General features: G+C 45.3%; 3 protein-coding genes and 1 long non-coding RNA gene across 4 annotated transcripts; 1 reads left to right on the top strand and 3 right to left on the bottom strand.

The window, feature by feature from the left end:
• Positions 1-80,739: 80,739 nt before the first annotated feature.
• On the bottom strand, positions 80,740-123,465 carry LOC141232843 (myeloperoxidase-like). Its single transcript, XM_073667837.1, has 14 exons — positions 123,433-123,465; positions 123,276-123,361; positions 114,143-114,236; positions 112,821-112,996; positions 111,120-111,240; positions 103,185-103,314; positions 102,557-102,763; positions 100,438-100,753; positions 95,803-95,963; positions 95,463-95,715; positions 95,148-95,318; positions 91,605-91,842; positions 85,512-85,720; positions 80,740-83,042 (listed from the first exon to the last, which is right to left on the bottom strand). Exons 2-13 carry the CDS (start codon positions 123,349-123,351, stop codon positions 85,522-85,524), a joined length of 2,142 nt encoding a protein of 713 aa, XP_073523938.1. The 5' UTR covers positions 123,352-123,361; positions 123,433-123,465; the 3' UTR covers positions 80,740-83,042; positions 85,512-85,521.
• Positions 123,466-144,889: 21,424 nt separating this feature from the next.
• On the bottom strand, positions 144,890-187,018 carry LOC141232827 (myeloperoxidase-like). Its single transcript, XM_073667836.1, has 14 exons — positions 186,958-187,018; positions 186,795-186,871; positions 183,954-184,047; positions 181,791-181,966; positions 177,233-177,353; positions 177,027-177,156; positions 176,674-176,880; positions 170,354-170,669; positions 168,805-168,965; positions 168,467-168,719; positions 153,141-153,311; positions 149,516-149,753; positions 146,194-146,405; positions 144,890-145,446 (listed from the first exon to the last, which is right to left on the bottom strand). Exons 2-13 carry the CDS (start codon positions 186,868-186,870, stop codon positions 146,204-146,206), a joined length of 2,145 nt encoding a protein of 714 aa, XP_073523937.1. The 5' UTR covers position 186,871; positions 186,958-187,018; the 3' UTR covers positions 144,890-145,446; positions 146,194-146,203.
• Positions 187,019-233,957: 46,939 nt separating this feature from the next.
• Positions 233,958-433,160, bottom strand: HIP1 (huntingtin interacting protein 1). The gene is made up of 30 exons (XM_073667838.1): positions 432,628-433,160; positions 375,197-375,260; positions 359,096-359,238; positions 357,103-357,159; positions 356,798-356,878; positions 353,480-353,556; positions 343,231-343,292; positions 333,422-333,562; positions 325,334-325,391; positions 317,618-317,693; positions 314,859-315,002; positions 312,387-312,484; positions 292,576-292,648; positions 290,067-290,250; positions 288,899-288,987; positions 287,373-287,489; positions 270,659-270,760; positions 269,937-270,069; positions 269,769-269,855; positions 267,215-267,304; positions 266,393-266,529; positions 264,172-264,282; positions 260,664-260,722; positions 255,077-255,170; positions 249,009-249,109; positions 242,515-242,620; positions 240,257-240,380; positions 240,063-240,124; positions 237,095-237,203; positions 233,958-235,067 (listed from the first exon to the last, which is right to left on the bottom strand). The coding sequence occupies exons 1-30, from the start codon at positions 432,643-432,645 to the stop codon at positions 235,057-235,059; spliced, it is 2,808 nt and encodes a 935-aa protein (XP_073523939.1). The 5' UTR covers positions 432,646-433,160; the 3' UTR covers positions 233,958-235,056.
• Positions 433,161-433,822: 662 nt separating this feature from the next.
• Positions 433,823-471,240, top strand: LOC141253017 (uncharacterized). The gene is made up of 3 exons (XR_012314197.1): positions 433,823-434,628; positions 436,493-436,587; positions 471,083-471,240. It is a non-coding gene; the product is annotated as an uncharacterized lncRNA (long non-coding RNA).
• Positions 471,241-576,716: the final 105,476 nt, after the last annotated feature.

Here is a 576,716-nt window from a genome sequence, read left to right on the forward strand (position 1 = left end):
CTGGTATTTTGTGGAAAAGCACATGTACACTGTGTTCCAAATTATTATGCAAAAAGTGTTTAGGAGTGATAAGGGAAGAATTTGTTTGTTTGTCAGTTAAACTCATTGATGGTGATGTGTGTCAGGGCTCTTTATATCACTGTAAGCAATTGCAGACACCTGTGCTAATTAGTTTGGCAGGTGTGTCCAATGAAAGGCAAGACTACTTAAGAAGGCTGTCTCACATTATTAAGCAGCCTACATTTTCTGCCAAAATGGGAAAGAAAAAGGATGTGTCGGCTGCTGAGAAGCAACAAATTGTGGAGTGTTTAGGTCAAGGCATGACTACAATCAACATTGTGCGATGATCAGGATGAAGTGTCTTGGCAATCAAGAAGTATGTAGCTGATTCACAGTACACACGTGTGCGTGCTGATAAGGGCAAATTGAGGACTCTTTCCTACAGGCAATTACGTCAGGTTGAAAGAGCAGCGGCAAAAAAGCCTTGTCATAGCAGCAGACAAGTTTTTGAAGCTGCTTGTGCCTCCAACGTCCCCCGAACAACAAGATGCAGGGTCCTTCAGAGGTTTGCAGCTGTGCATACGCCATCCTGTCGACCTCCTCTATCCACTTCACACAAGCAGAAATGGCTCCAGTGGGCCAAACATTACATGAAGACTGATTTCAAAACTGTTTTGTTCACGGATGAGTGCCGTGCAGCGCTCGATGGTCCAGATGGATGGAGTGGAGGATGGCTGGTTGATGGACACCCCACGCAAACACGGCTACAGCGCCAACAAGGAGGAGGTGGAGTAATGTTTTGGGCTGGAATCATGGGGAGAGAGATTGTCGGCCCCTTTAGGATCCCTGAAGGCGCTAAAGATGAACTCCATAATGTATGTGGATTTTCTCAAACAGCACTTCCTGCCATGGTTCAAGAAGAAGAACCGTGTATTTCACAGCAAGATCATTTTTCTGCATGATAATGCACCATCTCATGCTGCACATAAAACATCTGCATCTCTGGCTGATATGGGCATAAAAGGGGACAAACTTATGGTGTGACCCCCATGCTCCCCTGACCTCTACCCCATTCAGAACCTTTGGAACATCATTAAAAGGAGTGTCTATGATGGCGGGAGGCAGTTCACATCTAAGCAACAGCTCTGGGAGGGTATTCTGTCCTCATGCAAAACAATTGAAGCAGAAACCATCCAAAACCTGACAAATTCAATGGACGAGAGAGTTCAGAAGCTCCTTTCGAACAAGGGGTCCTATGTGAAAATGTAACATCACCTAGAATAAAGTTTTGAGTTGAAAACTGTTTGATTTCAGTTTCTAACAACCTGCTAATGCTTATAATTTCAAAAATGACCATTTTTTTGGTCTTTATTAAAATGAAAAGGTTGATCGAAAAGTTTGGGGGATCTAAGAGTGTGGCAACCCAGTAGTCATGATTACTTCGAATTCTGACAATATGAGGGTCATGCTGCAGGTAGTGCAGCAAGAAGGCACTTATGTGTCTTGCGCATCTCGGAGCCCCAAAATTATTTTCCGGGCTAGATGCAGCTAAAAATTATTATTAATTTTAAATCTGGTGAAGCTTTAGTATAGATGGCCTAATAGGATCAGTGCTGCACACTGCTACAAAGCCCAAATTATTTTCCAGTCAAGATACAGATAAACATGATTAGTAATTTTAAATCTGGTGGAGCTTATTATAGATGGCCTAATAGAATCAGTGCTGCACACTGCTACAAAGCCCAAATTATTTTCCAGCCAAGATACAGATAAACATGATTAGTAATTTGAAAGCTTAAAACGGTTGGTAGGGTGATTTTAACCAATCATCAAGCTTTTACTCTCCCCAGGATGACACAGGGGTAGAAAAGTCGTTTCGGATCCATGATTTGTTCATCTTTATGAACGTGAGTCTGTCTACATTATCAGTGGAGAGCCGCGTGCGCTTATCTGTCAGCACACCACCAGCAGCGCTGAACACACGTTCAGACAGAACGCTGGCTGCGGGGCATGACAAGATCTCCAAGGCGTAAGTGGCTAGCTCCGGCCATTTATCCAGATTGGAAGTCCAAAAAGAGCAAGGGTCCAGTGACACAGTCGTGGCTTCAATCTTTACTTGGAGATACTCCTGTACCATCGTCTCTAGGCGTTGACTATGTGTCAGACTTCTTGTCTCCTGTGGCCTTGCAAAGGATGGGCTAAAAAAGTGGTGAAATGATTCCGCAAAATTGATGTTACCAGCAGATACTGTGGTTCTGTTACGGTTTGAGTGCTGAACACTTGACGGTCCCATGGTTGGCAAGTTGGAACTGTGAGATTCACTACGTGCACCACTGGTATTTTGTGGAAAAGCACATGTAAGATTCTGCAACAGTCTCTGCTGATACTCCTGCATGCGTGCATCCCTTTCTATGGCAGGAATAATTTCTGCAAATTTACTTTTGTACCGGGGATCTAACAGTGTGGCAACCCAGTAGTCAGGATTATTTCTAATTCTCACAATTCGAGGGTCATGTTGCAGGTAGTGCAGCAAGAAGGCACTCATGTGTGTTGCGCATCCAGGAGCACCAAGTCCCTGTTGTGTTGGTGGCGAGGTAACAATCATGCTTCCTTCCTCTGTCCTCTCCCCCCAACCTCGCACAACAGAAATGTGATCAAGGTCTCCCTCATCTGATGAGTCTTCCATCAGTTCGTCCTCCACTTCTTCCTGGGCTCCTGCACCTTCCTCACTAGTTTGGCTGCTACCATGCGCCCTGGTAAAACCATCTCCCCCACCCTCACATGCCTGCCGCCTTGGTGCTGCCGACCGTCTGGACCTTGCAGATGTTAGCCCTTCCGCATACAACTCCTCCTCCTCTACTTCCTCCACCTCCTCTTGTGCCACCACCTGACTCCGAATTCTGTTTAACATGTGCTCCAGCATGTAAATCACCGGAATAGTCATGCTGATAATGGCATCGTCAGCACTAAACATCTTCGTCGCCATTTCAAAACTGTGCAGAAGGGTGCATAGGTCCCTGATCTGAGACCACTCCTCCAGCGTGATTTGCCCCACCTCTGGATCTCGTTGGCCCAGGCTATACGTCAGAACGTATTGCACCAGGGCTTGTCGGTGCTGCCACAGTCGCTGCAACATGTGCAGAGTTGAATTCCACCGGGTAGGCACATCGCATTTTAGCCGGTGAAGTGGCAGGCCCAACGACTTCTGTAGAGATGTAAGTCGCTGAGCTGCGGGATGCGAATGGCGAAAGTGAGCACACAGCGACCGTGCCCTCTGCAGAAGGCCATCTAGTCTGGGATAGTGGGCTAAAAATTGCTGGACAACCAGGTTCAACACGTGAGCCATACAAGGCACGTGTGTGACATTGCCCCGGCGAAGGGCCGCACCCAGGTTTGCAGCATTGTCGCACACGGCCTTCCCTGGTTTCAGGTCCAGTGGAGACAACCATTCATGAAATTGGTTCTCCAGAGCTGACCACAACTCCTCAGCTGTGTGACTCACATTTCCCAGACATTTCAATGTAAAAACCGCCTGATGACATTGAGCCCTACTGCCAGCATAGTAAGGAGGTGTGCAGGATCCCTTCTGCGCAGTTAGAAAGCTTGTGGCATGACCAGACAGGCTTTGGGTGCAGGTGGAAGACCGAGAGGAGGTTGAGGAGGCAGAAGCAGTGGAGGAACTTTGATATAAAGAGGATTGACGCACAACTCATGGGGACGGCAAGACTTGGACAGCAGCCCCTTGTCCTGCTGTCACCATAGTTACCCAGTGCCCAGTCAGCGACATGTAACGCCCCTGTCCATGCCTACTCGTCCAAGTGTCTGTGGTGAAATGCACCCTGTCACACACAGAGTTTCTCAAAGAAGCGGTGATGTTATGTGCGATATGCTGGTGGAGCGCAGGCACACCTTTCTTTGAGAAGTAGTGCCGACTGGGCATCTGGTACTGGGGCACTGCGACGGACATAAGGTCTCGAAAATCCTCTGTGTCCACCAGGCGGAAAGGCAGCATTTCTGTAGCCAAGAACTTGCAGATGGTGAAATTCAACCTCTTAGCTTTCTCATGGCTAGGAGGAAATGGTCTTTTACTTGTCCACATCTGAGGGACCGAGGGCTGGCTATTGTGCTTAGACGGGGTTGATAAGGGTGTCCCCGGCAAACTGCCGGTTTGTGAGGAAGATGCAGGCGGACATGTTAGGTTGCCTTCATCCAAAGGTGGTGCTATCGATGTCGGACAGCGCTCAACACCAGCTGGTGTTACCACCTCCAAAGAAAATGATGACCTGCCAATCACGCTGGCTGTTGCGGGTAAAGAGGTGGCAGGTCTGCGCCCCAAAACAGGTGTGACTGCTGTCCCCCCAGTCACAGAGGATGAAGAGGCCGCGGATGCACAAGATATGGCAGACGGTGGCTGGCCCGGCCGGCTAGGCCGCATTGTAGCACACTGAGCTTCCCACTGCAACTTATGCTTCATGTCCATGTGCCGGTTCATGCATGAAGTAGTCAAACTATGTATTTTTTGGCCTCTACTTAGCTTTTGCTGACAAATGTTACAGATAACACGAGTTGGGTCATCTTTATCAATCTGAAAAAATGCCCAGGCTATGCAAGGCTTAGCACCCATGCGACCTGAAGAGCCACCACGACTTGTGGTGAGAGACAGAGTTGTGTTTGAGGATGCAGTTGTTGACGTGCTTCCAGTACTACGTCTCTGTCCAGGAAGGCGCAACCTGACCTCGTCGTCACTAGCATCTTCCTCCACCTCCTCTGCTGACCTCATCTCTTGGCTGACTGTGGGTTGACAGTAAGTGGGATCTCCAACCTCATCATCATCACCCTGTGCGTTATCACACCCGTCGTCCTCAGAGCCAACCTGTTCCTGCCCTGACAAAAAACTAAAGTTGTCGCTCCAATCAGGTATTTGAGTCTTATCATCGTCTTCCTCATTGTCTCCACCAACAGGAGTTACAGTTTGGGAATGAGGGTCTACATTATGGTCAGAACCTTCTGCGTCTGGTCCTGGATCCGACTCATAAAGATTCTGGGCATCAGTGCAGATCATTTCCTCGTCTGGATTCACAGAAGCGCTGGAGTCGACCTCTGATTCCCAGGCTATAGTATGAGTAAACAGCTCTGCAGACTCAACCATCTGTTCTACCTCATACTCAGACGGGCAGCTGGAGATTTGGGAGCTGTGAGGAAGCAAGTGCGATTGGGGTGACACCTTTGAGGACTGGAGTATTTGTGATGTTGAAGTTGATGTGGAGGAGAGCCCACTTAAAGGAGCACTTGATATCCGTTGAAGCACCTGCTGTTTTTCTGCCTCATCTGGAATTTGTAGCGATTGGCGTGGCCGTAAGAAAGGGATCTTATCACATTGTCCGCTAAAAGAAGTAGACATTTTAGTTTGGCTGGAAGATGGTCTTTCTTCTGCAGATGTTACTGTTGCTTTAACACCTACCCCACGGACACAACCTTTTTTCCCCTTCCCAACACGCCTATTCCCCTTTCCACCAGCAGCAGGCCTTTTTCCACTCATTTTGGTTGTTAACTAATTAACAACTCTGGAGTTGTTTGCACAAAAAAACAATGGATGGGAACCGAGCAGAGCTGAGTGGCCAAACTGTGGTATTAGGCCAAAACTATTGGCTGGGTTAGATGCAGAAAAAAATTATATTCAATTTGCAACCTGATGGAGGTCAGTATAGATGGACTAATAGAGAAAGTCCCACACACTGCTAGAAGGCCAAATATTTTTTCAGAGCTAGATGCAGAAAAAAATATATTCAGTTTGCAACCTGATGGAGGTCTGTATAGATGGATTAATAGAACAAGTCCCACACACAGCTAGAAGCCCAATATTTTTTCAGAGGTAGATGCAGAAAAAATATATTCAGTTTGCAACCTGATGGAGGTCAGTATAGATGGACTAATACAACAAGTCCCACACACAGCTAAAAGCCCAATATTTTTTCAGAGGTAGATGCAGAAAAAAATATATTCAGTTTGCAACCTGATGGAGGTCTGTATAGATGGATTAATAGAACAAGTCCCACACACAGCTAGAAGCCCAATATTTTTTCAGAGGTAGATGCAGAAAAAAATATATTCAGTTTGCAACCTGATGGAGGTCAGTATAGATGGACTAATACAACAAGTCCCACACACAGCTAGAAGCCCAATATTTTTTCAGAGGTAGATGCAGAAAAAAATATATTCAGTTTGCAACCTGATGGAGGTCTGTATAGATGGATTAATAGAACAAGTCCCACACACAGCTAGAAGCCCAATATTTTTTCAGAGGTAGATGCAGAAAAAAATATATTCAGTTTGCAACCTGATGGAGGTCAGTATAGATGGACTAATACAACAAGTCCCACACACAGCTAGAAGCCCAATATTTTTTCAGAGGTAGATGCAGAAAAAAATATATTCAGTTTGCAACCTGATGGAGGTCTGTATAGATAGATTAATAGAACAAGTCCCACACACAGCTAGAAGCCCAATATTTTTTCAGAGGTAGATGCAGAAAAAAATATATTCAGTTTGCAACCTGATGGAGGTCAGTATAGATGGACTAATACAACAAGTCCCACACACAGCTAGAAGCCCAATATTTTTTCAGAGGTAGATGCAGAAAAAAATATATTCAGTTTGCAACCTGATGGAGGTCTGTATAGATGGATTAATAGAACAAGTCCCACACACAGCTAGAAGCCCAATATTTTTTCAGAGGTAGATGCAGAAAAAAATATATTCAGTTTGCAACCTGATGGAGGTCGTATAGATGGACTAATACAACAAGTCCCACACACAGCTAGAAGCCCAATATTTTTTCAGAGGTAGATGCAGAAAAAAATATATTCAGTTTGCAACCTGATGGAGGTCTGTATAGATGGACTAATACAACAAGTCCCACACACAGCTAGAAGCCCAATATTTTTTCAGAGGTAGATGCAGAAAAAAATATATTCAGTTTGCAACCTGATGGAGGTCAGTATAGATGGACTAATACAACAAGTCCCACACACAGCTAGAAGCCCAATATTTTTTCAGAGGTAGATGCAGAAAAAAATATATTCAGTTTGCAACCTGATGGAGGTCTGTATAGATGGATTAATAGAACAAGTCCCACACACAGCTAGAAGCCCAATATTTTTTCAGAGGTAGATGCAGAAAAAAATATATTCAGTTTGCAACCTGATGGAGGTCTGTATAGATGGATTAATAGAACAAGTCTCACACACAGCTAGAAGCCCAATATTTTTTCAGAGGTAGATGAAGAAAAAAATATATGCAGTTTGCAACCTGATGGAGGTCACTATAGATGGACTAATACAACAAGTCCCACACACAGCTAGAAGCCCAATATTTTTTCAGAGCTAGATGCAGAAAAAAATTATATTCAATTTGCAACCTGATGGAGGTCAGTATAGATGGACTAATAGAATGATGCTATGCCCAAAAGATTTTACTTCACTAGGTGCAGTAAAAAAATTGGTATTCTATACACAGGTGGTATATCTTGCAACACAGATAGGCTACTCCACTGACTAACACACTCTGCAATAGGCCAAAAAGGATTAGCTTTGCTAGATTCAGCCAAATGCTGTGAAAAAAACTTGCACAGCACTGGCACAGACCTGCCTGGCAAAAACTGATAGGAACTGATGTAACCTAGTCCTGAAAAGGACTCCAATTACAATTAGTCTTTACTCCCACAATCTATCTATTTAAGAGCACAGACCTGCCTGATAAAAGTCGTAGGAAATGCTGTAACCTAGTCCTTAAAAGGACTGCAATCACAACTATTCCCTACTCCCAAGCTATCTGTAGATTTGTGCGAAAATTGGCTTGAAATTAACAAGGTATAGCGCACACAGCAACAGCGGTGCCGTCTAACACGCAGCTGCAGCAGTGAGAAAATGGTGGCGACGGGGAAAATGGCTTGGTCTTATAGGGCAAGGACATGTGACATACACTGCCAATGACACATGCCCTTGCTTGTGTGAAAAAAAGCACTTCGCTCCGTGTGTGCGCTGCTGATAGGCTGACAGATTGCACCTCCCCACTGTAAATGCGGGAAAGAGAAAAAAAAAATGGAGATCTTCATTGTTCCTGCAGAGATCCATCCCCTGCCCCTCCCCCCACCCCGCTGTACACTCAAACTGCGTATTAACATTAATTTTCATCATTACTGAGAAAAAAATCCAGTTATGATTTTGGTGCACGAACAGTTATCGAACATAACCTTGAACAGACGAATTTTTCTCAAATTGTTCGTGTTCGCCGAACGGCTCGAACACCGCCCAAAACAGCTCGAATTTGAGATTGGCGAACAGTTTGAGTAGAACAACGCTCATCTCTAGTCATGGTCCACATTGGCACCAATGACAAAGTGAGTGGTAGATGGAGGGTCCTTAAAAATGATTTCAGGGATCTAGGTAGGAAGCTTAGGGCAAGGACCTCCAAGGTAGTTTTCTCAGAAATACTACCAATCCCGCGAGCCACACAGGAGCGCCAACGGGAGGTTAGGGAGGTGAATAAGTGGCTAAAGAGTTGGTGCAAGGCAGAAGGGTTTGGGTTCATGGAGAACTGGGCCGACTTTGCTGTCGGCTACAGGCTCTACCGTAGGGACGGGCTGCACCTCAATGGGGAGGGTGCAGCGGTGCTGGGGAAGAAGATGGCTAATAGGTTGGAGGAGTTTTTAAACTAGAGACGGGGGGGAAACCAAGGAAATAGGTGGGATGTGAGGCAAGCAAGGGGGAAGGGGAGAAGTGAATATAATGAGGGTGGAGAGGGGGGTGGGGATAGTACAGTTAGATCGTTAGAGAAGAATAGGATGCTAAATAACCCCAAAGTTTTATCTTGCATGCTGACCAACGCAAGAAGCCTGACCAATAAGGCGGATGAGCTGCGGGCGCTTATATCGGAGGAGAGGTATGACATCGTAGGTATAACAGAGACTTGGCTAGACGATAGCTACGACTGGGCGGTAAGTTTAATAGATTATAGTTTATTTAGAAGGGACCGGAAACAGGGGAAGGGCGGAGGAGTCTGCTTATATGTAAAGTCACGTCTAAAGCCCAGACTAAGGGAAGATATAGGAGAGGGAGAAGAGGGGGTCGAGTCCATGTGGGTAGATATAGAGGGGGCAAAAAATAATAATAAAATATTACTGGGGGTCTGCTATAAGCCACCCAATATAACAGAGGAGAATGAGAAACTGCTATTAGGACAAATAGACAAAGTAGCAAAACATAATGAGGTGATTGTAATGGGGGACTTCAACTACCCGGATATTGACTGGGAAACAGAAACCTGTAGATCGCAGAAAGGAAAAAGGTTCTTGACAAATATCAAGGATAATTATCTCTCCCAACTAGTGCAGGAACCAACGAGAGGGAAGGCCGTGTTGGACTTAATATTGACTAATAGGCCTGATAGAATAACTGAGGTACAGATAGGGGGGCACCTAGGTAATAGTGATCATAATATTATCAATTTCAAAATGCCCTTCAGTAGGGTTATCAATAAGGGAACAACTAAAACATTAAACTTTAGGAGGGCGAAGTTTGATCAGCTGAAAGAAAGCCTTCAACTTATTGACTGGGACAAAGTTCTTAATCAAGGAAATACGAATAGTAAATGGGAAACCTTCAAAATAATTCTGAATACTCAGTGCGAGAGGTATATACCGTATAGGAATAAAAGGGCCAGAAATAAGAGGAAACCAATATGGTTGAATAAGAACGTAAAAGGGGCACTAAATAGCAAAAAAGAGGCATTCAAGAGATTAAAACAGGAAAACAGTAAGGAGGCACTAATGTGTTACAAGGAAAAAACGAGAACCTGCAAAAAACAAATAAAAATAGCGAAGGAGGAAACAGAGAGACGTATTGCTAGGGAAAGTAGATCAAATCCCAAACTGTTCTTTACGTATATAAATAGTAAAAGGATTAAATCGGATAATATTGGACCGATAAAAAGTGAGGAAGGCAAAATCATAGAGAAAGATGAGGATAAAGCTAATCTATTAAATAATTTTTTTTCGACAACTTTCACAAAGGAAATAGAACTAACAGGAGAAATGAGAAGTGACAAGCTTAATCCTCCACTAAGTATGACAAATCTAACCCAAGCTGGGGTACAGAAACGCCTCAGTAACATTAAAATAAACAAATCACCAGGACCTGATGGCATACACCCACGGGTACTAAGGGAACTAAGTAATGTGATAGACAGACCGTTATATCTTATATTTAAGGACTCTGTTGAGACTGGGTCTGTACCACTTGATTGGCGACAGGCGAATGTAGTGCCAATATTCAAAAAGGGAGCGAAAAGTAACGCCGGAAACTATCGGCCGGTGAGTCTGACGTCCGTTGTGGGCAAAATTTTTGAAGGCTTTATTAATGAGGCAATTATGGAGCATCTTGTTGCTAATAATCTATTAACCCCGAACCAACATGGTTTCATGAGGAATCGCTCCTGCCAAACAAACCTGATTGACTTCTACGAGGAGGTTAGCGCTCGATTAGATCAGGGGGAAACAGTGGATGTCGTGTATCTCGACTTCTCAAAAGCGTTCGATAGCGTGCCACATAATAGGTTGGTATACAAAATGAGAATGATGGGGCTGGGGGAAAATGTTTGCAAGTGGGTAGATAACTGGCTAAAGGATAGAAGGCAGAGGGTGGTTATAAATGGAATATACTCAGATTGGGTAAGTATCACTAGTGGGGTACCACAGGGGTCTGTACTAGGCCCAATGTTATTTAATATCTTTATTAACGACATAGTCAACGGGATAAATAGTAAAATATCAATATTTGCAGATGACACAAAGTTATGTAAAACAATTAATACAAAACAGGACAGTGCAGACCTACAGAGGGATTTGGATAAGCTGGGTAGGTGGAGCATTAAATGGCAAATGAGGTTTAACGAGGAGAAATGTAAGGTCATACATATGGGAAGGAAAAATGGAAGTCACCAGTACTCACTGAATGGGAAATCATTGGGGAATTCAGAGATGGAGAAGGACTTGGGCATCTTGATTGATAGCAAACTAAATTGGAGTGCCCAAAGTCAGGCGGCTGCTGTAAGGGCAAACAGGGTAATGGGATGTATCAGAAGAGGTATAGCTGCAAAGGATGAGAACATTGTTCTTCCACTGTACAAAGCTCTGGTCAGACCACACTTGGAATACTGTGCTCAGCTATGGGCCTCAATATATAGAAAGGATATAAATGAGCTTGAAAAGGTACAAAGGAGGGCAACAAAATTAATAAGGGGAATGGAGGGACTGCAATACCCAGAGAGGTTGGCAAAACTAGGACTATTCAGCCTGGAAAAGAGAAGGTTGAGGGGGGACATAATAAATGTGTACAAATATGTTAGGGGACAGTATAGAGACCTTGCCCGGGATTTGTTCAAAAGGAGGGATATTACGGTAACAAGAGGGCATTCACTAAGACTGGAAGAGAAAAGGTTCCAGCACCAGCATAGGAAGGGGTTCTTTACGGTAAGAGCAGTGAGAATATGGAATTCACTGAGTGAGGAGACGGTAATGTCAGATTCACTAAACCAGTTCAAGCGGGGACTGGATGCATTTCTAGATACCAGGCGGATTTCAGCATATACTTAAAAATAAAATAAAATAGTAGGTTGATACAGGGATTTATTCTGACTGCTGGTTTCAGAGTCGGGAGGGAATTTTTCCTCAGGTGAAGATTGGCAAAATCATTTGGGGTTTTTGCCCTCCTCTGGATCAACTTTAGCAATTACAGAACTTACAGGTCGAACTTGATGGACGCAAGTCTTTATTCGGCTTTACAAACTATGTTACTATGTTACTATGTTCAAGCAGAAGATTGACACCATCAGACAAAGCTTTTGCCTAAAGCCCCCACAGCCCCTCCCCACACCTACTCAACCCTCCTCCTCCAAAACTACATTCTCCACCATTTCTGAAGATCAACTTTCCTCCTTACTCTCCAAATCACACCTCACCACCTGTAAACTTGACCCAATCCCGTCCCACCTCATCCCAAACCTTACCACTATCTTCATCCCAGCCCTAGCCCACCTCTTCAACTTGTCACTAACAACTGGTGTCTTCCCCTCATGCTTCAAACATGCCTCAATCACAATCAAATCACAATCAAAAAGCCCTCCCTTGACCCATCCTCTGTGTCTAGCTATCGCCCCATATCACTTCTCCCCTATGCCTCAAAACTTCTGGAACAACATGTCCATTCTGAACTGTCCTCCCACCTCTCCTCCTGCTCCCTCTTTGACCGCCTACAATCTGGTTTCCGACCGCACCATTCTACTGAAACTGCACTGACTAAAGTCACAAACGACCTACTAACCGCCAAATCTAAGCGACACTACTCTGTCCTCCTCTTCCTAGACCTGTCATCTGCCTTTGACACAGTGGACCATTCCCTTTTACTACAGACTCTCTCATCTCTCGGCATCACAGACTTGGCCCTATCCTGGATCTCCTCATACCTAACAGACCGGACATTCAGTGTCTCCCACTCACACACCACCTCTTCATCTCGCCCCCTATCTGTCGGTGTCCCCCAAGGTTCAGTTCTAGGACCCCTGCTCTTCTCCATCTACACCTTAGGCCTGGGACAGCTCATAGAGTCTCCCGGATTCGCACATTCCTAAACCATGAATCTGCAAAAACACTAGTGCACGCCCTTGACGCGCCCCTGGGCCTGTGCTGAGTAGCGTTGCGCACGCGGGGGCCTACCCGGAGCCGGATCTGATAGGGGTAGTAGTTTCGTGGTGGTGACCCGGTCCGTGCCCAGGGAGTCAAACTAAGTGGCGGTGCTTGTCAGAAGATGTTATATTGCTCGACTACACCACCCGTTGAATGCGGTCATGAGACCGCCGCTGCAGGGCAGACCGCTGAGGCCGGTGATACGGTTGTGCAGCGGGGATGGTATAACCCCCAACGGGAGGGGTATGGCCTCAGGGCAGCGGACGTGGATGATGAAACACTCAGAGACGGTGCGGTGTAGTTCAGGGTCTTTACTGGTGGCAAAGGTAGACCCTCCCGGAGTACTGGCTAGCGATCGGGGCCTGGTCAGTCCGTGAGCAGATGGAATCTCCCCTGGCCAGGTGGAGTTGTAGGCCTCCCCAACTAATCGTACTCTTCTGGCTACCTTGCTAGAGGCTGATAAAAGTAGCCCACGTCCCTGAGTGTACCGTGTGGTGCTCACCCGTATGGCCGGTGACTCGGGGCCTTCTGGTAGCTTCCGCTCCACGTCGCGGTGCTGGTCCCTTGCGTGTGACCGTGCCTTCGGGTTTCTTGGCCAGAGGACCTGAAATCCCCTGCCGGGCGGTTTCTGCTGCTGGGTAAGGATTAGTCCCCACAGCCTCGGACCCCGGGTCCGGTAAGAACTCTTCAATCAGGGCGAGCTCTACAGCTTCCAGCCCCTGACTCCTTTTAGCACTGCTCCCACTGAGCTCCTGATCTTTCTTTCCTTGCTTTTGCTACACTCCAGACCAGACTGTGTCTCTGTCTGGGACTCCTCTTCTTCTCTTTCTCCTCTCTAACCCTGCCTCAGCCCCAGTTTTATATAGGGGAAGTTCTTCCCCTCCCAGGACTGGGCAGGAGGTGTGGCATGCATAGGATGTCTGACCAGGAAACCTCCCACCTGCTCACAGACGTAATATTGCTATTACTGTGGGAACCAGACCCCTGGGGTGCCACATTCCCCCCTAGTGAAATTTAGTACTCCGGGACTAAACATATTTTTGTAAAACATAACAAGTAAAAACAGAAACAGTACAATAAAGAAAAACACATTAAGATGGTCACGGCATGTCCGCAACCGGGTGCAGTCTTTGAAGAAAACAAAGGTGTCCATTTCACCATGAGACCGGGAGCCGTAACCAGGTAGGGGTCTGTCCTACCCCGAGTCCTTAACAGTCTTAGTCCTTTCCTGGGTTACGCTCCAAACATATGTACAAAGGATTCCAGATAATCCATAAACGACATCTATAAAATAACTAGAAATACACAATTATTTACAAGTAACAGAAAACAGATAAATACAAATAAACAGTCTAAACACCTAGATCCTCCAACGTACGGGCAACTGGCCTCTAGAGGCTCTAGTGGACCTACGGAGCTGACTGACTGGTCCTGAGCTACCAGGTGTAGGAGCTGTCAAAGGTAAACTGGGCAGCTGTCTACGGGCTCTTTGGCTCACTAGGGGTACGGCAGACTCACTATAAGCAGAGGGTTGATCCTCCTGGTCTGCTTGTGTGGGGTCTTCTGCCTCCTGGACCGGCTGCTCTTCCAGCTCTACCTGTTTCTCCGTAGGCACTTGGGATGCTGGTTGGAGGAAGGTGAGGACGGGTACCACAACAGCGCCATTGACTTGAGTCCAAGACCGAGGGAAGTCTCCGAGCACAGTACTGACCATATCTTCCCTTTCCTCTGCGGGTCGAGGGTCTTCTTGTTCTTCTTCAGGGTTCCGTAGCTGTTCGGGACACTTCTTCAGGTGATCTCGGGAGACAATGGCTGTGGTTTCTCCTCCATCCTTACTGATTATGCAGACTTTCGGGTTCTCATGGCTTGAGGGTAGTACGGTGTACGGGTCCTTCTCCCACTGGTCGTCCAACTTGTGGAGCCGTCTCTTCCTCTTCAAGACCTGCTCTCCAGGTACCAGGGGAACAGCGGGAGCATACTGGTTGTAAGTCTTCTCCTGTCTTTCTCTAGCTTGACAGAGACTTCGCTCCACGCTCTCCTGTACTTTCCGGTACTGCTGCTGCCTTTCTGTGTCCCAGTCTGCTTCTGGTGAAGTGTCCTCGGGTGTCAGGACTCCCATCTCCAGATCAACAGGCAGCTTACCAGGTCTTGCTCTCATTAGGTAAGCCGGGGTACAGTTGGTAGAACCTACCGGGATGTAGTTGTATAGGTCCACCAGATCAGGCAGTTTCTCAGGCCACAGACTGCGTTCTTCCAGGGGCAATGTTTTCAGAAGATCTATCACCACCTGGTTCATTTTCTCGCAGAGTCCATTGGTTTGTGGATGATAGGGTGTTGTTCTTATCTTCCGGCAGCCATACAGAGTACAGAATTCCTGGAAGACTTCCGCTTCAAAGGCAGGTCCTTGGTCCGTCAGCACCTGCTCTGGGTATCCGTGTGGACGGCAGAAGTGCTGCTGGAAGGCTCTAGCTGCTGTTTGAGCCGTTAAGTCCTTGACGGGGACGACAACCAAGAACCGGGAGTAGTGATCCACGATGGTTAACGCATAGACGTAGCCACTTCTGCTGGGGGTCAGTTTTACATGGTCCAGGGCTACCAGTTCCAGTGGCTGTCGGGTGATGATGGGCTGCAAGGGAGTCTTCTGGCTAGCACGGTCCTTCCTTCTTAGGTTGCATGGACCACAGTCTCTGCACCACCTCTCGATGGTTCCTCTCATGCCTACCCAATGGAACCGCCCGCGCAGCAGGAACTCCAGCTTCTTCCATCCGAAGTGCCCAGCTCCGTTGTGGTATGCCTCCAGTACCATAGCCGCGTCTCTTCTTGGCACCACTACTTGCCAGATCAGTTCATGCGTCCGGGAGTTAACCATTCTGCGGCACAACTTCCCCTTGTAAAGGAACAGTCGACTCTTCTCAACCCACAGTTGCTTGGCCTCCTCCGGAGCGTCTGGGTCAAGGCGGGCATCTGGCTGAGTCAGCATCTCCTTCACCAGTCGGACGGCGGGGTCACTGTCTTGCGTTTCCGCCCAGTTGTAATGAGGTAAGGGGTTGAACGTAGCAGATTGCTTACTCCTTACACGGTGGGAATACTGGATAGTCCCATGACGGTGGAACGCGGGGAGTTCAACTTCTTCCAGTTCCTCTGGATCTTCCCCTACGTCCGGTAGGTTTGGCATTCTGGACAGGGCATCCGCGTTGGTATTGGAGCGTCCTGCCCGGTATTTGAACGTGAACTCATAGTTGGACAGGCGGGCCATCCATCTCTGCTCCAGGGCACCGAGTCTTGCCGTATCCAGGTGTGTCAACGGGTTGTTATCCGTGTACATGGTGAACCGGGAAGAGGCGAGGTAGTGCCTAAAGCGTTCGGTGACTGCCCACACCACTGCCAGGAATTCTAGCTTGAATGAGCTGTAATTCTCAGGGTTTCTTTCGGTGGGTCGCAGTTTTCGGCTGTCGTAAGCAATTACCCGTTCCTTCCCCTGCTGGATCTGGGACAGTACGGCTCCTAGCCCGATGTTACTTGCGTCGGTGTAGAGGAAAAAGGGCTGGCTGTAATCAGGATACGCCAGGATTTCATCCCCCGTGAGGGCCATCTTCAGCTGGCGGAAGGACTCTTCTTCCAACTTCTCCCATCTGAAGGGCGGCTTCTGGTTCTTGGCCTTCCTGGACTGGCCTATCAGGAGGTCCTGCATAGGAGCTGCCTTTTTGGTGAAACCGGGAATGAACCTTCGGTAGTAGCCTACCAACCCGAGGAACTGCCGCACTTCCTTTACGCTGGAGGGGCTTGGCCATTCCTTAATTGCGGTGATCTTATCAGGGTCGGGAGCCACTGCGTCAGCACTCACCACGTGTCCCAGGTACTGCACCTTTGGTTTCAGGAGGTGACACTTGGAGGGTTTCACCTTCAGGCCGTAGTTTGCCAGGGCTTCGAACACTTCTGCCAGGTGTTTCAGGTGGTCCTCGTAGGTCTTGGAGTAGACGATGACATCGTCCAGGTATAACAGGACCGTCTCGAAGTTTCGGTGTCCCAGACAGCATTCCATCAACCGTTGGAAGGTTCCTGGTGCGTTGCAGCGTCCGAACGGCATGCAGGTAAACTCGCTAAGTCCCATCGGGGTGGTGAATGCGGTCTTCTCCCGGTCCACCTCTGCTACAGGAACCTGCCAGTACCCGCTAGTGAGATCCAAAGTGGAGAAGAAGTTAGCAGATTTTAAAGCAGCCAAAGACTCCTCTATCCTTGGTAAGGGGTACGCATCTTTGTGTGTGATACGGTTGATTTTCCGGTAATCTACACACATTCTCATGGTGTTGTCCTTCTTTTTAACCAAGACTAGTGGAGCTGCCCAGGGGCTACAGCTATCCCTGATTACCCCAGCCTCCTTCATGTCTCTAAGCATCCCCTTGGCGTGTTGGTAGTGTGCAGGGGGTACGGGTCGGTATCTCTCCTTTATGGGAGGATGGTCTCCCGTGGGGATGTGGTGTTCTACCCCCTTTACTCGCCCGAAGTCTAACGGGTGTTTACTAAACACTCTCTCGTACTCTTGAACCACCCGATAGACTCCTTGTTTCTGGTGTGAGGGAGTGGAGTCAGTACCCAGATGTAGTTGCTGACACCAGTCCTCCATTGGTTTCTTAGAGCCGTTACCTTCCTCTGGTTGAGATGGAGGCAAGGGTTCCACGGCCTGTACAGAATTCTGATTGATGGTATACAATTTGGCTAGCGTAGCATACCGGGGCAGGTACACTTCCCTCTTCCCGATATTTATTATGCGAACGGGCACCCTCCCATGGCGTACATCAACCACCCCCCGTGCTGTCAAAATGGTGGGCCTACTGTCTGAGTAGACGGGTTCTACCATTGCTTGGTAGTCTCTACCTCTTAGACCAATAGCTGCCCGGCACCAAATCATCATTTCACTTTTTGGGGGCATGGCAATAGGGAAAGGGTCACACATTCTCACGCTTCCAATCTCACCACCGGAGAGTTCCACCTGTTGCCGTCGCATCAGTGCCCGGATCTCTTTTTGGAGCACTCGCTGCTGGCCGGAGCTGGCATTCTTGGCAACCTGCTGTAAAATGAAAATCACCTCTGCAAGACAATTTTCAATCACATTAGTTCCTAGAGTTATCTTTGGGTGACTCTCGCGCTTGTCAATGTCTACAATGATCAGTCCCTGTGCTGCCAGTTCCACTCTACCGATTTTAATGGTCATCTCTTTGAATCCGATCTGTGGCACGGGTTGACCATTGCTGGCGATGATACTCAAGTCGTCGTCAGGGTAGCGGGTTATATCCGAGTCATTCCAGTACTGCTTGAAGAGCACGTACGGGATGGTGGTGACCTGTGACCCGGTGTCAAGTAGGGCACTCATAGGAATGCCATCCAGTACCACAGGCAAGACTGGACGTCCTCCCACATATTTGTCACGCCAGTTCGATGGGCCTGGTGATCTTATTCCTGGGGGTTGGCCCTCTACCCCAGGTTGTGCCAGTTTAAAGGACAGTACCTTGCCATATGTCCGGGTTGATTGCAGCGGCGGCAGATGGGTTGTCCGTCCTCGTTGTATCGGTCGCTGGGTCTTCCTCTGGCCGGTGGGGTCCTCCTTGGTCGACGCCACGGGATGTCCTCCAGTCCGGATGCCAGCTGGATCTTCCCTGGAGCAGCAACCTGTAAAGACTGCACAGTTCGGGTTAGCGCAGCTACGCTTTTAGCTAGCTCTTGGACCTGATGGTGCAGGTCTGGAGCCGGGTCATTGTTCAAAGCCTGCGCGTCAGCTCCCACAGGCCCTGCCGACAAGGGCGCCGCCTCCTGGTGGTAAGCGGTAGTAGGGCGCCTGTGGGTCACAACGCCACCCGGTGCCGGTTCTCGGAGCACCCGGATGGCTCTGTCCTTGAACTGTGCAAAGTCCAGATGAGGATCCTGTAAGGCCATTGCCCGCAACTGGGTTCGGTGGGCATTGCAATATAGTCCCTCTATAAATTGTTCGGTCAACAGCCTGTCCTCGTTTCCCACGCTGTCAGGGTCGGTCTGCTTAATGGCTCTCAGGGCCTCTTGTAGGTTTAGTGCATAGTCCCTTATATTCTCATGTGGTCGCTGTTTGCACCCGTAGAATCTAAGCTTAATCTCGGCTGAGGTGCGGGTATCAAAGGTGTCCTTCAGCCGGGTTAATATCCCTGCGACAGTCCTCCTCCCAGGTGGCCAGGACTTTACCTCCCTTTGGGCTGCCCCGGTTAGTTGGGCCACCAGGATGCTCACTTTTTGCTCTTCTGTGAGGGGGTACACCTGGAAGAGGCTATCCAGCTTTTCTGTAAAGTCATTCAGGGTATGTGACTCCCCTGAGTACTGGGGTAGCCAGGCTGCCCGCGGGATATAGGGCATAGTGAAAGGCATGACCGCTGCAGCGGTGGCGCTGGCGGTGGCTGCGGCAGTGAAGCTCTCCTCCGTATCCGACATCTACCTCCCCCCTAGTGGACCGTGGCCTACCTTGCGATGATCCTCTTCCGTAGGCCGCAGCTCCGCAGTGGATCGTCAGGGTCGAGGACCTTCCGTCGCGCTCCTATGACGTCGGCGTCTGCTGGGCTCCTTCCAGGACCTTACGCAACGTCCGGACGTGAGGCGGAGCTTCAGTTTTCGCACGCTTTCGGAGTCCACGCCCCTCTTCTTCCCGCGCGGCGTCTTCAAGATGGCGTCCAACGGCGGGAAAACTCCACGGATGGCGGGAAGAAGGCAGAAGATGGCGTCCAACGGCGGGAAAACTCCACGGATGGCGGGAAGAAGGTAGAAGATGGCGTCGGATGGCGGGAATCTTCACCACAGGTAAGTTTAAAAGTCTCTTTTTCAGGCACGCAGTACCCGGTGGTTGCGGGCACGTAATCCTGCCGACTACGCCAAAAGTTGACGCGCCCCTGGGCCTGTGCTGAGTAGCGTTGCGCACGCGGGGGCCTACCCGGAGCCGGATCTGATAGGGGTAGTAGTTTCGTGGCGGTGACCCGGTCCGTGCCCAGGGAGTCAAACTAAGTGGCGGTGCTTGTCAGAAGATGTTATATTGCTCGACTACGCCACCCGTTGAATGCGGTCATGAGACCGCCGCTGCAGGGCAGACCGCTGAGGCCGGTGATACGGCTGTGCAGCGGGGATGGTATAACCCCCAACGGGAGGGGTATGGCCTCAGGGCAGCGGACGTGGATGATGAAACACTCAGAGACGGTGCGGTGTAGTTCAGGGTCTTTACTGGTGGCAAAGGTAGACCCTCCCGGAGTACTGGCTAGCGATCGGGGCCTGGTCAGTCCGTGAGCAGATGGAATCTCCCCTGGCCAGGTGGAGTTGTAGGCCTCCCCAACTAATCGTACTCTTCTGGCTACCTTGCTAGAGGCTGATAAAAGTAGCCCACGTCCCTGAGTGTACCGTGTGGTGCTCACCCGTATGGCCGGTGACTCGGGGCCTTCTGGTAGCTTCCGCTCCACGTCGCGGTGCTGGTCCCTTGCGTGTGACCGTGCCTTCGGGTTTCTTGGCCAGAGGACCTGAAATCCCCTGCCAGGCGGTTTCTGCTGCTGGGTAAGGATTAGTCCCCACAGCCTCGGACCCCGGGTCCGGTAAGAACTCTTCAATCAGGGCGAGCTCTACAGCTTCCAGCCCCTGACTCCTTTTAGCACTGCTCCCACTGAGCTCCTGATCTTTCTTTCCTTGCTTTTGCTACACTCCAGACCAGACTGTGTCTCTGTCTGGGACTCCTCTTCTTCTCTTTCTCCTCTCTAACCCTGCCTCAGCTCCAGTTTTATATAGGGGAAGTTCTTCCCCTCCCAGGACTGGGCAGGAGGTGTGGCATGCATAGGATGTCTGACCAGGAAACCTCCCACCTGCTCACAGACGTAATATTGCTATTACTGTGGGAACCAGACCCCTGGGGTGCCACACCCTCATCATCTCCCGCCTTGACTACTGCAACCTCCTGCTCTGTGGCCTCCCCTCTAACACTCTCGCACCCCTCCAATCTATCATAAACTCTGCTGCTCGACTAATCAACCTGTCCCCCCGCTATTCCCCGGCCTCTCCTCTCTGTCAATCTCTTCACTGGCTCCCCATTGCTCAGAGACTCCAGTTCAAAACCCTAACCATGACATACAAAGCCATTCACAACCTGTTTCCTCCATATATCTCCGACCTAGTCTCCCGTTACATACCTGCACGCAACCTCCGATCCTCACAAGATCTCCTGCTCTACTCCCCTCTTATCTCCTCCTCCCACAACCATATACAAGATTTCTCCCGTGCTTCCTGAACCTGAAGACCCACCTCTTCCGACCAGCCTACAACCTGCAGTAACCACCGCTCCACCATACCGCTGCACGACCAGTTCTACCCTCGCCTACTGTATCCTCCCCCATCCCTCGTAGATTGTGAGCCCTCGCGGGCAGGGTCCTCGCTCCTCCTGTACCAGTCGCTGTCACATTGTGTTCAAGATTATTGTAATTGTTCTTGTATTATACCCCCTTTTTCACATGTAAAGCGCCATGGAATAAATGGCGCTATAATAATAAATAATAATAATAATAATAATATAGGCTGGCTGTGCTGCAGTTAGCTTCACCCCATGAGCGCCCTGATTGGTCCACACTGGACCCTGCGTCCTAGTGAGCTGCTGCAGCAGAGATTGTGCCTAGGCTGTGCCTGGCCCAGACTAATCATCATCAGGCTCATATGTAAGTGCTGCTGGAGCCAATTTAGTTTTTGTTTTTATGAATTGCAACATATGTTACTGTGGGAGTGGAGTGGCTGTGAGGGGAATAGGGGGAGCTGATTTGGGGTAGTGGGTTGGGGGGCACTAGGGGCCTTGTGTACTGAGATTATGTGCAATCTCATGTCATAGCTGCTCTCTGGGGAGGGTGGAGATAGGGAGGTAGGGGCATATTATATTTACAGTTTAGAATTTATAATAAGCCCCTGCCTGATAGTATAACAAGCCCCCATACAGTAACTATGGCATGAGCTGCACTGTGTCTAAAGGGGTTGTCCGGTCTAAATCTACAAGTCTGCCGTGCTTTCATGTGGCTACAGACATGTGACTCCTTACATTATGCACACTGTGAGGAATCACTATTGCCCGTATCGGCGAGTATGCGATTTACATGCGCTTGGCCACATTCCAACTGCGCAGCCTCATGCAATACAAGTGTATCGAGGGAGACCAGAAACAGTGTAGGTGGACTGTGGCCAGGTGTTTGCATATCACATACTTGAGGTCACACGACGACCCGCTGCCCGCACTGGAGAGTCCTGACAGTGCGCTGTGCGTGCAATGTGAGGATTCACAAGTCTGCGGTCATATAGTCACTGCAGACTTGTATCTGAAGACCAGACAATCCCTCTAATTGTTTCATGAGATGAGCAGCTTTTTATTTGTATAAAGTTATTAAAGGGGTTGTGTGGGCTTGGGATAAAAGTCTGCATGTCACTCTATGTGACTGCAGACTGGTAAATCATGACAGGGTGCGGTGCAACTGCTGTCATGAGTCCCCAGCAGCACTTATGTGATCGGGCAGTCATGTGACCACACGTTTGCTGTTTGCACATGTTGACTAGATACATTTGGCTTCTATCAGTAGAAGAGAATTGAGAAAAGCCGAAAGAGTAGTCAACACATGCAAATAGCAAACGTGGTCACATGACCGGCCGATCACATAAGTGATGCCGGGGACTCATGAGCCATTATTACTATACATGTACACTGTAACTGCGCCCCTGCACTGACTGAAAACCGGCTTTAAGGGCTCTTTCACACGTCAGTATCTCCAGTATGTGTGGGGACAAATTCCACATGTACTGGAGACACTGACACTCGCAGACCCATTCAAATGAATGGTTCTGTGCACATGTCAGTGTGTTTCCACAGATCGTGTGTCCGTGTGCAAAACACGCTGACATGTTCGTTCTTTGCACACCGCACGGGCCACAAAACATCCCACACTGATGACATCCATGTGTCATCCATGTGACACGTACCAGTGCCTGGGAATCAGTGTAAAGTTAGGCTAAGTGCCCACGTTGCGGAACTGAAGCATATTTTTTACGCTTCTCCCTGGCGGGAAAATCGCATGCGGATTTTACATGCTTTTTTCCCGCCAGGTAGAAGCGTTTGTGAGGCGTCTTTGCAGCGTCTTTGCATGCATTTCCGCATGCGGGTTATCAAGCACTTCTCCAAGTGATTTAAGCATCACTTGGAAAAGTGCTTGACAACTTGTTCACACTATATAAATCCATGCAACCGGCATGGATTTATATAGTGTGACCAAGTAATAGTTAAAAAAAAAGAATCAGAATGGTAAAAAATAAAAAAATAAAGTTTATACTCACCTTCCGATGCATTCTCTGCCCCGTCCGGAGTCTTGAGCGGCTCACGCTGCTGTGTGCAGGACCTGCGGTGAAGTCATTGAGTCATGTGATGGGTCACATGACTCAATGACGTGGCAGGTCCTTCACACAACAGCGCGACGGAGGGAAAACATCATAAGATAAGTATAAACTTTATTTTTTCTTTTTTTTACAGGTTCTTTGGTACCCAGGTCTGGATGAGAGTCTCCTCTCATCCAGACTTGGGTACCATCCGCACATTGATTCCGCTGCGCTTCCGCAAAATTAATGAACATGCTGGGGATTTTTGACCGCAGCATATACGCTGCGGAAAAATCCGCAGCATGGGCATTGACATTGCGGAATGCCATTGGGGACCATGGGGTGCGGATATACATGCGTTTTACAAGCGTTTACGCTGCGGAAATTCTGCAACATATACGCTTGTAATACGCAACATGGGCACGCAGCCTTAGCGCTGTTCCCAAATGCCGGGTGTTGAACACTGCAGTCATCATGGTTCCCTGCTGGCGCTGCAATCAGCATGAGCAGGGGATAATGTTGACAGTTGTATCCAGCCCCCGCTGTGTCCAGCAAGAGTAAAAGTAAGAATAAAATAAAAAAATCCTTATACTCACCTATCTGAAGTTGGAAAAATCCAGTGTCCAACGCTGTAATCCATCTGACCGGCAGGGGACCGCACACACCAAGGAGCAGAGCAGAATGACTCGCTGCAGCGAGCGGGACTCTGACCTGCCCTGAGCTCACTAAGTGACTGCGCAGGTCAGGGGTCCGCTCGCTGCAGCAAGTCATTCTGCTCTGCTCCTCATCATATACGGTCGCCTGTCGGTCAGATGGACTACAGCGTGAGACAGATGAGTATAAGGATATTTTTATTTTATTTTTATTTTAACACTCGCTGGACACAGCGGTGGCACAATACAACTCTCAACATTGTCCTCTGCTTGTGCTGATTGCAGCGCAAGTAGGGGACAATGAAGAGTGATGCCTCCAGCACCCCGTGCTTGGGAACAGCACTAATTGTACCGCTAATTCCCAGGCATCAGTATGTGTGATCCTGATGCGGCACACGGGCAGCACACGGTTTCCACACGTATTCCACACAGGTACACAGTGACTCGGATATCTCCAGTACTGTTTTTTCCAATACCGGTAATATCCAGACATGTGAAAGAGCCCTAATGCTATGCAGCTGTCAGTGTCGGGGCACAGTTACAACCAGGATCTGTCTCTCGCAGTCGTGGGTGGAACTGAGCTCCGCCAGCTGCTGTTAACTCCTTAAAGGTGTTTTCCACTACTCAAAAAAAAACCATTTTAGGCCTATTTCAGACATCAGTGTGTCCATTACGTGTGGTGACAGTTTCCACACGTACCATAGACACTGACACACGCAGACCCATTCAAATCTATGGGTCTGCGCACATGTCAGTGTGTTTCCACAGACCGTGTGATCCACACGCTGACATGTCTGTTTTTGGCCGGCAGCACGGATCACATGGACCCATTCAAGTCAATGATGACATCCGTGTGACACGCACCGGTGCTTGGGAATCAGCAGTACAATTATCGCTGTTCCTAAGTGCCAGGTGCTGAACACTGCCCTCATCAAGGTTCCATGCCGGTGCTGCGATCTGCAACAGCAGGGACAATGATGAGAGTAGTAGTGTCTGCTCCTGCAGTGTCCATCTGTAAAAATAAGAATAAAATAAAAAATCCATATACTCACCTTTCCTAAGTGTCCCTCACTGTTATCCATGACCCCTCAGAAGACGAGCTGCAGCGAATGCCCCCGGAGCTGCGCTCAGTGAGAGCAAGTGGTGTCACGTCAGATTTGTATAGTTATTTGCACTGCTACATCACTGGCCATTTATGATCTGAAGGGTTTGACAAGGACTCATATGTTTCTTCTTGAATTTTGTTAGGTTTTTTTTCTGGTCAGATTGTTGAAAAATACTGATGATATATATATATATATATATATATATATATATATATATATATGTATATATATATATATATATATATATATATATATATATATATATATATATATATATATATATACAGTACAGACCAAAAGTTTGGACACACCTTCTCATTTAAAGATTTTTCTGTATTTTCTTGACTATGAAAATTGTACATTCCCACTGAAGGCATCAAAACTATGAATTAACACATGTGGAATTATATACTTAACAAAAAAGTGTGAAACAACTGAAAATATGTCTTATATTCTAGGTTCTTCAAAGTAGCCACCTTTTGCTTTGATGACTGCTTTGCACACTCTTGGCATTCTGTTGATGAGCTTCAAGAGGTAGTCACCGGAAATGGTCTTCCAACAATCTTAAAGGAGTTCCCAGAGATGCTTAGCACTTGTTGGCCCTTTTGCCTTCACTCTGCGGTCCAGCTCACCCCAAACCATCTCGATTGGGTTCAGGTCTGGTGACTGTGGAGGCCAGGTCATCTGGCGTAGCACCCCATCACGCTCCTTCTTGGTCAAATAGCCCTTACACAGCCTGGAGGCCATTGTCCTGTTGAAAAATAAATGATGGTCCAACTAAACGCAAACCGGATAGAATAGCATGCCGCTGCAAGATGCTGTGGTAGCCATGCTGGTTCAGTATGCCTTCAGTTTTGAATAAATCCCCAACAGTGTCACCAGCAAAGCACCCCCACACCATCACACCTCCTCCTCCAGGAGGATGGGGGCGCAGGATGGGAGCAGCATTTGACAGGATGGGGGCACAGGATGGCAGCACATGACAGGATGGGGGCGCAGGATGGAAGCAGCATTTGACAGGATGGGGGCGCAGGATGGGAGCAGCATTTGACAGGATGGGGGCGCAGGATGGGAGCAGCATTTGACAGGATGGGGGCACAGGATGGGAGCAGCATTGAGGGGCCTGAGTGTGGCCGAATGAAAAGAGGAGAGGACAGAGGAGTTGAGGGGGCAGAGGAGCATCATAGGCTCACCCCCGAGTATACAAACCGGAAACCGGGTCTGTGCCTACAGGGTCCCTTTATACCCAGTAGGGATCACCGGCATACCAGGAGGACTACAAGTTCCTGGTCGACCTGAAGCTAAACCTATTACAGGACAAGGAACCACGAAGGCCCCGGTGCCCAGGGATAGTGGTTGCCAGCGGAAGGTCCTACTACCAAGCGACAGGTGAAGGAACAGCACGACACAAAAGCTAGGCCCAGTTGCAGGCTGGCCAGGAGCTTAGAGAGAGGGAGACACGGACCAGGAGGCCTTATACCCGCTCACTGGGGAGAAGTCCTGAAGTGCACCCTTCCTACCGAGTACCCTGGACCGTACCTGACATCCGCACCAGTAAAGGTATTGAAGCGAATCCCCTGTCTCTGTCAGTTACTCCTGCTGCGCCATCCCGACTGCACTACAAGCCCGAGCATCACCACCCAACATCAAACTCTACACTGTCCTGAGGCCCGCTCCACCTGTGGGGAGCTGTTCCATCCTAGCTGCCTATCAACTGCCTCAGAGGTCTGCAGCAGCGCTGGTACAAATTACCAGAAACCACAGGTGGCGTCACGATCAAACTACAAATCCCATATAAACTGTCCCCTTTTTGTTGACCACCCTGGGCCATGGTCCGGGCCAGCCACTGTGACATATTCCCCCCAGCATCTATAGGCCTGGACACCGAGTACCCCACTGCCCTGGGGCGCGTCATCTCTGGCGTCACGAACAGGATTTCGTGCCCGTTGCCACCGGGTTACTGTGTGCTGTAACTTGAACTGTGTTTGTACTGTGGTGAACATTGCCGCCATTACCGCGTCGCCGCGCAGGAAGAAGAGGGGCATAACCGCGGGAATCAGAGAGGCGTAACAGTAGGAAGCGCGCGAAGTTCAAGCCCCGCCTCGCGCTCTGACGCAGCACCAGGAAGCGTCAAGTCCTGGAAGGAGACCGTCGTCTGTGGAGCTGCGGCGTACCCGATTAAAGAAAAGAAGGTAGGCTACGGTTTACTAGGGGGGCGCAACCATGGCCGACGACCAGCGAGACGCTGGAGCATCGGTTAAAGCTTCTGATGCTCAACTTGCGCCCGGCGTTGCTCAGGCCGGAGTGGCCGCCCCACCGGCAGGGGTCGTGACTCCGTTGATACCCATGGCTCTGCCGTATATCCCTGGAGCAAAATGGCTTCCCCAGTATGACGGCAAACCAGACACCCTGTCTGGATTCAAAAGGAAAATATGCTGTGTACTGGATATGTACTCAATGACTGGTAAACAGAGAGCCGCTGTTGTGCTGGGACAATTGACTGGTGCCGCAGAGCGGGAAGTTGAAACCTGGCCAGCCGCAGACCAGGAATCAGTATCCATTATCTTTAAGAGACTGCAAACTGTCTTTGAAAACCGCACTGAGACAAATCTTCGGATGAAGTTCTACCACTGTACCCATAAACCTGAGGTCAGTATCCGGGACTATGCCTGGCGTCTACAAGAGGGCCTGCGGGCCCTGAAACAGGTTAGTCCAGCCAGTATACAAGATGAGAATAAAATGCTGATAGAACAATTCATCCGGGGGTTGAGGTCCCAGGAGGAGAGCAGAACTGTACGGTGGTGGGACTTAGATCATCCAAATGCCACCTTTGACACTCTGAAGGACATGGCTATTAAGGGCCTTCAGCCCCTGGAAACATCAGGGACTGTTATCCAGCGTTACCAGGGTGGGGCCACCCCAGTGCCCGCAGCACCCACTGCTCCTTCATTAACGGCTGAAACAAAGATGCAAACAGTGCCCCCTAGCGAGCTGGACAGCCTGCTCTCTGAAGTGCGTCAGTTAAGTAAAACCCTAGCCACTGTCCTGAGAACCCTGCAGCTATAGATGGAGCCCGAGCCGGAAGGAAGGATCCTACTCGCCGACAGTCCTGAGGATGTTCCCTGTATGAGGAGAAGAAGGAGGACAACGCCACCCCGTAGGAGGACAACGCCACCCCGTGGGAGGACCAACGACCAACGTCGCCCTCCAGGAGATTTCATCTGCTACCGTTGCCACAAGGCAGGCCACACCGCGCGGAACTGTCCTTTAAACGGGCAAACCCTGGGGCCGAGGGCCGACACCCAGGAGTAACTCAACCAGGCCCATCAAGCTGGTACAACCGGTTCGTAGGAGGAAGGCCTTTCCTGTCCATCGTGCTGGACGGCATAGCAACACCTGCGTTACTGGACACCGGCTCACAGGTAACCATCATACCTGATGTCCTCTACAAAAGGTACTGGTCCATAGATGAACTCCTCCCGCCAGCCCCGAACCTCTCTGTGTATGCCTCTAACGGCCTTCCTCTTAACCTAGTAGGGGTTAAGGACGTGACAGTGAAGGTGGGGAGAGTGGAACTAAAGGACCAAGGACTAATTGTTATAGAATCTAGCCCTGGTGATACCAATCCGTATATGATACTTGGTACAAATATTGTTGGTAACTGTTTGGGAGAAGTGTTGTTTTTACTCCAACAGATTGCTGACACTGCCAAACCAGGGCAGAGGAAGGTGCTCCAGAGAGAAATTCGAGCCCTCCTGTACCAGCAACAGGTAAAGCTAACAGGTGGTGAGATTGGTAATGTACGGGTGACAGATCTGATACCCATTGTGATTCCCCCAATGAGTGAGATGCTGATTTGGTGTAGGGCAGCAATAGGTCTCAAGGGGCAGAACTACCAGGCAGTAGTGGAGCCCATTAGCTCAGAGCACAGACCTACACTCTTAACTGCTAGAGGGGTAGTTGATGTACGCAATGGGAGGGTACCCATATGTCTCCTAAATTGTGGGGAGGAGGAAGTTAAATTGCCAAGATACGCCACTGTTGCCAGATTGTATACTGTGAATAATGATACCATACACACAGTGGAATCCTTGACCCCACCAGACACAGTGGAGGACAATGACTCCGAAGCTCAGCTGGAGGATTGGTGTCAACAGCTCCATGTTGGAACTGACGCCACTCCTGTCCATCAAAAACACGGTGTTTACAGAGTGGTTCAGGGGTTAAAGGGGTACAACACCATATACGTACCGGTAACCATCCACCCATTAAGGAGCGTTACAGACCCGTACCATCAGCACATTACCAAAAAGCCAAGGAAATGTTGCATGACATGAAAAAGGCAGGGGTAGTAAGGGATAGCTGTATTGCTCCCCTGGTCCTGGTCAGAAAGAAGGATGGTAGCATGAGGATGTGTGTAGATTATAGACAAATTAATAGAATAACACATAAAGATGCATACCTTTTGCCCCGTATAGAGGAATGCCTGGCTGCATTAAAATTTGCCAATTACTTCTCTACAATGGATCTCACTGAGACTTTAAGAAGAGTGTTTTATATAAGAAAATGTATTAATGTTATTATACTTGTTTGTGTTATTGTTGTTACCTGTTTTAAAACGCTTCAGTCCAGGAGTACTGAATTGTACTAGGGGGGAATGTGGCACCCTGCTGTTCACAGGTACCACAGGACCCAAAAGGGTGCATGGATGGACTTCTCCACAAGAGGCCCTTGTTACAAACAAACACCTCCACCCTTCCACCTCACACCACCAGAGGGAGCCCGGATAGGGATATATATATATGAAGGGTGGAGCCAGGAAGGGAGTGAGAAGTTAGTTAGTCTGAAGAGAGCAACGAAGACGCAGCACGTCTGCTGCCGTATTGTGGGCCCCGAGTGTGGCCGAAGGTAAAGAGGAGAGGAGAGAGGAGTTGAGGGGGCAGAGGAGCATCATAGGCTCACCCCCGAGTATACAAACTGGACACCGGGTCCGCGCCTACAGGGTCCCTTTATACCCAGTAGGGATCACCGGAATACCAGGAGGACTACAAGTCCCTGGCCGACCTGAAGCTAAACCTATTACAGGACAAGGAACCACGAAGGCCCCGGTGCCATGGGATAGTGATAGCGGAAGGTCCTACTACCAAGCGACAGGTCCTACTACCAAGCGAACAGCACGACACAAAAGCTAGGCCCAGTTGCAGGCTGGCCAGGAGCTTAGAGAGAGGAAGATACGGACCAGGAGGCCTTATACCCGCTCACTGGGGAGAAGTCCTGAAGTGCACCCTTCCTACCGAGTACCCTGGACCGTACCTGACATCCGCACCAGTAAAGGTATTGCAGCGAATCCCCTGTCTCTGTCAGTTACTCCTGCTGCGCCATCCCGACTGCACTACAAGCCCCAGCATCACCACCCACTGTCAAACTCTACAATGCCCTGAGGCCGCTCCACCTGTGGGGAGCTGTTCCATCCTAGCTGCCTATCAACTGCCTCAGAGGTCTAATGTAAAAAACCACTGCGCTAGTATATGTGGCACCCCAGGGGTCTGGTTTCCACAGTAATAGCAGTATTACGTCTGTGAGCAGGTGGGAGGTCTCCTGGGCAGGAATCCTAAGCATGCCACACCTCCTGCCCAGTCCTGGGAGGGGAAGAACTTCCCCTATATAAACTGGGGCTGAGGCAGGGTTAGAGAGAGGAGTTCCAGACAGAGACGGAGTCTGGTCTGGACATGCAGAAACAGGGACAGATAAACATCAGGAGCTCTGTAGGAGCCAAGGAGAAGCGCCAGGGGCTGGAGCTGTGCAGAGCTCGCCCTGGGAGAAGGTACAAAAACCGGACACAGGAGTCCGAGGCTGTGGGGACTAAGATATACCCAGCAGCAGAATCCATCCGGCAGGGGATTCCAGGTCCTCTGGCCATAAAAGCCCGGAGGCTCAGTCACAACGAAGGGACCAGCACCGCCATCCCGGAGCGGAGGCTAACAGGAGGCCCCAGGTCACCAGCTATACGGGTGAGCACCACACGGTATACCCAGGGACGTGGGCTACTTGTAACCGCCGAAAGCAGGGTAGCCAGGAAGGGTACAGACTAACGGGAAGGCCTACAACTCCACCTGGCCAGGGGAACTCCGGCTTACTCGCAGACTAACCAGGCCCCAACTACTAGCCAGTACTCCTGGGGGAATTTGCCTTGTACCATCAGTAAAGACCCTGAACTGTACCCTCGCGTCTCCGTGCTTCCTTGTCACACCGTTAGTGCTGGGACATCCACACCATCACTCCCAACATCATCCACATCCGCTGCCCTGAGGCCATACCTCTCCCGTTGGGGGTTATATCAACATTGCTGCACACCTATACCACCGGCCTCAGCGGTCTGCCCTGCAGCGGCGGTTTCATAACCGCATTCAACGGGTGGCGTAGTCGGACACTAATACCATCATACCAATAACCGCCACTTAGTTTGACCACCCTGGGCGCGGACCGGGTCACCGCCACACGAAGACTACTACCCCCATCGGATCCGGCTCCGGGTATCCCCCGCGCGCACGCGCGCCGCACTACAGCACTGGCCCAGGGGGTGAGTCATATACTGAGAAGGATATGATTATAAATGGAAGAGTAAACAATAGTGGATATAAATTGTTATTTTATTTTATTATAAATCACTCTTATAAAACGTTCTGAATGCGTGTTAGCATACAATCAAGGGTTTAAAAGTGGAATGACTGGTAAGTCCTCCAGGGATCCAGAGCTTTTGGGACCTGTAATGGAATAGATAAGGACTAAAATTACTGACCTGTATTAAGTTGTAGAGCTGCTGTGCATGTATTTACCTGGGATGGCAGGAAGATCGTTAGGAGATGAAGAGGATAATATGTACAGAAGGGTATGGACTTCTTGTTAGATAGAATGTAGAAATGGGTGCTGTAATAGAAGAATTAACATTAGATCGCAAGCTATATCTAGTCTTGATTTGAAGTGAATCTATTAAGATGGCTTACAAGAAGAACATGATTCTATATATGGTTATAATCCCCAACTGGACGAATATATGGTTCTGTGGAGTTATAGAGGCTTGGTACTATTATGGATAGCTGGTAGAGCCTGTAATATGAATGCACAAACAATAGTTAAGGTTATATTAAAATGCACAATATATAGAGCTCATTAAAGTACTCACTAGAGAAGGGGGTTTACCTATTAAAGAACAATTTAGTTAGTGAGTCAACAAGGACCTGGTCCGGTTTTTATATACTGATCCTGTAGAGATGGGTGGGCAACCCGTTTGATGGATGGTTGTGCCTGGCAATTGAACTCTAGATCAGAGGGAGTATCAGTGGGTATTCATAGCTAGCTGGTAGCTGGTACAATTATCTGGTGGGGAAGTAATGGTATGTAGTTAATATAAGGACATGTAGATAAATAAATGAATAAATGAAGCGAGGTTTATATAAACGATATAAGGAGAAAAACCTCGTGTATACTCAAATGCAGAGAGCAGCACCCGTTGGTGATACAGTTCAATACCTTAAAAGTTGACCCGAGCGTTTGGAAATAGGCATACAAGTGTCCAGGGGTTGTAGAATAGCTCCGTGGAAGGCTCTGTGTTCTCTCCGTTGATCTCCTACTGGACGGAGGAGGAGAAATGCAGGAGGAGGTGGTGTGTGTCAGAGTCCCGGCCGGAGACTCCGACACCACGATGCAGCGTGCGGCGTGCAGCGGGCGCTTTCCCGGGGAAGCGCTGAAAGGAAGCAAGGACCTTGGTGCAGGGCCTGGCGTGACGTCAGAGGTAGCGATCACGTGCTACCGGCAGCGAGGAGGACCAGAAAGCTTTCCTACGCGTTTCGGATACACGGTATCCTTCATCAGGGATAGCATCTGGTCACCTGGTCCTCTTTAAATACCTTCTAGGTTGCGAGTAATGATTGGCAGGTGTAATTAATCAAAGGCAAACAGTTCCACCCCACAGTTGAGGCCTCTTGGTTTCAAAGAGTCCAATTCATAAATCCATTTTGTCTCATTTCTTGACATTTGGTTGATGTAGTTCCCTTTTCTCCAGTCTTTTTGTATAAGCTGTATACCTGTCACTTCACTTCCCAAAATAGAGCCATCATGTTTATCCTTGAAGTGTTTAGATAAAGGGTGACCTTCAAATTTATTTCTGATATTTCGCAAATGCTCACTCAACCTTTTTTTCAGGGGGCGGATGGTGCGTCCTACATAGAGTTTTTTGCAGGGACATTTAAGCCCATAGATAACTCCCTTACTCGTACAAGTTATGGAATCCTTTACGAATGAAGCTGTCAAACTAACACAGAAATTCCTGAGCAAAGGGTATAACGAAGAATGGCTTAATAAAACCAGAGAAGAAGTTAGTAAAATACCCCGTTCGACCATACTTACGGATAAAACACTTGTACGAGTAAGGGAACTACATCAACCAAATGTCAAGAAATGAGACAAAATGGATTTATGAATTGGACTCTTTGAAACCAAGATGCCTCAACTGTGGGGTGGAACTGTTTGCCTTTGCATCGTGGTGTCGGAGTCTCCGGCCGGGACTCTGACACACACCACCTCCTCCTGCATTTCTCCTCCTCCGTCCAGTAGGAGATCAACGGAGAGAACACAGAGCCTTCCACGGAGCTATTCTACAACCCCTGGACACTTGTATGCCTATTTCCAAACGCTCGGGTCAACTTTTAAGGTATTGAACTGTATCACCAACGGGTGCTGCTCTCTGCATTTGAGTATACACGAGGTTTTTCTCCTTATATCGTTTATATAAACCTCGCTTCATTTATTCATTTATTTATCTACATGTCCTTATATTAACTACATACCATTACTTCCCCACCAGATAATTGTACCAGCTACCAGCTAGCTATGAATACCCACTGATACTCCCTCTGATCTAGAGTTCAATTGCCAGGCACAGCCATCCATCAAACGGGTTGCCCACCCATCTCTACAGGATCAGTATATAAAAACCGGACCAGGTCCTTGTTGACTCACTAACTAAATTGTTCTTTAATAGGTAAACCCCCTTCTCTAGTGAGTACTTTAATGAGCTCTATATATTGTGCATTTTAATATAACCTTAACTATTGTTTGTGCATTCATATTACAGGCTCTACCAGCTATCCATAATAGTACCAAGCCTCTATAACTCCACAGAACCATATATTCGTCCAGTTGGGGATTATAACCATATATAGAATCATGTTCTTCTTGTAAGCCATCTTAATAGATTCACTTCAAATCAAGACTAGATATAGCTTGCGATCTAATGTTAATTCTTCTATTACAGCACCCATTTCTACATTCTATCTAACAAGAAGTCCATACCCTTCTGTACATATTATCCTCTTCATCTCCTAACGATCTTCCTGCCATCCCAGGTAAATACATGCACAGCAGCTCTACAACTTAATACAGGTCAGTAATTTTAGTCCTTATCTATTCCATTACAGGTCCCAAAAGCTCTGGATCCCTGGAGGACTTACCAGTCATTCCACTTTTAAACCCTTGATTGTATGCTAACACGCATTCAGAACGTTTTATAAGAGTGATTTATAATAAAATAAAATAACAATTTATATCCACTATTGTTTACTCTTCCATTTATAATCATATCCTTCTCAGTATACTAGCGCAGTGGTTTTTTACATTTGATTCTCTTTACATAGTGGTCTATGGTGACACACACCACTTGCAGCAGATCTACTGAGCTAGCCTACCAGCGCCCCTACTTCTATATTTAGTTTTTCCCACTTATCACCATACTAGGTGGCAGCTAGAGGCAAGGCCCCTTCTATTTTTATATTTTTACGTTTTACTGCTAACTTTACCCATTGGTTGCCCTCAGTAAAATATGGGCGATCTATGGTCAGACAGGTTGGACAGAATCCACAAGATCAAAAGTTTTTCCAATACGGCATACCAACAGAGATCTACCCACGCTGACACTAGCAATGTTAATCATATTAACCCTATCAAAGAGTCCTTAAGATTATTAGAACAACTGCTTTTAAAAGAAATGCGGGACCTCTGGGAGGTCGCCACTCTAGAAAAATACCTTGTACATGACATCATCCCTAAAGGCCTTCTTATCACTAAACCCCTTTCAGGCGATATTGGTGACTCCACTACACTAGAAGAGTGGGACGATATGCTCAAATCATTCTCTAAACAAGCAGTAGTCTTCATCATCGAAAAAAGGAAACAGCACTTGATGGACAGCAAAATAAAAATCTCTAAACTTTTTAGAGAAATCAAACCCTACTATAATCATCCTGAAATCATTCACTTATCCAACAACATCAAAAAAAGAATTAACAGTAAAGAGAAAGAAATCATTCAAAAGAAAAGAAGGAAGTTTGGCAGAGATTCCATCCCAGAGCCAACATCAATAACGGAATTTGAGATCATCGACCAAATAGTAGCTCATTAAACTCTGACAGTCCGGTAGATGACTTCTCCATACATCCTACCCCGGACCATGATTTATTGGAAAACGGTCCTGATGTCCCCCCTAGAGCGTTAGGGGATATCATGCACTCGGAATCAAGTGTCTCCAACACCCCGATTCCCACTCAAAATCGCTTTGAAATCCTAGAACAACTAGATACACCCTCTCCCCTTCCAGCCCTACCCTCGACCTCCAACTATACTTCGAATACTATCCATCAACCCAACAATAGGGTTAACGATAACACCACTAGACCCCAGGACAAAAACAAAGGTCCACAAGTCAGAAAAACACAATCAACCAATAATTTTTTTCACAGGGGCTCCCAAAGAAACGGAAAAGAGGCTGCAGGGGGGGGCAATTCTCCAAAAAAAAGATACAATCTCAGGAGGTAGATAAAGAAAAAGAAAAAGAAAACCCCCTCCCCACCATCTATAACCTCAGCAAATACCAACTACAACCCAATGAAGTATGATTATTAAATAAAGGGCTTAAATATACTCCCGCCACTAGGTTTAATAAATTTCAAGCCTTTATAGGAGTCAAACAATTTATGAGAAAATTATCTATAAAAAAACATTTTATCAAAAATAACCAACTAAATATAGCATCACCACCCAACCCAACAAATTGCAACTATATCCATACGAATGTTAAAAAGAAATCTAAATTCCACCCTACTTATGAATATTCAGAAGCATTTGAAACTTTCCAAAAAAACGTGATTGATGACATCAGAAAAACAAGTGACAAAAAATGTTCAAGATACAAATATAACCTTACAGCTAGTGAACAGAAAGCTATCCAACAACTGTCCAATAACAAGAATGTGGTCATACGCCCAGCCGACAAAGGAGGGGGTATTGTCGTGCTGGACTATGAACAATACCACGCAGAATCTATGAGGCTACTAAATGACACGCGGACTTATGAACCATTAAGCAATGACCCCACCAAACAACATCTTAACGATATGAAAATCCTGATCAATAAAGGCCTTAATATGGGCTTCCTGAATAAACAAGAATTTGATTATATCAATACACCATTCCCTAGGACTGCCATCTTTTATCATCTACCAAAGATTCACAAAACCTTGGTAAATCCACCAGGCAGGCCAATTATTTCAGGGATCCAGAGCCTGACTTCGAATCTATCTAGATACGTTGATTGTCACATTCAGAAACTAGTACCCCAACTACCGGCCCCCCTAAAGGACACTAAACATACTCTACAATTACTTAGTCAGATTCAATGGCAGGACCACTATATCTTGGGAACCATAGATATTACCTCACTATATACGGTAATACAACACGAGAAGGGGTGCCAATCCACATGCTTTTTTCTCAAAGAACTTAGTGACATGCCAGACAACCAAATTGACTTCATCAGGGACTGTATGTTTTTTATTTTAGATCACAATTCCTTTAAATATGAACATAATTTTTATACACAGAGATGGGGGACTGCTATGGGGACCAGGTTCGCGCCCAGCTATGCTAATCTATACGTAGGCATGTGGGAACACTACAACATATACCCAAATGGAGAGCTGTGTGCGAACTTGGTCCTATGGCGCCGTTTTATAGACGATATCTTATTCATTTGGTCAGGCGACAGGCCCTCTCTGGATACCTTTTTAACTGATATTAATAAAAATGATTTTTATTTAAATTTTACTTCTTCTACCAGCCAGAAAGAAATTAATTTTCTGGACCTTAACATTTTTATAAGCGGAGGACAAATATGCACTAAGACACATTTTAAACCTACGGACACTAATAGCTTTATCCATATGGACAGTTGTCATTTACCTAGTTGGCTATTAAACGTACCCAGAAGCCAATATTTGAGACTTCAGAGAAACTGCTCTCATAGCCAAGACTTTACGAATGAAGCTGTCAAACTAACACAGAAATTCCTGAGCAAAGGGTATAACGAAGAATGGCTTAATAAAACCAGAGAAGAAGTTAGTAAAATACCCCGTTCGACCATACTTACGGATAAAAAAAAGGAACCAGCTAAAAACATGATGGACATTCCCCCTATTATTACTACATACAATTCCAATGTCTACATCCTCAAAAACATCATAAAAAAACATTGGGGTATATTGAAAGATGATCAAACACTGGGGGAACAAATACCGCCATATCCTAAGTTTATATTTAGGAAAGGCAGAAATATAGGCAATAGGGTAGCACCCACAATCATACATCCACCCACTTCCCTTTCCCACAAGCCACCTGGTTTCTTTCCATGTAAAAAATGCTCGATATGTAGAACTTTAAATACCAAAAAACAAAACACCATTTCTCATGGAAATATTGAACATTTAATAAAGGATTCCATAACTTGTACGAGTAAGGGAGTTATCTATGGGCTTAAATGTCCCTGCAAAAAACTCTATGTAGGACGCACCATCCGCCCCCTGAAAAAAAGGTTGAGTGAGCATTTGCGAAATATCAGAAATAAATTTGAAGGTCACCCTTTATCTAAACACTTCAAGGATAAACATGATGGCTCTATTTTGGGAAGTGAAGTGACAGGTATACAGCTTATACAAAAAGACTGGAGAAAAGGGAACTACATCAACCAAATGTCAAGAAATGAGACAAAATGGATTTATGAATTGGACTCTTTGAAACCAAGAGGCCTCAACTGTGGGGTGGAACTGTTTGCCTTTGATTAATTACACCTGCCAATCATTACTCGCCACCTAGAAGGTATTTAAAGAGGACCAGGTGACCAGATGCTATCCCTGATGAAGGATACCGTGTATCCGAAACGCATAGGAAAGCTTTCTGGTCCTCCTCGCCGCCGGTAGCACGTGATCGCTACCTCTGACGTCACGCCAGGCCCTGCACCAAGGTCCTTGCTTCCTTTCAGCGCTTCCCTGGGAAAGCGCCCGCTGCACGCCACACGCTGCATCGTGGTGTCGGAGTCTCCGGCCGGGACTCTGACACACACCACCTCCTCCTGCATTTCTCCTCCTCCGTCCAGTAGGAGATCAACGGAGAGAACACAGAGCCTTCCACGGAGCTATTCTACAACCCCTGGACACTTGTATGCCTATTTCCAAACGCTCGGGTCAACTTTTAAGGTATTGAACTGTATCACCAACGGGTGCTGCTCTCTGCATTTGAGTATACACGAGGTTTTTCTCCTTATATCGTTTATATAAACCTCGCTTCATTTATTCATTTATTTATCTACATGTCCTTATATTAACTACATACCATTACTTCCCCACCAGATAATTGTACCAGCTACCAGCTAGCAATGAATACCCACTGATACTCCCTCTGATCTAGAGTTCAATTGCCAGGCACAACCATCCATCAAACGGGTTGCCCACCCATCTCTACAGGATCAGTATATAAAAACCGGACCAGGTCCTTGTTGACTCACTAACTAAATTGTTCTTTAATAGGTAAACCCCCTTCTCTAGTGAGTACTTTAATGAGCTCTATATATTGTGCATTTTAATATAACCTTAGCTATTGTTTGTGCATTCATATTACAGGCTCTACCAGCTATCCATAATAGTACCAAGCCTCTATAACTCCACAGAACCATATATTCGTCCAGTTGGGGATTATAACCATATATAGAATCATGTTCTTCTTGTAAGCCATCTTAATAGATTCACTTCAAATCAAGACTAGATATAGCTTGCGATCTAATGTTAATTCTTCTATTACAGCACCCATTTCTACATTCTATCTAACAAGAAGTCCATACCCTTCTGTACATATTATCCTCTTCATCTCCTAACGATCTTCCTGCCATCCCAGGTAAATACATGCACAGCAGCTCTACAACTTAATACAGGTCAGTAATTTTAGTCCTTATCTATTCCATTACAGGTCCCAAAAGCTCTGGATCCCTGGAGGACTTACCAGTCATTCCACTTTTAAACCCTTTATTGTATGCTAACACGCATTCAGAACGTTTTATAAGAGTGATTTATAATAAAATAAAATAACAATTTATATCCACTATTGTTTACTCTTCCATTTATAATCATATCCTTCTCAGTATACTAGCGCAGTGGTTTTTTACATTTGATTCTCTTTACATAGTGGTCTATGGTGACACACACCACTTGCAGCAGATCTACTGAGCTAGCCTACCAGCGCCCCTACTTCTATATTTAGTTTTGCCTCAGAGGTCTGCAGCAGCGCTGGTACAAATTATCAGAAACCACAGGTGGCGTCACGATCAAACTACAAATCCCATATAAACTATCCCCTTTTTGTTGACCGCCCTGGGCCACGGACCGGGCCAGCCACTGTGACATATTACCCCCAGCATCTATAGGCCCGGACACCGAGTACCCCACTGCCCTGGGGGCGCGTCATCTCCATTCACATTGAAGGCATCAAAACTATGAATTAACATATGTGGAATTATATACTTAACAAAAAGTGTGAAACAACTGAAAATATGTCTTATATTCTAGGTTCTTCAAAGTAGCCACCTTTTGCTTTGATGACTGCTTTGCACACTCTTGCCATTCTCTTGATAAGCTTTAAGAGGTAGTCACCGGAAATGGTTTTCACTTCACAGGTGTGCCCTGTGAGGTTTAATAAGTGGGATTTATTGCCTTATAAATGGGGTTGGGACCATCAGTTGTGTTGTGCTGAAGTCTGGTGGATACACAGCTGATAGTCCTACTGAATAGACTGTTAGAATTTGTATTATGGCAAGAAAAAAGCAGTTAAGTAAAGAAAAACGAGTGGCCATCATTACTTTAAGAAATGAAGGTCAGTCAGGTTAGCAGCAGCTCAGATTAGAGACCAGGTCAATGCCACACAGAGTTCTAGCAGCAGACACATCTCTACAACAACTGTTAAGAGGAGACTTTGTGCAGCAGGCCTTCATGGTAAAATAGCTGCTAGGAAACCACTGCTAAGGACAGGCAACAAGCAGAAGAGACTTGTTTGGGCTAAAGAACACAAGGAATGGACATTAGACCAGTGGAAATCTGTGCTTTGGTCTGATGAGTCCAAATTTGAGATCTTTGGTTCCAACCACCGTGTCTTTGTGCAACACAGAAATGGTGAACGGATGGACTCTACATGCCTGGTTCCCACCGTGAAGCATGGAGGAGGAGGTGTGATGGTGTGGGGTTGCTTTGCTGGTGACACTGTTGGGGATGTATTCAAAATTGAAGGCATACTGAACCAGCATGGCTACCACAGCATCTTGCAGCGGCATGCTATTCGATCCGGTTTGCGTTTAGTTGGACCATCATTTATTTTTCAACAGGACAATGACCCCAAACACACCTCCAGGCTGTGTAAGGGCTATTTGACCAAGACGGAGAGTGATGGGGTGCTACGCCAGATGACCTGGCCTCCACGGTCACCAGACCTGAACCCAATCGAGATGGTTTGGGGTGAGCTGGACCGCAGAGTGAAGGCAATAGAGCCAACAAGTGCTAAGCATCTCTGGGAACTCCTTCAAGATTGTTGGAAGACCATTTCCGGTGACTACCTCTGGAAGCTCATCAAGAGAATGCCAAGAGTGTGCAAAGCAGTCATCAATGCAAAAGGTGGCTACTTTGAAGAACCTAGAATATAAGACATATTTTCAGTTGTTTCACACTTTTTTTGTTAAGTATATAATTCCACATGTGTTAATTCATAGTTTTGATGCCTCAGTGTGAGTGTACAATTTTCATAGTCAAGAAAATACAGAAAAATCTTTAAATGACAAGGTGTGTCCAAACTTTTGGTCTGTACTGTATATATAATGTTCATTACATATTATCTGCTCACCTATAGAGGATGCCTGGTCAGGTACAGTAGTGGTCGGGCTACATAGGGAAGGTCGACGTGGAGCGGGGGCGCCATACCAAACCTAGGGTGCCAACCTCCGCTGTCAGGAAGGGAATTGTGAAGGGCTAAACTAGTCCTTATCTCCCCTCATTTCAACTCTTTTTTTAAATCACTGTTTTTCTGTGCAAATGTGTGTGCATTTCTGTCTTTATGTATTGGAGTTTTAAATTAACTAATTAATTAAATAATTTTTTATGGTCTTTTTTTGTTATGATTTACAAGAATAAGGGCCCCGGTTGATCGCTTTGGTTGTTGATTGAGGGGGCTCATACTGTATATAGGGGGATGTCAGCATACTTAATTGTGCTCAATATTAAGTCATACAATTAATATAAAATAATCATTATAATTAATATTGAGCAAAATTAATTTCAGCCTATTCGTTCAGCCTCCACAACAGTCACTGTCTATCACCACTGCTCTATTATGTATAGTGCTGTGTTATGTATAGTGCTGTACATAAGGAAAAAATTTGCGTGGTGCGCTACGTACGCAACTATCTCTCTCTGTCATTTTTCATCTACATATGTGCACCAGAGCACCTGTGTGTTACATGACCTATCACATGATCAATCAAAGGGGATCATGTGACATGTCACGTGACACATCGGGTACCTGGGGGGGGGGGCCACACCTTCTAAACTGCCCGGGGCCCTGGCTACTCTTAATCCACCCCTGGTCACGGTGGCAACGATGGCACAGTTTCAACCCCTGCTCTGTGTATAGAGAGCGGCAGCTGTAACCGCGCCCTGGCACTGAATGACAGCCGGCCCTAATGCTGAGCTGGTTGGTGGTGTTACGGGAGAAGAAGGAAGCTCCTGTGTGTGAACAGCAGCCACAGATGGGAGAGGGCTGCACTTTTCTCCCCTCTCCTCAGGGCCCGCTGCATTATTGTCCTCCACAGCCTTAGCCCACCCACCTCCTTCCTCTACCTCCTCACGATGCTGTGCATTCTCTCTGCACATGCACGGATAAATCCTCTTCTGTAACTGGTGCCAAAGAGGAGGACCAGGGTGTGTGAGGAGGAGCTACAAGGTGATCACGGGGCTGTGTCAGGCAAATCCTGTGTGTGTGCGTGCCTGTACAGATTATAAAGTTTATTCAATTTAAAAAAAAATTTTAAAAGCTAACTAGAGATTCGGGGAGATGCACTCATGTTCCTGGCCCCACATGTAAGAGCCTACTGACGACCCTGGTGAGCGGCCCCTGTAACTGTACCCTGGCATTGACTGACAGCAGAACCTGTACTGATACACTGCTGAGTCAGCTGTCAGTCAGTGCCAGGGCGCGGTTACAGCTGGCGCTCACTATATACTGAGCGGTGACTGACGTTGCGCTGGAACCTTTAATGTTCATGAACAGTATAGAAAACCCCAGTATCCAAATGCCATTTTATGGGAATCTGAAGAAACCCGTTCTGTATTTTCATCAATTAGTCAGAATGGAGACGATCAAAAAAACAGCGTCATCTGCTCTGGAGGACCCAACACTTCTGTGATTTCCATGGACAGCCCAGTGATTACAGATGACCACGTGCAATACTTCCTTTCTTCTTTGGAGGCGCAGTAGGGAAATTCAGCACTTGCTGCCGAGTACTCGCTTACTGCAGGAGGTTTGTGCAGAAGGGATCAATTTGGTCTTTATTCACAGCACATTGGAGCTTTACCACTGACCCATATGGAGAAACCTAACATAAGACTGGACGACCCCATCAAGGTCCATAGTGTTGGTGAATAAGACTCGGCCCGACTATCCGTATTTGGTCAGTATTCGGTCAGTATTTTTTCTCAGGAGTGGGAAACAAAACCAGGAGTGGGTGATAAATGCAAAATTGGTGACTTGTTTCTATTATACCTTTGCTCTGATTGTTCCTCACCTGGTTTTGGCTCCTAATCCTAAGAAAAAATACTGACTGAATACTGACCAAATACTGATAGTGGGGCCGTGGCCTCAGGGGCTAAACCCACATTCACGACATGGACGACCAATGAAATAAAGACAAGAACAACCATGTAGGGGGTAGAAGGGAGATTTTATTTCTAGATGGCGGTTATTATATATTTTACTATTATGTATATGTGCTAATTATTTATCTATCAGAATAATCCTAATTATGGGCCGTGTTGATCCAGAGGAAGGCGAAAACCCCCTGTGAGGAACAGGCCAATTCTCCTCATATCAGGGGGGAAAATTCCTTCCTGACCCCAAATAAAACATGGCGGTCAGAATAAATCCCAGGATCAAGGGCTGATACCGAACCTGTGGAATTGAATTCACTTCTAAAAATGTAATAAACTATTCATCTTTTTCTTATTTTTGTACTAAGCTACTATATATATTATGTGTGTCAGCTATAAATTATCTGAAAGCCTGCCCATATTTAAAAAAAAAATTTTATGTATTTATAATGAGCTATTAATATGTGATTTACTTATACAACTATCAGATTAAATCTATTTAAGGCCGTGTTGATCCAGAAGAAGGTGGAAAATTCCTTCCTGATCCCAGTTATGGTGATCGGGATGAATCTCAGAATCAAGGGCTTATAGCTAATGTGTGATACATAAGTGTAATTTTTTTATTTAATTATTTTCTATTTTTGGACTATTTTTTTTTTTTTTTAACCAAAATATAAATTCTATTTTTTTTTAAATACTTTTTTGTTAGAAATCTGAGAACCTACTTAATTTATTTTACTAAACCTATTTATAGGCCGTGTTGATCCAGAGGAAGGCGAAAACCCCACGTGAGAAATGTGCCAATTGTTCTCGTGACAGGGGGAAAATTCCTTCCTGACCCCAAATATAGCGATCGTGAAGAATCCCAGGATCAAAGGCTCGTACCTAACCTGTAAGTAGTGGAAGTGAGATTTTTAAGAAATATTTTAATTAATTGTTATATATTTAGACTAAAAATGTTTTTGTTTTGTGTAAAATAAACTATTTTTGAAAACATTTTTAAAATTTTGTGAATGTGTGAATCTTACTTATTGATATATAACTAAACCTATTTAAGGCCGTGTAGATCCAGAGGAAGGCGAAAACCCCCCATGAGGAATAGGCCAATTGTCCTCATATTAGGGGGAAAAATTCCTTCCTGACCCCAAATATGGCGATCAGATTAAATCCCAGGATCAAAAGCCAAAATCTCTATCTTCGTGCCATGTGTCTATGTGTGTGTGCCTTTACTTATAGTGTAGTGTGCGGCCTATACCTATCATGTAGTGTGGGTGATGTGGATGTGATGGGTGAAATACTTACCCGGCCTGTCCTGAGTGAGTTCAGGGATAATGGGCCTATATTACACTATTGTTCCTGAACTCACCAGATGGACACTAAGCACAGGCCGCTCCCGGGGGCGCAGAAGATCTTAGGGCTGGAGTGATGTCAATCGCCAGCCCAGGATTGGAGGATGCCAAGTCAAGGTCCTGGTGCAGCGACATGATGGCAGGGGTCCGGCACAAAGATGTCATGGAGAGAGATGATGTTTTAGGGCAGCCGAGGTGACAAACAGCAGCAGAGATATGAGGTACGGGTCAGGAGGCAAAAAGTTCTGGGCAGTTGGCACGGGGTCATCCTGCAAGACATAACAGGAAGACATTTCAACAACTTCTATCTCATGGATCTTATCTTAGAGCAATGGTCATTATAATGAACCATTCCCCTATATAACATCAGATATAATGTACATATATAATGATTGGTATCCTGTGTGTACAGCTGTCACTCACCAGATGTTCGTGGATTCTTTCACAGCCCAGATATTCTCATCCACCTAAGAATAAGAGAGACGCAGTCATTGGCAGAAAGAGTGGGAGAAGACAAGGACAGTGATAATGGCCAAAAGGTGAGAAGAACATTTGATTGGATTTTTCCTCATCCCTTACCGTGCCCAGCTTGGTGACACGTAATTAAATTCGGGCACGGGGTTACGGGCTTTCTTTTCCTCCGGCCACTGCATAAGATGGTTCTCCAGAACTGGCCTGAATGGTTTGAATGGTGGCTGTGCTCTCCTTTTCTCCAGATCCTCCCAGCCGATGTTGGTAAAGAATGGATGCTGCCTGATGTTCCCGCACACACCCAATCGCTTCTGAGGATTTTTGCACAGCAGCTTCTTGATAAGATCTTTCAAGTCAGCATCAAGCCAAGATGGAATTTTAGGCTTTCCTTTGGTTATAGCTCTGTAAGCCATTTTGCTGTCGTAGCCGGTGTAAAATGGGGAGCATCCAGTTGCCATCTTGGACACCACAATCCCCAGGCTCCACCAATCCACTGCTGTGCCATATCCTTTTTTTAGAAGCACCTCGGGGGCCATGAAATGGAAAGTGCCCGTCACTCCAGAGATGTTATTGGAGGAGGTGACGCCATCTTGGGCAAGCCCCAGGTCGATAATACGGATGTGGCCATCTGCATCCAACATGATGTTTTCCGGCTTAAGATCTCTGCAATAAAATAAGAGATCAGAGTAAGAAATCTGCCCAGTGATACAAGAGATGGAGAATGTGTCACTGCAAGATTAGGTAGAATAGGCAGAAAGGAGCCCAGGAAAGTTGGGGGCAATATTTATAGCATGAAAAAGGAACAGAGAGAAGGAGGAAAGTTCTGCTTACCGATGGACGATGTTGTGTCCATGGAGGAACTGGAGGCCACATACAATCTCTGCTGTGTAGAATCTGATGGAGAGAACAGAGTGTAGTATCAATGCCATCGCTGACACCTCCTTCCCACCTGGGCTATTTTCCCTGTCAGCCCTCTTTCTGCTACATCCCAACCTCCGCTTTTATTTCCGCCCCTCTTCTCACTTTTTGGTATGCTTTCCTCTTTCTTACCTTACAGTGTCGATGTTCAAGTAGCCGCACATCTTAATCAAAGCCTCCAGGCTGCCTCCGGACAGATACTCCGTGATGAAATAAGCGAGCTTACGAGACTGCTGTGCGGCATAGAGGTGACATAAGAACGGGCAGTCTCTGGCTGCCAGGAGTATCCGCCGCTCTCTCTTAATGATGTGTTCCTTGACCTCCCTTTTCTGGATAATCTTTACCGCCATATGGATGTTTCGAATGGGGATTGATGCCAGGACCACCTGAGGAAAGAAATAGACAACGCTTACAAAATGTGTATGGGAGGTGGAAAACATCTGGTCTATCTACTGCACAAGAAACGGGTGGACTGAGTGGGTTGTGAGTCTGCTAGTAATCTGGACCTTATAGCAGAGCAAAGCGATCATCATAATGCACTGTCTGCTCTATGGATAGAACTTAAAGGAGTAATCCATTATCACCACTGTGAGCTGGTTGGGGTCAGTATTGGTTTTATATCAATGTGGAGCTGATTTAAAGTTTATTGAAGCAGAGAGGTCAAAGTATACAGAGGCATGGAAAAGTTTGGGCACCCCTGATTAAAATTACTGTTATTGTTAAGCAAGTTGAAAATGAAATGATCTCTAAAAGAGCACATTTCCTTTGTATTTTAGGGAAATAAAAATTATATATTGTCATCTTTTACATTTTACAAATTACAAAAAGGAACATGGGCACCCTTGAGGATTTGTGTGCTCATATAACTTTGACCAAGGTTTCAGCGATTAATTAGCTTGTTAGGGTAATGGCTTCTTCACTATCATCGTTAGGAAAGGCCAGGTGATGCAAATTTCCCAGATTTAAAAAAACCCAGCCTCCTGTAACCTTGTGCCAAAAAACAGCAGCCATGGGTTCTTCTAAGCAGCTCCGTAGCACTCTGAAAATGAAAATGGTGGAGGCCCACAAGGCAGCAAAAGGCCATAAGAAGATAGCAAAGCGTTTTCAAGTTGCCCTTTCCTCAGTTTGAAATATAATTAAGAAATGTCAATTAACAGGAACAGTGGAGGTCAAGATAAGGTCTGGAAGACCAAGCAGGATGGCCCAGGAATCTCACAAAACTGGAAGATTTTTCCAAGGAAGAATGGATGAAAATCTCACAAGCAAGAATTGAAAGACTCTTGTCTGGCTACAAAAAGCATTTACAAGCTGTGATACTTTCAAAAAAGGGTGCTATAGGTACTAACCATGCAGGGTGCCCAAACTTTTGCATCGGTTCAGTTTCCTTTTTATATTTTTAAAATGTAAAAGATTAAAATATATACTTTTGCCTAAAATACAAAGGAAATGTGTCATCTTTAACTTTAGCCCTTTTAGATATCATTTGATCTTCATCTTGCTTAAAGGGAAGGTGTCGCAGCTTTTTTTGGATTAATAATTATTGATTATATAATCAGTTATTTTTAATACAAAATTAAATTCACTGTTTGAACCATTTTTTTATTATTATTATTTTAGTCAACAGCTGGGGGCTGCCATTTGCATTTGCTGGTGTGTAACAGCAGTTGCACACCTCAAATACAGCAGCCCCTGTACATAGGATGCTGCAGTCGGCCTCCAACTGCATATGCTGCATTGAAACAGCTTTAGCTGTGACCTGGGCACGCCCACTGGGCTGTCTAGGTCACACCTATGGGAGGAGATCGGCGACATCTTTCTGAAGCCCACAGCTATGCTGTGAGCTCCATTTTCCCCCTGGATGATGTCACAGCAGTGGGCGGGGCCTTCTCCTCCACCAGGAAGCTGCCTTGTGCTCATGCTGCCGAGCAGGAGATAGGTTGTGTGAGAGCTGAGCGGCTGTATGATTGAGCTGTGGAGATGGGTGGGGGGAGAAAGAGGAGCACAAGAGACAGACACCTCCAGAGCTGCGGTCACTATTCTGTGTCATCATGTAACAGAATAGTGAATGCTGCTCTGGAGGTGACTGGAGAATAAGACTGTGTCATCATGTAACAGAATAGTGAATGCTGCTCTGGAGGTGACTGGAGAATAAGACAGCACGTCTTATTCTCCAGTCACCTCCAGAGCAGCATTCACTATTCTGTTACATGATGACACAGAATAGTGACCGCAGCTCTGGAGGATAAGACACAATCTAACAGCAGAATAGTGAGTGCTGCTCTGGAGGATAAGACGTGATGTCCAGTCACCTCCAGAGCTGCGCTCACTATTCTGCTGTTACATCTGGTCTTATCCTCCAGTCACCTCCAGAGCTGTGGTCACTATTCTGTTACATGATGACACAGAATAGTGACCGCAGCTCTGGAGGTGACTAGAGGATAAAACACAATCTAACAGCAGAATAGTGAGTGAATCTCTGGAGGTGACTAGAGGATAAGACACAATCTAACAGCAGAATAGTGAGTGCAGTCACCTTCAGAGCTGCAGTCACTATTCTACTGTTACTTGTCACTGGTACCTAATCCATAACATGAGAGGTCACATGACTGGCGACCCTTTATATTTGCATTTATAATGAAAATACAAATTACTAAATAAAACTGAAACATTTAAATACATTATATATAAAATAAATAGTAAGAACACAAAGACAATATTCAGTCCAGGCCTGGGCCGCAGAGCTGACGCTCTAATATCAGACCTCAGTGACCGCTCTGTACTATATACTCCTGTATATCCAGGCCTGGGCCGCAGAGCTAACGCTCTAATATCAGACCTCAGTGACCGCTCTGTACTATATACTCCTGTATATCCAAGCCTGGGCCGCAGAGCTGACGCTCTAATATCAGACCTTGCTGCATAAGGATCTGCATGTAGTTGTGTGTTGGTATCACTTTGTGTCTACGGCTGTGTGCCCACATAGCGTTTTTAAAGAGTTTTTTCCGCTTAAATTACGCAGCGCAAACACTTGAAAAACGCTAGTATATACGCCCCCCCATGGTCCCCTATGTGAGAACGCAAGTCATGTGCACATGCTGTGTATTATCGCTGCGTAAAAACACCTAGCATGTCCATTAATTTTGCGGTTACACGGCGTAATCGCCGCCTTATGCGTATGTCCATGCCCACCAAGTGTATATTGTGCGCTTCAATACCCGGGTCTGGAGGAGAGGAGACTCTCCTGCAGGTACCATAAAACCTGTTGTAAAAAAAGAATTAAAATAATAAATATCGATATACTTACCCTCTGTCGGCAAATATAGGTTGGTAAAGAGAAATATATAAATACTTACTTTGCCAAAGCTGCCCCTACCCAAGATTTTATGGATGGTAAAATTGCTCATGTTAAGCGTGGGGTAGGGGCTGGATGTTCCGGGGTCCCTGCTACATCCAGGTGTTGGCTTTTCATCCTCCAATCCATTGTCTTCGGCCTCTCTCCTCTTCTTAGTGATATTTTTAAATCCAGTGGTATCACTGTGGTCTTCTCTCTTCCTCTTGTCTTCTCGCTTCTTCTCCTGGATTCCTTCTCTGTGTCCAGTAGACGCCATTCTCACATATATCTTCCAGTCTGTAGACTTCCGTCCATTCACTTCAGCCGACAGTTGAAAGTAAACGGCAGTTGGTCGTGTGCAGGTGACGTGAGGTTAGAGGTGATAGAACCCTCAGGTGGCACCAGCCAGGCAGCGGCTCATGGACCTGCTCTGCCCTATACACTGATGTGGGCATCATGGGTGACAGTTTATGTTTCAGAGGAACGGCAGAGAACTTCATGGCGGCTTCTAGTGCTGTTTTTTTAGTTTCATATTACACTCTTTTTATCCACATATACAGAGACGTAATGATATGCCAAGAATACATTAAATAACCTAACATGCTATAAAATACCAGCTCTCCCCATTACCAAAGTAATTCTTTGGTTTCCATATATTTAAAAAATCATTACTTTTATCTTTCATGTTCTAATACTATTTCTCATATATCACAGTTACTAGAGTTTATGTTTTCAAAATATTTATAAAACCATGTATCATTTAATTTACACTTCACAAATACTTGCTACTTAGTGTTGATATCACATAAACTCCCAATAAAATACATTTAAGTTAATGGGTGTAACGTGAAAAAATGTGGAAACGTTCACGGGGTATGAATACTTTTTTAATGTATTGCTGGCCATTTTCTGCAATGCTTTAATGATTCTCTTTTCCTGCTATATTTCCTGTTACATTAATATAAGTGTCGTTGCACTTATTGAGTATTTTCTACTATTTTTGTATTTTTCCTGGGAACCCATACTCTTATTTTGAGTATGGGGAGGATTGTCCTTTCTGTCCATGACTTGGCACATTGATTGGTCATTTTTCATACGTTAATGTGTTGTTTTTATTTTTGTAATCCATGGATTTGTTCTGCTTTTTTTTATATAGCGTTCACAATAAAGATGTCCTATTATTTCCTTGAAAGTCTGATCCTTTCTTTCTTTCCTGTTGACCATACTATAAGGCTGGGTGCCCACGTTGCGGATTACAAGCGTTTTTGATGTGGAATTTGCGCAGTGGAAACGCTTGTAAAACGCTAGGTGATCCGCACCCCATGGTCCCCAATGGGATTCCGCAAGTTCTATGCACATGCTGCGGATTTTTCCGCAGCGTTTATGCTGCGTTCAAAAATCCGCAGCATGTCAATTAATTTTGCGTTACTGCAAGCGGCAATTGCCTTTGTGCAATGCATTAAAAAACGCAAGGCAATTCCGCATGTGGAAAACGCGCAATAAAGGCACGAAAAACTCGCGATAAACACGTGCGGAATTCCGCATGTGTTTTTCCGGGAGAGGACTTGCAGAAATGAAGCAGAAATTTTCTGCTTCATTTCTGCAACGTGGGCACATAGCCTAACTGTGCATTTTTGGCTGGCACACAGGTCTATATTTAGGCTGCACCCACCCAACCTTACTGTCCAAATAATACAAGCAAAATCATCATCCTGCTGTCATATAGCAGCATTTTACTATAAGCAGTTCTCTTCTGTCATCTCCTGATGAAGCTTGGTGGTGCGTGCACTTTATATTACCAGCTAATTGTCAGTACTACAAGTATGGTGGCTCAAGGACCAAAAATACAACCAATTAACTTAAAGTGAATGTGTGACCAGGTTTTTGCTACCCCTTCTGAGAGCAGCATGATGAAGGGGTAGGGACCCTGATTCCAACTATATATAACTTACTGGGCTGCTTGCTGCAGTTTTTATGAAATCATTGTTTTTTCTTCTGCAGATCTTGTAGAGCTCAGAATGCTGAGCTGTGTATGAGCCCATCCACAATCAGTGTTGGGGGCGGGTTTATACAGAGCTCATGAATATGGATGACTACTAGTGTTGAGCGAGCATGCTCGATACTGCTCGGTACTCGCCCGAGCATCTCACTACTCGGGATGTTGGAGAGCACCGAGCATTTCTGGGTTACTCGGGCGGGAGCTCAGGTCTCCGCCCTGCACGTTTGGCGTTCTTTACAGAGCCAATGAACATGCAGGGATTGCCAACCAGTCACTGTAATGCCGCAGCCATGTTGGTTGTGGGCATTACAGTGATTGGCTGGCCGCACAGCGTCACCTCGACTATTTAAAACCGGGCACCGCCATCTTGGACACAGTCGCCCGGTGTCAGACAGTCTAGGGTCAGTGCTGCTGAGTTAGGGAGAGATATATAGTGCAAAATAGTTAGTGTAGGGTCTCTAAAGATTGCTAAATCAAACAAACAGTCCTTCTCAGGACTAATATCCATCCCAGATATCAGGCAGGCAGGCAGGCTGTATAGGAGACACAGTGGTTATACCAACAAACACTGCATTATAGTCCTGTGTGCTACCGCTGCTCAAATTGCTAGACTTAGCCCCAGGTCTCAGGGGCCAGGAAAAATCCTTTTTTTTCATCTAAATCTTCTTTTTTTTTTTTTCCTCAGTCAGACTGCACAAATACCCGTCTTATTAACCTTTTGGTATCCCCCCCCCCCAAAAAAAAAAATAAAAAATTGAGTGTGTCTGTGAGTGTTCAGACACAAATATATCTGTTTAAAAGAGTCTGGTGTAGGCCAGATAACTAGAACAGTGGTTTCGCAGTTCCATGGTTCAAATATCTGTATTATCCACTTTTTTGCCTTTTTTGCATAAAAAAAAAACATTTTGAGTGTCTCGCTGACTGTTCAGAATCAAATATATCTGTTTAAAAGAGTCTGGTGTAGGCCAGATAACTAGAACTGTGGTTTTCCTCTTCCACGGTTCAAATCTCCTTTTTATTACCCTTTTGCCTTTGATAGTGCGAGTGTAAGCTATTTTACTTCATTTACAATGGGCAAGGCGCGTGGCAAGGGACGTGGAACTGGACGTTCTGGTGATGGTGGTGCAGAGGACGGGGCCGTGGCCAAGGTGAAAATGTGCCACAACCAACAGCCACAACTTCTCGCTCCCAGTTCATGACCGAATTACTAGGGAAGCACACAATAGCACCACTATTGCGAACTGATCAGTGTGAACAGGTTATTAATTGGAGAGCCGATAATACTTCCAGTAACCTGGGCACCACCACCTCCGGTCTGTCTTCCACATGGTCAAGTGTTAGTAGCCGTGAGTCTCGACCGCATTCTCCTCCTCACCCTGATGCTCCTTCCTCCCACAATGCCGAGTGTCGTCAGACAGCAACTGATCCCACAGTTGGACACTCTGAAGAGCTGTTCACTGGTCCATTTCCATATTTGTGCCCCTCGCCTGCTCCTCTTGAAGTGGTGGAAAAGGAGATCCCATGTAGAGATGGCCAAATATTTGAACAGCCACGGCCACAGGAAGGCGACGCTGGCAATTTGTCACAAGAGGTGGACGATGACGAGACACAATTGCCACGAAGTGAGGAGGAGGACCGTGGTGCGGAAGTGGAAGAGGAGGAGGAGGTGGTGGATGATCTAGTAACTGACCCAACGTGGCAGTAGGACACGCAGAGCGAAGCCAGCAGCACACAGGGGGAGGGAGGCAGAGTACCACAACAGGCAGGAAGAAGCAGTGTGGTGGCCGCAGACAGAAGGCGGGCAACCGTTCCCCGTAACACCAACTCGAGGGACGTTGCCAGTACCACCGGTAGGTCTTCCAGAGTCCGGAATTTTTTTAAAGACTCTGCTGATAACCCCAAAAAGGCCATTTGTACCACCTGCCAGGCCAGGATCAGCAGGGGTGACAAAACTACCAGCCTGACCACCACCAGCACGATCAGGCACATGTCAGCAAAGCACCCGACTTTGTGGGGCGAACCCCAGGTTGTACGACCAGTGTCAGCGGGTGTCACCACTGCTTCTTCCGCTGTTGTGCGTGTAAGAGAACCCCCTGTTGTGCGTGCAAGGCAATCCCCTGTCCATACTGCATGCAAAGATGCCCCCTCCTCTCAGTTTTCACTTGTTATGGCAGTTTCTCAAGAAACAGCATCAACGTCCACGTCCCACCGCAGCGTTCAATTGTCCTTATCCCAGACCTTTGAACGAAAGCGCAAAATCGCAGCCAACGCCCCACAGGCCACAGTCCTAAATTCGCACATTTCACGACTGCTTGCGGTGGAAATGCTGCCTTTTAGGCTGGTGGAGACGGAATCCTTCCGCAACCTTATGGTGGTGGCCGTCTCTCGGTACTCGGTCCCCAGCCGACACTATTTTGCCCGGTGTGCCATCCCCGCACTACACAAGCACGTGTCCCAGAACATCTGCCGTGCCCTCAACCACGCAGTTACTGGGAGAGTCCACCTGACAACGGACACGTGGACAAGTGCTTGTGGCCAGGGACGGTACATCTCCCTGACGGCACACTTGGTAAACATAGTGGAAGCCGGGACCCAGTCGGACCTTGGGACGAAACACATCCTCCCCACACCGAGGATTGCGGGCCCTTTGTCAGTCAGAGTTGCCCCCACAGTGTACAGCTCCTGCGCATCATCCTCCTCCTCATGTTCAGCCTCCATCTCAGATATCACCACATCAGTTACAAGCTGGAAGCACTGCAGTACTGCCTCAGCCAAGCGGCAACAGGCTGTGCTGAAACTCATAAGCTTTGATGATAAACCTCACACTCCTTGTGAGTTGTGGACAGCTGTGAAAGAGCAGGCAGATCTGTGGCTGAGACCTCTGAGCCTACATCCAGGCATGGTCGTGTGTGACAATGGCCATAACCTGGTGGCGGCTCTGAGGTGAGGCAAGATCACACATGTACCATGCCTGGCTCATGTGCTTAACCTCGTGGTTCAGCGGTTTCTTAAATTGGACCCCGAGTTGCCAGATCTGCTCGTCAAAGTACGCCGCCTGTCAGCTCATTTTCAGAAGTCTGCTACAGCTTCCGCCGCCCTTGCTGTGTTGCAGCAGCGTTTGCAGCTTCCGGCACACCGACTGGTGTGTGATGTCCCCACACGTTGGAACTCTACCCTCCACATGTTTCAAAGGATTTGTGAGCAGAAGAGAGCAGTTGTGGAGTACCAGCTGCAACAAGGCCGTCGATATTCAGGTCAGACTCCACACATAAAACCTCAGGAGTGGACCTGGATGTCTGACATATGTACCATCCTGACAAATTTTGAGGAGTCCACCAAGATGGTGAGTGGCGATGACGCTATCATTAGTGTCAGCATCCCACTTGTCTGTCTTTTGCAGCGCTCTCTGCAGAGAATTAAGAGGAGGCATTGCAGCCAGAATATGATGAGATGGATCAAGAAGCCATAGCGGGCGATTACACACAGCCCAGCCTCATCGTGCATTGGGGGACAATGAGGGAGAGGAGGAGGAAGAACAGGAGCTGGTATCATGCGCTGTAGACGATAGTACCTGTACAACTGTCATATCGTCGGTTCAGCGTGGGTGGCCTGAGGACAGGGGGGAGGAGGAGGAGAGCATGGTCAGTCGTCATCTTGGTGAGGATACGGAAGTCTTGCCCGTTACCAGTCTGGCACGCATGGCTGACTTTATGTTACGCTGCCTTAACCGTGACCCTCGCGTTGTCAAAATGTTGGGTGACAGTCATTACTGGTTGGTGACACTTTTAGACCCCCGCTACAAGGAGAACTTTCGCTCTCTTATTCTTGAGGTGGAGAGGTCTACAAAAATGGGGCAGTACCAGAACACCCTTGCTGCAGAACTGTTAAAAAAAATTCCCATCTGAACACGCTAATGGCAGAGGTCACAGTTCGTTGCCTAACCAAGGCGTTCAGGCGAGAGAGACGCAACTCCAATCCAGCAGAGGCAGGGGAACACTGTCAGTGTTCTGGGACAGTTTTCTGAGACCATAACAGGCCCTGAGGCGCGGGGTACTCTCACAAGGTGTGGAAATTTTCAAAAGATGGTGAGGGAGTACCTTGCCGACTGTACCAGCGTCCTCCGTGATTCCTCTGTGCCTTTTAATTATTGGGTATCCAAGCTGGGCACTTGGAATGAACTCGCTCTGTATGCCTTGGAGGTCCTGGCCTGCCCTGCCGCTAGCGTGTTATCGGAGCGTGTTTTTAGTGCCGCTGGGGGAATTATAACTGATAAGCGCACTCGCCTGTCAACTGACAATGCTGACAAGCTGACCCTTATCAAAATGAACAAGGGCTGGATTGGGCCAGACTTCTCATCACCACCAAATGATAGCAGAGTAACATAAAGTCAAAACCACTGTGTTATTTCGGGAGGTGTATTCCCATGCACCGCTTCACACCCACACATGGGAATACGCTTCCTCATTTCAGCTGTTTTTTGCTCTTCTCCTTATCCTCAGCCTCCACCACCACTATACCTCCTGGGTGACCATGGTCCGTGTTGCCATAATTGCAAGTTCCTCCGTCCTAATTTTTGGCAGCTTCTGCTTGGAAGGCATAGGCAAAGACTATGGGAGACCCACTCCCCAATAATGGGAATAATGGTTTTAATATGCTGTACTGCATGGCTCTTGTAAGGGGCATTGCAAGTTCCTCCGTCCTAATTTTTGGCAGCTTTTGCTTGGAAGGCATAGGCAAAGACTATGGGAGACCCACTCCCCAATAATGGGAATAATGTTTTTAATATGCTGTACTGCATGGCTCTTGTAAGGGGCATTGAAAGTTCCTCCGTCCTAATTTTTGGCAGCTTTTGCTTGGAAGTCATAGTCAAAGACTATGGGAGACCTACTCCCCAATAATGGGAATAATGTTTTTAATATGCTGTACTGCATGGCTCTTGTAAGGGGCATTAAAATCGTCTTGTTAAGCTACAGGGACCACCACGTCTCTTCCAAGGGTAATTGATATTGTCTTTTTATTCCACTGGGACCTCCACGTCTCTTCCAAGGGGCATTGATATTGTCTTTTTATTCTATTGTGACCTCCACGTCTCTTCCAAGGGGCATTGATATTGTCTTTTTATTCCACTGTGACCTCCACGTCTCTTCCAAGGGGCATTAAAACCGTCTTGTTAAGCTACTGTGACCTCCACGTCTCCTCCAAGGGGAATTAAAACCATCTTGTTAAACCACTCCGAACTCCACGTCTCTTCCAAGGGGCATTAAAATCGTCTTGTTAAGCTACTGTGACCTCCACATCTCTTCCAAGGGTCATTGATATTGTCTTTTTATTCCACTGGGACCTCCACCACTCTTCCAAGGCGCATTGATATTGTCTTTTTATTCCACTGTGACCTCCACCACTCTTCCAAGGGGCATTGATATTGTCTTTTTATTCCACTGCGACCTCCACCACTGTTCCAAGGGGTATTGATATTGTCTTTTTATTCCACTGGGACCTCCACCACTCTTCCAAGGGGCATTGATATTGTCTTTTTATTCCACTGGGACCTCCACGTCTCTTCCAAGGGGCATTAAAACCGTCTTGTTAAACCACTCTGAACTCCGCGTTTCTTCAAAGGGGCACTAAAACCGTCTTGTTAAGCTACTGTGACCTCCACGTCTCTTCCAAGGGGCATTAAAACCATCTTATTAAACCACTCTGAACTCCACAGCTCTTCCAAGGGGCATTGAAATGTTTTTAATTACCTCTAACCTCCACGACTCTTCCAACGGGCATTGCATTTCCTCCTAATTTTAGTCAGCTTTTGCTTTTCAATGCATAGGCGAACACTAAGGGAGACCCACTCCCCAATAATGGGTAGAAGGTTTTTAGTATGCTGTAATCCACGTCTGTTTCAAGGGGCATTGAAGTTCCTCATAATTTTTGGAAAGCCTTCCATTCACTGCCTAGGTCAACAGTGTACAGGAGACCCAGTAGCTATAAATGGAAAAAACTGTTTAGTTAAGGCCCTCTGACCTCCATGTCACTTCCAAGGGGCATTGGAGTGCCTCGAAATTTTTGGTAGGCATTGCACTCACTGTATGCCCTATAACTGTGTAGCCGAACCGCTCCTTTTGGTACAGAAACATATCCTACAAGACATGTGTGGTTGACTGGCCTGATATTGATGTGAATGGTCCCTGTTTCTCCTGCTCTTTCTCCTTTGCCACCACCTCATCCATCATTCATCACCTGAAGCTTTGTTTTAATGGGAGTCATAGAACTGGGATAGTAGCAGGAAAACATCCAGTAATCCTCGGAGGAGTAGGATATGCGCCAAAACGTTGACCACCTCAGGCCTAGCCACTACTACATACATGCGCTTGCATTCCAAGGAACAGAAAGCTAAGGAGATGGATGGCTTCATGATCATGAATAATTTACTCGCTGTGTAGGAGGCCAACCACTGCTGCTGTCTACCTTCTGAACTTTGTGTTGAAGCCTGATTGACCCAGGACCCGCAATACTCTATGTCTGGAGGACGTGTTGCATCCCAGTTTCCAACTGTGTCCCGGCTTCCACAATATTAACCCAGTGTGAAGGCGTCAGTGAGATGGACCATCCCTGGCCACATTCACTTATCCACGTGTTTGTGGTTAGGCTGTCCTTCCCACTAAATGCACTGGGGAGAGCACAGGTAATGTTTTGGTATGCGCGCTTGTGTATAAGGCGCATCGGGACAATTAGGGGTGGCTGGGGACCGTTTATGGACACCTGGCCACCCCCAGGCGGCTGATGACCGTGTGTGGGCACCCGGCCGCCCCCTGGCGTCTGGGGACCAAGGGTGGACACCCGGCCGCCGGGCGGCTGGGGACTGAGTATGGATACCAGGAAGCCGACGCAGCCATGACGTGGTGGCCATATTCCGCCTCCACATGCCTAAAAGGCCCAATTTCAAGTGCAAGCAAGAAGTATGGTATTGCAGCCTGGGGGTGGGTATGTGGCATGCTGCATACTTGCGCTTGCATTGCAAGGAATGGGGGAGGTACAATTGAACACTGCCCTGGGACAAGGACTTGAACGGGGATAGTTGCAAGTCTGCAACGACAGGTGCAGGGCGGGAGGCACCTTCGCATGTGCACACACTACAGCGGAATAGGCCATCCTTCCCACTAAATGCACTGGGGAGGGCACAGGTAATGTTTTGGTATGCACGCTTGTGTATAAGGCTCACCGGGGCAAATAGGGGCGGCTGGCGACCGAGTATGGACACCCGGCCGCCCCCTGGTGGCTGGGGACTGAGTGTGGACACCCAGCCGCCGGGCGGCTGGGAACTGAGTATGGATACCAGGCCGCCGACGCAGCCATGACATGGTGGCCAGCGTCTGCCTCCACAAGCCTAAAAGGCCTCATTTCAAGTGCAAGCAAGCTAGCAGTATGGTATTGCAGCCTGGGGGTGGGTGGGTGGCAGACTGCACACTTACACTTGCATTCCAAGAAAACAAAGCAGATGCTAACTTCTATCATCATCATCATGTTTCTCACCTTGGCACTCTCAACTCCCCTGATGGAGAAGCCAGGGCCCACCGGAGGAGTCTGGTTGTCTGGTGGGCTCATCCAATGCTGCCCTAAAGCAGGCCAGGCTAAGAAAAGTGTGGGGAAGGTTACCGGGACAAATAGTGGCGGCTGGGGACTGAGTATGGAGTCCTCGCTGCCGAAGCAGCCATGAGGTAGTAGCCAGCTTCGGTCTCCTCCAAACTAAAAGGCCCCATTTCAAGTGCAAGCTAGCAGTATAGTATTGCAGCCTGCGGGTGGGTGGGTGGTTGGCTGCATATTTGCGCTTGCATTGCAAGGAATGGGAGAGGTACAATTGAACACTGCCCTGGGACAAGGACTTGCACGGGGATAGCTGCAAGTCTGCATCTTCTGATGCGGCAGGGATCACTTCTGATGGGCACACTTTTAGGCAGTGACCTGGGTGTCAGAGATGCTTACAGGGGTCTTCCCCATGCTGTTCCTATGTCTTTTCAGCACTGTATGCATGTGTCACGCAGCACATGTCCAGATAAGGTTGTAAAATGTTAAAATTACATTTCCCGGTGAATGCATTTGTCACGGTTGAAAGCAGTACAAAAGTGCAAAAACGCATAAAAAATGCTGCTTGTGAACATAGCCCAAGGTGTGGAGGAGTATTTTTGTTTTTGGTTATTTATTTTACCTTATACACAAGTCTTTACCCTGGAAAGGATGTTCCTTAACATATTTCACAGGAAAACAGTTTCAGTTTCGTTTTTGAATGTTTTATTGTGATCCCGTAAAAGTGGCTTAATACCTCTGACCACGTTGTTGACAGCAGTGACCTGGGGGTCAGAAATGCTTCCTGGGGAGATCCCCATGCTGTCCCCATGTCACTTGAGCACTGTCACTATCGTTTTGGGCACTTTTTAGGTTTTCTACAGACTGCCGGGGGTGCCACCGCAAAAATGCTCGGGTTTGCCATAGACTAACATTGGGCTCGTTGCTTGGGTGGAGCACCTGAGTATCACGGTGAGCTCGGCCCGAGCTTCGAGCACCCGAGCATTTTAGTGCTCGCTCAACACTAGTTAAGAACCATCCACCTACCTCTAATTTAGTTATTGGCGCCAATGTACATCATGACCGCTGGATCCTCACCAGCCCTTCCCAGTTATCTATCAACTTCATTCACGAGATTTCTAACATCAGGAAAACAAATCATCACACGACGATCCTATTCTTTGTGACAGATTGCTCTGTTGTCACAGTTTCATCTTTGCTGTGGCCTAGGGACGCTGTGACAGCTCAGCCACCTTATGGGATCTGGAGTGTGCTGGACTATCAGTGTTGTGAGTGACAGTCCAGTTATCCAATTTGATGCTGGGGCGTGCTGGCCTGTCAGCGTTTTGATTGACAGCCCTGCAGCTCAATCTAGCCAAGCCTTTGGGCATTTCCCCCGGTTCCTCCCGTCCTTGTTGATTTGCTAGCTATTTATCTGGCTAGCTGTGAGCAGTCCAGTGTCAGCTGTAGCTTAGTCTGCAGTGTGCTTAGCTCTGTGTCTGATTGCGTCTTATTCTCTGATCTTATTGCCGGACCTAGGATTTGTCATGACCATTTGTGTGGATTATCCCTTCTGCTCTTGACGCTTTCTGACTTCAGGTACCTGACCCCTTACTTGGCCTCTGACTATCCATTTATTTTATTCCTTTATCTTGACGTATCCTCCTGGCATTTGACTCCAGACTGTTACCTGACCATGCCTTTGCCTTGCCCCTCTGTACGACGAGCCCTCCTAGTACCTGACCTTGGACCTCCTGACTAGTCTGACACTCAGTGCTACACCTATCTGTTCCCCTAATAACTGTATTCCCTGCTTACTACCAGCACCTGTCTGGCCCGCCCTGTGCTCCTATTTCATTGCGTACTCGAGCAGACACTCCCAGACTTTCAAACGACACACCTTGCTGCAGCAATGCTAGTCTTAAACTCATATCCCCCCTCATCTGCCAATTTAGCAAACTTGCTGGGGTGTGCCAGATCAGGACTAGCCTTCCTGACACCCTTCCCTCTACCCCACCTTCTGTCACCCAGCTACCTGCCTCACTGTCCTGCACCTCCATGCTGCCATCCACCCCCACAGAAACCCCAGTGCGCAGCTGCTCAGTGAGCAAACTCATTTCCATGTTCGTCAGGTGAAATCATCGTTCTTGGCAGCATATCATCCTGTGTGAACAAAATATGTGCTTCTGAGAACAGTGATATTCTATGGGCACAGAACAATAGTTACGAGCACATGGAACTGTGGTTGGTCTGCCTAAACAGGCTATTAACTGTGGTCGTTAACAGCTGTAGTTCGGCAAGGTGTAAACCCACCACAAGGCCGTATTCAGCTAGATGTGCCTAGACAGCTGTTGAATTGGGTCAGAACACTTGGGGCTGGGGCGTGTATCGCGGTTCGTGTGAATGCAGCCTCACTCACTACTCTTTTTGCAACAAAAAAAAAATCATCATGCTTATCTGATGTTGACTGTTGCAAGTACTGCTCTTGATATAGCCAGTATACACTTGTGTGCATAAGCCAAAATACCTATTGAGATGTGTTTTACATGTACGAATGCTGGAATGAAAGAAGCAGGAGAGAAAAAAAATAGATGCTATTTAGGACAAATAGAGAATATACGTTTTTGTTACTTTTTCCTTTTATCTTGCTTTGTTCAGATGTGAATTTCTCTTCATATATAGAAGAATTGGCTATTTTATCTGGTGGAATAAGACATGTTTGCACTCCTTGTTTGGTGCGCCTGTCTACAGTGCACCCACGTTATTATTTAGCACAATTTAAAATATTCAACTCTCATCTGTAGAACTAAATCCCAGTGGTGCTAGCCGTGATTTTTTTCCACATGGACACATAGTCCATATTACAAAATTGTTTATGTGATTTGAGCCATTGACTGTAATTGGTCTGTGTGCCATTTAGAACAGCACAGAGACTGAAAATACGATGGTGGGAATTCAACCTCAGTGCAATAGAAAGTGTTAGATTTTTACACTTGTTAATAGGTGACATGTAACAATCAATTTGATATGATGTTCTTGACTATTTGCATGACTTTGCACCATATTCCACCCAACATATCAAATATAATTCTGCACAAATGTAATAAAGGGTATAAGTACTAAGCACCAAAACCATTGAATCATGCCAAGCCTACAGTTTATTGATATCAACAAATGTCTTACATCCCTTGCTTAAATGCTTATTCTTCACATAAGTAGCATCAGCATACAGTTCTTTTGAAGTCCTTGAGAAGGCAGCATGCCTTGGTCCATGAAAACCTGCCTAGAATCAGATGACTAGTATGGCTACTTTCAGAATTCCAGGCATTTAACATTTCTTAATCGAAGATGAATCATTGGAAGACATGCTGCCACATTTGCAATATGGCTTCTTGAAGTCAAGTGAAGAAGAGTTGACGCTTTTTAAAAGCTTAGGGATGTTGCTGTTCGATTTCTCCGTCTGTATTAAGGCTTTTTCGCAATTTCCGTGAGGGCATGTACAAGTCTTGAAACATTTACAAGGAATAATTTCCTCATTGGAAAGAGAGGTATGAGATGGACAGCTGATGGTTATTATGCCTTTGATTGTGCCTTGAACAATAGGCGTATGTGGCGCCCCTGAGGGTACGGGCAGTGCTAGAGGCCACCCGTACGCCCCAATCTGCCAGCCGGTGGAGGGGTCAGGTCGCACAAAGGGGACCGGTCCCTAAACTAGCAGAGTTCTTCAAGTCTCAACTAGGAAACCGGAGGCTGTAGTATTTCAGGTACTGCAGCCACAGTCCACATCAGTCTCACCAAGAAGGTAGCCATAGAGGACCCAGGGGACAGAGAAGACGTCGCCCAAGAAGGTCCGCGGTCACTGGATTGGGACACTAGGTGTGAGGTGCAGGGAGACGGCCAGAAGGAACACACAGAAGGGGGTCCTGCTATGTACTCTGGAGGTACCTGAGGGTTGGCTGAACCCCTGCCTGGTGAACGCAGCGTGATGTGGGAGGCTGTAAGCTGTACAGTGCAACCTGAGGAACTTAACAACTGTGAGTAAACTCTGAAGAATGCACCCCACTGTCTGTGAAGTTATTGCTGCGCCATCACCCCCTGCACTACCCAGCAACATCCATAACATCTCAGCACAGCCCTGGAGCTAAGCTCTACCTGTGGAGAGCTAAACCAACTCTGCTGCATTTACACCAGCTCCAGAGGACCTGCTCCACAGCGGCGGCTCCATATAGCCACATACCACAGGTAGCGTCACGAACTGTATATAAGAACTATAAATCCCCTGTAAATAACCCCCTTTTGATTGACCGCCCTGGGTCACAGACCGGGTCACCGCCACTGTGACATCTCCCCTAGCAACGACCAGCCCGGCACCGAGTACCCCACGGCCCAGGGGGCGCAGCATCTTTGGTGTCACGAACAGGATATGAACCCACCCGTTATCACCGGGTATTGTGCACCTAGAGACTGTGTACTATACTGAATGTGGCGCCCGCCCCAGAAGAACAGGCAACAAGAAACCGCCTCCCATCATGGACCGGGTTCCAGAATGGCGCCAAAAGCAGGACCCGCCCCGAGCATCAGTGACCATGTATGTAGATGTGTCCATGAAGCTGGGGAGCCGCCCCAAGGTGTGTCCGACAGAAAGTTGCCATGGAACCACCCCCGTAAGGGGAGAGGAGAGAAGAAACCTGGGAGACAGGGCTTAGTCTAGACAGACCGCACCCGGAAGGCGACATGGAGGAGAGCCCCTAAGCCTTTTTGTAAATACCTTCCCTTACAGACAATGCCTGTGAGCGGCGCTATCGGTGGCCACTCACAGGCATCACGTGACCCCCCGCTGATGTCACGACAAGTGAGGCCTGACTCAGCGCTGGGGTCCCAGAAATGAACGCCAGGCCCTGACTAGAGTACATTTCTTACAGTGGCAGCTGAAAGATGCAGTAACTGCAACACACCTCATCAAGACTGATAAATCAGGGACTATAGCGATCTCTGTACAGAGAACTCTAATGCTAGTAGTAGTAGAAGACTGCTAAATGCAATGTCATTTCCTACCTCCAATTTCTCTAATTTACATCCATCACCAGTGCTGCCCGAGGTGTTATTATTAACAGTAATGGCTTTGACTTTTCTTTAAGTATCAGCTTCACATCATCTATTATATCACAATCGCATTTTTATTAGGTTATCAGCATTCTAAACTCAACATGGCCGATTTTCTAATAATGTCAGTCTCAGACAGAGAAAGTTTACCCTATGCCAGATTAACCAAACTCGCCCATATTGTTTGATAATGTGGCGCCCTGCTGCGCACAGGCACCACAGATCCCAAAAGGGTGCATGGACGGACTTCTCCACAAGAGGCCCTCACTTCATACAAACACCTCCACCCTTCCACCTCATACCACCAGAGGGAGCCCGTTAGGGATATATATATGGAGGGTGGAGCCAGGTAGCTAAGTTAGATAGTTAGTTCAGTCTGAGAGCAGTGAAGAGGCAGCACGCTGGCTGCTGTGCTTAGGCGAGCCGAGGCCTACAGCACGAAGTGAAGCCTGAGGGGCCCCGAGTGTGGCCAAAGTCAAGAGGAGAAAGGAGAGAGGAGTAGAGGGGGCAGACGAGCATTATAGGCTCACCCCGATATACCAACCAGACACCGGGTCCGCGCCTACAGGGTCCCTTTATACCCAGTAGGGATCACCAGCATTCCAGGAGGACTACAAGTCCCTGGCTGACCTGAAGCTAGACCCATTACAGAACCAGGAACCACGAAGGCCCCGGCGCCCAGGGATAGTGGTTGCCAGCAGAAGGTCCTACTACCGAGCGACAGGTGAAGGAACAGCACGACACAGGAGCATACAGAGAGGCAGACACGGACCAGGTGCCCTTATACCCGCTCACTGGGGAGAAGTCCTGAAGTGCACCCATCCTACTGAGTACCCTGGACCATACCTGACATCCGCACCAGTAAAGGTATTGAAGCGAATCCCCTGTCTCTGTCAGTTACTCCTGCTACGCCATCCGCCTGCACTACAAGCCCCAGCATCACCACCCACCATCAAACTCCACACTGCCCCGGGGGCCCGCTCCACCTGTGGGGAGCAGAAACATCTCAGCTGCCATCTCAACACCCCCGGAGGTCTGAAGCAGCGCTGGTAATCATTACCAGGTACCACAGGTGGCGTCACAAACTATTTATTTTATTTTTACTTTATCCAAGTTCCAATCCCCTTTTTCAAGAGCGACCCCAGGGTACGGGCCCGGGAGCCGACCACCGCGACATCCCCAAGAACAGGCAAAGGCCCGGGTACCGAGTCGTCCCCATCCCCTGGGTGCGACAATAACTTTACTGAATCCTTATACTGTCTAGTCCATACATGTCAAACTCCGGCCCGTAAGCAAAATTTGGCCTGTAGGGTGATTATATTTAGCCTGCGACACTAGAACCACCACCCCTTTGTATGGTTATTATTCCGTATGGAGGACTATGTGGGGCCTATTATTCCGTATGGAGGACTATGTGGGGCCCATTATTCCGTATGGAGGACTATGTGGGGCCCATTATTCCGTATGGAGGACTATGTGGGGCCTATTATTCCGTATGGAGGACTATGTGGGGCCCATTATTCCGAATGGAAGACTATGTGGGGCCCATTATTCCATATGGAGGACTATGTGGGGCCCATTATTCCGTATGGAGTACTATGTGGGGCCCATTATTCCATATGGAGGACTATGTGGGGCCCATTATTCCATATGGAGGCCTATGTGGGGCCCATTATTCCGCATGGAGGACTATGTGGGGCCCATTATTCCATATGGAGGACTATGTGGGGCCCATTATGCCGTATGGAGGACTATGTTTGGCCCATTATTCTGTATGGAGGACTATGTGGGGCCTATTATTCTGTATGGAGGACTATGTGGGGCCCATTAGCATATACAATAATTGCTCTCTGTGTTTTACATTGAGGGTAACACACTTGGATCACAGTTTCTTTTCTCCACATAAGAAACTGGGACTGTTTTGGAGGCCCGAACCAGTAGGCTGAAGACACCCACTTTCTACTTCACCCCATTATTACAGTAAACATAATTTGCAGCCGTGACTATCCCAGAGATGCCATCACCCCAACCCAACTTATATTCACATACCATGGTCTTCCTTGCAGATTAGAAACAGTGCACCTCTCGCTATTCAGTATAAAGGAACCACAATCTCAGGCGGCCACGGTGGGGTGGCATGAACACATAACCTGCCAGGGTAGGTCCAGAAGCGCACAGTGTGCACCTGACCTGGGTCAGGTCTAGGCAGGTCAGGAGTGCACTATGTCCAAGCAGACTACAATCCTGCGAGCATAGCACCAAAGCTTAATCACATTTGATTTACGGCTTCATGGCTGCCCCTGTGTGCGGGAAAGAATGTGTCCGACTGCTGTAATGTAAAATCATAGCTGGCTCACAGGGAGGTGTATAACCTTTTGCCGGTCCAGTGCTGTGCTCACATGCTGTGTTTTATACAAGTTTTTTTTTTTCAAACACACTTCACAATGTGATAAATTTGGCACATTAAGTTTGCCCTATTAGACAATTTTAGTCATTCTATAACCATTAAGTTTTTATTTTAGGTCCCTCAGAGCCACATACATTACTGTCCTACAGCTTCACGTATTGCTGTGATACGGCTGATAGTGGTCCATGTTCTCTCGAAGGTTTCATTCATAACATTACCTATCTGGACAAAGATATTGGGGCTCACCTATTAAAGGGGTTGTCCACTACTCGGACACCCCCTTCCCAATCCTGGTTTGCCGCTTGTAAAATAATAAAACCTATTCCCACCTCTGGCACAGTTCCTACAGTATCAGCACTGGGTCTCCCAGGGATCACATGACAGGGTTATGTCACACAATCCCTGCTGCCAAACAGTGCTAACGTCCCACCCCCCATCCCTTCAGACAAATCACATGCTTCTGCTATCTCGCTTCCTCTGGATGTATGTGATTAGTCCATAGTAGAGTGAAGCCAGTGCTGATTGGCTGCAGGGATACTAGAGGGGAATATAGGGGTTGTTATTTTACAAGGGGGCAACATAGGACTGGAGGAGTTGTCAGTAGTGAAATGAACCTTTAGGCCAATTTCACAAATTCTTTTCATAGTCTGAGTACAATCTTGGTGTAACGGGTCCGGGGGGCGGAACCTCAGAGCTACTATACAAGGGGCGGCCCTTGTAAGGGAGCGGGTGGCAGTCTCTGGGTGAACGGACAGGGAGTTACGGCAAGTGATCAGGGCAGTCTCTGGGTAAGGGGTAGGTACGACCTGTGATGGCAGAGCCTCCGGGTAGGCTAGCAGGCAGATGGTAGATGTGTGCTCCCAGGTGAGCAAGCGAGAGTCTCTGGAATAGCAGGTGGTCACGGCACGTGACGGCGGAACCTCCGGGCTGGCAGGCAGGTAGGTAACGGAGAAGCGCTCCCAGGTGAGCGGGCAAGAGTCTCTGGAATAGCTGGTGGTCACCGCACGTGACAACGGGACCTCCGGGCTGGCAAGTAGGCAGGTAACGGAGATGCGCTCCCAGGTGAGCGGGCAAGAGTCTCTGAGATAGCTGGTGGTCACAGCACGTGACAACGGAGCCTCCGGGCTGGCAAGCAGGCAGATAACGGAGAAGCGCTCCCAGGTGAGCGGGCAAGCTGGTCCATAGACAGACTGACCGGAGTAGTAAGGCAGACCGTCGGACCTCAGGCAAGCAGGCAGGTAGCTGATATGCGCTCCCAGGTGAGCGGGCAGGCTGGTCCTTTAGACAGACTGACAGGAGTAGTAAGGCAGACCGTCGGACCTCAGACTGGCAGACAGGTAACAAGTATTCAGGCAGGAATCAGGCAGGTAACTAGCAGGAAACTGGCAGGAAACTGGCAGGAAACTGGCAGGTAACTGGCAACGGGACCTGAGGGCTGAAGCACAGGTGAGACACAGGTGCAAACAACATTGCTCGGGCACCTCCATTTTGGAGGAGGTGCCTTATATATGATGAAGTCCTCCGGCCATTGGCCGGGGACTCCTTAGGACGGCGCGCGCGGCCCCTTTAAGAGGAGGGGAGCGCGCGCGCGCGCGCCCTAAGCACAGGGGCCGGGAAGGAGCGCGCGCTGAGAGCAGAGCGGGAGGAGGACGCCGGGAAGGAGCGCGCGCTGACAGCAGAGCGGGGAGAGGACGCCGGGCACGGAGCAGAGCGGTGAGGGGAGCAGCGTCCCTGCCTAGCAGAGGGCAGGGACGCCAGCGCTACACTTGGATGTAGGGATCTCCTATACCAAACTCAAAAGCCTTTTATGTGCCTATGAGGATGTTGCATTTAGCCAGTCTGTGAAACACTGATGTGTGAAATCAGCACCAAGGTTTCAGCTCAACTTTGACTAGATCAAGGCTGTCTACATGTCCGCCTTTGATTCTTCTTATATCAGCTCCTCGCCAAGGTTTCCTACCACAGACGTTGCTGAGATTGTTTCACCTATTCTCCTTTTCAGGTGCAAAGATGTTTTTGTGACGGGAAGTGGACCACTGGTTGTATGTCCCTGGATGTCATTACAACCATGCTGTAAATTAGGGAGGAACAAACTGTCAAGTGAGAAGAAATGGTGTGGATAATGATCTGGCAGCATAATGCTCCAGGTCAGGATGATTATAGGGATACCAAACTTAAACTTTATAAGCGGTTAAAAGAAAAAAGTTAAGGAATTTGCATAGAAAAAAAAAGGAATTCTGTTTTGCCTTTTCTTAGGTCTGTAAAATTTTAATTGGCACGTTATGGCGATCGTGCAGGCACAAGAGCTTATGTTATAGCTGAGCCACGGCTTTTTAACCCCCTAAATGCCGAGATCAATATTAATTACAATATTTAGGAGGCTGGAAGAGGGAGGGGGCTCCCTCTCCCGTCCAATAGGCGCCCCTGTGACGTCATCGCAAGGGCCCGATCATTGTCATGGTGACCTCCAGTTCTGCCAGCTATTATACTAGCAATCAGACTAATAAAATTTAGAGTCCCATAGAGGGACTAACTGAAAATATTATAAAAAAAATATATATATATATATATATATATATATATATATATATATAAGTATGATGACTTGAGGGGTATCATTTCCAAAATGGGGTCACTTGAGGGGGATTCTGCTCTTCTTGCACTTGAGGGCTCTGTGTATGGAGTCTGCAAACTATTCTACCATAATTTGTTCTCTGAGAGTTAAATAGCGCTCCTTCTCTCCTGAGCCTCACCGTGTGGCTAAGCAGTGCCGTACAGCCACATATGGGGTATTGCCACTTTTAGCAGAAATTGTGTGACAAATTTTGATGCCATTTTTACCCATGTCCCCATGTGAAAATGTAAAATATGGAAAAAATGTAATTATTTTTTCTTCACTGCCCAATGGTATAAAATTCTGTGACACGCCCATGGGGTCAATATGATCACTGCACCCCTAGATGAATTCAATGAGAGGTGTAGTTTGTAAAATGGGGTCTCTTATGGTGTTTCTGCTGTTTTGGCATCTCAAGGGCTCTTCCAGTAGGTCATGACACCTGCAAACCACAACAGAAAAATCTGCACTGCAATATGGCGCTCCTTCCCTTCTGAGCTTTGCACTGCGCCTCAAAAGTAGTTCCCAATTACATGTAGGGTATTATTCACAAAGACAAAACACTGAAGACACTACTAAATATTTTTGGAAGAGCCAAACACATTTTAAAGGATAATTACAGTTAGGCCACGGCCCCAAAATCAGTATTTGGTCAGTATCCGGTCAGTATTTTATCTCAGGAGTGGGAGCCAAAACCAGATGAGGAACAATCAGAGAAAAGGTATAATAGAAACAAGTCACCAATTCTGCATTTATCATCCACTCCTGGTGACGCGCCCCCTGGGCCGTGGGGTACTCAGTGCCGGGCCGGTCGTTGCTTGGGGAAATGTCACAGTGGAGGTGACCCGGTCCGTGACCCAGGGCGGTCAATCAAAAGGGGGTTTTTACAGGGGATTTATAGTTTTTGTATAGAGTTCGTGACACCACCTGTGGTATGCGTCTATATGGAGCCGCCGCTGCTGTGCAGAACCTCTGGAGCTGATGTCAGTGCAGCAGAGTTGGTTTAGCTCTCCACAGGTAGAGCTTAGCTCGAGGGCAGTGTAGAGATGTTGTAGATGTTATAGGTGATGCTGGGCGTTGTAGTGCAGGGGTGATGGCGCAGATAATAATCACAGAGACAGGGGGGTGCAGTCCTCAGGGTCTTTACTCACGGTTGTTGCACTCCAAGTTACAGGTACCAGGGTAACTTCCCTCGTCGTGCTGCGCTTACTCAGGGAGGGGTTCAGTCAACCCTCAGATATCTCCGGAGAACTTAGCGGGACCCCCTTCTGTGTGTTCTCTCTCTGGCCGTCTCCCTGCACCTCATACCTAGTGTCCCAATCCGGTACCCGCGGGCCTTGTCGGGCGACGTCTGTTCCGTCCTCTGGGTCCTCTATAGCTACCTTCTTGGTGAGACTTATATGGACTGTTGGGTGCAGGACTTGAAATACTGCAGCCTCCGGTTTCTTGTTGAGACATACAGTCTTCCGCTAGTTGAGGGACCTCTCCCCTTTGTGCGGCCCGACCCCTCCACCTCCTGGTGGATTTGGGCGTACGGGTGGCCTCCAGCACTGCCCGTACCCCTGGGGTCCCTTCCTCGTTCCTGGAGCTCTTCCTGTTCCTCTCTCCTTCTCCTTCAGTCCTGGGCTCTACTCAGGCCCTCCTCCTGAGCAGAGCTCCCACAGAGCCCCTGCTCCCAACTCCTCTCACTGTAGACTGTTCTCTCACTGCTCCCTTCTTAAACAAGATGGCTTCTCTATTTATACCTTCCTTCATGTGCTCCCCTAAGCTACTTCCTCCACCCACACCCACTACATAGCTCCTCCCCTCAGCTAGGGACCAGGGACTGTGCTCTCCCTTAGGAGCAATCTCGCCCTGCCCTCACTGCTGGTATGTGATGGATGCAGGTGTTAGGGTCCCAAGCTGTACTCCTCCCTTACCTGAGAGTGAGAAACCACAGCTCTGGGTGAGATGCAGTACCTCTGTTGTGACCGAACCCTCAGGGGCGCCACATACCTCCCTGGTAAAACACAGCACGTCCACGGGCTGGAACAGAGTAAAACACAGGTTATTTTACAGACATGCAAAATTTTTGATGCATCACATATAAGATCATAAACATAACATTTCTTCCCTTTATGGGAGGCACTTTTCCTTGAACGTTACTAGTTACGTTTTTATCAAAACATTCTAAGACTTTTTAAAGAACATCTTTTTTTATACTTATAAAACATTTTTCTCACAAAACATTTTTCAACAGGTTACAGCACGATCTGCAACCAGGTGTCCATTCTTTTTTTTAACAAGGTGCTATTCAGTGAACATGAGGGACCCGCCCGAATACCCTCAACGTAGGCCCTGGGCGTGGCTGCAGGGCATGGATGGTCAAGGTGTAGGACCACGTCTTCGGCCACGCCAAATGGGTTTTTGTTCTGAGGTCAGCTTTGTATGTATAAAACCAATAAGGGGCACTTTAAGAAGTGCAACTATTTACAGATGAAAGTTCTTTGGTCATTCACCATCCATAACCTGATAGTCTTTTTAAACGGGTAACTATAAAACCTTAAATGCACACAATTTAACTTTTTAAACTGGCAGGGTTGTACCCTTCCAGGTAACTATAGACAGTTTCTTTAGCTTAAACAGTTTAACAGGGGTGCTCCCTCCGGGGGAACTCCTGGTTCCTTCAGGCTGACCCAGCCGGGTCTTCAGCCTCGCACTGCAGGGGCATGTCTCTTCTTCGCCACTCGATATATATGGAGGGCATACCAGCCGCGCTCACCCTTGTGGCAGGTAAATGTGGCATAATCGCCGGGGTAAAGGTCTCGGCCGGGATGCCCCCTGTTGGAGGTGGGGTTCTACATCCCGCCGGTTGATGAATACGTCTCGATCGGTGTGCGGCTCCCTCACAAAGCCCCACCTGTCGTCTAGATCGAATTTGACTACTATCCCTTCCAGACGGGGACTTGGGTTGGCTGCTCTCGCCTTGCGGGCCCAGGTTTTAGCCGCCATGTTCCGGGACTCCATCTGTTCCCACCACACCTGCCGGTCGTGACGCTCCCTCTCCAACTGCAGGAGCTCCCTCCTGCAGTGCTCTTCCCTCCGGAGGGCCTGGGCCTGCGTCTCCCTTGGGAACCCCATGAGGTCCCCTTCCCGGTTGTCCCACCGGAACTCCTCTCCTCCTGGGCAGGAAACCGGAGGTGCAGGTGTTAGTGGGGGTCCTTGCTGGTCCTCATATCCGGAGGACCAGTCATAGGAGGAGGTTCCGTATACCCACTCGGGTGCGGGGGCAGGTGGCTCTGGTAGGGGGCCCAGGAGCAGGTCGGCGGAGCAAGCGCCCGGGATCGGGGTTTCCACCAGGGGGTCTAGGAGCTGGTCAGCGAAGCAGGTGCCCGGGATGGGAGATTCCGCCTGGAGACCGGGGAGCAGATTGGCAGAGCAGGTGCCCGGGATTGGAGGTTCCGCCAGGGGGCCCAAGAGCAGGTCCGCACTCTCAGCGCCCGGGACAGGGAGTCTCTCCTTACCTGCTACCGCGGACGCGCTTGTGCCGCCCTCTGCCTCCTGGCTCCATTCAGGCTCCTCCGGGGCTGGGACGCTGCTGGTGGAGTGCAGCGCTGGCTGCTGCCAGATCATCAGCTTCTCCAGCAGCTCCTTTTTCCAGCCGGCAATGGCGTCCTGTTGGGCCTTCTCCATTCTCCGGCCCAGCTCCTGGATTTCAGCTTGGAGGAATTCGGTATCCTCCAGGGATAGCTCTGCCATGGTCTCCTCCAAGGTGAGAGGCCTTGCCGCTTGTTGCAGACCACGGATGGGAGCTGGCTCCTGACTCTCCATCTTGCCCTCCGGGTGCGGTCTGTCTAGACTCCTGGAGACTCCGCCCTGTCTCCCAGGTTTCTTCTCTCCTCCCCCCTTTCAGGGGCGGTTCCATGGCAACTTGCTGTCAGCCACACCTTGAGGCGGCCCCCCCCAGCTTGATGGACACATCCACATACATGGTCACTGTTGCTCGGTGCGGGCCTCGCTTTTGGTGCCATTCTGGAACCCGGCCCACGATGGGAGGCGGTTTCTTGTTGTCTTTTGGCTCGCACATAATGTCGCTCGTTCTTCTGGGGTGGGCGCCACATTCAGTATAAAACACAGTCTCTAGGCGCACAATGCCCAATGATAACGGGTGGGTTCATATCCTCTTCGTGACGCCAAAGATGACGCGCCCCCTGGGCCGTGGGGTACTCAGTGCCGGGCCCGTCATTGCTTGGGGAAATGTCACAGTGGTGGTGACCCGGTCCGTGACCCAGGGCGGTCAATCAAAAAGGGGTTTTTACAGGGGATTTATAGTTTTTTGTATAGAGTTCGTGACGCCACCTGTGGTATGCGTCTATATGGAGATGCCGCTGCTGTGCAGAACCTTTGGAGCTGATGTCAGTGCAGCAGAGTTGGTTTAGCTCTCCACAGGTAGAGCTTAGCTCCAGGGCAGTGTAGAGATGTTGTAGATGTTATAGGTGATGCTGGGCATTGTAGTGCAGGGGTGATGGCGCAGATAATAATCACAGAGACAGGCGTGTGCAGTCCTCAGGGTCTTTACTCACGGTTGTTGCACTCCAAGTTACAGGTGCCAGGGTAACTTCCCTCGTCGTGCTGCGCTTACTCAGGGAGGGGTTCAGTCAACCCTCAGATATCTCCGGAGAACTTAACGGGACCCCCTTCTGTGTGTTCTCTCTCTGGCCGTCTCCCTGCACCTCATACCTAGTGTCCCAATCCGGTACCCGCGAGCCTTGTCGGGCGACGTCTGTTCCGTCCCCTTGAAATACTGCAGCCTCCGGTTTCTTGTTGAGGCATACAGTCTTCCGCTAGTTGAGAGACTGGTCCCCTTTGTGCAGCCCGACCCCTCCACCTCCTGGTGGATTTGGGCATACGGGTGGCCTCCAGCACTGCCCGTACCCCTTGCTCGTTCCTGAAGCCCCTCCTGCTCCTCTCTCCTTCTCCTTCAGTCCTGGGCCTCTACTCAGGCACTCCTCCTGAGCAGAGCTCCCACAGAGCCCCTGTTCCCAACTCCTCTCACTGTAGACTGTTCTCTCACTGCTCCCTTCTTAAACAAGAAACAAGATGGCTTCTCTATTTATACCTTCCTTCATGTGCTCCCCTAAGCTACTTCCTCCACCCACACCCACTACATAGCACCTCCCCTCAGCTAGAGACCAAGGACTGTGCTCTCCCTTAGGAGCCATCTCGCCCTGCCCTCACTGCTAATATGTGTTGGATGCAGGTGTTAGGGTCCCGAGCTGTACTCCTTCCTTACCAGAGAGTGAGATACCACACCTTTGGGTGAGATGCAGTACCTCTGTGGTGACCGAACCCTCAGGGGCGCCACACTGGCTTTGGCTCCCACTCCTGAGAAAAAATACTGACCGAATACTGACCAAATACTGATAGTGGGGCCGTGGCCTTAATGAGAAAAAGTAGCAATGTACTCAGTAGTTCCTATATAATTAACCCCTTCACAGGGACGTATGTAGAAGTCATGGGGCCCCATTGCAAAAGTTCCAATTGCTTCTCCAACCCTTCCCAAAAAAAATTTAATATTTGTCGGGGTCACAGAAGAGCAGATCTCACAACGTTCCAGCCTTTGCATAATAATTTTCCTCCTGTTCCGATATAGTTGCATACATGGGGGGAGCGGCGCTGGCTGGCCGGAGTGTGGGTGCTGACACCGTGCCCCCCCAGCTCACGGTCCCATAGCAGTTGCGTGGCCTACCGCCATTGGTGGTATGCCACTGCCCCTCCTAGAGCGACGCCACCATGAAGGAAGATTTAAAAATATATATATGTTTTTTATTTTCCCCCTTTTTCATACCTCTGCTGGACGGAGTATGAAAACCACCATCTTTATTGGGGGGGGGATGGTGTACATGGGCACAGGAGCAGCAATCAGCTCCCTGCCCCAACCAAGGAAGATAAATCATAGAGGTGAAGGACCTGTGATGACGTCATGCCAATGTGACTCTTGGTGGAGCCATGCAACAGCTTGCACGTAAAATGTTTTCCCAGGCAGGAAGCAGCAAGAGAGGCACTGATGATAGGTCATTAGGGAACAGGGGTACAATAAATGTAGGCTATGTGGGGTGCAATGGGTTGCAGGGTACATGTGGGGGGTGTAGAATTTATGTAGGAGTACATAAGTGGGCGAAGATTGTATGTAGGGGTACATGAGGCAAGGATCTGAAACTGCAATGGTTTGATTGCTTATTCTATACTTATTGGCTGCCAAGGTAACCCATCAGCTCCCTGTAATCGCCATTCAGTGATTGAGGCATTTAAATGGATAAACTTCAGCGATTAGAGCGAGCTCCGGTTGCTGCAGTTACAGGCAGTTTTTGGCTTTGTAGCACAGCCAGCATCTGCCGCATATGAAATGGACTCTGCTACTGAGTCAGTTTTATACAGGCCTTAGAGAAAACTACATCCAGCGGCATACATAGAAATCATGGGGCCCCATAGCAAAAGTTCTAATTGTCGGGCCCCCCCCCAAAAATAAAAATAATAATAATTGTCGGGGTCACAGAAGAGCATATCTCACAACTTTCCAGCCTTTACATAGTAATTTTCCTCCTGCTGAAGTCCTAGATTCCTCTTTCATTGTCCCCATAAAGTATGATGCCAACAAAACTGTCCCCCAAACACAGTACGATACCCCCATGGTGAATAGATTAGCCTGTCCATGCACAGTATAATGACCCTAGTGTACCCCACCTCAACTCCAAAGGCAAAGTATGGTGACCCCCAACACAGTATAATCCCCCAACTGTGACCTCCCCACACAGCCCTCCATCCAGTATAATGGGCCTACATACAGTATAATGACCCCAAACTGTATATGTTAGAACCCTCCTGTTAGTTTTTGCTATCTTGTGTTTTGCGGTCACGTGACCAGCTGCCTATTTATTCCAGCTCCACCCTTCTGGCTTTGCTGGACTTTAGTGTTTCATAGACTGTCTTACTAGCCAGGTGCTTCGGTGCCTATCTCTGTCAGTTCGCTTGGTCCTCTGGGACCTCTAGTACATTTTGTCAGTTTGTCTTTTTGCTCTGCAACAACTTCTGTTTAGGAGGTGTCCCATTTTGTCCCAGTCCTTAGTTCTTTTAGGGACCCCTCCCTTTATTCTATAGGTCTCCGTTCAGACTAGCCAAGGACGAAGGCGGGTCTGTTCACAAGGAACAGGCAGCCCACTACATCGTAGGGATTCAGCTTATTCTTACTGTAGGGACAGCTTTCCCCTTTCTTTCCTTAGTTTATGTTGCAGATCATAACAGTAAGTCCAGCCCCCCAAAAAAAACTAAAACAAAAGAAATTCGGGGATCAGTATGGTTTCCGTCCAGGAGTTGGCTCAACGCCTGCAGGGATTGTCTCTGGAGGTGGCCGAGCTCCAGCAACACGTGAGTAGCTGTTCTGGAGCGCATTTTGTCGAACCGAAGGTAGGACTGCTTGACATTTTTTATGGTAAACAGCAAGATTTTTTTTCCTTTAAAAATGCTTGTTTGTTATATTTTCATTTGAGACCGAGATCCTCTGGGAATGAATCACAGCGCATTGGTTTTATTATGTCACTTTTGCGCAAAGAACCACAGGGGTGGGCCTTTTCTCTCCAACCTAATGATCCGTGTTTAAGTTTTGTTGAAGAATTTTTTTCTGCTATTGGGCTATTATATAACGATCCTGATCGAATCTCATCTGCTGAATCAGAACTTAGACGTTTAAATCAGGGGTCTGATGATGTTGAAATTTATTGCACACATTTCAGAAGATGGGCTTCAGAAGTTAAATGGAATGATTCTGCGTTGAAAAGTTTATTTCTTGCTGGTCTGAGTGAAAGGGTTAATGATTTGCTAATTGCATTTCCTGCACCTGAGACTCTGCAAGAAGCTATGCAGTTAGCTGTTCTTGTGGACAGGAGAATAAGGTCCAGAGTCAATTATGTAAAAACTCCTGTAACTTCAAGTCCTAGTTGCCAGAAAATCTGCTCTGACAGCGGAGAACCAATGGAGGTTGGGGCGATGTCACTCCGCTCTCAGGAAAGAGATCGGAGATTTGCTGAAGGTTTGTGTCTTTATTGTGGTAAACCCGATCATTTGATTAAGTATTGTGAGCGTCGTTTAAGTAAAGATAAAAAAAAAGTCAGTTACGCCCGTATAGCTTGTTTACGCTCTGCAGGAGTATTTCTTTCTGGGTGTACTACTCTGCAGGGAGATTTGATTGAATTTCAGGTATTTGTGGATTGTGGTTCTACACTTAATGTGATTGATAAAGGGTTTTTGGAAAAACTTAAATTGAAATCTAAACCTTTGTCATCATCTATTTCTGTGGTTGCAATTGATAACACTCCTTTGAAATGTATTACACACAAAACTGCTGCATTTCCTCTCACTATCAATGGTGTTCACCAAGAAATTTTGGACTTGGTTGTTTTGGATAATTTGCTCTCTCCAGTTGTTTTAGGATTGCCTTGGTTAAAACTGCACAATCCTTTATTGGACTGGTCTACTAATATGATTAAGTCTTGGAGTCCAAAGTGCTATGATAAATGTTGTAATGGTCTCATTGCGGCTGTGGAAAAAGGGGAATTACCAGTACCTGTTCAAGATTTTTGGAGGGTTTTTTAGGAGGAGGAGTCGCAAGTTTTACCTCCTCATAGGGATTATGATTGCGCCATTGAGTTTATTCCGAGTGCTACTCTTCCCAAAAGTCGCTTGTTTAATCTGACTATCCCTGAAAGAAAGGCCTTGGAGGAGTACATAGAGACTAGCCTGGCTGCTGGTCACATTAGACCTTCTAAGTCGCCTGTGGCAGTCGGATTCTTCTTTGTTAAAAAAAAGGACGTCGGGTTTACGTCCATGTCTGGATTTTTGTGAAATTAATAAGATTACCGTACGCAATTCCTACCCATTGCCGTTAATTCCTGACTTGTTTAACCAGTTAGTGGGAGCCAAGTGGTTCTCAAAAATTGATCTCCGAGGAGCATACAATTTGTTACGTGTGAAGGAGGGTGATGAATGGAAAACTGCTTTTAACACTCCGGTAGGTCATTTTGAGAATCTGGTGATGCCTTTCGGTCTTACCAATGCACCTGCATTTTTTCAGAACCTTATTAATGACATCCTGAGACCTTTGATTGGTAAGAGTGTGGTTGTGTATTTGGATGACATTTTGATTTATTCACCAGATCTAGAGTCCCATTGGCAGAATGTACGTGCAGTTTTGCAGTTATTGAGTGATAATTCACTCTTTGCTAAGCTGGAGAAATGTGAGTTCGCTGTGCAGAAAATTAGTTTTTTGGGCTACATTGTCTCCAGCGAGGGCTTTGAGATGGACCCTCTGAAGGTTCAGGCGGTGCAGGAATGGCCTAGGCCGATTGGTTTGAAATCTATACAGAGATTTTTGGGTTTTGCCAATTATTACAGGAAATTCATTAAGAATTTTTCTGTAATTGTTAAACCTCTAACTGATCTCACCAGGAAAGGTGCGAATACGGCCCAGTGGACTACTGAGGCCATTGAAGCGTTTGAGTATCTCAAAGAGAGGTTCAGTTCAGCCCCTATCCTTATGTAGCCTGATGAGACCAAGCCTTTTCTGGTCGAGGTCGATGCTTCATCAGTGGGGGTCGGAGCAGTTTTGTCTCAAGAGAACGAAGGTGGAGTACATCCTTGTGCCTTCTTTTCGAAAAAAATTTCGGAAACCAAACTGAATTATGATGTTGGAAACCGGGAGTTGCTGGCTATTAAACTTGCGTTTGAACACTGGCGTAATTTTTTGGAAGGCGCTAGATTTCCTATTCAGGTTTTCACAGATCATAAGAATTTGATCTATTTGGATGCTGCCAAGTGCTTGAATGACCGTCAAGCTAGGTGGGCACTTTTTTTTCTCGGTTTCATTTTTCTGTTTCTTATATCCCTGGTACTAAGAATGTTAAAGCCGATGCTTTATCTCGCAGCTTCTCTCCTACGGTCGGTGCCAAGGAGGAGGAGAGCATTTTGCAGAAAGGAGTTGTGGTGGCGGCATTGGACTCTGATTTGGAGAATGGGATTCTGAATGCTCTAGATGATGCTCCATCTAACACTCCCCATGGGAGGTTGTTCGTGCCTAGAGCCTTTAGGATAGATTTATTTGTGGAGTGTCATGAGTCTCGGTTGGCAGGTCATCCAGGAATTTCGGAGACTAAGAGACTTATCAGTCGCAGTTTTTGGTGGCCTGGATGGCAGAAGGAAGTCATCAAGTGGGTGTGTCAGTGTACTGTGTGTGCTAGGTCAAAGGCTTCACATACTCCTGCTGCGGGGTTGCTTTGTCCTCTGGAGGTTCCTAGTGCGCCTTGGACGCATCTCACTATGGATTTTATTACTGATCTTCCTGTGTCTGAGGGTTTTACTGTCATCTGGGTGGTCGTGGACCGTTTTAGTAAGATGTGTCATTTGGTTCCATTCATTAAGTTGCCCTGCGCCAAGACACTCGCTAAGGCGTTTGTTAAGGAGATTGTCAAGCTCCATGGCTTCGCCACGGATATTGTTTCCGATAGAGGACCTCAGTTTGTGGCTCGTTTTTGGCATGCTTTTTGTGACAGGTTAGGAGTCCATTTGTCATTTTCATCTGGTTATCATCCTGAGTCTAATGGACAGACTGAAAGAAAGAACCAGGATGTTGAACAGTTTTTGCGTTGTTTTGTGGCAGACAATCAAGAGGGGTGGTCTGAGTTTCTGCCTCTCGCAGAATTTTCTCTTAACAATCATACATCCTCCTCTGCTGGGTGTTCTCCTTTTTTTGTTGTACTGGGAGGCATCCGTCTTTTGGTTCGTTCTCCAAATTGGGGTCGGCGGTGCCGGAGGAGGAGAATTTTTCCGGTGATTTGGAGAGAGTTTGGACTAATGTACATTGTAACCTGCAAGAGGCTAACAAGAAGTCCAAGAAGTATTTTGACAGGAAATGTAAAGAGGTTTTGTTTACTGTGGGTGACATGGTTTGGTTGTCCTCGAAGAACCTGCGGTTGAGTATTCCCTCTAAAAAACTGGGTCCTAAGTTTGTGGGTCCATTTAAAGTGCTTCAGGTTGTTAACCCGTCTGCTGTCAGGTTGGATATCCCTACTTCCTGGAAGATTAATCCTGTGTTTCATGTTTCCTTGATAAAAAAGGCTGACGTATCTAATAGGGACGCCACTGCCACAGTTCCACCTGTGGTGGAAGACGGCGAATATGAAATTTCTCGTATTTTGAATTTTAGATGGCATAGAGGGAGATTACAGTATCTTGTCTCCTGGAAGGGTTTCGGTCCCGAAGACAACTCCTGGGTAAGGACGGATGAAAGGAGGAAAAAAGTGCGTCTAATAGTCCGAAAAATACGGTAAGTCTATGGAGAGTGGATAAGGAGGAAAGCACAGCAGAGTAAATGAGGCAGACAGATCATACTGCAGATCTCAAGCGAGTGTTCCAGTGCTGGATTGACAGCTACACTGCTCAGTACTGCTATATCATGTTTTTGATGCTGCAGTTTATACTGAACATGTGCTATACAGACACAGGAGAACATAAATGCATCTTGTCTGTCTGTGCAGTTTATGGGAGACAATTGCAGCTAATCTACTACCACAAAGACATCTGAAAATGGGATGGAGCCTTGAAATGAGAAAACTAGGAAGATAAAAGATAATGGCTGAAATAGTGTGGTTTCTCATGAGCTCACATGACAGCTTAATCTGGAAAGTCATGATATATAAGCTTTTAATATTGATCATATTCTTGAATGTTTGCATGACATTACAAAGTTCAGTTTAGATATTGCTAAAGCTTCAGACATCTCATCACTGGTTTTAATAAGACAGACAAATAAGTATTGGTATAACCATTACAATTATAGAGCAAAAGATTAGAAGTTTTATTCAATCATTTTTGTATTTTTTTTATAATATGCAGCCACATAACACAGTTACTAGACAAAAGTGCAAAGTGACAATTACACAAATTGATAGACATCTGCTAGTAAGAAAAAGAAAGGAGAGGATAGAATCTTGTATTCTGTGCATGGATTTGAAATCTTGATATATCTGATATGTGCAATAGCTAAACTAGTTATTGGACAGGTATTCAAGCTACCTGGTTTGCTAAACTTTGTAAAAAAAATTGTAACTGTTAGGCTAAGTTCTCACAATGATTTTTTGGTGACTGTTTAATGTAGCAGATTTTCTGCACCATTTCCGCATCAATTAGTTACAACATCACTCCAGTAATTTTCTTTAAATGGTTTAAATCTTAAATGGTGTCACTAATCTTCCCTACTACTAGTATTATACTTACCAGCCGCTGTTTCCATCTGTTATTGGCGCCGCTCCAGTTGGTCTTCTGCAGGTTGTGACCTGCTGGATCGTTCCAGTGTTTGCTGGGCGAGCCGGAAGTCACAACTCAATGTAAGTCTATGAGAGGCAGAACGAGGCCAAAACGAGGATCTCATAGATTTACACTGAAAATTTGTGACCATTACCTCTGACTTATGGTCAGTCAGAAGTTGCGGTCACAAGATGGCGGCACAGGACTTGAGCTGAAGATGGTGGGTGGTGAGTATAATATTAAGGTCAGGGAACTGACATTAGAGGCACCACTGTAACGCTGAAAAAAAAAACGCTGGAGCTACTTTAAATTAAGTCACTTGTGCTTTTTCATTAACTTTTGAGTACGTTATTTTAAATTAATTTTCTTAATTTTTTTTGTCTCTTGTTGATATATCATATTTTAAATTAAACTACGTTGTTTTTTAAATAGTAGCAGAGGGGTAAAACTAATGAACTTTATTAGAAATATTTAAAATCATATCAGCCTTCCTATTTATCCAAGGAGATGGGGCAATGAACTCCCCTGATGACAAAAGGGAAACGCGTCGGGAGCCCGCCTATCTAATACCGCCACCAATGGAGGATCAGATAAGTTGATTATATTTACCCTATGAGTGGATGGTACTTTTCCATACCACAATGTATGGTGGAATGACTCATGTGTGGTTTGGTGTACAGTGAAACCACAATTGATATGGTTTACCTCAAATCTTTATATTTGTCTGGCTAATCTACATTGTACTAATTTAGCTTGTTGGTTCCGTATGGCCATATTTAGAGTGTAGTCTCCGCATATTGAACTTGGCGTCGCCTGCGTTCTACATTTTGGTGGAATCCTGCTAATTTTGCTATGTAGAGTTTATCTTAGTTAAGACTCTACCATCTCACCTTTATGAGGTGGGCATATTTACAATATAGGATCATGCTTAGTTAGGGCCTTATTTGCCCCAATCAAACTGTGGGACTATTTAGCCCTATTGGTGTTTATTCATATCTGTCTTAGTACTATATAGTACATTTTATACATGTGGTGCACGTATTGCACTTTGGGTCTGATTTTAAATATTTCTAATAAAGTTCATTAGTTTTACCCCTCTGCTACTATTCACTAATTTGGTTGGGTACCACACTAACTTACTACGTTGTTTTTTATACTTTCTGATATTTGGCTTTGGTAAAACTTTGTTGATAAAGTCATACTCAGATTACATGCGATTATTGTACATTTCCGCAGCGGGAACACAGTAAAACTCATGTGCGTTTCTTATTTGTAGATTTTCTTCAATTCTTTGGGTAAATCCACAAATAATATACCCATTTTCTTCAAGAGAAATTGACATGTTGTGGATTACAAAAACGCACTGCAGGTCAGTTTACGCAGCGTAACAAAAAAAGGCTCAGTAGACATGAGATTTCTATAAATCCCATCCACTTTGCTGGAATTGTAAGTCACTTTTCTGGAATTGTAAGTCACTTTTCTGGAATTGTAAGTCACTGCGACTTCTGCACAGCAAAAATACCCAGCGTCAAAACCTCACCAAACACTCATCATGGGAACTTAGACTTATTGTTATACACTGGTAGCATTTACAAAGCTTTGAGGTTTTTAAGAGTTTGCATCTGAGGATACTAAAGTTGGAATGCCAGAATATACAAAGAAAAGTGAAATGTTGTCGTGAGTACTTCATTAAAGTTTTAGAATAAACAGCATTAAAGAAATAAATTATGATCATCAATATGATTAGAAAGAAAATTCAATAGCAGGAAATTCATTTTCACATCTTGGTTATCTATAATTAAGACAAAAAGAAATATAAAATATAGTTAGTAACAGAACACCATAAAGCTCTCCACAGTGCGGCACCTCCCCATATCTCTTACCTCATTGCCCTTTACCACCATACCCGTGCTCTCTTTTCTACCAATAATCTAAGATTAACAACCTCTATATTCCAAAACTCAGCCTATAGTTTCAAAGGTTTATTTTGTGCTGCCCCAGTTCTCTGGAATGCACTACACTTTTTATGGGAGATCTAATCAGCTTTCCTAATGGTAAACCTATTACTACTGCTGTTTCTCGGCGTCATATTTTATTCAACAACCATGAAATCAATTTGCTCTGCTTACCACACACTTCATGCTAACAATTTTGCTTCATATCTGTATCCAGCTTTATGTTTCGTTACAATTTTGTAATAAAAAGGCTGAATTATAGCACAAATCCAGCACTTTGATTTCCTGTGTTGCCCCTATGTCCAATTAGATAGTGAAAACAATACATTACAGATTCTGCACCGATCTCTTCGTTTTTCCTTCTTAGTGCCGTCTTCCTTACAGCCTTAGTGGCTGATAAGGGAGCAATTGACCAGACCTGTCCATCAGATTCCTCCAATTGAAAAATATTGAACATTAGGCAGCCGTTTTTCAATTTGACAAGACGGCGACAGGCTTGGTCACATGCTCCCCCATCAGCCGCTATTTTGTGGACAGGAGATCTGTGCAGCCTGTAATGAAGGCTGTACTAAAAAGTGCAGGAGGAGAAGCTGTTTTACGAAATATTAGTAAATGCTACAAAATCACGTCCCCAACACATTTGTTAAAATATAGTGAAAGTGAACAATCCCAATTCTGATCTACTGCGCTAAAAAAAAAATAAAGAAGAACACAAAATGGCACGCAGCTTTATACCATTTAGGTAAAAGAATATGCCATACAAAAAGTGGAGGAGACTGTCACCTTTGGGTGTTGTGACAAGTCACAACATTGTGTAGATGCATGTGAATCACATGTCTTTTTAAAAATGACCAGTTGCCAGGTCAAAAGTAAACATTTTTTTCTCTTATTTTATTCTCGTCGCTCCACTCTGTATTGTTTTTGTTTCTTTTTGTTTTGTTTTTTTAAATCTGCCATACAGTTCCAGAGATATGGGCCTTTTTATTTTGTGCTAATTTGAATGGTCTTTACAACGGGGATGTGCTCACAGGGTAATAGTGCAGAGCAGCCTAAAGACTGGGAATCACCCAGGGAATCTTTTGAACCACACCCATTTGTAAAGACCCTAAAAATTTGCATATCTCTGAAACTGTATGTCATCATCAGCTCTTTAACAGCTGCTGACTAATGATGTGCGGGTGTACTCGCCACTAGAGTGAGCATGGGGTGCTCGGGTATGCATTTGGTATCGCAGGTGCTCGAGTGACATGCTCGAGTCCCCGGGGATTGCCTGCCATACATGGTAATTCCGTTGTCAGAATTTCTGTTGTCCTTCTAAAGTTTGACCACTAGTGGCTGCTATTGTTCACCTTAATAATTGTACTGCAATCCCACTCCTTACCACTGGAGGCTGCTGTTGTGTTCTGCAATTGCCCTTTACTAATATTCTGAACCTTTAGGATCCATCTTGTTTACTGTTTGGGCCTACTTAGCCACATGGATCTCTCACTTATTGCTTAAGTATTGTGTCTAGTTGTTACTTAGTTGCAGTCTCCAGCTCCTGAACATTCTTACCCAGACTGTTCTCACCTATCTATGGATTGTTTCCTACAACTCCTTTTGCTAACTCCAAGAACTTCTACTACCGCTTGCTGTTCCTGCTCGTGCTCCTTCGGCCACTGGTTTCCAGCAGTACTATGCCAGTATCGTAACAGCCATAGCCAACATGGCTACGGCATTACCATGTATAGTAGGCAATCCCCACATGTTTATTGGTTGTCTAACAGCCGCAAAACATGGGGGGGCGGAGACTCAAGCCTGGCACTCGAGCACCCGTGATACTCGATGCGTACTTGAGCAACCCATTCTCACTCAAGTGGAGGACACACTCGCTCATCACTACTGCTGATGCCTTCAAAACTGCCTTAGGTAGCTTGATTTATGCTGACCAGCGTAAAATATATCCAAACAAAATACAGTATAAAACTTAAAATATCCTGGGCACTGTAATCACTGGAAATGTATTAAAACATTTATTAGGTCTACAAAAGCATGTTGTTGTCATTTTTTATCTCAAGGAAAGGTTAATTCCCTCGAAATACTTTATATTTAAAGACCTATTAAATGTTTTAATCACATGAAGAAGCCTAGGGGGGGTTTTTGTCTTAGTTCTACATTGTATATTGTGCGGAAATCCCAATTAGGAGTCATCCAAAATAAATGGCAGTCACCAATTTCAGCAGTGTAAGAAATATTCTGTTAATGTTCCATCAGATTGAAAACATTTCATTTAATACTGGATTTTCTGTGCATTATGATGTACTTACTATTGGTGATCTATTTTCTCCAAGGTGACAGGTCCATTGCTGGGAAATTGGAACAGTTAATAAAATCGTCTGGGAACTCATTGGCTTTAAAGACATCTTCTGGAACTTGATTGATGTTGGTATTAGCACATATGATACTCGCTAGAGTCACCGACTCAATCGATTTTCTTTGTTCAGAACTGAAAACTGAAGAATTTTCATAGAAATACCTAGAAAAGTAGAGAGTGAAACATCATGGGTTTTGTGCATGGTACAACTAATACAAAACAACAGTAGACTGGTATGCAAAATGTAAAGTGGTAGGGACTAGTGATGAGCGAGCATGCTTGTTTAACCCTTTAACCGAGTACGCTCTGGTGCTTTCCGAATATCTTTGGCGTTCTCGTATATTATGTTCGAATCAGTGCGTCTGCATGATTTATGGCTATTGGACAGCTTTAACACACGCAGGGATTGCCTGTTTGTTAGGGAATCCTCACATGTGTTGAAGCTGTCTAACAGCCATAAATCATGCAGACGCAGGGACTCCAACATAATATATGAGCTTGCCGAAGATACTCGTAGAGTACCTAAGCATGCTCAGTTTAAGGGTTAAACCAGCACACTCGCTCATCACTAGTAGGGACGTCAATGTCATCACTTTGTAATCATAAGAGGTGCTCAGGATGCTGACATTCGAGTGTCAGCGGAGGAAGTTCTCACTGCCCTAGTCCGTCTGCCCCAGAGTATCTGCACAAAGGCGGTGCAAATCTTTTTGCTCATCTCTACTAATGAGGTACGGTATTTACACAGGTTTCTAAAAACCCACAATTGCTAACTAGGAGAATGCTTTAAAAAAATTATTGTAATTTTTTATTTTTATAATTATAAAATGTAACAGTATTAATGCAGTTATTAGGTCAATGCAGATTAATAAATAGATTTTTATTACAAGGGAGTGCAGACGGAGCTACGATGCTTAGAGTAAAAAAAAGTCTGAGAGCTCTTCATATGTGCTCATGTGATCAATTCCATAAGAAATATAGGGCTATCATCATAGACGTGGTTCTCCTGCATTGGAAATGATTAGTCATGAGCATGCATGCTCGCTACTGCTCGGTACTCGCCCGAGCATCTCACTGCTCGAAATATTTGGCGCTCGCTGAGTGTTTCTGGGGTTTCTCGGCGGGAGCTCAGGTCCCCTCCCTGCATGTTTGGAGCTCTTTAGAGCGCCAATCAACATGCAGGGATTGTCTGCCACACACTGTAATGCCGCAGCCATGTTGGTTGTGGCATTACAGTGATTGGCTGGCCGCACAGCGTCATCAGGTTTATATCAGACCTAGCGCCGCCATGCTCGTCACAGTCACTTCAGAATCAGGCAGCGTAGGCAGAGCTGCTGCTGAGCTAGGGAGAGATTCACTTGTTTCTAGTTAGTGTAGGTATTTTACAACATATATATATATATATATATATATGTATGTATATATATCCATCTGAACTAACAGTCCTTCTGAGGTCTAATCCATCTGCAGAGATATAAGTGCTAGGCAGGCAGGGTATATAGCAGACTGCAGTGCACATAGCAAGAGGGCCCATTCCAGTTCTGTCTGCTGCTTCTACAGATATTTGTTGAAATAGCCCCAGGTATCAGGGGCCAGGAATATTTTTTTTATTTTAATCCTGATTATTTGCTTAAAAAGCAATCCAGAGAACACTGTCTTTCTGCGCCATTTGCTTGTTGACACTGCAGAATACAGCCAGGTCCTTTCCATATTACAGCGCTAAGAATCCAGCTATTTAAAACTGGTATGTTCATCACACGGATCACATATAATTGTGCTGAAAATATTGCCATTTTTGGCCTCCATTTAAATTTTGTGTGTCAGTGAAGCTATTAACACCAGTTTGCTGTTTAAAATAGTAACCTACAGGCCAGCTATTTAAAACTGTGGTTTGTCCGTCACATTGATCACATATAAGTTCGCCCCAAATTCAGCCATTTTTAGTGAGCATGTAAGATACTGTCCTCCATTTAAAATGGGCAAGGCACATGGCAAGGGACGGGGAACTGGACGTGATGGTAATGGTGCATGCAGAGTCCGAGGCCGTGGGCAAGCTGAAATTCTGCCACAACAAACACCCACATCTTCTCGCTCTACCCTCCTGTCCCAATTAATAGGGGACCGCAGAACACCACTATTGAACACAGAGCAGTGTGAAAAGGTTATTGGTTGGATAGCAGATAATGCTTCCAGTCACTTAGACACCACCACCACCCTGTCTTCCACACGGTCAAGTCTCAGTAGCCGTGAGTCTGGACCGCATATTCCTCACCCCGATCTTCCTTCCTCCCACCATGCCGAGTGCCCAGAGACAACTGATCCCACACTTGGACACTATGAAGAGCTGTTCACTTTTCTATTTATAGATTCGGGTCTCTCGCCCGGTCCACTTGAAGCGGGGCAAGAGGAGATCGCATGTAGCGATGCCCAAATATTTGAACAGCCACGGTTATACGAAGGTGACGGTGGGAAAGTGTCACAAGAGGTGGAGAAGGATGAGACACAATTGCCAGAATGTCAGGAGGAGGACCAGGGTGCGGAAGTGGAAGACGAGGTGGTGGATGATATAGTAACTGACCCAACCTGGCAGGAGGACATGCAAAGCGAGGACAGCAGAAAACGGGGAGGGAGGCAGAGCACCCCAACAGGCAGGAAGAAGCAGTGTGGTGGCCACAGACAGAAATCGGGCAACCATTCCCCATAACACCAAGATGACGGAAATTGCCAGTACAACTGTTAGGTCTTCCTGAATCTGGTTGTTTTTTAAAGACTCTGCCAATAACCCCACAAAGGCTATTTGCACTACCTGCCAGGCCAGCATCAACAGGGGTAGCAAAACTACCAACCTGTCCACCACCAGCATGATTAGCCACATGGCAGCAAAGCACCCGACTTTGTGGGCCGAACCCCAGGGTCCAGCAACAGTGTCTGCGGGTGACACCACTGCTTCTTCCACTGTTGTGCATGCAAGCCAATCCCCTGTCCACAGTGCATGTGAAGATGCCTCCTGCCCTGCACCTGTCGTTGCACACTCTCAACTAGACCCATCAGCAAACACGTCCTTATCCCAGCGCAGTGTTTAGTTGTCCATACTCCAGTGCTTAACCTAGTTGTTCAGTTTCTCAAAACCTACCCGAAGCTGCCGGATCTGCTTGTCAAAGTACTCCGCCTGTCTGCCCATTTTAGAAAGTCAGCTACAGCTTCCGCCACCCTTGCAGTGCTTCAGCAGTGTTTGCAGCTTCTGGATCACCGACTGGTGTGTGATGTCTCCACGCGTTGGAACTCTACATTGCAGATGTTGGGAAGGATTTGTGAGCAGAAGAGGGCAGTTGTTGACTACCAGCATCAACAAGCCCATCAGTATTCAGTTCAGACTCCACACATAAGACCTCAGGAGTGGATATGGATGTTAGACATCTGTACCATCCTCCAAAACTTTGAGGACTCCACCAAGATGGTGAGCGGAGATGACGGCATAGTTAGTGACGCACCCCCTGGGCCATATTCTTTAGGGGAATACCCGGAGCCGGATCAGATGGGGGTTGTAGTCTCCGAGTGGCTGTGACCCGGTCCGTGCCCAGGGTGTCAAGCTCAGTGTGTGGCAGTCCTTACTGATGTTACTAAAGTTCTTTATGTCGACTACGCCACCCGTTGAATTGCGGTCACTACGGCCGCCGCTGCAGCAGGGTCCGCTGAGGCTGATGGTGTTTGTGCAGCTTAGGTAGTATAACCCCCAACGGGAGGGGTATAGCCTCAGGGGGTCAGGTGCAGAGGATGGTGGTTGTGGAAGTGCAGGGATGATGGTAATGAGAGTCAGAGTCGGGTTGTGCAGTTCAGGGTTCTTTACTTACTGCAGATGTTCCGGTCACTCCGGCCTTGAGTGACCACCCGAGCCGTGCTGCGTCCACCAGGTCCTGGACTCGGCCAACCCCCAAGTAGTTCTGGAGCGTGGTTATGAGCTCCCTTTCTGTCCTGTCCTCGTCTCTGGCCTTCCCCACCAGGGATCCACCTATGTCCGGCTCCCTCGGGCCTCTTGTTGGTGAACCCTTGTCTCTGGGTTCCCTGACCCTATGCGTGGTCTGCCTTCCGGGTGGATATGGTGGGTGGCCGTGGCAGATGCTGCCCACGGCCTCCGGTCTCTGGCTGAGGTATGCTGTAGCCCCCACCAGTTTGGGATCCGGTACCCTGTTGCCAACTCTTCACCCTGTGGTTGTATTTGGGCTCTCAGAGTTCCTTCTTTCTCCCCCTCTGGGTCTTTCTCTCTCCTCTCTCACTCTTGGCTCTGGGGCTGCTCTGCTCCTCTGCTCTCTTCCACTCCTCTGCAAAGGCTTACTGACTGTCTTCTCACAGACTGACTGACTGTGGCTGACTGACTGACCCTGATCTTAGATGGTGCCCACCTTATATACTCCCTCTATGTGTGAGCTCAGGTGACCAGCACCCAATGAGCTCCTATCTTTACCCAGGCTGCTCCCCCTATCTGCCCCTACACTACTGGGATGATCCACCCCCCTCCCACTCCAGCCAAGGACAGACTCGGTCGTACCTGCACATTTCTAAGTGGGAGTATCGTTGGTCTGCCCTCCGGAAATGGGATGTGTGTAGTGCATGCAGCCTACTGAGCTCAGTTCCACACTCCATCCTTACCCGGGAGTGGAATATCACACCTCTGGGTTGAGGTGCAATACTCCTGTAGCAGCCGAATCCTCAGGGTGCTACATTAGCATCACCATCCTGCTTCTCTGTCTTCTGAAATGCTCTCTTCTCACAATCAAAGAGGATGCATTGCAGGCAGAGCATGATGAGATGGAGCAAGGAACCTTACAGGGTGACTACACACAGCCCAGCCTCATTTCATCCCAATGTGGATTGGGTGACAATGAGGAAGAGGAGGAGGAGGAAGAACAGAAGCTAGTTTCATGCGCTATAGACGGTACTAACTGCACAACTGTCATACTGTCTGTTCAGCGTGGATGGCCTAAGGACAGGGGGGAGGAGGAGGAGGAGAAGGAGGAGGAGGAGAGCATGGTCAGTAGCCTCTTGGTGAGGACACGGAAGTCTTGCCTGCTAGCAGTCTCCTTTATAAATGAAACAGGATGTGTCTGATGATGTGTCACACACCACATGGCCAGATAAGGTTGTAAAATGTTAACATGACATCTCCCGGTGAATGCATTTGTCATGGTTGAAAGCAATGCAAAAGTGCAAAAATGCATGCATAATACCCCTGACAACGTTGTTGACAGCAGTGACCTGGGAGTCAGAAATGCTTCCATGAGTCTTCCCCATGCTGTTCCCATGTCATTTCAGCACTTTTTCCATCGATTTGGGCAATTTTTAGGCCTCTGCAGACCGCCGGGGGGAACCGCCAGAAAAATGCTCGGGTTTCCCATAGACTTACATTGGGCTCGTTGCTCAGGTCGAGCACCCGAGCATTTTAGTGCTCGCCCATCACTAGAAATGATAAAAACACTCTTTACCTCTGGTTTCCTGCAAAGTGTATAGTTATGACCAGAAGCGGGGCATGTATGTTATCAAAGATGCATAAATCTGTAGCACTACTTATAGTGGCGTACCACCAATGGTGGCAGGCCACACGGCTGATTTGGGACCTGTGAACCAAGGGGGTCTGCTGCCAGTGCAGGCACCGGCCCTCCTGGCCCTTACACCACTTCTGTGGTGTATATTATGAAGAATTTCTCAGGCAACCCACTTTTCAAAAACCTAGCAGAGGTGGCCTGGACTGGCGTAAAAATGCCAAAAGTCTCAATAATTTTGCAACACTTCCCATTGCACAAAAATGTTGGACATTTCAAGCTGTTTTACACTGAATAAACTGATGAATCAGGACCTAAGTATAACTGTTTTACAAATTAATATTTGCTTGTCATATAAAACATTTATAGCTTTCAGTTTTATTTTTTTTTATTTGATCACCTGATTATTGGACCATATTAGGGATACTTTTGTTATGGTTTTGTTTAAAGCTAGACAAAACAATCTCATTTATGATATATATTTTTGTATTCTGATGAAAACTGGCACTTACGAATCTCCATCTCTAAGCCTGCGGAACTGATCTCCAATTAAACATGATAACAATTTCCCAGTTCTTCCATTGCGAACTAAGGGCTCAGAGACTCCTCCAACCCAGATGTCAATATTTTCAGCGGTTCCATACAAATTAATGAGCTTTTCCGCAAGATTTCTGTTATTCAGAACAGCGGCCAATTCATCAACGTCACGTGGTGCAGACAGACCACAGAACCTTCTCCATGCATTGTATCCTATGAGGTGAAGAAAATGCAATACATACAATTATTTGTACTTAAAAACATCAGGAAAATGTTATGACCTTGGAGTTAGATAGTTAGGGCCTGATTCTTTACCACATTTGAGCCTTTTTGTCTAGTTTTATGTCCTTTAACCTTATGTTTCATTCTTTTTTTTTTATTTGCTCTTTTTTTTTTAAGTCTATTTTATTGTGGACAGGGTTGGAGTTTCCAGATGTTTTGGGCTTCATTCATCAATTGCAAGTTTTTAAAAAGTTGCAAAATTTGTCCAAAAAATGTACTCCACTCTCCTTTGGAATGTATGTATGGACATCAATTATTTTGGTGCAAATTTCGTGCCATTTAACGAAACGTGCGACATCTTGTTGTATGAGAGTTCCAAAAAAAAAGCCAAAGACAAAAATAAACAGCTTTTTGGATTTTGCACAAAATTCAATAATTCAAAAATTTTAAAACCATCAATGAATACCACAAGACAAAAAAAAAGAAAGGTGGCTTTCAAAAAAATGCAAAAGATGAATCAGGCCCGTAGTCTTTAATAAATTTAATAAATCGTATTTTAGAATGCTAAATGGACGAATATTGCAAGAAAAAAGAAAATAATAATATCTCTTCTGAGAACAAAGGACTAAATATGTTAAAATACAAGATTCCAGATCCTTCTTTCTTCTGAAATGAGACAACTCTAAGTACATTATGAACAGTAGGCATCCAATTTGTCCTAAATCAGTAGGATTTGTCTGCCATTAATCTAATGGGACATTAAGAAAATGTTAATAAATTAATAGTTCTAAATAGTAAGTTATATAACTTATAAGCATTTCACACCAGGTGTCTAGATCCTCTGGAACTGCTCCATCATGAGGCCCAAGAAGCTTTGCTTTTGCTCATGGGCTCCTGCGTCAGCACATGATTGGGCAGAGTGGGAAGGGGCTGTCTGTCTGATTATTTCCATAATAAAGACAAACAAAAGGCCCACAGCATAATCAAATTAGCAGTAATTTATTGATATTATATAAATAAGGCTTCCTTACCGCCAGTTAAAGATCAGGTACGGCCAAATTAGGGAATTAGGGAGGAGAAAGTAGATGTTTAAAGTGCAGGATAGCGCCTCGACGCGCGTTTTGCCGCCAGGAGACCGGCTTTCTCAATATATTACTGCTACACTGGCCATTGTATTAAATGACTATTTATTTAGAGTTTACCTGCCAAACCACTTGTATTTATACATGTGTGGGTACCTCACTATGTATACATTTTTAGGGAGGTTTGTAATATGTTATTGCCACTCATTATTCGTCTGTTCATTCACGTTCGACTTATGATATATACCCTTTCCCCTTGTTTGTATTGTATGAATTAATAAAAATCAACCGGTTTTATACCTTTAAAAAGACTCCGTATTCCTCTCTGTTTTAGATATTTCCGTAATAAAGCCTGCCCCCTTCTCTGTGTATTCATTGGCTCCGCAATCTTAACTGAAACTTGTGTATCATTTTAGCCTACAAAATGATTTGTGACCCGGTTTGGTGCAATTTACACCAAAAATGAGACCTAAAGCAATAATAAATTGCCCTCGGTTTTCTTATCCTATGGTAAACATTATATACACTTTATGGACAAAAGCACTGGGACACCTACAGGAGTTTTTATGACACCACATTCTATATCTATAGGCATAAATATGGATCTGGCCTTTGCAGCTAAAACAACTTCCTCTCTTCTGGGAAAACTTTCTGCAAGACTTTGAATTTTTGCCCATTCATCCAGAAGAGCATTTGTGAGTTCAGACACTAAAGTAGGACGAGAGGCTCTGGTTCTTAATCTCCAATCTAGTTTATCCCAAGGGTGCTGAATGGGGTTGAGGTTAGGACTCTATGGTCCATTTAAGTTCTTCGGTACTAAACTCCCCCAATCATGTCCTTATTAACCTTGCTTTGTGCACTGGGACACTATCAGGCTGGGATGGAAAAAGACCTTCCAAAAACTGTTCCCTCACAGTTGGAAGCATAAAGTTGTCCAAAATGTTTTGGTCTGCTAAAGCATTAAGATTTTAACTGGAACTAATGGACTAGGCCAAAGCCTGAAAAATGGCCTCATAGTATTATCCCTCCTAAACTTTACACTTGGCACAATGCAATCAGACAGGTAACATTTCACCAAACCAAAACTTGATCATTAGACTGCTAGACATAGAAGAGTGATTCTTCACATTTCCACTGTTCCAAAGTTTAGTGGCGGCGTGCTTTACACTACTTCATCTGACTTTTGGCATTGTGCTTGGTGATGTAAGGCTTGCATACAGCTGATCGGCCAATGTAACCCGTGCAATGATGTTCTTGGAACTCTACCACATAGAGCTGATCCTGTTATATTTAGAAGGAAAACATGTCATGTACTGACTTGTTATACTGGTACTGGTGGCTCGTATTACAGGTCCACTATGGTATCAGTGAGCTCTTTAGAATGACCTATTCTTTCACAAATGTTAGTAAAGGCAGACTGCATGGCGGGGAGCTGAAACTTATAAATCTGTGGTAGGAACAGAATGAAAAATCTGACTTCAATGTGTTAAGATCTGCTACAGAAACTAAGGAAAGGCAGGAGATCTGTCCCTACAATAGAGCTAAACTAGATCCCTACGATGTAACGGGGAACCTGATCCTACGATCAGACCCGCTAAAGTCCTCGGCTAGTCTGAACGCAGACCTATAGATGTGGGGGAGGGATCCCTACAAGATCTAGGGACTGGGATAATTTGGACACCTCCTAGCAGAAATAGTAGCAGTCAAAGACAAACACACAACAAAAAGCATAGAGGTCAGAAGACCTAGCAAAACTAACAGAGAACGGCAAAGAGCAACAAGCTAGCTCAACAGTAGTAAATACAAATGAAGTCCAGCAAAGTCAGGAGGGCGGAGCCGGATTAAATAGGCAAAAATGGTCATGTGACCAGCAAACTAAAAAAACCTAACAGGAGAGTTGTAACACAATGATTAAGAAGTGTGTTCTGATACTTTATAAAGTGTATGATTCTAGGGCTTACTCAAACAGTCCCCTTGCTTTCAATGATCAGCACAGTGTCCTTAGATGTAATTTGAGAGTGTGGTATTTTGTGTCATAGAATGTAGTGACAATTATAGGGTTTATGATAGGGAACAGGGTTTACATAAAGTTAACTATACCTATAAAATGTTCTTGATGACTCAAAGATAACGCAATCTAATAGATCTGATGATTCAGAAAATATTAAAATCATCCATTTTCTTAATACCAAAGTTTGTTACTAAACACCTTACCTGGTAACCCATGGTCTCGTCCCCGCTGCATGTTAAGAGATGCTAGATCTCGACCAACAGTATCGACCACTGGAAAAAGTCGTTCCCTCAATGCATCTACCATTATCTGGTCTTGGCCGTTTAGTTTGGCTTTATTTACCATCATACCTCTGAGCATAGGATCAATCCCACCTACGGATGTAATAGGGATGTAGAAATTCAGAGTGGGGATTATAGGACTGAAGATCTGGTGAGTACATCTATTGCAGGCATAGTGGGAAGTCTGACCATAACATGGTTGTATACTGTGCAAATGACACAACTAGATTAGCTTACCGTGTCTTACTATTCTCCATGAGGCAAAGAATGATTCATATAGCGGAACTACTGGCTCTGGACTGTAGGCATCATAGCCATCTGCTAATCTGTAAATGAACGGTGGCACCAGTGTGTGACCCGTTCTGTAGGCGATGGTGAAGACATTTGATACTCTTGGGTCTTCATCTTCACTGTAGGATTTATATGTAGGAAGAACTTCTGACATCTCTTCACCCAACAGTTTAGGCAGCCAATCTTTGTAGGTTATTTTCTGTCAATGGAAAACACACATTAATAAATGGAAAATCTCATGAAACATTGTCTACTTGACAATATGATAATGAAAATTGTACTGTACATGCATGAGTCCCCCTATTATCTTGCGGGTTTCTTGATATAGCGTCTCTCCGAACCACGTTGGATTTAATTCATGTAAGTTTTTCGCAATGCGATTATGTTCTCTCAGGAAGAGAGTCTGGAAGGAAGTTAGCATCGGTTGCTCATTAGAACGAACGTCACCTGAAATGGGAATTGGAACCATCACAAAGATGCACCATGATTTTTTTGCGTTTCAACGTTACATTAAATATTAGTTTAATCGAGGGTCAAACCCTCAGGACTGTTGTTTCAGACACAGTTGTTCATCAATAAATGTGCCATGGATTTGGTTCTTTATCTTAGCTCAGACTTAGCCCCATTCACTTCAATGTGGGTTGAACTGCAGTCCCAGGTACTTAGGCCCCAGATTAATCACAGCAATTACACATAAATTCTTACATAAATTGTCTTGACAAGTCACAACATTTTTGCACAGCTGTGCACTGAGCAAAAATGTTAGAACTTTTCAAAATGATTTACTCCAGAATTCTTGTGTAATCGCTTTGATCAATTGGGACTGCAGCTCATCTGTATTCAAGTATTCACCCCAGTTTCGCCCAGTTAAGTTACAATAAGTGGAGCTGGAGGGGACAGTGCGTACCAAGCAGTGGCGTACCGCCAATGGCAGCAGACCACACCACTGCTATGGGGTCCGTGGCCGGAGGGGGCCCGTGAGGGCCCCAAGCAGCGTGGGAACGAGGAGGATAGGTGAGTAGGAGGTTGCGGCGGCAGAGGAGCGGGTTGCGCAGTGGAGGAGCGGTGCACATGCAGTTGCCGGCTGCTGCAGCCACCAAGTGTCCCCGCTGCTAAAGAGACATGAATATTCCCTCTTCTCCACTCCCATGGGCATGGAGAAGACGGAATATTCATTCTCTTTAGTAGCGGGCACGGAAGAGCCCTGAGCCCCGGCTCCTGCTGTCAGTGCAGAGGAGTGAATGTGTCGGCAGCAGCTCACCTCTGTGTCTGAGAGCGCGCGCAGCTCAGATGCCGACATGAGCTGCTGCAGACAGGACACAGCGCTGGAGCAGAGGTGAGGAAGGAAGGTGAGTATAAGTGTTTATTGTTTTGTGTGCAGTGATTGGGGGGTTGAGGAGGCCACACATACCAGGGATTAGGGGATTGGTGAGGTCACACATACCAGGATACTTGGATTGTGGAGGCCACACATACCAGGAATGGGGGATTGAGGAGGCCACACATACCAGGAATGGGGGATTGAGGAGGCCACACATACCAGGAATGGGGGATTGAGGAGGCCACACATACGAGGATTGGGGGATTGAGGAGGCCACACATACCAGGAATAGGTGATTGAGGAGGCCACACTTACCAGGATTTGGGGATTGAGGAGGCCACACATACCAGGGATTAGGGGATTGAGGAGGCCACACATACCAGGAATGGGGGATTGAGGAGGCCACACATACCAGGAATGGGGGATTGAGGAGGCCACACATACCAGGAATGGGGGATTGAGGAGGCCACACATACCAGGAATGGGGGATTGAGGAGGCCACACATACCAGGATTGGGGGATTGAGGAGGCCACACATACCAGGAATGGGTGATTGAGGAGGCCACACTTACCAGGATTTGGGGATTGAGGAGGCCAGACATACCAGGGATTAGGGGATTGAGGAGGCCACACATACCAGGAATGGGGGATTGAGGAGGCCACACATACCAGGAATGGGGGATTGAGGAGGCCACACATACCAGGAATGGGGGATTGAGGAGGCCACACATACCAGGAATGGGGGATTGAGGAGGCCACACATACCAGGAATGGGGGATTGAGGAGGCCACACTTACCAGGATTTGGGGATTGAGGAGGCCACACATACCAGGGATTAGGGGATTGAGGAGGCCACACATACCAGGATACTTGGATTGAGGAGGCCACACATACCAGGAATGGGGGATTGAGGAGGCCACACATACCAGGAATGGGGGATTGAGGAGGCCACACATACCAGGAATGGGGGATTGAGGAGGCCACACATACCAGGAATGGAGGATTGAGGAGGCCACACCTACCAGGATTAGGGGATTGAGGAGGCCACACATACCAGGAATGGGGGATTGAGGAGGCCACACTTACCAGGATTTGGGGATTTAGGAGGCTACACATAGCAGGGATTAGGGGATTGAGGAGGTCACACATACCAGGATACTTGGATTGAGGAGGCCACACATACCAGGAATAGGGGATTGAGGAGGCCACACATACCAGGAATGGGGGATTGAGGAGGCCACACATACCAGGAATGGGGGATTGAGGAGGCCACACATACCAGGATTGGGGGATTGAGGAGGCCACACATACCAGGAATGGGGGATTGAGGAGGCCACACTTACCAGGATTTGGGGATTGAGGAGGCCACACATACCAGGGATTAGGGGATTGAGGAGGCCACACATACCAGGAATGGGGGATTGAGGAGGCCACACATACCAGGAATGGGGGATTGAGGAGGCCACACATACCAGGAATGGGGGATTGAGGAGGCCACACATACCAGGAATGGGGGATTGAGGAGGCCACACATACCAGGATTGGGGGATTGAGGAGGCCACACATACCAGGAATGGGGGATTGAGGAGGCCACACTTACCAGGATTTGGGGATTGAGGAGGCCACACATACCAGGGATTAGGGGATTGAGGAGGCCACACATACCAGGATACTTCGATTGAGGAGGCCACACATACCAGGAATGGGGATTGAGGAGGCCACACATACCAGGAATGGGGGATTGAGGAGGCCACACATACCAGGAATGGGGGATTGAGGAGGCCACACATACCAGGATTGGGGAATTGAGGAGGCCACACATACCAGGATTGGGGAATTGAGGAGGCCACACATACCAGGATTTGGGGATTGAGGAGGCTACACAAACCAGGGATTGTGGGGGCCACACATACCAGGAATTGTGGGGGCCACACATACCAGGGATTGAGGGGGCCACACATACGAGGATGGGGAAATTTACCAGTAGCTGCTGCATTTCCCACCCTAGGCTTATACTCAAGTCAATAGGTTTTCCCATTTTTATGTGGTAAAATTAGGGGCCTCGGCTTATATTCGGGTCGGCTTATTTAAAATATACGGTATTTTAAAATCAGTGAGTACGTGGTGCCCCTAATACTGCAGGACTGTGGCGTGCATTATACTATATGGGGGCTGCATTTTACCCTATCGGGTGTGTAATATACTGTATGGAGGACTATGGGGAGTGCATTATATTCTATGGAGGACCATGGGAAGTTCATTATACTATATGGAGGATTATGGGGGGCGCATTATACTATATGGAGGTTTATGGGGGGAGCATTATACTATATGGAGGATTATGGGGGCGCATTATACTATATGGAAGATTATTGGTGGTGCATTATACTATATGGAAGGCTATGTGGGGCCATTATAATATTTTGAGGGCTATGTGGGGGGCCATTATACTGTATGAAAGCAATTATACAGTGTGAATGTTTGTGTGGGGTCATTATACTGTTTGGAGGGCTGTGTGGGGGCCATGAGAGTGTATGGAGGGCTCTGTGGGGTTCACAGTTGGGCGATTATACTGTGTTAGGGTCACCATACTTTGCCGTGGGAGTTGAAGTGGGGTACAATAGTGTCATTATACTGTGCATGTGGAGGAATGCACCATAGGGGTGTCATACTGTTTGGGGGCACTTTTGTTGGCATCATACTTTATGGAGGCAATGAAGGAGGAATCTACGACTTCAGAAGGAGGTAAATTACTATGTAAAGGCTGGAAAGTTATGAGATCTGCTCTTCTGTGACACAGACAAATATTTATTTTTTTGTAGGGGGGGGCCCAATTAGAGCTTCTGCTATGGGGCCCCATGACTTCTATGTACACCCCTGGTACCAAGGCCATGACTCTACAGGTTGTCTAATTCATGAAGAGACGTAGCGTACCTTACGCCAGAAATCTTACTCCATTCTTTGGAGTAAAATTTATTGCTAGACCCATGGAGATACATGTCACTTTTCAGATACGCCTGATTTGTTAAGAGGTGTGCGCCTCTTAATGAATCATGCACATCTGACTCCAGCATGCCCTCTCATCAATAGAGGCATGAAGCAAAGCCGGTCTTGATGAATCGGGGCCGTCGTCTACACTTGCAAACAGCTAGTTCAGGTCTTCATTAATAATGAATGGGGCACCCTATGAAAACCCCACAAAGAGCATAAAACAGAATAAACTAAGGAAAGAGGAATAGTGAGGAGGATACTGCAGTATATCTCTATTTGAGACTGCAGACTGAAGTGGAAGAGAAATCTGATTGACTCTGACTGTGAGTTCTATCATTTCCATAAAAGACCACCCATTCTGCATGCATGGAATCGAAAAATCACATGAATTTAAACAACAGAAAAACCTGAATGATAATCACAATTTCTGACTGTCCTGCATATAACATGCATCTAAACAGGACTTGTCGCAAGATCAGAAGAGCGGTTTTTGCTCTTATTTTGTTCCTGCTGCTCCCCTTTTTATTTAGTGGTGAATGTTTATTTGTGGGGATTATGGGTACATCATAAATCTCCTCAAGCCCATGAAAGAACTTTCCAAAGCCTCACCTGCCACAAAACAGGGCACTCCCAATGATGGATGAGTTCTAGAGCATTGGTCAGGTACATTATCTTTAAAAGGCAGGAAGGAAAATCCATTGTCGGAGAAGTTCTGATTAACAGCTAAAAGTCCCAGTTGGTTTGTATTGTTACGAAGCGAGGTGGCAACGTTTATGTCACTACCATATATCTGGCTGGCATCGATAAATGAAGTCAGTCCATTGATCTGCTCGCGCACAGGACTTGTCAGGCTGCACGCTGCTGCTGTGCGAATCATAGGGATACACTTAGACCCGTTACTATACCGAGGATCGGTTGGTGGAATCTGGAAAATCACAAAGCAGATGTTATGGTGATTATTGATTTTCATTTCATCATCTTAATTAACACTTAATGTCCGGGCCAGAAGTGACATCAATGGCAGTCTGATATGGCTGTGTGAACCCTCGTTTATTTGTATTCTACAGGACTTAACCAGCAGCTCTAACTTTAGGCATAGCATATGGTCGACATGTCAAATAGAAGCATTGCCAATACTCCTATGCACTACCTCGTGCTAACTGACAGCTACATATGTGATATAAGTGATAAACCACTTCAATTCTCTCCTCAGGAGAGTGCAAAAGACTACACTTCCCTGCAGACTAAAGAGCTTTGCCTCACTCTGTCAAAAGACCTTGTCGGCTAAATTATTCAATATTTCAACAAGCACATTTTACTACCCTCTTATAAAAAACTTAGACATCATGCACACAGCCACGTACATATTTATTTCATACAGATTTGTAACAGGGCTCCCATTCAAGAGCTTGGGACCTCTCGTGTATCTGTTTATTCGACCACGGCCACTCTATCACTATTCGGTCAGTATTTGGTCAGTATTCGATCAGTATTTTTTCTCAGGAGTGGGAGCCAAAACCAGTGGAGGAACAATCAGAGAAAAGGTATAATAGAAACAAGTCACCAATTTTGCATTTATCATCCACTCCTGGTTTTGGCTCCCACTCCTGAGAAAAAATACTGACCGAATACTGACCAAATACTGATAGTGGGGCCGTGACCTTCCATGCGAACCCGCCACATTATGTACTTTTTCTGTTCTAGAAGCATTGCTAACTGCCTGTTGCATAAGGAGGACCTGCAACTTGCTACTGCGAAGCCATACTGCCTTCATACTCTCCCTCCATCTACATGGCTCTTTCAACAGCAATGAGCCCAAGTCATATCTGACAACCAAAATGTCTTCAATTTCAGCCATAACAAAAACAGATAAATGTAATTTTATTAAAGGGGTTTTCTTTTGTTTTAGAACTTATTGTGTATGGGCTAGGAGTTATGGGTGTCTCAGATGTGACAAACAGTCACTCTGCAGTTTGCTGCAGAAGATCTCTTCGTTTGGCATTGCAGACGCCTTCTTAAATCTGTCTTACTTTAGGACCCAGCGGCTACCTCCCACCTGCTCTGATTGACACCCTTGCCTAGGTGTTTAAATACTTTCAGTTTGTTACTGGGAGGCGCCGGTGATATTCACATGTTCCCTTTTGAAGGCTTGAAGCTATTGCAGTCTGCTTACTTCCGCTCTGGTGCTTGGAGGATGTTTGGTGTAATCTCTCTGAAGTCGGCTCAAGCTATGTTTCTTCCCCCTGTGTTTGTCTCATTTGTTGTCTTTAGTTTGTAGTGGGGACTGACCAGTGCTCAGCCCCCTTCCCTATCCAGGGCCTAGCTCTAGGGATACACAGGGCTTAGGTTTCCTGCTCTGTGAACTGAGGAACCAATATAGAAACGGTAGGGGAGACAGGGTGATATTAGATCAGCCCAGGAGGTCTCTACTCCTCCTTTCCCTAGTGTCTGGGCTCCCTTCCCCTCATCCCTTCGTATTGCAATTTGTCTGTCCTACCCTGTGCGTGACACTAGAGAGAGGAAAAACTATACTCACTTTTGCACTGGCTGCTGTGTCCCCCGCCAGTTTCCTTGAGGAGGAGCGGCGTATGGGAGGTGAGTGCAGGTTGTTGATTTATTAGTTCTTCACACTGGGACCATACGCAATAAGATTTAAAGTAGGGGATACTACTTTAAGGATTTTTAAAGTTTATTTTTTTATGAATATGTCAATAAAGAATATTCTTACCATTATAGGGAAACACGGGTGGATGTTAACGCAGCTGTTATCACAATTCACATTTTGCAAAAATGCTGAATTTGTTGGTGATGAAACGGAGAGGTCAACATCATGATCTATAAACTGACCCCATTGCATGAACATAAGAGAGTTACCCTCATCCAGTTTCAATGAGTCAGAGGATATTTTAACAATTTCATTTGATACCTCACGTACCTGTTACAATAAAAAGTAAGACATTTTGTTACAAGCACGCCAAGGAAAGATTTCTTAGGATAGTTTGAGAATGAGAATCTGTCCTGATCATGTGATAGGTATGAATGTGCAGAACTGATAACAGTCACAGTATGTGTATTCGCGCCCTGACTTCTACGTGCCATGAACCTGTGCATTCATATCTGTTACCCTTAACCCATCTACCATGCTATGTGCCATTTATAACAATAGCGTATTCTTATTTTTCAAAATACATATACAACCCCTACAACTACAACCTCTGCACCCAAATCACCATGCTGGGTAATATAAGTATATACTGTATGTAACTGAAATTAAAAAAATAAATAAAATAAATGTTCCTTTTATCACTGCCAGACCACTAAAGTTGCTATATATTTATTAATTTATTTATTTTTACCAGGGGTAGAGTAAACCCATTGATGGGAAGGCTATTAGTCCAGCCTCGTGGCAGTGATATTCCATCCTCATATTCTGGCTTGAGAAGACGTTTGAAACCAGTGTTGGCTGCACCAAGAATAGGTTTCTTTCTGTAAAGAAAAAAGAAAAAAAGTACCTGTCAGTATATTTACACATAGAAATAGTGGTATGGCTGTACAGGCGCTTGTCCCCTAATAAAAATTCTACAATTTTTGTAGAGATCCGATGTGCCAGTTACAAGAAGTCTAACAAAGAAGCCATATGCAAATCAGGCTGGAGGTGCATTGAGGGTGTGTCAAATATACTTGTACCGCTTCTCTCAAGTACACTGACATGCCTCCAGTGACGTGAATGTTGGTAGATTGGAGGGTATGGGGGACATGGCAGGGTCCCTTTAATGAGAACAGAAAAACAAAACACCACAAAAATGTGATTCAGAAGAAACCCCCGATGGAACCAATCACTATGAGGCAGATGGAGAGACTTTCGACTCCATTTGGCATTAGTGTTGAGCGAGTATGTTCTATTAACCCTTTTGCCGAGTATGCTCGGGCCGAGCTCCAAGTATTTACAGCTGCTCGGTGATATGTTTGAATCGCTCCCGTGTACGCATGATTTGCGACTGTTTGACAGTTTTAATACATGTGAGGAATGTCTATTTCTTACACATTCCTCACATGTAATAAAGCTGTCAAACAGTTGTAAATCATGCACACGGGAGCGATTTAACCTTATCACCGAGCAGCTGTAAATACTCGGAGCTAGGCCCGAGCGTACTCGGACAGAACATACTCGCTCAACCCTATTTGGCATCTGTTCCAGTGGTATCCATCTTTTTAAGCGTGCACAGAATTGTGGTTGTCCACACTTGTGCACTAAAAAGACACCTAAAATAATGTGACACCCCCGGAACAGAGACCAGACAGAGTCCAAAGTGACTCCATCTGCCTCATAAGTGAGTGGTTCCATCTGAGGTTTTGTCTAAATCGTGTTTTTTGGGATTTACATGGAAACTCCGACATAAGCGCTCAGTGGAGAGCGCAGGATAAATGTGAGCTGAGACTTATTCTGATTTTTGGGAGGTAGAATGAACAAATAGACAGCAGTACTAGAATAGTTCTTATTTTTATTTTTGCGCGGTTCACCATGAAGTACAAGTGATAAAGTGGGTTTATTGTTTGGGTCAGTGCGATTATAGCAATAACAGATTAATTCAGTTTATTGTTTATGTTTTGCAGCTATCGCACACTAAAATGCTATAAAAAATTGTTTATACATTGCCATATTCTGAGGGCTGTAACTTTTATTTTGAGTGATATGAGGGCTTATTTTTGCACAATGAGTGTTCTTGAAACCTTGGTGTTTTCGCAGTTTATCCATTACAACATGTTCTTTATCCTTCTTGACCTTATTTTAATATATACTGTATTATAAAGTTGTCAGATTGTATATTTGAAGGGCAACTAAATGTAGTATATATTACATTAACACTAGTGATGCGCGAGCGTGCTTGTCACTACTCTTTACTCGCGCGAGCATCACAGTGCTCAAGATACTCATTACTCAGCTAGTATTTTTTGAATGTTCGGGTGGGAGCTCGAGTCCCTGCCCTGCATGCTTGGCCCTTATTAGGCATCCAATTACCATGCAGGGATTGCCTGACAGTCACTGTAACGCCGAAGCCATGTTGGTGGTGGCATTACAGTGATTGGCATTGCGTCATCGGGTCTATAAAAGACCTGGGACCCTATGCTCGTCACAGTCTACCGGTCAAACAGGCAGAGTAGGGAGAGGTGCTACTGAGCGAGGGAGAGAATTGGCGCTTATTTTAAACAGGGATTCCACACCACTATTATTAATCTACACTAACAGTTCTTGTAAGGGCTCATTCTGATGAATATTAATACTGATGATAGCAGTAGTTAGGCAGAGTTTGTGGATACCTAGTATAGTACAGAATAGCCATGTTCTTTCTGCTGCTGGAACTCCTATTAATAGCCCCAGATATCAGGGCTAATAATATTCTTTTTGCTCTTAATCCTGATAAATTTGGTGAAAAGCAATATAATACACCATTTTACTGCTCCATTTGCTTGCTAGCAGCATACAGCCAGATTTGATTGATTAGAATAGCATTGCTGTATTGTGCAAGCAGAAAAACTTGTCCACCATCTCAGGTGGTCAAATATTACTGCAATATTAATCCTGAATTTTTTTGGAAGCTGACAAATATTATACTTCTTTTAAAGTGTGCCAGTTGTGCATTCAAAACATATCCAGATTTAGTAGCTGACCAATAGCATTGCTATACCGGCACTGCCTAAAAAAATTGGTCATGATCAAATATTACTGCGGTATTAATCATGACATTTTATTGCCAGCTGAAAAATATTATACTCCATTTAAAGTCTGCTAATTGTGTGTCCAAAACATATCCACACTTGGTCACTGACCAATAGCATCACTATACCGGCATTGCCTTAAACAATTGTCGTCAGACGTGATCAAATATTACTGCGGTAATAACCGTGACATTTTTTGCAAGCTGCAAAATATTACACTCCATTTAAAGTCTGCTAGTTGTATATTCAAAACAAATCCACACTTGGTTGCTGACCAATAGCATTGCTATAGCGGCACTGCCTAAAAAAATCAGTAAATATTTCTGCGGTAATAACGGTGACATTTTTGAAAGCTGCAAAATATTAAACCCCATTTAAAATGGGCAAGATGAGTGGTAAGGGACAGGGAAGTGGATGTGATGCTGATGGTGCATGCAGAGGCCGTTGACAAGTTGAAACTGTGCCTGCTGAGGGAGCGCAACAAGCACCCACATCATGTCGACCTAGCATCCTTTCCCACTTTTTAAGGTGCCACGGAACACCACTGTTGAAGCCAGAGCAGTGTGAAAAGGTTGTTGGTTGGATAGCAGATAGTGCTACCAGTCAGTTTGCCACCGCAACACTGTCGGACCACACGGTCCAGTCTCAGTATCCGTGAGTCTGGACCAATTCCTCACCCTGATCCTCCTTCCTCCCACCATACCGAGTGCTCGGAGACAAGTGATCCCACACTTAAACACTCCAAAGAGCTGTTCACATTTCCATTTATAGATTCTGGCCTCTCTCTTGGGCCGCTTGAAGCAGGGCAAGAGGAGATCGCATGTAGCGATGTCCAAATATTTGAGTAGCCACGGTCACATGAAGGAGACAGTGGGAAAGTGCAATTACTGTCGCAAGAGGTGGATAATGATGAGACATAATTGCCAACAAGTCAGGAGGAGGCCTAGATGGAAGACGAGGTGGTAGATGATGAAGTCATTGACCCAACTTGGCAAGGTGACATGCATAGCGAGGACAGCGGCGCAGAGGGGGAGGGAGGCATAGCACCACAGCAAGTAGAAAGAAGCAGTGTGGTGGCCACAGACACAAGACAGGCAACTGTTCCCCAAAACACCAATACAAGGGAAGTTGCCAGGCCAATTGTTAGGTCTTCCCGAGTCTGGCTCTTTTTTAAAGACTGTCCAGGTAACCCAAAAAAGGCCATTTGCAACATCTGCCATGAAAGCATTTGCAAGGGCATCAAAACTACCAGCCTGACCACCACCAGCATGCTCAGGCACATGACAGCTATGCACCCGACTAGTTGGGCCGAACACCAGGGTCCAGAGATGGTGTTTGCGGGTGACATCGCTGCCTGTTCCACTGTTGTACGTGCATGCCAATCCCCTGTCCATGATGCAGGCAGAGATGCCTCCCACCCTGCACCTGCAACCATCACCGTCAGCAGCTACGTCCACGTCCTTGTCCCAGCACAGTGTTCAGTGGTCCCTACCCCAGTCCTTTGAATGCAAGCGCAAATACGCAGCCACACATGGGCCACAATACTAAAATGCCACAATTCTCGACTGCATTCACGGGAAGTATTGCCTTTTAGGCTCCTGGAGACGGAAGCTTTCCGCAACCTCATGGCGGCTGTCCCTCGTAACTCGGTTCCCAACCATTACTATTTCTCCCGGTGTGCTGTTCCCGCCTTACACAAGCACGTGTCCCAGAACATTACCCGTGCCTTCACCAATGCAGTTACTGGGAAGGTCCAACTAATCACGGACACGTGGACAACTGCTTGTCGCCAGGGACAGTACATTTCACTTATGGCACACTGGGTTAATATTGTGGAAGCCGGAACCCAGTCGGACCATGGGACGGAACACGTCCACCTGACTCCTAGGATTGCGGGCCCTGGGTCAATCAGGGTTACCCCCACATTATACAGCCCCTGCACCTCCTCCTCCTCTTCAGCCTCCATCTCCAAAATGACGACATCTGTGGCATGCTGGAAGCACTGCAGCACTGCCTTGGCCAAGTGGCAACAGGCTGTGCTGATGCTTATCTGCTTAGGTGACAAACTGCACAGCACTGCAGAGTTGTTGAAAACTAACACAGCAGGCAGACCTGTGGCTCTCACCACTGAACCTACAGCCAGCCATGGTTGCGTGTGACAATGGCCGGAACCTGATGGCAGCTCTGATGCTTGGCAAACTCGCACACGAGCCATGTCTGGCCTATGTGCTCAACTTAGTGGTTCAGCGGTTTCTTAAAACCTACCCAGATCTGCCCATTCCGAAAGTCAGCTACAGCTTCCGCCTCCCTGGCAGTGCTTCAGCAGCGTTTGCAGCTTCCAGCTCACCAACTGGTGTACGATGTCACCACACGTTGGAACTCAACATTGCATATGTTGGGAAGGATTTGTGAGCAGCAGAGAGCAGTTGTGGAGTACCAGCTTCAACACGCCCGTCGGTATTCCGATCAGCCTCCGCACATAAGAGCTGATGAGTGGGTATGGATGTCTGACATCTATGCCTTTCTCCAAAACTTTGAGGACTCAACCAAGATGGTAATCGGTGATGACGCCATAATTAGCATCACTATCCCGCTTCTCTGTATGCTGAAAAACTCAACTGTTCACAATTAAAGAGGAGGCATTGCAGGTGGAGCACGATGAGATGAAGCAAGGAACTATACAGGGTGATGCTACACAGCCCAGCCTCATCTGATCTCAAAGCGGATTGGGTGATAATGGGGAGGAGGAGAAGCAGGAGGAGGAAGAACAGAAGCTAGTTTCCTGCGCTACAGATGGTACTACCCACACCACATTCATGCTATCTGTTCAGCGTGGATGGCCTGAAGAGGGGGAGGACAAAGAGGAGAACCAGGAGGAGGATGAGGTGAACAACAACCATTGTCCTCTTGGTGGGGACAGGGAAGTCTTGGCTGTTGGCAGTCTGGCACACATGGAGGAGTTTATGTTACGCCGCCTTTCCCATGACCCTCACGTTGTAAGCATTTTGGGCAACAGTAATTACTGGTTGGTCACACTTCTAGATCCGTGCTACAAAAAAAACTTTCTATCTCTCCTTTCTGTGGCGGAGAGGTCTAATAAAATGTTGGAGTACCATAAGGCTCTTGTTGAAGAATTATTTAATATATTCCCAGCTGACAATGCTGGCGGCAGAGGTCACAGTTGCTTGGACAACCAAGGAGTACAGGTGAGGGAGACACAAACCAGATGCACCAGGGGAACATTGTCAAAGGTCTGGGACAGTTTTCTCAGACCCTCCCAGCGCTCAGACCCTGAAGCGCGGGGTACTCTGACAAGGAGGGAAAAGTTTTGGAAGATGCTGAAGGAGTACCTTGCTGACCAGTGTCCTCCGTAATTCCTCTGTGCCTTAAAACTATTGGGTATCCAAGTTGGAGATGAGGCATGAACTGTCTCTCTATGCCTTGGAGGTCCTGGCCTGCCCAGCCGCTAGCGTTTTGTCAGAGCGGGTTTTTAGTGCCGCCAGGGTTTTATAACTCATAGGCGCATCCGCCTGTCAACTGAAAATGCAGACAGGCTGACTCTTATCAAAATGAACAAGGGCTAGATTGAGCCAGACTTCTCAACCCCATCGGATGATAGCAGCGGAACATAAACTCAAATCCAGTGTTTTTTTGGAGGGTCTATTCCTATACATCCCTTCACACCGAGACATGGGTATACACTTCAGGATTTTGTCTATTTTATGTCGTCCTCCTGCTTCTCCTTCTCTTCATCCACCACAATGATATCACCTAGGTGACCATCATGCAACACCCACATAATTTTTTTAAGGGTGTTTATGATGCCTGTAGGAAATATTTTTAGAGATCTACCTCTAACATTCTATAAAATATATTTGTATACCCCCCCCAAGGGTAAATATTTTTCAGCTCATTCACTTAATAGATGGGCATTACCAGTTTAGGAGACCCACTCCTTAATTATGGAAAATACATTTTTTACTGAGGCTCTCCACTACGTCTTTTCAAATTGGTATTGGAGTGTATCCTAATTTTTGGCAGCCCTTGAACTTGTTGCATATGCATTAACAGTCTAGGAGACCCACTCCTAAATAATGAAAAGGCCAATTCAAATCGATTCTATATTCTACAATATTAACTTTTATCTGAAATTCATTATGGGTGAGCTATTACACGCATTCAGACAGGGATTACTGCCTTATACTCTTGCTGCTGCAAGCAAACAAAAAAAATAATCTGTTCCCTATTGATACCGCTTTACCAAGCACCTGTCCCTATTCTAAATGCAGCTATCATCTGCTGTAAATGAGTGTTCATTCTGGTTGCATACATCTCTTACACTGTCTAACAGCTTGATTGATTTTTTCCAAAAATCGCTGACAGATTCATGTTTTTTAATACAATCTACATTCAGAAATTCATCAAAGCTGGCCGGGTTGCTTGCATTCCTGCACAGTTTGTTGTTGCAACAGACCAAAAAAAAAGTCTTCGGAGCCTGTTAAAATCTATTTTTTATTCTACAATATTACCTCTCTTATCTGAAATTCGTGTATGGGTGAGCTATTGCAGTATGGATAGCGTATTACATGGATCCAGCCAGGGATTATTGCCTTATACTGCGTGCTGCAAAAAAATATATACACTGTATATATATATTCTATTCCCTATTTATACCGCTGTTAGCTGCTTTTAGAATAGGGACAGGTGCTAGGTATCATCATAACTTGATTTCTTTTTTAAAAAAAATCATTAACAGATTTATGTTTATTAATATAGTCTGCACTCAGAAATTCATCAAAGCAGGCAGGGTTGCTTGTGTTCCTCCACAGTTTGGTGCTGCCATGTACCAAAAAACCTCTTCGGAGCAGGTTAAATTCTAATTTTTATTGTACAATATTACCTCTCTTATCTGAAATTTGTGTACGGGTGACCTATAGCAGTAGAGATAGCGTCTTACAGGTATCTAGTCAGGGATACTATATTATACTCTGTGCTGCAAAAAAAATTCTATTCCTTATTAATACTGTTGTTAGCTGCTTTTATAAGGGAACTATTGCCCTGGAACAAATGTTTCTTAACATTTTTTTTAGGAAAATCCATTTTAGCTTCGTTTTTGTATGTTTTATTGTGAGTCCGTAAAAGTGGTGTAATACTCTGACAACATTGTTCACAGCAGTGGCCGGGAATTCAGAGATGCTTCCAGTGGTCTTCCCCATGCTGTTCCCATGTCATTTCAGCACTGTTTCCATTTAATTGACCAATTTTTAGGCCCCCTCCAGACCTCCGGGGGGGCATCGGGAAAATGCTCAAGTTTCCCATTGACTTACATTGTAGTCGTTACTTGGGTCTACCACCCGAGCATTTCCTCGACCCGAGTAACGAGTACCCGAGCATTTTGGTGCTCGCTCATCACTAATTAACACCTCTAGATGTTGTCTCTTGTTACAGGTTGTAGAATCCTCAATCACAACTTTATTTCAAATATTTTTATATATCTTTAATACTTTGAATGCTATTGTCGGCTTACTCATATAAGGCATTGTTCTACTTCTGTATATAAAGAGGTTCCTTACCTATTATTACACTCTCCAGTGATGCTGCGGTACGGTGAAGACTCACAAAATTTTGGCAGGTACTGATAGGCACATCCACTCAATTGGGAAATTATTTGATTTTGTTCTGGAGTCAGAAAATCTGCAGAGTAAAGAGCACATTAATTATTGCTTGTTTATTTGTTTTTGTTTTTTGCTATATTACTAGTGTAACATATAAAATTTACAGATTAGATAATTGCAGCAATATCCTCCAACAGAGAAGAAGTGAATAGATGGTACTTATACTGTATGTAAGAATAAGAGCTGGTTTTTCTCATGCATTAAAGGGGTTGTCCACTGAGATACGTAATTTTCGGCAAGCACTGCAGCTTTCGGAATCCTAAGGCCTCATTCACACATCTATGAAAAAATGGTGCTGGTGTTATCAGTGTTGTGCATTAGTGTTTCATCCGTGTGTCCATTTTTACCATCAGTGTCATCAGTGTATTTCATGGATGGATAAAGAAATGAATAAATGCCAAAGTTTCGCCTATACTTTACAATGATAAACATGTACAGCACACGGATGGCACACGGATGCCATGCTTGTGCTGCCTGTATTTTTCACAGATCCATAAAATGTATATGTTTTTCACCGATCCATATATTTATATATAAAAACGCACATGTCTCCATGTGTTTTACACGGACACACGTTCCAGGAAAAACAGGGACATGTGAATACCCCATAGGCCCATAGGCTATAACGGGTATGTGTTGTATCCATAAAAAAAAACGGATAAAACACGTATGTGCAACACAGACGTCTGAATGAGGAATAACATTGTATAATATGCACACTGTTAGGATTCAATTCCACTTGCTAGAGGACTTCACATGAGGACAGGTACGTGTGAACTGCTGACTAGATTCTCATCTGCTTCTCTCACACCCTTAATCTATGTGCACACGTAGCATGTTTGATGCGTTTTTGCGGTGGTTTTACCGCCGCGCAAACGCTGCTAAAATGCTTGTTAATAGGTCTGCCATGCATAGCAATGCTAATCCGGATTTGCTGTGCACATGGTGCAGAAATTTCCGCTCCAGATTCACATTGCGTTAAAAAACGCAGCAGGACCATTTCTAGCGCGATCCCACAGCAAATTTGCGCCCATTGAGGTCCATTGAAATGCAGCAAACCTGCAGGTATATGTGGATTTGCTGCGTTTCAATTAAAGTTAATGGCTGCAAATTTGCGATGGAAATGTGTTGCGGGTGATACCCGGGTTGGAGAGGAGGAGTACAACTCCTCTCATACCGACCGCCTGACCATGTACCCAAACTCAACCGCAGCGTGTCAATTTTTGTAGCATACACGCTAGTCTCCACTGCGGATTTTGACCAATTGAAGTGTCATTATATGCGGTGGATTCACATGTACCAACAACAAAAATGCAGCATTAGAACACCGCGTTTTGGATGCAACAAAAATACGCTGCGTCCAAATCGCTGTTGAGTGCTGATCGGGGAGACATAGAGGCTAATATGCTTGACAAAAATTTCCCCAGTGTGAACACCCCTTTAAAAACAGAATCGATTAGAAAAATAAGAAAATAAGCTTCATCACTCATATAAGTGTTCTATCACTTGTTGCTTTACGGCAAATGCCAAGAGCATTGCATGAAAGAGCAATACTGTACTTAGAGAACAGTTTGTGTAGCCATCATTTTTGGTGCGCACCTGAAGCATTGACTGTATCTGGGTACATGATGTTCAGTTTCTCAGTTACAAGTAGGCGAGTGACGTCAAAGTAATCTGCTGATCGGATAAAATTTCTAGCTGCTCCCACGGCTTGCTTGAAGAACGCCATTATATCTGATAGCTTTGCATCTTCCATTTTTGACCATACCTTTAAACTGAAAATGCATTGAATTAGTATGGATTACAAATTGATATCTTAAACCATACACATTAGATAAAAGTAGTTTGATGGTTGAACAGTCATTGAATGAGTGTCATCTGATGAACGCTGCCAACAATACACTGCAGCCATATATATTTTTGTCAACATGATTATAAGGCCCTGAATAAAATAAGGAAAGGGCCTAGGACTGTGAGGGAGTTGGTGGTGGGTCCCTTGAGGGTTAATTAAAAGTGCGGGAAGTGGCTGGGGCTGCAAGAGAGATTTGGGGGCATGGTATTCAAATGGTTATACACATGAGGGAAAGGCGGCAAAGATCAGTCACACAGCGTCTTACCTGAGAAGAGGAAACCCGTCCACCTTCCTCATTTCATTATTTTACGGATGGTATGAAAACAAGTGGAAGAAGAAATTTTTTGGTTTATCAGTGTGGTTTTTTGTTAGTTGTCACAGCGTGGTGGTTCTCGTCCATGCTCGATAAGTTTCATTCACAAGGCCCACTGTAAACCAGCGGTTGGCCTTTGGTATTTTATTGTTGGTTAAAAAGGCAGAAAATGAGCATGGACGATGAAGGTTTTTTGGCAATGTATGTACGGTGGTTTTTTGGTTAAATAAAAAAGCTGTGGCCAACCCACATAACCCAACATTGGTTTACAGTATCTTTATTAAAGGTGGCTCCTCAGGCCGCGGTCAATGTTTGGTTAATGCAGCCCCAGGACACTGGTAAGAAAAGGTGTGGTGATGTGTTACACTCTTCGCAGTCCAATGCCATCGGGTGAGTATGGAACCATTTTTTGGAGAATATTTTCTTCAACGAAAAATCATTCATGAACAAAAGATCTTTTATTAATCTTTTGTCTCATTTATGTGTTCATGTAGTCTCCAGGAGAGAGCTGGCCTAGCCCTAGAACAAACAGACTGAGGTTTAAATATAAGGTGCCTGACACACATCCCCTCTCTCCATCATCCATCAGGGGAGAGTTGGGTGGTCCCCCATATACCTCAGATGGTCAGCCAGCCCTGCTGAAATCAGCCAGCGTTATTGTGTATGGAGACCACATCTTTGTCATGTCATCCAATAGCTGCTATCTTATGATACATTACTGTGATTTTTGTACATTTGAGTCTTCAGTAGTCTTACTTTGTTCTAGTCTGCAAGTATGCCGAATCCACCAGATTCTTAGCGGCTTTGACAGATTCCAGAATAACATCATCTTGTATCTTGTATTCTCCACCTCAAAGAATAAAGATAAATCCGATGATGCAATACACACTGACAAAACTGCATCCGTACATGTCTTAGGTTTCTAATGCTTAGGAACTCATGTACATAACATAACTGCACATAACCTGATATGTCTGGCAAGTTATCATGAGAAGTCCTTAGTAGCAAAACTAATGTACAGAGGCTAAATTGTAGAAAAATAAGGTTTTGGCTGACAAACACTTTAATGTAGACTTGCAATTAATTATACTGAAATAGTAAAGTATCAAAACAAGTTCAGACCATGAGCAAAAGGACCCGTAATTTGTGACCTTTCTTACCTTATTACAGTTCCATTTGAAGGTACATAGTATGTATTTTCACTTCAGTCAGGATTGATGTCTCTTAAAGGGAACCTGTCACGTCCTATCTACTATCGACATTGCCCCCATAGCGTTGTTAGTGATGCAACACTAACTGAACACGGCGCCGCCCATGACTGAATGTGAGAATCACACCCCTATGCCTGAATACGAGCAGGTAAGATAAAGTATATAAAACGTTATAACATCATTATGCTACTGTAGCACCCCGAGGACTCGGCTGCTACAGGGGTATTGCACCTCACTCCAGAGGTGTGGTATTCCACTCCCGGGTAAGGATGGAGTGTGGGACCGAGCTCAGTAGCTGCATGCACTACACTCATCCCATTTCCGGGGGACAGAACTACGGTACTCCCACCAGTTAGATGTGCAGGTACGACAGCATCTGTCCCTGGCTGGAGTGGGAGGGGGGGAGGAACATCCCAGTAGTGTAGGGGCAGATAGGGGAGGGACTCTGGGCATAGAGGTAGGAGCCCATTGGGTGCTAGTCACCTGGGCTCACACATAGAGGGAGTATATATGGTGGGCACCATCTTAGGACAGGGTCAGTCAGTCTGAGGAGGAGCAGAGCAGAGGAGCTCAGCCAGGAGGGCTGACGGGGAGCTGTGGCTCCGGCTGGGCCCAGCTCCAGGGCCAGGCCTGTAGTGGAGAGAAGGAGGAAGAAAGGCCCAGAGACACAAGACAAGAGGGAACCCTGAGATCCCAGAAGTAAACCAAAAGGGTGAAGGGTTGGCAGAAACGGGTACCGGAACCCTAACTGGCAGAGGCTAATGATCCTTAGCCAGGAACCGGAGGTCGTGGTTAAGTTTTGCCACGACCCTCACCACATCCACCAGGAAGGCACACCACGAATAGGGTCAGGAAAGCCAGAGAAGGTTTTACCACCAAGAGGCCCGAGGGAGCCGGACAAAGGTGGATCCCTGGTGGGAACGGCCAGCAGAGAGAGAGAGAGAAGGGAGCTCAGGACCACGCTCTGGACTGCCTGGGAGTTGACCGAGTCCCACACCTGGTGGACGCAGCACGGCTCGGGTGGTCACTCAAGGCCGGAGTGACCGGAGCAACACCTGTGAGTAAAAACCCTGAAACTGCATCACCTGTCTCTGAGCTTCCTTGCTGCACCATCACAACCACCAACTTCCACATCTGCTGCCCTGAGGCCATACCCCTCCCGTTGGGGGTTATACCATCCTTGCTGCACAATCCTACCACCGGCCTCAGCGGTCTGCTCTGCAGCGGCGGCCTCCTAGCCGCAATCAACGGGTGGCGTAGTCGACACTTAAACAACATCTACAAAGACTGCCGCACACTTAGTTTGACCACCCTGGGCACGGACCGGGTCACCGCCACAAGGACTACTACCCCTATCCAGATCCGGCTCCGGGTGTCCCTTGAACATGGCCCAGGGGGCGCGTCACTACCACTGATTTTCATGAAAACAGCTTGTTAGTGATGCACATTGAATCACTAACAAAGCAATGGGGGCAGTATACATAGCAACTAGGACGTGACCGGTTCCCTTTAAAGACATTAAAGGTGATGTCCACTATTTGGACACCCTCTTTTGAATCCCTATGTTTCCCCCTGGTATAATAGCAACCTCCGGTGCCGATGCCGTTCCAGTGGTGTCTGCCGGGGCTCACATGATATTGTTATGTCAAACAATGTCCCGAGCTCCCCGTGGCCAATCAGTACTGGCTTCACTGTCGTCACCATCCAACAAATCACATAAATCCAGAGGAAGTCAGAGCTTCTGCTGCTATGATTTCTCCATAATGTCACGTGATCCCCGGGAGAACCAATGCCGACACCGCTGGAACAGCACCGGCACCAAAGGTGAGTATAGGTATTTTACTGCAGAGAAACACAGGAACTGAGAAGGGACTGGAGTAGTGGACAACCCTTTCAACCGTTTAATGACCGCCGATACACATTGAAGCGGTAGCCATTATGGGACATTATTCCTTCATCGCCATTATAAAACAGCGATTAGGAATAAGTAAATAGTGCCACTGCACAAAATTACCATGGTAGACAGCTGTACATGACAGCTGACACCCTGAAGTATCGGCCCCGGACAGTTTTGGAATCGACCGGAGCCGATTAGCTCCTTAAATATCGCTGTCAATCGCGATAGATTTATCTAAGTAGTTAAAAGACTGTTAAATGATCCCCTTTGAAATGATCAACCACCAGCAATAGTAATTGTAATCGCGGGTGTCGATTGTTGCCATGGTACCCTGAGGTTTTTTAATGACCCCAGGGTACAGTATCCTCTTAGATCCTGCTTATAAGCAGGGTCTAACAGGCTGTGTCAGTGAGCCACTGACAGGTATCATTTATGATAAAACACAAATAAAGAAAAAAAGTAAACAATTGATATTGCCACATCTGGAACAACCCGATCTATAAAACTGTAAATTTATTTCATATGGCAAACACTGTAAAAAGAATAATAAAAAAAATTCCAAAAATGTTGCTTTTTCATCTTATTGGACACAAAAAACTGAACAAAAAGAGATCAAAAAGTAAAAAAAATTCTATAAATGAAAACACCAAATCGTCCCACAAAAAACAAGCCCTAATATGGATCATTCATCAAAAAATAAAAAAGTTAGAGCTCTCAGAATATGATGATGCAAAAAGAATTACATTTTTGTAAAATATAATTTTTAGTCTGTAAAAGTAACAAAGTATAAAAAATACGATATAAATCTGGTATTGCTGTAATCGTAATGACTCAAATCGGTCTTATTACTTATACTTACAGTTGAAACCAGAATTTTACATACACTATATAAAAAGACACATGCATATTTTTTCTCAATATCTGACATTAAATCAGAATAAACCTTTCCTGTTTTAGGTCAATTAGGATTACCGTAAGTTTTAATATTTGCCAAATGCCAGAATAATGAGAGAAAGAGAATGTTTTAAGGCATTTTTATCACTTAGTGCAAAGTCTAAAGTTTACATACATTTCATTAGTATTTGGTACTATTACCCTTAAGCTGAATGACTTGGGTCAAACGTTGGGAATATCCTTACATAAGCTTCTCACAATAGTTGGTCGGAATTTGGACCAATTCCTCCTGACAAAACTGGTGTAACTGATCCAGTTTTGTAGGTCGCCTTGCTCGCACTTGCCTTTTCAGCTTTGCCCATAAATTTTCAATAGGACTGAGATCAGGGCTTTGTGATGGCCACTCCACAACAATGACTTTGTTATCCCTAAGCTACTTTGTTACCATTTTGGCAGTATGCTTCGGGTCATTGTCCATTTGGAAGACCCATTTCCGCCCAAGCTTTAACTTCCTGGCTGATGTCTTGAGATGTTGCTTCAGTATTGCCACATAATCTTCTTTTTTCATGATACCATCTATTTTGTGAAGTGCTCTAGTCCCTCCAGCAGCAAAACCCACAACATGATGCTGCCACCCCCGTGTTTCACAGTTGGGATGGTGTTTTTAGGCTTCCAAGCTTCTCCCTTTTTCCTCCAAACGTAACGATGGTCATTATGCCAAAAAGTTCAATTTTCGTTTCATCAGACCACAGGACATGTCTCCAAAAATTAAGGTCTTTGTTCCTGTGTGCATTTTCAAACATTAATCTGGCTTTTTTATGTTTCTTTTGGAGTAATGGCTTCTTCCTTGCAGAGTGGCCTTTCAGCCATGTTGATACAGTACTCGTTTCATAGTGGATATTGACACAATCTATCTTACCAGTTTCCACCATCATCTTCAGAAGGTCTTTTGCTTTTGTCCTTGGGTTCATATGCACATGTCGGACCAAAGCACGTTCATCTCTGGGACACAGAGTCCATCTCCTTCCTGAGCATAGTAAGCTTAGTGTATGTAAACTTTTGACCTTGCAATAAGTAATAAAAATGCCTTAAAACATTCTTTCTCTCTCATTATTCTGGCATTTGGCAAATGTTAATTGACCTAATTGACCTAAAACGGGAAAAAGTTTATTCTGATTTCATGTCAGATATTGAGAAAAACATGCATATGTGTATTTTTATATAGTGTATGTAAACTTCTGGTTTACACCGTATATAGTTTGAAGAGCCTTCCAGGGACTATAGGGGAAGACCAGACTCGAGAGGAGACCATCCCTGCACAGTTTCTCCACTTTCCTATCCAAGTGTTTGATAGGTCTGTTGCTATGAAGGAGACTTGTTAATCACCTGGAGCAGCACGGGCAAAAATCCATCTATTCTGATTCGGCATTGGACTAGTCTTATTTCTGCATATGGACCCAAGCAGTTCCCTATGTTAGAATTTCTTAATTTGGGTAGTATGAATTGTGTGACAGGTTCACTATAAAGTAGAATGAACAATCCTAAGCTGTTCATAGGAAACAGAATAAAGTGATACCTTGATATCTGCGATCCGATGTCTTATTCCAGAGAAATTCACCTTTTTTTATATGTAAATGAGCTGATCAGGACTATGGGCTGGGCTGGACACTGATCTGCACAAGAATCTGCCTCCAGAGATTATTGTAAATGAAAGGCGGAGTTACTAGTGTGAAACAGGTAATGGTTACCAGTGTGATGTGTGATGGCCGCTCTCTGCTCTTCTGATCTCACTGCAGAGCTGTGTGTGATTATAACTAACACATCTGCAGGTTCCTCTCATTTCTTCAGCTTTAAGCTCATAGGTAGACAGTTTTGCAATACAGCGGAGCTGTGAGAGCTGCAGCAAATGTGTTTATAAGGAGGCAAAGTTTAGTTCTACTGTTCTGGATTAATTACAAGTCTCAGACTGGTGACATCCCTTACATATAAAATAATTCCTGTAGGCAGATTCTCATGCAAACCAGCATCCGGCCCATAGTCCTAAACAGCTCATTTACATATAAGAAAAACAAGAATATCTCTGGAATAAGACATTGGATCGCAGAAATTAAACTATCATTTTATTCAGCTTCCTACGATCTACATGCCCATATAGACGACTTAGGAGGGTTGATCCTACTGATAGATTCCCTTTAAGAATTTACATTAACAGCCACATATGCATAAATTTGTAATAATGAATGTATATTTAACAAATAGAAATAATAGTAATAGTAACACTAAACATAAAATTAAAGGGATAGTCCAGCACCTCTCTCTAGTCTACCCAATCAGATACTAGGCTTGGAGAAACACTGCTGTATGGATGTGGGACAGTTGCAGAGGCAACTCTCTGATATCCAGCTGGTCATGTCTAACAAGATGTCAGATGGTTACGTCTGCAACTGTCCTGGCTGCCTACAGCAGCCTCTCTTCACACCAGATGTCAGATCAGGCAGACGAGAGAGATGCTGGATCCCCTTTTAGGCAAGTCAGCATTGCTATAGGAATGATTAAATGGATATCCTCAACTTGTGCTTAATTCCATGATATATGCCATAAATGTATAATAAATGTGGGTTTCTAGATTCAGAATGTGGCAATGTTGTGTGCTGCTGTCAATTGTGAGGTGGTCTGAAGTCCTATTCAAACGAATGTGAATTCTGACCATCGCTTAACGGACATACAGTGGGGGAAATAAGTATTTGATACACTGACGATTTTGAAAGTTTTCCCACCTACAAAGAAGAGAGAAGTCTGTAATTTTTATCGTAGGTACACTTCACCTGTGAGAGACAGAATCTAAAAATAAAAACCAGAAAATCACATTGTATGATTTCTACATAATTAATTTGCATTTTATTGCATGAAATAAGTATTTGATACAATTGAAAAGCAGAACTTAATATTTGGTATTGAATTCTTCCAATTCTTTGCAATTACAGAGGTCAGACATTTCCTGTAGTTCTTGACCAAGTTTGCACACTGCAGCAGGGATTTTGGCCCACTCCTTCATACAGATCTTCTCCAGATCTTTCAGGTTTCGGGGCTGCCACTGGGCAACATTGAGTTTCTGCTCCCTCCAAAGATTTTCTATTGGGTTCAGATCTGGAGACTGGCTAGGTCACTCCAGGACCTTGAAATGCTTAGTAGGGAGCCACTCCTTAGTTGCCCTGGCTGTGTGTTTCAGGTCGTTGTCATGCTGGAAGACCCAGCCACGACCCATCTTTAATGCTCTTACTGAGGGAATGAGGTTGCTGGCCAAAATTTTTCCTGTCCTCTTTGCAGAAAAGCACCCCCAAAGTATGATGTTTCAACCATCATGCTTAATGATTGGGATGGTGTTCTTGAGGATGTACTTATCCCTCTTTTTCATCCAAACACGGTGAGTGGAGTTGATATCAAAAAGTTCTATTTTGGTTTCATCTGACCACATGACCTTCTCCCATGCCTCCTCTCAATCATCCAGATGGTCATTGGCGAACTTGCGAACTTGAAACAGGCCTGAACATGTGCTGGCTTCAGTAGCGGGCACCCCATCCTGATATATATGGTCCCCCATGCCCATTCTTGTATACATGGTCCCCCATCCCTATTATGGTATATATTGTCCCCCATCTCCATTCTGGTATATAAGGTCCCCCATCCCCATTTTTTTATATATGGTCTCTCATTCCCATTGTGGTATATATGGTCCACCATCTCCATTTTGGTATATATGCACCTGAACCCCATCCAGGTATATATGGTCACCCATCCCCATCCAGGTATACATGCCCCACCATCCCCATCATGGTATACATGCCCCTCTATCCCTATCCTGGTATACCTTGGCCCCCCATCCTGGTATATATTGACCCCCATCACGCTGCCCCCCCAAAACAAAAATATAAACGATCCTACTTAAGTTTCCTCTGCTCCCTCACAGCGTGGCATCCTGTTCTGATGCCAGCAGCTGATTTCAGCATGTAAGCAGCACATGACATCATTGCCATGCACCCCCACACGCCGAGGTCAGCTGCTGGAATGTTCACTGCTCCCCACACCTGGGACTATGGGAGTGGAGAGCAGTGAATGTTCATTTTCATTAATAGCGGGCACACTGTTAGCAGCAGCTGCCGACTCCTGCAGATGCTGAGCGATCACGTGTGCCCGCTATTAAAAAGAATGAATATTCACTGCTCTCCACTTCCATAGTCCCGCCCACCTCTCAGCGCCGACTTCATTGCATAGAGGTAGGCGGGACTATGAGCGTGGGGAGCAGTGAGTATTCATGCTCTTTATCAGTGTTCATACGTGATAGCCGAGCCCATGGCTGTGGCTAACAGGGTGCCTTCTATTAAAGAAAGTGAATATTCACTGCTCAACACGCCCATAATCCCTCCCACCTCTAGATGCCGTCTTCAGTACATAGAGGTGGGAGGGATTATGGGTGTGAGGAACAGTGAATATTCATTTTCTTTAACAGTGGCAGAGTGTTAGCTGCAGCAGCCGGCTCCTGCCTCCTGTGACCAGCTCTTCCGCCACTGCCACTACCCTCTTCCAATGCCAGACTATAAGACACCGTATATCCGGACTATAAGACACACACCCCACTTTCCTCCAAAATTTTGGAGGAAAAAAGTGCGTCTTTTCACCCAAAAAATACAGTATTTAAGAGTCATACAATGTGATTTTCTGGTTTTTATTTTAGATTCTGTCTCTCGCAGTTGAAGTGTACCTACGATAAAAATTATAGACCTCTCCATTCTTTGTAGGTGAGAAAACGTGCAAAATCGGCAGTGTATGAAATACTTATTTTCCCCACGGTATGTGAGCATCAGGTCCCCGATGTTAAGAAATATGCAGGACCCACACCTCCTATACAAGTATGGAATATCCTGCCAAGATAGGAAAAAGCCATTTACCAATTATCTTTTCTGCTCTTTTCATTTACAATTATCAGTAAAGATCCTGAGAATTGAGAAATCTTTCATAACGTATCATTTGTAAACCATTGTTCCATTATCTAAGAGACTGCTAAAGACAGCTGACTACAGCAATCTATGAGTATGTTCCCATGTTGCGTTTTTTTGTCCTTTTTTTTTTTATAGCGTTTTTTTCCCATTCATTAAAAAGGGTACAAAATGCTGCAAAAACACTGAAACTGCTTCAAATCTTCAATGAAAAAATAAGCAGCATGGGCATGAGATTTCAGAAATCTTTTTCATTATTCTGAAACAGTAAAATGCTGCATTTTTCATGGCAAAAACGGTTTGGGAAAAAATGCAAGAAAACGTGTGAACATACTTCATTGAAACCTCATCCATAGGATATATTACAACCATTGAACTATTAGCATTATTTATATGGAATCCTGTAAAGAAAGATATGCCATAAGTTACAGAGCAGTGGAATGCCAGTAAGCGCTTGTTCACACGTTGTGTTTTTTTGCCACGCTTTTTCTCTTCTGATTTCTGAAATTTCCTGCACATGCAGCTTTTTTTCCCTTGTAAATTTGAGCCTTTGGAATTTTTTTTTTTTAATCTGCAGTATGTCAATTCTTTCAGAATTTTTGCAGCGTTTTCACCCACTCAAATGAATGGGGAAAACGCAAGTAAAAAAGGATCAAAAACACACACAAGAACACGTAAAAAAATGCGTCTATATCGCACTTAATTTACACAGAGTTTTTCCTGCCAACATTCTGGTATTTATTGCACAAAAGTTTTCTGTAAATACTAAATATGTAAATATACCCCAAAAATTACTGCACAAAAATTGTAATGAATCAACCATTGTTTCTTTTCCAGAGTAGATAATGATATTACATTATACTGTAACACAATTACAAAGAAAAATAATTTACCTTGAATGGAAATTGCATTTATCTGTGTTAGTAAAGTTGCCAGCAGGAATACAGCACAAATATGCAGAAGATTCATTTTGTGACACCTAAAAAAAAAATACAATGAAAGAAAACGAACTGATATGAGTCGCTGTAAAAGACTTTAAGTATCTCTTACCTGCTCTTGCACTAAGTAAAATCACTTCACTCACCTTGTAATTTATAGGCACGGCTGTAAAGGGAGACTGGACAGAGTGACATCCCATGGGCCGGCCCAGTAATGTTGCAATACCCATCTGTGGGGTCCTGATCGTTATAAACATGATATTATCCTTAATGAAAATAATAAAAAGACCAAATAAAAAATTTTGTAATCTGCTGAATATCTAGATTACATTGCAGGGAGCCAGTAGCTGATTAAATATTAATATGTCACATTGTATATCAAACTGTTTCATTGTTGCAATATTTGATTTACAGAAGGAAGTACTGATATATCTAGAAATCTATAAACAAATTGAAAAGCAATGTTTTTTCAAAAATAAAAAAAATTCAATTTTGTTAAGGTATGACTGCGAGAGGTGTAGGCTTGGCATTGTACCATGCTTACCGTACTTGGATTTGAAGATGGGGAAGAAAAGTCTTTTAAATTAAACCATTCAATTCTGCCAAACCATTTTGACTATTATATGAATTTATGTCTAAAGATGAGTGTATCGACCTTTGGAGGATCGAGTTTGAGTTAAATTTCCTCAAATTTGCGAATTCAAACAAATTAAGATTCAAATCACTGTTTGCAAAAAAAAATGAAACTTGCCCGGCCATATTTCTCATACTGCGGAAGCAGCAGAGAAAAGGCTAATGCATTTTTCCGTGGCCTCCTCATAATGTCCTGCAGCTATGACATCTTACAGTATCATACCTTGTACAGGGGTGGTCAGTATCTGGGCCATCACAGATCAGCGGTTCCTAGTGGAGCACAGTTTGTACAGCAGAGTGGTTTTCCTTCTCTAAAGTCACTATGCAAGTCTCTCAAACCTGTTGAGTGTAAGCTCTTATAGCCAACAGAATCCTCTCTCACTCCTGTAAAGTGCAAGCTTTTGTGGTCAGTGGGTTTCTCTCTCTTACTCCTGTAGAGTGTAAGTTCTTATAGTCAGCAGGGTCCTCTCTCACTCCTGTAGGATGTAAGCTCTTATGGTCAGAAAGGTCCTCTCTCACTCCTGTAGAGTGTAAGCTCTTATGGTCAGAAAGGTCCTCTCTCACTCCTGTAGAGTGTAAGCTCTTATGGTCAGAAAGGTCCTCTCTCACTCCTGTAGAGTGTAAGCTCTTATGGTCAGAAAGGTCATCTCTCATTACTGCAGAGTATAAGCTCTTATGATCAGCAAGGTCCTCTCTCACTCCTGTAGAGTGTAAGCTCTTATGATCAGTAGGGTCCTCTCTCTCCTGTAGAGTGTATGCTCTTATGATCAGCAAGGTCCTCTCTCACTCCTGTAGAGTGTAAGCTCTTATGGTCAGCAAGGTCCTCTCTTACTCCTGTAGAGTGTAAGTTCTTATAGTCAGCATGGTCCTCTCTCACTCCTGTAGGTTGTAAGCTCTTATGGTCAACAAGGTCTTCGCTCAATCCTGTAGAGTGTAAGGTCTTATGGTCAGCAGGGTCTTCACTCTCTCTTCTGTAAAGTGTAAGCTCTTATGGTCAGCAAGGTCTTCGCTCAATCCTGTAGAGTGTAAGCTCTTATGGTCAGCAGGGTCTTCGCTCTCTCTTCTGTAGAGTGTAAGCTCTTATGGTCAGCAAGGTCCTCTCTCAGTCCTGTAGGGTGTAAGCTTGTATGGTCAGCAGGGTCCTCTCTCTCTCCTGTAGAGTGTAAGCTCTTATGGTCAGCAGGGTCCTCTCTTTCTATTTCGCCTGTAAAGTGTAAGCTCTTATGGTTCATCCAGATTCTCTCTCTCCTCTCCTCCATGTGTATTTTCAAAGTATATACAAGCTTTGCAGTATAGAGATTTGCAGAAATTTATTCACAAATTTAATAGGAAAATATTTTTTCAAAAGATCCCCTCATCTTTATGCATGTTCATTCATGGATGCCATTCCTACAAATGGCTACAGGGAGGATGTAAGTTCATTTTCTCCCTGTAGCCACTGCTCAGACAGGGTAACAGGATTTTAATGATATGCATCTGCAGATTAACCCTATATCTGCAGGTGAATTGAATTTCTGGATGTGACCGTTCCACTTTAAATAATCTAAAACTATTTCATGTTGTTAATTGCTGGTATTTACCGCTCTGTAAGGACAGAAGTAAGTAAGAGCATACCTAGTAACAAATGTGCATTCTCAACAGGGAACCCTACAAGTGATAGTGTTAATCCAAATTTTTCTTCCCATGGCACATGTCTGATTTACTGCTTTTCTGTGTTCTTATTATACAGCATGTGCTTTGGTATGTTACCATATACACTGCTCAAAAAAATAAAGGGAACACTCAAATAACACATCCTAGATCTGAATGAATATACAAAGTTGAATGTGCTGACAACAAAATCACACAAAAATCATCAATGGAAATCAAATTTATTAACCAATGGAGGCCTGGATTTGGAGTCACCCCCAAAATTAAAGTGGAAAAACACACTACAAGCTGATCCAACTTTGATGTAATGTCCTTAAAACAAGTCAAAATGAGGCTCAGTATTGTGTGTGGCCTCCACGTGCCTGTATGACCTCCCTACAACACCTGGGCATGCTCCTGATGAGGTTGCGGATGGTCTCCTGTGGGATCTCCTCCAGACCTAGTAAAGCATCCGCCAACTCCTGGACAGTCTGTGGTGCAACATGACGTTGGTGGATGGAGCGAGACATGATGTCCCAGATGTGCTCAATCGGATTCAGGTCTGGGGAACGGGCGGGCCAGTCCATAGCTTCAATGCCTTCATCTTGCAGAAACTGCTGACACATTCCAGCTACATGAGGTCTGGAATTGTCCTGCATTAGGAGGAACCCAGGGCCAACCGCACTAGCATATGGTCTCAAAAGGGGGATCTCATCTCGGTACCTAATGGCATTCAGGCTACCTCTGGCGAGCACATGGAGGGCTGTGCAGCCCTCCAAAGAAATGCCACCCCACACCATTACTGACCCACTGCCAAACCAGTCATGCTGAAGGATGTTGCAGGCAGCAGATCGCTCTCCACGGCGTCTCCAGACTCTGTCACGTCTGTCACATGTACTCAGTGTGAACCTGCTTTCATCTGTGAAGAGCACAGGGTGCCAGTGGCGACTTTGCCAATCCTGGTGTTCTGTGACAAATGCCAAGCGTCCTGCACGGTGTTGGTCTGTGAGCACAACCCCCATCTGTGGACGTCGGGCCATCATACCACCCTCATGGAGTCAGTTTCTAGCCATTTGTGCAGACACATGCACATTTGTGGCCTGGTGGAGGTCATTTTGCAGGGCTCTGGCAGTGCTCCTCCTGTTCCTCCTTGAACAAAGGCAGAGGTAGCGGTCCTGCTGCTAAGTTGTTGCCCTCCTACGGCCCCATCCACTTCTCTTGGTGTACTGGTCTGTCTCCTGGTAGCGCCTCCAGCCTCTGGACACTACGCTGACAGACACAGCAAACCTTCTTGCCACAGCTCGTATTGATATGCCATCCTGGATGAGCTGCACTACCTGAGCAACTTCTGTGGGTTGTAGAGTCAGTCTCATGCTACCACGAGTGTGAAAGCACAACCAGCATTCAAAAGTGACCAAAACATCAGCCAGAAAGCATTGGTACTGGGATGTGGTCTGTGGTCCCCACCTGCAGAACCACTCCTTTATTGAGGGTGTCTTGATGATTGCCAATAATTTCCATCTATTGTCTATTCCATTTGCATAACAGCATGTGAAATTGATTGTCAATCAGTGTTGCTTCCTAAGTGGATAGTTTGATTTCACAGAAGTTTGATTTACTTGGAGTTATATTCTGTTGTTTAAGTGTTCCCTTTATTTTTTTGAGCAGTGTATAATACCACAGGGAAATCCATATCTTCCCAAAGTGGCTGGTAGGAGCCTTACCAGGCTACAGGATACTAAAACCTGCTTAAGGATCAATTTATATGTAGTAATCCCTAAAATGATGTAAATCCTCTGAGGGAGGATTCTACTACTATGGATAACAATGGTGTTGCATTATACTTTATAGGATGACTATGGGAGTGCATTTTACTTTAAAGGGAGGACTATGGGAAGCATCATATTTTATGGATGACTATGGAGTGCATTATACTTTATGGATGACTATGGGGGTGAATTATACTTTATAGGATGACTATGGGATGCATTATACTACTACTACAGATGACTATGGTGGTGCATTATACTTTACTAGATGGTGGCCCAATTCGAACGCATCGGGTATTCTAGAATATGTATGCGGCCGACCGGGCGCAATGAGCAGAACGTTGTTTAAATTTGGCGCCAATCTCGCTGATTGGTCGCGGTCGGCCGGCAGACGCAATTAATCAGCAGAGCGTTGTTTACATTTGGCGCCAATCTCGCTGATTGGTCGCGGTCGGCTGGCAGACGCGACCAATCAGCAGAGCGTTGTTTAAATTTCGCGCCAATCTCACTGATTGGTCGCGGTCGGTCAGCAGACGCGACCAATCAGCAGAGCGTTGTTTAAATTTGGCACCAAAATCGCTGATTGGTAGCGGTCGCTGGCGGCCACGACCAATCAGCAGAGCGTTGTTTAAGTTTGGCGCCAATGTCGCTGATTGGTCGCGGCTGGCGGCCGCGACCAATCAGCAGAGCGGTGTTTAAATTTAGCGCCAATCTCGCTGATTGGACGCGGCAGGCCACAGCGACCAATCAGCACAGCGGTGTTTAAATTTGCCGGCCATCTCGCTGATTGGTCGCGGCCGGCCACCGCGACCAATGAGCAGAGCGGCGTTTAAATTTGCCGCCCATCTCGCTGATTGGTCGCGGTGGCTGGCCGCTACCAATCAGCAGAGCGGCGTTTAAATTTGCCGCCCATCTCGCTGATTGGTCGCAGTGGCCGGCCGCTACCAATCAGCAGAGCGGCGTTTAAATTTGCCGCCCATCTCGCTGATTGGTCGCGGCCAGCCACAGCGACCAATCAGCGTCGTATTAGTGTGGGCCCGGGAGCGGCGCTGCTTGTGCGGCTCCATATTAGCGAGGACCGGGGAGCGGCGCTGCCTGTGCGGCTCTTTCTGCTGCGAGAAGCCGGGAGATGAGCGACTGCTCGCAGCAGAAGCATCCCGACCGGCGGCGCAGCTCCCCGGTCCTCCGTTCACACTTGCTGTCAGGAGATCAGCGGGCCAAGCCGCTGATCTTCCGACGTTAGCCGCATGGAGGTCTGCGGCGCCGGTCGGGGTAGTTGTGCTGCTAGCGCCGCTCATCTCCTCGCTGCATGACCTCCGTCCCACAGATGAGCCGCTAACGGCCGTCATCTTTTTTCAGAAATCCCGCGGCGCTGACAGACAGACAGACGGGATAAGACAATTATATAGTAGATAGGATGACTATGGGGCTGCATTATACTTTATAGGATGACTATGAGGTGCATTATACTACTATGGATGACTATAGGGGTGTATTATACTGCTATGAATGACTATGGTAGTGCATTATACTACTATGGATGACTATGGTGTTGCATTATACTTTATGGGATGACTGTGGGGTGCATTATACTTCATGGATGATTATGGAGTGCATTATACTTTATGGATGAATATGGGGGTGCATTATACTACTATGGATGACTATAGGGTTCATTATACTACTATGGATGACTATGGTGTGCATTACACTACTATGGATGACTATGGGAGTGCATTATACTACTATGGATGACTATAGGGTGCATTATACTACTATGGATGAATGTGAGGATGCATTATACTACTATGGATGACTGTGTGGGTGCATTATACTTTACAGGATGACTATGTGGGTGCATTATACGTTATGGGTGACTATGGGATGCATTATACTTTATGGGTGACTATGGTGGTGCATTATACTTTATATATGACTATGGGGTTGCATTATACTTTATGGATGACTATGGGGTGCATTATACTACTATGGATGACTACGGGGGTGCATTATCCTAATATGGATGACTATGTTGCATTAAACTTTATAGGATGACTATGAGATGCATTATACTATTATGGCTGACTATGGGGGTGCACTATACTACTATGGATGACTATGGGGTGGCATTATACTTTATAGGTTGACTATGGGGGTGCATTATACTACTATGGATGACTATGGTGGTGTTTTATACTTTATATGATTACTATGGGGTGCATTATACTACTATGGATGACTATGGAGTTGCATTATACTACTATGGATGACTATGGTGTTGTATTATACTTTAGAGGATGACTATTGGGGTGCATTATACTACTACATATGACTATGGGGCTGCATTATACTTTATAGGATGACTATGGGGTGCATTATACTACTATGAATGACTATGGTGTTGCATTATATTATGGTGTTTTATGGTATACTTTATAGGATGACTATGGGGTGCAGTATACTGCTATGGATGACTATGGGGGTTCATTATATTATATGGAGCACTGTGCATTATACTCTATAGGATGACTATGGGGGTGCATTATACTACTATGGATGACTACGAGGGTGCTTCATACTACTATAGATGGCTATGGGGATGCATTATACTACTGTAGGTGACTATGGTGGTGCATTATTCTTCATTGATGACTATGGGGGTGCATTATTCTACAATGGATGACTATGGTGTGCATTACACTTCTATGGATGACTATGGGGGTGCATTATACTACTATGGATGACTATAGGGTGCATTATACTACTATGGATGAATGTGGGGATGCATTATACTACTATGGATGACTGTGTGGGTGCATTATACTTTACAGGATGACTATGGGGGTGCATTATACTACTATGAATAACTATGGGGTGCATTATACTACTATGGATGACTACGAGAGTGCTTTATACTACTAGAGATGGCTATTGGGATGCATTATACTACTATGGATGATTATGGAGTGCTTTATACTTTATGGATGAATATGGGGGTGCATTATTCTACTATGGATGACTATGGTGTGCATTACACTACTATGGATGACTATGGGGGTGCATTATACTACTATGGATGACTATAGGGTGCATTATACTACTATGGGTGACTATGGGATGCATTATACTTTATGGGTGACTATGGTGGTGCATTATACTTTATATATGACTATGGGGTTGCATTATACTTTATGGATGACTATGGGGTGCATTATACTTTATAGAATGACTATGGGGTGCATTATACTACTATGGATGACTATGGGGGTGCATTAACCTAATATGGATGACTATGCTGTTGCATTATACTTTATAGGATGACTATGAGATGCATTATACTATTATGGCTGACTATGAGGGTGCATTATACTACTATGGATGACTATGGGGTTGCATTATACTTTATAGGATGACTATGGGGGTGCATTATACTACTATGGATGACTATGGTGGTGTTTTATACTTTATATGATTACTATGGGGTGCATTATACTACTATGGATGACTATGGGGTTGCATTATACTACTATGGATGACTATGGTGTTGTATTATACTTTAGAGGATGACTATTGGGGTGCATTATACTACTACATATGACTATGGGAGTGCATTATACTACTATGGATGACTATGTTGTTGCATTATACTTTATAGGATGACTATGGGGTGCATTATACTACTATGAATGACTATGGTGTTGCATTATATTATGGTGTTTTATGGTATACTTTATAGGATGACTATGGGGTGCAGTATACTGCTATGAATAACTATGGGGGTTCATTATATTATATGGAGCACTGTGCATTATACTTTATAGGATGACTATGTGGGTGCATTATACTACTATGAATAACTATGGTGGTGCATTATACTACTATGGATGACTACGAGGGTGCTTTATACTACTATAGATGGCTATGGGGATGCATTATACTACTATGGATGACTATGGTGGTGCATTATACTTTATGGATGACTATGGAGTGCATTATACTTTATGGATGACTATGGGGTGCATTATATTTTATGGATGAAAATGGGCTGTGCATTATACTTTATGGATGATTATGGGCTGTGCATTGTACTACATGGATAACTATGAGCTGCGCAGTATATTTTTTGGAGGACTATGGCCTGTGCTTTATACTATATGTAGGACTATGGAGGGTGCATTTTACTATATGGAGACTATGTGGGGTGCATTAGACTTCTTTTATTGAGCCTCATGACTTCTATGTACATCCCTGGTGAGTATAATGGTTGTTTTCTTCTATACATTAAAGAACAGCTTCAGTACGTGGGACATATATACCACGATGGGGGATATATAAACCAGTATGGGGCCCGGGATAAGGGACACATAGTAGAATGGGCAATATATATACCAGAATGGGGCCAGGATGAGGGACATATATTCCAGAATGGAAGACGCCAATATATATATAATTTATTAAGGATGGGGACGTGGTCCAAATCTTACATCGGGGTGCATCAGACTCTAGTTACGCCACTGGCTAGAACCTCTGAGTTGCTTCAGAAGTGGAAGGATGAGTTACTTAATAGTTCTATAAGGTTTATGCAAATACTCCTTGCAGAAGAAAAAAGTACCTTTGAGAGGACTAGTAAAAAGTTCTCAGATTAAATAGAAAACATACTAAAATACAAAAGCGATACAGATTTTGCCAGAAGGGAGTCTTTACTGCAAACCAATGTTGAAAGATTTAAAACAGAAATTAAAGTATGAAAACAAAAACTCTGTAACCGAGACAGTATTGACTTTAGGGAGAATAAAGTATATAATTTTTTGTTGTAAACTAGACCGCAGAATATAGGTGTGAGTGGTAATGACATTTCTTCATCTGAGCTGGAAGCATCTGACAGTGACCAGTGGTGTAGTTAGGACATGGATAAAAGCATTTTTTCATGCAACTGGAGGCATCATAAGGAGAGATGGGGGAAATCAGGAAAAAGAAGATTCACACCTTCCAAAGCAAACACAGGTATCTTGGCAAATGGCATAACACCTTCCTCTGCTGTATCCTTGTCTTCTTTTATTGTTTTTCAGAGAGGAGGGGCCTAGGGCTCCCTTATCATCTGAGCGAACGAACGGGCACCCCTAGGTACTACACGAAAAAGATCAATGTGAAAAAAATAGAATTGCTAACCTCTCATCATACTCTTTATCAGAATGGGAATTGTCAGTGTTACACAAAGGTCTGTAATTTGTACCCACCAATAGATTTAATGAGTTTGACTGGATAATAGATATTATCGTATATACTCGAGAATAAGCCGACCTGCGTATAAGCCGAGGTACCTACCGTATTTTTCGGACTATAAGACGCACATGACCATAAGACACACCCCAAATTTTGGAGTGGAAAATAGGAAAAATATATTTTTTATAAGATGGAGGTCCGTCTTATAGTCTGAATATGTATCTTACCTGGGGGAGCGGTGGAGTGGGGGTCACAGGAGGCAGGGTCTTTCAGGAAGCCGGGCCTGGCACTGGGAGCCTGGTGGTTGGCGCTAGAGGCCTGGTGGTCTGCTTGCCTGGCGCTGGTGGCCTGGGGCTGGAGGCCTGGTGGCTGGCGCTGGGGGCTTGGGGTCTGCGTGCCTGACACTGGTGGCTTGGGGCTGGGGACCTGGTGGCTGGCATTGGGGGCCTGGCACTGGTGGGCTGGTGGCCTGGCACTGGTGGCTGGCGCTGGGGGCCTGGCACTGGTGGGCTGATGGCTGGCCTGGTGGCTGGCACTGGTGGCCTGGGTGCCTGGTGCTGGGGGCTTGGGGCCTAGGTGCCTGGCACTGGTGGCTGGTGGCTGGTGGCGGGCATGGCACTGGCGGCCTGGCAGTGGGGACCTGGTGGCTGGCGCTGGGGACTTGGGGCCTGGGTGCCTGGCACTGGTGGCTGGCGCTGGGGGCCTGGCACTGGTGGGCTGAGGGCCTGGTTGCTGGTGCTGGGGGCCTGGGGCTGGGGCCTGGTACCAGGGCCAGTGTCTTGCTGGCATGGCAGAGCGGCGTGAGCAGCTTCCAGTTCGCGCCGCCATCTTTCTGAAGCTGTGATCTACAGGAAAATGGCCACCGGCGTGGAAGAGTGCATGTGCTGGCTCCGGCGGCCATTTTCCTGTAGATCACAGCTTCAGAAAGATCGCCACGTGCACCGGAAGCCGCTCACACCGCTCACAGCAAGACACCAGCCCCAGTATCTGGCAAGGCCCTGGCCCCCAGGCAGATACCAGCCCGCCTCACCTCCTCCTCTTCTGCTGCTACTGCCACCTGCTGCTGCTGCCACTGCCACCACCACCTTCCTGATGGCCCTGCGATCCCACTCCACCACCTCTGATAAGTTACTTTTGAACCATAAGATGCACCCCTCACTTTCCTCCCAAATTTGGGGGGAAAAAAGTGTGTCTTATGGTCCGAAAACTAAAGTAATTTTGCCAAAAAAACTGGGACAGCTTATTGACTCGAGTATAAGCCTAGGGTGGGAAATTCAGCAGCTACTGGTAAATTTCCCCATCCTGGTACGCATTGCTTCCTCATCCCCAATCCTGGTATGCATGACCCACCCCCTCATCCCCAATACTGGTATGTATGGCCCTCTCATCCCAATCCTGGTATGCATGGTCCCCTCATCCCCAATCCTGGTATGCATGGCACCCTCATCTCCAATCCTGGTATGCATGGCCCCCCTCATCCCCAATCCTGGTATGTATGGCACCTTCATCTCAAATCCTGGTATGTATGGCACCTCTCATCCCCAATCCTGGTATGCATGGCCTCCTTATCCCCCAATCCTGGTATGTATGGCCCCCTTGTCCCCCAATCCTGGTATGCAGGGCCTCCTCATCCCCTCCTCATGTCAGCATCTGAGCAGCGCATGGTGTCACAGCCATGTGCTCTCAGAAGCTGATGTGAGCTGCCGGCATATTGACTCCTCTCTACGCTGGGACCATGTGCATGGAGAGGAGTGAATATGCATTCTCTTTAGTAGCGGGCATTGTCAGCAGGAGCTATGCCCTGTACTAAAGAGAATGAATATTCATTCTACTCCACGCCCATGGGAGTGGAGAAGAGGGAATATTCATCTCCCTTTAGCAGCAGGCACACGTGGTAGCTGCAGGAGCGGCTTATGCGTGTGCCCTGCTCCTCCGCCGCTGCAACCCCCCCCCCCACTATCCACCAACGGTAATCTATTTCTAGAAAGCTAAAGAGGAAGAGATTTTTTAGGACGCATGATAAGGCAGAATGTGGGTCCCTTCGCATAGATGAAAGTGATCTATCTGATGTCAGATTACTGGCGGACCTATTGGATGAAGGTTCTAGGCCCCTTGGTGTCGGTCCTTTTATGGATCTTAGGCCAAAGAGTATCAAAATGCCCCCTGGTTGAGAGAACACCAGTATTGATATTTTTACCAAACTTGTAATGAATGATCTTCAAAAACTAAGCCTTAACGGTAGGAAAAAGGATTCTAACCTACTCCCTTTGAAAAGAAAAGCCTTGGACGCATTATCAGAGAATGGTGGTTTGGTATTCAAGGCATCAAATAAAGGTGGTAATTTAGTTATTCTTGACCACGGCGCATATAAGAACATGTGCCTCAAAACTGATAAAGTCAGATATGGCACGCTGAGCAGAGATCCTACTGATGCTTTTACCTCTGAACTACATTCTTTGCTATCAGAGGCCTTGTCATTAAAACTTATATCTAAAGATGAAAAAGACTTTATGTTTCAAAAAAAACACAATTCCTGTTTTTTACGCACTTCCCAAAATTCACAAGGGCCTTGTTCCATTGAAGGGTCGACCCATAGTCTCAGGTAATGATTCTATCACCCAGAACTGTGGTATTTACATAGACAAGATACTAAGACAATTTGTAACATCACTACCAACTTATATACCAGATACATCTGATCTTCTAGTCAAACTGGAGGATATTTCAGTAAGCATCAATGGACAGGGTGGGCCATTTATATGGATACACCTTAATTAAATGGGAATGGCTGGTGATATCAACTTCCTGTTTGTGGCACATTAGTATATGGGAGGGGGAAATCGTTTCCAGATGGGTGGTGACCATGGCGGCCATTTTGAAGTCAGCCATTTTGGATCCAATTTTATTTTTTTCAATGGGAAGAGAGTCATGTGACACATCAAACTTATTGAGAATTTCATAATAAAAAGAATGGTGTGCTTGGTTTTAATGTAACTTTATTCTTTCATTAGTTTTTACAAGTTAATGACCACTCATAAAATCTGTTCTAAGTGCTGCCCATTGTGTTGGATTGTCAATGCAACCCTCTTCTCCCACTATTGACACACTGATAGCAATACTGCAGAAGAAATGCTAGCATAGGCTCCCAGTATCCGTTGTTTCAGATGCTGCATGTCCTGTATCTTGATGGTATGGTGTGGTATATGAGGTACAAAGATAGTGGGGCCATTCTTCATCAATGGAAACCTCAGTGCTACTGGATATCTGAAATTGCTACATGATGATGTGTTGGCCTCTTTATGCACTGAAGATGGTCATGTTCCCTGAGTTTTTCCAACAAGATGGTGCACCACCACATTATGGGTGTCAGGTCCAAGCATTCCTACATGAACAGTTTCCTGGAAAGTGGATTGGTCGTCGTGGGCCAGTTGAATGGCCACCAAGGTCCCCCGATCTGACCCCCTTAGATTTTTATCTTTGGGGCCATCTGAAGGCAATTGTCTATGCTGTGAAGATACAAGATGTGCAGCATGTGAAACAACGGATACTGGAAGCCTGTGCTAGCATTTCTTCTGCGGTGTTGCTATCATAGCAGATATATCCCTCCTAAAAAAGTGATACATGGCTAGATAAAAGAAGTCTTAGCACCTTCAGGTGTGGAGGTTGTCATTTTTGTAAGTTTATTAAGGTGGGAGATCATTTTGAAATTGCGAAAACAGGGATAATATACAAAAGCAAACATTTTGTCAATTGTAAGACAATGGGATTTGTCTATCTGGTCCAATGCTCTTGTCCATTAAATTATATTGGCAAGACTAAGGGCTCCCTTTGCGTTAAGTTTGATGACATAATATGACCGTGTTATCTGGCCTTATGCATCGGCCCTAATGGGTACTTTTCCTTATTGTGAATATTATACCTGATTGGAGGGTTTATGTACAGTATCTTGAAAGTTATTCTGTTTGACTGACTACATTAGTTTATGTGCCCTTTTATACACATTCAAAGATTAAAATAATATGAATGAATTAAAACAATGTGAATGTATCTATGCCCCATATGTAAAAAATTGGACCTTTGTGGATTATAGAGTATTAATTCCTTATGCCCTTTTACAGCGTCGGACCTTGTCACAAGAAACATTACCTTCTCATATTGTCTATAATTGGTTGTATGTAAGCGTTCCACGGCCAAGATGGGTAAAACGCATGTATTTTTGACAGTGGAACTTATGGTGACACGCATAGTAAACGTCCGGTAGCAGACATCTTCTCCTTTGCATACTCACTGACGCCTACTTCCAGTCACGAGATCGAATGTTTAAATATGCGACGGTCACGTGCTTCCTGACTTTGGAACGCACTGTAACATTTCTGGCCACGTAATCAACAAGTGACATGCATGCTAAGCAAGTACGGGCATATATAAGGAGAGAGGTATAGTTTAGTGGCTGCCAACATCAGCATATTGGTTCTGGAGGAACCATCCTCGTGTGACCATAAATGCCTTATCACATATGGCCCTGTCCAACAAGGTCTTTCTGGCATAATGACCATACCAGAGTCAGATAAGTAGCATTTCTGTAAAATTGCCTAATTTACTACTCCTGATGAACCTTAGATAAGGAGAAACATGTCGAGTTGATAAATGGGTTAATTATGGTGATTTTCTTGTTAAAAAACTATTGATTTTTTTTTGGCTATTTACACAGATTACCAACGGTTTAATTGTTGAAGGGTTACAACATGGTAATTTTCGTGTCAAAAATTATTGATGTTTGTGTTATGTACAGGGAATAATAATGGTTTAACCTTGACAATTATTTTTTTAAAAAAAGGACCATGGATATGTCTGTTCTCCATATCAAGTGATATTTGCTGTTGCTACTTTTTCCAACACCATTATAATTTTGCATATTTTGCACTTGGCTCTTTTAATATTTTCTGATAATAACAAGAAACCAAACTAATTACTTGGTTCTGAGCTCTAACCCTGATTTCTTTGCCATTAAAGGGTGCTATAGGGTATGAAGGGCGAGTCACCGGTGAGCAAGTGTGCCAGTTACGCAGGTTTTAGGGTGCCAACCTCCCCAGCAAGATAGGATCAGATAGTGTTGTTATAGGGTAAGGCACTCCCCCCCTTTTTTATCAATATTAATGTTGTTGGTCTTCCACTATATATTTTAATAAGTAAATAAGAAAAGTTTATATTTTAATTGCTACAAAGTACAATTGTTTTGGTGAATTGTAGCATGAACTCACAGACGTACTTTGTGTCCTTGGTAGACGTGCACTTTCCATCATGACAATGATCCAAAACAGACATCTGTTGCATTTCTGAAGAAGAACAGGGTGAAAGTGATTCAGTGGCCAAGTGTCTCCTGATCTGACCCCAACCAAACACCTATGGGGAATTCTGAGCATCACTCTCCATACAGCAAACTGGCTCTAAAAGAGGTCATTCTTGATGAATGGAAAAAGATAGATGTTGCAATATGTCGCCAACTTGTCCATACCTTGGAGACTTGGTGCTGTCCTTAAAAATCACAGATGTAAAACAAAATACTAGATGTAGTAGTTTTTGATGTGGAGTGTATTCATTTATGCATCAACTAATTTGAGTGAAACTGAAGATTTTAAATGAAAGTTATATTATTAACCTTACTTTCATGATTTCCTGTTATTTGTTAAAAAACGTTCTATGAAACTCAATCTTGTCAAAATTTTGACAATTTTTCCTATGAAAGTGAGATATTCATTAAAATCTTACTTTTGAAAGGGGGTGTACTCAGTTACGAAGAGCACTGTATATGATCCTTCTTTTTAGAATAAAAGATCACTTACAAAAAAAAAATCAAAATCTTCATTCTGATTAGGATTACATTTGTACATTTTCTAAAAATTATGTTTCATTCAGTAAAGTCTAAACTTTCATGAACAGTATCAGAAGATTGTTGGTATGTTTTTGTGTTGTCCCCTTCTTTTGAACTCAGTAAAAGCAGTGACATGTAGAGGTGCAATAAGTCGGACCTCAAACTTGGAGAGGTATGCTGCAGACAGATTGTCATGATAGTGTTGGGACTAACCTGGTCCCTAGAACAAGGGGCGCCCTAGTCTATCCCTGGTCCCCGAATTACTCCTGAAGGTGGAGACACTAGGTTCACGTGCCCTGCTATAGTCCTATATCAACGCTGATCTGTCCCCTCCCCCACCCAGGGTAGTGGAAAGCTGAACCCATCCTTATGCAGTATCATAAATTTAGTGTTCCAAAAAATACTACATTGGTAATATGTTATCATAACCATTATTCACACAGTAAAAGTATCTGCACTTCATCATATGTCTGGTCCTCATTGATTAGACCTTGGCTTCATATCTTAGTCATATTCCACCAAGTTAATAAAGGGACAAGATATTTAACATTTCTTTTGTGTGTATCAATCCAGTTGATGCCTCAACTTTACAGAGGACCTCTGACCTCTCCTTACATGTCTTTTTTAGTATATACTTGTATTCTCTATAATATATTTATTCTGGTGCATCTTTTCTTAGGATCAATACAGCACAGAAAGCTATGTTATCCTTACGAAAAATGAATTTTACAACTGGGTGTTACCAGTAGGGTATGTGTTCCTGCACAGTCTGATATTGTCCAATCACTGCTGACAATGTCAGGATGAATAGGAACACACCGATTTTAGAAAGGGGATGGTAACACCCAGTTGTCAATATATTTCCAGGAGTAATATTTGCTAAAAAAGAATTGCTGAAGGGTCCTCTTTAATGTTTAGGTCACGTTGGAAGTTTCTTTCTCATTCATGTGTGTTTTTTCTTTTTGTTACTAGATCAATTCAGTGACCATTCCATTGTCATATTTGTTCTGATAAGGAACATTTATGAATTCACCTTTCTGTATAAATAGGCAATAAATCATTGTGCAACTATTGACTGGTACAAAATGTATGATACAATAGCTTCTCAAAATGATATAACTTAAGTAGATTTTCACGCTTGTTTCCTGGTTTACCCCAGTTTTTTAACTAACAAAAATACAAATTTGCCAAAAAATTAGCAATTTGGCATGAAGGTTGAAAATTGCCAAAAAAAATTGAATTTTTGCACTTATCTTGGGAAAAGTTGGAAATGCGAATATGATTTATTAAGAAGAGAAAATAATGTACATTTTAGCATAGATTTTCTTATCTGATAACTTAATACAAAAATCCCAGTGAAGAGCAAATAAACAAACGTAAATAGAATTTCAATTTATTATATACACACGGCTAGATACGGATAATTATAGCGGTTTATAGTGAGATTCTGGTTTTGGACTAAACTGTTACCTTTCTATATACTAAAATATCCATTATTTTCTCTTTCTTCTTAATAAAAAATATTCACATTTCCAACTTTTACCAAGATAAGTGCAAATAAGTGCTTTATGCAGTCCGGTACCACACTGCTGCCCTCCGTCCGGTATGTCACTTTTACTGGTATCTGTATTCTCGGAATACAGATACCGATAACATCAATGATATAACATAATGGGGAATTTGCGGGTACATAATACTGAGTAGTGAGGCTGTGTGGAGACATGATACTTTGTATGGGGGTTTGGGAGGAGATCTTTCTGTTTTAGGGGCTGTGTATCATACCATGTGGGGCGATCACAGTGTGGGGACTGTGGGGGCATCATATTGTATGGGGACTGTGGATCAAGGTACAAGGACTACATAACAAGACTATATGATTTCCTGCTTATATAAACTTTATAAACAGCAGTGAATTATATGGTGTTAATTCGCTGCTACAGGTAAGAATACAGTTACAATAAGCCCTATTGTAACATCTATTAACAATAGCAGTGAGTCACCATACTTAATTCAGTTCAATATTAAGTGATAAAAAATCAATATAAAGAATTAATAAGCAGAATTAAATTTGTCTGTTTGGTGCGGCCCTCCATAAACCGTGGCAGTTTCTCATGTGACCCCCTTGGAAAAATTAACTGCCCAACCCTGGGACAAATATCGATATTCATCCCAGACAGCCTATATTTTAAATGTCAGACCCAAAGATAGTCATGAAACTAATATAGCTTAACTATAGTAGGGACCATTCAACAAATACAGTTTGCAACAAAACTGATGGTGGTTCTGGTTCCATATTCCAGTACGGATAGTGGGTCTGGTGACTTATTTATGTACTTATGGTGGTTCTGGTGAGGTATTCATGTAGTGATGGTTGTTCTGGTGATGTATTTATCTCCAGAATCATCATCAGTACATGAATCCAAAACCAAAATCATCATCAGTACACAAATAAAACACCAGAGCAATCAATAGTACATAAATATGGCACCAGAACCATCATTAGTAAACAAATAGGTTAATAGCACCACCATTAGTTCACGAGTATGGCACCAGACCCACCATCAGTAGATAAACCCATCAACAGAACCACCATCAGGACATGATTTTATCACCAGTAGCATAATCAGCACATCACACCAAGGTGATTGCAACTGTTAACAATGAAGAGAGAAGAAGAATGTAGATTGTTTTGCCTATGCTGAGACAAACACACAAGGACATAAAAGATAAAATAGCTTCCAGTCATACTGTCACATAAGGGAAATATTTTATTTCCTGATGTTACATAATAGGTCATTACAGAAATGATATGGAAGAAACCACAATATAACAATGTAGCATAGTAGAGTGCGGCCATCTGGCAATACACAAACCCTTTCTTAATGCCAGCTCATTGCAAAGAAAGTCAATGGCTTAATGAACTGTTTATGAAGCTTTTAAATCATATTTCCTGGTGATGGGTTCATCCTGTGACTATGGGTGAACACCTCATATAAAGGAGATACTTGGCAAAGTACTGAATCCTAGTAAACAGTAACTTCTGGAAAGGAAAGCCACAGATGAATTTGAGGTCTTGTGTGCCAACCAATATGTTTCAGCGATGACAATCACATTTCTGAAATTTTATGTCTCTCTCAATTCCAGCCCAGGGACATAGCTTAGGAGAAACAAAGGGGAGAATTTTCCCTTGATGTTGGGTGATGAGATGCCAACAAGCCACATTGCTTGAGATGGGCTATTTAGTTGCAGGGTGAGGGCTTTACATTGAACCTTTTGATCGGGGTCATTTGGATGTTTTTGGTTGTCATTAAGATTTAAAAAGAGAAAACACAGCAGTTTGACAATAAATGGCTTCACCCAACCAATAACCATGAGTGGAGAAAAAGGTTTTTTGTTATCATTCATATTCTCTGAAACAAGACCAAGAAAGGAAAAATTCTGCCGGGGTATGTAAACTTTTGAGCACAACTGTATAACTAATATACAAATAGATTAGAGAACATTATATAATACCTCAAAAATGCTACACGTTTTGAGGTAACCAGGTCCCCTTTGTCAATCTGACAGAGGTAGTGTGACTATTAGGCTGAGTTCACACGATGCGTATTTAATGCGTTTCCGCGGCGTTTTTGCAGTTGCGTAAACGCCGCGGAAACGCATGAAAAACGCATGGTAGAAGGGAAGCAATGTTCCCCAATTGAAATCCACATGTGCTGTGCCCATGATGCGGATTTTTCCGCAGCGTAAACGCTGCGCTCAAAAATCCGCAGCATGTCAATTAATTTTGCGGAAATGCGGCGTTTTCGCCGCCATTGACTTGCATTAGAACGCGCCAATTCCGCAAGACTGCATTTGTACTTGCGTTATTGGCGCGTTCTAATATGCGGATGGTACCCGAGTGTGGAGGAGAGGAGAGTCTCCTCCACACCCAGGTACCATTAAAAAAGCTGTAAAACAAGAATAAAATAAAAAATAAATGTATACTTACCTTCTGTCGGCCCGCGCACCACTCCGGCTTGCTTCCCGGCACTTGCAGTGAGTTGTAGGACCTGCGCTGACGTCAGAGTCATGTGACGGGTCACGTGACGCCCTACGTCGGCAGGTCTTTCAATTCAAAGTTGCCGGCGAGGGAGAACGGAGTGAGCAGGACAGCGCGGGCCATCGGAGGTAAGTATATACACTCTCTGGGGTCACACTATATAAATCCATGCTGTTTGCATGGATTTATACAGTGTGACCTAGTTGTCAAGCACTTTCCAGGTGATGCTAAAATCGCCTGGAAAGCGCTTGTCAATCCACATGCGGAAACGCATGTGGAAAAGCATGTGAATCCGCATGTATTCCACAGGAAAAACGCATGCACAATCTGCATGGGTTTTTTCTGCCATGGAGATGCAGAAATGATGCAGAAATTTTCTGCTTCATTTCTGCATCGTGTGCACATACCCTTACAGTCATTTGCGTGTTTAAATGCATACAGAAAGTTGTCAACCAAGCTCATGTAACTCCACCACCCAAAGGACAGAGGGAGAGGGAAATAATTCTCTCACCCAACAATTCAAGAAATAGATACCGCCTGAAAATGATTTTAAACACTTATAAAATAAATATGTAAAAAAAAACTCTAAATGATTAGTAATACTGATTTGCAGCACTAGAGAGTATACAGCTTCAAACCACATTTCAAACTGCAGCAAATTTTGATACATTTTTGACCAGGGAGTTATAAAAAGTCTAATTTAAAGAGGTTTTCCACTACTTTTTTATTGATGACCTTTCCTTAGAGGTCATCAATGTCTGATTGGTCGGAGTCTGAGGGGTCTGAAACCCAGCAATCCCACCGATCAGCTCACTTGCGGAGCTGGCCGTCTTCTGATAGTGGCCGCTGTAGGGTACTACACATGGGCCTCCTATTCAAATCAGTTCCCTGCTGCGGCCACTACAAGAAGATGGAGCAGTTCTGCAAGTGAGTTTTTCCGGCTGGCACCAGCCACCGCCGTCTCTGAAAACAGCTGATGGGCAGGGGTGCCAGGTGTTAGACCTTGACCAATCAGACATTGATGACCTATCCTAAGGATAGATCATCAATACAAAACTAGTCTACAACCTCTTCATCGGTACCCCTGACCACCAAAAGTCTTGGTGTCGCAGGCGTAATATTACTTGTATTACTGCGATGGGAAAGGCTACTCACCTCCAGTGGTCAGAGCCTAGACACAGTTATTCCTATCTACACCATGTAAGGCTGAAATGAGAAACCTCACTAAGAGTATGTGTGTAACATGGGTAATTTAGATGCAGCGACACAGAAACACAGAGCAGCCAATACGGGGTTAATAAACAGGGGAAGTTTATAATAACAGGGTCAATCTCCACGGAGGGAGTATCGGGGGAAAATATGGGGAAAACAAGGGAAGTAGCAAGTAAAAGTCTTTAACTCACAGTTCACAGTTTAACTAGATACAGCAGAGTCGAACCGGTTGTAAACGACAGTTTTTACACTTAGCTCTTAACTCTTTTCCTCCACAAGGCAGTTGCCAGCTGATGCCGATGCTGATTTCTTCAGGCGTCCCCGCCCAAACAATGCTCCGTCTTCTGCCGGCAGCGGGCGGTCTCCGGTTTTACCCTCTGAGCCCCTAGTCCATAACACGGCACCTCCCGTGCTTGGCTTCACAGACCCTGCGTCTCTTCTCCCTCTAGTTGGCTTGACTCCTCCGGTCCACTGCACTCGGCTCTTGCTCCCAGTCCTGGAGCCAGGAGCCTGGACCCTCTCACACTGCTCTGCTGAGCAGGACCCAGCTCCGCTTTCCCGCGCAAACGTCCTTGTCTCTTCCTCTCTCTACCCACATCACCAGTCTCTCGGTCACCTGACCTCCCAGCTCTCACTCTGGACACGCCCCCAGCTTCCCAGTCACCTGACTTCTGTGCTCGCAGTCTGTCTTCCCCCTGCAACCAGAGGCACGGCCCCGGCAGTTCCGGATCCCTTGCTCTGAAAGTACTTACATGTGCACACTGAGGGTTTTTTTAAAGAGTTTTTGGACTATAATCTGAGCTTAAAATCTTCAAATCCTCTTCCAAAACTTGGGAGTTTCTGCTCAGTATCTGCTCCAAAAAGTCTGCAAAAAGAAACTCTGGGCCTCATTTATTAGAAGAGTCTAAAAGTTAAACTGGCTTTGTTGCCCATAGCAACCAATCACAGTGAATTTTTCATTTCATAAACTGCTCTGGCAAAATGAAAGCTGTGCTGTGATTGGTTGCTATAGGTAAAGACAGTTTTCCTTTTGGACACTTTTGATAAATCTGCCCTCACTATGCACATAACCTAAGATATATTATTAGTTTTGTAGTTTGTGTTTTTTCTCTATTTCACCAATAGTTATCTATTAAGATTTCTTTCTCTATTCTTGTGAAAATCTCAAAAAAAAAACAGGTCTTGCAAAATGTTTTCAAATTAAAATTATTTATTTGGGACATAGTATAAGGTTTCTAATGCTAGAAAATGTTGAAAAACACAAAAGCATTTCTGAAGTACTGAATAGTAGTATATACTGAGCTAACAGAAGAGGTGTATATACATGAGTAAGAAGATTAGGAATATTGGGGAAGATTTATCAAAAGTGGCAGAAAGAAATAATGGTGGAAAGAAAGGACCACTGAAAAATGATTTCCATGCTCTATTTTTCATTAAAAAAGAGCAATTTTAAGTTCCTGGTCCCAATGCAAAATCAGTAGCAAGTCCATCATCTACCATGTGTCATTTATCAAACCGTTGTCTTCATCGGCCTCCACAGGTACAAGGGCCTAACATGTCTGCCAACGCAGCACCCACTATAGCTGCGCCATTGTCGATAAATCTTCCTCACAGTGTTATCAATCAGTAAACCGCCAGATATGAAAGCATTGCTCTATATACATGGGAATATATAGCTGCGGAGTTCTTCGAGAACTAATATGTTCTGATTTACTATGCAATCTTCGTTTCTGATGAGAGAGCTTTTATCTGAAAAAGAGAAAGACAAAATTTATATATTTAAATCCAAATAAATGCATTTAAATTTGTATTCATAACAAAAATGTCTGATAACAGGGACAATTGAAATTCCCAGGGAAACAGATCTTGAGAGCGGCCATGGTCCTAAATATTAAAACCATGGCAAAGGCAGATTTGGATTGCTGGAGCCTAACCTTTTTTTGCCATGCCAATCCCACCATAGCTACACCCCTGCCAACAGCAGATAAATGCTTGCAATCTTCTAATGGATTCATCAGTCACAATTAAATTGCGGGGACAGAGGAGGTGCCGAATCAAGACCAAGGATGCCCATTGGATCGGACCGCACCTTATCGGGGGATTATGAAAGGTATTTTTTGGGATCTGCAGAGGTATTGGGGACTTGTATACAGATTACACTTTGCCCACAACCAAAAATTGACTATGGGTAATGTACAGTCACAGTTCAATAGTGTGAAACCTTTTTGAGAGGACTACCCAAAATTGCATAGAAAATCATCATCTTGAAGGGTGGTCCGGAGAAACATGTTAAGATAAAAGAGGTGGTTTCCTAAAGAAATAGTCTTTTGGAGAATTTTTAGAGCATTACGGTAAAGTACCATCCCTTGATTGTCTTTTTTGAAGGTTCCCTTGCCTAGCCTGTGTGTTAAATATTAGTACTTTCAATGGCATTCTCCATAGTTTTTATTTCAAATTACCTATCAGTGATAGTTGGAAACATTTAACTGAGCTCACCTTTTTCGATTTAGGTTGCTCTCCATGGGCTTAGGTCCAGGGCTGGGATACTGTTACATCTTACAAAATCCCGAGGAAATTGATTGGCCAGGAAGACATTTCGAGGAACCTGATCAATCTTAGTGTTGTCGCAGATGACACGCGCAAATGTCATTCTCTCTATGGCATTCCTCTGAGCGGGGGTGAACACCCCAGGGTTCTCATAATAAAACCTACATAGGAAAACAATTAGTAAATTTGGGTCACCAGGCCAATTGGTCATATTACTTGTGAATTAGCAAACTTAGTTATAAAATATCTAAAATATTCATATTTTAAAAAGAATTACACTTCCCACACACTATGCCTGTTAAATGAGTTATTATTGCACATCATGGCTGCCTTTTTCCAGTTTTCCAGAAATAGGAGCACTCATTATGGGTTGTGTCTGATATCAAAATCAAAGGGGCTGACCAGGGGAGTACGTAGAAATCATGGTGCCCCATAGCAAAAGTCTGAATTGCCCTCAACCCAAAAAAAAAAAGACAAAATAAAACAATAATAATAAAATAACTTGTATTAAATATGGGCTCACCCATCTATTCTGCTTGTGACGGCATGTATGTGACGCGCCCCTGGGCCTGTGTCGCGCTGCGTTGCGCACGCGGGAGCTTACCCGGAGCCGGATCTGTTTAGGGTTGTAGTCTCGTGGCGGTGACCCGGTCCGTGCCCAGGGAGTCAAACTGGACGGCAGTCTGTTAGCAGTAGAAAATGGTTGATGACTACGCCACCCGTTGAATGCAGCCAGGGGGCTGCTGCTGCAGGGCAGACCGCTGAGGCCGGTGGAAGGATGGTGCAGCGTGATAGTATAACCCCCAACGGGAGGGGTATGGCCTCAGGGCAGCCGACGTGGATGATGGGGGTAGCAGGAACCACTCAGAGACGGTATGGTAGCGTTCAGGGTCTTTACTGGTAACAACGATAGACCCTCCCGGAGTACTTGCTAGCGAACGGGGCCTGGTCAGTCCTTGAGCAGATGGGATCTCCCCTGGCCAGGCGTAGTTGTAGGCCTCCCAAGCTGACTGTACTCTTCTGGCTACCTTGCTAGAAGCTGATGTAAGTAGCCCACGTCCCTGAGTGTACCGTGTGGTGCTCACCCGTATGGCCGGTGACTCGGGGCCTTCTAATGGCTTCCGCTCCACGATGGCGGTGCTGGTCCCACGCGTGTGACCGTGCCTTCGGGCTTCTGGGCCAGGGGACCTGAAATCCCCTGCCTGACGGATTCTGCTGCTGGGTAGAAGTTAGTCCCCACAGCCTCGGACTCCGGGTCCGGTAAAGAATCTTCTTAGTCAGGGCGAGCTCTTTAGCTGCCAGCCCCTGACTCCTTGTGACTCTGCTGCTTCCTATGCTGCTCTTGTCTCTACTCTTCCTGGACTCACTAACCCTGCCTCAGCCCCGGGTTTATACAGGGGAAGTTCTTCCCCTCCCAAGGCTGGGCAGGAGGTGTGGCATGCACAGGATCCCTGACCAAAGGACCTCCCACCTGCTCTCAGACGTAATATCTCTATCACTGTGACAACCAGACCCCTGGGGTGTCACATATGCAAATCACATACTTTCAGTCACGTGTCAACCCACTCCCGGAGAGTCCTCAAAGCATGCAGGTTGTGAGGATCCACAAATCTGCAATCACACAGCGTGACTGCAGACTTCTTGCTCAAATTGGTTGTTTACTACTAGGACAACCCCTTCTTGAACTAAATGATTGGCCCCGATAAAATGAAAACCCTATACTCACCTGCCATGCCGGCACCGTTCCAGTGGTTTTAGCACTCGCGGTCCCAGAGCTGTCGTGCGGTTGTTGTGACACGTGACCCAGGTGCCCAATCAGCGCTGGCGTCACTGTCCCCGCTTTCATACGAATTGAACATGAAGAGGAAGTCAGAGATCAGCTGCAGCCCGGACTTCCTCTTCATGTTTGATTTGTCTGAAGGCAGGGACAGTGATGCCAGCGCTAATTGGGCACCAGGGTCGTGTGTCACAACTGCATCGGAGACTGGGACCGCGAGTGCTGACACCACTGGAATGGCTCTGGCACCGGGGGTGAGTATAGGTTTTTTTATTTTATCAAGGCCAAACATTTAGTTCAAGAAGGGGTTGTCCTAGTAGTGGACAACCCCTTTAAGATCGGACAATCCCTTTAATTTCTGTACATGTAGTGCTGTACAGGTGAAGAAGGTTTACAGACTTATATAAAATACAGCTATAGCTGAATGTATCTTTGCTCATTATCCTCACATCAGGGGAGCGGTGATCAGTTCGGCAAACTCAGTGACCGAGTCCCAGCATTAGGACGTCGACATGAAAGTTTGACAAGATGAGGAAGAACAAGGCTGTAATCAGATTAGATGTCAGCGGTAAGTTACTGGATGTAAAAATGTGTTATGTACAGTATCTACACAGTATAAGGGTACGTTTACACGGACTGACTGGCGGCACTAAACGACCAACTGGTAAACGATTACCAATCGGCAATTGTTAACTGCAGTCTGTCTGTTTAAACAGGCTAAACAATGCACTGAGTGATCTGTTCCATATTATATAGCATTCCCTGTTGTTATATACATATAGCGCTGTCCCTTATTACATAACATTCCCTTTTGTTATATATAGCGCTGCCAGGTATTATATATTGTCCTCTCTTATTACATAGTATCCTCTATTATTATGTACAATGCTATGTTATGTATAGTGCTGTACACTAGAGAACCAGAGAAAAAAATGTGTACAGTGCACTCCGTGTGCTGATCTCTCTATCGTTTTGCATCTACAGATGTGCACCTATGTGTTAATTATTACCGGACCCATTCTGAAACGAAATCATGTGACAAGTCACGTGATATATCATGTGCTGGAGGGCCTATGCCCTTTAAGCTACCTGGGGCCCTGGCTACTCTTAATCAGCCCCTGTGTGTGTGAGAATATATATGTTTATTTATTTTAATTTATTTTTTAAGTACTGCACACAGTCCCAGAGATGAGGATGTTGTTATCTAGTGCAGATTTCTATGATCAAAACTAGGGTGGGTGTTGCTCACAGGGTAATAATGCAGAGCAGCTTAAAGACCCACTCCCCCTTGTAAAGTCCATACAAATTAGCAAGAAACCAAAAGGCCCATATGTCTGAGTCCGTAATCGGATTTAAAAAAAAAGAAATACTCAGGGGAGCCAAAGGCAAAAAATAACAGCAAAAAACTGACCACTTTGATCTGGCGACAGCATTTCTTTAGGCATTTTGCTTTCTCATTGAAATGGGTTTTTTTCCCATTCAAGATGTACTTACCGGTCTCCATCTCGAGCTCTACGAAATTGGTTGCCAATCAGACACGTAAGTAGCTGCCCAATTCTGCCATTCCGAACTAAAGGTTCAGCAACCCCACCAACCCAGATGTCAATATTTTCAGGTGTCCCGTAGAGATTTATAAACTTTTGCGCCAGCTCCCTATTATTCAACACAGTAGTTAACTCATTCAGATTTTTCGGTGCAGAAAATCCACAAAATCTTCTCCATGCATTGTATCCTATACAAAAAAAAAATATGTTCAGATATGCTACACGAAATCAAAAAATTCATAGGCTTAGGTAGAGAATTATTTTTTTTATCCAAAGCACTTTGGGTGTACGCTCAAACAGTTAGACCAAGATCGACACATCACCTATTCACAGTGTCTGTCAACATTGTGACCCCACTAACTACAAGAAACAGGACCTAAGTTATTAGAATGCTGTGCCATGTATACTGCCATTCTATTCATTGTCTATGAGACTGATGTAGATGGCTATGTCCAGGCGCTATCACTGGCCGCTCACAGGCATCACGTGACCCCCGACTGCAGCCCGCTCTGACATCCGCTGACGTCATGACAAGTGCTGGCAGCAGCCGGGGGTCTCTGTCTTCCGCGTTCCACGGTGGATGCCAGGCAGTGGGCAGGGTAACCCCCACGTAACCCCGCCCACAACCCATCAGCCACCGCGGGGACCCCAGTGCTGAGTCACGCCTCACTTGTTGTGATGTCAGCGTGGGGTCACGTGATGCCTGTGAGCATCCAATGATAGCGCCACTCACAGGCAGTATCTGCAACGTAAGCTAATTACAAAAATCCTTAGGGGCCCCGGGGGGGATACGTTGGGGGGGTAATCTAAAGTACTTCTTTAAATTCATGTTACAGTTTATTTGCCACTAAGATTACAGGCAAAGACACATGAAAACATTTCCTTATTTCATTTTTCTGCTTCCATCCTATTTTTGCCACGAATGGATAAAATGAACATTAGATATGAACTAATATTCTATTTAAAGGGGTTGTCTACTATTTAGAAAACCATTTCTTTAATGAAACATGGCCCTGTGGAAAATAAAAAGAGCATATACTCACCACCGGGAGCGGCGCCGTTGCAGCTGTATCTGCCAGCACTCTCTTGAGATGATGTCTCGTGAGTTCTCCAGCCTATACTACCGGCCAGAGATGGGCTGCAGTGCTCACCCTTCCCTGGTTTCTAACGGTTTCAGCCTATCTGCTGATAGTCTGCACATACAATAGTCTACACATTGAACTAATATCTGCTAAATGTGCAAATTTCGTCAGGACCTGTGTACTATCTAATGTGTTTTTGGCGATTGGTTAATGTTCATTCAACAGATATGGAGAAAAAAAGAGCATTAATTGCCTCATCTTTTGTTCTAAGGGATGACAGGCTGCCTCCCAAGCTAATGACCCTCTCCCCCTTGTGTGAACACAGTCATGCTTGACCGAATCAGCTTTGTAGTTAGGTCAAGAGTAAGGCCAAGGTCACACGCTCAGTATTTGGACATCCGTCCATTGGACATTTTCTATCCTAAATAAAACAGGGCTCTGTGTAAAATAAAAACTGTATATTCTCACCTCCCACACTGTCAGCACTGTGTCTGCTCAGTCGCATCATATTGTTATGTCATGTGACCGCTGCAGTCTATCAGCAGACAGGCTGAAGCAGTTAGAAACATATAGGGTGCCAACCCCTGCAGACAGCCAGGGGCAAAGATAGGGTCCTAGTAGGGACTTTGCTCGTTATTTAGCACCCCTGCTGTTATGACATTTATTCTTTTTTTGTGTCTTTTTGTCTATTTGTGTGGTATGATCATTTGAATCTTTTTAATAGTATTTAATAAAGAGTATTTTTAGAGGGGGGTTTATTGTTCTTTTGGTTTAATTGCTTATGGGCCCCTTTGAATTATCTACTTTGGTTTTGTTCTCATTACTGACCAAGCAGTAGCTTATTGCAGTACTACAGTATCATTCCAATTATTCTGATCATACATCAATTATAGGCAATACTGAGGGAGAGTTTGAATCAACTGAAAATGTGAAGTGATCAAATCCTTTTGCTGGCTTTTACATTTAAAAGAAAAGTGCTTGATGTTTACTGGCGACCTTCTGGGCAAATCTGATTAAATCAAGCCACACTAATCTACTTCAATGAAACAAGTTATTAGGTCCAGAGATTTCTTCTGAAACTATTACCTAAAACAGCTCAGGGCAGACTATAACAGATACTAATCTTATTAAATTCCATGGCAAAGCTTGGGTGCACAATCAGTTCTTCAGTATACATTTTAACAATATTGAGCAATAGTTCATGGCAATATTTTTCATGTATTAGTAATTATCTTTACTTAAAAAGTTTCACTACATATCCATTAGTTGCAGCCTACTCCTAGTTTCAAACATTTCTCATGTGAACTTGTCCCTCCCGGTAATAGATGCTGAATGGGGGGGGTCTAGATGTGACTTTAGAATACTTTTGCCTTCTCTACTTTTCATGGACCAGAATATCTTAAAGAGGATCTGTCACTTGGGCAAAAAAAAATTGGATAAATACCTTCTAAAAATCCCTGAGCTCCCCCAACTCTGCCGCTTTTTTGTTTTGCAGATATATTCATATTTACTGATTTTGAAGCGCAATATGTGAAATCTAGGCATTTCTTCTTTGGTAGAGTGCACTTTTACCCCTCCTCCCAGACAATCACAGCTTAACAGCGTCTAAGATTGCTAGATTAATTATCAGGCTGTGATTGGCAGCGTCTGGGAGAGGGTGGTGAAAGCGCACGCCCCCCCGAGGAGCCTCTGAAGAAAGGCCCAGTTGAACTACAAGCAGAGATTTCACATACTGCTCTTCAAAAATCCAAAAGCGATAAATATGAATATCTCTGCAATGGAGTGACAAAATGCAAAACAGAAGAGCAGCAGAATCAGAGGAGCTCCAAGATTTTTACAAGTTATTTTTTTTTTAAGCAAGTAACAGTTCATCTTTAATTTCCAGTTTGTTTCCCCCTTCTACAGCACATGAGAAATCTCTTTTCCTATATGCTGATAAACACTGATGCTCAATAGTGTGTGATTCCCATTTTTGCAAAGCCTGCCTTTAGTTCTCTCTTTTCTAGTACAGAACTGGTATGAATTCTACAGGCCTTTACCCCTCCAGATGGCAGCGCCTCTTCTCTCCTTCCCATCTACATTCTGGTACAGTTAAGTACATTTGTGATCTGCCCACCCTGAAGACTTGAATGATTTTTCCTCCACTCAAAGATCTGATCTGCCAACTACTCTCCATACTTATTGAGGCCCATACACACAAGATAGCTGTTGGCTTTCACCTCGCCATATACATGAACGCTCAATTATCCAAAGATATTTCCAGTTGAGAGCGAAGAAAGCTACTGCCAGACTACCCTGGCAGGGTCTTATCTGAGAACAAATTGGATTAGTTGTTTTAATTTTCTGCAACATTTAATAAAGACTATTTAAAAACATACATAAGTTTGCATTTAGGAAGCAAATGCACAATAAAAAATAGTGCAAAGAGTTACGTAACTTTTAAGACTTTTAAAATGATTATACTATTCACACATCAAGATTTATAGTAATTACCTGGTATGCCATGCTCACGACCCCTTTGCAAGTTGAGGGCTGGTAAGTCAAGTCCAACCCGTTTGAAGAGCAGGAAGAGACGTTCCCTTAACTCATCTACAACCAGTTGATTTTGACGATTTAGTTTGGCTCGATTTGCCATCAATCCTCGGAGAAGAGGATCAATTCCCCCTGTGTATGACATATAACAAAGGTAAACAGAATGCTCTTACATGTTCAGTGGACGGATCGAATGGCTTCTTTACGTTCCATCAGAAAAAAAAGAACGTGTACAGACAAAATGTGAAAGCTGCATGCGATCAGAAGCTGCTGATTGGCTGCAGTAGTCTCCTAACTCCCCAGGAGACCGGCAAGGTACACAGGAGGAGTGAGGCTGGCTCGATAGTGTTTCTTTTAATTTCTTACACCACCTGTTGCCAATATAAGGGGTTGTCTACCCCAAAGGATTTTTTCGATAAGCCCTGCAACCTGTTGAATCTGAGCAGTGTATAGTGTACACAACATTAGAATTCAGCTCCACTTGCCAATTCCAGTGGCCATCACATGACATCAAGTATGCAATTTGCATATGACGCGCCCAGGGGATGGGGATGACTTGGTACCTGGTTTGGGGATGTCGCGGTGGTCGGCTCCCGGGCCCGTACCTTGGGGTCACTCTTGAAAAAGGGGATTGGAACTTGGATAGAAAATAAAAATAAAATAAATAGTTCGTGACGCCACCTGTGGTACCTGGTAATGATTACCAGCACTGCTTCAGACCTCCGGAGGCGTTGGGATGGCAGCTGAGGTGTTTCTGCTGCCCACAGGTGGAGCGGGCCCCCGAGGCAGGGATGGTGTGAAGGGATGCAGGAGAGAGGGGACCCAGCCAGGTCAGAGGAAGAACAGACACGCACACAGGGGTTCGCTTCAGTATCTTTACTGGTGATGGTAGTCAGGTACGGTCCGGGGTACTTGTAGGTGGTGTGCACTTCTGGACTTGCTCCCCAGTGAGCGGGTGTAAGGCCTCCTTTCTGTATCTTCCTGTCTCTCTCCCTGGAGCTTCTGACCTGCCTGGAACAGGGTATAGCTCCCTTGATGTTTCTCTCACCCGTCTTGCTTGGCGGCGAGGGCTTTCCCACTGGTTACCACGATCCCTGGACGCTGGGGCTTTCGTGGTACAGCCGCAGGGCGTCACACATAGGTCACGTGCTGACCAGAGTCTCAGAGACATCTTTCAACACATGGAGAAGTGGCCAAGACTATAGTCGGCACGTGACCACAACTAAACTAGGATTCTGCGAGCTGCAAGGCATGCTGGAAATTTCCTCAGTAGTGGACAACCCATTTAGAGTTGACTCTAAAGGTACAAGGGGAATTTCGAGATGAATTTTTGAGGGAATTTATTTAAAGATTGATCAGCAAAGTATTTTGAAGAAGGGCGTCCATAACTTCCACAGGTGTTACACCTTCATTAGCTTCACTTCTAACATAAGAGTGGTTGCCACATTAACAGCATTCATTAACCTAGGGTGAGGCAGTGACCGGGATCGTATACGAGGGACGTTGTATATCCCCCAGAATGTGTACAGAGACCTATTAAATCCATTGCAGTGCATTGCAGTCACAAACTCACCTGCGGCTGCAATGCAGGAATGAAGGTGAGCATTGACCTGGTCAGGCTATCTGGCTAAGGCAGATTAAGTAAAACCCGGCAGGGCCTTCATTTCTTGGGGGAGGCTACAGGAAGGCAGTGGGGCGGCCTCCTCCCTCCAACCCGGGTTTTCCAGTGTCTTTTGCCACAGGTCCTTTAAAAACCCTGCACTAAGGATTAGTGTTGTTCAGTGTTGGGACCTGCTAGGATAGCAGGAAAACTCGGCAGGACTGTGTATAGCTGAACCCACGCCTGGGAAGGCTCTGCACCCGTCAGGCTCTGAGCGGCCCGGCGCGGCCGTTACCCACGGCAACCATTGTGTATGGACTTTCTGTTAACACGGCTGCAAGCCGGAGGACTTTCTGTTAACCCGTGAGTTGCTGAAATAAAAGCTGTTTATGTTGCACTTGCTTGGGTCACTGCCTCAGTTACTGCACGGTGTGAACACCGCCGCCTTACAGCTTGGTGGAGAATGCGGGCATAGTGACTGAGGCATACCCCACCGGCCGCTGCATGACCACAATCCGGCCGGCCACCTTTCAGCCCCATCCCGTGGACAAAATGGAGGAGCTGTTAAAGCAGCTGGTACTTACCCAGCAGCAGCAGCTGCAGTCTTAGCGGCAACAGCAGGAGCAGCACCAGAGTCTCCAATGGCAACAGCAGGAGTGGGAACAGCAGCATAATCAGCAGCAGCAGCTACTGTACCAGCAGCAGCAAAAAACTTACGAACTGTTGCTGCAACAGATTGCAGCCCTGCGGGAGACACCAACGGCACCAGCCCCGGAACGTCGCGAGGCCTGGGACAAGCGTTGAGGAAGATGGGATCGGAGGACGATGTGGAAGCCTTCCTGACCATTTATGAGTGCACAGCAGAGCGGGAAAACCTACCGGCCGGCCAGTGGGCAGAAGTGGTGGCTCCGTTTATGGTCGGCGATGCCCAAAAGGCCTACTTTGACCTCAGTCGGGAGGACGCCCAGGACTACCAGAGGCTCAAAGGTGAGATCCTTGCCCGACTGGGGATCAATACATACGTGAGGGCTCAGCGTGTATTTTCATGGGCCTATGTGGAGACCCGACCCGCCCGGTCTCAGGTTTATGACCTCCTGCAGCTGGTAAAGAGGTGGCTCCAGCCTGAGACTTTGTCTCCAGCCCAGATGGTGGAGAGGGTGGTGGTTGACTGACTGGTGAGGATGCTGCCAGCCGCTATCCAACGTTGGGTGGGTCAAGGGGACCCCGGCACCCTCAAACAGGTGGTCAGCCTGATCGAGCACTACTCGGCCACTCAGTACTTTATCCGGGACTCTGCCCCCTCGCTGCTGTCACGCCGATCCCTGCCAACCCAGGAACTCGGAAAGGGGTCACGTCCCTCTGCTGAGGACAGTCTGCTCCGTACCTGTGCTGAAGGGGCACCCCGAAATGAGAGTGGCAGGAGACCGGTTCCCTCCCAAACAGTCATAAGACCTAACAGTACCTCCCCCATTAGGTGCTGGCGGTGTCAGGGGCCAGGACATGTGGTTTCTAACTGCCCCCTGACTACGGAACCCATGGACTGCGGGTTTATCCGCCGGGTCTCAATGTATGCCCAGATTGTCTGCACTGTGAGCGCCGACACCCCAGACAGTGAACCCCAACTGTGCCAGGTACTGGAAACATGGGTACCCCACGGAGGCCCTCCTAGACTCGGGGAGCCTAGTGACTTTGGTGCATGGGTCGCTGGTGGAAGAAGACAACCCAAGTGGACGGACTGTTGGGGTTGTGTGTATCCATGGGGACCTCCGAGTACCCAACTGCGGAGGTAGTGTTGTCCACGCCATGTGGAGACATAAAACATGTGGTGGGGGTGGTAAAAACTCTTCCCTATGAGACTGTGTTGGGAAGAGACTTGCCCCTGTTCTGGACTCTGTGGAAAAACAAAATCCACTCTCCCCCCAGTAAAATGTATTACAGGCTCTGTCCAACCTAGGGACAGAGTGTGACCCCCGATAGGTTTCCCCTAGAGGTGCTGGTAGGAGAGGTCGAGGAGACCCCATCGATCCCTGAGCTGGAAGTGTCCCGGGGCACGTTTGGGACCACTCAGCTACAGGATCCCACTCTGATTTGGGCGCGGGAAAGGGTGTTAGAGGTAAATGGCGTTGCTCAACAGCCCTGTGCAGATACTGTATTTCCATGCATGGTAGTCAACGGTGAGTTGCTCTATAGGGTAGACAAAATCAGGGACCAGGTCGTGAAACAGTTAGTGCTACCTCAGTCGTACCGTCGGGTGGTTCTAGAGTTGGCACACACACACCTGCTGGGTGGACATTTAGGGGTTAAAAAGACGCAAGAGCGTATCTTTCAGCGGTTCTTTTGGCCGGGGATTTATGCGGAGGTCCAAAAGTACTGTGAATGCTGCCTCGAATGTCAGTTGTCCACACCCACCGCAAGTTTCCGTAGCCCATGGTTCCCCTGCCAGTGATAGAGGTACCTTTTGAACGGATTGCAATAGACTTTGTAGGGCCCATTGTAAAATCCGCTCCTGGCCACCAACATATACTGGTGGTCGTCGACTATGCAACCCGGAGGCTATACCGCTATGCCACACCTTGGCAAAACTGATTGCACGGGTGCTGTTTGCCCTGTTCTGTCGCCTTGGACTACCTAAGGAGATCCTGACGGATCAGGGGACCCCTTTTATGTTCAAAGTGACAAGGGAACTGTGCAAACTGCTAAAAATTAAACAATTGCGCACCTCAGTCTATATCACTTTGTGGTCTTACCTTTTGGGTTAAATGAGGCCCCGGTTACATTCCAGAGGTTGATGGACATAGTGCTCAAGCCTCATCAGGAGTATGCGTCCGCGTATCTAGACGATATTATCATCTTTAGCACCGACTGGCATACGCATTTATCCCAGGTACAAGCAGTGCTGGATTCTCTTAGAGCCACGGGGTTAACTGCAAACCCCCAAAAATGTGCGATAGGGCTAGAGGAAGCCCGATATTTGGGGTATGTGATTGGCAGAGGAGTTATCAAGCCCCAAATCAATAAAGTTGAGGCCATAAAAAATTGGCCTAAACCATCAAGTACAAAGCAGGTGAGCGCGTTCCTTGGCATCCTTGGGTATTACCGCCGGTTTATACCTAATTTTGCTGGGAGAAGGGCGGCCCTGACCCATCTCTTGAAAGGGAAAAAATCAGTAATGGTTCGGTGGAACCCTCAGGCAGAAGAAGCCTTTCAGTCTGTGAAGTTGGTCCTGTGTGGACAGCTGGTCCTCATCAGCCCCAACTTCAAGGAAACCTTCATTGTACAGACAGATGCCTCAGAGGTAGGCCTAGGGGCGGTATTGTCACAAAAAGTGAATGGTGAAGAGCACCCGGTCACCTACTTGAGTAGAAAACTTGTCCCAGCAGAGAAAAACTATAGCGTGGTAGAGAAGGAGTGTTTGGCTATTATGTGGGCCTTGGAATCGCTACGTTATTACTCGGTCGCCAGTTCCGCTTGGTGGCGGACCACTCACCCTTGGTATGGATGAGAAATGCCAAGGAGAGGAATGCGCGAGTCACCAGGTGGTTCCTGTCACTGCAAAATTTCAGTTTCTCTGAAGAACATCACAGGCAAAGGCGGATGCCCTATTCCAGGCACCCTGTTTGGTGTCAAATGTTAAACCCCACAAGTTTGAACAGAGGGGGGGGGATATGTGAGGCAGCGACTGGGATCGTATACGAGGCACGTTATATATCCCCCAGAAAGTGTACAGAGACCTATTAAATCCATTGGAGTGCATTGCAGTCACAAACTCACCTGCGGCTGCAATGCAGGAATGAAGGTGAGCATTGACCTGGTCAGGCTATCTGGCTAAGGCAGATTAAGTAAAACCCGGCAGGGTCTTCATTTCTTGGGGGAGGCTACAGGAAGGCAGTGGGGCGGCCTCCTCCCTCCAATCCGGGTTTTCCAGTGGCTCTTGCCACAGGTCCTTTAAAAACCTTGCACTAAGGATAATGTAGCACCCTGAGGATTCGGTTGCTACAGGGGTATTGCACCTCAACCCAGAGGTGTGGTATTCCACTCCCGGGTAAGGATGGAGTATGGAACTGAGCTAGTAGGCTGCATGCACTACATACATCCCATTTCCGGGGGACAGATCAACGGTACTCCCACCAAGTAAATGTGCAGGTACGACAGCGTCTGTCCCTGGCTGGAGTGGGAGGGGGGGTGGAACATCCCAGTAGTGTAGGGGCAGATAGGGGGAGCAGCCTGGGTAAAGCTAGGAGCTCATTGGGTGCTGGTCACCTGAGCTCACACATAGAGGGAGTATATAAGGTGGGCACCATCTTAGATCAGGGTCAGTCAGTCAGTCAGCCTGTGAGTCAGTCAGACAGTCTGTCTGAGAGCCTGAGAAGCAGAGCAGAGGAGAAGGAAGAGGGACCCAGAGGCGCAGGACGAGAGGGGACCCCAAGATCCCAGAATAAGGACAAAAGGGTGAAGGGTCGGCAAAAGGGTACCGGATCCCAAGCTGGCGGAGGCTACAGCACACCTTAGCCAGGAACCGGAGGTCGTGGGCAGGATCTGCCACGACCCTCACCAAATCCACTAGAAAGGCATACCAAGCATAGGGTCAGGGAGCCCAGAGGAGGCTTGACCACCAAGAGACCCGAGGGAGCCGGCCAAAAGTGGATCCCTGGTGGGAACGGCCAGAGGAAGGGAGAGTCAGAAAGGAGCTCAGGACCACGCTCCGGAATTGCCCGGGAGTTGACCGAGTCCCGCACCTGGTGGACGCAGCACGGCTTGGGTGGTCACTGCTGTACACAGTGACCCGAGCAACACCAGTAAGTAAAACCCTGGAACTGCATTTTATGCCTCTGAGTCTCCTTGCTGCACCTTCACAACCACCATCCTCCATGTCTGACCCCCTGAGGCTATACCCCTCCCGTTGGGGGTTATACTACCACAGCTGCACACACACCACCAGCCTCAGCGGACCATCCTGCAGCGGCGGCCTTTTGACCGCAAATCAACGGGTGGCGTAGTCGACACAGAAACAACAACTACCAGGACTGCCGCACACTGAGTTTGACACCCTGGGCACGGACCGGGTCACAGCCACTCGGAGACTACAACCCCCATCTGATCCGGCTCCGGGTATCCCTAACAACATGGCCCAGGGGGTGCGTCAACTTTGGCGTAGTCGGCAGGATCACGTGCCCGCAACTACCGGGTACTGCGTGCCTGAAGAAAAGTCTAAATGTACCGTAAAAAGAAGTCTCCCGCCAGTTCCGGAGGGTCCCTGCCATCGGACGCCATCTCGGATCATTTCCCGCCGGTTGCCCGCCATCTGCAGCTTTTTCCCGCCATCCACGGAGTTTCCCGCCACTGGGAGACGATTCCCGCCATCTAAGAAGATTTCCCGCCCTGGCAGAGCGGACGCCATTATGGGCGTGCCAGAGGGTGGCAAGAGACCACCTCCCTTCGTGGGCCAGGTCGAAGAATGGCGCCAAAAGCGGAGACCGCCCCCACCAGCAGAGACTGCAATGATTGAGGTGTCCATCAGCGTGGGAGGTCTGCCCCTGGAGCTGACAATCACCAAGTTGCCCCGGCACCACCCTGAATGGGGGCGGAGAGAGAACAAAGGAGTGAAGATGGGAGCAGCTTGGAGGAGTCGAGAGAGATCGCACCCGGAGATGGAGGGAGAGTCAGGCAGCACCGACCCTGTGGTCAGGAGCCTGTTGCAGGCCGCCACTCCAGAAGGCCTGCTGGAGATCCTGGCGCAGCTCCCCGGAGATCAGGAGCGTGCACAGACCGCGCTGGAGGGCCTCGCACGGAAGATGGCCCGGGTACAGCAGGAAGCGCTGGCGGAGTGGAGCAAGGAGATGGCCCAGCAGGCTGGAACCCGCCAGCGAAGCACGCCACCCACGACAAGGAGCATGTCCGCCTCTGAGGAAGGTGCAGGAGGGACGACGGCCGGAGACGACGCCGCGGAGGGAGTTGAAGAAAAGGGAGCAGGTAATGGGGATGACAACACCCCGTGCCCGATGGTCGCAAGCCTGCCCCAGCTCCCCGTCGCAGAGCCCGAGACCCCACTCACCACTCACGTTGCTGCATCGTCACCGCTCCGAGCTAGGCCTCAGGCAGCAGGAGCCGCGGCCACGCCCCCTGCTACGTCATGCGCCTCGACTCAGAGCGTGGCCAAGCAAGAAGCGCCCCCGGCCTGGTCGCAAGGCCAAGTACCCCCGGGCGCCGCCGTCTTCACAGCGCCCTCTACCTCCATCATGCCACCAGTCTGGTCGCAAGGCCTGGTAGACCCGGGCGCCGCAGCCTTTAAAGCGCCCTTTGTATTCAGACTACCTTCGGCCTGGACGCAAGGCCAGGAGCCCCTGGGCGCCGCAAACACCACAGCGCCCTCTGCCTCCACAGCACCCCGTCTGGGCGAAGACCGCTCCGCACAAAACACCACCCAGGACGGGCTGCTCTTCGTGTGGCCACCTGAATATATTCACCCTCGATTCCGGAGGGAACGGCCTCTGGATGAGCCTCTAATTCCGGCTCCTGCGCCCGCCAAACTCGATCCGCTTCCGTTGGAGGACGCCCAATTTGAGTGGGACCCTACCGGTGAGGACCTGATGGGATTCACCGAGGAGACCCGGGCAGCCGCAGCCCAGCGTACGGAGTGCTGCCGGCAACAATTGGAGGTTTTTGCTAAGGAGCGACGAGAGAGGCGGGTCCGCGAGGAGCGGCTCCAAGTCCAGAGCGCCGAGCAAAAGCGCCGGGCCCGCAGAAACCCCCGTACTGCCCACGGTCCCCGTGCCAGCGGGACTGTAATAAAATTCCAAATGGAGCACGGGTGGGGTTTTATACGGGACCACAGAACCCCCGGCGACGTCTTTGTCACCCGCAGAGACGTAGAAAGCCATCTGCCGGAGGGACACAGAGGTCGTGACCTTTACCTGGGAGATGAGGTCACCTTCACCCGGCACCAGTGTGCCAAAGGACCCTATGCCCTTCATGTACATCGCCTGACTGAGGAGGAGCTGCGGTGTGAGGAGGAACAAGAGGACCCGGACGGGTCCGAAGATTACCCTCAGGCAGGAGCAGGAGGACGTCGCCACTGATGTACAGTAGGAGAACTGTAAAATAGTTACCCATCAGGGTACAAGGACAGTTAATAGTCTAAAATATAGTCCCCGTTGGGACCAGTGAACTGTACCCGTGTGTCCCTATCCCATAACAGGCTGAGGACTGTGAACAGCCATTCCTCTTCCCCATTGGCCGAGGACTGAGAGCGGCCATACCTTCCCCTTTTTGTACATAGTTGCGCTTCTTAAAGCGCCCCCTACCGGTTTTATAGGAAACTGTTTTTCTTCCAGAAGAGACTGTGGCACTTACCCGGTCACAATTTGCACCGTGGCCGGAGGAACAAGAATGTTTAATATGAAAAGTTTTATATGAAAAGTTTTATGATATATATAATGTTCTATATGTTTATGTTTTGAAAAAAAATTGTATGTTTTTGGATGTTTATTCTTTTACAGCCCGAGGACGTGCTGTGATTTACCAGGGGGGAATGTAGCACCCTGAGGATTCGGTTGCTACAGGGGTATTGCACCTCAACCCAGAGGTGTGGTATTCCACTCCCGGGTAAGGATGGAGTATGGAACTGAGCTAGTAGGCTGCATGCACTACATACATCCCATTTCCGGGGGACAGATCAACGGTACTCCCACCAAGTAAATGTGCAGGTACGACAGCGTCTGTCCCTGGCTGGAGTGGGAGGGGGGGTGGAACATCCCAGTAGTGTAGGGGCAGATAGGGGGAGCAGCCTGGGTAAAGCTAGGAGCTCATTGGGTGCTGGTCACCTGAGCTCACACATAGAGGGAGTATATAAGGTGGGCACCATCTTAGATCAGGGTCAGTCAGTCAGTCAGCCTGTGAGTCAGTCAGACAGTCTGTCTGAGAGCCTGAGAAGCAGAGCAGAGGAGAAGGAAGAGGGACCCAGAGGCGCAGGACGAGAGGGGACCCCAAGATCCCAGAATAAGGACAAAAGGGTGAAGGGTCGGCAAAAGGGTACCGGATCCCAAGCTGGCGGAGGCTACAGCACACCTTAGCCAGGAACCGGAGATCGTGGGCAGGATCTGCCACGACCCTCACCAAATCCACTAGAAAGGCATACCAAGCATAGGGTCAGGGAGCCCAGAGGAGGCTTGACCACCAAGAGACCCGAGGGAGCCGGCCAAAAGTGGATCCCTGGTGGGAACGGCCAGAGGAAGGGAGAGTCAGAAAGGAGCTCAGGACCACGCTCCGGAATTGCCCGGGAGTTGACCGAGTCCCGCACCTGGTGGACGCAGCACGGCTTGGGTGGTCACTGCTGTACACAGTGACCCGAGCAACACCAGTAAGTAAAACCCTGGAACTGCATTTTATGCCTCTGAGTCTCCTTGCTGCACCTTCACAACCACCATCCTCCACGTCTGACCCCCTGAGGCTATACCCCTCCCGTTGGGGGTTATACTACCACAGCTGCACACACACCACCAGCCTCAGCGGACCATCCTGCAGCGGCGGCCTTTTGACCGCAAATCAACGGGTGGCGTAGTCGACACAGAAACAACAACTACCAGGACTGCCGCACACTGAGTTTGACACCCTGGGCACGGACCGGGTCACAGCCACTCGGAGACTACAACCCCCATCTGATCCGGCTCCGGGTATCCCTAACAACATGGCCCAGGGGGTGCGTCAACTAGTGTTGTTCAGTGTTGGGACCTGCTAGTGTAGCACCCTGAGGATTCGGCTGCTACAGGGGTATTGCACCTCAAGCCTGAGGTGTGATATTCCACTCCCGGGTAAGGATGGAGTGTGGAACTGAGCTCAGTAAGCTGCATGCACTACACACATCCCATTTCCGAGGAACAGACCAACGGTACTCCCACTTAGAAATGTGCAGGTACGACCGAGTCTGTTCCTGGCTGGAGTGGGAGGGGGGTGGTACATCCCAGTAGTGTAGGGGCAGATAGGGGGAGCAGCCTGGGTAAAGATAGGAGCTCATTGGGTGCTGGTCACCTGAGCTCACACATAGAGGGAGTATTTAAGGTGGGCACCATCTAAGATCAGGGTCAGTCTGTCAGTCTGTGAGAGAGAGCAGAGGAGCAGAGCAGCCCCAGAGCGAGAGTGAGAGAGGAGAGCCAGAAAGACCCAGAGAGGGGGAGACAAAAGGAACTCTGAGAACCCAAGTACAACCCGAGGGTGAAGAGTTGGCAATAGGGTACCGGATCCCAAACTGGTGGGGGCTAAAGCATACCTCAGCCAGAGACCGGAGGCCGTGGGCAGGATCTGCCACGGCCACCCACCACATCCACCCTGAAGGCAGACCACGTGTAGGGTCAGGGAACCCAAGGCCAAGGGTCTCCCAACAGAAGGCCCGAGGGAGCTGGACCTAGGTGGATCCCTGGTGGGGACGGCCAGAAGAAAGGACAAGAAGGAGGGCTCAGGGACACTCTCCGGACTTGCTTGGGGGTTGGCTGAATCCAGGACCTGGTGGACGCAGCACGGCTCGGGTGGTCACTCAAGGCCGGAGTGACCGGAATATCTGCAGTAAGTAAACACCCTGAACTGCACAACCCGACTCTGTCTTTACTTATCATCTACGCTGCACCACCACAACCCCCATCCTCTGCACCTGACCCCCTGAGGCCATACCCCTCCCGTTGGGGGTTATACTATCTAAAGCTGCACCAACACCATCAGCCTCAGCGGACCCTGCTGCAGCGGCGGCCGTAGTGACCGCAATCCAACGGGTGGCGTAGTCGACATAACGAACTTTGTAACATCTGTAGGACTGCCACATACTCTGAGCTTGACACCCTGGGCACGGACCGGGTCACAGCCACTCGGAGACTACAACCCCCATCTGATCCGGCTCCGGGTATTCCCCTAAAGAATATGGCCCAGGGGGCGCGTCAACTTTGGCGTAGTCGGCAGGATAACGTGCCCGCAACACCCGGGTACTGCGTGCCTGAAGAAAAGAACAAGTTTACCTCAAAAAGAAGTCTCCTGCCGGTTCCGGAGGGTCCCCGCCATCGGACTCCATCACAGATCGATTCCCGCCGGTTGTCCGCCATTAACAGCTTTTTCCCGCCATCTGCAGAGTTTCCCGCCACTGGGAGACGATTCCCGCCATTTCCGAAGATTTCCCGCCTTGGAAGAGCGGACACCATTATGGGCGTGCCAGAGGGTGGCAAGAGGCCACCTCCCATCGTGGGCCAGGACCGAAAATGGCGCCAAAAGTGGAAACCGCCCCCACCAACAGAGACTGTGATGCTAGAGGTGTCTGTCAGCGTGAAAGAACTGCCCCTGGAGCTGACAATCACCAAGTGGCCCCGGGACCGCCCTCGAAGTGGGAGGACTGAGAAGAAGAGAACAAAGATGGGTGTCGCTTGGAGCAGTCTGGAGAGAGCGCACCCGGAGACAAGACGTCTGGAGGGAGAGCCAGGCAGCACCGACCCAGTGGTCAGGAGCCTGATGCGGGCCGCCACTCCAGGCAGCACCGACCCAGTGGTCAGGAGCCTGTTGCCGGTCGCCACTCCAGAAGGCCTGCTGGAGACAACGGAAGGAGAGCAGAGCAGCACCGACCCGTTGGTCAGGAGCCTGCTAGAAGCAACGACCCCACTAGGCTTAGTGGAGGTCCTGGCACAGCTCCCCCGAGATCGGGAGTGTGCACAGACCGCGCTGGAGGGCCTCGCACGGAGGATGGCCTGGGTGCAGCGAGAGACGTTAGCAGAATGGAGCCGTGAGATGGTCCAGCAGACAAGAACTCGTCAGCGGAGCACGCCACCCGAGACGAGGAGACAGACCGCCTCTGAGGATGGCGCGGGAGGACTGAAGGCCGGAGACGGCGCCGAGAAGGGAGCCGAACGAAAGGAGGCAGGTAAAGGGGACGTCTCTACCCCAAACCGGGAAACCGCGTACCTGCCCCAGCTCCCCGTCGCAGAGCCCGAAGTACCCCCTGCCGTGCCCGTAACCGCAACGTCACCGCCACAGACTAGGCCTCAACCGGAAGCCGCAGCCGCGACCCCTGTGACGTCACACGCCTCGACCCCGAGCGTGACCAAGCAGGAAGTACCACCAGCCTGGTCGCAAGGCCTAGTACCCCCGGGCGCCGCAATACCAACAGCGCCCCCTACCTCCGCGGAGCCACAGGCCTGGTCGCAGGGCCAAGTAGCCCAGGGCGCCGCCGTCCTTACGGTGCCCTTCACTTTCCAGGTGCCCTAGGCCTGGCCGCAAGGCCTGGGCAACCCGGGCGCCACCACCACCGCGCCCATAAAACCAAGAGTGCCGCACCTGGGTGAGGACCTGTTCGCCCAGCATACGTGCCCGGACGGGTCTGAAACTGAAACTGTCCACAAAGAAAGAGCAGGAGGACGTCGTCGTTGAGTACAGCAGAGTACAAGCTGTATATAGTTGCCCGTCGGGGCACAGTGAACTGTTGTTGCTATTATAGTCCCCGTTGGGACCAGCAAATTGAACTGTTACCCGTATTTCCCTTAACCCCTCTGACCGAGGACTGAGAGCGGTCATCCCTTTCCTAAATACCTGGCCGAGGACTGAGAGCGGCCATATCCCCTTGTAAATAGTTGCGCTTCCTAAAGCGCCCCCTACTGGTTTTATAGGAAGACCATTTTTCTAGAGAAACTGTTGCACTTTTCCCGGGCACACGTTGCACAGTGTCCGGAGGAGGAGTTAGAAGCAAGAAACGACTACGAGAATGTTTTATATGAAAAGTTTTATGATGCTGCTAATATATGTTGTTTTATATGTTTTATTATGTTGTTTATGCAAAATTGTATGTTTTGGTGTTGTTTTATATCTTACAGCCCGAGGACGTGCTGTGATTTACCAGGGGGGAATGTAGCACCCTGAGGATTCGGCTGCTACAGGGGTATTGCACCTCAAGCCTGAGGTGTGATATTCCACTCCCGGGTAAGGATGGAGTGTGGAACTGAGCTCAGTAAGCTGCATGCACTACACACATCCCATTTCCGAGGAACAGACCAACGGTACTCCCACTTAGAAATGTGCAGGTACGACCGAGTCTGTTACTGGCTGGAGTGGGAGGGGGGTGGTACATCCCAGTAGTGTAGGGGCAGATAGGGGGAGCAGCCTGGGTAAAGATAGGAGCTCATTGGGTGCTGGTCACCTGAGCTCACACATAGAGGGAGTATTTAAGGTGGGCACCATCTAAGATCAGGGTCAGTCTGTCAGTCTGTGAGAGAGAGCAGAGGAGCAGAGCAGCCCCAGAGCGAGAGTGAGAGAGGAGAGCCAGAAAGACCCAGAGAGGGGGAGACAAAAGGAACTCTGAGAACCCAAGTACAACCCGAGGGTGAAGAGTTGGCAATAGGGTACCGGATCCCAAACTGGTGGGGGCTAAAGCATACCTCAGCCAGAGACCGGAGGCCGTGGGCAGGATCTGCCACGGCCACCCACCACATCCACCCTGAAGGCAGACCACGTGTAGGGTCAGGGAACCCAAGGCCAAGGGTCTCCCAACAGAAGGCCCGAGGGAGCTGGACCTAGGTGGATCCCTGGTGGGGACGGCCAGAAGAAAGGACAAGAAGGAGGGCTCAGGGACACTCTCCGGACTTGCTTGGGGGTTGGCTGAATCCAGGACCTGGTGGACGCAGCACGGCTCGGGTGGTCACTCAAGGCCGGAGTGACCGGAATATCTGCAGTAAGTAAACACCCTGAACTGCACAACCCGACTCTGTCTTTACTTATCATCTACGCTGCACCACCACAACCCCCATCCTCTGCACCTGACCCCCTGAGGCCATACCCCTCCCGTTGGGGGTTATACTATCTAAAGCTGCACCAACACCATCAGCCTCAGCGGACCCTGCTGCAGCGGCGGCCGTAGTGACCGCAATCCAACGGGTGGCGTAGTCGACATAACGAACTTTGTAACATCTGTAGGACTGCCACATACTCTGAGCTTGACACCCTGGGCACGGACCGGGTCACAGCCACTCGGAGACTACAACCCCCATCTGATCCGGCTCCGGGTATTCCCCTAAAGAATATGGCCCAGGGGGCGCGTCACTAGGAGGATAGCAGGAAAACTCGGCAGGACTGTGTATAGCTGAACCCACACCTGGGAAGGCTCTACACCCGTCAGGCTCTGAGCGGCCACCGCAACCATTGTGTATGGACTTTCTGTTAACCTGGCTGCGAACCGGAGGACTTTCTGTTAACCTGTGAGTTGCTGAAATAAAAGCTGTTTATGTTGGACTTGCTTGGGTCACTGCCTCAGTTACTGCACGGTGTGAACACCGCTGCCTTACACTAGACAAAAATTTGGCGATAAATATGTGATCATTAAGGGTCCAACGGGGGTCCCAAAGTGGCCTGTGTGAGTAGAGCAGTAATGTTCATGAGTCATTATTGCTCTTTTGTTTGGAAGATAGTGGAGGTAGTCTGCACTTGCTCTTTTTACTGTCTATGGGAGCCACGGTCATGCATATGAATTATTGCTCCCATAGATCCAAAGAAGTGAAGGTGCATTTCCACTTTATACTTATGCAACCTCTATAAGCATCTGAATCTGGATGACAAGAACCCTTCTTTCACTGCTTGGACATACACAATTGTGATTAGCAAAATAAATCTTTTGTATTATATTTTTTATGGATATATTTTTTACATGAAAATATTTTTTACATGGATATATTACCTTGTCTGACCACTCTCCAGCTGTTGAAGAAAGTCATGTGAAGGGGGCTTGTTGGTGCTGGGGTATAGGGACGATAGCCATCTGCAAGGCGGTATATGAGTGGCTGTATGAGAGTATGGCCCATTCGGAACACAACTGTGAACACATTGGCCACTCTTGGATCCACAGACTCATTATAAGCCCTGTATTGAGGGAGAACTCTGGGCATCTCGGATCCTAACAGTAATGGTAGCCAATCTTTGTATGTGATTTTCTGTAAGGAAAAAGTATTACAGTCAATGATAAAGAATGTAAACATTTTTTTTTTTATAAAATGCTAAAAAAGAATGATAGAGCACCTGCAAGATTCCTCCTACAATCTTCCTAGATTCTTGATACAAGGTCTCTCCAGACCATCTTGGGTTCATCCTCCGTAGTTCTGTGGCTATGGTGTTGTGTGCACGTACAAAGAGCGTGTGGAAGGCAGTGAGGCCAGGTTGCTCGCTGACACGGGGGTCTCCTACAAATTATAAAAATGGACAATGGACTTGTATAGGATCTTATAGTCTAATATGCAACATTCACTGATTATATAAAACAACAAGAGCACGCTCGGACTGGCCCACAGGGGAACAGGTGAATCCCCTGGTGGGCCCCCACACCCCTAAATGACCAGAAGTTGTCACATTATTCCCTATGTACAGATCAAGCCACTATCTCATCATTCATTCATTCAACAATCTACCCAGTTTATTATTATTTTGAAGTATACTGTAGGCACTCCAGTCCGACACTGAACAAGAGTATTGTAAAAAAAAATCTATAACAATAAGATATTAGATTAGAAAAAGTCACATTATCCATCAATCTTAGGCTGACCATTGACTTTTTAGACAGTTAACTTTTCTAAAGACCCCCATCCTGCCATACACATGCATGCTCAGCTCTGCTGAGCGTGCATTTGCTTTTTACAGTGAACTGTGACATCAGTTTATCTTCCACGAGAACAAAAAAATTGGGCTTGTTAAAATCTAACTGCCCAACTCTTCTTTTCCCAGCATCTGCCGTCTGGGTGAATTAGTACATCCCCATATACATTAGATGTCCAGCCAGGAATTATGACAGCAGTGTGTGTGAACAGCGCATATATTAATAATGAGGGCATTCACTGTTTAGGGCATGGGCTGGCCAATGGCACTAGAAATAAGCAGGTATCTGACTGCACACTTGTATGACATGATGCCAATAATAGTCAAGTAGAAAGTAGGGTGGCTTATAAAAAAAATCTGATCAAATATTGGCAATGTAGACTAAGTTGTGCAGTCAGTATGGTCGTCATAGCTCTAAGACCTGTGCCTACAACAATGGATGGGGTTTGCCTAATTTATGCATATAAAACTTATACAACATATAGAGGGATCTTGGCATGGTAAGGATTTAATAGACTGTATGTCAAAAGATGGGTTATAGGAAGTTTCGCCCCCAGCAGTTCGCCCCCAGCAATTTGCCCCCAGCAGTTCGCCCCCAGCAATTTGCCCCCAGGTACATTTCGGCCCCACACATTTCGCCCCTATCATTTCGCCCCCAGGAAGATTCGCCCCGCATGTTTTGCCCCCGGACCGGGGCGAACTGAGGGTGATATGTGCGGGGGTGAAATGTGCGGGGGCAAAACATCCTGGGGGCCAAATGCTGGGGACGAAATGTGCGGGGGCGAAATGTACCCGGGGGCGAATTGCTGGGGGCGAACTGCTGGGGGCGAAACATCCAATTCCCCAAAAAATTGTATCATGTGCATGAAATGGCTACATACAATCTACTGCTGAACATTTATTACTAATGCCCCCTTTTTTCTCTTGACATTTGCCATTTTTTCACCATTCTACCAATGACAATGTGTAAAATGAGTACCTCCCAAAAAGCAGGGGATTCCAGACGATATGTTAGTCAGGACGCAAAAGTCTTCTCCTTCTGTTTGAAATGGAAGAAATGCAAGTCCATCGTCAGTGAAGTTCTGGTTAATAGCCATAAGTCCCAACTGATTTGTGTTGTTACGAAGTGCAAAAGACAGTGGCAGATCACTGCCATACACTTGGCTCCCATCAAGGAAAGAGGTGAGAATGTTTATCTGTTCACGAATTGGTGATCCAGGAGTGCACACAGGTGAGGAGCGGAAGAGGGGGATGCAGTCACTACGATTTGTAAACCGGGGGTCATTTGGTGGAATCTACCAGTATAAAAAAAAACATAGTATTAGAATTTAAAGGGGTTATCCGGTCTTAAACTACAAGTTTGCAGTTACTCTATGTGACTGCAGACTTGTGAATGCTCTCATCGCGTGCACTGCACTCTATGAGGATTCCCTGGTGCTGACACCGGGATCGGCGGTCAAGTGACTGTAAGTATGCAATTTGCATACTCCTTGCCACACTCAGACTAGATGGGAGCAGCCTTGCTCAATGCAAGTGTATTGAGTGAGAAACAGTCTAGTCGGATTTTGACAGGGAGTATGCAAATACTGGGGTCACATACTTTGGGTCACACGACCGCCGCCTACAGCGCTGCCACTGTAGAATCCGCACAGCGCTCAGTCACATAGAATAACTGTAGACTTTTAGTTTAAGAAAATCCCTTTATTATGTAGATAGAGCTATACAAAATGTTTTAATATTTAAGGTATGTTTCCCCAAAAAGTTAAATGTGTCATTCTATGTACAGTCCTCAACATTTAAATTGCATCACTAAGAAGGAAAAGTCGAGGAATTATTGAAATCACAGGATGGATAGAAATGTTAATGATATGCAAATGATGAGAAAATGTAAACAAAGTTTTTAAAACATCTTGATTCATTCAGTATCGAGTATAATCGCTACATACAGAAATCCCTGCACTTACACACCTTGGCTATCAATGAGGTTAATAATGGTTGTCCAAAGAATGTTCTGCCACGTTGAATGCACTTCGGCACGCAAATGATCAAGATCCGCTGCTGGCAGCTCCCTTTGCAATTGCCGACCATTGATGTCTCAGATGTGCTCATTGGGAGACAAGTCCAGAGACTCTGCAGGCCTTGGTAACACGTATAGGTTATGCAGGCTGCTCACATCAAAATGCGGCTGGAATTGTTGTTATGAAAAACAGATTTGATGATTTGTGTGCCCAAGTGTTAGGGCTGTGATCATGCCCACTGTTCTTTGATTGAGATCCTACTTAACGAGTGAATGCATCAGGCAGAAACAGTGCAAGTCAGACAGAGATTGAGTTCAGCTGATCAGAGCTTATTAATGAATAGGCCCATCTAATAATACAGAACTGTACTGTTGTGGCATTAGTTACAGAAGAAAATCTGTATTGAGGATTATTGAACCTGGCCTTTAGCATGGGCATTATCAGCCAAAGGGAAAAGAACTATATGTGGGTGGAACATCCTGTTGTTTCCACATTTTACATGCTCCCAAAGGTGCATAAAAATATATTTAAACCACCAGGCTGACCAATTGTCTCCAGTATTGGTACCCTATGTGAGAAGGCTGGCACGTTTATTGATTTCTTTTTGCAACCTTTGGTTTCCAGGCTTCCATCATTCGTCCAGGACACCTCTCACTTCATACGTATCTGCAGGGACATCGCTATTACATCTCCAGCGCTTTTGGTCACCTGTGATGTGGGGTCACTCTACTCAAACATCAATCATGCAGACGGTATGAAGGCAGTGGCTTATGTTTTAGATTTACAAACGGCATCTGATCGCCTACACGACTCCTTCATTATAGATCTACTGTACTTCATACTCCAGCATAATTACTTTCTATTTGACAGGTCTTATTACCGTCAAATTTCAGGGGTCGCAATGGGCGCCAGATGTGCCCCTGCTTTTGCAAATCTCTTCTTGGGGTGGTGGGAGGCCACTGTGATCTTTCCCTCCGATTGGTTCAAAAAATATATCCGTCATTGGTTGACGTGTTTTTTATTTGGATGGGTAGCGCTGATGAATGTGAACAATTCTTCAAATTTCTTAATACAAATTCACTTAACATCTTTCTTACTTATTCCACCTCAGCCACCTCAGCCGTCTTTCTGGACCTTAAAATCTCCATTCAGGGGGACCAAATTCTAACAGATCTGTATCGCAAGCCGACTGCTACCAACTTCCTTCTCCTGTTCTCGAGTTTCCATCCATTGCACACCAGGCAGGGTGTCCCAGTTGGGCAATTCTTGAGAACAAGGCGTAACTGCACACAGGATGAAGATTTTCATCACCAGGCTGAAGATCTCACATACCGCCTCAAAAAGAGGGGCTATCCCAAGAAGGTGATCTCTAGAGCCTATCAACGGGCTAGATCCCAGACACAAGAGACCCTCCTCATCCCAAAGAAGAAGGATCGGAACATGGATCCACACTTTACCACTAACTATGTGGAGCAATGGGAAGAGGTGAGAGACATTCTCTGTAAACTTTGGGGTGTACTAAAAACAGATCGGCAAACAGCTTCAGTTATAATGGACCGCCCATTATTGACGGCTAGTAGAGCACCTAATCTGAGAGACATTTTGACCAGAAGCCATTTTCAATGACCCACATACAAACTCAATAGGGGCATTTCGTTAAAAGGTTCCTTCCCCTGTGGGTATTGTAATGTATGTCAGTACATGCATCCGACCCAGGATAAATTTGTCAATCCCCTTGATGATAAGACATATCATATCAGGAGTTACATCAACTGTAAAACAAAATGCATAATTTATGCTATCATCTGTCCCTGTCACCAGGTATATGTGGACAGACCTCACAGGAGTTGAGGAACGCATACAAAAACATTTCTCCAGGATTAACTTGGCAGCTGTAGACCTTAAAAAGAGGAGATCACTTACTTCAGTGGTTTCCCATTTCCTTAACCATCATCGGGGCAGCCATACAAACACTCGTATTGTGGGCCTCCAAAAAATCACAAGATCGGGTAGAGGCGACAATTTAAACAAGAGACTGTTACAAACAGAATCGCGGTGGAATTACGAACTAAACTCGGTAGCTCCTTTTGGACTAAATGAGGAACTTTTATTTTCAGGCTTTTTAGGCTGAGAATCTGATGTGACCATGACTTAGGGCTCATTCACAATATATATGTATCATCTAACCCCTCAATTTTCTTATTTGAAAGGAACATCCTGGAGGCGAAATGCATCATTTCATGGAGATATACTGAGGAAACATGAATAGGAAACTCTACCATCTAGGAGGCCAGAAGCCGTCCTCTGGACTAGCCCTATGGGAGATGGTAGTCCCACAACACAATGGATGGAATACATCTTGATCCTTCCTTTTTATTTGAATCAGCAAAGACTATGGTTGACTCGCTCTTGTGGTGAACACTACCTCTGCATGTTACCTTCCTACATAGAGACATGTCAGAAGAATCTTTGGACCCTCAAATGAGGAATATGGAGGAGATTACAGACTATAAAAAGTTTGAAATACATATGTCCTTCTCTCTCTATTCTGTTTGTGAATTTTGTGGGGTGGGATTGATATCCCATATTTGTGATCTGTTAATGGATATTTCTCTATATTTCTTTTTTATCTTTTCAGCACCTCATTCCCCTCCTAAATGATTTTGACTATCCTTGTAATAGGACCATCCATGACCTTGTTTATTTCCCTTGTTATTTCCCTTTTCCTTGGTTCTACTATCTCAGTCCCTCCTTTTAATTGAAATACAAGGAGTGGAACCCTCGAGAAATTGTATACCATCTCTCCTCTTTGCGATCTTTCTGATTCTTGATCCTTTTAGTAGAGTATATTTTGATACTTATTTTCGGGTCCATCGTTTATCGCCACACTACCTGGTAACATATTAGGGTGGTGGGGTCAGTAGGTCCGCCTGATTAACTATCCGTATCATATGGATTCCTTTTTTATTCTTTGTCTCGGCCTACATATGTTGCAACATATGACGGATGCTGAAGGATGAAAATATCCTTGCTCCTGTCTCATAGCAATTGCTGTACTCTGCCGGCCTTGGCTGTATGCAGTGAGAGCATACCGTCCTTCACCTTATACGGCTAATGTATGACAGCGCCAGCTATACTCAATTCAATATGTTCCTTGCAACGGAAGTGGCCTTTATTTATCTCCTCTGAATATGCGTTCATATTCTTTGTGTTGGTACTGAACAGACTAATTACGTACCACTTTTCAATGTCTGTTACGTACCATGAATGGGCGCTTTTGTGACCGCCCATTGGAAGTCATGGTTACACATTCTTGTGTCTCTTTCTGTATTGGGGACGGTATTGTGGCGCCCCTGAGGGTTCAGTCGCCACAGGGGTACTGCACCTCAGAATGAGGTGTGGCATCTCCTCTCCCAGGTAAGGATGGAGTACTACACAGGACCCCAACCACACACTCAACACTACACCACTCCAGTTCTGAAGGGGGCCTAAAGCACCATAGTGCTGCCCCGGACCTGAATGGAGGAGTTGGGGGGAACCAAAGTTAGGGGGAACCACGCAGTGAGTGAGGGTGGAGGAAGCATTTTACTTAAGCACTTAATTAGAATTCTATATAACTGGAGGCCATCTTAATAACAAGGTCTTTGGTCGTGGGTCTTTGGGACGGCAAGTCAGCACAAAGCTGCAGCCGGCTGAGGGGTCCACGGTTCCCGGTCTCAGGCCTCGAGACGGGGGGTCGGGGCAGAGTTATAACCGGCTCTGTCCCCGTCAGGGTCCAACCAAGAAGGTCCAGGAGGGGAGCAGAGGAGATAGGCTCCACAGGAGAAAGGATCTCAGGGGGTGCGGACGGAGCGGAGTCGCCACCTGCATACCTTATTCTGGCCCAGCCAGAGAGACCCTGCCGCAAGAGGGGGTACCGGTCCCCGATTATCTGCTTCAGCAGGCTGGTAACCAGGAGCAGGACATCGTGGAAAGATTCTTTCCATGATGTCGCTGCTCCCCTGATCGTTGGTGAGCCTGCCTGTTTGACAGCTCACCAGCAACCACATAGTGACGCAGCAACGATCCCTGACAGGTCGTATCGTTGTCGGGATCGTTGCAGCGTCGCTAAGCGTGACGGGGCCATAAGTGTAGGCACCGGATAGCTTCAGAACGCTATTAACCTGCAGATTAAGCCCATATCTGCAGGTTAAGAGCATTTTCTACATAACAGGTTCCCTTTAAGACCTCCATACACATTAAAGTTGTCCGAGCCTTTGGCGGTGCTGACCAACCATGTAATGTATTTGGGGACATCTCAATGATACCCCATCTGATGATGTCAGGGGAGAAAATATTTGGGATTGTCAAATTGCACTACTAGATCCTTTTTCAAGACATACGTTGCTGCCAGAGGTGTCTTGAAGCTGCTTACTCCAATATTCCCACTGAAAGTACATGAATGCTCAGCCGCACTGAGCGTGTATGGCAGGAGCCAGGACAGGTGTTCTTGACAGAGATCTAAGATTTGTGGGCTCCTTTAGCCTTCTTATGCTTATAGTACAACGGTCCCTACGTTTTTGTGAACCACAGTCACAGAGACATATTAAATATGATACTTGACACTTTAATGGGTATTTCCATCTCCATGATACTATCCCAATATGTAGTAGGTGTAATAATAGTAACATTAGCAAATACCTCCATTTAGAAATGTACAGTAGTATAGTTCTTCTGATTTGATATGCTGCTTACTTCATGTGCAGGGCATTGAAGTAGCTTAGATATCCATGTTTTCGACCACTCATATAGTGACAGTTAGTTGTTAGTGGTCATAATAACCATGAATACCTAGCGAATCAGAAGAACTATACTACATTTCTAATTGGAGGTATTTGCTATTATTATTATTATTATTACACCTACTACATATTGGGATAGGATCTTGGAGATGGGAATACCCCTTTAACATCAAGAGAGTTACAGACTCTCACTAGTCATCTCTATAATCCCATCTAGCTGAAAAGAAAAAATATATATAAGTAATAACCAAGAAAATAATTAGCAATAATGACACTGTATTAGGGGAGTTATGCGGTGTAATACTGACAGAATGGAAGTAATATTACAGAGTTGAGACAAATGGGGCACAGGCATCTCTCGAGCCACTGATAGGAGACAACTGACATAGAAAGTGAAATGGTACTCACAGAAAAATCCGGTCTACATCAGAGAAGATGTTTCATGAGATCGGGTTCACTGTAATAACTGATGATTTTGCGCATCAGAATGTGTTGCTTACCTTGAGTGGAAAGCAGGGGGGTTCTCTTTCACAGCTGAGATCACAATTTATGCCTTCAAGGAAAGTTGACCTTGCTGGCGTCTCAGGAGAAAGATCAAGGTCATGGTCTGTCCATTGTCCCCACTGCATGAAGATAAGAGCTCGGCCATTGTCCAGGGTGATATTTTCAGTGGGGAATCTGACAATTTCATTGGATACTTGACGTGCCTAATTAAAAAAAATGTGTCATCGTCAATCATTACGTTTTTGGATTGGCACATTATTGCAGGTAACATGGTTTTTGGTCTGGACACCTCATTTGTTCATATTGGCTCCTGAAACACTGTAACAGAGGGAATCACTTTTTTTCTTACCAAGGGCAGACGGAAGCCATTAATTCTACGATTTTCAGTCCAGCCACGAGGAAGCGCCACCCCATCCTCATACTGAGCCGGCAACAATCGAGTAAACCCAGTGTTGGAGGCACCAAGATTGAGATCTCTCCTGCAATCATACAGTGAGACAATCATTCATTTACTCTTGACAACCTCTAATGACCGATCTTTGGAGACTTTCTCACCTGTTATTGCACTCGCCAGTAATGGTGCGGTATTGACTGTTCTGACAAGCTTTTGGACGGTGTTGATTGGCGCAGCCTGAAATCTTAGAAATAGTATCCATCTGGTTCTTTGTTAGTAAATCTAAAATACAAGGTAAAAATACAAAATTCAACTTAACCCTTTTGGGACTGAGCCTATGTTGGTCCTCCTTAGCACTACAGGACTTTTTTTTTTTCGATACAGCCAGATGAGAGCTGCTGGTTTTGTGGGGTGTGTTGCTTTGTTAATGGCTCTATGTTGGGGCTACATGTTACTGATAAACTTTTGTTAACTCTTTTGGGGAGGAATGGAAAAATAGCATTTCTAACATCGTTTTCACCATGGGACATAAATATTGTGTTTTATTCTAAGGATCGGTAAAATTACTGCAATATCTAATATATATCGTATACACTTTTTTTTAAGAAATAATTTATTGCTTTACAGCCTTTTATTGGGACAAGGAATATTTTAATAATATAACTATTTTGGAGTAGATGTAATATATTACTTTTTATTAATAGTTTGTTGGGTTTTTTTTTTTAGGGGATTCAAAATGAATAATGTCATTGTTTTCTGTGGGTCTTTTTTTTAATTTTCATTCTGTGGTTTAAGCTATATGTACCAGGTTGTATTTCGGGTTCTGACCCCCTACAGTGGAAATGCTGCAGAAAAATTTGCATAGCAGAAATTGACATGCTGCAGATTTCAGTGTCAGCACTGATCAGTTTGGGCTGTGGATGTTTTTCACTTGAGATTTCTAAAAATGTTCTCCCCAAAACTGACATTGTAAATTGCAGTGGAATTTTTGCTGAATTTTCACTCTGTAGGTACATATCTGTAGTCATTTTTGTGATACCATTTATGTGTAATTTTTTAATGCTTTCACATTTTTTTATAGAAAACCACTGTGTATTTTTTACTGCGCACTTTTGGTAAAAAAAAACAACTAAAAAAACTTTTCTTTATTTTGTTATTAATGAACTTCACAATGTAATTTCTCAATGATACAATACTTTGGTATGTTCGGTGACTAGGCATAGTATAATGGCCATCAGTGTGATACGCTATGACAACCCATTGTCAGATAGCTCCATTTCTGACTTATGCAGTCGGACATCAGCTGTATGTAAAGCCCCTGTCTCACATAGCGAGATCGCTAGCGAGATCGCTGCTGTGTCACGGTTTTGGTGACACAACAGCGACCTCACCAGCGATGTCGCTATGTGTGACACTTTGCAGCAATCAGGCCCCTGCTGTGAGGTCGCTGATCGCTGCAAAGTGTCCTGGACCATTTTTTGGTCCTTGCCCTCCCGCTGGTCAGAACACATCGCTGTGTGTGACCAGCGGGACCAGCGATCAGGCTGGTAACCATGATAAACAGCGGGTTACTAGGGGCACACGCGCACTTAGTAACCCGCTGTTTATCATGGTTACCACTCTGCTACGGTGAGCGGTAACCTCCCGCTCACTATAGCAGAGTGGTAACCATGATAAACAGCGGGTTACTAAGTGCGCGTGTGCCCCTAGTAACCCGCTGTTTATCATGGTTACCAGCCTGCTCCTGCTTCAGCAGCAGGCTGGTAACCAGGAGCAGGACATCGTGGAAAGATTCTTTCCACGATGTCGCTGCTCCCCTGATCGCTGGTGAGCCTGCCTGTTTGACAGCTCACCAGCGATCACTTAGCGACGCACCAGCGATACCGGCCAGGTCACATCGTTGTCGAGATCGCTGGTGCGTCATTATGTGAGACGGTACCTTAAGGGTGGTGGACTGTACTGTTGCTTTCCTGCCCCTGAAGACACTAATCTTGTAGTGTTGTATGGTAATATGTATTATGTCATGCGTCTTTATATATATACTCGCTATTGAGCCCGTTGTACGCCTGGGTGGCGAGCATTTTTATTGGTATATGGTCTCCCATGCTGGTATGTGCTGCCCCCATCCTGGTATTTCTATTGCACCCATCCTGGTATTTCTGCTGCCCCCATCCTGGTATTTATGCTCCCCAATCCTGTTCCCCCATCCTGTTATGTGCTGCCCTCATCCCTATCCTGATACGCATGGCACGCCTCATCCCTATCCTGGCACGCATGGCACCCCTCACCCCCAATCCTGGTACGCATGGCACCCCACACCCTCAATCCTGGTACGCATGGCACCCCTCACCCTCAATCCTGGTATGCATGGCACCCCTCAACCCCACTCCTGGTATGCATGGCACCTCTCACCACTAATCCTGGTATGCATGGCACACCTCATCGCTATCCTGGTATGCATGGCATGCCTCATCCCTATCCTGGTATGCATGGCACCCCTCACCTCCAATCCTGGTATGCATGGCACCCCTCACCCCCAATCCTGTATGCATGGCACCCCTCATCCCCAATCCTGGTATGCATGGCACCCCTCATCCCCAATCCTGGTATGCATTGCACCCCTCATCCCCCATCCTGGCATGCAAGGCAGCCCTCATCCCCAATCCTGGCATGCATGGCGCCCCTCATCCTGGTATGCATGGCACCCCATCCCTCATCCTGGTATGCATGGTACCCCTCATCCCTATCCTGGTATACATGGTACCCCTCATCCCTATCCTGGTATGCATGTCCCCCCCCCAGATCCCTATCCTAGTATGCATGGTACCCCTCATCCCCCAATCCTGGTATGTGTGGCCCCCTCATCCCCCAATCCTGGTATGTGTGGCCACCTCAACCCCTAATCCTGGTATGCAAGGTATCCTCTGCACACATACAAAAAAAATAAACACTTATACTCACCTTTCTTCACTGTGCTCCAGCGCCGCTGTGTCCTGTTCTGCCGGAGGCTGGGGGAGGAGTGCGGCGCAGGAGCACCGCGCTGTCCGGTGCCATTTTGCTGAAGACACACTGCAAATGTGTCTTCAGTAAAATGGCACCGGATAGCACTATGTGTATGAGCCGATTCCGACGCCTTCACTCCGCCCCCGGTCTCCAGCGAAGAGAGGCGCCGCGGCAACGCTACTCCCGGTCAGGTAAGTATGTAAGTATGGCGCCGGAGATCGCGGTATGCATTCAGTGTCTACGCATACCGCGATCTCCGGTGCCATACACTCCTCTTACCTTTAACGGCGCAGTCTGTAGAGGCTTCAGTCAGAGGGACGCTTGTCCGGTGATATTATAGATATTGTGTCATGTGAATTGTGTAATAATGTATAGTGTAGGATGCCATAGTGTAAGACATTGTGTATAAGATAGGTAGTTTAAGGGATGTAGATAGTTGACTGTAGAAGAGGTAGTGATGATAGGGTAAGTTAGGATAGAGTTAATGTTTGCAACTAGCCCATAGAGGGTGGGATTAGTGACTGCTTCCTGCTAGTAAGTTCAAGTTTGGAGTGCAGAGTGAGCAGTGCTGCCTAGTGGGGTGATCCATAGAAAGAGGAGACCAAAAGTTAGGGATAGAGAGATCCTGAAGAGAAGTGACTGATGAGACATAGTGGCCTTCCAGAGAAGAGTCCGTGGAGAGGACGCCGAGTCATGAACCCCCAAGATTGTAATGCAGAAGATAATGGGCCTAAACAGGACTGAGTTTGTGGGACTAATGGGGGTTCCGAGCGGTAGATCCGGAGTGTAGTAGTAGTAGTGGAAGAAATAGGACTCGGAACCGCAGAGCAAGTAAGGAGACTTGCTGATCAGTACTGTAGCGTTAAAGCTGGGTTGGGGCAAAGTAGGATGAAACAGTGTGTCTGCAGAGCCCTGGAGTAAACTACAGAGGAAAGATACTGTGTGAAGGAAAATGCTCCGTACTGTAGAGGAAACGTCCATAAGACTTTGTACCCGCTATTCCTTGTGTATAAGCCTTACTAAGTTACCATTCAGTACAGACCTTATTTTTGAACAGCGTTCTCCCTTATGGAACCATGGAACCTATGGTTCAACATTCGGCCCGCACGGACATAGGGCCCTCACAGCCCAAGTCCACACTCCCAGCCAGGACACACACTTTCATGTAGCGCTCCGAAGCATAAAAGGAGACGAGTGCCTCGCCTACGGCTGCCACCCCATGCCGCGCTACATGTGCATCAGCGTTACCGAATGATGCGGATGCTGTTGGCACAGCTTCAGTCCCCAGGTCATGAACCCAAGGTAATTGTCTTCCCACTTGTTGGAAGGTAATAAAATGGAGTTAACCCCAACATTTTTTAGAAAAACCCATGGCAAGTTTTTAAAGTCATTTTGTTTAACTAAAACCAGAACTAGATTTAAAAGGAGCTGGAAATATGAAGAAAGAACTTATAGTTTTCCTTCCTGCTGGTTCATTCGATGTTTGTGAAACTGCTGAGTCTCCCAAATGAAAAAAAAAAAAGATTTTTTTTTTTACAGAAACAGCATGACTTCACCAAGTAAAATATTTACTTTGGAAAATGAATGAACATTTCACTCAAAAAGTGAAAGTTTAAGTTGCATAAATATCAGTGAAAAGCAGGAAAAATAGGGTATAATAAATATATTGCAAACCTTTGTTTGGATGCGTAAACCATTTAGAGTGGACCAGCGTACCTGAAATATTGAAAGGACGGTCATACAAGTATTTGACTTTTCCTTGCAGAATCTGTAGAGTGGTGCCCATGTAATCAGCAGCTCGTATGGCATTTCTGCTTCCCGCAACAGGCTGCTTGAAATAAGCCATGAGGTCGCGAGCATCAACATCCTTCCTCCTTAAACGTTCCTTCAAACTGGGTTATAGAATGACATGTTAGCTTCTCCAACTTACTCTGTAGTTGAAGGGATATTAGTAAAAATTTGATTAACAGCTTAAAAAGTAATAAAATAATAAAATAAACAATATTGACATATTAAATGTCCCGCCACTTCAGTGGTGTCCCCACGTCCAATGACCCCTAAATCCAGTCACTAGCCTCAGTGGTCACACATTGTAAATGCAAGTGTCAGGTGAATGATGGATGACATTGCTGCAGGACTGACAATAACGCTGGCGTGACATCGAAGATGCAAGGGGGAATTGCATATTGATCATTGTAATACCTTTCCAGTTGTTAGATTGTGTTTTAAAAATCCCAGAAAACTCTTCGGAATCAAAGGTCCGTTTTTAAACAATAATTTATCAATAATCAATGCTTTTCAATTTTTTTTTAGATATTTTTTGGACAGAGCTTTAGTGTATAAAGAGTTTTACTTCTTTTATACAGAGCATAAAATACCCAGTATAGCCATAGAGTTATGAGTTGGAATTTACAACCGCAGCAGACTTATCCTGGAAGGACCATGTTGAGAAGACAGCAAATGGGGCTGTGTTATAACTTGTCCATATGTGTGTGTAGTTCCTCTCTAGAATGTATTGTATGACTTGTGTCTTGTTTGTATCAGTTTTCTCCTGTATCCTCCATGCTGTAATGATGCAGATATAGGTTGTTGTATGTTCCAAGTAAAACAGTTAATTTTCCCACAATGTTTGAGTGCTGATGATTCTGCTGAAAGCTGAAATCTGCAACAACTTGATTGAGTTCTGTTCACTACTGAAATACCCCTTTTTAATGTCCTTAATGTCCTATCTGACTGAACTGTGAGTGCGGCAGGTGCTCACAGCGAAACAGTGCGCCAGTTCGGTAGGTAAGTATGCTTTCTTTTAATTTTACTAGGCACAGTAGAGACATTGGAAAGTGTCTGTTTAGTAGTGTATACATTGAACTCAATAAGGGTATGTGCACACTTTCAGTGTTCACTGCGGATTGGATGCAGCGCAAGTCGGAGGCGGCTTCTCCGCAGCTTCGGGGCCGCAACCGGCTCCGGATAGCCTGCATATACCCTTATAGGAGAGTTTGCTGGCGTTAATCCCTCTTTCCTTGACAAGGTATCATTATCCGTACACATAGCTTACAAATCTGCATCCATTTGTGAATGACTAATTAATGAGAGGCTTCCAACTTTATCACTTAAAGGGAACCTGTCATGTCCTATAAAAATATTAACCTACAGATATAGGGTTAATCAGCAATCTATTAGCGTTATGAAGGTGCCCAGCCTTCTTACTGAAAGTGTGAAAGTGCGCATGCTGGAGAAAATAAACTTTATTTCTCTCGATAACCACCGGCTTTCAGTCATGCGGACTATACTGTAAGCGTGGCTGTAAGCACTCTCCAACACTATGACTGACAGCTCACTCTGCTGGGCATCAATAATGCAAATAATGTTACAATTATCATTGACCATTGTTGGTGTTTAGTACTAAGGATAGGATAGGGTCCCATGTAGCAGTCACCACTAACATTAGGCAATCATTTACACTCAGTTTATAATAATCAATTTAAAAGTCACTGTGACTTTCAGGATTGTGCTTGTTTTGGGCAGTTTGCGCGGAATCGAGATGCAGATTTATCATTTGTGTTTTGTTAATGGTTTGTTATATGATATGATGTCAATGTGCGGGCAATAAAAATGTGTGAAATCGCCCACTAAATGATCAAGAAATGGGAGAACCAATAACCTCATCAAGTGATAAAACAAGTGCCCTTTCCTTAGGATAAATGAAATCACTAGGTATATATACAAGGACATAGTTTCATCACAGCTACTTCATGGGATAGTTAACATCAATGACATAAATAAATTCTTATCACTTAGCATCCTGTTACATTTCCTATATATATATGCGGTCATTTATGACTAAGGTATCATCATCATATTCAATGCATGTCTGCTTACACTTGGCGGGTGTTTTTATAGGCGGTATCAACCAGGTGTTTGGCTTCCTTTGCACAATTTTCTATAAAGTCATTATTCAGTTCCTCAATTCCATCTGTGAAACAAAATAAAATAATATATATTTAAACAGCGATAAGTAAAGACGATTCTCTAATGGAAATGAAAAGACTTTATAAATACAATATCCTTGACTGAAGCATTCATTAGTGGAGTCGATAGGGATAGATCTAACATGTAGCTGATATAGATTCTCCATATGGATAGGTAAGGGGGATTGTGACTCTACAGCTTCTAATCTTAATTACCCAGACATCTAGATTTGTTAAGCCAGGAGAAATACACTATTGTGTTTCTGTTGACTTTAGAATTTGTGTGTGTTTCTTGTTCGTCAAGAAGCACAGACTAGTATTTGTATAAATCGTAATGTTAAATAATTATAAGAAATCCCTACTACTTTAAGCACTATATACTTAGCTCCCAGTTAACATAAGTACCTTCCTAATACTTTGCTAGGCCACCTTTTGCCCCGACCCATACATTAATATATCCAGTACTGTACATTTAGAGACTTTCAAATATGAGACCAATCAAAGCATTGCCAATATTTGGATAGCTGGTCTTAGTAAGTCTTTTAGGTTGGACATAAAGATTTTCCCAATACAAGAAGGTGTTTTTTTTTACTTGAAATGCTTGTTGAAAAGGAGGCAAAGAGAAAGAGAATTGCAGCCTTACATTGCTTAATATGCACATAACTCAGATGAATCATTCATGAACAAGAACATTGAGAAGGATGAATAATAACTGTACTGACTGATGGAACAGTAACAAAGCTGATTGCCACTAAGAATCATTAAATATCTTATATCATTAAAGGGAATCTGTCACCAGGTTTTTGTTACCTCATCTGAGAGCAGCATAATGTAGATACAGAGGCCCTGAATCCAGTGATATATCACTTAGTTTTCTAGGAGCAGCAGATGTGACATAATTAGAGTTATTACATTGTCTATTGACAGTGAGCTGCTTATCAGAGGAGGGGGCGTGGTCAGACCATGGCTCACATGCACTGTAGTCCAGGCAATGATAATCACCTGCTGATAAAAACACTTGGATGGAAACAACACCACACAGCCTCATAAGTGACACATCACTGAAATTTGTGTCTCGGTCCCAACTTCATGCTGTTCTCATGTTCTCAGATTACATAGCAAAAACCAGCTGAGCTGACAGATTCCCTTTAAAGGAGTTAATACTATATTATAAAACAGTTTTTTTTATCCAGAAACAGCAGCTCTCCTATCCATGGTCTGTTCCTAATAACTCATCTCAGTGCCATTTATATAAATGGGTAGAGCCACAATACACATGGCATGCACAGAAGTATTTCTTGAAAATTTTTTTTTTACAGAATTAAGCTGTAACGACTTGCTGGTCATGTGTTCAGGCTTTTGAGCGTCTTTTAACTGTTTCCGAATATGGCAAGCGGTTAAAAGAGTTGAGCTGAACATCTTTTTAGGTATCTTCCTCTCTGAAAACACTCTATACAATACAAGTCCAAAAAACACTCAAGAGACACCTGGGCGTCTTTTTGTAGCATTTTTTTTTTTTTTTCATAATTGAATGAGCACCATTAAAAAAAATGACCCCAAAAGTTCTGGGAAAAATGGTCAAAGAAATTCTAACAGTCAAAAGCATTGAACAAGCGCTCAGAAAATGACAAAAAGAGCTAAAAAAATACACTTCATGAGAAAAGCGCCGGCGTTTGCTGTAGTGCTTTCCTCTTGAAAAACTTGACTGGTTCACCCCCGCGAAAAAGACGTTGTTTGCACAACCTCTTAAGGGTCTGATCATTTCACATTCAAACAAAATTATCTCTGCTTGTAAATTTGGCTCTCCGACCAACTACTGGGTAATTATGAAGTTCTGTCTGCTTAGATTCTTTATTGTGCAATGTAAACCCAACCAAGGAAAACAATACGCTGGATCATTAAAGGTGATCACTGCTATCAGATCAGAGGTGGGCAGTTTTGTCTTTAGTTTTAGTCCCACAACTCCTCATGCATTCTGTTTTTTTGTTTTTCTAAAATCTGCCATACAATTCCAGAGATATGGGCTTTTTTATATAGTGCTAATTTTTATGGTCTTTATCAAGGGGGCGTTACTCCTAGTAATTTTGTGGGAGTATGTCTTTAGTTTCTGCATTGTTACCCGGTGAGACACACCTCTATAAAGACCATATAAAAGAGCACTGAATAAAAAGGCTCATATCTCTGGAATCGTATGGCAGGTTTTAGTAAAAAATAAAAAATGAAATAAACTGGGGAGCAACGAGAATAAAATAAAAGCAAAATCTGGCCTCTGATGACCTAACAACAGGTCCTCTTTAAATATTCTCTAATACGGTGTTTCTAAGACCCCAAATACTCCCTAAAATTGGTTACATGCACAAAGGCTGTCATCATGCACTCTGCTATACAGTGCAAGTATCCTATAGACATATACAATGTACCCCCCCCCCCCCCCCCCCCTGTGATTCTAGGACCCCATGATGAAAAGATTTACTGTCAATTGACATGGAGCTTGTTTTTTGGGAAATTTAGACTTCAAACTTAATTTCTGCAGAAAGTCAATACACTGTACAGACATGCCGGCCTATAGTTTGCTGGTGACTTCAGAGGGATTTGCTCTCCCCAGCAGTTGATCAGTGAAACGACAATCTGTAGAACCCCTTAAAATGATACTAATGATATTTATGGAACAATTATGATTGATGATGCGTTACATTAAATATTAAAAGAGCATAATATATTAAACTTAACAGTGAATAAAAAAAGGATTTACCATAGTAAGAGGATGATCCTGAATGTATCAGTCCCCAGGCCAGCAGTAGCCACGCACCAGTGCACAGAGAAGCCATGCTATGGAGGGAAAAAAAAAGAAAAGGGGAGATGCTGGATTAACATGGAAAAGAACATGGATAAAAGAGACCCTGAGCATCACTCACATCACTGCTCCTCTGTACTAGTCAGCCAGTTTCCTCATGTAAATTTATACTGGGGGGCACCAGTGAGTGCAGACCACCCAGGGGAAGGCTCTGTTCTACAGAACGCCCATGCATTTAGGAATTGTGACTGTTGGGACACAAAGGTTGTGACACAGGAAATATCTGGTCATTTGCTTAACATGGTTTTTCTATGGCAAAATAAAGGTAAAGATGTTTAGAGACAGACGTTTGAAATCTAATGAGACAACAAAGTTTACATTAGGAAATATTTTAGTCTTCCCTGCACACTTATAACATCGTTAATAGAATGTATTGTCATGAGTGGGGCGGCAGTCCTGCCTTACTCATCATCTCCCCATCATATATTATTTGCTTCATCCATCTACAACTTGCCGCTGCAGATTTTGCTGCATAGATCATTTTTGCTCCTCTTGTTTTCTGGACATTCCTATCTTCCAGAGCAGAACACACCTTATACTCCATGATGGTACAGTGGGGAAAATAAGTATTTGATACACTGACGAGTTTTCCCACCTACAAAGAATGGAGAGGTCTGTAATTTTTATCATAGGTACACTTCAACTATAAGAGACAGAATCTTTAAAAAAAAAAAAAAAACGGAAAATCACATTGTATGGTTTTTACATAATTAATTTGCATTTTATTGCATGAAATAAGTATTTGATCACCCACCAACCAGCAAGAATTCTGGCTCTCACAGACCTGTTAGTTTTTATTTAAGAAGCCCTCCTACTCTGTACTCATTACCTGTATTAATTGCACCTCTTTGAACTTGTTACCTGTATAAAATACACCTGTCCACACACTCAATCAATCTATCGCGCTCCAACCTCTCCACCATGGACAAAACCAAAGAGCTGTCTAAGGACACCGGGGAGAAAATTGTAGACCTGCTTAATGCTGGGATGGGCTAAAGGACAATAGGCAAGCAGCTTGTGGAGAAGGCAACAACTGTTGGCGCAATTATTAGAAAATGGAAGAAACAATAGATGACTGTCAATCTGCCTCGGTCTGTGGCTCCATTACCTGTATTAATTGCACCTGTTTGAACTCGTTACCTGTATAAAAGACACCTGTCCACTCAATCACACTCCAATCTCTGCGCCATGGCCAAGACCAAAGAGCTGTCTAAGGATACCATGGACAAAATTGTAGACCTGCACAAGGCTGGGAAGGGCTACAGGACAATAGGCAAGCAGCTTGTGGAAAAGGCAACAACTGTTGATACTATTATTAGAAAATGGAAGAAACACAAGATTGACATCATTATCTCAAAACTGCAAACACTAATTACACAAGAACCAAAAGACGGATTTCTTCATCTCAGGTATCATTTTAATCAGTGCAGCAACCTCAACATGACACTGCCTGTAGTATACTTAGCAAAATCCTGCTGACAGGTTCACTTTAAGTCTGCAGGGAAGGGGGAGAGTAAGATATGTAGCAGTAGCTGGTTATGTACTTATGGGGGTGGATGATGAGAAAATCAGGTCGCTGTCTATTTACGTGAGAGGGGGAGAAAGCATAAGGCTCTGACTGACCCACTGGGCGTCTGATAAATCCCACTTTGTGCCCTCGAGCCCCAAGCGTGGCCCTGTCTACCATCTATATGGGTGGCTACACACATATGGGTTTCCAGCCAATGAGTAGTGGTACAGGAGGTTACTGTGGCGCCCCTGAGGGTTCAGTCGCCACAGAGGTACTGCACCTCACCCAGAGGCATGGTGTCTCCTTCTCTCAGGTAAGGAGGGAGTGCTGCCCGGAACCCCAACACCCACAGTCAACACTACACTGCTCCAGGCTGGCAGGAAGGGCAAGATGCATGTGCACAGTGCTAAGCCCTGTCCCTGGCTGAAGTGGGGGGAACCAAAGGTAGGGGGAACCAGTAGTGGGTGTGGGTAGAGGAAGCAGTTAAAGGGAGCACCATAGTAGGAGATATAAAAAGGGAAGCCATCTTAGGGTGACAGTACAGACAGTGAGAGGAGAGAGTGAAGACAGTCTGGGAGCAGAGTCTCTTTAGGAGCTCTGCTCCACAAGTGGGGCCTAGTGATAGAGGCCCAGGAGGGGAGCAGAGGAGGAAGGCTCTGTTCTATTGAAAGGATTCCAGGGGGTACGGCGAGTGCAGGACGGCACCCGTGCGCCCCCAATCTGTCAGAAGACAGAGGGATCAGGCCGCAAGAAGGGGACCGGCCCCTGGACCAGCCGTGTTACTCCAGGTCTCGGCTGGAAAAAACGGAAGCTTCTGGCTTTTGTAGTGCAGTTGCCACAGCCTCATCCTAGTCACTGTGAGGGTCAAGCAGGTCCGGGAACTCCAAGTTGCCCAGAGGGACTTCAGAGCACCCGAGCGGGACTGTGAGTGGGGAAGCGCAGGGCAGGAGGGAGAAGACCCAGCGTGAAGTCGGTCTAGAGAGGAACATAAGAAAGCGGGGTTTCGTCAGGTGCTCCTAATGTACCTGAGAAAGAGCTGAACCCTCGGGCTGGTGAACGCAGCGCGACGTGGGAGGCTGTAAGCTGGAAAGTGCAACCTGACAAACTTAACAATTGTGAGTAAACTCGGAAGACTGCACCCCACTGTCTCTGTGGTTATTGTCTGCGCCATCACCCCCTGCACTACAACACCCAGCGCAACCTGCATCGTCCACACTGCCCTGGAGCTAGCTCTTCCTGTAGAGAGCCACACCATCCCTGCTGCAGTAACATCAGCTTCAGAGGACTGCTCCACAGCGGTGGCTCCCTTTTGCCGCATTCCACAGGTGGCGTCACAAACTTCATAAATCCCCTATAAATTGAAAACCCCTTTTTATTGACCGCCCTGGGTTACGGACCGGGCCAGCCACCGTGATATCCCCCCCAGCATCCATAGGCCTGGCTGCCGAGTACCCCACGGCCCAGGGGACGCGTCATTACCCTTCTCCACAATAGCAGCCATTTCCTGGGTGAATGAGTAATAGTGATGGGTCGTTCACGAACAATCCAGTACAAAGAGCGGCCTCACTTCTGTGAACGTTGGGAGCTGGCAACCCAGTGAAAGCCACTTACAGTCTCAGAATAGCTCTCACTGAGGGTAAAATGAGAATGCTCGGCAGCCAGTTATCCTTCCTGGAGTTTTGGAGTCTTGGCAAGTATATGCTACATTGCCACGTAGTCAGGAAAAAAAAATACAAAAAAAACTTTATTTACAAAACATCTGAAATAGGTTAAATACCCTAAAAGTGCATTCTTTTACAACACAGATTCCACTAGAAAGAAAAAGCACAATATTTGAGCTTGGTTTAAGTTGGTATACATGCAGCACATAAATGCATGTTTCACAATGGCCATGAATCCGAAAAACCTGCAAGAAGCAAAATAAACATAAACCCTTCTGTAAATAAATAAAAAGCAAGTGCATTTAAATAAAATAGAGTTCTTAGTAACACTGTTTTTGATCAAAAATAGAGGTCTGCAGAAAACAGCTGTGGATGTGAAAAGTCATCATTGCATCTAGACACGAAAAGAAACAGACGACTCCAGAGAAGATGTAATCTATAAGGTTACCTAGATGTAAATGTTTAATTGTGATACTGACTTGATATTACAATTGATCGTTGTACTAAGCTTGGTTCTTGTATTCAAGTATTCTTGATTCTGGTCATGCATTCATGTACTTATAGTGGTTCTGGTGACGTATTCTTGTACTGATGGAGGTTCTGGTGATGTATTAATTTACTGATGGTGGTTCTGATGACGTAGTCAAGTACTGATGGTGGGTCTCGTGATGCATTCATGTACTAATGGTGGTTCTGGTGATGTACTCATGTACTAATGGAATGTCACGCACAGTGTGGGAAAGACTGAGTGCAACACGAAAGAATGAGGGGAAGGAAGCCCAGGTCATAAGCTTGTCCCTACCTCCTGAAAATCTGTCTGGGAGGGCAACCTTGGGTTCAAGCTGGCCTACCTGCAGAGATCCCAACATTAGGGACCTGCAGCCGCTGTTGCTGCTGCTGAACGTCATAGCGGAGGTCAGTCACCTCCAGAGACAGCCTGTGCAGCTGCTCTGAAAGCTCAGCAATGAGATCCATGAACCAAGAAAAACAGCCGCACCCAAAAAAAAACACACCCAAAAAAAAGTGTCAGGTTTTTTATATATTTATATTTATATATATATATATATATATATATATATATATATATATACATATATATACAGTTGTGAAACAACTGAAAATATGTCTTATATTCTAGATTCTTCAAAGTAGCCACCTTTTGCTTTGATGACTGCTTTGCACACTCTTGGCATTCTCTTGATGAGCTTCAAGAGGTAGTCACCAGAAATGGTTTTCACTTCACAGGTGTGCCCTGTCAGGTTTAATAACTGGGATTTCTTGCCTTATAAATGGGGTTGGGACCATCAGTTGTATTGTGCAGAAGTCTGGTGGATACACAGCTGATAGTCCTACTGAATAGACTGTTAGAATTTGTATTATGGCAAGAAAAAAACAGCTAAGTAAAGAAAAACGAGTGGCCATCATTACTTTAAGAAATGAAGGTCAGTCAGTGCGAAAATTTGGGAAAACTTTGAAAGTGTCCCCAAGTGCAGTTGCAAAAACCATGAAGCGCTACAAAGAAACTGGCTCACATGAGGACCGCCCCAGGAAAGGAAGACCAAGAGTCACCTCTGCTTCTGAGGATAAGTTTATCCAAGTCACCAGCCTCAGAAATCGCAGGTTAACAGCAGCTCAGATTAGAGACCAGGTCAATGCCACACAGAGTTCTAGCAGCAGACACATCTCTTCAACAACTGTTAAGAGGAGACTTTGTGCAGCAGGCCTTCATGGTAAAATAGCTGCTAGGAAACCACTGCTAAGGACAGGCAACAAGCAGAAGAGACTTGTTTGGGCTAAAGAACACAAGGAATGGACATTAGACCAGTGGAAATCTGTGCTTTGGTCTGATGAGTCCAAATTTGAGATCTTTGGTTCCAACCACCGTGTCTTTGTGCGACGCAGAAAAGGTGAACGGATGGACTCTACATGCCTGGTTCGCACCGTGAAGCATGGAGGAGGAGGTGTGATGGTGTGGGGGTGCTTTGCTGGTGACACTTTTGGGGATTTATTCAAAATTGAAAGCATACTGAACCAGCATGGCTACCACAGCATCTTGCAGCGGCATGCTATTCCATCCGCTTTGCGTTTAGTTGGACCATCATTTATTTTTCAACAGGACAATGACCCCAAACACACCTCCAGGCTGTGTAAGGGCTATTTGACCAAGAAGGAGAGTGATGGGGTGCTACGCCAGATGACCCGGCCTCCACAGTCATCAGACCTGAACCCAATCGAGATGGTTTGGGGTGAGCTGGATCGCAGAGTGAAGTCAAAAGGGCCAAAAAGTGCTAAGCATCTCTGGGAACTCCTTCAAAATTGTTGGAAGACCATTTCCGGTGACTACCTCTTGAAGCTCATCAAGAGAATGCCAAGAGTGTGCAAAGCAGTCATCAAAGCAAAAGGTGGCTACTTTGAAGAAGCTAGAATATAAGACATATTTTCAGTTGTTTCATACTTTTTTGTTAAGTATATAATTCCACATGTGTTAATTCATAGTTTTGATGCCTTCAGTGTGAATGTACAATTTTCATACTCATGAAAATGCAGAAAAAAAAAAATATATATATATATATATATATATATATATATATATATATATATATATATATATATATATATATATATATCAGGATGGGGCACAGGATAAGGGACATACAGTGGGTGCGGAAATTATTATTTTTCACTCTTTGTTTCATTGCAGCCATTTGGTAAATTCTAAAAAGTTCATTTTTTTCTCATTAAAGTACACTCTGCACCCCATCTTGACTGAAAAAAAACAGAAATGTAGACATTTTTGCAAATTTATTTAAAAAGAAAAACTGAAATATCACATGGTCATAAGTATTCAGACCCTTTGCTCAGTATTGAGTAGAAGCACCCTTTTGAGCTAGTACAGCCCTGAGTCTTTTTGCTGAATGATGCAATAAGTTTTTCACATCTGGATTTGGGGATCCTCTGCCATTCTTCCTTGCAGATCCTCTCCAGTTCCGTCAGGTTGGATGGTGAATGTTGGTGGACAGCCATTTTCAGGTCTCTCCAGAGATGCTCAATTGAGTTTAGGTCAGGGCTCTGGCTGGGCCAGTCAAGAATGGTCACAGAGTTGTTTTGAAGCCACTCCTTTGTCATTTTAGCTGTGTGCTTAGAGTCATTGTCTTGTTGGAAGGTGAACCTTCGGCCAAGTCTGAGGTCCAGAGCACTCTGGAAGAGGTTTTCATCCAAGATATCCCTGTACTTGGCCACATTCATGTTTCCTTCAATTGCAACCAGTCATCCTGTCCCTGCAGCTGAAAACCCCCCCCATAGCATGATGCTGCTACTACCATGTTTCACTGTTGGGATTGTATTGGGCAGGTGATAAGTGCCTTGTTTTCTCCACACATAACGCTTAGAATTATCACCAAATAGTTCTATCTTTGTCTCATCAGACCAGAGAATCTTATTTCTCATAGTCTGGGAGTCCTTCATGTGTTTTTGAGCAAACTCTATGCCGGCTTTCATATGTCTTGCACAGAGGAGAGGCTTCCATCGGGCCACTCTGCCATAAAGGCCCGACTGGTGGAGGGCTGCAGTGATAGTTGACTTTGTGGAACTTTCTCCCCTCTCCCTTCTGCATCTCTGGAGCTCAGGCACCGTGATCTTAGGCTTCTTCTTTACCTCTCTCACCAAGGCTCTTCTCCCACGATTGCTCAGTTTGGCTGGACGGCCAGGTCTAGGAAGACTTCTGGTAGTCCCAAACTTCTTCCATTTGAGGATTATGGAGGCCACTGTGCTCTTAGGAACCTTGAGTAATGCAGAAATTCTTTTGTAACCTTGGCCAGATCTGTGCCTTGCCACAATTCTGTCTCTGAGCTCCTTGGGCAGTTTCTTTGAGCTTTGAGCTCATGATTCTCATTTGGTCTGACATGCGCTGTGAGCTGTGAGGTCTTATATAGACAGGTGTGTGCCTTTCCAAATCAAGTCCTATCAGGTTAATTAAACACAGCTGGACTCCAATGAAGGAGTAGAACCATCTCAAGGAGGATCACAAGGAAATGGACAGCATGTGACTTAAATATGAGTGTCTGAGCAAAGGGTCTGCATACTTATGACCATGCGATATTTCAGTTTTTCTTTTTTAATAAATTTGCAAAAATTTCTATATTTCTGTTTTTATTTCAGTGAAGATGGGGTGCAGAGTGTACTTTAATAAGAAAAAAATGAACTTTTTACAATTTACCAAATGGCTGCAATGAAACAAAGAGCGAAAAATGTAAAGGGGTCTGAATACTTTCCTTACCCACTGTATACACCATGAAATGGATGTAAACAAAGTGCTGGAGAGTTCTGAAGTGACCAGCAATGAGTTCGGATCTAAATCCCATTGAACACCTGTGGAGAGATCTTAAAATTGTTGTTGGGAGAAGGAGTCTTCAAGTATGAGAGACCTGGAGCAGTTAGCAAAAGAAGGGTGGTCCAAAATTCCAGTTGAGAGGTGTAAGAAGCTTGTTGATGGTTATAGGAAGCGATTGATTGCAGTTATTTATTAAGGGTGCAAACAATATCGTCTGGCCCATTTTTTATGGTTTTGTGTGAAATGTTGTCCAATTTTCTCTGTTTTTTTGTGTTGTTCCAAAACATACAAAGGAAATAAACATGTGTACAACAAAACATGTGTAATTGCAATAATTTTCTGGGAAAAATACGGTACTTCATTTTCTGGAACAATTTCAAGGGTGCAAACACTTTTGGCCATGACTGTATAGTATTAAGGCCCACACAGCCCCCCATACATATTATGATAGTCTCAAGGTTTCTTACATACAGTATAATGATCACACAGTTCCCTACATACAGTATGATGACCTCACAACTTTCTATATAGTGTATGATGATTGTTCCCCACAGCAACTCTATATACATTATGAGGCCCCCCAACCACCTATATACAGTATTTTGGATAACAGCCTACTATATACAATATATTGGCCCTCACAGTATGATGTCCTCATAGTTCTCCTAAATATATATTATGATGTCCTCACAGATCCCTTATATACAGTATGATGCCTCCACATCTCCTTATATACAGTATGATCTCTGCACAGCTCCATATATACAGTATGATGATCCACAGTTCCCTATATACAGTATGATGACCTCACAATGTGGCACCCCAGGGGTCTGGTTTTCCACAGTAATGTAATGTTATGTCTGAGAGCAGGTGGGAGGTCCTTTGGTCAGGGATCCTGTGCATGCCACACCTCCTGCCCAGTCTTGGGAGGGGAAGAGCTTCCCCTGTAAAAACCCGGGGCTGAGGCAGGGAGAGTCAGACAAGGAGAGTGGAGACAAGAAGCAGCATAGGAAACAGCAGAGTTCCAAGGAGTCAGGGGCTGGCAGCTGCAGCGCTCGCCCTGACTAAGAAGATTCTTTACCGGACCCGGAGTCCGAGGCTGTGGGGACTAACTTCTACCCAGCAGCAGAATCCGTCAGGCAGGGGATTTCAGGTCCTCTGGCCCAGAAGCCCGAAGGCACGGTCACACGCGTGGGACCAGCACCGCCATCGTGGAGCGGAAGCCATTAGAAGGCCCCGAGTCACCGGCCATACGGGTGAGCACCACACGGTACACTCAGGGACGTGGGCTACTTACATCAGCTTCTAGCAAGGTAGCCAGAAGAGTACAGTCAGTTTGTGAGGCCTACAACTACGCCTGGCCAGGGGAGATCCCATCTGCTCAAAGACTGACCAGGCCCCGTTTGCTAGCAAGTACTCCGGGAGGGTCTATCGTTGTTACCAGTAAAGACCCTGAACTACACCGTACCGTCTCTGAGTGGTTCCTGCTACCCCCATCATCCACGTCGGCTGCCCTGAGGCCATACCCCTCCCGTTGGGGGTTATACTATCACGCTGCACAATCCTACGACCGGCCTCAGCGGTCTGCCCTGCAGCAGCAGCTCCCTGGCTGCACTCAACGGGTGGCGTAGTCATCAACTATTTACTACTAATAGACTGCCGTCTAGTTTGACTCCCTGGGCACGGACCGGGTCACCGCCACGAGACTACAACCCTCTACTGATCCGACTCCGGGTAGGCTCCCGCATGCGCAACGCAGCGCGACACAGGCCCAGGGGCGCGTCAACTTTGGCGTAGTCGGCAGGATTTCGTGCCCGCAACCACCGGGTACTGCGTGCCTGAAAAGCAAAGACTGTTCAAACTTACCAGTGGTGAAGATTCCCGCTATCCGTGGAGGTTTCCCGCCATCCGGCGCCATCTTCTACCTTCTTCCCGCCATCGGTGAAGTTTCCCGCCATCCGGCGCCATCTTCGGCCTTCTTCCCGCCATCCGTGGAGTTTTCCCGCCGTTGGACGCCATCTTGGGGACGCCGCGCGGGAAGAAGAGGGGCGTGGACTCCGAAAGCGCGCGAGAACTGAAGCCCCGCCTCACGTCCGGACGTTGCGTAAGGTCCTGGAAGGAGCCCAGCAGACGCCGACGTCACAGGAGCGCGACGGAAGGTCCTCAACCCTGACGATCCACTGCGGAGCCGCGGCCTACGGAAGAGGATCATCGCAAGGTAGGCCACGGTCCACTAGGGGGGAGGAAGATGTCGGATACGGAGGAGAGCTTCACTGCCCCAACCCCCGCCAGCGCTACCGCTGCTGCAGTTATGCCCTTCACCATGCCCTATATCCCGGGAGCAGCTTGGCTACCCCAGTATTCAGGGGAGTCACATACCCTGCATGACTTTAGAGAAAAGCTGGATAGCCTCTTCCAGGTGTACCCCCTCACAGAAGAGCAAAAAGTGAGCATCCTGGTGGCCCAACTAACCGGGGCAGCCAAAAGGGAAGTAAAATCCTGGCCACCTGGGAGGAAGACTGTCGCAGGGATACTAACCCGGCTGAAGGACACCTTTGATACCCGCACCTCAGCCGAGATTAAGCTTAGATTCTACGGGTGCAAGCAGCGAGCGCATGAGAGTATAAGGGACTATGCACTAAACCTACAAGAGGCCCTGAGGGCCATAAAGCAGACCGACCCTGATGGGGTGGGAAACGAGGACAGGCTGTTGACTGAACAATTTATAGAGGGTTTATATTGCAATGCCCACCGAACCCAGTTGCGGGCAATGGCCTTACAGGATCCCCATCTGGACTTTGCACAGTTCAAGGACAGAGCCATCCGGGTGCTCCGAGAACCGGCACCAGGTGGCGTTGTGACCTACAGACGCCCCACTACCACTTACTACCAGGAGGCGGCGCCCTTGTCAGCAGGGCCTGTGGGAGCTGATGCGCAGGCTTTGGACAATGACCCGGCTCCAGACCTACACCATCAGGTCCAAGAGCTAGCTAAGAGCGTTGCTGCGCTAACCCGAACTGTGCAGTCTTTACAGGTTTCCACCCCAGGGAAGATCCAGCTGGCATCCGGACCGGAGGACATCCCGTGGCGTCGACCAAGGAGGACCCCACCGGCCAGAGGAAGACCCAGTGACCGATATAGCGAGGACGGACGACCCATCTGCCGCCGCTGCAATCAACCCGGACATATGGAAAGGTACTGTTCTTTAAACGGGCACAACCTGGGGTAGAGGGCCAACCCCCAGGAAAAAGATCACCAGGCCCATCGAACTGGCGCGACAGATATGTGGGAGGACGTCCAGTCTTGCCTGTGGTACTGGATGGCATTCCCATGAGTGCCCTACTGGATACCGGGTCACAGGTCACCACCATCCCGTACGTGCTCTTCAAGCAGTACTGGAATGACTCGGATATTACCCACTACCCTGACGACGACTTGAGTATCATCGCCAGCAATGGCCAGCCCGTGCCACAGATCGGATTTAAGGAGGTGGCCCTCAAAATCGGTAGAGTCGAACTGGCCGCACAGGGACTGATCATTGTAGATATTGATAAACATGAGAGTCACCCAAAAATAACTCTAGGAACTAACGTAATTGAAAATTGTCTAGCAGAGGTGATTTTCCTTTTACAGCAGGTTGCCAAGAACGCCAGCTCCGGCGAGCAGCGGGTGCTCCAGAAAGAGATCCGGGCACTGATGCAACGGCAACAAGTGGAACTCTCCGGCGGTGAGATTGGTAGCGTAAGAATGTGTGACCCTTTTCCTATTGCCATGCCCCCAAAAAGTGAAATGATGATTTGGTGCCGGGCAGCTATTGGTCTGAGAGGAAGAGATTACCAGGCAATGGTAGAACCAGTTTACTCAGACAGTAGGCCCACCATTTTGACAGCACGGGGGGTGGTCAATGTACGCCATGGGAGGGTGCCCATTCGCATAATAAATATCGGGGAGAGGGAAGTGTACCTGCCCCGGTATGCCACGCTAGCCAAATTATATACCACTAATCAAAATTCTATACAATCTGTGGAACCCTTGCCTCCATCTCACCCGGAGGAAGGTAACGGCTCTAAGAAAGACATGGAGGACTGGTGTCAGCAACTACATTTGGGTACTGATTCCACTCCCTCACATCAGAAACAAGGAGTCTATCGGGTGGTTCAAGAGTATGAGAGAGTGTTTAGTAAACACCCGTTAGACTTCGGGCGAGTCAAGGGGGTAGAACACCGCATCCCCACGGGAGATCATCCTCCCATAAAAGAGAGGTATCGACCCGTACCCCCTGCACATTACCAACACGCCAAGGGGATGCTTAGAGACATGAAGGAGGCTGGGGTAATCCGGGATAGCTGTAGCCCCTGGGCAGCCCCACTAGTTTTAGTCAAAAAGAAAGACAACACCATGAGGATGTGTGTAGATTACCGGAAAATCAACCGTATCACACACAAGGATGCGTACCCCTTACCAAGGATAGAGGAGTCATTGGCTGCTTTAAGATCTGCTAACTTCTTCTCTACCTTGGATCTCACTAGCGGGTACTGGCAGGTTCCTGTAGCAGAGGCGGACCGGGAGAAGACCGCATTCACCACCCCGATGGGACTTAGCGAGTTCACCTGCATGCCGTTCGGACTCTGCAACGCCCCAGGAACCTTCCAACGATTAATGGAGTGCTGTCTGGGCCACAGAAACTTCGAGACGGTCCTGTTGTACCTGGACGATGTCATCGTATACTCCAAAACTTATGAGGACCACCTGAAGCACCTGGCGGAGGTGTTCGAAGCTCTGGCGAGTTACGGCCTAAAGGTGAAACCCTCCAAGTGTCACCTCCTGAAACCAAAGGTGCAATACCTGGGACACGTGGTGAGCGCTGACGGAGTGGCTCCCGACCCCGATAAGATCACCGCAATTAAGGGATGGCCAAGCCCCTCCAGCGTAAAAGAAGTGCGGCAGTTCCTAGGGTTGGTAGGCTACTACCGAAGGTTTATTCCCGGTTTCACCAAAAAGGCAGCGCCTATGCAGGACCTCCTGATAGGCCAGTCCCGGAAGGCCAAGAACCAGAAGCCGCCCTTCAAATGGGAAGAGCTAGAAGAAGAGTCCTTCCGCCAGCTGAAGATGGCCCTCACGGGGGATGAAATCTTGGCGTACCCAGACTATAGCCAGCCCTTCATCCTCTACACCGACGCCAGTAACATCGGGCTAGGAGCCGTACTATCCCAGATTCAGCAGGGGAGAGAACGAGTGATCTCCTATGCCAGCCGAAAACTGCGACCCACCGAAAGGAACCCCGAGAATTACAGCTCATTTAAGCTAGAGTTCCTGGCCGTGGTATGGGCAGTCACCGAGCGCTTTAGGCATTACCTCACTTCTTCCCGGTTCACCGTATACACGGATAACAACCCGTTGATACACCTGGACACGGCAAGACTCGGTGCCCTGGAGCAGAGGTGGATGGCCCGTCTGTCCAACTACGAGTTCACAATCAAATACCGGGCAGGACGCTCCAATACTAACGCGGATGCCCTGTCCAGGATGCCCAACCTGCCGGACGAAGGAGAAGATCCGGAGGGACTGGAAGAAGTTGAACTCCCTGCGTTCCACCGTCATGGGACTATCCAGTATTCCCACCGGGTAAGGGGTAAACAGGCTGCTACGTTGAACCCCTTACCCCACTACAACTGGGCGGAAACGCAAGACAGCGACCCTGCCGTCCGACTGGTGAAGGAGATGCTGACTCGGCCGGAGGCTCGACTTGAACCAGACGCTCCGGAGGAAGCCAAACAACTATGGGCGGAGAAGAGTCGACTATTCCTTTACAAGGGGAAGTTGTGCCGCAGAATGGTCAACTCCCGGACGCATGAATTACTCTGGCAAGTAGTGGTGCCACGAAGAGACGCAGCCATGGTGATGGAGGCATACCACGACGGAGCTGGACACTTCGGGTGGAAAAAGCTGGAGTTCCTGCTGCGCGAGCGGTTCCACTGGGTAGGCATGAGGGGAACCATCGAGAAGTGGTGCAGAGACTGTGGCCCGTGCAATCTGAGAAGGAAGGACCGGGCCAGCCAGAAGACTCCCCTGCAGTCCATCGTCACCCGGCAACCGTTGGAACTGGTAGCCTTGGATCATGTAAAACTGACCCCAAGCAGAAGTGGCTACGTCTACGCGTTAACCATCGTGGATCATTACTCCCGGTTCTTGGTTGTCGTCCCCGTCAAGGACTTAACGGCTCAAACAGCAGCTAGAGCCTTCCAGCAGCACTTCTGCCGTCCACACGGGTACCCGGACCAAGTGCTGACGGACCAGGGACCTGCCTTTGAAGCGGAGGTCTTCCAGGAATTCTGCAATCTGTATGGCTGCCGGAAGATAAGGACAACACCCTACCATCCGCAAACTAATGGACTTTGTGAAAAAATGAACCAGGTGGTAATGGATCTGCTAAAAACATTGCCCCTGGAAGAACGCAGTCTGTGGCCTGAGAAGTTGCCCGATCTGGTGGACCTATACAACCACATCCCGGTAGGTTCCACCAACTGTACCCCGGCTTACCTAATGAGGGCGAGACCTGGTAAGTTACCTGTTGACCTGGAAATGGGAGTCCTGACACCTGAGGACACTTCACCAGAAACAGACTGGGACACAGAGAGGCAGCAGCAGTACCGGAGAGTACAAGAGAGCGTGGAGCGAAGTCTCTGTCAGGCTAGGGAGAGACAAGAGAAGACTTACAACCAGTATGCTCCCGCTGTTCCCCTGGTACCCGGAGAGCAGGTCTTGAAGAGGAAAAGACGGCTCCACAAGTTGGATGACCAGTGGGAGGAGGACCCGTACACCGTACTGCCCTCAAGCCACGAGAACCCGAAGGTCTGTACCATCAGTAAAGACGGAGGGGAAACCACAGCCATTGTATCCCGGGACCACCTGAAGAAGTGTCCCGAACAACTGAGGAACCCTGAAGAGGAACAAGAAGACCATCGACCCGTGGAAGAAAGGGAAGATATGGTTAGTACCGTGCTCGGGGACTTCCCTCAGTCTTGGACTCAAGTCAATGGTGCAGTTGTGGTACCCGTACTCACCTTCCTCCAACCATCATACCAAGAACCTACGGAGCAACGGGTAGAGCTGGAAGAACAGCCGGTCCAGGAGGCAGAAGACTCCACACAAGCAGAACAGGAGAATCAACCCTCTGCTTATAGTGAGCCTGCCGTACCCCTAGTGAGACAAAGAGCCGGTAGACAGCTGCCCAGTTTACCCTTGACAGCTCCTACACCCTGTAGTTCAGGGCCAGACAGTCAGCTCCGTAGGTCCACTCGGGCCACTAGAGGCCAGTTACCCGCACGCTGGAGAATTTAAAGTGTATAAATTGTTTTATTTATGTTTTTCTGTGTATTGTTGCTTGTGAATAATTTTGTGTTTCCAGTTGTTTTTAGGAAACCTTGGTGGATTTACCGGGAATCCTTGTATATAGTTGGAGCGTAACCCAGGATGGACTAGAGACTGTTAAGGACTCGGGGTAGGACAGACCCCTACCTGGTTACGTCTCCCTGTGTTGGTGAAATGGACACCTTTGCTTTTCTTCAAAGACTGCACCCGGTTGCAGACACGCCGCCACCATCTTATGTGTTTTTCTTATTGTGTTGTTATTGTTATACTTTGTTATGTTTTTCTAAATGTGTTTAGTCCCGGAGTACTAAATTTCACTAGGGGGGAATGTGGCACCCCAGGGGTCTGGTTTTCCACAGTAATGTAATGTTATGTCTGAGAGCAGGTGGGAGGTCCTTTGGTCAGGGATCCTGTGCATGCCACACCTCCTGCCCAGTCTTGGGAGGGGAAGAGCTTCCCCTGTAAAAACCCGGGGCTGAGGCAGGGAGAGTCAGACAAGGAGAGTGGAGACAAGAAGCAGCATAGGAAACAGCAGAGTTCCAAGGAGTCAGGGGCTGGCAGCTGCAGCGCTCGCCCTGACTAAGAAGATTCTTTACCGGACCCGGAGTCCGAGGCTGTGGGGACTAACTTCTACCCAGCAGCAGAATCCGTCAGGCAGGGGATTTCAGGTCCTCTGGCCCAGAAGCCCGAAGGCACGGTCACACGCGTGGGACCAGCACCGCCATCGTGGAGCGGAAGCCATTAGAAGGCCCCGAGTCACCGGCCATACGGGTGAGCACCACACGGTACACTCAGGGACGTGGGCTACTTACATCAGCTTCTAGCAAGGTAGCCAGAAGAGTACAGTCAGTTTGTGAGGCCTACAACTACGCCTGGCCAGGGGAGATCCCATCTGCTCAAAGACTGACCAGGCCCCGTTTGCTAGCAAGTACTCCGGGAGGGTCTATCGTTGTTACCAGTAAAGACCCTGAACTACACCGTACCGTCTCTGAGTGGTTCCTGCTACCCCCATCATCCACGTCGGCTGCCCTGAGGCCATACCCCTCCCGTTGGGGGTTATACTATCACGCTGCACAATCCTACGACCGGCCTCAGCGGTCTGCCCTGCAGCAGCAGCTCCCTGGCTGCACTCAACGGGTGGCGTAGTCATCAACTATTTACTACTAATAGACTGCCGTCTAGTTTGACTCCCTGGGCACGGACCGGGTCACCGCCACGAGACTACAACCCTCTACTGATCCGACTCCGGGTAGGCTCCCGCATGCGCAACGCAGCGCGACACAGGCCCAGGGGCGCGTCAACAACACCATATATACAGTATGATGGCCCCATAGCACCTTATATACATTATAGATCCCTTATATACAGTATGATGCCTCCACAGCTCCCTATATACAGTTTGATCTCTGCACAGCCTCCTATATACAGTATTATGTCACTGTTGACATAATACAGTATGATATACCCACAGCAATTCTACAGTCATATGAAAAAGTTTGGGCACCCCTATTAATCTTAAGCTTAATGTTTTATAAAAATTTGTGTTTTTGCAACAGCTATTTCAGTTTGATATATGTAATAACTGTTGGACACAGTAATGTTTCAGTCTTGAAATGAGGTTTATTGTACTAACAGAAAATGTGCAATCTGCATTCAAACAAAATTTGACAGGTGCATAAGTATGGGCACCCTTATCATTTTCTAGTTTTAAATACTCCTACCTACTTTTTACTGACTTACTAAAGCACTATTTTTGGTTTTGTAACCTCATTGAGCTTTGAACTTCATAGCCAGGTGTATGCAGTCATGAGAAAAGCTACTTAAAGTGGCCACTTGCAAGTTGTTCTCCTGTTTGAATCTCCTCTGAAGAGTGGCATCATGGGCTCCTCAAAACAACTGTCAAATGATCTGAAAACAAAGATTATTCAACATAGTTGTTCAGGGGAAGGATACAAAAAGCTGTCTCAGAGATTTAACCTGTCAGTTTCCACTGTGAGGAACATAGTAAGGAAATGGAAGAACACAGGGACAGTTCTTGTTAAGGCCAGAAGTGGCAGGCCAAGAAAAACATCAGAAAGGCAGAGAAGAAGAATGGTGAGATCAGTCAAGGACAATCCTCAGACCACCTCCAGAGAGCTGCAGCATCAACTTGCTGCAGATGGTGTCACTGTGCATCGGTCAACTATACAACGCACTTTGCACAAGGAGAAGCTGTATGGGAGAGTGATGCGAAAGAAGCCGTTTCTGCAAGCACGCCACAAACAGAGTCGGCTGAGGTATGCGAAAGCACATTTGGAGAAGCCAATTTCTTTTTGGAAGAAGGTCCTGTGAACTGATGAAAACAAGATTGAGTTGTTTGGTCATACAAAAAGGCGTTATGCATGGCGGCAAGAAAACACAGCATTCCAAGAAAAACACTTGCTACCCACAGTAAAATTTGGTGGAGGTTCCATCATGCTTTGGGGCTGTATGGCCAATGCCGGCACCGGGAATCTTGTTAAAGTTGAGGGACGCATGGATTCCACTCAGTATCAGCAGATTCTTTACAATAATGTTCAAGAATCAGTGATAAAGTTGAAGTTACGCAGGGGATGGATCTTTCAGCAAGACAATGATCCAAAACACCGCTCCAAATCTACTCAGGCATCCATGCAGAGGAACAATTGCAATGTTCTGGAATGGCCATCCCAGTCCCCAGACCTGAATATCATTGAACATCTGTGGGATCATTTGAAGAGGGCTGTCCATGCTCGGCGACCATCAAACTTAACTGAACTGGAATTGTTTTGTAAAGAGGAATGGTCAAAAATACCTTCATCCAGGATCCAGGAACTCATTAAAAGCTACAGGAATCGACTAGAGGCTGTTATTTTTGCAAAAGGAGGATCTACTAAATATTAATGTCACTTTTCTGGTGAGGTGCCCATACTTATGCACCTGTCAAATTTTGTTGGAATGCAGATTGCACATTTTCTGTTAGTACAATAAACCTCATTTCAAGGCAGAAACATTACTGTGTCCAACAGTTATTACATATATCAAACTGAAATAGCTGTTGCAAAAACACCAATTTTTATAAAACAATAAGCTTAAGATTAATAGGGGTGCCCAAACTTTTTCATATAACTGTATATACATTATGAGGCTCCCACAGCCCTCTATATATAATATTATGGCTAACAGCCTCCTGAACAGTATGGTGGCCCCTGCACCTCACCTATAGACACTGTGATGTCCTCATAGCTCCTATATATATATATATATATATATATATATATATATATATATAGTACAGACCAAAAGTTTGGACACACTTAATTTAAAGATTTTTCTGTATTTCCATGACTATGAAAATTGTACATTCACACTGAAGGCATAAAAACTATGAATTAACACATGTGGAATTATATACTTAACAAAAAAGTGTGAAACAACTGAAAATATGTCTTATATTCTAGGGACTGACTGACCTTCATGTCTTAAAGTAATGATGGCCACTCGTTTTTCTTTACTTAGCTGCTTTTTTCTTGCCATAATACAAATTCTAACAGTCTATTCAGTAGGACTATCAGCTGTGTATCCACCAGACTTCTGCACAACACAACTGATGGTCCCAACCCCATTTCTAAGGCAAGAAATCCCACTTATTAAACCTGACAGGGCACACCTGTGAAGTGAAAACCATTTCCGGTGACTACCTCTTGAAGCTCATCAAGAGAATGCCAAGAGTGTGCAAAGCAGTCATCAAAGCAAAAGGTGTCTACTTTGAAGAACCTAGAATATAACATTTTTTTGTTAAGTATATAATTCCACATGTATTAATTCATAGTTTTGATGCCTTCAGTGTGAATGTACAATTTTCAAAGTCATGAAAATACAGAAAAATCTTTAAATGAGAAGGCGTGTCCAAACTTTTGGTCTGTACTGTATATATATATATATATATATATATATATATATATGCAGTATGATGGCGTCCCAGATTCCCTATATACACTATGATGCCCCCACAGATCCCTTTATATGTCCCCAGAGCCCCTATATATGGCATAATGTTCTCATAGTCCTTTGTATATGCAGTATGGTGTTCCCACAGCTCCCTATATTCAGTATCATATCCCCACAGCCCCTATATACAGTATGATGTTACCATAGCTCCCTATATATAGTACTAGCTATTGAACCCGTTCTACGCCCGGGTGGTGAGCATTTTTATTGGTATATGGTCTCCTATGCTGGTATGTGCTGCCCCCCTCCTGGTATTTGTGCTGTCCCCATCCTGTCCCCACCATCCTATCCTGGTATGCATGGCACCCCTCACCCCCAATCCTGGTATGCGTGGCACCCCTCACCCCCAATCCTGGCATATGTGGTACTCCTCATCCCTAATCCTGTTATGCATGGTACCCCATGCCTCATCCCTATCCTGGTATGTATGGTATCTCTCATCCTGGTATGCATGGGTCCCTCACCCACATCCTGGTATGCATGGCACCTCTCATCCCCATCCTGATTTGCATGGCCCCTCATCCAAATCCCGGTATGCATGGCACCCCTCATCCCTAATCCCGGTATGCATGGCCCCTCATCCGAATCCCGGTATGCATGGCACCCCTCATCCCCACCCGGTATGCATGGCACCCCTCATCGCCCCAATCCCAGTATGCATGGCACCCCTCATCGCCCCAATCCCGGTATGCATGGCACCCCTCATTGCCCCAATCCCGGTATGCATGGCACCCCTCATCCCCCAATAATTGTATACATGGCACCCCTCATCCCCCAATCCTGGTATTCATGGGCCCCTCATCCTGGTATGCCTGGTCCCCTCACCCTGGTGTGCGTGGTCCCCTCACACTGGTATGCGTGGTCCCCTCACCCCCTAATCCTTGTATGCATGGTCCCCTCCCTCAATCCTTGTATGCATGGTCCCCTCACCCCCCAATCCTTGTATGCGTGGTCCCCTCACCCCACAATCCTGGTATGCGTGGTCCCCTCACCCCCCAATCCTTGTATGTGTGGTACCCCACAATCCTGGTATGCATGGTCCCCTTACCCCACAATCCTGGTATGCGTGGTCCCCTCACCCCCAAATCCTGGTATGCATGGTCCCTTCACCCCCCAATCCTGGTATGTGTGGCCCCTTCACCCCTTTCACACTGTACACACATACAAAAAAATAAACAGTTATACTCACCTTTCTTCTCTGTGCTCCAGCGCTGCGGTGTCCTGTTCTGCCGGAGGCCGGGGGAGGAGTGCGGCGCCGGAGCACCGCGCTGTCCGGCGCCATTTTGCTGAAGACACACTGCAAATGTGTCTTCAGTAAAATGGCCCCGGATAGCGCTATGCGCATGTGCCGATCCAACGCCTCACTCCTGCCCCGGTCTCCGGCGAAGAGAGGTGCTGCGGCAACGCTCCTCCCGGTCAGATAAGTATGTAAGTATGGCGCCGGAGATCGCGGTATGCGTTCAGTGTCTACGCATACCGTGATCTCTGGCGCCATACACTCTTCTTACCTGTAACGGCTCCATGCGTTCTTCTGTCTGGAGCCAGACTGCGCGTCACGCATGCACAGTCTATAAAGGCTTCAGACAGAGACATGCATCCTCCGTTATATTATAGATGATGTCCCCACAGCCCCTCCATAAATAGTATGATGTCCCCACAGGACCCCTACATATAGTATGATGTCCATACAGCTCCCCTATATATATACAGTGGGTACGGAAAGTATTCAGACCCCTTTAAATTTTTCACTCTTTGTTTCATTGCAACCATTTGGTAAATTCTAAAAAGTTCATTTTTTTTCTCATTAAAGTACACTCTGCACCCCATCTTGACTGAAAAAAAACAGAAATGTATACATTTTTGCAAATTTATTAAACAAGAAAAACTGAAATATCACATGGTCATAAGTATTCAGACCCTTTGCTCAGTATTGAGTAGAGGCACCCTTTTGAGCTAGTACAGCCATGAGTCTTCTTGGGAATGATGCAACAAGTTTTTCACACCTGGATTTGGGGATCCTCTGCCATTCTTCCTTGCAGATCCTCTCCAGTTCCGTCAGGTTGGATAGTGAATGTTGGTGGACAGCCATTTTCAGGTTGCTCCAGAGATGCTCAATTGGGTTCAGGTCAGGTTTCTGGCTGGACCAGTCAAGAATGGTCACAAAGTTGTTCTGAAGCCACTCCTTTGTTATTTTAGCTGTGTGCTCATTGTCTTGTTGGAAGGTGAACCAAGTCTGAGGTCCAGAACACTCTGGAAGAGGTTTTCATCCAGGATATCTCTGTACTTGGCCGCATTCATGTTTCCTTCAATTGCAACCAGTCGTCCTGTCCCTGCAGCTGAAAACCACCCCCAAAGCATGATGCTGCCACCACCATGTTTCACTGTTGGGATTGTATTGGGCAGGTGATGAGCAGTGCCTGGTTTTCTCCACACATACTGCTTAGAATTATCACCAAAAAGTTCTATCTTTGTCTCATCAGACCAGAGAATCTTATTTCTCATAGTCTGGGAGTCCTTCATGTGTTTTTGAGCAAACTCTATGCGGGCTTTCATATGGTCCGTCGGGCCACTCTGCCATAAAGGCCCGACTGGTGGAGGGCTGCAGTGATAGTTTACTTTGTGGAATTTTCTCCCATCTCCCTACTGCATCTCAGGAGCTCAGACACACTGATCTTGGGGTTCTTCTTTACCTCTCTCACCAAGGCTCTTCTCCCACGATTGCACAGTTTGGCTGGACGGCCAGATCTAGGAAGACTTCTGGTGGTCCCAAACTTCTTCTATTTAAGGATTATGGAGGCCAATGTGCTCTTATGAACCTTGAGTAATGCAGAAATTATTTTGTAACCTTGGCCAGGTCTGTGCCTTGCCACAATTCTGTCTCTGAGCTCCTTGGGCAGTTCCTTTGAGCTCATGATTCTCATTTGGTCTGACATGCACTGTTAGCTGTGAGGTCTTATATAGACAGGTGTTTGCCTTTCCAAATCTAGTCCTATCAGTTTTTTTAAACACAGCTGGACTCCAATGAAGGAAGAGAACCATCTCAAGGAGGATCACAAGGAAATGGAGAGCATGTGAGTATGAGTATGAGTGTCTGACCAAAGGGTCTGAATACTTATGACCATGTGATATTTCAGTTTTTCTTTTTTAATAAATGTGCAAAAATTTCTACATTTCTGTTTTTTCTCAGTCAAGATGGGGTGCAGAGTGTACTTTAATGAGAAAAAAATGAACTTTTTAGAATTTGCCAAATGGCTGCAATGAAACAAAGAGTGAAAAATGTAAAGGGATCTGAATACTTTCCGTACCCACTGTACAATGTTGGCACATATCCAATCCTGATTTCCATCATCACTGCCTCCATCTCCTCTTCTTACTTTTACATCGGTCTGCAAAAGCGGTGCGATACAGTGACATTATTGCCCCACCTGCATGCGACCCCTGACATCTTGTAAGCTGTAGGTCTACAGTGACCTGCAATCTACGAAACAGAGATTGATAGGGAAGGAAGCTTGTGGCTCCCTACTCTATCATGGGATTGAACTACAGTATATTGGCATCCTGTTAATGCTGACATAATTCATTGTAGCAGTGGCCGGAGATCCTGGGCTCCCGTCAAGTAGTTTGGGGCTTGGGCCCCAGATCTTTGACGCTAGTGACCCCCCTGGCTCCTATTAAAAAAATGGGAGTTCTGAAGTATCTGGCAGCACACATTATGTGGAACTGTACTTTACAGCACTGATCAAAGGGTTTCATCAGGTTGCTGCTGGAGTTAATAACAACAGATCGGTGGGGTTCCTAGGTGTCCTATTCCCACCAATATAAAGTTCTGAAGTTTAAAAATGTAGTAATTTTTTCTACCTCCTTGACTCACTCAGTAGCTAGGGAACACACTCACCAGTAAGGCTCTTTGAATTATATTAGTGAATGTATCTACATAAGGTAAGGAACCTTGTGGTTGAACAATTTAGAAACATAATATTCAGAATTTAGCCACAAACACATTAGAAGACTGGAATTGTCTAGTCAGTTGACCAGAAATTGCGAAATTTTTTATTGACCCACAGAAATAAGGAAACTGTACAAGGGAAATATTACATGAAACTTCCTGTAGTAAAAAATGCAGTTACACTGCCACGATCTAGCATCAAGTTGTGAAAGGATTTACACAAAGAATCATGCTATGAATGTATGTATGTATATCTATACCAATAAAAACTGTCCAGCAGTTAAAAAGAAAAAAAAAAATTGGGGGGATAGCATCTGGCCTTTGTTTCATGGCTTAAAGGGAACCTGTCATCAGGATCTTGTATGTTAAACTAAAGGCGCGTATGGGCTGACACCTGCATCATTTTCCTGAAGCCCACCGCAATATCAATGTGCACAAGCACCACCCATGGTTAGGACAACGCTGGAGCGAAATTTAAAACAATAAGAAAGATATGGACACCAGAAGCAGCAGAGGGGCCATGGAAGAGCTGAAGACCCTTCACACAATCCCAACTCGATGCGCAAAGAGCTTATTGCACACAAACTTCTAATGATAATTAAACTACAACCAGGCTACATATTTCTACACTGAAGGTACTTATTAAATCAGTATAACAACGTCTTTATGCCCATACCTTTAGCTTAACATGCATGATCCTGATGACAGGATCACCTCTTAAACCACCACTCCAGCATTTTTCTTTTATTATTTTACCACTGGAGTGGTGCCACTAATTTAAGTTTCATGCACTTAGTCTCATACTTACCAGTCCACCGTCTTCTTCTGTTTTGGGTGCCGCTTCGGTTGGTCTTCTCCAGGTTGTGACCTGTTGGATCGCTCCAGTGTTTGCTGGACAAGCCGGTAGGCACTTCTCAAATAAGTCTATGTGAGCCAGAACGAGGCCAGAACGAGACTCTCATACACCTACATTGATAACTTGTGACCATTACCTCTGACTTTCAGTCAGCCAAAAGTTGTAGTCACAAAATGGTGAATTGGGACTGGAGCGGCGTAGGGAAGAGCTGAAGAAGTGGTAAGTATAATACTAGGATCAGGGAAACATACATTAGTGGCACCACTCTACTGCTATAAAATAAAAAAAAAAACGCTAGTGTGGTGCTTTAAACATAGAGGCCCTAATTCATCAAAACTTTTACTCCAGAATTCTGGCATAAAATGCTTTGAAAAGTTAAAAAAAAATTTGCGCAACTCGGACTTGTGAACACTTTTTTTTACTTTTGGCGTTTTCACAACAGTTTTCCCTTGCTCTGGTAAAATGGGCGGGATGGGGTCTGATGCTACAGCTTGTTTAGTTTATGACAAATTGTGGTATTACTTATACCAGAAATCTTACTCAAGTTCCTAGATGGAGTAAGATTTTTGGCGAGGCGCAATAAGAGTCGTGTGCCTTTTAATGAATCAGGAGCGTTTGACTTCAATACATCTCCTCATCAAGACCAGCATGAAAATCGCTGGTCTTGATGAATCGAGGCTATAGTGTTAAAATAAATCAATACAAGGCTAAATAGTTTTCCGCTGGCATAGAAAGGTCAATTGTCAAGAAACATTTTAGCAACATGAAAGAATTGTCTACTTAAAGGCTATGTCTACACGCACAACCATTTTTATCAGGGGCGGACATACCATTGGTGCCACTCAAGAGTACAAGAGGTAATGGGGTCCACTTCTACCTCTAAAGAAGGTGGATTTGTACATTATGATGAGCTATTGGGCTGCAAGGGACCCATATACTGTTCTTGGAAAGGGGCCCTTTTGTGTCTCTGTCCGACAGTGATTTCTATTATTATTCTAATGCCTAGGAAAAGACGCAAATAATCGTAATTAAAAACTTATCAATCATTTGTATTTACAGCTCCTGTACAGACCAATGTATCACATTGGTGATAGACAACAAACTAACCCAGTGTAATCTTTTACAGCAGACATTTTTCTCCATAAGTACCTTGGAAGAAAGTGTTACTACTGGATCAGACTACACAACAGTTGCACAGAAGTTTGGTTTTCTTGCACCTCCAGCAAACTGCTCATTTTGCTGCCAGAAGCAGATTGCCAGGCATTTATCCTTCATTGACAACTGCAGGATAAAATTTAATATTGCAATTGAAATATTACATGACAGTCATTTAAATGGAAGCTTATGTAATGTCATGTAAGGCTCAAGTATTTCAGAGTTGGAAAGATGGGCTTTCTCTTCTGGATAATTGCCATCCCTTATCCTCCTGACCACATTCCTATGTCCTCCTAAAAGGATATTATGCTTTTAAAGGGAGTCAGAAATGTATCTATAGGGACAAAAAAAGCGAATATAGGGAATTATCCAGACAGACAGATGAGTTACTGTAGTACGGCAATTGCTCACCTGGTTGAGCAGTAAGGAAGCACGACTCTTATAAGGGCTCAATATGATATCCACCTGGTGCTGCTCTGCTGTTTGGAGGATCCAATGTATAAATCAAGCTAAAAATTGTAGAAGTGGTTATACTACGCTACAGGTAAATAAAAAATATATAACAAATCCAAAAATCTTGATAAAAGGAAAACAATGCAGTTTATTCTCAACATGTTAGAAAAGTCTATCCAATTTTTTTCATCAGAAGAACCACAAAACAGCACTGTATTCCTTTTATCAAGATCCTTACTATGTCTGAGTGTCCGCCTCCAGTAGGTGTACATGCCCTAAAATAATGCACGGCACAGCACATGTTCGCTCTTTCGGCACCATTATAGTCTATGGCCCCCTTGGCGCATATGTCTGAATCCCGTTTTGAGAGGAGGTTCGGACGTAAGGCCCATAGTGAGCCACTGAATGGGTGCCTAAACCCAATGTGAAAGCACCCTTGAGTTCAGCACTGTCAATCAAGATATGACAAAGTGCTCAGAATGCAAATTGAAGATGCGTAACGGTGCACCCAAGCCACCTTATTTGCAAACAAAATATGTATATATTTTAATGGCAACTAAACCACTGAAAGCTATCATAGAGGTGTGATTTTTATAAGTCCTGTACATACCTGCATGAGTGGTATCACGGGTTTACCGCAACAGAGAGGAGTCAGAAGATTTCATGTACTCCTGCATTTACTAGAAGCACTTCTCCTTCATATTAAATGGTGCAGGTTTCTTCTAAAAGTGTAGGGGTTAATCTGCTTAGTTATGAGCGCCTGGAAGCTTTCCTGCGTTAAGGCTCTCAGCTGTTCACTGTTGGCCACTCCCCGCTCCTATATTTACTCGACTCTGGCTAGCAGTCATTGCTAGAGCTAGCTTTATTGCTGCATGGTTTCAGGAGTTGGTAGAGAATTATTGTTTGAGAAGGCATTTGGTGGATTTATCTGAGACTGTTGCGTGGTTTTCGTTGTGTGCAAATCCTCTCCTTCTCCTACTTTGTTTTTTTCCCATCCTTCCCTCCCCAGTGTTTCCCTCTGTGGTTTGTGAGTGCATATTTGTATGATTGGAATTTTCATTTATACCTGTTCATATTACCTCGTTAGTCTGTTTTGTATATTGCCATACACCACTAACTCGCCTCTTCCCTGGGTAAGGGGCGGAAACAGACTGAGGGCAGTTTTAGGACCTCAGCAAGGTACGTAGCCCCAGCGTCTTCACCTTCAGATGTAATCCAGGAAACACTGGTAGCTAGGGTGCCCCCTAGTGTTAGGGACAGGGCAGGAGCCCTTGGTCCCTAGATACCTGACAACAGAGTTGTGCTAAGAGGTTTGGTTAATGTTTTGGGGGTGACACTCTCTTTTAAACTGTTTCAATTTGAATTTTAGAGTAGCTCCAATAGTGCCTGCACAGTGGAGGAAGGTATGTGCCTTGTCCGACCAGTAGTCTCAGCCCATTACTAGCCCATTACTAGCTTACATGCCAGTAGCCACTAGTTCCCTCATAGCAATTTGGACAAAGAAAGTTTGAGATCAGCAATTTGGAATCAAATCTTGGGGTCACATTGTAAATTGAGAATGGTCAATTTTATTTCATTTTATCCTTATTTTATTAAGGTAGAAAATCCCAATTTAAAGGAAATTAGATGAAAAAGTTGGGAAACTTGGAAATATTCCCCTAATATCTAAAGAGCCACATTGACCAAAGTTCTTTGTGTTGGAAAACTGACTAAAAATAAAAGGCATATGTACCATAGAGGAAAATGGTCCCAATTTTGACCATTTCTGCCTTCTTTTCTGTGGGGAAAAACTCAGTACCATAATGGAGCATCCAGTTCAATATTTGCCATGGGACAAAAAATGGTTGCTTTGAACACCTACTGATTTACAGTGTTGAAGTGGCCTACAGAACATATGCAATAAATGATGTGCAGGGCAGATCTAAGCTGTGAGACAGCAGACTTCCTTTGGAGCATGCTCAGAGCACTGGGCAGAGCACCTCATGGCAGAAGAAAGAAGCAGACTTAGCTTTAGTATTGGGTGGGTTGGATCCTGGTTTTAGTTAAACTTCCTATAATAAAAAGAAAGGTATTGCTAAATATCAGAAATGGCCCAATAAATAACTATTACAGTAGAGGTACAGTTCATGTTAACATTTGGTAAATTAGACGCAAGCAGGGCTCCACTTTCACACCCTTAGCCAATGAACGGCAAAATATTTGTGTTTTACTGAACAATTAGATTTTGAGGTGAATTTTCCATTGAAATGTAGAATTGCTGTCGATTTCAACCTCTGCAGCAAATCTAAATTGAAATCCGTGAAACCAAAATATGGATATTTTGCTGCAGGTTTTTCAGAGGCACAAGAATTATGACCTGTGTGAATCTACTCTAAATGACTCCATACACATTAGATTAATGTCGGCCGAGCCCATCGATAACGATGAGTTCTGCCTACAGTCGGGCTCCAGACAACTGATTTTCGGTGGAGATGTCGATTTCGCATGTTTGATTTTGGACTGACAATCACTTTGTTCTCCCGAAAATAAGCCGTTATCAGACATGTCTGATGATGGCTCTTCCATAGAGAACACAGGACCTCTCAGTCAAACCCTGTGTATGGGAGAGAGACAGCCGAGATGGCTGATAACCGAACGATCAGCCAAACCATTGTTCGGCTGACAGCCGGCATTACAGTAGACTTTGTGAGGTCATCCCAGTTAGAAGAAAAAATAGATAAGGAATTAAAAAATTGGCTTCAAAGCAATCCATTCTTGATAAGAAATGGGGAACAGTATCCTTTGAACATTCACCCTATTACGTGCCAATTTTTTCCACAATATGAAAATATTTTAGATACAGTCCGTCTCCTTCCTCATGCTTAAGCACAGGTAAGCATTTATACAGGTGAGACATTATTACACATAAACCTTTTTCACATGTCATTCAGAAATGCCATAAAATAGTGGTCTGGTGTGTGATACCCACATGAACATTTTCAACTGATGCACTAAAATTCTGCAATAAAACGAATGTGAGATACAGAAACTGGGCAATTTTTCTCAAAAGTTGCCAGAAACATTAATTTCAATAAATAGTGACTGCACATGCATGACTTGTAGACGTGGATCTAGATCTTCTATATAATAAGTTACTTAACATATATAAACATATATACCACATAAGGACATAAAATATATAACCTGAGTCTAGGGTCACATTAGGTCAACCAAAGATGGTGATACCAAACACTTTTAATGGTTTCTTAAATAAGGAAATAGCTGTGATCTACTTTCACTATATGAGTTGTACAATCCTGCCATAGAGGTACATATCACTTTGCTATGATACAGATCTATACAAGATTTAGAGAATTTATAGAAAACTAAATTACTAAATTAGTGAGCTGTAATATTTAGTGGGAGCATAAAATACTACAAATGTGCAAATAATACTTCCAATCAGTGCTCCAACTGAGTACCTAAATATTACTGCCAAAGAGCAGTCAAATAACAATGTCAAACAATGTTTAAATCACTCAGCTATGCATTTCTATTTTTTTTTTAAGGGCCTTTAGCTTGACCTGGAGCCATGGCGACTTGATGGATGAATGATCTGTAGGAAGATTCATCTTGTGCAATCCTACATAGGTCCACCAGGGTCTAATCTGCCTTCATCTTGATAGTATCAAGCCATTGGGTTGCCGGTCTTCCTCTTTGCCTTGTTCTTTTCATTCTTCTGACCATGATGTCCTTCTCCAATGATTGCTCTCTTCGTATGATGTGTTCAAAGTAGGCAAGTCGTAGCTTGGTGATCCTTGCTTCGAGTGATATGTCTGACTTGGTTTGTTCCAAAATTTATTTATTTGTTCTTCTTGCCATCCATGGTATTGATAGCATGCTTCTCCAGACATTACAAAGGCATCGATTCTTCTTATGTCTTGTTTCTTTATCATTCAGGTTTCGCATGTTACCATAGAAAAGACCAAAATATGTACAAGACGCTTCTTCATCACCAGTGAAATGTTCCTCGATTTGAAGACCTTGTCTAGTGACTTCATTGTTGATTTACCCATCGCTATTCTCCTATTGACTTTTGGTGTCATTGCTGCATCTTGAGTGATCATTGATCCTAGTAGGTTGAAGTCCTGTACAAGTTCCAGTTAGTCGCCGTCCATCTCAAATGTGTCGTACCTGGCAATAGTCAATATCTTTGTCTTCTGTGTATTGAATAGCAGTCCCATGTTACAGAGCCCCAAAAACTACCTAAATAATACCGTAATGCAATACCCACATAAAATGCTGAAGTGACCAAAGAACTAGTCTATGAAGCTCCTCGATAGGCAATAACAGCAGCATAGATTTCCTTGTACCCAGCAGGGAATGTGAACTATGACATCTGCATGGGTACATTTTGAGGCAATGTAGAAGAAAGTGATATATATCACAAGCTTACATTGTGAGCCCGTAAGCAGGCAATCATCATAATTAAGGTAATGCGAGATGGTTATGTTCCAAAGCTAGATAAATAGCAATAGTTCAGGGTTATCAATACCAATAATGTTTGGGTCATTTGCCAGCCATAGGAGCTTTACTATATTTTTACTACATGGTATTTTTGGGCAGAAATAAATAAAAGGAGCATCCACACTAATATATTCCATAATAATTTTTATTTTAATATCTTTGTCAACATGGAGGAAAGTACTGGTTTTCCTTAGGGTATGTGAACACAATTGTTTTTTTCTTTTCAGCCAGGCATACCCGCTAAGTTTTTCAAGAGGAAAACATTTCAGGAACTACTGCTTTTCTCTGGTGTTTTATAATCCTGAAACTACTTATTTTAAGTGTTTTTGGTTAATTCATGAACAAAAAATATTTGCCAAAATTTGGAAGATTTTTGTAAACCTTTATCTTCTTTAATTAGATTTGTTCCTGTTATTTGTGAAAGAAGAGAACATATGTAAGGGGGAAGACTAGGGTGTAAGTCGTTTCAAAGCAAGGGATCCGGAACTGCCGGGGCCGTGCCTCCTGTTGCAGGGGGAAGACAGACTGCGAGCACAGGAGTCAGGTGACCAGGTAACTAGTGGCGTGGCTAGAGAGAGGAAGAGACGAGGACGTTAGCGCGGTAAAGCGGAGCTGGGTCCTGCTCAGCAGAGCAATGTGAGAGGGTCCAGGCTCCTGGCTACAGTACTTGGAGCAATATCCAAGTGCAGTGGACCGGAGGAGTCAAGCCGACTAGAGGGAGAAGAGACGCAGGGCCCATGGAGCCGAGCACGTGACGTGCCATGTTATGGACTAGGGGCTCAGCGGGTAAAACCGGAGACCACCCGCTGCCTCCAGAAGATGGAGCATTGTTTGAGCCGGGACGCCGGTGAAAATCAACACCGGCATCCGCTGGCAACTACCTTGTGAGGAGCAAGAGTCAGCTAAGTCAAAAAACTGTCGATTACAACCGGTTCGACTCTGCTACATCTAGTTAAACTGTGCACTGTCAGTAATAGACTTTTACCTGCTACTTCCCTTGTTTTTCCCCCATATTTTCCCCTGTTACTCCCTGCGTGGAGGTTGACCCTGTTATCATAAACCTCCCCTGTTTATTAACCCCGTATTGGCTGCTCTGTGTTTCTGTGTCACTGCATCTAAAGTACCCGTGTTACACATATATAATACAATATGATATATTCTGATAGTGTTTAACCCCTCTGGAATCACCTTCCTTACCTAAGGAAGCATGTGGAAATATGTTTTCAGTCTATTCTAAGTATGTCCACGGAAAAAGCAAGCATTACTGACTGTTGGAGCAAAATGTAAGCAGGCCTGAGATCAATAAACTAGATTCTGTAAAGTACATGGAGTGGCAAGGAGGGGATGAGTTGGTGTTCATGGCAGCTGTGTAGGAATCCATTCTTCAAAACCAGCGCAACTCTTACAGTATATGGAGTATTACAAGGTTCAGTGCTGGTGCTTGGTAGGCAAGACTAGCTCAAAGATCTAACCTACCTACCACTTGAGAAATGATGGGTTCCGGTTATTAAGGGTTTCTAAGTAAGAAAATATTGGGGCAGCACGGTGGCTCAGTGGTTAGCACTGTAGACCTGCAGCGTTGGGGTCCTGGTTTCAAATCCCACCAAGGACAACATCTGTAAGCAGTTTGTATGCTCTCCCCGTGTATGCATGGGTTTCCTCCGGGTTCTCCGGTTTACTACCACACTCCAAACACATACTGATAGGGAATCTAGATTGTGAGCCCCAATGGAGACAGCGCCGATATTGTCTGTGAAGCGCTGTGGAATTAATGGCGCTATATAAGTGAATCAAATAAACAAAAATAAAATAAATATTGGCCAATCTTTAATAGAATGCTCAACTTTATTGGAAATCAGTGAAGACTATGGAGAACTGGCATTATAATGGAGGAGTACATTTGTTAGGAGTATAGAATTTCGCACAAGCTCTAATGGCTACAGGTCATTTTCTGACAGGCATACATATAGCTTATTGCAGTTGTTCTATTGGGAGGAATAGGTACATTCTGCCAGGTCTTTAGGGACATTGCATACCTTCTTCATGATACTGAATGATTTGACAATATTAGGATTAAGCGCTATCCCAAATGTTACTGACCTGTCCAGGCTCCAGCAATGGGTTTTGCTCCCTCTGTAATAGTGCGCACTAGGTAACTCTAGTAATCTCACCCGAGGCCTTTTAAGGCCTGCTCAGGCAGCCATGAGTTGCATTAGCATTCAGGAAATATAGCACCTTGCTTCCACGTGTTTTGCAGAAGCTAGCCTCATCTTTCACTAGACTCTGTTCCAGCCAGGTGGTAAATTATCTTCCATGCTATTTTTGCCTGCTTTTTACTAACCAACTGCTGTTGCTATTGCGTTCTCATCTTTGCTGTTTTAAGTTTCAAGTTGCAAATGTGTCTCTGCCAATAAGCTCTGCTTTGTCAAGCTACAAGTTACAATCTCGTCTCTGCTAACAAGCTCAGCTGTGTCAAATTACTAGTTACTATCTTGTTTCTGGTACTTGTTTAATAATTTGTTTCTACTATCCTGGTGCTATCACAAGCTACAACTCTGCTGATCCTGTGGTTTTCTGCTATTCCTGTGTGCATCTGTACTCCAGCTCCATCTTGCTCTTGTAGTCTTGCTGATCCATATACAGATCCTGCATACCCTGCTGTCCAGGTCCTTGCTGTTCTAGTTCCAGGAAGCCACCAAGCTTTGCTGGATTTTCACCTGTGATCCGTGCTGCCCCCTGAACTATGGTTAGAGAATCCTCCTCACCAGGTGAGCTATAACACCAAAGTTAGGCTGTGTGCCCAAGATGCGTTTTTAAAGCGTTTCCGCATCGGCAAAAACGCTGCAGAAACGCTTAAAAAATGCATGGTAGAAGGCCTGCCATGTTTCCCAGTGATAATCCGCATGTGCTGTGCACATGCTGCCAAAATTTCCGCTGCGGATTATCATTGCGGAAAAAAACGCAGCACTACAAATTATTTTGCGGAAGTGCTGCGTTTTCGCCGTTATTGACTTGCATTGAAACGCATGGATTACGCATCACTGCATATGTAGATGAGCATTCCACGCGTTTCAATGTGCGGATGGTACCCATGTGTGGAGGACAGGAGTACCATAGAACCTGTGGAAAAAAGAATAAAATAAAAAATAAATGTTATATTTACCTTCTGACAGCCCCCGCTGCGCTCGTCCTCCCATGCCGGAAGATCGCGGTGGACTGAAGAACCTGTGCTGACGTCATAGTCATGTGACGGCAGGTCCTTCAGTGTACCGCGATCTGCCGGCAGCCAGGACAGAGCGAAGCAAGACTGCGGGGGTCATCGGAAGGTATGTAGAGATTTATTTTTTTATTTTTAACCATTCTTTGGGATCACACTATATAAATCCATGCCGTTTACATGGATTTATATAGTGTGACCAAGTTGACAAGCACTTTCCAAGTGATGCTAAAATCGCTTGATAACCCGCATGTGGAAATGCAAGTGAAGAACGCTTCACATCCGCTTGTCCCTGGCAGGAAAAATGCATGTACGATCCGCATGTACGATCCGCATGTAGAATCCGCATGTACGATCCGCATGCGTTTTTTCAGCCAGGGAGATTCAGAAACGCTCAGGAAAAATCCGGAGCATTTCTGCATCGTGAGCACATAGCATTATGCACTAAATATTAGTGGTGTACACAATCTTTTCCAATGGACTGATTGGGACGGGTCTTATACCACATAAGAGCCACTAGAAATTCAGTTTTAAGATCAGTTTCTAACAGCTTGAGTTCAGATAGTATGCTTTTCTACTAAAAATTATTGACATACAGTCATGGCTGAAAGTGTTGGCACCCTTGAAATTATTCCTGGAAATGAAGTATTTCTCCCAGAAAATTATTGCAATTACACATGTTTTGTTTCAAATGTTTATTTCCTTTGTGTGTATTGGAACAACACAATAAAAGCTGAGATAAAAGGCAAACTGGACATCATTTCATACAAAACCCTAAAAATGGGCGAGACAAAATTGTTGGCATCTTTCCAAAGTTGTGGGTTAACAATTGTTTCAAGCATGTGATTCTCCTTCAAACTCACCTGTGACAAGTAACAGGTGTGGGCAATATGAAAATCACACCTGAGACCAGATAAAAAGGAGAAGTTGACTCAATCTTTGCATTGTATGTATGTGTGTACCACAATAAGCATGGAGAACAAAAAGAGAAGAAAACTGTCTGAGGACTTGAGAATTAAAATTGATGAACAATATCAACAATCTCAAAGTTACCAGTCCATCTCCAAATATCCTGATGATCCTTTGTCCATGGTGTGCAACATAATCATGAAATTTACAACCCATGGCACTGTAGCTAATCTCCCTGGACATGAACAGCAGAGAAAAATTGATGAAAGGTTGCAACGCAGGATAGTCTGGATGGTGGATAAGCAGCCCCAATCAAGTTCCAAAGAAATTCAAGCTGTCCTGCAGGCTCACAATGTATCAGTGTCAGCACAAACTATCCATCGACATTTGAATGAAATGAAACTCTATGGTAGGAGACCCAGGAGGACCCCACTGCTGACACAGAGACATAAAAAATCTAGACTGCAGTTTGCCAAAATGTACATAAGCCAAAATCCTTCTGGGAAAGTGTGGACAGGTGAGAACAAGATAGAGCTTTTTTGGTAAAGGACATCATTCTACTTTTTACCGAAAACAGAGTGAGGCCTACAAAGAAAAGAACACAGTACCTACATTCAAATATGGGGGAGATTCAAAGATGTTTTGAGGTTGTTTTGCTGTCTTTGGCACTGAGTGCCTTGACTGTGTGCAAGGCATCATGATATCTGAAGATTACCAAAGTGTCAGAAAGCTGGGTTTGCATCCTAAATCATGGGTCTTCCAGTAGGACAATGACCCCAAACAAACTTCATGAAGCACCCAGAAATGGATGGAAACAAAGCTCTGGAGCGTTCTGAAGTGGCCACCAATGAGTCCGGTTCTAAATCCCATTGAACACCTGTGGTGAAATGTTAAAATTGCTGTTGGGTGAAGACGCCCTTCAAATATCAGAGACCTGGAGCAGTTTGCAGAAGAAGAGTGCTCCAAAATTCCAGTTGAGAGGTGTAAGAAGCTTGTTGATGGTTATAGGAAGCGATTGATTGCAGTTATCTATTCCGAAGGGCGTGCAACCACATATTAAGTTAAGGGTACCAACAATTTTGTCTGGCTCATATTCGGGATTTTGTGTGAAATGATGTCCAATTTGCCTTTTTTCTCTGTTTTTTTGTGTTCTTCCAATACACACAAAGGAAATAAACGTGTATAACAAAACGTGTAATTGCAATCATTTTCTGGGAGAAATACTTCATTTTCTGTAACAATTTCAAGGGTGCCAACACTTTCGGCCATGACTGTATGAAAATGAACCATACATATCTTGTTGCATAGCATTGGTAGGTTAATCGGTGGTGCTGGGCTTTCCTACCTAGTAGCAGTGCTGAATCTTGTAAGTCACCATATATTGTATGAATTGTGCTGATGTTGAATAATGAGCTCCTTTCCTTCTCATCTGTCAGAAACCACCTTGAGCCCTAATTACAATTATGGGAGAAGGATAATGGATCATAAGCAGATTGGAGACTGATCCAGCATAGATTTATTCTTAGCAACATGAATTGTATATAATAAACTTTGTTAAGGAATCTAGATTGTGAGCCCCAATGGGGACAGTGACGATAATGTCTGTAAATTGTCTGAATTGTACAGCGCTGCGGAATATGTTGGCGCTATATAAATAAAAAGATTATTATTATTAATACAATAAAAATGTTAAAAAAAACGGTGCCATTTATAGCAAAACAACTGTCGGTGTTCTTATAAGATGGACTTCGTTTGTGTCTACTGCTGTCGGGATTATTACACATGCATTGTTGAATTATCTGTAAGTGTATAACGTCTATGGTCATTGCAGCTACTATGATGCCCAACAGTGACGGGGCCCCTTTCCAGTGTTAAAGGCACCCCAGAACAGTGGTGTACTGAGGCTTCCCTTCAACATGGACAAAAGATTCAGGTTCCGATTCATCATTTGCAATTTATTTAAGTTAATATTTTTTTTTTTTTATTCACTGATGGTTTTCTTGTGCTAAATCCTAAATTTGAACATGCGGTTAATGAATTTGGTCCAAAGTTAAAAATGTTCTTTATTTTTGTCTGGGTTTTGCTACTTTTTAGCAACTTTAAAAAGTCGCAAACATGCACCAAATTAAAAACTCTTCCATCAACCCTACTCCAGAAACTGGAGTTCGGTGCGCCAAAAGATGCGACATTTGGTAAAAGTTGCATTTCATGAATCTGTCCAAAACATTTGGATTAGCGAAATTGTTGAGGACATATAAAAAAAAAGACTAAAGAAAAAAAGACTAATTAGAAAGTGGCACAAAACATATAAAGAATAAGGCGTAAATTACAAAAAAATAGCAAATTTCTACAGAAAACTGGAAAAACAGCAATAATGAATAGGGGCTCATATTTGCTGCCTTCACCTTGTACCTAAATACCTTGACACAGGCAAAGTGGCTTGTTGGACCCCCTTGTACTCCCCCTTGAAACCAATTTTGGTGAGGAAGTAGCACAGAAAAAATGACTGTTTAGGAAGAAGAGAGGTAGTAATTAATAAAATGTTGAGCACTGAGAGGACAAAGGAACAAGAAAAAGACTGATATTTTAAAGCAAACGCTCTGTGCTCCTGTCACAAAATCCATGAACACAAAATAGGCTTCCATGGAAAGACTTCACATGAGCTCCCTCACCTATGTATCCCTATACGGGGATGTGGCAGGACCACTGCATTGAATCCAGTGATAGCGTTGAGGTAAAAAAATAATATACAGTGCCTACAAGTAGTATTCAACCCCTTGCAGATTTAGCTGGTTTGATAAGATGCAAATAAGTTAGAGCCTTCAAACTGCAAACGAGAGTAGGTTTTATGAACAGAAGCATAAATCTTACAAACCAAAAAGTTATGTTGCTCAGTTGAATTTTATTAAATTTTAAACATAAAAGTGTGGATCAATTATTATACAACCCCTATGTTTAATATTTTGTGGAATAACCCTTGTTTGCAATTACAGCTAATAATCGTCTTTTATAAGACCTGATCAGGCCGGCACAGGTCTGTGGAGTTATCTTGGCCCACTCCTCCATGCAGATCTTCTCCAAGTTATCTAGGTTCTTTGGGTGTCTCATGTGGACTTTATTCTTGAGCTCCTTCCACAAGTTTTCAATTGGGTTAAGGTCAGGAGACTGACTAGGCCACTCCAACACCTTGACTTTTTCCCTCTTGAACCAGGCCTTGGTTTTCTTGGCTGTGTGCTTTGGGTCGTTGTCTTGTTGGAAGATGAAATTACGACCCATCTTAAGATCCTTGATGGAGGAGCGGAGGTTCTTGGCCAAAATCTCCAGGTAGGCCGTGCTATCCATCTTCCCATGGATGCGGACCAGATGGCCAGGCCCCTTGGCAGAGAAACAGCCCCACAGCATGATGCTGCCACCACCATGCTTGACTGTAGGGATGGTATTCTTGGGGTCGTATGCAGTGCCATCCAGCCTCCAAATGTCACGTGTGTGGTTGGCACCAAAGATCTCGATCTAGGTCTCATCAGACCATAGAACCTTGAACCAGTCTGTCTCAGAGTCCTCCAAGTGATCATGAGCAAACTGTAGACGAGCCGTGACATGACGCTTTGAAAGTAAAGGTACCTTATGGGCTCGTCTGGAACGGAGACCATTGCGGTGGAGTACGTTACTTATGGTATTGACTGAAACCAATGTCCCCACTGCCATGAGATCTTCCCGGAGCTCCTTCCTTGTTGTCCTTGGGTTAGCCTTGACTCTTCGGACAAGCCTGGCCTCGGCACGGGAGGACACTTTCAAAGGCTGTCCAGGCCGTGGAAGGCTAACAGTAGTTCCATAAGCCTTCCACTTACGGATGATGCTCCCAACAGTGGAGACAGGTAGGCCCAACTCCTTGGAAAGGGTTTTGTACCCCTTGCCAGCCTTGTGACCCTCCACGATCTTGTCTCTGATGGCCTTGGAATGCTCCTTTGTCTTTCCCATGTTGACCATGTCTGAGTGCTGTTCACAAGTTTGGGGAGGGTCTTAAATAGTCAGAAAAGGCTGGCAAAAGAGATCTTTAATCCACACATGTGAAGCTCATTATTCTTGGTGCCTGAACTACTTCTTAATACTTTAGGGGGACCAAACAGAATTCTTGTGGTTTGAGGGGTTGAATAATAAATGACACTCTGAATTAACTTTTAACGTTTTAAAAAACAAAACAAAAAAAAACAAAAAACAATATTTGCTGCAGTACATTTCCCACTTCCAGGCTGATCTACAGTACAAATGTCACAATGCCAAGTTAATTCCGCATGTGTCAACCAGCTAGATCTGCAGGGGGTTGAATACTACTTGTAGGCACTGTATAGGGAAAAAAGTACATATGTGATGGGTCAGAACCAGAAAGGCATAGACGATGACATAAAGCAAGGCAATGTGGTCAAAGAAAAGCTGAATTTAAGTCCAGGTCAGGTAATATATACACTAGAATGAAATAAAACAAAGTGCAGATTGCAATTAAACCCTTGTCCGGGGGAAGGATGTGTAGATAGGAGTGCTGAGCCCTGGAAAGTAGGGCCCACACAACTTTAGTATGAAATGAATAATCAGGTGCACAAATACACTATGTGGCCAATATACAAACACATATATACTCGATGCATCAGCACATTGCAGTAAATTGCGAGCTATGCCTTGAATTTTTTTTAATTAGATACCTGTCAGTATTTTTGTCAGAATGATCTGTAAAAATCAATGTAAAAGCAAAATTTTCAAAAAAAACACCCGTCTCCGGCCAGGTATAGTCTTCACTTTCGAGGTTTTACTTGTGCAGAACATTTCACATCATGGTTATGACATACGTCTATGGATAGTAGGCAGGTGGACACTGCGCAACTGCACTTAGCCCTGAGGCTTGAGAAATACCAGTGCAATACCAGGGGTCCATTAGGAAAAAACAGAATTATGGTCAACCTCAAATTGAGAAAGTCGTGACTTTAACAGAAGAAACTGTCAAAGAAGGAAGAGGTGAAAAAACACAAGTGTGACAACATGATTATTTCCAAATGTGAGGAACATAACTGAAAGGGATTTAGACAGGACACAATTATTGAACATTAATCTATGGCTTAATATAACTCATACTTAAATAACAAAGCATGTAGAGGATAAATTCTGCATAGAGATCCGGAACAGAATTTTTTTTAATTCCATGTTTATTCTTGTGCAGCTTTCACTGGTGGAATCCAGAACTAATCTGGAACACAAAACCCACACATAAAAGGCAGATTTTGCTGTGGATTCGTGATGACTTAAGGAGGTGAGAAGGCAAGAATAAGGCACATTCTGGTTTGGGTCCATTTTTGGACTTTATTTAATCATATTTAGCATTTAGATTCATGTTCATGTTATATGGCCCTAAGCACTTTATCTTCTGATAGACTCATTAATATAGTTATGCACTTTGTGTTTTATACCCTGATCCACATGTCTCTATACAAGTCATGTATGATATATGTTGCATGGACATTTGTTCTCCTGCTATACCACTTGGTATATTAAGAATATGCATGTATTTATATCACATTTTGTAATTACATCATTGTGCATTTATGTCCCATTCCTGTAAATTATTTGCACCGCACATCATCTATTGAACTATATTCTCTGTATTCACCTTGTCTGCCATGTGGTTCTGTTTTTAAATTCTTGTATTTTTAAAAATTTTCATCATGTTGTTGATCTAATAAAAAATATAGTTTTTTATTTAAGCGATTTTGAACTCAATTTTCTATAGGTTTATATAACGTGTGCACATAGCCTAAGGATTTTCTGATAGAATAATGAATCCTTAAGGTCTTTTCTCACTTTGTTAAAGAAATGCTTGTTGAAAAAGGAATGAAGGGATGGAATAAAAATAAAAAAGCACTAATAAAGAAAAAATAAAACATTATAATAAAACATGTTTCTGCAAACCCAAATCATATCTTGTGTCAAATATAATAAACTTATTGGAAAGGGGTATTCATTTTATATTGAAGTAACTATACTAGTAAAAAAAAATTCTACATTTTGGTTGTCTAGTATTCCAGTCTACAGAAGAATAAACCTACTATTATGGCAAGTTTATTACATGTTGTAACAAAACAATGTTGCAAACCATGACCAAAAATTAGCTTCCCATAATATGTTCATAAAATGTTTCTTCCCATAAAAAATATCCCATATACAGTATACTGCATAAAGTATTGTTACTTTTGTTGATGAGTTGCTTACAGGCAATAGCATATGATTTGACTAAGGATGAGGTGTCTCCCCGGCAGCTGCATTCGGCCACCCCCGGATGGGAGTCGGCCGTTCTATGAGCCAGCTGTCAAACGGACGTCACTGCTGACGTTACTCGCCAGCGCTGCACATGCGCAAACGTTGGTAAGCGCTCCTGTGGAGCTAAAGACACCAAAGATTTACTATAACTGGATTTGAGGACACAGTTTGTGGAGGGGGGAATAAGATCTGAGGACACATTTTGGGTAACAAGGATGGAATGGATGCGGACACAATACAGGGAAGGGAAAGTGGGAAAAATTTGAGGAGCATGGCGGGATGTGTGAGGGGGCAGTATGTAGAGCGAGGGAGTAAATATATGAGGAGACAGTATAGTTAGCAGGGGGGATGTGAGCGGAGACAGTATGAGCAGGAAGGGGGAAATGTGGGAGACAGTATGGGAGGAGAAAAGTGTGAGTGAGCACAGAATAGAAACTGAGTAGTGTGAGGGGGTTAGCATGGGGTGACATTTTATGGGCACATCCAGGAGGGGGCAGTAAGCCAAGGAGGGGGGTGTGATGAGGGGGCACAGTATAGAGACTGGGCCCTATAGGGGAACACTGAGTTAGAGGACAGTGTGAAGAGGGTGGTTTGGAAAGGATATGGCTGTGTGGAAGACATGTACCATGGGAGGGACAGTGTGTGGGTCATATTTTGTGCAGGGAATATAGTGAGGGGCAATTATTAATTCAGGTGCTCAGCATAAGGCAGATATTTTTATTCAGGAGCTGTTACGCTTGTAGGCGGGGCATGTGGTTTGTGAACCCAATGTGCCACAGACCGGACTTACTTTGGAGGGGCGAAACTAAGCCGCTATCTTGGCGTTCAGGCTTGTGCAGACAGGACAGCCACTGGGAGAAGTTCAGACTGTGCAGACAGGACAGCCACTGGGACAGGTTCAGACTATGCAGACAGGATAGCCACTGGGAGAGGTTCAGACTGTGCAGACAGCACGGCCACTGGGAGAAGTTCAGACTGTGCAGACAGCACGGCCACTGGGAGAAGTTCAGACTGTGCAGACAGGACGGCCACTGGGAGACGTTCAGACTGTGCAGACAGGACAGCCACTGGGAGAAGTTCAGACTGTTCAGACAGGACGGCAACTGGGACAGGTTCAGACTGTGCAGACAGGACGGCCACTGGGACAGGTTCAGACTGTGCAGACAGGACAGCCACTGGGAGAAGTTCAGACTGTGCAGACAGGATGGCCACTGGGACAGGTTCAGACTGTGCAGACAGGACGGCCACTGGGAGAGGTTCAGACTGTGCAGACAGGACGGCCACTGGGACAGGTTCAGACTGTGCAGACAGGACAGCCACTGGGAGAAGTTCAGACTGTGCAGACAGGATGGCCACAGAGACAGGTTCTGATACCGCAGATACGGCCACGTGGTAAGGATACTGCAGCCGCGGTTTCAGGGTAATGTATAACCAAGACAGGACTACAGGGACAGTACAGGATAGGGAATGACTATAATAGACTATGAGAAAATAGGATACAGGAAGTTTTAACAAACTAGGGATGGGGGACCTGGCAACATACAAGTGCACGTGTAGCACCCCGAGGACTCGGCTGCTACAGGGGTATTGCACCTCGAACCAGAGGTGTGGTATTCCACTCCCGGGTAAGGTTGGGGCGTGGAACTGAGCTCAGTAGGCTGCATGCACTACACTCACCCCATTTCCGGGGGACAGAACAACGGTACTCCCACCAGATAGTTGTGCAGGTACGACAGCGTCTGTCCCTGGCTGGAGTGGGGGGGGGGGGAACATCCCAGTGGTGTAGGAGCAGACAGGGGAGGGACTCTGGGCATAGGTAGGAGCCCATTGGTTGCATTGTCACCAGGGCTCGGGTGTCAGAGGGAGTATAAAGGTGGGCACCATCTAGGAACAAGAGAGTTCAGTCTGAGGAGAAGCTGAGAGAGAGTTCAGCCAGAGAGGGCTGACAGGGAGCTGTGGCTCCGTCTGGGCCCAGCTCCAGAGCTAGGCCTGAAGCAGAGAGGAGAGAGAAGGAAGAGGAGAAACACAAAGAAAGGCCCAGAGACGCAAGCATAGAGGGAACCCTGAGATCCCACAAGAGAACGAAAACGGGTGAAGGGTTGGCAGAGAAGGGTGCCAGATCCCAAACTGGTGGAGGCCAATTATCCTTAGCCAGGAACCGGAGGTCGTGGTCAAGTTTTGGCACGACCCCTCACCACATCCACCAGGAAGGCACGCCACATAGGGTCAGGGAAACCGGAGAGAGGTTTTACCCCCATAAGGCCCGAGGAAGCCGGACAAAGGTGGGTCCCTGGTGGGGAAGGCCAGTAGGAAGGAAGAGAGGGGAGCTCTGGACCACGCTCTGGAATTGCCTGGGAGTTGGCCGAGTCCCTGACCTGGTGAACGCAGCATGACTCGGGTGGTCCTACTGTGCACAAGCGACCTGATAAAGAACCGTGAGTAAAGCTTTTGAAACTGCACTACCAGACTCCGTGTTTCATCGTCATACCTGCACCACCAGTACTGGGACATCCGCACCATCACCCCCATCATCAACTCAATAGCTGCCCTGAGGCAATACTCCTCCCGTGGGGAGTCGTTCCATTCTCAGCTGCACCAACAACACCAGCCTCGGCGGTCTGCCCTGCAGCGGCGGTCTCATGACCGCAATCCACGGGTGGCGTAGTCGAACATTCTAACATCTACTGCTAAATACTGCCACTCAGTTTGACTCCCTGGGCACGGACCGGGTCACCGCCACGAGACTACTACCCCTATCTGATCCGGCTCCGGGTAACCCCCCGTGCGCGCGATGCCGCACGACTCAGGCCCAGGGGCGCGTCACACGCACCAAACCACCTAATAGTAACTGTAAAGGTTGCTTAGTCACCTCCCAATTGGGGAGGGTGCCTTGTATACAAGATGCCTCCCAGCTATTGGCTGGGAGACATCTTGCAGGTGAACACTATTAACTAAATGCCTCCCAGCTGTTAGCTGAGGGAATTTACCAAATGTGCACTGCCACTATAAGTGCAGGGGAGCGCGCACATGCACTAGGCGCACTGCAGGAACACAGTGCGGCATGCACAGAGGAAGGAAGAAACGCCGGGACCACGCCAGGGGGCGGATCGGTGACTAAGCCCCATGCAGGGGCGTTGGCCACAGCGCTACAGGAGCATTATAATGACACTGCTATTTTTAAGGGCACCATGTGGGGATGAGCTGCAGGAGACCAGAGAAGATGGAAGTCTGCACAGATGAGTTGTGGCTGTAAAAAGTCATCATAGGGTCTGGACAAGATGAATAAGAAAGAGAACGACTCCATAGACAACGCCATCTATCAGGTACCTGGATGTACTGTAAATGTTTTTTGTGATACTGACTAATTCTCTTGTATTTATGTTAGGAGCGTTAAAGGGGTTGAACAAGTCTGTGATGAGTCTGCAGTCATTCTATGTGACTGCAGACTTCTGAATTCTCACAGTGTGCACTGCACGCTGTCAGGATTCTCTGGGTGCCAGTGATTTGCAAATATGCGGTCACGTGCCGACTAGACCTGTGTGGCCTCACTCAATGAAAATTGAGCAAAGCCGGACACATCTAGTCAGAATGTGGCCAGAAGTATACAAATCTCATACTTGTGCTCACATGACCATCCACTCTTGGCAAGGGAGAATCCTAAAAGTGCATTCACTGTGAAAATTCAAAAGCCTGCAGTCACATAGAGTGACTGCAGACTTTCATCTCCAACCTGGACAAGCTCTTTAATTATAAAATGAAGCCCTGTAGCATGACAATCCTAGTAGCGTGTAATATCCTCACTGTCAGGATTCAGCTCTGCTTGCAGGTTCCAGCAGTCATCACATGGCCACTTCACTCATATGCGATATTCATACTTACGGTCACGTAACAATTATCTTTTCTTCCAGCTTCTCTCAGTTTTTCACTGAAGATTGAGAGAATCAGGCTATGTGCCCACGATGCAGAAAATTTCTGCAGCATTTCTGCATCTCCCTGGCAGAAAAAACGCATGCAGATTGTGCATGCGTTTTTCCTGCAGAATACATGCGGATTCACATGCGTTTCCGCATGCAGATTGACAAGCGCTTTCCAGGCGATAGCATCACTTGGAAAGTGCTTGACAACTAGGTCACACTGTATAAATCCATGCAAACAGCATGGATTTATACAGTGTGAACCGTAAAAATTAAAACAAATAAAGCTATACTCACCCCCGAGGCCCCGGCGTGTGCAGCAGCGCTCGTTCCTGTCTGGTTCCCGGCTGCCGGCATATCGCGAGACAGAGGGGTGAAGGGCCTGCGGTCACATGACTGTGACATCACCGCAGGTCCTCAAGCGATGGCGGCATGCAGAGAAGCCTTCGGAAAGGTGAGTATAAACTTTATTTATTATTTTATTCTTTTTTTTACAGGTACAATGGTACCCAGGTCTGGATGAGAGTCTCCTCTCCTCCAGAACTGGGTACCATCCGCACATTGAAACGCATATAGAATCCGCTTGTCATATGTACAGACGTGCATTCTATGCGTCTCAATGCAAGTCAATGACGGCCATTCCGCTGCGCTTCCGCAAAATTAAATGACCTGCTGCGGATTTTTGTACGCAGCATAAACGCTGCGGAAAAATCCGCAGCATGTGCATAGAACATGCGGAATCCCCTTGGGGACCATGGGGTGCGGATTACCTAGCGTTTAACAAGCGTTTCCGCTGCGGAAATTCCGCAGCATAAACGCTTGAAAAACGCTACGTGGGCACCCAGCCTTAGGAAGAGCAGCTCGTCGGCACGTAACTAAGTCAGCAAATTGAGTATGTGCTTCGTGGTAGAGGCAACAAACTGAATTCTTGCCTCGGGTGCCAGAAAACCTAGATGCACACCTCTGCAGACTGCATCGTAATTTTCGGGCTCTCTCATACTAAACTTTCCCAAAATTGTTCCCACAGTTGGAAGCATACAATTTTCTTGTATTTAACATTAATATTAATTGGAATTAAGGGGTCCAAACCATGAAAGACAGTCCCAGAGCATTATTCCTCTTCCACTGATTTCAATAGTGGGCACTATCCATTCCGATGGGTGGCGTTCTACCGAGAATCCAAAAATCACAGATTCATATATTGGACCTGTAGACGATGAAAGGTGATTTATCACTCCAGAAAACATGTTTCCAATACTATAGAGTGCAGTAGTGACCGGCTTTACAGTGCTCCAGCCAACACTTGGCATTGTGTAGAGTGATCTCGCTTACGCTTGAGCATTGCTGTTCAAAAATGGAAATCTATTTCATGAAGCTCTCGACACACAGTTCTTGGGTTGATGTCACTTTCTGATGCAGGTTGGAACTCTGTAGTGATTAATGCGAGAGTGAATGGGCAAATTTGATATTCCTGAGGCTTTAGCACTAGCCAGTCCTGCTCCATGAGTTTCCATGGTCTACCATTTTGAACCTGAGCTGTTATTCCTTAATGCTTCACAGTAGTTACCAAGACAGATTACAAAGTTGATGAACTTTCTTGGCAAGGGTGTCATCCTAATTTGTGATGAGCGATCATGCTCGGGTGTTTTCAGAGTATCTTCAGCGTGCTCGGGTGTTATGATTCAGTCACGCTGTGCTCATGATTTGTGACAGTTTGACAGCTTTAATACATACGAGGATTGCCTGTTTCTTAGACATTCCTCACATGTATTAAAGCTATCAAATAGTCGCAAATCATGAGCACAGCGTGACTGAATCATAACACCCGAGCACGCTGAAGATATTCGGCGAGCATGCTTGGGTTAACAGAACATACTCGCTCATCACTAATCCTAATATAACAAAAAAAACGGCTATTGAATTAAATGTATGTGTGCTGTTCATTGAAAAACATACAGACAACACACAAACCAAACACTAGCATGAGAATGAAGTCCTCGGCTGTATTCATTTAGGCTTAAGCATACCTGCATCGCACATGCATTGTCTTCCATTTAGAAGCCTATGCCCAAGAAAGGTAGGAGAGTCTTTACTGTAGCATCCAAACAAGTTACCTTGTTGTCGGAAGATGGGCTCACACAGTATGATCAAAATGCGTGCAAGATACTGCCATTTTTCTATATAATAAAGATAGTAGTTCATTATATCCCACACTTATGCTACATCCATACTGTACATACACAAACATTATCTATTAGAGCCATTCAACATAGCAATCCCACCAAGGACATCTGCAAGGAGTTTGTATGTTCTCCCCGTATTTGCAAGGGTTTCCTCCGGGTTCTCCGGTTTCCCCCCACACTCCAAAGACATACTGATAGGGAATCTAGATTGTGAGCCCCAATGGGGACAGTGATGATGATGTGTGCAAAGCGCTGTGGAATATGATGCTGCTGTATAAGTAAGCATAATAAATAATATACTACCATTCTGTATACTGTCCAATAGAACAGTTTCCAGGCCCTATCAAACGGTCTCAATGCATCCAATTCTGGTTTATTTCAACACAGCCTCCTACCATTCCGTGTATGAAAGAAACTGATTGTCAGGTTTAGGTCTATCAAACAGCCGTGATGAAGAAGGGGGCTGGCCTAGCTAGTGAAATGAACCAGCCCCATCACAGACCCAGAGAAGGGGAAACTAATTGCTGTTTAAAAACAAAGCCAGAAGTGGAAGTGCCGCGACTTCAAGACACATCTGGAATGGGAGCAGAATTCAGAATGAAAGTATATTAATAAGTTTATTAGTAAGTAATTTAAAAAAATGTAATTCACATATCCATTTTTTTTAAATATATTTATCCACGAAGAATTTAGAAAAAAAAATAAGGCATTTTTGGTACAGAATAAAAAGAACCAGGAAAAAAATGAACATGGGTTTATTTGTGTAAATGCAATAGTGACATCTACTAATGCCAAGCCTTGTGGCACAAATGTGAAAACATTATAACACCATGGCCTATATAATGTCTTCTCTTACTGTCACAGTGTGTTCAGGATCCATGGCCTAGATTGCTTCTCGTCTTTCTTCCTGCTGTAAACTTACATGGCAGTGCAGGATATGGCAGGACCCCGGGGCGAGGCCCGAATAGCACCGACCAATAGAAGAACTCACACAGGATTGCCTTGAACATGTGAAATTTCACAGACAAAGATCTGTGTTGGAGTCTTGAGATTACGGAGTGATCTTAGGTCGTAAGCACTAATCATCCCTTATTATGGTCACGGCTCCCACTGTACATTTATACAATATATAATATTGATGTCTTCCAAACAATTCTACACCTTTAATTAAAACCAATCCAAAATGTATCTTCCTCCCGAGAACTTTGCGGCATGTTAGGTTTACAGCACCGATAATATCAAGTACTTCTTTCTTTCTATAGAACTGTCCAGTAACCTATAAGGCAAAAGTCATAGTCCATTTTCTTTGCTAGCTAATTAAATATGACTGCAGGTCCCTCTCATACGCCCCCTAGGGGCTTAATTGTGCTCCTGGTCCCTCCCTCCACACGGTATAATAAATTGTATTTAGTTGAATGGATTTAAGTGAATGTTGCTATCAAAAGCCTGAACATCTTTCAGGTGTCAGAAACTTAAAGACTGTCTGGCATCAAAGGCCGGAGGTTTTACCCTGCACCTTGCTGAGTTTTTATGGCCCCTCCGTGTGATCCTGAACTAACATAGATATCAAGAAATGGAATATATTTGTCTCCTAAGCATTGAAGGTGAGTGGTAGTTGAGCGTGGCGGGCATTATAAAGGCTCCTGAATCCTTTCTGTGCACCATTGATGCTCTTCTCCTTCCTTTCTGCTCTTCAGTAGCCCATTGGGAATACTCAGAACCAGTTGGACGCGGCCAATCCAGACTGTGTAGAGGAGATCTGAATTGAATGCCATAGACGTGTGCTTTCAAAGTTATCGCTGTGCGTTCTGTATGTAGAGTGGAAGCTGTAACAGAGTTTATTCAGCAGCTGTGGGAAAAATCAAAAGAAAAAACAAAATTCACAATTTTGCAATAAATGCTACTTAAATAACTGAATCATAGAATTATACGGCCAAATTCATCGAAGTATTTTCCCCAGTTTTCTGACATAAAAAACCTTGAAATGTTGCAAAATTGTTGTGCAACTTTAAGTTGCGCAGATATTTTGCGACTTTTTGGCTTTTTTATGCCAATACGGCCAGCTCTGCCAAAGTGTGTGACGCTTGGGTGGGACATGGTGTGGTGAGGCTCTGCCAAAGTGTGTGACGCTTCGGTGGGATGGGGTGTGGTGAGGCCCTAACAAAGTGAATTTTTCACTGAGCCGATTTCCTTTAACCCCTTCACGACCTTTGACCTACATTTACATCTTATGTTGTGTCCCTGTCTTTGATGCCGTCTCACACAACAAGCCCACATGTTTTCCCACACATGATGGTTGATTTAATCAGCCATCATGTGCCTGAACAGCCGCTGGTGGAGTTCCGCTCGTGGCTGTTAACCTGTTAAATCCCGCTGTCAATCACTGACAGCGGGATTTAACATTCGTTGGCCAGAAGAGTGTCATTCATCCCGCCCTTCGGTGTGCCTGTCACGTGATCACAGGGCGCTGATGGGTTGTGTTAATGCACTGCTATGTATAGCACAAGCGATCAGACAATCGCAGCTTCAAGTGCCCTAAGGGGACTAAGAAATACAATAAAAAGTGAGAATTTGTTTTTTTTAAATCTGAAAAATATAAAACAAAAAAGTTCAAATCACCAGCCTTATGCCCTTTAAAAAAAAAAAAAAAAACCTCACATATTTGGTATCGCTGAGTTCATAAGTCCAGTCTATCAAAATATTAAATAAATTAATCCAATCGGTAAGCGGCGTAAGGAGAAAAAAAATCAAAACGCCAGCAATACATTTTTTTTTTGCCGCTGCATCATTGCAATAAAATGCTATCCCAAAATGGTATCAATAAAAACATCAGCTCAGGGTGCAAAAAATAAGCCTTAACCCAGCACTAGGTCTCGAAAAATAAAAATATTAAGGGTCTTGGAAAATGGCAACATAAGTTACATAGGTTGAAAAAAGACTTGGGTCCATCAAATTCAACCTTTCTCCATAAGCAAAATTTTTGTTTTTTTACAAATCCCCCCCCCCCCAAAAATTCACCACTTAAAAAAAAAAAATTACAAAACTATACATTGTTTGGTATCTGCATACTCATACTGACATGGAGAATCACATTGTGAGGTCAGTTTTACCATATATTGAACATGGTAAAATAAGAAACCCAAAAAACAATTGTGGAATTTCACTTTTTTTGCAATTCCAACACACTTGGATTTTTTTCCCCGCTTTTCAGTGCATATGATAAAATGAATGGTGTCATTGAAAAGTACAACTCAAAAAAACAAGCCTTTATACGATGTAAGTTGGCTAATGGTTGCATAGTCAATGGGAGGTATGTGTTACGTAAGCACTAAGAGGCTGTTTGGTGCACCTGGGATCGGGTTATGGGTAGCTTGGAGAGTTGGGCGAGTCCAGCTACCTTCATACCTCACCTCTGGGTGTGATTAACAGCCTATAAAATGGAGGCTGTTGTTTGACACATGTTCTGTGTGTCTGGAGGGAGAAGACCTCCTGTTTGGTTGTCTCCAGACTGGGCCGTGTACTGGATGCCTACCACCCTGTGTGACCACAGCGCTGGCTAACCAAAGACTTTGCTCAAAGGACTGTTTTCTTTGTTTTTGCCTGCACTAAAGGCTGTTTGTTTGCATTTTGCTTTTGACCGGTTTATGAAGCAAATAAACCGTTATGGATATTTAAAGGAACATGCCTCCCATAGCACCCAAGTGAGTACAATCCCTACAACGGCTATGGGGACAGAAAAATAAAAAAAGTTATGGGTCTTGGAATAAGGGAAGGAAAAAACAAAAGCACAAAAGCGGAAAATTGCAAGGTCATGAAAGAGTTAAATACTGTTTACTTTGTCTGTATATGTATTTCTGAAATGTTTTTCATACTTACCATCTCCCCACCCTTCTGCAACTCCAGCTAAATCATAGTGCTTCTTCCTTAACTCTCCAAGTTTCTCTCTCTCCTTTTGCAATTGGCTCTCCAGCTCCAGGACTCGCACCTATCAGAAGTAAGGATTTGATTTGTTTTTCAGACAATCATAGTAGACTAGGACAACACAGCCAACTTTCTGTGACAGCCGCATGCAAGGGCTATAGTTTCCTATGGGTGAAATTGTAGTTGCTACAAAAATTTCCAGTATTTGTGTTTTGCTAAAATAATCCAAGTCGCTCGCAAGGCTAAAATGCTATCTAAGCTGCGATCCCATCAGTTTTCATGTGGGATTTAATTTATTAACCTTTTACCATCTTCTCTGCTTTTTCCTTTAACAAACCACAGATTTCTCAAGTGTTGTCCTTTGCATCATCAGAGGACTTACCAGAAAATTAATTTCTTTATAGGATGAATATTTAAAAGTGAATCTTAGGCAGCCGGACATGAAGTGAAGTCCTGCACTGGACTGTAAAGTCGTCTCAATAAAATTGCTGCTTATATAAAAAAAAGTGGTTGCTTACTTTGTTCCATGAGGAAAGATGACATGAATGGAACAATTAAAGGGATAAGACTCTGGACACAAAAACAAAACAAAATGAGATGTGAGTAACAAGGAAAAAACCCTGCCACCCACATAAATCCAAATAAACTTCCTAGTCAGCCTGATGCTACCAAAAGTCCTCGCTCTGGACAACTGTGTGGTTAAAAATAAACTGTAACAAAAAACAGGAGTGCCAGCCGACAAAGCAAGAATGAACTGTGGATATGGAAACCACAATAAGACAGCTCTTAAGCCATGAGGGAAGATGGATTTCAATATCACCCTCTCTTCCCAGTGTACCTTCTGAATCTCGATGGGTTTGAAAGATGATCTGACTGACGGTGATAAAAATGTACTCAATCATTACAAAGGTAAAAACATCTATCGGGTTGCCCCTTCATCAGGACCTGTGTCAGCTGGCGCTCCTGTTTTTTGTTACAGTGTATGACTCAATGGAACAATGACCTCTCACTTCGCATCCGGCACTGATGTTGATGTACCGGTGGTCGACCAGACTGCAACTTTACAATAACATGCTACTGCTTACCAAACAAGGGGCCAGAATACTCAATGACTCACTGCAAAGTAATTTAAAGGTGACAACCCTGATTTTCCAGAATTTTCCTTTAACTGATGTGTTCACACACTGTGGCTGTGGTCCATTTTTGTTAAGTTTCTTGTCTGAAATTAAGGCAAAACTTTGCCGTAGTGCAGTGCCTTGGTTTTGGAAAACAGAGACAAAAAAGCCCCATGGCTTTCAATATGTAAACACAGCCTTATGTTTTCATTTATTAGGCAATATTTAGGCCTAGTATTAGAGGGGACCTGTCAACTGATTTATCAGACATAGGTCGAGTTACTTCAGCTCCCCATGACTGACAGGTTTATTCCTATGTACGTGTATAAGGAGAGACCTGTCAGTCAAGGGGATATGTTAGGCAGCTCCTCCCTCCACACCTTGCCTGAACGTAGGTTCCTGTGCCTCTGATCCTTCGGTCAGCTGCTGCATGTCCGGGGACTGCCCTGGAGGCTACCCTGGCAGCCCAAGCCTATCCTCACCATCAGAGGCTCTAGAGAAGACCAGGTAACCACTTAGTTACCCCCCGCCCCCACAGGGTAAGCCCAGCCAGTTGCGCCATCACAGTGAATTGCACCTGACTGCAGCAGCGCAAGGTGGTCTTTGATTTATGCTGCCTGTGGTTCAGCAGAATGAATCTGTTCGCAGGTTCCCATTAACCCCTTTAAAGCCTGGGGCGTATTAGTACGCCCCAGGCCATCACCCACGGTTCAGTGAGGGCTCCGGCGCTGAGCCCGCACTGAACCGCGCACATGTCAGTTGATTCTTACAGCTGAAATGTGCCCGCAACAGCTGCGGGTGGAATTGCAATCCACCCGCGGCTGTTAACCAGTTAAATGCCGCTGTCAATCTCTGACAGCACCATTTAACATCGCCGCGCCGGAAGCGCGGCATTAGCCCCGCCCATGGGTGACCCATCACGTGATCGCGGGTCACCGATGCCTGGGCATGACAATCCGGGGTCTGCAGCAGACCCCTGTGGTTGTCATGTAAAGATTGGTATGAGCGCCACCCAGTGGCAGAGGTGATCTGCTCATCGCCTGTATGTAGCAGAGGCAATCAGACTGCTGATGCTTCTAGTCTCCTAAGACTATAGAAGTAAGCAAAAAGTGTAAAAGAAATGTTTTTAAAAATATAAAAAATATATAAAAGTTTAAATCACCCCCCTTTCGCCCCATTCAAAATAAAATGTTAAAAAAAACAACCCACATACACATATTTAGTATCGCCGCGTTCAGAATCGCCCGATCTATCAATATAAAAAAATAATCCGAGAAAAAAATTCTAAACGCCAGAATTACGCTTTTTTGGTCACTGCAACAGTGCAGTAAAATGCAATAATGGGCGATCAAAACATAGGATCTACCCCAAAATGGTATCAATAAAAACGTCAGCTTGGCATGAAAAAAAAAAGTCCTCAGCCGGCCCCAGATCCCAATAAATGGAGACGCTATGGGTCTTGGAAACCAGTAATGTCGTTCAAAAGTACAACTTGTCCCGCAAAAAATAAGTCCTCACACGGCCATATTGACCAAAAACGCTATGGCTCTGGGAACAAGGGGAGCAAAAAATGAAAACGCAAAAATGGAAAATCCCAAGGTCCTTAAGGGATTAATACACTATAAGTTATATAATGAAGTTATTTATATTAGTTTAATATAGGTATGGCAAAGAAGACAATGTACATTATCGTATATTATAGCTTTCCCACTTTATACTTACCTGGATGAGAAGGAAATATCAGACTAATTTAAGCAATGAGCTGTAAAATTAGGAAAAGTAAAGCTAAATATAAATGTAAGTAATACCTGAGAGTCCATCTCTTGGCGCTTGATCTGTGTTAGGGTCATACTAGAGAAATCCATTGTTTCTGTTCATAGAAGAAAGGAAGCCATAATAGATAATCAGTCATGGTGGGTGAGTTATTGATAATGCTGGATTACTGCTCCAAGGTCTGTAACAATTCTGTTCGAAAAGTAGAATGAGACAAGTTTGTACTTACCTACTTCTTCAATCTGGGACTTCACTGATTTTGTGGAAGCCACGACACCAGCGGCATTGTGATTTACAACTTTAGAGGCTTGTTGGAGTCTGGTCAGATTAGAACTGTTCTTCTCTGCCTTTACCTACAGAAATAAGAGAAAATAGATCATGACATTGATTGTCGTGAAACTAACACTCAAAAACTCACAAAATACTCCATTATATTTACTCCAGTTAGTTACATCTTCATTGCCTGTTTGCTCCTATACTGACCCCCTCCCCCGCTCTCTGAGTACTAAGTGAAGGGGGCACACGACTGTTAAGAAGCTGAACTCCTGTAGTAGTTATTGTCTATTGAAATTAGAAATAGGTGTCCGTCTGTACTTGGTGTTTTACTGTTGGGATTGTGGGGGTTTAAGAAGAGATAAAAGTTCCTGTCTCACTGGCTCTTCCTCTTTCACTGGCCAGAAGAAACATTTCCCTTCCCGACTTTACTGTGCAAATGTATATTTGATATTTTACTTGACTGCTTATCCTGTTTACGTTGATTTACTCATCATTGCATGTTTTATTTATCTGTCACCTTCTTTTTTGTACATAGGCCATCATGTCATTTTGAAAACATGTTGATTTGTATTTTGACATTAAGCTTCTAAGCCAAAGGTGGGCAATTCATTTTTCCAAGGGGCCACATTAGAGGCCGTGGCTGTTCTGGAGGGCTGAACAAAAAGGCCGAACTCAATTCTGCTTAGTATTTTTTAATTATTTTGTATTGATTTTTATCACTTAATATTGAGCAGAATTAAGTATGTTGATTAGTCACTACTGCTATTACATGTTACCATAGGGTTAATTGTTTCATGGATTCTTATCTGTAGCAGGTATCAAAAACGTAAATTACAGCTTTTTATAAGGTTTATAAATCATACTACTCACATTATTCATCCCTTCTGCTATGCTCAGCAGCTTGCCTCACACAGTATGATGCTCCACAGCCTCCCACGCAAAGCATGATGGCCCCATAGCTCTCTACATAGTATGATGCCCCCACAGCCTCCCTATACACAGTATGGTGAACTTCACACACAGGATGATGTACCCCACACACAGGATGAAGTACTCCACAGTCCTCTACATACACTATGATGTACACCACATCTCCCCACACACAGTATGATGGACCTCACAGCTCCTCATGCAGTATGATGCTCTCACAGTCCCTCACACAGTGTGATGCCCCCATAGCACCACACAAAGTATGATGCTCCCACAGATCACCACACACAATATGGTAATCCCCACAGCATCCCACACACAGTAGGATGAACCCCACAGCCCCCCACAACACTATGATGGCCCGCACATCTCCCCACACAGTATGTTGCCCCTCACAGCTCCTCACGCACAGTATGATGGACCAAAACAGCCCACCACAAATACTATGATAGTCCCCTAGTATGATGACCCCACAGTCCTTTCACACAGGATGATGACCCCCAGTCTCCACAAACAGTAAGATGACCCCCATATGCCCCACACAGTATTATATCCCCCAAAGTTTTCCAAGATTACTGACTGACAAAAGTAAAACTACACACCTATCCTACACAGCAAGCATACACGCATGATTTAGTGACATCAGCGCACATGCTGTACCGAGACACTCAGTTGCACAGGGTGAATGGTGCAGCAGGGAGATGGATGCTCCTGTTTCACTATTATATTCACCGGTACCTGCATCCTCAGGAAGCAGATACTGGTGAATCAGTATGCCAGGCAGCCGCATGTGCATGGTGCAGTACACCACTGTATCCTGCCATTTTTACTGCCCCAGTCCCCGGGTGGATGGGAGAATGACCTTTGTAGGGTCATTGGATCCCTTGAAGTGGACTGGCTTTTCTAGTGTGGCAAGTCAGTGTGCTACCCATGGATTGCTGCCTGCCGGTGACAGTGTCAGGCACTGGGGGGGACCTCAAGGTATCGCTGAATCTCTGAATATACTTGCCTAGCATTTAACATGACTCTTTCTGTGATTGTTGTAGTCATGTTTTTAGATAAAGCTGTGGGCATTAAACACCAAAATAATGTGTAGTATATTTTATTCGGATCATATAGTTACTGTAGTTTGGGTAATGTACTAACAAATGACTCAGGATCATAACCTATATCGATTAGTCATGATGTGACGTTTGGAGATGGAAAAAGCTTTGCAAACGTCAACCCTTGTCAAGAGATGTCACTGTACTAATCTGATCTCTTTCAGGATATGGATTATACCTTGGAAGCTGCTACAAGTTGGGCAGTGCTGGCTGCAATTTCATGGGAACAAACAATGAGATCTTCAAATTTCCCTTTTCCTTGGACTACAAGGTCTGCAGCATCCCTGAAAAAGAATGGAAGGTGATAAGAAAAGCTATTCGAAAGTAAAAAAAGCAAAAAATGCACATGATATAATACATGAAAGCATAAATATATCACTCAAAATAACACATTTCCCAGTAAGGGAAATCTGCTCTTCTTTCTTTTCCACTTCTCTCAATGAGAAGAAGCAGGAGACAAGCAGTCGGCGACAGATCAGCAGTATGCAAATCGTATATGAGCGGTCATGTGACGAGCGCCAGGAGTGTGGTAACAAAGGAATCCTGACAGTGAGCACATTACACATTGTTAGATTTCATCTAACATTTCACATTGGTAGATGTTATGATTCCTGTCAAATTCCATAATTAATTATTTAATATTAAGTGGACAAGGACTGGCAAATGTAATTCAACAGTCTCCAACCAGGGCCCCTCCAGCTATTTCCAATGTAAAACTCCCAATATGGCCTGACAGCCTGAGGTAGTAAAGGCATGCTGGTAGTTGTAGTCTGTGTAGCCTGGAGACAATTTCCTTACATTAGCAATCAATACTGATAAGAGTTTAGGTCATGGAATTTCTAGTTGTCATGTTAAAAGAGTTCTCCAAGAATGTAATAAAATGGCTCCCGTTACGTAATTCAAACGGCAGCCAGTCATAGTAATGCGTCAGGAAGGGCTGCAGTTTTAAGAAACATTGTTCCTATGACCTATAGCTCTATTGACAGCTTTATCGTAAGAACATATACCTCTGTGAGCTGAGGAGAAGGCTGTGAAAGGACAAGAAATAAATCTTTTCCTCGGCTGACTGAGCACAAAGGATTTTTTTCTCTAGCCTCAGTCCTTCCTGCGCAGTCAGTTATGGAGAAAATGTATTTCTTCTTATGTCACAGTCCTTCTCCTCAACTTACTGAGGTATGTGTGCTTATGATCCGCTCCTCTATCAGCTGAGACACAGGTCTTGTTAGCAGTGTTTCTTCAGACTGCAGCCCATCCTGACATGTGAATAGGACTAGCTGCCGTTTGAATTATGTGACAGGGCCATTTTATTACATGCCTGGAGAAACCCTCTAAGAGAATTAGACAAAATAAATAATCAAACAATTAGAGAACTTGGTCTATAAAATAAGTCCAGTGTGAGCAACTTGAAGAGGCTGTCCCATGAATAAACATTCATTTTCTTTCTTAGATCTCGCAAAATATAAAAAATATTTAAATTTGAATGATATTAAAAAATTCTCCTGTATCTAGATTGTGATGTTCAATACGTGTTTAGGAACAACCTCTGCTGATCTTTTGATTTCATATCAGAAGGTCCATCTAATGTGTTCAATGTTGGTGTTCACACATTTGCAGCACATTAGTCCACCACCTAGATCCCAATGTACATATAACGTGGCGGTAGCCGTGGGCAAGGTACTTGTCTTTTATGCCTCGGCACGTTACACGAAGGTGGCGGCCCTGACTGAATGTGTGGACTTAAGCTGATGGGGCGCAACGTCCTTACAGGCCGCATGTTACCGATGACTTTGATTGGACAGGATCAGGTGTTTGACAGTTCAATGAGGGAGACCACTAGTCAAAAAAAAAACTTTGTACTAAACATTAACTTGGTGCCTAATACAGTGGGGACAAAAAGTATTTAGTCAGCCACCAATTGTGCAAGTTCTCCCACTTAAAAAGATGAGAGAGGCCTGTAATTGACATCATAGGTAGACCTCAACTATGAGACACAAAATGAGAAAACAAATCCTGAAAATCACATTGTCTGATTTGGAAAGAAATTTTTTTCAAATTTTGGTGGAAAATAAGTATTTGGTCAATTACAAAAGTTCATCTCAATACTTTGTTATATATCCTTTGTTGGCAATGACAGAGGTCAAACGTTTTCTGTAAGTCTTCACAAGGTTGGCACACACTGTAGCTGGTATGTTGGCCCATTCCTCCATGCAGATCTCCTCTAGAGCAGTGATGTTTTGGGGCTGTCGCTGAGCAACACGGACTTTCATCTCCCTCCAAAGGTTTTCTATAGGGTTTAGATCTGGAGATTGGCTAGGCCACTCCAGGACCTTGAAATGATTCTTACAAAGCCACTCCTTCGTTGCCATGGAGGTGTGCTTGGGATCATCGTCATGCTAAAAGACCCAGCCACGTTTCATCAGCAATGCCCTTGCTGATGGAAGGAGGTTTGCACTCAAAATCTCACGATACATGGTCGCATTCATTCTTTCATGTACACGGATCAGTCGTCCTGGTCCCTTGGCAGAGAAACAGCCCCAAAGCATGATGTTGCCACCCCCATGCTGTCCTTTGGATGCAACTCGGCATTCTTTCTCCTCCAAACACGACGAGTTGTGTTTCTACCAAACAGTTCTAATTTGGTTTCATCTGACCATATGACATTCTCCCAATACTCTTCTGGATCATCCAAATGCTTTCTAGCAAACTTCACTCTCCCGGACATGTAATGGCTTAAGCAGGGGGACACGTCTGGCACTGCTGGATCTGAGTCCCTTGCGGTGTAGTGTGTTACTAATGGTAGTCTGTGTAATGTTGGTCCCAGCTCTCTGCAGGTCATTCGCTAGGTCCCCCCATGTGGTTCTGGGATTTTTGCTCACCATTCTTGAGATAATTTTGACCCCACAGGGTGAGATCTTGTGTGGAGCCCCAGATCGAGGGAGATTATCAGTGGTCTTGTATGTCTTCCATTTTCTAATTATTGCTCCCACAGTTGATTTCTTCACACCAAGCTGCTTGCCTATTGCAGATTCAGTCTTCCAAGCCTGGTGCAGGGCTACAATTTTGTTTCTAGTGTCCTTCGAGAGCTTTTTGATCTTCACCATAGTGGAGTTTGGAGTGTGACTGTCTGAGGTTGCGGATAGGTGTCTTTTATACTGATAACAAGTTCAAACAGGTTTCAGTACTACAGGTAATGAGTGGAGGACAGAGGAGCCTCTTAAACCCTTCGCAACCTTGGGTTTTGTCATTTTTGCCTTTTCGTTTTTTGGTCCCCTTGTTCCCAGAGTCATAGCGTTTTTATTTTTTGTTCAATATGGCCATGTGAGGGCTTATTTTTTGCGGGACGAGTTGTACTTTTGAACGCCATTACTAGTTTTACCATATCGTGTACGGGAAAACGGGAAAAAAATTCCAAGTGCGGTAAAATTGCAAAAAAAGTGCAATACCACAGTTGTTTTTTATTTACTTTTTTTACCACGTTCACTGAATGCTAAAACTGACCTGCCATTCTTATTCTCCAGGTCATTACGAGTTCGTAGACACCAATCATGTATAGGTTCTTTTATATTTCAGTGGTGAAAAAAAAATTCCAAAATTTGGTAAAAAAATAAAAATAAAAAATAGCGCCATTTTCTAAGACCTGTAGCGTCTCCATTTTTCGGGATCTGGGGCTGGGTGAGGGCTTATTTTTTGCGCGCCAGGCTGCCGTTTTTATTGATCACATTTTGGGGAGGTCCGATGTTTTGATCGCCCGTTATTGCATTTTATTGCAATTTTGCGGCGACCAAAAAACGTAATTCTGGCATTTAAATTTTTTTTCTCGTTATGCCGTTTACCGTTCGGATTAATTCTTTTTTTATATTGATAGATCGGGCGATTCTGAACGCGGCGATACCAAATATGTCTATGTAGTTTTTTTTTTTAATATTTAATTTTGAATGTGGCGAAAGGGGGGTGATTTATTTTTTTTATATTTTTAAAAACGTTTTTTTTTCACTTTTTGCTTGCTTCAATAGTCTCCATAGGAGACTAGAAGCAGCAACTATCCGATCGCCTCTGCTACATATCCCCTGCATATAGTAGAATTGGTCCTGTGCTATGAGGGCCGACCACTAGGTGGAGCTCATAGCGACCAGCTCATGACAACCACAGGCGTCTGCTGCAGACCCTGAGTTGTCATGCCCACCCATCAGTGACCCGCGATCACGTGACAGGGTCGCCGATGGGCGGGGCTTATGACGCGCTACCCTGTCGGAGATTGACAGCGCAATTTAACATTTAACAGCCGCGGGTGGATCGCGATTCCACCCGCGGCTGTTGCGGGCACATGTCAGCTGTAAGAATCAGCTGACATGTGCTCGGTTCAGTGCGGGCTCAGTGCAGCAGCCCTCACTGAACGGGGGGATGCAATTTGTGCGTACTAAGACGTCATGGGTTGCAAAGGGGTTAAAGAAGAAGTTAAAGGTCCGTGACAGCCAGAAATCTTGATTATATGAGACCAAATACTTATTTTCATGTGATTTTCAGGATTTGTTTTCTCATTTTGTCTCTCATAGTTGAGGTCTACCTATGATGTCAATTACAAGCCTCTCTCATCTTTTTAAGTGGGAGAACTTGCATAATTGGTGGCTGCCTAAATACTTTTTTCCCCACTGTACATACAGTAAAAAAAGGTCAAAATTGCCTCCTAAATTGCTAAGAGTGATTGCTCTAAGACATTGAAACAGCATGGCTGCTATAGAAACATAAGAAAGCGCTATAAAATGTACACATGAAATATTTGAAAACATTTTTCTGTAATATTAATATGAAAAATTACAGTAAAGGAAGGTACTTGGCGAATAGATTAGCCAATATATGTGTGCCAAACAGCCAGCATCAGGGCGTCCTTCATTGTTGGGTCCCTGTCCTTCTTTGTCACCTCTCTTGGGCTGAAATGCAAGCCTACAATTTATGGGTCAGGACTGAACCAGCTAACTACTTAAAATCACCTGAGGCTGATGGGGGAGGGAGTGCACTTGCCAAAAAGAGAATTAGAAACCTAGCAAAAATGGCAAGTACATCCTAACTAATGTGAACAGGAGCCCCCCCAAAAATTAAAACTCTAAAACTATTTAAAAAAAAAAGGTCAAAGTTGCCAACTAAATTGCTAAGAGTGATTGCTCTAAGACAGTGAAACTGCATTGCTGCTATAGAAACACCTAGATCCTATTGTACATGTAATGTGGCGGTAGCCGTGGGCAAGGTACTTGTCTCTTATGCCTCGGCACGTTACACGAAGGTGGAGGTCCAGGCTGGATGTGTAGACTTAAGCTGATGGGGCGCAACGTCCTTGCAGGCCGCATGTTACCGATTACTTTGGTTCGACAGGATCAGGTGTTGACAGTTCAATGAAGGAGACCACTAGTCAAAAAAATCCTTTTTACTAAACATTAACTTGGTGGGTAATACATACAGTAGATAGCGGGTAGACAATTTGAAGAACGTTTCCTTCACACTAAGGAGCATTTTCCACACACAGTTTCAAATTCCTTTCTCTTTACTTGCTCTTTCTCCATCTTCACTGTTCCTCTCTACTTCACCACAGACCAGCTCAGTACTACAGTCCAGTTAGCAAGAGTCCTATTCTTAACCCACGGTTCCGCGTCTTCTTTCCCTTCTAGGGAACTATATTTCCAGTATGGCCGGTAGTTACCTTCTCTCTCTCTCTGACGCTCTGGAACTCCCGCCCAGGGCACTCTCTTTGTCTAACATACTTTGTCCCATATTGGGCCTGTTATCTATTTGAGCTATAAACTCTAGGCCGTACTGCTAGGCGTCCTTTCCCTGGACCCGTCTCCGATTGTCCACTCTGCATTTCGGTCACTTCTCTCCTTTCGACTAGGATCTCGCTATCCTACGTCACGGTCTCCTCTCACATTAGGAATACCCAAATCCTGTGGCACTGCTACTGTCTAGAGCTTAGGTCTCCTTTTTTATGCACACTGGGCCCTATCAGACATTCTGACAGGAGACTGTCTCTGTCCCTTCACCTTAGCCTTCCCACTCTGGGCTAGTCCCAAACTTAACTCTAACTCTCCCTACTGTCGGACAATACACAATATTAACATCATTAACACATATCACAATTCATGTTACACTATATAACGTTACACTTGTTTCTTCAAGGGGAAATGTAGGCAGTATGTCAATCTCCTTACATACATGGCATGGAGTGATTCCTGTTATAGTACAGGACAGTCAATCAGTGCACGAGACACGGCTCCTTCTCATCAGATTCAGGTTCTCAGGTGGACTTTCTGAATGGACTTCAACGTTACAGCATTGAGCTTCATACCATGTATGTAAGAGTGATATCTGAATTCAGGAACAATTTTTAATTATTTCACTTAAAAGCTGTTTATGTTTTTATGAACTAAAAGTGAAATGAAAGATTTAATGTGGGACAATCATTTAAAGGGGTATTCCGGTTAGAGGAAAATCAGATAATAAATGGAGAAATGTACCATTCAGATGGGAGGACAAAAATGTCCATTTCTGGAGCTTGATAGGGGGCTCAATGGTATGAACCCCACTTATCTAAAAGTTAATTCCCTATCCTGTGATAACTTCTTGTAATCGGAATACTCCTTTTCAGTATATACCTGGTGAATATAAAAGAAAAAGCTCACGTACACCATCACAGTAGCGCCCCAGCCAACAGCCTTGGAAGCTGAGATTAGTCCTTCTGTCCATCTTGAGTTTCTGGCATAAAATTCTTTGAGAGATGCTGAACCCTGCAGAAAAATGAACAAAGATGGTGAACATGTCCACTGAAGTTAGACAGAAGATTTAGCATCTCACTATAATGACATGAGCAAAAACACAGTGAAAATTGATTTAAAAGCTTAACTATAATAAAAATAAGACTTGTATCAAGCAGCACATGCATGTTCACACTGACCAAAAAAGGGCTACCACAATGATTAAAAGATCAGCCCTATTAATTAGTATGGGAAAAATTACTTGCTGTTCATATGTTCAGACTTTTGAATGTCTTTCAAAGGGAATCTGTTGGTAGTTGTTTGCTATTTAATCTGAGCGTAACATAATATAGGGCATGAGAGCCTGAGTCCATGGATGTGTCACTTATTAGGCTGTGGGTTGTAGTTTCAATACAATCAGGGTTTTGTTTTAAAAGCAGGAGATTATCACAAGACAACTACATAGTAACATAGTAACATGGTAACATAGTTTTTAAGGTTGAAGGAAGACTAAGTCCATCTAGTCCAACCCATAGCCTAACTTGTTGATCCAGTGGAAGACAAAAAAAACTCATATGGCAAACACTAAGCTCCACATTGGGGAAAAAAATTCCTTCCTGACTCCACATACGGCATTCAGACTCGTTCCCTGGATCAACGTCCTATCAAGGAATCTAGTATATATAACCTGTAATATTATACTTTTCAAGAAAGGCATCCATGCCCTTCTTAAATTTTAGTAGTGAATCACTCATTACAACATCATGCGGCAGAGAGCTCCACAGTCTCACTGCTCTTACAGTAAAGAATCCCCGTCTGTGATTATGATTAAACCTTCTTTCCTCCAGACGTAGAAGAAGCCCCCTTGTCCCCGTCTCAGGCCTCAGAGTAAAAAGATCAGTAGAAAGGTCTTTGTACTGTCCCCTCATATACTTGTACATAGTAATAACATCACCCCTAAGCCTTCGTTTTTCCAAACTAAATAACCCCAAGTGTAATAACCTGTCTTGGTATTGCAGACCCCCCAGTCCTCTAATAACCTTGGTCGCTCTTCTCTGCACCCGCTCTAGTTCAGCTATGTCTTTCTTATACACCGGAAACCAGAACTGTAGACAGTATTCTAAGTGTGGTCGCACTAATGACTTGTACAGAGATAAAATTATGTTCTCCTCATGAGTATCTATGCCTCTGTTAATGCATCCCATTATTTTATTTGCCTTTGCAGCAGCTGCCTGACACTGGCCACCAAACGTGAGCTTGTCGGCCATCAATACACCCAGGTCTTTTTCAGTGATAGTTTTGCCCAGTTTACAATTAAGCATATAATTATACATTTTATTTCCTCTGCCCAAGTGCATTACCTTACATTTATCCCCATTAAAGCTCATTTGCCATTTATCAGCCCAAGCTTCTAGTTTACATAGATCCTCCTGTAATATAAAATTGTCCTCCTCTGTATTGATTACCCTGCAGAGTTTAGTGTCATCTGCCATACTTCCTGCTGGGTTAAGCAAGTGACATTTAATGGAGAATTTTTGTTATCACTAATCATGTTTTCTGTCATGCGATTTTCTTGTGTAAATACTGTTGAAAAAAAATCATTTAGCATATTGGCTTTTTCCTCAGCCTCATCCACCATTTCACCCAGACTATTTTTAAAGGGGCCAACACTATCATTTGTTAGTTTCTTACTATTTATGTAGTTGAAGAATATTTTGGGGTTATTTTTACTTTCTCTGGCAATGAGTCTCTCTGTCTCAATCTTTGCTGCCTTGATTTGTTTTTTTACAGAATTTATTTAATTTTCTGTATTTATTTAATGCCTCATCACTACCTACTTGCTTTAGATCTCTAAATGCTTTTTTTGTCACTTATTGCGCCCCTTACAGCTCTATTTAGCCATAGTGGTTTCTTCCTATTTCTAGCATGTTTATTTGTTTATTCCCATAGGGTACTGATTGGCAACTGTCTGACAATGCACAGTGTACAGAGGAAGCTGCCAATCAGTGGTTTGGGCGGGGTTTTACACAGCTCAGAATTCTCAGCTCTCCTACATCTACAGCAGAGAAAACAGGGATTATATCAAACGGGCACCAAGAAGCCCAGTAAGTGACATATCGCTGAAATCAGGCTCTGTATCCTACATCACGCTGCTTCAGGATTACTTAGCAAATATCTGGTGACAGATTCCCTTTAAACGCTTCAGGCTTTCAAAAACTTTCAAAAAGTGTTAAAAAGAAATAACATGTACGCTCTTCTGGCGTGTTCCATAATACTTTACAATAGAAGTCAGTGTGAAGGATCAAAAGACGACCGGAAGACTTTGTGAGCGTTTTGTCAACGTTTTTGCTTGAAGCGTTTTCTTTATTGTTTAATAAATTTTAAATAAATGTCCTGAAAACTTAAGTAATAAGATGTAAGAAAAAATGTTAAAGTGCTCAGAGAACAACCAAAAAAACAAAATGTTAAAAGACGCTTCGTCTTTCAGAGAAAAGGAGCGATTCCTGAAGAGTCTTCTGCTTGGAAAAGGAACATTGTTCACTGCCGGCCAGTCTGCTAACCTGCAGACATACAAACTGCAGAAATATCTATGTAAAAAGTCTATTGGACAACCATCTAGAAGTCAGATAGAAATAGTGGATGCAGTTCCAGAAGGAAACACCATGCTGGGAGGCGCTGATGCTGTAATGTGGTACTAATGTGCAGGATCTCAGTTACATAGGAACCACAAGTCACATCAAGGAAGACATAAATAAGTATACAAGCTTTACTGGCACTGAGCAATGTGTTTACACCTTGGCTCAGGATCTTAATCGGCAGGTAAATGGCCCTTAAACCCTGTGTAGCCGTTTACTGGAACAGCGGCTTCAGAGATAAAATGAACTTCTATCCTCCCTGCAGCCTATCATTTCCAGTCATGGGGTGGTACAGGGAGTCGTTACCAGTCACAATAGAGTGAGCGCCCTGTAATTACTCCGGACACCTTGATCGTTAGCCTTCTCTACGCACACACACACTGTACATACACAAACTGCAGAGCAGGCTGTCAATCAAGGTGCAGGAGAGTGATGACAGCCCGCTCACAGTTTAGTGACTGTAACCATTCCCTGCACCAATCACTGGAAGCGATCGTCTGCAGGGAGGATATAGCTTTATTTTCTCCCTGTAGCTGCTGCTCTAGTAAGCGTGTCTTACTATTTAACTTCATATTACCATCATATTTGTAGGTTAATGGTGTTCCTTGAGGTGACAGGTTCCCTTTGAGTCAGGTTATATACTACTTATTTCTGATAATGTTACCCACTTTTTAACAAGAGGTGCAAAGCAATGCCAAAAATGTCCTGGCATTTTTATCAGCACCAGACTATGCCCAGTTATAGAAATTTAACCAGACACAAGAAATAATAATAATCTTTATTTATATAGCGCCAACATATTCCGCAGCGCTTTACAATTCAGAGGTTCATATACAACAGTCATAAGTAACAGTTAAAGATAATACAATAATTAAAGCAAAAATAATGGCGACCCTGCTCGTAAGAACTTACAATCTACAATGAGGTGGGGGTGACACAAAGTACAGGGGCTTATTTACAATGATGGTCCAGCCATCTTGAGGGGATGAGAGATAGATAAAGGCTGCATGAGCTCATCACCAGCCAGTATCTGTAGTGCTTTTGGGTTCGGTGGAGATTTATGTTTGGAGAAGTAAGGGATGGGCTATAAGAATATAAAAGGACTTTGATTAGGGAACGTGATAGGCCGCCCTAAACAGGTGTGTTTTTAGGGAGCGCCTAAAACTATGTAAGTTATGGTTCGTCCTAATTTCTTGGGGTAGAGCATTCCAAAGAATAGGTGCAGCTCAGGAGAAGTCTTGAAGCCGGGAGTGGGAGGTACGGATTAGTGCGGATGTTAGTCGAAAGTCACTTGCAGAGCATAGAGAACGGGTAGGCCGATAAACAGAAATGAGGGAAGAGATGTAGGGGGGTGCCGCACTGTGGAGAGTTTTGTGGGTGAAAACAAGCAATTTAAATTGGATCCTATAATTCATGGGCAGCCAGTGCAATGACTGGCACAGAGCAGAAGCGTCCGAGTAACGATTAGCCAAATAGATGACCCTGGCTGCAGCATTAAGGATGGACTGGAGGGGGGAAAGTTGAGTGAGGGGGAGGCCAATTAATAGAGAGTTACAGTAGTCAAGGCGGGAGTGGAGCAGGGCAACAGTGAGGGTTTTTGTTGTTTCCATGGTGAGAAAGGGGCGGATTCTAGAGATGTTCTTCAGGTGCAAGCGACAAGAAAGGGCAAGAGATTGTATATGGAAGGTGAAGGAAAGATTGGTGTCAAACACAACACCCAGACAAAGCGCCTGCTGGCTCGGAGTTATTGTGGTGCCACACACGGAGAGAGAGATGTCAGATTTAGGGAGGTGAGTAGACGGCGGGAGCAGAAGAAGTTCAGTTTTGGAAAGGTTGAGTTTCAGATAGAGAGCGGACATGATGTTAGAAACTGGCTTGTAGATTTCTGAATGTGTAATAGGTAGGAGTGTGCTGGTGCGGGCGAGGATTTGTGAGCATGAAGGAGAGAATGTTATGATCAGAGGGGGGAAGAGGGGAGTTATCTAGGTGGGGGATTGAACAAAGCCGGACAAAGACCAGATCAAGGGTGTTTCCGTCTTTGTGTGTCTCAGAGGTTGAAAGCTGTGAGAAGCCAGGAGAATTGGTTAAAGATAGAAGCTGGGATGCGGATGAGGAGGTGGGGCTGTTTATGGGGATGTTGAAGTCTCCCAGGATAAGGGTTGGTAAATCTGAGGACATGAAGTGCGTCAGCCAGGCAGAAAAATGGTCAAGGAACTGAGTTGGTGAGCCTGGGGGACGGTATACGAGAGCTAATCTGAGGGAGAGGGAATGGAAGAGCCTGATGGTGTGGACCTCAAAAGAAAGGAATGAGAGTGATGGAACTGGGGAGATGACCTGGAAGGTGCTTTGTGGGGACAGGAGTATGCCGACTCCACCACCAAGTCTGTTCGCAGGTCTCGGGGAATGGGAAAAATGCAAGCCGCCATGAGAAATGGCGGCAGGGGAGACAGTGTCAGAATCCTGGATACAGGATTCGGTGAGGACCAGGAAATTGAGAGAGTTGGTCAGAAAGTAATTGTGCAGGAAAGGAAGCTTGTTACATACAGACCGTGGATTCCACAGTGCACAATTGAAGGAGGGAGATGAAGGAGTACAGCTGATGTTAATAAGGTAAGCAGGGTTTCGATGTGAGGTGGGGGAGAGGTTGGGGTTGGCGGAGGGTGGACCAGGGTTAGAAGAGATATCCCCTGAAGTGAGTAGTAGCAGTAAAAAGAGAAAGAGCAGATAGTATTTGGATTTGTGACGTGTTTTTTTGTGCAATACCTTTGGATAAGATAGAGTGAGATGTTTTAGGAAGTTCAGAAGAGCATGGGAGCGGTACATGGGAGAGGGAAGGAGAGGGGCAGATATGGATGAGTGGTGATGGAGGAGGGATGGGGCGGTGAATGTGGATGAAAAAAGCACTCTATGGATGCAGGAATAAAGTACATAGTTAGAAGTGAGTACAAAGTGTGGGTTACCTGACTCCTGCCCTGAATGACTGCCATTGAAATGACTGTTAGACACTTGTCGAAGAGGACACGTGCGTGCACCCCACACTGCGTGCACCCCTTATGATGCATCTAGATTTATAGGAAGGACTATAGCATCAGGTGAGAGGGATTGTGGGAGCTGCTTGTGACTAAATTGGCAGCTGCTCAGCTCACCAGGGCGTGGAGAGCTGATCAAAGACACAGACCTAACACCTTATGCCTGACACCGTATATTACCTCCCATCAGATAGCATTTACAATGATGGAAGGACAGACATACATGTATATCAGTAAATATTGAATACAATGCATCAGATAACAGAGCAGAAATACAGCAAGCAGAGATGTTATACCATAAAAATTGTTTCAAGATGGGAAAGAGATTTACTGACCCTGCCACTCTCCACAATTTCCTTCTGGAGGTCCTTTGAGGCCAGTATCAAAGCTTGAATTGCCTGCATGAGATCGGTGCATGATCCTAAAATCCTGCAAAACACAAACACAGATAAGCAAAGCAGTATAAAAGGAGAAAATCATTTAATTTATTATTGTATTGTTTGTGTAATAAATTCCGTAGATTTAAAGGGAATTTGTCATCATCAGAAAATGACCTACTGTTTTCAGATATTTATTTTAAATGTTTTTTTTTTCCATTAAGTTTTTTTTTTTTTTATTTTCCACATCACTAGCTATATAAAAATAATCAGAATTCTTGCAATTTTCCTACTAGCCCCTAGTCTTTTTATAAGAGTCATATTTCCTGTTCTGTACAGACGAGTTTTCAGCATCCTCATTATCATCACAGACAGAATTACAATGAATGGTAACACGTCTATATACAGTACAGGATCCAACATTCACAATAGGTTTGCCCAGATAAAGTATGCTCAGATAACGCTTCTATACAAACAAATAGGGTCTCAGTTAGCCGATTGTGGTCCTTGTGGAAACCAAGAAGTATAAAGTCTAAACTTGGGCCTAATTGCCAGTGTGAAAATTAAAAATTTTTAAAAAAATTTTTTTTTAATATAGTGATGTGAAAACTAAAAAAAAAAATGTTTTTAATTTATTTTAGAAATATATTTAACATAACAAATAAAGATGAGCAAAAAGATTCGCACTACCCTGGTCTCGAGTATAAAATGGACCCCACACCAGGGCAGGGCACATCTTTTTGCTCATCTGTAATAAAAATTTGATTTAAAATAGGTCATTCTCAGATGACATATTCCCTTTAAAAGGATTTTGTCAGCTGTCATTGCCTCCCTAAACCACCACCATGTCTGTATTGCACCCTTTTCTGCACTTTAACAAGCCTCTTTTTATTTTGCGGCTGAGCAATTGCTGACTAAGGGTACATTCAGATCGACAAATCGGCCCAAGATCGGACAGCATGTGGGTCTCCGTGACAGCTTCATATATTTCTATAAAGCTGTCACGCTTGAGTCGGCAGTCCCGCAGCCAGTCTCTGCATTGCAGTTTGATCCTGGCCCGATCAACTTAAGCTAGGCTTACACAGAAGAAAACAAGCACCGACTGTCGATATAGAAAGTTGATCAGCACTGGCTCTTTACATGCAAGGGCATGATTATATGGGGATTGAATAATCATTAATGCAATTATTCAGTCCCAATATTGCATATTCTCGGCAGCACATCCTAGTTTACATGTGAGGATGTGTCGCTGACCAGCAGAAATTACACAAACAGATGATGAACAAGCATTTTGCTAGTTCCCCGGCTGATCAATGGCACATTTACATGGGCGAATGATTGGGAACAAGTGTTCTTATTAACGTTTATTTGGCTGATCTCGGCATTCCTAAGAAAAACCACAGATAACACATGATACTGTAATGATCAGTACTTGCAGACAACACCCTACATTCTGAAGAAATCATTGAGGTACATGTACTATTCTGAGTACCTTGACTATGCCTTAAAATTTGCAAATTTTGCATTGTGTTGTTTAACCAATTTAGTAATTAAAAATAAAGTTTTTCAAGGAGAATAGAAGGGCTCAGCTGGAATGGAACAGCCACAAAATTGAGGCTCATAAAAGCCGACCAAGAGGTGGTGTAAAGTTAGAGAAAAGTGTCTAAAAGTGTGCAACATCTATTACTCAGCATGAGTCAATGTGATGCACATGAAGATTGCCAAGTTTTAAGGCCCCGTCACACTTAGCGACGCTACAGCGATCCCGACAACGATACGACCTGTCAGGGATCGTTGCTGCGTCGCTATGTGATCGCTGGTGAGCTGTCAAATAGGCAGGCTCACCAACGATCAGGGGAGCAGCGACATCGTGGAAAGAATCTTTCCACGATGTCCTGCTCCTGGTTACCAGCTTGGAGCAGGCTGGTAACCATGATAAACAGGGGGTTACTAGGGGCACACGCGCACCTAGTAACCCGCTGTTTATCATGGTTACCACTCTGCTACGGTGAGCGGGAGGTTACCGCTCACCGTAGCAGAGTGGTAACCATGATAAACAGCGGGTTACTAAGTGCGCGTGTGCCCCTAGTAACCCGCTGTTTATCATGGTTACCAGCCTGATCGCTGGTCCCGCTGGTCACACACAGCGATGTGTGCTGACCAGCGGGAGGGCAAAGACCAAAAAATGGTCCAGGACACTTTGCAGCGATCAGCGACCTCACAGCAGGGGCCTGATCGCTGCAAAGTGTCACACACAGCGACATCGCTGGTGAGGTCGCTGTTGCGTCATCAAAACCGTGACTCAGCAGTGATCTCGCTATGTGAGACGGGGGCTTAAGCCCCCCGTACACAATAGACTAATGTCAGCTGAATCCGCTGAAATTGGTGGGTTTGGCCAACAGTATAATGTGTATGGGGACCTCTGACAAATGATGCTGGGAGAGAAGGATCAGGCACGTAGGGTTTCTGATGGCCGATTTTCGTGATTTTATTTTTCGAACATGTGCGGTTTTATAAATGATCTCTTGCGGTTTTCAATGTGTAAATGGGTAGTCATGTACGACCTGTGCAGGGGGCATCAGTGCATCTTTACACTCACTTCCCTAGACCACCAAGGTATTTTTCTGGCATTATTCCATCATGTCTGCCCTGTATGAGCACTAACCTATGCCTTATTATGTTACATCCATCCTTCTATCACACTATTGTTTATATGTTCAGGCTTTCTACTAAAAACTATGGATTTTGGCACAAATAGATATATATTTGAAGGGTCAAATGTTTGAACTTTTTTTGGCATTTACCCCCCCCCCTTTGTGGAGTTTTACAGTATTTGTACTATTTATTATTACATTAGCCTTCAGCACTATTTTTTTCATTCATATTTATACCGACACCGTTTTATATTAATAGAGAACTAGTGCTTACCATCACCTGTCATTATCTTTGGCTATTAATAGAATACTACAATTATATTTTTCATATATATATATATGTATATCTTATGCCCCTCTTCTATCTCCTTGCCTTGGTAGATGCATTTTCTTCCTGTGGTTCAGAGTGTTTTAATTATTCATACAATTGTCTAAATCAATGTGTACCTATTATATCTATTTTTATTGATGTGTGGGTACCTGTCTTCTATAGTGCCACCATATAACTAATTGTCTGTTTAATAAAGGTTTTTTACTTTTAATATTTCCTTTCGTTTTGAGCTCTTTTATGACCACATGTTCGGTGTTCGCTCCTCTGGATTTGTATGGATTTTTATATGCAGCATTTCACCAACTAGTTGGTAACTTTAACCCTAGCGTCCGCGTTATGTCATTATGGTGTGGGGTGTGCAGCTACTTCTCAGTGGTTTACCCTCTATTGTTGGTACATATCAGTGAACGGTGGCCACCAACCAGTATTTAATATGATACGTGGCCTTTCTCCTGTGCTTATTTTCGGCCACTGACTGTTAATTGATCTTTACTTGCAAATGGTTTGGGAATTTTATATTTGTCTAATGAAGGTGAAATACACTGCTCAAAAAAATAAAGGGAACACTTAAACAACAGAATATAACTCCAAGTAAATCAAACTTCTTTGAAATCAAACTGTCCACTTAGGAAGCAACACTGATTGACAATCAATTTCACATGCTGTTGTGCAAATGGAATAGAAAATAGAATTATTGGCAATTATCAAGACACCGTCCATAAAGGAGTGGTTCTGCAGGTGGGGACCACAGACCACATCTCAGTACCAATGCTTTCTGGCTGATGTTTTGGTCACTTTTGAATGTTGGTTGTGCTTTCACACTCGTGGTAGCATGAGACGGACTCTACAACCCACAGAAGTTGCTCAGGTAGTGCTGCTCATCCAGGATGGCACATCAATGCGAGCTGTGGCAAGAAGGTTTGCTGTGTCTGCCAGCGTAGTATCAAGAGGCGGGAGGTGCTACCAGGAGACAGACCAGTACACCAGGAGACGTGGAGGGGGCCGTAGGAGGGCAACAACCCAGCAGCAGGACCGCTATCTCTGCCTTTGTGCAAGGAGGAACAGGAGGAGCACTGCCAGAGCCCTGCAAAATGACCTCCAGCAGGCCACAAATGTGCATGTGTCTGCACAAATGGTTAGAAACCGACTCCATGAGGGTGGTATGAGGGCCCGACATCCACAGATGGGGGTTGTGCTCACAGCCCAACACCGTGCAGGACGCTTGGCATTGGTTACAGAACACCAGGACGGGCAAAGTCGCCACTGGTGCCCTGTGCTCTTCACAGATGAAAGCAGGTTCACACTGAGCACATGTGACAGACGTGACAGAGTCTGGAGACGCCCTGGAGAGCGATCTGCTGCCTGCAACATCCTTCAGCATGACCGGTTTGGCAGTGGGTCAGTAATGGTGTGGGGTGGCATTTCTTTGGAGGGCCGCACAGCGCTCCATGTGCTCGCCAGAGGTAGCCTGACTGCCATTAGGTACCGAGATGAGATCCTCAGACCCCTTGTGAGACCATATGCTGGTGCGGTTGGCCCTGGGTTCCTCCTAATGCAGGACAATGCCAGACCTCATGTGGCTGGAGTGTGTCAGCAGTTCCTGCAAGATGAAGGCATTGAAGCTATGGACTGGCCCGCCCGTTCCCCAGACCTGAATCCGATTGAGCACATCTGGGACATCATGTCTCGCTCCATCCACCTACGTCACATTGCACCACAGACTGTCCAGGAGTTGGCGGATGCTTTAGTCCAGGTCTGGGAGGAGATCCCACAGGAGACCATCCGCAACCTCATCAGGAGCATGCCCAGGCATTGTAGGGAGGTCATACAGGAACGTGGAGGCCACACACAATACTGAGCCTCATTTTGACTAAAGTTGGATCAGCCAGTAGTGTGTTTTTCCACTTTAATTTTGGGGGTGACTCCAAATCCAGGCCTCCATGGGTTAATAAATTTGATTTCCATTGATGATTTTTGTGTGATTTTGTTGTCAGCACATTCAACTTTGTACAGAAAAAAGTATTCAATGAGAATATTTCATTCATTCAGATCTAGGATGTGTTATTTGAGTGTTCCCTTTATTTTTTTGAGCAGTGTATATTTTTATGTATGATTTTCCCGAGGATGTTTTATGGGTGTGCAAATCCTATAATCCATCTGCTGTGTGTTTGGAGGTCGGCTTCACTGTCTAACAATTGTATGGTATTAAGGGCTCTATACACATTACACTAATGCCTCTTGAACCTGCTGATATCACTGGATTCAGCTGACAATCTAATGTGTATGGAGGCCTCGGACAACTGGGAGAAATGTTGATCAGGCATGTTTGATTCCTGACTGAAAACATCTGATCCCCGGGAGAAAAAAGCGATCGGCAGACATGTCTGGCAATGGTTCTTTCATAGACAACATTGAAGCGTCGAGATGGCGGCCAGCCGAACAATAGGCCGAACCTTTATTCGGCCGACAGTCTCTAATGTGTGTGGTCGGCTGTAGTAAGTCTGCCTCACTGTCTTTGCCTGGAATGCTGGAGCAGTACACACATTACTGATTTACTTACTGTTCATTCACTTGTAATTTTAGTCCAGTATCGTCTGTCCGAGATTTTTTTAGCATTTCCTAAGAAAAGAAAAGGTTTGTGAGATCACCACAATCTGATCTTTCTGAAAGATTACTTTTTTCAAGACTTTAATATTAGCTGAATTTCAGGTTCTTAGTGGAACTGTTTCTGCTATTTTTCATGTCATAATAACTATAATTTTCTGTAGGACGGCAGGTAAACTTCCTGCATAACAACATCTAAGAGAGTTAAAAGAAGGCACTTGAGGAACTCAACCTTTGTTACAAAAAGATGGCTAGTTTCAATCTACATTTCCTGACCCCCCCCAAATCTGAGAAGAATCATTGTCAGAAGCTGCCTGTCCTCTCCAACAACAACAGGAACCTTTCCCTGCAACCAGGGAAAATGTAAATCCGGTCCATTTATAATGACCACGGACAAGATAAAGATCCCCAACTCACATCAGGACCACAAGATCCCAGGTACTTTCAGCTGCACCACAACTAATGTGGTGTACTTAATTATATGTACCAAATGTCCAGCTGGGGGTCTGTATGTGGAGGACACAGGACAAAAACTTATAACAAGGATGAATTCTCACTGCCACATAATAAAAGAAAAAGAATTGATCTTCCTGTGGCCAAACATTTTTGTATCCCTGATCACAGCATCATGGACATGAAATTACTGGTATTAACAGGTAATTTCAAATCTCAGAGAGACAGAGGAGTCTGAGAGTACAATCTTATGATGACCTATGACACATTCAGAACAGGAATAATATGTCCATGGATTTATGTCTTTCTATATCAACTAAGGAATGTGCTCCTCAGACCATTTGAGGCATCACAATAGTGGACCAGACCTCAATCACAGGACAATAAAACTCTCACACTCCTTATCTATGAACTGCTCCAATATTTACAGCCACAACTGTTTCTCCCTCTCCCATACTGATAGTTCTGCTTCACGTCACTTGTCTCATCTATTGCACTATTCCTGTGCCCTGTTGGCAAAAATATGTGAGTCTTCTTATTTTATGTTATATTACGGCTGATGAAGAAACCTGAGGAGTCTCGAAAGCTTGCAATTTACCATCTTTTCAGTTAGCCATTAAAAGGTATCAACCACTGAGGACTCTCAAATTGTAATATTTTTCCATACAGATTAGATAGCTGTCAGCTGAACAAGCACTTGGCCTACTTCTATCTCTCCCAAATTCCCCAAAGCAGGAACGCTCCTGTGTTCTCTATGGGAAAGCCACTGCCACATCCATCTTTGGCTTATCTTAGCACCGAACAGAAGGATTCCAATAGCAGGTCCCCATACAGATTAGACTTTGGGCCTGTCCCACTGATATCGGCGGCTACAGCTGAGTAATGTATATGGAGGCATTTACTCACATGAGGATACTTCAACTCGGTTCCCCGGCCAGCGGGATGTGTACAATGTCACTGCTGATATAGCTACAATAAAGCTTTGCAGCTCATGCAGACTTCCATGCAAATCGGTCTGAGAGCAGACCGCAATGCACAAACTGGCCGCAGCTCTCCAGACCCGAGTGTCACAGCTTCATATATTTCTATCAGCAGTTACACTTTCGTCGGGAGACCTGCAGCTAGTCCGTGCTATAGTGGTCTGTGCTCGAACTGATTTGCACGGACGTCAGCATGACCCCTAAGTGGTGTCTGTCACTGCCAATCATTCTACGCACATCTACCACTTCACAGCATAGAGACTGCATTACCGCACACATAGTGCCCATCAATAATCCTCTATTGTCAAGAGGAATGTCGTTACCGCATTATCCTGGAGTCACAACAGATAAAAGACAAGTCTATGAGTCCGCGATGAGTCTGTATCTGCAGAGCAGCAATCTCATGGTGTATGACAGGTCTCATCCAAACTAATTAAGTGCACTTCTATAAAGTACAGTGCACAGATAAAGGGGGTGATTTTCACTAGGGAACTATTTAAAGTCACTTTTTCTTGTGGCTGTGTTGACATTTTTAGCGACAAATTTATCAAAAAGTTGCACAATTACAGATGTTTGCTACCCATTCTGAGATCAGCATAATGTATATAGAGAGACCCTGATTCCAGCCATGTGTTACTGTTTTATTAGGAGATTATCAGTAGAGGGCTAGTTAACCTGCTGCCATGTAGTCGTCCATATTCATGAGACCTGTATAACCTTGATTGAAAGCTTTCTGCCTATGCACAGTGTATATGGAAAGCTGTCAATCAGAGGTGAGGGGAGGGTCAATCAACTGCTAGATCTGCAACAGGTAAAACAGGGATTTAATCAAAACTACAGCAAGCAGCCCAGCAAGTGACACATCACTGGAACTAGGAACTCTACATCATGCTGCTCTCAGGTTACATAGTAAAAACCTTATTACACATCTGACTTTGTTTTAAAAAAAAAAGTCAAAATTCACAAATTTGGCTAAACCCTCATTTGTGTAGCTAACCACACCCACGTTAAAAAAAAAACGTTGGGAGTGCGTACATTGTAAACATTAGCAATTTTTAAAAGCAAAAATTGTGTGTGTCAAAATTTATCTTTTTAACAGTAGAAAACTGGCAGAAAAGCCTTGCTGCATGCTCCTTAAATGGAACCTGTCACCAGGTTTGACCAATATGACATACGGCCAGCATCTTTCAGTCCTGATATACAGCTTTCTATAATGGTGTATATAAGCCCCCAACGCGACCTGCAAGACAAGAAAAAGAGCTTTTATTATACTCACCTGGGGGGCCATCGGGTGCGAGTGGAGTTGCTCGTCCTGGTCCGGCGCCTCCCTTCTTCTTGCTATGTCGTCCTCCTTCTTGCTTCGTGTGGATGACGCATCCCGTACGTCATCTACACAGGGTCCCCGGCATCGTGCTCCTGCGCAGGCGACATTCTCTGCTCTTTGACCTTTCCCGGCGCCTGCGCACTGCAGTACTTTACTCCGCCCTCGTCAGGGCAGAGAATGTCGCCTGCGCATGAGCGCTGCGATTTTTTTTCAGTCTGATCGCGATCCGATCAGAGCTGAAACAAAAACCCGCCACTGAGCCATCATAGGATTAAATTGGTACAAATGCAATCCGATTTTTTTATCAGATTGCACTCGAAAGATTTAATCGCAAGTGAGAGCGAGCCCTAAAGGGGACACTGAACAGGGCTTATGCGTCAGTTTTATGGAGTAAAAAAAGTATGAAATTTTGGTCCAAGTCTTTATTGCTCAAAAATGTGCATCTTTTTGAATTTTTACGATGCCCCTGCCACTTGTTGGTGGAAATGTCGGCGTGGTCAGCCAGGTAAATAAGCAGGTTTATGAGCTATGACTTTTTAGAAAGCCAAAAAAGGTTGCAATTTTCACTCCTGCAGCGGGGTGATAATTGTTATTATTATGGAAACATAGTGCAACACGTTGAAAAATTTTGCACAAATAATGACAAAAGTCTGCAGATGATAAATCTCCGCGTCTGTCTTCATTCTTTGCTGCTTTGGTTTTCTTACCTCAATTCTAGAAGCAGCGGTTTCGACGGCAGCTGCGGTGGCTGCCATTTCCTTCTCCACCAGGTCTCCCAGCTCCTCCTCTTTAATATCGAGTGACGGGGGCCGCAGCTCCTGAATAACAGTTAGATAATGTTACTTGACTACGATATTACATACAAATTAGAACTACCCCCATATACAGGAGGATCTAGTCCTAAACTGAAGATTTTGGCTAGGGCTACACTGTGAGAGCAATTCTCAGGCAAGTTGTTTGGCCTAACACATCGGCATCTTGCCTACAACGCGATGTCATGAGACTATTTTTAAGTTGCGCTTCACTATAAAAACAAAAGCTAAATTGCAGACAGGTCACATATGAGCTGCAAGACCCACGAGACTTACACTGAAGTCTATGAGGGCAAAGTTGAGCACAACTTGATATAAAAAATTCAACAGGCTTGAATTTTTGCAATAGTCAGACTAGGGTTGAGGTTTGTTGAGTTTCACTCCACCATATAGCTCTAATCATAAGCCCCCATACACATTAGACTAACGCCGATTAAACCTGCCCATATCAATGAGATTGGGCCCCCCCCAGACTGATGGGGGAGTTAAAGGGGTATTCCCATCTCCAAGATCTTATCCCAATATATAGTAGGTGTAATAATAATAATATTAGCAAATACCTCCAATTAAAAATGTAGTGTAGTATTTTTGATTCGCTATGTCTCTTACTTCATGTTCAGGTATTGTGGGACCTTAGGTATCCACGGTTATGGCCACTGGCAGCTAGATAACTAACTGCCATTATATCAGTGGATGTAACCATGGATACCTAAGGTCCTGGAATGCCTGCACATGAGGAAAGAGACAGAGCGAATTAGAAAAACTATACTACATTTCTAATTGGAGGCATTTGCTAATATTATTATTATTACACCTACTACATATTGGGATAGGATCTTGGAGATGGGAATACCCCTTTAAGGATGCAGCATGTCTGATACCGGACTGCCAATCCTTTGGTTCTCTCTGTGATAACCCGCCACCTGAGATGTCTGATGGCAGCTCTTAGGCCACGGCTCCACTATCAGTATTTGGTCAGTATTCGGTCAGTATTTTTTCTCAGGAGTGGGAGACAAAACCAGGTGAGGAACAATCAGAGAAAAGGTATAATAGAAACAAGTCACCAATTCTGCATTTATCACCCACTCCTGGTTTTGACTCCCACTCCTAAGAAAAAATACTGACCGAATACTGACCAAATACTGATAGTGGGGCCGTGGCCTTATACAGAACACAGGAGCACTCAGCCAAACGAGCGCTCCTATGTATGAGAGAGCTGGCCGAGATAGCTGCCGGACGACAAATTGGCCAAATCATGATCTGCCGACAGCCATCGCCTTCTTAAAGTCGGCTTTGGCGGGGTTCTCAGGGCATCTGATTTTGATGACCTATCCTTATCAGATTGGTGGGGGTTCAACATCCAGAACCCCCACCAACCAGATGGTAGCTACAACAATGGCAGTCAGGTGCAAACATTGAACGTAGTGCACAGAACCCGACAGCGACTGCTACATATTAAGTGAAGCTCCGCTGTGCCGCTCCATTCAATGTTTACATCCGCCCACTGCTGGGTCTATGAACAACTATTAAAGGGGGTGCCAGGTGTCAGACCCCTATTGATCGGATATTGATGACCTATTCTAATGATAAGTCATCAATTTCAATTGCTCGGAGAGCACCTTTTAACAGAAAGGTCAATGAGGCCCCTATAACTACGTCGCTTTGCCATGAATACAGTGATCTCTTCTTCTTCATCACTGCATCCTCTTGACATTTGCTGATTAGCCCTGAAATTCTAAGTTGTTCCTATTCCCATACACTCAACATGGCTAGCGGGGCCAAGCCAAGAAATTATGGAAATTTCACAATTAACAAAAAATATAATTGCAGCCGGGACCTGGAGTTCTTGGCGCGCACACTCTGACCGAAGTAGGTCACGTCACCAGAGGGTCTATGTGTAATCAGACCTGATGACTAACGACTGTGCAGACATTATGCTTAATCAAAATTTCGTGTCTCTATGGGATCGGATCTATAATTAATGCTGTACGTACAGTTACATAAACTGCCGGGGTATTTGTTTCTAATAGGAAATATTACAAAAAAAGTACTATTTCCTCTAAACTGTAAAATGACGCATTGTAGACAATCAGACGCATCGGCTGGTGAAGTTTACCTGAGCAATGCCAGCAATGAGATTCAGTATGGCGGTGATCTGGCTGCAGTCGGCTCCGCTCTGTGAGGCTTTGCTCTTCAGGTTGGAGAGATAGTTCAGAGCTTCAGTGCCACACGTACGACAGCTATCGCAGAGCTCTGAGAAGAAGAGCATTACACAGTATAAGGATACTGGGCGTGAATGGCTATTGGAAGTTAAAGGGATTGTCTGGTTAAAACAAGTTTTCACCGATCCAAAAAATAGGAACTTATTGGACCGCTGGGACCTGCACCGATCGGCAGATCAGGCAACATTTATCCCCGTTAGGATGGAGAAGAGGGCACATGCTTCACCGCCGCTCCATTCATTGCCTATGGGGCTACCGAGTGCTGCATTCGGCCTTTTCCGCCAGCCCCATAGAGAATCAATGGCGTGGTTGTCGGACATCATGAACCTTTTAAAGTGTTTGTCTTTTTGTGTCAAAACTTTCCTAAAGGGGTCCTGATCACTGGGTGGGGGGGATACTGGCTGGTGCAACTCACTTCCATCAGTCAGAATTAATGGGGGTGTCTACTGCTGAATTTACTTCTCCAGGGAGAAGTAATAATACAAGATGTCCATTACAGACAATCATATGAGACAAGGAGGAAGAAGGAGAAAAAGCAACAGCAAATCCGTCCTATAAATCCAAGTACTTCTCCAGCTACTGAGGTTGTCTCATGTGTTCAGGATTCAGAAAATCGGGCTTGGGCAAAACCTTCTTATTTTAATCTAAAATATGACCAATTTTAGATTTTTGCAGAAAAATGTGGAGTAGATCAGATGAAACCCGGCATTACTCACTGTCAGACGTCCTCGTCTGGGCTCCTTGCATGATCACATCACTTATTCTATGTGCAAACTGGACCAGGTTTGGCAACAGGGTGTTTACATCTATGAAATTAATAGGATAAGGAGATGAATCTATAACACATTGAAGATAAATGATGAATGATGATGAGTGATCAAAACAAGCAAAATCTCCAAATATTAATTCCAAATAGAAGTATCTGAAAAATGATGAACTTGTTAGAAGATGTTCTATGCAGGACCATGATATAATACATTAAATTCGCTCATAGTAAGTATATAATAGACTTTATCACCAAGTTGTCAATTGCTAGATGTAAAGAAAAAAAAAAAGTCACTTATAGCAAACAGAGCTACAGAAAATTGTGAAGGATTTAGAAAAACAAAACTATATCACAAACATGCATAACTATTGTATATACAATCACTAAGCTGGAAAGTCAATACCGATTGTATACAGAGCATGTAGATATGGGAAGAAGATCCAAAACTGTATACTGTGTATATACTGCAATCAATTACTTGCAAATTCTCCCCTATGTAATAAATCCCTGGTGCTAACAGGCTAATAGCAGGCGTCATAGCTATACAATGTATATTATTCATTCTTGTAATATTTGTTGATGTTTTTTTGACAAATTCATAAAAAAAATGTTGCAGTCCGACTCAGATGTCATCCGAGTGCAGTCCGATGATATCCACGCACCCGTAGACTTGAATGGGTGAGTCTCATCCGATTCATGCGACAGATCGCAGCATGCCGAATTGGTATGAGAAACATACCAATTGTCCCATTACACATCATTGGCCCGAGTGCTATCCGATAAAACAACGGACTGCACGTGAACGATTAATAAGGTGGTGTGAGCGAGCCCTAATCAAGACAGTCAGAGGAGGGGGCAGGCGCTGACCCTTTCACTGCCATGGTCTGTACTCCAAATGAGTAGGGAAATAAACAGGGGTAAGAAAGCCACTTACATGCAATTTTTGTTTTACAGGAATGAAGAGAAATCCCCTAATAACGTGTTTTGCAAAGTCTCATAACTGTCCATGCTGGACAAAAATATTTTTTTAAAAAAAGTTTAGTTATTCTTCAAGATATGCTGTTTGAAAGGGAAGTTGTCAGCCGGGTTTTGCTTTAAAATCTGAGAAAAGCATGATTTAGGGGCAGAGACCCTGATTCCAACGATGTGTCATTCTGTGTTGTAGTTTCACTAAAATCAGTGTTTTATCAGCAAGAAATTATCACTAGAGGACTAGCTGTCTCATGCCATGTGGTCTTTCTGCACTATATAACCCCACCTCCACCACTGACTGTCAGTTTTCTGCCTATGCACAGTGTACACAGAAAGCTGCCAATCAGTTAGTGATGCGTCATTGGAATCGGGATCTCTGCCCCTACATCATGCTGCTCTCAGATTACATGGCAAAATCCTGGTAATAGATTACCCTTAATGAAGCTGTATCACGACGACGAACTATGTGCAGTGTTGGGGTATATCGATGTCATGAACAATAGAGACCACCCTGCCTGTTACTCAGACTAGAGAGATGCTAACCGGGATCTCTTGATGAAAGCTGTTGATAAGCGCATGTTCACACAGCTAAGGCTTCAGTCACAAGATGAAAAGTCATAAGTTGATCACCAGGACGTCTTTCTTTTGATCAGGGGCTGTCCCTTTAAAGTGAATGACCCCTTAGCCAAAGCACCAGTATCGTCCTTCATCAAATGGATGGCACACTCATAGTAAAAATGGACAAACAAATGAAAAATGGACCCTCTAATTCCTGCCTAATTTAAAAGGTGCTATAGGGATAGATGACATGGAGCAATAGTGTGATCCTATTGATGATGGTACGGCCTGAATAAATGTGTGTGGCTAAATCAGTTTTAGGGCTCATGTACATCCATAGCGCAGTAATATTATCTAATGGATGTTTCCATACCTCTGTATGATGTTGTACACCCCACCTAGACTGAAAAGTCACTTTTTATATGGATCTGTACTTAAAGGGGTTTTCCCATAAACAGTTATTTTAATCAATAGATCTTGGAATAATAAGTTCCACAATTGGATATGTTTAAATAAAATGTTCCTGTGCTGAGATAATCTTATAAATGTGCCCCTGCTGTGTACTGTGTAATGGTTGTGTCTGACCGTACAGGAACACGGTCTGATCATACCACATCTCCTGGGCAGGGGAGGACGCAAAAGAGTATACAGATATTACAGCAGGGAATCAGAAATAATTCTTTCTTTGAGGTAAAACATTTTTTTATAAATAGGCAGGGAAATGTTTTACCTCACAAAAAGAATCATCTGTGATCCCGTGCTGTCCTGTCTGATTTTTTTATCGGCTTGAATTCATCCGATTTATGTGGGAGCGAGCCCTTAGTGTGCGAATCCTTCCATTTCCTACATATTACAGCATTATCCTACAAATGTGCATCTCCTCTGGTGCCTGTCCATCTGACTGCTATGCATTTCCTCCACTTGCCTGCTATACTCTTTACAGCTTTTGGTCCTCTCCCATCTTTTCTTCTCACCTGAAGTGTCAGACATGTGTCTCTTCCAAGCCTGGTCTAGTTTCTCAGTGCTGTCTACTGCTGCCACCGTTCTGGAGATTAAAAAGTCTGAAAAATAATCCAGGATTAGTGGATTTTGAAGTCAGATCCTCACACGGTAGTAAGATGTTCTTGAGGCCGTGCCCTCACCTGTAGAGACGCTGCAGCTGGTGTACAAAGGTTCATCCAGCTGCTGCAGCGCTTCTTGGATGATTCCTTCCACCTCCTGCATCAGGCGCTGTAGAAAACCCTCCTCAAGATCTTTAAATTGTGAGAGACAATCCTGAGAAGACGTAAAGGAGGGGACAATCAGTCCTGTATTCAGTTATGTATACAGAAGATAAAAATGGAGACGTCCGTTACACTGGTCATGACAACAATCTGTACAACGTTTCTCAGTCAATAGTTATTGATGCTACTGCAGAGCAAATATATGAACAATATTTCTCACTGTTGCCAAATAAGTCACCATTTTTTTGCAATGGTTGCAAGGCCGCTTGTAACCTTTCTGTCCGAAAACACTCAAGTTCAACTTTGATTTGTTCATAGATCAGCTTAGAATATGATTCAGGATAATGGTTGCAGGGCCTGCTGTCAGATGAGCTCACTCATGGATTCTCTGTTGACTCATTCTGCTATGTACAGTAATACACAAAAGGCTGTCAATGCTAAACAGTCAAAAATTTTTCTCTAAACTGTAATGCAAAAGTGCTATGCAGCCAAAAACATACACAGTAATGTAAAAAAAATTCCCCAAATCCTGTAAAAGTAACAAAAAAAAATTAAACCGAAGAGTGAAAAAATGTATAAGATAAATCTACAACACAGGTAATGATACAGAAAGTTGGTGTTCTGCTCTTCAGACGTCTCACCTGTTTAGAGGTTTCCATGTTGCTCTGAAGAAGCTGGACTTCCTGTTTGCTGCTCTCTAGCGCCCCCTGCAGCTCATCCATCTGATGCATCTGTTCCTGTGCCTAAAAATGTAGAAAAAAAAAAGATAAAAATGACCTTTCCATATTTAATGGATATTGTATTCTCAACACTGTTAATAATTGGGTATAATATAATCTGTATATTGAAATGTACTAATTTGGAGCATTAAATATGTTTACAAGGCATTACAAATGAAGTTCCCCTTTAATCCAACGTCACTGTGCACTTGTCTAATTATTAGAATAGGACCCATGCCAGATGCCTGCGGGTCGTACACATGTCCTGGCAATCATCTGCCACCGTAATGTCATCGGCGCCACTCACCTCCCGATGTGGAAGTGAGCGTAACTGGAGACTCATTTTAAGCCTCTCCTTAGACTGGTATTACAGAAATGTTAAAATGTTGCACCACGCTTGATTATCCTGCCCCTAACTCCTGCTTGCTTATTTTCCAATCTGTTTCTACCAGGGGTTTAATTTCATTCAACATGGTATTTAACCCCTTAAGCCCCGCGGGTGGTTTGCACGTTAATGACCGGGCCAATTTTTACAATTCTGACCACTGTCACTTTATGAGGTAATTACTCTGGAACGCTTCAACGGATCCCCCTGATTCTGAGATTGTTTTTTCGTGACATATTGTACTTCATGATTGTGGAAAAATTTCTTCGATATCACTTGCGTTTATTTGTGAAAAAAACGGAAATTTGGCGAAAATTTTGAAAATTTTGCAATTTTCAAAATTTGAATTTTTAAGCCCTGAAATCAGAGCGATATGTCACACAAAAGAGTTAATAAATAACATTTCCCACATGTCTACTTTACATCAGCACAATTTTGGAACCAAAATTTTTTTTTGTTAGGGAGCTATAAGGGTTAAAAGTTGACCAGCGATTTCTCATTTTTCCAACAAAATTTACAAAACCATTTTTTTTAGGGACCACATCACATTTGAAGTCACTTGGAGAGGTCTTTTTGACAGAAAATACCCAAAAGTGACACCATTCTAAAAACTGCACCCCTCAAGGTGCTCAAAACCACATTCAAGAACTTTATTAACCCTTCAGGTGCTTCACAGGAATTTTTTGAATGTGGAAGAAAAAAATGAACATTTAACTTTTTTCACAAAAATGTTACTTTAGACCCAATTTTTTTTATTTTCACTGGGGTAACAAGAAAAAATGGACCCCAAAATTTGTTGTGCAATTTCCCCTGGGCACGCAGATACCCAATATTTGGGGAAAAAACACTGTTTGGGCGCACGGCAGGGCTCGGAAGGGAAGGAGCGCCATTTGACTTTTTGATTGTAAAATTTGCTTGAATAATTAGCGGACGCCATGTTGTGTTTGGAGAGCCCCTGTGTGCCCAAACTTTGGAGCTCCCCCACAAGTGACCCCATTTTGGAAACTAGACCCCCCAAGGCACCTTTATAGATGCATAGTGAGCACTTAGAACCCCCAGGTGCTTCACAAATTGATTCGTAAAAATGAAAAAGTGAAAAAAAAAACACTTTTTCATTTTTACGAATCAATTTGTGAAGCACCTAGGGGTTCCAAGTGCTCACTATGCATCTAGATAGGTGCCTTGGGGGGTCTAGTTTCCAAAATGGGGTCACTTGTGGGGGAGCTCCAATGTTTGGACACACAGGGACTCTCTAAATACAACATGGTATCCGCTAACAAATTGAATGGAAAATCGGCTCAAATTGTTAGCGGACACCACATTGCGTTTGGAGAGCCCCTCTGTGCCCAAACTTTGGAGCTCCCCCACAAGTGACCCCATTTTGGAAACTAGACCCCCCAAGGCACCTTTCTAGATGCATAGTGAGCACTTGAAACCCCCAGGTGCTTCACAAATTGATTTGTAAAAATGAAAAAGTGAAAAAAAAAACACTTTTTCATTTTTACGAATCAATTTGTGAAGCACCTAGGGGTTCCAAGTGGTCACTATGCATCTAGATAGGTGCCTTGGGGGGTCTAGTTTCCAAAATGGGGTCACTTGTGGGGGAGCTCCAATGTTTGGGCACACAGGGACTCTCCAAATGCAACATGATATCCGCTAACAAATTGAGCCGACAATTTGTTAGCGGATATCATTATTTTTTGGTGTATTATTTTTTTTATTTTTTTATAATATTTTTGCACATTTTTTTTTTTTTTCCACTTTCACACAGTTTATACACTTTATTACTTTGTCCCACTCTGGGACTTTCACCTTTTTTTTTTTCTGATCGCCTGCATGGCACAGGAATGAAGCACCATCCCTATGCCATGAAGGCTGTCAGAAGTGCACAGTGTGAAGATTGCTTGGAGATGCACTGCGCATGCCCAAGCAATCTTCCTGCTCTCTGGTGACCCGGATGTTGTCATGACGACATCGGGTCGTCATGGCAACACCCGGGAAGCCTTTGCAGACTGCGCTGGAAGCCGGAAGAGGAGGTGAGTATCGCCGATCACCTCCCCTTGCCCCCGCAATCGACTTCGATCGCAGCATCGCGGGGGTTAATGTGTTGGGAGCGGTGCAGGACCGCTCCCTGCACATAGTACCGGGTGTCAGCTGTGACAATCAGCTGACACCCGGCGGCGATCGCGCCCGCACAGCCTGTGTGCGCGCGCGATCGCCATGACGTACTAATACGGGTCTGGCTCTTAAGTCCCAGGGCACAGACGCGTATTAGTACGTCAGATGTTATTAAGGGGTTAAAGTCGTTTTCCCACGAACAAAACTTCATTTTAATTAATAGATCTTGGAATAATAATAATTTCCACAATTGCTTCCTCCCCTACCCAGGAGATGTGGTATGATCAGACCATGTTCCTGTACGGTCAGACACAGCCATTACACAGTACACAGCAGGGACACATTCATAAGATTATCTCAGCACAGGAACACTTTATTTAAATACATTCAATTGTGGAAATTATTATTATTCCAAGATCTATAGATTAAAATAAACTTTTGTTCGTGGGAAAACCCCTTTAACTTTGTATATCCTATTATACTATAGAGTAAAGAGCGTACATTACAGTGAAAAGTGTCATCCAGCGCCTGCAAGCGTTCATTGTTACCCATCTTCCTAATAAAAGCGAACCCATTAAGGGACTACTAAAAATATCTGCTTGCGGGGAACCTGCAAAGTGAACGGTTTCTTATTGAACGTAACAATCTCAGTATGAAGATCTCTAGGTTGAGATGATATTTCAGTAATCACATATTAGACTGAGTTCACACTCTCTGGGTTTGCTGTGGATTTTCAGGGCAGATTCTGAACTGCAAATCCACAGCAATTTACAGTATAATTGCAGAAAAGAATCCAAAAACAAAACATTTTTGGGATTTCAAATCTGCCGCATGCTCATTCTTGTGCGGATATTAATTGTGAATTTCACCCTAGTCAATGCTTTGTAATTGAGTAGGGCGAAATCTGCAAGAGGCACAAGTGGAGTCTGTGGAAATTTTCCATAATGTGTGAACATGGCCTTAAACTTCCCTCTGTATTTACTGAGCATCCACTACTCTAATGTGACAGGACCACAGTTCTTATCTGCACACCTATCCTATCTGCTCTATTACATGTTGGTTATTCAGAGCAATGATGGGCTGTTACAGGGGAAATGTAGTATTATATGTTGGTTATTCAGAGCAATGACGGGTGTTACAGGGGAAATGTAGTATTACATGTTGGTTATTCAGAGCAATGACGGGTGTTACAGGGGAAATGTAGTATTATATGTTGGTTATTCAGAGCAATGACGGGTGTTACAGGGGAAATGTAGTATTATATGTTGGTTATTCAGAGCAATGACGGGTGTTACAGGGGAAATGTAGTATTGTATGTTGGTTATTCAGAGCAATGACAGGTGTTACAGGGCAAATGTAGTATTACATGTTGGTTATTCAGAGCAATGACGGGTGTTACAGGGGAAATGTAGTATTATATGTTGGTTATTCAGAGCAATGATGGTCTGTTACAGGGGAAATGTAGTATTGTATGTTGGTTATTCAGAGCAATGACAGGTGTTACATGGGAAATGTAGTATTATATGTTGGTTATTCAGAGCAATGATGGTCTGTTACAGGGGAAATGTAGTATTATATGTTGGTTATTCAGAGCAATGACGGGTGTTACAGGGGAAATGTAGTATTACATGTTGGTTATTCAGAGCAATGACGGGTGTTACAGGGGAAATGTAGTATTATATGTTGGTTATTCAGAGCAATGATGGTCTGTTACAGGGGAAATGTAGTATTGTATGTTGGTTATTCAGAGCAATGACAGGTGTTACATGGGAAATGTAGTATTATATGTTGGTTATTCAGAGCAATGATGGGCTGTTACAGGGGAAATGTAGTATTATATGTTGGTTATTCAGAGCAATGACGGGTGTTACAGGGGAAATGTAGTATTACATGTTGGTTATTCAGAGCAATGACGGGTGTTACAGGGGAAATGTAGTATTATATGTTGGTTATTCAGAGCAATGATGGTCTGTTACAGGGGAAATGTAGTATTGTATGTTGGTTATTCAGAGCAATGACAGGTGTTACATGGGAAATGTAGTATTATATGTTGGTTATTCAGAGCAATGACAGGTGTTACAGGGGAAATGTAGTATTATATGTTGGTTATTCAGAGCAATGACGGGTGTTACATGGGAAATGCAGTATTATATGTTGGTTATTCAGAGCAATGACGGGTGTTACAGGAGAACTGTAGTATTGTATGTTGGTTATTCAGAGCAATGATGGGCTGTTACAGGGGAAATGTAGTATTATATGTTGGTTATTCAGAGCAATGACAGGTGTTACATGGGAAATGTAGTATTATATGTTGGTTATTCAGAGCAATGACAGGTGTTACAGGGGAAATGTAGTATTATATGTTGGTTATTCAGAGCAATGACGGGTGTTACAGGAGAACTGTAGTATTACATGTTGGTTATTCAGAGCAATGACGGGTGTTACAGGGGAAATGTAGTATTATATGTTGGTTATTCAGAGCAATGACAGGTGTTACAGGGGAAATGTAGTATTATATGTTGGTTTATTCAGAGCAATGACAGGTGTTACAAGGGAAATGAAGTATTGTATGTTGGTTATCCAGAGCAATGACGGGTGTTACAGGAGAAATGTAGTATTGTATGTTGGTTATTCAGAGCAATGATGGGCTGTTACAGGGGAAACGTAATATTACATGTTGGTTATTCAGAGCAATGACAGGTGTTACATGGGAAATGTAGTATTATATGTTGGTTATTCAGAGCAATGATGGGCTGTTACAGGGGAAATGTAGTATTGTATGTTGGTTATTCAGAGCAATGACAGGTGTTACAGGGTAAATGTAGTATTGTATGTTGGTTATTCAGAGCAATGACAGGTGTTACAGGGGAAATGTAGTATTATATGTTGGTTATCCAGAGCAATGACGGGCTGTTACAGGGGAAATGTAGTATTGTATGTTAGTTATTCAGAGCAATGACAGGTGTTACAGGGGAAATGTAGTATTACATGTTGGCTATTCAGAGCAATGACGGGTGTTACAGGGGAAATGTAGTATTATATGTTGGTTATTCAGAGCAATGACAGGTGTTACAGGGGAAATGTAGTATTATATGTTGGTTATTCAGAGCAATGACAGGTGTTACAGGGGAAATGTAGTATTATATGTTGGTTATTCAGAGCAATGACGGGTGTTACAGGGGAAATGTAGTATTATATGTTGGTTATTCAGAGCAATGACAGGTGTTACAGGGGAAATGTAGTATTATATGTTGGTTATTCAGAGCAATGACGGGTGTTACAGGGGAAATGTAGTATTATATGTTGGTTATTCAGAGCAATGACAGGTGTTACAGGGTAAATGTAGTATTATATGTTGGTTATTCAGAGCAATGACAGGTGTTACAGTGGAAATGTAGTATTATATGTTGGTTATTCAGAGCAATGACAGGTGTTACAGGGGAAATGTAGTATTAAATGTTGGTTATTCAGAGCAATGACAGGTGTTACAGGGGAAATGTAGTATTATATGTTGGTTATTCAGAGCAATGATGGGCTGTTACAGGGGAAATGTAATATTACATGTTGGTTATTCAGAGCAATGACAGGTGTTACAGGGGAAATGTAGTATTATATGTTGGTTATTCAGAGCAATGATGGGCTGTTACAGGGGAAATGTAGTATAGTATGTTGGTTATTCAGAGCAATGACAGGTGTTACAGGGGAAATGTAGAATTATATGTTGATTATTCAGAGCAATGATGGGCTGTTACAGGGGAAATGTAGTATTATATGTTGGTTATTCAGAGCAATGACAGGTGTTACAGGGGAAATGTAGTATTGTATGTTGGTTATCAGAGCAATGACAGGTGTTACAGGGGTAATGTAGTATTATATGTTGGTTATTCAGAGCAATGATGGGCTGTTACAGGGGAAATGTAGTATTATATGTTGGTTATTCAGAGCAATGACAGGTGTTACAGGGGAAATGTAGTATTATATGTTGGTTATTTAGAGCAATGACAGGTGTTACATGGGAAATGTAGTATTATATGTTGGTTTATTCAGAGCAATGACAGGTGTTACAAGGGAAATGTAGTATTGTATGTTGGTTATCCAGAGCAATGACAGGTGTTACAGGGGGAATGTAGTATTGTATGTTGGTTATCCAGAGCAATGATGGGCTGTTACAGGGGAAATGTAGTATTATATGTTGGTTATTCAGAGCAATGACAGGTGTTACAGGGGAAATGTAGTATTGTATGTTGGTGATCCAGAGCAATGACGGGCTGTTACAGGGGAAATGTAGTATTATATGTTGGTTATTCAGAGCAATGACAGGTGTTACATGGGAAATGTAGTATTATATGTCGGTTTATTCAGAGCAATGACAGGTGTTACAAGGGAAATGTAGTATTGTATGTTGGTTATCCAGAGCAATGATAGGTGTTACAGGGGAAATGTAGTATTGTATGTTGGTTATCCAGAGCAATGACGGGCTGTTACAGGGGAAATGTAGTATTGTATGTTGGTTATTCAGAACAATGATGGGCTGCTACAAGGGAAATGTAGCATTATATATTGGTTATTCAGAACAATGACGGGCTGTTACAGGGGAAATGTAGTATTACTTGTTGATTTTACAGCGCAATGACGGACTGTTACAGGGGAAATGTAGTATTGTATGTTGGTTATCCAGAGCAATGACGGGTTCTTACAGGGGAAATTATTATTATTATTATTACCGTATTTTTCGGACTATAAGACGCACTTTTTTCCTCAAAAATTTTGGAGGAAAATGGGGGGTGCGTCTTATAATCCGAATGTTGGGGGGGTGTATATTTATGTGTGGTGTGGGGGGAGCGGTATCGGTGGAGGAGCGGGGCACAGGAGGTAGCAGCTGCCCGCTGCAGCCTACACTGTCCCCGCTGCTAAAGAAAATGAATATTCACTGCTGAGCAGTGAACATTCATGCTCCTTAATAGCGGTATACAGTGTAGCCGCGCTGCGGCTCCTGCTGCTGCCGGCTATCTCCTGTGCCCGCTGTTAAAAGGCTTGAATATTCAACCTCTCTCCACGCCCATGGACGTGGGGAGGAGGTGAATATTCATGCCCTTTAATGAGCGGACACAGGAGGTAGCCGGCAGCAGCAGCAGCCGCAGAAAGGCTCCGCTGTGTGCGGGCTGTGAAGGAGAGTGAAGTCACTGCTCCCCGCGCACACAGACCCGGCGTGGGGAGCAGTGACTTCCGGCAGCTGATCTCTCCATGTGAGCCGCGCATGGCAGTGACGTCATGCGCGACTCACATGGAGAGATCAGTGCGGGCAGACAGGACACAGCGCTGGAGGAGAGAGAAGAAAGGTGAGTAGGAGTGTTTATTTTTTTTAATGTGCAGCATGATGGGGATTAGGGGGACCATGCATACCAGGATAGGGATTAGGGGTGCCATGCATACCAGGACAGGGATTAGGGGTGCCAAGCATACCAGGACAGGGATTAGGGGTGCCAAGCATACCAGGATAGGGATTAGGGATGCCATGCATGCCAGGACTGGGATGAGCGGTGCCTTGCATACCAGGACAGGGATGATGGGTGCCATGCATACCAGGATAGGGATGATGGGTGCCATGCATACCAGGATAGGGATTAGGGGTGCCATGCATACCAGGACAGGGATGAGTGGTGCCATGCATACCAGGACAGGGATTAGGGGTGCCATGCATACCAGGATAGGGATTAGGGGTGTCATGCATACCAGGACAGGGATGAGGGGTGCCATGCATACCAGGACAGGGATGAGGGGTGCCATGCATACCAGGACAGGGATGAGGGGTGCCATGCATACCAGGACAGGGATGATGGGTGCCATGCATACCAGGACAGGGATGATGGGTGCCATGCATACCAGGACAGGGATGAGGGGTACCATGCATACTAGAACAGGGATGAGGGGTGCCATGCATATCAGGATAGGTATGAGGAGTGCCATGCATACCAGGATAAGGATGAGGGGTGCCATGCATACAAGGATGGAGGGATGCCAGGCATACCAGAATGGGGATGGGGACCACATATAAAAGGAAGGGGGGCAGCATATATACCAGGATGGGGGATATTGTCATAATTGGGGGACATTACCCCTATACCAGTGTCAGCAGAAGACCACCTCCCCCTTAAAAGTGCATCATGACCACATTTTTGCATAAATTTTTATTTTTTTATTTTCCTCCTCTAAAACCTAGGTGCGTCTTATGGTCCGGTGTGTCTTATAGTCCGAAAAAAACAGTATTTATTATTATAGCAACATTAATTTCATGGTGCTTTACATGTTTTAAAGGGGTATACATAGCAAACAACAAGTACAATAATTTGAACAAAAATGACTCAGTGACTGGTACAGGAGGAGCGAGGACCGTGCCCGTGAGGGCTCACAATCTACAAGGCAACAGTAGGTGAGGGTAGAGCTGGTTGTGCAGCGGTGTGATGGAGCGAGGGTTACCGCAGGCTGTACGCTTGTCGGAAGAGGTGGGTCTTCAGGTTCTTTTTAAAGGTTTCCATGGTAGGCGAGAGTCTGATGTGTTGGGGTAGAGCGTTCCAGAGTAGGGGAATGAACAGGAGAAATCTTGTATGCGATTGTGGGATGAGGAGATAAGGTGGGAGTAGAGAAGGAGATCTTGTGAGGATCGGAGGATGCGTGCAGGTAAGTACTGGGAGACTAGGTCACATTTATATGGAGGAGACAGGTTGTGGATGGCTTTGTATGCCAAGGTTAGGGTTTTGAACTGGAGTCTGGACAATGGGGAGCCAGTGAAGGCATTGATAGAGAGGAGAGGCCGGGGAATAGTGGGGGGATAGGTGTCACGCTGTCTCTGAATACTGGAGGTAGGGGGCCTAAGCTGACCCTAAGCTGGGGCCCTGACTAATCCCTCAACCTGGAGGTACTGTTAAAGGTACAGAGGTCCAGGCCGCCAGCGTAACCCCTACCTCCTGAGGATCCCTGCACCTAAGTAATCTAGTCCTGAGAAGGACCCCGATCACAACAAAAGGGGACAAGTAATAATATGCCCACACACAGTACTTAGACGAACGAGACAGTACAAGGGAAAAACCAAAACCACCTTGCATACAAAAACTACACAACTACAACAGAGGGAACACCAACGGGAAAGGAGATAAATGATAAAGCGAGGAAGGGAAAAAACGCTCCAAATACACTTATCTCTGAAACTCCAAATACCACGATCCGCTCTGTTAGTCTGCATGAAATGCTTTCACCGACACTTCCCTAACAGACCAGCAGGCATTTGAAGGAGTCTCACTACAGCAGCATTGATTGCAGCTGGGCGAGGCTGGACCTCGTCTAGCACAGAGAGAGAGAGAATTAACTCCCTCACTGCCGAAAAACACAAAGCACCAAAAAGTCAGCTGCGAGAAGTCAGGCTGTGTAATCGTGACGATCTTCGTGGCAACACACCCGTGACAGTACCCCCCCTTCTACGAGGGGCCTCCGGACCCTCAGGGCCAGGTTTATCCGGGTGAGTCGTGTGGAAGGCCCGAACTAATCGGTCTGCGTTAATATCCGACGCAGGAACCCACATCCTCTCCTCAGGACCATACCCTTTCCAATGAACCAGGTACTGAAGGGACCGGCGATTAAAGCGTGAATCGATGACCCTCGATACCTGGAACTCCAAGTTACCATTGACCACCACTGGAGGGGGAGGTAAAGGTGACGGTACCACCGGCGCCACATACCTCTTAAGCAACGATCTGTGGAACACGTTGTGAATTTTAAACGTAAGGGGGAGGTCAATACGGAATGCCACCGGATTAATTATAGAACTGATTCTGTACGGCCCGATGAACCTGGGACCCAGTTTCCAGGAGGGAACCTTAAGTTTTATATTCCTGGTAGACAACCATACCCGATCGTTCACACTTAGGTCCGGACCAGACACTCTCCTCCTGTCAGCCATACGTTTGTAACGGTTCCCCATAGTACTCAGATTATTCAGTACCCCTCTCCATACTGAAGCGAGTGATGAGGAAAATCGTTCCTCCTCAGGAACCCCCGAAGAGCCCCCCCTACTGAAAGTACAAAACTGGGGGTGAAAACCATATGCCCCAAAAAACGGGGACTTACCAGTGGGCTCGCTCCGCCTATTATTAAGAGCAAACTCTGCCAGAGGTAAGAAAGAAGCCCAGTCCTCCTGGTTCTCTGACACAAAACACCGGAGATATGTCTCCAAGCTCTGGTTCATTCGTTCCGTCTGACCATTGGTCTGAGGATGAAAAGCCGATGAGAACGACAAATGCATCCCCCGCCGTGCACAAAACGCCTTCCAGAACTTGGACACAAACTGAGACCCCCGATCAGACACCACCTCGGAGGGTACCCCGTGAAGCCTCACAATCTCCCCAATGAACACCTGCGCAAGAGTTTTAGCATTAGGGAGAGCAGGAAGAGCGATAAAATGTGCCATCTTGCTGAACCTGTCCACTACAACGAGTATGACCGTTTTACCCGAAGACGGAGGGAGGTCCGTAATAAAGTCCATAGACAGATGAGTCCAAGGACGCTCCGGGATCTTCAAAGGTAAGAGGGCCCCAGACGGACGGGTATGTGAGGTCTTAGAGCGCGCACAAACCCCACAGGACGCGACAAAAGTTACCACCTCCTTATGTAAGTTAGGCCACCAAAACCGACGCGAGAGGAGATCCACAGTTGCTTTACTCCCCGGGTGTCCTGCAAAAACTGAGTTATGGTGTGCCTCGATCACCTTTTGTCGCAACTGATCTGGAACAAACAGTCTCCCCGGAGGTCCAACAGGGGCGTCCCCCTGAGCCTCCAATACCTCCTCCTCCAGCTCAGAGCATACTGCCGAAACCACCACCCCCTCCTGAAGGATAGGAATCGGGTCGTCCGTATTCCCGGCCCCAGGGAAACTACGAGATAAGGCATCCGCCTTTACATTTTTTGACCCAGGACGATATGTAACGACAAAATTAAACCTGGTAAAAAACAATGACCACCTAGCTTGTCTGGGATTCAGACGTTTCGCGGACTCCAGATATAGCAGGTTCTTGTGATCAGTGATGACGGTGACCGGATGGACTGCCCCCTCCAAAAAATGGCGCCACTCCTCAAAAGCTAACTTAATGGCCAAGAGTTCCCTATTGCCGACATCGTAATTCCTCTCAGCGGCCGACAATTTTTTAGAGAAAAAGGCGCACGGATGCCACTTACCAGGGGACGAACCTTGTGACAATACTGCTCCCACCCCTACCTCGGAAGCGTCTACCTCTACAATGAATGGCTGTGACGCATCAGGTTGAATGAGTATGGGTGCCGAGGCAAAACATTTTTTCAAGGAGGAGAATGCTTGACAAGCCTTGTCAGACCACCTAGAAAAATCCGTCCCCTTTTTAGTCATGTCTGTGAGAGGCTTAACCATGGACGAGAAATTACGAATGAACTTCCGGTAATAATTAGCAAACCCCAGGAAACGTTGTAGTGCCTTAAGATTCTCTGGCCGATCCCACTCAAGAACTGCCCACACTTTCCCAGGGTCCATACGAAAACCGGACGCTGAAACCAGGAAGCCTAAAAACTGGAGTTCCTGTACGGCGAACACACACTTTTCCCATTTGGCATACAGTTTATTATCCCGCAAGATCTGTAACACCTGCCTAACGTGCTCCTGATGAGACACCAGATCCGGCGAGTAAATTAAGATATCATCCAGATATATGACAACAAACTGTCCCACCAGGCGGCGAAAAATGTCATTAACAAAGTGTTGGAACACCGCCGGGGCATTAGTCAGACCGAATGGCATGACAAGGTTCTCATAATGCCCCTCCGGAGTGTTAAACGCCGTCTTCCACTCATCCCCCTCCTTCATCCTAATCAGATTGTACGCCCCCCTGAGATCCAACTTAGAGAACCATTTGGCGCCCACGATCTGATTAAAGAGATCGGGAATAAGTGGGAGCGGATACGGATCTCGGACCGTAATCCGATTAAGTTCACGGAAATCCAGGCAAGGGCGTAGGCCTCCATCTTTCTTCTTAACAAAGAAGAACCCCGCAGCCACCGGTGAAGATGAAGGTCTAATATGCCCCTTAGCCAGACTTTCTGAAATATAATCCTTCATGGCCTGCCTCTCAGGACCAGAAAGGTTATACAACCTAGCTTTAGGTAACTTGGCCTCAGGGAGCAGTTTTACAGAACAGTCATACTCGCGATGAGGAGGTAGTTCCTGACACCCTTTCTCCGAGAATACATCCTCAAAGTCCGCCAGAAATGGAGGTAAGACCCAAGGAGTAACCGCACCGATGACTGTGTTCATGCAGTTTTTATTACAGAATTTACTCCATTGGCTTATCTCTCTGGTTTGCCAATTAATAACCGGGTTATGCTTAGTTAACCAAGGAAGGCCCAACACTATAGGAGTGGGAAGACCCTCCAACACGTAGCAAGACAACAGTTCTTTATGTATCGCCCCCACTTGAAGTTTTACGTCATGCACAGCTTGCAAAAAACTTCCCTGACCGAGAGGCCTGGCATCGATCGAGAATATGGGGATGGGTTTAGCCAACTCACTCAATCGCATACCTTGAACCCGGGCAAACCGAGCATCAACCAGATTAGCCCCGGCCCCACTATCCAGAAGAACAGATATCCTCTCAGTTCTCGTACCCACCACCACCTCCGCCGGTACGAGAAACTGAGACGAACCTAGGGACGAAATACCTACTCCCAGATTGCCGTCCACCACACAACCTGGGATCAACAGTTTTCCGACGACTCTTCACTCTGCAAGGGACGGGATGGACACCCCCCAATAAAATGTCCCTTTCTCCCGCAGAAGAAACACCTTCCTGTCTTATGGCGCACCACCGGTCCCCTCCCCCGAAATGATGTCCCTCCTAATTGCATAGGCTCCTCTGGACTGACCAGGGGAACCACCATATGAGGGGACCTTGTAGGAGGTGGAGTCATCACAGGGGGTAGAGTTATCCCGCACCTCTCCCGAAGCCGTCTGTCAACGCGAATAGCAAGGGCCATAGCGGCTTCCAGTGACGCGGGAGAGTCATACTGTGCCAACACATCCTGTAATTTGTCGGATAAACCTTGACAAAACTGGCTCCTAAGAGCCGGGTCATTCCACTGGGTGTCCGTGGCCCACCTACGGAACTCCGAACAGAATTCCTCCGCCTCTCCCTGCTGAATCCTACGTAACTTAGACTCAGCAAGGGAGATCCGATCTGGGTCATCATATACGAGTCCCACAGCAGCGAAAAACCTATCCACTGACTGGAGAGCCGGGGAGCCCGGGGGAAGAGAGAACGCCCAAGATTGTGGGTCCCCTTGTAGGAGCGAGATGACAATTCCCACCCTTTGTTCTTCACTCCCCGATGAGCGAGGCCGCAGCCGAAAGTACAACTTGCATGCCTCCCGGAAAACAAAAAACTTGTCCCGCCCCCCAGTGAACCTGTCAGGGAGAGCTACTTTAGGTTCTGGTCCGGCTTGCTCCTGAGGATACAAAACCTTGGACCTAACGTCCGCCAGCTCCATGGACAAACTCTGCAACTGCCGAGCTAGACCGGCTACTGGATCCATGGTAGCTGGAGAAAAACTAAGTGGTCGGTGAAAATGTCACGCTGTCTCTGAATACTGGAGGTAGGGGGCCTAAGCTGACCCTAAGCTGGGGCCCTGACTAATCCCTCAACCTGGAGGTACTGTTAAAGGTACAGAGGTCCAGGCCGCCAGCGTAACCCCTACCTCCTGAGGATCCCTGCACCTAAGTAATCTAGTCCTGAGAAGGACCCCGATCACAACAAAAGGGGACAAGTAATAATATGCCCACACACAGTACTTAGACGAACGAGACAGTACAAGGGAAAAACCAAAACCACCTTGCATACAAAAACTACACAACTACAACAGAGGGAACACCAACGGGAAAGGAGATAAATGATAAAGCGAGGAAGGGAAAAAACGCTCCAAATACACTTATCTCTGAAACTCCAAATACCACGATCCGCTCTGTTAGTCTGCATGAAATGCTTTCACCGACACTTCCCTAACAGACCAGCAGGCATTTGAAGGAGTCTCACTACAGCAGCATTGATTGCAGCTGGGCGAGGCTGGACCTCGTCTAGCACAGAGAGAGAGAGAATTAACTCCCTCACTGCCGAAAAACATAAAGCACCAAAAAGTCAGCTGCGAGAAGTCAGGCTGTGTAATCGTGACGATCTTCGTGGCGACACACCCGTGACAATAGGTGGATTAGTCGGGCAGCAGAGTTTAGGATAGATTGCAGGGGTGCGAGAGTGTTAGAAGGGAGGCCACAGAGCAGGAGGTTGCAGTAGTCGAGGCGAGAGATGATGAGGGCGTGCACTAGTGTTTTTGTATATTCGTGGTTGAGGAATGTGCTGATCCGTGAAATATTTTTGAGTTGGAGTCGGCAGGAAGTGGAAAGGGCTTGGATATGAGAATTGAAGGAGAGATCAGAGTCAACGGTTACCCCGAGAAAGTGAGCTTGTGGGACTGGGGAGAGTGGACAGCAATTGACTTTGATAGATAAGTTAAGTGGGGGGGTTGAGCGAGATGGTGGAAAGATGAAGAATTCAGTTTTATCCATATTAAGTTTTAGGAATCTAGCAGAGAAAAAAGATGAAATAGCGGACAGACATTGTGGGATTCTGGTTAGTAAGGAGTTGATATCGGGTCCGGAAAGGTAGATCTGTGTGTTGTCAGCATAAAGGTGATACTGAAAGCCGTGAGACTCAATGTGCTGTCCAAGGCCGAAGAAGTAGATGGAGAAGAGCAAGGGTCCTAGAACTGAGCCTTGGGGAACACCGACAGATAGGGGGAGAGATGAGGAAGTGGTGTATGAGTGGGAGACACTGAATGTCCCGTCTGTTAGGTATAAGGAGATCCTAGATAGGGCCAAGTCTGTTATGCCGAGAAATGAGAGAGTCTGCAGTAAGAGGGAATGGTCTACTGTGTCAAAGGCAGATGACAGGTCTAGAAGGAGAAGGACACAGTAGTGTTGGTTGGATTTGGCGGTTAGTAGGTCGTTGATGACTTTAGTCAGGGCAGTTTCAGTAGAATGGTGCGGTCGGAAACCAGATTGGAGGCGGTCAAAAAGGGAGCAGGAGGAGAGATGGGAGGACAGCCCAAGACGGACATGTTGTTCCAGTAGTTTTGAGGCATAGGGGAGAAGTGATATGGGGCGATAGCTAGACAGAGAGGATGGGTCAAGGGAGGGCTTTTTGAGGATGGGTGTGATCGAGGCATGTTTGAAGCATGAGGGGAAGACACCAGTTGTTAGTGACAGGTTGAAGAGGTGGGTTAGGGTTGGGATGAAGACTGCGATAAGGTTAGGGATGAGGTGGGACGGGATTGGGTCAAGTTCACAGGTGGTGAGATGTGACTAGGAGAGTAAAGAGGAAAGTTGATCTTCCATGATAGCGGAGAAGTTGGATTTGGAGGAGAGTTGTGTAGTTGTGAGGAGGGACTGTGGGGACTTATGGCAAAAGCTTTGCCTTATGTTGTCAATCTTCTGCTTGAAGAATGAGGCAGAGTCTTCAACTGAGATGAGTGGAGAGGGCGGGGGAGCTGGGGGACGGAGGAGAGAATTGAAAGTACTGTATAGCTGTTTAGGGTTGTGAGACAGGGGGGATATGAGAGATGAGAAGTATGTTTGTTTTGCTGCAGTGAGTGTAGACCTGAAAGAAGTGAGAGCTTGTTTTAATGCGATGAAGTGCTCGTTGGAGTGGGACCTTTTCCATCTCTGTTAGGCAACCCTGGAAGTCTGTCTCAGTTCTTTAGTCAGGCTGGTGTGCCAGGATTGCCGGTTGAGTATTATATGTTGGTTATCCAGAGCAATGACGGGCTGTTACAGGGGGATGTAGTATTATAATTAAATCATTCAGGGAAATCAGAGGCCACTGCAGGTAAAATTTTAGCATATACTAGTGACCGATTAGATTAATGGCAATAAGTCAAAAATCCGCCATATTGGAGCCATGTGTATGTAGGGGACACTTTTTTATGATATACAAATGCCCTGATAGCACATATTGTAACATAAAGTTGTTTTTATAAAATAACTCCTAAAAGGGACGTTCACAGAGAACTTACTTTTCTCTGTGTATGCTCGTTCACACGTTGGTAGGAATCTTCAAGCTCTTTTTTGGATCGTTCCACGTCCCCCAGAGCTTCCCGGGCCACAGTCATCTGCTTTGTGACTTCAGCATTCTAACAAATAAAAAGAAGAATAACTTAAGTTTCTACAGACATTTCATGACAAAAGGAATTGATTCACGAGGGGTTCTAGAGTAATTTATACTGACTCTTCTTAAATCACACATAGAGGTCTTATCTATCCTCTTACAGATTAGCCTTCTAGTGTTATCACCTAAAGTTTGTCCATAATATTACTCCTATCTAATTATTTACTTATATTCCACCATTTTATTTCACAGAGCTTTACAGACATCATCATCACTGTCCTCATTAGGGCTTACAATCTAGATTCCCTATCAGTATGTCTTTGAAGTGTGAGATGTGACTAGGAGAGTAAAGAGGAAAGTTGATCTTCCATGATAGCGGAGAAGTTGGATTTGGAGGAGAGTTGTGTAGTTGTAGTTCTGTAGTTTCCTCCAGATAGTCCAGGAAACTGGACTATCTGGAGGAAACCCACGCAAACATGGGGAGAACATACAAACTCCTTGCAGATGTCATCCTAGGTCAAATTTATACCCAGGACGTAGTACTGCAAGGCTACTGTGCTCACCACGGAGTCAACATGCTGGACATCACGTACATATGTCTGGTCAAATTATCGGAATCGGCATTTTATAGAATGTAAAATAGAAAAAAAAGCCCTCTCGTGGAGGTGCCAACTTTACTAATGTTATGGGTGTTGAGACTGCAAAGCTTGGAAAAGGGTCTTGGGGAAAATGTTTGATTTGAAGAAAATGAAATCTACTTTCGGGAGTCAAGTGACATAAAAAGGAAGGAGAGAGCAGGACAGAAAGCAGAGAGGAAACCTCTTGGTATAAGTGTGTCACACATCTCTAGTAAAGGCCCTGACTGGGGGGTATGAAGAGTTTCAGCAAGAGTTGGGGTGGCAGAGGCCAGAGTTATGAATTTCCATCAACTTGATAAATCCTAGAAGAATTGGTCAAGCAGGAACTCTGTATTAATGTGTACTCCAATATATAAAGCTTGGGACAGACAAATATTCCCTTTCCCTCCTGGCCAGCTTACCTGGTTTAGCTATTGTTTGATGCTTGTTATCCTATGGGAAATAACCCCTTTGAAATATTTTCAGGTGATTGGAATAGATAATGTCCCAAAAACATAAAACAATTTAGGGAGAATGGACATTTTCACTCCAAATATGCAGATCAGGAGATAAAGTAGGAAACCCACCTAGACAGCCCCTTGCACATTATCTATGCTGCCTGAACCATAGGTAGCATGAATCAACTGTTCTGTATACTGAACTCTGAAACATGGGGGGGGGGGTGTAAAAAAATGTAGGTGTAAACAGAGGCTGGAAGTGAGGTGACAAGTTACTGAGGTCTGTCCCCACTGACCTCTCCCCGTACCAGTAGACATTTATTAATCCTTGCTTCTTTAAAAAAGTAAGAATCAAGCACCTTTCTCAGTAGATCTGCATGGCTCTGAACCAGCTCTGCGTATTTCTCCTTCAGCTTGGTATATCGCTGCTCATTTGCTATGGATTTTCCTGCAACAGAAAAAAAGAAGAGGTTAATCATTAATTTATATGATCTTCACATTAGCAGCCCACAGAATACTCGCTCATTAAAGACATAGGTAGTGCTGGCACGTCAGAGAATCGCTGCCTACACCCAGATGGAGGTTTGTCGCTCAGCTAGCATCAGTTTAACAGCATTTTAGATTCGTTTCTGGCTTGACATTTATCTAAGTTTTGGATTACCATAACTGAACTGAACCACAGAGCAAAGTTACCAAGTCATTTTTACAACTTACAGAATGGTGTACATAGAAAACCCAAAAAACAAGGGAGTTTTTTTCTGTTTTTCAGTACATTATATGGTAAATTTAATGGTGTCAATCAAAACTACAACTCGTTCCACAAAAAAACAAGCTCTCATACGACTAGGTCAATGGACTTAAGACATGGGTTGGGGGCTTTTCCCTCCATACACATTAAATGAGAACAGAGCATTAGGCCATGGCCCCACTATCAGTATTTGGTCAGTATTCGGTCAGTATTTTTTCTCAGGAGTGGGAGCCAAAACCAGGTGAGGAACAATCAGAGAAAAGATATAATAGAAACAAGTCACCAATTCTGCATTTATCACCCACTCCTGGTTTTGTTACTGACCGAATACTAACCAAATACTGATAGTGGGGCCATGGCCTTAGGAATATTTCCTTTCCCTAGGAAAGCTAGGCGACAAACCCAACAGACACCAGAGTAGGAGGTCATATGACCGCAAGTATGCGATTTGCATATTTCCAGCCACCTTCCGACAAGACGTGTCTAGCCTCACTCAATACTCAATACAAGTGTACTGAGCAAGGCTGTGCATGTCTAGTTGGCATGTGACTGCATGTATGCAAATTACATACTTGCAGTCATGAACCCACCAAATGCGCCATAGACCGACTGCAAACTTGTACTATAAAACAACCCCCAAGACAACACCTTTAAGGATGGCATCAATAGATTTTAACAATGCAAAGATCATTAATGAATATTTTTGATCATCTAAATTGCAAAATTTCCCAAAATAATAAAGTGCTCAGTAAGGGGTTATCTAAACAGTAGCTGCTTACTTTCTATCTCAGTCAGGCTCTTCTGGGCTTTCTCAGTATCCTCTCTCTTCCTATTCAACTCCTCCAACTCTGTGCGTAGGAACTCATTTTCATCCACTGCCTGCTCCCTCAGATGTTTCTGCTCTGCTAACTCAGCCTCAAGTTCTTGGATTCGACCCCTCAAATTGCTAACCAACCGGTGACTCTGCAATGTAAAAATGTGATTAGCATTATACTAAAAAAAATATATTCTGTGGAATTTAATATTATTATTCTACATTCCATAACACATATCTGGTGACCAGAGTATGGGTGAGTGCAGTGTGAGGCCTGACATAGCCAGCTCCCAGTATCTCAGCTTTCAAGACTCTTCTGAATATGACATGAAAGTTGTGGTCACCATTATTGTCACACCTGAATATGAACCAAATCTTGTAAAACATCTTCTCAAATAAAGCCCCAGATTCACCAAGACCACCGTTGTTCGGTCGGTCTGTAATGAAGAGATGTGCTAGTATCAGAGGCGCCTGATTCATTGGGAGGCGCACACCTGAATCAGGCATGTCTGAAAATTGCCATGTGTCTCTGAGCGCCTCGCCACAAATCTTACTCCACTCAAGAACTGGAGTAAGATTTATGGCGTAAGGCACAACGCAGCTCATCACGAATTTGATCAGCAGGAATTGTCACACCCAGAGACGCCACCGTCCTGACCAAGCTTCTCCCAATTTGGAGGAGATGGCGAACACTTGTGTGAAATACCAAAAAGTGACATTTCGGTTTTGCCCAAAATGTTTGCGACTTTTCAATGAATTTTACACCACAATTCTGGCATCGTCGCTTTGATGAATAAGGCCATAGTGTGTATTAAAACCTAATGTTGGTTGATATCAACAGCTTCGGCTGGGCTGAAAATACAGTATTTATGGGGGTGCGATTGGGCATGTTTGATTTTAGACTGCTAATCGCATTGTTCTCCTGGAGATAAGCTGCCGACAAACGTGTCCGCCGGCGACTATCTCGTAGAGAACAAAGGAGCACTCGGCCTATTGAGCGATCCTGTATATAGGAGAGTCGGCTGTGATGGCTGTCGACCGAACGATCAGATGAATAACCGATTGGCTGACAGCCATATAATGTGTATTACTAATACCTGGCTGAGCTGTACATCATAGATTGGGAGCTTTTTAGCAGCTGTACACTCTGAGTAATCCAGGCAGGGTGGTCACTCTTGTCCATGATATCAATATGCCCAAATACGGCACACAGTTCATCGTTGTGAGACAGCACTATTGAAGTGGATCTGTCAGCAAGTTTTTGCTATGTAATTTGAGAGCAGCATGATGTAGGGACTGAGAGCCTGATTCCAATGATGTGTCACTGTATGTTTATGTTTCAATAAAATCAGCGTTATATCAGTAGGAGATTATCACTAAAGGACTAGTTGTCTTGTGTCTCCTAGTCAACTGCTCTGTGTAACTACGACCCCCGCCCCTGATGTACAGCTTCTAACAATGTACACAGGAAGCTGCCAATGCTGGACAAAAATATTTAAAAAAAAAAGCCACTTACATGCAATTTTTGCTTTACAGGAATGAAGAGAAATCCCCTAATAAAGTGTTTTGCAAAGTCTCATAACTGTCCATGCTGGACAAAAATATTTAAAAAAAAAAAGTTTAGTTACGCTTCAAGATATGCTGTTTGAAAGGGAAGTTGTCAGACGGGCTTTGCTTTAAAATCTGAGAAAAGCATGATTTAGGGGCAGAGACCCTGATTCCAACGATGTGTCATTCTGTGTTGTAGCTTCACTAAAATCAGCGTTTTATCAGCAGGAGATTATCACTAGAGGACTAGCTGTCTCATGCCATGAGGTCTTTCTGCACTATATAACCCCGCCCCCACCACTGACTGGTAGCTTCTGCCTATCTACAGTGTACACAGAAAGCTGCCAATCAGTGGTGTGGGCGGGGTTATACAGAGCTCAGCATTCTGAGCACTGCTAGATCTGCAGCAGATAAAACAGGGATTCTATCAAAATGACAGCAAGCAGCCCAGCAAGTGACCCATAACTAATATATGGTATAAGGCTAGTTATGAGGCCTAATTCATTTAGTTGTTTAGACCTTTAAACCAGTTTTGACATTAACTAAGCTCCAAAGAGTCACAAGTTAATTTGTTTTCTCAGGTGCTTCCTGTGAGGGCATTATGCCCAGTTAATTAGAATAATTAGATAATATGCCATGCACTAAACACCTGTAGGATGTGTAACATATGTTCTTCAATGACTTGTGTAATATTAGACGCAGACAGAGTAGGAACTAGAGCAGCACTCATTGACAGTGCCGAGGACATTGTCATCATTTTGTCATGCTGAGTCCTCCATTGGAGCAGAAGATGCTGGGCAGCAGATGTCCGCACTTCTTACAGGAGATACTAATCTACGGCAACTACTAATGTGACATCAAAGTGAGCACTCAAGAAAGAAATAACTCCTAGTTTAACACTTGCTTTTGTACCCAGTGAGTCTTACCTCTGCTTTGAAGTTTCCGAAATCATCCCTTAGAATAGCAATTTCTTTATACAGCTGTTCTATGAGCCGATCTCTGAGTAATGGAGGAAATAATGAATATCTTATATAAATCACAGCACGGAATATAAAGAGAAGTATGGAGAAAAAATGATGATTCTTCATTTGTGTTCACTTTAGTTGTATCACAGCGATATCATAGGGATAATGCCGAACTGCTGAGCAACTATCCTTACAGCAGGTAATGGGATAAAAAAATAACCAATACTCATGAGTTCAATTCCTCTCCTGTGTGAGGGGGCATCTCGCTCTCTCCTGTGTGAGGGGGCATCTCGCTCTCTCCTGTGTGAGGGGGCATCTCTCTCTCTCCTGTGTGAGGAGGCATCTCGCTCTCTCCTGTGTGAGGAGGCATCTCGCTCTCTCCTGTGTGAGGAGGCATCTCGCTCTCTCCTGTGTGAGGAGGCATCTCGCTCTCTCCTGTGTGAGGAGGCATCTCGCTGTCTCCTGTGTGAGGGGGCATCTCCCTCTCTCCTGTGTGAGGGGGCATCTCGCTCTCTCCTGTGTGAGGGGGCATCTCGCTCTCTCCTGTGTGAGGGGGCATCTCACTCTCTCCTGTGTGAGGGGGCATCTCGCTCTCTCCTGTGTGAGGAGGCATCTCGCTCTCTCCTGTGTGAGGGGGCATCTCGCTCTCTCCTGTGTGAGGGGGCATCTCGCTCTCTCCTGTGTGAGGAGGCATCTCGCTCTCTCCTGTGTGTGGGGGCATCTCGCTCTCTCCTGTGTGAGGAGGCATCTCGCTGTCTCCTGTGTGAGGGGGCATCTCGCTCTCCTGTGTGAGGGGGCATCCCGCTCTCTCCTGTGTGAGGAGGCATCTCGCTCTCTCCTGTGTGAGGGGGCATCTCCCTCTCTCCTGTGTGAGGGGGCATCTCGCTGTCTCCTGTGTGAGGGGGCATCTCCCTCTCTCCTGTGTGAGGGGGCATCTCGCTCTCTCCTGTGTGAGGGGGCATCTCTCTCTCTCCTGTGTGAGGAGGCATCTCGCTCTCTCCTGTGTGAGGGGGCATCTCTCTCTCCTGTGTGAGGAGGCATCTCGCTCTCTCCTGTGTGAGGGGGCATCTCGCTGTCTCCTGTGTGGGGGGGCATCTCGCTCTCTCCTGTGTGAGGGGGCATCTCGCTCTCTCCTGTGTGAGGGGGCATCTCGCTGTCTCCTGTGTGAGGGGGCATCTCGCTCTCTCCTGTGTGAGGGGGCATCTCGCTCTCTCCTGTGTGAGGGGGCATCTCGCTCTCTCCTGTGTGAGGGGGCATCCCGTTCTCTCCTGTGTGAGGGGGCATCTCGCTCTCTCCTGTGTGAGGGGGCATCTCGCTCTCTCCTGTGTGAGGAGGCATCTCGCTCTCTCCTGTGTGAGGGGGCATCTCGCTCTCTCCTGTGTGAGGAGGCATCTCGCTCTCTCCTGTGTGAGGAGGCATCTCGCTCTCTCCTGTGTGAGGAGGCATCTCGCTCTCTCCTGTGTGAGGAGGCATCTCCCTCTCTCCGGTGTGAGGGGGCATCTCGCTCTCTCCTGTGTGAGGGGGCATCTCCCTCTCTCCTGTGTGAGGGGGCATCTCGCTCTCTCCTGTGTGAGGGGGCATCTCGCTCTCTCCTGTGTGAGGGGGCATCTCACTCTCTCCTGTGTGAGGGGGCATCTCGCTCTCTCCTGTGTGAGGAGGCATCTCGCTCTCTCCTGTGTGAGGGGGCATCTCGCTCTCTCCTGTGTGAGGGGGCATCTCGCTCTCTCCTGTGTGAGGAGGCATCTCGCTCTCTCCTGTGTGTGGGGGCATCTCGCTCTCTCCTGTGTGAGGAGGCATCTCGCTGTCTCCTGTGTGAGGGGGCATCTCGCTCTCCTGTGTGAGGGGGCATCTCGCTGTCTCCTGTGTGAGGGGGCATCTCCCTCTCTCCTGTGTGAGGGGGCATCTCGCTCTCTCCTGTGTGAGGGGGCATCTCTCTCTCCTGTGTGAGGAGGCATCTCTCTCTCTCCTGTGTGAGGAGGCATCTCGCTCTCTCCTGTGTGAGGGGGCATCTCTCTCTCCTGTGTGAGGAGGCATCTCTCTCTCTCCTGTGTGAGGGGGCATCTCGCTGTCTCCTGTGTGAGGGGGCATCTCGCTCTCTCCTGTGTGAGGGGGCATCTCGCTGTCTCCTGTGTGAGGGGGCATCTCGCTCTCTCCTGTGTGAGGGGGCATCTCGCTCTCTCCTGTGTGAGGGGGCATCTCGCTCTCTCCTGTGTGAGGGGGCATCCCGCTCTCTCCTGTGTGAGGGGGCATCTCGCTCTCTCCTGTGTGAGGGGGCATCTCGCTCTCTCCTGTGTGAGGGGGCATCTCGCTCTCTCCTGTGTGAGGGGGCATCTCGCTCTCTCCTGTGTGAGGGGGCATCTCGCTCTCTCCTGTGTGAGGGGGCATCTCGCTCTCTCCTGTGTGAGGGGGCATCTCGCGCTCTCCTGTGTGAGGGGGCATCTCGCTCTCTCCTGTGTGAGGAGGCATCTCGCTCTCTCCTGTGTGAGGGGGCATCTCGCTCTCTCCTGTGTGAGGGGGCATCTCGCTCTCTCCTGTGTGAGGGGGCATCTCGCTCTCTCCTGTGTGAGGGGGCATCTCGCTCTCTCCTGTGTGAGGGGGCATCTCGCTCTCTCCTGTGTGAGGGGGCATCTCGCTCTCTCCTGTGTGAGGAGGCATCTCGCTCTCTCCTGTGTGAGGAGGCATCTCGCTCTCTCCTGTGTGAGGAGGCATCTCGCTCTCTCCTGTGTGAGGGGGCATCTCTCCTGTGTGAGGGGGCATCTCGCTCTCTCTTGTGTGAGGGGGCATCTCGCTCTCTCCTGTGTGAGGAGGCATCTCGCTCTCTCCTGTGTGAGGGGGCATCTCGCTCTCTCCTGTGTGAGGGGGCATCTCGCTCTCTCCTGTGTGAGGGGGCATCTCGCTCTCTCCTGTGTGAGCGAGCATCTCGCTCTCCTGTGTGAGGGGGCATCTCGCTCTCTCCTGTGTGAGGATGCATCTCGCTCTCTCCTGTGTGAGGGGGCATCTCGCTCTCTCCTGTGTGAGGGGGCATCTCGCTCTCTCCTGTGTGAGGAGGCATCTCGCTCTCTCCTGTGTGAGGGGGCATCTCGCTCTCTCCTGTGTGAGGGGGCATCTCGCTCTCTCCTGTGTGAGGGGGCATCTCGCTCTCTCCTGTGTGAGCGGGCATCTCGCTCTCCTCTGTGAGGGGGCATCTCGCTCTCTCCTGTGTGAGGGGGCATCTCGCTCTCTCCTGTGTGAGAGGGCATCTCGCTCTCTCCTGTGTGAGGGGGCATCTCGCTCTCTCCTGTGTGAGGGGGCATCTCGCTCTCTCCTGTGTGAGGAGGCATCTCGCTCTCTCCTGTGTGAGGGGGCATCTCGCGCTATCCTGTGTGAGGGGGCATCCCGCTGTCTCCTGTGTGAGGGGGCATCTCGCTCTCTCCTGTGTGAGGGGGCATCTCGCTCTCTCCTGTGTGAGGGGGCATCTCGCTCTCTCCTGTGTGAGGGGGCATCTCGCTCTCTCCTGTGTGAGGGGGCATCTCGCTCTCTCCTGTGTGAGGGGGCATCTCGCTCTCTCCTGTGTGAGGGGGCATCTCGCTCTCTCCTGTGTGAGCGGGCATCTCGCTCTCTCCTGTGTGAGGGGGCATCTCGCTCTCTCCTGTGTGAGGGGGCATCTCGCTCTCTACTGTGTGAGGAGGCATCTCGCTCTCTCCTGTGTGAGGGGGCATCTCGCTCTCTCCTGTGTGAGGGGGCATCTCGCTCTCTCCTGTGTGAGGGGGCATCTCGCTCTCTCCTGTGTGAGCGGGCATCTCGCTCTCTCCTGTGTGAGGGGGCATCTCGCTCTCTCCTGTGTGAGGTGGCATCTCGCTCTCTCCTGTGTGAGGAGGCATCTCGCTCTCTCCTGTGTGAGGGGGCATCTCGCTCTCTCCTGTGTGAGGGGGCATCTCGCTCTCTCCTGTGTGAGGGGGCATCTCGCTCTCTCCTGTGTGAGGGGGCATCTCGCTCTCTCCTGTGTGAGGGGGCATCTCGCTCTCTCCTGTGTGAGGGGGCATCTCGCTCTCTCCTGTGTGAGCGGGCATCTCGCTCTCTCCTGTGTGAGGGGGCATCTCGCTCTCTCCTGTGTGAGGGGGCATCTCGCTCTCTACTGTGTGAGGAGGCATCTCGCTCTCTCCTGTGTGAGGGGGCATCTCGCTCTCTCCTGTGTGAGGGGGCATCTCGCTCTCTCCTGTGTGAGGGGGCATCTCGCTCTCTCCTGTGTGAGCGGGCATCTCGCTCTCTCCTGTGTGAGGGGGCATCTCGCTCTCTCCTGTGTGAGGTGGCATCTCGCTCTCTCCTGTGTGAGGGGGCATCTCGCTCTCTCCTGTGTGAGGGGGCATCTCGCTCTCTCCTGTGTGAGGGGGCATCTCGCTCTCTCCTGTGTGAGGGGGCATCTCGCTCTCTCCTGTGTGAGGGGGCATCTCGCTTTCTCCTGTGTGAGGTGGCATCTCACGCTCTCCTGTGTGAGGGGGCATCTCGCTCTCTCCTGTGTGAGGGGGCATCTCGCTCTCTCCTGTGTGAGGGGGCATCTCGCTCTCTCCTGTGTGAGGGGACATCTCGCTCTCTCCTGTGTGAGGAGGCATCTCGCTCTCTCCTGTGTGAGGGGGCATCTCGCTCTCTCCTGTGTGAGGGGGCATCTCGCTCTCTCCTGTGTGAGCGGGCATCTCGCTCTCTCCTGTGTGAGGGGGCATCTCGCTCTCCTGTGTGAGGGGGCATCTCGCTCTCTCCTGTGTGAGCGGGCATCTCGCTCTCTCCTGTGTGAGAGGGCATCTCGCTCTCTCCTGTGTGAGCGGGCATCTCGCTCTCCTGTGTGAGGGGGCATCTCGCTCTCTCCTGTGTGAGCGGGCATCTCGCTCTCTCCTGTGTGAGAGGAAATCTCGCTCTCTCCTGTGTGAGGGGTCCTGTGTGAGGGGGCATCTCGCTCTCTCCTGTGTGAGGAGGCATCTCGCTCTCTCCTGCCTGTGTGAGGGGGAGCATCTCGGCTCTCTCCTGTGTGAGGAGGCATCTCGCTCTCTCCTGTGTGAGGGGGCATCTCGCTCTCTCCTGTGTGAGGGGGCATCTCGCTCTCTCCTGTGTGAGCGGGCATCTCGCTCTCTCCTGTGTGAGGGGCATCTCGCTCTCTCCTGTGTGAGGGGCATCTCGCTCTCTCCTGTGTGAGAGGGCATCTCGCTCTCTCCTGTGTGGAGGGGCATCTCGCTCTCTCCTGTGTGAGGGGGCATCTCGCTCTCTCCTGTGTGAGGGGGCATCTCGCTCTCCTCTCCTGTGTGAGGGGGCATCTCGCTCTCTCCTGTGTGAGGAGGCTCGCTGTCTCCTGTGTGAGGGGGCATCTCGCTCTCTCCTGTGTGAGGGGGCATCTCGCTCTCTCCTGTGTGAGGGGGCATCTCGCTCTCTCCTGTGTGAGGGGGCATCTCGCTCTCTCCTGTGTGAGGGGGCATCTCGCTCTCTCCTGTGTGAGGGGGCATCTCGCTCTCTCCTGTGTGAGGGGGCATCTCGCTCTCTCCTGTGTGAGGAGGCATCTCGCTCTCTCCTGTGTGAGGGGCATCTCGCTCTCTCCTGTGTGAGGGGGCATCTCGCTCTCTACTGTGTGAGGGAGCATCTCGCTCTCTCCTGTGTGAGCGGGCATCTCGCTCTCTCCTGTGTGAGGGGGCATCTCGCTCTCTCCTGTGTGAGGGGGCATCTCGCTCTCTCCTGTGTGAGGGGGCATCTCGCTCTCTCCTTTGTGAGAGGGCATCTCGCTCTCCTGTGTGAGGGGCATCTCGCTCCTCCTGTGTGAGGAGGCATCTCGCTCTCTCCTGTGTGAGGGGGCATCTCGCTCTCTCCTGTGTGAGGGGGCATCTCGCTCTCTCCTGTGTGAGGGGGCATCTCGCTCTCTCCTGTGTGAGGGGGCATCTCGCTCTCCTGTGTGAGGGGGCATCTCGCTCTCTCCTGTGTGAGGAGGCATCTCGCTCTCTCCTGTGTGAGGAGGCATCTCGCTCTCTCCTGTGTGAGGGGGCATCTCGCGCTCTCCTGTGTGAGGGGGCATCTCGCTCTCTCCTGTGTGAGAGGGCATCTCGCTCTCTCCTGTGTGAGGAGGCATCTCGCTCTCTCCTGTGTGAGGGGGCATCTCGCTCTCTCCTGTGTGAGGGGCATCTCGCTCTCTCCTGTGTGAGAGGGCATCTCGCTCTCTCCTGTGTGAGGAGGCATCTCGCTCTCTCCTGTGTGAGGGGGCATCTCGCTCTCTCCTGTGTGAGGGGCATCTCGCTCTCTCCTGTGTGAGGGAGGCATCTCGCTCTCTCCTGTGTGAGGGGGCATCTCGCTCTCTCCTGTGTGAGGAGGCATCTCGCTGTCTCCTGTGTGAGGGGCATCTCGCTCTCTCCTGTGTGAGGGGGCATCTCGCTCTCTCCTGTGTGAGGGGGCATCTCGCTCTCTCCTGTGTGAGGGGGCATCTCGCTCTCTCCTGTGTGAGGGGCATCTCGCTCTCTCCTGTGTGAGGGGCATCTCGCTCTCTCCTGTGTGAGGGGGCATCCCGCTCTCTCCTGTGTGAGGGGGCATCTCGCTCTCTCCTGTGTGAGGGGCATCTCGCTCTCTCCTGTGTGAGGGGGCATCTCGCTCTCTCCTGTGTGAGGGGGCATCTCGCTCTCTCCTGTGTGAGGGGGCATCTCGCTCTCTCCTGTGTGAGAGGGGCATCTCGCTCTCTCCTGTGTGAGGAGGCATCTCGCTCTCTCCTGTGTGAGGAGGCATCTCGCTCTCTCCTGTGTGAGGAGGCATCTCGCTCCTCCTGTGTGAGGAGGCATCTCGCTCTCTCCTGTGTGAGGGGGCATCTCGCTCTCTCCTGTGTGAGGGGGCATCCCGCTCTCTCCTGTGTGAGGGGGCATCTCGCTCTCTCCTGTGTGAGGGGGCATCTCGCGCTCTCCTGTGTGAGGGGGCATCTCGCTCTCTCCTGTGTGAGGAGGCATCTCGCTCTCTCCTGTGTGAGGGGGCATCTCGCTCTCTCCTGTGTGAGGGGGCATCTCGCTCTCTCCTGTGTGAGGGGGCATCTCGCTCTCTCCTGTGTGAGGGGGCATCTCGCTCTCTCCTGTGTGAGGGGGCATCTCGCTCTCTCCTGTGTGAGGGGGCATCTCGCTCTCTCCTGTGTGAGCGGGCATCTCGCTCTCTCCTGTGTGAGGGGGCATCTCGCTCTCTCCTGTGTGAGGGGGCATCTCGCTCTCTACTGTGTGAGGAGGCATCTCGCTCTCTCTCCTGTGTGAGGGGGCATCTCGCTCTCTCCTGTGTGAGGGGGCATCTCGCTCTCTCCTGTGTGAGGGGGCATCTCGCTCTCTCCTGTGTGAGCGGGCATCTCGCTCTCTCCTGTGTGAGGGGGCATCTCGCTCTCTCCTGTGTGAGGGGCATCTCGCTCCTCCTGTGTGAGGAGGCATCTCGCTCTCTCCTGTGTGAGGGGGCATCTCGCTCTCTCCTGTGTGAGGGGGCATCTCGCTCTCTCCTGTGTGAGGGGGCATCTCGCTCTCTCCTGTGTGAGGGGCATCTCGCTCTCTCCTGTGTGAGGGGGCATCTCGCTTTCTCCTGTGTGAGGTGGCATCTCACGCTCTCCTGTGTGAGGGGGCATCTCGCTCTCTCCTGTGTGAGGGGGCATCTCGCTCTCTCCTGTGTGAGGGGGCATCTCGCTCTCTCCTGTGTGAGGGGACATCTCGCTCTCTCCTGTGTGAGGAGGCATCTCGCTCTCTCCTGTGTGAGGGGGCATCTCGCTCTCTCCTGTGTGAGGGGGCATCTCGCTCTCTCCTGTGTGAGCGGGCATCTCGCTCTCTCCTGTGTGAGGGGGCATCTTGCTCTCTCCTGTGTGAGGGGGCATCTCGCTCTCTACTGTGTGAGGAGGCATCTCGCTCTCTCCTGTGTGAGGAGGCATCTCGCTCTCTCCTGTGTGAAGAGGCATCTCGCTCTCTCCTGTGTGAGGGGGCATCTCGCGCTCTCCTGTGTGAGGGGGCATCTCGCTCTCTCCTGTGTGAGAGGGCATCTCGCTCTCTCCTGTGTGAGGAGGCATCTCGCTCTCTCCTGTGTGAGGGGGCATCTCGCTCTCTCCTGTGTGAGGGGGCATCTCGCGCTCTCCTGTGTGAGGGGGCATCTCGCTCTCTCCTGTGTGAGGGGGCATCTCGCTCTCTCCTGTGTGAGGGGGCATCTCGCTCTCTCCTGTGTGAGGGGGCATCTCGCTCTCTCCTGTGTGAGGGGGCATCTCGCTCTCCTTTGTGAGGGGGCATCTCGCTCTCCTGTGTGAGGGAGCATCTCGCTCTCTCCTGTGTGAGCGGGCATCTCGCTCTCTCCTGTGTGAGGGGGCATCTCGCTCTCTCCTGTGTGAGGGGGCATCTCGCTCTCTCCTGTGTGAGGGGGCATCTCGCTCTCTCCTGTGTGAGGGGGCATCTCGCTCTCCTGTGTGAGGGGAATCTCGCTCTCTCCTGTGTGAGGAGGCATCTCGCTCTCTCCTGTGTGAAGAGGCATCTCGCTCTCTCCTGTGTGAGGGGGCATCTCGCGCTCTCCTGTGTGAGGGGGCATCTCGCTCTCTCCTGTGTGAGAGGGCATCTCGCTCTCTCCTGTGTGAGGAGGCATCTCGCTCTCTCCTGTGTGAGGGGGCATCTCGCTCTCTCCTGTGTGAGGGGGCATCTCGCTCTCTCCTGTGTGAGAGGGCATCTCGCTCTCTCCTGTGTGAGGAGGCATCTCGCTCTCTCCTGTGTGAGGGGGCATCTCGCTCTCTCCTGTGTGAGGGGGCATCTCGCTCTCTCCTGTGTGAGGAGGCATCTCGCTGTCTCCTGTGTGAGGGGGCATCTCGCTCTCTCCTGTGTGAGGAGGCATCTCGCTGTCTCCTGTGTGAGGGGGCATCTCGCTCTCTCCTGTGTGAGGGGGCATCTCGCTCTCTCCTGTGTGAGGGGGCATCTCGCTCTCTCCTGTGTGAGGGGGCATCTCGCTCTCTCCTGTGTGAGGGGGCATCTCGCTCTCTCCTGTGTGAGGGGGCATCTCGCTCTCTCCTGTGTGAGGGGGCATCCCGCTCTCTCCTGTGTGAGGGGGCATCTCGCTCTCTCCTGTGTGAGGGGGCATCTCGCTCTCTCCTGTGTGAGGGGGCATCTCGCTCTCTCCTGTGTGAGGGGGCATCTCGCTCTCTCCTGTGTGAGGGGGCATCTCGCTCTCTCCTGTGTGAGAGGGCATCTCGCTCTCTCCTGTGTGAGGAGGCATCTCGCTCTCTCCTGTGTGAGGAGGCATCTCGCTCTCTCCTGTGTGAGGAGGCATCTCGCTCTCTCCTGTGTGAGGAGGCATCTCGCTCTCTCCTGTGTGAGGGGGCATCTCGCTCTCTCCTGTGTGAGGGGGCATCCCGCTCTCTCCTGTGTGAGGGGGCATCTCGCTCTCTCCTGTGTGAGGGGGCATCTCGCGCTCTCCTGTGTGAGGGGGCATCTCGCTCTCTCCTGTGTGAGGAGGCATCTCGCTCTCTCCTGTGTGAGGGGGCATCTCGCTCTCTCCTGTGTGAGGGGGCATCTCGCTCTCTCCTGTGTGAGGGGGCATCTCGCTCTCTCCTGTGTGAGGGGGCATCTCGCTCTCTCCTGTGTGAGGGGGCATCTCGCTCTCTCCTGTGTGAGGGGGCATCTCGCTCTCTCCTGTGTGAGCGGGCATCTCGCTCTCTCCTGTGTGAGGGGGCATCTCGCTCTCTCCTGTGTGAGGGGGCATCTCGCTCTCTACTGTGTGAGGAGGCATCTCGCTCTCTCCTGTGTGAGGGGGCATCTCGCTCTCTCCTGTGTGAGGGGGCATCTCGCTCTCTCCTGTGTGAGGGGGCATCTCGCTCTCTCCTGTGTGAGCGGGCATCTCGCTCTCTCCTGTGTGAGGGGGCATCTCGCTCTCTCCTGTGTGAGGTGGCATCTCGCTCTCTCCTGTGTGAGGAGGCATCTCGCTCTCTCCTGTGTGAGGGGGCATCTCGCTCTCTCCTGTGTGAGGGGGCATCTCGCTCTCTCCTGTGTGAGGGGGCATCTCGCTCTCTCCTGTGTGAGGGGGCATCTCGCTCTCTCCTGTGTGAGGGGGCATCTCGCTTTCTCCTGTGTGAGGTGGCATCTCACGCTCTCCTGTGTGAGGGGGCATCTCGCTCTCTCCTGTGTGAGGGGGCATCTCGCTCTCTCCTGTGTGAGGGGGCATCTCGCTCTCTCCTGTGTGAGGGGACATCTCGCTCTCTCCTGTGTGAGGAGGCATCTCGCTCTCTCCTGTGTGAGGGGGCATCTCGCTCTCTCCTGTGTGAGGGGGCATCTCGCTCTCTCCTGTGTGAGCGGGCATCTCGCTCTCTCCTGTGTGAGGGGGCATCTTGCTCTCTCCTGTGTGAGGGGGCATCTCGCTCTCTACTGTGTGAGGAGGCATCTCGCTCTCTCCTGTGTGAGGAGGCATCTCGCTCTCTCCTGTGTGAAGAGGCATCTCGCTCTCTCCTGTGTGAGGGGGCATCTCGCGCTCTCCTGTGTGAGGGGGCATCTCGCTCTCTCCTGTGTGAGAGGGCATCTCGCTCTCTCCTGTGTGAGGAGGCATCTCGCTCTCTCCTGTGTGAGGGGGCATCTCGCTCTCTCCTGTGTGAGGGGGCATCTCGCGCTCTCCTGTGTGAGGGGGCATCTCGCTCTCTCCTGTGTGAGGAGGCATCTCGCTCTCTCCTGTGTGAGGGGGCATCTCGCTCTCTCCTGTGTGAGGGGGCATCTCGCTCTCTCCTGTGTGAGGGGGCATCTCGCTCTCTCCTGTGTGAGGGGGCATCTCGCTCTCTCCTGTGTGAGGGGGCATCTCGCTCTCTCCTGTGTGAGCGGGCATCTCGCTCTCTCCTGTGTGAGGGGGCATCTCGCTCTCTCCTGTGTGAGGGGGCATCTCGCTCTCTACTGTGTGAGGAGGCATCTCGCTCTCTCCTGTGTGAGGGGGCATCTCGCTCTCTCCTGTGTGAGGGGGCATCTCGCTCTCTCCTGTGTGAGGGGGCATCTCGCTCTCTCCTGTGTGAGCGGGCATCTCGCTCTCTCCTGTGTGAGGGGGCATCTCGCTCTCTCCTGTGTGAGGTGGCATCTCGCTCTCTCCTGTGTGAGGAGGCATCTCGCTCTCTCCTGTGTGAGGGGGCATCTCGCTCTCTCCTGTGTGAGGGGGCATCTCGCTCTCTCCTGTGTGAGGGGGCATCTCGCTCTCTCCTGTGTGAGGGGGCATCTCGCTCTCTCCTGTGTGAGGGGGCATCTCGCTTTCTCCTGTGTGAGGTGGCATCTCACGCTCTCCTGTGTGAGGGGGCATCTCGCTCTCTCCTGTGTGAGGGGGCATCTCGCTCTCTCCTGTGTGAGGGGGCATCTCGCTCTCTCCTGTGTGAGGGGACATCTCGCTCTCTCCTGTGTGAGGAGGCATCTCGCTCTCTCCTGTGTGAGGGGGCATCTCGCTCTCTCCTGTGTGAGGGGGCATCTCGCTCTCTCCTGTGTGAGCGGGCATCTCGCTCTCTCCTGTGTGAGGGGGCATCTTGCTCTCTCCTGTGTGAGGGGGCATCTCGCTCTCTACTGTGTGAGGAGGCATCTCGCTCTCTCCTGTGTGAGGAGGCATCTCGCTCTCTCCTGTGTGAAGAGGCATCTCGCTCTCTCCTGTGTGAGGGGGCATCTCGCGCTCTCCTGTGTGAGGGGGCATCTCGCTCTCTCCTGTGTGAGAGGGCATCTCGCTCTCTCCTGTGTGAGGAGGCATCTCGCTCTCTCCTGTGTGAGGGGGCATCTCGCTCTCTCCTGTGTGAGGGGGCATCTCGCGCTCTCCTGTGTGAGGGGGCATCTCGCTCTCTCCTGTGTGAGGAGGCATCTCGCTCTCTCCTGTGTGAGGGGGCATCTCGCTCTCTCCTGTGTGAGGGGGCATCTCGCTCTCTCCTGTGTGAGGGGGCATCTCGCTCTCTCCTGTGTGAGGGGGCATCTCGCTCTCTCCTGTGTGAGGGGGCATCTCGCTCTCTCCTGTGTGAGCGGGCATCTCGCTCTCTCCTGTGTGAGGGGGCATCTCGCTCTCTCCTGTGTGAGGGGGCATCTCGCTCTCTACTGTGTGAGGAGGCATCTCGCTCTCTCCTGTGTGAGGGGGCATCTCGCTCTCTCCTGTGTGAGGGGGCATCTCGCTCTCTCCTGTGTGAGGGGGCATCTCGCTCTCTCCTGTGTGAGCGGGCATCTCGCTCTCTCCTGTGTGAGGGGGCATCTCGCTCTCTCCTGTGTGAGGTGGCATCTCGCTCTCTCCTGTGTGAGGAGGCATCTCGCTCTCTCCTGTGTGAGGGGGCATCTCGCTCTCTCCTGTGTGAGGGGGCATCTCGCTCTCTCCTGTGTGAGGGGGCATCTCGCTCTCTCCTGTGTGAGGGGGCATCTCGCTCTCTCCTGTGTGAGGGGGCATCTCGCTTTCTCCTGTGTGAGGTGGCATCTCACGCTCTCCTGTGTGAGGGGGCATCTCGCTCTCTCCTGTGTGAGGGGGCATCTCGCTCTCTCCTGTGTGAGGGGGCATCTCGCTCTCTCCTGTGTGAGGGGACATCTCGCTCTCTCCTGTGTGAGGAGGCATCTCGCTCTCTCCTGTGTGAGGGGGCATCTCGCTCTCTCCTGTGTGAGGGGGCATCTCGCTCTCTCCTGTGTGAGCGGGCATCTCGCTCTCTCCTGTGTGAGGGGGCATCTTGCTCTCTCCTGTGTGAGGGGGCATCTCGCTCTCTACTGTGTGAGGAGGCATCTCGCTCTCTCCTGTGTGAGGAGGCATCTCGCTCTCTCCTGTGTGAAGAGGCATCTCGCTCTCTCCTGTGTGAGGGGGCATCTCGCGCTCTCCTGTGTGAGGGGGCATCTCGCTCTCTCCTGTGTGAGAGGGCATCTCGCTCTCTCCTGTGTGAGGAGGCATCTCGCTCTCTCCTGTGTGAGGGGGCATCTCGCTCTCTCCTGTGTGAGGGGGCATCTCGCTCTCTCCTGTGTGAGAGGGCATCTCGCTCTCTCCTGTGTGAGGAGGCATCTCGCTCTCTCCTGTGTGAGGGGGCATCTCGCTCTCTCCTGTGTGAGGAGGCATCTCGCTGTCTCCTGTGTGAGGGGGCATCTCGCTCTCTCCTGTGTGAGGAGGCATCTCGCTGTCTCCTGTGTGAGGGGGCATCTCGCTCTCTCCTGTGTGAGGGGGCATCTCGCTCTCTCCTGTGTGAGGGGGCATCTCGCTCTCTCCTGTGTGAGGGGGCATCTCGCTCTCTCCTGTGTGAGGGGGCATCTCGCTCTCTCCTGTGTGAGGGGGCATCCCGCTCTCTCCTGTGTGAGGGGGCATCTCGCTCTCTCCTGTGTGAGGGGGCATCTCGCTCTCTCCTGTGTGAGGGGGCATCTCGCTCTCTCCTGTGTGAGGGGGCATCTCGCTCTCTCCTGTGTGAGGGGGCATCTCGCTCTCTCCTGTGTGAGAGGGCATCTCGCTCTCTCCTGTGTGAGGAGGCATCTCGCTCTCTCCTGTGTGAGGAGGCATCTCGCTCTCTCCTGTGTGAGGAGGCATCTCGCTCTCTCCTGTGTGAGGAGGCATCTCGCTCTCTCCTGTGTGAGGGGGCATCTCGCTCTCTCCTGTGTGAGGAGGCATCTCGCTCTCTCCTGTGTGAGGGGGCATCTCGCTCTCTCCTGTGTGAGGAGGCATCTCGCTCTCTCCTGTGTGAGGGGGCATCTCGCTCTCTCCTGTGTGAGGGGGCATCTCGCTCTCTCCTGTGTGAGGGGGCATCCCGCTCTCTCCTGTGTGAGGGGGCATCTCGCTCTCTCCTGTGTGAGGGGGCATCTCGCGCTCTCCTGTGTGAGGGGGCATCTCGCTCTCTCCTGTGTGAGGAGGCATCTCGCTCTCTCCTGTGTGAGGGGGCATCTCGCTCTCTCCTGTGTGAGGAGGCATCTCGCTCTCTCCTGTGTGAGGGGGCATCTCGCTCTCTCCTGTGTGAGCGGGCATCTCGCTCTCTCCTGTGTGAGGGGGCATCTCGCTCTCTCCTGTGTGAGGGGGCATCTCGCTCTCTACTGTGTGAGGAGGCATCTCGCTCTCTCCTGTGTGAGGGGGCATCTCGCTCTCTCCTGTGTGAGGGGGCATCTCGCTCTCTCCTGTGTGAGGGGGCATCTCGCTCTCTCCTGTGTGAGGGGGCATCTCGCTCTCTCCTGTGTGAGCGGGCATCTCGCTCTCTCCTGTGTGAGGGGTCATCTCGCTCTCTCCTGTGTGAGGGGGCATCTCGCTCTCTCCTGTGTGAGGGGGCATCTCGCTCTCTCCTGTGTGAGGTGGCATCTCGCTCTCTCCTGTGTGAGGAGGCATCTCGCTCTCTCCTGTGTGAGGGGGCATCTCGCTCTCTCCTGTGTGAGGGGGCATCTCGCTCTCTCCTGTGTGAGGGGGCATCTCGCTCTCTCCTGTGTGAGGGGGCATCTCGCTTTCTCCTGTGTGAGGTGGCATCTCGCGCTCTCCTGTGTGAGGGGGCATCTCGCTCTCTCCTGTGTGAGGGGGCATCTCGCTCTCTCCTGTGTGAGGGGGCATCTCGCTCTCTCCTGTGTGAGGGGACATCTCGCTCTCTCCTGTGTGAGGAGGCATCTCGCTCTCTCCTGTGTGAGGGGGCATCTCGCTCTCTCCTGTGTGAGGGGACATCTCGCTCTCTCCTGTGTGAGGAGGCATCTCGCTCTCTCCTGTGTGAGGAGGCATCTCGCTCTCTCCTGTGTGAGGAGGCATCTCGCTCTCTCCTGTGTGAGGGGGCATCTCGCTCTCTCCTGTGTGAGCGGGCATCTCGCTCTCTCCTGTGTGAGGGGGCATCTCGCTCTCTCCTGTGTGAGGGGGCATCTCGCTCTCTACTGTGTGAGGAGGCATCTCGCTCTCTCCTGTGTGAGGAGGCATCTCGCTCTCTCCTGTGTGAGGGGGCATCTCGCTCTCTCCTGTGTGAGGGGGCATCTCGCTCTCTACTGTGTGAGGAGGCATCTCGCTCTCTCCTGTGTGAGGAGGCATCTCGCTCTCTCCTGTGTGAGGGGGCATCTCGCTCTCTCCTGTGTGAGGAGGCATCTCGCTCTCTCCTGTGTGAGGGGGCATCTCGCTCTCTCCTGTGTGAGGGGGCATCTCGCTCTCTCCTGTGTGAGGGGGCATCTCGCTCTCTCCTGTGTGAGCGGGCATCTCGCTCTCTCCTGTGTGAGGGGGCATCTCGCTCTCTCCTGTGTGAGGGGGCATCTCGCTCTCTCCTGTGTGAGGGGGCATCTCGCACTCTCCTGTGTGAGGGGGCATCTCGCTCTCTCCTGTGTGAGCGGGCATCTCGCTCTCTCCTGTGTGAGGGGGCATCTCGCTCTCTCCTGTGTGAGGGGGCATCTCGCTCTCTCCTGTGTGAGGGGGCATCTCGCTCTCTCCTGTGTGAGGAGGCATCTCGCTCTCTCCTGTGTGAGGGGGCATCTCGCGCTCTCCTGTGTGAGGGGGCATCCCGCTCTCTCCTGTGTGAGGGGGCATCTCGCTCTCTCCTGTGTGAGGGGGCATCTCGCTCTCTCCTGTGTGAGGGGGCATCTCGCTCTCTCCTGTGTGAGGGGGCATCTCGCTCTCTCCTGTGTGAGCGGGCATCTCGCTCTCTCCTGTGTGAGGGGGCATCTCGCTCTCCTGTGTGAGGGGGCATCTCGCTCTCTCCTGTGTGAGTGGGCATCTCGCTCTCTCCTGTGTGAGGAGGCATCTCGCTCTCTCCTGTGTGAGGGGGCATCTCGCTCTCTCCTGTGTGAGGGGGCATCTCGCTCTCTCCTGTGTGAGGGGGCATCTCGCTCTCTCCTGTGTGAGGGGGCATCTCGCGCTCTCCTGTGTGAGGGGGCATCTCGCTCTCTTCTGTGTGAGGGGGCATCTCGCTCTCTCCTGTGTGAGGAGGCATCTCGCTCTCTCCTGTGTGAGGGGGCATCTCGCGCTCTCCTGTGTGAGGAGGCATCTCGCTCTCTCCTGTGTGAGGAGGCATCTCGCTCTCTCCTGTGTGAGGGGGCATCTCGCTCTCTCCTGTGTGAGGGGGCATCTCGCTCTCTTCTGTGTGAGGGGGCATCTCGCTCTCTCCTGTGTGAGGAGGCATCTCGCTCTCTCCTGTGTGAGGGGGCATCTCGCGCTCTCCTGTGTGAGGAGGCATCTCGCTCTCTCCTGTGTGAGGAGGCATCTCGCTCTCTCCTGTGTGAGGGGGCATCTCGCTCTCACCTGTGTGAGGGGGCATCTCGCTCTCTTCTGTGTGAGGGGGCATCTCGCTCTCTCCTGTGTGAGGAGGCATCTCGCTCTCTCCTGTGTGAGGGGGCATCTCGCGCTCTCCTGTGTGAGGAGGCATCTCGCTCTCTCCTGTGTGAGGAGGCATCTCGCTCTCTCCTGTGTGAGGGGGCATCTCGCTCTCTCCTGTGTGAGGAGGCATCTCGCTCTCTCCTGTGTGAGGGGGCATCTCGCTCTCTCCTGTGTGAGGGGGCATCTCGCTGTCTCCTGTGTGAGGGGGCATCCCGTGCTCTCCTGTGTGAGGGGGCATCCCGCTCTCTCCTGTGTGAGGGGGCATCTCGCTGTCTCCTGTGTGAGGGGGCATCTCGCTCTCTCCTGTGTGAGGGGGCATCACGCTCTCTCCTGTGTGAGGGGGCATCTCGCTCTCTCCTGTGTGAGGAGGCATCTCGCTCTCTCCTGTGTGAGGAGGCATCTCGCTCTCCTGTGTGAGGGGCATCTCGCTCTCTCCTGTGTGAGGGGGCATCACGCTCTCTCCTGTGTGAGGGGGCATCTCGCTCTCTCCTGTGTGAGGAGGCATCTCGCTCTCTCCTGTGTGAGGAGGCATCTCGCTCTCCTGTGTGAGGGGGCATCTCGCTCTCTCCTGTGTGAGGGGGCATCTCGCTCTCTCCTGTGTGAGGAGGCATCTCGCTCTCTCCTGTGTGAGGGGGCATCTCGCTCTCCTGTGTGAGGGGGCATCTCGCTCTCTCCTGTGTGAGGAGGCATCTCGCTCTCTCCTGTGTGAGGAGGCATCTCGCTCTCTCCTGTGTGAGGGGGCATCTCGCTCTCTCCTGTGTGAGGGGGCATCTCGCTCACTCCTGTGTGAGGAGGCATCTCGCTCTCTCCTGTGTGAAGGGGCATCTCGCTCTCCTGTGTGAGGGGGCATCTCGCTCTCTCCTGTGTGAGGGGGCATCTCGCTCTCTCCTGTGTGAGGGGGCATCTCGCTCTCTCCTGTGTGAGGGGGCATCTCGCTCTCCTGTGTGATGGGGCATCTCGCTCTCTCCTGTGTGAGGGGGCATCTCGCTCTCTCCTGTGTGAGGGGTGTTGATCTAGGAGGACATCTTGCTATAACTAATAGAATGAGATTTATGACAGAGAAAACTGTTTAATTCTGGAGCGGGATCAGTTGGGCAGAATCCTTACTGTGATTAATCAGAAGGGCACAGTAGCAATTGTGGACAATGGCAAACCTGCATGGAAATGGACTCAGCCCTACATCGTGTTCTGGCTCACTCATGACTTTTGAAGCTCGTTCGTAGTCATGGCTTAAATTTTTTTGTTTTTAAGTCCTGCTCTATAATGATCCCAAAAATAAAGAATAATAAAAAGTCTAATAAACATGTAAGACAAAATGTAAGATATAAAGCTACCACAAAGTGGATCTGTCCCCAGATTTCACAATGCAAACTGCATACATTATTAACTAGATCTCTTAGACCTGACAGTATAACTTGACTCATTTTAATATTAGAAAAGAAAATCTTTGAAAAATGATTATACAGCCATTGTGACTTGGATTTTCTAAGTTACACGTGTCAAACTCTAGCCCGTGGGCCAAATCTGGCCTGCAGGGTGATTACATTTGGCCCTCGACACCAGAACCACCACCTCTATGTGGGGCCATTATACTGTATGGAAGACTATGTTGGACCCATTATTCTGTATGGAGGACTATGTGGGGCCATTATTCTGTATGGAGGACTACATGGGGCCCATTATACTGTATGGAGGACTATGTGGGGCCATTATTCTGTATGGAAGACTATGTGGGGCCCATTATACTGTATGGAGGACTATGTGGGGTCATTATTCTGTATGGAGGACTATGTTGGACCCATTATTCTGTATGGAGGACTATGTGGGGCCAATATTCTGTATGGAGGACTATGTTGGACCCATTATTCTGTATGGAGGACTATGTGGGGCCATTATTCTGTATGGAGGACTATGTGGGGCCCATTATACTGTATGGAGGACTATGTGGGGCCATTATTCTGTATGGAGGACTATGTGGGGCCCATTATACTGTATGGAGGACTATGTGGGGCCCATTATACTGTATGGAGGACTATGTTGGACCCATTATTCTGTATGGAGGATTATGTGGGGCCCATTATATTGTATGGAGGACTATGTGCGGCCCATTATACAGCATGGAACACTAAGTGGGACCCATTATACTGTATGGAGGACTATGTGGGGCCCATTATTCTGTATAGAGGACTATGTGGGGCCCATTATTCTGTATGGAGGACTATGTGGGGCCCATTATTCTGTATGGAGGACTATGTGGGGCCATTATACTGTATGGAGGACTATGTGGGGACCATTATACTGTATAGAGGACTATGTGGGGACCATTATACTGTATGGAGGACTATGTTGGACCCATTATTCTGTATTGAGAACTATGTTGGACCCATTATTCTGTATGGAGGACTATGTGAGGCCCATTATTCCGTATGTAGGACTATGTGGGGCCCATTATTCTTTATAGAGGACTATGTGGGGCCCATTATTCTGTATGGAGGACTATGTGGGGCCCATTATATTGTATGGAGGACTATGTGGGGCCCATTATACTGCATGGAACACTAAGTGGGACCCATTATATAGTATGGGGGACTATGTGGGGCCCATTATTCTGTATAGAGGACTATGTGGGGCCCATTATTCTGTATGGAGGACTATGTGGGGCCATTATACTGTATGGAGGACTATGTGGGGACCATTATACTGTATGGAGGACTATGTGGGGACCATTATACAGTATGGAACATTATGTGGGGCCCATTATACAGTATGGAGGACTATGTGGGGAAATTATATTGTTTGGAGGACTATGTGGGGCCCATTATTTTGAATAGAGGACTTTGTGGGGCCCATTATACTGTATACTGGTTGGCCCGTGGCTTTATCTAAGTTTTTCATTTTTGGCCCTCTGTGTGTTTTGAGTTTGACATACCTGTTCTAAGTAAATGGAGCAGTCTCATTAAATCTTAGACACCGATTTATCCATATGATAAGATTATATTGAGCAAAGAGAGAACCCCTAGCAGTTATTTGAGGTTCTAAGGTCTATAGACCAAGAATTTCATCAGAAATTTATATCATAATGAATGTTTATGACTTTACTTATACGTAGCTTCCAAATAGACAGATTTATATTGTATATCCTTCTGTCCTCCTCTGTAAAAGTCATATATTCCAGTCTCAATGTTCGGGAGAGTGTCTTACATTTTCACTCTAAAACAACTGAACATATTGTAATTCCCTCCATCCATTTCTTTGATAAGTCTTCATTTGTGTAAAATTGAATTTTTACAAATACCCTGAATATGCAAAATCCCTGTTTGCAACTTCGGGTTTTTCTAGGGGCTAGCTTCAATCATATAACCCAATCTCGGATCATGCAATTCTTTCCATCACTACATACTGAAATTACTTATTAGACCTTACAATAATTAGGCCTAAAGTATTTCATCCTTCTTTGACGCCATGTGTCACCCATAGATAGTGGAGCAAAGGGACTCTACACAAAGCAATCACATCCCTGTCTATACATTATTTTCAAGCCTTGAATCTCTCATGTCCTGATATAAGTCACTTACTTGTCATCCCTGGTCATGCCATTCTGGCTGCTGAAATTGAAAGGGTCATTGCTGGAGGAGCTGCCGAATATATCATCAAACTTATTTTCAGGTATACTCTACAATAGAAACAACATGCATGATGAGCCAGAACACAGATAATATGTAAAAGAAAGTTTAAGTGTGTATCCGGATTTCAGCAGATAAAGGTTATTTTTTATACAACCACAATTCCAAAAAAAGTCGGGAATTGTAAAGAAAACAAGAATGCAATGATTTGGAGATCTCCTATAATCATATTTTATTCACAACAAAATACAGAACTCAGATCAGAAGGTGAAAGTTACACATTTTTGTATTTCAATTGAAAAAATTAACTCATTTAAAAACTGATGGCAGCAAAACATCTCCAAAAAAAAAGTTGGGACGGAGTTAACAATAGACTGGAAAAGTAAGAAGTACTAATGAAAAACAAATGGAGGGTCAATTTTCAACTGAGTTACATGAATGGGTATAGAACAAGCATGTTAGAGAGGCAGAGTCTCTCAGAAGCAAAGATGGTCAGAGGTTCACCAATCTGTGAACAAATGCATCTAAAATTTGTGAAAAGATTACCGAAACATGTCCCTCAAAGAAAAATTACAAAGACTTTGAATATCCCATCATCTACAGTACATAATGTCATTAAAAAATTCAGAGATTCTGGAGAAATACAAAAGAAAAAGCAGACAGTCAATACTGAATGCTCGTGATCTAAGGGCCCTTAAGAGGCACTGAATTAAAACAGGCATAATTTGGTTGCACGGGCTCAGGTACACTGCCAGATATCATTGTCTGTGAACTCCGCTGTGCAATCCACAAATGCAAGTGAAAGCTCTATCGAGCACAGAAGTCATATATCAGCACAATCCAGAATCGCAGCACTGTTCTGTGGTCAGATGAATCAAAATTTTAAATTCTTTATGGAAACCTCAGAGGCAGTATCCCGCAGTCTCAAGAGCAGAGGGACCATCCAGCTTGTTATCAGGGCACAGTTCCTGCATCTCTGATCGAATGTGGGTGCGTTAGTGCCAATGGCATGGGCAGCTTATACAACTTGAATGGCACTATCAATGCTGAACGCTATACAGACGTTTTAGAACAACATATGCTTCCATACAGACAATGTCTATTTCAGGGAAGGCCTGGCATACCATATATCAGAGAGAACAATGCTAAACCACATACTGCATCCATCACAACAGCACGGATGGAAGAAGAGTTTGGGTGATGAATCGGCTGCCTGCAGTCGAGACCTTTCACCAACAGAAAACATTTGGCGTTTTATGAAATAAAAAATCTGGTAAAGACCCCGGACTGTGGTGAAGCTAAAACCCTACATCAGACAAGAACGGGACAACATTTCTCTCCCCTAGCTCCAGCAATTGTCTCCTCACTTTCCAAACATTTACACACTGTTGTAAAAAGTGGCAACTTTTTCAAATGAAATGGAAAAATGTCTAACTGATCTGTGATCTATGTTCTGTTGAGAATAATATGGCTATAAGACATTTCCAAATCATAACAATCCTGATGGAAGCTGTACATCAGTGGTGGTGGTGGCGGGGTTACACACAGCAGTTGACTAGGACGCACGAGACAACTAGTCCTTTAGTGATAATCTCTTGCTGATAAAACGCTGATTTTATTGAAACATAAACATACAGCCTAGTAAGTGACACATCACTGGAATCAGGCTCTCAGTCCCTACATCATTTGTAAGGAAGCATGCCACATTGCTATCCAGTCTACTGGCATATTGGTAAAGAGCAGGCTTCGAAAGCTATGAAGAGGCTATATGAAATGACCTGACCACTCTTCTGCCACTTTCCGTTTGGAAGATGACCCTATTTTAAGTATATATTAAAGGGAATCCGTCAGCAGACTGTTGCTATGTAATCTGAGAGTAGCATAAGGACAGAGCAGAGATGCTGACTACAGTGATGTGTCACTTACTGGGCTGTGTTTTGTTGTTTCAATACAATCAGTGTATTGTCAGCAGGAGATTATCACCACAGGACAACTGTCCTCGTGCCTCCTGGTCCAATCCCTCCCCCCAGCACTGATTAGCAGCTGTCACTATACAATGTACACAGAAATCAGTGGTGTGGGTGAGGTTATACACAGCTCAACAGCTGAGCTCTGCTAGAGAAAACTGTGATTGCATCTTAACTAAGTGATACATCACTGGAATCAGGGTCTCTATCCCTGCCTCATGATACTGTCAGATTACACAGCAAAAATCTGCTGACACATTCCTTTGAAAAAAAACATCTACGGCAAAGCCACCACAACAACATCAAAGAAGGAGTGAAAGAAGACACTTCAAGAAAAGCATACTCTAACATGAATCTTGGAAGACTGGACTACACGTGGACTTCTTTTTAAGGTAAGCACAACTTTCTATAGCAATCTTGTCTTTGATATCTGTCAACTAAGAATATTTTTTTTTACCTGGTGAGAAGTAGAGTCCATCCCAACAAGGTCATCAGTCTCCACTAAAGTTTCGCTGTCGGGTGGAGAATTTTCTGTAGGTATGAGAACCACCGGGCTAATGTGCTCAGATAAGGCAGAAGCTCGCAAGAAGTTTGGTGGATTCTACAGAAGAGCGCAGAAATACAATATATATAGGTGTCATGATTTATCCTTATACAATTAGAGAGAATGGTTTTACAACACATTTATAGATTTTGCTACTCTCTTAGAAGAAATCAATATTTATAGGAGTCAAACTAAGTAGGTAATATCAATAGTACTGGGGCAAAGTAGATTTAGTGGTCACACAGTTAATGTAGATGCCCAGAAACTGCCCATCAGCACAGCTTCGCTGCTAGAAGCCTGCCCGTGTTCAGGACAATCTGTGTCTGTGCATATTCCCATCCTTAGTGAATGGAGGGCAGGGATCCGGCCTATTAGCGATAATGATGCCACCGGTTCATAGTGATCAGTATCTTGATAGAGGGAAACAATATATGTAGTTCTCACAAGCAGTTATACATATATTGTACATCATGGTATCCACACAATCAGCGACAGCGACAAGGCTGCACTAATGGTGGAACTGGAGAAATCTCCTATCCCAGCTGTTTAAGCAGGTAAGTACTACAATCAGTATTGATCGCTGACAATGGGAGGATTTCCCTTTGTTATCTCCGTGAGTGCCGGTAATGCAATGGCCAGGTTTACAACTTTATACTGACATCCAGGTCATGTCCATCAGTTATGTGACCTCTGCAGTCAATGACTAAACCTAAACATCAAAACCAAGACCAGTGATTGGCTGCAGCAGTCACATGATGTCATAATTGGAGGACTCCCAGAGTGGTGTGAGTGGTGGTGGACTGGAAATGTTAGTAGTGATTATTGTAGGCTATCACATTTCCAGCTCTTGATTTTATAAAGAATACCCCTTTACCTCCCTATGGCGGAATCAGTTCAGAGGTCTTAAAATCTCCCTGATTTATTATTAGTAAATAGCGTAAAACCACTCTGATTCCTGTATCTTTTAGCTTTCTCCTCACTTAGGCTATGTTCACACTAGGCATTTTTTTTCTGCAGCAAAACCTGATCTTTTGGCAGGAAAGAAGCTGCGTCAAAAATGCAGTTTTTTGGTGCGTTTTTCAGGATCCCAAAGTTCAGCTTGGCTTCCACCACAGAAGCATGAACACAGGTCACCAATGCAAGACATATGTGAAACCATATTAACCAGAAATACAAATGTAACAGTGGGGGGGAGGTGAATTGTTCAGGAATAGTTTTTGTAAGACACTGGCAGTGCATTGAGTTTGTAGGACACTATTTATTTTCACACTATGGTCTGCTATTGAGTTACTCAGAGATTGTTCAATTTCACACCTTGGTCAGCCACAGGTATTGTTCCATCACACACCTAGCTCAGCCAATAGTTTACACTTTACACATCACTAATTTAATTAAGCTGTCCTAATCCAAACTGCCATCTCAGGTGACCAAGACATGATGGTAAAATCACAAAAATAAATGAGTTTCACATACTGGTGTACTTGCTTTTTTTTTTTCACTAAAAACGCAGCAAAACCCTTTACTTTCAATGGGTAAAAAACGCTGAAAAAATGCAGAAGAAACGCTGAAAGAAGTGACATGCTCTATTGTGCAAAAATACATACAAAGCACAAAATACTGATGACACAAAAACCAATGTGTGTGCATCAGATTTCTGAAATCTTATAAACTTTGATGGTACTGTAAAAAGCAGCTTAAAATTTGCATAAAAAAAGTGTAAAACAAAATGCTGAAAGCCTATTGTGAACATAGCCTTAAATTCCACCTCTGTACGCCAGCAAAGGGCACTGAGCTACACCCTTAAAACTGAGTCCCTTCCATTATCTACTGCCTCTCTGAGTATCACCATTCACCATACAGCGAGCGGCCCCTCTGCAGATTTGGCATCATTTTAGGCTATTTATCAATTACAGTACTATAGGGTTTTTTTGGGTGGGGAGGGAAGAAGTTTCTTTTACTGTGTTTTATTTCATTTTAACTCCACATTCTCAAAGCCATAACTTTTTATATGAGGTGCATATAAATGATTAAGTTTTAATTAAGTATTAATGTGGTGAAGGGATGGAACAAACTGCACTCGGCAATAGTTTTTTACATATTTAATTTTCCACCATTCAAAGTGACATGAATTCCATATTATCGCTGGTTCCTATTATTCTGCACGTCGGTAAAATAATAGCAAAATCAATTACACTTGAATTTTCTGCTACATGCTTATATTTAATTAATAAAACTAAAATTACATTTATGATAGGTTCCCTTTATGTAGGGAAAAAGCAATAGAGATACTTTAGCTTTTAGGGCACATTCAGATGTCGGTATAAATTGGTCCGAGATTGGACTGCAATGCACGGATTGGCGGTGGGTCTCCTGACACGAGATTGGCAGCTTCATAGAAGTTAAAAGGCTGGTAAGTTTCATCTACTTTTATGCAGAATATATGCATTGCCAAAAATAAAGTGACAGAGTCATTTCAAGGTCTTATTAATTGTCATACAAATGATTCCCCACCCAGATCTTACAATACAGGAGTAATAACTGATGCAGATATAATTTCATTTTCAAACCTTCATTGTTCCTTGGATAATTCAATTTAAAAAATCATTTTTTTTAGTCCTTTTATTAGTCCTTAATCATAAGACAAAAAATGATCAGAAGGTGCATGGTCTCACCTCTGGAAGCTGTGGAATCTGCAGGAGGCGTTTGAAGTATTGCAGGTTACTGGAACGGTAAAACAAATCCTTCAACCTACGAGTAAATGAAAACCGAGAATTACATTCCTAACGCAAAGGAAATTACTCAATACAGATCATTGCTGGCGCCACATGTCATGACTGTCAACCTGACAGCAGGTAAGAGAAAAATAATTACTCCATATTTAAAGGTTAATTTCAGTGGAAATGTTTTTTTCTTCTGATATGGCATAAACCAATGAATTCTTAAAGGGGTTGTCCACCCATGCATGTATTTTGGCCTATAAATCATTTTTGCAATTCGGTTTCATTAACAATGTTTTCACTGTCTGCCTTTTACAGGCTCTTCGTTTCCTCGTGCATACAACTTTGATGTGTTTTGTGGTTATAAATCATATGAGAGGAGCTCAGAAAATGAGAGATGGAAGTTGGAAACTTTCCTACTGGATCATCAGGACGAGCTCACTGGTGGATTCTCAGATAACTTAAAATAGACAGTGCAAACAGAGGCTATACGTGGCAAATGGTGCAAAATTTTTAATGGAACCCAATACTAAAAATTATTTTTAGCCAAAAATACAGGAATTTAAAGCCTCATGGCTCCACAGAAAGCTGAAAGATTTTTGTTAATGCAACGTACACAACCTTCAATAAAAGATAACTATAAACAGTCAAATTCATTCAGGAAATATTTGGTGTAGACGTTATAAACTGAAAACGCTGAGAAGATTGATATATAGGTTTATGGGAAAATATTTATTATACAGTTAGGTCCATATATATTTGGACACAGATGACATTTTTCTAATTTTGGTTCTAGACATTACCACAATGAATTTTAAACAAAAGAATTCAGATGCAGTTAAAGTTCAGACTTTCAGCTTTCATTTGAGGGTATCCACATTAAAATTGGATGAAGGGTTTAGGAGTTTCAGCTTATATGGACCTAACTGTACCTTGCAATTTACTCATTTATCTCTTCTGGACTAAACAGTCCTGTGGGTGGAGAAACAGTTGTCAGTGACTGACTAGGACCGCCTACTGGACTCCTAAGCTCACTGGTGAGCAGAATTTTATATGAATAATATACAATTTATACTGTATCTGTAGCACCCCGAGGACTCGGCTGCTACAGGGGTATTGCACCTCGAACCAGAGGTGTGGTATTCCACTCCCGGGTAAGGATGGAGTGTGGGACTGAGCTCAGATTGCTGCATGCACTACACTCATCCCATTTCCGGGGGACAGAACTACGGTACTCCCACCAGTTAGATGTGCAGGTACGACAGCGTCTGTCCCTGGCTGGAGTGGGAGGGAGGGAGGAACATCCCAGTAGTGTAGGGGCAGATAGGGGAGGGACTCTGGGCATAGAGGTAGGAGCCCATTGGGTGCTAGTCACCTGGGCTCACACATAGAGGGAGTATAAAGGTGGGCACCATCTTGAGACAGTTAGGTTGAGTCAGAGGAGAAGCTGAGAGAGAGTTCAGCCAGAGAGGGCTGACAGGGAGCTGTGGCTCCGGCTGGGCCCAGCTCCAGGGCCAGGCCTGAAGCAGAGAGAAGGAAGAAGAGAGGCCCAGAGACACAAGGAGAGAGGGAACCCTGAGATCCCACAGGAGAACGAAAAGGGTGAAGGGTTGGCGGAAACGGGTACCGGAACCCAAACTGGTGGAGGCTAATGATCCTCAGCCAGGAACCGGAGGTCGTGGTCAAGCTTTGGCACGACCCTCACCATATCCACCAGGAAGGCAGACCACGAATAGGGTCAGGGAAGCCGGGAAAGGTTTCGCCACCAAAAGGCCCGAGGGAGCCGGACATAGGTGGGTCCCTGGTGAGGACGGCCAGTAGGAAGGAAGAGAGGGGAGCTCAGGACCACGCTCTGGAACTGCCCGGGAGTTGGCCGAGTCCCGCACCTGGTGGACGCAGCACGGCTCGGGTGGTCACTCTTGGCCGAAGTGACCGGAGCAACACCTGTGAGTAAAAGCCTTGAAACTGCACCACACGTCTCTGAGCTTCCTTGCTGCACCATCACTACCACTATCATCCACATCTGCTGCCCTGGGGCCATACCCCTCCCGTTGGGGGTTATACCATCTACGCTGCACAACCATATCACCGGCCTCAGCGGTCTGCCCTGCAGCGGCGGTCTCATGACCGCATTCAACGGGTGGCGTAGTCGAACATTTCTAACATCTACTGCTAATACACCGCCACTCAGTTTGACACCCTGGGCACGGACCGGGTCACCGCCACGAGACTACTACTCCCATCGGATCCGGCTCCGGGTAAGCCCTCCCCCGTGCGTGCGATGCTGCACGACGAAGGCCCAGGGGCGCGTCAACTTTGGCGTAGTCGGCAGGATTTCGTGCCCGCAACTACCGGGTACTGCGTGCCTGAAGAAAAGCTTATATGTACCGTAAGAAGAAGTCTCCCGCCAATTCCAGAGGGTCCCCGCCATCGGACGCCATCTCGGGTCGTTTCCCGCCGCTTGCCCGCCATCTGCAGCCTTTTCCCGCCATCCACGGAGTTTCCCGCCATTAGGAGACGATTCCCGCCATCTGAGACGATTTCCCGCCCTGGCAGAGCGGACGCCATTATGGGCGTGCCAGAGGGTGGCAAGAGACCACCTCCCATCGTGGGCCTGGTCCCAGAAGAGCGCCAAAAGCGGAGACCGCCCCCACCAGCAGAGACTGCAATGATAGAGATGTCCATCAGAGCGAGGGGTCTGCCCCTGGAACTGACAATCACCAAGTGGCCCCGGGACCACCCTCAGTATGGGCGGATCAAGAACAATAGAGAGAGGATGGGTGCAGCCTGGAGGAGTCTGGAAAGATCGCACCCGGACATGGAGGGAGAGTCAGGCAGCACCGACCCTCTGGTCAGGAGCCTGTTGCAGGCCGCCACCCCAGAAGGCCTGGTGGAGATCCTGGCACAGCTCCCCAAAGATCGGGAGCATGCACAGACCGCGCTGGAGGGCTTGGCTCGGAAGATGGCCCGAGTGCAGCAAGAAGTGCTGGCCGAGTGGAGCAGAGAAATGGCCCTGCAGGCTGGAACCCGCCAGCAAAGGACGCCACCCGGGACGAGGAGTCTGTCTGCCTCTGAGGATGGTGCAGGAGGGACGAAGGCCGGAGACAACGCCGTGGAAGGAGCTGAAGAGATGGAAGCAGGTAAAGGGGACGTCACCACCCCAGGCCTAGTAGCCGTGAGCCTGCCCCAGCTCCCCGTCGCAGAGCCCAAAATCCCCCTTACCGTGCCCGTTGCTGCACCGCCACCGCTCCAAACTAGGCCTCAAGCGGCAGGAGCCGCGGCCACGCCCCTTGTGACGTCACGCGCCTTAATCCAGAGCGCGGCCAAGCAGGAAACGCCACCGGCCTGGTCGCAAGGCCGAGTACCCCCGGGCGCCGCCGTATCCACAGTGCCCTTCACCTTCAGAGTGCCACCGGCCTGGTCGCAAGGCCTGGTGAATCCGGGCGCCGCTACCACCACCGCGCCCTCGACCTCCACAGTGCTGCCCTTAGGTGAAGACCTGTTCGCACAGCATACTTGCCCGGATGGGCAGCCCTTTGAATGGCCACCGGAGTACCTCAGTCCCCGACTCCGGAAGGAAAGGCCCCTGTGTGAGCCCCTGATCCCGGCTCCGGCGCCCGCCAAGATCACCCCACTCCCGTTGGAGGAGGCGCAGTTCGCATGGGACCCCACCGGTGAAAACCTCATGGGGTTCACCCAAGAGACCCGGGCGGCCGCAGCCCAGCGTGCGGAGTGCGGCCGACAACAACTAGAGGTCTTCAACAAAGAACGGCGAGAGAGGCGGGTCCGCGAGGAGCGGCTGCAGGTCCAAAGTGCGGAGCAGAAAAGCCGGACCCGGCGAAACCCCCGTGCAGCCCACGGTCCCCGCGCCACCGGGACTGTAATCAAGTTCCAACTGGAGCACGGTTGGGGCTTTATCAGGGATCACAGAACCCCCGGCGACGTCTTTGTTACCCGCAGGGATGTCGAGTCCCATCTGCCAGAGGGACACCGTGGACGTGACCTTTACCTGGGTGACGAGGTCACCTTCACCCGGCATCAGTGTGCAAAAGGACCATACGCCCTTCATGTGCACCGGCTGACGGAGGAAGAGCTGCGGTATGGGGAGGAACAAGAGGACCCGGAGGGGTCTGAAGATTACCCTCAGGAGGAGACAAGGAGAGGACACCGCTGCTGAAGGGAAGTAGCATAAACTGAAACTGTATATAGTTACCCGTAGGGGTACTTGTCATGCTGCCAATTTAAGTGTGGTCCCCATTGGGACTAGTGTGAACTGTTTATCTGTGTGTCCCTATCCCTAATCAGGCTGAGGACTGTGAGCAGCCATCCCTTATCCCCACTGGCCGAGGACTGAGAGCGGCCATACCCTGTAAATAGTTGCGCTTCCTAAGGCGCCCCCTACCGGTTTTATAGGAGAACTGCTGTTTTTCTTCCAGTGACTGTGGCACTTTACCTGGTCACAAGTTGCACCGTGGCCAGAAGATCAAGAACATTATATATGAAAAAGTTTTATATCAAAAGTTTATACTGCTAGAATAATATATAAGAAGTTACCTGTCATGTTATATTTGCTGATAATGTTTATGATGTTTTACCTGTTAGTGTATGTTTTAAAAAGTTTGTATGTTTTGGTATGTTTTACTCTTTTCCAGCCCGAGGACGTGCTGTGGTTTACCAGGGGGGAATGTAGCACCCCGAGGACTCGGCTGCTACAGGGGTATTGCACCTCGAACCAGAGGTGTGGTATTCCACTCCCGGGTAAGGATGGAGTGTGGGACTGAGCTCAGATTGCTGCATGCACTACACTCATCCCATTTCCGGGGGACAGAACTACGGTACTCCCACCAGTTAGATGTGCAGGTACGACAGCGTCTGTCCCTGGCTGGAGTGGGAGGGAGGGAGGAACATCCCAGTAGTGTAGGGGCAGATAGGGGAGGGACTCTGGGCATAGAGGTAGGAGCCCATTGGGTGCTAGTCACCTGGGCTCACACATAGAGGGAGTATAAAGGTGGGCACCATCTTGAGACAGGTAGGTTGAGTCAGAGGAGAAGCTGAGAGAGAGTTCAGCCAGAGAGGGCTGACAGGGAGCTGTGGCTCCGGCTGGGCCCAGCTCCAGGGCCAGGCCTGAAGCAGAGAGAAGGAAGAAGAGAGGCCCAGAGACACAAGGAGAGAGGGAACCCTGAGATCCCACAGGAGAACGAAAAGGGTGAAGGGTTGGCGGAAACGGGTACCGGAACCCAAACTGGTGGAGGCTAATGATCCTCAGCCAGGAACCGGAGGTCGTGGTCAAGCTTTGGCACGACCCTCACCATATCCACCAGGAAGGCAGACCACGAATAGGGTCAGGGAAGCCGGGAAAGGTTTCGCCACCAAAAGGCCCGAGGGAGCCGGACACAGGTGGGTCCCTGGTGAGGACGGCCAGTAGGAAGGAAGAGAGGGGAGCTCAGGACCACGCTCTGGAACTGCCCGGGAGTTGGCCGAGTCCCGCACCTGGTGGACGCAGCACGGCTCGGGTGGTCACTCTTGGCCGAAGTGACCGGAGCAACACCTGTGAGTAAAAGCCTTGAAACTGCACCACACGTCTCTGAGCTTCCTTGCTGCACCATCACTACCACTATCATCCACATCTGCTGCCCTGGGGCCATACCCCTCCCGTTGGGGGTTATACCATCTACGCTGCACAACCATATCACCGGCCTCAGCGGTCTGCCCTGCAGCGGCGGTCTCATGACCGCATTCAACGGGTGGCGTAGTCGAACATTTCTAACATCTACTGCTAATACACCGCCACTCAGTTTGACACCCTGGGCACGGACCGGGTCACCGCCACGAGACTACTACTCCCATCGGATCCGGCTCCGGGTAAGTCCTCCCCCGTGCGTGCGACGAAGGCCCAGGGGCGCGTCATATCCTTTCCTATAAAACTATACATCAATCTGCTCAGTCCCTCCAATTCTATAACCTGACGCTTTCAGATCTGTCAGTATTTTCAACATGGAAATAACGGGTTGAGGGGACAAAAAAAAAAAGCAATAGGGTGTCATCCAGATAATAGTATTAAGCAATCGGTGGTACTGCTCACCTGATGCGGTGGTGTGACTATTAAACAAATTGTCTACCAAGGACAACCCCTTTTTTTTCCTGGCAAGGAGTCAGCTACAGAAGGCCTAACTATTGCTGATGGCAAGGCACAAGGCACCATGTGATAATGAAATGCATGGTTACACAAAATCTGTGAACTAAAGTTAACTAATAAAAGGATGAGACGCTCCACTTATCATTTCAATTTGCCCTTGAGCATATCGACAGAGGTTCTTTAATAGAAAAGACAACCTCCTTAAAGAGGACCTGTCACCAAATTTTTGATGTTAAACTGGACACAAGATGTAATAGTGGTTGCAGAGCGGAATAAAATGTATTTTTTTTTTTTGTTATAATTTCACCTCTCCGTTGCAGAGATATTAACAATCAAATTATTTGGCTCATAATGAGTTAATTTTCGTTACGTCCAATTGGGTGTTATCAGATAATTTTCACTGGGGGCTTGTTTTTCTCCCTGTATGATTCTGACCAATCATAAGCAGGCAGCAACACTCAAAGGAAAGGAGAACACGCCCCCACCATAACTTAGCAGGTTTCTCAGTCTGTGATATGTAAAGATAACGCTCTGGCGTCCTGGTCTAACCTCCTGCATGAGTCAGTGTGGAAAGGAGCAGTGCAGCTGAGTTTAGCTACGTAACATTACAAATCTTTCTATATCTCGTTTCATAGTACTGTCACCTCTGCTGTACTGAGTCTCCCCACATAGCCTGTGCAGAGCTGAGAGCTCAAAGTATCAGTATCACACTTATGTCTGTTGTACTCAACTTGTAATTGCTCTGCAGTGAGATCAGAGCAGGCAATCATTACAGCACACACAGGAGAAGTTCAGAACAGGCAGGATACTCCTGTGTGAGATGAAATGACAACCTGATCTCACTGCAGAGAAATTACAATGCAGGAGGTTAGATCAGAGCTGTATCAGTACATGTCACAAGCAGAGAAACTTGCTCTAAACTATGGAGGGGGCGTGTTCTTCTTTCCTTTGAGTGTTGCTGCTTTCTTGTGATTGATCAGCATCATACAGGAGGAATAAGCACACGCCCCTAGTGAAAACAATCTGATAACACCCACTTGAACGTAACAAAAATTAACTAGGAGCCAAATACTTTGATTACTAATATCTCCACAACTGATAGGCGAAACTAAATTAAGGAAAAAAAGGTCCAATCCAGTTCAACATCAAAAAGTTGGTGAAAGGTCCTCTTTAACAAATGAAATTTAGGCTAAACTCACACGTTGCATATTTTGCATGAATTCTCAGAGCAGATTTGCATGCAAAAAATCCACATCATAATACAGTACCAGCTAAGTAGGTGAGATTTCATTAAATCTCATCTACACATTGTGGATATTTTCTGGTAGTAAATTAACCTGTGGTGCAGATTTTCACAGCAGCAACATATCAATTCTTTGTGTGCATTCAGTGCGGAATTTCATGCTTCATAATGGAAACTTATGCAGATTTTGCTGCAGATATGCTGCGAAAAAATCCACATCAAATATGCAGCATGTGAACTTGAACTGTAGAACTTTTAGTCATTAGCCTGAATTTCTCATTTCTATACCTACTTTTGAAACTGTTCCATAAACCGATCTCGATGACCCTGTAACGTGTCCGTAGGAAGGCCTAAAAGACAAGTACAAGACATTATTTATTAGAAGCAATAGCACGTTCCTATCTGGTGTCATTCACACTAGGAGAATATTTATGATACATTACAACAACCCCAATTCACACTGCGATATACTAACACATTTGTGATCAAGATGGAATCCAATTGTTACATTCAAATGTACAAATTACTCAATGTGGATTTTCCACAGCGGATTTAAATCAGCATCAAAATCCAAGAGTTAGATTGAAATCAAAATTCTGCAGATTACAACTGGTCAAGTTTTCACTATTGTTTTTACTACGCACATCATTAATGAGATCTAGTAAAATCTTAACCACATTGCTGTTATAATACACTACAGATATTCTACAAGCAAATCTGGATGGAAAATCTGCAGCATATGTACCCCGTAGTGTTAAAGGGGCGGTCCAGTACTATAAAAGCCTTTCTAAAGAACCATCATGGCTGCACTTTTATATTACTAATATGTTTTCATTAGCTGTAGTGTTCCTTTTGCCGTATGCAGTCACAGATTTTATGACCATACTATGCGGATCTTTGGGGCTTCTGCTGACGTCACTTTCAGATGCTATATGAGCTTCTGTGACATCTAAAGATAACATCAGCAATGCTTTCTGCTCTCAGGGCTGGGCTCTCCATGAGTGTTCAGTTGGCAGAAAAGGAGAACTTAAAAATCCTGTGTGAAGTGTAATGGCCACTCTCTGCTCTCACTGCGGAGCTGTGTGTGATTATAACTGACACATCTGCAGGTTCTTCTCAGTTTTCAGCTCACAGGAAAGCAGGGTTACAATACAGCAGAGCTGTGAGAGCTGCAGCTGCTAACATGTTTGTTATGAGACAAAGTTCAGTACTACTGTGTTAGTTACATGTCTCACACTAGTAATTCCCTCTTTTATTTAATATAATCTCAGGAGGCAGATTCTCATGTAGATCAGTGTCCGGCACTGAACAGCACATTGACATATAAGAAATACATGGTTTTCTCTGGAATAAGACATCGAATCGTAGCTATCAAGGTGTCACTTTATTCAGTTTCCTATAGCCTACATGCCCATATATACAGCTTAGGAGGATTGATCCTACTGACAGATTCCCTTTAAGCAGATTAAGTGCTGTAGGCATTCAAAAACAATGAATTTTCAAGTGGAAACAGCTTCAGGAAACGTTCCTTTTTAAGGAGTTTTTTTTTTTTTTTCCTGAAATAATTTTAAAGAGTTTTTGAAGCATTTTGTACAAGTTTTTTTTCTTGAAGTTTTTTTTCTTGAAGTTTTTTTTCTAGCCTTTTGATTGGTTAGTGCTTAGTTTGGAGTGAATTCCACCAGAATCTGCTTCAAAGAACTGAAATGTACTCTCCTTTTTCCAACTGGCATTTTGCAAAACTTGAAGTGGAAAAAAACACACGAACAAACTATGCATAGAAAGAGAATTAACAATAAATGAATACGAAGAGAGAGGCTCAAGAATTTTTTTAAATGATATTTGTGTCTTTTTTGGAGAGGCTCCTCTCTAGAAAAAACTCCTTCCTAAGTCCGGTATAATTCTAGACTGCACAACAATCATTTCGGTAATAGAATGGGTTAAATACAGAGACTGGCTATTGATTGGGGTCATGTGTGACTGGTATTTACTGGAAGAGACTTCTGATTGACACATTTGAGAACTGAGTTTTTCCTGTTAGTCCTTCTCAAAATCAATTCACTTGTATATGTTGTGAAGGTACAACCTGAAGTCAGAAGGGCTCAATCCCCCCTCTCCTGGGGTCTAAAGACTAACACAGTAAAGTCTGTAGAGTTTTCTAACTAATGAATCCGCAGCTCACACTGACAATACACAGATCACGTACGGATTATTTTATTACTAAGCCTTTTCCCAAATATACTGAGAAATTCACCCCCATGTCTATAAGAAATAACACAGAAAACTTATGGAAGGATTTTAAAGGAGAACTCACTCCAGCAATAGAAAAGAATTATGAAGCGACACACGAGTGTCAAGAAAACTGGCCCCGATGTGACTGTCCTAATCACATGTGCATTGTCGGTATACGTTTTTTTTAAGCAATTTTTTTGGTGTGTTTTTTTCGCTTAAAAGATGGGCCCAAGAGTCTTTCTGATTATTATCCAACACTTTGCCGTCGGGCAATTGGACAGTTAAGGCAGATATACAGATTGGTGTTCTAGGCAGCACATTGCCCTTTGTGAATGGGGGATGTGCTGCCGATAACACGATGCTATATGGGATCTGAGCAATCGTATTGGCGACATTCTTCCCAATATTTTTTGTCTGCCCATGTGAACAGGCCAGCAAATGAGCAATGATCGATTTGACTATCAGAATCGGCTCATCTAACTGGGCCTTTAGTCATGGACATAATGTAAATTGGGCTGCAACAGTAGGACACCACGAGGTGCTACAGAACTCAATATCCCACGTCCTTTCCCATCCTATGGTTGAAGTTGATGGAGATATATGTGTATATAAATATATTTATTTTATTATGATTTATTTTTAGAGCACCATTGATTCCACGGTGCACTGTATGTGAAAAGGGATTACATACTAAATACAAATATAAATTACAATGAACGAAACAGCGACAGACCAGTACAGAAAGAAGAGAACCCTTTCCTCGCGGACTTACAGTCTACAAGGCAATTGAGAAGGAGACAGTAGGTTGGGGGGTTGAAGCATCTGGTGTTGAGGTGGCAGCGGAGTTATTGCAGGCTGTAAGCTTCCTTGAAGAGATGGGTTTTAAGTTCTATCTGAAGATTCCGAATGTTGGAGACAATCAGACGTGTGGGGCATAAAATTCCAGAGGATGGGTTATGCTCAAGAGAAGTCTTGAAGGTGATTGGCTGAGGACTGTACGATAGTGGAGGAGAGAAGAAGATGAGGACCGGAAATTACGCGTGGGAAGATATCGAGAGATTAGTTCGGAGATATATGGAGGAGACAGAATACTAACAACCTTGTAGGTCAGTGTTAGTAGTTTACACTGTATCTTTTGGGAGATTGGGAGCCAATGAAGAGATTTGGAGAGCAGAAATGTGGAGGAGTAACGAGGAGAAAGGTGGGCAGCATAGTTTAGGATGGACTGGAAAGGTGCGAGAGTGTTACCAGGGAGGCCACAGAGGAGGATGTTGCAGTAGTCGTCGAGGCGGGAGATGATGAGGGCATGCACTAACATTCTAGTAGATTCAGGGTTGAGAAAGGATCGAATTCTGGAAATATATACAGTACAAAAGTTTGGACACACCTTCTCATTTAAAGATTTTTCTGTATTTTCATGACTATGAAAATTGTACATTCACACTGAAGGCATCAAAACTATGAATTAACACATGTGGAATTATATGCTTAACAACAAAGTGTGAAACAACTGAAAATATGTCTTATATTCTAGGTTCTTCGAAGTAGCCACCTTTTGCTTTGATGACTGCTTTGCACACTCTTGGCATTCTCTTGATGAGCTTCAAGAGGTAGTCACCGGAAATGGTTTTCACTTCACAGGTGTGCCCTGTCAGGTTTAATAAGTGGGATTTCTTGCCTTATGAATGGGGTTGGGACCATCAGCTGTGTTGTGCAGAAGACAGGTGGATACACAGCTGATAGTCCTACTGAATAGACTGTTAGAATTTGTATTATGGCAAGAAAAAAGCAGCTAAGTAAAGAAAAACGAGTGGCCATTATTACTTTAAGAAATGAAGGTCAGTCAGTGCGAAAAATTGGGAAAACTTTGAAAGTGTCCCCAAGTGCAGTTGCAAAAATCATCAATCGCTACAAAGAAACTGGCTCACATGAGGACCGCCCCAGGAAAGGAAGACCAAGAGTCACCTCTGCTTCTGAGGATAAGTTTATCCGAGTCACCAGCCTCAGAAATCGCAGGTTAACAGCAGCTCAGATTAGAGACCAGGTCAATACCACACAGAGTTCTAGCAGCAGACACATCTCTACAACAACTGTTAAGAGGAGACTTTGTGCAGCAGGCCTTCATGGTAAAATAGCTGCTAGGAAACCACTGCTAAGGACAGGCAACAAGCAGAAGAGACTTGTTTGGGCTAAAGAACACAAGGAATGGACATTAGACCAGTGGAAATCTGTGCTTTGGTCTGATGAGTCCAAATTTGAGATCTTTGGTTCCAACCACCGTGTCTTTGTGCGACGCAGAAAAGGTGAACGGATGGACTCTACATGCCTGGTTCCCACCGTGAAGCATGGAGGAGGAGGTGTGATGGTGTGGGGGTGCTTTGCTGGTCATACTGTTGGGGATTTATTCAAAATTGAAGGAATACTGAACCAGCATGGCTACCACAGCATCTTGTAGCGGCATGCTATTCCATCCGGTTTGCGTTTAGTTGGACCATCATTTATTTTTCAACAGGACAATGACCCCAAACACACCTCCAGGCTGTGTAAGGGCTATTTGACCAAGAGGGAGAGTGATGGGGTGCTACGCCAGATGACCCGGCCTCCACAGTCACCAGACCTGAACCCAATCGAGATGGTTTGGGGTGAGCTGGACCGCAGAGTGAAGGCAAAAGGGCCAACAAGTGCTAAGCATCTCTGGGAACTCCTTCAAGATTGTTGGAAGACCATTTCCGGTGACTACCACTTGAAGCTCATCAAGAGAATGCCAAGAGTGTGCAAAGCAGTCATCAAAGCAAAAGGTGGCTACTTTGAAGAACCTAGAATATAAGACATATTTTCAGTTGTTTCACACTTTTTTGTTAAGTATATAATTCCACATGTGTTAATTCATAGTTTTGATGCCTTCAGTGTGAATGTACAATTTTCATAGTCATGAAAATACAGAAAAATCTTTAAATGAGAAGGTGTGTCCAAACTTTTGGTCTGTACTGTATATACACTTTATTTGTTTTAACAATACTATACAACTTAGCTGACTATAGTAACAGCAATAATGGGATTGTCATATAAATGAATTTTTGGAGGCAATTGTCCAACTCCTGTATCCAGGGATGGCACGAGTCTACCACAATAGGAGTCCCTCATATAAATTGGTTCTCCATTCTGGCATAAATTAGGGGGTCCTGTGCAGGGGACCCTGCTCTATGATGTCCATATGCTGAAATATGGAAACAGTATGGTCATCTCAAACCAACCTTAGGCTGCTCAACACCTTAAAGCAGGACTTCTCAAGCTTTTTAAACTGCACCCTCCTAAACTGATTAGGATAATACCCGGGCCCAAAGTGCATGTGGAATCCATGCGGAAATTTGATTGTGCTGCATTTTTTAAATCCACAGGAATTAGCCTGGATTTCATCGTCACAATAGATGGGGTGAAATCTGCACGATGTCTACAGAAAATCCACATTTAATACATGTGGATTTTGCTGCAGATTCTGTGGAAAAATCCACACCAAATATGCAATATGTGAACCTACCTTAAGATGATGTGCATTTTTGGGCTGCATTCAATATGTTCCCAATATTGATGGAGTCCAAATGTGCAAAATATCTGAGATGTGAATAGACCCATAAAGTATTAGAGAAAGTAGACAGTCTCCTGGTGACTGCCGGGAATGTCTCTCCATCGGTTCTGATGAAAATGATTCTGTTTGTTCTCACCAACCCCTCAGGATTAAACTGTCAAGAACAAGCTCCAAACATAATCTCACAAGCACTTTATAGAAAAGTCGCAATCTTTGGCTGTATTAGGGAATATGGATATCGTAGACGTCAGGACCACATCTGTGAGCAAGAACAGAGCGCCACACTGCAAGAGTCGATCCCTCTCTGGTGCACCCGCCCTTTCTAGGTCATCTGAATGGCCTCCGTGTAATACTACATTTTTTCCATCAATAAAAACAGAATTTCTTCAAAAGATGGAGCCAGTAGGGTAGGATCACACAACAATTTTCACCATATCTAAGAAAAACGGTCTGATAATTCTGCAAAGAAAATGATTCTGATCAGAGTATGAACAGTGTGGCAAGAATTTTTCTTGGACGTAGGGAGAAAAAAAAAAAAAGTTGTAAAATAAATTGTACTGCACTCAGATGTCATCTGAGTAGGGTCCTATTTATTTCACAGAACTATAGACTTGCACTGCCGATTTTGTTTCAACACTTGGATTGAATCAAAATCAAATGTCTCCGATTTTTTCCGCAGACGATTCGCATGTCAGCTGTGTCTCGGTGTGATGATCAATGGGGTCGGTCCCATTCTCATCCAGTGGGACGATTGTTTTCTCACTTGTCATTCGTGTGCTGTCAGTGTGCAATCCGTTTTTTTTTACTCAGAAGCTATTAATCATTTACAAGACCATTTCCGGTTTCCTATGCTGCAGAATTGTAACATATCTGTAATAATCAGATGCCATACCGATGGTTCGTATGACATGTGATTTTTTTCTCGTACTGTCCGATTTTGGAGGAAATCTCAGCATGCTGCAATTTTTTTCTCATGCTGAATACAACTGGGAAAAAATAAGCAGATCTGCACTGCCGCATTGAATAACATTGGGCTGAGTGCAATCCGATTTTTTATGCACTCGTCCAATTTATACGCCAGTGTGAGCGAACCCTAAAGGAAAGCGAACTTTGGTTATTAGAGACTCCTGTCACTGGTAGTGACTGTGTGACAGGAGCCTGCTTTAACCGATGGGGAAGATCTGGATGGGGTAAATCCGCACAGCTAAGTCAGTGCCGTAAGGAGCAAGATGAGGGTGAGGGTGATGGTAGCGGTCACCTGTAAGGGTTGTGTAAGGAGTAGACTACATCTTGGTACCTGTCTTCAACAGTTGTATATGGCTAAAAATGATGCACGACAGGGGACACTGTGACTCCGTCTACAACACTTCAGTCAATTGCCCCATTAGCACATACGGCCGAATCCCGTTTTGCAGGTGCTTGGACATAAGCCCCAATGGAGCCACTGGCCATAGTATATGAACCAAGGCTTATTATGGCCCCTTAAAGTAGAAAACTGACAATATGGCCCTATGACTAAAAAAGGTTGTGCACCCCTGCCCTAAAGAAGGCCTATAGAGTATATTAGGGGGGTCAGGGAAAATGAATAAAGTACTGTGTAATCTAAGTAATGGCAAATAAAGGAATAAAATGCCCAGGAACATATTCTATCCATGCAGCGATGTCAGCAGAGGCAGAACTGCACAAAATGGGATCTTGCAGATTTCCCCGCGGATCTGCAGCATAGATTCCCCGCTCCCAGTGACACCGGCCTCCTGTGGCAGCGTTTTCATTGGCTCTTATTGGCTGTAACTGTCCCATAGAGCGGAACATGCACGGGATTCCGGGATGAGATTGGCACAGAGGAATCACCTGCGGGGTGAGTAGATTTATTGTGGATGTTAGCCACCCATTCTTGTCTACAGGGAAAATCTGTAATAAATCTACATTATTTATGAGGGTAAAATTGGCAGGCTGCAGAGTGAAGAATACACAAAATAGGTTTAGTTTCAGCCTAAAAAATGAAAGCAAAGAGTGCATGAAATTATAAAAATCTTTGCTAGGGCTGTAATCTGTTTCAGATTTTTCCATATGAAAATCCAGATAGAAAATCCGCAAAAATAAGTTATGTATAAACATACTCTTAGATTACTGCCTAGGTTTATTATATATATAAAAATATTTTTTTAGATGCTAGAGAATAACACTAACTTTCATAACATTTTCTTTTTTCAAATTCAGAAGTGTAATCGTGTCATTAGGGGGCGCTGTTACCATATACTCACAATTCACATTTTATCATACAATTTCTAATGAAACAGAAAGATAAAATAGTAGAAAATTTAATCAAATGAATACAGATAAAATAAAATGAATGGCTAACAAAATCCACTAGTCACCCACTCCGAACGAACAGAGCACATTTATAAAAAAAAAAAAAAAGTGTTGCCAAACTGACAATTATGGTGCACAGAACAATAATGTGAATTGTCATTGGTCAAAGATATTTTGAAGTTGAGCAGTTTCCTTTTTAATTTTTTTTATACTTCCAGTTCTTTTTTTTTTCCTACTGTAGATAATACTCACAAGAGTGAAGTTTGAAGAGGAGTTTCACAGTGTAGTCATATAAGTGGCTGCAGTCTAGTATGACTTGGATTAGAGGCGAAAGACGGCACTGGCCAGCAGCGGTGACAGAAACAGAGCGGGACATGTCCAAAGATTTAAAAACTGCAAGAACAAAAGTAAAAGTCTGTAAGAGAAGAGCACATCATAGTACAGAGGTCTGCACAGCATCAATGGTTATGTGTGATCTCAGTGATTATAGCTCATCCTATAAATCAATGTCACACTATAGTCTATGGGGCTATTCACGTCTTTTTTTTTTGCAGACCAATGGTCCACATAGAAAAAAAAAAGAGACGTCCTGTATTGGTCCAACTTGCGTGTGCCATTTGCATATTTGCATTACACGAGTGTGCAGTCTCTTTTTCACTGACTGTTTTCTAGTAAAAGCTTGGAAAACCTCCAAGTAGTAACAAAGACAATTGGTTAAACGTTAAACCTGCTGACAAAGCAAACGCCATATCAAACATAACAATTGGAATGCAACCAAAAAACTAAAAATAAAAACATTATAGCAAAATAAAATAATATTACTCAAAATAAAACAATATTGATACCAAGAGGACAAATGTGTAAGCAAGGTGAACCAAGGAACACCAAATTAGTGTCTTGGTATTCTGCTGGAGTTAAAGGGAACCTATCACCTCCAAAAACACTATTTACCTGTAGATTTAGAGTTAATCTGCAGGTAAATAGCATTTAAATCATATGTCTGGCTGCCTTACTGGAGCAGCAGCTACAAGGAGAAAATGAAATTATATCCTCCCTGCAGTTGCTTACTTCCAGTCATTGGGACGGCGCAGGGAACTGTTACAGTCATGCTCATTACACAGTGAGGCACAGTGATTGACAGCCTGCTCCACAGCATATGTATGTGTGCAGCGTATGTGTGCAGAGCAGGATGTCAATCAATGAGCTGGGGAGAAATTACAGCGCGCTCACTGTATTGTGAGCGGTGACTATAACAGAGAATTTAACTTCATTTTCTCCCTGCAGCCGCTCTTTTAGTAAACCAGCCTATGATAATTTCAACGCTAATTGCCGGTACAGGCAGACTACCACTATATCTGCAGGTAAACAGCATTTTTAGAGGTGACATGTTCCCTTTAAGTGTGCCTTGATTTACCCCAAAATAATTTCTGAGTAAATTCTGCATATGAGCTTCTGACTTGGCATTTATCTCTGGTCGCGTTGCAAAGTTCATTAATGGGCTTGTCATTGACTCATAGAGTGGCTACCTCTCCTACGTGATACTTGCAAGATAGTTTCTTTAGTCAAATGCTGGCCTCCTGGGTGCCTCTTGTTTTTACTAGGCCCCCGTGAAGCCATGCTGCTGAGTGAGGCCACAACATCATGACGAAGTGGGGGCCTAGGAATCACAAGAGGAGCCCAGGATGAAGCATTCGAGTGACCAGCAAACAAATTTGCACTGCCCTGGTGCGGCTGACAGAGTACTGACATGGGCCAGGGTCCTGCTAAGCTTTTTGCATACTCAGTTTTCATGAGAACCGGAATTTTTTTAATACATTTTAGAAAGATGTAAAGTAGAAAAATTAAGAGAAGCAGATGATTCCTTGAAAAAACATAGGCTTCATTATTTTAAGTAAAATAGTAAGGGTGTAAGCAGCCGAGTATGTGATTTTTCGATGAGCTGAGCAGAGTGGCAGCCGAGATAGAAGATCCTCACAGGATTATGATAAGAAAAATTTATTACATTCCTCCACAGAAAACACAAGGTACAGCTGGAATAACAACTCACTCCTTAGTCAAGTTTCTCCTCTAGGAAGGTGAAAACCAAAGCTCTCTGGTCTTCACGTCACGTAAGCCCATGCTGCAAAGTGCTCCTGGAGCGGAGATTTGTGGATCCGTACAGTCATAGTGACAAGCTGGGGTGGGAGGTAGTCACATTGGCCTTGTTGGAATGCACCTGACCCTATTGATTTAGAGAGCGGCTAGTATAGCATGAACAGAGCTTCTACAACTGTCTCATAGACAGAAAAGAAGATTGATCCATGCTTACTGTGCGCTTATGAGTCCAGTAGGCATATCTACTCAGTGACGGGCAGCCTTCCCTGCATGCTAACAGTATCAGGTCCTACTCAGTGACTGGCAGCCTTCTCTGCATGCTAACAGTATCAGGTCCTACTCAGTGACTGACAGCCTTCCCTGCATGCTAACAGTATCAGGTCCTACTCACTGACTGGCAGTCTTCCCCGCATGCTAACAGTATCAGGTCCTACTCAGTGACTGACAGCCTTCCCTGCATGCTAACAGTATCAGGTCCTACTCAGTGACTGGCAGCCTTCCCTGCATGCTATCAGTATCAGGTCCTACTCAGTGACTGGCAGCCTTCCCTGCATGCTAACAGTATCAGGTCCTACTCAGTGACTGGCAGCCTTCTCTACATGCTAACAGTGTCAGGTCTTACTCAGTGACTGGCAGCCTTCCCTACATGCTAACAGTATCAGGTCCTACTCAGTGATTGGTAGCCTTCCCTGCATGCTAACAGTATCAGGTCCTACTCAGTGACTGGCAGCCTTCTCTGCATGCTAACAGTATCAGGTCCTACTCAGTGACTGACAGCCTTCCCTGCATGCTAACAGTATCAGGTCCTACTCAGTGACTGGCAGCCTTCTCTGCATGCTAACAGTATCAGGTCCTACTCAGTGACTGACAGCCTTCCCTGCATGCTAACAGTATCAGGTCCTACTCACTGACTGGCAGTCTTCCCCGCATGCTAACAGTATCAGGTCCTACTCAGTGACTGACAGCCTTCCCTGCATGCTAACAGTATCAGGTCCTACTCAGTGACTGGCAGCCTTCCCTGCATGCTATCAGTATCAGGTCCTACTCAGTGACTGGCAGCCTTCCCTGCATGCTAACAGTATCAGGTCCTACTCAGTGACTGGCAGCCTTCTCTACATGCTAACAGTGTCAGGTCTTACTCAGTGACTGGCAGCCTTCCCTACATGCTAACAGTATCAGGTCCTACTCAGTGATTGGTAGCCTTCCCTGCATGCTAACAGTATCAGGTCCTACTCAGTGACGAGCAGCCTTCCCTGCATGCTAACAGTGTCAGGTCCTACCCAGTGACTGGCAGCCTTCCCTGCATGCTAACAGTGTCAGGTCCTACTCAGTGACTGGCAGCATTCTCTGCATGCTAACAGTATCAGGTCCTACTAAGTGACTGGCAGCCTTCCCTGCATGCTAACAGTATCAGGATCTACTCAGTGCCTGGCAGCCTTCTCTACATGCTAACAGTGTCAGGTCCTACTCAGTGACTGGCAGTCTTCCCTGCATGCCAACAGTATCAGGTCCTACTCAGTGACTGGCAGCCTTCCCTGCATGCTAACAGTATCAGGTCCTACTCAGTGACTGGCAGCCTTCCCTGCATGCTAACAGTATCAGGTCCTACTCAGTGACTGGAAGCCTTCCCTGCATGCTAACAGTATCAGGATCTACTCAGTGCCTGGCAGCCTTCTCTACATGCTAACAGTGTCAGGTCCTACTCAGTGACTGGCAGCATTCCCTGCATGCTAACAGTATCAGGTCCTACTAAGTGACTGGCAGCCTTCCCTGCATGCTAACAGTATCAGGATCTACTCAGTGCCTGGCAGCCTTCTCTACATGCTAACAGTGTCAGGTCCTACTCAGTGACTGGCAGTCTTCCCTGCATGCCAACAGTATCAGGTCCTACTCAGTGACTGGCAGCCTTCCCTGCATGCTAACAGTATCAGGTCCTACTCAGTGACTGGCAGCCTTCCCTGCATGCTAACAGTATCAGGTCCTACTCAGTGACTGGAAGCCTTCCCTGCATGCTAACAGTATCAGGTCCTACTCAGTGACTGGCAGCCTTCCCTGCATGCTAACAGTATCAGGTCCTACTCAGCGACTGGCAGCCTTCCCTGCATGCTAACAGTATCAGGTCCTACTCAGTGACTGGCAGCCTTCTCTACATGCTAACAGTATCAGGTCCTACTCAGTGACTGGCAGCCTTCCCTGCATGCTAACAGTATCAGGTCCTACTCAGTGACTGGCAGCCTTCCCTGTATGCTAACAGTATCAGGTCCTACTTAGTGACTGGAAGCCTTCCCTGCATGCTAACAGTATCAGGTCCTACTCAGTGACTGGCAGCCTTCCCTGCATGCTAACAGTATCAGGTCCTACTCAGTGACTGGCAGCCTTCCCTGCATGCTAACAGTGTCAGGTCCTACTCAGTGACTGGTAGCCTTCCCTGCATGCTAACAGTGTCAGGTCCTACTCAGTGACTGGCAGCCTTCCCTGCATGCTAACAGTGTCAGGTCCTACTCAGTGACTGGCAGCCTTCCCTGCATGCTAACAGTGTCAGGTCCTACTCAGTGACTGGCAGCCTTCCCTGCATGCTAACAGTGTCAGGTCCTACTCAGTGACTGGTAGCCTTCCCTGCATGCTAACAGTGTCAGGTCCTACTCAGTGACTGGCAGCCTTCCCTGCATTCTAACAGTATCAGGTCCTACTCAATGACTGGCAGCCTTTCCTGCATGCTTACAGCGTCAGGTCCTACTCAGTGACTGGCAACCTTCTCTGCATGCTAACAGCGTCATGCCACCCACTGGATTCATAACCTCACAGTCAGTAGGGATTTATATTAATTATTGATACATTTATATGATTTTTTTTATACTATACTGCTTTATAAAATGCAGCCTTCAGAGTACAAAGAATATTATTTGTGGAAGTCTCACTAGCTGCAGGTTAGCCATGGATCTGCTGCAAAATTGGCAGGTGCAGATTTTTTGGCTCTTAAGAAAAATCATAGTAAAACCACAAAGGTGAATCAGCCCCATTTTTCGGCAAATTTGTTACAAAATAAGCAAAAATAAAACCTAGCAAATCTGACATATTTTGATTTGCTCTTAAAAAAAAGTATTTTATGGATGGGTTGGAACTGTCCATGGAGCTTCTATGAGCAGAAAAAAACTGGTCATCAACTTCTCGCTGCATTCCTGAATCTGATTTAATAATTATCTACCAGTGATGTAACAAAGTTTTATATCATACCTTTAGCGACTCACACATATGGTTTTATTACGACTATGTTTTGCACAGAACCAAAACAGGAATGCATCAGGTTTTTACGCTACCTCCATATACATCTGATTTTATAGGGAAAAATATAGTTTTTTTTCTGCTGCATTATGTCCAAAACTGACTGGAGATATACTGTGGCATGCTCAGTTTTCTCAGTATGTACAGTTGTAATGTATCCTAAAGGTACTGCAATGGGGTCTGAAGGGGCATCTGCAGAAGGTGTAAAGGCTGCAGACCTCCAAATCACCATACATGCTCCTTCCACATACAGTGTAGAAAAAAAGTATTTAGTCAGCCACTAATTGTGCAAGTTCTCCCACTTAAAAAGATGAGAGAGGCCTGTAATTGACATCATAGGTAGACCTCAACTATGAGAGACAAAATGAGAAAACAAATTCTGAAAATCACAAGAGGAGCAGAACGAAGCTGGATCCAGTAGAAGGAAACATGCACATACACACTACATGTACATATGCACAGATTTGACCAAATAAAATCTTCATGAGAGGGTTTCTTTAATGAGGTTTTGGTGTTACATGTACTTAAAAAAAAAAAGTAAATTTTTTTCTCTATCTCAAGGATCATGATATAGAGAGAAAAAATGCCAATTAAACTAAAATAATTTTCTCAGTGGCAACTTGGGCTTTTTTAGACTCATATTTCCTGTCTTTTTGGGAAGAGTTTTCAGCAGGATCATTATCAGCAGGGACAGGATTACAATGAGGGGTAACACCTTTATAAACAGCTGATAAGGTTCCACCAAGGGTGGACAGATCAGTTTTGCAACCTGTGCAGCCACACATGGACCCAAGAGTCAAAAGGACCCATTTAGACCCCCAAAGCAGATGAAATTATGCTTTATGATGAACGATTGGTCTGCAAAGGGCCCATGTACTGTTCTTTCGCACCGGTCGTCTTCTTTCTGTGTCCACCATTGGTTTCCACCATTCACAATAGGTGATGTCACAGCTGACCCTGCTTCCCCTCCCTACACAATGACATCTGCACATGTTCATTAAATGCTTCAGGACAAAAGATGGGGTCAGAGTCTGTTCATTGTAGCTGATGTACATGTGTTGTTTCCTAGAACAACAAGACGTTAGAGTCTAAAAAAAGCCCTAGTGGCCAGTGTGAGTATGCAAGATTTCTAGTTTTCTTATTTTTATTACAAATTTCTAATATGCGAAAAAAACACTGCCAAACAATGCTTGAGTACAAAAGATAGGGTCAGAGTCTGTGTAGCGTCGGCGTCCCTGCCTCCTGCTAGGCAGAGATGGCCGTTCCTCTCACCTCCCTGCTCCGTCCTCGGCGCCCTCTTCCCGCGCTACTGGCAGAACTCGCCGCTTCCCGGGCACTGTGCTTAGGGCGCACGCGCGCTCCCTCTCTCTTAAAGGGGCCGCGCGCGCCGTCCTAAGGAGTCCCCGGCCAATTGCCGGTGGAGCTCCCATATATAAGGCACCTCCTCCAAAATGGAGGTGCCCGAGCAAAGTTGTTGCAAAGCCGTTCACCTCTGCTTCAGCCCTCAGGTCCCGTTGCCAGTCTGCTGTCCAGCTCTGTCTACCTGCTTGCATTCCTGCGGTCCGACAGTCTGTCTACCTGCGTCCGCCAGTCTGTCTATGGACCAGTCCGCCGGTGGATCAGGAAGCACCTGCCTGATACCTGCCTGATACCTGCTTGATACCTGCCTGAGACCACCTGCCAGCCAGCCGAGAGACTCTTACCTGCTCACCTGGGAGCGCTCACCTGCTACCCGCCAGCTAGCCTACCTGGAGGCTCTGCCGTCACTTGCCGTGACCACCTGCCAGCCAGCCGAGAGACTCTTACCCGCTCACCTGGGAGCGCTCACCTGCTACCCGCCAGCTAGCCTACCTGGAGGCTCTGCCGTCACTTGCCGTGACCACCTGCCAGCCAGCCGAGAGACTCTTACCCGCTCACCTGGGAGCACTCACCTGCTACCCGCCTGCTAGCCTACCTGGAGGCTCTGCCGTCACTTGCCGTGACCACCTGCCTGTCTAGAGACTCTTACCCTGCTGTCACTTGCCGTGACCACCCGCCTGTCAAGAGACTGTTCCCGTCACTTGCCGTGACCTCCTGCCCTTCTACCCAGAGACTGTTCCTGGCACTTGCCGTGACTACCTGCCCGCCTTCCCTGGGAGCCACCCGCTTCCTTACAAGGACTGCCCCTTTGTATAGTAGCTCAGAGGTTCCACCTCACAGACCCGTTACAGTCTGTCCATTGTAGGTAATGTACATGTGTTGTTTCCTAGAACAACAAGACGTTCAAGTCTAAAAAAGCCCTAGTGGCCAATGTGAAAATTTGAAGATTTCTAGTTTTCTTATTTTTATTACAAATTTATAATATGGGAAAAAAACACTGCCAAACATAAAAAAAAATAATACATGTAACACAAAAACCTGATTTAAACAAAACATCATTTTCTGACGAGAGCTTCCTTTTAACTATCTCTATATTTTATACTCTGAGTGCAGTGTTTGGCTCAATTTATAAAAAGACAAATAAGAAGGGGTTATCTATATCCGTCAGCACCTTTAAATGAAATAAACTGGGCAGACAAAAAGTCAAGCACCACCGTAGTGAGCTGCATTTTCTCACTTAGAGAAATGTCACATTTTTCTGCTGAAGCCCGGACACACTGTAGTCAGTGAGAACCTTACACTATTTTGCAATGGCACAATGGTGTTACTTCCTATGACACATTAAGATTCTGTACAGGTCAACAGAAAGGAAGTGGGTGTTTGACTAGTGATATAATGAGTAACTTCCCAACTCTGTGAGAAAACTATGCGAGATGAACCAGTGGCTATATTCTGTCCTCTGACTGTGAGCACACATAAGTCTGGATTGATTTTAACGTGGAATATTGATATACTGTATCATATAGACAAAACCGCATAGGAAAAATGTAAAATATTTCTGCCAAATGTATAGACAAGAATAAAATCAGCAGTTAATGAGCGATTCCGGCTTGGAGCATTATTCGTTTTATTATTTAGGATATTGACATGCAAGAAACCAATAATGAATTAAAATTCCCCTGCAACCCATCAGCAGGTTACAGGGTGACTCCCGTATAAAGCGTAAAGATTTTATGTGACTGCAGACAGCCGAATAGTGACAGCGTGCAGTGCACATACTGTCATGATTTTCCATAATTTCGGTGCGGGCAGGAGGTTGAGTGACTGATTGAGACTTTTATCTCAAAACTGGGCATCTAATGGTCACGTAATAGTTTATTGCTCGTTACACAATGCTATACAAAGATGGACACACCAAATATGCAACCCGTATTGCTGCACATGGGCCCTGCATACAAGGCGGCCACTGCTGGCTATAAAAAATGAAGGATGATACTCAATTCATTAATGCATCCCATTACTGATCAATGGTGAACTATTAAGCTTTGCCAGGTATCTACACACAGCTCCCCATTGCAAATACACTTTTTAAATGACTTGCATGGATGGTAGCACAGTGATTCCTCGCAAAGTTGGCTACTTGAAATGAACATTTAATTATATGCTTTCTTCATTTACAAATTGAACAAACAATTCTATTAAGACTATGGAAAATGTGTCAGAGGCTTTCACTTGTTCTTTTACTCAGGATACATATGGCTACAGGATCTGAAATACTAGAAAAGGGGAACAAGAACCGTAATAAGCCTGTAAGGGAAATGAGATGGCAGAAATATAAGGAATGGTCAGGCTTCTGTGTAAACGCACCCTACTGTGTTTTTAGGAAATGAGATGTATGGATTTCTGTAAGGTTGTGAATATGATACTCATATGTGGCCAGAACTACAGCTGTTTCGGCCACAGCAGCTGATATGGGGGCAATGAGGATGAGGGGACAAACTCAGAGGTTTCATTCCTTTTGTGCTCTCTTGGTGCAGAATATCGGATGTATGACCCTACTCATCACTTGAATCGCCGGCAAGAGCGGTCTGTGACTGATCTGTGCCGTCAGAGATCGGCGCTGGGCACAACAGGCAGGTAGTTAGCAACTACCTGCCTGTTAGTTCTTAGGTTCGCAGTAAAACAAATATATAGTCCTGGATAAGCCCTTTAAATACATCCATTGACCTGTATTATCCTGATAAAGGCCAAATCTGCCCATTTCTGTATGTGAAGGTTTCCTGTTTTTTGCTGTTTTGTGTGGCTTTTTGGGGGCTTGCGCTATGAATGAATATCCAAGAGGTAAAGGGGGATCATTTGAATTTTTTATTTAATTGTTTCATTAGCTTTTTACGTTTGGAATTTGCAGCTTCATTCATCAGGCCGCATATGTGCATCAAAAATGTAGCAACTAGATAACAGATCCTTCATAACTGTAAAAGTGGAAATTTGACTGATTGAGAAGTTCTACCCCAAACTACAGCCCCGTGAATCATGTTCATATAGTTTGTTAAAAATATACATTTCTATACGGCTCAACCACCTCTTCAGATACTACTGAAATTAGAAGTATGAAAGCATACTGTTCCACATGCACTATAGCATTAAGCACCGGGGCGTAATCACTAGTTGTGTGGAGTAATCATTAGGTCTGTAGTATAAATGCCGTTCCTGCAGAGCAGCCTTTTACACTTGGGATGACAGGTCTCAGTCTTTCAGTAAATCAGCAGGGAACACCAACATATAAGAATTACATGAATCAGTCGTGGAGCACAAGAATCACTGACCTGTATGAAATAGGTTGAGCTCCCACTCCATGTAGTCAAATATTTCCACCGTAAGCTGAAAGCTGAAGAACAATAAAAGAAAATCAATGTGCGCAGAAGTAGACGCAAGATACAATGTCACTTTTATGTCACACAAAAATAATAATTGTACTAAATGTTCTCCGTATTAATTTCCATAAACTAATTGCATGCTGCCTCCTTTAATATACACTCCTCAGCATTAAAATTGCGATACAAAGGAGAAAGTCATGGAATTATGGAAATCACAGAATGGATAGACATGGTAATGATATGCAAATAATGAGAAAATAGAAACAAATTTTTCAAAAACATCTTGATTTATTCAGTATCGAGTATGAGCGCCAACCAAATAAATCCCAACACTTACAGCCTTGGCTGCTATCAATGAGGTTGCCTGAGGAATGTTCTGCCATGCTGAATGCACTTGGGCAAATCATCAAGATCCGCTGCTGGCAACTCCTTTTCCAGTTACCAACCAATGACGTTGCAGATGTGCTCAATGAGAGACCATGCATGCCATGGTAGGACGTTTAGCTCATGCAGGCTGCTCACAGTGGCATGAGAACACATGTGGCCTGGCATTCTCGTATTGAAAAATGGCTCCTGGGACGCTTTCACATCTCCTTGTGAAGGCCTCTTCATGATGTTAACTAGGTGGTTTTCAGCTATCATTGTGTCCACAAAAAAAGAGGGACTCATTGTTGAAGAGGATAGAACTCCATCCCATCCTCCATTCATATCTTGCTCTCTACCAAGATAGGCTTTGAGGGTGGTGGCGTGAGGTTAATGGAACAACTGCAGCTAAACATCTGTCTCATAGTCCAAAGTTGTGTGATGTCTAATTTCACTTATAGCACAAAGTGTTTCATTACATTTTCTGACAAAATAATGTGGACAATGCCATAAAGAGGCCTTCACTAGAGAACGTCACACCATCCTACTCACAATATTATGATGTGGGGTGACATAATATATGGTAGCCCAACCCCTCATTCCAGGTACACTAACAGATCAGTGTTACATTGATTTGATCATGGATCCAGTGGTTTCTTCAAAGTGTCCCCAGGGCCATTGACAATTGCAAAAGTAGCTGCCAGCAGCGGATCTTGATGATTTATGTGCTCAAATGCAGTCAACGTGGCAGAACATTCCTCAGACAACCATTAATAACCTCATTGGTAACAGCAAAAGGATGTAAGTGTGTGTATTTGTGTGCGTGGTGCTCGTACTCAGTACTGAATAAAGAGAGGTTTTGAAAACATTACAATTTTTGATCACTTGCATATCATTAGCATATCTCTCCATCCTGTAATGTCCATGATTCCACAAATTATCCTTCTGAGTTTTGTCATTTTAATATTGAGGAGTGTATATATAACAACACTATAAAAAGTTCTTCACAATTGTTGGTGTCACCACATTAAAAAAATCTAAATGACCTACTTAAAAATGTGTTTCTATTAAAGGAGTTGTGAAGTTTAGAATTTTTTATATACTCTATTATGGGAGATTGTGTTCATGAAGGATGGAAATAGTTTATCGTTATAAAACGGATAAGGCAGTCGTGTCCTGAAGAAACTGGTGAGGTGTATTTCCTTTACTACAATGAACGTGGTCCTACAGATGTAAATTTCTATAGATATTATCACATTTGCATTATTAAAGTTTTCCGGTATACAACTCGTTATGCATCAAACTCAGCCCAACTAATCATCACTCCATGACGATAAACTCTGTAACAATGTGCAAATCCAGTAAGTGATGAAATAAACTTCTGGCAAGTTTGCCCAACTCAGGACACTGTAATGTGTCTCTATCCAGGAGTGAAATGAGCCAGTTTTATCAATGTAAGTCTTTTATGCAAAAAAACAGAGGATGAAACGTGAGATGGATCATGATTTCCTCGTCTGAAAAAGCAAACATAAAAGCATTCAGTGCACATAGGCAGATAACTGTCTGGAAGCTGAGAGTAGGTCGCAATGTCATTCAATCTGCATCCACAACTGCAGCGTCATACAGCGCTGGAGAGAAAAAGAGGCGAATGCTGCCAAGCCACTCGCTGTAGTACAATTGTATTTGCCAATCTGAAAATAGGGCACTGTTCCATCCCCTGTATATATATAAGATGCCAAGTCCATAGGGGATTATATCAGAAGCAAATCATGAAACTCAAGAGTTTTCGAATATTGTTGCAATCCACGAGGATTTTCATTTGCTCCTCAATTGGCAGAAACCTGCACTAATTCCAGAAATTTATATTATACTTATATAATCATTATTCTCGTAGCACTATGTAAATTAAAGTTTATTTTCAGGCAAGAACTGATAATTTAGGGTTTCTTGGCTTACAATTAAGCTGAACTAGTAGAGGAAGTGCAGTATTTTTTTTACAGATGGCCACGGCCATCCTTGACATTGTCTTCATCTGTTAACAATGGTTACCTCCAAAGAGACATATGCAGTTACCATTGCTTTGCATCAAAGGGTTTTACAGGCAAGGGCATTGCTTCTTGAAAAATTACCTCTAAATTATCCATATATCGATCATCAAAAACTTCATACAGGGGTTCAAATGTTGTGAAAGAAGCTTGTGACTCCCAATATGGCTCAGCAAAGCAAATGTCAGGACCATCTCTTAAAGAGTATTCAACTAAGGGATTGGTTCAACACAAGTGCAGAGCTTGCTCAGGAATGGCAGCAGGCAGTTATCAGTCATCTGCATACATAGTGAGTCAAAGGCTTTTGGAGGCTCGCCTGGTGTCTAGAAGGGCAGCAAAGAAGCCACTTCTCTCCAGGAAAAACATCAAGGACAGACTGACATTCTGCAGGAAGAACAGGGATTTGACTCCAGAGGGCTGAGCTAGTGTTATTTTATTTCTGATGAAGCCCCCTTCAGACTGTTTTGACTTTTGGAAGAATGATTGTCCGAACGCTACCATGAGTCCTGTGTCATGCCAACAGTAAAGCATCCTGAGACCATTCATGTATGGAGTTGCTTTTCATCCATGGAGGGGCTCACTCACAATTTAGCAGACGAACACTGCCATTAATAAAGAATGGCATCTAAACATCCTCCAAGAGACACTTCTCCCAACCATCCAGGAGCAATTTGGTGATGAACAATGCTTTTAGCAGCATGATAAGCACCATGTCAAAAGTGATAACTATGTAGCTTGCTGAACAAAACATTGAAATTTTATGTCCATGGCTAAGAAACTCCCCAGATCCCAATCCCATTGATATTGTGATGAACTCCAAGCACTGATGAGACAAGAATAGGAGGTCATCAGTCAGGATTTGGCCCAGAAGCTGAAATCCAGTGACGCGCCCCCTGGGCCAGTGTTGTTTGGGGGATACCCGGAGCCGGATCAGATGGGGGTTGTAGTCTCCGAGTGGCGGTGACCCGGTCTGTGCCCAGGGTGTCAAGCTCAGTGTGTGGCAGTCTTTACAGATGTTATTAGTTGTTCTTTGTGTCGACTACGCCACCCGTTGATTTGCGGTCAATACGGCCGCCGCTGCAGCAGGGTCCGCTGAGGCTGGTGGTATGTGTGCAGCTTCGGGTAGTATAACCCCCAACGGGAGGGGTATAGCCTCAGGGGGTCAGGTGTAGAGGATGGTGGTAGTGGTGGTGCAGTGTGGATGATAAGAAGACTCAGAGTCGGGCTGTGCAGTTCAGGGTTTTTACTTACTGCTGTTCTTTTGGTCACTCTGGCCTTGAGTGACCGCCCGAGCCGTGCTGCGTCCACCAGGTCCTGGACTCGGCCAACCCCCAAGCAATTCTGGAGCGTGGTCCTGAGCTCCCTTTCTGACTGTCCTTTCTACTGGCCTTTCTCACCAGGGGTCCACTTATATCCGGCTCCCTCGGGCCTCTTGGTGGGTGCACCTCTCCGGGGTTCCCTGACCCTATGCCTGGTGTGCCTTCTTAGTGGACTTAGTGAGGGGCTGCTCCACATGAAATGCCGCAGCCTCCGGTTCTTAGCTGAGGGTTGTTTCTCTCCTCCACTAATTTGGGATCCGGTTCCCTTGCGTGCCAACCCTTCACCCTTCTGGTTGTATACTAGGTTCTTGGGGTTCCTTCTTCTCCCCCTCTGGGTCCTTCTCTTCTCCTCTCTCTTCTTTCTACAGGCGCTCCTGGACCTCTCTCAGGACTCACTAACCCTCTACAGAAGACTGACTGACCCTGATCTAAGATGGTTCCCACCTTATATACTCCCTCTATGTGTGAGCTCAGGTGACCAGCACCCAATGAGCTCCTAGCCTTACCCAGACTGCTCCCCCTATCTGCCCCTACACTACTGGGATGTTCCACCCCCCTCCCACTCCAGCCAGGGACAGACACTGTCGTACCTGCACATATACCTAGTGGGAGTACCATCGGTCTGTCCCTCGGAAATGGGATGTATGTAGTGCATGCAGCTAACTGAGCTCAGTTCCACACTCCATCCTTACCCGGGAGTGGAATATCACACCTCTGGGTTGAGGTGCAATACCCCTGTAGCAGCCGAATCCTCAGGGTGCTACATTCCCCCCTGGTAAATCACAGCACGTCCTCGGGCTGTAAGAAAACAAAACATCCACAAACATACAATTTTTTTTTTTTCATAAACATCATAAACATATAAAACAATATATATATTATCAGCAAAAACTTTTTATATAAAACTTTCTTGTTAATTTTCTTGTTCCTCCGGCCACGGTGCAAATTGTGACCGGGTAAGTGCCACAGTCTCTTCTGGAAGAAAAACAGTTTCCTATAAAACCGGTAGGGGGCGCCTTAAAAAACGCAACTATGTACAAGGGGAGATATGGCCGCTCTCAGTCCTCGGCCAGGTATTAGGAAAGGAATGACCGCTCTCAGTCCTCGGTCAGTGGGAATAGGGACACACGGGTTTCAGTTCAATTTGCTGGTCCCAACGGGGACTATATTTTAACTAGCAGCAGTAACAGTTCACTGTACCCTGACGGGTAACTATTTACAGTTTCACGATACCGTACTCTAATGACGGCGTCCTCCTGCTCCTTCTTTGTCTTCAGACCCGTCCGGGTCCTCTTGCTCCTCCTCCGTCAGGCGATGTACATGGAGGGCGTAGGGTCCTTTGGCACACTTGTGCCCGGGGGTACTAGACCTTGCGACCAGGCCGGTGGTGTTTCCTGCTTTGCCGCGCTCAGGGTTGAGGCGCGTGACGTCACAGGAGTCGCGGCCGCGGCTTCTGCTTGAGGCCTAGTCTGGCACGGTGACGATGCAGCGACGGGCACGGCAGGGGGAATTTCGGGCTCTGCGACGGGGAGCTGGGACAGGTACTCGGTTTCTCGGCTCGGGGTAGAGACGTCCCCTTTACCTGCCTTCGTCCGTTCAGCTCCCTTCTCGGCGCCGTCTCCGGCCTTCATTCCTCCTGCGCCATCCTCAGAGGCGGTCTGTCTCCTCGTCTCGGGCGGCGTGCTCCGCTGACGGGTTCCGGTCTGCTGGGCCATCTCACGGCTCCACTCCGTCAGCGTGTCTTGCTGCACCTGGGCCATCCTCCGTGCGAGGCCCTCCAGCGCGGTCTGTGCACACTCCCGGTCTCGGGGGAGCTGTGCTAGGATCTCCACTAAGCCTAGTGGGGTTGTTGCTTGCAGCAGGCTCCTGACCACTGGGTCGGTGCTGCCTGTCTCTCCCTCCATCTCCGGGTACGCTTTCTCTGGACTCCTCTCCAGACTTCTTGTCTCCGGGTGCGCTCTCTCCAGACTCCTCCAGGCTGCACCCATCTTCGTTCTTTTGTTCTGTCTCCGCCCACATTGAGGGTGGTCCCGGGGCAACTTAGTGATTGTCAGTTCCAGGGGCAGTTCTCTCACGCTGATGGACACTTCCAGCATCACAGTCTCTGTTGGTGGGCGCGGTTTCCGCTTTTGGCGCCATTCTTCGACCTGGCCCACGATGGGAGGTGGCCTTTTGCCACCCTCTGGCACGCCCATAATGGCGTCCGCTCTTCCAAGGCGGGAAATCTTTGGAAATGGCGGGAATCGTCTCCCAGTGGCGGGAAACTCCATGGATGGCGGGAAAAAGCTGCAAATGGCGGACAACCGGCGGGAAACGACCTGTGATGGGGTCCGTTGGCGGGGACCCTCCGGAACCGGCGGGAGACTTCTTTTTGAGGTAACGGTGAACTTTTCTTCAGGCACGCAGTACCCGGTTGTTGCGGGCACGTTATCCTGCCGACTACGCCAAAGTAGACGCGCCCCCTGGGCCAGTGTTGTTTGGGGGATACCCGGAGCCGGATCAGATGGGGGTTGTAGTCTCCGAGTGGCGGTGACCCGGTCCGTGCCCAGGGTGTCAAGCTCAGTGTGTGGCAGTCTTTACAGATGTTATTAGTTGTTCTTTGTGTCGACTACGCCACCCGTTGATTTGCGGTCAATACGGCCGCCGCTGCAGCAGGGTCCGCTGAGGCTGGTGGTATGTGTGCAGCTTCGGGTAGTATAACCCCCAACGGGAGGGTTATAGCCTCAGGGGGTCAGGTGTAGAGGATGGTGGTAGTGGTGGTGCAGTGTGGATGATAAGAAGACTCAGAGTCGGGCTGTGCAGTTCAGGGTTTTTACTTACTGCTGTTCTTTTGGTCACTCTGGCCTTGAGTGACCGCCCGAGCCGTGCTGCGTCCACCAGGTCCTGGACTCGGCCAACCCCCAAGCAATTCTGGAGCGTGGTCCTGAGCTCCCTTTCTGACTGTCCTTTCTACTGGCCTTTCTCACCAGGGGTCCACTTATATCCGGCTCCCTCGGGCCTCTTGGTGGGTGCACCTCTCCGGGGTTCCCTGACCCTATGCCTGGTGTGCCTTCTTAGTGGACTTAGTGAGGGGCTGCTCCACATGAAATGCCGCAGCCTCCGGTTCTTAGCTGAGGGTTGTTTCTCTCCTCCACTAATTTGGGATCCGGTTCCCTTGCGTGCCAACCCTTCACCCTTCTGGTTGTATACTAGGTTCTTGGGGTTCCTTCTTCTCCCCCTCTGGGTCCTTCTCTTCTCCTCTCTCTTCTTTCTACAGGCGCTCCTGGACCTCTCTCAGGACTCACTAACCCTCTACAGAAGACTGACTGACCCTGATCTAAGATGGTTCCCACCTTATATACTCCCTCTATGTGTGAGCTCAGGTGACCAGCACCTAATGAGCTCCTAGCCTTACCCAGACTGCTCCCCCTATCTGCCCCTACACTACTGGGATGTTCCACCCCCCTCCCACTCCAGCCAGGGACAGACACTGTCGTACCTGCACATATACCTAGTGGGAGTACCATCGGTCTGTCCCTCGGAAATGGGATGTATGTAGTGCATGCAGCTAACTGAGCTCAGTTCCACACTCCATCCTTACCCGGGAGTGGAATATCACATCTCTGGGTTGAGGTGCAATACCCCTGTAGCAGCCGAATCCTCAGGGTGCTACACCAGCATAGGACGGTAAGCTGGAGAATTGTTAAAAAATAAGGGTCAACGGCATAAATATTGGATCTTTTTATAAACTTGATGTATTTATCAACAAAAACGCTATGTCGCGCAAAAATCTTGCAACTTTTTAAAGCTTTTAAGACAGTTTTCTGGTGTAAAAGCTTTGATGAATCAGCCAATATACCTTCATTCTTTTGGGCATTTAATTAGCGCTTTTTCAGGCGGCTTTCAGAGCAGAATTCACTTAGAAAAGAAGTCATGTACACATACACTTAGATTCTCTATGTGTCAAGAGAGCAATTCAAAAGTTTTTAGAACTATCCAATTTTAAAAAAAATGAGATCTTTAAAAATTCTTGCACATAGATTTTTCAGCTAAAAAAACTTTGCAAAAAAAAAGTAAAGATCTTCCATACATATACACTAAGGCTACGTTCCCACAATGATTTTTTTGTGAATTTCTGCAACTATCAAGTAAATTAGGTTACTTGAGTTTTTACAGTAATTAGGTTTTGAGAGCTTTTGTTTACGTGTTTTTATCGCATTTTTGACAGGGCGTTTTTTGTCTTCTGTTTGTGTGTCAAATCTGCTTAGTTTTTGATACTTCTTGGTATTTGGCTTTGACAAAACTTTATTGATGCAGTCATGTGCGGATTACATGCATTTTAATGCATTTATGCAGCGGAAACGTATTATAAGCAGCTTGTGTGTTTTTTACCTGCAGATTTTCCGCATCTAATGCAATTCTATTGGAAAAATCTGTACAGAAAACTGCGCAGAAATTGACATGCTGCGGATTTGAAACACGCAACGTAGGTCAGTTTACGCTGAGTAATAAAGAAGCTCCGTGGGCGCGAGATTTTTATAATTCTCATCCACTTTGCTATAACTGTAAGATGCTGCGTTTTTGAAGCAGCGAATGTGCGCATGTGGACTAACAAAGATTTTGTGAAATCTCATCCTTACAATGTGAAGAAAATCCACAGCCAGTGTAAACTGGTAGATACTTGGGATCTGACATCTGCAGCATGTCAATTTATGAGTGAAATATGCAGTAAATCCGCTGCATTTCCACTAGGAAAGAAGTAATGAATTTTTACGACAGATTTGCTGCAGATTCTCTGTGTGGATCACTTAAAGTTTGATGGTGGAAAAGCTAAATAATCCGTATATAATCACATACATGAGAAAAATAACATAATCACACTGTGATCAAATTCTGATCAGAATGTGATTATCATAATCGGCCCGGTTGCCTTAGGATAGGTTATCAAAATTCAGATTAGTGGGGGGCGGACACCTGGGACCCCCATTGATCTGATATCAACAGCCTATCTTAAGGCACACATATACATTAGACTAACGTCGGCCAAACCTGCCGATATAGTGGCACTAAACAACCGCCAATCGGTAAACCTTTATTGATCGGTGGTCGTTTACTAGCCTGCTCAAACAGGCAGACCAGAGTAAATGATGTGCAATGAGCAATCGTAATACATCTCTAATTAAGTTCACATAGGCTGCCATTGTTCTCAGCAGCACGGATCCTGTTTACACAGGACGATGCACCATAGAGAACGATACTCTTTTGGGCTGCACTAAAGATAATTTCACCTGATGAAAGAGCGCCTTGCTCGTTCACGGGGGGGTTCAGCAGCCTGTTTACACGGCAAGATAATCGTGAAACGAGAGATTTTAAGACCGCTCGTTCTCGATTATCTTTCAGAGTAAATGCAGCTCAATATATGGGGGCCCTGACAGATAAAAATGGGGGAAGATAATGATTTTAGACTGCAGATCCTTTTGATATGCAAGAGATAAGCGGCCAGAGGCAGCAGCTAATCTATGGAGAACGCAGGAGCACTCGCTCTGCTGATGGAGGAGTCAGGAGAGATCGCTGCCGACACCCTGGCCCACAGTGTGGTTATATTTGGCCACCACCACAATCGCCACCCCTATGTGGAGGCCCATTATTCTGTATGGAGGACTATGTGGGACTCATTATACTGTACGGAGGACTATGTAGGGCCCATTATTCTGTTTGGAGGACTACGTGGTGCCCATTATTCTGTTTGGAGGACTATGTGGGGCCCATTATACTGTATGGAGGACTAAGTGGTGCCCATTATTCTGTTTGGAGGATTATGTGGTGCCCATTATTCTGTATGGAGGACTATGTGGTGCCCATTATTCTGTATGGAGGACTATGTGGTGCCCATTATTCTGTATGGAGTACTATGTGGTGCCCATTATTCTGTATGGAGGACTATGTGGAGCCATTATTCTGTATGGAGGACTATCTAAGGCGCATTATTCTGTATGGAGGACTATGCGAGGCCCATTGTATTGTGTGGAGGACTATGTGGGGCCCATTATACTGTATGGAGGGCTATGTGGGGCCCATTATACCGTATGGAGGACTATGTGGGGCCCATTATACCGTATGGAGGACTATGTGGGGCCCATTATACTGTATGGAGGGCTATGTGGAGCCCATTATTCTGTAAGGAGGACTATGTGAGGCCCATTATTCTGTAAGGAGGACTATGTGGAGCTCATTATACTGTATACTGGTTCGCCCACAACTTTGTCCAAGTTTTTTATTTTGGTCCTGCGTGTGCTTAAGTTTGACATCCCTGCCCTAGATGAATACTCTGAGGGGAGAATAACTTCTTAATGTCTTTCCATACTGTAGAATCCAATGAAGCGCTTTTCCCTGCTGGGTAGTGTAGTCCTACAGACTTTTATTGATTCCCTGAGTAATGATTTACGCTCAGGAGAAAGCACATTTTATAATGAGCAGGATATAAAAACTCACAAATTATTGACATCATTCTCTCCAGCTTCATCCAGCTGTCTGTCACTCATCTGAAGGTTGCCAGGGAAACGAGGATTCTGGGAGCACAAAACAGAAAAACTGAACATGGGAGGAACAATACAAGAGGGACATAATACACATGTGAGAGAGGAAGAGCGTTACGTGGCAGTGTGCAATTACGGGACAGGATACCTGGAGCTAGGGGCACAGCTTTGCTCTACAAAGATGAATGTAATGTTTCATATGACAGTGTGAATGGTTACTGAGCTTCATCCGGGGATACAAAATTCAGTGTCTGGCAGAACTAAAGCAGCAAAGCAACAATAGATCAATAGGTCGGCACAGCAGAAATATTACTTATATGTTCAAAGTCAATTACATCAGCAATAAAAAGCAAAATATGGAAGTCAATTAGGACCAATATTGTCCCAGCTACACAATGAGTCTATTCAGATCTTCAGTGTCCATGGTAAATAACCATTATGAACACACATGTATACTGACCAAGCTTCTTCTCTGGTGAACTGCCAGGCATTACATACAGGAAATAATGCACATGAGATACAATGCTTAAAAGGAATTGTCAGTAGGATCAACCCTCAAAAGCGAGCCGATGTCTTCTTCAAGAGAAATCTACATTTATCTTAATACATAAATGAGCTCTTAAGATCTATGGGCCGGACACTGATCTGCATGAGAATCTGCCTCCAGAGATTATTTTAGATGAAAGGGGGCGTTACCAGTATGAGGCATGTAATGACTGTTAATCACACAACTCTGCACTAAGATCAGAAGTAACACAGTACAGCAGAAGTGAACTTTGTCTCATTACAAAAATATTTGCAGCTCCAGTACTCTTGCTGTGCTTCAGCTTCCATCTCACAGACAGCTGATTTGGCGGAACGAAAGTTAAGCAGAGCTGAAGGCTCTGTGAGAAGACAACTGCAAATGTGGTGGTTGTGTTTGTAATGATACAAGACTTAACTCTGCTGTACTGTGTTAGTTATAATCAGGCACAGCTCTGCAGCAAAGCTGACAGCACTGCAGCAAAGCTGACAGCACTATGAAAGGACAAGTGCTGCTGCAAATGTATGTAATGACACAAGGTTCACTTTTGCTTTGTAGTCTTAGCTCTGCTCTACTGCATCATTACATGTCTCACACTGGTCATGCCCCCTTTATATAAAACAAACTCTGAATAAAGATTCTCAAATATCTTAAAAACTCATTTACATATAAGAAAACTGTGGATTTCTCTGGAATAAGACATCGGATCACAGATATCAAGGTATCATTTTATTCAACTTTCTATGACCTGCATGTCCATATAAACGGCTTAGGAGGGTTGATCCTGACGGATTCCCTTTAAAGCTTTCTGTGCATGCTTAATGGAAAAATGTCACATTGAACATGTTGTCTGATCAGCACTATGCATGATAAAAAGCAGGAGCTGAGCAGACTGATATATAGTTTGCTGGGAAAAAATGTAGTCTAAGGCTACACTCACACATCCGCCATAGTGCTGTCCATTTTTTCCATGGACTGCACACTGACCATCAAGTTTAACACATCAGTTTTAAAAATGGGTCTGTGTCTCCTGTCCATGAAAATGAGAGCATGTCCTATTCTCATCCATTTTGCAGATCAGACTCAGCCATTAAAGTCTATGGGGACCCATGTAAAACGTATGACACAACATAGAAGACATACTTTGGAATTCAGTTTTCCATCCAAGTTTCATCTATTTTTAACTGATTGTTAAGAACCAATGGATAAAAAAGTTCATGCAGTCTGCCTGCTTCACTGAAAAAAAAGACACCAGAAAAATGGATGACACCAGAGAAAAAAAAAATCTGTCAGTTTCTTTGGGATGGTAACACTTACACGGATGTGTGAATGTAGCCTTAAGTCTCATTCAGTCTTTTTTTTTAATACAATGAAAAATGGACTATTTTCCATAAGTGCACTGGATCCAATTTTGATTTACCTTTGGCCCGTGTGTCTATTTTCACCATTAGGAGAGAGTCACACGGGCATATAACTCTGACGAGGATCGCAACGCAATGCTCGGACTGGCCAACGGCTCTACCGTAAGGAGTGTGACAGCTTGTATATGCAGCTGTCATGCTCGGTCCGGGAAGGCAGACGGTCAGTCCGACCATTGTGTTGCGTTCCTCGTCCGAGTTATAAAAGCCGTGTAACGTCTGCTTTTTGTAAGCAAAAAGAAAAAAAAATCAAAAGTTTCTCCTACCTAGGAACAATAAAAATCAGACAGTACTCATTTTTTTTCACACAGACCCATTGATTAAATTGTGGACATTCGGTCAGCAAAAAGAATTGGACATGTGAACAGATATGAACATGTAAAATACAGGGAGAAAACATTTGTGAAAACTGGATGTCTGAATGAGGCCTACTTTGTATTTTAATTATTTAAATCCGTGATCTTTTTATACTCAAGTTCAGTGGGTGATCCTACTAAGTGATCACCTATATTCTCTTTATGGCTGGGGTCAGACGAGCGAGAGAATCAGATAGATAATGCTAATGACATTCGGCTCAAACTCTTTCAAAGTTTAGGCCAAGTGTCATCTTACTGTGATTCGATTCTCTAGGATGAAAGAATTGTATCACAGGCGCGGAAAAGGCGATGACCTTAATTTCTCCATTTTCTCCATTGTCTGTGTTCACAAAAATCGGACTGCACTCAGATGACATCCGAGTGCAGTCTGATGGTTAACATGCACCCATAGACTTGAATGGGTGTGCATGCCCCCATATGCGGAGCCACTCGCAGAATGTTACGATTTTTTTCTCATGCCGGATCAGTATGAGAAAAAAATCGCAAATCTGCACTGCCCCATAGTAAAACACTGGTCGGAGTGCTAAACGATAAAACATCAGATAGCACTCGTTCGATGTACACGTTCGTGTGACCAAGCCCTATGATTGTGAATACATAATAGTTGTCAATCAATGACTAGGACCGCCCACTGGACTCCAAAGAACAGAAAGTGAAGTAATTTAAATACATGAAATACATTTTATGCTGAATATTTACCCTCAGTAGTATATATCAATCTTCTCAGGGCCTCTTGATCTACACCATGTTGGCCACAAATTGGACCACAGGTACAACATGAGAGGTTCCCTTCAAGAAGGTGGAAAGCTCTGCTGACCAGAGTCTCTTCTACGTGAAAACACAAAGGTTTTTGCCGGCACTGATTGTTGTGGGCTTCATATCAGAAATACGACCTTCTTTATACCAAGCAAGACATAGTATATGACTTTTTTAAGAGCGTTTTTGGGCTTTATCACCTTTGTATGAAAATCCATCTTGGTGTTCAGAAGTTTCAGATAAATGCTGCATAATTGTCCATATCCATCGCTCAGATGCCCCTAGAAGGGAAAAAAGATTATTTTATGTTGTAAGAAATCAAACAGAACTGCATCGGGTTACATATGAATATTATGTAATGTACTATCCCTTTAAAGTGTTTTTCTTTTTTTTTTTTACTTTTTACTAAGCAAGATTACAGAACACGTCACCACAGCAGGCACTTAATCATCCTTATAGCAATTGGCGGATTTGAAGATGAAATAAGAAGTATCTGTCCTCTTACCCACATCCGGCTCATGTCAATTAGTTCATTCTTGTAGCGCAAAGAGTCCTTCAAAACCTAAAAATAAAGACACTGTAAGAGTTGTACAAGGAAAACACCAAAGGATTAATAGTGCCGGCACACGATGTATCTTCTAAGGGACTCCAAGGAAGGAAACATAATTTCCTGAATACCGCCACCTTGATTTCCCTATACTCAACTAACGAGAGCTCTATCCATTCAGCAAAGCCAGATGGGAAGAAGCAGAAGGTGATCCACCCAATGGACACATCTCTCCACACCCGGCTCTTTTTAAAACTATGACACCAATTCACCAAGCAGTTTTTGCCAGAATTCTGGTGTACATTTACTTCAAAGTTTGCTAAGTTTTTGTGCAACCCAAAATTTTTATGTCAGTCTCAGCCAGTTTGAGCAGATGGGACATGGCCAGCACTTCTAAGAGGGACCCAAAAGATTGACACCAAACCAGGAAAGGCGCAGCTGCCCAGCAAGGAGAGCCCTTAAGGGCCGGGAATACTCTTCATTCAGCTCCCATTAAATGGAAGGGGGACGTTTGGTAGAGCCTTTCCCAGGCCCACTCAGTCTAGGACCAGGTGAGTACCTCTGCTGGAACCCCAGAAAGCATAACCAAAAGGGAAAATGAGAAAACCCTGCTGAAATAGCAAAACCTAATGCTAACACCACAAAGCACCAAACACATGGAAACTACAATAAACAGCAAAGGACTGAGCAGGGAGCAGGATTATATAGCCGGCCTAAAGATCAGGTGTTGATCACTTCAGAATCTTCCCCAGACAGTCACTCCTTGCTAGCTTCAACCACAGGCTGGACAAAATCCCACCATTGCTCATTGCTAAAGAAAGCAGCATCCTGCGTTGCTTGGCAACTAGGGAAGATAGAGTCCCATCTTCCCTGGACAGTGAAATCAGTGAGGGAAGCGGCGTCCCGTGTCCTCACACATCCTACAACCCCAGAACTAGACACTACTCCAGATTGGGACAGATTTCCTGCACGAGTAGTAACTCTGCTGCCCGAGTCAGGACAATGGCGGCGCTTGCGACCGGAGACGCGCCGTACCGGACCAGCTCCATTACCATGAGCACGGAACCATAATTCATAACGCAAGCCTGACAAATTCATCACAACTTACGTCACTAAAGGAGCATAAATTATAACTGATGTACATTTCTGGTGGTGGCACACGCCAGTTGGAAGATGTGCCAAATCTATTAAGAGACACAAGCCTTATAATGAATCTGGCGCATCTTACTCCATCTCTTCTTTCATTACAAAATGCTAGTTTTAATGAATCGGGGTCTATGTTTCATCCAAAATGTCAAGATCTTTTAAAGTAAAATACAGTTCTTTGAAAAGAGGGAGTCTATAAATATTTAAAGGGAATCTTTTATCAGTGTTTCACCCCCAAACTATTTAGATGCACATATAGATCTTTCAAAGACAAGTTCAGAATTAACTGTACATGACCAGTCTGTTCCTCTGTTACGGAGAAATCAGTGTTTGAATTTTTATGTATAAGAGGCTGAAGAACTATTTGTAGATCTGAAGCCTCTGTCACTCCGGCTCTATACCCCGCCCAGCGCTGCCTCCTTCTGCTGCTTGATTGATGGCTTCTTTGCTTTAATTCACAATGCATAACAGATAACAGTCAAGCAGGAGGAGGCACTGCTGAGGGAGGAATAGAGCTGGAGTGACAGGGGTTTCAGATCTACAAACAGCTCTTCAGCATCATTTACATATCAATTCAAAAGCAGATTTCTCAGTAAGGGAGGAACAGACTGGCCATGCAAAGGTATAGCTGTATTTGTCTTTGAAAGCGCTACATGCACATATAAATAGTTTGGGAGGGGGGTGAAATCCTGTTGACAAGTTACTTTAATGCTGCTTGTAGTTGGGAAATTGATGACAGAAGACCCTTTAAATATGTATTTTCAACACACAGCTCAGTCATCTCTGTAGGTTTAACTGTACTTACATTTGGATGTCCATCTCGGAGCAGTTTGTGAAACACATGGCAAAATTTCCAGCAGAGCACTGCATTGCTAGACAGGGGCAGGCGATTCACAGCTACCCAGAAAGTCTGAGCTCCCTTCTCATGGTGAGTTCCCAAAATACAAGGTAGAAGTAAATTAAGGACATAAAACTTACAAAATTGTGATTCATCAGAACAAACTCAGAAAAATAATAGGATAAAGCCCATCACCGCCTTATGAACAACTAATGATGAGGCATGCCATGTGTGGCCCAGAGTGACATGCAGGATCTTCTCGTTATACACATAGCGCTCTACCGGCCATTATTCTTACATCAGCGGTGATGCATCTAACTATTTCGGGAGCTATTGGACCGTTCATAATGGCGCGCTTTCATGCCCTATGATTTTAGGGAACATTTGGTGAACAACATTAGCAACTCTTCATTGAGCTACATGATTGGGATGTAGAAGGACAATATTTCCTATCCTTTCATGACTGCTGACAATGTATATGAAAAAACAAGTAAAAAAATAGCAAAATGCAAGTAAGCAGGAATATACATAGCCCTAACAGCCATCATCAGGAAGTACTGAGAGAAAAGGGCAGGATGGCAAAAAGAACGTTCAAACCCTGAAAAGAATAGATGGGACCTTAGCCAGGGAAAAACAACATGACTCCATCTGCTGAGTCTTGCACTAGAATAGATCAGCAACTGTTCATGCTATGAAAGGACCAGTAACCTAAAATACCAATACTTAATATTTATAACTCCTTTTTGTCACAAGATAATAACATGTCATCTTTAGTGACGACTTCTTTTACCAAAAGTAACAAGTACTGTATGGAGCGCTATGTGAGGCCCATTATTCTGTATGGAGGACTATGTGGGGCCATTATTCTGTATGGAGGACTATGTGGGGCCATTATACTGTATGGAGGACTATGTGGGGCCATTATTCTGCATGGAGGACTATGTGGGGCCATTATTCTGTATGGAGGACTATGTGGGGCCATTATTCTGTATGGAGGACTATGTGGGGCCATTATTCTGTATGGAGGGCTATGTGGGGCCCATTATTCTGTATGGAGGACTACGTGGGGCCCATTATACTGTATGGAGGACTATGTGGGGCCATAATTCTGTATGGATGACTATGTGGGGCCATTATTCTGTATGGAGGACTATGTTGGGCCCATTATTCTGTATGGAGGACTATGTGTGGCCCATAGGAATATGTGGGGCCCATTATACTGTATGGAGGACTATGTGGGGCCCATTATACTGTATGGAGGACTATGTGGGGCCCATTATACTGTATGGAGGACTATGTGGGGCCATTATTCTGTATGGACGACTATGTGGGACCCATTATTCTGTATGGAAGACTATGTTGGGCCCATTATTCTGTATGGGGGACTATGTGGGGCTCATTATACTGTATGGAGGACTATGTGGGGCTCATTATTCTGTATGGAGGACTATGTGGGGCCCATTATTCTGTATGGAGGACTATGTGGGGCCATTATACTGTATGGAGGACTATGTGGGGCCATTATTCTGTATGGAGGACTATGTGGGGCCATTATTCTGTATGGAGGACTATGTGGGGCCATTATTCTGGTAGGAGGACTATGTGGGGCCTATTATTCTGTATGGAGGACTATGTGGGGCCATTATTCTGTATGGAGGGCTATGTGGGCCCATTATTCTGTATGGAGGACTACGTGGGGCCCATTATACTGTATGGAGGACTATGTGGGGCCATTATTCTGTATGGATGACTATGTGGGGCCATTATTCTGTATGGAGGACTATGTTGGGCCCATTATTCTGTATGGAGGACTATGTGTGGCCCATAGGAATATGTGGGGCCCATTATACTGTATGGAGGACTATGTGGGGCCCATTATACTGTATGGAGGACTATGTGGGGCCCATTATACTGTATGGAGGACTATGTGGGGCCATTATTCTGTATGGACGACTATGTGGGACCCATTATTCTGTATGGAAGACTATGTTGGACCCATTATTCTGTATGGAGGACTATGTGGGGCCCATTATTTTGTATGGAGGACTATGTGTGGCCCATAGGACTATGTGGGGCCCATTATTCTGTATGGAGCGCTATGTGAGGCCCATTATTCTGTATGGAAGACTATGTGATGTCCATTATTCTGTATGGAGGACTATGTGGGGCGAATTATTCTGTATGGAGGACTATGTGGGACCTATTATTCTGTATGGAGGACTATGTGGGGCCATTATTCTGTATGGAGGGCTATGTGGGGCCCATTATTCTGTATGGAGGACTATGTGGGGCCCATTATACTGTATGAAGGACTATGTGGGGCCATTATTCTGTATGGAGGACTATGTGGGGCCCATTATTCTGTATGGAAGACTATGTTGGGCCCATTATTCTGTATGGAGGACTATGTGTGGCCCATAGGACTATGTGGGGCCCATTATTCTGTATGAAGCGCTATGTGAGGCCCATTATTCTGTATGGAGGACTATGTGATGTCCATTATTCTGTATGGAGGACTATGTGGGGCCCATTATTCTGTATGGAGGACTATGTGAGGCCCGTTATTCTGTATGGAGTACTATGTGGGCCTATTATTCTGTATGGAGGACTATGTGGGGCCATTATTCTGTATGGAGGACTATGTGGGGCCCATTATTCTGCATGGAAGACTATGTTGGGCCCATTATTCTGTATGGAGGACTATGTGTGGCCCATAGGACTATGTGGGGCCCATTATTCTGTATGGAGCGCTATGTGAGGCCCATTATTCTGTATGGAGGACTATGTGAGGCCCATTATTCTGTATTAAGTACTATGTGGGGCCATTATTCTGTATGGAGGACTATGTGGGGCCCATTATTCTGTATGGAGGACTATGTGAGGCCCATTATTCTGTATGGAGTACTATGTGGGGCCATTATTCCGTATGGAGGACTATGTGGGGCCCATTATTCTGTATGGAGGACTATGTGGGGCCCATTATGCTGTATGGAGGACTATGTGGGGCCCATTATACTGTATGGATGACTATGTGCAGCCCATTATACTGTATGGAGGACTATGTGGGGCCATTATTCTGTATGGAGGACTATGTGTGGCCCATTATTCTGTATGGAGGACTATGTAGGGCCCATTATTCTGTATGGAGGGCTATGTGGGGCCCATTATTCTGTATGGAGGACTATGTGGGGCCCATTATACTGTATGAAGGACTATGTGGGGCCATTATTCTGTATGGAGGACTATGTGGGGCCCATTATTCTGTATGGAAGACTATGTTGGGCCCATTATTCTGTATGGAGGACTATGTGTGGCCCATAGGACTATGTGGGGCCCATTATTCTGTATGAAGCGCTATGTGAGGCCCATTATTCTGTATGGAGGACTATGTGATGTCCATTATTCTGTATGGAGGACTATGTGGGGCCAATTATTCTGTATGGAGGACTATGTGAGGCCCGTTATTCTGTATGGAGTACTATGTGGGCCTATTATTCTGTATGGAGGACTATGTGGGGCCATTATTCTGTATGGAGGACTATGTGGGGCCCATTATTCTGCATGGAAGACTATGTTGGGCCCATTATTCTGTATGGAGGACTATGTGTGGCCCATAGGACTATGTGGGGCCCATTATTCTGTATGGAGCGCTATGTGAGGCCCATTATTCTGTATGGAGGACTATGTGAGGCCCATTATTCTGTATTAAGTACTATGTGGGGCCATTATTCTGTATGGAGGACTATGTGGGGCCCATTATTCTGTATGGAGGACTATGTGAGGCCCATTATTCTGTATGGAGTACTATGTGGGGCCATTATTCCGTATGGAGGACTATGTGGGGCCCATTATTCTGTATGGAGGACTATGTGGGGCCCATTATGCTGTATGGAGGACTATGTGGGGCCCATTATACTGTATGGATGACTATGTGCAGCCCATTATACTGTATGGAGGACTATGTGGGGCCATTATTCTGTATGGAGGACTATGTGTGGCCCATTATTCTGTATGGAGGACTATGTAGGGCCCATTATTCTGTATGGAGGACTATGTGGGGCCCATTATTCTGTATGGAGGACAATATGGTGCCCATTTATTCTGTATGGAAGACTATGTGGGGCCCATTATTCTGCATGGAGGACTATGTGGGGCCCATTATTCTGTATGGAGGACTATGTGGGGCCCATTATTCTGTATGAAGGACTATGTGGGGCCCATTATTCTGTAGGAAGGACTATGTGGGGCCCATTATTCTGTATGGAAGACTATGTTGGGCCCATTATTCCGTATGGAGGACTATGTGTGGCCCATAGGACTATGTGGGGCCCATTATTCTGTATGGAGCGCTATGTGAGGCCCATTATTCTGTATGGAGGACTATGTGATGTCCATTATTCTGTACGGAGGACTATGTGGGGCGAATTATTTTGTATGGAGGACTATGTGGGGCCTATTATTCTGTATGGAGGACTATGTGGGGCCATTATTCTGTATGGAGGGCTATGTGGGGCCCATTATTCTGTATGGAGGACTATGTGGGGCCCATTATACTGTATGAAGGACTATGTGGGGCCATTATTCTGTATGGAGGACTATGTGGGGCCCATTATTCTGTATGGAGGACTATGTGGGGCCATTATTCTGTATGGAGGACTATGTGGGGCCATTATTCTGGTAGGAGGACTATGTGGGGCCTATTATTCTGTATGGAGGACTATGTGGGGCCATTATTCTGTATGGAGGGCTATGTGGGCCCATTATTCTGTATGGAGGACTACGTGGGGCCCATTATACTGTATGGAGGACTATGTGGGGCCATTATTCTGTATGGATGACTATGTGGGGCCATTATTCTGTATGGAGGACTATGTTGGGCCCATTATTCTGTATGGAGGACTATGTGTGGCCCATAGGAATATGTGGGGCCCATTATACTGTATGGAGGACTATGTGGGGCCCATTATACTGTATGGAGGACTATGTGGGGCCCATTATACTGTATGGAGGACTATGTGGGGCCATTATTCTGTATGGACGACTATGTGGGACCCATTATTCTGTATGGAAGACTATGTTGGACCCATTATTCTGTATGGAGGACTATGTGGGGCCCATTATTTTGTATGGAGGACTATGTGTGGCCCATAGGACTATGTGGGGCCCATTATTCTGTATGGAGCGCTATGTGAGGCCCATTATTCTGTATGGAAGACTATGTGATGTCCATTATTCTGTATGGAGGACTATGTGGGGCGAATTATTCTGTATGGAGGACTATGTGGGACCTATTATTCTGTATGGAGGACTATGTGGGGCCATTATTCTGTATGGAGGGCTATGTGGGGCCCATTATTCTGTATGGAGGACTATGTGGGGCCCATTATACTGTATGAAGGACTATGTGGGGCCATTATTCTGTATGGAGGACTATGTGGGGCCCATTATTCTGTATGGAAGACTATGTTGGGCCCATTATTCTGTATGGAGGACTATGTGTGGCCCATAGGACTATGTGGGGCCCATTATTCTGTATGAAGCGCTATGTGAGGCCCATTATTCTGTATGGAGGACTATGTGATGTCCATTATTCTGTATGGAGGACTATGTGGGGCCCATTATTCTGTATGGAGGACTATGTGAGGCCCGTTATTCTGTATGGAGTACTATGTGGGCCTATTATTCTGTATGGAGGACTATGTGGGGCCATTATTCTGTATGGAGGACTATGTGGGGCCCATTATTCTGCATGGAAGACTATGTTGGGCCCATTATTCTGTATGGAGGACTATGTGTGGCCCATAGGACTATGTGGGGCCCATTATTCTGTATGGAGCGCTATGTGAGGCCCATTATTCTGTATGGAGGACTATGTGAGGCCCATTATTCTGTATTAAGTACTATGTGGGGCCATTATTCTGTATGGAGGACTATGTGGGGCCCATTATTCTGTATGGAGGACTATGTGAGGCCCATTATTCTGTATGGAGTACTATGTGGGGCCATTATTCCGTATGGAGGACTATGTGGGGCCCATTATTCTGTATGGAGGACTATGTGGGGCCCATTATGCTGTATGGAGGACTATGTGGGGCCCATTATACTGTATGGATGACTATGTGCAGCCCATTATACTGTATGGAGGACTATGTGGGGCCATTATTCTGTATGGAGGACTATGTGTGGCCCATTATTCTGTATGGAGGACTATGTAGGGCCCATTATTCTGTATGGAGGGCTATGTGGGGCCCATTATTCTGTATGGAGGACTATGTGGGGCCCATTATACTGTATGAAGGACTATGTGGGGCCATTATTCTGTATGGAGGACTATGTGGGGCCCATTATTCTGTATGGAAGACTATGTTGGGCCCATTATTCTGTATGGAGGACTATGTGTGGCCCATAGGACTATGTGGGGCCCATTATTCTGTATGAAGCGCTATGTGAGGCCCATTATTCTGTATGGAGGACTATGTGATGTCCATTATTCTGTATGGAGGACTATGTGGGGCCAATTATTCTGTATGGAGGACTATGTGAGGCCCGTTATTCTGTATGGAGTACTATGTGGGCCTATTATTCTGTATGGAGGACTATGTGGGGCCATTATTCTGTATGGAGGACTATGTGGGGCCCATTATTCTGCATGGAAGACTATGTTGGGCCCATTATTCTGTATGGAGGACTATGTGTGGCCCATAGGACTATGTGGGGCCCATTATTCTGTATGGAGCGCTATGTGAGGCCCATTATTCTGTATGGAGGACTATGTGAGGCCCATTATTCTGTATTAAGTACTATGTGGGGCCATTATTCTGTATGGAGGACTATGTGGGGCCCATTATTCTGTATGGAGGACTATGTGAGGCCCATTATTCTGTATGGAGTACTATGTGGGGCCATTATTCCGTATGGAGGACTATGTGGGGCCCATTATTCTGTATGGAGGACTATGTGGGGCCCATTATGCTGTATGGAGGACTATGTGGGGCCCATTATACTGTATGGATGACTATGTGCAGCCCATTATACTGTATGGAGGACTATGTGGGGCCATTATTCTGTATGGAGGACTATGTGTGGCCCATTATTCTGTATGGAGGACTATGTAGGGCCCATTATTCTGTATGGAGGACTATGTGGGGCCCATTATTCTGTATGGAGGACAATATGGTGCCCATTTATTCTGTATGGAAGACTATGTGGGGCCCATTATTCTGCATGGAGGACTATGTGGGGCCCATTATTCTGTATGGAGGACTATGTGGGGCCCATTATTCTGTATGAAGGACTATGTGGGGCCCATTATTCTGTAGGAAGGACTATGTGGGGCCCATTATTCTGTATGGAAGACTATGTTGGGCCCATTATTCCGTATGGAGGACTATGTGTGGCCCATAGGACTATGTGGGGCCCATTATTCTGTATGGAGCGCTATGTGAGGCCCATTATTCTGTATGGAGGACTATGTGATGTCCATTATTCTGTACGGAGGACTATGTGGGGCGAATTATTTTGTATGGAGGACTATGTGGGGCCTATTATTCTGTATGGAGGACTATGTGGGGCCATTATTCTGTATGGAGGGCTATGTGGGGCCCATTATTCTGTATGGAGGACTATGTGGGGCCCATTATACTGTATGAAGGACTATGTGGGGCCATTATTCTGTATGGAGGACTATGTGGGGCCCATTATTCTGTATGGAAGACTATGTTGGGCCCATTATTCTGTATGGAGGACTATGTGTGGCCCATAGGACTATGTGGGGCCCATTATTCTGTATGAAGCGCTATGTGAGGCCCATTATTCTGTATGGAGGACTATGTGATGTCCATTATTCTGTATGGAGGACTATGTGGGGCCAATTATTCTGTATGGAGGACTATGTGAGGCCCGTTATTCTGTATGGAGTACTATGTGGGCCTATTATTCTGTATGGAGGACTATGTGGGGCCATTATTCTGTATGGAGGACTATGTGGGGCCCATTATTCTGCATGGAAGACTATGTTGGGCCCATTATTCTGTATGGAGGACTATGTGTGGCCCATAGGACTATGTGGGGCCCATTATTCTGTATGGAGCGCTATGTGAGGCCCATTATTCTGTATGGAGGACTATGTGAGGCCCATTATTCTGTATTGAGTACTATGTGGGGCCATTATTCTGTATGGAGGACTATGTGGGGCCCATTATTCTGTATGGAGTACTATGTGGGGCCATTATTCCGTATGGAGGACTATGTGTGGCCCATAATTCTGTATGGAGGACTATGTGGGGCCCATTATGCTGTATGGAGGACTATGTGGGGCCCCTTATACTGTATGGAGGACTATGTGGGGCCCATTATTCTGTATGGAGGACTATGTAGGGCCCATTATTCTGTATGGAGGACTATGTGGGGCCCATTATTCTGTATGGAGGACTATATGGTGCCCATTTATTCTGTATGGAGGACTATGTGGGGCCCATTATTCTGCATGGAGGACTATGTGGGGCCCATTATTCTGTATGGAGGACTATGTGGGGCCCATTATTCTGTATGAAGGACTATGTGGGGCCCATTATTCTGTAGGAAGGACTATGTGGGGCCCATTTATGGGGGACTATGTGGGGCCAATTATTCTGTATGGAGGACTATGTGGGGCCCATTATTCCATATGGAGGACTATGTAAGACCCATTATACTGTATGGAGAACTATGTGGGGCCATTATTCTGTATGGAGAACTATGTGAGGCCCATTATACTGTATGGAGGGCTATGTGAAGCCCATTATTCTGTATGAATGACTATGTGAGGCCATTATACTGTATGGAGGACTATGTGAGGCCCATTATTCTGTATGGAGGACTATGTGGTGGACATTATTCTGTATGGAGTACTATGTGGGGCCATTATTCTGTATGGAGGACTATGTGGGGCCCATTATACTGTATGGATGACTATGTGCAGCCCATTATACTGTATGGAGGACTATGTGGGGCCCATTATTCTGTATGGAGGACTATGTGTGGCCCATTATTCTGTATGGAGGACTATGTAGGGCCCATTATTCTGTATGGAGGACTATGTGGGGCCCATTATTCTGTATGGAGGACTATATGGTGCCCATTTATTCTGTATGGAGGACTATGTGGGGCCCATTATTCTGCATGGAGGACTATGTGGGGCCCATTATTCTGTATGGAGGACTATGTGGGGCCCATTATTCTGTATGAAGGACTATGTGGGGCCCATTATTCTGTAGGAAGGACTATGTGGGGCCCATTTATGGGGGACTATGTGGGGCCAATTATTCTGTATGGAGGACTATGTGGGGCCCATTATTCCATATGGAGGACTATGTAAGGCCCATTATACTGTATGGAGAACTATGTGGGGCCATTATTCTGTATGGAGAACTATGTGAGGCCCATTATACTGTATGGAGGGCTATGTGAAGCCCATTATTCTGTATGAATGACTATGTGGGGCCATTATACTGTATGGAGGACTATGTGAGGCCCATTATTCTGTATGGAGGACTATGTGGTGGACATTATTCTGTATGGAGTACTATGTGGGGCCATTATTCTGTATGGAGGACTATGTGGGGCCCATTATACTGTATTGATGACTATGTGGGGCCATTATACTGTATGGAGGACTATGTGGGGCCCATTATACTGTATGGATGACTATGTGGGGCCATTATACTGTATGGAGGACTGTGTGGGGCCCATTATTCTATATGGAGGACTATGTGGAACTCATTATACTGTATACTGGTTGGCCCGCAACTTTGTACAAGTTTTTCATTTTGGCCCTCTGTGTGCTTAAGTTTGACATCCCTGCCCTAGATGAACACTCTGAGGGGAGAATATCTGCTTTATATCTTTCTATACTGTAGAATCCAATGATGCGCTTTTCCCTGCTGGGTATTGTGGTCCTACAGACGTTTTGATTGTCAATTCCAGAACTTGATGGTCAATTGTGATTAATTTAGAAGGTTCAAACAAAGTGACAACCAAAGTGGCGGCCCTTGCTGTTGTCACTATCGCAAAAATGATGGGCACGAGCGAATGTTAATATCCCTGTGAATAAAAGACACAGCAGACTACTATCCCATAAGGCAGCCGAATTCGAGCCACCAGACCCTCTAATCTGTGTTAACGTTCATTTTGAATTTCGAATTGCCTGAACGTTGGCTCGGCAGACAATTATCTCTCAAGATTAATACATACACATGACAGCTCAATGCGGCCAAAAGTTTATGTCTTTTCTAAGCATGGACACCTCTGGTAGCAGCTTCTCTCCTATGAAAACTAAAGGATTAGCCATTTAAATTCCATTGGCCCAATCCTTCTCTTCCCGACAACATCTGTTGGGACAAAAAGCAGCAACATACAACAGATGATTGACCAGTCCTGCCAAAATTGGTCAGTTATACCAATTTTTATCTAATATGTATGATGGCTCATAGTCCATTCTCCTGATTAAAAGAATGACTTGTGTATGGCCACCTCACACGATCGTTTTTCTCTCATCCGAGAAAATCGGGCCAATTATGCTAATCACACTTGGATCAAACTCTGATCTGATTTTCTTGGATGTGGAGAAGAAAAAAAAAATCTCCATCTTCTCCATTCTGTCAGTCCGTGAAAATCGGAACACACTCAGATGTACAGTCCATTCACGAACCCATAGGTATGAATGGCCAAGTGTGATCCGATAATCGGATGCAACTCGGGCATGCAGCAATTCTTTCTTCAGACTGACTCGGTCCGAAAAAAACTAACATGTGCACAGCCCCATAGAATAACATAGGGACAAGTATAATCCGTTAAAAGGATGGATAGCAAGTGTCTGATTTTTACGGCTGTGTGCGCGAGCCCTTAATGCGACATTTTGGGTAACTAGGAGGTGTTTTTGATCTTTTCTGCTTCTTTTGCTGGTGATAAAATCTGGAAAGTACCTGGTTAATGAAGCCAGAATAAAAAAGAAGACTTCATGCAGTCAGTCTAAGTGTGGGCTGCTTAATGAACCTCATTAAGCAATACTAGGAAGAATGCCTTAAAATAAGGTGAGACATTCTCAGACAATGCTCCCAGTCTGAAGAACAGACAACGCTGAGGCAAAATTTCCTGCTTGTGGAATATGGGTTACAATACAGCTGACGAATGATGAGTGCCACAACATTTCCTGCTTGTGGAATATGGGTTACAATACAGCTGACGAATGGTGAGTGCCAGAACATTTCCTGCTTGTGGAATATGGGTTACAATACAGCTGACGAATGATGAGTGCCACAACATTTCCTGCTTGTGGAATATGGGTTACAATACAGCTGACGAATGGTGAGTGCCAGAACATATCCTGCTTGTGGAATATGGGTTACAATACAGCTGACGAATGATGAGTGCCTCCACGTTTCATGTTTGTGGAATATGGGTTACAATACAGCTGACGAATGGTGAGTGCCACAACATTTCCTGCTTGTGGAATATGGGTTACAATACAGATGACGAATGGGGAGTGCCTCCACGTTTCATGTTTGTCGAATATGGGTTACAATACAGCTGACGAATGGTGAGTGCCTCCACGTTTCATGTTTGTGAAATATGGGTTACAATAAATCTGATGAATGATGAGTGCCTCCACGTTTCATGTTTGTGGAATATGGGTTACAATAAAGCTGACGAATGGTGAGTGCCACAACATTTCCTGCTTGTGGAATATGGGTTACAATAAAGCTGATGAATGGTGAGTGCCACAACATCTCCTGGTGTGAGTCATTATCCCCACTGTAAGGAATGGTATATATAGGCAATGCAGCATATTTATCAATACTATCTAATTCTGAGACAGTGCAAACTTAAAGAGTTACTGTAGTTTTAATTTTTATGAAAATAAGAAATTTTGTAATAGATCTTATTAGAAAAATCCGCATCTTTCTCAGTCAGGACGGATCATTAATTTTCAAAAATTTTAATTCCTGAGTAAAATCTGCATTCAGTGAAGACAGATTGTTATATTTCTGAGATAGAAGATGGCAGTTGGGTTTTATAATAATAACTTTTATTTCCATAGCGCCAACATATGCCGCAGCATTTTACATTTTAGAGGGGAATAAGATTATAAGATTCTATGCAGATGGGAGAGAGAAAAAAGAGAAGGGAAGAGCTAAAGGCAGAGATTAGAACCTCTACCCTCCCATGTACATACAACCCCTGGCAAAAATTATGGAATCACCGGGCTCGGAGGATGTTCATTCAGTTGTTTAATGTTGTTGAAAAAAAAGCAGATCACAGACATGGCACAAAAATAAAGTCATTTCAAATGGCAACTTTATGGCTTTAAGAAACACTAAAAGAAATCAAGATTAAAAATGTGGTACTCAGTAAGGGTAATTTTTTTCAGACCAAGCAGAGGGAAAAAATTATGTAATCAGTCAATTCTGAGGAAAAAAATATGGAATCACCCTGTAAATTTTCATTTCCAAAACTAACACCTGCATCAAATTAGATCTGCTCGTTAGTCCGCATCTAAAAAGGAGTGATCACACCTTGGAGAGCTGTTGCACTAAGTGGAATGACATGATTCATGTCTCCAACACGAGAGATGTCAATTGAAACAAAGGAGAGGATTATCAAACTCTTAAAAGAAGGTAAATCATCACGCAATGTGTCAAAAGATGTTGGTTGTTCACAGTCAGCTATGTCTAAAATCTGGACCAAATAGAAACAACATGGGAAGGTTGTTAAAGGCAAACATACTGGTAGACCAAGGAAGACATCAAAGCGTCAAGACCGGAAACTTAAAGCAATATGTCTCCAAAACAGGAAATGCACAACAAAACAAATGAGGAATGAATAGGAGGAAACTGGAGTCAATATCTGTGACCGAACTGTAAGAAACCGCCTAAAGGAAATGGGCTTTACACACAGAAAAGCTAAACAAAGGCCGTCATTAAGACCTAAACAGAAAAAAACAAGGTCACAATGGGCTAAGGAAAAGCAATCGTGGACTGTGGATAACTGGATGAAAGTCATATTCAGTGATGAATCGCAAATCTGCATTGGCCAAATCTGCATTTTGTTTGGTGCCGTTCTAATGAGATTTATAAAGATGACTGCATGAAGAGAACATACAAATTTCCACAGTCATTGATGATATGGGGCTGCATGTCAGGTAAAGGCACTGGGGAGATGGCTGTCATTACATCTTCAATAAATGCACAAGTTTACATTGATATTTTGGACAGTTTTCTTATCCCATCAATTGAAAGGATGTTTGGGGATGATGACATCATTTTTCAAGATGATAATGCATCCTGTCATAGAGCAAAAACTGTGAAAGCATTCCTTAAAAGAAGACACATAAGGTCAATGTCATGGCCTGCAAATAGTCCGGATTTCAATCCAATTGAAAATCGTTGGTGGAAGTTGAAGAAAATGGTCCATGACAAGGCTCCAACCTGCAAAGCTGATCTGGCAACAGCAATCAGAAAAAATTGGAGCCAGATTGATGAAGAGTACAGTTTGTCACTCATTAAGCCCATGCCTCAGAGACTGCAAGCTGTTATTAAAGCCAGAGGTGGTGCAACAAAATACTAGTGATATATAGGAGTGTTCTTTTGTGTGTTTGTTTTTCATGATTCCATAATTTTTTCCTCAGAATTGACTGATTCCACAATTTTTTCCCTCTGCTTGGTCTGAAAAAAATTATTCTTACCGAGTGCCACATTTTTAATCTTGATTTCTTTTAGTGTTTCTTAAAGCCATAAAGTTGCCATTTGAAATGACTTTAGTTTTGTGCCATCTCTGTGATCTGCTTTTTTTCAACAACATTAAACAACTGAATGAACATCCTCCGAGCCCGGTGATTCCATAATTTTTGCCAGGGGTTGTAGAATCTTATAAAAACCAACTGCCACCTCCTATCTCAGTGATATAACAATCTGTATTAACTGAAAACATATTACCCGGGAATTGAGAATTTTGAAAATGAATGATCAGTCCTGGCAGAGAAAGAAGCAGAATTCTCTGATAAGATATATTACAAAGTTTATTCTTTTCATTTGTACTATTGATTTGTGAAATAAAAATTAAAGCAATGGTTACTCTTTACGGTGCATTTACATTAAAAGATTATTTTGTACGAGCATTCCTAGGTATGCTCGTTTCACAATAATCTTAAAATGTAAACAGGCTGCCAAGAACAATGATCAAACTTTGCTTGTTTGTCGATTAATCGGCAGCCTGTTTATACTGGAAAATTATCATGAAACGAGTGCTCTTAGGAACGCACGATAATCTTTCAGTGTAAATTCAACTTTAATTTCACCACCCATTACTTGGCTTACTTTGAGCCAGAAATTTGTACCCAAAAAATTTGGTGCATTTCTTGTCACACAACAACACATTTAGTCCATTCCCCTTTCTACTAGATGACACCGTTTCCGGAGAGGCTATGCACCATTGTCAGACAAAATGCAGAAGTTATCTATAACGCAAAATACATAAACTGTAAGTTACAATAAGAATTTTGATGCAAATTGCGAATTCTGGTGCATCCAGGTTCATAAATCTCCCTTATCGTGATTCGATATTAACGTACAGTGCAGGAAACTATTTGTAGATCTGTTTAGCTCGAAGTCAGAGGGCACTGGATAAATATTGCAGTTATGTAATTGACTTGATTTGCTGTGTATGAATATACAGTAATACTGGTTGTCCCAGTTTTAAACCTAATCCAGTGTGTTAGAATAAAAGTCCTTTGTGCGCCAACCATCTATCCCAGACAACAGCAATATTGAGATCTAACTGGTCCTAAAAATCACAATGGTAATTTTTATATTATATTTTGGGTAGAATTTCACCTAAACGGCTTTTAAACATAATGAGGAATAGTTTATGACTATTAATGTAAAAAAAGACAAAAACCTTTCCTCATTCCAAATTAGAAAACTTCAATGCCATGGGTCTAACTGTTGGGTCTTCAAACAGGAAAATGGACCTCCAGCACGTTGTAACATCAGACTCTGCTCAGTCATGGTACATATCAATGGATTAGCTTTAAGCAAACAGACCTTTGTCATGCCGTCTGCACTATTTCCCATTTTATTCACACAATCTTTTGGATACAACAAAGCTGACGAATGGTGAGTGTGTCCACATTTTATGCTTGTGGAATATGGGATACAATAAAGCTGACGAATGGTGAGTGCCACAACATTTCCTGCTTGTGGAATATGGGATACAATAAAGCTGACGAATGGTGAGTGCCACAACATTTCCTGCTTGTGGAATATGGGATACAATAAAGCTGACAAATGGTGAGTGCCACAACATTTCCTGCTTGTGGAATATGAGATACAATAAAGCTGACGAATGGTGAGTACCACAACATTTCCTGCTTGTGGAATATGGGATACAATAAAGCTGACAAATGGTGAGTGCCACAACATTTCCTGCTTGTGGAATATGAGATACAATAAAGCTGACGAATGGTGAGTGCCACAACATTTCCTGCTTGTGGAATATGAGATACAATAAAGCTGACGAATGGTGAGTACCACAACATTTCCTGCTTGTGGAACATGGGTTACAATAAAGCTGATGAATGGTGAGTGCCACAACATTTCCTGCTTGTGGAACATGGGATACAATAAAGCTAATGAATAGTGAGTGCCACAACATTTCCTGATTGTGGAGTATGGGTTGCCGTAAAGACAATTGATGCGGTTCAGTCTAAGAGCGCTCAGTCCGGTTCGCTCTTCCGCTCAGTTCTGTTACAGCTGCATGTTTTATGAATAAGTCAAATATTAATTCTCTTTCTAAGAATAGCCTGACAGGCTGCCAGCTCTGCCCTGCAGGGACACAAATCCTAATGTGCTGATGCATTTAGTATTCCTTTACCACCCCCATCCTGTAGCACATATAGCATTATCACAATGCCACACAGCCGGCTGTAAAATCCCATTCAGCGGCAATTGTGAGCCCTTCCTCCCACACACTCTCACTGAACACCTTCAGCTGTGGACTCCGCCATCCCACCGCTGGTATTATTTCAAAGGATATTTCTTGCATGTTTTTCCTTCACGGCGGCTTCTTGAGTGTTGATAGCTTTATTTATGCTCACAGTCTGAAAAAGGAATGAGAAAAGGCTTTGAACACAATAGACGATGCAAAAAAGTCAGTAAGGCTATGTGCCCACGTTGCGGACCTGAAGCATATTTGTTACGCATCTCCCTGGCGGGAAAATCGCATGCGGATATTACATGCGGTTTTCCCGCCAGGTAGAAGCGTTTGTGAGGCGTCTTTGCATGCATTTCCGCATGCGGGTTATCAAGTGCTTTGACAACTTGTTCACACTATATAAATCCATGCAACCGGCATGGATTTATATAGTGTGACCAAGTAATAGTTAAAAAAAAGAATCAGAATGGTAAAAAATAAAAAAATAAAGTTTATACTCACCTTCCGATGCATTCTCTGCCCCGTCCGGAGTCTTGAGCGGCTCACGCTGTTGTGTGCAGGACCTGCGGTGACATCATTGAGTCATGTGATGGGTCACATGACTCAATGACGTGGCAGGTCCTTCAGACAACAGTGTGACGGAGGGAAAACATCAGAAGATAAGTATAAACTTTATTTTTTCTTTTTTTTACAGCTTCTTTGGTACCCAGGTCTGGAGGAGAGTCTCCTCTCCTCCAGACCTGGGTACCATCCGCACATTGATTCCGCAGCGCTTCCGCAAAATTAATGAACATGCTGCGGATTTTTGACCGCAGCATATACGCTGCGGAAAAATCCGCAGCATGGGCATTGACATTGCGGAATGCCATTGGGGACCATGGGGTGCGGATATACATGCGTTTTTCAAACGTTTACGCTGCGGAAATTCCGCAGCATATACGCTTGAAAAACGCTACGTGGGCACGCAGCCTAACAGGGACACTGAACATGGCGGCTGTGTCTTAAGTGCTACAATGCTGGACGGCTGAGCATTTATTGGAGCTGATATAACAACCTGTACGTCCCGATGAAATGTCAATCATAATACATCATATTTATTAAAGTTGTGGACCATTTCATTACTCAAATACATGGTGACATTACTTCTGTCGAAAAAAAACTACACGGAGGTTAAATTAAAGCCCCCCATACACTTTAAATGCTGTCGGCCAAAGGTTGGTATGTGTATGTGGGGCTTTATCTCCCCCGATAATCAATTGTCCAGGGCCTCCATACACATTAGATTGTCAGCCGAATCCATAGATATCAGCAGATTCAGCCGACATTAGAGTAATGTGCATGGGGGCTTAAAATCGGTGTCGATTAACTTATAATGTATAGTGTTGCTTTGCTTATGGTGCTTCACACTTGTTACTCTTCAAAAATTATATTAGTGAATTGGGTTCTTACTATTAAATTAGGATCGGTAACTAGATTTCACAAAACAAAGGGCACATATTCTTAAATTAGACTTAGACCCACTGAGACTGGTGTACTTACTTTGAAAATGCAAGTCAGAATGGCTGTACAATTAAAAAATACTTCTAAAAGATTTTCAGTTAATCTCTGCCCACCTAGCTTAGTTGACAGCTCCTCAGTGCCCCTCTTCCCTGGTGCCGCTGAGATCTCACACTGCTTAGTACAAGCTGCAGCTGTCAATCAAGCTGTAGGCAGAGACTGAATACACTTATACATATCTGGATTAAATAGTCATTCTGACATGAATTTTCAGAAGAAGTACACCATCCTCATAAAGTCTAACAGATTGATTTAATAATGTCTACAACTTGCATTGTGAAATTAACATCTTTACCTTTAAAACCAGGACAGATTATTTTTAAACTGGGCATCTGTGTCTCTTTTAAGCAAAGTAATGTACATATACTGTACATTATCACTGATTGTGTGGGCACGGGACCAGCAGTGGGAGTATGGCTGTGACTGACAGTCAAAGCCCTGCGCTAATGGCAAGGAAGACAGAAATGTGAAGATGAACGCTTCATGTAAAAATAAATAAATTGCTAAAATTCATTTTTTGTCCACAAAAACAAATCCTTAAATAGCTATGTAGCCCTACAGACTAGGGCTATGGAGTCGGAGTCGTGGAGTCGGAGCCCATTTTGGTGGAGTCGGAGTCCGTATAAGCCAACTCCTAAAATACGTGTATATAATAAATTGGGTACAGTAATTCAATGCAGTTTGTGGGGAATATTTTTTCATAAGAATTTGGGAAAGTTATGAAATGTCCTATAAATGTCTGTCTTATTCCTGATCTAAGGGTCTAGACTGTTAGCTGAGATGAATCTGTGTACAGTAAATTTATCACTTAAAGGGAATCTGTCACCCCCTGGGCGATATCAGACCTCTACTATGGGCCATACAGGGTATAGAAAAGTAAATCTATACTTTAGGGGAGGCAGAGCAGGGCACGTCACAGGGTCTGTCACAGGGCCCTGTGATGTGCAGGGGATGGGGGGAAAATGGTAATTTAGCACAAAGGCAGTGATTTAGGGGAATAGTAAGCAGATAGGGCGCCAAGCCTCTGGAAAACAGACTTTATAAAACCAGATTTCTCTGCAATCAGACCTCTGCTATGGGCCATACAGGTAAGTATAGATTTACTTTTCTATCACCTGTATGCCCATAGTAGAGGTCTGATATCGCCCAGGGGGTGACACATTCCCTTTAAACATGAGCCATGTAAGAGGGAGTCGGAGTCATGGAGTTGGAGTCGATGTCATGGAAATTGAGGAGTTGGAGGTTTGGCTTACCAACTGCACAGCCCTGCTAGTACAGACTTTATCATCACTGTCCCCATTGGGGCTCACAATCTATATTCCCTATAAGTATGTCTTTGGAGTGTGGGAGGAAACCAGAGAACCCGGAGGAAACCCATACAAACACGGGGAGAACATACAAACTCCTTGCAGATGACAGTAGAGCAATAAGAATATGTTAAGGGGTTTCCGGTTGTTTACAAAGTTAGCCCAAACTTTTTGATCACACGCAATATATCTCATGCAACGATATGATCCCTGAGATCAACTATTCACATACTTTGTGACGCTTTTTGATACCAAATTGCTGGATTATTACAAGCAGAACAGTCACTTTATTTATAGAAAACCGGAGAGGCCCTTTAACTTTATAGCAGGATAGCAACAAACAGCAATTACTAGTTTAGACTTCTGGAGGATGTTTCCTGATTAAGGCAGGCGTCATACATTCCTTCTAATGTAATGCATCAATAGAGTGTTTGTATATCACACAGTCTATGTCTCCCTGCGCTGCGGCAATTATCCGGCTCTCTACATGATCTGCCTGACAGCTAAATAAGCAGCTTGTTGCTTTCAAGGCAGCCAGTGCACGTACAGCATTAGTGAAATGTTATAGCTGCCAACCATCATACTGGACCTCTTTCGCCACTTTCCTGCTGTTTACATGACTATAGGTTGCTGACTTAAGTACTGATTGATTCAGCGCAGCACACAGTTTACGATTAGTATGTCAAAGCCGTCATCTGAATACTTGGGAATGCTGCCTCCATTTTTGCAATTTTTTTTGTACTTCGATAATTTTTTGCAAACCACTCTGCGGTATTAAAATATATATTATATATATATATATACACACAGTGCATTGTGAAAGTATTTGGCCCCCTTGAACTTTTCTACCTTTTGCCACATTTCTGGCTTCAAACATAAAGATATAAAATTCAAATTTTTTGGGGACACAAGTGGGACACAATCGTGAAGTGGAACGAAATTTATTAGATATTTTAAACTTTTTTAACAAATTAAAAACTGAAAAGTGGGGCGTGCAATATTATTCGGCCCCTTTACTTTCAGTGCAGCAAACTCACTCCAGAAGTTCAGTGAGGATCTCTGAATGATCCAATGTTGTCCTAAATGACTGGTAATGATACATAGAATCCACCTGTGTGTAATCACGTCTCCTAAATGCACCTGCTCTGTGATAGTCTCAGGGTTCTGTTTCAAGTGCAGAGAGCATCATGAAGACCAAGGAACACACCAGGCAGGTCCGAGATACTGTTGTGGCGAAGTTTAAAGCCGGATTTGGATACAAAAAGATTTCCCAAGTTTTAAACATCTCAAGGAGCACTGTGCAAGCGATCATATTGAAATGGAAGGAGTATCAGACCACTGCAAATCTACCAAGACCCGGCCGTCCCTCTAAACTTTCATCTCGAACAAGGAGAAGACTGATCAGAGATGCAGCCAAAAGGCCCAAGATCACTCTGGATGAACTGCAGAGATCTACAGCTGAGGTGGGAGAGTCTGTCCATAGGACAACAATCAGTCGTACACTGCACAAATCTGGCCTTTATGGAAGAGTGGCTAAAAGAAGGCCATTTCTCAAAGATATCCATAAAAAGTCTCGTTTGAAGTTTGCCACAAGCCACCTGGGAGACACACCAAACATGTGGAATAAGATGATCTGGTCAGATGAAACCAAAATCGAACTTTTTGGCCACAATGCAAAACGATATGTTTAGCGTAAAAGCAACACAGCTCATCACCCTTAAAACACCATCCCCACTGTCAAACATGGTGGTGGCAGCATCATGGTTTCGGCCTGCTTTTCTTCAGCAGGGATAGGGAAGATGGTTAAAATTGATGGGAAGATGGACGGAGCCAAATACAGGACCATTCTGGAAGAAAACCTGTTGGAGTCTGCAAAAGACCTGAGACTGGAACGGAGATTTATCTTCCAACAAGACAATGATCCCAAACATAAAGCAAAATCTACAATGGAATGGTTCAAAAATAAACGTATCCTGGTGTTAGAATGGCCAAGTCAAAGTCCAGACCTGAATCCAATCGAGAATCTGTGGAAAGAGCTGAAAACTGCTGTTCACAAACGCCCTCCATCCAACCTCAATGAGCTCGAGCTGTTTTGCAAGGAAGAATGAGCAAGAATTTCAGCCTCTCGATGTGCAAATCTGATAGAGACATATCCCAAGTGACTTGCAGCTGTAATCGCAGGAAAACGTGGCGCTACAAAGTATTAGCTCAAGGGGGTCGAATAATATTGCACGCCCCACTTTTCAGTTTTTAATTTGCTAAAAAAGTTTAAAACATCCAATAAATTTCGTTCCACTTCACAATTGTGTCCCACTTGTTGTTGATTCTTCCCCAAAAATTTAGAATTTTATATCTTTATGTTTGAAGCCAGAAATGTGGCAAAAGGTAGAAAAGTTCAAGGGGGGCAAATACTTTCACAATGAACTGTATATGTAAATATAGTGGCAAATGTTAGGGGGACAAGCTGCACATTTGACGCAGTCCTGCAGCAGAAAGGAGATTTATTTCAGGGGTCTTTGGAATTGAAGCTCTTTTAAAGGGAAACTGTCAGAAAGTTTTACAAATGGAAGCAGTGCTATGACGGTGTAGGCACTTATCCCCAGAATTAAAATCATACCTTTTTTTTTTTTGCAGACAATCGATGTGCTAGTCGTAAGATATCTAGTGTAGAAGTAATATGCAAATCACGGTGGAAGTGCCCTGGGGGTGTGTTACTGCATTTGATCTACTGTTTCCACATACTCTGACACGCCCCCAACGTAACTCCTGCCTGATTTGCATATGACTTTTACACTAGATTTCTCATGACATCAGATCTCGACAAAAATGTATCAATAGGGGTGGGCAAGCGCCATCTCAAATTTCATTTGTAAAAACCTGCTGACAGCTTCTCTTGAAGTTTTTACTGGACAAACAATCATTTTGCTTGATATTGGTGACAAATCCCAGCATACAGATCATCCATAGAGCGGCATTTACCCACCAGAAGTCATGAGATTGTCCTTTTGGCCTCTGTTCAACTGGAAATTGTGTAGGAAAGTGCTGAAGAACTCAAAAAATATATACCACTGGCACTGTATATCTATATGGTAGCATACTCTGGAGGCTTTTTTAAACGTTGCTAAAACTTCTGAAAGTATAATTCTATAGATCAGCAAAACTATTGAAATTCTAATTCTCAAGCCATGACAACTTTTTCTACAAAAATTTGATTTGCAACGAATTGCAAGTACTACAATTGCCAAGAAAAGACGCATGTAACACTCTGAGGTCTCTTAGGACTGTATCCAACCCCTTTCAAGCTCTTGAACACAAACGCAGCCTCAGTAGTTTCAAGGTGACCTCAATATATATGGCTATGAGTAAATGGATGTACTTATAACTGTTCTTCACTCCTGTGCTGTCACACACTATCTGTAATGTTTATTTCGTGTTTTATGGTTTCTCTTATTTTATTGCTAAGCTGTGAGCTGAGACGTCTGGTCACTATCCAGATTCACTCTAAAATGGCTACTGCATTCCCTGCCTTGACTTTCATAGAGGCTATGACAGCCTCTATTTATTGGCTGTGTTAGCAAGGCATTATGGGGAAGCATGCCAGGTTGTACCTGAGGTCATGTAACCCTTTTTTGGCTGATGCACTCTTCTGCATTGTGTAAACTGACAGTGACCATTGTTGACTATTTGTGGCAAGCGAATCGCAAACTGTTTAAATATGACGAGTTCAGCAAGTTATTGAAATATTTGATTTGCATCAATTTGCTCCTCTGTAGATAATTCTAATATAAATTCAGAAGCAGTGTGCACCTTGAGTAATTTTATTTTCCACTCGCAGCTTCGCTCTGACATTAGTAAAGCAGGAAATCAAAGTTTACACAAGGAATACCGCAAAGGTCAGAAATTAAAAGCACAAGCGTACAGTGACAAGTTGTATAAATCCTATAATCAGATCACCTCTGAGAAACCGGGAGGAGAAAGAGCGATTATTCCAGGCAATACTCTACCGTGTAACTAGACTGGATGATGTGACCTGGATTGGGATTATATAAGAGTTTGTCTCACAGAAGATAAAGGTCAATGCCGTGTCCATCGTACAGCTGTTCATTATAACTGCTGGAATAAAATCCCTTTAAAAGTCAATGGCGATATAGCGCCATATGGAGGAGGATTATCCAGCGCTTCAGAAGAGGGTTTTTTTTTTCACAACAGTCGGATGTAATTAGGCCGTCACAGGATCAATAAGGCCACAATGGCCGGCACATTATATAGATGGGCTATAAAGCTCTTCCTGGTATAAATTCTCTACAGGACGAACGTCAGATTTGATATTGATCTCAATCAGTGCAGTGTATGTAAGAGTCAAGTGATCCGCGCACCTGGCTCAGCCAAGGACTATGAGACTAATGTGTATTGCACTGTTTATATGAATATTTTATAGATCTGCAGGAAATAACCACAAAGACCCCATACTATGTGCATGACAGCACAGAAATACAATAGATATATTATAAATTTATACCCTTAACGACTCTAGAATTTTTCATTTTTGCGTTTTCCTTTAGTTTCCTCCCCTTTTTCCAAGTGCCATAACTTTTTTATTTTTCCTTCCACATGGCGTCTTCTTTTTTGACGAATTGTAATTTTGAATGACACCAATTCATTTTAACATATAATTTACTGACAAACGGGGAAAAAAATCCAAGGGCGGTGAAATTGCGGAAAAAAAAAATAACCCATGCAATTCTGCCATTCCCAGAAAAAATACTTCTCCAGGTAAGTACTATTACAGTGATACCAAACGTGTTCAGTTTTTTTTTGCTATTTTAGTGGTGAAAAAAAACATGAAATTTGTACAAAAAAAAAAATTATTTCTGTCTTTAATTTTTCTGTCTATAGTGCCATACAAGGGATTGATTTTTTGCATGATGAGTTGATGTTTGTATTGAATCCCTTTTGGGGCATATACTACATTTTGATTGCATTTTCTTGAGGAAATGCAGAAACAAAAAAAATGCAATTCTGGCTTCTTTTTTTTCCCCCACCATTTAATGTATGTTTTCAATAACTTTAGATTAAAACCATACTTTTTGGAACACGGTAAGAAAAAATATATTTGGGTGGATATTTGATCAATTTTATTTTTAAAGGGGGAAAAAGGAGGTGATTCAAATATTTTTTTACTTTTTTTCCAAGGCAAAAGCCTGCTATGTTACACAGCCATATATAGTAGGCTCAGTTCCCGAGACTGCTTCATACATTCCTTTAGGTTGTTAAGGAGTTAAAGAGAGTCTGAGTAAGGACTCATTCAGACATCCATGCCAATCGTCCGAGGATGGATCACTAGTGCACAGACTGGCCATGGCTCACGTGGCCTGAGTATGGCAGCTCCATGTATTTCTATGAGGATGTCACACTCAGGTCAGGAGACCCACGGCCAGTCTGTGCGTTGCTGTCCAAGATTGGACTGTAAGCCACAGAGGTCTGAACAAGTCTGAAAGGGGTTGTCCACTACTTGGACAACCCCTTCTTGATCTAAATGTTTGGCCTCTACAAAATAAAAAAGCCTATGCTTCCCTTCCATGCTGGCGCTGTTCCCGTGGTGTCGGTACTCGGTCTCCCCAGGGCTCCAGTGCTGTTGTTGTGACACGTGACCCCGCGCCAAATCAGCGCTGGCATCACTGTCTCCACCTTTGGACAAATCAAACATGAAGAGGAAGTCTGGGCTGCACCTGCTCTCTGACTTCCTCTACATGTTCAATTCGACAGGAGGTGGGGACAGTGATGGCAGTGCTGATTGGGCACCGGCATCACGTGTCACAACAAATGCATGGGAGCCCCAGGGAGCGCGAGAGCCGACACTGCGGGAAAGGCGCCAGCACGGGAGGTGAACAAAGGATTTTTTATTTTATCGGGGCCAAGCGTTGGGGATGACAAGGAGTTGTCCAAGTAGTGGAAAACTTCTTTAAGTCCCCAAGAGTTAAGTAACAAATGCACCTACCTTAATTTGCTGTGGTGAGTAAAGGCAGTCTGCTAGTTTTGAAATTCTGACTTACTTTTATACATATGTTAGAATTGACAAACTCCCTTTAAGTGTTTGAGTTGCTGCTTGCAACTGTAGTGATTAAAGGGGTTGTCCGGTCCAAACCGGTAAGTCTGCAGTCGCTCAGCGTGACTGCAGACTTATGAATCCCCCCAGCGCACACACTATGCGCTGTGGGAATTCGCCGGTTTCAGACCGGAGGCAATATATGAGTTATACATACTCCTGGCCAGTGTGTGTGGCCTCGCTCCATACACTTGTATGGAGCGAGGCTGCATCCTCTAGTCGGCCGCATCATTAGACGGGACGCAGCTTCGGCTCAATAAAAGTGTATGGAGAACAAGGCCGCAACCACTGGCCGGGAGTATGTATAATGCATACATACCCTCCGTTCCTGGGCCTGAAACCGTCAAATCCCCCCAGCGCATGGGGAGATTCATAAGTCTGCAGTCACTCAGAGTAACTGCAGAGTCATAGTTTGGACCGGACAACCCCTTTAAAGTAAATAGTCTTTAGCAGAAAATGATAGGTAAGTAATATCTAAGTAAAGATTATCTGCTGTTTTTTTCCTTGGCTGCTTTTAGCTTATCTCCATTATGGCAGAGCTATGATCTGTGACTACAGCTTAGCTACAGCAACAATAGGAAGTCTGTGGTAGTCTAAGACACGCCCCCGTCCCATTATTGGTTTATGCTGCTGCTCATTCCCTCCCTCTGCCGCTTTGTCTCCTCAGATTGGCTGCTTTGCATAAGCACACGTCCATTACAGACTCGCTAGGATGTCACTGTATGGAAAGCTGATTTATATTACAGCAGAAGCAATCTTATTACATAAAGAGCTTAATGTTGAGGTGAGTCCAAGAAAAACATCAGCTGCAATTGTACACGATTCATTGTAACATCATTGAATAGAAATGTTCTTGAGGTAGAGATTTTAACAGGATCAGCTGAAGGTGATAAGGTGATAAGGTATTTATATCAAGAATTGATTTATGTCCATCAGAAACAGGACTACCATTTAAATTGAAGAGACTATAATTTTCAGTAAAAGTGGCTTTTGCAATGATAAATGACAACTTTGTTGTTTATCGTGTAAAAGGCTGAAAGTCAATAGACATGGGTAATCTGAGTTAGTTTTTATTACGTTGAGCACACTTTTATAGCTTCCGAAACTTATTTGTTTCGGAACTCGGGCTGCTAGTAAAGAATATAAATTATAAATGACTAAACTACTATTGGGAAATGGGATATTATCATATACAATATACTGAGGCAAAGGAGTCTTTTTTTAAGACAATGAATGACAAATTATTGGAAACTTGTTAGTTGTCATTCATTGTCTTAAAGGGGTTATCGTGGCCGGGTTCATAGTTTATTCTGGCAAATTACTCGGAGATTCTGTTCCATATATAAAATAAGTTGCCTAATTGTACTGCCAAGAACGATTGTTTTGCTTCATGGCGGCCAACCTGTTTAGGCAGGCCAATAATAGGGAACGAGTGTTCCTAGGAATGGTCGTTCCATTCACAAGTCCGTGTCTGTTTTGTGTCCACAAAAATGGATCATTTTCCGTGTCATCCATGTGATGATCCGGATTTTATCCACCTCTGGTCTAGGTGTCCGTTTTTACCATTTGTGCGTCATCCATTTTTCCTGTATACAAAAATATTGGATGAAGATTTTCCAATCTCCAGTACCAGGCACAGTCACTACAAAGACTACAGAGCTGAGACTAGCAATCAATGAAGCGGCTGCATCACTCGCTAAAGCTACACAACCCCTACAAACAGCTGATCAAAGGGGTCCAGGAGTCAAACTGTAAGAAAACTTATTGATGACCTATCCTGAGCAAAACGTCACCACTTGTAAAACCCCTGGCATGTACAAGTTCCATGAATTCACATTATCGGAAGGAATAAGTCAGAAAGAATGCTTACTCATAAACTTTTGAACAGACTGAGTAAACATCAGTAACTTCCTACAATAGCCCATGCGCTCACTGACTAAGTAAAAATTGTATCCTGAATATTCAATGTAAAATTCTCCACTGAAGGTCGATAAGGAACAATGTTACATTTGTGACAAACTAGATGGAGTAGTAGTGATCTCTATACACTGAAGTTTGTACATTTTTCAGAACACACAAAGTCCTAAGTGCATTTATGGGTCAGGATAGGGGATATCTTTCTGATCGCTGACCAGGGAGTCCCCCAGCAATCGAAAGGATGGGGACCTCAATCCTGAGAACGGGACACGTTGCACATGAGAGCACATGTTGAATTGAGCAGAGGTGCACTTGCTCGGACTCTGCTCCATTCACTGTCCTACCAAATGGACAACCAGGGATTAAAAAGTTGACCCTTTTTTATAAGATTAACCCCTTTCTGCTCCAGATAAGTTTTCATTTCTTCTATTGCGTCTTTTCATTTCCAAAACATTTATTTTTCAGCTGTCATAGACATATGAGGGCTTATTTTTCTGTGGGAAGAGTTGTAATTTTTAATTGCACCATTTAATTTACAATGTAGTGTATTAATATAGGGTGGAAGTGAGAAAAAAAATGTAAACAAATTCGAGCATGCATTAGTCTGTTGTGGTTCACGGACGAGGCTAGGGCATGTGCATGAGCACACTGAGCTGCACAGGGAGCCTGTCACATCCATAACTGGCCTGTGTTTTTCTACGGTCATGTGAACTCGGCTTAAAACAGAAATTAGGTTGGAACAAATGTAGTTCAAACTTTTACAACAACTTTCAGTATTAAAATTAATTAATTAAAATTTATCAAGAACTGAGGGGCATTTCTAAGAGGACTTTTTACCAAACTATTTATGAAGAACTGGACACACGATGTAATAGTGGCTGCAGAGCGGAATAAAACAATTTTTTATATACAGTGGGTACGGAAAGTATTCAGACCCCTTTAAATTTTTCACTCTTTGTTTCATTGCAGCCATTTGGTAAATACTAAAAAGTTCATTTTTTTTCTCATTAAAGTACACTCTGCACCCCATCTTGACTGAAAAAAACAGAAATGTAGACATTTTTGCAACTTTATAAAAAAAAAAAAAACTGAAATATTACATGGTCATAAGTACTCAGACCCTTAGCTCAGTATTGAGTAGAAGCACGCTTTTGAGCTAGTACAGCCATGAGTTTTCTTGGGAATGATGCAACAAGTTTTTCACACCTGGATTTGGGGATCCTCTGCCATTCTTCGTTGCAGATCCTCTCCAGTTCCGTCAGGTTGGATGGTGAACGTTGGTGGACAGCCATTTTCAGGTCTCTCCAGAGATGCTCAATTGGGTTTAGGTCAGGACTCTGGTCACAGTCAAGAATGGTCACAGAGTTGTTCTGATGCCATTCCTTTGTTATTTCAGCTGTGTGCTTAGGGTCACTGTCTTGTTGGAAGGTGAACCTTCGGCCAAGTCTGAGGTCCAGAGCACTCTGGAAGAGGTTTTCATCCAGGATATCTCTGTACTTGGTCGCATTCATGTTTCCTTCAATTGCAACCAGTCCTCCTGTCCCTGCAGCTGAAAAACACCCCCATAGCATGATGCTGCCACCACCATGTTTCATTGTTGGGATTGTATTGGGCAGTTGATGAGCAGTGTCTGGTTTTCTCCACACATACCGCTTAGAATTATCACCAAAAAGTTCTATCTTCGTCTCATCAGACCAGAGTCTGGGAGTCCTTCATGTGTTTTTGAGCAAACTCTATGCGGGTTTTCATATGTCTTGCACTGAGGAGAGGCTTCCGTTGGGCCACAATGCCATAGAGGCTCAAATGGTGGAGGGTTGCAGTGATAGTTGACTTTGTGGAACTTTCTCCCATCTCCCTACTTCATTTCTGGAGCTCAGCCACAGTGATCTTGGGGTTCTTCTTTACCTCTCTCACCAAGGCTTTTCTCCCACGATTGCTCAGTTTGGCTGGAAGGCCAGGTCTAGGAAGACTTCTGGTGGTTCCAACTTCTTCAATTTAAGGATTATGGAGGCCACTGTGCTCTTAGGAACCTTGAGTAATGCAGAAATTCTTTTGTAACCTTGGCCAGATCTGTGCCTTGCCACAATTCTATCTCTGAGCTCCTTGGGCAGTTCCTTTGAGCTCATGATTCTCATTTGGTCTGACATGCACTGTGAGCTGTGAGGTCTTGTATAGACGGTGTGAGCCTTTCCAAATCAAGTCCTATCAGTTTAATTAAACACAACTGGACTCCAATGAAGGAGTGGAACCATCTCAAGGAGGATCACAAGGAAATGGACAGCATGTGACTTAAATATGAGTGTCTGAGCAAAGGGTCTGAATACTTATGACCATGTGATATTTCAGTTTTTCTTTTTTAATAAATTTGCAAAAATTTCTACATTTGTTTTTTTTTTCAGTCAAGATGGGGTGCAGAGTGTACTTTAATGAGAAAAAAATGAACTTTTTAGAATTTACCAAATGGCTGCAATGAAACAAAGAGTGAAAAATTTAAAGGGGTCGGAATACTTTCCGTACCCACTGTATATATTTCACCTCTCCATTGCGGAGATATTTGTAATCACATTATTTAGTACCTAAATAGTTAATTTTGTTTAGTCCAAGTGGGCATTACCTCGGAGATTTCACTAGGGCGTGTACTTCTTCCTCTTTAGGATGCTAACCAATCATAAGCAGGCGGCAACACACTTGAGAAAGAAGAATACGCCCACACAATAGCATTGAAAAACAGTCTGCTCTTCTCACTGCAGAGTGATGGCATGTGCTCCAGCACAGCAGACCTGAGTGTGATTACTAGGTTCCAGCACTCATCTCTGGCAGCCTCAATAAAAATACTTCTAGTAACTCTCATCTTATAGTACTGCCAGCTCAGCAAATTATAAGCAGGCATTCACATTCAAGGGGAAAATAGAACAGGGCCCCAATATAGCTTAGCACTATAATGAAACAGCATTGCATTTGGGGTAAGGGTACAGTAGAGTTGGCAGCACTACACTTGCTTTGGCAATGCTAATGTGTATTTGGTCCTGCCAATAAAGCTAATTTGAATTTGAGAGGAAAGTTACTAGGAGTGTTTGGAATGAGACTCAGCTTCTGCAATACTATACCCCTCCCACACTGTCAGAGATGAGAGCTGACAGCTGTTGGGTAATCACACTCAGGTCTGCTGTGCTCCAACACCTCATGACTCTACAGTGAGTAGAGCAGACTGTCAGCACAGGCCTCACACTGAACCTGTTATTGAGGGGACGTGACCTTCTTTTCTCAGTGTGTTTCCGTCTGTATGATTGGTCAGTTTCAGAAAGAGGAAGAAGTACACGCCTCCAATGAAATCTCTTTGGTATTGCCTACTTGGACTTTAAAAAAAATGAACTGCTTAAGTGGCAAATATTTGAACTGCTATTATCTTCACAAAAAGGAGGTGAAATTAAATTAAAAAATAAATAAATATATATATATATATATATATATATATATATATATATATATACAGTGGGGGAAATAAGTATTTGATCCCTTGCTGTTTTTGTAAGTTTACCCACTGACAATGACATGAACAGTCTATCATTTTAAGAGTAGGTTAATTTTAACATTGAGAGATAGAATATCCAAAACAAAAATCAAGAAAATCACATTGTATAAATTAGATAAATTTATTTGCATTTTATAGTGAGAAATAAGTATTTGATCCCTCTGGCAAACCACACTTAATACTTGGTGGCAAAACCCTTGTTGGCAAGCACAGCAGTCAGACGTTTTTTTAGTAGATGATGAGGGATGTGCACATGTCAGGATTAATTTTGGTCCACTCCTCTTTGCAAATCATCTCTAAATCACTAAGATTTTGAGGCTGCCGCTTGGCAACTCGGAGCTTCAACTCCCTCCATAAGTTTTCTATGGGACTAAGGTCTGGAAACTGGTTAGGCCACTCCATGACCTTAATGTGCTTCTTTTTGAGCCACTCCTTTGTTGCCTTGGCTGTATGTTTTGGGTCACTGTCTTGCTGGAAGACCCAGCCATGACCCATTTTTAATGTCCTGGTGGAGGGTAGGAGGTTGTCACTCAAGATTTTACAGTACATGGCTCCATCCATTCTCCCACTGATGCAGTGAAGTAGTCCTGTGCACTTAACAGAGAAACACCCCCAAAACATAAAAATATGTTTCCACCTCCATGCTTGACAGTGGGGACGGTGTTCTTTGGGTCATAGGCAGCATATCTCTTCCTCCAAACACAGTGAGTTGAGTTAATGCCAAAGAGCTAAATTTTTGTCTCATCTGACCACAGCACCTTCTCCCAATAACTCACAGAATCATCCAGGTGTTCATTGGCAAACTTCAGACGGGCCTGCACATATGCAGATGACCTGGTGGGCCTAGTGGAGGGATACAGGGCGGTAGATGGTTCCCTGAGTGGTCAAGCAGGGGTTAGGTCACCTTTCTGGGGTTCCCAAAGGGGGGATGGCTCCCAAAAGAAGGGGACTAAATCCTCACTTGCAGAATCGCAGTTGGGTAACCAGTCCCATTCCATTCTCTGTTGCAGATAGCCGCCCGGTGTCCCATGAACTTTGAACCAATGGACTGCAGCATAGGCCGGCGTTGCTCCTATTTTGCCTACTCCGCCTGCAGTGCGATTCCTCAACATGGCGAGGGCCCTCAGCCATGCTCAGTATCCGTAAAAGGGGTACGAGTGACTGGACTGTTGGTCTCAGGAAGTCTGGTGACCCTGAGAAGTACCATACTTCCTCATCATCTAGTCCCTGGAAAGGTGGTAGGCGTCCGTTGTATCCATGGGGACGCTAAGAACTATTCTGTGGCCCAGGTGAATGTAAGCACGGACTGTGGCACCGCGGCTCATGAAGTGGGGGTCGTCAAAGACTTATTGCACCCCATAATAACTGGACGGGACTTTGTGTTGTTTGGGACATGTGGAAGAAAGGGGGGATGCCTGGTTGCTCAGATGACTGCCAGATCTCCCCTAAAGAAACCTTGCCGCAGACCGTAGTGAATGAGTTTCCCATGTGTGTGCTTGTTGGCGATGAGGATGAGGTAGCATTCCCTGAGACCAATATCCCTGAGCTGGAGGTGTCCGAGGGACACTTTGGAACTGCCTAACTCAGGGACTCATCACTTAAAGGGGCATTCAAAAATGTTACAGTGTTAAATGGGGAGCCTTAAGAGCAGGGGGCCGACAGTTGGTTCCCTCATTTTGCTGTGAATGGGGATTTACTGCATAGCGTAACCAAGCCAAAGGGTGGGGTAATAGAGCAATTACTGGTGCCAGGACCCTATAGACATAGGGTGTTAGACATGGCTCATTTCCATGTGTTGGGTGGTCACCTGGGGGCAGATAAGACACAGGAAAAGATCCTCCAGAGATTCTACTGGCCAGGGTGTTACAGAGAAATATTGAGATATTGTCATTCCTGTCCCACATGCCAGCTAACCTCCCCGGTGGCCCACTTCCACAGTCCCCTAATGCCGCTACCTGTCATCGAAGTCCCCTTTGAACGCATAGCGATGGATTTACAGGGGTCCCTGGTCTAGTCCGCCCGAGGGCATCAATATATCCTGATGGTATTAGATTATGCTACACGATATGCGGAGGCCGTGCCACTACAAAACTCCTGCGCCAGGTGTATAGATCGGGAGCTGGTCCATATGTTTTCTAGAACGGGGTTGCCTAAGGAACATTTATGTTGAAGGTCATGAGGGAATTGTGCAAGACACTGCAGATTTCACAACTGAGAACCTCCGTGTACCATCCCCAGACGGACGGACTGGTGGAGAGGTTTAACAAAACCTTGAAGGCCGAGACTGGGACTGTCTGCTTCCCTATCTGTTGTTCTCCATCAGGGAAGTTCCCCAAGCTTCCACAGGTTTCTCCTCGTTTGAACTACTCTATGGCTGTCACCCTCGAGGACTCCAGGATGTGGCAAAAGAGTCCTGGGAAGCTGAGACCACTCCCTATAGGAGCGTGGTGGAGTACGTTGCCCAGATGCAAGTTAGGATGGCCAACGTGATGCCCATTGTGAAGGAGCACCTCTTCAATGCACAAGAGGCACAGTCCCGGGTGTATAATACATCAGTCAAGTTGAGACAGTTCAATCCAGGATATCGAGTACTTGTGCTAGTGCCCACAGTGGAGAGCAAGTTCATGGCCAAGTGGCAGGGCCCCTATGAGGTGGTAGAGAAAGTTGGGGAAGTCAACTATAAAATCCACCACCGGGGAAGTGAAAGCCCTACCAAATTTACAATGTTAAACTGATTAAATCGTGGCAGGACAGAGAACCCGTGGAAGTTCCTTGTCTGGTGGCTGAGGCTGACACCGACATGAAAGAGGTCAAGGTGGCAGAGTCGCTGTCGTGTGCCCAAAAGCAATAGTGCAAAGAGTTGCTACATCGAAATAGAGACCTATTCTCAGTGCTACCCGGCTGTACTCAGGTCATAGAGCATGAGGTTCTTACGGAGCCTCATGTCCGGGTAAACTTGAAGCAGTATCGGATTCCCGAAGCCCACCAAGAGGTGATCTCGAAAGAGGTGAAGCGGATGCTTAGCCTGGGAGTCATTGAAGAGTCCAAGAGTGGCTGGTCCAGTTCCATAGCCTTAGTGCCGAAACCAGATGGAGAATGGCGTTTTTTTTAGGCATCATGCAGTACTATCGAAGATTTGTCCCTAACTTTGCCCTGATAGCAGCCCAGCTGACGGATCTTCTGAAAGGGACGAAGTCGGCTATGGCTAAGTGGTCTCCGGAAGCTGAAGTGGCCTTCCAGGAATTTAAACTTGCCCTCTGTAAACAGCCAGTCTTGGTGGTGCCCAATTTCTCCAAAGAGTTTGTGGTCCAGACAGACAAATCGGATGTCGGGCTGGGAGCTGTCTTGTCCCGTGAGATTAATGGAGACGAACACCCTGTAATGTACCTCAGTTGGAAGCTGTCCATGTGTAAGAAGTGCTACTCCATAGTGGAAAAAGAATGTTTGGCCATCAAGTAGGCGTTGGACACGCTGAGGTATTACCTGTTAGGTAGAAGGTTAGTGTTGGACCATGTCCCACTGAGGTGGATGCGAGAGAAGATGGGGAACAATGCCCGAGTAACTAGGTGGTTCCTACCTCAACTGCAGCCGAGAGAGTACAAAACCCTACAATATATATTGTAAGGGGGCTGCTGGACAGGTCGTGGACGGGAGGTATGTGTCCCCGAAGTGCCAAGCTTTGGTGATGTAGGACCCGGAGAAGCAGGCTCCAGGACACTTAGTGCTGAGAGGAATTTAATGGGCCCGGATTACAGGGCCAGGTTTTATGAGCAGCTTAAAGAGTGGGGGGGAATAGCTGCTCACTTACCTAACAGACCAAGGAACTCCATTTATGTCAAAGGTCATGAGGGAATTGCGCAAGACACTGCAGATTGCACAAATGAGAACCTCCGTGAACCATGCCCAGACGGACGGACTGGTCGAGAGGTTTAACAAAACCTTGAAGGCAATGTTGAGGAAAGCAGTGGAAAAGGATGGCAGAGACTGGGACTGTTTGCTTCCCTATCTGTTGTTCGCCATCAGGGAAGTTCCTCAAACTTCCACAGGTTTCTCCCCATTTGAACTACTCTATGGACGACACCCTCGAGGACTCCTGGATGTGGCGAAAGAGTCCTGGGAAGCTGAGACCACTCCCTATAGGAGTGTGGTGGAGCACGTTGCCCAGATGCAAGAGAGGATTGCCCACGTGATGCCCATTGTGAGGGAGCACCTTCTCAAGGCACAAGAGGCACAGTCCAGGGTGTATAATAGGTCGGCCAGGGTGAGATCGTTCAACCCAGGAGATCGAGTGCTTGTGCTAGTGCCTACAGTGGAGAGCAAGTTCATGGCCAAGTGGCAGGGCCCCTATGAGGTGGTAGAGAAAGTGGGGGAAGTCAACTATAAAATCCACCAACCGGGGAAGAGGAAGCCCTACCAAATTTACCATGTTAACTTGATTAAGCCATGGCAAGATAGAGAGCCCGTGGAAGCTCCCTGTTTAGTGGCTGAGGCTGAGGCCGATGTGAAAGAGGTGAAGGAGGCAGAGTCACTGTCACGTGCCCAAAAGCAACAGTGCAAAGAGTTGCTACAGCAAAATAAAGACCTGTTTTCGGAGTAGCCAGGACTCACTCAGGTCATAGAGCATGAGGTTCTCACAAAGCCTCATGTTCGCGTCAATCTAAAACCATACCGGATCCCCGAGGCCAGAAGAGAGGTGATCTCAAAAGAAGTGAGGCGGATGCTTAACCTGGGAGTCATTGAAGAGTCCAAAAGTGGATGGTCAAGTCCTATAGTCTTAGTGCCAAAACCAGATGGGGAATGGAGGTTTTGCAACGACTATAGAAAGCTGAACGAGGTCTCGAAATTTGACGCCTACCCAATGCCTAGGGTAGATGAGCTTATCGAAAGGCTAGGACCCGCTCGGTACATCACCACTATGGACCTCACCAAAGGATATTGGCAAATTCCCCTGTCTAAAGAGGCCAAGGAAAAGACAGCCTTCTCGACGCCAGACAGTTGTTATCAATACGTCAGGATGCCGTTTGGGTTGCAGGGAGCTCCGACCACCTTCCAGAGAGCCATGGACCGGATCTTAGCACCCCACAAAAAGTATGCAGCGGCCTACCTAGATGACATCTTCATATTCAGCCAGGACTGGGAAAATCATCTGGACAAAGTTCAAGCCATATTTGATGCCCTAAGGAAGGCGGGCTTTACTATCAACCCGCAGAAATGTGCCATGGGGATGGAGGAAGCCAAGTACCTAGGGTACGTGGTTGGTAGAGGGGAAATAAAACCACAAATAAAAAAGGTCGAGGCGATCTTGAACTGGCCACAGCCCCTCTCAAAGAAGCAGGTCAGGGCATTTCTATGCCTTGTGGGCTATTATCGAAGATTTGGCCCTAACTTTTCCCTGATAGCAGCCCCGCTGACGGATCTTCTGAAAGGGATGAAGTCGGCTATGGCCAAGTGGTCCCCGGAAGCAGAAGCGGCCTTCCAGGAATTGAAACTGGTTCTCTGTAAACAGCCAGTATTGGTGGCGCCCAATTTCTCCAAGGAGTTTGTGGTCCAGACGGATGCATCAGATGTCAGGCTGGGAGCAGTCTTGTCCCAGGAGATTAACGGAGAAGAACACCCTGTAATATACAGTGCTGGCCAAAAGTATTGGCACCCCTGCAATTCTGTCAGATAATACTCAGTTTCTTCCTGAAAATGATTGCAATCACAAATTCTTTGGTATTATTATCTTCATTTAATTTGCTTGCAAGGAAAAAACACAAAAGAGAATGAAGCAAAAATCAAATCATTGATCATTTCACACAAAACTCCAAAAAAGGGCCGGACAAAAGTATTGGCACCCTCAGCCTAATACTTGGTTGCACAACCTTTAGCCAAAATAACTGCGAACAACCGCTTCCGGTAACCATCAATGAGTTTCTTACAATGCTCTGCTGGAATTGTAGACCATTCTTCTTTGGCAAACTGCTCCAGGTCCCTGATATTTGAAGGGTGCCTTCTCCAAACTGCCATTTTGAGATCTTTCCACAGGTGTTCTATGGGATTCAGGTCTCGACTCATTGCTGGCCACCTTAGAAGTCTCCAGTGCTTTCTCTCAAACCATTTTATAGTGCTTTTGGAAGTGTGTTTTGGGTCATTGTCCTGCTGGAAGACCCATGACCTCTGAGGGAGACCCAGGTTTCTCACACTGGGCCCATCGTTATGCTGCAAAATTTGTTGGTAGTCTTCAGACTTCATAATGCCATGCACACGGTCAAGCAGTCCAGTGCCAGAGGCAGCAAAGCAACCCCAAAACATTAGGGAACCGTTCTTTTCTTTGAATGCCTCTTTTTTTTCCCTGTACACTCTATGTTGATGCTTTTTGCCGAAAAGCTCTACTTTTGTCTCATCTGACCAGAGAACATTCTTCCAAAACGTTTTAGGTAAGTTTTGGCAAACTCCAGCCTGGCTTTTTTATGTCTCGGGGTAAGAAGTGGGGTCTTCCTGGGTATCCTACCATACAGTCCATTTTCATTCAGACGCCGACGGATAGTACGGGTTGACACTGTTGTACCCTCGGACTGCAGGGCAGCTTGAACTTGTTTGGATGTTAGTCGAGGTTCTTTATCCACCATCCACAGAATCTTGCGTTGAAATCTCTCGTCAATTTTTCTTTTCCGTCCACATCTAGGGAGGTTAGCCACAGTGCCATGGGCTTTAAACTTCTTGATGACACTGCGCACGGAAGACACAGGAACATTCAGGTCTTTGGAGATAGACTTGTAGCCTTGAGATTGCTCATGCTTCCTCACAATTTGGTTTCTCAAGTCCTCAGACAGTTCTTTGGTCTTCTTTCTTTTCTCCATGCTCAATGTGGTACACACAAGGACACAGGACAGAGGTTGAGTCAACTTTAATCCATGTTAACTGGCTGCAAGTGTGATTTACTTATTGCCAACACCTGTTAGGTGCCACAGGTAAGTTACAGGTGCTGTTAATTACACGAATTAGAGAAGCATCACATGATTTTTCAAACAGTGCCAATACTTTTGTCCATCCCCTTTTTTAGGTTTGGTGTGGAATTATATCCAATTTGGCTTTAGGACAATTCTTTTTGTGTTTTTTCATTGAAGACAAATTAAATGAAGAGAAAAATACCAAAGAATTTGTGATTGCAATCATTTTCAGGAAGAGACTGAGTATTATCTGACAGAATTGCAGGGGTGCCAATACTTTTGGCCAGCACTGTACCTCATTCGGAAGCTCTCCACTTGTGAGAAGAACTACTCCATTGTAGAAAAAGAATGTTTGGCCATTAAGTGGGTGTTAGACACTCTGAGGTATTACCTGTTAGGTAGAAGGTTCAGGTTAGTGTCAGACCATGCCCCACTGAGGTGGATAAGTAAAAGAAGGGGAACAATGCCAGAGTGACTAGGTGGTTCCTGGCTCTACAAGATTTTAGTTTCCGGGTAGAGCATAGGCCTGGGAAACAACATGGGAATGCTGATGCCTTGTCAAGGGTTTATTGTATGGTGACAGAAGGTGCCAAGCCCCCCGTCTTTGGGTAGAGGGGGGGGTATGAAAGGGGGCTGCTGGACAGGTCGTGGACGGGAGGTATGTGTCCCTGAAGTGCCAAGCTTTGGTGATGTAGGACCCGAAGAAGCAGGCTCCAGCACACATAGTGCTGAGAGGAATTTAATGGGCCCGGATTACAGGGCCGGGTTTTACGATCAGCTGAAAGAGCTGGGGGAGGGGGGTGGGGGGGGGGGACAGCAGCTCCCTTACCTCCAGTCCAGGTCTTGGAAGGCTGATTTAAGACAGCTGCGCCTGTCTCAGTCTGTCTGTGTGTGTTGGGCAAGGTGAGCAGCTTTGTGCTGTTATTTCTTTTTGTGCCAGGAAAAGGCTGTTACTTTTGTTTCCTCACTGGTGTATGGACACTAAATAAACCACTAGTTTGTTTGAACCTGCGGACTGCATCACTGTGTGAACCTGTGCCTACCTCCAACGCGGCTCAGTGAGTAAAAATCCCTAATATACATATATATACATATATATATATCTGTATATATCTTACGCCTATTGCACTTGCACTTATTACATCATGTTTCCAATTCAACATGAAAAATTTTGTGAAATTAATGAATATTTTGTAAACATGAGGGAAATAATACGTTCTTAACATAATCTGCCTGCAACATATTATATAAATCTGCCCCCACTTATCAGTATAACCGCTGCATCAGAACCCTGATTAGATGGAGTCACTGAAGGTTGCAGTGTTGTCTTTCCAACCTATTGGACATTTATGCCACATCCTATGTAAGCATCTCTAGTATACCAAAAAGTAAAGATGAAATCTCCCTCACATCTTGGATAAACCCTTCCCTTCACTAGACTAGATTCCTTCTATAGAGCGTGTACTCTTCACAGGTCAGTCTGACCCTCAAGCACTGATATGCTCCTAAACATTCATATTTATGCCTAAAAATGGCCACATCCTGCTGTGTAGTTGTATCTGGGTCAAAGCTGTTACTGTTATAAAATATGCATCTACCCTAGCTTAAAGGCCATTACCAGGTAATCTCAGTAATGTACGCTAAGTCAAAATGTATGCAATAGTTCACAGAGAAAAGGCAAAAAAAAAAGAAACTTCTGAAGTACAGTGGCAACCAAAAAAATGTTTAAAAGTGTGATTACTTCTGTCTGGTTGTTGTGATGCTATTTTCCTGGTGATTTTAGTAAACCGGAAGCAAATGGTTGTCAGCTATAAGGACGAAAATTGTGTTTGACATTGTTTTTTCCCTTTATGTGTTAGTCTTCAACATTTGCTGGGCCAAATGTTTTGCATAATTTGTCATGGGTAGTCGAATTTTGCCTACAATTTTTTTCTTTTTTATATGTTTTTTTTAGGTTAAAACATGGCAAAGACAAAGCCAAATTTATCACCAGATGTCAGGAAGCTTATTATTCTGAGAGTGAAGTCAGGCAACAGCCAAAAAGAGGTAACTATGGAATACAACTGTTCTCAGAGTCAAGTGTCGCGTATATTAAAGAAAGGAAGGAAGGAAGGTTATGGAACAGCTGACAAACCTAAAAGTGGACGACCACGGAAAACTTCCCCCAGAGTTGATCACATTATTAAGAAAAAGTCAGTATCTGATGTCCATAAAAGTGCTGTACAAATGTAGCACTAAATGAACAAAGAATATGGAGTCAAAGTGAGTGACCAAACTGTGGTGCGACAGCTAAGAGCAGTAGGGTTGAATGCACGAGATCCAGTCAAGAAGTCTTTCATCTCTGCAAAGAACCTGAAGGTCTGACTTGAGTTTGCCAAAGAACACAGCCAATGGAAAGAGGCAGATTGGTCTAAGGTGTTATGGTTGGGTGAATCCAAGTTCAATCTGTTTGGTAGTGATGGCAAGCACTATATATACTGCCCAATTGGAAAATGTAATGATGTAAGGTACCAAACACCTACAGTGAAACATGGTGGTGGCAATGTCACGATTTGGGGCTGCTTTTCTGCATCTGCCATTCGCCCTCTGCATAGAATTGATGGAAAAATGAATCCTACCATGTAAAAGTATATACTAGAGAATGTAATGCTGCCACATGGTAAAACCAAATTTGGCAGGGGATGGAAATTCCAGCAAGACAATGATCCTAAGCACACATCCAATTTAGTCAAAAATTGGTTAGCAAAGAAAAATGTTCGCCTGTTGCAATGGCCGAGCCAATCACCTGATTTACACCTTATAGAGCACCTTTGGCATGAGTTAAGGCGATGAGTTGGGGCCCATATCCATAGCAATAAAGATGAATTGCAATTGGAAAGGAGCAAGCTCCCTCAAGATGTCTTGAATACCCAAGTGGCTTCAGTGTCCCGTCGATGTGGTGCAGTAATTAAAGCAAGAGGTTATACTACAAAATACTAAGTTGTGGCATTGTAAACAATGACGTACTCTCAATTGTAAGGCGGCGGTGTTCACACCGTGCAGTAACTGAGGAAGTGACCCAAGCAAGTCCAACATAAACAGCTTTTATTCAGCAACTCACGGGTAAACAGAAAGTCCTCCGGTTCGCAGCCGGGTTAACATGAGTCCATAAACAACGGTTGCCATGGGCAACGGCCGCGCCGGGCCGCTCAGAGCCTGACAGGTGCAGAGCCTTCCCAGGAGGGGGTTCAGCTACACAGAGTCCCGCTGAGCTTTACTGCTATGCTCCTAGCAGGTTCCAATACAGAACAAAAGTTGAAGAAACCAGCTTCCAAAAGTGCAAATATTTATTGAAGCAAATCCACGCAGTTTAAAAATTTCCAAATTACATCGGGGAATCTCACATGGAAAAAACGCAACGCGTTTCGAACACAGCTGTGTTCTTTGTCAAAGCGCTTTGACAAAGAACACAGCTCTGTGTTCGAAACGCGTTGCGTTTTTTCCATGTGAGATTCCCCGATGTAATTTGGAAATTTTTAAACTGCGTGGATTAGCTTCAATAAATATTTGCACTTTTGGAAGCTGGTTTCTTCAACTTTTTTTCATGCAAACTCGTGAGGCCACACGTACCCGTGCTTCCTTCCAAAGTCTACAGCAATCAGGTGAGCTGAATCTACTTTCCTCTTTTTTCCAATACAGAACAACACTAATCCTTAGTGCAGGGGTTTTAAAGGACCTGTGGCAAGAGCCACTGGAAAACCTGGGTTGAAGGGAGGAGGCCGCCCCACTGCCTTCCTGTAACCTCCTCTAAGAAATGAAGGCCCTGCCGGGTTTTACTTAATCTGCCTTAGCCAGATAGCCTGACCAGGTCAATGCTCACCTTCATTCCTGCATTGCAGCCGCAGTTTGTGACTGCAATGCACTCCAATGGATTTAATAGGTCTCTGTACACATTCTGGGGGGATATATAACATCCCTCGTATACTGTCCCGGTCACTGCCTCACATATCCCCCCCTCTGTTCAAACTTGTGGGGTTGAACATTTGACACGATACAGGGTGCCCGGGACAGGGCATCCGCGTTTGCCTGCGATTTCCCAGGGCGATTTCTACAGAGAAACTGAAATTTTGCAGTGACAGGAACCACCTGGTGACTCGCGCATTCCTCTCCTTGACATTTCTCATCCACACCGAGGGTGAGTGGTCCGTCACCAAGCGGAACTGACGACCGAGTAAATAATAGTAGAGTAACGTAGCGATTCCAAGGCCCACTTAATAGTCAAACACTCCTTCTCTACCACGCTATAGTTTTTCTCTGCCGGGACAAGTTTTCTACTCAAGTAGGTGACCAGGTGCTCTTCACCATTCACTTTTTGTGACAATATCGCCCCTAGGCCTACCTCCGAGGCATCAGTCTGTACAATGAAGGTTTACTTGAAGTTGGGGCTGATGACGACCGGCTGTCCACACAGGGCCAACTTCATGGACTGAAAGGCTTCTTCAGCCTGAGGGTTTCACCGAACCATTACCGATTTTTTTCTTTTCAAGAGATCGGTCAGGGCTGCCGTTCTCCCAGCAAAATTAGGTATAAACCGGCGGTAATACCCAAGGATGCCAAGGAACGCCCTCACCTACTTTGTACTTGACGGTTTAGGCCAATTTTTTTATGGCCTCAACTTTATTGATTTGGGGCTTGATAACTCCTCGGACAATCACATACCCCAAATATCGGGCTTCCTCTAGCCCTATTGCACATTTTTGGGGGTTTGCAGTTAACCCCGCGGCTCTAAGAGAATCCAGCACTGCTTGTACCTGGGATAGATGCGTATGCCAGTCGGTGCTAAAGATGATAATATCATCTAGATACGCGGACGCGTACTCCTTATGAGGCTTGAGCACTATGTCCATCAACCTCTGGAATGTAGCCGGGGCCCCATGTAACCCAAAAGGTAAGACCACATAGTGATATAGACCCTCCGGAGTGATGAAGGCGGTCTTTTCCTTCGCCGATTTCGTGAGAGATACCTGCCAGCAACCTTTGGTGAGATCGAGCGTGGTAAAGTACTGGGCCTGCCCCAGTCTCTCAATCAGCTCATCCACCCTGGGCATTGGATAAAGGTCAAACTTCGACATTTCATTTAGTTTTCGGAAATAGTTACAGAAGCGTAACGATCCGTCTGGTTTCGGAATCAGTACGATGGGGTTAGTCCACTCACTCCGTGATTTCTCGATGATGCCTAACTGGAGCATCTGTTTTACCTCAGCTATGATGGCTTGCCTCCGGGCTTCGGGTACCCGGTACGGTCTCATTCGCACCCTTACCCCAGGTTCGGTGACAATGTCATGTTGGAGAACTGTAGTCCTACCCGGTAGCTCTGAGAACATGTCGGTATTCTGCTGCACCAGTGAGCGAGCCTCCCGTCGCTGCTGTTTAGTGAGAGCCTCACTTATCCTGACCTTTCCCCCAGACGCTTCTTTGGCTGAAGGTAGAGAACTCTCTGGTGATATGCCCGGAGTGACGTCTGTAACTAAACACTCTCGATCTTTCCAAGGTTTTAGCAGGTTTACATGATAAAGCTGCTCAGGTTTCCTCCTTCCGGGCTAATGCACCCGGTAATTTACCTCCCCCACCTTTTCTCTAACCTCATATGGCCCTTGCTACTTGGCCATGAGTTTACTTTTGGCTGTGGGTACCAGTACTAACACCCAAGCGCCCTTATTAAAAGACCCGACTCTGGCTCTTTTATTATATGTGCGCCTCTGGGCTGCTTGGGCATCTAACAGATGTTCTTTCACGATGGGCATAACCGCCGCGATCCGGTCCTGCATACTAGCCACGTGTTTAATTATACTCCTATGTGGAGTCGGCTCTTGTTCCCACGTCTCTTTGGCTACGTCCAACAGACCCCTAGGGTGTCTGCCGTACAATAACTTGAAGGGAGAGAACCCTGTGGAAGCCTGGGATACCTCACGGACAGCAAACATCAAATAGGGTAGCAACATGTCCTAATCCCTTCCGTCCTTAGAAACCACCTTTTTTAACATGGACTTGAGGGTTTTATTAAACCGTTCCACTAGCCCGTCGGCTTGAGGGTGGTACACCGAGGTGCGCAATTGTTTAATTTTTAGCAGTTTGCACAGTTCCCTTGTCACTTTGACATAAAAGGGGTCCCCTGATCCGTCAGGATCTCCTTAGGTAGTCAAAGGCGACAGAACATGGCAAACAGCTCCCGTGCAATAAGTTTTGCTGAGGTGTGACGTAGCGGTATAGCCTCCGGGTACCGGGTGGCATAGTCGACGACCACCAGTATATGTTGGTGGCCACGAACGGATTTTACAATAAGCCCATTGAAGTCCATTGCAATCCGTTCAAAAGGTACCTCTATCACTGGCAGGGGTACCAATGGGCTACGGAAACTTGCGGTGGGTGTGGTCAACTGACATTCGGGGCAGGATTCGCAGTACTTTTGGACCTCCGCGTAAATCCCCGGCCAAAAGAACTGCTGCAAGATACGCTCTTGCGTCTTTTTAACCCCTAAGTGTCCACCCAGCAGGTGTGTGTGCCAACTCCAGAAATGCCCGACGGTACGACTGAGGTACCACTAACTGTTCCACGACCTCGTCCCTGATTTTGTCTACCCTATAGAGCAACTCACCGTTGACTACCATGCGTGGAAATACAATATCTGCACCGGGCTGTTGAGCTACGCCATTTACCTCTAACACCCTTTCCCGCGCCCGAGTCAGAGTGGGATCCTGTAGCTGAGCTGTCCCAAACGTGCCCCGGGACACTTCCAGCTCGGGGATCGATGGGATCTCCTCGACCTCTCCTGCCAGCACCTCTAGGGGAAACCTATCGGGGTCACACTCTGTCCCTAGGTTGGACACCCCTACGGCAGGTACCCCTGACTTGGGTTCGTCGGGTACAGCGCCTATAATACATTTTACCGGGGGAGAGTGGATTTTGTTTTTCCAGAGTCCAGAACAGGGGCAAGTCTCTTCCCAACACCGTTGCATAGGGAAGAGTTTTTACCACCCCCACCACATGTTTGATGTCTCCACATTGCGTGGACAAAACTACCTCCGCGGTTGGGTACTCTCGGAGGTCCCCATGGATACACACAACCCCGACTGTCCATTCACTGGGGTTCTCTCCTGCCACCAGCGACCCATGTACCAAAGTCACTAGGCTCCCCGAATCTAGGAGGTTATACCCGCAGTCCATGGGTTCCGTAGTCAGGGGGCAGTTAGCAACCACATGTCCCGGCCCCTGACACCGCCAGCACCTAATGGTGGAGGTACTGTTCGGTCTTATAACCGTTTGGGAGGGAACTGGTCTCCTGCCACTCTCACTCCAGGGTACCCCTTCAGCACGGTTATGGCGCTGACTGTCCTCAGCAGAGGGACGCAACCCCTTTCCCGGTTCCTGGGTTGGCAGGGATTGGCGTGACAGCCGCGAGGGGGCAGAGTCTTGGATAAAGTCCTGAGTGGCCGAGCAGCGCTCAATCAGGCTGACCACCTGGTCGAGGGTGCCGAGGTCGCCTTGCCCCACCCAACTTTGGATAGCGGCCGGCAGAGTCCTCACCAGCCGGTCAACCACCACCCTCTCCACCATCTGGGCTGGAGTCAAAGACTCAGGCTGGAGCCACCTCTTTACCAGCTGCAAAAGGTCATAAGCCTGAGACCGGGCGGGTCGGGTCTCCACATAGGCCCATGAAAACACGCGCTGAGCCCTCACGTACGTATTGACCCCCAGTCAGGCAAGGATCTCACCTTTGAGCCTCTGATAGTCCTGGGCGTCCTCCCGACTGAGGTCGTAGTAGGCCTTCTGGGCATCGCCGACCAAAAACGGAGCTACCACTTCTGCCCACTGGCCGGCTGGTAGGTTTTGCCGCTCTGCTGTGGGCTCATAAATGGTCATGAAGGCTTCCATGTCGTCCTCCGGTCCCATCTTCCTCAACACGGAGCGAACCTTGTCCCGGGCCTCTCAACGTTCCGGAGCTGGTGCCGTCGGCGTCTCCCGCAGAGCTGTGAGCTGCTGCATGATCAGCTCATTGGTTTGCTGTTGCTGCCGCTGCTTGTGGACCAATTGCCTTAATAGCTCCTCCATTTAGTCCACAGGTTTAGGTGGCAGGCCAGATTGTGGCCATGCAGCTGCCGGTGGGGATATGCCTCAGTCACACTGCCCGCATTCTCCACCAAGCTGTAAGGCGGCGGTGTTCACACCGTGCAGTAACTGAGGAAGTGACCCAAGCACGTCCAACATAAACAGCTTTTATTCAGCAACTCACGGGTAAACAGAAAGTCCTCCGGTTCGCAGCCGGTTAACATGAGTCCATAAACAACGGACAGCCACGCCAGGCCGCTCAGAGCCTGACAGGTGCAGAGCCTTCCCAGGTGTGGGTTCAGCCACACTCAGTCCTGCTGAGCTTCCCTGCTGTGCTCCTAGCAGGTTCCAACATAGAACAACACTAATCCTTAGTGCAGGGTTATTAAAGGACCTGTGGCAAGAGCCACTGGAAAACCCGGGTTGGAGGGAGGAGGCCGCCCCACTGCCTTCCTGTAGCCTCCTCCAAGAAATGAAGGCCCTGCTGGGTTTTACTTAATCTTCCTTAGCCAGATAGCCTGACCAGGTCAATGCTCACCTTCATTCCTGCATTGCAGCCGCAGGTGAGTTTGTGACTGCAATGCACTCCAATGGATTTAATAGGTCTCTGTACACATTCTGGGGGATATATAACGTCCCTCGTATACGATCCCGGTCACTGTCTCACACAATGTTGTGATCAATAAATAGTAGATGCAAAACTTTTGGCAGTCAGTTTTCTGTAATTAAATGACCATACCTATATTCAAAAGCATTCTGGATAAAATTAAGGTCTAGCATGATAACAACTTCATGCACTTTCAATTCATCACAACAACCAGACAGAAGTAATCACAATTTTATAAAATATGCAAAACTTTTGGTTTCCACTGTAGATTGGATAACGATATGTTCACACTGAATTTTTTTGTAGATTTTAGAGTGGATTCTGTACCAAAATCCACTTCAAATACTCTTTGAATAAGCTTCTTATTCATTTAGATTGGAAAATATGACTATTGTGGACATGACGCTGTTTTTTCCACGTGTTTTTTTTTCCAAGTGGAAAATGAAGCAAGAAGTCAATTCGTGAGGTGTTTTTGCTTGAAAAAAAAAAATACACTGCACGTCATACTGAATACACATAATGCATCCAAAAACATAGTTTATTGAAGCAATTAAGTTAAATTTTCAGCTTGAAAAAAAAGAAGTGTGTATGAATATACCCTTAAAGGGGTTGGTCACTTTCTCTTGTTAGTCAGGTTCATCTCACACTGACCAGCACACCTGTCCAAGCGATGATGGAGGAACATGTGAGCAGACCTGTCCATCAGACTCAAATATTAAAAAGTAGTTTCCCATGTGAGGCGTTTTCAATTGGAGGAGACTGATATGATCACACGCTCCTCCACCATCAGCCATCGTATGGTCAGGAGTGCTGGTCAGTGTGTGACGAAAGCTGCACTAACAAGAGAAAGTGGACAACTCCATTAAGGTTTAGGATCTTTATGTGTTTCCTTACTGTGTTTTGCACCCTTCTATGCTATCTGCCACCAGTATAAGGTTGAAGGTGAGATGATAAAAGGGGAGATGGCACAGCACATACACTCTTCAGTTCCTCTCTACCAGATCATTTTGTGCTGCTGGGAGATAAATTGCTGCCAGTGGAGTCTGGAGCCGCCTGACTGCTTTTCATTGAGATAAATATGCACACTCAGCTGGGCTGAGCCTGCATGTTTATTGGGAGGACAGGGAGCGTAACTGTTGGCAAGCCTAAAGGGATCTGCGGCCAACCCTATTTACTAGCATGGAGCTATGCTGTAGTTCCCCTGCACAGTTAGTTGCCGGTAATCTGCACTGGTAGCCCCTTCATTCTCAGAATCAGTGGGGATCCTAGAGGACAGACCTCGACCAGTCACAGGGTAATGGCATGGCATATCATGGAAATATGCCATCATTTTATGAAAAAAAAACATCCCCCTTTAAGGTGTTAGTAAATCCAATCCAATAATTAGCACAGAGACAGACCCATTTTACTTAGAGCCTGAGCTGGTAGCCAAACGGTGCTACAGCATTGTTATAGGTGTCTTGTATGGGCCGAATAGAACTGCAGCACAAAATCTGCAAGGTTACAAACTAAGTTGTAAGTATCATTCCAGAAGACTTTCGCTAAATAACACATTAAGATAAGACAGAGTTTTATTGGACTATAAACATATGGCATCTGAATAGACTTGTGTCCAGGAAACAATAATTACCTTCTTTCAATATCATGAGGAACAGCTTGGTACACCTTTGGTGGAAGTGTTGACCTGCTTTGTTCTTCATAATCTGCTATTCAAGTTATCACCCTCACCCCTGCAGTGTGCTCACTCACGCTCCCCTCTTTTGAGGTCCACACCAACAGACTCTTTCACCCCTACTGTCTGTGAGAAGCAGTTGTGTACCGCCCTACGGGCCAAACCTACCATTTCCTGGTTCACTTTGCAAGCTTGTCTCGCCACCTTCTATCTTGCGACAATCCCACTCTCATTATGGGAGACTTTAACATCCCACTAATATCCACTCTCCCAATCATCTTCCATATCTAACTTTCCTTCCGGGTCTTTCACAGCTTACGAACTCTCCTACACATGAAGACGGGAATACAATGGACCTGGTCTTTTCCCAACTGTGCTCAGTGTACGAGTTTACTAACTCTCCTGTTCTCTGATCACAACCATCTTTCCTTCTCTATTAATTTGTCACCCCACTCAGGACACCCCTACTTACCGCACACAGAAATCTTCATGCCATTAAAACCCAACAACTTATGAAGAATTTATAATCATCTTTGCCCACAAACATTTTCCTCTCATGTCCTGACTTCACTTTGAAACATGAGAATAAGACACTTAAAGGGTAAGTGCACACACGTTGTGTTTTTTTCTGCACGTTTTCTGCACCAAAATCAGTACGAAATCTTCACAGAATTTTTCTCTGGCAGGAGATTAGCTGCATCAAAAACACAGGTTTAGCTGCATTTTTTGTTGCGTTTTTGCTGCGTATTTGCAGCGTTTTCTCATCCCCCCCCCCATTACTTCCTATGGGTGAAAAAACGCTGGAAAAACATGTCACTTCTTTCAGCATTTTTCTAAAAAAGCAACATGTGGGAACAGTGAATTTTGGTTTCTAATACACTTTGATGGTACTGGCAGACGCAGCTGAAAATTTACATAAAAATCTGCTGCAAATACGCAGCAAAACACAATGTGTGTGCACATACCCAAAGAAGTTGTCCACTACTATATCACTGATGACCTATCCTTAGGATAGTCATAAATGTTTGAAAGGTAGGGGTCCGACACATGGCACCCCACCGATCAGTTGTTCTCGGTGTCGGCCGGCAATACTCAATTGCGGAGTTGCTCCGTCTTCTGTTAGTGGCCACGGCAGGGTACTGCACATCCGCCTTACTACTGATTTGAATAGAAGGCAGATATGCAGCACCCAGCCGTGGTCACTATCAGAAGACTTAGCAGCGCCGCAATTGAGCAGTTCCGGCCGGCAGCTGCTGACACCGAGTTCAGCTGATCGGCGGGGGTGCCGGGTGTCGGACCTTGACTGATCAGACGTTGATGACCTATCCTAAAGATAGGTCATCAATGATACAGTAGTAGACAACGTCTTTAAGAGTGAGCTGGATGAAACAGTGCCCCCTATATGCAGAACAAACTGACATAGATAACGGCAAGCCTGGCACATGCTTGAAGTGTGGTTATCCAGGTGTGCCGAACGTCTGTGGAAAAAATCACTTTCGACAGAAGACTTCATCCGCTATATGATATAATGATGCTCTTCATCTTGCCAATATAGTCTATCTCACCACCCTCATCACCTCACTATCCAAAATAACTCTTTGACACTTTTCTCTCCCTCCTCAGCACTGAAGGCCCCTATCACCAATCTGAAGATCTGACCACTTAATTAGCAGAAAAAATTGACAATATCTAACAGAAAATTTTCTTGCAAGACCCAGATATCATGGATCCTCTTCCTGCCAGCATTTCACAAGTTCACTTTCCATCTTTGAATCAGTTACAGAAGAAGTTACCAGGCTTCTCGTTTCTTCTCGCCCTATTACCTACACCAATGACCCTATACCCTCACATCTCCTCCAGCCCGTCTCCCCGGCTGTCAACACCAACCTAACTAAAATAGTTAAAAGGTGTCCACATTTGGGGACAATTTTTTTTTTCTAAAATGCATGTATTTGGTGATTAAAAAAAAAATTGCCATTGGGTTTCTTTAAAAATTTTACACCGTTTGCATTTACAGGCTCTTTGTTTCTTGCATATTTACCTTTGATGTGGTCTGTGCTCATAAATCAGCTGAGAGGGGCTTAGAAAAAGAGAGACAAAAGTGTGACAAACTCTTCCAATATTCAATTGGAATGAGCTCACTGACAGATTCTCAGTTACGGTAATTTATTCTGCAGCCAACAATAGACAGTACAGCTATAGAAGGCAAACGGGTAAATTGTTAATAAAACAAAAATTGCAAAATTGTTTTTTGCCGCAAATATATGAATTAAAGAAAGAAAAAAATTGTCCCCAAAGGTTGACAATCCCTTTAACTTTTCTCTTTATGCCATCATAACTCCATTACTAAAAAAAAAAACTCCACCAGAACTGTTCAGCTAACTACAGACCTGTCTCTAACCTCCACTTTATCTCTACACTCCTGGAAATCTTGGTCTACTCCTCCTGTCTGATCGCTATCTCTCAGATAATTCTCTTCTTGACCCTTTATAATCTGGTTTACCACTCTGAACACGGTATAGAATCTGCCCTTAAAATCCAGTTAATCCCCGGTAGCTACACTTTTAAGTGTGCCCTAAAAACACATCTTTTTAGCCTATGTTCACATGCCCAGTAGTGATCCGTTAGAACGGATCCAGCAGCAATCTGTTAGCAAAAAAGTTGTGCAGACACAACTTTTTAGTCCGTTTTTAAATAACTGATCTCTGCTGGATCCGTTTTTTAAACATTGAAGTCTATGGAAAATGGATCCATAGCCATCCGTTTTCTTTCATTTGTAATGCATCTGTTTTTTTGCTTTAAGGGATTGACCACTTTAGATAAACAATTTTCGCAATTTCACAGACAACGCATTGATTCGAGTTGGCATTGTGGATATAGGCGCGTTTTTGCCACATTTTTATATGCTTTTTTACATGCGTTTTTGGTGCAGATTTTTTCTCCACTCATTAATATGGGTGGAATCTGTAGCAAAAACGTTGAAAGAATTGACATACTGCAGTTACATCTTCAAGTCACAAATAAGCAATGTGTGAACGAGACTTCAGGATTCTTATTCGCTTTGCTGGCATCAGGAGATCCTTCAGGCCTTGTGACAAATCTGCGCAGAAAAAAACTGCGACAAAAAACACGACAAATCTGCAATGTGTGCACAGGCCCTAATTAGCCCGGTTGACCTCATTTTACTCTTTTCTTTCCAGATTGCTAAACTTGGATGGAAAACTGCAGACAACCCCTTTAACTCATACTACATACTACTAGACTGCAGAGCCCAGCAGAAGACTAAATATGAACAACTGTCAATGGCCAACATATTTGTGCCATGTTGTCCCAGTAAAGCAATGTCCCCCCTCAGTCCATACTTGCAGTGTATTGCCGGCCTGGAGGTCCGGGCGCTTGTGTTTGGGGGTCTATTTTTAGATCGCAATGTGAGACTTTCCCGTGCCAGACAGGAAGCACCACTCCTTAGCTGGGGCGCAGCGTACTTTCTGCACCTTACAGCCATGGAATCTGAGGCAGCCTCGCCGCTCCTCAGCGTGAGCTCTTTTCCTGATGGAGACCAGACTCTATACTTGACGTCATTACAAGAAAGGTGTTTTCTAAAAGGTCAGCTCAGTAGGGGACCGCCACATCCCCAGCCACCATGACATAATGACATATTTCATTATTAATATTTAACTCTTTGTGAACTAATGAGATTAGTCAGTCCACAGCGTAAAAGAAAAGCAAAATAAAAAAGTAGCTTCCAAGTAATGAGACGTAAAGTTGTGAAACCACAAAGACGACATGTGTTTGCATTTCACATCCCTATAAGTCCTCACTTTTACTTTTATTGTTTTTTTATCACATGCAAAGCCAGAAAAACTAATAAATCCAAGTGTCTTAGGCTCTGTTTACACTGGTGTCAAAGTGACAACTGCATGGGAACAGTTTCACACAGATCCCCAAAAAATCTGATGGATCCCACTGATTAACTGGTATATTTAGAAGAACGAAAACACCAATGTGAACTGAGCCAATGTGGATGCCATCAGCAAGCATTCGAGTCTTCAATGACTGATCCCTGACTATTCCTCTTGAGTAGGCCTCACGCAGACAACTGTTTAAACCGGATGAGTGCTATCCATCGTTTTGATGGATTGGACTCGTACCCATGTTATTCTATGGGACTGTGCACATGTCCGTTTTATTCCTTGGACCAAGTTTTCTGAGGAAAAGAATCGCAGCATGCACAATTTGCCTCCGAGAATCAGAAGGCAGTCGTCCATTCAAGTCTATGGATCCATGAAAAAAATCGGACCACACTTGGACCGATTTTCATAGACTGACATAATGGAGAAGGTGGAGAAACTGATCAAACTCTGAGTGTTTAGCAAAATCGGACTGTTTTTCTCGGATGGAGAGAAAACGATCGTGTGACTCTAGCCGTATACTGAGAACAGGGAGCAGTGCATGAATGTACTTGTAGTCTGACAAACTAAAGTTGATCCCAACTTTACCCTTAGTAGTCAGATTGTTTGTTTTTTTTTAATATGAATCAGCCTGAAAAATATGTCTTGGTTAAACAGACATCAGCATTTACTTTATTGCCCAATATCTAGAAAATGGTTCATAAGAACAAAGCATCATTTTAATGTGATGCTTGAAGGGATACTTCTGTTTAATCAAATTATCACCTATCCAGTGACAGGATAACTGTTAGGCCACGTTCACACGTTGAGTATTTGGTCAGTATTTTACATCAGTATTTATAATCAGAAGAGGAACAATCAGAGGAAAAGTATAATAGAAACACCTCACCACTTCTGTATTTTACACCCACTCCTGGTTTTGGCTTATAAATACTGACTGTCTCGCGGTCAGAGATCGCTCTACATCACAGCGTAGTGCAGGTGAATAGGGTCTCATTGCTACCTGTAAGATACCTCAACTCCAACAAGCAACTCACAATAAGTCGAAACCAGTTTCCTTTTTTCCGACTTGCTTAAGTCGCAGTACCCTGCGGGTTGCAATGCGATCCCAATCACTTGCGTTACGTTGCGATTTAGCATGAGCATAGAGGGATCTTTAATTTCACAACTTGTTTTGTGACCCTCTTGCTCCTTTCGATGATTGACCATTGTGAGAACAAAAATTGGGTTAAGCTAAAAGGGACAGTGCTTGGGCGAAAATTGTCTTCAAGTTAATAAGAATTCAGCAAAAGCATGGCTCCCCTCCCCAAAAGTATTGTTCACAGGTTGTAACACAATTTAACGATTGCTGATTAAGTGATATCTTTGTGCTAATAACACTTCTATGTACACATCATTATACTAATTAGGTTCTGTATGCACTGGGAATTCTTACAATCTGGAGGAAAAAAATACACCAGCACCAACAATCCAGAGCAATACAGCCATGTCTACTCTTTTTACCCTAAAGAGTAAGTTTTGAAGATGTGACCTAATAGAAGCATAAAATATAATGTACTGTATCTGATCAAGGTAAAATGATGCAGAAGTAGGACCCAGGAGACGTGTCCAGCAGCAGTACTTAGCAGGACAAAAAAGTTGTGCAGAATTCTAACTAGATTATTTTTTTCTTTAGCATTCAACTCCATGGAAAACGGATCCGTTAAACATTGAACCTTATGGAAAATGGATCCGTTAAATAGTCATCCATTTTTTTTCCATTTGAAACAGATCCCTTTTTTTGCTTATTGGATCAGTTTCAAACAGATGATCACTGGACGAGTGAACTTAGCATTTATGTATGTCAAAGTGGGCTGGTATGAATCTCTTACGCTGAATGGGAAGTTTTTCAGCAGCAGTAAAGAGAAATATGACATAAATAGCTCATTCAGCTGAATCAACGCCCATGACCAAAGATCTGTGTGTCATCTACCGGGTACAGCCATCCTCTTCGACCGAGAGCAGCTTCGGGAAAGACGCACATGGAGTGGTGAGGGAGGAAAGAGACACCCGCCTAGCCAGGCAGATCAGCCGAACCTACCCTACCAATCAATGGGGTGACAGAAGTCGAAGTCAGATCACCCGATGGCTGTCCCCGGTAGATGAAGCACCAATCTTCAGCCAAGGCTATAAGAGTAGCTGCACTCCCCTCCTAGCACCTCCAAACAAACTCCTATTAAATTCATACCCACGCCAGATAAACTGCGGTAGTCACAGATCGATACGTCTATAGACTTTATGGTAGAATCTTCTGGTATCTACCTACAGTAAATTTATACAAGTATAAAGATTGTCATTTACCTTGATAAAAACAATATAAGAGGAAATGTTCTTTGTAAACTTGTAGACTTCTGATCATTAATCCCCCCTCCCCACCCATCTTTATTCAGTATACGCACTGCACGTCTACCAGTCCTCACAGTCCTAACCTAGGCAGGAAATAAACGGAGCAGCAAGCAAGTGCTGCAATGGCCTCAAAAGAGGTAGTCTAATTTCATCAAATATAGCAGGAAAATATTGAAACACAAAAATAAATTACTAAAAAAAAAGTTGGAGCACGACAAGATATATTAGCGTTTAGTGCAAAAATCTTTCTCCAATTTAACAATTGCCTCCTGCACCCTACTTTTTTATTAAACTCTGGCAATCTTACTTATAACACATATTTCAAATTTCCCTACACAATCAACCTGTCATAAAAGTGAAGTTCTCAACGCAGGGCTAGCTGGCCGTCCTAGTGTAGTAAGGTTTGATAATAAGGATTGATAGCTCCATTAGTCACCACTCTTATATATTACTCGTTAATGTATAGGCTGTATTCCACGCTCGCTCTCTTGAATAATCCACTACTTTAATCCATAATATTTCCCCGACCCACTGTGCCGGAGTCAGCCACCTACTCTGTCCTCCAGTTGCCCTAGACCTGAATGGAAGGCATAGACAAAGGCTCATGCACATGCCATATTAGGCTCCATTAGGAAAATTTTACAGATCTTCCAGGATGGGATATGATTCATTTATTCTATCTATCGATTTATTCTATGATCTATCACAAATTACATCACGCTTTCCCCTGTACTGGAAGTCCGCTGCCTCGGAGTAACCCTTAATTCTGCCCTGTCTTTCAAACCGCACATCCAAGCTCTTTCCACCTCCTGTCGCCTCCAACTCAAAAATATTTCCAGAATCCGTCCTTTCCTCGACCGTAAATCTACTAAAATGTTAGTGCATGTCCTCATCATCTCCCGCCTAGATTACTGCAACATCCTCCTCTGTGGCCTCTCTGCTAACACTCTCGCACCTCTCCAGTCCATCCTTAACTCTGCTGCCGGACTACTCCACCTCTCTCCTCACTACTCCTCTTCTTCTCCCCTCTGCAAATCCCTTCATTGTCTCCCAATTCATCAATGTATCCAGTTTAAACTAGTAATCTTGACCTACAAAGTCGTCCATAATCTGTCCCCTCCATATATCTCCAAACTAATTTCCCAATATCTTCCCACATATAATCTCTGGTCCTACCAAGACCTTCTCCTCTCCTCCCCACTTATATATTCATCACCCACTTGCCTCCAAAACTTCTCGCAAGTATCCCCCATCCTCTGGAATTCTGTGCACCAACAGGTCCAATTAATTATCCACCAGATTTGAAACCTTCAGACGGAACTTGAAAATAGAGTAAATGACGTGTGTAAGATTTGTTACCTGTTTTAGACCTAATTTGTTCTTCCTTAGAAAGCTTTTAACATTTCAGGCAGCAGACATTAGAAAACCTATCTAAGTAAAAGAAGGCGGCTTCAGCATCCAATGATGATCAACGTGCTTTATTACAGCATCACAAATACAGAACCAGTAGCAACGTGGTGGGGGGCGCGGGTTACATCGCTGGACTGCCTGGCACGAGACACCTAGTCCTGTAGTTATAATCTCCTGTTGCTAAAACACTCATTTTATTGAAACCACAGCAAGCTGCTGAGCAAGCAGGGCTGTGGAGTCGTGGAGTCGGAGTCGTGGAGTCGGAGTTGGTGTCATGGAAATTGAGCAGTTGGAGTCGGAGGTTTGGCTTACCGACTCCACAGCCCTGTGAGCAAGTGACACATCCCTAGAATCAGGGTCTTTGCCCAAACATTATGCTGCTCTCAGATTAAATAGCAAATACCTGCTGACAGATTCCCTTTAAAAACAATGAACTAGTATTGCATTGTGATCATGATTGCTCATATTATCAGTTCGAAGTCTCTGATAATAATGCAGGCATTTAATAATCCGCTGTTAATGCCCCATCAGTAGTGTAGGTGCTGTATCTGGGGACATGTCGGTGGACATTAGAGGTGCATCTCCAGGAAGGGGCCATCAGGGATGGTAAGTTAGAAGGGGCAGGGAGGGTGGCACAAGAACTTCAACAACTTGTTCCCTGAGGTTGAGTCAGATCACCGCTGCTCAATGCTTCCTAAGTTAGTAACAGTAGAAATGTGAATATTCTTTTGTGGTTTGGGCGTTGTAGTGGTCTCTGTGTCACTGGGTGCAGACATTTCTCCACCTTTGCTTTGAGTGCTTTGTAATTGGAGCACATCAGAGTCATGCTGATATTTTTAGACTGGGTGTATTTTGTTCCTGGGACTTTTTCTCCTTGTTTTTACTGATTTTCATTGGCGTCAATTAAAAAAAATGCCTAAAAATAGCTAAATAACATTTCTTGTGCTGGATAAGCTAATGGAAAATTAAACATTCTGAAAGCAGAAAAGTGGAAGTTGATGTCATAAGGAAATGGTAACTCCTTGCTAAACACACTCACTAAATAAGAAAACCCTATCTGTACATTATTGTATTATCTTGTCTTGTGCTGCAATTACCTGTACTCATAAAGGGGACATACAGTCGTATATACTAAAAGGGAACCTGTCATGTTGAAAATTGTATCTGATCTGCAGGCAGGATGTCATAGAGAGGGAGGAGCTGATCAGACATTTTTGTGGGAAAACTTGTATTTTATTGAAATCCCTGGTGTCTGTATGTTCATGAGTCCAGTGAGTCGTCCTACTTACTGCTAGGTCCACCCACTGGACTCGTAATCATACAAATATCAGGGATTTCAATGAATAAAATACTGAATCTTTTCAAAAAAACCTATACATCATTCTGCTCAGTTTCTCTTTTTTCTAAACCATGTGGTCCACAGATCTGACGGCATGTACAACATGACAAGTTAGACTGTTATAGTCTGTGGTTGAACACAGTCATAGCAGATCTTTATTAAATACCGGAACATTTATATCTTGGTATATTATGATTAATGAACAAATATTATGACTGTCTAGTGTCCTATTTTTATAAAGTTTAGCTGGACAACCAGTTATCGTGATCACCTGATCACTGTGATATAGCTGCTGTAGTGACCCATTAGCTTCCAATCCTTATAGACTATAAAGGGCACAAAAAATTATTCATTTTGTGATGATGGTTACAATGATTAACTAATGTACTGTATTTGCTCCTAGACCTAGGCTTAAAACGAGGCAAAAATTGGTGCATATTAGTGCATAAGATAAGAAAAATGAAAAAAAAATTGCCATTTTTCAACCACTGCACCTCCTTACAAAATGAAATAAAAAGCGATCATCAACAGAAAAACAAAAAAGTTATAGGTCTCAGGTAATGTGTCAGAATTTTTTGTTTTCTTTCAAAATGTCCTGATTTTATTAAACCAATGAAAACCTACACAAGTTTGTATCATTGTAATTTTTCTGACCCGGAGAATCATGTTCCTGGGATTTTTACAGCACATTAACCACCATAAAAACAAAACCCAAAGAACAAAGGCAGATAGATAGATAGTAAAGTGAAAAGTGTCACTCAAAACTATAACTCAATCCATAGAAAAAATAAAAAAGATTTTATATTGCTATGTTGATGGTAAAATAAAAAAAAAAGTTAAAGCTTTTGGGAGAAAAATGAAAAAAAACAAGAAAGGAAAATAGAATGTACAGCTTGAAGGACAATTAGCGCAATGGGGTCTTATCCGGATTAAAAGTGATAAAATGTGGGCAAAGGTGCTCACCTGGTCGGGTTGTGTGATCACAACTGCTAAAAAAGCTCAGGTTGCTGTAGACCCACGACTATGAGAACATCAAGGTTTGGAGTGAAAAATTGGTTATATCTGCGCTGCCGGCAGAAGAGTGATGCGGAGTCAGGAATCCAGGAATGTGGTTTATTGGTCAACATGTTTTGAAGTGTCACACTTCTTCATGAGGACGAACAATAGCGAACTGTGACACTTCGAAACGTGTTGACCAATAAACCGCATTCCTAGATTCCTGACTCCGCATCATTCTTCCTCCGGCAGTGCAGGTATAACACATTTTTCACTCCAATCCTTGATGTTCTCACAGTCGTGGGTCTGCAGCAGCCTAAAGCCTTTTTAGCGGTTGTGATCACACAACCCGACTAGTGCAGATTTAACCCATTTTTCACGCCAATTCTTGAAGAAAGGAAAAGAGTCTTTGATGGGAAGGGATTACAATTGGGAGTCAGTATATATATTTTAGACACTTTAATAAATGATTACTATAGGTACTTATATCCTGAAAAAAGCATCCTGTATTTGGCCTAGAGTAAAAATGCATCTTTAAGTATGAATCATCTAGTTATGAGTTAACTTTCTTAGAGCTGACATTTTCCTCCTTTCTCCAAGGGTCACAGGTCACACATTCAATGCCCCTTAAGGATATGTGCACACAACTTTTTTTTCAGGAGAATTACGCCTGGAATCCACCTGAAAATAGGCTAAAAAAAAAAAAACGAAAAAAATAATGAACCTATGCATAGTAATGTCAAAATGCCTGTGCATGTTCCATCTTTTCAGAATTTGAAAGTCAGGAAGCGGCTAAAAGAAGAAACCAGTCCGTTATTCAAGTGGCTTTCACTTTGAAGTCACCACTTTTTAATATATGGAATTTTTTTTAAAAAATGCTTCCGCAAGATATATAGTTAGGTCCATATATATTTGGACAGAGACAGCATTTTTCTAATTTTGGTTCTAGACATTACCACAATGAATTTTAAACAAAACAATTCAGATGCAGTTGAAGTTCAGACTTTCAGCTTTCATTTGAGGGTATCCACATTAAAATTGGATGAAGGGTTTAGGAGTTTCAGCTCCTTAACATGTGCCACCCTGATTTTAAAGGGACCAAAAGTAATTGGACAGATGAAATAATTGTAAATAAAATGTTCATTTCTAGTACTTGGTTGAAAACCCTTTGTTGGCAATGACTGCCTGAAGTCTTGAACTCATGGACATCACCAGACGCTGTGTTTCCTCCTTTTTGATGCTCTGCCAGGCCTTCACTGCAGTGGTTTTCAGTTGCTGTTTGTTTGTGGGCCTTTCTGTCTGAAGTTTAGTCTTTAACAAGTGAAATGCATGCTCAATTGGGTTGAGATCAGGTGACTGACTTGGCCATTCAAGAATATTCCACTTCTTTGCTTTAATAAACTCCTGGGTTGCTTTGGCTTTATGTTTTGGGTCATTGTCCATCTGTAGTATGAAACGACAACCAATCAGTTTGGCTGCATTTGGCTGGATCTGAGCACACAGTATGGCTCCGAATACATCAGAATTCATTCGGCTGCTTCTGTCCTGTGTCACATCATCAATAAACAGTAGTGAGCCAGTGCCACTGGCAGCCATGCATGCCCAAGCCATCACACTGTCTCCGCCGTGTTTTACAGATGATGTGGTATGCTTTGGCTCATGAGCTGTACCACGCCTTTGCCATACTTTTCTCTTTCCATCATTCTGGTAGAGGTTGATCTTGGTTTCATCTGTCCAAAGAATGTTCTTCCAGAACTGTGCAGGCTTTTTTGGATGTTTTTTAGCAAAGTCCAATCTAGCCTTTTTATTCTTGATGCTTATGAGTGGCTTGCACCGTGCAGTGAACCCTCTGTATTTACTTTCATGCAGTCTTCTCTTTATGGTAGATTTGGATATTGATACGCCTACCTCCTGGACAGTGTTGTTCACTTGGTTGGCTGTTGTGAAGGGGTTTCTCTTCACCATGGAGATTATTCTGTGATCATCCACCACTGTTGTCTTCCGTGGGCGCCCAGGTCTTTTTGCATTGATGAGTTCACCAGTGCTTTCTTTCTTTCTCAGGATGTACCAAACTGTAGATTTTGCCACTCCTAATATTGTAGCAATTTCTCGGTTGGTTTTTTTCTGTTTTTGCAGCTTAAGGATGGCTTGTTTCACCTGCATGGAGAGCTCCTTTGACCGCATGTTTACTTCACAGCAAAACCTTCCAAATGCAAGCACCACACCTCAAATCAACTCCAGGCCTTTTATCTGCTTAATTGAGAATGACATAACGAAGGGATTGCCCACACCTGTCCATGAAATAGCCTTGGAGTCAATTGTCCAATTACTTTTGGTCCCTTTAAAAACAGGGTGGCACATGTTAAGGAGCTGAAACTCCTAAACCCTTCATCCAATTTTAATGTGGATACCCTCAAATGAAAGCTGAAAGTCTGAACTTCAACTGCATCTGAATTGTTTTGTTTAAAATTCATTGTGGTAATGTCTAGTACCAAAATTAGAAAAATGTTGTCTCGGTCCAAATATATATGGACCTAAATGTACGTCGGAAGAGTCGCTTCATGGAAAACATCGCTGGCATTTTTCTGACGTGTCTTCTGATTCAAAAACAATATGGGTGCGCCTAATTTTTCTTTGATTTGCACCTTAATTTCTACTCCCTGGAGTGATATCACGTAAATTGTTGCGCACATTTTGCGCCACTTTGGCAAAATGTGTCGCCAAACAGGTTAAAGCACAAAAATAGAGAGCATTTTTTATTTTGTACAAAAATTCATGAGCCGCGTGCATCATTTTCATGAATTTGATGCAGAAACTGTCAGCGAATACAATACCAAAAAGGTAAAGTGTCTTAAAACATTTGCAAATGATGAATCGAGCCCTTAGTCTTCCTTCATGGCACATCCTTCACGCAAACTTCCCTCCCATCTGCCTCCTGTTTAATTGCTACTTCGCAGGGCTTGAACATTTTTAAGAGCCATCCAGCAACAAACGTTACATTAAAGGAGTTTTACCATGAACTACATTACATGTGTCGGCTCTCCATCCATCCAACAGACATGAGTAGAGCGACGGCAGTCTAGCCTGACCGTGCTGATCTATTTAATCCGGGCACAGTGAGAAGAAACAGAGGATTCCCATCCTTTTATTACCTATCCTGCATGACATACCGTAAACATGAAGACTACATTCTACAGTAACATTTTATCCTTCTCCTCACCATCGCCATCGTGGCTATAGCGGTGGGTACAGCTTTCGTGCACACGGAGCCTTATTTTGTTTTTCATTATACAAACTCCCAGGCCAGGGAAAAAAAAACAGTCTTTATTTTCTATTTCTTTTCTGGTCCCAAGATCTTTCTAGTGTCTACCCCAGAAAGAAGCTGTTCTAATGGTATTCTGCAGCTGCAGAGGAGTGACAGGTTGCTACATGTCATACCAGTAAGGTGTCTGCGAAGCCATGCTGAGGCTTGTAGTCTTACAGTTGGTGGCAAACCACAGATTACATAACTTCTTTACCTTTAATTCTTCACTTAGGCATGTCTTTTAATTCTTCACTTCTTCCACCTGCATTATTTTATCAGGAAGAAATGATCCTTCCTGTTGTATAAATATATATATTCTCAGTTACAGCTAGGTCCAAAAATATTTGGACAGTGACCGAATTTTGGTGATTTGAGCTTTGCATGCCACTATTTTGGATTTGAAATGAAAACAATGAGATGTAATAAAGTGTACATATTCAGGTTTAATTAAAAGGGTTGATAAACACTTCGGCCAGCATAATGAGAATCACGAGGATGGAGTGCGGAAGAGCCACAACTCACACCCCATAGTCACACAAAAGATTGCTAACTCACGATAAATATGAAAAACACAAGAGAAAACTGAGTGTACAGCATATAGAAAAGGGCTTTATTAATAGAAGTATAAGTATAAATACATCATATTACATATATAAAAAATAGATACAGATAGGGAGACGATACAGAACCGCGGAAGTACATAGCAGTTATCCGCAGCTAACCATTGTAGCAGGATAATGTGGAGAAAAGGGGGGAGGGGAAGGGAAAGAGCGACCCTAAATAGTATGTACTAATACATATCAGATGGCAAGATGGGGGAGGTATATGCACAAGGATACCAATACTTCAAGTAGTGATGGATACATGTCCCTTATTATCCCCCTAATGGGGTCAGAGTAGATGTAGTCCCTAATGTCAGATACACTCACCAGTGAAGTAGCCAAGGGACGCTCAAAGAGGGGGCCAGGGGACAAGGCAGGAGCAGACCGAGATGGGACCTGCGAGCCTCGACGCGCGTTTCGCAAATCCGCTTTATCAAGAGGCGTCACAATGAGGGCGCCGGTATCTTTTTAAATATCCCCCCAAACAAGGTCACATGTGCGCGTGTGTGACCGGAAGAAAATGGCCGCCAACCGGAAGGCGTGAACGGCGCATGCGCGGGGATCGTCAAACCGTCCCGCCCCCAGAACGCCCGTCATGACGTCGGCGCAAACCCGGAAGTGCTGTGAAGCAGAATCCGGGGCAGCGCCGACACCACGGAGACAGGCGCTTGGGTAGGCAAGGAGGGCGAGTAGCCCCGCGCATGCGCACTGCCAAAGTGGGAGGCCAGATATATATACCACAATACTCATGTACACAAATGTATAATATCCCCCGAATAACATGCGATAAGTATCACATACAACATATATAGGTGCAAGCAACTACGTAAATTGAAATACATCGGAGCAAAAAATGCAAATGTGGAAAGGGGGAGGTAGCTGTGTCCATGATATGACGGCAATCTAGGGGCAGTATCCAAAGATGTCAGTGATCAATTAAATTTTATTAGTTTTGAACTATTATTTTTGACCTTTCACTTTTTATTTTTTATTTATTTTTCTGTGTGTTTGTTTATTTGTCCATTCTTAACTTTTTTTTTTTTCTTTTTATGTGCATATATAGTACTTTCCTCTGTGGACCTTATATCTATCGTTACGCCGGCTTCCAGTGCTACCCTCCCCACCGCTGATTCGACCGGAAATAAGGAAATGGATTGATCACTGACATCTTTAGATACTGCCCCTAGATTGCCGTCATATCATGGACACAGCTACCTCCCCCTTTCCACATTTGCATTTTTTGCTCCGATGTATTTCAATTTACGTAGTTGCTTGCACCTATATATGTTGTATGTGATACTTATCGCATGTTATTCGGGGGATATTATACATTTGTGTACATGAGTATTGTGGTATATATATCTGGCCTCCCACTTTGGCAGTGCGCATGCGCGGGGCTACTCGCCCTCCTTGCCTACCCAGGCGCCTGTCTCCGTGGTGTCGGCGCTGCCCCGGATTCTGCTTCACAGCACTTCCGGGTTTGCGCCGACGTCATGACGGGCGTTCTGGGGGCGGGACGGTTTGACGATCCCCGCGCATGCGCCGTTCACGCCTTCCGGTTGGCGGCCATTTTCTTCCGGTCACACACGCGCACATGTGACCTTGTTTGGGGGGATATTTAAAAAGATGCCGGCGCCCTCATTGTGACGCCTCTTGATAAAGCGGATTTGCGAAACGCGCGTCGAGGCTCGCAGGTCCCATCTCGGTCTGCTCCTGCCTTGTCCCCTGGCCCCCTCTTTGAGCGTCCCTTGGCTACTTCACTGGTGAGTGTATCTGACATTAGGGACTACATCTACTCTGACCCCATTAGGGGGATAATAAGGGACATGTATCCATCACTACTTGAAGTATTGGTATCCTTGTGCATATACCTCCCCCATCTTGCCATCTGATATGTTTTAGTACATACTATTTAGGGTCGCTCTTTCCCTTCCCCTCCCCCCTTTTCTCCACATTATCCTGCTACAATGGTTAGCTGCGGATAACTGCTATGTACTTCCGCGGTTCTGTATCGTCTCCCTATCTGTATCTATTTTTTATATATGTAATATGATGTATTTATACTTATACTTCTATTAATAAAGCCCTTTTCTATATGCTGTACACTCAGTTTTCTCTTGTGTTTTTCTTAATTAAAAGGGTTGAACAGAAAAATCCTGTGAAAAGTTTAGGAATTGCAACCATTTTCCTACAAAGCCATAGAATCATGGAATGTTAAGATTTGGAAGGGACCTCCAGGGTCATCGTGTCCAACCCCCTGCTCAATGAAGGAGTCACTAAACCATCTCAGACAGATATCTGTCCAACCTCTGGTTGAAGACTTCCATTGAAGGAGAACTCACCACCTCTCGTGGCCGCCTGTTCCACTCATTGATCACCCTCACTATCAAAAAGTTTTTTCTAATATCTAATTTGTATCTTCTCCCTTTCAGTTTCATTCCATTGCTTCTTGTGTTTCCATGTGCAAATGAGAATAAGGATGATCCCTCTACACTGTGACATCCCTTCATATATTTGTAGACAGCTATTAAGTCTCCTCTTAGCCTTCTTTGTTGTAAGCTAAACATTCCCAGATCCTTTAACAGTTCTTCGTAGGACATAGTTTGCAGTCCACTCACCATCCTGGTCACTTTTCTGTAAACTTGCTCCAGCTTTCTCATCTCAGCCTTCTCTTTTCAGGCGCTCAAAAGTAATTTGACAAATTAACTTTACCATAAATAAAATTTTCATTTTTAATAATTTGTAGAGAATCATTTGCTTTTAAGCACAATGTCGGGGGGGCGGCACACAAAGTCCTGACTGATGGCTAACATCAGAATGCTGTATGCAGCTGCATCTGGAAGTAAAGAGGACGTGGTGATTGTAAATATATATTTTTCTTGTGTTGCCTGACCCTGGCTGTGGGTGTATATAAGGCCACGGTTCCATTATCAGTATTCAGTCAGCATTTTTTCTCAGGAGTGGGAGACAAAACCAGGAGTGGGCAATGAATGCAGAATTGGTGACTTGTTTCTATTATACCTTTTCTCTGATTGTTCCTCACCTGGTTTTGTCTCCCACTCCTGAGAAAAAATTCTGACCGAATACTGACCAAATACTGATAGTGGCGCCATGGCCTTAGAGGCCAATCTGCAGAGAGGTGGTAGCGCACTTGCGCCTTTCTCAGCTGGGGTTTATTGAAATTATGGAAACAGTTTATGCAGCATATTAGTTACAAAATCATCATGGAGATATATGGCATGACAGTGAGGTCTCATACAGAAATCTGTGAATAAGAGAAAAAAAAACTGACTATTTTTCATCAGTACGCTGGAGCAGATTTTCATCCATTTTTAGTCCGTTTTTACTATGAATGTGGCAACCATTTTTCTTTCATGCAAAAAATGTAAGTTATAAGCTTCTCCTACGCATAAGACAGTAAAAGAAACGGACAACCATTAGATGACACAGCAATGGCATCTGTGTGTTGTCCATTTTTTTCATGGACCCATTGATTCGAAAGGGCAATTTTTTTTTACAGACACTTAGTCTACAAAAACACAGACAAGTGAACAGTCCCAGAGTATAATGGGTACGTGTTCTATCCATGAAAAGAACAAATACATAAAAAATGGACGTTTTAATGAAACATAGATAGAACACGTGCATAAAATACGGATGTCTTAATGAGACCTTAGCCAGTTGTTTTCTTGTCGCCTCAAATTTGATGTTGGAAGTTGTATAATCAAAGCTCCCCAATTAAGGGGTGGTCTCACAAATACTACACTTTTATAATTAGAAGCTGGCACAGTGATCAGCTGATTACTGCCAATTGAGCTCCGCTCGCCCTTGGTGATCATCTGTTATAGCTGGGGAAAGCCATGTGTGTCTGTCAATTTTTCTTGCAGCGACTGTGATGTAGCAATTATAGGGGTCATCCCGGATTTTTTCTTCTCTATGGGGTTAAGCACTTATCAGCAGGTAGTTGCTAACTACCTGTCTGTTCTGCTGTTCACTGCCGACATTATGTTGATTGACAGTCAGCAAAGTCTAATGCAGCATTGAGCCGACTGTCAATCAACAGGACGACGACAGTGATGCCCCATCGAAATAGCAGAGAATGAGCTGTTCTGTCGACGTGATGTCAGGAAGTTGGAGAATCAACGCCAGGAACAGTCCGTAGCTGCCCTGAGCCGGGAAAGATCATCGCACGGCAGAACAGACAGGTAATTAGCAACTACCTGCCGATAAATGCTTACCTCCAAAGAAAAATAAAAGTAGGTAAGTTCTGAATAACCCCCTTAAAGCTTGCCATTTCATTGCATGCATAGATGGGTTCAAATTTTCTAGTTCGGGATCCATTACACAGTTGCTCTCCGATATAACTCTTAGGGAAAAGTTTGTTCAAGGGACTCTACTCATGCCCTAATAGAGCAAATGGACAGGGTTTGTCTTTATGACACCAATGAACCGCTGAGTGGAACATTGTGTTCTCACTGAAGACCTAAAAGAACAATGACCCACTATCAAGTAAGGAAATACCAACCACTAAATAAATAAGAATTTACAAAATCCCCTAAAAGTCTGGAAGTGTTGCACGAATTTCTAGAATGTGAATGACTTTATTCTGAGACATGTTTAAGATATTTCCAAATAAGGATCAAAAGTGCAACATTAATTTCTATGAATCCATTCTCTCGGAGACATCCTTTCCTGCTTTTTCTTCAAATTGAACATTCAGGGAATAGTGCTCTAATCTCAACGAAGCCTGAACCAAGTTCTCAGGGACTATTTATACAATGATATGCTTACTTATGATGTTAGTGATGAGCTCATGATTTTTTGATAAATGATACATTAGGACCGCTGGGGATCCAATAACTATCAGCGGCTTTCACTTTGGTAGACTTTGGTCATCTATGTACGACATGAATGGTCTTTTAAGTAAATGACCTAATGTAATGCAACATTTATAGTGGAGTGACGACTACTTGAGGGTGAACAGACAGTAGAATGGTAAAGGTGAGCGATGTGAGTGTCTTTGAATGAGACATGGTCATCATTACTGGACCAGCCAGGGCCAATATTTCATTAATTGCCAATCCTGTGGGTTTTCTTATAAAAATGTGTCTACAGTATAAACGAGAATGGTGTGATCAAGGAAAAACATCCAGCCAAAGGGGATCCTGTGGACATAAAAAACTCATTGACAAAAGGGGTCAGAGGAGGATGTCAAATATAGTTCTGCAGACCAGAAGGTGCACAGTGAAGCAAACTGCAGCTGAATCCATGGCGGCTGCTCCAACCAACATGTGCAGACTTACAACTTCTCACTCCTTAGAACAGATGGGCTAAAACAGCAGCTGAGCTGACCAGCTAGGGGAAACAGAAAGATAAGCCTCCAGTGGGCAAAAAAAACATAAAGATGGATCACTTAGCAGTAGAAAAACATTGCCTGGTCAGATGAATCTAAATTTCTGTTGATCCATTCTGTTGGGAGGATCATAATTTGGCGCAAGTACTGAGAACCGATAAACCCTTCCTGTCAGGTGTCAACAGTTCATAAGTAATGGTGTGGGGTACACCCTGGGTTCTCCAATGCCTGCGTCGTTTGGACAGAATGGTTTACCTAAGGTTTGTGTCCTACCAAGTTCATCCCTTCAAGGCAGAAGGACACTTTCAGAAGGACAATATAACATGTTACAAGGTTCATATAGTTATGGATTGGTGGTTCCAGGAACATGGCACTGAGCTTTCCTTACTGTCCTAAGCCTTCACAGTCCCAAGATCTTTATCCTGCAGAACATCTGCGGGACAGGGTAGAAGAGCTGGTTCAGGGCATGTCAGCCATGGCAGATGCTGAGCGGAGCACTGAGAGAGTCGAGCACTGTCCCATGAAAGGTGGGCAAGCGTCAGACACCCAGCATGAGCGTTATTCTAATAGGATACATGCACGATACTTCCGAGGAGCAGGACAACGTGCCACAGCATCTCTCCAATTCAAGAGGGATCAATATTAGTGGCCAAAGGGTTTCATAGATTACACAATATAGATAGTATACATGTATGCAGACGAATATATAGAATATGCAAATTGCATTACACACACATATAAATATTATGCACACACCTAAATACACACTCAAACTTATTACACACACGACTGCATGCACACATTACACACACATATACATGTTGTACACAATCCTACAAACACACACTGAACATACATATACATATTACTCACATGCCTGCATACACACATACAGTATATATTAGCCATGCAGATGCAGGCACAAAAATGGCATAAATATATTTATCTGTAGTTCTTAACCACAGGTGAACGAAGGATTAAACACCCACCATGTGTGCACACATCCTAAAAAGGGAGATATGCAGCTATACGCCAGAAATTCTGTAATTCAATCCTTATTTCTGCAGGAAACTTTGGTGTTGTACTGTTCAGATGACTGGAAGATTTATTTTTTTCATTTTCACCTTCCATCATTCATAGCCATAACAGCCTTAACTTTACTTTTTAAGTAAATATTGCTTTTATGCATTGCTACCTTGTATTTTTCAAGACAGCAGTTTTTTTAGGTATAATTTTTCTATATACATATCTAAAAGATACATTTATATTATCTTTTAAGCTAAATGCAGAAAAACAAATTACTCCTTAAATAATATGTTCACAGTATTGTAAAGATTATTACAATAATAATAATCTTTATATAGAGCTAACATATTCCGCAGTGCTTTTCATACATTATTGTCGCTGTCCCCATTGGGGCTCACAATCTAGATTCCCTATCAGTATGTCTTTGGAGTGTGGAAGGAAACTGGAGAACCTGGAGGAAACCCATGCAAACATACAAACTCCTTACAGATGTTGTCCTTGGTGGGATTTGAACCCAGGACCCCAGCGCTGCAAAGCAAGAGTGGTAACCACTGAGCCACCGTGCTGCCCATACAAGTACAGGAAACCCAAATAAGCCTGTACTGTCATATAGACATATATCTGTATATATCAGAAAAATATGCTTGTAAAGAAGAAGAATATTGATGGCTGAGAAAATCCTCTCATACATAACAGTGCAGCCTGTGGTTGACTCTTAGGGTACGTTCCCACTATTAGTGTTTGTTCAGGCTTTCACGCAGCTGAATTTCCGCATGAATCCCGAACCTCAGCTCACTTGCGTTCTTACTTGCGTTTTTGTTTGACCCTTGCGTTTTTGTATTTCTTTGGTATGTTAGACTAGATGTGCAAAGATATAGATAGATAGAGATCCATGAGATATATTTATTTATCATATATAATTAGTGCCTTGCATGTGTACTTTACTGTACTTGTATTAACCTAATGACCAGCGAGACTCGGCTTCTCTGATGAGCATTGTAGTCACTACCTGGCGCCTGTGAATAGCGGTCACGTTACTGCTATTCACAGTCACCAGAGAAAGATTCGAGGAACGTGGACTACAGCGGAGCTTCGTGGGAACATTTTGGGTAATAAATTGGTGAACCAGGCACTGTCTATTGTTTTTATTTCTGTCTTTTTATGTTTTTCAGGTATCCTTTTCTGGACTACTTCGGATTCGGTGGATTACTTCGGGCCTGCATGGGATTTGTTTTTATTTTTTTCAATAAACTGGTGAATAAGGGTTAGTGTGGGGGAGTCTTTATTTAAATCAAGTGTTTTTTTCTGTGTGAGTGTTTTTATTTTTTATTACTGGGTTAGTAATGGGGGTGTCTGACACTAGTGCAATCGGGAAGAGTCGGGCAAAGCATCAGAATTGGCGCATCTAATGTGATGCGCCAATTCTGGGGCGGTTGCGAGCTGGTATTTTTAGGCTGGGAAGGGACCAATAAGCATGGACCTTACTAGCTGATAATATAAACCCGGAGCTGTCTGCTTTAGCTTGGCTGGTAAACAAAAATAGGGGTGACCCCACATAATTTTTTTAAATTAATTATTTATTAGGTTAAACGCTAAAAACACCTGGGTAGAAGCACTTTCAATGCATGTGCTTTTTTTTTTAACTGTAGATTTTCTACATCTAATGCAAGTCTATGGGGAAATTCCGCACAGAAGACTAAACTTTCCCGCAAGAGAAATTGACAGGTTGCTGCTCGGAAATCCGCACCGCAGGTGATTTTACGCAGCGTAAAAAAGAAGCCCAGTGGGCATGGGATTTCTTTTAATCCTATCCACTGTGCTTGTACTGTACAATGCAGCGTTGTGGGCGCAGCGAGAATACACTGCATCCAGAATGCTAGTATTACTGATCGGGGGAACACAGCCTTAATGTTTCTGCCATCCATACCATGGCTCCTTAGTTTGAGTTTCTGGCACTGACAAGTTTCAAATGTAGACTAAGTATTAATTATTTAGAGACATCCACTGAGCACAGAGGGCCCCTCCCCCAATAACATAACAGTGTCCTGTATGCAATGTTGGTTTTAGACAAACGGATAATAGGGGAACAAGAGTTCTCGACTGTCAGGCAGTCTTAACGGGCAGCAAATCACCCGACAAATGAGCAAAACACTCATTCATTGGGTACAGTGATTTTTTAGTTGGCCTAAAAATCATAGTTCTCAGCAGCACATCATACTATGTAAAACAAGATGTGCTGCTGAGAACAATTATATTCCATGAGCACAGAACGATCATATTAGTGATTGTTCTGTGCACATAGAATTATGGCTGTCCAGTCTACACAGGCCATTAAACGACTAACTTGTATGTTGCCGATTGGTGGTCGTTTAACGCCTGTGGTCGGACTGTGAATACAGAAGTCTCTCAGTTGCAGAAGCTCAGAAGGGTGCTGATGCTAATGTGCTATGACTGCAGAGGAACGACGTTCCCACCTTCACTGTTACATGTGCGGCTGCTGTGTAGGAAGGAATATGGACTGATCGAAGTGAGACCAGAAAGCAGCAGTGTAGCTTAGAGGGAACACTAGTCAGTACCTCCATCTCAGGAGCAAACATAGACAGAAGAAGGCCCTTGAGGAAGAACAGCATATGGGTCCTTTGAAGTCCAATAACTCATCATAATTCCACCTGCTTTGGAGGTAGAAGTTGGCCAACTTTACCTCTTGGGTCCACAAATGCCCAGGTTGCACCAATGGTACGTCCTCCCCTGCTCCAACTAATTTGGGGCAATAGTGAAAAGCTATCCAATGTTAATGCAGATAGCTTTCAACACATAGTGGACATGATATTACTGTGAAAGCCAAAGGATAGGTGTCTCTGATAAAGTGGCCATCAGGGTATGTCCTCTGCACCTCCCCGTCATCATGAATGCTCTGCTCACGGTAAGGCATGTTGGAATTCACTTCCCCCAACAATGAAATGTCCCCATACACAAAAGCATTAATTCATCATTTGCAACTTTTAAGTCACTTTTTGCCTAGTCTTTCTTTTTGCAGTTGCGAATCTTGCGTCAATTCATTAAAACAGTGTACGATGTTTGATGATTTTGGCGAAAACACAAATACGCCAAAGTTTTTTTTGTTATTTTAGTTTATTTGTGCATCTTTTCAGTAAAATGTTGCATGACCCTTTCAATAATCTTCCAAATGTCATATGTTAGTATTCCACTTTATGAATCAAAGAAAGCCGATGCCGAACGCTCTTATATTCCTAGAATGACAAACAGATTAAAACACCAAGACCCGAGCATTCGGGAGGAGGCGGCGCTGGACCCAGGAAGGGTGAGTACTACTCTGCTTGTTATTTTAGGTAGATGAGTGTTTGGGGTCCACTTAAAGTGGAAAACACTGTTAATAAATTAGCCGAAAACATCAGGATATTAAAAACCACACCAATATTGTCAAGCGAACCTAAAAAATAACAATGACTGCAAAAACTGAAGCCATTATCAATTTGGTGCATATACTGTATAAAAATCCCTTAAAAAAACAAATATTTACTAAAAAGAATAGAAATTTTTTTTTATTGGGGCTAAAATCAAATTTTTGAGGCCGGAGCCACATTTATACATTACAATTTTAAATGTCAATGTTGTCATATATGATGCGTCTTTTGGATTGCTAGTTTTTTTAGCACTGCTTAGACTTATGCACATTGTGTCTGTGCCTTTTGTCAGAGCTGACCATGGGAAAGATCTTCTGATGTGTGTGTCGGATGGGATACTCCAAGGCATGCCACTGTACAGCCATACAATGGCATACATCACCCATAGTGTCTCATTGCAAAAAAAAAAAAAAAAACCGTATATTGCACAGTTTAGTGAATTTTCCTATACAGTTGAAAACTTTAAAATGCATACCACCCGGCCACGAGCAAACGGACCCTCTTTTATCTACTGATGGGTAAATGAAGACATATGGATACAGATGATGTATACGCCGGGAGCTTTTGCCGAGTTATACTCCAAGTGTAAGACTCAGATGAAGTGTGCACAGCCCTTTACACAAGGAAAGCTTCGGCCATACACAGGGAGGGAGCAGCTGATTGGTGGCTTCCCACTATGGCTGACAGACAGGGGTCCTAGCAGGGGACCCTTCTCCACTAGAATATCCAAGCCCTGGGCGAGACTGTCTCTTTAAACTTATTTTAGTTCCATCCCATTTACTATCTCTGAATAGATAGTAACCAGAGATGAGCGAACCCAAACTGTAAAGAATTCATACTAGACACCTATTGTCCGAAGCTGAGCTCTGAAAACGGACTTTTCCCGGAAGCCAGTATTAGTGTTCAGAAGTTGCCGGAGGAGGAAGAGCGAGATTACTATGACCATTTTACAGCACCAAAGTTTGGGTTCACATTGACTTCCATTGGGTTCAGGATCAAGTTTGGGTAGAGTTCTGGTACCCGAACCGAACTTTGGGCTAAAGTTCAGACGAACCCAAACATCCACGCTCATCTTGCTCATCACTAATAGTAAAGACAGAAATATATTGCTACTTCTGGTATGTGACTTCTTTAGATAACTCTGACGATCTATCGACTGTTCTGGGAATGATCAATGATTATTCTCAGTCATTATCTCCACAATTGTTACATTTCAGGACAAATCTACAGTATGTGTCCAAACACAATGATGGGATTGTTAGGAGTTTTCCTATAACAAGAGCAGTTTTACCCAAATGCAAACCGTCTTTGTATGCATGCATATTACACATGGCTCCAATATATATTATCAATCCCTTTATGTCCTTTCACCTCCGTTCACACTTGTCCTAGATGTTACCGTTTGTAAGGAGCCATGATGCTGTAATGTATCTGTCCTGCAACAGACGGAACCAATAGACCTTAATGGGGTCTGTCAGGGGTTTCCGTCCCTTACACAACAATTTGTGCCATCAGAAGTGACGGAAATCACAACTGAGCCCTTGACGGAGCATCTTGTCTCATGTAGGATGAATCTGTCCGATTTTTGCTTTGGTTACTGGATATAGTATTGCAGCATAATACTGTATGACCAAGAAAAAAGCAAAACAAGCCGGACAAAATAACAAACAAGAAAAATATACTAAAATGTATCAGTTCACACAGGGATGTTTATAAAATAACCAAAATCATAGTCAGATGTTTACAAAATAATAAAAGACCTTCATATACGGCTACAACATCAGGGGATAATTGTCCTGGTGGTCCAGTCAGCATCAGGGGGCAACTAGCTGAGGTTTAGGGGGTGCGATGACCTCATCTAACAGGACTCAGGCGTTTTTGTAACTTTCTATAGGAGCAGCAGAGCAGGAGGGGGCATTTGTTTACATATGCTCTTGTATGGGGACACCATCTGTCTGACCACCATCCCTGCCCCCTCCCCAGGAGCAGCTCCTGCGTTTTTTTGCCCAGTGCACATTACAAAGTTGCAGCATTACATATAATATTCCAGATCCTGAAGCCACTCACCATTTTGCTAGCGTCCATCTTCCCAATGAGATCCCTTGCAGGCCACTTGCAGACCCCTTGTTGCTGCTGCTGGGTACAAGCTCCACCTCCAGTGCCCAAAATGCAGTTTAGGAGTTATCACACAACATTATCACACCCCGAGGAGGGAGGTGGCACTGCCCGACATCCAGAGGGGGCACAGCCCCAGCTGTGGGGGCAACACAGAACAAAGTGTTCTGCAAAAACAGAGAGGTGAAGAAATAAAGTATTCACAAGTGATGAGGAAGAGACAGTGATGGAGAAGGGGGGAAACAAGTAAACAGAGGAGCTGCAGCAGCGGCGGCGGCGGGCAGATGGTGCTGAGACAGTCACACAGGGAGGGCTGCAGAGCCAGAGAGCAGGAGAGGGTGGAGAGACACCGGCAGATCGATGTCTGCACACAGGGATGGAGGAGGGAGCCGGCTGCCACTGCCCGCGTCCAGCCACAAGTCACAGCCTGGCTGCAGCAGGCGGTCAACTCTTCCTGCTGCTGGGGGAGAGGCCGAGACAGCCCCGGAGAGGAGGGGCGCAGGATGGAGACAGCCGGGGAGAGGATTGTGGGAGAGGAGAGCCCCCCCAGCCCGTGCGGGAGAGGAGAGCCCCCCAGCCCGTGAGACGGAGCACATGGGTCCCCGGCATTAATAAGAATAGCCGCTTATTGTGGCTGCGGAGGAGGAGATGTCTGCCGTCCCGCTCCTCTGCTGGGGAGCAGGGGCCACAGTGCACTGAGGGGGCCACACACACAGAGGGTCCACATACTGAGGGTCCTCACACTACTCTGAGGTTCAACACAATACCGGGGGTCTACACACGCTAAGGGTCCATACACAGCGAGGGACCACACACTCTGAGGGTCTACACACATCGAGGGTCCACACACTATGAGGTTCAACACAGTTTGAGGGTGCACATACCGGGGGTCTACACACTCTAAGGGTCCATACACAGCGAGGGACCACACACTCTGAGGGTCTACACACAGCGAGGGTCCACACACTTGTATCGCCCTGTGCTCACAGCCCTCATAGTATTAGGTGATGATAATGGTCACATATGAGGATTATCGCTGCCAGTTATTTCTTATAATTTCTGCCACCAATAAAATATTCTACATCTGTACTGAAAACACTGGTCCCATTACATGGGCGGATCACTTGTCCATTCGGCCACATTACTGTCATTTATATGTTTATTTAGAAAGGTCCAATGGTTCCATCCAGGGTTTCCAACGTTTTTTTCACCTTCTAAAAAAAAAAAATCACACAGATTTTCTTTTTACGAAGATATTGTTGTGCTATGGTGTTGGTAAGCCAAACTTCCGACTCCTCAATTTCCACGACTCCGATTCCCTCATACATGGCTCATGTTTACGTGATAAATTTACTGTAGCACAGATTCATCTCAGCTAAAAGTCTAGACCCTTAGATCAGGAATAGGACAGACATTTATAGGACATTTCATAACGTTCCCAAATTCTTATGAAAAAATATTCCCCACAAACTGCATTGAATTACTGTACCCATTTTATTATATAGTTTATGAGTTAGAGTTGGTCCATTTTATACTGACTCCACCAAAATGGTCTACGACTCCACAGCCCTGTTGGTAAGCCATGATAAATTATTAAAACTCGGCAGCACTGTGGCTCAGTAGTTAGCACTGCAGCCTAGCAGTCAGGGCCGGACTGGCCATCTGGAAGTTCTGGCTAGTGCCAGATGGGCCGCATTACCTGCTATTAGCAATTGTGACGGAGCACAGAGCCGAAGGCTCCGTCAATTAGGCAGGCCGCGGGCATCCCTTCACACGCAGCGCAGGTCACTTGCGCAGGCAGGCCGCGGGCATCCCTTCAGCCGGGGCTTACTGGAGGCCGTCGCATGCAGGTGACGTCGGCAGTCGATGATGTCACTGCATCGCATCGCCAGCGTCCACTGAGAGACGGGACAGAAGAGGTGGTGGACGCTGAGGAGGATGAGACAGGATTAGGTGCGTATAAAGATTTTTTTGATTTTTGGGTGCTGTGGGGAACCATAATACTATATAGGGGCTGTTTGTGGGGGATGATTCTGCAATATAGGGGCTGTTTGTGGGAGACCATCATACTACATGGGGGCTGTTTGTGGGGGATGATTCTGCTATATGGGGGCTGTTTGTGGGAGACCATCATACTACATGGGGGCTGTTTGTGTGGAACCATCATACTACATGGGGGCTGTTTGTGAGGATCCATCATGCTATATGGGGGCTCGTTGTGGGGGATCATCCTGCTATACGGGGCTGTTTGTGGGGGACCATAATACTATATGGGGCTCTTTGTGGGGGATCATCCTGCTATATGGGGGCTGTTTGTGGGGAACCATCATGCTTTATGGGGGCTGTTTGTGGGGGATCATCCTGCTATATAGGGAGCTGTTTGTGGGGGATCATCCTGCTTTATAGGGGCTTTTTGTGGGGGATCATCCTGCTATATGGGGGCTGTTTGTGGGGGACCATAATACTATATGGGGGCTGTTTGTGGGGGACCATAATACTATATGGGGCTGTTTGTGGATGATCATCCTGCTATATGGGGGCTGTTTGTGGGGGATCATCATGCTCTATGGGGGCTGTTTGTGGGGGATCATCCTGCTATATGGGGAGCTGTTTGTGGGGGATCATCCTGCTAAATGGGGGCTGTTTGTGGGGGACCATAATACTATATGGGGGTTGTTTGTGGGGGACCATAATACTATATGGCGCTGTTTGTGGGGGATCATCCTGCTATATGGGGGCTGTTTGTGGGGGACCATCATGCTTTATGGGGGCTGTTTGTTGGGGATCATCCTGCTATATAGGGGCTGTTTGTGGGGGACCATCATGCTACATGGGGGCTGTTTGTGAGGGACCATCCTGCTATATGGGGGCTGTTTGTGGAGGACCATCATTCTATATAGAGGACTGTTTGTGGGGGACCATCATACTATAAGGAGGCTGTTTGTGGGGGACCATCATACTATATGGGGGCTGTTTGTGGGGGACCATCATACTATATCAGGGCTGTTTGTGGGGGACCATCATAGTATATGGGGGGCTGTTTGGGGCAACTATCATACTATATAGGGGTCTGTGGGGGATCTTCATCTTGTGTGGGTGCTGTGGTGGACATTATACTGTGTGGAGGTCTATGGGGCACATTATACTATCGTGGGCTGTGGTGACCTTCATACTGTATGGGGTGATTAAGGGGGACATCAAATTTAATGGTGTGGTTATGAGGGGCATCATGCTTTATATAGGGGTCTGTTGTGCACCTCATACTGTATATTAGGGGCTGTGCTGAATACCATAATGTATGGGGGGGGCTGTGGTGACCATCTTAATATGTCGGTGCTGTGCTGCATCATGCTTTGTATAGGGTTTGTGGAGTCATAATACCATGTGGGGCATAATACTCTATGAGGGTCATGAAAGGGGTATCATAGTGGGTGAGACCACTTAGGGGCTTCAGAGGGAAAATAAATGTAAGTGCTTCAATACATATCCTCTGTTTCTTAGAAAGTTGGGAGATATGCCATTCTTTGACGTGATATGACTTTTTCTATGGGACCTGTTACTTCTATGTACTCCCCTTGGGAGGCCCAATTGGGGGTCGTTGTCATTATGGGGAAGCAAGGAGGGATTATTATTATTATTATAAGAAAGCACAGGGGCTGTTTGTATTATTATAACTAGGTGCATGGTCACTATTATAAGGGGTCACAGGGGAATTATTATAAGGCAGCACAAGTTGTGGTTTGTGTAGAGGTGGTAGAATGAGAGGAGGGTCTTGGAAAAGCAGTAAAGTAAAGATGCCTCTGTTATATTTTACAAGGACGAATTATGGTCGGAAGAAGAGGTCATGGCGGTCTAGGTCGAATTAAAAAGAAGAGGGAAAACGAATTACAACAACCAGCGAGAACAGCACTGGTGAGAATCTGCACAGTACACACATATATGGTCTGCAGAGCACTGGTGTAGACCTGATATTACCATTATATGGCCACTGTATGGCCGTGATATCAGTCCCAGTGCAATGGTTTTAATTAAAGGGGTTGTCCCGGTTTAATGTTAAAGTCTGCAGTGACTCTGTATGACTACAGATTTCTGAATCCTCATAGTGTGTGCATCACATGCTGTGGGGATTCTCCGGTGTCGGGAGCGGCCGGTCATGTGACCACAAGTATGATTTGAATTCATGCGATCACGTGCTGAATAGACGTGCACGGCCTCTCTCAATACAAGTGAATTTAGCAAAGCAGAGTACGCTTAGTTGGAATGTGGCCGGAGGTGTGGAAATCCCACACTTGTGGTCACATGACGGCCTCTCCCAACGCTGGCACCGGAGAATCCTGACAGTGCGTGCTGTGAGGATTCAGAAGTCTGAAGTCACATAGACTTTAACACCAAGCCTGGACAACCCTTTTAACAATCAGTATAGTAGTATTATCAGTACTGTATATACGGGTAATATTTTGTTATGGCTTGTTGGTATTTGTCTGTTCTATTGCAATATTGTTATTATTATTCAATTTTATATAGCGGTATTAGTAGACATACTGAAAATCTTGATTTCCTTCAGGGAGGGTAATATAAGTAATAGATATCTCCATCGGGGGCTTGGACAGCATGGGCCTGTGTGTTTTTATATGCCAGGGCTGAATTTCAGTCCCAGTCCGTCCCTGCTTGCAGCGCTGGGGTCCTGGGTCCAAATCCCACCAAGGACTACATCTGTAAGGAGTCTGTATGTTCTCCCTGTGATTGTGTGGGTTTCCTTCCACACACCAAAGAAATAGGGAATGTAGATTGTGAGCCCCAATGGGGACAGTGATGATGTCTGTAAAGCACTGTGGAGTTAATAGCCCTATATAAGTGAGAAGAATATAATAAATCAAGTGATATATCCTTACAGCCCATCATTTGGATACAAAGCCATTAGCGACTGTCACTGAACTGTAAAATTATAAGAATCACAGTCATAAAAATCTGTACAAATTTCTACAACTTAAAAAAAAAGTCATGGTCACATCAAATATCTTTTTACAGACAGGGATAAAAAGTGCCCTATTTTTACCGATTTCCCATGAATTTCTGGACCATTAGCATCACTGGTTCCCTTGTTTTTAGGTCTCATTCAGATGGCCGTTTTTCACGTACAGTACAGACCAAAAGTTTGGACACGCCTTCTCATTTAAAGATTTTTCTGTATTTTCATGACTATGAAAATTGTACATTCACACTGAAAGCATCAAAACTATGAATTAACACATGTGGAATTATATACTTAACAAAAAAGTGTGAAACAACTGAAAATATGTCTTATATTCTAGGTTCTTCAAAGTAGCCACCTTTTGCTTTGATGACTGCTTTGCACACTCTTGGCATTCTCTTGATGAGCTTCAAGAGGTAGTCACTGGAAATGGTTTTCACTTCCCAGGTCTGCCCTGTCAGGTTTAATAAGTGGGATTTCTTGCCTTATAAATGGGGTTGGGACCATCAGTTTGGTTGTGCAGAAGTCAGGTGGATTCACAGCTGATAGTCCTACTGAATAGACTGTTAGAATCTGTATTATGGCAAGAAAAAAGCAGCTAAGTAAAGAAAAACGAGTGGCCATCATTACTTTAAGAAATGAAGGTCAGTCAGTCCGAAAAATTGGGCAAACTTTGAATGTGTCCCCAAGTGCAGTTGCAAAAACCATCAAGCGCTACAAAGAAACTGGCTCACATGAGGACCGCCCCAGGAAAGGAAGACCAAGAGTCACCTCTGCTTCTAAGGATAAGTTTATCCGAGTCACCAGCCTCAGAAATCGCAGGTTAACAGCAGCTCAGATTAGAGACCAGGTCAATGCCACACAGAGTTCTAGCAGCAGACACATCTCTACAACAACTGTTAAGAGGAGACTTTGTGCAGCAGGCCTTCATGGTAACATAGCTGCTAGGAAACCACTGCTAAGGACAGGCAACAAGCAGAAGAGACTTTTTTGGGCTAAAGAACACAAGGAATGTACATTAGACCAGTGGAAATCTGTGCTTTGGTCTGATGAGTCCAAATTTGAGATCTTTGGTTCCAACCACCATGTCTTTGTGTGACGCAGAAAAGGTGAACGGATGGACTCTACATGCCTGGTTCCCACCGTGAAGCATGGAGGAGGAGGTGTGATGGTGTGGGGGTGCTTTGCTGGTGACATTGTTGGGGATTTATTCAAAATTGAAGGCATACTGAACCAGCATGGCTACCACAGCATCTTGCAGCGGCATGCTATTCCATCCGGTTTGCGTTTAGTTGGACCATCATTTATTTTTCAACAGGACAATGACCCCAAACACACCTCTAGGCTGTGTAAGGGCTATTTGACCAAGAAGGAGAGTGATGGGGTGCTACGCCTGATGACCTGGCCTTTACAGTCACCAGACCTGAACCCAATCGAGCTGGACCGCAGAGTGAAGGCAAAAGGGCCAACAAGTGCTAAGCATCTCTGGGAACTCCTTCAAGATTGTTGGAAGACCATTTCCGGTGACTACCTCTTGAAGCTCATCAAGAGAATGCCAAGAGTGTGCAAAGCAGTCATCAAAGCAAAAGGTGGCTATCTTGAAGAACCTAGAATATAAGACATATTTTCAGTTGTTTCACACTTTGTTGTTAAGTATATAATTCCACATGTGTTAATTCATAGTTTTGATGTCTTCAGTGTGAATGTACAATTTTCATAGTCATGAAAATACAGAAAAATCTTTAAATGAGAAGGTGTGTCCAAACTTTTGGTCTGTACTGTATGTGTTCTATCAATGCTTTTTAAGGCCAGAATACGTGTCCATCATTGTCTATGGGGAACTTCACATGTCCAAGTTTTTTGCGAACCACATGGACCATTAACAAAAAGGGGGAATGTCCAATTTGGATCCAAGTCACGGCCAGTCAGCCATAGTAAAACTCGGGCCGGTCAGACTGGCTCTATATACAACTCGAGGGGTTTGCCTAGCGGACAATCACAAGAGCTGCTGCTATTTAAATGCACTATCATGGCCCATAAATCAGATCTCAGATTGCCCATGTGAATTAGCTCATAGCCTAACGGGTCTGTGTGTTGTCTGTCCTCCACACATGAACCGAAAATAAGTTCAGCTGAACATACTGCTCTCTGCTGATTCTCCTGGATCTCTCTGCAGCATTTGACACTGTGGATCACCAGCTCCTCCTCCCTATGCTCCGCTCTATAGGCCTCAAGGACACTACTCTCTCCCGGTTCTCCTCCTACCTCTCAGACCTCTCCTTTACTGTATCGCTTGCCGGCTCCTCTTCCTCTCCTCGTCCCCTTACTATCAGGGTTCCGCAGGGCTCAGTCCTAGGCCCCCTCCTCTTCTCTCTTCACACAGCCCCTATTGGACAAACCATCAGTAGATTTGGGTTCCAGTATCATCTCTATGTTGATGACACCCAATTATACACTTCTTCCCCTGACATCACCCCCACCTTAACACAAAATAACTGGGATTGTTTGTCCGCTGTCTCTAACATCATGTCCTCCCTCCATTTGAGGGCTCATACCCATCAGCGTTAATAAAATCGGTCCAATGTTGTACCTGAAAAGTCAGATGAGTGTCATGCGAGTACAATGTGATTTTTCTTACCTAGCATCTGAATGACATGCGAATGCAATCCGTATGCAATGTGATTTTAACATGAGCTTTTACATATTCTCTATGTCATTGAGGCTATGTGCCCACAATGCCGAAATGCTGCATATTTTTTCCGCTTCTCCCTGGCAGGAAAAATGCATGCGGATTTTACATGCGTTTTTCCCGCCAGGTAGAAGCGTTTGTCAAGTGTTCTTCACATGCATTTCTGCATGCGGGTTATCAAGCGCTTTTCCAAGCAATTTTAGCATCACTTGGAAAAGTGCTTGACAACTTGGTCACACGATATAAATCCATGCAACCGGCATATATAGTGTGACCAAGTAATAGTTTAAAAAAAAGTATAATAATGGTGAAAAATAAAGATTATACTTACCTTCCGATGGCCCCCGGTCTCCTTTTTCGCTCCGTCCGGTCTCCCCGGTGTCTCGCGGTGGTGTGAAGGACCTGTGATGACGTCATTGAGTCATGTGACAGGTCACGCGACCGCTGTCGTCAGCGGTCGCATGACCTGTCTCATGGCTCAATGACGTCATGTCAGGTCCTCACACCACCGCGAGACACCCAACACACCGCACACATCGCTATGGAGACCGGGGGCCATCGTAAAGCAAGTATAATCTTTATTTTTTATTTTAAATTATTTTTTTTTACAGTTTCTATGGTACCCAGGTCTGGATGAGAGTCTCCTCTTCTCCAGGCCTGGGTATCATCCGCACATTGAATCGCTTCATATTGGCGTGTGCACATGTAGTTATGCGGATATCAAGCGTTTCAATGCAAGTCAATGGCGGCAATTACGCTGCGTGTCCGCAAAATAAATGGACATGCTTCATATTTTTCCACAATGAGAATCCGCAGTGTAAATTTCCGCAGCATGTGCATAGCACATGCGGATTATCATTGGGGACCATGGGGCACGTATTACCAAGCGTTTTTTAAGCGTTTTCGCTGCGGAAATTCCGCAGCAAAAACGCTTGAAAAATGCATAGTGGGCACGCAGCCTTACACATAGTTTTCCAAGGAAATATTCTTCAATACCTAGATAGAAATATGTGAGTGATATATATAATCATTGCTTTGCATGTGTAGCTTACTATACATGTATTTAATGAGTAAATAAAAAAAATGGCATGGGATCTACCGAAAATTTTAATAATCAGCTGAGGGAAAGACAACAGTTGGGGGCTGATGTTTATAGTCTGGGAAGGGGATAATACCCATGGATCTTCCCAGGCTATTAATATCATCTCACAGCTGTATACTTAGCTTTTACTGATTATTAAAATGGGGAACCCCCACCCCCAAAAAAAAGGCTAGGCAGACAGCTGCGGACTGATATTAATAGCCTAGGAGGGGGCCATGGATATTTGTCCCCTCCCAGTCTAAGAACATCAGCTCTCAGCTGCACTTCCCACTTGCCCTGTTGCATTGACAAATGAGGTAATAGTATTGGGATTGATGTCAGCTTTGTATTGGCAGCTGACATCCAGCCCAGGGATTGGTAATCGAGAGGCGTCTATAAGACGCCCTATTACTAATCCCATAGTCATATTGTAAATAACAAACACCCACAATAAAGTCCTTTATTTGAAATAATGACACAGACTCCTTTATTGAAATAAACCACCCCCCTCTTTTATCCATTTACTTGGGAAAAATAATAAACAACCATATTCCTCACCTGTCCGACAAGAAGATGATCCATATGTCCCACAATGTAAATCCATCTCTGCTACATCTGGATATATAGCTGAATGGTGGCATGATGCGAACGTTCAGCTATAAATCCAGGAGACACTGAACTTTCTCATGGCGCCCACGCTGATGTCACTGAGGTGAACGGAGTTCATTGGTTCTGAACTCCGCTCACCTTGTTCACGTCAGTGAAAGCATGAGAGCCTTCTATTACGTGCAGCTTAGTGTCTCCTGGATTTATAGCTGAACGGTTGCATCATGCCATCATTCAGGTGTGTATCCAGATGTAGCAGAGATGGATTTAAGTCATGGGACATATGGATGATATTGTCGTTGGACAGGTGAGGAATATGGTTATATTATTTTTCCTTTTTCCCAAGTAAATGGGTAAAAGAGGGGGGTGTTTATTTCAATAAAGGAGTCTGTATCATTATTTCAAATAAAGGACTTTATTCTGGGTGTATTCTGAATCTCTCCAAAACTGAACTTCTTGTGTTTCCTCCATCTACTAACCTATCTCTACCTGACATTGAAATTACCTTGGAGGGTTTAACCATAACTCCCAAGCAGCAAGCTCTCTGTCTTGGGGGACATATTTGACACAGAAATTTCGTTTATTCCCTATATCCAATCACTTACTCGCTTGTGTCACTTGCTTCCTAAAAACATCTCTAGAATCTGACCTTTTCTCACCTTTGAGGCTGTGTGCGCATTTTCAGTATTTGATTGCAGAAGTTTCTGCAAGGTTTCTGCATGTCTTGGCAGCAAAAACGCTGCGACAAAAACGCGTGTTTTGCTGCTATTTTGATGCGTTTTTGTACAGCAATGAATGCTTTTTGGAGCTAAATAAATATATTTGAAAAAAGAAACGTGGGACATTGCTTTAACCCATGGATTACCATCGGACCTAAGGTGAGTATATTGGTTAATTTAAATTATTAAAGAATGTGTCTGTTGTATATCAAATAAAGTGTTTTATTCCCAGTGTGTGTGTTTATTTAACTCTTTACTTACAGCTTTAGTAATGTGGGTGTCTGGCTGACACCTCTTCATTACTAAAGCTAGGGTTAAGTGTCAGCGACACCTAATACCATTAACCCTAATCCCATTACTCCTAATACTGGACTTGTTTTGTCAGTACATACGGATCCACCGCATGTAATGACATTTCAGTCTATTAAAATCTGCAGCGGAAGACTGGTGTCTCCGCTACAGAAATTGACATGCTGCAGATGAATTTGGGTACGTGCCCATGATCAGGCAATGCTACGGGTTTGACGCTGCATATTTCTGCAGCGTCAAACCTGCAACGGCCAGATGTTACAGCATAGTGGATGGTATTTCTAGAAATCCCATGTCCACTATGTGTGCATCTGAGGCTGCGGATCACCCACGGACACTGACATGTGGTGCATCTTTCAGGACTGCAGCATGTCAATTTGTCTTGCTGAGTCGCTAGTCTCCGCAACAGAAATTTGACCACTAGAATGTTTTTAATGCAGTAAATCCGCATGGTTCAGTGAACGCACGTGGATTTACCTGCGTTCAATAGAAAGCAGCGTTTTGGATGCACCAAAAATATGCGGCATCCAAACCTCTGCTACGTCCGGATCTTGGGCACATAGCCTAAAATTAAAAAATCGTGTGGGCTCCCACGTCATTTTCATAACCAGCAGAGGGAAAGCCAAATATGTTCCCTGGCTATTAATAACAGCCCACTGCTGGTTGCTTGGCCTTTACTAACTAGATTACAGGGGGACCCCTTAAAAAATTGACGTAGGGTCCCCCTATAAAATCAAACCAGCAAAGGCTAGGCAGACAGCTGTGGGCTGGTATTAATAGCCAGTGAAGGGGCCATGGATCCTGGCCCCCTCCGAGGCTAATAGTATCAGCTGTCAGCCGCCCCAGAAATGGCGCATCCATAAGATGCGTCAAATCTGGCGCTTAGCCTCCGCTCTTTCCATTTGCTGTGGTGCGGTGGCAAGTGAGATAATAGGTTTGAAGTTTATATCAGTCTTGTATTGGCAGCTGACATGAAGCCTGTGTTAGTAATAAAGGGCGTCTATAAGATGCTCCCATTACTAACCCCGTAGTAAAGGTTTGGAAACAAAGGCAAAGCAAGAATAAAGTCTTTTATTTTAAATAAAATTCCACACGGTTTTAATCATTTATTTAAAAGTAAAAAACACCGTATACTCACCTAGCGCCTAATCCGCTGAAGCTGTTGTAACCTGTAAAAAACAAAAATAAAAAAAAACACCCCTCACCTGTCTGACGTCATGATATAATGCAGAGTTTCCCACAAAGATCTGAGTCACTTCTAGAACACTCACATTAGCAATCACTGGTGTGACTGTTCTAGAGGACAGCACTCTTTACACTGACATGGAGTGTAATCACTCCTGTCAGTGTATAGCGCTGAGCTGATGATCAGTTGATAAGCTCCAGTGACCTCACTTACTGCACCAGTGTTGTGCGAGAAAATACTGACTGTTATGTTCTGCAACTTAGAACTAAGGAATAAGAGGGAAAAGCTGTCCCTGCACTGAGACTCAGCGTAACTCTACACTGGGGTGGGTGCCCTATTCCTTGTGAATAGCCCCACCGACACTCCTGCACTGAACTCAAATGAAGACCTGAAGGAAAGGGAGAGGGTGTCCCTAAAAGATCTAAGGACTGGGATCAAAAACAGGAGACCTCCTAAAAGAAAAGTAAGTTGCAGAAACGAAGATAAAAGGAAACAAAACTGATGGAACAAGAAGTCCCAGGATATCAATTGTCCTAAGCACAAAGAACTAACAAGGCAACTAGCCAGAGAACAAGCGAAACAACACTGGTGTCCAGCGGGGAATAGGAGACAGGTACTGAGTAATAAAGAGTGAAGAGATCACGTGACCCAGGCACCCAGCACCAGAGGAAAAGACTAGAAGCCAGCAAACCACAACAAGATGGCCAATAGAAAAACAACATAGATTCTAAAGTACCTCCCCTTTTACGAGATCCTCTGGATTCTCTAGGCCGAGCCTTACCAGGAAATCTCCTGTGAAAAGCCTTAATTAGCCTTGAGGTCGAGACGTCCTCGGCCTTCACCCAGGAATTATCCTCGAGGCCGAAACCTCTCCAGGACACAAGATACTGTAATCTCCCTCTATGCCACCTGGAATCCAGAATGCGAGAAATCTCAAATTCACTGTCCTCATCAACAGGAGGAACAGTAGGCTTCGCCTGCTTATCAGGCGTGTCCGCCTTCTTAATTAACGACACATGAAACACAGAATTAATCATCCAGGACGAGGGAATGCCCAACCTCACTGCTGCCGAGGTGACAATCTGAAGCACTTTGAAAGGACCCACAAGTTTAGGCCCCAGTTTTTTCGACGGAATTTTCAAGCGAAGATTCCTAGAGGACAACCAAACCATGTCCCCAACAGCAAACAAGGACTCCTTTCTTTTTTTGTCAAAATACCTTTTTGATCTCCTTTAGCCTCTTTAAGATTCAGGCGTACACTGGTCCAAACCCTCTCCAAATCACCAGAAAAATTGTCCTCCTCCGGTACAGTAGCCCCAACTTTGGAAAATGGACCAAAAGATGGATGCCTGCTAGTACAACAAAAAAAAAAGGAGAACACCCAGCCGAGGAAGAAGTATGATTATTAAGGGCAAACTCCGCAAGTGGTAGAAATTCTGACCACATTTCCTGATTGCCACGAAACATCTCAAAAACTGCTCGACATCCTGGTTCTTCCTTTCAGTCTGTCCATTGGACTCTGGATGATGCCCCTCCGAGAATGACAATTTAATTTTCAATCTGTCACAAAAAGCACGCCAAAAGCGAGCCACAAATTGTGGTCCTCTATCGGAAACAATGTCCGTGGGAACACCATGGAGCCTGACAATCTCCTTCACAAAAGCCTTAGCAAGAGTCTTGGCGCAAGGTAACTTGTTGAATGGAACCAGATGACACATTTTACTAAACCGGTCCACAACAACCCAGATGACAGAAAAACCCTCCGATAGAGGCAGATCGGTTATAAAATCCATGGCAAGGTGTGTCCATGGCGAACTAGGAACTTCCAAGGGGCACAGCAACCCTGGAGCGTGAGAGGTATTCGACCTAGTGCACACAGAACACTGATGCACCCACTTGATAACCTCCCTTTGCCACCCTGGCCACCAGAAACTTCGACCGATAGATAGACTTCCTAGTTTCCGAAATCCCTGGGTGACCCGCCAACCGAGACTCATGACATTCAACAAACAACGTTCTCCTCAAGGCTCTAGGCACAAACAATATACCACACGGAGTGTTAGTTGGTGCCGCACTCTGAGCTCCTAGGATGCTATTCTCCAACTCAGAATCCAATGCGGCCACCACCACCTCTCTCTGCAAAATACACTCCTCCCTCTCAGCATTCACCGCTGGAGAGAAACTACGAGACAAAGCATCAGCCTTAACATTCTTTGTCCCCGGGACAAAGGTTACAGAAAAATTGAACCGGGCAAAAAACAGTGCCCACCTAGCCTGATGGGCATTCAAACTTTTAGCTGCGTCCAGATAAATTAAATTCTTATGATCAGTGAAAACCTGTATAGGATGTCGAGCCCCCTCCAAAAAATGTTGCCAATGCTTGAATGTGAGTTTAATAGCCAACAACTCACGATTCCCAACATGATAGTTGAGCTCTGTCTCAGAAAATTTTTTTGAAAAGAAAGCACAGGGATGCACCCCATCCTCTCCCTCCTGGGACAGAACTGCCCCTACGCCTATAAATGAGGCATTCACCTCAACCAAAAATGGCTTGGTCTCATCTGTCTGGATAAGAACAGGAGCAGAGCTGAACCTCTCCTTAAGATACTCAAAAGCTTCAATAGCCTCAGTGGACCATTGGACTGTATTAGCACCCTTCTTGGTAAGATCAGTAATGGGTTTAGCAATGACAGAGAAATTCTTAATGAATTTCCTGTAATAATTGTCAAACCCCAAAAACCTCTGTACCGACTTCAAACCTTCAGGCCTCGGCCACTCCAGCACAGCCTGAACTTTCACCGGGTCCATCTCAAAACCATCACAAGAGATAAAGTGACCCAAAAAACAAATTTTCTGGACAGCAAACTGACACTTCTCCAATTTAGCAAAGAGTGTATTATCTCTCAGTATCTGAAGAACTTCGCGGACACTCTGCCAATGAGACTCAAGATCCGATGAATAAATCAAAATATCATCCAGATAAACAATAACACTCCTACCGATCAAGGGTCTCAGAATGTCATTGATGAAATTTTGAAAAAATGTAGGAGCATTAGTGTTACGGATCCGGGTGATGGAACCTCTGTGCTGCGGTGCAAGGAGGGACCCAGAGGGGCGTAACTAAGTATCAACTTGGACTGACCCTGGTCGTACGACGGCTAACGACTCTGTGACCAGGGAGGGACCGAGCATAGGGACCAGGTGCTACTCTGGGGACGACCTTGTAAGGGAGCAGGTGATTCCCACGGTACAGATGGCAGGGACTGACCGAAATTGCAGATGGGCACAGCAGGCAGGCTGGCGAGCAGAAGCCTCCAGGTAGGCTATCAGGTAGACACGGCAAGTGACGGCAGGAGTCTCTAGGTAGGCTGGCAGGTGGTCACGGCAAGTGACGGCAGGAGCCTCCGGGTAGGCACGGCAGGTAACAAGCGGGTAACAGGCAGGTAACAGGCAAGTGCTCCCAGGTGAGCGGGCCGGCAGGTACGGCCGGTAACAGGCAGGTAGCGGGCAAGTGCTCCCAGGTGAGCGGGCTGGCAGGCACGGCAGGTAACAGGCTGGCGAGCAGGACTGGTAGTCAGGCTAGCAGCGGGACCTGAGGGCTGAAGCAGAGGTAAGAAACACTGTGCAACAACTTTTGCTCGGGCACCTCCATTTTGGAGGAGGTGCCTTATATATGGGAGGGCCCTCGGGTATTGGCCGGGAACTCCTTAGGACGGCGCGCGCAGCCCCTTTAAGAGAGGGAGCGCGCACCCTAAGCACAGTGCCCGGGGAGCTGCACGCGCCGGCAGCAGGAAGAGGAGCGCTGGAGAACGCAGCGCGGGGAGCGAGGAGGTGAGTGGGACGGCGTCTCTGCCTGGCAGGGGGCAGAGACGCCAATGCTACAGTACCCCCCCTTTACGCCCCCTCTTTTTTAGGCCAGAAAGGAATTTTTCAAGAAGAAGCGGGGCATGAATGTTCTCCCTGGGTTCCCAAGTTCTGTCCTCTGGGCCAAACCTCTTCCAATCCACTAGAAAAAGGGTCTTTCCTCTTACCCTATTACTGGCCAGAATGTTCTCTACCTCAAAAACGTCCTCAGCGGCAACCGGAGCAGGGGGAGTACCTGGATTGTTGGAAAAAGAGTTGAACACAACTGGTTTGAGGAGAGATACATGGAAGGAGTTGGGAATCCGTAAGGTGGCCGGGAGTTTTAACTTGTAGGCCACTGGGTTGATTTGTTTGAGAACTTCAAATGGACCGATGAACCGAGGACCCAACTTATAGGAGGGTATTTTGAGTCGGACATGTTTGGAAGAGAGCCAGACTTTATCTCCCGGGCGGAATTGAGGCGGATCCAGACGTCTTTTGTCAGCATGTTTCTTCATCCGCTCGGAGGACTGAAGAAGTGCGGACCTAGTATTTTTCCAAATGGTGGAGAATTCGCTGACAAGAGCCTCCGCGGCAGGGTTGTCCACCGAGGCATATATGGGAAACGGAATCCGGGGAAGTTGACCATAGACCACGAAGAACGGGGATTTAGAAGTAGATTCGCTCTCATGGTTGTTGTAGGAGAACTCGGCCCATGGTAGGAGCTCCACCCAATCGGTATGGTGAGCGTTAACAAAGTGCCGGAGGTAGCTGGTAAGGATTTGGTTGATACGCTCCACTTGGCCATTGGACTGTGGATGGTAGGCGGAGGAGAAATCCAGGGTGACATCCAGTAGCTTACAGGTAGCTCTCCAGAAGCGTGAGGTGAACTGAACCCCTCGATCTGACACAATGTGGAGGGGTAGGCCATGGAGACGGAAGATATGACGGAAGAAATCCTTGGCCAGCTCCGATGCAGACGGGAGACCAGGCAGAGGAATGAAGTGGGCCATTTTAGAAAAGCGGTCGGCGAACACCCAAATGACAGAACAACCAGCAGAAAAAGGGAGATCAGTGATAAAGTTCATGGCAATGTGCTGCCACGGGGCTGCAGGTGCGGGAAGAGGCAGGAGGCGACGGGCTGGAAGATGTCTGGGAACTTTGTTGCGTGCACAGGACGAACAGGCCGAGACGAAGTCTACCACATCCTTGCGCAGTGTAGGCCACCAGTAATGCCGGGTAATGAGCAGGAAGGTCTTCTTTTGGGCAGCATGGCCAGCTAGTTTAGATGAATGACCCCAGTGAAGAACCTTCTCACGATCTGGTACCCCTACAAACGTCTTACTGGGTGGAAGACGAGTCAGATCCAAGGGGGCCACATTCATCACTTTGGAGGGGTCGATGATGTGCATAGGCTCCTCCTCTTGATCGGAGGACAGGAAGGATCGGGACAAGGCGTCGGCTTTGACATTCTTGTCCGCCGGGCGGAAATGTAGGATAAAGTCGAAGCGGACGAAGAACAAAGACCACCAGGCCTGACGCGGATTGAGTCTTTGGGCATTCTGGAGATATGCCAGGTTTTTGTGATCCGTATAGATGATCACCGGGTATAGAGCCCCTTCAAGCAGGTAACGCCACTCCTCCAGCGCCAATTTAACGGCTAACAGTTCTCGGTCTCCAATGGAGTAGTTGCGCTCAGATGAGGAGAAGAGTTTGGAGAAGAAGCCACAGGTTACCATTCTCCCAGATGAAGATCTTTGGGTGAGCACCGCTCCGGATCCAGAGGAGGAAGCATCAACCTCCAGGAAGAACTGTTTGTTGCAGTCTGGACGGTGCAGCACAGGGGCAGAGGAGAAGGCTTGCTTTAAGGAAAGGAAGGCCTCCTCAGCTTCGGGCGGACATTCCTTGGGATTTGCTCCCTTACGGGTGAGCACAGAAATGGGAGCAGTCCGGGAAGAGAAGTGCGAGATGAAGAGGCGATAGTAGTTGGTGAAGCCCAGGAATCGCTGAATCACCTTCAACCCCTCCGGACGGGGCCACTTTAGGACAGCAGAGAGCTTCTCGGGATCCATTCGTAGACCTGTCTAGGAGATAACATGCCCAGGAATGGAAGAGAGGTCTGCTCGAAGAGGCACTTCTCAAATTTTGCATAGAGGTGATTCTGCCTGAGCTTAAGCAGGACCTGAAGAACATCCCTCCGGTGTGTGGGAAGATCCGGAGAGAAGACCAAGATGTCGTCCAGGTACACCACCACGCAAGAATATAGAAGGTCACAGAAGATGTCGTTGACTATTTCTTGGAAGACGGCGGGAGCATTGCAAAGACCGAAGGGCATCACACGGTATTCATAGTGACCATCTCGGGTATTGAATGCCGTCTTCCACTCGTCTCCTTGACGGCTCCGGACCAGGTTATACGCCCCACGTAGATCTAGCTTGGTAAAGATCCTAGCTCCCCTAAGACGGTCAAACAACTCGGAGATGAGCGGCAGGGGGTATTTGTTTTTGACCGTGATTTGGTTGAGTCCTCTATAATCAATACAGGGGCGTTAATGAACCATCTTTCTTCTTGACGAAGAAGAATCCAGCTCCAGCCGGAGAAGTAGATTTCCGGATGAATCCCCTGGCCAGATTCTCCTCAATGTACTCCGACATGGCCCGGGTTTCGGTCGACGACAATGGATAAATGCACCCACGGGGTGGAGTGGCACCGGGTACCAGGTCGATCGGGCAATCATATGGCCTATGCGGTGGCAGTGTCTCGGCTTCCTTTTTACCGAAGACATCTGCATAGGACCAGTAAGGTGCCAGTAGACCGGGTAAATTAGCCGGGGTAGGTGGAGGACGAGCCGGGCGAACTGGAACCAGGCCGGTCTTATGGCAATCCTGCCCCCAATGGAGTACTTCACCGCATTGCCAGTTCAGCACGGGTTCATGTCTCTGAAGCCAGGACAGCACATGGAAGGAGATCCTCTCAGAGTGCAGCATTCCCACCTGCAGAGTTATAGGTTCTGTGACGAGAAGGATGGTTACCGGAAGGAGTCTTCCAACCACGGAGGCGACTGACAACGGTTCAACCAGAGGTTTGGTGAGAATCTGATATCTCTCTACCAGGGACTGGGAAATGAGGTTTCCAGCAGCTACAGAATCCAGGTGAGCAATTTCAAAGTGACGGTTCTCTCCCCAAGAGATAGAAACAGACAAAGTCAGGGACGGAGAAGGCTTACTTTTGCCTAGGACGACCTCGCCGATCGGTCCTAGACACTGGAGTTTCCCGGCTTCTCCGGGCAGGAACGGACGAAGTGCTCCTTACTGCCACAATAGAAACAGCTCCCCTCGGCTCGGCGTGACTCTTTGCGAGATTTGACCATCTTGGTCTGGTTGATCTGCATAGGTTCGGGCGATTGCGCCCGGGGAGTGACTGGTTGAGAGGCAGGTCTCTGGAAAGTAGGAGCAAGGCGAGGAAACTTTCTCTCCCGGGTAGTCTCTTTGGTACGTTCTTGGAAACGGATGTCAATCCGGGTAGCTAGTGACACCAGGTCATCCAGGGTGGTAGGAATGTCCCGAACGGCTAACTCGTCCTTAATCCGACCAGAAAGACCCTCCCAGAAGACGGACACCAGAGCCTCGTTGTCCCAGGCAAGCTCAGAAGCGAGGGTACGGAACCGTATGGCATATTGGCCCACGGTGAGACTCTCTTGGCGGAGACGTATCAGAAAGGAGGCTGAAGAGGATTTTCGTCCTGGTTCATCGAAGACTTTCCGGAAAGAAGCGAGGAAAGACGATAGGTCGGACACCAGGGGATCCCCTCTCTCTTACAGGGGATTTAGCCATGCCAGTGCTTCCCCAGTGAGATGGGACTTGATGAATGCCACCTTGGCTCGGTCGGAGATGAACTGATGTGCCAAGAGTTCAAAGTGCAGGGTGCACTGGTTTATGAAACCTCGAGCTAAGGCGGGGTTGCCAGCAAAACGTGGAGGTGCCGAGAGCCGGGGTCCATAGCCGGACGCCATAATAGGACTAGGTTGTGGTGCCGCAGAAGCAGGCGCTGCTTGACCAGAGACAGACACAGACGGATCGAACAATGCGCCTAGGCGAGAGTTAACAGACCGCAGGAAGGACAGGAACAACTCCTGTTGAGCCCTCTGATGTAAGACCTCCTGGTGCAGGTCGGAGATTGCGGGGGTCTGGGGGCCACCGGGTTCCATGGCCCGATTAAACTGTTATGGATCCGGGTGGTGGAACCTCGGTGCTGCGGTGCAAGGAGGGACCTAGAGGGTTCAGAACCAAACTTACACTTTTCAAGAAATTATCGATCAATCAAATTAAGTGCAGAACCACAATCCACCATTACCCGAAACTCAATCAAACGACCCTGACAGGTGGTATTACCAGGAAAAAACACCCCAGCAGAATGTAAAAACGCAATGCGAACGGGAGTGTTATTTCTACTGACCATTTTCTTTTCTTTCCTTAAGCGAACCTCGCATTGCTTTAAAAAATTATCAGCCTTACCGCAATACAAGCAAAGTCCCTCAGAGAATCTCCTGTCCCTCTCCTTGGAACGGAATATCATTGCCCCCACCTGCATAGGTTCCCCAGTGTCAGCAGGATTATTGTGAGAAACAGACTCCAGCAATATGGGAAACTTCTCCTCATTCTGTCTGGCCCTCAACCTTCTATCCACATGGATAGCTAACTGCATGGCAACTTGCAAAGTATCAGGTGCAGGGAATGCAATGAGCAAATCTTTAACCCTTTCACTCAAGCCAGCCAGAAACTGAAACTTGAGTGCAGGGTTGTTCCACCTGACCTCTACAGACCATCGTCTGAACAGGGTGCAATAACTCTCAGCATCAAGAGAACCCTGTTTGAGACGACTGAGCTCTGCCTCAGCTGATGTAACCCGATCAGGATCATCATACAGCAAACCCATGGCATCAAAAATGCCTCCACAGACCTCAAACAATGATCATCAGGAGACAAAGAAAACGCCCAGATTTGAGGTTCTTTGCGCAATAGAGACATAATAATCCCTACACGCTGTAGTTCACTCCCAGAAGATCTACAGTGCTGTGCAAATTAATTGGGACAAAGCATTTTTTAAGTAAAATCGTAAGTTGGTTACCAGTCAGTGATTCAAACCAGTTTTAACTGCTTTGAACAGGTGTGAGTGTACAACCGTGAGTAACAAAATGTGGTTTGACTGGTTTTAGTCAGAAAATAACAGCTAGCTGCCCCCTCAGCTTCAGTTGAGAGCTTGTTTCTGTGAGGAGTGGTTTAGTGTACTTTTTCTCCATGCCAGAATTCCAAGTGTGTGAAGAAATTCCTGGAAGAAAATCAAGTAAAAGTGCTGGACTGGCCTGGCAATTCACCAGATTTAAATCCTATAGAAAATTTGTGGAGCATTGTGAAGAGACGTCTTGGCAAAATGGACTGTACAACCAAAGAACGCATGATAAACAGTGCCATACAAGTGTGGTTCCATGATGAAGACTTGAAGAATTTATGCAAAAACTTAGTAGAATCCATGCCAAAACACATTGAAAATCTCATATCTGCTAAAGGAGGACATATTTCTTACTAAAATTAGTGTGTAACAGTGCATTATAACATTTTATTATTAAATATTCAAAAATATGGTTTTTTTTGGCTTTGTCCCAATTAATTTGCACAGCACTGTAGGTCTGAGCCCAAAATACAACAAACAAGCATTTTTAAATGAAAAAATATCCTGTCGTTTCTTCAAGAAACACTCAGGCAATCCTACCTTAGGTTCTTCATAGTGTTCTGAGGGGATTTACTCACGTACTGCTGAAGGCTGGCAACCTCCAGAGTCAACCCTTGCAAGCATTGAGCAAGCTCCTGGATGGTACTCATCCTGAAGAAAACCCAGAAAGAGGAGAGGAGAAGAAAAAAAACAACTTTTTTTCTTTTTTTTTAAACGGGGCTGGACATACTGTTATGTTCTGCAACTTAGAACTAGAGGACAGCACTCTTTACACTGACATGGAGTGTAATCACTCCTGTCAGAGTATAGCGCTGAGCTGATGATCAGTTGATAAGCTCCAGTGACCTCACTTACTGCACCAGTGTTGTGCGAGAAAATACTGACTGTTATGTTCTGCAACTTAGAACTAAGGAATAAGAGGGAAAAGCTGTCCCTGCACTGAGACTCAGCTTAACCCTACACTGGGGTGGGTGCCCTATTCTTTGTGACAAGCCCCACCGACACTCCTGCACTGAACTCAAACGAAGACCTGAAGGAAAGGGAAAGGGTGTCCCTAAAAGATCTAAGGACTGGGAGCAAATACAGTAGACCTCCTAAAAGAAAAGTAAGTTGCAGAAACGAAGATAAAAGGAAGAAAAACTGGTGGAACAAGAAGTCCCAGGATATCAATTGTCCTAAGCACAAAGAACTAACAAGGAAACTAGCCAGAGAACAAATGAAACAACACTGATGCCCAGCGAGGAATAGGAGACAGGTGCTGAGTAATAAAGAGTGAAGAGATCACGTGGCCAAGACACCCAGCACCAGAGGAAAAGACTAGAAGCCAGCCAACAAGATGGCTGATAGAAAAACAACATAGATTCTAACACTGACGCAGCACCGGTGCCATAAGTGAGGTCACCGGAGCTCTCAGCTGATCATCAGCTGATTGAACTCCAGTGACCTCACTCTTGGCAGCTCAGCGTTATACACTGCCGGAAGCTATCATGCTCCTGTCAGTGTATAGAGTGCTGCCGGGTGATCGGATTGCCGTGGTACATCGAGATTACGGCGGGAGGTGAGTATAAAGTGTTTTTTTATTTTAATATAGATTTATTTTAACTTCTTTTTTTTTGTTACACTAAGTATAGGCGCCGGCTGAAGAGACTATTTCTCCCCTCAGTTGCACCTACTCTAGTATTATCACTGGGAGTGGCCATAGGATGATGGGAGGAGTAGTCTTCCGCGGTCAATTCTTTGTGCGTTTTTGCGCCATTTTTGACTCATTGACTTGAATTGAGTCAAATACACAGCAAATCCGCAAATATTTTTATACCTGCATTTTTGCTGCGAATTTGATTGATTCAATTGAAGTCAATGGGTGAAAAACGCTGCAAAAATGCAAAAGGAATTGACATGCTGCAGATTTAAATGTAATAACAATCCTGTAAAGAAAATTCCTGATCATTTGCACAGCACTTCAGTATTGTCATTGTGTTAGCTGGCACACGGATTACCTAGCGTTTTTGGCCCATTTCCGGGTGGAAAAAATGCCGCGAACGCCGCGAAAATGCACCAAAAATGCACAGTATGCATGTAGCCTAAACTGCTAAAATTCTTACTGTCGCTCTTATTCATTCTCATCTGGACTACTGTAACTACCTTCTGATCGGTCTCCCTCTATCCAAACTCTCCCCTCTCCAACCCACCATTAATGGAGCAGCCAGGATCATATTTCTTTCCAGCTGCTTCACCGATGCCTCCACCCAGTACCAGTCATTGCACTGGTTGCTCATTCGCTACAGAATACAATATAAACTCATCGTTCTCACCCACAAAGCTCACCACCCTATATTTTCTTCCTCATCTCTGTCTATTGCCATACACGTGCCCTCCGTTCTGCAACTGACCTAAGACTAACATCCTCCATAATCCGTACCTCGCACTTCCGTCTACAAGGCTTCTGGAATGCACTACCCCAGATGATCCGACTGATACCTAGACCCCATGTTTTTAAGTGTGCTTTAAAAATCCATCTCTTTAAACAAGTCTATCACTTCAAATCACTAACCTAACTTTCCTCTGTTCCCTCCTTCGAAATATTATTCAGAATCTGTTCCCTCCTGTTCATCTGTCTGCACACCCTCCATGCACACGATAACTGCACTTGTTTTGATAACTGCACTTAAATATACTGGCTGATGGCCGGATCATGCAGCTTCATATGAAAACCCCTATTTATTATAATTGACCTGAAATAACAAGCACTCTTCAATCAATTGTGTTCCCACTATTTCCTGGTAGATTGTAAGCTTGTGAGCAGGGCCCTCACTCCTAATGTAACTGTTTAAACTGTCTTACCTTGTATTGAATTTATTGTCTGTACAAGTCCCCACTAAATTGTAAAATGCTGCAGAATATGTTGGCGCTATATTTGTGATGAGCCAGGGTGCTTGCAACTGCTCGGTACTCGCCCGAGCATCTCACTGTTCGAGGTGGTCGACACTCGGCGAGTACTTCCTGGATGCTCGGGCGGGAGCTCGAGTCCCCGCCCCGCATGTTTGGTGCTGTTTAGACAGCGAATAAACATGCAGGGATTGCCTTCCAGTCACTGTAATGCCGCATCCATGTTGGTTGTGGCATTACAGTGATTGGCTGGCCGCACAGCGTTATCGGGTGTATATGTGACCCGGTGACCCTATGCTCATTACAGTATAACCTTCAGACAGGCAGAGTAGGGAGAGGTGCTGCTAAGCGAGGGAGAGAATTGGCAGTTTATTTAGTGAGGTATTCCACAGCAATATACAGTACATCTAAACTAACAGTCCTTCTAAGGAGTAATCCAGATGCATATCAATCCTGGTGACAGCAGGAGTTAGGCAGGCATAGTTTGTGGAGAGTGTATAAAACAGAATAAGGTCTATTAATAGGATCTTTTGCATGTTCTGTCTGCTGCTGTTACTGATATCTATAGCCCTAGATATCAAGGCTAATATTCTTTTTGCTCTTAATCCTGATTATTTGCTTGAAAAGCAATATAATACACAGTTTTTACTGCTCCATTTTTTTGTTAGCAGCATACAGCCAGATTTGTTTGATTTTAATAGCATTGCTGTATTGTGGAAGCAAAGAAACTTGTCCATCATCTCAAGTGATCTGATATTACTGCGGTAATAATCCTGCCATTTTTGGGAATGTGACAAATATTATACTCCATTTAAAGTCTGCCACTTGTGTGTTATTCAAACCTATTCACACTTGGTCGCTGACAAATACCATACTATTAGGCTACTGCCTAAAACCGTGGTCATCAGCGGTAATAATCGTGACATTTTTGGGAACGTGACAAATATTATACTCCACTTAAAATGGGCAAGGGACTGGGAAGTGGACGTGATGGTGATGGTGCAGAGGCCGAGGCCATGGGCAAGCTGAAATTGTGCCTGCTGAGGGAGCACAACAAGCACCCACATCATGTTGCCCTACCTTCCTGTCCCAGGGCCACGGAACACCACTATTGGAGCCAGAGCAGTGTGAAAAGGTTGTTGGTTAGATAGCAGTTAATGCTTCTAGTCAATTTGCCACCCCCACCACCCTGTCTTCCACACGGTCCAGTCTCAATAGCCATGAGACTGGACCACATATTCCTCGCCCTGATCCTCCTTCCTCCCACCATGCCGAGTGCCTGGAGACAAGTGATCCCACACTTGGACACTCCGAAGAGCTGTTCACTTTTCCATTCATAGATTAGGGCCTCTCGCCTGGCCCGCTTCAAGCGGGGCAAGAGGAGATCGCATGTAGTGATGCCCAAATATTTGAGCAGCCACGTCCACATGAAGGCGATGGTGGGAAAGTGCAATTACTGTCACAAGAGGTGGATGATGATGATGAGACACAATTGCCAGCAAGTCAGGAGGAGGCCCAGGGTGCGTGCGTGGAAGACAAGGTGGTGGACGATGAAGTCACTGACCCAACCTGGCAAGGTGACGTGCATAGCAAGGACAGCAGCACAGGAAGGGGGGACACGTAGCACCACAAAAGGCAGGAACAAGCAGTGGGGTGGCCACAGACACAAGGCGGGCAACTGTTCCCCAGAACACCAACACGAGAGAAGTTGCCAGTCCAACTATTAGGTCTTCCTGAGTCTGGCTCTTTTTTAAAGACTCTCAAGTTAACCCCAAAAATGCCACTTGCAACATCTGCCATGCCAGCATCAGCAGGGGCAGCAAAACTACCAGTCTGACCACCACCAGCTTGCTCAGGCACATGACAGCAAAGCACCCAACTAGTTGTGCCAAACGCCAGGGTCCAAAAACAGTGTCTGCGGGTGACACCACTGCCTGTACTGCTGTTGTGTGTGCACGCCAATCCCCTGTCCATGGCGCAGGTGAAGATGCCTCCCGCCCTGCACCTGTCATTGCACACTTGCAACCACTACCATCACCAACCACGTCCACGTCCTTGTTCCAGTGCTGCATTCAGTTGTCCCTACCCCAGTCCTTTGAACACAAGTGCAAATACGCAGCCAATGTCCCACAGGCCACAATACTAAACTGCCACATTTCTCGAATGCTTCATTTGAAATGTTGCCTTTTAGGCTTGTGGATACGGAATCTTTCCGCAACCTCATGGCGGTGGCCATCCCTTGGTACTCGGTCCCCAGCCGCCACTATTTCTCCCAGTGTGCCGTCCCCACTTTACACATGCACGTGTCCCAGAACATTAGCCGTGCCCTCACCAACGCAGTTACTGGGAAGATTCACCTAACCATGGACACGTAGACAAGTGCTTGTGGCCAGGGACGATACATCTCACTGACTGCACACTGAGTTAATATAGTGGACCCGGGACCCAGCCGGACCCTGGGACGGAACACGTCCTCCCAAAGCCAAGGATTGCGGGCCCTGGGTCTATCAGGTATGACCCCACATTCTGCAGCTCCTCCATCTTTTCCTCCTCCTCTTCAGCCTCCGTCTCCGAAATGACCACATTAGCTGGAAGCACTGCAGCACTGCCTTGTCCAAGCAGTAACAGACTGTGCTGAAGCTAATGTGCTTAGGTGACAAACCGCACACCGCTGCAGAGTTGTTGACAGCTGTAACAGAGCAGGCAGATCTGTGGCTATCACCGCTGAACCTACAGCCAGGCATGGTCATGTGTGACAGTGGCCGGACTCTGAGGCTTGGCAACCTCGCACACGTACCATGCCTGGCCCATGTGCTCAACCTAGTGTTTCAGTGGTTCTCAAAACCTACCCAGATCTGCCTGAGCTGCTTGTGAAAGTATGCCGCGTGTGTGCCCATTTTAGAAAGTCACCTACAGCTTCCGCCGCCCTCGCCGTGCTTCAGCAGCGTTTGCAGCTTTCAGCTCACCGACTGGTGTGCAATGTCACCATGCATTGGAACTCAACTTTGCAATTGTTGGGAAGGATTTGTAAGCAGCAGAGGGCAGTTGTTGAGTACCAGCTTCAACACACTCGTCAGTATTCAGGTCAGCCTCCGCACATAAGAGCTGATGAGTGGGCATGGATGTCTGACATCTGTGCCGTCTTCCAAAACTTTGAGGATTCCACCAAGATGGGGAGCGGCAATGATGTCATAATTAGCGTCACCATCCCACTTCTCTATCTACTGAAACGCTCGCTGCTCACAATTAAAGAGGATGCATTGCAGGCGGATCACGATGAGATGTAGCAAGGAACTATACAGGGTGATGCCACACAGCCCAGCCTCATCTCAACACAGATTGGGTGATAATGAGGAGGAGGAACAAGAGCTGTTTTCCTGCGCTACAGATGGTACTACCCAACAGTCATACCGTCTGTTCAGCGTTGATGGCCTGAGGAGAGGGAGAACCAAGAGGAGGAGGAGGAGGAGAGCATGGACAGTCGTCGTCTTGGTCAGGACAGGGAAGTCTTGGCTGTTGGCAGTCTGGCAGACATGACTGACTTGATGTTCCGCTGCCTTTTCCATGTCCCTCGTGTTGTACGCATTTTGACCAACACTAATTACTGGTTGGTCACACTTCTAGACCCATGATACAAGGAGATCTTTCTACCTCTCCTTGCCGTGGTGGAGAAGTTTAATAAAATGTTGCAGTACCAGAATGCCCTTGTTGTAGAATTATTAAAAAAATTCCCATCTGAAAACACTGGCGGCAGAGGTCACAGTTTGTTGGACAACCAAGGAGTATAGGCGAGGGAGACACAAATACGATGCAGCAGAGCAGGGCCAGCGTCAGCACCCGGTTCACCCGGGCAAGTGCCGGGGCCCTGAGCAGGCGGGATGCCCACTCGCGGTCGGGCACCCCGCCGAGCTATGGGTGGAGGAGAGCGGTGCCAGCGACCGCCCTGCTCAGGGCCCCAGCAGCCGGATACTAACCTCTCCCCGTGCCTCCGCAGATCCGCTGTATTCCTGCTGTGTATTCTGTATGGAGCGTTATATGGGGGCCAGTATTCCATATGGAGCATTTTATGGGGGCCATTATGCTGTGTGTAGCGATTCGCCGGTTTTTGAGCTATTGTGGAATTTACAATAGATATCACTCATGTAATGTAAGAAGTGAAATCTTTGCATTGTACTATATATATATATTTCTCTGCTGTATCTGTGCATCATGAATCGTGGTATGTGTTAAAGGGGCCCACTGAGACTCTTTCGCCCAGGGCCCAGAAAAACCTGGAGCCAGCCTTGCAGCAGAGGCAGGGGAACACTGTCAAAGATCTGGGACAGTTTTCTCAGACCCTTCCAGCGCCCAGGCCCTTATGTGCGGGGTACTCTGACAATGAGGGAAAAGTTTTGGAAGATGCCAAAGAAGTACCTTGCCGACCGTACCAATGTCGTCCGTGATTCCTATGTGCCTTATAACTATTGGATATCCAAGCTGGACACGTGACATGAACTTTCTCTCTATGCGTTGGAGGTCCTGGCCTGCCCTGCCACTAGCATTTTGTCAGAGCGGGTTTTTAGTGCCGCCGGGGGCATTATAACTGATAGACGCATCCGTCTGTCAACTGAAAATGCTGACAGGCTGACTCTTATCAAAATGAAAAAGGGCTGGATTGGGCCAGACTTCTCAACATCACCGGATGATAGCAACGGATCATAAAGTCAAATCCAGTGTTTTTTTAGGGGGGGCTTATTCCCATACACCTCTTCACACCCAGACATGACTATACGCTTAAGGATTTCATCTATTTTATGTGTCCTCCTCCTTCTCCTTCTCCTCATCTGCCACCACCATATCACCATGGTGACCATGATGCAACACCCACATCATTTTTTTAAGGATGTTTATGATGCCCGTAGGAAATATTTTTAGAGGCCAACCTCTAACATTCTGTATGTTATACAGTATGTTCATATATACTCTTCAGGGGTAAATGTTTTTCAGCCCATACACTTAGCGCATGGGCATTACCACTATAGGAGACCCACTCCTTAATAGTAGGAACATTTGTTTTTAATGAGCCCCTCTTCTACATCTCTTAAAAGGGGTATTGGAGTGCGTCCTAATTTTTGGCAGCCCTAGCAGTCACTGCATATGCAATAACAGTATAGGAGACCCACTCCTTAATAATGAGAACAACAAAGCCGGCTGATGGCCCTCTAAAAATGGTGAGGGACGACTGCTGGCCATCTAACAATAGTAAGGACGACCTGATGACCTTGTAAAAATAGGCTTTGTGACTTTCACAGTCCCTCCTTCATAAATTAAACGGGATGTGTTTGATCATGTCTCACACACCACATGGCCAAATAAGCTAGTAAAATGTTACAATTACATTTACTGGTGAATGTATTTTTCACCCTTGAAAGCTATGCAAAAGTGCAAAAATGCATCAAAAACGGTGCGTGTAAACATAGCCCAAGGTGTGGAGGAGCATTTTTGTTTTTTATTATTTATTTTATACAAGTCATGGAAAGTTCCTTAACATTTTTTCCAGGAAAATCCATTTTGGTTTTCATGTGTTTTATTGTAAGTCCATAAAAATGGCGTAATACTCTGACAACATTGTTCACAGCAGTGAACTGGAAGTGCTTCCAGGGGTTTTCCCCATGCTGTTCTCATATCAATTGAGGACTGTTTCCATCGAATTGGCCGATTTATAGGCCCCCTCCAGACCTCTGGGGTGGTCTTGAGTTTCCCATTGACTTACATTGGGCTCGTTGCTCGGGTCGAGCACCTGAGCATTACGATTTTCTCGACAACGCGCACCCGAGCACTTTAGTGCTCGCTCATCACTACGCTATATAAATAAAATTACTATTATTATTATTTTTATTAAGGGTCCGAGAAAAACTCGGACAGCAAATTGAAGGTATTCTAGTCACGGACAGTTTGCCAAGTTTGCTTACTTGAGAAACCTCCATCAGTATGTTTTTTTAATACAAGAAAAAATAAACGCAATTTAAAACTGATGCACAGACCCAAACACTGATGAAAATATGATCCAGCACACTGGGAGAAAGTGGACATTTTTTTTCACATGTAAGAAAAAAAAATGGACATCTGAATGAGGCCTTACAGTTTTCATTAATAGTAATAGGTAGAAGAAAGTTTACTCGGTGAGATGTGCTGGCGATAACTGATTTTTATGTCAGCTTGTGCCGATCGCAGCACCGGCAGGGGACAATGATGAAGGCAGTGTTCAGCACCCAGCGCTTGGGAACAGCGCTAACTGTACACTGATTCCCAAGCGTCAGTACGTGTCACACGGATAGCATCCGTGTGGGGTACGTGCTTACACGGACCCATTGACTTGAATGGGTCCGTGTGATCCGTGCTGCAGCCCAAAAACGGACATGTCTACGTGTGGATCACACGGTCCTTGGAAATACACTGATGTTCTCAGACCCATACATTTGAATGGGGCTACGTGTGTCAGTGTTTCCAGTACGTGTGGAAACTGTCACCACACGTACTGGACACACTGACGTGTGAAAGAGCCCTAAAGCTGCATGCAAAAATTGCACTGTCTCCTCAGGCTATGTTCACATGGTGTTTCTCTCTGGAGTTTTTTTTTTAAAGCGGATCCTCTCCAAAATCCCTCCTGAAAAAGCACTTCAAAAACTCTTCCTATCCATTTCTCTAGGAAATCCACTTTGCAAATGCATGATTCTAAAAAATGAAGATGTATGTTACGTCCTTGAAGCAGATCATGTATCTGCTCCAAATTAGATCAAAAGGCTGCAAAAAAAGTAAAAAAGGTTTCAGGAAAAAAACTCTTAAAAAATCACTTCAGAAAATGCTTCAGGAAAAGAAAAGCATCTTCACAAACTCTCCAAAAAGTGTGCACTCGAAAAATTCTTTGTCTTTAAATGTCACAAAAAGTCTGAACTTAGCCTTAGGGCATATACACACAATGTCTTTTTCAAGCAGATTCTGAAAAGATTCTAAGGCTATGTTCCCACGATCCATAATAGCAGCGTTTTGGATGCAGCTCACCTGCGCTGCTTGCAAAACACTGCTTTCTACAGCAGAAGCACAATGGATGGATATATCCAATGTCCATTGTGCTTCTATTTGATACTGCGTAAACTCACTGGTGGCGGGACTTTACGAGCTGCAGCGTCTCTGCAACAGAAATTGCCACAACAGAATGTATAGGGTGCGGTAAATCCGCATTAGTTCAATGGACACATGCGGATTTACCTGCATGATCGGACGCAGCACTTTGAATGTATCGAAAATACGCTGCCTCCAAAGCGCTGCTATTTACTGATTGTGGACATATAGCCTTAAAGTGCCACAAAAAATTAACATAATGCACAGCAATATAAAACTAAGCACATGGCCCCACTATCAATATTTGGTCAGTATTCGGTCAGTATTTTTTCTCAGGAGTGGGAGCCGAAACCAGGAATGGTTCAAAAATGCAGAATTGGTGACTTGCTTCTATTATACCTTTTGTCTGATTGTTCTACACATGGTTTTGTCTCCCACTCCTGAGAAAAAATACTGACCGAATACTGACCAAATACTGATAGTGGAGCCGTGGCCTAACATTGCTGTGCATGTTCAGTCTTTTGCTACTTCTGTTAACCACTTCAGGGTTCGAAAACTGTGAAACAGTTAAAAGAAGCAGCATGATCATTCTCAGCTTTCCTAAAGCAGCTTTGTCTAGGAAAACCTCGATGGCTCCGTCGGCATCTTACAGACGTTATATGCATATACCTTTAGGGTTTAGGGTTGCTAAGCTATTCTAGCAGAAATTCAAGTTTTTGAGAAGCTTTTCATTTTTAAGGAGGATGTGGAGAGTTTCCGCTCAGTTTCTGCTCCAAAAATCTCCTCAAAAAACTCAGGGCGTCCATAGTTTTGCCCACACACTGGGCAATAATTAAGAATGATCAATCATTCCAACTCTTGTTTGGGCGATTATCACCTCATAAAAAGGCCCTTATCATATCTAATGGTTATCGTCAAAATTAGACTATATTGTTATTCTTAGGGGATTTCAGAACTACAACTCTCTGTAGAGTTACCAATTCATGGTGTCTACTGTAGTAGCGTAACTTGTAGCTTCTGGGCCCCAATGCAAAATCTCCAATGGGGCCTCCAATGACCACAGGTCTTAAATAGGAATAGTCTTTTGATATGGAGCAAAGGATTGCAACCCTTGCACCTATTATAAGTACACATCCACTCCACACTTAGGCCACCGTCACACTATCAGTATTTGATCAGTATTTGTAAGCGAAAACCAGGAGTGGGTGAAAAATACAGAAGTGGTGATGTGCTTCTATTATACAGTACAGACCAAAAGTTTGGACACACCTCATTTAAAGATTTTTCTGTATTTTTATGACTTTGAAAATTGTACATTCACACTGAAGGCATCAAAACTATGAATTAACACATGTGAAATTATATACTTAACAAAAAAGTGTGAAACAACTGAAAATAAGTCTTATATTCTAGGTTCTTCAAAGTAGCCACCTTTTGCTTTGATGACTGCTTTGCACACTCTTGGCATTCTCTTGATGAGCTTCAAGAGGCAGTCACCGGAAATGGTCTTCCAACAATCTTGAAGGAGTTCCCAGAGATGCTTAGCACTTGTTGTCCCTTTTGCCTTCACTCTGCGGTCCAGCTCACCCCAAACCATCTCGATTGGGTTCAGGTCTGGCGACTGTGGAGGCCAGGTCATCTGGCGTAGCACCTCATCACTCTCCTTCTTGGTCAAATAGCCCTTGCACAGCCTGGAGGTGTGTTTGGGGTCATTGTCCTGTTGAAAAATAAATGATGGTCCAACTAAACGCAAACCGGATGGAATAGCATGCCGCTGCAAGATGCTGTGGTAGCCATGCTGGTTCAGTATGCCTTCAATTTTGATTAAATCCCCAACAGTGTCACCAGCAAAGCACCCCCACACCATCACACCTCCTCCTCCATGCTTCACTGTGGAAACTAGGCATGTAGAGTTCATCCGTTCACCTTTTCTGCGTCGCACAAAGACACGGTGGTTGGAACCAAAGATCTCAAATTTGGACTCATCAGACCAAAGCACAGATTTCCACTGGTCTAATGTCCATTCCTTGCGTTCTTTAGCCCAAACAAGTCTCTTCTGCTTGTTGCCTGTCCTTAGCAGTGGTTTCCTAGCAGCTATTTTACCATGAAGGCCTGCTGCACAAAGTCTCCTCTTAACAGTTGTTGTAGACATGTGTCTGCTGCTAGAACTCTGTGTGGCATTGACCTGGTCTCTAATCTGAGCTGCTGTTAACCTGCGATTTCTGAGGCTGGTGACTCGGATAAACTTATCCTCAGAAGCAGAGGTGACTCTTGGTCTTCCTTTCCTGGGGCGGTCCTCATGTGAGCCAGTTTCTTTGTAGCACTTGATGATTTTTGCAACTGCACTTGGGGACACATTCAAAGTTTGCCCAATTTTTCGCACTGACTGACCTTCATTTCTTAAAGTAATGATGGCCACTCGTTTTTCTTTACTTAGCTGCTTTTTTCTTGCCATAGTACAAATTCTAACAGTCTATTCAGTAGAACTATCAGCTGTGTATCCACCTGACTTCTGCACAACACAACTGATGGTCCCAACCCCATTTATAAGGCAAGAAATCTCACTTATTAAACCTGACAGGGCACACCTGTGAAGTGAAAACCATTTCCGGTGACTACCTCTTGAAGCTCATCAAGAGAATGCCAAGAGTGTGCAAAGCAGTCATCAAAGCAAAAGGTGGCTACTTTGAAGAACCTAGAATATACGACATATTTTCAGTTGTTTCACACTTTGTTTGTTAAGTATATAATTCCTCATGTGTTAATTCATAGTTTTGATGCCTTCAGTGTGAAAGTACAATTTTCATAGTCATGAAAATACAGAAATTTCTTTAAATGAGAAGGTGTGTCCAAACTTTTGGTCTGTACTGTACTTTTTCTCTGATTGTTCCTCTCCTGGTGTTGGCTTACAAATACTGATTTGAAATACTGATCAAATACTGAGAGTGTGACCGTGGCCTTACAGCGTGTGCACAATTATTAGGCAATTTGTTTTTTTGATGGTTAATTTTATTATTGAACAACTACAGAGCTGTCGGTCCATCTAAAAGGTTAATAAACCTGAATCCTGGATATTTAACCCCTTTAAACCCAAACATGGTTTGCATGTTAATGACCAGGCCAATTTTTACAATTCTGACCACTGTCACTTTATGAGGTAATTACTCTGGAACGCTTCAACGGATCCTGCTGATTCTGAGATTGTTTTTCCGTGACATATTGTACTTCATGATAGTGGTAAAATTTCTTTGATATGACTTGCGTTTATTTTTTAAAAAAATCGGAAAATTTTCATGCCCTTAAATCAGAGAGATATGTCACACAAAATAGTTAATAAATAACATTTCCCACATGTCTACTTTACATCAGAACAATTTTGGAACCAAATTTTTTTTGTTAGGGAGCTATAAGGGTTAAAAGTTGAACAGTGATTTCTAATTTTTTCAATTAAATTTCCAAAAACATTTTTTTTAGGGACCACATCACATTTGAAGTGATTTTATGTGAGAAAATACCCAAAAGTGACACCATTCTAAAACCTGCACCCTTCAAGGTTCTCAAAACCACATTCAAGAAGTTTATTAACCCTTCAAGTGCTTCACAGGAATTTTTGGAATGTGGAAGAAAAAAATGAACATTTAACTTTTTTTCACAAAAATGTTACTTTAGACTCAATTTTTTTTATTTTCGCAGGGGTAACAGGAAAAAATGGACCCCAAAATTTGTTGTGCAATTTCTCCTGCGCATGCCAATACCCCATATGTGGGGGAAAACCCACTGTTTGGGTGACCGGTAGGGCTCGGAAGGGAAGGGAAGGAGCGCCATTTGATTTTTTAAATGTAAAATTTGCTTGAATAATTAGCGGACTCCATGTTGCGTTTGGGGAGCCCCTGATGTGCCTAAACAGTGTAAACCCCCCACAAGTGACACCATTTTGGAAACTGGACACCCTTCAAGGATTTTATCAAGCGGTATAGTGAACATTTGAACCCAGAGGTACGTCACAGAATTTGATAACATTAGGTTAACAAATTGAATAAGTTGTCATTAATCTTGAGCGCAAGTGCTGGACCCCTCAAGGAATTTATCTAGATGTGTGGTGAGCACCCTAAACCCCCAGGTGATTCACAGAAGTTTATAACGTACAGCTGTGAAAATAAAAAAATCGAACTTTTTCCACAAAAATGATCTTTTAGCCGCAAATTTTTAATTTTCGCAAGGGTAAGAGGAGAATATGGACCCCAAAAACTTTTGTGCAATTTCTCCTGAGTACGCCAATACCCCATATGTGGGGAAAATACAGCATTTGGACGCACGGCAGAGTTCAGAAGGGAAGGAGCACTGTGTGACTTTTTGAATGCAAAATTGTCTGGAATCAAGAGCGGACGCCATGTCGCGTTTGGAGAGCCCCTGATGTGCCTAAACATTGGAAACCCCCCACAAGTGACCCCATTTTGGAAACTACACCCCTCAAGCATTTTATCAAGCGCAAGTGCTCACTACTTGAGTTTGCATCGGGTACTCGGGTATGCACCAAGTATCGCGGGTGCTCAAGTGACATGCTCGAGTCCCTGTCCCGCATGTTTCACGGTTGTTAGACACCCCAAAAAAAACATGCAGGGATTGCCCTTGAATGGCAGGCGATTCCCGCGTGGTTTTTTATGGCTGTGTAACAGCCGCGAAACATATTGGGCGGACACTCGAGCATATCACTCCAGCACTCGCGATACTTGGTGCATACCCTAGCACCCGATGCAAACTCAAGTAGCGAGCACTTGCGCTCAACACTAATCGCCATATCATCATCATTTATTTTTTCTTTACTTTTGAAAAAATCTCAACCCCAACACAACCCTAACACAACCCTAACCCCGACCCTAATACAACCCTAACACTACCCATAACCCTAACTCTAGCACAACCCTAACCCTAGCACAACCCTAACTGTAACCCTACACAACCCTAACCACAACCCTAACCCTAGGACAACACTAAGCCTATCACAACCCTAACCCAACCCTAACCCTAGCACAACGCTAACCCTAGCTCAACCTTAACCCTAGAGTTTATTTTTTACGCCTTTCCTCGTGCGGTATAAGTGATTAGACGACTTTATTCTTCGGGTCGATGCGATTACAGCGATACCAGATTTATATCGGGTTTTTATGTTTGTCAGCTGTCACACACTAAAAGACGTTTTTTTTGCAAAGACTATTTTTTGCAATCATTTTTCCATATTTCGGCCGACAGAGTCATGTAAGGGCTTGTGTTTTAAGAGCAAGTTGATGTTTTTATTGGTACCATTTTCAGGCACGTGACATTTTTTGATTATATTCTATTCCGATTTTTGGGAGGTAGAATAAGCAAAAACCAACAACTCAGGAATTGTTTTTTTTTTCTTTTCCCCGTTCCGCTTGTGGTAAAATTGATAAGGCAGCATTATTCTTCGAGTACTACATTTATATTTTTTTTATGTTTTGGCGCTTTTACACAATTTTACACACTATTTTATAGAAAAAATATTTTTTTTTGCATTTCTTTATTCTGAGAGCTATAACTTTTTTATTTTTTAGCTGATGGAGCTGTATGGCTTATTTTTTTTGCAGGACAAGATGATGTTTTCAGCAGTATCATTTTTATTTACATTTGTCTTTTTGATCACTTTTTATTAAATTTTTTGTTTGGCGGTATGCTGATAAAGTATCATTTTTTTGCTTAGTTTTTTATTTATCTTTTTTACTGTGTTCACTAAAGGGGTTAACTGGTGGGACAGTTTTATAGGTCAGGTCATTCCGGACGCGGCGATACCAAATATGTGTACTTTTATTGTTGTTGGTTTTTTTTTCATAATAATATTTATTTATGGGTACAGTATATTTTTATTTTTTTTAGTTTATTTTTTATTTTTTTTTAAAAATTATTTTTACAATTTTTTTTTTTGCTTTTTGACACTTTTTTTTTACTTTTACACTTTGTCCCACAATGGGACTTTCATTTTTTGCAGGCTGATCGCTTGCATAGCATAGAGAAGCAGCAGCATCCTTATGCTATGCAGGCTGTCAGCCCCTGCAGACACAAGTTAGATAGATCATGCACTGAGCATGATCTATCTAACTTCCTGATGCCTGGTGACCTGGATGTCGTCATGATGACATCGGATCACCATGGCAACAATCGGGACCCCGCGCCTGTGCGTGGGCTCTCCGATCTATGGTCAGAGGGGTGCTCTTACTGCTGCTTGCCCCGGAAATGCTGCGATTGACTTAGATTGCAGCATTTCGGGGGTTAATGTGCAGGACCGCTCCTGGCACATAATACCGGGTTTAAGTTGTTAGAATCAGCTGACACCCGGCGGCGATCAGGCCCCCACAGCCTCTGTGTGGGCACGATCGCCAGGGCATAATAATCACGTATTAATGCATAACCGGTCACGTCCCGAAACACTATTAACCTACAGACATGGGGTTAATCTGCAGGATAAGTGTTCTAAAGCTGCCCGCCCTGAGGACTCCGCTGCCGGGAGGACATGAGCTTTATTCCACCCGGCAGCTTTGGGCTTTCAGTCATAGGGGTGCAGCTTTGGTCACCACTCAGTACATAGTGAGCGGCAGCTGTAACGATGCCCCCCGGCACTGACTAAGAGCTCTTTCACACGTCAGTCTTGTGTTTCCGGTACGTGTGGTGACAGTTTCTACATGTAACGGAGACACTGACTCAAGTAGACCCATTCAAATGAATGGGTTTGAGCACGTCAGTCTATTTCCACAGACCGTGTGTCCGTGTGATCCACATGTAGACATGTCTGTTTTTGGCCGGCAGCACGGATCATACGGACCCATTCAAGTTAATGGGGCTGTGTAAACACGTACCGCACACAGATGCCATCAGTGTGACACGTACTGATGCTTGTGTACAGTTAGCGCTGTTCCCAAGCGCCGGGTTCTGAACACTGCCCTCATCATAGTCCCCTGCCAGTGCTCCGATCAGCATCAGCAGGGGATAATGATGAGAGTAGTAGTCTGCTCCTGGTGTCTCCACCTGTAAAATTAAGAATAAAATGAAAAAATCCATATACTCACCTGTCCTAAGTGTCCCCAGCTGTAATCCATGTGACCACTCAGCAGAGGAGCCAGGGAGAATGACTCGCTGCAGCGATCGGGCCCCAGATCTGCGCTCAGTGAGCGGTGTCCTGTCAATCACTGAGCGCAGCGGAGGTCCGGGTTCTCGCTGGCTGCAAGAGTTTATATCAGCTAATCATTTCCAATATTTGTGACTTAAATTGATTCATTTTGCTAATTCAAACAAATCTGCAGTTTATGTACAATAAACAGTGAATTCCCCTCACAGACATGTACGATGTCCCTTTCTGAACACCAGGCTAAGTAACAGACTGCACTGGGCCTGAACTTGCCAGGATGCATCACTAGAGAAATATTGACCCCAGGGTAGTAGTTTACAGGACTCCAAATTCACACTTGTGACAGGCAAGCAAAGTTTTCTTCATAGGAAAACGATATTGAGGAATCTACTAAGTCTTGCGTTTCATACACCAGTCTTTATCTAGAGTCCACTGAAGTAAGATGCACCCAATTTATTTATTTGATACATCTTTGGCTGTTCATGTAGTAGAAAGTAAAATTTACGCTAACTTTTGTGCTGTTGTAGATTTACTAAAATTTGCTATGTGCTATAATTTACATGAATTTCTGGCATCAGTTGGGAGTGTGGCAAAATTTTTACTTGTTTCCATCACCATTCTGATTGACTTAAATAAATTCCCTCCTAGGTCTTTGGCTTTAATTGCACAGAGGCATATGGCTGTCATTCATGAATCTCCATGAGACAAGAAAGGAACACGGCATTCCTGTCCAGATGTATAGTGATCGCCTATGGTTGTAAGACTTTTAGTACAGCAAGAAGAACTCAGCACTCTGCATATCATTTGGTAAGGTATGATTAAAAAGTTATTCTATTCCCAAGAAAACAACCTTAATGGGGATTGCAGAGGTCCGAACACTGTGACCCCCCAACTATCCTGAGAACAGAGCTGTGTAATCCCTCCCATCCCCTGAGACTGGATTTCAGACCTGGAGGGGACGGTGGTACTCATGTGTGGCCTCAGTGTGACATGCAGAAGTAGTGATGTTGTGCTTCAGAAGCATCCAGCAACTAGAGGGGTTAACACAGTCACAGGAGACAGGGAGTGTTTTAGCAGAGCCCCAGGGGGATTGTGGGAAACTTGTTATTGTAGTCTGGCTGAAGCCGAAGAGAAAAGTGGTGTGTTATCTGGATCTGACAGAAGGCAACTGAACAGGATTCAGATCAGGAGAGAAACTAAACACAGGTCAGACAAACTCCCTGAACTAACAGTGCAGAGTATTATCGGGCAGGAAGATAAGGACTGAAAGGAATTGTGTCACACGGATCATCTCCCTCATCAAACCCTCCCCCTCCATTTCCATGCAGGAGAAAGAATGCTGTGTACTATTGTGTCCTTGTGAAGGAAAAGCCTGTGGTTGTGTATGCATAGAAGTGTGCTGCTAAGAGATCTAATCTGTGCTGAATTATGCTACTGAAGAGACTGTAATACTGTGCCTTGTGAAGAAACTACTATATTGTTACTGATTACATCCATGTGTCATCAGCGTGACACATACCGGCACCTTGGAATCAGCAGTACAGTTCATGCTGATCCCCGGCGCCGGGTGCTGGAGGCAGCTCTCATCATTGTCCCCTGCTTGCGCTGAGATCAGTGCAAGCAGGGGATAATGTTGAGAGTTGTATTCAGCATCTGCTGTCTACATCAAGTGTAAAATTAAGAATAAAATAAAAAAACACTTATGCTCACCTTAACACCTAATCTATTGAAGCCCTGTAAAAAAATAAAATAAAAAAACAACCATAATTCTCACGGTGCAAGCAGGGATCTCACTGAGGTCACGGCAGTTCATCGTCCCGGCTCGCAGTGAACTGCCTATGGGAACGCAGCTTCAGTGACCGGCGGTAACCTCTATGACCGCTCGTCATTGAAGTTGTTCTCACAGGAGCTCATTGTCTCATGGTTTGCAGCCTAGAAGGTAGCATCATGCCAATGTTCAGGTTGTAAACCAAATACCGCAGAGATGGACTTCGGCGTGGAACAGTATGTTGGACAGGTGAGTATTATGGTTGTTTTTTATTTTAGTTTTTTTACAAGGGATAATGGCTTTGGTGTATTAGGTGTAAGGTGAGTATTTTTATTGTTTATTATTTTCTGTCTTTTACAGGGGACTCGGGCTTCAGAGGAATAGGCATTAGCTGACTATAAATGTGTTTTTATTTTTAAATAAATGTGTAAAACAGTGTGGTCTTTTATTTCAAATAAAGGATTTTATTCAGGCTCTGTATTTCTTTCCCAACTTTTACTATGGGGATAGTAATGAGGGCATCTTATAGATGCCTCTCCAATACTAACCTCTGGGCTCGATGTCAGCTACCAATATAAAACTGACATCAACCCCAACCCTATTACCTCACTTGCCACTGCACCAGGGCAAGTGGGATGAGCCGAGCTAAGCGCCAGATTTGACACATCTTATTGATGCGCCATTTCTGGGGCCGCTGAGGGCTGATGTTATTAGCCTTAGAGGGGCCAATATCCATGGCCCCTTCCCTGGCTATTAACCCCTTAACGACTTTGGGTTTTTACATTTTTGCATTTTTGTTTTTTGCTCCCCTTCTTCCCAGAGCCATAACTTTTTTATTTTTCTGTCAATATGGCTTTGTCATGGCTTGTTTTTTGCGGGACGAGTTTTACTTTTGAACAACACCATTAGTTTTACAATATTGTGCACTGGAAAATGGGAAAAAAATTCAAAGTGTGGTAAAATTGCAAAAAAGTGCAATTACTCAATTGTTTGTTTTTTTTAACCATGTTCACTAAATGCTAAAACTGACCTGACATTATGATTCTCCAGGTCATTACAAGTTCGTAGATACCAAACATGTATAGGTTCTTTTTTTATTTAAGTGATGAAAAAAAATGCAACGTTTGTAAAAAAAATAAAATAGCGCCATTTTCTGAGACCCATAGCGTCTCCATTTTTCAGGATCTGGGTCCAGGTGAGGGATTAATTTTTGTACGCCGAGCTGACATTTTGGGGTAGATACGATCGTTTGATCGCCTGCTATCGCATTTTATTGCAATGTTGCGGAGACCAAAAAACGTAATTCTGTTTTTTTTTTGTTATGCTGTCTACCAATCTGATTAATTATTTTTATATATTGATAGATCGGGTGATTCTGAACGCGGCAATACCAAATATGTGTATATTTGATTTTTTTTATTGTTTTATTTTGATAAAGGCGAAAGGGGGGTGATTTGAACTTTTATATTTTTTACATTTTTTTTAAATTTTAAAAAACATTTTTTTTACTTTTCACTGGCTTCAATAGTCTCCATGGGAGACTAGAACCTGCGACTATCTGATCGCCTGTGTGGAGAAGAAATGTTCACAGCATCCCAGCAATGACAACCGCAGGGGTCTCCTGCAGACCCTGGGTTGTCATGCCAACTAGTGATGAGTGAGCATGCTCGTTACTCGAGATTTACGAGGATGCTCGGGTGTTTCCCGAGTATCTTCAGCGTGCTCAGGTGTTATGTTTGAGTCACGCTGTGTGCATGATTTGTGACTGTTTGACAGCTTTAATACATGTGAGGAATACCTGTTTAGACTACCTCTTGAAGCTCATCAAGAGAATGCCAAGCGTGTGCAAAGCAGTCATCAAAGCAAAAGGTGACTACTTTGAAGAACCTAGAATATAAAACATATTTTCAGTTGTTTCACACTTTTTTGTTAAGTATATAATTCCACATGTGTTAATTCATAGTTTTGATGCCTTCAGTGTGAATGTACAATTTTCATAGTCATGAAAATACAGAAAAGTCTTTAAATGAGAAGGTGTGTCCAAACTTTTGGTCTGTACTGTAAGTGACAGGCAACCAGCTGTCAACTACTTTGACATCATAAGTGACAGGCAACCAGCTGTCTACTGCTGTGACATCATAAGTGACAGGCAACCAGCTATCAACTACTGTGACATATAAGTGACAGGCAACCAGCTATCAACTACTGTGACATATAAGTGACAGGCAACCAGCTGTCAACTACTGTGACATATAAGTGACAGGCAACCAGCTGTCTACTACTGTGACATATAAGTGACAGGCAACCAGCTGTCTACTACTGTGACATATTAGTGAAGGCAACCAGCTGTCTACTACTGTGATATCATAAGTGACAGGCAACCAGCTGTCTACTGCTGTGACATATAAGTGACAGGCAACCAGCTGTCTACTGCTGTGACATCATAAGTGACAGGCAACCAGCTATCAAATGCTGTGACATAAGTGACAGGCAACCAGCTGTCAACTACTGTGTCATCATAAGTGACAGGCAGCCAGCTGTCAACTACTGTGACATCATAAGTGACAGGCAACCAGCTGTCAACTACTGTGTCATCATAAGTGACAGGCAACCAGCTGTCAACTAATGTGACATCATAAGTGACAGGCAACCAGCTATCAACTACTGTGACATATAAGTGACAGGCATCCAACTATCAACTGCTGTGACATATAAGTGACAGGCAACCAGCTGTCAACTACTATGACATATAAGTGACAGGCAACCAGCTATTAACTACTGTGACATCATAAGTGACAGGCAACCAGCTGTCAACTACTGTGACATCATAAGTGACAGGCAACCAGCTGTCAACTACTGTGACATCATAAGTGACAGGCAACCAGCTATCAACTACTGTGACATCATAAGTGACAAACAGCCAGCTGTCAACTACTGTGACATATAAGTGACAGGCAACCAGCTGTCTACTACTGTGACATATAAGTGACAGGCAACCAGCTGTCTACTACTGTGACATATTAGTGAAGGCAACCAGCTGTCTACTACTGTGACATCATAAGTGACAGGCAACCAGCTGTCTACTGCTGTGACATCATAAGTGTCAGGCAACCAGCTATCAAATGCTGTGACATAAGTGACAGGCAACCAGCTGTCAACTACTGTGACATCATAAGTGACAGGCAACCAGCTGTCAACTACTGTGACATCATAAGTGACAGGCAACCAGCTATCAACTACTGTGACATCATAAGTGACAAGCAGCCAGCTGTCAACTACTGTGACATATAAGTGACAGGCAACCAGCTGTCAACTACTGTGACATATAAGTGACAGGCAACCAGCTATCAACTACTGTGACATATAAGTGACAGGCAACCAGCTGTCAACTACTGTGACATTATAAGTGACAGGCAACCAGCTGTCTACTGCTGTGACATCATAAGTGACAGGCAACCAGCTATCAACTACTGTGACATATAAGTGACAGGCAACCAGCTGTCAACTACTGTGACATTATAAGTGACAGGCAACCAGCTGTCTACTGCTGTGACATCATAAGTGACAGGCCACCAGCTATCAACTACTGTGACATCATAAGTGACAGGCAACCAGCTGTCTACTGCTGTGACATCATAAGTGACAGGCAACCAGCTGTCTACTGCTGTGACATCATAAGTGACAGGCAACCAGCTATCAACTACTGAGACATATAAGTGACAGACAACCAGCTGTCAACTACTGTGACATCATAAGTGACAGGCAACCAGCTATCAACTACTGAGACATATAAGTGACAGGCAACCAGCTGTCAACTACTGTGACATTATAAGTGACAGGCAACCAGCTGTCTACTGCTGTGACATCATAAGTGACAGGCAACCAGCTATCAACTACTCTGACATCATAAGTGACAGGCAACCAGCTGTCTACTGCTGTGACATCATAAGTGTCAGGCAACCAGCTGTCTACTGCTGTGACATCATAAGTGACAGGCAACCAGCTATCAACTACTAAGACATATAAGTGACAGGCATCCAACTATCAACTGCTGTGACACAAGTGACAGGCAACCAGCTATCAACTACTGTGACATATACGTGACAGGCAATCAGCTGTCAACTACTGTGACATATAAGTGTACTGATATTATAATAGTTGTTATATTAGTTATATGTTCCTGGTAGTTGTGATTTATTACTTCATGTCCTTACCAATTTACTAAATTGCCCGATCTGCTGTGCGTTTTTCATGCTTTTTGACCACACTGCCCATTTTTCATTTTAAATTGGGTTTTAAGGGTAATTGTTTTTGTAGTTGTGTTTAAATTGTTTATTAAAGTTGTGATACTATTCATAAAATAATTTACTTGTACTTTATTATATGTTTTGGTGGTAATTATAGAAATATCTACTCTTTGTTGGCACCTCCAAAAGCTTATTAGATTTGGTTTATTCAAATATGGGTTTAAATATACAGTTTTTTCTAAAAGTATGTGAACGTAGCCTGAGCTAAGCTGCCATGACATTACAAGTGGATTTTAGCCAGGTGTTCTGCTTTGACATCACAACTGTTTTCCATTTGGCAATTGCTGTGACCTCATAGGTGAGTTTTAGGGTTCGCTCACACTTGCACATAAAAAATCGGTAACAATAACTTTATTCCTCCCGGCAGCCCCCGGCTTTCAGTTGTAGAGGAGCGGTCGGTGGGGCTTCAGTTACCATTCACTAGACAGAAGGATTTAGCCTATTGTGTCCTGAAAGTAAAAAATAACAAACAAACATTAACTCAACTACAGTATCTCCGGCTGTTCCCCAGAACTGCTACCCATGTCCCCACACTGATTCTCTCCCAAAGCTTCAACATCACGTGACTGGTGCAGCCAATCTGTGGCCACATCAATGACAAATAGAAGAGATAGTGTTTTTGCTCTCTTGACAATTTGGCCACCACTGTGGGTACTAATTAACTGAAAATCTTGTGACGGTCACCCTGACACATCCACTGACATTTGTAGTAGGGCTAAGGACACTGTCCCTGGGTAGTAGAGCTAAGAGAGCTGTCCCTGGGTAGTAGTGATTAACACAGCTGTCCCTGTGTAGTAGGGCTAAGAGAGCTGTTCCTGGGTAGTAGGGCTAAGAGAGCTGTTCCTGGGTAATAGGGCTAAGAGAGCTGTTCCTGGGTAGTAGGGCTAAGTGAGCTTTCACTGGGTAGTAGGGCTACGAGAACTGTCCCTGGGTAGTAGAGCTAAGAGAGTTGTCCCTGGGTAGTAGTGATTACCACAGCTGCCTCTGGGCAGTAGGGCTAAGAGAGCTGTTCCTGGGTAGTAGTGATTAACACAGCTGCCTCTGGGTAGTAGTGCTAAGAGAGCTGTTCCTGGGTAGTAGGGCTAAGTGAGCTGTCACTGGGTAGTAGGGATAAGAGAGCTGTCCTTGGATAGTACGGCTAAGAGAGCTGTCCCTGGATAGTAGGGTTAAGAGCTGTCCCTGGGTAGCAATGATAAGAGAGCAGTTCCTGGGTAGTAGGGCTAAGAACACTGTCCCCGGGTAGTAGGACTAAGAGAGATGTCCCTGGGTAGTAAGGCTAAGAGTGCTGTCCCTGGCTAGTAGGGCTAAGAGAGCTGTTCCTGGGTAGTAGAGATAACAGCACTGTCCCTGGATAGTAGGTCTAAGGCCACGGCCCCACTATCAGTATTTGGTCAGTATTCGGTCAGTGGGTGATAAATGTAGAATTGGTGACTTGTTTCTATTATACTTTTTCTCTGATTGTTCCTCATCTGGTTTTGGCTCCCACTTCTGAGAATTAATACTGACTGAATACTGACCAAATACTGATAGTGGGGCCGTGGCCTAAGAAAGATGTCCCTGGGTAGTAGGACTAAGAGAGCTGTTTTTGGGTACTAGGGCTAAGGCCGCTGTCCCTGGATAGTAGAGCTAAGAGCGCTGTACCTGAGTAGTAGGGCTAAGAGAGCTGTGCCGGATCCCAAGATGGACTGCTCCCTATGTTAAGTACTGGCTGCGTCTGCTCTGATTCAAATGTGTCTAAGTACTCGGCACTCAAAAAATGGTATTCATGAAAATGCTGCAATAAATATCTTTATTATTTCACGGAGCAATCCAAAAAAAATGTGATGTTTCGGCCCTATATAATCAGGCCTTGCATGTGGTATTAACGTAAAAGATAAGAAAAGAAAAAAACTTCGAAAAAACGTCCCAAGTCATGAAAATACAAAGTCTTTATTAGAAAAATGATATATGAACAATGAGGATCACTCAGATGCACACAATATAAAAACAATAGAGGAGCACAACAACGAGGAGCAATATCCATGCATCACCTGGGGAAGATGTGCACTGCCAAATATAAGTGAGTTACCTAAAAGTACAATAAAGCACCACAATAGAGATCCTACAAGGTAACTCATGAGAAGGTTAATGGAGAAAATAATGTAGTTTGAAAACTCTGCCCAGTGTGGAATCCAATCTAAAAGCATGTGCCCAGAGCAGCAAGTAAGTCTAAACATGACACCTCAACTATGAGCAGAGGCGCTCACTATAAGAAGTGAGGTCTCCAAACGGCAGCTCATGCAATGTGTGGTTAGTCCAAATCATGTACTTACACCCACAGTGGTTGGATATCTGCTCCTCGCTCGAACTCGACCCGACGCGCGTTTCGGCACAGCTGCCTTCGTCAGGGGGTGGTGTACAATGAGGTGGGAAGGGTTAAAAAGGCTCCATGAGCCAATCAGAGAAGGAGGTATATGGGTCTCGAGCCAATGAGCACGGGGAGGGCGTGGCGCGACGCATGTCTGTCACCGCCGCATCCACGGCAACTGCGTCATGTGATCCATGACGCCGCGGCCACATGGGTGGCATGTGACCGCGCGTCACAGACCACATATAGATACGGTCAGCGAGAGCACAGCGGCAGGCGCTCAGGACACAGTTACCGCCCACCCCACACCCATAGACCCCGAGGGTGACCAAAAGGGGAAGACTGGTGCCTTCTAATGTCCCCAATATCTGCAACCATATAATGCATCGTAGAAAACCAAACAAAGACAACCATGAGAGATAATCAACAGAGAGAGAAGTAGTACAATATAGTGCCAATATCCAGTGGAACATAAGGAGATAGCCAACATATGTAGTAGGATCAAGAAATGAACCAGCAGTTTTGTCATAATCCCCATAAGGGCAAATGTTAAATATTGATTTATATCTATCAATCAAATAAATTGGCTATGTCCGAAACCCTGGCATATATGGCCATAATCAATGAAATACAGTATAAAAGTACAATTCATTCGCGTGATACAGTAATAATTGGACAGATGAAAAATGTTTCACATGGCAAGACAACAAGTATAATGTAAATATAATCAGTCCATCACGTCAAAGACAACAAATTCACATAATCAGTAATAATACAACATATAGACACTATTCCTTGACGTGATACAGCAATACTTGGATAAGTAAAAAATGTGTCATATTGCCAAGCAGCAGGTACATTGTAAACATAATCAGTCCATCACGTCCAAAGGGGCAGAAGTTCACGGTCACCCCTGTAAAGAAAAAATGTTTGTGGGAGAAAGCACCGCAACCCCAATGGATAAATCTTCATGTGACGTCCATAAGGATGCTTGGTAGATGGAAAGAAGCAGACACTCACAGGGGGAAACTAGAAAAGAAACAAATATAAGTATAAAAGAACCCCCACCACCAATTAAAAACTAAATTAAAATCTAAAATGGTAGCAAGGCGATCAGAGAAATGGAACGTAGCTGATATGTTCATTCAAGCCCAATGGATGGAGAGTCTTCAATGCCCAAATCCATCTACTCTCCCTTTGGGCCAAAAGTTGACTCACTTTGCCACCCCTGATATTACTGGTAATCATGTCTATACCCCGAACTTTAAGTTTTGATTTATCGCATCCATGATGTATTTTAAAGTGTTTGGGTAGTGTTTTTAGTATAGAGATATCAGTCTCAACTGCCGCCGCTTCAATGCCTAATACATGTTCCCGTATTCTTGTTTTTAGTTGTCTAGTAGTAAGTCCTACATATATTTTAGGACACGGGCATGTTGCATAATACACTACCGCTTTGGAGGTGCAAGTGATTTGTTTAGTGATAGAATAAGTCCTAGACCCTTGTGAGTCCATGAATGAATCAGTATATTCAACATTTGGACAAGCCACACATTTTCCACATGGTGAACAGCCATTAACTGATATTGGTCTACCCAAAAAATTGGGAGGGATGTTGTAATGGTAGTGTATTCTTGTAAGATGGTCTCGAAGGTTTTTGGCCTTCCTAAAAGTAATTTGTGGTCTTGATGATAAGTAGTTGGACAAAACAGGGTCTGCCATAAGGATTGGCCATGATCTAATAAGGCAATCACGTACATCTGATGCCCCTGAGTTGAATGTGGTAATAAACCGTATCATATTACTGTCTTTAGCCGGTTTAACCGTATATAGAGAGTCATGGCGCGTGGTGTATTTAGCGCGGTGAAAAGCTCTCTTCACAGCACGGCGACTGTAACCCCTCTCTCTGAATCTGGTCATGAGATCTTGTGCCTGTGTCATAAATTCCGTGTTAGAAGAACACAATCGTCTTAACCGTAGGAACTGACCTATGGGGACAACATTGATCATGTGTTTGGGGTGTGCGGATGATGCATGTAGGAGACAGTTCACCGCAGAGGGCTTGCGATAAACCGTGCTCTGCAGCGTATCTCTCCCATCACGCATAATTTTCACATCAAGGAACTCAATGACTGAAGAGTCAGCGTAATCATTAACATTGAGTTCCCCCATAAAAGAATCCAATGTTTCTGAAGAACCCTGCCAGATCAAGAAGATGTCGTTGATGTACCGCGCCCAAAAGAGGAAGCGGTCCATCGATGACAGCCGATCCGACTGGAAGAGGTCTCTTTCCCACAGACCCAGGAACAGGTTGGCATAAGAGGGGGCAAAAGGTGCCCCCATCGCTGTTCCTTGGAGCTGCAGGAAGTATGACCCCTTAAACACAAAAAAATTATGAGAAAGGGTAAATTCCAATAACTCTAAAATAAAAGAAACCATGCTTTTTGAGTGATTGGCTGATTGTAAGAAAAAACAAGTCGCTCTGATCCCGTCTGCATTACGTATGTTGGTGCACAGTGACTCAATGTCGCAAGTGACCAATAGCGTATCGGGCCCAATATAGGTTAAATTTACTCTTCAACCCATCCCTCCATGTCGTGTGCTATGTGGTATCAACGTGTAGATACAGCGCTGCTTCAGGGCAGGATATGTCTGCAATGGAATGCGCTCCATTGCAGACTTATCCTGCCCTTCAGCAGCGCTGTATCTACGTGCTGATACCACATGCAATTCGAGTTTGATAAAGGCCTGATTATATAAGGCCGAAACATCATATTTTTTTTGGATTGCTCCATGAAATAATAAAGAAATTTATTGCATCATTTTCATGAATACCATTTTTTGAGTGCTGAGTACTTAGACACATTACGTAAAGGGTGGAACCTTTACTCGAGCACCACGCCTAATACCGAGTGCCGTACACCCAGTTGATTTCTCTGATTCAAAGATGGAACTACACAAAAGTGCTGGCTGACTGTTCACTTTTTGTGCTGGCTGATTGCATTAACTGTTTGCGCTGGCTGACTGCATTTACCTTTTGTGCTGGCTGATTGAGTTCACTGTGTTCACTTTTTGTGCTGGCTGACTGCGTTCACTTTCTGTGCCGGCTGACTGTGTTTTTGGCCTTCACTGTTTGTGCTGGCTGACTGTGTTTTTGGCCTTCACTGTTTGTGCTGGCTGACTGCGTTCTTGGCCTTCACTGTTTGTGCTGGCTGGCTGCTTTCTCGGCCTTCACTGTTTGTGCTGGCTGACTGCTTTCTCGGCCTTCACTGTTTGTGCTGGCTGACTGTTTTCTCGGCCTTCACTGTTTGTGCTGGCTGACTGTGTTCTCGGCCTTCACTATTTGTGCTGGCTGACTGCGTTCTTGGCCTTCACAATTTGTGCTGGCCGACTGTGTTCTCGGTCTTCACTGTTTGTGCTGGCTCGCTGCGTTCTTGGCCTTTACTGTTTCTGCAGGCTGACTGCATTCACTGTTTATGCAGGCTGACTGCATTCACGGGGTGCACTGTTCACTCACAAAGATGGCACCTGCTCCTTGTGCTGGCGCCGCCTCCTCTACTAACTGCTGGCTCTATCAGCTCAGATTCTAAGATGGCATCAGCTCCCTCTGCTGAGCACTGGCTGTGTCGACATAAAAGTCAGCCATTACTTAGTAGAGGGGGTGGGGCCATCTTAGATTTTGAGCTCTGGAGCACACTTCAACACTGCTCTGACGACTCTCCACTTTCCCCATACAGAGAGCTGGTCGTAGCAGTGTTGAAATGTGTCCTGACCTTGCAGGCCACATAGAGTGACATGGTGGGCTAGATTCAGCCTGCGGGCCTTGAGTTTGACACCTCTGGTAGGCACTACCATTCTGCCCAAGGAATCTCTGACATACCCAGTGCTGATATCTCTGGAATAGCAGAGGTGAGTATAGCTGTTATTATTTTACAATCCCTTTAAAATTGCAATTATCTCTTTTATTACACCGTGCATGCCACCTTATAAAGTAGTTCTTTTTTTTTAAAGACAGACATAATACTCAACTAAAAGACATGCTGTAGCACAGTGCACAACACAGTTCTGCTTTGCATGCTGCATTGTGTGCTAAAATTCTCACATACATTTGCATGAGGCTTGGGCATAAAAATATGAAAAGTAGCAGAATCAATTCCACCTGTGGGCCCTTGGCACTCCAGGCCGACCCTATCAATATACATATATTCAGCTTATAGGATCAGTCATTAAAAGGAACCTGTCACTTACTAAATTTTCTATTTTCCTGTAGATATAGTGGTGATCTGCAAGTTAAAAGTGTTTAAATCATGCCTGGAAGGGAAACTGGATCAGCTGCCACGTGAGGAAAATGAAGTAATATCCTCCCTATAGTTCCTCACTTACAATCATCGCAGGGTGCAGGCATTGTGTTACAGTCACCAGTCAGTATACTGTTAGAGCGTGCTGTAATTACCGTACTCTTCGGCACTTTGACAGCTTGCTCTGCAGCGTTTGTGTGCAGCGTTTGTGTGCAGAGCAGGTTGTCAGTCAAAGTGCCAGGAAGTGATTACAGCACACTCAGTGTAGTGACTAGTGACAGATCTACGCACCGCCCATAGTGCACATAGCATTGGCTGGCTTTCTGGGAGAGAGAATGAGTTCTCCCCCAGTTCCCCTGATGAACCCTGGTGGCACCAGGGAGAAACACATCGGGACACCACATGAGGGACAACAAACGATAAGTGTTACTTCCCTAAATATTTGATACTATTTATCTGGTGTGAACAGGACTGAACTTTCACTATTTGTTTTCAGCTCTTGTTATTTTTCTGAATGTTTCTAAATAATTCAGAGATGTGTTTTCTATGGATGCCGACTATAGGCATTTTTTATATATTTAATGAGATATAGTGCAGTGTTCAGGAAATGGTTCTTTGCCCCTGCGTTTTGATTTAATGAACTTGGATATCATGTATAACTAATTTACTATTCTGATATCATTCATAGCTACCGTAATTCATTACTCTGACTTTATTGGGTCATTGGGTCATTTTTTAAATACAAAGAAATAGTCGGCACTCCGTAGTCCTCGTTAGTAGTAGTGGTGCACGTGGAGAGATTACAAATAAAATGAAGAAAATCCCGGCACTCACGTGTATTCGATCAGTTCATTTATTCCACATGTAGAAAAACTACAACAAGACGTTTCAGCCCCTCACAGGCTTTTTTCAATTGTGGATAACAGAAAAACTTTCACAATATATAAAGGAATTCAAAGGAAATTACATCATAAAAAGTTTTTACAAAAATTTTTTTAAGGAATATATAAAAACCACAACAAAATATGACACAAAATACAACATATACAAAATAATAATAAAGTATCATAAGAAACAAGTCATATCTCCATACTGATACAAGAACAAAAATCAAGATATCCCATTTTAAATGGTCCAGTCAACCTAATCAAAATATATAAGTGAACAATCCACAAATTACTATAGATGGTATAATTTTATAGAATATTTTTGATGGTTGACTATAACTAATCGGCTAGTCTGGGTACACCGCCATCTGCAGTGTTTATAAACTAAACCTGAGACCATCTTTGGCAATTTTTGGCTGTACAGATATACCTTGACCCATATAATGCTACCCATGCTTACTATAATAGCCGGAATCTACTGTAGATCTATGCGTTTACCCTATTTTCTATCTTTTTCACTACCTTCATAATTTTGTGTTTGTTACTAACATAGGGTGTTAATAGGGATGTAAGGGACACCAACGTTGAGCCGAGGCTCCACGCAGTACAAATTTAGGGTGCCAACCTCCGCAGCCAGGAAGGGAGAAATATAAGGGACGGTTAGGGTTTGGACAGATCCATGCTTCCTCTGGCACCAGTGTTTCCTATCTAACTGTGTTGTAACAAACCTATAGAACTCTTATTTGTTGTCTGTGTTATGAATTATGTAGTCCTTTTATGCTTTTAGAGTATCTAATAAAAGTTAAATTTTAGGAGTCTAATATCCTTCTCTGGTTGTTTATCCTCCTCTTCTTCCAAGAGCCATAACTTTTTTATATTTCAGTATAGCCATATGAGGGCTTGATTTTTGAATGGCACCATTGATTTTACCATATAGAGTACTGAAAACAGGAAAAAAAGCTCCAAGTGCAGTGAAACTGCAAAAAGAGTGCAACTCCGCAGTTGTTTTTTTTATTATTTATTTACTATGTTCACTATATGGTAAAACTGAATCATGTTGCAAGGTAATTTTTTACGTAAATTGAATGGCATAACAATAAAACCCAAAATACAATGGCGAAACTGCGCTTCTTTCAACATTCCACCCCAGATTAATTCTTTTCCCCATTTATAAATATATGATATATAGTAATATGGATGATGTCATTCAAAAGTTCAAGCAAAAAACAAGCCCTCATAATACTAAGAATAATAAAAAAGTTATTGCTATTGCAAGAAGGGGAAGAAAAAAAAATGAAAATCAGGTTTGACATTAAAGGGGGTTGTTTCTTGTTCTTTCTTCAGGAGCACACTGCTTCCCTGCCTCCCGACTTACCACTTGCTTGGGAGCGGAGCACTCATGAAGATTGATAGTTTTCACTGGCGGCATTTCTGAGCCGCAGGTCTGAACTATCCCCTCTCCCATTCTGCTAGTGGAGGCAACTTATGAAACCAGCCACCAGTTGTACACTTCAAAAGTAAACATGCTCCCATTTTTGAGAACCGAAAGTTGTTGTTTTTTTAATAAGAGGTTAATTGTAATGTTACCCATTTAATAAGATGAGAGAAGGGGGTAATAATATGAGGTTAATGATTTATTATCCTTTGGATTGTGATATGAGACAGAGGAGATTATCATGATAAATGCTGCTAGTATATTTCTGTTTTCATCCTAAGTAATTTGTGCCGTTTTATGTAATAATCTAGCGTGATTGTATAATTTTGCAGTGGACATTTACTGGTGTAACACATTCAACCCACATACAACCTGATTCCAAAAATTCTGTTGCAAGAAAACTTCCAGCTTACTGTCTGAATCATCACATTGTTAAAATGAATGGCTGAGCGGTTAGCAATATGAATGACATGAATAATTCAACATTCACACCAGATGCTCCATACAACCTCGAAATCTACGTGTGTCTGCAGCCCGCGGAAACCCCATTGCTTATGTTTACTAACAAGTATTGGATCATCAGACCTGGCAAATGAAGGTTATATTATTATATAGATGATACACAGGTTATAATCATTCTATTATTTCTCTATTATTCTCCATAGCAATAGGTCAGAGACAAGGTGTCCAGAGGGATCTATGGCACAGGACCGCTCTATGTATCACTCTAAGATGTTATCTGTTATTTTCTATTTGCTTTTATTTATAAACCCGTCTCTAAAATATAAAATAAAACTACAGACAAAAATGTTTTTCTATCAGTTCTTCTTCACCTTTGCAGGGTTAGGCTTGTGTAATGTAAAGCTTGCCTAAAATCTGCAACAAAGTCTCCATGTTTTACACTTGGATTGTTGCAGATTTGCAACAAACTTTACAGTTTGCAATGATAATCCGTTGCAAAAATCTTTAACTTAAAATTACATCCTGGTGATTTATTATCCACATTGCAGGTCAAATTTTTATTTGCACAGTGTGCTGATGAAATGTGTTAAGGTCTCATCCACTCTGCCATGATTGTAATATGCTGCAGATTTTTCACCTGGAAATCTGGACAGGAAAGAAGCATTTTATATGTCCCTTGTCAATAGAGATGAGCTGATCCTTTGAAATTCGAATTCACCAAGAACAGCGGCTTCCACTCTCTTCCTGTCAATTACGTAATCGTCCGAAGGCGGAGAGAGAGAAGCCAGTGCTGATTGTCCGCAGGGCTCACATGACGTAAACACCTAACGTGAGCTCCAGGAGAGGAGAACGAGTGCCGACACCACTGGAACGGCGCCAGCGCAGGAGGTGAGTATAAGTGTTTCTATTTTGATGGTGAAAAACACTCAGCTTGAGAAGGGGTGGACAACCCCTTTAAATTACACTATCCATTTTAATTTGTAATGTAGTGGAAAGTGGGGAAAAATCCAAGCGCAGCAAAATAGAGAAAAAAATGTGATTCTATAATTGTTTTTTTATTTTTTTATATAAAGCATTGATTACATAGTAAAAATGACCTTGAAATATAATTCTCCAGGTCTGTATGATTACGGCAATATCAAACATGCATAGTTGTTTTTTTTTTTATTTAAATGTCAAATTTGTGTCAATGCTTACCTGGTGAGGTGGATGCTCCAAGCCAGGGGTGCACAATATTTTTGGTACAAGGGCTACATTGCCATACTGAACCAATCCCAAGGACCACAAAAAAGTTTAAACCGTTACTTACATAAATACGTCAGCAGAACCAACTTTTGAGTATTTTAGGACGACTTGGAGAGTTTCTGCTCCAAAGAAATCAGCGTGAACACATGCAAACTTAAACTGAATTGGAGCAGAAACTTGCCAAATCCTCCTCATAATCTCAAATCTCAAAATTTTGATGATTTTTAAGTTTAATAGCCATGAAGCATGTTATGGATTTCTATAAGTGTACAAGATCAAAACCACCGTCATGGGTGCAGCGCCAGAAGCACCATCAGTACATGAATGCAGCACCAGAACCACCATCACTACATGAATGCTGTATCAAAACCACCAACAGTACATGAATACAGCACCAGAACCACCATTAGTACATGAATGCAGCTGCAGGACCACTGTCAGTACATGAATGCAGTATCAGAACCCCTGCCAGTACATGCATGCAGTGCCAGAACCACCATCAGTAAATGCAGCATCAGAACCATCATCAAAACATGCATGCAGAACCAGAACCAAACCACCATCAGTACATGAATGCAGCACCATAACCACCATCAATACATGAATGCAGCACCAGAACCACCATCAGTACATGAATGCAGTGCCAGAACCACCATCAGTACATGAATGCAGCACCAGAACCACTGTCTGTACATGAATGCAATATCCCCCCAAACTGCCCCTCTCCAAAATATCCTCCACACTGCCCCTATGTATAATATCCCCCCAAACTGCCCTTCTCCAAAATATCCTCCACACTGTCCCTCTCCAAAATATCCCCTCACACAGCCTTCTCCATAATATCCCCCAAACTGTCCCTCTCCATGATATCCCTCCCACATTACCCCTCTCCAAAATATCATCTCAAACTGCCCCTTTCCATATCTACCCTTACATTGCTCCTCTCCAAAATATCCCCCCAAACTGCCCCTTTCCATACCTCCCGACAATGCCTATCTGCATAAAGTCCCCCCACCCTACTGCACCTTGCTATACTATGCCCCCTTTCACAATCTCTCAATTGCCCCTTAATGTCCCCCATTCCCTTATAATGTACCCTCACAGTAACACCACCCCCCCCTCCTCCCATCCCCCTCATCTAAAATGATAGCACATTTAATCTTCAGCTCCTCCATGGAGCATTTATAATTATTAGTGCCCACCGTGTCCTCTGCTTCTGCGACACCGGCACCAGCGGCAATGTGATGAGGTCAGCAGCGTGTTGACCTCATCATGCCTGACGCATGTCGGGGCCAGGGCTGATGAGACTTTACTTTCCTGAGGGCTGCCACAAACCTTTTGGTGGTCCATATGCGGCCTAATTGTTGTTCAGGTCTGCTCTAAACCCCAGGTCCAAGTGGGCACATGGACTCTTGAAGTTAACACAGCGAGCGCGAAGGCACGTGGGCAAGGAGAAATTGGCACATTCAGGAATCTCAGCAGCAGCAGAACGGATGAAGTGGAACCCAGCAGGGACGGAAGCAAAAAAACACAGTATGCACAGAAGGTGGAGCACATCAAACATAGAGGTCTAGAGACTCAATCCCAAAACACGGGTGTGTATGTGTCAGTGGGCTTTAAATAGGACTAGGCATATGATGTTAATGATTCATGCTGGGCAACTTGCAAAACCCAACATTAACCATAACAGGGGGCAGCAGACCAGGGGAAGGAAGTGTAGCCCGGGACACCCGGAACAGGTGTATAACAATTTCACTTGTCTCGCCAATTTCCGAGAGCCGTAATATTTTCATTTTTTGCCAACAGTGCTGTGTGAGGGCTTGTTCCCTGTGCCCTGACCTGATGTTTTTATTGATAACATTTTAGGTTAGATATGATGTTTTGACCGTGTCTTATTGTATATTTTGTGCTGTTGTAACCACTGAAAAAACGTAATTCTGGTATTTTTATTTTTTTTCTTGTTACGCCATTTACTGATCTGGTTAATTCATTTTATATTTTGATCGATTGGACTTTTACCATTTGTGGGGTTTTTTGGAGGAAAAGGGGAGTGATTTGAACTTTTATATTTTATTTGTATTTTTTCATACTCTTAACCCCTTTACCCCCGAGGGTGGTTTGCACATTAATGACCGGGCCAATTTTTACAATTCTGACCACTGTCACTTTATGAGGTAATTACTCTGGAACGCTTCAACGGATCCCCCTGATTCTGAGTATGTTTTTTCGTGACATATTGTACTTCATGATAGTGGTAAAATTTCTTTGATAACTCTTGCGTTTATTTGTGAAAAAAATGGAAATTTGGCCAAAATTTTGAAAATTTAGCAATTTTCAAAATTTTAATTTTTATGCTCTTAAATCAGAAAGATATGTCACACAAAATAGTTAATAAATAACATTTCCCACATGTCTACTTTACATCAGCACAATTTTGGAACCAACATTTTTTTTTTATAGGGAGCTATAAGGGTTAAAAGTTTCTAAATTTTCCAACAAAACACATTTGAAGTGACTTTGAGGGGTCTTTATGACAGAAAATACCCAAAAGTGACACCATTCTAAAAACTGCACCCCTCAAGGTGCTCAAAACCACATTCAAGAAGTTTATTAACCCTTCAGGTGCTTCACATGAATTTTTGGAATGTGGAAGAAAGAAATGAACATTTAACTTTTTTCACAAAAATCTTAATTTAGACCCCAATTTTTTATGTTTGCAAAGGTAACAGGAAAAAATGGAACCCAAAATTTGTTGTGCAATTTCTCCTGAGCACGCCAATACCCCATATGTGGGGGCAAACCACTGTTTGGGCGCACGGTAGGGCTCGGAAAGGAAGCGCCATTTGACTTTTTGAATGTAAAATTTGCTTGAATAATTAGTGGATGCCATGTTGTTTTTGGAGAGCCCCTGATGCGCCTAAACAGTGGAAACCCCCCACAAGTGACCCCATTTTGGAAACTAGACCCCTCAGGGAATTTATCTAGATGTGTGGTGAGCACCTTGAACCCCCAGGAGCTTCACAGAAGTTTAGAACATTGAGCCGTAAAAATAAAATTTTCATATTTTTGCAACAAAAATGTTTTTCAGCCTCCAATTTTGCATTCTCATAAGGGTAAAAGGAGAAATTGCACCATGCAATTTGTTGTGTAATTCCTCCTGAGCACGCCAATACCCCATATGTGGGGGAAAAACACTGTTTGGGCGCACGGCAGGGCTCGGAAGGGAAGGCGTGCCATTTGACTTTTTGAATGTAAAATTTGCTTGAATAATTAGCAGACGCCATGTTGCTTTTGTAGAGCCCCTGATGCCCCTAAACAGTGGAAACCCACCACAAGTGACCTCATTTTGGAAACTAGCCCCCTCAAGGATTTTATCAAGGTGTATAGTGAACATTTTGAACCTAGAGGTACGACACAGAATTTGATAACATTAGGTTAACATATTGAATAAGTTGTCATTTGTCTTGAGCGCAAGTGCTCGCTACTTGCATCGGGTACTCGGGTATGCACCTTGTATCACGGGTGCTCAAGTGACATGCTTGAGTCCCCGCCTCGCATGTTTCACGGTTATTAGACACCCAAAAAAAAACATTATTCAGGGATCGCTCGTGCATGGCAGGCAATCCCCTCAAGGTTTTTTTGGCTGTATAAGAGCTGCAAAATATATGGGGCGGAGACTCGAGCACCTGCTATATTCGGTGCATACCCGAGCACCCGATGCAAACTCAAGTAGCGAGCACTTGCGCTCAACATTAGTCGCCATACCGTCGTAATTTTTTTTCTTTACTTTTGAAAAAATCTCAATCCTAACCCTAGCACAACCCTAACACAACCCTAACCCTAGAGTTTATTTTTTACGCCGTTCCTCGTGCGGTATAAGTGATTAGACCGCTTTATTCTTTGGGTCAGTGCAATTACAGATATACCAGATTCATATCGGGTTTTTATGACTGACAGCTGTCACACACTAAAAGACACCTTTTTTTGCAAAGACTAGTTTTTGCATCGTCATATTTTGAGAGCTATAATTTTTCCGTATTTCGGCCGACAGAGTCATGTGATGGTTTGTTTTTTTGCGGGACAAGTTGACGTTTTTATTGGTAACATTTTTGGGCACGTGACAATTTTTGATTGCTTTCTATTCCAATTTTTGGGAGGGACAATAAACAAAAAACAACAATTCCTGATGTGTCTTTTTTTGTTGTTTATATCGTTCCGCATGTGGTAAAATTGATAAGGTAGCTTTATTCTTCAGGTCAGTACGTTTACAGGGGTACCACATTTATATCGTTTTTCCATGTTTTGGCGCTTTTTTCACAATAAAAACTATTTTATAGAAAAAATATTTTTTTTTGTAATGCTTTATTTTGAGAGCTATAACTTTTTTATTTTTTGGCTGATGTAGCTGTATGATGGCTTGTTTTTTGCGAGACAAGATGACATTTTCAACCATTTTTATTTGCATTCGTCTTTTTGATCGAGTTTTATTGCATTTTTTGTTTGGCGGTATGATGATAAAGCATGTTTTTTTGCTTTGTTTTTCTTCTTGTTTTTTTTACCGTGTTCACTAAAGAGGTTAACTAGTGGGACAGTTTTATAGGACAGGTCGATACTATATATGGGTACTTTTACTGTTTTTTTGTTTTTTTTTCCCACAATAATATTTATTTATGGGTACAATATATTTTTATTTTTTTGGATTATTTTTTTCATTTTTTTTATTTTTACATTTTTTTTTCACATTCTGATTCTTTTTTTACTTTTACACCTTGTCCCACAAGGGACTTTTACATTTTATTTTCAGATCGCCTGTATAGCATAGAGAGCAGCAGTAGCTCCCTGTGCTATACAGGCTGTCACTGCTGCAGAGGGAGGAGATACTTTGGTCATGCACTGCGCATGACCAAAGTATCTTCCTGCTGTCTGGTGACCCAGATGTTGTCATGACGACATCGGGTCATCATGGCAACATCCGGGAGCCGCGGCAGACAGCGTTGGACGCTGGCAGGAGAGGTGAGTGTCGGTGATAACCTCTCCTTGTCCCCATAATGCTGCGATCGACTTTGATCACAGCATTGAGGGGGTTAATGTGCAGGGAGCGGTGCAGGACCCCTCCCTGCACATAGTACCGGGTGTCAGCTGTGACAATCAGCTGACACCCGGCGGCGATCGCCCCGCACCACTTGTGTGTGGGCGTGATCGCCATATGACCTAATAGTATGTAATTTGTCCAATCGGCCCAGGTCACCATGATGTACTATTAGGTCACACATCAGAAAGGGGTTAAAAAAAACAACAGTTTTTCTTTAACTTTTTTATTGTGTTTGTTAATCCCCTTAGGGGACTTGAACCTGTGATCATCTGTCCGCTTGTACTATATACAGCAATATCATAGTGTTGCTGTATATAGCAAAAATCATGGTCTCCTACGAACACCAGCTCCAGTGAATGACACCGACATCATCTGCTGGCAAAAGATGGGGGCTCAGTACCAGTATGTCATATGTCAGTAAGGGGTTAATCATGTCTTTGTTTTATGCTGTTCTGAGTCTCCTTTTGCATTAGTAAAGTCATGATTTTTGAGTAATACTGGTTTATTGTTTGATTCATTTTTACCGGGGTATTTGGGATTTTCTTGTTGGTATACCTTGGCATAATCTTAATTTTTTACTATTCCCTTCTCTGTATAGGTTTATATAAACTGTAACCGCACTGGTATTTATTTACTCCATTCATATACTCCATCCCTAACATGTTCTAGAGCCGTAATGAAACACAAGGCTCTCTATCTCACCCTTAGGACATGTGTTAAATGGACACTAACACAATACTACAATGATATTCTACTGAAAGGGATATGCAAGTAGTTCTAAGGCTATATATTTCCCTAATGAAAATGATACCTTTTGTAGAGACCCGATGTGCCAGTCATAAGAAATCTAGTGTAAAAGTCATATGCGAATCAGGCAGGTTGTGGATTGAAGGCAGGGCAGCCATCAGGGCATTACTGCCCTTATTGCTGTATATGGCCTGGTGACCAGAAGCAAAAAGGGGGGGCCCCGTCAGCCCGGGCCCCAAGCCCACGGCCTCCCTCTCTTTGCTTCTGCTTACCGGGCCCTTAGGACAGCAGCTCGGCGCATGATGCACCAGGCGGACAGAAATGAGCGCTGTACCTTTAATCCGCCGGGTGCATCATGGTCCTGGTCATGTGACACGCTGTGCGCTGAACTTGAATCCAGAGCAGCAGCGTGCCACATGAGTTGCGGGGACAGCGACGGCGGGCGGTAAGAGAGTGTAACATCCCTGGCGGCGTGCTTGAATAGTGCACCATCTCCCACTATGCAAGACCGCAATCTTACCTGTCAGTCCAGCCTGCAAATCTTGCTCCAGTTCATGCTGTGTGCATGTCTCTTGACTGACTGCTTAGGGCGGCGGCCCGGTTACTTCCTGATTCTTATAGCTGCTGTGGGCGCACCCCTAATGCTTCTCCAGCCAATTGCTGTGAGTCACTGGATATTTAAACCCCCTCCACCCAGTAGGAGGTGCCTGAGCAACACTAACATTCAGTGTGCTCCTTGACTCTGAAGTTGCCAGGTCCAGTTCTGCTTCTTGTCTGTTTCCGCCATCTCTGGGGCTGCATACCCAGACCTGTTATCTGTGACTTTTTGTCCATTTCCGCCATCTCTGGTGGAAGTATACCCAGGCCTGTTATCTCTGACTTCTAGTCTGTTCCGCCACTCTGGGGGCTGTATACACTGGCTCGTTCCTGTATCTCATTGCAGTAGCAGTTCCTGTCTGAACTGTATCCTAGCCTGTTACCTGTTTGTCTCTATGTCCGTACATTCCCCTTTCCTGCAGTATCTGAACCTGCACCTACTCCAACTCGTTGTCTCTGTACTTCTGTTTGTGAGTTTTGTGTCCACTCGGTACTTCATAGTGAATACCTTGTGTGTATCTGGTTTTGCTTGTCCCTTTTCCCTTCCTCCGTATCTTCCTCCTGTGTTCTAGCCATCTTCCTGTATTTTCCAGTCTGTTCCATGTGAACAGAGCCCTGTCCTCTCTGCCTTGTCCACTGCACCTGCGGTTTCGCTCCGCTCTGTTTTGCCCAACGCTCCGGCGGTTTCTCTCTGCTCTGACTTGCTCACTGCTCCGGCGGCTTCTCTCTGCTCTGACTTGCCCACCGCTCCGGCGGCTTCTCTCTGCTCTGCCTTACCACCGCTCCGGCGGCTTCTCTCTGCTCTGACTTGCCCACCGCTCCGGCGGCTTCTCTCTGCTCTGACTTGCCCACTGCTCCGGCGGCTTCTCTCTGCTCTGACTGGCCCACCGCTCCAGCGGCTTCTCTCTGCTCTGCCTTGCCCACCGCTCCGGCAGCTTTTCTCTGCTCTATCTTGCCCACCGCTCCGGCGGTTCCGCTCTGCTCTGCCTTGTCCACCGCACCTGTGGTTTCTCTCTGCTCTGCCTTGCCCACCGCTCTGGCGGCTTCTCTCTGCTCTGCCTTGCCCACCGCTCCAGCAGTTCCGCTCTGCTCTGCCTTGTCCACCGCATCTGCGGTTTCTCTCTGCTCTGCCTTGTCCACCGCTCCGGCAGTTCCGCTCTGCTCTGCCTTGCCCACCGCACCAGCGGCTTTTGCTCCGCTCTGCTTGCTCACCGCACCAGCAGTTCCTCTATGCTCTGACTTGTCCTCCTCTCCGGCGGTTTCGCTTTACTCTACTTGTCTACCACATCTGCGGCTCTGTACCTGTCTCCCAGGCTGTACTGGACCCTATCCAGCCTGCGCTCCAACCTGCTAGTACCTCCCTCCTTGTCTGCACTCCAGCCATGCTTGCCAGTATCTTTCTGTCTGCATACCAGCTGTGCTTGCCAGTGCCCACCTGTCTGCATACCAGCCGTGCTTGCCAGTGCCCACCTGTCTGCATACCAGCCGTACTTGCCAGTACCCACCTGTCTGCATACCAGCCATACTTGCCAATACCCACCTGCCTGTATGCCAGTCTAACCTGCCTGTTCCTGCATTCCCCGGTGTGGGTCAACAACTGTGACCGGGGTCTGACCTGGAGTCGCACCTGGTCCCTCCTTGGTCCACGGAGTCGACTAAGCCGCCGTGCGACCTTGGTCGGATCGGGTTGATACTTAGTTACACCCCTCCAGGCACTCCTCGGTTCATGGTACAGTGGGATCACTAATCACGCTCACGCCAGTCAGTCCAGGCGCGAGCGTAATAGAGAGTGTGTGTGTGTGTGTGTTGCGCTGCACGAGTAGGGGATGCTGATGGAGGAGGGGAGGCCCGCTGGAGGAGGGGATGTTGATGAGGGAGAGGAGGCCCGCTGGAGGAGGGGAGGCTGCTGTGGGTATGCTCGTGAGGGAGTGGAGGCTGCTGAGGGAGGGGAGGCTACTGAGGGTATGCTGGTGAGGGAGGGTATGCTGCTGAGGGAGGGGAGTCTGCTGAGGGAGTGGCGGCTGCTGAGGTAGGGAGGCTGCTGAGAGTATGCTGATGAGGGGAGGCTACTGAGTGGATGCTGATGAGGGGATGCTGATGAGGGGATGCTGCTGAGGGGATGCTGATGAGGGGATGCTGCTGAAGGAGGGTAGACTGCTGAGAGGATGCTGGTGAAAGGAGGCTGTTGAGTGGCTGCGGAGCGGGGGCGCTAATTTTGTTAATGGTCCTGGTCATGTGAAACGCTGCGTGCTGATCTTGAGTCCAGAGCAGCAGTGTCCCACATGAGTTGCGGGGACGGCGGCGGGTGGTAAGAGTGAGTGTGTGTGTGTGTGTGGTGCTTGAGGAGGGGAGGTCCGCTGAAGGAGACAAGGCTGCTGGAGGAGGGGAGGCTGCTGAGGGTATGCTGCTGAGGGAGTAGAGGCTGATGAGGGAGGGGAGGCTGCAGAGGGAGTACAGGCTGATGAGGGAGGGGAGGCTGCTGAGGGGAGGCTGCTGAGGGAGTGGAGGCTGCTGAGGGGATGCTGCTGAGGGAGGGCAGGCTGCTGAGGGGATGCTTATGAGGGAGGGGAGGCTAGTGAGGGAATGCTGCTGAGGGAGGGGAGGCTGCTGAGGGAGGGGAGGCTGCTGAGGGAAGGGAGGCTGCTGAGGGAGGGGAGACTGGTGAGGGGATGCTGGTGAGGGAGGGGAGGCTACTGAGGGAGGGGAGGCTGCTGACAGGATGCTGGGGAGGGGAGGCTGGTGAGTGGCTGCGGAGCCAATTTTGTTTCAACAGGGTGCCAACTAGAGATGAGCGTTGTTCTACTCGAACTGTTCGCCAATCTCAAATTCGAGCTGTTTTGGGCGGTGTTCGAGCCGGTCGGCGAACACGAGCAATTTGAGAAAAATTCGGCTGTTCGAGGTTATGTTCGATAACTGTTCGTGCACCAAAATCATAACTGGATTTTTTCTCAGTAATGATGAAAATTAATGTTAATACGCAGTTTGAGTGTACAGCGGGGTGGGGGGAGGGGCAGGGGATGGATCTCTGCAGGAACAATGAAGATCTCCATTTTTTTTTCTCTTTCCCGCATTTGCAGTGGGGAGGTGCAATCTGTCAGCCTATCAGCAGCGCACACACGGAGCGAAGTGCTTTTTTTCACACAAGCAAGGGCATGTGTCATTGGCAGTGTATGTCACATGTCCTTGCCCTATAAGACCAAGCCATTTTCCCCGTCGCCACCATTTTCTCACTGCTGCAGCTGCGTGTTAGACGGCACCGCTGTTGCTGTGTGCGCTATACCTTGTTAATTTCAAGCCAATTTTCGCACAAATCTACAGATAGCTTGGGAGTAGGGAATAGTTGTGATTGCAGTCCTTTTAAGGACTAGGTTACAGCATTTCCTACGACTTTTATCAGGCAGGTCTGTGCTCTTAAATAGATAGATTGTGGGAGTAAAGACTAATTGTAATTGGAGTCCTTTTCAGGACTAGGTTACATCAGTTCCTATCAGTTTTTGCCAGGCAGGTCTGTGCCAGTGCTGTGCAAGTTTTTTTCACAGCATTTGGATGAATCTAGCAAAGCTAATCCTTTTTGGCCTATTGCAGAGTGTGTTAGTCAGTGGAGTAGCCTATCTGTGTTGCAAGATATACCACCTGTGTATAGAATACCAATTTTTTTACTGCACCTAGTGAAGTAAAATCTTTTGGGCATAGCATCATTCTATTAGTCCATCTATACTGACCTCCATCAGGTTGCAAATTGAATATAATTTTTTTCTGCATCTAGCTCTGAAAAAATATTGGGCTTCTAGCTGTGTGTGGGACTTGTTCTATTAATCCATCTATACAGACCTCCATCAGGTTGCAAACAGAATATATTTTTTTCTGCATCTACCTCTGAAAAAATATTGGGCTTCTAGCTGTGTGTGGGACTTGTTCTATTAATCCATCTATACAGACCTCCATCAGGTTGCAAACTGAATATATTTTTTTCTGCATCTACCTCTGAAAAAATATTGGGCTTCTAGCTGTGTGTGGGACTTGTTGTATTAGTCCATCTATACTGACCTCCATCAGGTTGCAAACTGAATATATTTTTTTCTGCATCTACCTCTGAAAAAATATTGGGCTTCTAGCTGTGTGTGGGACTTGTTCTATTAATCCATCTATACAGACCTCCATCAGGTTGCAAACTGAATATATTTTTTTCTGCATCTACCTCTGAAAAAATATTGGGCTTCTAGCTGTGTGTGGGACTTGTTCTATTAATCCATCTATACAGACCTCCATCAGGTTGCAAACTGAATATATTTTTTTCTGCATCTACCTCTGAAAAAATATTGGGCTTCTAGCTGTGTGTGGGACTTGTTGTATTAGTCCATCTATACTGACCTCCATCAGGTTGCAAACTGAATATATTTTTTTCTGCATCTACCTCTGAAAAAATATTGGGCTTCTAGCTGTGTGTGGGACTTGTTCTATTAATCCATCTATACAGACCTCCATCAGGTTGCAAACTGAATATATTTTTTTCTGCATCTACCTCTGAAAAAATATTGGGCTTCTAGCTGTGTGTGGGACTTGTTCTATTAATCCATCTATACAGACCTCCATCAGGTTGCAAACTGAATATATTTTTTTCTGCATCTACCTCTGAAAAAATATTGGGCTTCTAGCTGTGTGTGGGACTTGTTCTATTAATCCATCTATACAGACCTCCATCAGGTTGCAAACTGAATATATTTTTTTCTGCATCTACCTCTGAAAAAATATTGGGCTTCTAGCTGTGTGTGGGACTTGTTGTATTAGTCCATCTATACTGACCTCCATCAGGTTGCAAACTGAATATATTTTTTTCTGCATCTACCTCTGAAAAAATATTGGGCTTCTAGCTGTGTGTGGGACTTGTTCTATTAATCCATCTATACAGACCTCCATCAGGTTGCAAACTGAATATATTTTTTTCTGCATCTACCGCTGAAAAAATATTGGGCTTCTAGCTGTGTGTGGGACTTGTTCTATTAATCCATCTATACAGACCTCCATCAGGTTGCAAACTGAATATATTTTTTTCTGCATCTACCTCTGAAAAAATATTGGGCTTCTAGCTGTGTGTGGGACTTGTTGTATTAGTCCATCTATACTGACCTCCATCAGGTTGCAAACTGAATATATTTTTTTCTGCATCTACCTCTGAAAAAATATTGGGCTTCTAACTGTGTGTGGGACTTGTTCTATTAATCCATCTATACAGACCTCCATCAGGTTGCAAACTGAATATATTTTTGTCTGCATCTAGCTCTAAAAAAATATTTGGCCTTCTATCGGTGTGTGGGACTTGTTCTATTAGTCCATCTCTACTGACCTCCATCAGGTTGCAAACTGAATATAATTTTTTTCTGCATCTACCTCTGAAAAAATATTTGGGCTTCTAGCTGTGTGTGGGACTTGTTCTATTAGTCCATCTATACTGACCTCCATAAGGTTGCAAACTGAATATAATTTTTTTCTGCATCTACCTCTGGAAAAATATTTGGCCTTCTAGCTGTGTGTGGGACTTGTTCTATTAGTCCATCTATACTGACCTCCATCAGGTTGCAAATTGAATATAATTTTTTTCTGCATCTAGCTCTGAAAAAATGTTTGGCCTTCTAGCAGTGTGTGGGACTTGTTCTATTAGTCCATCTATACTGACCTCCATCAGGTTGCAAATTGAATATAATTTTTTGTCTGCATCTACCTCTGAAAAAATATTTGGCCTTCTAGCAGTGTGTGGGACTTGTTCTATTAGTCCATCTATACTGACCTCCATCAGGTTGCAAACTGAATATAATTTTTTTCTGCATCTACCTCTGAAAAAATATTTGGGCTTCTAGCTGTGTGTGGGACTTGTTCTATTAGTCCATCTATACTGACCTCCATAAGGTTGCAAACTGAATATAATTTTTTTCTGCATCTACCTCTGAAAAAATATTTGGCCTTCTAGCTGTGTGTGGGACTTGTTCTATTAGTCCATCTATACTGACCTCCATCAGGTTGCAAATTGAATATAATATTTTTCTGCATCTAGCTCTGAAAAAATGTTTGGCCTTCTAGCAGTGTGTGGGACTTGTTCTATTAGTCCATCTATACTGACCTCCATCAGGTTGCAAATTCAAAATTTTTTGTCTGCATCTACCTCTGAAAAAATATTTGGCCTTCTAGCAGTGTGTGGGACTTGTTCTATTAGTCCATCTATACTGACCTCCATCAGGTTGCAAACTGAATATAATTTTTTTCTGCATCTACCTCTGAAAAAATATTTGGGCTTCTAGCTGTGTGTGGGACTTGTTCTATTAGTCCATCTATACTGACCTCCATAAGGTTGCAAACTGAATATAATTTTTTTCTGCATCTACCTCTGAAAAAATGTTTGGCCTTCTAGCTGTGTGTGGGACTTGTTCTATTAGTCCATCTATACTGACCTCCATAAGGTTGCAAACTGAATATAATTTTTTTCTGCATCTACCTCTGAAAAAATATTTGGCCTTCTAGCTGTGTGTGGGACTTGTTCTATTAGTCCATCTATACTGACCTCCATCAGGTTGCAAATTGAATATAATTTTTTTCTGCATCTAGCTCTGAAAAAATGTTTGGCCTTCTAGCAGTGTGTGGGACTTGTTCTATTAGTCCATCTATACTGACCTCCATCAGGTTGCAAATTCAAAATAATTTTTTGTCTGCATCTACCTCTGAAAAAATATTTGGCCTTCTAGCAGTGTGTGGGTCTCATTGTATTAGGCCATCTATACCAAGCTCCACCAGCTTTTCAATTAATAATAATTTTTCGCTGCATCTAGCCCTGAAAATAATTTTTCTTCCCAATAGTGGTAGCAATAGAAATATGGGGCGCGCTCCTGGCTTACAAAAATATACGCTTCATAACAAAAAACACCAGCTTAGCGCACTGCATTAATAAGATGGCATCATCGTCTCTCCCAGTGCTAGGCCTACTACCCAGGCTAGCATTCTTGTGCCTAAAACACAATGTATGGGTCCGCGCTAGCCACTATGCTGAGGGGTCTAAAGCTGCTGCTAACGCTTTATAACAATTCAATTGGCAGATTTTCACAGAGCTCTTCCACAATGCCCACCCATCGGGACAACAGTTGCCCACCTTCCCTATGGGATCTAGTGGCGAATAGTTGATGCCATTAATCAGAGCGTCAGTTGCCCCGTCGACGTGGCAAGCATACGGTAAGGCATGGGAAGAGTGGACACGACTAGTAGCAGGCAGACGGGTTGACCAATGTGAACAAGCCAGATCACAAGTCACCATAGAATTTCTCCACCAGCTAATGATGAGGGGCATATCAGGGGCGTCAGCGCAGCGGTGTCTGACCGGAGTAGCATTTCACTTCCAACTACTGAATTGGGGAGATGTGACAAAGATTCATCATCAGACAATCCATAAAAGGGTGGAAAAGGGGTCAGCCAAGTCAGGAGTGTAGACGTCCCGTCCCGTGTCACTAAAACTGATTTCTCACATCATATCCCTAACACCATTAACATGACACTCACAATTTGAAGCAACACTACTGTCTACTGCATTTGTGATCGCCTTCTTCGGGGCGCTATGCATAAGCGAATTAGTCCCTCAATCCAAAATTAGCACCAGTGGAGGCTTATTACACCAGGACGTAGTCATAGGCAATAATGCAATACGTCTACGCATACACAAATCGAAAATGGTTCCAGCGGGCAGGGGCACTTGGGTACTTCTACAACCCACAAACGGTACACTGAGTCGGGTAACAATAGTAAAACCATATCTAACCATCAGATCACAAAGTAATTTGTTCCTATCACACATTGATGGGACGCCATTATCAAGATACCAGTTCCAAGCTATATTTAATAAATGCATAACATCGGCAGGGAACCACCCCAAAGATTACGGGACACACTCATTCCGCATAGGCGCGGCCACAGAAGCAGCAAGAGCAGGACTGTCAGAAACGGAAGTTCAGAGGATAGAGAGATGGTGATCCACGTGTTTGGCAAGATACATAAGACCGGACTTGTTATCCTAACGTGGTTTGTTTCTTTTACAGGTGACGCTAAGCCAACAGTGTGGGTGATAGGCCACTCGTATATATATTGGGCAGATTAAAGGGCGAAAGTCCGCCCAGGCAGGAGGAAATTAGAGTTTCATAACACATATTTCAACTGGAGAGGTATTAGAGGCCTGCTATGGCCACAGGTACTAATGGAGGTAATCAAGGTAGGGAGAGAGGCAAGATGTCTGGTCATCTTAGTTATACAGGCCGGGGGAAACAACCTAGGTCATCACAAGAGCGCATAACTAATGGCAATAATGAAACTAGACACTGAGCGCTTCAGAGAATTTTTCACAAAACTAGCTATAGTATGGTCAGAGATTGTGCCGATAGCGGTATGGCAAGGTGCGCGAGACATCACGGCCATCGAACGGACAAGGCGGGTAATAAATATTCGGATGGCAAAATTTAGAAGAGACAGAGGCGGTGTAGTGGTACGACACCGACAACTGGAAGGAGATAAAGCAGGCCTCATACGGCCCGACGGTGTTCACTTAATGGATATTGGACTGGACATATTCCTGTCAGGACTCCAGGACGGAGTGGAACAAGCGTTAAGAGTGATGGGTGGGGGTCAGAGTCCTGCATACGAGTACGCAGGATCCTCCGTGGCCTGGAAATAGAAAGGACATGTTGGAGAGTTACACTTGTTGGCCAAGTTGCCGGAGTGGAGACCCAGGGCATGCTGCAACAAGCTGAATTATTTTAGAAATAAAATGTCTTTCTAATGGAATGAGTATAAAGAGTTAATAAAGCTGTGACTGATCCTCACCCATCCAGTTGTAAGAGTTACATTATTGTATTGTCAAGGAAAGGGGGGCGGTAGGGGGGCTGAGCGTCTGGGTTTGGTTGGGGGTCCCCACAGTCTGCCTAGGCTAGATGCATTTAAAAATTCTTATTAGATACACAGGCGGTGCAGCTTGCTTCGCAGCTGGGCTACTACGCCCAAAGTATTGCCTAGGCTAGATGCAGTTAAAAATTCTACGCTGACTAGCAGACACTGAAGATTTGGAGCAGACCTCTGAGTAAACAGCTCTTCAGACTCAATCATCTGTGTTACCCCAAGCCATAGTGTATGTAGTTTCTTACAGTTAAAAGGGGGGGGGGGAGCGACCCAACCCACCTGGAATTGACGATGCCAACGTCACGTAAGACACAGCAAGGGGACTCCAAAAAGAGTTTCCATTTTTTCCCAAAATTGTGGCACAGACACCACTTAACCCTAGAACGCATACCTGGGGCCTCGCAGTCCCGCCCTGTTAATTGTTTTCTATTTTCTGCAAGATTACTTTAGATAGAATTTTGAAACTCTAGGTATTCTTCATGTATATAGTTGTTTGTCATTTGAGTTTGAGTTATTCAATGTTATTTGCACACGGGCCTAAAAGGCCCCAGGTATATGAAAGTGTAGATTTTTATGGTCATGCGTTCTAGGGTTAAGTGGCATCAATTGCCCCACAGTTGCTTAAAACGGTTGGTGAGGTGATATTACCAAATCCTCAAGCTTTTAGCCTCCCAAGGATAACACAGGATTAGAAAAGTCCTTGCGAATCCATGATTTGTTCATCTTTATGAACGTGAGTCTGTCTACATTCTCAGTGGACAGCCGCGTGCGCTTATCTGTCAGCACACCATCAGCAGCGCTGAACACACGTTCAGAGAGAACACTGGCTGCAGGGCATGACAAGATCTCCAAGGCGTGAGTGGCGAGCTCCGGCCATTTTTCCAGATTGGAATACCAAAATGAGCAAGGGTCCAGTGACACAGTCATGGCTTCGATGTTCACTTGGAGATACTCCTGCACCATCCTCTCTAGGCATTGACTATGTGTCAGACTTCTTGTCTCCTGTGGCCTTGCAAAGGATGGTCTAAAAAAGTGGTGAAACGATTTCACAAAATTGCTGTTACCAGCAGATACTGTGTTACTGTTACGGTTTGAGTGATGAAGACTCGACAGTCCCGCGGTTGGCAAGTTAGAACTGTGAGATTCACTTCGTGCACCACTGGTGTTTTGTGGAAAAGCACATGTAAGATTCTGCAACAGCGTCTGCAGATACTCCTGCATGCGTCAATCCCTTTTTATGGCAGGAATTATTTCGGCAAATTTACTTTTGTACCGGGGATCTAAGAGTGTGGCAACCCAGTAGTCAAGATTACTTCGAATTCTGCAATCTGAGGGTCATGTTGCAGGTAGTGCAGCAAGAAGGCACTCATGTGTCTTGCGCATCCAGGAGGACCAAGTCCTTGTTGTGTTGGTAGCGAGGTAAGAATCATGCTTCTTTCCTCTGCCCTCTCCCCCCAACCTCGCACAACAGAAATGTGATCAAGGTCTCCCTCATCTGATGAGTCTTCCATGCCCATCGCCAGTTCATCCTCCACTTCTTCCTCGGCTCCTGCACCTTCCTCAACAGTTTGGCTGCTACCATGCGCCCTGTTTAATCCCTCTCCCCCACTCTCCCATGCCTGCCTCCTTGGTGCTGCCAACCGTCTGGACCTTGGAGAGGTTATCCCTTCCGCATACGACTCCTCCTCTACTTCCTCCACCTCCTCTTGTCCGACCACCTGACTCTGAATTCTGTTTAATGTGTGCTCCAGCATGTAAATCACCGGAATAGTTATGCTGATAATGGCATCGTCGTCAGCACTAAACATCTTCGTCGCCATTTCAAAACTGTGCAGAAAGGTGTGTGGCGCCCCTGAGGGTGCAGTCACCACAGAGTTACTGCATCTCACCCAGAGGTGTGGTATCTCACCCTCAGGTAAGGAAGGCGTATGGCTCGGGACCCTAACACCTGCATCCAACACATACCCGCAGTGGGGTTAGGACGAGATTGCTCCTAAGGGAGAGCACAGTCCCAGGTCCCTAGCTGGTGGGAGGATCCTATGTAGTGGGTGCTTAGGGGAGCAGCTTAGGGGAGCACATGACAGGGAGAGTATAAATAGGAAGCCATCTTAGAAAGAGCAAGCCAGTCAGAGGAGGAAAAGTGACAGGAGCAGAGGCTCGGCATGAGCTCTGCTCCGGAGGCGGGCCTAGCCTGGGAGGCCCAGGACTGAAGGAGAGAAGAGAGGAGTGGGAGCAGGAAGGCTCCAGGAACCGAAGGGACCCTAGGGCTACGGGCCGTGCAGAAGGCCACCTGTACTCCCGCTGCTACCAGGAGGTAGAGGGGTCAGGCCAGATAAGGGGAACCGGTCCCTCAACTAGAGGAGAAACAGCAAGGCTCAACTAGAAACCGGAGGCTGCAGCATTTCATGTACTGCAGGCAAAAGTCCACACCAGTCTCACTAAGAAGGTAGCCACATAGGACCCAGGGGACGGAACACAAGTCGCCCGCCAAGGCCCAAGGATACCGGATAGAAGTGTCAATGGGTGTGAGGTGCAGGGAGAAGGCCAGAGAAAGGACACACAGAAGGGGGTCCTGCTAAGTACTCCGGAGCTATCTGGGGGTGGACTGAGCCCCTCACTGAGTACGCACAGCACGACGGGTGAGATAGCTCTGGTACCTGTAATCTGGACTGCAACAACTGTGAGTAAAGATCTTGGGACTGCATCACACGGACTCTGTGTTCATTACTGACTCCCTGCACTACAACCACCATCATCCACCCACACTGCCCTGAAGCTACACTCTTCCTGTGGTGAGTAATAATACCATTGCAGCAAAACCACCAGCTTCAGAGGACTGTTCCGCAGCGGCGGCCCCTTTGGCCGCACTCCACAGGTGGCGTAGTCGGACATTATAAAATCCATATATACAAATTACCGTTGGATTGACCGCCCTGGGTCACGGACCGGGTCACCGCCACAGTGACTACAACCCCCAGCGTCTACCGGCCCGGCTCCGGGTACCCCACGGCCCAGGGGGCGCGTCAACTTCATTGGTCCCTGATCTGAGACCACTCCTGCTGTGTGATTTGCCCCACCTCTGGATCTCGTTGGCCCAGGCTATACGTCAGAAACTATTGCACCAGGGCTTGTCGGTGCTGCCACAGTCGCTGCAACATGTGCAGAGTTGAATTCCACCATGTCGGCACATCGCATTTCAGCCGGTGAACTGGCAGGCCCAATGACTTCTGTAGAGATGTAAGTCGTTGAGCTGCGGGATGCGAACGGCGGAAGTGAGCGCACAGCCCTCTGCAGAAGGCCATCTAGTCCGGGATAGTGGGCTAAAAATTTATGGACAACCAGGTTCAACACGTGAGCCATACAAGGCACGTGTGTAACATTGCCCCGGCGAAGGGCCGCACCCAGGTTTGCAGCATTGTCGCACACGGCCTTCCCTGGTTTCAGGTCCAGTGGAGACAACCATTCATGAAACTGGGTCTCCAGAGCTGACCACAAGTCCTCAGCTGTGTGACTCACATTTCCCAGACATTTCAAAGTAAACACTGATGCCGTTGAGCCCTGCTGCCAGCATAGTAAGGAGGTGCGCAGTTAGAAAGCAGGTGGCATTACCAGACAGGCTTTGGGTGCAGGTGGAGGACCGAGAGGAGGTTGAGGAGGCAGAAGCAGTGGAGGAACTTCTAGATAAAGAGGATTGACGTACAACTCGCGGGGACGGCAAGACTTGGACAGCAGCCCCTTGTCCTGCTGTCACCATAGTTACCCAGTGCCCTGTCAGCGACATGTAACGCCCCTGTCCATGCCTACTCGTCCAAGTGTCTGTGGTGAAATGCACCCTGTCACACACAGAGTTTCTCAAAGAAGCGGTGATGTTGTGTGCGACATGCTGGTGGAGCGCAGGCACACCTTTCTTTGAGAAGTAGTGCCGACTGGGCATCTGGTACTGGGGCACTGCAACGGACATAAGGTCTGAAAAATCCACTGTGTCCTCCAGGCGGAAAGGCAGCATTTCTGTAGCCAACAGCTTGCAGATGGTGAAATTCAACCTCTTAGCTTTCTCATGGCTAGGAGGAAATGGTCTTTTACTTGTCCACATCTGAGGGACCGAGGGCTGGCTGTTGTGCTTTGACGGGGTTGAGTAGGGTGTCCCTGGCAAACTGCCGGTCTGTGAGGAAGATGCAGGCGGACATGTTAGGTTGCCTTGATCCAAAGGTGGTGCTCTCGATGTCAGAGAGCTCTCAACACCAGCAGGTGTTTCCACTTCCCAATGAACTGACGACCTGCCAATCACACTGGCTGTTGCAGGTAAAGAGGTGGCAGGTCTGCGTCCAAAAACATGTGTGACTGCTGTCCCCCCAGTCACAGAGGATGAAGAGGCCGCGGATGCACAAGATGGGGCAGACGGTGGTTGGCCCAGCCTGCTAGGCCGCATTGTAGCACAGTGAGCTTCCCACTGCAACTTATGCTTCATATTCATGTGACGGTACATGCATGAAGTACTCAAACTATGGATTTTTTGGCCTCTACTTAGCTTTTGGTGACAAATATTACAGATAACACGAGTTGGGTCATCCTTATCGATCTGAATAAATGCCCAGGCTATGCAAGGCTTAGAGCCCATGCGACCTGAAGAGCCACTACGACTTGTGGTCAGAGGCGGAGTTGTGGTTGAGGATGCAGTTGTTGACGTGCTTCCAGTACTCCGTCTCTGTCCAGGAAGGCGCAACCTAACCTCGTCGTCAATAGCATCTGTGACGCCCCGCTGCGCTTGGTATCACAGATCCTAGAAGAGTGTATTGATGGAATCCTCCACAAGAGGCCCCCATAAACATTCACACATCTCCACCTTCCACCTCAGACCAGCAGAGGGAGCCCGTTAGGGATATAAATAGGGAAGGTGGAGCTAGGCAGTTCAGTTCCTCTGAAGAGTTCCTGCAGTAGAGAAGCCTAAGAGAGGTCAGTCTGCAGTGGAGCTCAGTCTAGTCTAGAGAACTCAGTTAATAGTTCAGCAGTGGAGCACGAGGCTCCTGCTAGCTAGATTCAGGGAGCCCAGATAGAGCTTAAGGTGTGCCGGCGTCATAAGATCGGTGAAGCGCGGCAAGCTGCCGTTAGTGTGTATAGCCTATTGAGGGCCCGAGTAGGCCGAAGGCGAGTGGCGAGTTAGTACATAAGGGGCAGAGGAGCTTAACCAGCTCACCCCGAAGCATTTACCGGACACCGGATCCGAGCTTACCGGGATCTCTATGACCCAGTAAGGCATAACCGGAATCCCTGGAGAACTACAAGTCCCAGGATCGCTAAGGTGCTGATACGTAACAGAGCCAGGAGACGCTTAGGCCCCGCATACTGGGAGCGTGAACTTCAAGAGAAGGCCCTACCACAAGGTCAGCCAGCGCAGGACAGAGACAAAGTTAGGCCTAGCTCCAGGCAGGTCAGAAACTTACTGCGCAGAGGCAAGAAACAGGAGGCCCTACACCCGCTCATTGGGGAAGATCCTGATATGCACCCTTCACCCTACAGTGCTCCAGGATGTGCCTGAATTTCCTCCAGTAAAAGGTACTGAAGTGACTACCGTGTCCGTTTCCGTTCTTGCTCTGACCCAGCTGGGTCTCGCCTGTCCTGCATTCCCCCTGCATACGCTGCCCTGAGACCTAGCTCCACCTGTGGGGAGCTATACCATCGAGCTGCCTTATCACAGGCCTCAGTGGACTGCTGCAGCGCTGGTGCTTCTCACCAGATACCACAGGTGGTGTCACAAACTCTTATAAAATTAACAATTATCCACCCTTTTAAAGAGTGACCCCAGGGTACGGGCCAGGGAGCCGACCACCGCGACATCCCAAAGGCCAGGCAAAGGCCCGGGTGACCTCATCGACTGGCTGACTGTGGGTTGACAGTAAGTGGGATCTCCAACCTTGTCATTATCACCCTGTGTGTTATCACACCCGTCGTCCTCAAAGCCAACCTCTTCTTGCCCTGACCGAAAAGTCAAGTTGTCGCTCCAATCAGGTATTTGAGTCTCATCATCGTCTTCATCATTGTCTCCACCAACAGGAGTTACAGTTTGGGAACGAGGGTCTACATTATGCTCAGAACCTTCTTCATCTGGTCCTGGATCCGACTTATAAAGATTCTGGGCATCAGTGCAGATCATTTCCTCGTCTGGATTAACAGAAGCTCTGGAGCAGACCTCCGTTTCCCAGGCTATAGTATGAGTAAACAGCTGTGCAGACTCAACCATCTGTGTTACCCCATACTCAGACGGGCAGCTGGAGACTTGGGAGCTGTGAGGAAGCAAGTGCGATTGGGGTGACACCTCTGAGGACTGGAGTATTTGTGATGTTGAAGTTGAGGTGGAGGAGAGCCCACTTGATATCCGCTGAAGCACCTGCTGTTTTTGTGCCTGGAATTTGTAGCGATGGGCGTGTCCGTAACAAAGGGATCGTATCACATTGTCCACGAAAAGAAGTCGACATGTTAGTTTGGCTGGAAGATGGTCTTTCTTCTGCAGATGTTACTCCCCCCCCACCGCGGGGGGCTCGACCCACCAGCGGACAGGCACCAGTATTAGGAGAGGGGGGCTGGCCGTCAGGGTCCACCGCGGCTCTGGCACAAACCCGGCGACACGGAGGTGGCACGGGCAGGAACGGACTGGCCGTGTCGGCTTCTCACTTTTTGGATTTTAGAAGGGCATGACATGCCTATATCTGTGTCTCCCCCTCCTATTACTCCTCCACCTCTTTTATTTTCGCATGACTATATGTACTTGTCACTTTTCCATGTGTTAGTTATGTCTTCTGAGCAGTTTGTCAGCTTTTGGACACCTTTGAAGGTGTTTTCTATGTGTTTCTATGTGTTTTTGTTTGCCTGCCATTGGTTTTAACGGTGTTCGAAGGTGTTCGACGAACAGTTCGACGAACAGTTCGGCGAACACACGGGTGTTCGACGAACCGAACTGAACTCGAACACTACGGGGGTGGCTCAACACTAGTGCCAACCTCCACAGACAGGTAGGGACGAGTAGTTGCTAAATGGGGTGGTCCCCCTTCCCCCCCTTTACTCTTGACTACTAGATAATTTTTTTATATTATCACTTTTAGTTATGTTTTGAGGTGTACTTGTATTTATACTCTAGAATTTATAGGTTTTTAATGAATACCAATAAAGATATTTTTAGTAGTGTATAATCGGTGAATATATATGCAATAATATACCCAGTTTACATTTATTAATTCGGTGATTACAGGCTGCGACGGCGGTGGGCAGGTGGCGGCGGTGGGCAAGCCGAGGCGGCTATTAGATTCTTCTTGACTGGGCGGCGGGCACGGCGGCGGTGCCACTGGCTGTGTGAGTAGCTAACTTAAGTCCATGTATTAATTTGTCCACCATTTCAGTACGTGATTGTATGATGCAATCATTCCCTCCCCTCCCCCCTTCCAATCACCAACCAAAACTTATAAGCTACTGGATGACCCTGAGCGATGCTGCAAAACCAAATGCCGATTTACAACATCAGACGGCAGCGCTCAGGATTCTCCAGGAGCTTATACATTCTGGTTGGGGAGGGAGTGATTGATGGAATCTGCAATCAGAAATACAGATTATATTAAGAAAAAATTCACAATCTGGTTACAATTACCGTAGTTTAAAACAATGTATGTGACACAGTCCCTTAAAGAAAAATAAATAAAATATACCTATAAAAAGAGCATTGGATATTTTTAATAAATGTTTAATAGGTTAGAGTAGAGTAGGGTCCGGCAAGAAGAGTCTTTTTGTCGTGGTGGCGTCTTAAAAAATCTTTTGGCCAAAATAAAAGCTGCTGGCTATGTATGTGATCTGGTGTTCACTGGGAACTGTTAGTGTGTGATTGGTGAGAACGTGGTGCAGAAGTGGAGTTTTTCCAAGAGTAGGCGGTGGGACTGTGGAAGGTTCAAGGGTTGGAAGGGGGAGCAGAGGTGGAGATTGGGCGGAGTCTGTAGGGGGCCCGGAAATTTTGACAGTATGTGGCCCCAAAATTTCTAGTGGCAGCCCTGATTGAAGGTGTCAATGCACCTGAACTGCTACCTGCCTCCTCATTGCTCCCAGTCCAGTGCCACCTTCCTCTTCCTGATTGACAACTCTGTCCTCCTTTACATCATTGTGGCTTTATTTGCCCACACATGAGAACATACAGCATATGCGTCTTCCCATGCAGTAATGGCACATGTGTGATTACAAACAGTCACAAGGAAGACGTAACTGAGTCCAGAGCCCACGACAGGTTTCTTTCAAAGGTTTATTCCAATCAAATCGCGTTATAACCTATCCCAAGAATAGATAACCCGCAGATTTCAATGAGTCTCATCACTCTGAAGAACCCCATGTGAATGCACCACCAATCCTTTCATTGTTTATACTACTAGATGTAGCTGTGTACTGCTCCAATGGTGGGATCACCAGCAGGTTATCATACACTGCTCAAAAAAATAAAGGGAACACTTAAACAACAGAATATAACCCCAAGTAAATCAAACTTCTGTGAAATCAAACTGTCCACTTAGGAAGCAACACTGATTGACAATCAATTTCACATGCTGTTGTGCAAATGGAATAGACAATAGATGGAAATTATTGGCAATTATCAAGACACCCTCAATAAAGGAGTGGTTCTGCAGGTGGGGACCACAGACCACATCTCAGTACCAATGCTTTCTGGCTGATGTTTTTGTCACTTTTGAATGTTGGTTGTGCTTTCACACTCGTGGTAGCGTGAGACGGACTCTGCAACCCACAGAAGTTGCTCAGGTAGTGCAGCTCATCCAGGATGCCACATCAATGCGAGCTGTGGCAAGAAGGTTTGCTGTGTCTGTCAGCGTAGTGTCCAGAGGCTGGAGGCGCTACCAGGAGACAGGCCAGTACACCAGGAGACGTGGAGGGGGCCGTAGGAGGGCAACAACCCAGCAGCAGGACTGCTACCTCCGCCTTTATGCAAGGAGGAACAGGAGGTGCACTGCCAGAACCCTGCAAAATGACCTCCAGCAGGCCACAAATGTGCATGTGTCTGCACAAACGGTTAGAAACCGACTCCATGAGGGTGGTATGTGGGTCCGACGTCCACATATGGGGGTTGTGCTCACAGCCCAACACCGTGCAGGACGCTTGGCATTTGCCACAGAACACCAGGATTGGCAAAGTCGCCACTGGCGCCCTGTGCTCTTCACAGATGAAAGCAGGTTCACACTGAGCACATGTGACAGACATGACAGAGTCTGGAGACGCTGTGGAGAGCGATCTGCTGCCTGCAACATCCTTCAGCATGACCGGTTTGGCAGTGGGTCAGTAATGGTGTTGGGTGGCATTTCGTTGGAGGGCCGCACAGCCCTCCATGTGCTCGCCAGAAGTAGCCTGACTGCCATTAGGTACCGAGATGAGATCCTCAGACCCCTTGTGAGACCATATGCTGGTGCGGTTGGCCCTGGGTTCCTCCTAATGCAGGACAATGCCAGACCTCATGTGGCTGGAGTGTGTCAGCAGTTCCTGCAAGATGAAGGCATTGAAGCTATGGACTGGCCTGCTCGTTCCCCAGACCTGAATCCGATTGAGCACATCTGGGACATCATGTCTCGCTCCATCCACCAACATCACGTTGCACCACAGACTGTCTAGGAGATGCTTTAGTCCAGGTCTGGGAGGAGATGCCACAGGAGACCATCCGCAACCTCATCAGGAGCATGCCCAGGCGTTGTAGGGAGGTCATACAGGCACGTGGAGGCCACACACAATACTGAGCCTCATTTTGACTTGTTTTAAGGACATTACATCAGAGTTGGATCAGCCAGTAGTGTGTTTTTCCACTTTAATTTTGGGGGTGACTCCAAATCCAGGCCTCCATTGGTTAATAAATTTGATTTCCATTGATGATTTTTGTGTGATTTTGTTGTCAGCACATTCAACTTTGTACAGAACAAAGTATTCAATGAGAATATTTCATTCATTCAGATCTAGGATGTATTATTTGAGTGTTCCCTTTATTTTTTTGAGCAGTGTATATTCTTTGGCTAAGAGACAACTCTTTTAGAATTACAAGCAATTTCTTGAAGTCACCTGGTGATGACTGTGCATGCCCACCAACTATAGAAAGATCAGACATCCCGCCCCATAGATATTTGATTCATCAAAGAGAATATTATGTGCACAGTGGCTCTAATGTCATCCTCATTGTTTTGCAGTGTAACGTGGCGCGGCACGTTACATGAATATGGGGGTCCTGTCTGGGTGTGTGGACTTGTGCTATGAGGGTGCTACGCCCTTGCAGGCCACATGATGCCAGCTACTTCGGCTGGCCAGAACCGGATATTGAACAGTTCAATAAGGGAGACCACCATTAAAAAATAAACAGTCTTTTAATGAACAGAAACTTGGTGGGAACTATGTACAGTAGATAATGGGTGCAATACTTCACGAATGTTTCCTTTAACGCATGGAACATCTTCAACATCTTCACATACATTCTCCCTGTCTTTCTCAGAATGACTCTGTTCTATTTAACTCCGTCCTATATCTTCACCACTATCCAGCTCAGTACTGCAGTCCAATATGTGAGGGTCCTATTCTCAACCCGCGGTTCTGCATCCTCTCTTCCTCTTAAAGGAACTAGTTTGCCAATATGGCTGATACTTAGCTTTTCTGCTTCTGACGCCTTGGAACTCCTGCCCAGGGCATTCTCTTTGTCTCACGTTCTCTGTTCCATCCTGGCCCATTACCTCTCTGAGTTAGAAACTCCGGGCCTTACTGTTAGGCGTTCTGTCCCAGTACCCGTCTCCGGCGCATCACTCTGTCCTTCTATCTCTTTTCCTTTTTCTGCTCAGGATCACTCTATCGACTGCCTCAGTTTTCACCTACTTTGGGGACACCCAACTCATGCGGCTCTTCTGAGTACTCAGAACAAAGGTCTGATCCAGCTGCAAGATAGACCCTGCCTGACTCACTACCAGGAAGTCCTCTCTGATCTTGCTATATTGCCCCTTCCTTTCTGGGCTATTCCCAACTCTTAACTGTATTCATATGTAGATTACAACACCAAGACTAATAACGCATACCACAATACACATTATACATCATAACAGTACCCGTGTCTTCAAGGGGGAACGTAGACAGTATGTTCATCTCCTTAGAGCAGCTCATATTTTTGTAGGCTGATCTTCCACATACTGATATTTATAATAGGTCATACCTGTTATAATTGATATGTAAAATACAGAAAAGATTCTGTCTTTACTGGTGATTTGAATAAAAAGGAAATTAATTTACACTAAATGCTGCAATTAAAAAAGTATGTATGCGAGAGGGATCTGATCTGTTGTAAAAGGGTTCAGAATTGAAATAAAAATTCGGGCTCCCAGCCATGGAGGTTGCCCAGCCCAAATAATGATGAACATCAGTAATATTTAAACAATTCATAAGCAAAATATAAACAATTATTAGTTTTCAAGGATAATTATATCGCAAATGACTTGGAGGTTCCTGGTTTCTGTGAGTACATCTTATCTATAGAACAGCATCTTACAGAACAGTCTAACAATATCTGGGTTCTTTTAGCTAAAACATAACATGATTTCATAAAGCTGGTATGTAGCTGACATATAATAAGTAGTATAATATATCGGCAACTTATGGACTATAATAGCTCTATTGCTTATTTTCCATGACTTGGAAACCCTTCTGTCCACTCTTTTCTCCTTGTGTTCCCTTTCTTTCTGTCCCATCCTATCTTTCCTTCTACGTCTGATGCTTTGCTCTCTAAGTCCATATTGCCTTTCGATCATACTATTTATCAGGGCATCATAGGTACATTAACCATGCTGAGAAAGTATGACACATGGCATTTCATGGGATAATATCTTGCTCTTTATTTTTTGGCAGTGCAGTGTTACTGTGTCAGGGAAGAGATCTGTCATTGTTGGCAAAAGGAGATTTAAACCCACAGTTCCGGCCTTTCCATTCAACTGAATAATAATTTGCCAGCTGCATGTGGGATACTGAGGAGCTGTGTGTGGAGGTGGAGGAGGGGGGCTACCCCACTTTTAAGATCCCCCATTCACTTGCAGCTGCTTGTATCTCCCAAACTGTCTTTTGAGTGCCAGGAAGAGTTCCCCGCACAAGAGGTCAGCTCTCACAGCATCGAAAAACCGAGAGTGAAAAAGGAAAAGCAGCAAAACAATGAAGAAACTGGCTGAGCTGGAGATTGTAGAATTAATAGAGACACTGATATACATTGTTATTACAGGATGCAGCCTAAGCTCTTCTGATGAATTATTAAAGGACATTCGATGAGCCGGATTTAGTCTGTCCGGTGGGACCATTAAGAAGCTCTTAGTCTGCCCGTCTTCTTTATTTTCAGGGGCAGCATACTTTCCTTTTTGGTTATAAGGCGGCTTCAATATGCTATCTGATAGATACCTGACCCATAAGATTAATTTCCTAAAAGAATGGGGTAGTGGATTTTTTTCTTTAAATTTAATTTTCTTGCATGACAGTGTTGCCAATTTCATATTCTAAAATTATTTCTAAAATGCACTTTAGCGAGTATAACATATTTTTCATGCATTAAAGGGATTTTCCCACAAACTAAAGTTCATTTTATTCACTAGATCTTGGAATGAAAATAAGGTCCACAGTAGGAAGTAATTAAAAAAAATGTTCCTGTGCTGAGATAATCTTATAAATGTGCCCCTGCTGTGTACTGTGTAATGGCTGTGTCTGACCGTACAGGAACATGGTCTGATCATACCACATCTCCTGGGCAGGGGAAGAAGCAAAAGAATACAGACAGGACAGCAGGGGATCACAGCTGATTCTTTTTATTTGACGCGCCCAGGGGATGGGGACGACTCGGCGCCCGGGCCTTGTTGTTGCCTGATCTTGGGGGATGTCGCGGTGCTCGGCTCCCGGGCCCGTACCCTGGGGTCACTCTTAAAAAGAAGGGGAAAGTTATATGGGAAAGGGGAATGTTCGTGACGCCACCCATAATGTCTGGTGAGGATCACCAGCACTGCAACAGTCCTCTGAGGCCGGTGTTCAGGCAGCTTAGTTGGTATGACTCCCCACAGGTGGAGCGGGGCCTCAGGGCAGCGTAAGTGTAGGGATGCAGGACAGAGGGGACCCAGCCGGGTCAGAGGAGGAATAGGCACACACACGACAGTTCACTTCAGTACCTTTACTGGTGGTGTTTGTGGCACGGTCAGGGTACTTCAAGGTGAAGGGTGCAGGACTCTCCCCAGTGAGCGGGTGTGGGGCCTCCTGTTTCTTGCCTTTCCTCGATAAGTTTCTGACCTGCCTGGAGCTAGGCCTAACTTGGTCTCTGTCTTGCACCTGCTGACCTGGTGGTAGGGCCTTCTGTTGGAGATCACACTCCCTGGTCTCTTGGGCCTCCGTGACTCCTGACCCTGGTGTAACAGTCAGCTTCTTGGTGTTCCTGGGACATATAGTTCTCCAGGGGTTCCGGTTATTCCTGCTGGGGATGTAGGCCCCCTGTAGGCGCGGACCCGGTGTCCGGTAAATGGTTTTGGGGTGAGCTGGTTAAGCTCCTCTGCCCCCTATGTTGCTCTCTTTCCACTCGCCTTCGGCCACGCTCGGGGCCCTCACTAGGCTTCACACTGCAGCAGGCACACTGCGCTTCGCCGCTCTTTTGGCGTCGGCACACCCTAAGCTCACTAATCTAAGCTCACTGAGTCTGAACTGACCTGACAACCTCTCTGGCTGCAGCAGACAGTAGACAGGACTGCCTAGCTCCACCTTCCCTTTTTATATCCCTAACGGGCTCCCTCTGCTGGTCTGAGGTGGAAGGTGGAGGTGTGTGAATGCTATGAGGGCCTCTTGTGGAGGAATCCGTCCATGCACCCTTCTGGGATCTGTGGCACCAATGCGCAGCAGGGCGCCAGACATAACCCTGCCTATTTTTAAGCAATGGTTTTACCTCAAAGAAAGAATCAGCTGTGATCCCCTGCTAACCTGTCTGTATCCTCTTTTACTTCCTCCCTTTCCCAGGAGATATGGTATGATCAGACCATGTTCCTGCATGGTCAGACACAGCCATTACACAGTACACAGCAGGGGCACATTTATAAGATTATGTCAGCACAGAAACATTTTTTTTTTATCACATCCAATTGAGGAACTTCTTTTTTTTCCCCAAGATCTAGTGAATAAAATGAACTTTTGTTCGTTGGAAAACCCCTTTAAAGAGAAACCCAACTTTTTTATATAAATTAGTAGTACAAGCGAAGATATAAAACTGTGCAATTTCTTATTGGAGAAAAATATTTTTTTTTTCCCTTCACTTCTGAGATACTTTTTCTCCAATCCCGAACCTACTCTAATGATATGTTCCTCTGAGTGTACTCAGAAAACCTGTACACAAAAGACCCTACTCAGAGAAACCAGGTTACAAAGTTCTGCCCATAGAAGTCTATGAACAGAGACGGAGACACTCAGATGGTGCTGCAGCTTTCGGGCCTGGGTCAGACAAGCTCATGAAAACAAATCCAATTTTCATCCAGATAATTCAACCTATTTTCCACTCATATTGTCATCCATATTCCATCTGCGTGTCATACATGTGTCCGTATTTTACATTTGTGTATTATCCATATTCATGGATTCATTTTAAAAATTTATAATAAGATACAGTTTCCTAGGTTAATAATGGTAATTATTTATTTAGTTTAGTTTATAATTATAATTGGAGCTGAGCAAATTTATTTCAGTGGTAATGAACTCCACTGAAATATACCGTATTTTGCAGATTATAAAACGCACCGGATTATAAGATGCACCCCAAATTTTTGTAAGATAAATGGGGAAAAAACTTTTTTAAGAAAATTGTGGTGCTTCTTATATTCAGTGCGTTTTATTGCTTACTGGGGGTGCAGTGGAGCGGGGTCCCAGGGTGACTGCTGCAGGAAGCTGGGCATGGCAGGAGTGGGGCGATGCTGTGGGCCTCAGGCTGGGTGGAAAGGTGTTCGGTGTCGAGATCTCAATCTGTGCATGCGCCGCCCATGGTGGCTATTTTCCCAGAGTTCATCGCATTGTATACCATGTAAGTGTAGGGGCTCCAGGCTTTCTCAAAATATCGGCGGAGCTCCAGCACCGACGAACACCCGCACATCCAAGCACCCCTTTCTCTTAGCGTGGGACTCACAGTATCGCCCAACTCCTCCCTCCGCCGCCAGCAGCGACTCTGGGACCCCGCTCCACTGCAGCTGGTAAGGTATATTCACATTATAAGACACACCCCTATTTTCCCCCCAATTCTGGGGGAAAAATAGTGCGTCTTATAAAGCGAAAAATGTGGTACATAAAATCTGCATTTTTGAGATTAAGAATATTTGTAAATTAGTTTCACACGGATCCAGTAAAATGGCAGCCTTCTAGCCACCATTCTGCTGGATCATAGATGGCTGTAAAAAATAATAATAATAAAAAAAAACCTTGCACTTACCCCTCCACTGATCTGTCTGGCTCCTCCACTGCTCTTTGCCTGCTGTCCGGTCCTTAGAAACGCCTCTTCTTTGCCACGTTGCGAGCTGCATCTCCTGGGCTGTTCACTCAAGGTCACTGCACGTTGCACATCATGAATTCCTAGTGTGAACAGGTTGAAGATGCAATAATGGAAAGAAAAGGACCAGATGGTGGGCAGCGCTGCTCGCCGTCCAGTCTTCAGAGCCTTTTTTTTTTCTGCCGTCGTAGCTCCAGCCTGTTCACTCACAGGTGGGACTTCCGGCCGTGGCCATCAGAGGTCACTGCGCATTGCACTGTTGTCTGTGCTGAACTCACAGCTACAATGCTTAGTGTTGCGGTATATGGTATACCAGTTACCAGTTGGTCTGAACCTAGTGTGGAGCTTAGTGCAGTTCTCTGCAGATGGAAAAAAACTGTCAGAAAATACAGTATAGAAATTACATAATGGACAGAAATATGTTATTCCTCATGTACACTGACATGACCACTTATTATGAAAAGTCATCTGAAATCGATATCTCAACTTCTTAAATGAGTACAATTGCAAACTGCTTGTAAAAATAAGCAACTTTGCAACTTACTTATTAAAAATCCTCTCCGGTCTCAAGAATGAAGAAATTTATAATTCTATTGCATACAGCTTGTTGCCAAGGTTACCGGCCACTGAAGATGTCTATCAGCGGTGGCTGGTCTCCAAGGCAGGCATGCAGTGCTCACAGGCTTATTGCTATAAAGCTTGGAAACGCTGCTCTGTTGCCAGCCAGATTGCTGGATCCGATGCTGCATAGCCATATGTACTGGTACTCTGAACAAGCACAGCTGCAGTGTAAAACATGGCGGTCAGATAGAACTGTAGCCCAATTTTCATACATAGATGTTGTTTTTCAGTTGGCATTTGGTCATCCACTGGTCACAGCTTATGTGTATCCCTATGAGAGATTAAGTTACATGATAATCACAACAACCCTGATATGTTGCCCCGCATCAAGGTAAAGAGCATAACAATTACAACAAATTAAAAAGGCCCGTACCTCTGAGACCATATCATGGTTTTAAATTAAACAAAATACAGAATACTCAGGGCAGCAGCTTTTGACCGGGTGACAGATCCTCTTTAGGTCCTTTTAGATCAGCCATTTCCTGCCCGTTATTGAGCGCTGATTGACTATATACGAGTTGATTGGTTCTTGATTATGACTCCATTCACATAGGCTGACAGTAAACAATGAAATAAAGAATGATTCTGTTTTTCGGAATGGAGAGGATTTTTAATAACAAGTAAATTGCAAAGTTGCTTGTTTTCACAGTCACTTTGCAATTTTAGGGTATGTGCACACGATGCAGAAATGAAGCAGAAAATTTCTGCATCATTTCTGCATCTCCCTGGCAGAAAAAACGCATGCGGATTGACAAGCTCTTTCCAGGCGATTTTAGCATCACTTGGAAAGTGCTTGACAACTAGGTCACACTATATAAATCCATGCAAACGGCATGGATTTATATAGTGTGACCCGAGAGAGTGTATATACTTACCTCCGATGGCCCGCGCTGTCCTGCTCAATCCATTCTCCCTCGCCGGCAACTTTGAATTGAAAGACCTGCCGACGTCAGCGTCACGTGACCCGTCACATGACTCTGACGTCACCGCAGGTCCTACAACTCACTGCAAGTGCCGGGAACCAAGCAGGAGCGCTGCGCGGGCCGACAGATGGTAAGTATATATATATTTTTTATTTTATTCTTGTTTTACAGCTTTTTAATGGTACCTGGGTGTGGATGAGACTCTCCTCTCCTCCACACCCGGGTACCATCCGCACATTAGAACGCGCCAATAACGCAAGTACAAATGCAGTCTTGCGGAATTGGCGCGTTCTAATGCAAGTCAATGGCGGCGAAAACGCCGCGTTTACGCAAAATTAATTGACATGCTGCGGATTTTTGAGCGCAGCCCAGCGGATTTCAATAGGGGATCATTGCTGCCCTTCTACCATGCGTTTTTAATGCGTTTCCGCAGCGTTTACGCAACTGCAAAAACGCCGCGGAAACGCATTAAATACGCATCGTGTGAACTCAGCCTTACTGATTTAATATAATAAGATTAACCCTTTAAAAATAACTTCTTTTTTTTAGCTGGACAACCCTTTAATGTTTTAATTTGGTTTGGAGATTTGTTGCAGTTGTATGTCAATATTGAGGATTAAATATTTATATATTGCTGTTACATACTTGTTATAGCGCCCCCTGGTGTTGTTTTCAATCCCTCCCAGAACCATCCACCTAATACAGGTGCATCTCACTAAATTAGAATATTGTCAAAAAGTTAATTAATTTCAGTTCTTCAATACAAAAAGTGAAGCTCATGTATTATATAGAGTCATTACAAACAGAGTGATCTATTTCAAGTGTTTATTTCTGTTAATATTGATGATTATGGCTTACAGCCAATGAAAACACAAAAGTCATTATCTCAGTAAATTAGAATACTTTATAACAACAGCTTGAAAAATGATTTTAAAATCTGAAATGTTGGCCTACTGAAATGTATGTTCAGTAAATGCACTCAGTACTTGGTCGGGGCTCCTTTTGCATCAATTACTGCATCAATGCGGCGTGGCATGGAGGCGATCAGCCTGTGGCACTGCTGAGGTGTTATGGAAGCCCAGGTTGCTTTGATAGCAGCCTTCAGCTCATCTGCATTGTTGGGTCTGGTGTCTCTCATCTTCCTCTTGACAATATCCCATAGATTCTCTATGGGGTTAAGGTCAGGCGAGTTTGCTGGCCAATCAAGCACAATGATACTGTAGTGTGTAAACCAGGTATTGGTACTTTTGGCAGTGTGAACAGGTGCCAAGTCCTGCTGGAGAATGAAAAATGAATGAAAAAGCTTGTTGGCAGAGGGAAGCATGAAGCGCTCTAAAATTTCCTGGTAGACGGCTGCGCTGACTTTGGTTTTGATAAAACACAGTGGACCTACACCAGCAGATGACATGGTTCCCCAACCATCACTGATGGTGGAAACTTCACATTAGACCTCAAGCAGCTTGGATTGTGGCCTCTCCATTCTTCCTCCAAACTCTGGGACCTTGATTTCCAAATTAAATGCCAAATTTGCTTTGCATTTCCTTAGTGTGTCAATGACTGCCTTCTGGACATCTGTCAAGTCAGCAGTCTTCCCAATGATTGTGGAGCTAAGGAAGAGACTTAGGGGCCTTTTTAAATGCTTAGGAAACCTTTGCAGGCGTTTTTTGTTAATTATTTCAATTTACTGAGATAATGAGTTTTGTGTTTTCATGGATAATCATCAACAGTAACAGAAATAAACACTTGAAATACATCACTCTGTAATGACTCTATATAATATATTAGTTTCACTTTTTGTATCGAAGAACTGAAATAAATTAACGTTTTGATGATATTCAAATTTAGTGAGATGTACCTGTATGTCGAGTGCTGGTGGTCACCATTGCTCAGTCTCAAGGTTCTTATCTTCTGTGTGGCAGCACAGTGATTTCCGCTATTGTGCAGGCCAGCCAATAAGAAATCACGGACCAGGAGTCACTTCTCATTTGCACAACCTGCGGCTACATGCAGTCTGCAACGCCATTCTGTGCCCCCAACCATATGGAGAGAAAAATGCTTGTCTGACTGGTTAACTATATGTAGACGGCCACAGATGGAAGAGTAGTGGCAGCAGATGCGGAGCAGGGACTAAACGTCCTAATGGTACCCTGTGTAGACATCTCTGGATGCCTCATACATCAGCAGAATGGGGTCTCTAACCTGTTTTGTGTTCCGGAAAGTAGTATGGGAATTAGACAGGTGGCCTTTCATACCTGACTCTCTCCACTGTAGTTTCTGGGAGTTCTGAAACATTAGACAGTAAGCAAAAAATCCATGATCTATAGTAGAGATCCATGTGCAGGCATTACTTCTTCCTCTTTAGGGCCTGTTAACACAGTTTTTTAACAAGGATTTGTGGATTTTACTGCAAATCCATATACAAAAATGATTCAAATACTCATTGAATAAGCTCCCTATTAGTTCAAAATAACGTGAAAGAAAACCTGTTTTGCGTTAAAGGGGCTTTTCCCATTAAAATCAGTCGGAAACATATTCAAAGAGTCTTTGACATGTTTTTTCATGTGGATTTAGGGTCAGAATCTATTTCTGTATCCTCATAAAACAACTCAGTGTGAGCATACCATTAGGCCACATGCACACGTTCACTATTTGGTCAGTATTTTACATCAGTATTTGTAAGCCAAAACCAGGAGTGGGTGATAAATACCGAAGTGGTGACGTGTTTCTATTATAATTTTCCTCTGATTCCTGGTTTTGGCTTACAAATACTGATGTAAAATACTGACCAAATACTGATCGTGTGAACATAGCCATAGAGTGCTGATCTTTGGAGGTAAAAGTCTTTGTTAGTAGAATTTGTACCTATCATACATTTATGGTATATTACCTTTCGATATGCCACAAATGTGACAGAAAGTAATACCCCTTTAATTTTTAGTGCGGCCCTCGGATTGGTTCAGGATGGCAATGTGGTCTTTGGACCAAAAAAGGTTGTGGTGTGGCCCCCGCTCTAGACAGAGGAGCATGATTCTTAAATGGGTTGTCCATTAGCTGCTCCTTTGTACTCACCACTAGAGATGAGCAAACCCAAACTGTAAATTTTGGGGTTCGTACCGGACACCTAGTGTCCTCTGCTGAACTCCGAACATGGACTTCTCCCAGAACAGACAGAGAGAGGCTCCTATCACTTACTACGACCATTTTACCGCACCAAGGTTCGGGCCCAATTGACTTCTATGGGGTTCAGGTTCAAGTTTGGGTAGAGTTCTGGTACTAAAACCAAACTTTGGACAAAAGTTCAGTCGAACCCAAAGAGCCCGAACAGGTCTGCTCATCTCTACTCACCACGGATTATGTAGGAGCAGCGGTAGTCCAGAAGGTGAACATTATTTTTTAATACCTTCTTGAGCCCATTAATGGGCTGTGCGTTAGTGGACAAGCCCTTTAAGATGATTCATGGTAAAACATTGTTCTGTTTTCTGTGATCAAATGAAGAAATGTAATAATTACTTTATCCATGAAATGTAACCACGTGCTTTTGGTTTTTGGTTTTTCCACATGTTCAAAAAAGGGCAAAGTCCGACAATTGTTTTTCTAGTGGAATGGGAATAATGACGTGCTGTATTACCCTCTCCCCCCTACTCCATGACACACTGTCTGCTGCCTTTTATCCATTTCCCAGTGGTCTGCATTACCTAATGTTGACTCAGAATATGATCGCACAGGTCACAACAGCCTCACAAGACACTTGCAGAATGATCTGGTGTTTTAATACTTTAATATAGAAAAGAAACAATTGAATCATTCAGCCCTTAATTTTCTTGTTTGGTGTAAAAATGTGCAGTAATTGTGTGTCACCCCAGGCCTGGATGCCACAAACTTGTAAGGCTGTGTCTGAGAGCAGGAGGGAGGTTCTCTGGTCATGGACCATTTGCATGCCGCACCTCCTGTCCCAGGCCAGTAGGGGGAGCAGGCTGCCCCTATAAAAACTGGTACGGAGGGCAGGGTTAGAGAGACCAGGACCCGCTTCTGAAGTATCCAGAAGGGTTCCCAGAAGCAGAGGGACAGGTCAGCCGCAGCTGAGGAGTCCAGGAGGCATAGGAGGAACACAAAGCCAGGGACAGAGGCAACGAGAGCCGGTCCTGGCAGAGAGGAAACTGCATACCGGACACTGGGGTCCGAGGCTGTCAGGATTGCAGGTCCTGCAGCAGAAAACCAACCCGCAAGGGATTTCAGGTCCCTTGGCCAAGAAGCCTGGAGGCTCCTCCACACAGAAGGACCGGTACAGCACGGAGAAGCTACAGGTACCTACGGCCTGAGTCGCAAGCCATACAAGCGTAGTACACAGCAAGCTCAGGGACGTGGGCTATCATACCACTAAAGGGGGAGATAGTCAGAAAGGGCAGAGAGAGAACGCTAGGCCTACCCACTCACCCTGACCATCGGAGCTCACCTGAATGCCCTCAGACACCCAGGTCCATTCCTACCCTGTACTCCTGTTGGGTCTATGATAAGATCAGTAAAAGACCCTGGACTGCATTATTGGACTCTGTGTGGTTACTGCTGCGCCTGCACCATCACCCCCAGCATCCTATCACACTGCCCTGAGGCTACACTCCTCCCGTGGGGAGTTGTACTATTCCCTGCTGCATCCCCAACACCAGCCTCAGCGGTCTGCCTTGCAGCGGCGGTCCTCCCTGACCGCAACCCACGGGTGGCGTAGTCGGACATTACCTAAAACACATCATTGACTACCACTGGTCTGACCACCCTGAGCCACGGGACCGGGTCGCCACTACTACTCCCAGCATTGCCCTGAAGTCCGGTCTCGAGTGCCCCACGGCCCAGGGGGCGAGTCAATTGTAGAGGGACGGACATTGAGAATAAGGTTTTGTGCATAGCTCCATTTTCCATTTCTTATCCATAGGACCCATTGCAACTGCCACATGCCAAAAATAGAGAAAAGGGACACAGAACCATTTAGTGACTAAAGAGGAAAACTGAGCAATATAAGTTTTTTTTACAATAAAAGTTAATTGCAGATACATGGCATTGTTTCCCTATACAGTGGCCTACATCGTAGCCTTGTGTCCGGGGTATTTGTTGGAGAATTCTTATATAGAAGGATAAAGAATGAGATCTGAGCAGAGATGGACGTCTCTGTGTAAAATATAAAATATAAATATTTTATATTACGATTAGTGTTGAGCGAGCACTAAAATGCTCGGGTGCTCGAAGCTCGGGCCGAGCTCACCGTGATACTCGGGTGCTCGACCCGAGCAACGAGCCCAATGTTAGTCTATGGGAGACCCAAGCATTTTTGCGGCGGCACCCCCGGCAGTCTGTAGAAAGCCTAAAAAGTGCCCAAAACGATAGTGACGGTGCTCAAAAGACATGGGGATCGCCCCAGGAAGCATTTCTGACCCCCAGGTCACTGCTGTCAACAACGTGGTCAGAGGTATTAACCCACTTTTATGGGCTCACAATAAAACGTTCAAAAACTAAACTGAAATGGTTTTCCTGTGAAATATGTTAAGGAACTTCCTTTCCAGGATAAAGACTTGTGTATAAGGTAAAATAAATAACCAAAAACAAAAATACTCCTCCACACCTTGGGCTATGTTCACAAGTATTGCTTTCAACCGTGACAAATGCATTCACTGGGAAATGTCATTTTAACATTTTACAACCTTATCTGGCCATGTGCTGTGTGACACATGCATACAGTGCTGAAAATACATGGGAACAGCATAGGGAAGACCCCTGGAAGCATCTCTGACTCCCAGGTCACTGCCTAAAAGTGTGCCCATCAGAAGTGATCCTTGCCGCATCAGAAGATGCAGACTTGCAACTATCCCCATGCAGGTCCTTGTCCCAGGGCAGTGTTCAATTGTACCTCCCCCATTCCTTGCAATGCAAGCACAAGTATGCAACCTGCCACCCACCCACCCCCAGGCTGCAATACCATACTGCTAGCTTGCACTTGAAATGGGGCCTTTTAGTTTGGAGGAGGCCGAAGCTGGCCACTACCTCATGGCTGCTTTGGCAGCGAGGTATCCATACTCAGTCCCCGGAGCCCGGGTGTCCACGGTCGGTCCCCAGCCGCCAGGGGGCGGCCGGGTGTCCATACTCGGTCCCCAGCCGCCCCGCGGCCGGCTGTCCACACATGGTCCCCAGCCGCCTGGGGGCGGCCGGGTGTCTATAAACGGTCCACAGCCGCCCCTATTTCTCCTGGGAACTTCCCCCCACACTTTTCTTAGCCCGGCCTGCTTTAGGGCAGCATTGGACAAGCCCACCAGAGAACCAGATTCCTCCGGTGGGCCCTGGCTTCTCCATCAGGGGAGTTGAGAGTGCCAAGGTGAGGAGCATGATGATGATGATAGAAGTTAGCATCTGCTTTGTTTTCTTGGAATGCAAGTGCATGTATGTAGTAGCGGCTAGGCCTGAGGTGGTCAGCGTTTTGGCGCATATCCTACCTCCTCCGAGGATTGCTGGATGTTTTCCTGCTACTATCCCAGTTCTATGACTCCTGTTAAAACAAAGCTTCAGGTGATGAATGATGGATGAGGTGGTGGCAAAGGAGAAAGAGCAAGAGGAACAGGAACCATTCACATCAATAACAGGCCAGTCAACCACACATGTCTTGTAGGATATGTTTCTGTACCAAAAGGAGTGGTTCGGCTACACAGTTATAGGGCATGCAGTGAGTGCAATGCCTACCAAAAATTTTGAGGCACTCCAATGCCCCTTGGAAGTGACATGGAGGTCAGAGGGCCTTAACTAAACCATTTTTTTTCCATTTATAGCAACTGGGTCTCCTGTGCACTGTTGGCCTAAGCAGTGAATGGAAGGCTTTCCAAAAATTATGAGGAACTGCAATGCCCCTTGAAACAGATGTGGATTACAGCATACTAAAAACCTTCTACCCATTATTGGGGAGTGGGTCTCCCTTAGTGTTCGCCTATGCATTGAAAAGGAAAAGCTGACTAAAATTAGGAGGAAATGCAATGCCCGTTGGAAGAATGGTGGCGTTCGCAGTGAAATAAAATGACAATATCAGTGCCCCTTGAAAAAGTGGTGGAGGTCGCAGTAGCTTAACAAGACGGTTTTAATGCCCCTGGGAAAAGTGGTGGAGGTCGCAGTAGCTTAACAAGACGGGTTTAATGCCCCTTGAAAGAGACGTGGAGGTTGCAGTGGAATAAAAAGACAATATCAATGCCCCTGGGAAAAGTGGTGGAGGTCGCAGTAGCTTAACAAGACAGTTTTAATGCCCCTTGGAAGAGACGTGGAGGTCGCAGTAGCTTAGCTAGACGGTTTTAATGCCCCTTGGAAGAGACGTGGAGGTCGCAGTAGCTTAACAAGACGGTTTTAATGCCCCTTGGAAGAATGGTGGAGGTCGCAGTAGCTTAACAAGACTGTTTTAATGCCCTTGCGAAAAGTGGTGGAGGTCGCAGTGGAATAAAAAGACAATATCAATGCCCCTGGGAAAAGTGGTGGAGGTCGCAGTAGCTTAAAAAGATGGTTTTAATGCCCCTGGGAAAAGTGGTGGAGGTCGCAGTAGCTTAACAAGACGGTTTTAATGCCCCTTGGAAGAGACGTGGAGGTCGCAGTGGAATAAAAATACAATATCAATGCCCCTGGGAAAAGTGGTGGAGGTCACAGTAGCTTAGCAAGACGGTTTTAATGCCCCTGGGAAAAGTGGTGGAGGTCGCAGTAGCTTAACAAGACGGTTTTAATGCCTCTTGGAAGAGACGTGGAGGTCGCAGTGGAATAAAAAGACAATATCAATGCCCCTGGGAAAAGTGGTGGAGGTCGCAGTAGCTTAACAAGACGGTTTTAATGCCCCCTGGAAGAATGGTGGAGGTCGCAGTAGCTTAACAAGACGGTTTTAATGCCCCTGGGAAAAGTGATGGAGGTCACAGTAGCTTAACAAGACGGTTTTAATGCCCCTTGGAAGAGACGTGGAGGTCGCAGTGGAATAAAAAGACAATATCAATGCCCCAGGGAAAAGTGGTGGAGGTCGCAGTAGCTTAACAAGACGGTTTTAAAGCCCCTTGGAAGAGACGTGGAGGTCGCAGTAGCTTAACAAGACGGTTTTAATGTCCCTTGGAAGAATGGTGGAGGTCGCAGTAGCTTAACAAGACGGTTTTAATGCCCCTGGGAAAAGTGGTGGAGGTCGCAGTAGCTTAGCAAGACGGTTTTCATGCCCCTTGGAAGAATGGTGGAGGTCGCAATGGAATAAAAAGACAATATCAATGCCCCTGGGAAAAGTGGTGGAGGTTGCAGTAGTTTAACAAGACGGTTTTCATGCCCCTTACAGGAGCCATGCAGTACAGCATATTAAAAACATTATTCCCATTATTGGGGAGTGGGTCTCCCATAGTCTTTGCCTATACCTTCCAAGGAAAAGCTGCCAAAAATTAGGACGGAGGAACTTGCAATGCTGGCAACACGGACCACGGTCACCCTGGTGGTATAGTGGTGGTGGAGGCTGAGGATAAGGACAAGAGCAAAATACAGCCGAAATGAGGAAGCATATACCCATGTGTGGGTGTGAAGCGATGCATGGGAATACACCTCCCGAAATAACACAGTGGATTTGACTTTATGTTACTCTGCTGTCATTTGGTGGTGATGAGAAGTCTGGCCCAATCCAGCCCTTGTTCATTTTGATAAGGGTCAACTTGTCAGCATTGTCAGTTGACAGGCGAGTGCGCTTATCAGTTATAATTCCCCCAGCGGCACTAAAAACACGCTCCGATAACAAGCTAGCGGCAGGGCAGGCCAGGACCTCCAAGGCGTACAGAGCGAGTTCATTCCAAGTGTCCAGCTTGGATACCCAATAATTAAAAGGCACAGAGGAATCACGGAGGATGCTGGTACGGTCGGCAAGGTACTCCCTCACCATCTTTTGAAACTTTCCACTCCTTGTGAGAGTACCCCGCGCCTCAGGGCCAGTAAGCTGGCCATGTCTCAGAAAACTGTCCCAGAATGTTGACAGTGTTCCCCTGCCTCTGCTGGATTGGAGTTTCGTCTCTCTCGCCTGTACGCCTTGGTTGGTGAACGAACTGTGACCTCTGCCGCTAGCGTGTTCAGATGGGAATTTTTTTAACAGTTCTGCAGCAAGGGCCTTCTGGTACTGCCCCATTTTTGTAGACCTCTCCACCTCAGGAATAAGAGAGTGAAAGTTCTACTTGTAGTGGGGGTCTAAAAGTGTCAACAACCGGGCAAGATTTCCGTGTCCTCACCAAGATGACAACTGACCATGCTCTCCTCCTCCCCCCTGTCCTCAGGCCACCCACGCTGAACCGACTGTATGACAGTTATACCGGTACTACCGTCTACAGCGCATGATACCAGCTCCTGTTCTTCCTCCTCCTCCTCCTCTTCTCCTTCATTGTCCCCCAATGCACGTTGGGATGAGATGAGGCTGGGCTGTGTGTAATTGCCCATTACGGGTTCTTGATCCATCTCATCATACTCTGGCTGCAATGCCTCCTCTTTAATTCTCTGCAGAGAGCGTTGCAAAAGACAGACAAGTGGGATGCTGACGCTAATCATGGCGTCATCGCCACTCACCATCTTGGTGGACTCCTCAAAGTTTGTCAGGATGGTACATATGTCAGACATCCAGGTCCACTCCTGAGGTCTTATGTGTGGAGTCTTACCTGAATATCGAAGGCCTTGTTGCAGTTGGTACTCCACAACTGCTCTCTTCTGCTCACAAATCCTTTGCAACATGTGGAGGGTAGAGTTCCAACGTGTGGGGACATCACACACCAGTCGGTGTGCCGGAAGCTGCAAACGCTGCTGCAACACAGCAAGGGCGGCGGAAGCTGTAGCCGACTTGCGAAAATGAGCTGACAGGCGGCATACTTTGACGAGCAGATCTGGCAACTCGGGGTACGATTTAAGAAACCGCTGAACCACGAGGTTAAGCACATGAGCCAGGCATGGTACGTGTGTGATCTCGCCTCGCCTCAGAGCCGCCACCAGGTTACGGCCATTGTCACACACGACCATGCATGGATGTAGGTTCAGCAGTCTCAGACACAGATCTGCCTGCTCTTTCACAGCTGTCCACAACTCACAAGCAGTGTGAGGTTTATCACCTAAGCTTATGAGTTTCAGCACAGCCTGTTGCCGCTTGGCTGAGGCAGTACTGCAGTGCTTCCAGCTTCTAACTGATGTGGTGATATCTGAGATGGAGGCTGAACATGAGGAGGAGGAGGAGGATGATGCGCAGGAGCTGTACACTGTGGGGGCAACTCTGACTGACATAGGGCCCGCAATCCTCGGTGTGGGGAGGATGTGTTCCGTCCCAAGGTCCGACTGGGTCCCGGCTTCCACTATGTTTACCCAGTGTGCCGTCAGGGAGATGTACCGTCCCTGGCCACAAGCACTTGTCCACATGTCCGTTGTCAGGTGGACTCTCCCAGTAACTGCGTTGTTGAGGGCACGGCAGATGTTTTGGGACACGTGCTTGTGTAGTGCGGGGATGGCACACCGGGCAAAATAGTGTCGGCTGGGGACCGAGTACCGAGGGACGGCCACCGCCATAAGGTTGCGGAAGGATTCCGTCTCCACCAGCCTAAAAGGCAGCATTTCCAACGCAAGCAGTCGTGAAATGTGCGAATTTAGGACTGTGGCCTGTGGGGCGTTGGCTGCGAATTTGCGCTTTCGTTCAAAGCTCTGGGATATGGACAATTGAATGCTGCGGTGGGACGTGGACGTTGATGCTGTTTCTTGAGAAACTGCGATAACAAGTGAATACTGAGAGGAGGGGGCTTCTTTGCATGCAGTATGGACAGGGGTTTGCCTTGCACGCCCAACAGGGGGTTCTATTACATGCACAACAGCGGAAGAAGTAGTGGTGACACCCGCTGACACTGGTCGTGGACCCTGGGGTTCGCCCCATAAAGTCGGGTGCTTTGCTGTCGTGTGCCTTATCATGCTGGTGGTGGTCAGGCTGGTAGTTTTGTCACCCCTGCTGATGCTGGCATGGCAGGTGGTACAAATGGCCTTTTTGGGGTTATCAGCAGAGTCTTTAAAAAATTCCAGACTCTGGAAGACCTACCGGTTGTACTGGCAACGTCCCTCATGTTGGTGTTACGGGGAACTGTTGCCCGCCTTCTGTGTGCGGCCACCACACTGCTTCTTCCTGCCTGTTGGGGTACTCTGCCTCCCTCCCCCTGTGTGCTGCTGGCCTCGCTCTGCGTGTCCTCCTGCCACGTTGGGTCAGTTACTAGATCATCCACCACCTCCTCCTCTTCCACGATCCTCCTCCTCACTTCGTCGCAATTGTGTCTCGTCATCGTCCACCTCTTGTGACAAATTGCCAGCATCGACTTCCTGTGGCCGTGGCTGTTCAAATATTTGGGCATCGCTACATGTGATCTCCTCTTCCACCACTTCAAGCGGAGCAGGCGAGGGGCACAAATCTGGAAATGGACCAGTGAACAGCTCTTCAGAGTGTCCAAGTGTGGGATCAGTTGCTGCCTGACGACACTCGGCATGGTGGAAGGAAGGAGCATCAGGGTGAGGAGGAGTATGCGGTCGAGACTCATGGCTACTAAAACTTGACCGTGTGGAAGACAGACCGGAGGTTGTGGTGCCCAGGTAACTGGCAGTATTATCTGCTATCCAATTAATAACCTGTTCACACTGATTAGTTCGCAATACTGGTGTTTTAGTGTGCTTCCCTAGTAAATCGGTCAAGAATTGGGAGCGAGAAGATGTGGCTGTTGGTTGTGGCACATTTTCACCTGGGCCACGGCCCCGTCCTCTACATGCACCATCACCAGAACGTCCAGTTCCACGTCCCTTGCCACGCGCCTTGCCCATTGTAAATGAAGTAAAACAGCTTACACTCGCACTATCAATGGAAAAAGGGTAACAAAAATGAGATTAGAACTGTGGAAGAGGAAAACCACAGTTCTATTCCTCTGGCCTACACCAGACTCTTTTAAACAGATATATTGGTGTCTGACCAGTCAGGGAGACACTATTACAGTTTTTTTTTTATGGCAAAAAATGCCAAAAGCAGGATAATACAGAGATTTGACCCATGGAACTGCAAAACCACAGTTATAGTTATGTGGCGTACACCAGAATCTTTTAAACAGATATATTGGTGTCTGACCAGTCAGGGTGACACTATTACAGTTTTTTTACGGTAGAAATTGGCAAAAACAGGATAATACAGAGATTTGACCCGTCGAACTGCAAAACCACAGTTATAGTTATGTGGCGTACACCAGAATCTCTTAAACAGATATATTGGTGTCTGACCAGTCAGGGAGACACTACTACAGTTTTTTTTTTATGGCAAAAAATGCCAAAAGCAGGATAATACAGAGATTTGACCCGTGGAACTGCAAAACCACAGTTCTATTTCTCTGGCCTACACCAGACTCTTTTAAACAGATATATTGGTGTCTGAACATTCACAGACACACTCATTTTTTTTTTTTGGGGGGGAGGAATACCAAAAGGTTAATAAGACGCGTATTTGTACAGTTTGAGTGAGGAAAAAAAAATACAGGATTTAGATGAAAAAAATAAAAATTTTTCCTGGCCCCTGAGACCGGGGTGATAAGTCTAGCTATTTGACCAACGGGAGCACACAGGACTGTAATGCAGCGTTTGCTGGAATAACCACTGCATCTCCTATACAGCCTGCCTGTCTGCCTGATATCTGGGATGGATATTAGTCCTTAGAAGGACTGTTTGTTTGATTTGGCAGGCTTTAGAGACCCTACACTACCTATTTCGCACTATATATCTCTCCCTAACTCAGCAGCACCCTCTCTACACTGTCTGATCCGGAGTGACTGTGTCCAAGATGGCGGCGCCCGGTTTTAAATACTGGAGGTGACGCTGTGCGGCCAGCCAGTCACTGTAATGCCCACAAACAACATGGCTGCGGCATTACAGTGACTGGCTGGCAATCCCTGCATGTTCATTGGCTCTGTAAAGAGCGCCAAACGTGCAGAGCGGAGACTTGAGCTCCCGCCCGAGTAACCCGGAAATGCTTGGTGCTCGCCTAACATCCCGAGCAGTGAGATGCTCGGGCGAGTAACGAGCAGTGTCGAGCATGCTCGCTCAACGCTAATTACGATCAATTATTTGAAGTGCCAACAGTTCTGTATAAGGAAATGAACGCTGTATAATTCTTTTAACATAAGTAATAAAGAATAGGAAAATGATCACATCTATTATTGCAAAATAATTGCTTTTCCTAATTTCAATTAATCAAATTTGAAAATAGATGACCTTTGCAGAGCAAAGATAGTGCTGTGTCCAACACAGCTACAAATACATTGCTACACAAAACGTTATGGCAGGGGTGGGGAACCTCGGGCCCCCGGACCGTTTACGGCCTTCGATGACCTTTTCTCCTGCCCTCAGGCAGATTCCCAGGGATCGCAGTGCTTGGGCCGTCAGCTGTAAAAAATGCCATAAAAAATAAATAACTAAAAAAATATACCACAAATGTTCAAAAAATGATCACAAAATCATATAGAAAAAAGAAATGGCATCACTGAAAATGTCGTCTCATCCTTCAAAGAATGCAGCTTGTCAAACTTAGTTTTTTTCTATGCGGGGCCCATTTGCCATGCCGAGTTTGAGACCCCTGAATTAGAGGTTCTTTTCTCTGAAATAAAAAGAATATGTGAGTAGACAAGAGGTGCACAAACTTTTACAAGCCACCGTATATGACCACTTTATAAAAAAAGAATTAGACAGTCTGAAAGTTCAAATATGTATTGTATCAGCTTTTTAATGGCTTGTTGGAGCTTCCTCATTTTGATTTCTCTGGGAAGCTCCATCTCGCTTGAAACAATCTTAATGGCCTTTGATTTATTTTTCAATTTCTCGTCAATGATAAATCAGACGAATGACTGTATCTCTAATGGCAAATATTGGCATCAGGCAAACAATGACACGTGGTAACAGTGCACAGAACCTCTGTATATACTGTGAGGCAGTGACCGGGATCGTATACGAGGGACTTTATATCTCCACCAGAATGTGTACAGAGACCTATTAAATCCATTGGAGTGCATTGCAGTCACAGACACACCTGCAGCTGCAGTGCAGGAATGAAGGTGAGCATTGACCTGGTCAGGCTATCTGGCTAAGGAAGATTAGTAAAAAACCGACAGGGCCTTCATTTCTGGGAGGAGGTCACAGGAAGGCAGTGGGGCGGCCTCCTCCCTCCAACCCGGGTTTTCCAGTGGCTCTTGCCACAGGTCCTTTAAAAACCCTGCATTAGGGATTAGTGTTGTTCAGTGTTGGGACCTGCTAGGAGCACAGCAGGGAAGCTCAGCAGGACTGAGTGTGGCTGAACCCACGCCTGGGAAGACTTTGCACCTGTCCATCACTGAGTGGCCCGGTGTGGCCGTTGCCCCCGGCAACCGTTGTCTATGGACTGATGTTAACCCGGCTGCGAACCGGAGGACTTTTCTGTTACCTGTGAGTTGCTGAATGAAGCTGTTTATGTTGGACTTGCTTGGGTCACTGCCTCAGTTATTGCACGGTGTGAACACCGCCGTCTTACAATACAGTAAGTGGAACCACTGATACTGAGTCTATGATTACAACTGTTTACCAGCGTACCCCAATTAACATTTATACAAACCATCATTTTTAAATTGTAAACCTAACCAGTCACTTGCGGTCTTTAAAGGGAACATGACGGTGATGCATGCTGCCCAAACCATGCGCACCATGCATCAGCCACTGGCTGTACGATCACAGTCAGGTATGTTTGAGAGAAACATACTTTTAATAGTCACCAGGGACTGAGCCGCGCTATTGACTAGTCATACAGGCGGGTCATTGGTGGCTTCTCCTCGCCTGCTGACAGTGACTGACGAGCCCTCTGCATACGTGCACATATAAGCAGATACTTGTCAGTTACTGTCGGAAGGTGGGGAGAAGCCGCTGGGGACCCGTCTGTATGACTAGTGCACAGTGCAGCTCAGTCCCTGGCAGGTATTAAAAGTATGTCTTTCTCTGAAACTCCGCAGCGTTTCATACACTTTTTGGGCAACCTGTATCACCTGCCAGGTTCAATTCAAGGATTTGTACTTGTAAGTGTTCTGCATTTCATTCTGGTTGGCCACTCAATGTAATTAGGAAAGATAGTGTGGAGGTGGTGGAGAAGACTAAAGCAAGCCATACTCATTAGATGGCTGTCAGCCAAATGATGCTTCAGCTGACTGCTTGGCTGATGGCTGCCATCTCAGCTGACTCTCCCATACACAGGATCGTTCACTCATCTGAGCGCTCGTGTGTTCTCTATGAGAGAGGTGCTAACTGACGTGTCAGCTGGCAGATTATCACCAGGACAATAATGCGAAAATCCATGCCCGATGGACATCTTCCCTAATCATCAGTTATTCAGCACCCCCATGCACATTAGACCATTGGCCAAAAATTTAGATATCAGCATTTTAATCAAATGTGTATGGGGGCTTTTAGCATGGAGTGCATGTTGGATTTTGAGAATACTTATTGGTTAGCAGTGTTTGACAGTGGCCACAGTGGCTGGAAGAGTTTTTGGGCTGGTGAATGGCTCTTGAATCATGAACTGGAAATGTTGGGGAGGACACTGTTTTGGGGCAGTGTGTATAGCACTGTCTATGAACACATTATAGCAATACAATAGCAAGGGCAGAACTTGAGGTCCTTGGGCCATGATACAAAATCTGTAAAAGGTGTAAAAGGGGACTTCTAAAAATACTTGTATTTGTATTCTTACTTGTATACTTTTATATTTCTTTGATGGCCATTTATAGTGTTTTTTAATATGTATCCTATTTTTGTATTATGTCCTGTTTATACAATGCATGTGTAATAAAGCATTTTTAAAGTGAAAATACCACCATCTTTGTCTTCCATTTTGGCTTTGGCCACTCCCCCCCCCCCCCATCCCATATCTTTTTATGTGGAAGAGAAATCACTGGGCCACATTAGACACTGCTAGGAGAGGAATGGCAGAGGATCATTAGGTATTTATTACTTTTATGCTTTTGACCATGCTGGGCCTATTTAAAGTGGTTGTCTGGTCCTATTTTACATTTATGAGTATGTATTACTACTGGAGTTATGGCATGTCGATTCAGTATGCCATGAATATCTGATAGGTGGGTCTCCTAAAACTGTTTGGATCTGTGGCTGGGCTCCATGGGAGATCATTAATTTCACTACTGAAGTATTGCAGTTTATAGAACAAGCTACAGTTATATGAAAAAGTTTGGGCACCCCTATTAATCTTAAGCTTAATGTTTTTTTAAAAATGGGTGTTTTTGCAAAAGCTATTTCAGTTTGATATATGTAATAACTGTTGGACACAGTAATGTTTCTGCCTTGAAATGAGGTTTATTGTACTAACAGAAAATGTGCAATCTGCATTCAAACAAAATTTGACAGGTGCATAAGTATGGGCACCTCACCAGAAAAGTGACATTGATATTTAGTAGATCCTCCTTTTGCAAAAATAATAGCCTCTAGTCGCTTCCTGTAGCTTTTAATGATTTCCTGGATCCTGGATGAAGGTATTTTTAACCATTCCTCTTTACAAAACAATTCCAGTTCAGTTAAGTTTGATGGTCGCCGAGCATGGACAGCCCTCTTCAAATGATTCCACAGATGTTCAATGATATTCAGGTCTGGGGACTGGGATGGCCATTCCAGAACATTGTAATTGTTCCTCTGCATGAATGCCTGAGTAGATTTGGAGCGGTGCTTTGGATCATTGTCTTGCTGAAAGATCCATCCCCTGCGTAACTTCAACTTTGTCACAGATTCTTGAACATTATTGTCAAGAATCTGCTGATACTGAGTGGAATCCATGCGTCCCTCAACTATAGCAAGATTCCCGGTGCCGGCATTGGCCACACAGCCCCAAAGCATGATGGAGCCTCCACAATTTTACTGTGGGTAGCAAGTGTTTTTCTTGGAATGCTGTGTTTTTTTGTCGCCATGCATAACGCCTTTTTGTATGACCAAACAACTCAATCTTGGTTTCATCAGTCCACAGGACCTTCTTCCAAAAAGAAATTGGCTTCTCCAAATGTGCTTTTGCATACCTCAGCCGACTCTGTTTGTGGCGTGCTTGCAGAAACGGCTTCTTTCGCATCACTCTCCCATACAGCTTCTCCTTGTGCAAAGTGCGTTGTATGGTTGACCGATGCACAGTGACACCATCTGCAGCAAGTTGATGCTGCAGCTCTCTGGAGGTGGTCTGAGGATTGTCCTTGACTGATCTCACCATTCTTCTTCTCTGCCTTTCTGATGTTTTTCTTGGCCTGCCACTTCTGGCCTTAACAAGAACTGTCCCTGTGTTCTTCCATTTCCTTACTATGTTCCTCACAGTGGAAACTGACAGGTTAAATCTCTGAGACAGCTTTTTGCATCCTTCCCCTGAACAACTATGTTGAATAATCTTTGTTTTCAGATCATTTGACAGTAGTTTTGAGGAGCCCATGATGCCACTCTTCAGAGGAGATTCAAACAGGAGAACAACTTGCAAGTGGCCACTTTAAGTAGCTTTTCTCATGATTGCATACACCTGGCTATAAAGTTCAAAGCTCAATGAGGTTACAAAACCAAAAAAAGTGCTTTAGTAAGTCAGTAAAAAGTAGGTAGGAGTATTTAAAACAAGAAAATGATAAGGGTGCCCATACTTATGCACCTGTCAAATTTTGTTTGAATGCAGATTGCACATTTTCTGTTAGTACAATAAACCTCATTTCAAGGCAGAAACATTACTGTGTCCAACAGTTATTACATATATCAAACTGAAATGGCTGTTGCAAAAACACCAATTTTTATAAAACATTAAGCTTAAGATTAATAGGGGTGCCCAAACTTTTTCATATAACTGTATCAAACGAACACAAGTTCAAGTTTTGAAAAATATTAAAGTTAAAAAAAAGTTTGAATCACCATCTCGTTCTAATACAAAATTAGATAAAAATAAATCAACAAACATGTGATGTCCCTCGATTTGGGAATTTACAGCCTGCATTTCACTTCTTTCAGTTGTCATATATTGCTGTTTTGTTGCTATGCAGTAATGTTTGCTTTCCTTTGAAGTTTGTCGTCTCTCTCTCCCTGTGTCCCTCTGATGTGGCTGTGATGTAACTAACCCCTCCCTTCTTCCCCATGTTCTTTCCTCATTCTCCATTTTAGCCATAATATAAGCTCATGTGCTTACAACCTGTTTCCAAAAAAAATATTATCAAGAATTCTGCAAGAAAATAAATCTTCTTCTGAATCTTCATCAACGGGCTTCCTGCAGTCAAGTTAAACTATCTGAGGACTTCGCTCTTGTGAGTATGGTTAAAAGAGACAGCCTAGAAACGCAGTCTCACAGCGCCCTATACTTGCAGCTCAGCTATGGAGTCAGAATAAAACATATTTTCTACTAATGGCCTGATCTATCAAAATAATAAAGTATTTAACCTGAATGGTAAACGCTATGAAAAGAAAAAAAAAAACACTGAATCACCAGAACTGCTGTTTTTCGGTCAATGCACCTCCCCCAAAATATGCGATAAAAAGTGATCTCAATATGGTACAAATAAAACAGGTCTAACAAAAAGGCGATACATACCAAATTTTTTTTACCACCAACATAAAAAATATATACAAGTTTGGTAATGCTGGAATTGTATTCACCTGAAGAATTGTGTTGCCACGCGGTTTGTAGCGCGCAATGAACACAATAAGGGTATGTGCCCACGATGCAGAAAATTTCTGCAGCGTTTCTGCATGTTCTTGGCAGTAAAAATGCTTGCGGATTTTACACGCGTTTTTGCATTCGGATTTGCCATGCGTTTTTTCAAATGCATTGGGACCTCAAATCCGCATGCAGAAATGTACAAATAATGGACATGCTGCGGATTTTTCCGCTGCGGAAAATCCGCTGCGGAAAATTCCGCAGCATGGGCACAGAACATGCAGATTTTCATTGGGGATCATGGGGTACAGATTACCAAGCGTTTACCCTGCGGAAATTCCGCAGCAAAAACGCTTGAAAAACGCATGGTGGGCACTCAGCTTAAATGAAACCTAATAAACAATGGTGGAATTGTGTTTTTTTTTGTTCACCATTTCAACTCACTTGTATTGTTTTCCCATTATTCAGTACATTGTATAGTAAAATAAATCTCGTCCCGTTAAAAAAAGAAACGGCGCCCAACACGTTCATGCACTAAACAAACAGTCATGCTATTGACTTCAACAGGAACTGTACAATGCTTCATTTTTCCTGTGGAGGTGACAAACTGAAGGGAAGTTGAACACTTAATGTTGAGTTCATCCACGGATTACTTAAAGGGAACCCGTCAACCTGGAAAACGCTGTTTACCTACAGATATGGGGTTAATTAGTAGGTTCAAAGCGTTACAATGCTTCCTGGCTGCCTTAGTCCTCATTCAGACATCTGTGTTTCACTTAAATGTACTAATAGTGGTTTTCATGGATAGAACACATACCCATTATAATCTAAGGGGCTGTTCACATGTCTGTGGTTTTTCCTTGTATGGCTGGGACCGCTCATGGATGGCAACAGAGTGCAGTCTGTGTGCTGTCCGTGATTAATTTTATTTATTTTCGATACGTGAAAATCACTCATAAAACACTGATGGTGAAAACTGACACATGGACCAAACACAGATGAAAATTGGATGAAAAACACTGATGACAATGAGACCGTTTTTTATGTACATGATAAACACCAATGTCTTAATGTGGCCTACCTAAAAGTTCAACGTACGTGAGAAAACAAACTTATTTCCTCCGGGAAGCTGCCAGCTTTCAGTCATGGAGTTATGCCCGAAGCAGTTACAGTCACCACTCATAGTGCCACTCACTATACCGTGAAAGACGGCTGTAAGCATGCCCCACCACTTTGATTGACAGCTTGTTCTGCAGTGCAGTTGTGCAGAGTCAACTGTCAATCATAGTTCTGGGATGTACATACAGCCGCCTTTCACAGCATAGTGAATGCTGCTATGAGCGTTGACCGTACCGCTCCGGGCATGACTCTACGACTGAAAGCCAGCAGCTTTCCGAAGGAAAAAAGCAATTTCTGTAAGGCAGCCAAGAGACATTGTAATGCTTATAGGGTTAATCTGCAGGTAAATTGCGCTATCCAAGGTGACAACTTGTCTTTAAGACTGCTGAGTGTAGCTCAAAACAAAATATTGTCAAACGCAAACAACCTTTTCAAGGGTATGTGCACACAATGTTTTTTTTCATGCAGGTCCACTCCGAAACCCGCCTGAAAAGCACCCAGAAAATGCTCAAAAGAATGAACATGTGCATTTCTATGTAAAAACGACTCGCTGGTCACATATTCAGGCTTTTCGAAAGTCTTAAAAAAGGGAGGCGCTCTGCACTTTACAATACAAATCAATGGGAAAGCTCAAAAGATGCCCAGAAGACACCAGGGAACCTTTTTCAGCATTTTTGCTTAAAAAACGACTAGCAGCTTCTTCACTGGAGAAAAAAAGGACTGCAAAATACTAGTACAAAAGACAAAGCAAAAATACTGGAAAGCCAGAACAGTCTCTCTGTAAGGCTATGTGCCCACGATGCAGAAATGCTGCGGATTTTTCCTGAGCGTTTCTGCATCTCCCTGGCAGAAAAAAACGCATGCGGATTGTACATGCGGATTGTACATGCGTTTTTTTCTGTCAGGTAGAAGCGTTTGTGAAGCATTTTTAACAAGCAATTTTGCATGCGGGTTGTCAAGCGCTTTTCCAAGCGATTTTAGCATCACTTGGAAAAGTGCTTGACAACTTGGTCACACGATATAAATCCATGCAACCGGCATGGATTTATGTTGGGTCACCAAGTTATGTTGTTAGACCAAGTTACGATGCTGCAAATGCAGCATCAATAGTAAATAAAAAAAAGAATCAAAATGTTGAAAAATAAAAATAAACATTATACTCACCTTCCGGTGTCTTCGACGGCTCGCGGTGCTCTAAAAAGGACCTTCCATGACGTCATTTAGTCATGTGACAGGTCACGCGACCGCTGACGTTGGCGGTCGCGTGACCTGTCACATGACTAAATGACGTAATTTTACACCACCGCGAGCAGCCGAAGAGCCAGGAGCAGACAGGGGGCCATCAGAAGGTGAATATATGGGGTTTTTTTAATTTTCTTTTTTAACTACAGGTACTATGGTACCCAGGTCTGGAGGAGAGTCTCTGCGCATTGAATTGCATAATATCCGCATGTGCACGTGTAGTCATGCAGATGTTATGCGGTCCAATGCAAGTCAATGGCGGTGATTTCGCAAAATTAATGGTTGTGCTGTGGATTTTTCCGCAATGATAATCCGCAGTGGAAATTTCCGCAGCATGTGCATAGCACATGCGGATTATCATTGGGAAACAGGGCAGACAACTTAACAAGCGTTTTTAATGCGTTTTTGTGGAAGAAATGGCGCCGCGGAAACGCATTAAATCCGCATCGTGGGCATGCAGCCTAAATGACCAAAATGACATAAAAAAAAGACGTGTCAGGGCAAAAAAACTCTGACATGTCCTGAAAGGTCTCTTGGAAAACTCGGTGGTTACAACCGCATGTATAAGATGTTGTCTGCACATGCCCTTAGTTTTAGCATTGGCATCTCTCTAGTATGACAGATACAGAAAGGATTAGAATATTGGCTAGGATACATTTTGTACAGAAATTAGGTGACAATGACAACCACATTTTATTTGCTGTTATTAAGGTACATTGTGGACACCGCCAAGCGTTGAGCACAGGAGACCTGGACGCCATTGCTGCATTTGTTAGGAGGCTGACCTGAAGCTTTTGGCTTATTTTGGTAGATTTTTACCACTTTTTCCATCATAGTGTTTATTCCCTGTACAGCAATAACTGTGCATAAAACCCAATAGGGAAGACAAGCGTCCTGTGAAATGACATATAACTTACTACATTGGGTGTTTCACTTGCATATTTTATCTGTGCCATTCAGAATTACAGTCACATCCATCACAATAAATGTCATGTACAGACAATGGACTGTTATCCAGAAGCGTGACTGTCTCTGCTGACCTCCACCTACCACCGCCATCATCATCAACCTCCTCACATTATTCTTCAAAATATGAAAACTGAATTACTATATTATTGACCGCAAATGTCAAGCCCATCAAAAGTTTCTAAAATTCTTTTATAACTTCACCAACAGTAAGCAATAGTGATTCACACTGGAGTAAGCTGAGGTTATTGCAGATGCATTTGAGAACAAACATGGAATGGTCTATATGTGATTAGTTATAATTTATCGTTATTAAAGGAGTTGTCCTCTTTCAGAAGATCTTCGTCCCCGGCTAAGTTTGTTATAAAAAAAAACAATACTCACCATCTCTGGGTCCGGCGGTAAACTTCTGGATGAGCTCAGTGAGCAGTGTCCTGTCACTCAGTGAGCTCAGCGCTGGACCAAGTCATTCTCATCTGCTCCTCAGCGTGTGCGGTCACTTCAAGCCACCGCAGACGTTGATGCAGAATTGTCAGTCAGATGGATTACAGCGTAGGACAGTATAACGGACAGGTGAGTATAAGTGTTCTTTATTTTATTCTTAATTTTACACTTAAAGGACACAGCGGGGGCTGAATGCAACTGTTAACATTGTCCCCTGCTGATCGCAGCGCAAGCTGGGGACAATGATGACAGATGCCTTCAGCACATGGGAACAGCGCTAACTACCACTGATTCCCAGGCACCGGTATGTGTGCTCCTGATGCGGCACGCGGTTGCCACACGTATGCCACAGAGGTGCACACGGACATCTCCGGTACTGGATTTTCTAGTACTGGAAATATCAGGATGCGTGAAACTGCCCTTAGTTAGGGTTTTGTAGTCTAAACTTTAGCTTTGCTCCTAAGACTTTTATTTGGGTGTTCTAATTTTTCCAACATGGCCTTGAATGAATTTGTTAGGAGAATTCCTTTTTTGAGTGTGCAAAATAACCAATCTTGTTTGCCATCAATGGCCTCCATTTTTGGGAGTATTTTGCAATATGATATCTCATAGAAAACTTTGATTCTGAAAGGAAACTAAAGGCTTTCTTACAAATTTGTTGGGGTGTACTCATTTATGCTAAGCACTGTACTTATTTTAATTGCTCTCAGTGGTGGACAGGGGTGATCATGGGCACTGTGATCCCCATTTGCAGCAAACAGTGATGCACTGTATGATCTGACACCTTTCTATCATAGTCAGCATTAACTATTTCAGCAATTTTGTGCTACAGTTGCTACAGTAGCTTTTTGTGGGATCAAATGAGACCAACTAGTGTTCAGTCCCACTACATTATTAGGTAATGGAAGAGTATTCATTAATTATTATTATGTATTTATTTATCTTTAATTCACCATTAATTTCAGGGTGCTGAACATGTGAAGAGAGTTGCATAAATATATATAACATACATGTAACATATAATGAATATACAACATATATAGTATAAAGTAAAAAAAATGACAGACTGGTATAGCAAAGGATAGGACCCTGCCCTAATGGGCTTACAATCTACAGGGTATCTCATGGAGGAAACAGTTGGTTGTAACAGCTCCGGTGGTAGTGGGGTTATTGCTGGCTGTAGGCCTTCCTGTACAGATGAGTTTTCAGGTTGAGTCTGAAGGGTCCAAATGTGGGAGACAATTAGACGTGTTGAGACACTGAATTCCAGACAATGGGGGTATTCAAGAAGAATCTTGGAGGTGATTGGATGAAGAACGTACAAGAGAGGAGGAGAGATGGAGGTCTTGTGAGGACCAGAGATTATGCATGGGGAGGTATTGGGATGTTAGTTTGAAAATATATGGAGGAGACCATTTATGGACAGCCTTTTAGATCAGTGTTACTAGATTTGCTAAGGAATTTCAAGCTAATGGAGGGATTGTCAGAGGGCAGAGGTGGAGGAGTAGTGAGGAGAGAGGTGGATTAACCAGGAAGTGGAATTAAGGATGGACTGATGAGGTGCGAGTGTGTTAGTCAGAAGGCCACAGAGGAAGATATTGGAACAGTCGAGACAGGAGGTGATGAGGGCATGCACTAACATTTTAGTTGCTCCAGTGTTGAGGAAAGTACGAATTCTGGAAGTATTTTTGATTTGGAGGCGTAGTTTGAAGGACAGAGCAGAGTCAAGGGTTACACTAAGGCAGCAGACCTTTGAGACAGGGGAAAGTGTGATGTCATTTATATTGATAGCTCAGGTGGGGGGGGGTTGAGTGAGATGGAAGAAAGACTGAGTATGGTTTTGTCCACATTGAGTTTTAGAAAAGGTGACAAAAAAGGAGGTTATGGCTGATTCTGGACAGCAGAGAGGTGGCATCTGGGCTAGAGAGGTAGATTTGAGTGTCATCCACATATAGGTGGCACTGGAAGCTATGGGACTTTGAGTTGTCCCAATCCAAGGGTAAAAATGGAGAAGAGTTGTGGTCCTGGGAGAAAGCATGACTCTGTTCATTGCCCTTCCTTGGAACATATACCCAATAATTTTTATTGGGTATATGTTCTTTTGCGTCAGGTTTACTAATTATTATCTGCTGTATACTAGAGATGCCCCACAAGACCCACAATTTTAGAGATGCTCTGACTCGCTTATCTAGCCATCATAATTTGGTTCTTATTGAAGTCGCACAGATTCTTCAGCTTTACCCATTTTTCCTGCTTCCAACACATCAACCTTAGGAAATGACCAATATATCCGACCCTCTGCAAAGTGTCCTTGTGACAATATAATCAATGTTATTCACTTTTCAGTGGTTTTAATGTTATCGCTGATCTTGGTGGCACAACTACGGTCACCATAACATATTGTAGGTATTTGCTTCCCTCTAATGGAATACAGTGTGATTGCATCTGAAACATGGAACTGACCTAGGCCAGAGGGACCTCCTGTGTCATGTACCTCTCAGTGCTCCAGTCTTAGATGAACAATAAGAAACCTCTACTTTTCATGGTGGTAAAATGTGGCCAGGGTGCTAGCCTGTTACTGTCATCTCTCCCCCTATTCTAAATTCAGTGATACTATGAACTCTTTTTCATGTTATCACCTCTTTTATAAATCATATTTGACGTGTGTCCCTTAAAGGTAAAGGTAATCTTCCCCTGCCCATAATCAGGACATCAGATACTCAACTCTTTACTGCTATCTGGATGACAAATATTATTAATAGTGATGAGCGAGTATGCCTCATTAACCCCTTCGGCGAGCACGCTTGGGTGCTCGACGAGTATTTTGGTGTGCTCGGCGTTTCATCTATTGTCGCCGCGCCGGCAAGTGTCACAGCTGTTAGACATCTGTGACACATGCAGAGATAGCCTGTTCGCATCCAGTATGTGACAATTATTTGGGAATTATATTAGTCCAGATAAGTAAACATGCAATGATGCTAAACATGTTAATTTTTAAATTTTTTTAGATTTCACTAGTTATATTTTGCAAGGGGAAGGTGTCAATTAAATTCTTATATTTTTGAAAATAATTTTTTTTATGTTTTTTTTATTTTTTTTATTAGTTGCTATAGAAGACTTAAACAGAAGGGAAGTCCATTGCACACCATTTCTAACCTCTTAACAATTGGTAGTGGCATCTAAAAGGTTTATACTGAACAGACAGCAGTTACACTTTCTCAGCTGCTGAATAGGCCCACATTTAGAGAGCATAGAGTGGGAAACTCTTGGGTTCATGGAGCCCCTACCCACACACCATTCCCACCACATACTTTTCTATTTCATGTTATTTTATGGTTATGGCTGGTTTACCAATTTCATCTACTCTCTCCCCCTTTTATTTAACCTAAGATACTGACTACTGATATGGTTTAGTCGGCATCCCCCTTTTAGGTGGGTGATGTTTGCTACTCAACTTTTAGACTCTTCTTTCAGATGATCAGCTGACCTTGCAGATTCTGGCAGCAGGGTACCAAATGGGGAGTTGGTCCCTTGGTGGGATCCTGAAGATGGATATAAACCCAATGTTCCCGTCCTTGGTGTTTGTTCCAGATTAGTAAGCATCATGAAAGCAGCTCCCCACAAGTCTGGATGGAAGAGCTATTGAACCTAGTGGCAGCCTGAGCAGAGAAAAGTGGGGGAGAAGATCGGCCAAGGCGGCTTTTAAAGAATGGATGGATGTGGACAGCTACAGCGTTGAGCAGCATGCCAATGTGAGGTCAGCAGAAGTCCAAAAAGAAGCAGGACCGGTGCTTGATGGATGTCTGATAAGCCGGAGAGAACTTCACTGGTACAGGAAGCAGAAGAGGCGTTTTCACCACCGGAGTTCTGGGCAAAGAAGAGGAATAGCAGCGGCATAAACTTACATAGACCATACTGTTATAGGCTCTCCCATCAATCAAAATAACCTATACAAAAACTAGGAGCAATAGCCAAAATTAAACACATTTAAAAAGTAATGAAAATGAGAATATCAGACAAAGGCTACAACCATATAGGTGATTCCTAGAATGTATTACTAACACATGTATGTAAAGACATACCGTATATTCGGTACAAGTGTTCAAAAGAGGCTAACATAAAGTAATTAGGTGGAATTAAATCCTACTCTATACAATAAATAGAAGGTGCCCACTAAATGATATATATACCCAACAAACAATGGGTTAATATATATTGAACCCTCAATATTAACAGGTTGGTCAAATACTCATAAAGAATCAGGTATTGATATCAAATATAACATAGTTGAACAAAGTTGACATATATAGGATTGACCATGGAGGGTAACACTGGGAATAACTAATAATAAGTGAATGCTGCAAGCAATACAGAACCTGTATGGCGGCCACAGGAACCCCTGACGCGAGTTTCGCTTTCCACTTCCTCTGAGGGGTCTAAATGTGTATACTTTTTAATTATTTGTAATAATAAAGGATTCATTTTAGTACAATTCTGGCTATTGCTCCTTACATTATGCAGCTGTCATATTACATAGCTAAAACCTGCTGACAGATTCCCTTTAAAAGAATCAATGACATGCGACTTATCTCCCCTTGGTTTTCATTTAACTCATGCCATGAAGGAAAAAAATTGATGAGGTGAATATGTGGATTTATTTTCGTTGTTACCTTCATTTAAGGAGTCAGGTAAAAATGATTAAAAAAATTACAAGGATGAAGATAAAGAGTGCAGTATTTAAGTCTTTTCATAATTGGTTATAAGCGTTTTGTATATTTTCAGCAGTTTTGGGTGAGAGATCACCTGATACATGTTCTGGTCTCTTTCAACATTTGGATATAGTACTGGAGGCCTATACAAACTTTGGTGGTTGTGCATGGTGCATTTATGATGAGACGTACCATCAAAAATTGTGAGTGCATCCTGTTATGAAATGGGGTCAAAGGGATGTTGGATTGTGGATCAATCTTATGGTCCCTCAACGTGCTGTTGCATCAAGACAGATGGTAATTCAGAGTACTTTTCGTAAAGGGGTGTGCTTAGCTTTAAATGAAGAGGAATGAAAGTGGCTCACTGACCGTTGTTATCCACAATGATGTTCATTCTGTGGAGACCCTCACCCACTGGTCGGGTCCTTCAAGAAAGTGAATCAGTCCTCACATCAGCAACTCAGTACAAAAGACATACTTTCTACAAGCATAGACGGCAGTGAGGTTGGCAAACATGCAACCCTTCCTAGAGGTTTACCTCAACCGAGTGAAAGCGAAGCTCATAATTGAAGGTTTTAAAACTGGTTTGTACCTTAGTTTACTAGGTCAGTGTGTGTTTGGGTTGATAACCAGAAATCTGTTAACTTAAATCCTGACGTGGTTGTCCATGAGAAAATTAATAGGAAGATGCTGAAGGAAGGGCGGAGGGTCCATCCTCTACGCCTCCCTTTTCAACCATCTCTACTTGGTTTAGTTCTGAAAAAGGAAGCTAATAGTTTTCAATTAATTCACCATTTTTCTTATCTGTCGTAGTCATCACTTAATGACTTGGTGGATAAATCCTTGGCTTCTGTGTCCTATCCATCCTTTGACCAGACTGTTGGCTTATTGCTTACTAAAACAATTATTAAATCTGAATTTAGGCTCTTGCCGGTTTTTCCTGCAGGTTTTAACTCACTCAGTTTTCAATTTGATGGTAAGTTTTATTTTCATAAAACCTTACCCATGGGTTTTTATGTTATGCTTTTATTTTGAATCCGTTTCTACATTTATCGATTGGGTTGTTAAATATGAATGTTCTATAGTGGCACGGTTCTTCATTATCTTGATGATTTTTTTTTTTTCCGGCAGTTTGGGTTCTGATGATTATTTATGTTTGTTGAATTATTTTGTAGCATGGATTAATTATTTTGGTGTTCCATTAACTTGTGAAAAAGAAACCTGTTTTACCTTGTATTTGCCTAGAGGTTTTAGGTATAGTAAGTGATTCAGTAGCTATGGAGTTTGGGGATTGCAGTGTGCACGATGTGAGGATTCACAAGTCTGCAGGAGGATTCACAAGTCTGCAGGAGGAGTCGCAAGTCTGCAGGAGGAGTCGCAAGTCTGCAGTCACACAGACTTGTAGCTTTAGACTGGTCAACCCTTTTAATTAATGCTCGTCCCCTGATGCAATCATACAAATTGCAGCCAATATTGGCAGATGCATTTGTTTCACCTAGCCATATAAGATCAATGACATTGGGCAACAAATGAACAATCTTTAAGGGAATATTCTTTTAAGGAAAAATCAAAGATCTTCTAAAGGAATGTAGAATTTCTGGCTATTGGACAAAAAAATTGAAGTGTAGCTGACTTTTCCCAGGTGAGGATATTTTCATTGGTAGGTTAAAACAAAGTTGATTGTAAAATTTGTCCTAATGAATGTTGTTATGGACGAAATTGTCCATCAAAGGCATTCTGGTCTACATAAATTATTGCCTATCCACTAGATCAGATAGTACATGAACATTGCACATTGACATCAGCAGGAGCGCTGAAAGCCTTTTATCTTTCTTTCATATGACCCTGGGATGTTCTAATCTTGTAACTATAACGTAACAGCTGCCTGGGAAATTATTTCAAGGCCAAAGATGAGTATGTTTTTGGAAATTGAATGGTTTTCCACTGAAGACTTCCCTATAGATAACATATTCATGACTTGTAGCTCATAAATCATTCCTCCGGGAAGTGAGTAATCTCGCTGATTTACTATTGTCATGTAAATGTCTTACATGCTGATAAATGGAGATCTACATCTAACACCTTTTCCTTTTTTAGTTTCCGTGTCATAAATGTTCACATCACTAATCGTGTTCTCACTTCTAATGCCCTGCTGATTGATTACTATACATAACAAATATCATGTAATGTCTTATAATGGTACCAAGCCACATGTAAGGTGTGGAAATCAATAGCACAAAATGTGTCAATAATCAGTGACCCCTGAGAGTAGAAAATGGAAGCCGGGTTTCCAGCATAGGAAATTCTGGTTTACAGTATAGGCAGTAAAATAGGAAGCAAATGTCCTGCAAAGAGCCAAAGTCAATACAGTCAGATAATACAGTCATGTGTGCAGCATGTATTTGTGAGAGTAGTGGACTGTATATTGTGTTCCTACCCCCTGAAGACACCAATCGCGCTGGGCTGTGTGTTACAATGTGAATAGTGTCATGCGGTTTTACATATATTTTGACAGTGTGAGCTGTGTATTGCGGTTTTAGGCGTACATAATGGATATGGTAATGTATAGAGTGTGATAAGTATTGTTAGTATAGTAGGCATAGTGACATAATACATAGGTTAGGTTTTAGGATATAAGGTAGTGACCATATAGGATAAGATAGACTTTGGTAAGCCGTCTAAATATAATATGTATAATGTTTGTAAATGTAATACATAGTGTTTGTGATGGAGATCTGCCCAGCTACATAGTATAGGGACAGACATAGTTAAAGTTTGAGACCAGCCCATGGTGGGTGGGGAAAGCCCTAGTTAAAAAGGACTACTTCCCTATTGTTAGTCAGATAGGGAAGTACAGTAACCAAGGTCAAGTTCAGGTTGCAGTGGGCTAGTAGCTATCATTCAATACAGTGGGAAGCCTTACTGGAATCCCTTCGGACATTCCTGCAACATCCGGGTACAGGTACTACAGAGAGTGCCTTATCCTCTGGCGTACAGAGGAAGTTGGATGTGGAACTGCGTTAAGGGAAGGTAACAGATACCGGGTGTACTGCGGGACTGAAGGGGAAATCCCTGGGGGTGACAGAACACAGAACCAGTAAATGTGGGGATAGACCAGGAGGAACGAATAGTAATGCTGGAAACGTACTGCATTATGGAAACAAACTGCGTGTTACAGTCTGATGAACTTGAACTGTCCAGTAAATGTTTGCTTGCTACAATTAACTGTGTGTTACCTGAGTTATGTGTGACGGCTCCTGAGGATGGAGTCCTGGAGATAGCGGAGGCCTGCAGCCAGTGTCGGACTGGGGCCCACAGGAGGAATTGATCCTCGGGGCCCACCCTACAGCAATATGCAAATAACTGTTAGCCGATATCCCCGTTATAGTGGAGCATCGACTGTAAATCACAGGTGGCTCCTGCACATATACTGTGCACCACTATAACTGGAATGTACAATTACGGTAGTTTGCATTAAAGGGTTCTTTAGTTAAAACAAGTTATCACCGATCCATGGGATCCACAGGATTGGTGATCACTTATTGATCGTTTGGGTCTGAACATTGGAAAATGCACCTCTCGGAAGAATAGGGAAGTTTTATCCCTGTCAGGACACTTATGCCCATTTTAAAATGCAGCGGCAGGTGGGACGTCTGACCGCAGCTCCATTCGTTCTCTTTGGGGCTTCCAGAAAAAAAACAAGAACAGACACTGAGGGAATGAATGGATCAGTGGCCAAGTCGCACATGAGCTCCAGTCTAATGGGGATAAAAGCTACACATTCTACCAATTGGTGCGGGTCCCAGCAGTAAGACCCACACTAATCAATAATTTATCACTTATCCTGTGGAGAGGTGATTGTTTTCCCCGGAGAACCCCTGTAAGTGCATCTTGTTCCAAGTATTTAATCACTAATGGAAATAAAGAATCTTCTCCTAATTAATATCAGAGAGAACAAATGACCGCCATACACAACACAATCCAATATACCAACACCTATAATACCACATACAAGGGAGAAATACCACCACACCATGACCAGACCACATATTACCACCACATAGTGACCGAATAATATCACATACAAGGGAGAAATACCACCACACTGTGACCAAACCAGATATTAACAGCATATAGCGTCCAAATAATTCCCCATCATTTCTCTCCCATCCTTCTGCATCATTTCTCCCTCCCATCCACATCATTGCTCTCCCCCCACCTTCTCCATCATTGCTCTCCCCCACCTTCTTCAACAATGTCATATCTCCCCCACCTTCTCCACCATTGCCATATCTCCCCCACCTCCTCCATTATCATTCCCATATCTCCCCCCACCACCTCCATCATTGCCATATCTCCCCTCACCACCTCCTCCATCATCATTGCCATATCTCACCCACCACCTCCTCCATCATTGCCATATCTCCCCCACCTCCTCCGTCACCGTTGCCATATCTCCCCCCACCTGCTCCATCATCATTGCCATATCTCCCCCACCTGCTCCATCATCATTGCCATATTTCCCCCACCTCCCCCATCATCATTGCCATATCTCCGCCACCTCCTCCATCACCAGTGCCATGTCATATCTCCCCCCACCTCCCCCATCACCATGCCATGCATATCTCCCCCCACCTCCTCCATCACCATGCCATGCATATCTCCCCCCATCTACTCCATCACCATGCCATGCATATCTCCCTCCACCTCCTCCATCACCGTGCCATGCATATCTCCCCCCACCTCTCCCATTGCCATGCCATATCTTCCCCACCTCCTCCATCATCATTGCCCATGCCATATCTCCCGCCCCTCCTCCATCACCATGCCATATCTCCCCCACCTCCTCCATCACCAGTGCTATGTCATATTTCCCAACACCTCCTCCATCACCATGCCATGCAATATCTCCCCCCACCTCATGTATCACCATGCCATGCATATCTCCCCCCTACCTCCTCCATCACCATGCCATGCCATGCATATCTCCCTCCACCTTCTCCACCACCATGCCATGCATATCTCCCCCCACCTCTATCACCATGCCATGCATATCTCCCCATCTCCTCCATCACCATGCCATGCATATCTCCCTCTACCTCCCCCATTGCCATGTCATATCTTCCCCCACCTCCCCATTGCCATGCTATGCATATCTCCCCCCACCTCCCTCATTGCCATGCCATACCTCCCCTCACCTCCTCCATTACCATGTCATATCTCCCCCCAGCTCCTCGATCACCATGTCATATCTCCCCCCACCTCCCCCATTGCCATGCCATATCTCCCCCCACCGCCTCCATCACCATTGCTCTTGTGGCACCCCTGCGGGTCCAGTTGCCACAGAGGTACTGCATCTCACGCAGAGGTGTGGTACCCCACTCTCAGGTAAGGAGGGAGTTCTACTCGGGACCCACACACCCACATCCAATACACTCCACTTCAGTAGGGAAGGGCGAGATTGCTCCTAAGGGAGAGCACAGTCCCTGGTCCCTAGCTGGAGGGTGGAACTAGGTAGAGGAGGTGGGTGGAGGAAGAAAATTAGGGGAGCACAGGCAGAAGGGTATATAAGGAAGACAGAAACATCTAGAAGGGTCCAGAGTCCAATCTCCTGTTCCAGTGCTGGGAGCAGGAGCTGAGTCTTGTCTAGTTGGGAGCAGGAGCTCAGGAGGAGCTCTGCTCAGAGGAGTTGAGAGAGGAGCATTGAGGAGGGCTCCAAAGAGACAGAAGGGATCCCAGGGGCACGGTGAGTGCGGATGCCACCCGTGCGCCCGAATTCACACTGATGTGAAGGGATCAGGCCGCAGAAGGGGACCGGCCCCAGCCTAGTAAAGTACTTCAAGTCTCAGCTAGCCAACCAGAGGCTGCAGCATTTCAAGTGCTGCAGCCACACTCCACACCTAAATCACTGAAAAAGTGGCCACAGAGGACCCAGGGTTCAGAGAAGACGTCGCCCGACAAGGCCCACGGCCACTAGCTTGGGACACTGGGTGTGAGGCGCGGGGCAGGAGGGAGAGAGCCAGCGCAGTGAGACGACCTGGAAAGGTATATAGAACAGGGTCCCATCTAAGTGCTCCTGAGTAGAGATGAGCGGTGTTTGACTCGAACTGTTCGCCAATCTCAAATTCGAGCTGTTTTGGGTGGTGTTCGAGTCGTTCGACGAACTCGAACGATTTGCAAAAAATTCGGCTGTTCGAGGTTATGTTCGATAACTGTTCGTGCACCAAAAGCATAACTGGATTTTTTCACAGTAATACTGTTAATTAGTGATGAGCGAGCGAGTACTTGCGCGATGCTCGGGCGGGAGCTCGGGTTCCCGTCCTGCATGTTTGGCGCTATTTAGAGCACCAATCATGCAGGGATTGTCTGCCACTCACTGTAATGTCACAGCCATGGTGGTTGTGGCATTACAGTGATTGCCCAAATCGATGGTAACTGCTCACAGTGAAACATGAAAATCCGGCAATTCATCAGCGGCATACATCAGTACCCGACAATTTAGAACAGAAAGAATAGAGCATCACACATAGATTAGATAGATAGAAACATGTCAGTCACATATATAATAAGTACAGTGATAGTGTTGTTTACTGTACTTGTCATTTAGTGTTAAAATAAAGGATTTATTTAAAAAAAAATTGGCGTGGGGTTCCCCGTAATTTTAGTCTCTAGCGGAGGTTAAGCAGACGGCTGAGGCAGATGTTTGAAGCCTGGGAAGGGGGTAATACCCACGGAGCTTTCCAGGCTACTAATATCAGCCCCCAGCTGAATACCTAGCTTTTACTAACTATTAAAATGGGGGACCCCAAAAAAAAAGGACGTGGGGTCCCCCCTATTTTAATAGCTAGCAAAGGCTAGGCAGACAGCTGGGGCTGATATTAATAGCCCAGGAAGGGTGCCATGAATAATGGCCCCCTCCCAGGCTAGAAACACCAGCCGTCAGCCGCCCCAGAAATGGCGCATCCATAGGATTAATTTTTCCCAAAAATGTTGACATGGGCTTCGCCATATTTTTGTATGCCAGCCAGGTACAGCATCCAGGAATGGGCTGCCCCCAACCCCCAGCTGCCTATTTGTACATGGCCGGACACAACAATATAGGGAAGCTGTTATGTTCTGCTACCAAAGCTAAGGAAAGAGAGGAGATCTGTCCCTACTATAAGACTCAGCTGAATCCCTACGATGTAACAGGGAACCTGATCCTGCGATCAGACCTGCTAAAGTCCTAATCTAGTCTGTACGGAGACCTATAGATTTGGGGAGGGAATCCCTACAAGTACTAAGGACTGGGAGGAATATGGGACACCTCCTAACAGAAATAGCAGCAGACAGACGAACAAACAAAATAGATAGAACCTAGAGGTCCGTAGACCAAGCAAACTAACAGAGTTAGATACAGAGCACAGGCTAGCTAGAAAGTAGATATACAATGAAGTCCAGCAAAGCCAGAAGGGCGGAGCAGGATTAAATAGGCCAACAAGGTCATGTGACCAGCAAAGGAAAAAAAAACCTAACAGCAAGGTTCTAACAGTACCCCCCCTTCTAAGAGGATCCTCCGGATCCCCTAGGACCAGGCTTATCAGGAAATCTCCTGTGAAACGCTCTGATAAGTCTGGACGCGGAAACATCATCTGACCTCACCCAAGAGTTATCCTCGGGTCCGAAACCTTTCCAGGCCACAAGATACTGCAAACTACCTCTATACCGTCTAGAGTCAAGGATGCGAGAAATTTCATATTCCCCGTCCTCCACCACCGGAGGAACAGAGGCAGAGGCGTCACCATCCGACACAACAGCTTTTTTTAACAGAGAGACATGAAAGACCGGATTAATTCTCCAGGAGGTAGGAACCTCCAACCTAACAGCAGATTGGTTGACAACCTGAAGCACCTTAAAGGGCCCTACAAACTTGGGACCCAATTTCTTAGAAGGAATCCTCAACCGCAGATTCCTAGAGGACAACCAAACCATGTCACCAACAGCGAACAAAACCTCCTGTCGTTTCCTATCAAAGTAGTCTTTAGATTTTCTGTTGGCCTCCTGAAGATTACCACGCACATCCGTCCAAACTCTTTCCAAATCACCGGAAAAATTCTCCTCCTCAGGCACGGCAGATCCCAACTTGGAGAACGACCCAAACGACGGATGTCTCCCAGAACAACAAAAAAAAGGCGAACAACCAGCAGAAGAAGATGTATGATTGTTCAGAGCAAATTCGGCAAGTGGCAGAAACTCAGACCACCCCTCTTGATTGTCTGCCACAAAACAACGCAAGAACTGCTCAACATCCTGGTTTTTCCTTTCTGTCTGGCCATTAGATTCAGGATGATATCCGGACGAAAACGACAAATGAATTCCCAACCTGTCACAAAAGGCACGCCAAAAACGAGCCACGAACTGAGGACCCCTATCAGAAACAATGTCAGTAGGAACGCCATGAAGTCTGACAATTTCCTTGACAAAGGCCTTAGCGAGAGTTTTAGCGCAGGGCAGTTTGACGAAGGGAACCAAGTGACACATCTTGCTAAAACGGTCCACGACCACCCAGATGACAGTAAAACCCTCAGAGGGGGGAAGGTCAGTTATAAAGTCCATAGCCAAATGTGTCCAAGGAGCACTGGGGACCTCCAAAGGACAAAGCAACCCCGCAGCAGGAGTATGTGAGGACTTAGATCTAGCACATATAGTACATTGGCGCACCCACTTAATGACTTCCTTCTGCCATCCAGGCCACCAAAAACTGCGACCCACCAGTCTCTTGGTCTCAGAGATTCCGGGATGACCTGCCAACCGAGATTCGTGACACTCAACAAACAAATCTCTCCTAAAGGTCCCAGGCACAAACAACCTCCCATGAGGAGTGTTAGATGGGGCATTCTCCTGAGCTTTAAGAATCTCATCTTCCAAAACGGAGTCTAAAGCAGCTATCACAACACCTTCTTGTAAAATGTTTTCCTCTTTCTCAGCACCGACTATGGGAGAAAAACTGCGAGACAAGGCATCCGCCTTAACATTCTTAGTACCAGGGATGTAAGTAACGGAGAAATTAAACCGCGAGAAAAACAGTGCCCACCTAGCCTGACGGGCATTCAGGCGCTTGGCAGCGTCAAGATATATCAGATTTTTATGATCCGTAAGAACCTGAACGGGAAATTCCGCACCTTCCAAGAAGTGGCGCCAGTGTTCAAATGCGAGTTTAATAGCCAATAATTCCCGATTACCAATATCGTAATTCAATTCAGTCTCCGAAAATTTTTTTGAAAAAAATGCACAGGGATGTAATCCATCCCCGTTATCCTGAGACAATACTGCGCCAACCCCCACAGAGGAAGCATCAACCTCAACCAAAAACGGCCTAGTAACATCAGGCTGCATAAGGATGGGAGCAGAGGTGAACCTCTCCTTGAGATACACAAAAGCTTCAATGGCCTCAGAAGACCACTGAACCGCATCAGCACCTTTCCTGGTGAGATCAGTCAGAGGTTTGACAATACTAGAAAAATTTTTTATGAATTTTCTATAGTAATTGGCGAAACCCAAAAACCTCTGTATTGATTTCAAACCAATAGGCCTAGGCCATTCCTGCACAGCCTGAACCTTAACCGGATCCATCTCAAAACCTTTGCTGGAGATAATGTAGCCCAAAAAACTAATTCTCTGTACAGCGAACTCACATTTCTCCAGCTTAGCAAAAAGCGAATTGTCCATTAATAACTTTAATACCTCACGCACGCTCCGCCAATGAGACTCCAGATCTGGCGAATAAATCAAAATGTCATCCAAATACACAACCACATTTTTACCGATCAAAGGTCTAAGGATGTCATTAATCAGATTCTGAAAAAATGCAGGAGCATTAGTAAGACCAAAAGGCATAACCAGATTCTCAAAATGACCCACAGGAGTGTTAAAAGCAGTCTTCCATTCATCACCCTCCTTCATGCGCAACAGATTGTATGCCCCCTTAAGGTCAATTTTAGAGAACCACTTGGCCCCCAATAACTGGTTAAACAGATCAGGAATCAATGGCAGTGGGTAAGGATTGCGTACCGTAATTTTGTTAATCTCACGAAAATCCAGACAAGGACGTAAACCGCCGTCCTTTTTTTTTACAAAAAAAAATCCAACCGCCACAGGAGACTTAGAGGGCCTAATGTGACCGGCGGCCAAGCTTGTCTGTATGTATTCCTCCAAAGCCTTCCTCTCAGGAATAGTAAGGTTAAATAAACGACTTTTAGGAAGAGTCGCTCCAGGGACAAATTCAATAGAACAATCATAGTCTCTATGGGGAGGCAAAACCTGCGATTCTTTCTCAGAAAAAACTCTCCAAAAATCCTGAATAGGAACAGGCAATTCTCCCCTATCCAAAGCTGCAATACGCCCGTTACAACACTTGTCATAACATTTATGGCTCCAGGATTTAATTTCACTGGTAGACCAATCCAGTACAGGATTGTGAAATTTTAACCAGGGCAAACCCAATATTACTGGAGAAGGCAAGTTATTCAACACTACCAAATCCAATTTCTCATGGTGAACACCATTAATAGTGAGAGGAAATTCACTGACCTTGAGAGTAATATTCTTCAAAGGGGAGCCATCCACAGAAACCACAGCAATGGGGGATGATAAAGGTTCAGGTTTTAAATTGAGTTTTTCCACGAATCCCCCATCAATAACATTCAGTGTAGACCCGCAATCAACAAACACCCGAAATTCCATTAATTTTTCCTGAGCAATCGTGGAAGCAGCTAAAAATATACCCTTGGAATTTAAACAGGCAATACGGGCGTGACTGACCATTTTTTTTTCTTTCTTCATACGAAGCTCACAGCCTTTAATCAAATGACCAGATTTTCCACAATAGAAACACAAGCCTTCTGAAAAACGACGGTGTTTTTCTTGAGAGCGAGGTGCCACCGATCCAATCTCCATCGGTTCACCACTGTTAGTACACACATTATCATAACCAGAAACTGACATAGCAGAGGATTTGCTCTCATTAACCCTAGCACGCAGTCTTCTGTCCACCCGTATAGCTAATTGCATAGCCTGTTGCAAATCCTCAGGTGTAGGATAAGCAATTAGCAGGTCTTTAACCTTTTCACTGAGCCCAGCAAGAAATAGACTTTTCAGAGCAGAATCGTTCCACCCTGTTTGAGTGGACCAACGACGAAAATGTGTACAATATTTTTCCATATTACCTGATCCTTGTTTTAAACGTCTCAACTCAGTCTCAGCTGATGCCACACGGTCAGGATCATCATATAATAGTCCTAAAGCAGAAAAAAAACTATCCACTGATCTGAAGCATGTATCACTAGGTTGCAAAGAAAAGGCCCACTCCTGAGGCTCTTTGCGCAAAAGTGACATTATGAACCCTACGCGCTGGGATTCATCCCCAGAGGACTTGGGTCTCAAACGAAAATACAATAAGCAAGCATTTTTAAATGAAAAAAATTCTCGATGTTCACCAAAAAATAAATCCGGCAAACATACCTTAGGCTCCAAGAAATATGCTCCAGGACAGTTACTCACGTGCTGACGGAGCTCGGCCACTTCCAGAGAGAGTCCCTGCAGGTGTTTAGCCAAATCCTGAACCGACACCATGATGGAACAAAAAAAAAAAATCTTTCCTTAGAGAATTTACAGGCTGGACTTACTGTTATGTTCTGCTACCAAAGCTAAGGAAAGAGAGGAGATCTGTCCCTACTATAAGACTCAGCTGAATCCCTACGATGTAACAGGGAACCTGATCCTGCGATCAGACCTGCTAAAGTCCTAATCTAGTCTGTACGGAGACCTATAGATTTGGGGAGGGAATCCCTACAAGTACTAAGGACTGGGAGGAATATGGGACACCTCCTAACAGAAATAGCAGCAGACAGACGAACAAACAAAATAGATAGAACCTAGAGGTCCGTAGACCAAGCAAACTAACAGAGTTAGATACAGAGCACAGGCTAGCTAGAAAGTAGATATACAATGAAGTCCAGCAAAGCCAGAAGGGCGGAGCAGGATTAAATAGGCCAACAAGGTCATGTGACCAGCAAAGGAAAAAAAAACCTAACAGCAAGGTTCTAACAGAAGCCCTTTTTTTATTATTATTTCATGAATTTCATGCAGTAATTAAAAAAAAAATACGTGGGGCTTTGCCCTATTTTTGTGTCCAGCCAGGTACAACTAGGCAGCTGGAGGCTGGAATCCGCAGCGCAGGGAGGCTCAAGCTTTCTGGGCCCCCCCGCTGTGAATTGCAGTCCGCAGCCACCCCAGAAAATGGCGCGTTCATGGAAGCGCCATCTTCTGGCGCTGTACCCAACTCATCCAGGGCCCTGGTGTGGTGGCTCACTGGGTAATAAAGGGGTTAGGGCCAGCTTGGTATTATCAGCTGGCCCTAAGCCCGAAAATCATGGGGTCACGCCAATATTAGATATGACCACCATGAATTTCTAGTAAAGTATTTAAAAAAACACAACACCCAGAATAAAGTCCTTTAATTGAAATAAACACACATTCCTTTAATGTTCTAAATTAAACTCTACTTACCGTATCGCCCATTCCAGCAGAAGCCAATGTCTTCTGCAATAAAAGTAAAATAATAAACCAACCTCATCCTTACCTTTCCATGGTTCCCAGGACAGCTTCAGCTCTGCTACATTCACATGACAGGCTGGAGCGCAGCGGAACGCTGCCATCCAGCTTGCCATGCCGCAGACACTGAGAAGCTCCTCAGTGTCTGGCTGTGAAGGCATCCAGATGAGCCGAGTTCATGTCCATCCTATGGATGCGCCATTTCTGGGGCGGCTGATGGCTGGTGTTTCTAGCCTGGGAGGGGGCCAATATTCATGGCACCCTTCCTGGGCTATTAATATCAGCCCCAGCTGTCTGCCTAGCCTTTGCTAGCTATTAAAATAGGGGAGACCCCACGTCATTTTTTTTTTTTGGGTCCCTCATTTTAATAGCTAGTAAAGGCTAGGTATTCAGCTGGGGGCTGATATTAGTAGCCTGGGAAGCTCTGTGGGTATTACCCCCTTCCCAGGCTTCAAACATCTGCCTCAGGCGTCTGCTTAACCTCCGCTAGAGACTAAAATTACGGGGAACCCCACACCAATTTTTTTTTTAATTAATCCTTTATTTTAACACTAAATGACAAGAACAGTAATCAACACTATCACTGTACTTATTATATATGTGACTGACATGTTTCTATCTATCTAATCTATGTGTGATGCTCTATTCTTTCTGTTATAAATTGTCGGGTACCGATGTATGCCGTTGATGAATTGCCGGCTGGCTTTTTTAAAGAGACGGGTGCATGAAAACACTAATGCTCTATTCTATTCTCTTCTATTCTATTCTATTCTGAGCAGTTTGTCAGCTTTTGGACACCTTGGAAGGTGTTTTCTATGTGTTTCTATGTGTTTTTGTTTGCCTGCCATTGATTTTAACGGTGTTCGACGAACCGTTTGACGAACATGCCGGTGTTCGACGAACCGAACCCGAACACTATGGGGGTGGCTCAACACTACTCCTGAGATACCTGAGAGTTTGCTGGACCACTACCCCGGAGGACACAGGACGACGTGGGCGGTAACACGGGTAACTGTAACCTGGAGAATTGAACAACTGTGAGTAAAACCTGAAGACAGCACCCCGCTGTGTCCTTGAATAATTGCTGCGTCATCACCAGCCCTGTACTACACCGCACCAGCAACATCAACCTCACAAAAATCATCATCTACACTGCCCTGGAGCTTAGCTCTGCCTGTGGAGAGCTGAACCAACTCTGCTGCATCACCATCAGCTCCAGTGGATTTGCAGCCCCATATAGCCGCAAACCATAGGTGGCGTCACGAACATTATCCCCCAAATTTTTTTCCCCTTTCACTTTTCCTTTAATTGACTGCCCTGTGTCACGGACCGGGTCACTGCCACTGTGACATCCCCCAGCATCGACCGGCCTGGCTTCCGAGTACTCCACGGCCCAGGGGGCGCTTCATACTTGGCATCACGAACAAGAAGAACGACCCATTACACCGGGTCTCATGCGCCTATAGACTGTGCTTGATACTGAATGCGGCGCCCGCCCCAGAAGAACGGGCGCCATTATGTATGTGGTGAAGGATGACAAGAAACCTCCAATTGTGGGCCGGGTTCCGGAATGGTGCCAAAAGCGGAGCCCACCCCATGCACCTGTGGCCATAGACATAGATTTGTCCATCAGTCTGGGGGAGCCGCCACCTGGTGTGGCTGGCATCAAGCTGCAATAGAACAGCTCTCAAAAGGGGAGAGGAGAAGAAAAACCTTGGAGAGAGGGTGGTGCCACCAGCAGTGGAGACAGAACCCACCCGGCAGGCACCATGGACGGAGGTAAGAATCAGACTCCCGCCCGTGGCCTGCAGCCAATTGATTCCTCCCTCAACCTGGAGGGGGTCCTGGGTGAGCTTTCCCTGGAGGATACGGGGTTCCTCCGCACCGAGGTACAGCAGCTGGGCCGGCGATTGGAAGAAGCCCAGCAGGCCGCCGTCATGCAGTGGAAGGACGAGCTGCTGGTGAAACTAACCCGGCAGCGGTCCGCGCTGAGTCCTACCATCAGCACCCCAGCCCCGGCGGAGCCTGTCCTGAACCCAGAGGCGTCGCGCAGTACCGGAGCAGCCTTGGGAGTAGGTAACCATGACATCCCTGCCCAGGGCGCCATCAGCGCTGACACCCTCCTAGGCCCCCTGGAGGAACCACCTGCCACTACACCCGGCTGGGTGTATGGGCGTGCCACGTGGGACTGGTCTGCGAAATTTGAGGACCAGCAGAGTGCCCCTTTACTGCCCACACCAGCGCCCCCGGTTGCCTGCAAAGGAGAAGGAGAGGAGTTCAGGTGGGACAACCCAGAGGGTGATCTCATGGGATTCCCGTGGGAGACCCAAGCCGAGGCCCTCAGAAGGGAGGAGTACTGCCAACGGGAGCTCCGAAAGCTGGCAACGGAGCGGCGGGAGGGACAGGAGCGGTGGGAAGCCATGGAGGCAACATGCAGGCAAAGACACGGGCCCGCAAAGTCAAGCCGGTCAAACCCAGTCCCCGAGCCGAGGGAACCGTGGTCAAATTTGACCTGGAAGGAGGATGGGGCTTCATCCGGGAGCCTCAACTGGCCACGGACCTATTTGTGAACCAGCGAGATGTTGAGTCCCACCTACAACAGGGACACCCGGCACGGGATCTTTACCCTGGTGACAGGGTTACCTATACCCAGCACAGCGGAGAACGTGGGTGGTACGCCCGCCATGTTCACAGGGTGGTGGAGGAGGAGAGCATGCCCCTGCCATCCGAAGCTGATGACCCGGCTGGGCCATCTAGTGGTGAGTCACTCCCACGGAGGGAGCACCACTGTTAGATTGAACTAAGAACCATCAGTTAAAGGTTAAAGATTGTAAATAGTTACCCAGAAGGATATTAATAATCCTTTAAAGAGTTAAAAAAGTTTTTGTTTATGTTGTGTACCCGGTTAAGGTACAAGGACTTATAGGTTGTGGACGGTGAGCAGCCAAAAAAGAAAATTAGGGGAGCACAGGCAGAAGGGTATATAAGGAAGAGAGAAACATCTAGAAGGGTCCAGAGTCCAGTCTCCTGTTCCAGTGCTGGGAGCAGGAGCTGAGTCTAGTCTAGTTGGGAGCAGGAGCTCAGGAGGAGCTCTGCTCAGATGAGTTGAGAGAGGAGCAGTGAGGAGGGCTCCAGAGAGACAGAAGGGATCCCAGGGGCACGGTGAGTGCGGATGCCACCCGTGCGCCCGAATTCACGCTGACGTGGAGGGATCAGGCCGCAGAAGGGGACCGGCCCCAGCCTAGTGGAGTACTTCAAGTCTCAGCTAGCCAACCAGAGTCTGCAGCATTTCAAGTGCTGCAGCCACACTCCACACCTAAATCACTTAAAAGGTGGCCACAGAAGACCCAAGGTACAGAGAAGACGTCGCCCGACAAGGCCCGCGGCCACTGGCTTGGTACACTGGGTGTGAGGCGCGGGGCAGGAGGGAGAGAGCCAGCGCAGTGAGATGACCTTGAAAGGTACATAGAACGGGGTCCCGTCTAAGTGCTCCTGAGATACCTGAGAGTTTGCTGGACCACTACCCCGGAGGACACAGGACGACGTGGGCAGTAACACACCGGTAACTGTAACCTGGAAAATTGAAAAACTGTGAGTAAAACCTGAAGACTGCACCCCACTGTGACCTTGAATAATTGCTGCGCCATCACCAGCCCTGCACTACACTGCACCAGCAACATCTACCTCACAAAATCATCATCTACACTGCCCTGGAGCTTAGCTCTGCCTGTGGAGAGCTGAACCAACTCTGCTGTGTCACCATCATCTCCAGTGAATCTGCACCGCAGCCGCGGCCCCATATAGCTGCATACCACAGGTGGCGTCACGAACATTATCCCCAAAAACTTTATTCCCCTTTCACTTAATTAATTGACCGACCTGGGTCACGGACCGGTCACTGCCACTGTGACATCCCCCAGCATCGACCGGCCCGGCTACCGAGTACCCCACGGCCTAGGGGGCGTGTCGTGTCACTCTCCCACATCTCCCCCCACCTCCTCCATCACCATTGCTGTCCCTCATCTCCCCCCACCATCACCATTGCTCTCCTTTATCTCCCGACACCTCCTCCATCATCATTGCTGTCCCCATTTCCCCCCATCTCCAGTCCAGTGTATTAGTTTAAAAAAAAAAACACTTACCTCTCAGCTCGGTCCCCCACATCTTTCTCCCTGACACAGGTTCGCGCTGCATGATGACATCATTAAGCAGCGCGAGCCTGTGTCAGGGAGGAAGCGCCAGGCTGGAAGCAGAGGACGGATCCCTCCGCTGCCATTTTCCTCCTGTCGGCAGTGGAGCTGGAGGGATCACTCTCTGCCCACCGCACATTATGATGGCAATCTGGCCATGGGCCCCCCGGAGCCTGGGGGTCCGAGAAGCAGGCCTGCAAGGGCCCTCCTAACCCTTCGGGCCCTTGCAGTGCAGAGCACCGACGGCCATGTTAACCAGGGGCCCCCGTGCGTCATGAGAACTCGGGCCCACTAGAGAATTCTCCGGTGTCCCGGTGCCCCAGTCTGACCCTGCCTGCAGCCTACAAGTGAGTGTGGTGCACACTGGACAGAACACTGGGACTGGGACACGATTTTCCTGGTAAGTGCCAGGGCGTCATGAAACAGCAGCTCGTCCACACAACTGCCCTTGGTCACTTTACATATTCACATCCTAACTACCTGTATAAAATATGCATTTTACCACATGTGATGAAGGAGAACCTAGACCTCGTTAATTCTATTATTTTCGTCTTTTGGAGAAATCCCACTCATACCTATAAAACTCATATGGGTGACAAAAAGCTTCAGCTTTAAATACAGAAAAATGAGGCATCATACATCACAAACTAATAATATGGCACCGATACTGTACATTCATATTCCCTGATTTTACTCAAAGGCACCCAAAGTTTTTTTCTCATGGAGTCAGTATCACATTTCTTAGGGGGTCCCCTACACACAGGCCCATAGATGGCATCACACAGACATCTTAAACCTGTTAGTGGCGGTGCCAGTGTCATCACTTTATTTTAATCAGGACACATCAATATCAGATAGTTGGGGGTCCGACACCTGGAAGCCCCTTCCGATCAGCTGCTATCTGCAAGTGAATGGGAGATAAACTGCAGTACTTGGCAGCAGCCACTAAACAAAGTGAGACGCTGTGGTCTTCCATTCCATACACTGCTTGCTGTCGTATCAGATAGCAACTGATGGGGGGGGATGCCGGGTGTTGAACCTCCATCAATCTCATATTGATGACCTATCATACAACTCCTTGTAAATATATGTTTCCTGTGTCATAAATGTACTTGTAATTACAGGAAGAAATTAAAATTTTAGTTTTTTTGCCAGAATAATGGACCTCTTCCATGTTTGTAAAGTTCATAATTGCCAACTCTCCTAGAAGGTGTGGAGAGGAGAGCTCTTTTAGGCTCTCAGAAAAGAGAGCAACCCTCTAAATGGAGCATTTTCTAAAAATTATACTGACATCTCCCTTTTCTTGCTCTCTACTTTCTGGAATAGTTGCAGACAATATTCTGACTCTGAGCCCGAGCAAGGAGTAGTGAGTTTATGTACATCTGGTATGAGGTTTTCTTACACACCTGTCTTGGCGCCATCGCTGGTCTTTGTGTCCTCCTTCTCCAAGGGCTGGCTCTCTCTGCTCCAGTGCACATCGGTTTTCAATGGTAACCTGATGCACACTTATGATGCCACATGCTATGGCCTTATAAACTGACTTAAGCTATTTATATGCCACCTACTGTAAGTATTCAGGTAGTTACAGTTCTCAACGCGGCTACCTCACCATCCTCTGGCTAACTCAGATCTGTTTTGACCACTACAATTTCTACAGTCCGCTATATTCACTAAATAAATTTCCTGACAAACCCAGCTCTGCTACAACTACCAGACTTGGCCACTGGCTGCAACAGAACTCTACTGTGCTCCATCTGTGTCACCTGACCTCCCCCTGCTCTGCTACGATAATGGCTCTACTAGGCCATTATCGTGACTCTTCTTCATCAGTCCTCCTATAGTGAGCTCCCAGTCTCTACAGCCTCTGTTCCCCTTGCTGCCATCTATAGCCACTGTTGCTTAATAGTTTACTTTACTGCATCAACGTCATCAGTCCGTGCTGCATTCCATCTGTTCATCCAGGCCAAAGGCTGTAATGAGACCCACCTCATCAAGTGATACTTAACAGGTTTGAAATAACTGTCTCTAAGTTTCTATCCCTCACTTCCTCCTTTGGCCTTGCTCAATGGTCTCCCGCAGCCACTCACAAAGATGGCCACACACTGGACCTCATCTTCACCCGCCTATGTTCCCTATCCAACCTCTCTAACTCACCTCTCGCTCTTTCTGACCACAAATTACTCACATTCTCTTCCCTCTTCTCTCCAGCTCCACAATCCCCCATCCAGAAACTTGCACACCCTCGCAGAAATCTCAAACATCTCGACCTACACTCACTCTCTGAATCCCTTCTCCCTCTTAGAGACATAAATTCCTTACATGATGCAGATGCTGCTGCTGCTTTACTGCATACACCACAACAGCTGCAGCTCTTGAATCGGTCGCTCCCCTCCCACATACTGTAGTGCGGCGGTGTTCACACTGTGCGGTACTGAGGCAGTAACCCAAGGAAAGTCCAGCTTAAACGGCTTTATTTGGCAAAAACTCACAACACAAAAGCAAAAGCTGTCCTCTGGATTGCAGCCGGGATATCCACACAGTCCGTGTAACCCTGTAGCTGTGGGAGACGGCCGCGCCGTGTCACTTAGGTTGCATCAGATACGTTGCCTTCACAGGCCTGTGTTCAGCCTCACACAAGCTTGCAGAGCTTTCCTGCTATGCTGCTAGCAATCCCAACATTGCCACACCCAAACCTTTGCTGCAGGTTTTTAAAAGGAATCTGTGGTCATGAGCCACTTGTAAGACCCGGGCTGGAGGGAGTGGACCGCCCCACTGCCATCCTGTAGTCCACTCCAAGAATAAAAGCCCATGCCGGGTTTTCTTAAATCCAACTTAGCGAAATATCTTGACCAAGTTCAAACTTTACTTTTATTCTGCAATGCAATCACAGCTGTGTCTGTGATAGCAATGCACTCCAGCGGGATCAATATGCCTTTATGCACATCCTAGGAGACACATACTGTCCCTCGCATATGATCCCTCTCACTGCCTCACAATACCAAAGCTCGTACAATCAGCAGGCAACCCTCGCACACCAGCCTGACTAAAGTACTGAGACGGGCTTCCAGGGTTGCTGAACGGAGATAGAAAAGGTCCCACTCCAACGAACACTTCATTGCATTCAAACAGTCCCTCACTACTTTCAAGTCCACACTCACTGCAGCAAAACAAACGTACTTCTCATCTCTCATATCCTCCCTGTCACACAACCCTAAACAGCTATTCAGTACTTTCAATTCTATCCTCTGTCCCCCAGCTTCCTCTCCCTCTCCACTCATCTCAGCTGAAGACTTTGCCTCATTCTTCAAACTGGAGATTGACAACATAAGGTAAAGCTTTTGCCATAAGTACCCACAGCCCCTACTCATAACTAATCAACTCTCCTCCTCCAAAACCAGCTTCTCTGCCATCAAGGAAGATCAACTTTTCTCCTTACCCTCCAAATCACACCTCACCACCTGTGAACTTGACCCAATCCCGTCCCACCTCATCCCAAACCTTACCCCAGTCTTCATCCCAACCCTAACCCACCTCTCCAACCTGTCACTAACTGGTGTCTTCCCCTCATGCTTCAAACATGCCTCGATCACACCCATCCTCAAAAAGCCCTCCCTTGACCCATCCTCTCTGTCTAGCTATCGCCCCATAACACTTCTCACCTATGCCTCAAAACTACTGGAACAACAAGTCCATTTTGAACTGTCCTCCCTCCTCTTCTCCTGCTTCCTCTTTGACTGCTTACAATCTGGCTTCCGACTGCATCACTCCACTGAAACTGCACTGACTAAAGTCATCAACGACCTACTAACCGCCAAATCCAAGCGACACTACTCTGTCCTCCTCCTCCAGGACCTGTCATCTGCCTTCGACACAGTGGATCATTCCCTCTTACTACAGACTCTCTCATCTCTGCATCACAGACTTGGCCCTATCTTGGATCTCCTCGTACCTAACAGACCGGACATTCAGCGTCTCCCACTCTCATACCACCTCCTTGTTTTGCCCCCTCTCTGTCGGTGTCCCCCAAGGTTCAGTTGTAGGACCCCTGCTCTTCTCCATCTACACTTTTGGCCTGGGACTGCTCATAGATTCTCACGGCTTTCAGTATCACCTCTATGCTGATGACACACAGATATACCTCTCTGGGACCTGATATCACCTCCCTACTAACCAGAAATGTCTATCCACTATTTCGTCTTTCTTCTCTGCTAGATTCCTAAAAGTTAATATTGATAAAACTGAATTCATCATCTTTCCACCATCTCACTAAACCCTCCCACCTGACCGACCTATCATAGTCAATGGCTGTCCACTCTCTCCTGTCCTGCAAGTTCGCTGCCTCGGGGTAACCCTTGACTTTGATCACTCCTTCAAACCTCATATCCAAGCCCTTTCCACTTCCTGTCGACTCGAACTCAAAAATATTTCCCGGATCAGCACATTCCTCAACCACGAATCTGCAAAAATACTAGTACATGCCCTCATCATCTCTCGCCTCGACTACTGCAACCTCCTGCTCTGTGGCCTCCCTTCTACCACTCTCACACCCCTCCAATCTATCCTAAACTCTGATGGACGACTAATCCACCTGTCCCCCCGCTATTTCCCTGTCTCTCCCCTCTGTCAATCCCTGCACTGGCTCCCCATTGCCCAGAGACTCCAGTTCAAAACCCTAACCTTGGCATACAAAGCCATCCACCACCTGTCTCCTCCATACATCTGTGACCTAGTCTCCCGGGACCTACCTGCACGCAACCTCTGATCTTTATAAGATCTCCTTCTCTACTCCCTTCTTATGTCCTCTTCCCATAGTTGCATACAAGATTTCTCCCGTGAATCCCCCCTACTCTGGAACTCTCTACTCCAACACCTCAGACTCTCGCCTACCGTGGAAGCCTTGAAAAGGAACCTGAAGACCTACCTATTCCGATAAGCCTGCAACCTCCAGTAACCCTCGCTCCAGCATACTGCTGCACGACCAGCTCTACCCTCACCTACTGTATTCTTGCCCATTCCTTGTAGACTGTGAGCCCTCGCGGGCACGGTCCTCTCTCCTCCTGTACCAGTTGGTGACTTGTTTTTGTTCAAACTATTGTATTTTTTTGCTATGTATACCCCTTTTTCACATGTAAAGCGCCATGGAATAAATGTCGCTATAATAATAAATAATAATAAAATAACTGCTAGATTACTCTTGTACTTGTATGAAAGGATCTGGTGAGGGGTATAGATAGTGTTCTGATCTGGGTGCTATGAACATTCTGGTCTGTGGTCTGGCTTGCGTTATGTATAAATGGGGATCTATATATTAATATTAGAGGTTAGTACTGTCCCAATTGGGTACACCTTGGCGCTGGTGGCTGTTACGCTGTTTTTTGTCAAAAACAGTGTTTACTAAGTACCTTATTTTATTTACAGTGCATTGTGAAAGTATTTGGCCCCCTTGAACTTTTCTACATTTTGCCACATTTCTGGCTTCAAACGTAAAGATATAAAATTCTAATTTTTTGGGGAAGAATCAACAACAAGTGGGACACAATCGTGAAGTGGAACGAAATTTATTAGATATTTTAAACTTTTTTAACAAATTAAAAACTGAAAAGTGGGTCGTGCACTATTATTCGGCCCCCTTGAGTTAATACAGCCCACCTTTTGCTGCGACTACAGCTGCAAGTCGCTTGGGGTATGTCTCTATCAGTTTTGCACATCGAAAGGCTGAAATTCTTGCCCATTCTTCCTTGCAAAACAGCTCGAGCTCATTGTGGTTGGATGGAGGGCGTTTGTGAACGGCAGTTTTCAGCTCTTTCCTCAACACCTGGATACGTTTATTTTTGAACCATTCCATTGTAGATTTTGCTTTATGTTTGGGATCATTGTCTTGTTGGAAGATAAATCTCCGTCCCAGTCTCAGGACTTTTGCAGACTCCAACAGGTTTTCTTCCAGAATGGTCCTGTATTTGGCTCCGTCCATCTTCCCATCAATTTTAACCATCTTCCCTGTCCCTGCTGAAGAAAAGCAGGCCCAAACCATGATGTTGCCACCACCATGTTTGACAGTGGGGATGGTGTTTTGAGGATGATGAGCTGTGTTGCTTTTACGCCAAACATATCGTTTTGCATTGTGGCCAAAAAGTTCGATTTTGATTTCATCTGACCAGAGCACCTTATTCCACATGTTTGGTGTGTCTCCCACGAGGTTTGAGGCAAACTTCAAACGAGACTTTTTATGGATATCTTTGAGAAATGGCTTTCTTCTTGCCATTCTTCCATAAAGGCCAGATTTGTGCAGTGTACGACTGATTGTTGTCCTATGGACAGACTCTCCCACCTCAGCTGTAGATCTCTGCAGTTCATCCAGAGTGATCATGGGCCTTTTGGCTGCATCTCTGATCAGTCTTTTCCTTGTTCGAGATGAAAGTTTAGAGGGACGGCTGGGTCTTGGTAGATTTGCAGTGGTCTGATACTCCTTCCATTTCAATATGATCGCTTGCACAGTGCTCCTTGAAATGTTTAAAACTTGGGAAATCTTTTTGTATCCAAATCCGGCTTTAAACTTCACCACAACAGTATCTCGGACCTGCCTGATGTGTTCCTTGGTCTTCATGATGCTCTCTGCACTTGAAACAGAACCCTGAGACTATCACAGAGCAGGTGCATTTATACGGAGACTTGATTACACAAAGGTGGATCCTATTTATCTTTACCAGTCATTTAGGACAACATTGGATCATTCAGAGATCCTCACTGAACTTCTGGAGTGAGTTTGCTGCACTGAAAGTAAAGAGGCCGAATAATATTGCACGACCCACTTTTCAGTTTTTAATTCGTTAAAAAAGTTTAAAATATCCAATAAATTTTGTTCCACTTCACGATTGTGTCCCACTTGTTGTTGATTCTTCCCCAAAAAATTAGAATTTTATATCTTTATGTTTGAAACCAGAAATGTGGCAGAAGGTAGAAAAGTTCAAGGGGGCCAAGTACTTTCACAATGCACTGTATATGAACTGTTGCTTTTAACTTACTTATAGTAGAGTATATATTAGGTTTTGTCTGTTTAATGGCCAGTGTGAACATGCTCTTACACTTTGCATACATACCAACTTACACTCCAGTTCATTTCTTTCGGTTTTGCTTTGGTTTCTTGCACTCAGTACATGCAAAGGTGTGGCCTCCCTTTCTTTGAGCCGGGCATTATGTTTATATAGCTTCCCATTGCTGGGTGTCCATAGTTGGGTCCCGGTTCGGCTTGGCCCTTATACACATTGAGGTCATTTTTGACACATGGTAAGATTTTAATACTAGAGGTTAGGACCGTCCCGACTGGGTTCACCTTGTCACTGGCATGCGCAGTGACCGCACGATACATAGACCGCGCATGTGCCGGGAGCCACAGATCACAGCGCGTGAGCACTGAAGCTGGTAATCACACAGGCTCAGTGTCCACGGGCCAGACCAGCGGCCCGACATGTGCAAATGTGCATGCGCTCCTCCAACATCGCGCTTGGCGGGAGCAGTATTCAAATGTCATTGGCTTCGCCAGCACTGACTGAACGCGGAGCCGCCCATGACTGAATGTGAGAATCACACCCCTATGACATAATACGAGCAGGTAAGATAAAGTACTGTATATAAAAGGATATAACATCATTATACTACCACCGATTTTCATAAAAACAGCTTGTTAGTGATGCACATTGAATCACTAACAAGCCAATGGGGGAAGTTTACATAGCTACTAGGACGTGACAGGTTCCCTTTAAGGCCGGCAATATGGTTCTATAAACTATACTGTATTATGAGCTCAACTACACGTGCTGGGGCTAAGGTGTATGACTGCTATGGACAATGGAGGGCAATGTTCCAGGATATACATTACATACAGTGCTGCTCACCGTTATTGGCACCCCTTCATTTTTTTCATAGACTGTACAATATCTTCAGAAATAAATGGAAATGTACCAAAGTTATATCCTCAGGATTTATAAATTAGTGGTCCAAAGTAATACAACAATAAAACATTGTTTTTCCAACTAAAACAGAATATTCAGCATGTGCAGCAATAAAGGCATCCCTAATTAATGCTTGGTTGCACACCTCTTGGCATTGCTGACAGCCTCCAAGCGTTTCTTGTTGCCATCTATAGGCTTCTTGCACTTCTCAGCTGGAATTTTCTCCCACTCTTCTTTTGCAGTTTGTTCAAGCTCTTGAATGTTTGCAGAGTTCTTATTCCCAATGGCAGATTTCAGCTCACCCCAAAGATTTTCAAAGGGATTCAGGTCAGGACTCATTGCTGGCCATTTTAAAACAGTCCATTTTTTCTTTTTCAACCATTCCAGTGTACTTTCGGATGTGTGCTTTCATTGTCTTGCTGGAGAATCCATGATCCTCTAGTTAAACCAAGTTTTCTTACACTGGGTAGGACATTTCGCTCTAAAATCTCTTGATAATTCTCTGATTTCATGATTTTTGTGATACAATGAAGGCCTCCAATACCAGACGCAGCAAAGCAACCCCACAGCATTATGGATCCTACACCATGCTTAACATTTGGTAGGTGTTCTTTTCCTTATAAGCTTCATCTGTCCACAGAACATTTTCCCAGAAGGATTGTGGTTTGTCAAGGTACTCTATGGCAAAGATCAGTCGTTCCTTTTTATGTCTTTTCTTCAGCTCTGCTTGGTTTAGTGTGCAGCATATGGTACTTGTTGAAACCATGACCCCAGACTGTTCCAGGTTGCCCTTCAGGTCTTTGGATGTTTGATATGGTGTTTTTTACCACCATTTGCACCAAACTTTGAAGACATCTCTTGTTAATTTTCCTCTTTCCCCTATGTCCAGGGAGGTTCTTGACGGTTCCATGCTTGGCAAACTTCTTAATAACATTGCACACTGTTGAAACTTGGATACCAAGGTCTATGGAGATGGCCTTATACCCTTTGGAAGTCTTGTGTTTGCTAATAATAGTAGTTTTGATGTCCTCAGACAGTTCCTTTGTCTTCACCATTGTCACAAAGTAATAAGTCCCACCATGTGGCTTTTTAAAACACTGAAGTCATCATTTATTGGTTAATTCATGTCACATGGGCACCGACAATTAATCACAGGAGAATCTCTTTTGTGATTTACTACAGCTGAAATGTGTTTCCATACTAAATTAATGTAAAGGGTGCCAATACCAGTCACACAGTAAGATTTAGGTTTTTCTATTTTTCCCTCCCATTGTTTTTTGTTTATATTTATTGTTGATCATTTGCTCTTTTGTATTTAACACGACTGCTCTATACAAACAACTATTTCACTTGATTCATTTTTTTCAGGAGATGTTCCACATTATGTACTTAAACTTCATGGGTGCCAATAACAATGAGCAGGACTGTATATAACACCCATTATGTACATTTTGTATTTGTCTTGTTCAGTACTCTATACTATGTCACTATTTTCCTTTTTGTTCTGGTTATTTTAGGGCCATGTTTAACTTAAAAATGTAATAAACAAGAACAAACTTTTATGTTTTTCCTAAAACTTTCCATATTCTTTCTATTACATGGTCACCGCGTTTCTGACTACTTTGTGACTTGCGCCATCTAGTGGATTTTGTTTTATCTTCTTCCTCAGGAATATTTACTGTATAAGGCTACAGCAGCACTTTAGACGCAGCGTATTTTCGCTGCATCCAAAGCACTGCGTCCGATCACACACGTAAATCCACATGTGTTCATTGAACAATGCAGATTTACTGCATCCAATACATTGTATTGGGGACATTTCTGTTGCTGAGACCGCAACAGAAATTGACATGCATGCCGCTGATGAGTTTACAAAGCGTCAAATAGAAACACTGTGGGCATGGGATTTCAGTAAATCCCATCGACTGTGTTTCTAATGTAGAACGCAGCATTTTGGACACAGCGCAAGTGAACTGCATCCAAAACGCTGCTATTACGGATCGTGGGCATGCAGCCTAGGAGTTTGAAACTTTAGTTTGGTTCATGGAAGAAAAAAATGAAAGTAAAAGCAAAATGAAACATGGGTTGTGTCTGAGACAGTACCTCATTCCTATTTACCCCAATGGCTCCTAAGCAGCTTAAACCTTTTTCTATCTGGTAAACTTTCATTCTTGCGGATTCATTTTTTCCTCCACTTCTTCCAAGAACCAGAACTTTTTTATTTTTGCATCTACCTAGCAGTATGAAGGCTTGTTTTTTGCTAGACGAGTTATAGTTTGTTTTGAATGACCTCATTCACTTTACCATTCAATATACTGAAAAATGGGGAAAAAAATGTCAAATAGGGTGAAATGGTGACAAAAGTGCAATTCTGCCATTGTTTTTAAGGTTTTGATTATATAACATTTATTGTGCAGTAAAAATGACCAGGCAATGTGATTCTTCAGGTCAATATGATTAAGTCAATACCAGACTTGTAAAATATTTTTAGTAGATAGGAAAAATTCATTACTTTATAAATAAGATAGCATTTTGGGGAACATACGATGATTTGATCCATTTTTACTGCATCTTTGGAGGGAGGTGTGGTCACCATATGATTTTTTTCTCTTTATTTTAAGACTGAGAAAAATGGGGTTATCCAAAATTTCAAATATTTTATTACTTCTGTCTTATTTTTTAAAGCCCCCATGGGGACGTGAACGTGCCATCATTTGATAACTTGTATGTTGTACTAAATATTGTAATATTACAATATGTAGTAAAAAGCACACTCTCCTATGACATCCAGCCAAAGGCTGGGTTTTCTGGGAGTACAAAGATGGTGGCAACAGGAGGGGCCGATGAGTTCTGGAATGGATGTCCCACCACTTAAATGCCATTGTCAGAGATTGACATCAGCATTTAAGAGCTGGGGTGATTTAAGAGTAGCCATGGCCTTGGGCAGTTTAGAAGGCGTGGGTCCACCAGCCCTCAATGCAGTGCCAGGATAAGGTATTTTAGTGCCCTAGGCAGATGAAGCCGATGGTGTCCCTCCGATGAACCCTTGGCCCCCAAGTAAAGGAATGGGTCAGATACTAAGATATCAGTTCCCCTTACACCCCCTTCTCCCACTCTGACGATGGTGGTGTATTTTAGGGGTGAGGCTCAACAGAGAGTGTGTTTTCAAAGTTAGATATAGAATCATTCATTGTGGACCATTTACACAATACGAGGGACAAATAGTGATATTCATCCCTGACGCCTTTTAAATGTCAGATCCAAGATCGGTCATGGAAACTAATGTAGCTTAACTATAATGGGGTCTGTTTGGTTTCAATTAAGGTGTCCAGCATTTGGTGGATATCCTAATGGAAACTAAACAGGCCCCATTATAGATAAAGGAATACTTCTCATGGTTTTTAAGTCCATCATGCGACAAATGTAGTTTGCAACAAAAACGATGGTGGTTCTGGTGCCATATTCCTGTATGAATAGTGGTTCTGGTGGTGTATTCATGTACAGATGGTAGTTCTTATGAGATATTCATGTAGTGATGGTTGTTCTGGTGATGTATTTATCACCAGAACCATAATCAGTACATGAATACAAAACCAAATTCATCATCAGTAAATAAAAAGAACACCAGAGCCATCAATAGTACATAAATACGGCGCCAGGACCATTATCAGTAGATAAATGCATCACCAGAACCACCATCAGTACATGAATGCATCAACAGAACCACTATTAGTACATTAATGTACTATCACCAGAACCTTCATCAGTACATGAATGCATCACAGGAACCATATTCAGTACATGAATACATCCCAAGAATCACCGTCAGCACATGAATGCATCACCAGAACCACCATCAATACATGTATACGTCACCAGAACAACTATCAGTACATGAATATATCACCATAACAACCATCAGTACATGAATATATCACCAGAACTACCATAAGTACATGACTAAATCACCAAGCTTAGTACAACAATCAGTTGTAATGTCAAGTCAGGCCCATATACAGTCATGGCGAAAAGTTTTGAGAATGACACCAAAATTATATTTTCACATGATCTGCTGGCCTCTGGTTTTTATTAGTGTTTGTCTGATGTTTATATCACATACAGAAATATAATTGCAATCATATTATGAGTACCAATAGGTTATATTGACAGTTAGAATGAGTTAATGCAGCAAGTCAATATTTGCAGTGTTGCCCCTTCTTCTTCAAGACCTCTGTAATTCTCCCTGGCATGCTCTCAAACAACTTTTGGACCAAATCCTGACTGATAGCAGTCCATTCTTGCATAATCAATGGTTGCATTTTGCCAGAATTTGTTGTTTTTTGTTTGTCCACCCGTCTCTTGATTATTGACCACAAGTTCTCAATGGGATTAAGATCTGGGGAGTTTCCAGGCCATGGACCCAAAATCTCTGTTTTGTTCCATGAGCCATTTAGTTATCACCTTTGCTTTATGGCAAGGTGCTCCATCATGCTGGAAAAGGCATTGTTGCGCGCCAAAATGCTCTTGGACGGTTGGGAGAAGTTGCTCTTGGAGGGCATTCTGGTACCATTCTTTATTCATGGCTGTGTTTTTAGGCAAGACTGTGAGTGAGCCGATTCCCTTGGCTGAGAAGCAACCCCACACATGAATGGTTTCAGGATGCTTTACAGTTGGCATGAGACAAGACTGGTGGTAGCGCTCACCTCTTCTTCTCCGAATAAGCTGTTTTCCAGATGTCCCAAACAATCGAAAAGGGGATTCATCAGAGAAAATGACTTTGCCCCAGTCCTCAGCAGTCCACTCCCTGTACCTTTTGCAGAATATCAGTCGGTCCCTGATGTTTTTTTCTGGAGAGAAGTGGCTTCTTTGCTGCCCTCCTTGAAACCAGCCTTTGCTCAAAGAGTCTCCGCCTCACAGTGCGTGCAGAAGCACTCACACCAGCCTGCTGCCATTCCTGAGCAAGCTCGGCACTGCTGGTAGTCCGATCCCGCAGCTGAAACAGTTTTAAGATACGGTCCTGGCGCTTGCTGGTCTTTCTTGGGCGCCCTGGAGCCTTTTTGACAACAATGGAAGCTCTCTCCTTGAAGTTCTTGATGATGCGATAGATTGTTGGCTGAGGTGCAATCTTTGTAGCTGCGATACTCTTCCCTGTTAGGCCATTTTTGTGCAGTGCAATGATGGCTGCACGTGTT

Source organism: Phyllobates terribilis, unplaced genomic scaffold (genome assembly GCF_046119375.1).
Source record: "Phyllobates terribilis strain yellow unplaced genomic scaffold, ASM4611937v1 Scaffold_2__4_contigs__length_985480577, whole genome shotgun sequence".
Lineage (NCBI taxonomy): Eukaryota > Metazoa > Chordata > Amphibia > Anura > Dendrobatidae > Phyllobates > Phyllobates terribilis.

Coding starts and splice junctions, on each gene's coding strand:
- LOC141232843 (XM_073667837.1), bottom strand. CDS start 123,351: ATGAATCTTCTGCATATTTGTGCTGTATTCCTGCTGGCAACTTTACTA. Junction 112,997..114,142: donor TACTTGCAGACTAGAACAAA/GTAAGACTACTG, acceptor ATGCATTTTCAG/TTTAAAGGTATGGTCAAAAA. Junction 91,843..95,147: donor ACGAGACCATGGGTTACCAG/GTAAGGTGTTTA, acceptor TTCACCTCATAG/GATACAATGCATGGAGAAGG.
- HIP1 (XM_073667838.1), bottom strand. Junction 356,879..357,102: donor TTGACATGAGCCGGATGTGG/GTAAGAGGACAG, acceptor TTTCCCTTCTAG/GGGCATCTGAGCGATGGATA. Junction 288,988..290,066: donor GAGCCTGACTGAGATAGAAA/GTAAGCAGCTAC, acceptor TTTCTGTTGCAG/GAAAATCCATAGCAAATGAG.
- LOC141232827 (XM_073667836.1), bottom strand. CDS start 186,870: ATGGCTTCTCTGTGCACTGGTGCGTGGCTACTGCTGGCCTGGGGACTG. Junction 168,720..168,804: donor TTGTAGGAGGAATCTTGCAG/GTGCTCTATCAT, acceptor TTTTCCTTACAG/AAAATCACATACAAAGATTG. Junction 146,406..149,515: donor AGAGCTCGAGATGGAGACCG/GTAAGTACATCT, acceptor TTTCCTATGTAG/GTTTTATTATGAGAACCCTG.